This window comes from Rhinoderma darwinii, chromosome 3, assembly GCF_050947455.1.
Source record: "Rhinoderma darwinii isolate aRhiDar2 chromosome 3, aRhiDar2.hap1, whole genome shotgun sequence".
NCBI classification, from domain to species: domain Eukaryota; kingdom Metazoa; phylum Chordata; class Amphibia; order Anura; family Rhinodermatidae; genus Rhinoderma; species Rhinoderma darwinii.
In genome coordinates, this window is record NC_134689.1 from 280,058,720 (window position 1) to 280,635,435 (window position 576,716).

The following is a 576,716-nucleotide window of genomic DNA, read 5'->3' on the forward strand; positions in this document are numbered from 1 at the left end:
TTTAGCCATTCCTTGTTTGTAAACATCTGTGCATGGCCTTCGTGGCTGATGGTGCTCGTCAAGGTAATTATAATAATTTATTTAGCAAAAAATTTTAACTAAACTATTCAAGATTAAGTCAAAGTATCATTAGTTTCTCGTTGTTGTTTCTTCAGTGGGACCCTATAAAATCAGAGGAATTTACTATACTACTTCAGATCGTTTAAATGTATCCTATTATTTTCTGCTGTAAATAATGAAAACCATCATGTCAGCATTAAAGTTTCATTGTGTTTAGAACATTCATTTTTTTTTGCTGTTTCCGTAATTCATGCTCGGAAATCACACGATTCCGGCACAACACAGAGCAGTAGAACGGGGTTAAGAGGGCTGCGTTCTAGGGATAGGTGCGGATCCCGGATGTGGGACCCACATCTATCTGACATTTATGACATATTCTGTGGATATGTCATAAATGTATCTGATGGGAAAACCCCTTTACGTAAAAATGGAAACTGCAAGGTATAGGTTTTTTATTTTTTTTTAAGATGGGAGGCTACTGGAGAAAGTAGTCACTGGATACCTATAAAGTGGCATCTATCGGAATTATGTATCACTGTATGTTCACACGCAGTGACCAAAAACATCTGAAAATACGGAGCTGTTTTCTGGCAAAAACAGCTCCTGATTTTCAGACGTTTTTGTAGCAACTCGTGTTTTTCGCGCCATATTTTCCCGCCGTTTTTGGAGCTGTTTTTCAATGGAGTCAATGAAAAACACCTCCAAAAACGTCCCAAGAAGTGACATGCACTTCTTTTTCGTGGGCATCCTTTTACGCGCCGTATTTTGACAGCGACGCATAAAATTAAGGCTCGTGGGAACAGAACACTGTAAAACACATTGAAAGCAATGGGCAGATGTTTGTAGGCATATTAGGGGTGTTTTTTCAGGTGTAATTCGAAGCGTAAAACGCCCGAATTACATCTGAAAACACTGCGTGTGAACATACCACCAGAGTTATACATCGGGGAATTGTCCCGACGTATACCTCCAACGGACACTGCAAAATGGAGCGTGAAAAGGCCTAACAGAACAATGAAATGCTTGGTGTCAATTTGCTACTGACAGGCAGAAGTGTAGCTTGAAGTTACGCTGCAGAACAAAGGTTGCATTACACAGAACCCATTGAAATTAGAGGTCAACTATGTTATGAATGGACAAGCCGAGTCTTTCAAAGAGAGAGATGCTCTTGCATGCCTCTCCACTGTGGCTAATAAAAAGGGGACTACTTTAACAGTATCAGTTCCATTGCATATTTCTCGGTTGTCTTGAAATCTTCTTGGTTTATATTCCAGTCCATAATCTACAAATAGGAGACAAACTCCAAACTCTTGCAAAACAGCCTAAAGACAGGTAAGGCGCAGGGAATGTGAACTCCCCCACGGTCTCTCTTTTTTCTAATTCTATTTATAAATTTACATTACGAAATTGCTGACAGTAAGATTCCCTAACATTTTATTGAGTGTACCTACAATTCTTAAAAATAACTACAGTCCATGTTAGTACGGAATTAATGTAACCACATACAAGTAATAATAAGAAGAACCATTTCTATAATTTAAATACATTATTTTGATTATGGGTTCAATAGCAGGAGATGTATTTGATTGATTTACACAGAGTCGTAAAAAGAAAACAATGGTCATATTGTTTTTTACTGTATAGGCTTGTCCACATGTAACAGAATTGCTGTGAATTTTCCATCCGGAATTGCGGACGAAAAATACGCAGCAGAATACAGTAGCAACAAAGTGAGTGAGATTTAACAAATCTCATCCACACGCTGCGTAAAATTTCTGACCAGAAATTGACCTGCGGTGCGTATTTTTCGAACCGTTTTTTCCGCAGCGGAATGTCTGCTACTTTTAACAGGAATTCCGTTACGTGTGGACAAGCCCTATTACTTACCTATTAATGCAACTAGTGGTATTCTTCTCTTGGCTGAAAATGTATGAATATGCTGGCGATGAATATTAATATGCGCACTATGGGGGGAATTTATTAAGATTGGCGTTTCCTATGCCAGTCTTAACAGAAAAGTTTGAGTAAGATCCGACACATTTATTAAGAGGCAACTGATTGTGGTGCAACGACCGCGGCGATACACCTTCACTTCTCCTTAATCGGCCATAAAAAAAAACACATACTCTGCTCCCCACTTCTCTTCACCCTGCTGGGTCCCCTCAGCATTCCAGTGTGGCCTGATGCTGAGCGGTTTTAGGGTTTTATATGCAACGCAACACTTCAATGTCATCAGTCCTGCATCGCATGTAAAGACCTGATGCTGCCCGGCATCAGTCATTGTATTAGTCGCATCATGCTGAGGGAATCCGGAAGAGAGAAGAGGAGCCGTGAAGTAGGCATATTTTAAATGTCCAATGTGGTAGGGGGGGGTCTAATCGGGCCTCTATCTTGACACAATTTAATATAATTTATGCCAGTTTTCTGGTGTAAATTATAATAAATTTGTCAAACCACTATGGCCTCGCCCCCTGTTCCAAAGCCACGCTCAAAATTGGGATTTAAGGATAATAAATCCCAATAGCTACAATTCTATAGGTGGTGACACATTCAAAGCTCTTCAAGAACATGGAGATCATGCCATATTAGCCTCAGGCAGTGGCACCGTTTCCTAGGAAAAAATGAGTAAGGACAAAAATTATTCAGAAGGGTTTGAAGGGCTTCCTAATGATTAGTTACAATGAGAAACTCTGAATATAAATCAAATAACTGTTATGAATTCTGTCTGAGGTCAGTTTCTACCATAAATGAAGAGTTAATGTTGAATATCTCTATGTCTCTGTTGTGTGTCTGATCTGGCTCATGTTTAGCCTGACAACATGACTGCTCTTATTCTAATGTAACCCAAAACACTGCAAGCTTGAACATCAGGTTTTTTACTCTTCTTGGACATCCATACAGCTACAGTAAGCACAGATGATGAGGACAGAGCACTGATACATCTCATAAGGTATGTTCACCACCGTATTTTTAGAAATATAAAGATATAATTTATACTATTATATTTGGACTACTTTCTAGTCAGGGGCTTCTGTGTTTGTATCTTTTGAGACTTTCTATGTAGGTTTTCATGCGTATGTGCTTTTTTTTAACTGTTACAGTAATTGCATTATTAGTTTTATATATATATATATATATATATATATATATATATATATATATATATATATATATTGCTATAGAAGGTGAGGTATATGAGGTATAAGAGGTGAAACCTCTTTGAGCTGACCACCACCCAAAACTGCAAAGAAAAATCATATTTTATGGATGTGGTCCCCACAAAGAAAAAAGTACACAGAATGCAGGTCTGATGCAGTCATCACACATGTACAGCACACAAATAATGATGAAAGAGCCCAAAATCGTGTATTTTTAATCATGTGTTTAATGACAAATTATCTGGTTGTTCAGCATGCAAGTTCTCTTACACCATAACCTGTTGTGGACAATTTTAGATATTGACGTTTTTTCCGCATATAACACAGAACCAGGCTTAGACTAGGACGAATAAAAAAACAGCCGTGGTACTTTACACAAGTTGGTTCAGTCCACACACGTTACCATAGGTGCCACCCGCTCTCTCAGTCCCCATGGTGGCACCTCCCTTTCCCAGTTCAACATAACCGCATAATTTTTGGTCCCCAGCATGGCACCCCTCTAATTCTTGATCCCCAGCATGGCAACCCTCTAAATCTTATTGCACAGCATGTTCCCCTGTTAGTCCCCAACACAGATAACCTCTTATTTCTATTCCTCACCATGGCTCCCCCCATTCCTGGTCAGCAGCATGGCTGCCATTTTTTGCTTATTTTATATCCCATTTGGATACTGGATCAGGGTTAAAGGGTGTGCACCCGGGCTTACTTATAACAAAGTGCTGCTTTCTTTCTGTATATATATATATGTATATATATGTATGTATGTATGTATGTATGTGAGAGAGAGAGGGAGATATATATATATATATATATATATATATATATAAAAATAGATACAGCATATATAGACCAATCAGCGAAAACATTAAAACCACTGTCAGATGAAGGGAATACAATTGATTATCTCGTTACTATGCGCCTGTCAAAGGGAGGGATATTTTAGACAGCAAGTGAACAGTCAGTTCTTGAAATTTATGTATTGTAAGCAGGAAAAATGGGCAAGAATAAGGATCTGCGTGACTTTGATAAATTGTGATGGGTAGATGACTGGGTCAGTTTATATCCAAAACAGCAGGTTTCAGTTTATTCCCAGAATGCAGTGGTTAGTCCCTACCAAAAGTTGTCCTCGGAAGAACAACCGGTGAACCAGTGAGATGGTAATGGTCTCACAAGACTTAAAGATGCACGTAGAAAGAAAAGGCTAGCCCGTCTTGTACAATTCCACGGAAAAGCTACTGTAGCACAAAGTAAATTAATGCTGTCTATGAAAGAAAGGTGTCAGAACACACAGTGCATCACATCTTGCTGCATTTCGGTCTGCGTAGCTGCAGACTGGAAAGAGTGCCCATGCTAAATCCTGTCCACTGCCAAAAGCGCCTAAAAAGGACTTAAGAGCATCGGAACCGTGGAGCAATAGAAGAAGGGGGCCTGGTCTGATTAATCACATATGTTTTGCAAGCTGGAAGAAGGAAACCCGGCAGAGGCAGTGTCATGCTCTGGGCAATGTTCTCCTGGGAAACCTCCAAATCCTAGCATTCATGTGGATGTTACTTTGACACGTACCATCGACCTAAACATTATTGAGGACCAAGAGCCCCCATCATGGCAGCTCTATTTCCTAATGGCAAAGGCACAATATTAGACGGTTGGTTTATGTTATGACTGAAAGATGTATATGTATTGTATATAATGTATATGTATATGTGTGTGTGCATATATATATATGTATGATTTTATTTATATATATATATATATATATATATATATATATATATATATAAAACACTGAATCTATAGTAGATGTGGGTATTAGACACAGTTGAATGCGTAATAATTTTTTTTTGTGGTTTTACATAGGACTGCAGGTAAACCTACTAAGTATTATCAGTAGAGTCAGGGGTTTTTGCCATTTAAGGATTTTTTTGGGGGGGCGGAGCTTAGTGGATGGGCGGGGCCACCCATGGCCCAACAAATTAACTTTAACGAACACCAGAAAGTGGAATAAGTTATAGCTCAAATCTACTCCACCTCCTAGCTGGAGTAGATTTGATTTTTGATGCACGGACTGCCAGAGATGCGCCTAATTTATTAAGAGGTGTATGCCTTTTAATAAATTAGGCGCATCTTACTCTAGCTATCTTTATCGGCATATGGGACGTTAGTCTTAATAAATCTTCCCACAAGAACAACAATGGGGACAATTTATTATTTTTTCTACACCAGTTTTTTAACATAAAAAATTCAGAAATGCCTCAAAAGGCGAGATTTGCGGGAAAATTTTTGACTTTTGAGTCCCTTATGACACTTAACTAAAAAGTAGGGTATATGTGTAAAACTGGCCATACGCATTAGATGGCTTTTAGCGAAATACTTTTTCATGCAATAGTTATCACTCTTGACTCCCCTATAAACATGCACGCTCGGGTCTGTGGGTTCAGTAAACATTTGTTACGTGGATTACCAGCTTAGATTATAATAACATGCTATATCTATACAGGTGTAGCCATCTTTATCTTGACTTTTAACGCATTCAAAACACAGTCTCTTTTTTAAAGTCTTTTCAATGGCTTATGTTGTCTGATATCACGTTGCAGTAAGTTATAAGGCCCTGTTTTTTTTCAGGCAGAATTTCACCTGCCTGCATGCTGTATGTCGCGTTTTCCGTGCCGTTTTTCAGCCACGGCCATTAAGCACCATGGGTAAAATACGCTGCGAAAAACGCTTTCTCTGCCTCCCATTGATGTCAATGGGAAGTCAGAGATGGAAACGCATGAAGAAAGGGCATGTCGCTTCTTTTTACCATCAGCGTTTTTTCCGCTCGTGGGAAAAAAAACGCCTCCACCTCCAATTGAAATCAATGGGAGGCGATTTTGGCCGTTTTTTCTGTGGTTTCCAATGCGGTTTCCGCGCCAAAAGCCGTGGCAAAAAACTCAGGGCCTAAGAATCAAGATAAAGATGGTTACATCCGTATCTATTGTACACTGTACATGTAATCCTGACGGTTATGCTTAGACATTATGATTATGTAAGAATAACTTGACAAGGTGCCTCTCAGTATTAGATCATGTTGTCACTGGAACATCCAGACTAAACTGGAAGACTTGTGGAATACTAACAACTTTGTGCTAGGTCATTATTTCTACTTTACTGTGCTTTTATGTGCTAGTCTTTTGCCAAGTCATGTGACATATTTTTCACTAGAGATGAGCAAATCTTTAAAAATTCTCTTCGCTGGTTCTACAAAATGAAAAACACTCTTCCCTGTGAATCTTGAACTTGACAAATTGAATCTTACGTATCAACTGGTCACCTTTCAGGGATTTGTAATATGTCTCTTTCTCTGTGTCATTCAGACAATGGACCTCTTGTATAAAAACTAGCCCAGACAAAATATATAAAATTGTTGGCCGTAGCAGCCAATCAGATCACTTCTTATTCTCTAACCTGCACTGGAAAACTATAAGGTAGGGGCCGCACAGTGACTTACGATGCTTGCAAATCATGGCCGCCATATGACTTCAATTGTTCTCTTTGTGTGAAAAGTCACGGGTAAAATTCTGCAGTGGTAGCATAGCCGCTTGCAACGTTTGTTTCTCATAGAGAATAAATTTGACTTTCAGTTGTAGTCTAACCCCAGCCTAAATATGCTCCTAGGTAATACATAATTGTGACTGAAAGATGCTGTGATATAACAAGTTAAAATACATTTTTACAGAATGCTACCACAGAAAGGCTGGATTCACACGGGACAGAAATGCTGCAGATTTTCCGTGCTGAATTCGCAATGGATTACAGTCTCATCCATGTGGATGAGATTTGACAAAAACTCATCCGCATGCTGTGGAACATTTTCCAGATGGAAATCAGAGCATGTTGTGGATTTTCATGTCTGCAGCAGCGTTTTCAAAGTATAAGGGGTGAAATACGCACATAAGTCTTGCAGATTTTGCTGCAGAAACATTGCAGAAATGCTTTGGAAACACTGCAGTTGCGCTGCGGAAAATCTGCAGCATTTCCTTTCCCATGTGAATCCAGCCTAATAGCCCTGACATCAAAGATCCATAGATTTATGACCATTGATGAGGGGGCAATTGATGGTAACAGAACTACAATGAATCCACTGCTAAAGAAATGAGTGGAAAAATACCATTGGTGGGATGATTAAGAAATAGTCGCAATAGTCCTGTGCGCAGCATGAAGCCTGACAAGCTCTCGAGAAGCCACTCAGCCCACATATGCTACTAAGGAGATCTTGTAGAGTTTGCACTTGTATGAAGTGATTGTGTGCTCCACTACACAATTTCCCCCTTTAGATTCAACATAAACTATTTTAATTAATATTGTGTCACCAAAAGGGATTGAAATGGCCAATTGAATTTTGCCAAGATAGAGTCTTTTGATGAAAACATATCTTTATTGATTGCAGAAGAAGAAAATCATTCTTAAAATGAAATCCCCAGAAAAATCATATCCCTGAGAGAAAATTTCTGAGTGGCAGGCTAAGATTAACATCATAAAATTGAATTTTTGCTGCAAAGCTTTGATGTAATCAGCAGCTGGGAGATGGTATTGCCCTTGCCGTGCTCTCTTTGATTGTGGTGAATTATTGTGTGGAATGAAATAAATGTTTCTTGTGTCATTCTTTCATGAAACACAAAGCCAGGGGCTACAAGACAGTTGTTTTTATAAAACATGAAATTGGTTGTATTGCATTTATCATTTGTGATCATTGCTCTTCTCTCTAAACTCTTGTAATGCTAGCAGTTGAATACAATTTACTTTTCACTGTCTAATGGGCTTGAAGAAAGAACACACTAGTGTGTTGAGCGATTGTAGTAGGTAGCAAGGGTCATTTACAGACTTGGAAATGTTTTTCTGCGCAACTACTGTATTGTTGTATAAATCTGATCATTTGCTAGAGTTCGCTCACTTGTGAATATTTTATATATAAAATCGTCTAAAATTGAGTAACTTTGTAATCACATGGCATAAGGCCTCATGCGCACGACCGTGCAGTATTTACGGCCAGTAAATACAGCACGGACAGGCCGCAGGGTGTCCCCTGCATTTGCGGGCCGTGCTCACATTAAAAAGTATAGAAGCACGGTCCATAAATGCAAAAAATCGAACATGTCCTATTTTTTGCGGGTCATTCCTACAGCCTGGACACACACCCGTAAATATATGGGAAGGTGTCTGCGGCTGATAGAAATTAATGGGTCAGTATTTTATCTGAAATTACGGATCCGTAATTGCGGATAAAAATTACGGTCATGTGCATGAGACCTTATTTATTGTATCTTGTAGTTATCTTAACTTACAGCCTGTATAATAGCTCAGACCTGCATTCATAATTCTCCAGGTTGATACTGGAAACTGTCACCAAGTTTATCTACAGATATATCCTTTAGGCTGGGTTCACACGACCTATTTTCAGACGTAATGGAGGCATTTTACGCCTCGAATTACGTCTGAAAAAACGGCTCCAATACGTCGGCAAACATCTGCCCATTACTTTCAAAGGGCTTTACAATGTACTGTGCCGACGACCTGTCATTTTACGCGTCGCTGTCAAAAGATGGCGCGTAAAATAACAACCTCGTCAAAAGAAGTGCAGGACACTTCTTGGGACGTAATTGGAGCCGTTTTGCATTGACTCCAATGAAGAACAGCTCCAAATTACGTCCGGAAAAGACGCCCCGCAAAACGCGAGTACATGCAATTACGTCTGAAATTCAGGAGCTGTTTTCTCCTGAAAACAGCTCCATAATTACAGACGTAATTGCAGTTATCGTGTTCACATACCCTAATAGTTTAGTTGTGCTGTTACAATGGAGTTGGTCAGTTAGTTTTTCCTACATCATATTCGGCTACACTTACCTAGAATGCAAATCACCAGAGCAAACTCAAGGAATGCCGGGAGATCCGAATCCTTCCATCAGTTGTGAAAGCAACTCTTGATTATAATACAGACTATGACTGAGGATCGGTGAAATGTAACTAATGCATTGTATTGGCAATATCATGTAACTTTTCCTGCAGATTTATTCTATGTAAACTGTTGCTCAAATGTGGACATTCCCTTTAGTTGCATAGATTGAAGGAAATGTCTCACCAGAGTGATCAGCATCATATCACAGTTTTCAATGCATAGTTCTTCTGATAATGTATACCCGGTGCACGTTGTATTGAGCTCCAGCTCCACCATACCAGAAGAAACAGAAAAAACAGCACTCATTTCTGATCCTAAAAAGCAAGGTAGCTAAATTCACTAAACATTGCGATGTTGCAACCCTAGTGTGGGTTTTCTCAAGCCATTAACCCCTTAATGACCGGGCCTGAAAAGACCTTAATGACCAAGCCAGATTTGTTAAATCTGGTATGTCTGACTTTATCAGAGAATAACTCTGCGAAAGTTTTGAATATCCAAGTAATTCTGACATTGTTTTTTCGTCACATGTTGTAGTTTATTTTAGTGGTAAAAGTAGACTGATACGATTTGCTGAAATTAATGAAAAAATAGAAAAATTGAAGAAATTTTGTAAAAATTATCATTTTTCCCTATTTTTAACTGCAATATGTCACATATGTACATACATACTGTACAATTTTTTTTATTAAATATATATTTCCATCGCTTTGGCAGCACTTTTGAAAAAAACATTTAGAAGACTTACAAGTTTAGTAATGATTTTATACATTTTGAAGTACATTTTGTTTTCCTGCACCAAGCCAGGTTTTCAGAGGCTCATAGGTGTCAGAATGGTGGAAACCTCCACAAGTGACACCATTTTGAAAACTACACCCCTTAAGGTATTTATTAAGGGGTGTTGTAAGTATTTTGACCCCACTGTTTTTTTGTAAGAATTCATGCAAAGCAGGCGTAAAAAAATATAATTACACTTTTTTCATAAAAGTATCACTTTGAAGACTTTGTAAAGTGACCATGAGAATGAAGAAATGCACCCCAAAATCTATCACCCTGTTTCTCCTGTTTTCAAAAATGCCCACATTGTGACCCTAATGTGTTGCCTGGACACACGGCAGGGCCCGAAAGGAAGGGAGCAACCGGAGGCATTCAGGTCTCATTTTTGCTTGAAAATGTTTTAGGCCCCACTGTACATTTGGAGAGGTTTTGAACTACCAGAACGATAGAAACTCCCCATAAACGACCCCATTTAGAAAACTAGACCCCTTAAGGTATTTATTTAGGGCTGTAGTGAGTATTTTGACCCCACAGTTTTTTGCTAAATTGAATGCATAGCAGGTGAAATAAAAAAACAAAACACTTTTTATATAAAAGTATCACTTTGAAGACCGATTTCTGTGTAAAGCGACCATAAGAATGAAGAAACACACCCCAAAATCTATCACCCTGTTTTTCCTGTTTCCAAAAATGCCCCCATTGTGACCCTAATGCGTTGCCTGGACACACGGCAGGGCCCGAAAGGGAGGTAGCACCCGAAGACTTTCAGGACACACATTTTGCTTGAAAATGTTTCAGGTCCCATTACACATTTATAGAGGCACTGAGCTGCCAAAAAGATAGAAACTCCCCATAAATGACCCCATTTTGAAAACTAGACCGCTTAAGGTATTCATCTAGGTGTGTACTAAGTATTTTGACACCACAGTTTTCGTAGGAATGAATGCAAAGCAGGTGGAAAGAAAATTTTATTTCACTTTTTTTCACAAATGTGTCATTTTAAGGTCAGATTTCTTGTACAGAGGACATGAGAATAAGGAAATGCACCAGAAAATTTATCACCCTGTTTCTCCTGTGTTCAAAAATATCCCCATTGTGGCCCTAATGTGTTTCCTGGACACACGGCAGGACCCAAAAGGAAGGGAGCACCCGGAGGCTTTCAGGACACACATTTTGCTTTGAAAATGGGAGGATTCTACTTTTCTAGATTGAGAAATAGATGTCCCTAACAGTTTCTACACCCTATGACTATGTCGTGCTAAGAAAGCAGCTGTCCTGAAATCATGTCAGTCCATAGACATTATGTATATCAACCCGCTCTGATATATAGTAAGTTAGAGTGGGAAAATGTATTAAACTGTAGGCGGAAAAAGGCAATATATCCCAAAAAAAGGAGGAAGAATGTATCCAGCTATGTGGAAAACTAGAGCATGTTCACAGGATGAAAGAAAATTTGTAGGGCCGTAATGACTTTATTATTCAAAGTGACTGGTCATACAACGTCTCTATAGCTCCATCAATCCCTATATAAGGGACGAATGTGCCAAGTGACGCGGTACACCATAACAAGCCCCTGCCCGGCAAGGTAGGAACCGCCATGTGCACAAAACAACCAATCACCTGTAGAATATATAAAGGGGCAGTGTCCCACACCGTATGTATAGATACAGTAAAGGACCACTACTCCCCAAATTAATGTTGCTATTTCTAGAAGTATTGTCGGGTGTAAGAGGTCCACCAAAAACCCGAACAAAACTGTAATAAAGCCCATAGTGTATTGATGAGGACAAAACAGGGACTTATGCATAGACCAGGGTTGGAAGGACAAGCGGAACAATAATATCGTGACTCACTTCGCTGTCCTCGTTTGCTGCAGACCCGACACCGTTTTTTGGGGTATTTTTGGTTAGATGTTGAAGGGATGGGGTGTAAAAAATGTTTTTCAACAAGTCGGTGTACATCCTCTGACTCATGGACTACTCTCTGATCTGCAGATTGAAATAGGAGATCTTCAATCACTTTCTCCTGAAATTCAAAGAATGTTGCCCTGCCCGCTGATTTTTTGTACAGGACAAATGCGTTCTGCATCGCAACCTGAATTTGTTATAGCCGATGACACACACAGGCTTTTGTCTATCTGCAGAGGCCCCACGTTCTCTAATAGTTGCTGTTGCACTTGAATGGATAGGCGTCCTTGCAGTCACAAAATTTTAAAGCCAGCATCTTCTCAATTTGAAAAGTGCATGACTCCTCCTTTCGTAGTTTTTTATCCACAAGTTGACGTGGGAAACCTTTGCGATTCCTGCTTTTTGTGCCACAGGCTCCGGTGTTGGCACAATGAAGGGCGCTAAACAATGGCACACTGGTATAAAAACTGTCCGTGTATACATGATACCCCTTGTGTAGGAAAGGGCCAATTAAATCCCACACAATCTTACCAGTGGTACCAATATTTGGAGGGCACCCTGGTGGATTAAATTCACTGTCTTTACCCTCGTAGATCTTAAATGCACATGTGTAGCTAGTAGTGCTTTCACATAATTTGTAGATCTTTACCCCGTATTTTGCACTTTTTGAGGGTATGAATTGACGGAATGAGAGACACCCTTTGAAATTTGTAGGATTCCACAACCTGGCATTAGGTGACGAAGGCTTATTTGCAATGTACTGCCTGGCATACAAATTTGTTTCCTGCACAAAATGTTCCAAAACTTGGTCCGTAATAAAAATATTAAAATAATTTAGTGGTGAAAAATTACTGACATTGGGACTTATGCCAGGAGTATCAATAAAGTCATTTATGGTGGGAGAAAATAAACTCGTGGGTTCCCACACTAAATCGGTTTGGTGGGGTTGTGCAATTTCAGGGGCTGCACTTTGAACGGACGTTGATGCAACTGCGCCGTCTCCGATATCACTGGTGCTGGGTCTCATATCCGTAGAATCCCTTGAAGTGACACTTTCGCTGTCGCTTTCAAGTAAGGCTGGGTTCACACAACCTATTTTCAGACGTAAACAAGGCGTATTATGCCTCGTTTTACGTCTGAAAATAGGGCTACAATACGTCGGCAAACATCTGTACTGTGCAGACAACCTGTCATTTACGCGTCGTCGTTTGACAGCTGTCAAACGACGACGCATAAAAATACAGCCTCGTCAAGAGAAGTGCAGGACACTTCTTTGGTAGTTTTTGGAGCCGTTTTCTCATAGACTCCAATGAAAACAGCTCCAAAAACGGACGTAAAAAACGCAGCGAAAACGCAGCGAAAACCGTGAGTTGCTCAAAAAAGGTCTGAAAATCAGGGTCTGTTTTCCCTTGAAAACAGCTCCGTATTTTCAGACGTTTTTGGTCACTACGTGTGCACATACCCTAAAAGCTCAACTTCAGATGCAGAATCCGTATCTGAGCATAGCATCTGATAGGCTTCCTCAACGCTGTATCTTCTGGCAGCCATAATGATAATACAGTCTAAACCGCAAATAATAAATGGAACTAGCGGTTTATTTTTTTTTTTTATCAACTAAGGCCTCATGCACACGACCGTAAAAACACCCGTTATTGCGGGTCGTAATTACGACCCGCAATAACGGGCTCATAGACTTCTGTTACCCACGGGTACCTTCCCGTTTTCTATCACGGGAAGGTGCCCGTGCCGTTAAAAAAAATAGAACATGTTCTATTTTTCTATTTTACGGGCCGTGCTGCTATACTTTATAATGACAGCACGACTCGCAAAAGCGGCCGGCTGCCTGCGGCCGGCCGTGCTCGTAATTACGAGTCGTAATTATGAGCACGGTCGTGTGCATGAAGCCTAATCAACTAAGAACACTAAAAGAATGAAACTTTTTTTTTTTTTATTGTTTTTTTTAATTTTTAATTTTTTCAAACCTAAACCTAAACCCTACGCCTAACACAAACCGTAAACCCAAGCCCAGAACAGCACCCTACGCCGTCTAAGGCCCCATGCACACGAACGTGTTTTTGCGGCCGCAATTCCTCCGAAAATCCACGGGAGAATTGCGGCCCCATTCTTTTCTATGGGGCCATGCACACGACCGTAGTTTTTGCGGTCCTTGCACGGCCCGGGAGCCAGGACCGCAGAAAGAACGGGCATGTCTTATTACGGCCCTGTTCTGCGGTCCGGGCTCATTGAAAACAATGGTGGCGGCCATGTGCATGTCCCGTGACAGTCGTGTGCATGAGGCCTAACAGCGTACACGCCGTCTAACAGCGTACCCTAAAAAGAAAGTAGTTTATAGTACGATTCTTAGTATATACAGTAAATATATATATATATATATATATATATGTATATACTATATACTATAAAATACTGAAAAAAATGTGTTTTTTTTTAATAAACTGTGTGTGAGGAACAAGTGATTTTGTGTGGGGACACTGATAGACTTGCATCTGTTTCTCTCCACAGCTAGAACAGTGAGGAGAAACAGATACATGTTTTTACTTTTATTTTACAGTAGTGATCACTATGATTGGATCTCATAGTGATCACAAAAGATCAGGAACCAATACTATTGGCTCCTGAACACTGCTCTAAGAACAGAGCTGCTAGCAACAGCTCGTTCTTAGAGCAGGAGCTGTCATTTAGACACTCCCGGCGGCTCTGTATGCAGTAACAGCATGTGACCGCTGTGATTGGCTGTCACAGCGCTCACATGCTGTTACGACTAAATCGGCAGGTCCTGATGGCTGCACTAAGAACCGGACCTGTTACTTACAGCCGGTTTTTAGTGCAGATGTCACCAGGGTGCCGTTAAACCCCCTCTACTACAGCGACGCCAAAAGGCGTCGCTGTAGACTGCGTACCTGCACCGCCTGACGTCAAAAGACGGTGGGCGGTCGTTAAGGGGTTAATAACAGTGCACAGAATATGACATGATCACAATAATCAAATATGCAAATTTACAAAAATATAAATTAGACCAATACATTTGATCAACATGTGGTTAAATAAATACAAATATTATGAAACTCACTTATGTGTAACGTGGCCGAAAATTAGAATCCTGATATGTAAAAGATCAAAAGATTAAAGTGGTAAATCAACTTGCCCATGCGCCAAAGGTAACGCACATCATGGGAACATCCTCGTTGCTAGGATATCCAACTCTAGTCTCTGGGTGTAATACATCTTCTGACGTTAGAAGGACCAAGATGGTGAACCTGGGGGCCATCTTGGCATCAAGGGGCAGGCAAATAAGTTGACAGAGGGGACCCTCCCTATGTCTAATGGTTTAGATGCCACGGTCGCTATTAACCATGGCAAAGTCACGGTTAAACGGCTGTAATCTGAGTTATCTCTGTTCCCGGCTGTAAGCGCGAGGTGTCACTTGTAATATACAGCTGACACCCATGGATTATGGAGCAAGCTCAGACCGTGAGCCTGCTCCATACACCCCTCTCCCAATTCTGTCATACATGTACGTCAAATGTCAGGATGGGGTTAAATAATTAGTATTTTTTTCTTTTTGGTTTCAACACATACTGATATTGAAGACACCAGAAAGAACAAAAACAGGTTATATATGTTTACCATCAGTGATTATGTTGACTATATAATAGAGCATCACTTTTCAAACTGTGAGACTCACTGTTTGTTGAGGCGCAGGTCCACGTCCTGATTCAATTTTTTAGGAGGCCTTTTTTATATTTAATTATGTTAATATTTCGGTAGAGGAGTGCTTATGTGCAGTGACCTGTCCACTTCCTGACCCCTTAAATTGTCATTGCCGCCTCCCCCTTCTCTTTGCATTTGGTGCATGCAAGAGTGGGAAGGAGTCAGGAGACAGCACAGATCAGAAGACACTATCTAGCCCTGAAAGGACAGACTGAGCAGCAGGGAGTAGGCAGCACACTAGCGTCGCCTGGACCGCCTCCATAGTGAGCACAGCTGGCTCGGCACTGTGCGCCCAAGTCTCTTTTCCTCAGCCTCCTCTTCCATGTCTTAGTTAGACAACTGGAGGATTTCAGACCGTGGCAACCATTGCTGGCTGCCACAAACCTTGATGGCACCCTCGGTTAGCCTGGGACTCCGGGGAAGGACTGGGTACACAAGGAACAACAGGGGAGCAGTGGTGGATAGAATGTAAGTAGTAGTGCTGACTCTATTGTGACTGTGACAAGGCCAGGGACCGACTGGGATGCCAAGAGGACAGGAAGCAGCAGGCACTTCCCACTGTCCACCAATGACAATTTTTTTCTCATTCATAATTTAAATGAACACAAAATAAATATATATATATATATATATATATATATATATATATATATATATATATATATACAGTGAAGGAAATAAGTATTTGATCCCTTGCTGATTTTGTAAGTTTGCCCACTGTCAAAGACATGAACAGTCTAGAATTTTTAGGCTAGGTTCATTTTACCAGTGAGAGATAGATTATATTTAAAAAAAAAAACAGAAAATCACATTGTCACAATTATATATAGTTATTTGCATTGTGCACAGAGAAATAAGTATTTGATCCCTTTGGCAAACAAGACTTAATACTTGGTGGCAAAACCCTTGTTGGCAAGCACAGCAGTCAGACGTTTTTTGTAGTTGATGATGAGGTTTGCACACATGTTAGATGGAATTTTGGCCCACTCCTCTTTGCAGATCATCTGTAAATCCTTAAGATTTCGAGGCTGTCGCTTGGCAACTCGGATCTTCAGCTCCCTCCATAAGTTTTCCATGGGATTAAGGTCTGGAGACTGGCTAGGCCACTCCATGACCTTAATGTGCTTCTTTTTGAGCCACTCCTTTGTTGCCTTGGCTGTATGTTTCGGGTCATTGTCGTGCTGGAAGACCCAGCCACGAGCCATTTTTAATGTCATGGTGGAGGGAAGGAGGTTGTCACTCAGGATTTGACGGTACATGGCTCCATCCATTCTCCCATTAATGCTGTGAAGTAGTCCTGTGCCCTTAGCAGAGAAACACCCCCAAAACATAATGTTTCCACCTCCATGCTTGACAGTGGGGACGGTGTTGTTTGGGTCATAGGCAGCATTTCTCTTCGTCCAAACACGGCGAGTTGAGTTAATGCCAAAGAGCTCAATTTTAGTCTCATCTGACCACAGCACCTTTTCCCAATCACTCTCAGAATCATCCAGATGTTCATTTGCAAACTTCAGATGGGCCTGTACATGTGCCTTCTTGAGCAGGGGGACCTTGCGGGCACTGCAGGATTTTAATCCATTACGGCGTAATGTGTTACCAATGGTTTTCTTGGTGACTGTGGTCCCAGCTGCCTTGAGATCATTAACAAGTTCCCCCCGTGTAGTTTTCGGCTGAGCTCTCACCTTCCTCAGGATCAAGGATACCCCACGAGGTGAGATTTAGCTTGGAGCACCAGATCGATGTCGATTGACAGTCATTTTGTATGTCATCCATTTTCTTACTATTGCACCAACAGTTGTCTCCTTCTCACCCAGCGTCTTACTTATGGTTTTGTAGCCCATTCCAGACTTGTGCAGGTCTATGATCTTGTCCCTGACATCCTTAGAAAGCTCTTTGGTCTTGCCCATGTTGTAGAGGTTAGAGTCAGACTGATTAATTGAGTCTGTGGACAGGAGTCTTTTATACAGGTGACCATTTAAGACAGCTGTCTTTAATGCAGGCACCAAGTTGATTTGGAGCGTGTAACTGGTCTGGAGGAGGCTGAACTCTTAATGGTTGGTAGGGGATCAAATACTTATTTCTCTGTGCACAATGCAAATAAAAAGATATAATTTTGACTATGTGATTTTCAGTTTTTTTAAAAAAATATAATCTATCTCTCACTGGTAAAATTAACCTAGCCTAAAAATTCTAGACTGTTCATGTCTTTGACAGTGGGCAAACGTACAAAATCAGCAAGGGATCAAATACTTATTTCCTTCACTGTATATATATACATATATATATATATATATATATATATATATATATATATATATATATATACTGTCCAAAGGCAAATGGACACAGCACTCCAACATACCATAGATTAGGCCAAGTGCTCGTTGCCAGGGGATGAATCAGTTTCCAAATTTCAATACAAAATGGCCATAGATCAAAGTAACGGCACCAGGACTTCAAGGTAGATGAGAAAGGCAGTTGCACACACACACTGGTTAGGCATAACATTAAAACCACCTGCTTATTATTGTGTAGGTCACCTTTGTGACGCAGATGTTAGCAGCAAGTTCTGTAAGTTGCAAGGTGTTGCCTCCATGGATCTAATTCTGTTACTTGTCATGTTATTCAAACAATTTCTGAAAAATTTTTGCAGTGTGGCATGGCACATTATCCTGCTGAAAGAAGCCACTGCCATTAGGAAATTTCATTTCCATGAAGCGGTGTACTTGTTCTGCTACAATGTTTAGGGAAATGGTACATGTCAAAGTAACAGCTACATGAATTCCAGGAATCAAGGCTTCGCAGCAGAACATTGCCCAGTGCATCACTTGTCTTCGTCCCATTGCACAACCTGGTGCCATCTATACCCCAGATAAGTGATGCTCAAGTACCCAGCCATCCACATGCAAAACAGAATGTGTTTCATCAGACCAGGCCACCTACTTCTATTGCTCCATGGTCCAGTTCTGAGGCTCACGTGCCAATCGTAGGCACTTTCAGGGGTACTATATCGTAATCACTACTACTACAAAAAAATTATGTTATAGATAGACACCTTGTCCTATAGTTTAATAATATACTATTTATAATCTATTTATAACCTATTAAGTTTAACAATAAGTTATTTGTTTGCAAAAACTACGTTAGCATATTTAACCCCTTAATGACCGCCGATACGCCTTTTCACTGCGGTCATTAAGGGGCTTTATTCTAGGCCGTCGCCTTTCACTGCAACCTAATTAATGACCTGCACAAGTGTTCCGTGCAGACTGGAGCCGGGCTCCTGCTCCAATGGTAGCAATCGAAGTTTACTTCGATCGCGGACGTTTAACCCCTCAAATGCTGCAGTCATTAGCGACCGCTGCATTTAAGTTGTTTACAGAGGGAATGAGCTCACTCTGTCACCCATCGGCGGCCCACAAATCCAATTACGGGCCTCCGATGGGGCATCATGGCAGCCAGAGGCCTAATAAAGGCCCCCAAACCTGCCCTGGTTATATGCCTATTGGGACGTGCCAGAGGCACATCCTAATAGATGCCTGTCAGATTTACACTGACAGGCTGAAATGCTCTGGTATACGAAGTACACCAAAGCATTATATCTGCAATCTAAAGATCGCATAGTGAAGTCCCCTAGCGGGACTGAAAAAATAATTAATGTGAAGTAAAAATTAATAAAAAGGTACACATTAAAAAATAAAAACATATTTTTTCCTTAAAAAAATGGTTTCATTTAGTAAAAGTGTAAAAATAAAATGTACACATATATGGTATCCCCGCAATTGTAATTACCCAAAAAATAAAGTTAGCATATTATTTAAACCGTAAGGTGAACGACGTAAAAAATAAAAATCGAAAAAACAACGGCAAAATTGCTATTTTTCTCCCATCCCCCAACCCCAAAAAATATTAAAGGTTAATCAATAAGTCCCATGTTTCCCAAAATGGTAGAAATGAAGTCCTGCAAAAAACAAGCTCTCCCATGACAACATTGACGGAAAAATAAAAAATTATGGCTCTTGGAAAGCGGCGATGCAAAATATAATTATTTTAGTTCAAAAGTGTTTTTATTCTGCAAAAGTAGTAAAACATATAAAAAAAACTATACATATTTGGTATCGCCGTAATCGTACCAACCCAAAGAATGCAGGTAGCTTGTTATTTACGCTGCACAGTAAACGGCGTAAATGTTATTCGCATAGAACAATGCCTAAATTGTTGGGGGTTTTTTATATCCCCCTCCAAAAAAAGTTAATAAAAAAATTCTATATACCCCAAAACGGTGCTATTGAAAAATATAACTCCTCCCGCAAAAAACAAGACCTCATACAGCCATGTCCATGTGAAAATAAAAAAGTTATAGCTCTTTGAATGTAACGATGGAAAAACGAAAAACATTGCTTGGTCATTAGGGCCCAGAATGCATGCAGGGGGAAGGGGTTAAAGGGCCTTTAAAATGATATGCTTTTTTAGGGACTAGTATGCAGTGTGATCTGTTTGCCCACTAGATGTCAGCACTGCAATATTTCATCTTTTGTTTTTACACTGATAGACATGACAAAATTAATCTTACCATAAAAAAGAAATAGTGATTTCTTTATCAAAAAAATATATATTTCAACTGAAACTTTGTGCAAATTTTCATATTAGGACCATTCATTTTTTCACTCTGGTCCCCCAAATGCAAGTTTCTCAGGTGCTCTGTACACTATATGTCTTTAACACCACAGGAGATAACAAAATAGCTGCATGATACTGGGCTGTAAAGAGAAGTAGCCAAAATTACTATCACGATCTAGGGGTATGTGGACCCACTAGGCCGCTCCGTCGTATAGAAGAGGCAGCTGGCCAAGCCACAGTTTATGCAAAGTCTATACAAGTAGTTCGTAGCACAAGGGTACCTGAGATAATCCAAACGGTGGCAGAGTCTTTGACACGGATGCGACTAGATGTGGCAGGTTGCGCCAGATGTGGCGGATGGTGCTAGGAGTGGCAGATGACACCAGACGTGGTGTATACCAGCAGGCGTGGCAGGTTGTGCCAGACGTGGCAGAGGATACCAGGAGTGGCAGATGACACCAGACGTGGTGTATAACAGCAGGCGACACAACACGACTCCAACACTAGACAGGCTCAGGAACAAAACACAGCACGGGATACAGGTAGCAGGGAACGGGAACATTGGGAGCAGGATAACACTAAGGGACCATTTGCAATTCGAACATGGGAAAACTACAACAATGCTCAGGCAAGGAGTGAAAGGGCAGGGCCCTTTTTTTAGTCCAGGGTGATCTGTGAAATAATGAATGAATTAATAACATTTGCCTTGCGCTGGCCCTTTAAGGCCAGGAACCAGCGCGCACACACACCCCCTCTCGGACATTGCAGGACAGAGAGGACAAATGCGCTGACGTCTCCAGGGAAGGAGACATCGGCCAGAGGAGGAAGGTCTGCGGTCGTGGCCGTCAATACGCAAGGGGAGGCGGCAGTCCGGGATTGCGGCCATTGCAATGACGCTCCTTTGACATCTCTTAGTGCTCTGCAAATATTGGCTAAAGCTTTACCTAACACATTTCCTGCTCTGCCCATTGAGGTAGGGATTATCTAAAATGGAGCGGAGAGCTGTCAGTAATACCAGTGTTATGTGCAGAGTGCATGCAGGGGCAGGAAAAAGTAGGGAGCCTGTGTGGTACAGCTTTAGCCAATAGCCGCAGATCAGGAAGTGATGTCAGAGAAGGAGGTGTTGTTTTGGCAACTTCTCCTGTGCAGCTTAGTAACAGGCAGCCATTTTGTTATTTCCTGTAATATTAGGGATTTATAGTGTACAGAGAACCTTGGAAACTTACATTTGAGGAACTAGCGTGAAATTATTAGTGGCCCTGGTATGTTAAATGACTTCAGTAATACTTTGATCAGAAGTCATAAGATTTGTACATCTTATACTAAAGTCTATGAGAGACAACCACACAGTGATTATATTGGGTCAATCTCACAATGCAACACTCTTCCCCTTGACAAGTTGTTGCTTTCAGCCTTAGGCATCATTTACACGAGCGTAATATACTCGCGTGCGACGCGCGTGCTTTTCACACGTGTCGTACGCACCTATATTAGTCTATGGGGGCATGCAGACAGTCCTGAGTTTTGCGCAGCGTGAGTCTATATTTTCTATATTTCTATATTTCTATGTTCTATATTTCCCCGTTTTTCACGCATCACGCACCCATTGAAGTCAATGGGTGCGTGAAATCCACGCAGGTCGCACGGAAGCACTTCCGTGCGAACTGCGTGATTCGCGCAACAGCTGTCATTCTCTGAATGTAAACAGAAAAGCACCACATGCTTTTCTGTTTACAAACATCCAAACGGAGTGTCATAATGATGGTGGCTGTGCGAAAATCACGCAGCCACGCATCATACACTGATGACACACGCAGCTGTTAAACGCACACGCTCGTGTAAATCAGGCCTTAAAGTGATTGGCTTACTAAAATAAAACCTTTTGAAAGCAAGGCTGAAAGCCTTTAGCTCTGGCGATTAGCTATTTTTGCTGGGGTGTGCAGTGCGTTTGCCCAATAATTTCCCAAATGAATGGCCATCCATGTAATTCATGGACAGGCTAGGTCTGCCACGACTTTCTGTTCCGACACATAAAGGGAGTCCCTTGTAGGGTATATGAACAAGGGTGTCTTTATGAGAACCCCTTTAAGGGCTATTAGTTGTTCTCAATTTTTCCAGAAATGTAATATTTTTGCTTAAAGGAACATTAATGATTAACACCTAAGTATAAGAATATTTGTTAGGACTATAAATATTTAACCATAGCTGCGTGCATCCATTTAAAGGAACATTCCAGGCAAATCCGATGCATTGTTATACCTCATGCACAGTCTGAGGGGGCGGAGCATTACACAGACATTTGCTTTGTGGTGTTATTTTAGTCCTTGTGTCATGCTCAGCTCCCTCAGGCTCTGCACCAGGCAGAACAGAGCACCAGCTTTGCCTGGAATGTTCCTTTAAATAGAATGCACACAGATATGCTTAAATACTTACAGACCTAACAAATATGCTCATAATTTAGGTTGTAATCTTAATTTGCATAAAAGTATAGTACAACTTTAATTGCGATACATAGTCGGCAAAGAAATCCACACAAACTGACATATTTCTAGGGATCATGGGTGTCTGATGAAACCTCTACAGATCATACTTTGAAGGCAAATCGAATTGATATGTCATCAACTTATATCGTGAGAATACTCCTTTAAGCTGTCCATAGACATTTTGAATAAAAATAAATGCACTTCCTGGTGCTTTAGGACAAGGAAGTACTTTACTGTAACCACACCTTTTATCAGGAAGTAGACCAGGGTTTGGAGCACTAAACATTAAAAGCAGTTTATACAGAAGTGCTAGACACCTTATCATAGAATAGTTGAAGATAATAGATGTGCGAATTTCCCAAAATGTGTTACAGGTCCGATTTGATTCGGTCCAAATAAATTTGCTCTGAATCAAAAGTGCCCTAAATGTCCTGAAACTACTATTTGTCTCTATGATGTCTTCTAGGACTGTATCCAACCCATTTCAAGATTTTTAATGCCAAGAGAGCATTAGTAATGTCAAAGTGCTAGCAACATATAATGGTAGAGCGAGGGATAATCGCAGTGCATTTTAAGAAGGCTGTCTGCAAGGCATTATAGTGAGGCCGCCCGAGGGCATGGTATACTTTCTCTAATCTGTAAAATGGCGGCTTCCAGTCACCAGTGGCAACCTTTTGGCCATGTTTCGTGCTTTGCAAATCCCAAAAGTTTCAGAATTCTAAATTCAAATGTAAAACTTTTTGGAAATTCGGTCCAAATTTGATTCATGTTGAATCGATTCGCTCATCTCTATTGAAGATACAAAGTAGCTACCTTACGGTAGCCTTAGCCACAAAATGATGCCATAGAGTAGTATGTAGGAACACCTATAGGTAATGTCTGTCAAAAAATGGTGCCCAAGGCTGTGCCATCCAGCAAAGGCATAACTTGAACATTCTTGGTTTTGATGCAAAATCTGTAACTGGGCACTATTAAGCATTATATACAATTTATAATACTGGTGTCCTCTTATGTGGCACAGGTGGCGTTGAGCCCCAGAGCCATCAGTGCTCAGAAGTGACCTGCAACCTTTCCCCCCTATAGTTATTCCCCTGCCAGTCAAATAGTAGTAGTCAAGCAGTAATGCTGTCATTATTGTAGTGTCCATACAAAGTGTCAGATACTTAAAATCACCATCCAGGTAATAGTTCTCAAATAGTAGTGGTATATTCATATAAAGTATGCAGTATCAATCATATATAGTGTCCATAGATAGGAAACACCCTGACAAAGATGCCAGCCCAGGGATGGTGTAGCCAAAGAGTTGTGTTCACACTGTTTAGCATTAACATTATATGGAAGCAGCCTTTTAGGCATGTACATGCTTCAGTCCTATGGATTGGATAATGTGTTCATATGTCTTAAACTGAAATGTGTAAGAAATGCATATGCATACATTTTCTACAATTTTTTTTTAGATAAGTTACAACCAGCGAGTGGGCACCATGCATGAAAAGTAATAACCAATTTATGGTCCTTTTTTTTGTGTTAATTCAACAGACAGAGTGCCCCAAGAGCAGTACAATAATGCCACCATGAACAGTGCCAGTCCCCATGAATTATACTAGCCAGAGTGTCCCCACAAATAGTGCCAACCATCAAGTTTAAAAAAAATAAAGGAATTCATTCCCCACTCTCATGATTTTCTGCCAGCAAGCAGTTGCTCACATGTCACTACCTAAGAGGTCTCAAGCAATTGGTTTCATAAGTAAGCAAGACCAAGATGAGGTGACATACAGTATCTTGCTGATTGCGCAATGCCGTAGTCATACCACACTAAGCTTTCTCCTAATGCAAATTAAAACTTTATTTTATAAACTTTAGATGTTCTATCTATCTATCTATCTATCTATCTATCTATCTATCTATCTATCTATCTATCATCTATCTATCTATCTATCTATCTATCTATCTATCTATCTATCTATCTATCTATCTATCTATCTATCTATCTATCTATCTATCTATCTATCATCTATCTATCTCTACCTCTAAGTTGGGGGCCTTGTGGTGTACGGCCCTTTATAGGTGTGGCAAAGATGGTACTAAGACAAGCAGATTTCTGGCAAACTCAACTGTACTGTGCCAATGTTCTTGGCACACCTGGCCACAGCAGGTTAAATAACAGCACTTTTCAATATGAGAGTCACAGTTCTTAGGGACAGCTCATGCTGACGAATGATAGCTGGCTGGCAACATATCTCGGACAGTGCCACGTGTGCCACTCCCTGAAACAAGGGTTGGTCCAACAATTTCAGGCCTCACAGGCCGCAACTGGCTGCACTATACTTCCTTGCTGTACATGTAAGGAGGCTCCTGTCTGTAACCACCACTGCTCACACGACTCTCGCACACCACGGGGAGGTTCCTGTACTTCACCCGCCCTCCCCTGGCAACTGCATCTAAGACTTTCGACAGAGGGGTAGCCGCTCTGTCACCCCATCAGCCCCCCTGCAATGCGATCGCGGAACGCCGATGGTTGTCATGGCAGCCGAGTAGTCTAATGAAGGCCGCAAGTTCTGCTATCTGGGTCTTCCTATTAAAGAATAACTATCGTTTCAGGAAACTTTTACCATGTCATAATGACATGTCAGAAGTTTTGATCGGTGGGATCTGGGTGCCTGAGACACCCACCGATCGCTGCAAATGGGCAGAAGTGTTCACACAAACGATTCTGCCTCTTCGGCTGTGATCGGCAATGCTAATATGCCTGAAGACGGCCTCACAGAAAAAGTTGATGAGTGCATCTTGAGCCTGATGAAGAGGTCATAGACTTTCTATGGGAGCCTGTCTTCAGTCAAAAAGTGAATTTATATTGTGCCCTATTTTGAGGCCCATAACTTTTTTTTATTTTTTATAATTTTTTGTTGGAGATAAAGTAATAAAAAAAATAGCGTTCGTTTATGGCCTTTTTAATTGTTCTTTTTTACGGCGTTCACTCTGGGGGTTAATTAATGTTAAATTGTTATAGTTCCTACTTTTTTTTTTTTTTACATTACTTTATGGGAAAATTGGAAAAGTTATTTTTTTTTACCTTTTTTAAATATTTTTTCAATTGTAAACTGTTTTGTTTTTTTTAATTAGGGGACTTGAACAATGTATTGCTGTATATTGTGTTTTTGACCAGCTCCTATTAAGCCCTGTCTCTAGTAGCGATGAATAGGAGCACAAAGATGGCAGACTTGGGGGCCTTAATTAGACTCCCAGGCTGCCATGACAACCATCAGCACCGCTCAATTGCGTCGCAGGAGTGCCAACAGGCTGGTGGCGGGGGCTGCTCCCCTTTTTCTAATTATGGCTTGGACGCCATGATCACTATTGAACGTGGTTATCTGTGATCCTGGCTGTTGCTATGAGGTGTCGGCTGTAACATACGCTCGCTGAGTATGGTGCGGGCTCAGCCCGTGAGCTCACTCGATGCGTCCTCTTAATGGCTATGACGTAATGGTACATCAAATCAGAGGCGTAGCTAGGTTCTCCAGCACCCGGGGAAAAGATTCAGTTTAGCGCCCCCCTGAACCTCTTTCCCAACATCTCCTTCCCCCTCGCCATGTTTGTTTTCTCTACCAATCAATGAGGTGTATTTTTTTTCCACATTTTTTTTATGTAACTTGAGCATAATGCCATTTGTACATTTTACAAGCAATATAGTTCTATATACAACACCAAAACCAAGGTCATTACATATATACAGCACCAGAACAAACCTCATTACATATATACAGCACCAGAACAAAGCTCAGTACATATATACAGCACCAGAACAAACCTCATTACATATATACAGCACCAGAACAAAGCTCAGTACATATATACAGCACCAGAACCAAGCTCAATACTGTCACGATGGATGTGTGGACCCACTGGGCCGTACCGCCGTAGCCAACAGGATACCAAGTCACAGTCTATAGTTCAGATAAGGGTACCTGTGGTAAATTCAGACAGCAGCGATGGTAGGCTCGGACCTTGGCAGCAGGCAGACACCAGGTGTGGTGTAACACGGAAGGCGTCGTAGTATATAGCACAACATGACTCCAACTCTTTACGGCACAGGAACTAGGTAGCACAGGATACAGGATACAGGTGGCAGGAACGGGAACACTGGGAACTGGAAAACACTAAGGGACCATTTGCAAAGACTAACACGGGAAAGGGATGCATCAGGAACCAGCTCTATAGGGCAGTTATGCGCCCGGTGTGGAGGTAGCATCTCTGCCTCCTTCTAGCTGAAGACATCCGAGAACAGAGAATAATGAGAAGTCAATCCTGCCAATGACTGAGGCCGAGGAGGCTGGGCCGGATGGATCTGCCCCAGGCAGCGGTTGAGGCACTTAGGACCCCACTGGAGAATCTCTCCGGAATTCCAGTCCAGAACTGGGGCATGTAGTCGGAGCCAGGGCAGGCCCAGCAGCACAGGATTGACGGCCTTGGGTAAAACAAGAAACGAGATGGGCTCGGAATGAAGGACTCACACTTGGAGCCTCAGAGGTTTAGTCGCAGCTACTACCGGGTCTGGCAGAGGTAGTCCATTCACCGAGGCGACAACCAATTGCCTCTCCAGGGAGGTCCTAGGCAACTGGAGGAGATCCACTAGGGTTTTGTGGATAAAACTGGCTGCGGACCTAGAGTCAAGAGAGTTCTCTATCCAGCGCTGTATTGCCTAGGGTTGTCTCCCCAACCAACCCTAGGCGTTGGAGTTTTATGGCTTCTGAGGGCACAGACGCATGACATGGCCTCTGAGGCCGCAGTAAAGGCAAAGTCCCGAAGTGTGTCTGCGCTGTTTCTTTTGAACAGATAACTTAAGCCGGTCTACCTTCATAGGCTCCTCAGGTGGACCACCTGGTGAAGGTAACAGGGACTGCTAGAAAGTGGAGGCCAGCCTAGGGAGTCTTCTCTCCCGACGAATCTCTTGGGATCATTCCGGGAGCCTCATATCAACCCAGGTAGCAATCAAAATGAGGTCGTCCAGGGCAGATGGCAGATCACAAACCGCCAGTTCATACTTGATCTCGGACAACAATCCCTGCCAGAATGTAGCCACCAGGGCCTTGTTGTTCCAGGAGAGCTCACCTGCCAGGGTACGGAACTGAATGGCGTACTCGCCCACGGAGGTGTTTCCCTGGCAAAGGTCCAGCAGAGAGGCTGCTGCCAACGAGACTCGTCCGGGCTCTTCAAACACAGTGCAAAATGTCCACAGAATCCCTAGAAGTCAAGGGTCTCTGGTCTCTGTCGTTCCCAGAAAGGGTTAGTCCGTTCTAGGTCCTTGCCAGTGAGCAGAAAAATAATGAAGGCGATCCTGGGGCCATCAGACGGGAATGCTATGGCATGTAGGGAGAAGTGGATCTGGCACAGATTGAGGAATCCCCTGCAGGTACTCGCGTCTCCGTTGTAACGTGGTGGTAGTGGTAGCAGGAATCGGGGATCAGCACCAGTGCTGACGGGAGGTGTAGCAGGAGGATCAGCCGGAACAGGGGCTGAGGAGGCTGCAGCTTGCACATCTAGCCACTGTGCAATGGAATTCACTGCCAGGAGGAATTGGTCCTGTCGTGAACGTAGGTCTTGCAGATCTGCTTGCATGGCTTGAGATGTCGACATGGTCTTGGGTTGACCAGCGGGGTCCATGGTCTGAACGTACTGTCACGATGGGTGCGTGGACCCACTGGGCCATACCACCGTAGCGGAATAGCAGCCGGCCAACAGTATACCAAGTCACAGTCTATAGTTTGGATAAGGGTTGACGGATTTAGTAAATAGATGCAGAGCGCTAGATACAGCTGCTCTGTATAGAGAATACAAAGCAGCTGTATCTAAAAAAGTAAAACACATTTTTAATAAATTGCCTCTGGACTCTTCCAGGTACCCTTGTGCTAAGCACTTTGCATAGACTTTGTATAGACTGTGATTTGGCCAGCTGCCACTCCGCTACGGTGGAGCGGCCTAGTGGGTCCACATACCCCGAGATCGTGACATTGCCTCACAAAATTGTAAACGCCGATCTGGATCATCCTCCAATAATCCATGGATTATTTTTGGCCGATACATTTTCCCATTCTCTGTCTTCCAATATTGTTTGATTATCCACTTTCGTTGTTCATTTGTTAAATTACCAGCCATACTTAATTATATGAATAATGGCCTAGAAATTTTTGGTAGAGATTTATTAAGCAGTCTTAAACACAGTTTGAAAAATCTCCCCCTGAATACCGATTTATGCACCCCCCCTGTATATTGTACTAAGCAATGAGAGAAGAAAGATGAGACAATGGAAATGAAAACCCCTTAGGCCTAATTCAGATGAGCATATACCTTGTCTGTGTGACGGCCGTTCTTTTTACTGCCGTCACACGGATGCATGTGTTTCAATGGGGCCATTCACACGGCCATTGTTTTAACGGACCACGTGAAGAGCCCGTGAAAAAATAGGATATGTCCTATTTTCGTCCATTTTTCACGGATCCCTCAATAGACTAAAGTCTATGAGGGATCTGTGAAAACGGGTTCCGCACGGGTGCGAATCGGATATATTGTAAGCTTTTGTCACTGACCCTTCAGTCTGTTGCATATGACATTGACCCCCAATTCACCACACTATATTAAAGTATTTAATAGAATATCATTATACTTGATACAATTTGTTATTATTGTTTTTTTTTTCTTTTACTGAATTGTCTGTTTATGCTTCTCTTGAAATGTTTCCACCCTGTGTTGTGTTCAAGTCGTGTCGTCTATGTCACAGACTCTCCACACTGTGGTGCTACTGCTCTTTAGGTATAGTATTCCTTGACTTGTGCTTGTGTTAATCTAATGTGTGGAGTCTCTTTATACATCATCTGCTGCTGGGGACTTAGTCCCATAAATAAGGGACTATTATATTCATATTTCCTCATATACCTTATTTAAATTCAGTCTTCAAGCTCTAATTCCAGGAGAATGTTTTTTGTTTTTTTTACATATATACTCCACACCCTTTTCATGACCGTTTGGCCAACTTCCCACTACTGCTTGCCAACAATGATTTTGTAGAGGTGAGTTCTGCAGAGATTCTCACTACCCAGTGGTAGAGGGGATGGTACGACCCAGGGCTGGGACACTACTTTTCAAGGGTCCCATAGTAGCCGCATTGTCTCTCTTTGGTACGTACACCCTTAAAATAATGTATTATGAAAAGAGTTCACTTGCCTTACACATTATTTGCAAATCATGAAAAATACATATTGGTTATGCATGAAATATTATTGCTCATTCGGCTCATATTGACATGCTAGCCATTTCAAATGGTTCCATTAAATAATCATTTATCAGGCTTTCCTCTTTACATCTATAAATGCACATGAGAATATAACAAAATAAATTTTACATGTTGTTTAGTTAAAATAAATCTAAGTTTCTCAGTTGATTGGGTTCTGAAATGTCACTACATTTTGATTGACATTCTTAAAATTTTCAGTCCCGCAGCTTTTGTGCTTTTACATCCATACAGCAGAGATGACCTGATGCATACATGGATTTCAATATATACAGAGTATCCAGAGTAACTACTGTATGGATGGGTGTTCAACTCAGCATGTCATGACCAATAGCCATGCATCAGGTGAAGCTTGGAGTGTTGTTCCACATTCAGACTGCATTTTAACTGCATGTCAATTTAAGGGTACATTCACACGTGGCGGAATTGCTGTTAAATTCCGCTGCGGACAATCCGCGGTGGAATTCTACAGCAGCCGTTTTTTACATTTGTTTCTATAAATTTTTAGGAAAGTTAGTTCAGACGTTGCAGAAAATAACGGTGCGGAAATCAGGCTGCAGTGCAGAATTGCCCCTCCGCAGCATGCTCATGACGTTGTGGAGAAGAAGCGGAATTTCACTGCGGATTTCAGCATTTGCATTGCAAAAACTGAAATCTGTGGCAAGTCCGCTGTGATATCTGCAACGTCTGAATTACCTGTCAAATATGCAAATGTTGGTGCAGATTCGTTGCGTAATTGTCCCAAATCTGCACCAACATTTGCAGCGGAAAAATTCTGCCACATCTGAACGTGCCCTTTAATGTTTTGCCATTTAATTGATTAGATAAAAATTGGACATTATTTAGAACCTTTTTAAGGCCTCATTCACACATGAAAAACAAAGCGCATTAGAGGAGGAGATTTATTAATATTGTCTAAAAGCTAGACCGGAAAAAAACTAGACCAGACTGACAGAAACTGCACAATATTTATCGGTGTTGAATGATGAACGATAAATTTAGTGCATCTTTCTAGACATTTTAGACGCTTTTTTCTTCCTTGCACCACCTCTAGGCTGGCGTACTTTACATCAATATTTTGCTTCACAAGAACATTGCACATCATTAATAAATCTGGTGCATTTTATGATACTTATTTGCCAAGCCCCTTTTTATGGACACTTTTAAAAACTGTTGAGTGAGGTGTTCTGGCTCATTTTGCTTTGTAACTCTGCCCCACAATATTGTTTGTAGAGCACTTTATATTCTCCTATTAACTACCAGCAAACATCTAGCATATGTGTTTTTAGCAACGCCCCAAAAAATAGCAGGAAAGACATAATTATAAACGCCACAAAAAACTGACCTAAATGTTGTGTATAAATCCAGTCTAAAGTTGATTTCCAATTTCACAGACCTGCCTAAAAGAAATAAAAAAATGTACCTGGTAAAAGTAATAGGTCTCCCTAAAACAGTATTTGTCTTCCTCCTGACAATGGAATAGACAAATGGATGCGTGCGCATTCACTAGACTCTGATGACATCTTTTGACAGACGACAGCAGAATCAATGGGGAGAATCTCAGACTACCACTTTCCTATGGCTAATGGGGGTGAGCAGTAGTCTAAAGTCATGACGCTATTATACAGTAGGTCTCTATGACTACCCAAGTAATAAGCTATTTGTTAGTCAGAACAGTTACTTTACAGATACATTTTTAGGAAAAAATTGAACTATTCAGACCATGACATATTAATGATTTGAACCTTCACACTGTGGGAGGGAAGGAGGGAAGATCACAATTGTCCTTCCTACATCACACCTGGGTGTACAATAATATAAAAGTACAGTATATATATGTATATATATATATATATATATATATATATATATATATACACAGTGTATATATAGTACAGTATGCAAAGTATGGTGTTTTATGTCAAGTGTCAATATTATGTGCACAACCTGTGGAGCAGGAAAGGCTTCTAACGTCTATGTCTCATTCACTGCCATCTACAAAAGACATAGACATTTAATCATACCAGGAAAACTAGAGTCTGGGTGATTACATAACTGTCTATGTAAGATGTAATTATATTGTATGCCATGCTGTGTATGGTAGAAAACCAATGTGTAAAGAAAACTGTCCAGTGTAGTGTTGTGGGATCCTGAGCCTACCAGAGGAAATGATTCTGGGTGCCGAACCCCTATGCACAGTATATAGAACAAGAGCATGTGTACTTTAATTGCATTATACACTGCACTACAGGCCATGTGATTCACAAGGACTAATAGGTTATTTGTGAAATCCCCAGCAGCAGATGCGGCTGTTATTGTGTCAGAACCTGGGCACACAGGAGGATCTTCTGGTCCACCGATTGTCCAATGTGACCCTAATGGGATGTCCAGGTTATCTTTATGGTTCCTCGTTATTTTTATGGTACTATTATGATTCCATCTCGGTGATATTAGTACATCTCAAACATTGATTGATTTATACTTAAATCTATGGAGCAGCCATTGAAGTGTTAAAGCAGTTTGAACCATTTTTTTCGCCAATATTTTATACACCCCTCTGATAGCGTCTAGTGATGAGCATTCAACTACTACACAAAATAAAAATCTAGATCTGGATTGTTGTGTTATTGTTGAGAATCAAAAGGCTCTAGGGATTTATTTTTTTAATCAGTTGCTCATATATAGCATCTGAAAATGTTAACAATTTTTTAGGTGGTAAATGGAAGTCTAAATAAATGAAATAAGTTTCTAAGGTGGCCCTAGATTTGTTATTAGAGGATTACTGTTCTGCATTGTGTATGACAATAATCCATGGACCTGAGAGGTATCTCCATAGACCAAATCTGCAGATTAAAAAAAAATTAATTCTCAAAATTAAAATCCCAGTATGGAGGATGGATTAATTGAGCTGTTATTCACTCCAATTCCACAGTTAGTGGACCACATGCTTAGTATGTACATCACTACTGTGATGTGAGGCTGAGGTTGAAGACATTTATGCAGCAACTGGAGAGGACAGAGAGAAGACTTGAAGTATGCTGATTGCTAATCCATAAAACATAACGTTCTGGTCAAATAAAAAGTAAGCCTACTAGAAAATGACACAGCACGTGCCATGTTTCTGCACAACCCCCTCCAGCTGGTCTGTGACCCACGGCAAGGTGGAGTCAAAGGGCACATTTTCTCTTTTTTCTTTGTCTCTGAGTGAACTGTAGAGCAGCTGCTCACAGATACAAGAAGAGACATCCTACCTCTCCATACATGGCTTCTCCTCTAATTAGAAAGGAGCTACAGAATGAGACATTTCTCTCATCGTCAGTCATTTAATCCTGGAAGGGAACTTCCATTTTACAGCATACAATCTGAAAATCCGTCCTCTCCCAACCCTGACAAGTGATATAAAGTTTGCTTAATGGTATGGTTATGTGAATTATGAACACATACTTTATTTTGTCACAAGTGGTAACCGCTCCTGGAAACGGCGAAAGCTCATAATATCGTGCAGTAAATTAATGTATTTTTGTAGGTGGGTGGATGGGATGTCGAGGTCATCTCTATGGTTTCTCATCAGTTATTTTTTATTGTAGCATTTAGATTCTATCTCGGTGATGACGGTACATCTCATATACTAATAGATTTATAGTAAAATCTATGGAGCAGCCATCGAGTGGTAAAGGAGTCTGAAGTATATTTCTTTCCAACATGTTGTACACCCCTTTGATTCTACAGGAATAAAGCATCATGGTTTATTACATGCTGCACAATGCAGCTGCAGATCCAGGCAATATATTAAGATGACAGCTTAGGTCTGTACAGAAAAACAACGTAAAATAAGACGTAACATATCATTTTTAATGTTTCAGAACAAACACAGCACAAGATGTAGTAAAATAACATATTAGTAAAATGTAAAACACAATGACACAAGAACAATAGTCATATAAGTGCTCGTCTTATCAGTTTTATCAATTGCCTTAAGTTCAGACACGCCGGGAAAAAAATCTGCCTAGGATTTGCCACAAATTTGTACCAAATTCGTAACCAAACCACTGCATGCTTTACATGTGGATTCTGATTTAGATTTGCCACGTAATTGACCCTTTGCATTGCAAAACGTGAAATCTGTGACAGAATCAGCTTATTGTGGATTTTGAGAGAATCAGAGCGAAAAAGAAAAAAAAATGTAGACCCTCCCGTATTCCAGTGTCACAAGCTTATCCCTATTGTGGGGTAAAAGGTTCACTTAGTTGCTGTTGTCTGCACTATGGGACAATAAAAAGATTAACTATTTTGGATTGCTGATGTCATCGCTTCTTCTTCTTCCGACTATAGGGACAGACACATCTACTTTTTTCTGCAATGTTTTTTTGTAACCTGTCTCCTTTTTTGTTTTCATCCCAAATGCATGTTATTATAAACTGTCATGGAAGAGAAGTAGAAAAAAAGTGAGAATTGAACATTAACAGAACAAATAGCATGACTTGCAGTCATTTTGCAATGTAGTGCTGGGTAATAATACCTCCTCTCTAATAGCTGTCCATCTAATTGACATGAGGAGCAGTGCAGAAATGTCAGTAGATGCCGTCATGCTGACCTTTATTCATTGTGCTTGTGCTTGATATAAACAAGGTATGATTATTTTTTACAATTAAGGAGTGGTAAGAGAAGCTGGCCTGGGGTTAACAAGAACAATAGAGAATGAGACGTCCTGAGGATCCTGTTGTGTATAAAACACAGGGATATTGTGAACCTCATATTATCAACACAACTAAACCAATATTTATGAAAGCAAAAAAGAGAATAAAACAGTGTGGTACACAGTGTACATAAAATAGAAGATGGCCCTGGGCCCCTTTTACTCTGCGTTTTCCCTGTACGTTTGACGTGTCGGGAAAGCTCCTGGGGTATACATCAATCCTACTCATAGACGCCCATTATACCAATGGAGGCCAAAAGGCTGTTCCTTTGTCCTACGTAGAGCGGTTTACATAGAGTTTACTGTTTTTTTTGCTGAATAGAATAGTGTAGAATTCTGTCCAGAGACATTGAGTAAAAAAAGTATATACGTTTTTAACATGATAGCCTATGGGTGACAAATGCCACTGTATGGCATTCATCCCAGGCATTTGTTAAACAGATCCATTAAACGGTTGCCACTATAGCCTACTTAGGGATTGTTTCATTAAACGGATGCCTAACGGTGGCGTCGGTCACCCATAGGCTATATTGGTATCCTTTAAATGAATATTATTATACTCCACCTTTAGACATTCGTCACAGCCTCTGTCTAATGGGAGCTTTCCCCAGCATATACATCAAATGCAGACCACTAGCAAAGTGTGAAAAGAGCATTATTAATCATTTCATAAAAAACATAAAAAAATAATTATATTATAGCAAACAGTCAAAGTGACAGGCTAAGAGCGTGTACGGCCTTCTTCTACAGTCCCTAAAGGGAAACATAGTGCATATATAGGTTCTATATTCTTGTAAAAGTCATTAACAATGCTGTGTCTTTTCATTAAGACCATACCGATGTAGTGATCTTTAACTTGACTTTTAACACATTAAATACACGGTGGCAAGAAACTTTAACTTTATTTTTTCAATGGTTTTCAATGGCTTAAGTGATAAGTTATTAGATAGGACTATGTAGGGAAGTAGGGGCATAGCAAAATTAAGTGAATTCTTTTTCCAACAGCTAGCATGCCAAACTTTAGGGACTGTGAGTGATGGGTTGCATTCTGAGACCTCTTGGGCACTGAGAGAGTTTTCGCCACCCCTGACAATAAGAGTTTACCGTACTAAGCAGTGACAACCGCCAACATTTTCTACAGCTCTGTACAATAGTTTACAGGGTACAGTGAAATACAATTACAGTCAGATACAAAGTTACAATAGAAACATAAGGAAACAGGGCCCTGCTTACAAGGCAAATCATGACTTATGATGTCTGTGGAAGTCCCTTTAGCGAGGAATGGTGTGGGAGGTAACCCCTTAGATATAGCGTATGAGGAAATAAGCACTAGTTCAGACAATAATGTCAAAAAGTCGAAAATTCTGTTTTATATTTTTTCAATGTCAATTGACAGAAAACAAATGCAATAAAATTGCCAAATGTGAATCAAATATATCCCCATCTGAAGGTTAGAGTCCTGGAAATGTCCTGGTTTAGAGTTCCTTCATAGTCTTCTCAGTTAGATCCAGGGCTTTAGCCGATCGAGACAACACGCGTGGAGGATTGGCGTCTGACAACACCTGAGCGACGTTTCGGAGGACCGCCCCCTTTCTCAAGCAGAAGGTAACCCTACCATTACGGTACATCACCAAGGCAAAACCACATGCACGTTGACATTCTAATAAGTTATGTAAATGGTATACTTAGCCAGAAATGAATGAAAGAAAATAAAAACGGAAAGCAATTGCACACCTAGATAAGTTTAAAAGAGCTTCTACAAGTGCCTGAAACAAACAACCTTTTAGAAATCTGGCGAACTGGGGTTTTTAACAGCCTGTTTTTTCCCATGTTTCACCCAGTGTATTAGAAGGTACAGTATGGTACCCAATACCTTCTAATACACTGCAAGTAGTTTTGGCCACCAGGTAATAACGTTCAACGGCCCCTTACCTGCCACCGTAGTTATAGTTTATATTATAGTTTGGGCCACCAGGCAATAAAGTTCAAAGGCCCCTTACCAGCCACCATAGTTATATTATAGCTTATATTATCGTTTGGGCCACCAGGCAATAACGTTCATCGGCCCCTTACCAGCCACCATAGTTATAGTATAGTTTCATGCAGAATGTGATAGATTTATCATTTTAGGCCAGGTTTTTATTTTTTGGGCATAAATACATTGAAAAATATGGTGTACAGACCAAACACCAAATTTACATGTTTGAAAGAGTTGAGAAAAGTGGGTGGGGCTTTTAGGCCTTTTTTAAGATTAGAAAGGTGATGCAAAACAATGCCAGGTCTGAGCATTGTTCAAACCCACATACCATGTTCAGCAACAGGAAAAGTAACTAGCGCAACGCTCAGACAGTGCATATTATAAATAAATCTTCCCTTTTGACTCTGTGTAGCATTTATTTAATGTATCCCGTGTTATTTCTTATTTTTTAAATTGTCTTTTTTTTTCAGACCCTAAACTTTAATGCATGAGAGTGTGGGCTCCTTCATAAAAAAAAAATTGGGTTTAGGTTTTTTTTGTGTCATTTGTATTCAGAGTAGTACGGGGAGGTATCTACCACCTCCTAGCCAGACCTGAAACATCTCAAGGCTTGATTCACACATAGCATTTTGCTCAGTTTTTGGGCGTTTTTAATGGCATTTTTTGCTGCATTTATTTTAGTGCGGCTAGATATTACATTAAAGTCTATGGTAAAATATCAAATACACTACATACAACTACGTTTTGGTTTGTGGCGTTTTTGAGGCAATTTTGTGGTCAGTGGCGTTTTTTTTCTCCAAACGCAGCATGCCCTGGGTATGGCGTTTTTTCACACGCTCTTCCCAAAGGCTTCTCTATAGGACTTCAAAAACACCCGAAAAAAAGCATTTACAAAAGGACACTAAATGAAAAACGCCACTAAAAATGCCACACAAAACGCATGTTACATTTGAATACAGCTAGCGTTTTAGAAGCAATTTTTGATGCAGTTTAAACGCCAAAAACATTCTATGTGTGAAAAAGACCTAAATCTTTCTGTTTTCCCATTTGAAATGAGCTCAGAAGGGGGAAAATTAGTTATCACAGACTTACAGAGGCTATGTCACTAGTTTATAACTTGCCTATCTCCTACCTAATCTAATAGGCGCTTTGATATAAATAACTACTGTTTTTTTTTCTTAAAAAACTTTTATTATTGAGCAAGTTCTGAAAATTTTTCGATATATGGTAATTTTTTCTAAATGCCCACCTGGGCGCTTTTTTTCTATTCATCAAGTGGGCGTTGTATAGAAAAGTGTATGACCCTGACCAATCAGCGTCATATACTTCTCTTCATTCCAGCCCAGCTTGTTCCACAGCACAGCTCGATCTCGCGAGATCACGCTCTGACGTGACTTCCTCCCGCAGGTCCTTCACCGGAGCGACGGAAGACTGAACAGACATCGCCTCCAGCCGCTGCAGAATCGGATAAACATCCTGCCACTGCTAGAGACGATGTCTGTTCAGTCTTCCATCGCTCTGGTGAAGGAAGCACGCTGTGCAGTGGATCAAGCTTGGCTGGAATGAAGAGAAGTGTATATACCTCGATATGTAAGGATGCACTCCTTAAATTCGCTCTGTATTGGTGCTGTAGAGGTTCGGGCTGGAAAACCCACACTAAAGATCCAAGGAATAAACCTGAAAGCACTCTAGTAATCCTTGAGGGTAATTTTCAAAATAATTTTATTGTATTCAATATCGTGAATAATATTCATATGGTTTAAAGCAATTTTTCTGAACGTTTCGGCCTAGCCAAGGCCTTTTTCACAATCGCTATAGATACAAAAATAACAGTCAGCGTCATACACTTTTCTATACAACGCCCACTTGGTTAATAGAAAAAAAATGCCCACTTGGGCATTTAGACAATGTTTAAAAAATTTGCATAAATCTAAAAATTTTCATAACCTGCTCAATAATAAACATTATAGAAAAAACAGTAGTTCTCTACATCAAATCACCTATTAGATTAGGTAGGAGATGGGGAAGTTATAAACTGGTGACAGAGCCTCTTTAATAACGATTGTTTCTAGACTAGATGAAACAACTTGAAATATCCTATATTGCAGTAGTGGCGTTCTCATGACTAAGAAACTGACACTTTATCGTCCAACCCTGTTCCTGGACATATGGCTGTTATGTGCTTCTGCTTTTTAGAAACTATGCTATAAGTAGATACTTTGTAGTTTGTATTCATTGCTGTATCCTTCTGTTAAAGAGCTATAACCCTCTGTCTCGACGTCAATAATGGTTGGGAAGTTTAACATTTTTCTGTACCTACTGTGAAACCTTCTGCACTGATTCATTCAGCAGCTGACAGATCTTCCTTGTAACCAGGGGCGTAGCTAGAGGCTCATGGGCCCCGATGCAAAAATTCTTACTGGGCCCCCCCCCCGCAAACTTCTCATGGCCGACGGTCCGCTTTCAGCTGCATCGCTGGGTCTCCTAAGTGACCCAACAATGCAACACTAGCAGCCGGGGGCGTCACTAAGGCTGGGTTCACACACACTATTTACGGACGTAATTCGGGCGTTTTAGCATTGAATTACGTCCGAAAATGCGGCTCAAAAGCGTTGGCAAACATCTGCCCATTCATTTGAATGAGTCTTACGATGTTCTGTGCCGACGGTCATTTTTTTTTACGCGTCGCTGTCAAAAGGCGGCGCGTAAAAAAGTGCCTGTCACTTCTTCAGACGTAAATGGAGCCGTTTTCCATGGACTCCATAGAAAACCAGCTCCAATTACTTCCGTAATGGACGCAGCAAAAGACGCCTGCACATGCCATTACGGCTGAAATTACGGTGCTGTTTTCTCCTGAAAACAGCACAGTAATTTCAGCCGTAACGGACGCTGCCGTGTGAACATACCCTCAGGGCTTAAAATGTCCGGGAAATAGCCCCAATACATATGTGTCCGCCCCAAAAAAAAGTGTGTATATGAGACAGCATAGCATATCTATAGCACTACGACCCTATAAACTATGGATAGGATTAGATACAGTGGCTCAGCAGACAGTATCACGCATGATAGGATTAGATACAGTGGCTCAGAAGGCAGTATCACACATGATAGGATTAGATACACAGCTCAGCAGACAGTATCACACATGATAGGATTAGATACAGTGGCCCAGCAGACAGTATCACACATGATAGGATTAGATACAGTGGCTCAGCAGACAGTACCACACATGATAGGATTAGATACAGTGGCTCAGCAGACAGTACCACACATGATAGGATTAGATACAGTGGCTCAGCAGACAGTATCACACATGATAGGATTAGATACAGTGGCTCAGCAGACAGTATCACACATGATCGGATTAGATATAGGGCCCAGCAGACAGTATCATACATGATTGGATTAGATACACAGCTCAGCAGACTGTATCACACATGATAGGATTAGATACAGGGCCCAGCTCGCTGACATTGCGGCTCCAGCGCTGGACCCAGGATAGGTAAGAATAATAATTTTGCTTCTTTATGTGTTACTGATTTTTTTTGTGTTTGTGTTTTTTTTACACGTTCGGTTGTTGGACTTCGGATACGAGGACTTCAATGACGGCGTTTTTTTTATTCTCAATAAAATGGTTAATGAGGGTTGTTTTTTTATTTCAATAAAATATTTTTTCTATGTGCTTGTATCTTTTTAAACTTTATTATCACCGCCTTAGTAATGGCCGCTGGCTGATTGACAACCTCCATTACTAAGGCGAGGCTTAATGTTAGCTGGTGCAGAGGCTACACTAACCCCCATTATTACCCCAGTACCCACCGCCACCAGGGGTACTGGGAAGAGCCGGGTATGAACCAGTACCCGACCATCTGTAGTGACGGGCAGGCATCGGGGTGGCCGCAGGCTGGTAGTATTAGGCTGGGGAAGGCCAAAAACAGTGGCCCTTCCCACCCTTGTAATGCTGCCAGCTGCTGCTGTGTTGTATCTGGCTGGTTATGAAAATTGGGGGGGACCCGAAATCGTTCTTTCCAATTATTATTTTTTTTTTTTAAATGACGTGGGGTCCCCCCCATTTTCATAACCAGCCAGATACAATAAAGCAGCAGCAGGCAGCATTACCAGGATGGGAAGGGCCACTGTTTTTGGCCTTTCCCCTCCTGATAATACCAGCCTGCGGCCACCCCAGTGGCCGACCATCACTACAGATGGTCAGGTACTGGATTGTACCCGGCTCTTCCCAGCACCCCTGGTGGCGGTGGGTACCGGGGTAATAAAGGGGGTTAGTGTTAGCCTCTGCATCCGCTAACACTAAGCCCCGCCTTAGAAATGGATGCTGTCAATCACCCGGCGGCCATTACTAAGGCGGTACTAATATAGTTTAAAAAAAAACCACAAAGACATAGAAAAAATATTTTATTGAAATAAAAAAAAAAAACCCACACAACCCTCATTAACCATTTTATTAATAAAAAAAAAGCTGTCATCGAAGTCGTCCTGGAATCCGCCGTAGTCCAACGACCGAACCTGTAAGAAAACACACAAAAAATGATTAGTAACACGTGTGTTAGGGTATGTGCACACACACTAATTACGTCCGTAATTGACGGACGTATTTCGGCCGCAAGTCCCGGACCGAACACAGTGCAGGGAGCCGGGCTCCTAGCATCATACTTATGTACGATGCTAGGAGTCCCTGCCTCGCTGCCGGACAACTGTCCCGTACTGAAAACATGATTACAGTACGGGACAGTTGTCCTGCAGCGAGGCAGGGACTCCTAGCATCGTACATAAGTATGATGCTAGGAGCCCGGCTCCCTGCACTGTGTTCGGTCCAGTACTTGCGGCCGAAATACGTCCGTCAATTACGGACGTAATTAGTGTCTGTGCACATACCCTAAGGCTTAGATACAGGGCCCATGTGTGATACTGTCTGTGGGACCCTGTATCTAAGCCTACCACAAGGTAGGCTTAGATACAGGGTCCAGCAGACAGTAATCTTATACAGTATAAGATTACTGTGTGCTGGGGCCCTGTATCTAAACCTACAGTGTGGTAGGCTTAGATACAGGGCCCAGCAGACAGGATCACGCATGGGCCATGTATCTAAGCCTACCATGTGATTGGCTTAGATACAGGGCCCAGCAGACAGGATCACACAATCTGTGATCCTGTCTCATGGGCCCCCTAAGCCTGATACATCGTAGGCTTAGGGGTTGTGCAGTCCCTAAACATTGATGGCCTATCCACAGGATAGGCCATCAATAGCTGATGTGTCGCCCGGGACCCGCCAATCAGCTGTTTTGAAGGGGCCGCAGCACTCGTACGAGAGCTGCTTCCCCTTCATTTCACTACTCGCTCACACTGTGAATCGCCGACACCGATTCACAGTGTGACCGGAATGAAGTGACAGAAATGAAGGGGAGCAGCTCTCGTACGAGTGCTGCGGCCCCTTCAAAACAGCTGATTGGCGGGTCCCGGGAGTCGGACCCCGCCAGTCAGGGCTAACCTTACCTTCCTCTTCGGCCGCGGCGGGAGTTCTGTAGTCTCGATGCTGTGCGCGGCGGCATAGCGCTGTGACGTCATGCGCTGCGCACAGCGCTTGACGTCAGGACCTCCGCTGCGATCCGGAACCAGGAAGGTAAGTAAAGTATGTTACTATAGTAACAGGGGCCCGCGGCCCGAGTTACTATAGTAACTTTTTATTGATGTGGTGCGGGGGGCCGCGGGCCCCCCTGGCTTCTGGGCCCGGTCGCAATTGCGACCGCTGCGACCCCTATAGCTAGGCCAGTGCTTGTAACATCTGTCAAGTTATCAAGACAGACATCACCACCTTACTCATGTCAGATGTAGAACAGAACAGAGAAGGGAGTAGGAAACAGTTAGGAGGCCTCACTGAGGGAGGCTGAGCTGCAAAATGATAATGAAAAGAGAAGGGGAAATAAATGCTCAGCAGAAGCGAGGCAAGGGGGTAAGAGTGGGAGGCTATGATGGCAAATTATGTCAGTACACCAAGAACTGAACGACAGCTCCATGTGAATACACTGCTTGTTGCTCCATGTCAATACACTGCTTGTTGCTCTTTCCTCCACTAAGCAGAAGATACGCAGACAATCAGAACAAGAACTTTACATTGTCAAACAGTGTTGGCTGGAAGATTTTTGGTAATCTGAGGATAGTCTTAAATAATGGAGCTTCATTTTAAGGGTGCACCCTTATAACTGTATACTGGGGCATAGCTATAGTCGGATCAGAGGTAGCAGCCCCCCTTTGCCAAATAAGTAGACTTTAGGCCACATGCAGATGTGGCCACTCTTACCTTTGCTTGAATTTGGTTAAAGGGGTTTTCCAGACATTTTATATTAATGGCATATCCTTAGGATAAGTCAACAATATCAGATCAGTGGGAGTCCGAATGCCGGCAACCCCGCTGGTCAGCTGACTGAAGTGGTCGCGACGTCATATTCAGTTTTTACCAGGCACATTGATAGTGGCTGTGCCTGGAATTGCAGCTCAGTCCCATTCACTTGAATGTGACGGAACTACAATCCCTGGCACAGCCGCTACGGATGTGTACGGCTTGTAAACATTAAAACGGCCATGGCGATGAACACAGCGGCCTCATCAATCAGCTGAAGGTGCCAGAAGTAGGTCCCCCACCAATCTTATATTGATACTTAGGATAGGCCATCAATATAAAATGCCCGAAGAACCCCTTTAAGGACTCTAATTGCTCATAAAACCAATTCAATACAATATCACGACATGCTAGCAAAATCATTTAGATGCTGTAATCAACATCACAACCAGTGGGTGGCCACACATACACGCATATAGCATAGACATCCAGTGGCAGAGTATCACAAAATAATGTTTTTTTCAAAGCTGGTCATCTTGCGCCACACGTCTTAGGATATGTTGAGCTAGTAGGAAAGGTAAGGAAGAACACATGTGTAGTTGCTGGATAATCCTGTAACAGATTTTCATTGGTTAAACCTCTGACCACATATATATTCCAACATACCTGAGGTCATTCTCCTCATCCATTCTATAATGAGGTATATAGACTTTTTGACTGCTGCTGCACTTTCAAACGTGGTGGCGAGGGCAGCACTAGGTGTGAAACTCAAACAAACGAGTAGTATGAATCTGACAGAATGTAAATCATGGCATGATTCATTGGACTCCACATGTTCCGAACCAGGGCCAGCCTTAGGATAGATGGCGCCCTCTGCAAAATTATCTTTCGGCGCACCACCCCATCATAAAAAAAATGCCCCATAAAAAAGTATAATCCCCCCTACAGTATAATGCCCTATATAGTGCCCCCACACAGTATAATGGCCCTTTAGTGCCCCACACACAGTATAATTCCACTATAGTGCCCCCCATACAGTATAATAATAATATTTAATAATATAATATATTATAACCCCTTCAAGGACACAGTATTTTGTCCTAAAATTGTGCCCACACAGTATTATGCCCCCTAAGTGCCACACAGTATATTGCCCCCTGTAGTGCCCCCCCACAGTATAATGTCTGCTTAGTGGCCTCCACACCGTATAATGCCCTTCTCCCCTGGCTGTACCACATAGCCCCCCTTGTAGATAGTGCCCCCTGTAGATTGTGTAATACACCCTCCCTGTAGACAGCGCCTTTATCCTCCACCTCCCCTTGTAGGCAGTGCCATACAGCCCCCCACCTTCCCCTTGTAGACAGTGCCATACAGCCCCCACCTCCCCTTTGTAGACAGTGTCATACATTCCCCTACCTCCCCCTTGTAGATAGTGCCATACAGCCCCCCACCTCCACTTTGTAGACAATGCCCCCAAACAAAAAAAAAGTGTACTTACCTAGGCCTCGTTCCCACGACGAATGGACCCGATCCACAACGCCGACTACGGGATCCTTGCATAGGCCGACGTGATCCAGTGATGTCATCACGAACGGCCTGTAGCCTAGTACAGAGTTTCCTAACCTTCGAGGGACCCATGGAAAAAAACAATTTCCTCAGGTCACCCCTACTAAAAATTGTTTAGAGTAAGACAGAAAATGGCTAAAAACATGCACTACACTCTTAGGCCTTATTCATACGAACGTGTTTTACGTCCGTGACACGCACGTGAAAATCACGCGCGTCGCACGGACCTATGTTAGTGAATGGGACCGCATGTCTGCTGCGTAAAACTCACTACATGTCCTAAACGTGGCCGTTTTTCGCGCATCACGCACCCATTGAAGTCAATGGGTGCGTGATAATCGCGCACGGCACTCGGAAGCACTTCCGTGTGTCGCGCGTGATTCGCGCAACAGTAGATAAAGAAATGAAGGAAAAATTAAAAGCACTTCCTTCATTTCTTTTTCTAAACTTCAAAACCACATGTCATAAGCATGGCATATGCGTGAAAATCATGCAGCCACGCAGCCAACACTGATGACACACGGAAGTGCAACATGTGCAAAACGCTGCATTATTTGCGCGCGCAAAACGCACGTTCGTGTGAATAAGGCCCTAGGGCATGTTCACACAGTGTTTTTTGTAAGGCAGAAAAAATCAGCCTCAAAATTCCTTCAGGAATTTTGAGGCAGATTTTGAATTGACAGCGTTATTCGACTTTTTTTATTTTTATTTTCTTTTTTTTAAGCCGTTAAAGCTAATGCAAAAGATGCAGGCAAAAAAGCACTCCAAATGAGCGCCGCAGGTATTTTCTGCTTTTCTGCCTCCTATTAATTTCAATGAGAGGTCAGAGTTGGAGACCACTAGAAAACCATCAGCCCCCCACTCACAGTAAAATAACCATCAGCCCACTACTCAGAGTAAAATTACCATCAGCCCCCCACTCACAGTAAATTGACCATCAGCCCCCCACTCACAGTAAAATGATCATCAGCACGCCACTCTCACTAAAATGACCATAAGCCCGCCACTCACAGATGCCCCCTGTAAATAGTGCCACACAGCCCCCTATAGGTAGTGCCACACAGCCCCCTATAGGTAGTGCCACACAGTCTCCTGTAGGTAGTGCCACATATACCCCTGTAGGTAGTGCCACATATACCCCTGTAGATAGTGCCACACAGTCCCCTTGTAGGTAGTGCCCCACAGCCCCTTGTAGGTAGTGCCACACAGCCCCCTTGTAGGTAGTGCCACGCAACTCCTTGTTCGTAGTGGCACACATCCCCCTTGTAGATAGCACACTCCCCTCCTGTAGATAGCACCACTGTAGCTCCCTGAAGGAGCGGAATCCCCCTGTGGACGGGGATTCCACTCCTGGATGGAGAGCTTGATGTCTCTGTACATATATGAACAGTAACATCAAGGGCAACTCCTGAAGCAGAATTCCCATCCACAGCGTTGCCGATGCTGTGACTGGGGATTCCATCCCAGGAGAAGCCCCTGACGTCTCTGTCCATTTATGGACGCTGACGTCAGGGTCTTCTCCTGGAGCCGAATCACGGAGGTGGGGGTGTTATCTACAGGGGGGCTCCACCTGTGCTGTAAGGAGGAGGAGAGAAAGCATGGCCGTGGCAGTGGTTCAGAGGAGTGTCGTGCGGCATCCCGGTTGGGAACCACTGGCCTAGTAGAGAGATAATTCCCTGCTCTGCTAAAGTGTTCAATAGTATCTGCGTCCTAAGGACGCATATACTATTGAATGTGGCGTCGCTACCACTGTGGCACCGCCACCCATGGGGGCCCGTCCCGACGGGCGGCATGGGCGCCATCATGCCCAGTGTCGCTGCTAGAACCCGCTATGGCTGCTACAGTGGTAGTGACGCCACTGAGAGAAGAAGCGCCCAGAAGGAAAGGCAGCTGCTGAGGCCAGGGTGCTTCAGAAAAACAAGCAGGGGAAGGGAGCCAGCGCAGCACCCGCTTCCATCTGCTGGAGTGATGCGCCCTGTGAATTGGCACAGGTCGCACACCCCTAAGGCCAGCCCTGTACAGAACTATTCTCTCCTAGAAGCATTGCTGAACGGAGCATTGCTGCATGGAGGCTGTACGGCTCAGCACTAAATTAAGCGTACACTACCGGGTATCTTTACTAAATTCAAAACTCCACCTTTAGATATATTCTTGAATTGTAATTGCGCTATAACATTCTAAACAGCAATTCCTTATTAAATCTGTTTTGGTGACAACTAACATTGCCTCTATCATTCATAGAAGCATTTGAAGCTAAGAAAAGGTAGAAAAGATTTTTTTAACAATTTGACAACTAAAGAGTATTTAGAGGGGTTGTCCCAAGAATAGCCTATTCACAGAATAGGTGATAAATGTCTGATCCCTGGGTGTCCCTCGACTGTTGTCGTCATCAACATACATAGACATTGAAGAGAGCGGAAGCGTGCAATCTTGACAGCCTCTCCATTTCAGCTCCTCCTCACTGCGATGGGGCCCCCAGCGATCAGACATTTATCACCTATCTCGTGGATAGGTGATGAACGTGGATCTTGGAAAAACCTCTTTAATTCATGTTTTATGTTAATAGGAGATGTTTTTATTTTATTTGCAATAGAAATGTACTGCTGTTTGTCATCTCAGAATTAGATTCTTTAATAATTAACTGGCTCTGCATACAGTGTGATATTTTGTTAAATGGTTTAAGTAGCAAATTCTTTTCACCGCAAAGGCTTTGTCATACAAAGGAATTGTTCAGAACTAGCCACCTTTATTAAAGCAGTAAGTTTGGATGTAATCCATGGGCCATTTATTTTTAGATTGCAGAAATAAATGGGTTAAAGCTGGGGAATATTTATGCCTGAGCAGGCAGACCTGGCTCTGTTAAACACGTCATGATTAGCTCCAGTGCATTAGTCACTATTATGCCTCTGGCACTCTTTGACTTTGCAAAGACAGATTTTATATATATTTTTTTTAACAGGGTGATGGAACCAGTCGGTAGAATTCAGGCACTTTATTATTGCGCTGTACGCGTTCCTACTGTGGTCTTTTGCATTTGTTGTAATAAAATAAATTCACTAAGGCAGATATAGACCAGGGCTATCAACTTTTCAAGAATTGTGTCATTACTTCATCTACAGTATTGCCATGGATGATATGAACTGGACTATAAAGAATTATGTGAGTAACAGTTCTGACCTTTTCATTGACTTTGTAGTTATTTTTACTAGAAATTGTAATGGCTCAATTGAATCAGACCTCTGTACAGTGTGAAATGCTTGGCTTTGCTTTGAACTGCCCTTCTGTATCTGCTTTTCCCTATTTCACACAATGTCATGTAATTTAGCACAGTAATATGGGTGGAGTGTATTTGACTAACGTAAGGCCGAAGCATCATGATAGACAGCGTCACCAGTTTACTGTAGTCATACGGCATTAAACCTTATAGTGCTACTTTCCATGAACATGATTGGACTGGAAATGGCGCATGTTGCATCGTTGTCTGAAAATTTCCAACTAATAAATGATGAGACAGTAATGCAAAACTTTGTACATAGTGAAAGAATTACCTTGTTTACTGTATCATGTGCACTCCGTCCGTGGAAAAGAGTCATCACTCGATGGAGCAATATATCTCTGCATTTTTTTAAAATTAATAAAAGTGATGGAAATCTACTACAAAGTTCTCATTTAAGGCATTTCCCTCATGCAATGTGCAACATTAATGTGAATATGAAATTTTTGCTTTACTTTCCCAGTCTCAAAACTGGCATAAAAATATTTGTACAGATGTAGGCCTCATTTACACGATATACGTCCGTGGGTCGCACGGACCTATACAAGTCTATGGGGGCATGCAGACAGTCCGTGAGTTTTGATCAGCGTGAGTGCGCTGAAAAAAACTCACGACATGTTCTAAAAATCTGCGTTTTTCGCGCATCACGCACCCATTGAAGTCAATGGGTGCGTGAAAACCACGAAGGTCGCACGGAAGCACTTCCATGCGAACTGCGTGATTCGCGCAAGAGCTGTCAAACTGAATGTAAACAGAAAAGCACCACGTGCTTTTCTGTTTACAAACATCCGAACGGAGTGTCTTAGAGATGAGCGAACCGAACTTCACCGGGTTCGGCCGAACTCGTTTTGACCGAACCCGGCAGGAGACAGTCACTGTCCAGGGTGCTGAAAGAGTTAGGGTATGTTCACACGATGAGAGGCATTTACGTGTGAAAAGACAGACTGTTAACAGCTGCCTCGTTTCACACGTAAATGCTCCTCCTCGCATTTTGCGAGCCGTCTGAGACGCTCGTAAATCTTGAGCTGTGCTTCATTGAGTTCAATGAAGAACAGCTCAAATTACGTGGCAAAGAAGTGCCCTGCACTTCTTTGCCGAGGCAGTCCATTTACGCGTCGTCGTTTGACAGCTGTCAAACGACGACGCGTAAATTACAGGTCGTCTGCACAATACGTCGGCAAACCCATTCAAACGAATGGGCAGATGTTTGCCGACGTATTGTAGCCCTATTTTCAGGCGTAAAACGAGGCATAATACGCCTCGTTTACGCCTGAAAATAGGTCGTGTGAACCCAGCCTTAAACTGTTTCAGCACCCTAGACAGTGACTTCCGATCCCAATATACGTGAACGTGTAAAAAAAAAAAAAAGTTCTGACTTACCGATAACTCCCGGCTTCTTCCTCCAGTCTGACCTCCCGGGATGACAATTCAGTCCAAGTGACAGCTCCAGCCAATCACAAGCCAAGCACAGGCTGCAACAGTCACATGGACTGCCGCGTCATCCAGGGAGGTGGGGCCAGATGTCAAGAGAGGGGCGTCACCAAGGACGCGTCACCAAGGCAACGGCCGGGAAGTTCTCGGTAAGTACGAACCTCTTTTTTTTTAAACAGGTTACTCGATATGGTAATCAGAATTCACTTTCGAGGGTGCTGAAAGAGTTACTGCCGATCAGTTAACTCTTTCAGCACCCTGGACAGTGACTGACGTCGACTAGCCTCATCTCTATGATGGCGGCTGCGCGAAAATCACGCAGCCGCGCATCATACACTGATGACACACGGAGCTGTCAAGTGCCTTTTGCGCACGCCAAACACTGCGTTTTTTGGCGTGCGCAAAACGCACACGCTCGTGTAAATGAGGCCGTAGCCATATTTATCTTGACTTGTAACGCATTAAATACAGTGTCAAGAAACTTTCTCTTGACTTTTCAAATTATCAGTCAAGATAAAGATGTCTGCACCTGTAAATAACTTGTCTGCTATGCAGCTTCAGAAACACCAGTGATGACTACATGTATGCACTTACAAAATACAAACTGTGCTGTATCTACATTCTTTTTACATGTTTTTTTTTTTTAGATTTTTGTTTTTGCATTATGCTTCTTACACAAGACCTTAGGCTGTGTTCACATTAGAGTTGTGTTTCCATTGAGGGGCTCAGTCAACTGCGCTATTGATTCCGTCAACCCTCCCGGAGCTGTGACAAACCGAAACCATTAGCAAAGTTTCTGTCACCATTGAGATCAATGGGGATTCAAATGGAAGCTATGGTTTCCGTTTGCCTTTCCGTTGAGGGGTTCCCCTGACAGAAATCTCAGAAGGAAACCCCTCACCGGATACACAACGCTGATGTGAACAGGCCCTTACATAGTGTAGTTTTACTATTATTTCATATTGTTATTCCCATGGTAATAATGGCATAGATCAGACGATAGATCTAGACCTTAAACAAAAGCCCTTTTATTTAAATTTGAGTGTCACCTTTGATTCGTTTTGGTTGTATAGTAGGAGGTTTAACTTTTTTCAGTTCGTTGTTCAGCTGTGCAGAGCAGGAAAATCTCAAGCTACTAACTGGAAACTGTCAACAAGCTGTCATTGACAGATGTTTTATTCTAATTGGGTATTCCAATTTTGGCTCTATTTACACAAGCCATTTTTGCCATAGTTTTTCCAGCTTTTCATGTATTTAGCTGGCTGTTTAAAAAAAATAAAAAAGTGGCAGAACTGCAACAAAAACGTCACAGTTTTTAGGCTTCCTTCACACACACAGAATTATTCTGGCAATTTAAATTGCACCAAAAAATGCTTCTAAAAACGCTAGCATTTTTCAACTGTAACATTCGTTTTTTGTGGCATTTTTGTGGGGTTTTTAATTTAGTGTCATTTTGTACATGCATTTTCTATGGCGTTTTTGAAGTCCTATAGAGAAGCCTATGCTGATAACTCCTGAAAAAACCCTATACCCAGAGTATGTTGCGTTTTTAAAAAAGGGCACTGACCACAAAATTGCCTCAAAAATGTAACAAACCAAAACACAATTAATATTTTACTATAGACTTTAATGTAATATCTGGCCACACTAAAAAACGCATCTAAAAAACATCTGGCCACAGCAAAAACACACCTACGAAAAATGCACAAATGCACAGCAAAATGCTGTTTGTGAATCCAGCCTCAGACTGCATGAAAAAGCGCATGTAAAAATGCCAGCCTTTTTTTTAAATGTAACATGCGTTTTAGACTGCCGGAAACCTCCTAACCACTTAAAACGAAATATTATTAAAAAACGATTAAATAATGAGGTGAACACGTATTTTTTTTTTTAACTGTGTGGGGGTAGGCCACAGCTTTTATTTTTTTGCCAGAAAGACCATGCTCTTACGACTAAAACAGAGTAAACCAGGAATGCCGATGCCACTGTCCACACGGTGGGCATGTCCTAGAAGATCCGACTTGGTGACTCTGTTGCCATCCTGCTGGTCCAGGCAAGGTCCTCCAAGGCGCCAAGCTGTGACAGCCATGTGACAAAATGACAAAAGCAAAGTACAAAACCAAGTTCCATTAGAAAACCCACAAGTTAAATCAAAGATATAAACTTGAAAAGGTGGCTTACGGCTTATGCCCTATGCACACGACCAGAATTACGGGCACATTAATTTCTATGGCCAACGGACACCTTCCCGTATGTCTTTGGGAGGGTGCCGTAGAAACCTGCCGAAAAAAATAGGACGTGTCCTATTTTTCCATTTTATGGACCGTGCTCCTATACTTTGGAGCACGGTTCGTAAATACGGCCGGCTGTCCGTGGGTTGTAATTATGGGCACGGTCGTGTGCATAAAGTCTTAGAGCTACAGGCCCCCTTGCAGTCAGGAGTTTCCAGATTTACGCAACCAGGGGGACTTGCATACATGCACTTTTTCTGACTATGGGAAAAAAAAGCCAGAAAAAATGCCATACCCAAAGTATGCTGCATTTGGTAAAAAAGCCTCTGACCGCAAAAACATCACAAACGAAAACATTTTTTTATGTAGCCTTTACAATAATTCACTATAGATGTATAGACTACAGACTATTCATAAATATCTGGCCACAAATGGGATATTGGTTTGATTTGCTCATTAACACTTTAATACCTAGTGCAGTCCTGCACATAATACATGAATACCTTGGATACAGTATGTTCATAAGATGTGATTTGTTGCAGAAATTTCTGAAACTAAAAATCGATTCCATACATGTGAATGGGTTGTTTCTGCAGCATGTGCAAACCCCATTCAGATGTGTGGGACAGCTACAGAAATTGTTTTGGGAAAAATAATGTTTTTTATTTTGTTTTTGATGGCATTGTTTGCGGCTTTCTTTGATGCGTTTGTTTAATGCGGCCAGATGTTGCATTAAAGTCTCTAGTGAATAATAAAAAGCACTGCATACACTGCATTTTTGTAGGTGGCGTTTTCAATGCACTTTTGTGGTCAGTGGCATTTTTTTTCAAACATCTAACAGACCGGGATAATTTTTTCAATAAATCTTTTTTTATTGCCACAGACGGTGAGTGCCTTGTACTTCTACTATCTTAATTTTTTTTTCAAACGCAGTATGCCCTGGGTATGGAATTTTCTTGGGCGTTTTTCCCATGGGCTTCTGTATAGGACTTCAAAAACACCAGAAAAAATTAATAAAATAACAATAACTAAAAAACTCCACTAAAAAGCCATAAAAAAAGCTGTTACATTTTACAAAACACTGGTGTTTTTACATGCATTTTTTCATGCAGTTTAAAATGCCGGAAAATCTCTATGTGTGAAGAAGGCCTAATGATTTTGTTAATGAACTAATGGTTCTAATTATTTAAAATCCCAATCAAATTATAAAACTGTTGAAAATGCCCAGCTGGTTGTACCATATTCATCATTGTTACAGTCAATACAGTCAGATATGCAGCTAAAGGCGCAGCCCAATAATATACCGGTTTTTCCTCTTTTTATTAGATAAGGCTGTGAATGCAAAGAAAGGTAATTGTTTTTGACTGCGTACAACAAGAATAGATAGAGTTCAGGGCTGAAATTATGTAGTGATGCTATAAAACTTTATTTTTAAAGGAAGTAAACTACCATTTTATAGTAGGTCAAATATTCTATGGAACAATTGTATGGATTTCTGCATTAGCGCTGATAGGAATATATTTAGGAAATCAAAGGCACCTAGTACAGTGAGTAAGCAATTTGTTATCCTCTTTAAAAGCTGTACACGATAGGGGAGCAGAGAGCCATTAATACAGTAAATTGAATAGCTGTAGAACGTACTTGTTTGTAGGCATAGAGTGTGCTCTAAGAAGATAGAGTGTTCACTCTCATCCCCGGCAATAAATTGTAATGGTACAGTGGCAGATAGCATCCACAGCAAAATTGTGTTTTTGTTTTCTTTAGATTTCAGCATCTTTATATTTTCCCTTGTCATATAGCGCTTTTTGTCATTGTGGCTAAAAGTGACAAGATAGAACACAGGGCTCATCAAGATGCTATTGTGATGTTTTATGTGCTAAATACTATAATAAAACAAGAAATTTCTTAGCACTGTGTAGGCTGTTTTTTTCCCTATGGATGGTAACCCTTGAATGGCAGGATCAGTTTTATACAGTTTCCTTTGACAGTCTTTGGTATCTTTAAATACCAGTTATTTATCTTTCATAGTTACATAGTTACATAGATTAGTACGATTGAAAAAAGACATATGTCCATCAAGTTCAACCAAGTGATGGAGAAAGGGGAAGGTAAAAATTTCTACACATAGGAGCTAATATTTTTTTGTTCTAGGAAATGATCTAAGCCTTTTTTTAAAGCCATCTACTGTCCCTGCTGTGACCAGCTCCTGCGGTAGACTATTTCATAGATTCACAGTTCTCACAGTAAAGAAGGCTTGTCGCCTCTGCAGGTTGAACCTTTTTTTCTCCAGACGGAGGGAGCTCCCCCTTGTTTTTTGAGGGGGTTTTACATGGAACAGGATTTCACCATATTTTTTGTATGAGCTATTAATATATTTATATAAGTTAATCATGTCCCCCCTTAGTCGTCTTTTTTCAACGCTAAATAGGTTTAATTCTTTTAATCTTTCCTCATAACTTAGATTCTCCATGCCCCTTATTAGCTTCGTTGCTCTTCTTTGTATTTTTTCCAACTCCAGGGCATCCTTTCTATGAACTGGAACCCAGAACTGAACTGCATATTCTAGATGAGGCCTCACTAATGCTTTGTAAAGTGGTAATATTACATCCCTGTCATGCAAGTCCATGCCTCTTTTAATACACGACAATATCCTGCTGGCCTTTGAAGCAGCTGATTGACACTGCATGCTGTTATTTAGTTTATGATTTACAAGTACATCCAGATCCTTCTCAACAAGTGACTCCCCCAGTGTAGCACCCCCCTAGGACATATGATTCATGCAGGTTGTTGGTACCCAGATGCATAACTTTACATTTATCTACATTAAACTTCATTTGCCAACTGGATGCCCAAACACTTAGTTTGTTTAAATCCGCTTGCAATTCACAAACATCTTCCATAGACTGAACTATATTACATAGCTTGGTGTCATCTGGAAAAATAGAAATAGTGCTATTAATCCCATCCTCTATATCATTAATAAATAAGTTGAATAATAGCGGTCCCAGCACTGAACCCTGGTGTACACCACTTATAACCGGGGACCATTCAGAGTAGGAATCATTTACCACAACTCTATGGATACGGTCCTTGAACCAATTATCAATCCAATTACAAACTATATTTTCTAAACCTATAATCCTTAATTTACCCATTAGACGTCTATGAGGGACAGTGTCAAATGCCTTTGCAAAGTCCAAAAACACTATATCCACAGTGGCCCCTCTATCTAGGCTTCTGCTCACCTCTTCATAAAAACATAAAACATATCAGGTTAGTTTGACAACTTCTGTCCTTAGTAAAACCGTGCTGGCTGTCACTTATAATACTATTTATTGTCACATAATCCTGTATATAGTCCCTCAATAGTCCCTCCAACATTTTCCCCACGATGGATGTTAAGCTTACTGGTCTATAATTACCCGGGGAAGACCTGGAGCCCTTTTTGAAAATAGGCACCACATTTGCCCTGCGCCAGTCCCTTGGCACTATACCAGTCACTAGAGAATCTCTGAATATTATGAAGAGGGGAACTGAAGTAACTGAACTAAGCTCTTTAAGAACTCTAGGGTGTAACCCATCTGGTCCCGGGGCCTTGTGCACATTTATTTTATTTCATTTAGCTTCGACCATCTCTACATTCATCCAATTCAGTATATCAACTGATATATTAACAGCACTGGCACCAGCTATATCAGCTGCTCTTTCTTCTGTTGTATATACAGAGCTAAAGTTTAGTAACTCTTCCTTCTCTTGATCCCCTGTGACCAACTCCCCATTACCACTATCTAAGGGTCCTACATGTTCAGACCTTGGCTATTAGTTCTTCCCAGTCTATATCCTGAAATGCAGCCCTCATCCTGGGGAAATTGGCCTTCTTAACCCCTTCCCGACATTTGACGTATCCATACGCCAAAGTCGGGTAGGGGAAGTATGGAACGGGCTCATGGAGTGAACCCACTCCATACGATGCGGGTGTCGGCTGTTTGCTACAGCCGACACTTCAGAGTAACGAGCGGCATCGCGCTCGAGCGCGATCCCGCTCGTTTAACTCATTAAATGCTGCGGTCAATAGCGACCGCAGCATTTAAATCATTAGAAAGAGGGGGGCTACCCACTCTAACAGCGATGGTTGCTATGGCTACCTGGGGGCCTAATGAAGGCCCCCAGGTCTGCAATCTTTGAACACCTATTTAGCCCTACATTAGTATTGCAGTATATCGTGCAAGCGATCTAATGATGACTGGTTGAAGTTGCCTAGGGGGACTAATAAAAAAAGTAAAAATTAGTTAAATAAAGTTGTTTTTTTGTGTAAAAAAAAAAAGAAAAAATTTTAAGTTAAAAAAAAAAACCTTTTCCCATTTTCCCCCTAGAGCATAGTAAGAAAATAAATAAACATAATTGGTATCGCCGCATCCGTAAAAATTCTGAACTATTACAATATATCATTATTTAACCCGCACGGTAAACGCCGTAAAACAAATAAATTGTAAACACCAGAATGTCTATTTTTTGGTCACCTAATCTCCCACAAAAAATGAAATAAAAAGTGATCAAACCATCGTATGTACCCCAAAATGATATTATTAAAAACTACAGCTTATCCCGCAAAAAATAAGCCCTCATACCACTTAATCAACGGAAAAATAAAAAAGTTATGGCTCTTGGAATTTGGCTACACAAAATAAATTCTTTTTTACACTTATATATATTTGGTATCGCCGTAATCATATTGACCCACAGAATAAAGTTTACATGTTGTTTTAATTGCACAGTGAATGCCGTAAAAACTGCGCACAAAAAAAACATGGAGGAATCGCTGTTTTTTTCATTTTCTATCCCACAATTTGTTTTCCTGTTTCCTAGTACATTATATGGCAAAATAAATGGTTATACGAAAAACTACAACTCGTCCCGCAAAAATCAAGCCCTCATAGTACTATATCGACTGAAAAATAAAAACGTTATGGCTTTTGGAAGGTGGCGAGGAAAAAACGAAAATGAAAATCTGAAAAAGGGCTGCGATGGGAAGGGGTTATAATTAAGTGTTTTTGCCCTCCCAGCCTGTGTTTGTTTTTTACAGTATAGGTAAAATGTAACTATATTGTGATCACTGTAACCAAGGTTTTCACGAACATTGACATTCCCAACAAGCTCTGCATTATTAGAAATGACCAGGTCCAACAGAGCTTCACCTCTAGTCGGGTCTTCCACAAACTGGCCCATAAAATTTTCCTGCAACAGGTTGAGGAAATATCTCCCCTTTGCAGTTGAAGTCGAACCATGACACCAATTAATATCCCAGTAATAAAAATCTCCCATTATTACTACAGTACTCGCCTGTGCAGCCCGCTCCATCTGTTTGTATAGCTGACATTCTATCTCCTCAGTTAAATTAGGGGGTCTATAGATTACATCAAAAGTAATTTTTTTTCTAGTTCCACCCACAAGGTTTCAACCTCCTCACAATCTCCACCCTCTAATGTCTCTTTTACACTCACCTTCATATCACGTCTCACATACAGACATACACCACCACCTTCATATCACTTCTCACATACAGACATACACCACCACCTTTCCTATTCGCGCTGTCTTTCCGAAAAACTGTAAAAACCTGTAGATTTACAGCCCAGTCATGTGAAGAGTCTAGCCATGTTTCAGCAACACCAGCTATATCTATATTTTCTTCCAGTACCAAGGCCTCCAGCTACCTAATTTTGTTTGCTAGACTTCTGGCATTTGTGAACATACACTTTAACTTGCCATTCAGTTTTTCACTTTCATTATCAGAAATGTGATTATTTGACATTATTTGGGAATTTTTATTTTCATTTTCATTGCTGTTGTCCAGTCCTCTCCTCACAGTCTGTTTCTCCCCCCACCAATATAGTCTGACCCCTCTCTAACCTGACTACCCCTTTTTTTTCTACATTGACCTCCCTCCTCAGCCCTAGTTTAAATACTCCGCCACCCCAGCTAGAATTCTCTCCCCCAGCACAGCGGACCCCCTTCCATTTAGGTGCAAATCATCTGCAGAATACAGTTTGTACCTGTAACGGCTGCCGCACCGTTCCCACGGCCTCTGCTCTGGTTCCGGCGCCCTCCCTCATCAGCTGCTTGTCCCGAGCTCCACTTACCCGGTCTGGACGCTTTGCTGGCCCTGGACGGCGTCAGGTGAGTGCAGCCATTACCTCCTTCCGCGGTCGGCATCCTCGATGTGCGGCTGCAGTCACTAGAGGGAGCGCGTGCTGGCTCGCCCTGCCTTAAAGGGCCAGCGCACGCCTTAATTCCCAGAACTTCCTATTTAAGGTTCCTCCTCCCTTCCATCCCTGCTTGTTCAACCAAGTTCCCTGTGAGTTCCCTGTGCCCTATTTACCTGTTTCCGTTACTTCTGCCTTTTGTCTGGATTTCCCGTTACTAACCTCTGCTTGAACTTGACTATCCTTGTCTGCCGCCTGCCTTGACCTATTGCTGCCATACCCGTTACGACGTCTGCCGCCTGCCTTGACCTATTGCTGCCGTACCCGTTACGACATCTGCTGCCTGTTCTGACTACTGCCTATCCATCCGACCGCCTCTACCCGCTGTGCCAAGCGTTGCCTGGGTTCCATGCACCATCTCCCAGAAGACACCGAGGATCCACGAACAAACCAGTGAGAACCGTTATGGGTTGAACAAGCCATGGATCCCCTTGACACAACCCTTCCTGACACGGCTGATATGGCTCAGGAGTTTTCTAGACAACGAGTCCGCCAAGATCAGCTGTTTCAGCTACTGCAGAACGTGTCCACTAGTTTGAACGAACTAGCACCTCCGGCGCCTCCGATACTACCACCCTCACCACAGCAAGCTCCTGTCTACAGTCCTGGACTACACCTACCTATGCATGCCCGCTATGAGGGAGACCCCAAGACCTGCAGGGGATTTGTTAACCAATGCACCATCCACTTTGAAGTCATGGCACATCATTTTTCTTCAGACCGGGCTAAGGTGGCCTATATCCTGTCCCTGCTGTCTGGTGAAGCGCTGGCTTGGGCATCGCCCTTGTGGGAGAGAAACGACCCGATCATGTACAGCAATCAGAACTTTCTCTCCAAGTTTAAAAGGGTGTTTGAAGAACCGGGTCGAGCCTCTTTTGCAGTGTCCTCTCTACTCAAGCTTCGACAAGGAACCTCCACTGTAGGCCAATACGCCATTCATCTCTGCACCTTGGCTACGGAACTCCAGTGGAATAATGAGGCTTTGGTATCGACCTTCTGGGAGGGTCTGGCGGGCCGAATCAAGGATGAACTTGCTGGCCGAGACCTTCCACCATTCTTGGATGACTTGATTACCCTAGCTAATCGTATAGATATACGTTTCCGTGAGAGACAAAAAGAATCTGCTTGAGGCAATCGGACATCACGATTGGCACCAACCTTCCAAAGACCTCTTCTGGCTTCATCTTCCTCCTGGTCGGATGAACGCATGCAGGTGGAGAGAACAAGACTCACGCCTGAGGAGCGCCAGAATAGACGCAAGCTGAATTTGTGTTTGTATTGTGGTGGAAAAACGCACTTCCTCAGAGACTCTCCAGTGAGGCCGGAAAACTCCAACGCTAGGGCAAGTAGGAGAGGCTACCCTAGGTGGAATATCTTCCTCTCAGAAGATGACCATACCAGCGAAGCTGTCCTTTGCAGGAACCACTTTCGACGTTCAAGCCTTCCTAGATTACGGATCCGCTGGCAATTTTCTGTGCCAGTCCTTGGTGAATCGCTACCAAATCCCAGTGCAAAGACTCTCCAAACCGTTGTCCATTGCTTCTGTAAATGGGAGGCTCTTACAGGAAACTATCTATCTCGTCACCAAGCCCATTCTCCTGTTAACAGGGGCGCTGCACCAGGAACGTATCTGCTTCTATGTGTTAAAGAACTCTCTGAACCCTTTGCTTTTAGGTCTACCGTGGGTGCAGAAGCACTCTCCTGTTATTGACTGGACAGGAGGTCAAATTACCTGCTGGAGTGACTTCTGTCACCAACATTGTCTGCTATCTATTCTCCCACCTATGCCTCAGTCTGCAGAGCCTAACTCAGCAGGACTTCCTACTCCATACAAAGCTTCTCGGATGTCTTCTGCAAACAACAAGCTGAATTGCTGCCTCCTCACAAGCCATACGACTGTGCCATAGACCTGGTCCCTAACGCCACGCCTCCCAGAGGTAGAGTCTACCCTTTATCTTTGCCGAGACTGAGGCCATGTCTAGGTATGTCCAAGAGAATCTGGAGAGAGGATTCTTCCGTAAGTCCTCCTCTCCTGCTGGCGCAGGGTTTTTCTTTGTGGGGAAAAAAGACAGCTCCCTGCGTCCTTGTATTGATTACCGAGGATTAACCGGTTAAGGACTAGGCTGTTTTACAGCTAAATGACAAGAGCAAATTTCACAATTTTGCTATGCGCTTCTTTAGATGACTATAACTCAGCAGGTGAATAAAGTTCATCTTTGAATTTTACACTCTTTTTAAAGGACAGATAGGGCTTTGTTTTAGTGGCATTTGTCAGTATATATCATTTTTATTTTTTTCTCTAAAGTGGGCAAAATTGGAAAAAAATGCAAGAATTTAGCAATTGCGCCAGTTTATGCTAGCATTTTTCACACACGGTATGGACCACGGACAAAATTAATCTCCTTTCACATTCTTCCACTTCTCCCGTGCATGGGGATACCAAATATGTGTGCCTTATTCACTGTGCGGGCATGTGCCAGGGCTTGGCATAAAAGGAGGCTTTTCGGCCTTTTCGGTCCAGGAATTTTGAATTTGATTTTATAGCAGCATACTGTTTTCTGGGGGGCCTAATGCTGCTGAAACATTAGAATCACCCCATAAATGACTTCATTCGCACAAGTAGACCCCACAAGGTTTCCTTCAAGGGGTTTATCATATTTTTAGCAAGTCCAGTTTTCTTCTGAAAGTTTCTTGAATAAGATGGAACAAAAAAAAACCAGCTATTTTTTAGCAAATGCGTCAGTTTAGGCTAGTATTTTTCACACACGGTATAGACCACGGACAAAATTCATCTCCTTTCACATTCTTCCACTTCTCCCGTGCATGGGGATACCAAATATGTGTGCCTTATTCACTGTGCGGGCATGTGCCAGGGCTTGGCATAAAAGGAGGCTTTTCGGCCTTTCCGGTCCAGGAATTTTGAATTTGATTTTATAGCCGCATACTGTTTTCTGGGGGGCCTAATGCTGCTGAAACATTAGAATCACCCCATAAATGACTTCATTCGCACAAGTAGACCCCACAAGGTTTCCTTCAAGGGGTTTATCATATTTTTAGCAAGTCCAGTTTTCTTCTGAAAGTTTCTTGAATAAGATGGAACAAAAAAAAATCAGCTATTTTTTAGCAAATGTGTCAGTTTAGGCTAGTATTTTTCACACACGGTATAGACCACGGACAAAATTCATCTCCTTTCACATTCTTCCACTTCTCCCGTGCATGGGGATACCAAATATGTGTGCCTTATTCACTGTGCGGGCATGTGCCAGGGCTTGGCATAAAAGGAGGCTTTTTGGCCTTTTCGGTCCAGGAATTTTGCATTTGATTTTATAGCCGCATACTGTTTTCTGGGGGGCGTAATGCTGCTGAAACATTAGAATTACCCCATAAATTACTTCATTCACACAAGTAGACCCCACAAGGTTTCCTTCAAGGGGTTTATCATATTTTTAGACAGTCCAGTTTTCTTCTGAAAGTTTCTTGAATAAGATGGAACAAAAAAAAATCAGCTATTTTTTAGCAAATGCGTCAGTTTAGGCTAGTATTTTTCACATACGGCATAGACCACGGACAAAATTCATCTCCTTTCACATTCTTTCACTTCTCCCGTGCATGGGGATACCAAATATGTGTGCCTTATTCACTGTGCGGGCATGTGCCAGGGCTTGGCATAAAAGGAGGCTTTTCGGCCTTTTCGGTCCAGGAATTTTGCATTTGATTTTATAGCCGCATACTGTTTTCTGGGGGGTGTAATGCTGCTGAAACATTAGAATCACCCCATAAATGATTTCATTCGCACAAGTAGACCCCACAAGGTTTCCTTCAAGGGGTTTATCATATTTTTAGCAAGTCCAGTTTTCTTCTGAAAGTTTCTTGAATAAGATGGAACAAAAAAAAATCAGCTATTTTTTAGCAAATGCGTCAGTTTAGGCTAGTATTTTTCACACACGGTATAGACCACGGACAAAATTCATCTCCTTTCACATTCTTACACTTCTTCCGTGCATGGGGATACCAAATATGTGTGCCTTATTCACTGTGCGGGCATGTGCCAGGGCTTGGCATAAAAGGAGGCTTTTCGGTCCAGGAATTCTGCACTTGATTTTATAGCCGCATACTGTTTTCTGGTGGGCGTAATGCTGCTGAAACATTAGAATCACCCCATAAATGACTTCATTCACACAAGTAGACCCCACAAGGTTTCCTTCAAGGGGTTTATCATATTTTTAGACAGTCCAGTTTTCTTCTGAAAGTTTCTTGAATAAGATGGAACAAAATAAAATTACCTTTTTTTTTAACAAATGCGTCAGTTTATGCTAGCTTTTTCACACACAAAATGGACCACGGACAAAATTCATCGCATTTCACATTCTTCCACTTCTCCTGTGCATGGGGATACCAAATATGTGTGCTTTATTCACGGGCATGTGCCAGGGCTTGGCATAAAAGGAGGCTTTTTGGCCTTTTCGGTCCAGGAATTTTGCATTTGATTTTATAGCCGCATACTGTTTTCTGGGGGGCCTAATGCTGCTGAAAGATTAGAATCACCCCATAAATTACTTAATTCACACAAGTAGACCCCACAAGGTTTTCTTCAAGTGGTTTATCATACCAAATATGTGTGCCTTATTCACTGTGCGGGCATGTGCCAGGGCTTGGCATAAAAGGAGGCTTTTCGGTCCAGGAATTCTGCACTTGATTTTATAGCCGCATACTGTTTTCTGGTGGGCGTAATGCTGCTGAAACATTAGAATCACCCCATAAATGACTTCATTCACACAAGTAGACCCCACAAGGTTTTCTTCAAGGGGTTTATCATATTTTTAGACAGTCCAGTTTTCTTCTGAAAGTTTCTTGAATAAGATGGATCAAAATAAAATTAGCAATTTTTTAGCAAATGCGTCAGTTTATACCAGCATTTTTCACACACGGCATAGACCATGGCCAAAATTCATCTCCTTTCACATTCTTCCACTTCTCCTGAGCATGGGGATACCAAATATGTGTGCCTTATTTATCACATAGAGATGTCGGAGGGCGGACGATAGAAGAAGCTTATTTCACAAATCGCTTTTTTTCAAAGCTGGTTTTACAAAACTCAACAGAGTTTCTATAACACTTCCAAAATATCTGCTCTTGAAGCAGAAATCCCAAAATATTCATCTAGGGGTATAATGGGAATTTATTTTTTTGGGTTTTCTAAAATAAGAAATTGCAGGTTTATGCAAATGGAGCTCTCCAGCAGATGAACTTTAGAGAATATGCAAACATGACATCCACCCCCCACCCACCCATTCCCTCCCTCACCCTTGGAGTAAAATCAGGGGAAAAATAAAAACGTAATGTAGGGCAAATATATTTTCAACGAATTAACTAAAATCTAATAATTCAGAACAGTGTGGTATTTTTTAAAACATGGCTCAATGCACAGGCCTGGTTGTGAGGGACATGAGGGACAGAAATATCGGGAATCTTTGCGGTGCCCGTCTTTTCTGCAGACGCGGCACTTTTTCTGAGGGTTGCTTCTGGTTGGTGTTGGGGGAATCCGACTGATGAAGTGTCTTTCAGTCAGTCGCGTGACATCCTCAGACTGGGGGCATTCTCGGGTGTCCTGAACATCAAAAATGAGGCCTTCAATAATTTTTTCCTGGAAATCCAGGTATGTGTCTCTGCCTCTGTTTTTTTTGTAGAGCACAAATGAGTTGTGGATGGCCACCTGTAACAAATAAATGGCCACTTTTTTGTACCAGGTTTTAGTTTTGCGTTTTACTAAATAGGGCTGTAAAACCTGGTCGCTTAAATCCACCCCCCCCATGTACTTGTTATATTCGGACACGCTCACTGGTTTGTGCTTGTCCGATGTTGCCCCCCTTTCCCTCACTGCCACTGTTCCTGCGGTATGAATCGTGCTTAGCACATACACATCTTTGCGATCCCTGAACTTGACCGCCAGCAATTCCTCAGATGCATAAGCACAGGAGTCCCCCTTTACCATGCGCTTCCCCACTAATTGCTGTGGAAAACCAATTCTGTTTTTGCGCATGGTACCACATGCCCCAGTGCTTGCAGCATGCAAATGCCTAAACAGGGGCACACTGGAATAAAAATTATCACAGTACAGGTGGTACCCCTTGTGAAGCAGAGGCTGCATTATCTCCCACACGATCTTACTGCTGGTGGAAAGATCAGGGGGGCATCCAGGAACATTTATTGTGCGGTCCCGCCCTTCATAAATTCTGAAGGCGGTGGTATATCCTGACCCGCTTTCACACAATTTGTAGAGCTTAACGCCATATCTTGCCCTTTTTGAAGGTAGATATTGGCGAAAGCTAAGTCTGCCATGAAAGTTGAGGAGGGATTCGTCCACACTTACATTCTGCTCAGGGGTGTAGAGTTGCAGAAATAAATTATTCAGGGAATTTATTAGCGGTCTTATTTTGAACAACCGATCCCGGTTTGCATCGGTACTTGGGGGGGCCTGTGCGTTGTCATTGAAGTGGAGGAACCTCATTATTGTCTCATAACGAGACCTGGGCATTACTGCAGAATATACTGGGGTGGCTTGGGCGGGTCTTGTTGACCAGTAAGACCTAATGGAGGGCTTTTTGACAATACCCATATTTAGGGTGAGCCCCAATTTTTTTTTTAATTCCAGCAAATTGGTGGGCGTCCAATCTCTGGCATGGGTGGATGAAGGTTTCTGCCTTATATATTGAGTGGCATATAAATTTGTTTCGTGGACAATCTGATTTAGGATGTCGTCCGTTATAAATAAATGGAAGTAATCCATTTGGACAAAATTTGTATTGTCCACGGTTATGCCAGGAGTGGCAGTAAATCCGTGGATTCTAGGCCCAAAAGATGGGGCAGGTGCCCATACAAGAGCCTGGACTGAAGGGACCAGGCTGTCCCGTGCTACAGCGCTACTTGGCCCTGCGCTTTCAAGTTCTGCAGTTTCAACTGCATCAGGGACAACGTCCCCTGAAGATGAACCTGAAGTGACGCTGTCATCGTCACTACCTAAAACAGGTTCCATCTCGGACGCCATCTCTGATGCGGTCTCCGACTCAGACCACAGCATGGCGTATGCCTCCTCGGCGCTAAACAACTTCCTCGCCATAACGTAACTAACACTAACACTAACTAAACAAATTTTTATTTTTATTTTTTAATATAAAACACACAAACTAACTGCTATATATATCTACACTACCGCTAACAAAAAAATAAACCGCTATTGCTATATATATTATATATATATGTGGATATATATATAATTATATACTCCCTACCTGCCTATTCTAATAGAATAAAAGATAGAAAGGTAGATATATAGAAAAAAAGATAGATGGATAGATAGATTGTATAGATAGATAGAAATCTATCTATACAGAGAATGTTTTAGAGTGTAGCTGTATTTTTTGTGTAACTGTAACTGTAATCTTCTGGCAGCAATTCTCCCGAGTCTCTTCTTCTCCTCAAATTGAAACAATGTTTGAGGAGAAGAAAAGAGGCAGGAGATTTACTGCCAGAAAAGTCAAAATAAAACAAATGTGGTCACTGTGATAGGTTTTCACAGCGACCACATGTTCAGGGACCATCAGATTGGTCCCTGATACTCTGCCCAGTGCCCAGAGCTGTTGGTAACAGCGTGGGCACAGGGCTGTGTGCACGCGATAGCGTGCACACTGTTTTCTATGCAGAAATGCATGTGATCGCTGTGATTGGTTGTCACAGCGATCACATGTTCAGGGGCCAAAAGATTGACCCCTGACATTCTGCCCAGTGCCCATGGCTGTTAGCAACAGCCAGGGCACAGAGCTGTGTGCACGCGATCGCGCGTGCACAGTCTCTGAAGTGCCGCCGTAAATAGTCTATACGGCGGACTTTAGAGACCCTGACCGCTGGCCAGCGGTCGGGAACCTGTTAAACAATATCACGTTAAAGAACAAGTACCCGTTACCATTGATCTCAGAACTCTTTGACCGTCTACAGGGGGCGAAAATCTTCACCAAACTAGACCTTCGTGAAGCTTATAATCTCATCCGTATCCGTGAGGGAGACGAATGGAAAACTGCCTTCAATACTCGTGAGGGGCATTTTGAATACCTTGTCATGCCCTTTGGACTTTGTAATGCTCCTGCAGTTTTCCAGGCCTTTGTTAATGACATTTTTCGAGATCTGTTGTACATCTGTGTGGTGGTATATCTGGATGACATTTTAATCTTCTCTCCCAATATTCAAACCCATCATGTGCATGTGCGCCGTTACAACGTCTGCGAGAGAACTCTCTGTTTCCCAAGCTAGAAAAATGCCTCTTTGAGAGAACCAGCCTGCCTTTCTTGGGGTATGTCATTTCCGACCAGGGTCTTCAAATGGATCCAGCCAAGCTGTCCTCAATTCTCAACTGGCCTCTTCCGCAAGTACTCAAAGCGGTCCAATGCCTGCTAGGATTCGCAAATTATTACCACCAGTTTATTCCTCATTTCTCCTCTATGACGGCTCCTATTTCTGCTCTGACCAAAAAAGGGGTTAATGCTAAAGACTGGACCGCGGAGGCCAAAGCCGCATTCCAAGCTCTTAAAGTTGCCTTCTCTTCTGCCTCAGTCCTACATAGACCGGATTCCACCAAACCATTCGTTCTGGAGGTCGATGCTTCTTCTGTGGGAGTTGGAGCTATTCTGTCCCAGAAGACTTGTAGAGGGAGTCTGGTGGCCTGCATTTTTTCTCCAAATCGTTCACATCCGCTGAAAAAAAATTATGGAATTGGAGATAATAACTTTTAGCTATTAAATTGGCCCTGGAGGAATGGAGGCATCTGTTTGATGGTGCACGGCACCCCATCATCATTTACACAGACCATAAAAACCTCCTATACTTATAAACTGCTCAACGTCTAAATTCTCGTCAAGCTCGGTGGGCATTATTCTTCTCCAGATTCGATTTTCAGCTTCATTACTGACCTGCTGGAAAGAATACCAAGGCTGATGCCTTATCTCGCTGTTTTGACCCCACAGACCAAGAGCCCAGTCCCCAGTTTATTATAAATCCGAAACGTATTGTGATTGCTGCTCCTGCCGAAGTGGTACACATTCCCAGAGGAAAGACCTACTTGCCCCCGAAACAAAGGGATTGTGTTCTACGTTGGTGTCATGCCTCCAGGGTTTCTGGGCACCCTGGCATCAAAAGGACTCTCGATTTGATTGGTCGTCAGTACTGGTGACCTTCCATGTCCCAAGACACTAAAGACTTTGTTTCTGCCTGCTCCACTTGCTCTCAAAATAAAGTCTCCCATTCAAGACCTGCTGGCCTTTTGCACCCCCTGCCTGTGCCTGACTCTCCCTGGTCACACATTGCCATGGACTTCATCACCGATCCGCCTAGTTCTGCTGGTTGTACCGTAATCTGGGTTGTGGTGGATCGCTTTTCCAAGATGGCGCACTTCGTACCTCTCTCAGTCCTTCCGTCATCTTCCCGACTGGCAACGCTGTTTGTCGAGCACATCTTTCGCCTGCATGGTCTTCCTAAGCATATTGTTTCTGACAGAAGAGTACAGTTCACATCAAAGTTCTGGAGAGCCTTGTGCAAACTGCTGGAGGTCAAACTAGACTTCTCTTCCGCGTACCATCCCCAATCCAATGGTCAAGTAGAGCGGATAAACAAAATACTTGAAGGTTTCCTCAGGAATTTTGTGTCTCCGAGACAAGTCAACTGGGCAGGTCTGCTTCCATGGGCCGAATTTGCCTACAACAACAATACGGGGGAATCTACTGGCTCTTCTCCCTTCTTCTTGGTGTACGGCCAGCACCCAGGAATTCCCCTACCAGTCTCCGTGCCTTCTGAGGTTCCAGCTGCTAACACGGTCCACCGCAACTTTATACGGATTTGGCAGACGGCCAAGGACTCCATCCACAGAGCCGTAGCCAGGTTTAAAAGAGACGCGGATAAAAGACGCAGGATACCCCCACAGCTCCTTCCTGGGGATAAAGTCTGGCTATCCACCCGGTACATACGTCTAAAGACCCCTTGTTACAAGCTAGCTCCTCGGTTTCTGGGTGCCTATTAAATAACTAAACGAATTAATCCAGTAACTTTCAGACTTCGCCTTCCTCAGTCCCTAAAAAATCTCTAATTGCTTCCACATTTCTCTGCTGAAACCCACCATACTCAACCGATTTTCTAAGAAAATTCCGGTCCATCCTGTACCAGCGGCTGATACCGAATTTGACATCCAGGATCTCTTGAATTTCAAACGATCACGGGGGAGACTATGGTACCTAGTGGACTGGAAAGATTATGGTCCTTTGGAGAGATCATGGGAGCCCGTGGAGAATATCAACGCCCCAGCTCTCATCAAGGACTTTGAGCGAAGGTTTCCAAGCAAGCCTAAAAAGAGGGGGCATAAAGGGGGGGTACTGTAATGGCTGCCGCGCCGTTCCCCACCGTTCCCACGGCCTCTGCTCTGGTTCCGGCACCCTCCCTCATCAGCTGCTCGTCCCGAGCTCCACTTACCCGGTTCAGATGCTCTGCTGGCCCTGGACAGCATCAGGTGAGTGCAGCCATTACCTCCTTCCGCGGTCGGCATCCTCGATGTTCGGCTGCAGTCACTAGAGGGCGCGCGCGCTGACTCGTCCTGCCTTAAAGGGCCAGCGTGCGCCTTAATTCCCAGAACTTCCTATTTAAGGTTCCTCCTCCCTTCCATCCCTGCTTGTTCAACCAAGTTCCTCGTGAGTTCCCTGTGCCCTAGTTCCCTCTTTCCGTTCCTTCTGCCTTTTGTCTGGATTTCCCGTTACTGACCTCTGCTTGAACTTGACTATCCTTGTCTGCCGCCGGCCTTGACTTATTGCTGCCATACCCGTTACGACATCTGCCGCCTGCCTTGACCTATTGCTGCCATACCCGTTACGACGTCTGCTGCCTGTCCTGACTTCTGCCTATCCATCCGACCGCCTCTACCCGCTGTGCCAAGCGTTGCCTGGGTTCCACACACCCTCTCCCAGACGACACCGAGGATCCACGAACAAACCGGTGAGAACCGTTATAGTACCCCAATGAAAAGTCAGCCCAGTGCTCTAGGAACCCAAAGCCTTCTCCTCTACACCAAGACTTAAGCCATGCATTTAACTCCCTGAGCTCCCGCTGTCTTTCCTGTGATGCGCATGGCACAGGCAGTATTCCTGAGAATATAACCTTGGAGGTCCTTCCCTTCAGCTTGTAGCCTAGTTCTTTAAAATTATTCTTAAGGCTCCTCCACCTACCATTTATTCTGTCGTTGGTACCTACATGGACCATGACAGATGGATCATCACCGACCCCTCCCATTAATTTATCCACCCGTTTCACCACATGCCGAACCCTGGCACCAGGGAGACAGAAAACCATTCGGTTGAGGCGGTCTTGGCGACAAATTCTTCTATCCGCCTTCCTGATCATAGCATCCCCTACAACTACCAATTGGCTTGCCTTATCTGCATTTCCATCCCGCCGACTACTAGCTGGGCTGTTCTCCCGGCTGTTAGGGAGAGCAGTATCCACTAGGGCTGCCATTTCTGAGACCGACACCCTCGCATCATTACCCAACTTGGCAATTTTGGCAAGAATTTGCCTTCCATTTCTTTGACCCCTTTCTACTGCCCCTAACTACATTAACCCAACTACTTGCCTTATGCTCACCCATGCCTTCACCCTCCAGTTCTACCCCACCAACTGCGTGCTCCGTGAGCAGCATGCTCCACTCAAGATTGTCTATCGCCCTCAGTGTTGCATTTTGCTCCCCCAGATCTCTAATTCGAGCTTCCAGGCGAACAACATGCTCACATCTGCCACAGAGGTATTCACTCTGGATCTCCGGCTCCAGTCATGCATACATATGGCAAACTGTGCACTGAAGAAAACCTCCAATCTTGCTGTCCATTATACTCAGCTACAAAAAAACAGTGAACAATTGTTAAATTAAAAGAAAAGAAGAGTACTTACAGGGGCTATAACTCCTCTTTTGTAACTCCGGTTTTATCACTCCACTTGATATACAAACCACTTGTTTAGCAAGCCAAAACAGAGCTGGCTCTACAGAGTCCTGAGGGCTAATTTATACCACCTAGGAGCAGTTAACCCCTCCTCTTAATCAGCTACACAGCAGGACAGAAGCTAGGAAATAAAAAAGGGTTTTAAATTGTGTCAGTTTTGCAAACTTCTTTTAGCAAGCACTCAATTCATATATCACACACAATATCCCACACTTTATGTCACGCAAGAACACAGCCAGTCAATCCGGTTTTGTAACTCCACTTGATATACAAACCACTTGTTTAGCAAGCCAAAACAGAGCAGAGCATATGTGCAAATAATAATTTGCATTAAAGAAAAAGGACACAGATGTAAGTCAGATTAGTTAATAATAAAATCACTGTCTATGTGATTGGAGGCTGATCTGATTTTTCTTAGGACTTATTCATGCTGTATTTTGTACGGAGAGGTAATAAGGCCTGCATAGAGGCGCGTCAGACCTCTACTGTACCTCCGCATGCCTCTGATTTTATCCAGATGTATACAGAGGTTTTTTTCTGTCGGATTCCGTATGGATCCGTCAATAAAAACAATTGTGACATCCTCCATGTTCTATATGTATGGAGGTATTCTACTCTAGATGTGTACGGAAACTGCATGGCAATGCATGTATATGACTCCGTACTAAAGAACAGGCTGCGTGCACTGATTTACAGGCACTGTGATTGTTTTGTAATGTTTGTACTTCCCACTATTTATACCTAGTTTATCTACGGTTTAGTAACTCACTAAATATTTTTTGTTGGTCTGTATTCGGCTAATAAATATATCTAGTAGATTTGCAGTAGACTGGAACCCAAAGGTCCAGAAATCCTAGTATCCCAGCACAGAGAAAAAATAACTTGAGACTAATAGCTGCTAACCTACCAGGAGAACTTCCAGTTGTCTGTTATTTTCGTTAATACAGAACCCTCAATTTTACTTTACATTAATAAATTCATAAATCTTTTTCTTTCCCGTGCTTTAAATGTAGAAATGTTGATATTAAAGAAAAACTCCAGTAAAGTCACTCTGTACCCCCAGCAACCCCCGAAATGTTGAAAAATTCTAGCCTCTGAATAATTGGACAATTACAAAAAAAGAAATGCCCAGAAATCCAAAATTCTGCTGTGGCTCTCAGACATTATCTTTGTCACCCTGGAAGCCGGGAACAGAAGTACTACTGGTGGCACTTCTAGTCAAAGTGGTTATACTGGATCTCCAAAAAAGAGCAGAGATCAAATGACTGTTGTCAGTCGCAGTCCTTACCCTTTGATGTTAAGCATCAGTTTTAAACATATTTTGGTGGCCACTTACCAAAAAAGTATATATTGCACAGTCCAAAAGATTCCAAAACTAATAAATATTATGGGAAACTCCCCAAATTCTAAATAATTTCCGATTCTTCATCAGTTTATAGAGATTCACAGATCAGAGCAGATCACGTATCTTTTAACAATACTGAAACATATTTCCGAATCCACTGACCATGTATCAATATTCTTCCCATAGACATTAATAGTCTAAATACTCTATTTATTAAGATATAGTGTTTGCGCTGCATTATAATCAGAACTCAAGTGTCTAACAAATCATATTAGTGTCGCTCAGGAAAAAGTCAAGTACGTTTCAAAATATCTAGCAATTAGAATAGAGAGTGGAATCGGGAGTTATATTTTTATTCTAATTGCTAGACTCTATAATAGACTCCATTGATTTCATTTTTGGTCTTCGATAGATTAAAAAAAAAGTATTCTCCCTATAGAAGTCAATGGTATTGTATTACTGATACATACTTTTGGACTGCGTTGACTTCTGTAGGGAAGATCCGAATCCAAAAGAATTTGGAGGATCTTCTTTGAAGTGAATTTTCATTGTTTTACAAGCTAATGGTGGCAAGCTTTTATTATATGTAAGCTTGAAATAGGTATTTTATTATTCTAGTTCCTGGAAGCCATGTGATGAGCTGAAGTATGGATTTTTGTTTGTGCAAATGGGGACCAGTAAACAATTATTTAGTAGTAGTAAGTTCTATGTATATTGGCTACTCATCTTTTAACATTGTGAACTGGCTGCTAAAAACACTGGGGGAGGGGGCAATTACCTTTCTATTCCCATTGAAGTTTTCCCTTAGGTATCAGTTTCCAACGTAAGATAATATTCAGTATTACATATTGCCACTAATTACATTGAATTCCACGTCAGGTAAGCATTTAATGGCATGACACAACATAAATTTAGAGCTGAAACCATTATAATTATAAGAATGGAAATAAGGGAATTTTGCTTCCGTGAAAACTCAATTTTTGACCAGATTTGTGAGCACAGCAATGTGACCAAGGAGAGTATGAACCACTTCCAGTTGTAAAAGAATTGAAATCTTTATATAAAGATTTTTGTTTCTGCGGCTTTGACCTTAAGTTTTATTAACTTTAGCTATATATTAAGAACAATTGCATCCAGCAGCTTTGCAATATGTCCAATTTAGAAAAATCTATTTTTATATGGCCTATTAGGGAATTTTGAATTAAAAGAGTGGGGTCTTATGTTCAGGATACTCATCTCTTGGCCAGAGTGGAGAACAGTTACAAAGAACTTTTCTTGCTCTGGAGGACCTGCCTTGTCCTGCATTATACAGACAACCCATTGATGTTAATGGGCACTGTGTAATGCTTAATTTCCCCTGTGGTGGCACTGCAAGGAAATGAAACACTTTCTGTCAGGTTTCCCCACTGATTACAGTTGATTGTTTGGGTTCCCAGCAGCAGGACACTTTATCAGCTTTTTGTCAAGGGAACCTTCTGACAAGTAGGGATTATACAAAGTGGGCAACTCCTTTGACTGCTTTTATATTGCAATGTACTGTAATTAAAGTGCACTGCTTCCATATTCTGTTTCTTTCTGGTCATTCCAGGACTGAAAGAATAGATGAGCACACGTAGATCAGCAATCTGAAAATATTTTTATATATTTCCACCTGTCACACTGGTGCCTTCATTGTAACTGATGTCAATGCTGGCTTAGTTACTGCGTCTGAGCATATCAAACACATTAACTGACGTCAGCAGCTCATAAGAGCTCAGCCTGTATAGATTTGTCCTTACTTACCTTTCCTCTTGGCTCTACTTATCATGAGATGAGTGGCGCAAGACAAACAGCTTTGAAAAAAAAGGATGATTTTGCGATACTCTGTTATGAGAGGTCTATTCTATGTGTTTCTATATGTGGATGTAAAGGATCTGCCAGACACAGCTTCTGTGTCCACGCCCGTGGTTAGTCAGTCTGCACCTGCTCCTAAGTCTGATAGAGTGACTCCTTCTTCTACCACTCAGGCTGGGAGGCTGAGGAGTGGAAGAGCCTATCACAGCCTGGCCAGACGGAGCTAGCTCCTGCCCTCTGTCTATTTATACCTTCATTTCCTGCTTCTCCTTTGCCTGTGATTATGTCATGACGGGGTAGGGAGGAAGACAGGGAGCCCTAATCTACCTGCCACTCAGTCCGTGCCTACTTGCAACGGCCCGTCCTAGGCGACGGCGTACAACTGGGCGACGGTCCCTACTCTCACTATGTGCATGACAGACAGACAGACAAGGGTACAAAGAAGCTAAGGGAAAAGGGGCAGATGCCCACGGCAACACCGTGAGCCACAAGAGTAGTGAACGAGCAGAGTCAAACCAGGAGTGTACGAGGTACCAAACGCAGAGCAAGAGAGTAGTCAGTAAAGCCAGGGTCAATATGAAGAAGTACAAGCAGCAGCAGCAGCAGAGCCAGGAAACAGGAGAATCACAGGCAAAGGAGAAGCAGGAAATGAAGGTATAAATAGACAGTAGCTCCGTCTGGCCAGGCTGTGATAGGCTCTCCCACTCCTCAGCCTCCCAGCCTGAGTGGTAGAAGAAGGAGTCACTCTATCAGACTTAGGAGCAGGTGCAGACTGACTAACCACGGGCGTCGACACAGAAGCTGTGTCTGGCAGATTCTTTACAGTGGAATTCGCGGAACGGTAATGGCGGACCCATCTGTATTTACCTCTGGCTCTGTGCTGTCCTTCCCTTTAAGAGTAGCCCAGCACAAGAGGTAAGTGTTTGTGTTCTCAGGGGGGCATCTGTGGCAAGCAATGATGGGAATGCTGAGGCACTGATGAGTAGCTTCTGAGAATGATTCATACCCTGTCAAGGGAACTTCTGTTCTTTACTATCAGGAATATTGGGGCTAATAAAAACAGTAAGGTCAAATATGTGCAAGGCGCCCTAGACATGTCACATAACTTTGAACTTCCTCCTTTCTATCACTTGGGATGGGGAGGAGAGGGAACGGTATTTTCCTTTTATCAATTTTAGAATCCTATAGAGTTTTTAGAACCACCTATGCGAAAAGTAGAGTTTGTACTTAAAGAGGCTCTGTCACCAGATTTTGCAACCCCTATCTGCTATTGCAGCAGATAGGCGCTGCAATGTAGATTACAGTAACGTTTTTATTTTTAAAAAACGAGCATTTTTGGCCAAGTTATGACCATTTTTGTAGTTATGCAAATGAGGCTTGCAAAAGTCCAAGTGGGTGTGTTTAAAAGTAAAAGTCCAAGTGGGCGTGTATTATGTGCGTACATCGGGGCGTTTTTAATACTTTTACTAGCTGGGCGTTCTGATGAGAAGTATCATCCACTTCTCTTCAGAACGCCCAGCTTCTGGCAGTGCAGACACAGCCGTGTTCTCGAGAGATCACGCTGTGTCGTCACTCACAGGTCCTGCATCGTGTCAGACGAGCGAGGACACCGGCACCAGAGGCTACAGTTGATTCTGCAGCAGCATCAGCGTTTGCAGGTAAGTAGCTACATCGACTTACCTGCAAACGCCGATGCTGCTGCAAAATCAACTGAAGCCTCTGGTGCCGGTGTCCTCGCTCGTCTGACACGATGCAGGACCTGTGAGTGACGACACAGCGTGATCTCTCGAGAACACGGCTGTGTCTGCACTGCCAGAAGCTGGGCGTTCTGAAGAGAAGTGGATGATACTTCTCATCAGAACGCCCAGCTAGTAAAAGTATTAAAAACGCCCCGATGTACGCACATAATACACTCCCACTTGGACTTTTACTTTTAAACACACCCACTTGTACTTTTGCAAGCCTCATTTGATTAACTACAAAAATGGTCATAACTTGGCCAAAAATGCTCGTTTTTTAAAAATAAAAATGTTACTGTAATCTACATTGCAGCGCCTATCTGCTGCAATAGCAGATAGGGTTTGCAAAATCTGGTGACAGAGCCTCTTTAAATATAATAGTAGCAGATTTTATATGTTTTAATTTTCTCAGTGGGTTGTAGACAGACTGTGTGTGCAATACAATGACGGAATATATGCTTTATATGTTCTGCTGACAGTCTTGTAGGGAAACACCCATGCAGATTATCATTACAATGCTTCTGTAGCTGAATGGAGCGTTTCTATATCTAACATCATATTAAAGAATTGGTTATCATTCAATTGCAAAAAATATAATTTATATTGTGGCAATTCACTTATATGTTTCTATTATCAGAATCCCTCCCTTTATGATTGAGAGTGATTCTGGTAATAGGGGAGAGCAGCTGTGGGGCTATGTTATCATTTTAATCAGGTCTCTTCTGTACAGTATTGTATAATGTAGTTGTCAGGGGTATTTGTGTGACTTGTTTGAAGGTGAATGACAGACAGCGAGCGCAGTAAAAGCTGGGGAGGGATGAGTTGGGTACTGCTGGAGTACTGACCAGGGAGTAAGTCTAAATCTTCTTTTCCTCATCCTAATTGGCATTGGAGTCCTGCCACTAATCAATACTGTGCATAACAAACAACTGACTGAGTTTGAATCCATTTGACAGAAAACTCTTCATGTTTAACAAACTACTTTATAACATAGCGGCTCACTGACACTGGTAAGCCATAAGCACAAGTTAAAAAGGGGCCACATAGTTCTAACATGCAGATTACAGGTTCATGGGAATACTGTTAGTTTAGATCACTGTCAAGTGTCAATTCTACAACACTAATAGAATACATGATCTTCATTTTCATTTTTATGAGTTTCTATGTTTAAAAAAAATAATAATCTTTTTGGTGTTTGGCAGGGAGAGGTACGCTAAATGTACAAAAGTATTGGGACTCCCCTTTTAGACATTGATTTCAGGTATGTCATTCAATCCCATTGCCACAGGTGTAAAAAATCCAGCACCTAGTCATGCAGTTGGACTTTACTAACATTTGTGAAAGAATGGGTCATTCTAAAGAGATCACTGAATTCCAGCGTGGTACTGTAATAGGATGTCACCGTTGCAACAAGTCAGTTCATGAAATGTCTTCTCTCCTAGATATTCCACGATCAACCGTGAGTGTTATTATTGCAAAGTGGAAGCTTTCATAAACCACTACCATAACTACTATTATTTATTTTTACTATGCAAATAAAAAAAATTATAAAGACCCTAAAGAGCTCCTCACTGTCTATACGTGGCGGCATCCCTTCCCCCTTACTTTATATACAGAATAAAGACACAGAAGTATTGTCTACTTTCATAGTCCTCCCGATCCAAATATTAGGAGATGTATTAATTTATGACCAAACTGTATTGTTGACTGGCACTTTCCATTTGGCATGTTGCATTTATTAACATTGACCTTCTAGACCTCCAACTATTTACTGCCAAATCGCTATTGATATAATAAAACATCTTTATGCTGTTTAAATTAGTGATAGTATTATACAGTAGTCCTTTTCCACCCTTGTTATGGGCCTCCTGAACTTGGGCACAATGATAAAATTCAGCTCCTCGGAACTAAGTCCCTGAGTATGTGCTATATACCTGTCTTGTGCACTTCTAAGTCTTCTGACTTCTGCATCAGAATTTGTTCAATACTTAGATGCCGAACGCATAACTAACACATATGCGTATGCTCAGATGTGTGCTTTTGTTTGGACGGTCTATAAGTATGTGTCTCCTTAACATTGGCACATTGATAAAATTTAGCTTCTCGGAACGAAGTCCCTGAGTATGTGCTATATACCTATCTCCTGCGCTTTCAAGTCCTTTAACATGCGTATTGGATGCCGAATGCATACATAACACATATGCGCAGACCTGTTCTTTTGATTGGACGGTCTATAAGACCTATTATTGGATTATCTGAACATCCATCACATGGTAGAAGGGTTCTATCTTCTAGACCTATTCTGATTGGTTGGTTATATTGGCATATCCTCTTCTATGTCACCTGAAGGTTATCAATGGGTAAGGACTGGAGCACGCCGTCACTGGCCCCTAAACTCCTGAAGACGCTACATGTAGCGAAACATGTTGTGGGGGCTTTCCTGAATTTTAGCTCAATGCAATACTCTGGCAGTTAGATTAAAGTAGATAGATACAATGGACTATAGCTGCGGACATCAATCGCTATCTGTTAGCCGCAAAATGTTTGACAGCAAAATAACCCTTAGACAAAGCTGAATCAATGTGTGTGCCCTCTGTTGGATTGCATTGTATTTTTTACTTTAGTGTAGTTCGTCCTTTTTTTGGATTTCTAATAAAGATTATAATAAAGAATATACTTAAACTATATACTCCTATAAAATTAGATATTTGTGGAAAAAAAAAACGGTCTTTTTGTTGCTATCTGGCAATCTGTTATTAAAATTAATTCTCTTGCCAGCCAACTATGAGGGTCTTTTAGTGTGTTAGTGAATGGCAGGGCAGGGAACTGATAGTTCCCGTGCCTCGCCAGCGCTAGATTAATCAGTTGTATCCATGTCCCAAGGATGTGGATACAATTGAATGCAGGGGACTGGTTCTGGCTCCCGGTTCTCCCCGGTTCTCCAAAGCAGCTGTAATTTTAACAATCAGTTTGGTAGAATCAGGGTGAATCGTCTGGATCCCATGGGCCCCCTGGGAGCCTCGGGCCCTGGGCAGCTGCCCGATCCGCCCCGATGGTGATCCTTCATTGTTGGGTGACTTTGTTGTAGAAGAATTGACAAAGCCCTGAGCATCAAAGCATTGCATGGGGATGTACTATAAAGTGGCACACGGAATGCATGTAGCCCGGAGCTGTATGCAAGAGGCCTAAACATAATGCAGGTTTACTTGCAGTAAAACACAGATGGTGGATAGGTTATGCTAAATGACAAACTGAGCTCTGCTACATCTGATTTTTATGGTAACATCACTTGTCCCACTTGACTTGCTTCGCAAGAGAAAAGCCTATTTTTCAATAATAGTAAATTACAACGATATGAACAAAAAAAACATTTGTTTGAAAGGAAAAGGTTTCTATTTTATGGCATAACTAGCAGAGTTACCCGGTTTTGCATGGGTCTATTTTTTTGTTGTTTGTGTGTGTGGTTAAAAACTTTGTTTCCTACTGATTTGAAGCCAACATATCCAATAAAGTAAGCCTTTTACTACAAAATACACACAAAAGTGTCAAATATGGGTCATTTTCAACATCGGCCATGCGCACAACCTGCCGACCATTTTCGACGATATGCACTTTGACCCTTTTGAGACTGCAGTCGTGCCTCAGTCTGCTGGGGAATATTTGTCAGCCAGGACACAGTCCTGGGTCGGTTGAGAGGTTTCAGCAGCTCGGGCAACAGCCATGTGCTTTGCTGCTGGAGTCTTTCATCCAAGTGCGGGTTCCTTTATGGAGACACGAATGGTCTGAAAGGGGTTCAATTTATAAGAATGCTGAAATCCAGTATAGGTACAGTGTAGTATAGGTACAGTCCATTCACGGCGAGTAAAGAAAGATGGCTGGATTGTTAAGAAAACCAAAAATGAGTGGGTTGTTATGTGAACCTGGTGTAAATCTGTGTGTATGTGAGTGAGGCTAAGAATGAAGAACCTGCGAGTTTCTATTGGCTAATACGGGTCATCTGATGTGATATAAGTGGGTCCCTTGATGTGAAAGCCAGTGGTGCCATATGTGCTTTTGTATTGCAATTTTATGTGAATATGTCGAACGGTAGGTCGTAGAGAGCTGAAACCAGGTGTAAAACCTTCCAAAACGCCTGATTTACTTATGTGCCAAATTTGGTGTGGATTGGTCCAGTCGTTTAGCTGTGCGTAAACAACAGACAACAGAAATACATTTATATATATATATATATATATATATATATATATATATATACGTACTAGAAAAAGTACCCGGCGCTGCCTGGGTATAACGTGTCGGTCTGTCTGTTTGTGTGTTCACTGGATTTGTTCCAAGGGTGCCCAGGAGGATAATACATTCCCTCGTATTTCCTTGGTTTATGGGGAAATCGCTAGTAGCCCTATATACCTCGGCAAGTTACACACTGTTTATTTCAATTTTAACTTCCTAAATACCCAACAGCTAAACTGGTAGGAAATGGAGTCATAAGACTGTAACAGAGCCTGTTGATTAACAACATTGGCAGTTTTATTACCAGTTGGCCATAGACTATGGTTGGATCATAATTGAAAACAGCATCATGCATGAAAGCCCACTCAGTAGCACGCTGAACATCATGATGTGCTCGATCAGCCTGCTTTCTGGCCTGGGTTCGGGCAGGAGTCTCTGCGATTCTGAGAGCCACATGTCTGATCTGTTGCTGAGAAAGCCGGGGTTTGCTGAGGTGTTTCAGCAGCTCGAGCGGCATTATGACACATTTGATCAGCTTGCAGTTGGGCAAGAGGAGTCTCTGCAGCTAGTAATGCAGCTTTCCTCCTGGCCATCAGTAATCTGATTTGTTGCTATGGGTAACCGCTCCCCTGTACCTTCCCATCTAGGATTATCTTGTAGAGTGCACCACCTGCTATTGCCAGATAAAAATATCTTTGCTATAAAAGCGAATGTCCGTATTCGCTTCTATAGTATTGGATCGTGATCATCTGATACTGGCTGATAACAGAGAACAACAGCAAGGTCGGGACCTTTACGAAAAGCTTCCCGAAGACCAGATATACCTATGTGCCAAATTTAGGGTCAAATAGTTCAGGTGTTTGGATGCATATAGAGGATGACAAACAGACATTCGCTATAATGGCTGATAACAGAGAACAACGGCAAGGTTGGGACATTTACGAAAACCTTCCTGAACACCCGATGTACCTATGTGCCAAATTTGGGGTCAAATGGTTCAGGCGTTTGGATGCCTATAGAGGACAGATAAACAGACATTTACTTTTATAATATAGAATAGCAGATTTACCCGGCTTCACGCTGGTCCATTTGTTTGTTGTTTGTGTGTGTGGTTAAAAACTTCATTTCCTACTGATTTGAAGCCGACATATCTGATAAAGTCCAAGTGCAGGGTTCCTTTTTGGAGGCAAGACTGGTCTGAAATGGGTTCAATTTATGAGAATGCTGAAATCCACAGGCTTGATTCTGTTGAGAGATTTCAGCAGATCGGGCAGCCATGATCTTAGACAAAAGACTCCTGTGGCAAAGCCCAGGGTTCCTTTTTGGATGCATGACTGGTATGAAAGGGTTTCAATACATGGGAATACTGAAATCCAGTATAGGTTCAGTTCGTTTATGGCGAGTAACACGTTGAGTAAAGAAAAACGGTTTGGTTGTTATGGAAACCAGGTCTAAAACTGTGTGTTTGTGAGTGAGGCTAACAATGAAGGACCTGCGAGCTTCTCTATTGGCTAATACGGGTCATGTGATATGGAGGAAGATCCTTGATGTGGAATCCAGTGGTGTCCTATTTGCTTTTGTGAATATGTCGTGAACGGTAGGTCCTAGAGAGCTGAAACCCATTCTAATAGATAAGATATGAGCGCATAATTACAAAAACGTTTTTTTTATATATAAGATAACAGATATCCTGATTTTTATAGTAGTTACATATCCATTAATATTTATTTTCCTGTCAATGTCATGTCCACTGGAAGTGTTATTACAAAATATTTTTTAATATGACTCACGCTTACTGGAAATGCCTCAGTATTAGTATTGGCAATAATTGATAATTATTTATGGTTCATTACATTATTCAGAAAGATGAAATTATTAGTATCAGTTTACTATACTTCAGAGAAATTGATAAATCACTTGTGAGGCATTTAATTTATGCATCTGTGTAATTGTCGTAGTTGACGAGTCCTCTTGTTTACATGAATATGTATCTCACTATGGGCAGGATTGTAATTGTAGCGGAAGCTATACAGTATCACTGCTTCAAAATTACATAACCCACGATGTCTTTCTCCTTCTTGTGTTCCTGTGCACTTGCATGCCGTCTGTCTTTTATAAAGAAATCAAGGAGTTGAGAATCAAACACATGAAAATGTGACAAGAACAAGGCAGAACTGTAAATATGCTTTAGCAGACCAGAATAGGATGGTTAGATGATTATGTCACATGATCTCGCCAATAACAACATCCCGCTTGCCTTATTCATGGATCCAGTTATGACTATGTAAGGTGTGCCTAGGTTGTGTATCGCCCCCTCCAGGTGTGTCGCAGTAAAGAAGTGTGAAATCAGGTTTATTGCAAACTCAAACTTTACTATGTACTTCTCAGTACAACCGGTCACAGCAGGAAAAACAACAACACTTCTCAATATGAGAGGCACAGTTCTTAGACACAGCTCAGGCAGGTAGCCACAAAACTGCAGAAGGCCGGACAGGCCTCTTCTCCAATAGAACCCCACCTGTGGGGGGCAGCAGCAATAGCACATAAACAGCCCATTTAAGGACACCGTTAATAAAAATAAGCATATCTAATGTACAAATATATACAAGGTGTTATGGAATCACTGGTTGAGCAATTTCCAGGGTGGAAGTTTTGTGGAATTGCTATGTGAGGATGCTGGAGACTGTTGGGACTGAGCATTCAAATAAATCCGCAACCACAAATCAGTCACAACTCTAATCAACAGTATCTAAGGCTACTCTATGGTTTTCGCCAGAGCCCACCACAAGGCAGGATGTTTTTTGCTGCATAGAACCCAAGTTGTTTTAACAGAGTTCGGTGTTGGATAAGAGGTACAATGCAGGCAATAGCAGAGCAGGTAACAAGACAGCCAGAGGGTAAACAGAAAGTCCAAATCACAAAGCTACGGGATGTCAGGAATAGCAAAGGTCAGTATCAGCAGAAAGTCCAAATCCGTAAGCAAAGGGTAATCCAGAGACAAGCCGAGGTCCAGTTCCAAAAAGTCCAAATAGTCAAAGGTACAGGGTTTAGTCAGAAGCTTGATCAAACACATGCAGGAAGGAAAATCACAAGCAAAGAACACAAAAGCAACCCAGGTTTAAGTACTCCACCCTTACATCTGATAGGAAGAAAGACGGAGAGAAGGGATAGGCTGAACAACTAAAACCAGAACCGCCCAGAAGCTAGACTAGTAGTCATGGTAATCTTAAAGGGACGGACGTTTCCTAACACAAGGCCATTACTGGCCAAATAAACAGTAAAGTCCCCTTTAAAGGGAATGTATCACCTAAGTTTTTTTGTTTCTAATCAAATTCCGATTGTAAAATCTTATTCTGTTTTTCTAATCTGTTTCGATTCTTTGATTGTAGATTTCTTTATTTTATTTTTTTGTAATTATCATAGGGGCAGCCATCTTGACTGAGCTGTTTTTAACAGCATTAAAGAGGCTCTGTCACCACATTATAAGTGCCCTATCTCCTACATAAGGAGATGGGCGCTATAATGTAGATGACAGTAATGCTTTTTATTTAGAAAAACTATCTATTTTTACCACTTAATGCCCAACTGGGCGTGTTTTTACTTTTGACCAAGTGGGCGTTGTACAGAGGAGTGTATGACGCTGACCAATCAGCGTCATACACTTCTCCCCATTCATTTATTTTTACTATAGATAATGACATAGAAAATGTAAAAAATACATAACCATTTATAAAAAGTATGTTTAGCATAAAAACGTATAAATCTATTTTGGACCAAAGAACTTAGCGATACTTTTAGTTTCTTCATCTCCTTGTTCCAAAAGCTGTAACTTGTTAATTTTTCCATCAATACAGTCTATGCTGGCATGTTTTTTGCGGGACGAGTTGTAATTTTCAGTTGTACCATTATAATACATAGAATGTATAGTATAAAAAAAAAAAACTGTAATTCCGCCAATGTTTTTTTGGTTTTGTTTTTATGGATTTCACCACGCGGTTTAAATGACATGATAACTTTATTGTGTGGGTCACTACAATTGCTGTAATATCTATTGTTACGTTGCAGTACGGGAGGAGGTTGAGAGTGAGAATTCTCTCTCACACCCTTACTATAGATGTGACCACAGAAATGAAAGGACAATGAATGTTTACAGGGAACCAAATTTATATAAAGAACCTATTAGCTAATAATGTAACTTTTCATTTTATGTTTTTTTGGGCTAATTTAATAAATCCTGAAAAACCCTTAATAGAGAAGTATTGTATTCATCCCGAGCTGTTGCTTGTCTTTTGAAGATGTCAAGTATTTAGGCTTTAGGTTTTATGTTAATATATGACGTTTATGAATTGTGTCTGAAAAGCCAGTAAAACTGCAATAATTCAGACTCCATGATCTGTGAACATTTAGACCCACATCTATCATTGCATTTGTGAATTTTTTGTGAGTTTTACACCAAAGTAGCACCATTTTCCCCAGAATTTAGAGCCATTTGCACCATGCACATCAGTTTGTAAAAGAGGAGTGAATAGTGGTATGGCTTACTGCTTGGCCAGGATTTAGACACATTTATGAAATGCAACTATTTAAAAAATCGCAAAAAGGTGCAAATCAGAAAAAGTCGCATCTCTACTCCAAACAGATCATGATGTAGAAACCAGTGACATAATGTTGGCAGTGTGAACGTTAATGGCAGTGATGTATGTTGTGACAGATTTATCAGAGGGCAAATGCAGTCATAAATTTGTTGCAACATATGTCAATAAAGTAGTGTAGCTTTAACTTAGACATCGGCTAAAATTACGCCACTCTTGATAAATGTGGGCCACAGTGCCTTCTAAAGTCTCCTCACTAAGGAGCATGACCAAGACCTTTCCACTGTGCATCATATTGTCAAATTTTTCACAGGCTAAAATAGTGAAGTAATTACAAAATTACAGAAAAATTGATATAAGGTGCCCTCTTGTGGCTGCTCAAAAAGAGCAAAGTATATAGAAGAAAGCCACTTTATTACTGCTACCTCATGCAGAAGGCAGCACCTGTACGGAGGCGCTCAGACTCAGTGTCCCTGTACAATGAAACTGTAGATACTACATGTGCTGATGTATGATATTGATAAATACCTTTAACAGCTTAGAAAAGCAAGCCAAACCCAAATATTTTACAGGCCCAAATAATAGTGTTATGATAAATATGGCATATGTGACCGTTTTCAGAAGCCATCTTTTTTACTGGATATTTCAGGAAAAATAACCAGATTTTTATAATATAAATAGGTGTTCCTTGTCATATGGCACAGACATTGGAAATTAAGTGTCTACACATTGTTATCGAAATGGCTTGTTTTTGTGATGTAATGTCTGAAATAAAGTTAAAACATTTCAGTCCCTTTTAAATCTATAAAAAGGGTCACTGTCATTTTATTAAACTTTTAACCTGTCATAGAGACATTGCAGAAGTTTATATAGTGGAGGTCCAGTGTCTGAGACCTCCACCGATCCCTTGAACAATGCTTCTAATACTCCTGTAAGTGGTTTTTGGCTTCCAATAATAGATATTTGGCAAATAAAAAATAGACGGTTATCTTGCACTAACCCAAAATGCCAACAGGAGCCAAAGGAAAAAGTCAAGTTCATGTTCATTCTAGTGATCATTTAGGGTCTTAGCACCTAGACTCCCATTAATATGAACATAGACACATGTCAGAAGTTCAATGAAATGACAGCAGTCAACAAAGTTCAAGTGAAGTGCATGTCTTTTTCAAAGTTGCACACCAAATTGTAATTGTTTTCTATAAACATAATATTCTTAATTCAGACATTTTAGCTATTATTATACACGTTTTCCTAATAAATTGCAGGTCAAGATTATGATGAAGAGCACTACCCAGGCAGTGGCATTATGGGGAAACCGTGCCCCTGCCCACAGTATAACAGCCATGATGATAACAGATGATGAGAAAACGATTGTCACTGGAAGTCTGGAGGGACAGATATGTCTTTGGTATTTGTCAATGGATATGAAGGTTTGTAAATTAAATGTTTGTACCCATGTCTATATATAGTACAGTTATAACAAAAACATTTTTATCACAAACATAACATTTTGACAAACAGAGAACCTTATTGCGTTATAGTGGATCTGAGACTGTCAAATCTACTCCAGTATGTTACCCTAATTGAGGACAACATAAGAGGGGGAGATGATGATTTTGGGTATATATAATTTTCTATGATTTGATGCAGTATTACCATATAAAAAGCCGTTTTGTTGCTGCCACTCTGCCAGGACTCAAAGAGAAAGCTTGTACGTTCTGAGTGATTGACAACTTTTCCTGTATGAGTTTTTATAGGGGAGAACTGACAATCACTGTGTGGGCAGGGAAAGCAGGACTCACAGGCTTTATCTATCATAGAAAACGATATCCCCAAGCTCAGCATCTCCACCTCTATCCTATACTGCCCTTCGATAGGGTACCATAGGAGTTCTGACCGAGCTGCATTAAAGCTGGTAAAAGGCTTATGTATTATGCAAATTCATAGAAATGTAAGTTTAAAATGAAATAATAGTCTAGAAATAAAATGTAAGGAAACAAATTCAAGATTAACTAGCAGGGAACCTCTACCAGCTTCTTATATTGATCAGGTTATCTGCACCAGTTCAACCACACGTTCTTCCAACTTTTTCTGGGACTGGGAAATATCTTTTGCTTTTCTCATTCTGATATTTGTGAATTTTCCCTTACCGATATGTGTCCAACAGTATATATATATATATACTGTACTGTACTAAAGACTCATTGACACCCTTAATTGTTTTCCTGTTGGTTTTTGTCAAATCATGTCTTACAACATGCAGACTTGGACTCATTGGGGCAGATTTAGTATTCAAAATGCTTCAAAATTCTGGCTCAAATTAAGCCAAAATTCTGGTGCATATGCAGTGTGCCACATTTATTAACTGTTTTAGAAACTTTTGGGCCAGACGGGACTAGGGAAAGTGACTTAGCAGAAAGTGGTGTGGCCTAAAATGCGCCACCATGCTCCAAAGTTGCGCCAAAATTTTGGCGTGAAAAACTGCCACAAGGCCAAGAGGTGGTATAAGAAAGAGACAAGTGTCTAATATGTCTAGCCAGATTGGCCAAATGTATAATACAGCATGCACCACTTTGATAAATTTGGCAGATCTTTGTCTAAGTTTACACTTGTCACTTGGCCTGGTCACTTGGCCTGAGGAAGACGTTGGTCCAACGTCGAAACACGTAACCTGTATGTCTTAATAAACTATTGTCATTATGTAACTAATTCTACTATAATTAATTTATACTACTAATATCAGCAGCGCCTCACATACTACCTAATACATTTTTCTCCAACTCCACTCTGCATTTGCTCAACATGTCACAAAGAAATCGGCACTTACTGTACCCACACCCATGATGGTGGTCGTGTTAGACTCCTAATCTGATTAGAATACAATTTATCATGAATGATAAAACCTCCAAAACACTTTTCACATCCATTATATTACTCATTCTGCTTCCTTCCTCTCTTAAGAACCCTACAATATAAACCCAATGCATTTATGTGTATCTAATGACCAGAGCTATGATCCCCTTATATTGCATATCGATTGAATATACCTCCAGTTCTGCAATGCATACATAAGATTTCATAAATAGATGAAGTTAGCTCACAGACTACCACACTAAATATAAATACCATATCATCTGGTGGAAATTAATGACGTTCTTCAATTATCCCTCCAACCTGCTTTTATGGATTTAACACTATTGTCAATACAATTGTCTTTACTAATAAATGTTATTTGCCAACTTTGCATCACCTAATACTTAATACATTCCTGCCATGCTGTATATATTTTTGCATATTTCCTTGATGTCAACAATACAATCGATGTGTTTCATAATCCCCCGATAACAGCAATTGCTAAACACTTGTACACAGTAACATGAAACCTGGCAGCAACATTATTCAACATACTTGAATAGAAAGATGAATATAAGCAGCACTCACCAGTCCTTTTAAAACAGCTTTATTTAATTTATACCAGCGTATTTCACAGGAATCATTGTCCGCCTGTGCAATACGCTGGTATGAATTAAATAAAGCAGTTTTGAAAGGACTAGTGAGTGCCGCTTATATTCATCTTTCTATTCAATTATTGTGGGACTTTTATTTAATTGGCGTGCACCACCAAAAAGAGCTGCGTGGTTTACCGAGTTAATCTTGTGTTGTGAGTGGAAAGCTGCTGGAGTGGAGCAGTGCCGGCGCAGTGTTTCTTTGGAGCAGAGATTATTCAACATACTGTTGAGCCTGCCCAGAGTATGGGCACATTCAAACTAAAACTTATATACCAATAATATTGGTATCATTATAAAAGTTAAAAATATTTATGTATATGTACATTCCCATATACTAATATAGCATAGAGGTTTTTTTTGCTGCATAGTAGTTTTATTGATCAGTTCAAATAACTAGAAAGCCACGTCCCTTGATTTGGACAATGTTTGGAAATTTGGAAAACTCCTATTAATAAATAATAGTTTCCTATTAGACGGATGTCTGGCATCAGTGATCTGGAATTTTGTATTGTTTATGTCTTGGTTTTACCAGTAGAATTGTAATTATGGGAGAATACGGACTAAGTCAGTTCGGAATGAGAGAATCAACCATTGAAGAGTATAATTTTATGGTTCACATCTCTTAAATCAGAAGTATCTGGCCCAATGGGCCTCACAATCTGAGAGTGTGTCTTATTGTGGATGATGGGCAAGCCTGTGATATTGTACAGATAAACCAATAGTTTTTAACTAACCAATCAATACTGAAAACTAAAACACACTCTTAATTCTAACATTATAACCCCATTTATTACTTTCGACTGTTGCGTTTGTGTTATGTATTATTTTTTTTAAAATCATTTTCAGGTTTCATCAAAAGCAATTCTGTTTGGCCATACTGCTGCTATAACATGCTTAGCAAAGGCACGAGATTTTGAAAAACAACCATATGTGGTTAGTGGATCAGAAAATGGGTAAGTGGGGGGTTCTTACACAGTAAAAAAATGTATGTCTGTTAGGTAAATGGTAATAAGTAAAAAGTGCAATTATAAACACAAATACACATTAAGCAGGCATATACAATAAAAAATAAAATGTAACAATATATATATATATATATATATATATATATATATATACAGTGAAGGAAATAAGTATTTGATCCCTTGCTGATTTTGTAAGTTTGCCCACTGTCAAAGACATGAACAGTCTAGAATTTTTAGGCTAGGTTAATTTTACCAGTGAGAGATAGATTATATTTTAAAAAAAACAGAAAACCACATTGTCAAAATTATATATATTTATTTGCATTGTGCACAGAGAAATAAGTATTTGATCTCCTACCAACCATTAAGAGTACAGCCTCCTCCAGACCAGTTACACGCTCCAAATCAACTTGGTGCCTGCATTAAAGACAGCTGTCTTAAATGGTCACCTGTATAAAAGACTCCTGTCCACAGACTCAATTAATCAGTCTGACTATAACCTCTACAACATGGGCAAGACCAAAGAGCTTTCTAAGGATGTCAGGGACAAGATCATAGGCCTGCACAAGGCTGGAATGGGCTACAAAACCATAAGTAAGACGCTGGGTGAGAAGGAGACAACTGTTGGTGCAATAGTAAGAAAATGGAAGACATACAAAATGACTGTCAATCGACATCGATCTGGGGCTCCATGCAAAATCTCACCTCGTGGGGTATCTTTGATCATGAGGAAGGTGAGAGCTCAGCCGAAAACTACACGGGGGGAACTTGTTAATGATCTCAAGGCAGCTGAGACCACAGTCACCAAGAAAACCATGGGTAACACATTACTCCATAATGGATTAAAATTTTGCAGTGCCCGCAAGGTCCCCCTGCTCAAGAAGGCACATGTACAGGCCCGTCTGAAGTTTGCAAATGAACATCTGGATGATTCTGAAAGTGATTGGGAGAAGGTGCTGTGGTCAGATGAGACTAAATTTGAGCTCTTTGGCATTAACTCAATTCGCCGTGTTTGGAGGAAGAGAAATGCTGCCTATGACCCAAAGAACACCGTCCCCACTGTCAAGCATGGAGGTGGAAACATTATGTTTTGGCTGTGTTTCTCTGCTAAGGGCACAGGACTACTTCACCGCATCAATGGGAGAATGGATGGAGCCATGTACCGTCAAATCCTGAGTGACAACCTCCTTCCCTCCACTAGGACATTAAAAATGGCTCGTGGCTGGGTCTTCCAGCACGACAATGACCCGAAACATACAGCCAAGGCAACAAAGGAGTGGCTCAAAAAGAAGCACATTAAGGCCATGGAGTGGCATAGCCAGTCTCTAGACCTTAATCCCATCGAAAATTTATGGAGGGAGCTGAAGATCCGAGTTGCCAAGCGACAGCCTCGAAATCTTAATGATTTACAGATGATCTGCAAAGAGGAGTGGGCCAAAATTCCATCTAACATGTGTGCAAACCTCATCATCAACTACAAAAAACATCTGACTGCTGTGCTTGCCAACAAGGGTTTTGCCACCAAGTATTAAGTCTTGTTTGCCAAAGGGATCAAATACTTATTTCTCTGTGCACAATGCAAATAAATATATATAATTTTGACAATGTGATTTTCAGTTTTTTTTAATATAATCTATCTCTCACTGGTAAAATTAACCTAGCCTAAAAATTCTAGACTGTTCATGTCTTTGACAGTGGGCAAATTTACAAAATCAGCAAGGGATCAAATACTTCTTTCCTTCACTGTATCTCAATAACCCAAAGATTTACCTCAGATTAGATCTCCAAATAAAATGAGGGGATTTACTAAGCAAAAAGTATAGTACATGGTGTGCACCAAGTTTATTATGCGTTGTGTTTTGGACACTTTTAACACCTCTATAGTGTATAGGAAAAGATTATGGCTAAGGCCTCATGCACACGACTGTAACAATGTGCACGGCCGTGATATTCGGGTCGGCCAGCCGGCCGCGGAGTGTCACCCGTGAGCCCTCCTGCAAATCGCGGGCCGTGCACATGGCCACGTCCATTATTTCCTATGAGCCTGGACCGCACAACACGGCTGTAATAAGACATGCCCGTTCTTTCTGCGGTCAAGGCTCCTGGGCCATGCACGGACCGTGGAAACCACGGTCGCGTGCATGGGCCCATAGAAATGAATGGGGCCGCAATTCTCCCGTGGATTTTCGGGGGAATTGCGGCCGCAAAAGCACGTTCGTGTGCATGGGGCCTTAGAGGTATCATAAAATGCACCAAATTCAGTATTTGATTATGATGATATGCTGTAGCAAGACGCAAACCATTGTTTGAAATTATTGATGTACAAATACAGTACTGTGATGAGGTGGTGTTATAATATCATTTCTATATTACTGAAGCAAAACGTCCTATTCATGGTATGCAGCAAGGAAAGGATCATATCCTATAATTACATTAATTGTAGAAAAAATACAAAAGAAAAAATGTGGACATTTTATATTACTCAACTGTTACAATTAATTATTAGTACATCTTATGTAACTCAATTGTCCAATTTTCCTTGATAATAGAGAAAAGCAAAGCAAAGATCATGCAAAGCTACTAGATGTAAAAAGAATCCTGCCGTTGTATAAGTGACAATAGACTGTTTTTCTTCATACTTTACCATGTATCTTCATGTTATCTAATTCTTCTTGAACATTGTTAGGCTCCAGATTAATGTTTGCAAATTCATCTTTAAATTGAATTAATTAAATACAATTATTTTAATCTGGATTTCTAATACAGAAATTCTTATAGTCCATCACAAAACTTGGAGACAATCTGGAATTACACAAGACTGGATGGAAAAAACAAAATTATAATAGCACATTTTATTTTAGGATCTTATTTTGGGCTGTAAATACATGACAATGTTCGATAATCCAGAATATTTGACAATCTGACACTAGAGAGGAGCAAATCTAAAAGCATTCAAATTGAAAACTTTTCTGTTTTTCTGTTAATCTGTATTATACTATTTCTATCTGGAAAATATCACATCTTATTGATACCAGATGAAAGGAATTTTACTGTATATTTAGTATTTTCATTCTATTATGGTTAGTATTGAGTAGCAATTATCCTAAGAAAACAATTATCCTAAGAAATAAGCTTTTGACTTATGAGTAATTTTCTAATCAAAATGTTACAGGGAAATAAGAGTAATTACATGTATTTTATAAGGTCAACCATTTTATTTTAGCCTTAATAGAGTCTAATTTCTGTGTTGCGAAGGTTTAAAGCTAACATAAAATAATCCTCATGGTGGCACTGTTTAATCTTAGGACTAAATAATGGTCTTTGAAAATAACAGACACAGCGCAAGACACGTGTTTTAAAATGTATGGCTGAGGTTCTGTGAAATGACCCATTTTCTGCAGGATGTAGTTCTGAAGAATGATACTTTTAGTGACACATTGATGAGACATAATGGCAGAATACCTACAATTTGTTTTATTCCAGGCATGGCCTTAAAGTTAGTTTGATGCTGGGCAACAGGGTGTAATTACCTAAACAAAAGGAAAGACGTTCTGTATGCCATCTTTTCTTAATGACCACAACGTTTTCTTTACCAGTAATCGGTAACAAAAATGCTACGTAAATGATAAGTGTTCACTTAAATACAGTTTTTAAACTTAAAAAAATTGTGACATGGAATTGTCCCAAAAACTAAGTAGAAATGACAGCGTATAACCTGAGGTTATGTCTTACAGGGAAATGTGTTTATGGAATGTCAACACTGGCCACTGCATTGAGAATGCAAAGCTGCAATATAGGCACACAGCAATTTGCGTAAGTATTATGGATTTGTCACAACATTTTGCTATGGAAAAGCTTATCTAGGACCTTTAACCCTCATTTAAAATGCAACTTGAGGTATTCTGAAGTAATTATTCAGATTTCTAATGTTCAGTGACACAGAAACCCAGGCTATGACATTACTTTCTGCAAAATAGAATAACGTATGCATAAATGCTATATATTTTATATTCCTTAAAGGGGTTATGTGGAGACCGAAAAGTATTAGCAGTGTGCTCACTGCACTATGTAAGTACACTGCTAATATACATTCCGGTCCCCCGTCGCGTTAATTATGAGATTTTGATAGATATTTTTAGCGCTGGCGGGGGACCAGAAGTATAGTTGCACAGTCTTCCTTCCTTGTCATGGGACCAGTCCCACAGTACAAGCAGTAGCAGTAGTACAGCAATTACATAAAGTACAGCGGGGCCAGTCACATGACGAAGAGTCGTGTTGTCATGAAGGAAGACTGTGCAACTAGACTTCTGGTCCCCCGCCAGCGCTACAAAAATCTATTAAAATCGTATAATCTGCGCGACGGGGACAGGAATGTATATTAGAGAGTGTACTCACATACTGCAGTTAGAACGCTGCTAATAATTTTCGGTCCCCACATAACCCCTTTAGCTCCAAAGCTCTTTATCATTAAATAAATTCAGACCCCAGATCAGACCTCAGAAATGTAAACCCCAGACAAGACCCCTATATAATTTGAAACCCCAGGCCATAACCTTAAATTAATTTAGACCCAAGAACAGACCCCAATATAAATTCAGACCACATAAAGGACCAAAAAAAAGTTAAAATTCAGATCCCAGACCAAACCATTTTTGTTTACTTACTGCTCCCGGGTTCTCATCACTTCGAGGCGCCACCGCCGCACACATGCTCCTAATGGTGGATGGATGGATGGATGGATGGGTAGATATGGGTAGATATGGGTAGATAGATAGATATGGCTAGATAGATAGATAGATAGATAGATAGATAGATAGATAGATAGATAGATAGATAGATAGATAGATAGATAGATAGATAGATAGATAGATATGGGTGGATAGATAGATATGGGTAGATAGATAGATATGGGTAGATAGATAGATATGGATAGATAGATAGATGGGTAGATAGATATGGGTAGATATGGGTAGATAGATAGATATGGATAGATAGATATGGGTAGATAGATATGGGTAGATAGATATGGGTAGGTAGATAATAGATATGGATAGACAAACAAACAAACAAACAAACAAACAAACAAACAAACAAACAAACAAACAAACAAACAAACAAACAAACAAACAAACAGTATATAGATATGGATAGATATTTGAGAATTTTAATGTCTGTATCCATAAGCAGGACAAATGTGAGGGTTAGGAGAAATATTATGGCTTAGTCACCAATGATCTTATCTGTGGTTAGCTGTGTAGCATTGTACAGATTACTAATAAGTCAATGATTCCATTGCTTTTTTTGCAAGAAATATGTGTATTTCCGCACCAGAGTGCACATTGCTGGTCACAGCTTTAATTACAACTCAGCTAATGGAGGAAAATCTACATTTATACACAGAATAATTACTAGGTTGTCTTGCTCAGGAGGTGCTGTTCCAGTCAATACATTGTGTGCAATTGATAAACTGAGGCTATTATATCCTTTACTTTAGTATTATTTAAGCAAAGTCTTTCAATCCCATTATATAATTCTAATATGTTAAAAGCTCAGTGTTGCATTCAGTGATATTATTCTTATTTTGTTGTTGCTGGCTGGCAGTACTACCATTGCTCATTCCGAATGACAGGAGAAGGCTGGCTGCTCTGCTGTGGTCACTATCAAGACATCCTCATTGTCGATGCAAAGACCTTGCAAGCCCTTCATACTTTCAAGTCCCAGTGTTCAGACTGGATAAGTTGTATGTGCATTGTGCACTCTACCAGGATTCAAGGTACTGCAGAAACAGAGGGATACATCTATAAGTATAATATTTGACCTAAGTCTCAGGTTACAGGTACCATGTGTGTACGAGGCTGCAGTCATATGGCCTAATCACATAAATCTCCTAGGAAGTCTTTATGTAACGTGTATTTTTATATTCTATGTACAGTAATATGTGTCATTTTTTTTAAGCCCTTAAGGACACGGACAATTTTGGCCTTGAGGACTGAACAATATTTTATATTTCCCTCTTTGCATCCCGATGCTCATAACTTTTCTATTTTTTGTACAACGTAGTTGTATGATACTTTGTTTTTTGTGGGATGAGTTGTACTTTATGGAGATACCATTTTTTGGTACAAATACATTATCGTTTAATTTATATAAATTTTTATTTTGGTGAAAATGCAGAAAAAAAGCAGTTCCATCGCAGTATTATTTTATTTTTTTTTTTACACCACATACCACGATCATCATAAATAATGTTATACATTTGCTGTACAGGTTGTTGCGGTGGTGGTCATAACAAATATGTCTCTATTATTTCAAGTTTAATTCATTGTAAAAAATTTATTTCTGTGTATTTTTTTTGACTATTTTTTTTTATTTGACATAAAAAAAAATTTAAATTAATTTTACTTTTTTTTTAAATCCCATACAGGGATTTTTCATTTGGATTTTTATTTTTTTAACTGTAATGTACTGACATATATCTATGCCCTAACAACAGGAAATATGGTCAGACAGCCCGGGATCCTTCGATGGACCCTAGACTGTCTGGCCATACAAGTTATGGGCTTTGATCGGGTCACAGGGATTTTCTGTGACGCGATCAAATGGCAGTCTCTCCTCCTCTTATTTACTTTGAATGCTGTGATCAGCTTTGATTGCGGCATTCAAGGGTTTAAGGGCAGAGAGAAGAGGTTTCTCTTTTCTCTGCTGTTAGAGTGGGGCTGCTGCTGTTTATTACAGCCATAACCCCGCTCCTGATCGCGCGCGGACTCTGGCTGTCACACAGGATGAGAATGCTCGTCCTAATGCGCTAATTACCCGCCGCTCAGGATGAGTATTATTGTCCTGTCAGCAACTAGTTAAGGGATATTTTTTTAAAGAATATTTCCAAACACTGTGCAAATCCTTACACTTTATACATATGAAGTCCTCATGTCCTACCCTATGTTACTTTGTGAAAAATATTAATTAAGATAAAAAGTGTGTGTGTGTGTGTGTGTGTGTGTATGTATGTATATATATATAATATACTCTATTTTGTCAAAAGTATATGGACACCTGGCAATAACACTATGGGCATTAATATGAAGTTGGTCCTCCTTTTGCAGCCTTAACAGCTCCACTCTTCTGGGAGGGTTTTCCCACAAAATTTTGGAGTATTTTTTGGGAATTTGTGCCTATTCAGTCAAAACAGAATTTGTGAGATCATGCGCTGATATTGGACAACGAGGACTGGTTCTCAATCAGCATTTTAATTAATCCCAAAGGTGTTCGATGCGGTTGAGGTCAGGGCTCTGTGCAGGACACTCGAGTTCCTACACATCACACTTATCAAACCATGTCTTTATGAACCTTGCTTTGTGCACTGGGGCACAGTCATGCTGGAGCAGGAAAGTGCCTTCCCCAAACTGTTCCCACAAAGCTGGAAGCATACAATTGTCCAAAATGTCTTGGTATGCTGAAGCATTAGGATTTCCCTCCACTGGAATTAAGGGGCCTGTCCTAAACCCTGAAAAACAGCCCCAGACCATTATATAATATTAATTTTATTATTATTGTCATCATCATAATCGTCATCATCATCATCAATCATCATCATCAATCCCTAAATAGAATGTATGACTAGTGGGGATCCACCATCGGGACCCTCAATGATCAGGAGAATGAAGAACCTGCAGCCACAGCCCCTTCACTATAGAACCTCTTTCTCTGGTACTGCCGTTCTGCCCTATTCACTTTAATGGGCTGAGCTGCAGTATAAGACACAGCCACATTTGTATGGATGTGGATGTATTGGGTACCTGCCCTTTCATTCTACTGATTGGGGGAAATCTATCAATCATACCTTGAGGACCTATTTTAAGGATAGGCTATTAATGTCAAATTTAAAAAAAAAAAAACCTCTCTAAAGGTAAACAGCACAAGCTTACATAAGACCATAGAATTGGAATTATGCTCAAAAATTGTAATTTGCAAAACACATTCATTACATTGCTAGCTCAATTGTTAGTATCTGCAACACATTTTGAGAATGTCGAGCAGCATAAATTTGGTGCATCTTGTACAGGAGGGAAGGTTGTATGATGTGTCTTGACTGTTGTACGTTGTACCTCTTGCACCTCTTTTTGTAGGGAACTTACAGCGCAAATTATTAGTGAGTGTAGAACAGGTTTCAAGCGCAAAATATTTAGCTTTTTTTATGACTTGACATACTTTATGTTTATATTTAATGTGGTTCTATATTTTAACTGAAATTATTATTAAGTATTCATAATTGCAATGACATCATTTAGGTTTATCCTTCACAATCACAATCATATCAGGTAGGATTAAATGACTTTACTATGACTACTTCCTAGGGCACTGCATGGTCTAATCAGTAAGGCCCCTAAAGGGGTCGTCTTATCACAGACAATGCCTTTTATATGTGGGCAAACAGCCAGGCATTTCCCCTGCAGCGGCCAAAATCATAGCATTTTTCCAAAATGTTACATTGCGTAAACATTTTTGAAACAATACTGTATGTTACTATATCTAGACATTATTCCGAGTGTCTGTTCTACATAGTGAATCATATATTATTTTTTTATAGAAGATTCATTGGTTGCAATATCTACTGCTGGAGAGCTAAAAGTATGGGATCTCTCACCATCTGTCAACAGCATACAGGTCAGTTGTATTGTACAATAATGAAAGTTGGCTGAAAAAACCCCAAGAAATCCCATACAAAGCAACAAATGAGATATAAAAAGGAGACATATCAGTAAGGTTATCCCTATAATATTATTAGCTTTGCATATAGTGTATTCACATGGCGCTTTATTTCCACTATCTACAAGTATGGAGGTGAGAGGAGGGGGTGGTTACATTTATAACAAGCTTCCATATTGCAGTTGTGGATTGAAGAAATACATAGCAAAACATTTGCTTATAAATATTTGGACACATTCAAAGAAAACACTCAATAGTCTTTACATTTTCACAACTGCTCAAAATGCAATATTAAGCAATAGCTATTGGCTAAAAAGCCATGTTCTCCAACTCCTCCATCAACATGCACACTCAAAGTAACCGAAGATGTATGTAACTTTCAATACCAAAAGAGGGTAAAGCCAATGCAAGACACCTATAGCAGCACGTATCATGGTTGCGTACAGATTGGCAGCACAAATGATTGGTTGGGTAAAAATCCAACCTGTCCGATCCTTCTTTCTCTGCAAAGAGCCATTGGAAAATTTTTCAGGCTGTATCCATACATATTACTTCATAATGAATGGTATGCACCAAGAAAAATATGTATGGCCAGCTTTTTATACCTAAGTTTTTCTACCTATGTACCCAATAAGCCTACTTTGAGGAGAAGGTGTATTCTTTGGCCACAAAATCAGTCAAGGGATAAACCGTACAAACCTGCAGTAAAAACCTTGCATCAAACTCCATTCTCCTAAATCTATAGACTTGCCCCTTTATTCATGTAAAGGTTTACATTTTCACTATAAATCCACTTTCTTGTTGACCCTAATTCCTGACTTACATTAATGATAAGCGTATGGGGTCATAAGTAACTGTGGAACTTTTGAGTGTTGGAAATTGGTTTGGCTGATGTGCACACTTTGTCATGTAGTACCATATCTTCTATGTCAGCATAGTCTTACTACGCTGACTGAAGAGCCTTTTGCCAGTCAATGGGTAAATGTAAATATATATATATATATATATATATATATATATATATATATATATATATATATATATATAAAAATATATGTACCCACTAGCAATGTATTATTTGGAAGCCTAAAGAACTCCTTGCACTGGAAAATTTTTATTTTCTTTAAAAGACCCGTGTTGCATTGTTAACTTGCATGTGATATATTTGTAAAAATAAACAATAATTTATTAGGTTTTTATCCTTTTTTTTTTTTACATATAGGAAAAACTCAATGTGTATGAAACAGAAACAAAGTGTTTGGAGATGGCGAATTACTGCACTGTGCGATTCTGCACGTACACAGAGAGATTACTGCTGGTGATTTGCTCCAGTTCCTGGAAGGTGCTGATCTTCTTATTATACTGTATGTTTCTCTCACTGTAACAGCATGAACAGCCTGTAAAATAGCTGCTTGAGTTGATATCCATATTTTTCTCACTGTATGGAGATGTTAAATTTGTAAAGTGTCACTTCTCATCTTCTTGAAATTACATGGCTGAGATATGAAATCTTTTATTCTCTCTACAAGTATAAAAATTGTTGTTCTGTACAGCACATGGCCTACAAAATGTTTTTTTCTTTTCTAAATGGAAATATGTGCTATTGGGTCTCAGAATTATCACTACTGTCTAAGCCTAATGCAATCTATTATAGTGGAACGTATTCTTAGTCTGGCCACATACTCACCCTGTCCAATTCCCAGAGGTATTAAAAGGAAATTCTGGAATCTAGGGATAGGTCATCAATGTATGATTGGTGGGGATCCGATCCATGTTAACCCCACAATTAGCAGGAAAAGGAGCTGCATGGAAGGCCTCTAGTGCAATATTCGGCACAGATTTGGCTTTGTCAGATAATAAAGCCCAGCTTCCTTTGCTGAGTTGCAGTACCAGTACCGCCCACAGGGACATGGATTGTTTGGTCTGGGGTAATGCAATTCATGGACGGCGGCACTCCAGGAATTACAGTGACCCCTTTATTCTATTCACCAAAAAATGCAGCAGAAGAGTTCTGTAACGTGAAATTTTTGCTTCAAAATTCAGATTTTTTTTTAAAGAAAAACAATTTGTTTTTTTAGGAAACAAGATATTCTAGAACTATTTATATTGAAATAGTGAAGCAAGTCTGTTTTAAATCTATTTTGCTCTGTGCAAATATAGATTGAATAATTGTATTAGGACCCCAACAGCAATTTATTATCTGTTTAATAATGATTTATAGGAGTGCAAATAAAGACTAGTAATGCAGCTAAAAGTCCCAAGCAAGGGTCCCTAACATATACTAAAGCAGCATAGTCATTTGTATAGTAGATAATGGTCACCTATTTGTAACGGCAGGGGGTAGGGAGACGGACAAGTGAGCCCTAATCTACCCGCCACTCTGTCCCTGCCTACTTGCAACGACCCACCCTAGGCGACGGGGTACAACTGGGCGGCGGTCCCTGCGCTCAGTAAGTGCACGACAAACACGACAAACATACAAGGAACACAAGCAAGGAAAAGGGGCCGTTGCCCACGGCAACACCGTGAGCAACCAGAGTGGTGAACGAGCCGAGTCAAGCCAGGAGTGTGCGAGGTACAAAACGAAAAGCAGAAGAGTAGTCGGTAAGCCAGGGTCGGTATGGAGCAGGATCAAAAATAGCAGGAGCTGTAGCTGGGCCAGGAACCACAAGGAAGGAAACCAAAGCAATAACAAGCACCGAGGGACAGGAAGTGCAGGCTTAAATAGACCGAGGGCGGGAGCTAGCTGAGTCTGGCCAGGTTACGATAGGCTCTCCCACTCCTAAGCCTGCCAGCCTGAATGGTGGAAGCAGGAGTCAGTCTCAGGGATGTATTCTCAGGTGCTGACTGATTAGTTCTGGGAGTTAACCCCGCAGTGCCTGGCAGATCCTTTACAGTACCCCCCCTTTTATGAGGGGCCACCGGACCCTTTCTAAGTGGACCTGGCTTACTGGGGAAACGCAGGTGGAACCTCCTGACCAATACCCCAGCGTGAACATCCCGGGCGGGTACCCAAGTCCTCTCCTCGGGCCCGTATCCTCTCCAATGGACCAGGTACTGGAGGGAGCCTTGGACCATCTTGCTGTCCACAATCCTGGCCACCTCGAATTCCACCCCCTCCGGGGTGAGGATGGGAACAGGAGGTCTCCTCGAGGGAGCCAAGGACGGGGAGCAGCGTTTGAGGAGGGAGGCATGAAACACGTCGTGTATCCGAAAAGACGGGGGTAACTCCAGCTTGAAGGAGACAGGATTGAGGACCTCAATGACCTTATACGGCCCAATAAACCGGGGAGCAAACTTCTTGGACGGAACCTTGAGACGCAAGTTCCTAGACGACAACCACACCAGATCCCCGACCATAAACAGGGGGTTAGCAGAACGTTTTTTATCAGCCTGAGTTTTTTGTACGCTCTGGGACACCTCTAGGTTTTTCTGAACCTGGGCCCAGACTGTGCACAGTTCCTGATGAACGACCTCTACCTCAGGATTGTTGGAACTACCAGGTGAAACGGAGGAGAACCGTGGATTAAACCCAAAATTACAAAAAAAAGGAGAGACCCCAGACGAGTTACTGACCCGGTTATTAAGGGAAAATTCGGCGAGGGGAATGAAAGAGACCCAATCAAATTGACAGTCAGAGACAAAACACCTTAAGTATTGTTCTAGGGACTGATTAGTCCTCTCCGTTTGGCCATTGGTTTCAGGATGGAAGGCAGAGGAGAAGGACAGATCAATCCCCAACTTCATACAGAAGGCTCTCCAAAACAATGAAACAAATTGTACCCCTCTGTCCGAAACAATATTGACAGGGACCCCATGGAGACGCTGGATGTGTTTGACAAACAAGGTAGCCAACGTTTTGGCGTTGGGTAGTTTCTTGAGGGGCACAAAGTGGCACATCTTACTGAAGCGGTCCACCACCACCCACACCACCGACTTGCCTTGGGATGGAGGCAAATCGGTGATAAAATCCATGGAGATATGTGTCCAAGGTCTCTGGGGAATGGGCAACGAACGCAGTAAGCCCGCTGGTCGGGACCTGGGAGTCTTGGACCTAGCACAAACCTCACAAGCGGCGACGTAGGCCTTAACGTCTTTAGGCAACCCAGGCCACCAATAATTTCTGGTAATGAGGTGTTTGGTACCCAGGATGCCTGGATGGCCAGATAGTGCGGAGTCATGATTTTCCCTAAGTACCCTTAGCCGGAATTGCAGGGGAACAAACAGCTTGTTCTCAGGAAGGTTCCCGGGAGCTGCACCTTGATCAGCAGCAATTTCAGAGACTAAATCAAAATCGATCGAGGAAATGATTATACCTGGAGGCAAAATACAAGCAGGATCTTCCTCCGAAGGAGGGCTGGCCATGAAGCTACGCGACAGTGCATCAGCCTTAATATTTTTAGACCCAGCCCTATAGGTAACCAAAAAATTTAATCTGGTAAAAAATAACGCCCATCGAGCTTGTCTCGGGTTTAGCCTCCGGGCAGATTCTAGGAACACCAGATTCTTGTGGTCGGTAAGGACCGTTACCTGGTGCCTAGCCCCCTCCAGGAAGTGGCGCCACTCTTCAAATGCCCATTTAATGGCTAAGAGTTCGCGGTTGCCAATATCATAGTTACTTTCAGTTGGCGAAAACTTCCTGGAGAAGTAGGCACAGGGGCGGAGATGGGTGAGGGACCTGGTACCCTGGGACAAGACAGCCCCCACTCCCACCTCAGATGCGTCAACTTCCACGATAAATGGCTCCATTTGGTTGGGCTGAACCAGCACCGGGGCCGAGACAAAGCACTTCTTAAGGACCTCAAAAGCCTGGACAGCCTCAGGAGGCCAGTGGAGGAGATCAGCACCTTTGCGAGTGAGGTCCGTAAGGGGCTTAGCGATGACCGAGAAGTTAGCAATAAATCTCCTGTAATAATTAGCAAATCCCAAAAAACACTGTAACGCCTTCAGGGAGGCAGGTTGGACCCATTCCGCCACAGCCTGAACCTTGGCGGGGTCCATGCGGAATTCATGAGGAGTGAGGATTTGACCCAAAAATGGAATCTCCTGTACCCCAAACACGCATTTTTCGGTTTTGGCAAACAGTTTATTTTCCCGAAGGACCTGGAGCACCTTCCTGACATGCTCCACGTGGGAGGACCAGTCCTTGGAAAACACCAGTATGTCATCAAGGTACACTACCAGAAAAATCCCCAGGTAATTTCTCAAAATCTCATTTATGAAATTCTGGAAGACCGCAGGGGCATTACACAACCCAAAGGGCATGACGAGGTATTCGAAATGGCCTTCGGGCGTGTTAAACGCAGTCTTCCACTCATCCCCCTCTTTGATGCGAATAAGGTTATACGCCCCCCGTAGATCCAATTTAGAAAACCATTGGGCCCCCTGAACCTGATTAAAGAGATCAGGAATCAAAGGAAGGGGATACTGGTTCCTTACCGTGACCTTATTCAGGCTACGGTAGTCAATGCATGGCCTAAGACCACCATCCTTCTTCCCCACGAAGAAGAAGCCAGCACCTACCGGAGAAGAAGAGGGACGAATGTAACCCTTGGCCAGGGATTCCTGGATATACACTCTCATAGCTTCACGTTCGGGACAAGAAAGATTAAATATCCTACCCTTAGGAAGCTTAGCTCCTGGTACCAATTCGATAGCGCAATCGTATTCTCTATGAGGAGGTAACACTTCGGAGGCCTCCCTAGAGAAAACATCAGCGAAGTCCTGAACAAACTCGGGTAGCGTATTCGCCTCCTTAGGGGGAGAAATAGAATTAACAGAAAAACATGACGTACAACATTCATTACCCCATTTGGTTAGCTCCCCAGTATTCCAGTCAAACGTAGGATTATGCAACTGCAACCAGGGAAGACCTAGCACCAAATCGTACGATAATCCCTGCATCAACAGTACAGAGCATTGCTCCAAATGCATGGAGCCAACAAGGAGTTCAAAAACAGGGGTATGCTGTGTAAAATAACCATTAGCAAGAGGAGTGGCGTCGATACCCACTACCGGGACAGGTTTAGGCAAATCAATAAGAGGCATAGCAAGGGACATAGCAAATTCCACAGACATGATATTAGTAGAGGACCCTGACTCCACGAAAGCACTGCCGGTAGCAGACCTACCACCAAAAGAGACCTGAAAGGGAAGCAAGATCTTAGTACGTTTCATATTTACGGGAAATACCTGTGCGCCCAAGTGACCTCCCCGATGATCACTTAGACGCGGAAGTTCTCTGGCTGCAACCTTACGCTTAGGACAGTTGTTCACTTGATGCTTGTCGTCCCCACAGTAGAAGCAGAGACCATTCTTCCTGCGGAATTCTCTACGTTGTTGGGGGGACACAGAGGCCCCGAGTTGCATAGGTATCTCTGAATCTTTCGGGGAGGAACGAAGCAACGGAGCTTCGGGAGGCATCATGGGGGAGTCGGAGGAGAAAACACATAAACGTTCACGTTGTCGTTCCCTGAGACGTCGGTCAAGTCGTATCGCTAAAGCCATAACCTGGTCTAGGGAGTCACAAGAGGGATAGCTAACTAGCAGGTCTTTCAGGGCATTTGACAGACCCAACCTAAACTGGCACCTTAAGGCAGGGTCATTCCACCGAGAAGCTACGCACCACTTCCGAAAGTCAGAGCAATACTCCTCAACAGGTCTCTTACCCTGACTTAAGGTCACCAGCTGACTCTCGGCAAAGGCAGTCCTGTCAGTCTCGTCATAAATAAGTCCGAGAGCAGAAAAGAAACAATCAACAGAGGAAAGTTCAGGGGCGCCAGGAGCCAAGGAGAAGGCCCACTCTTGGGGCCCTTCCTGGAGCCGGGACATAATTATACCCACCCGCTGGCTCTCAGAACCTGAGGAATGAGGCTTTAAACGAAAGTAAAGCCTACAACTCTCCCGAAAGGAGAGAAAAGTCCTCCGGTCCCCTGAGAACCGGTCGGGCAACTTGAGGTGGGGTTCAAGAGGTGCGGTGCGGGGAACTACCAGGGTAGCATCAGGCTGGTTGACCCTCTGAGCCAGGGCCTGGACCTGTAGGGAGAGACCCTGCATTTGCTGAGCCAGGGTCTCACGGGGATCCATAGTGGTGTCAGGGACCAGGGGTAGACTAGGTATGGGCTTGTTATTATGTAACGGCAGGGGGTAGGGAGACGGACAAGTGAGCCCTAATCTACCCGCCACTCTGTCCCTGCCTACTTGCAACGACCCGCCCTAGGCGACGGGGTACAACTGGGCGGCGGTCCCTGCGCTCAGTAAGTGCACGACAAACACGACAAACATACAAGGAACACAAGCAAGGAAAAGGGGCCGTTGCCCACGGCAACACCGTGAGCAACCAGAGTGGTGAACGAGCCGAGTCAAGCCAGGAGTGTGCGAGGTACAAAACGAAAAGCAGAAGAGTAGTCGGTAAGCCAGGGTCGGTATGGAGCAGGATCAAAAATAGCAGGAGCTGTAGCTGGGCCAGGAACCACAAGGAAGGAAACCAAAGCAATAACAAGCACCGAGGGACAGGAAGTGCAGGCTTAAATAGACCGAGGGCGGGAGCTAGCTGAGTCTGGCCAGGTTACGATAGGCTCTCCCACTCCTAAGCCTGCCAGCCTGAATGGTGGAAGCAGGAGTCAGTCTCAGGGATGTATTCTCAGGTGCTGACTGATTAGTTCTGGGAGTTAACCCCGCAGTGCCTGGCAGATCCTTTACACTATTACTGTTTTATTCCTGATTTTAAAAGAAGTGTCTATGAATGTCCAGAATGGAAGTTAGGAAATGCTCCTTAGCAAACATATGCAAATAACTTTCTTCCAAAATGAAGAATATTCTCTCTGCAGTGTCATATACAGGTCATGTAGTAGCTGTATATTGTACTGCCCTTAATTTCCTAACCTTCAATATTACCATTCCGTTTGTCTCCAGGTCTACGATTATTGTGATTTTTCACTACTCTGCGCTGATGTTTGTAAAAGTGGTCAGAATTTTGCTGGGGGTGAGTTCCTAGCTACTAACCGACTTATCATCTGGACACAGGATGGGCACAGCTATATCTACCAGCTGCTGAACAGGTGGGCTCACATAGGACTGGTGTATGATAAGCCCAGGTACAAAGTAAGCTGTTTGTAAGTGTATTGTACAAAATCCCTGCTTGTCACACTTGATCAAAACCCATAACAAAACCCCTTTGACATTAGAACATTTGGCTTGAGTTTGGCACTCTTCAGTCTTTATGTGAAGCAGCAGGAGATGAAGAAATAAGATTACCCATGTAGAACTTGATTGGGCAGATGGTGCTATGATTTCCAAGAACACAAAAGTAATTAGTTACCATCTTTGCAACTTTTCTTTTGGTGCTAAGAATTTTAACCCCATCAGTTACCTTTTTGTTTGATGTCATTTTAAAGCCTCATGTTGCTTTCTTTCCTCAGTGGCCTTTCTAAAAGTATATGTCCGGGTGATGGAGGATTACTTAAAGAAACAATCACCCCTCACTTGCTGTGCTCTACTTTGGTGAAGGAGGAGGTATTTTTATTTTTCAACAATATGCAAAAAATCGCTAAAATATTTTACTTTTATTAGGCCAATCCATGACATTTCGAATTTGATGTGTTTTACTGACTTTTCAGGATGTTTGCAGAATACATCAATATGTTCAGTAAGGGAGAGGGAAATAATAGGGTGGGTTTCATAACACAACTACATAGCAGATGACCTATGGCAATGTGCAGTATAACTATCTGCAAATAGAATATAAAATAAAGGCAATGGTAAAGAATGATGTTATACACAATAAAAACTAGATGGGTTGGAAATGTGATAAATGTGACAAAGTAATGACATATTGTCAGTACGTCTCTGTCTGGTGAGATCTGGAAGAGGAACAAAATGAGGGGTTTGATATCTGAAAGGAACAAACAGTATTTTGTGATACTAGCACAAGGCTCATTTGCAGCTACGGTGTTTATTTATAACTCAGCCAACCACAAATACCCTCATATGCCTCTTGTGCATTGGGTCAACCCACTTGCCAGCCAACTTATTTGCACAATAGAACTTATAGAAATAAAGCTGCACAAAACCAGTCATTTTGCCAATTACTGTGCCAACACAGATATACTGTAAATTGTATAGTGCTTCAAAGAGGCTCTATAAACTATAAATGTCCTGGCTGTCCACACCTATCCCTGCTATGATGATTAGCACAGGATAGGTCATTAGTATGGAAACCCGGACCCCGATTTCGATCAGCTGTTCCGGCTGCCTCCATCACCAGGCGTTATACAGTGTTCGGAACCGGAAGAAGATGGCTCCGTACACTGTGTTGCGGCCGTGTTGGGATACTGCAGCTCTGCGCCTATTTACTTGAATAGGAGCAGAGCGGAAGTATGGCATCACGGCCACTACACAGTGTACGGAGCCATCTGCTTCCGGTTCCGAACACTGTATAACGCCTGGTGATGGAGGCAGCCGGAACATCTGATCGGAGCGGGGTCCGGGTTTCGTGCTCCCACGGATCATATACTGATGACCTATTTTGTGGATAGTTCATCAGTATAAAAAACTGCCCCATGACCAGAAAACTCAGACCAGAAAAGAGTATAGTATCTGTGCCCATGTCAGGTGGTATGTAAGCCATGGGCTGCGGATGTAGCTGCAATAAAATGTTGAAGTAGTAATAGATTATTGAATTGAATTCTAGCAGAAACATGTAACCAGAGTAGGCATTGTCAGAGGTGTTATTATGACCGTAAGACAGAGGGATCCACATTGCTGTGGCATCAATGATTTTAAAGTATTCAAGGTTTTAGGAAATGTGTGACTCCCCACAACTTCTCAAGGCGAACATATGCATATTTCTATAACAAGTGAATGACACACAGTTGTAAACTGCAGAGATGAGTCATTCCGGGGATAGTAATGGCCAGGATTAGGGTAAATAAACACAAAACAGCATAATATATAGGTGGATTAAACTATTATATACAGAAGTTACAATTTCCGATACGTATCAAAATTGTATGTTTATTCTCTGCTATATTTGAACAGAGCTTTTCGGGTACTATGGGTTTTATGAATGAAAGAAAAGAGCCATTTTTTAAAATATTGTACTCTGGTGATTCAACTGGGCAACTCAGCTTCTGGCATATCCCTGATGTTCCAATATCACAGTTCGATGGCTCTCCATTGGGTAAGATATTAATTTTGTTTCTTCAAAATTACGCTATACAATTTATCAGAACAAATATAGAGAAATATAAAAAAAATATATTTATTGCAAAAAAATTGTCAGTCAAGTATATGATTCCAATATGTAGGACCATGCTGAAGATTAAACAAAGTTGGTTTCTAAAACAAGAGATATAATAGCAGGCACTTTCTGAAATTCCTTAAACTCCAGAATGGATGGATGGCGGCACCTCTATATATATTTTGCCACATTTTTTCTAATTATACAGCTGATTTAAGTTCCTCTTTTCACTGTTCATTAATGTTTATCCATAGATTATATGGTTGTTTTAGTTTGTTCTATGTATATATGTGTTTTTATTTTACATATTTATGCTTCTTACGTAACTCACTAGAGGTGGACATGTAGGATTTGCACTGCAGATTACATAAGAGTTACTAACAGTACCATTGAATTGTTCATGGAAGGAATAGAAAAATGTTCTCCAGCACATCCACTTAAAAATCAAACTTCTTTATTAGCAACTTGGTCAGCCTGCTTACAACTGTTTTTTTTTTAATCTACTTTTACATTGTATTGTTCACTGCTTTTGAAAACTGTTGCTAGTTGAACAAGAATGAAAGGAAAACTTCAGCATAAAACTAAAAAAAGACCCCCTCCACACAACTTTTTCTTGTTACCACGGCCATAGTTCAGTGCTCCCAGTGTTTCTCTTGCAGGCCTACTCTAATGACAAAATAGTCCTTCTTCTCTGCCCCTGGTAAGAAAGACATGCGATGGGGGTTGCTATCGTTGGGTTGTTGATTGTTTAGCCTTAACTTAGATTTTGGCTATCCTGACCTGCCTGCTTTAGTAAACACTTGTATTCACCTTGAAATAACAATTCTGGAGCATCTTTTCCTAAAACGCTACATTTTGCCGCCCCTCTGTTATTTCTCCAGGAAATGTATGATAAGTGAAAAAATTGATAAATTGGTGTTGCCATTCTGCTTGTCAATGGGGTATGTGCCTACACACTCTGACACTGTCCAATCAGTCCTGACAGTGTCAGACTATGTAGGAACACTCTCTATGAACAAGGGGAATGGCAACGTGCAATGTATTCATACATTTCCAGAAGGGATAAGCACAATGCAGAGTTCTAAGAAAGGATGGTCTGGAATTGTTCTTTCAAGGTGAATACAAGTATTTACTAAAACAGATATGTCTGGAGAGCTGACGGTCCTGTTTAAAGGCTACCTATCAGTAGGTCCCTTGGTATATTTTTTATTTGCTTTGTATATTGAACATTACTGTATGCCTTAAATATGAAGCAAACAAAAATAAAATTCTCTTGGGAGATAGCAATCAATATGTCATGGGCATATTGCTCTCCTTCAGGCATCTAGCCGGTTTTTCTACAGAGACATTTAAAGTAGCGGCTGCCCGGGATCGTGCGCAAATAATAATAGGAAGCGGCTGCTTGCCCAGAAGAGAGCAATATGCGCAAGGCGTATTGATTACTTTGTAGGAACCCTAGTTTTTTTTGTCTTGTTTACAGGACATAATTAAACCAAATCAAATATTATAGAGGACAAGATGTCATGTCTCTTTTTATGACAGTAATTAAAATGAAATAAAATTTTCACATGTTACTTAAAGAGAACCTTTCACCTGCCCATACATGTGCAGTTGAGTGCAGCATGTATTAAGCAGGGCTTCACAAACACTGTCTCACTTGAAATTATTTTCCTATCTTCCTCCATTATTTACATATCGGTGTCGTTCTATTTGGCGCCCGATATGTAAATAAGCCCCTGAACTGTCAATGGAGCATTTCTATCTAACTAAATGGCAAGGGGGCGTGATCTCTTTGCTCTGACACTGTCCAATCAGCTGCTGACAGTGTCAGGGCGGCTTGCACTGTGTTCTCGCGGGAGGCAACACAGCGCAAGCCGCCCTGACACTGTCCGTAGCTAATTGGACAGTGTCAGAGCGTAAAGATCACGTCCCCTTGCCATTTAGTTAGATAGAAACGCTCCATTGACAGTTCAGGGGCTTTTTTACATATCGGGCGCCAAATGTAACTGCATTAATATGTAAATAATGTAGGAAGATAGAAAAATATTTTCAAGTGGGACACTGGGACAGTGTTTGTGAAGCCCTGCCTATTACATGCTGCACTCAGCTGCACATGTATTGGCAGGTGAAAGGTTCTCTTTAAAGAAAAAAAATCAGTGAAGACCAAGCGCTCTTCTTGACAGTGTAGTCAATCAGAGGGAACATACTAGCATTGCAAGTTTATGTAGTAAATAGTCTACTGAGAAAATATCTGTTCAGTCGTTTCTCTAACAGAAATTTAGATGATGGAATCATTTGTCAGTGATAATGGTGGCAGTCAAATGTTATCACAAGTTTATCTAGACTGGTCCATCCTGGGGTTGACAGGACACTTTAGATGAGTATGTGTAGCTTCTCACTAACAATGGACATCTTTGCTTTGCGACCTGTCTGTAAGCTTTTTGTTTAACTAATAACATATTTTATTGATGGTTCTGATTAAGGAAGTGAAGTAAGTTTGGCAAATATTGACCTGACATCTATTCTATAGATAAGAAGTTTCATAGATAAGGACTACAATTCATTATTATGTTCTGGATAGTATTTACTTTATGTCTGTACAATAGCTACACTTTCATTTAATAATACTGTTGATATACTCTGTTCTGTTTTTTTAGAGATACCACTAAAGTTAAACATGACTCTTCAGGAAATGTTTGACAGACATAAATCAATGTCTGAAGGAATCATAGATCATCTATGTACCCCCAATGAAGGTGTTGCATTTGCCACAGTCACTGCATCCCTCTACATTCCTAGCCTTGATAAGTTGGTGTGTGGCTGTGAAGATGGTAGCATTGTGATAACATTTGCATTGCATGCTGCTAGAGCAAGACTTCTCCAAGACCACCCACTATTAAGAGGTAATCATGATGACATTACAGCTTTAAAGTAAACCCAATAGAAGAAACCATATGCATATATAATACTAGCTACAAAATCAATGCACAGAATCACAATGCTCTAAAATACATCATTACCAGTAACTATCAATTCATTTTTTTTACTCTCCTGAACAAATATGGTTATATAATTTTCCAATATTACAACTTGCAAATTACAACATCCTGTATCAATTCCTCACCGTTTTCAAAGTCTCTTCTTACACTCATTCAATGGAAAGCTTCATAGTTGCTTTCAGGTGATAAATATTTGTCCATATGTAAGGTAACATATCCAACTTGGACATATGTTTGTGCAATGTCATTACTGTTCAAAAATACAGTAAAGTCCCCTATAAGGGTGGGAATTCTCTTAGAAACCCTTACACATGGTCATGTGATGGATACACAGGTGCAGGACTGAGATTTTTAAAATAATAATACATAAAGTATATTGGAAAATTGTATAACTTTTAAAATATTACATCTTTGGGTAAAACCCATTTAATTAATAACCTTTTAGGCCTCATGCACACGAATGTAAAAACGCGCTTAATTACGAGCTCTAATTACGGGCCCATAGACTTCTATGGGGCTCCCGTAATTACGGGTGGCTACGTGTGTGCACCCGTAATTATGGGAGCGTTGCTAGGCGACGTCAGGGGATAGTCACTGTCCAGGGTGCTGAAAAAGTTAACTGATCGGCAGTAACTCTTTCAGCACCCGGGACAGTGACTACCGCTGGAGTTAATAGCATTAAAAGTTAACTTACATGTTTCTTCCTCCAGTCCGGCCCCCCGGGATGACGTTTTATCCCCTGTGACTGCTGCAGCCAATCACAGGCTGCAGTGGTCACATGGACTGCCGCGTCATCCAGGGAGGTCGGACTGGATGTCACAAGAGGGACGCGTCACCAAGACAACCGTACGTATGAACTTCTTTTACTTTCAATCGCTGCGGAAACTCTGCCCAAAAGAGCTTCCCCTTCTCTCTTTCCAGCACTGATAGAGAGAAGGGGCTGCCGATTAGTGCAGAGAAAACGGGTTCATAAATATGGGTGGAATACTGGTGACACCGGACCCATATTTGCGGGCACGGGTGGTATTTACACCAGTATTTACGGGAGGAAAAAAATATGTTCGTGTGCATGAGGCGTTAACTATTAGACATTCTTCTGGGCTCATGATGAATATTTGCCCCTGTAGTCAAAACGCCCATGGGAGTCTCTTTACCCTTCACTTCCAAGCTAGATTAGAGATGGAGAAGTGTAATTTAACCCCTTAACGACCAAGGACGAAAATGTACGTCATGGTCGGCTGCTAGTTCCCGCACCATGACGTACATTTTCGTCCGCATTTCAAACTGCCCCCCTGTGTAAACACAGAGTGACAGACCCGCGCTGACAGCTGTCCTAGACAGCTGAGACATAAGTCTTGCCGGACAGCGGACCATCGCCGCTGATTTCGGCAGTTAACCCCTTAAGTGCGGCGATGGATTGCCGTCGCCGCATTTAAGTGGTTTGAAGCACATCAGCAGCCCCCACGAAGTGATCGTGGGGGCTACCGATGCTTGTCACGGCAATCGGAGGTCAGATAATGACCTCCGGGTTGCCATGCACGGAAGCCTCGGAGGAACAGCCTCCGGCCGTTCCTCCTCTGCTTCCTGTCAGTGTGACAGTCACGTCACAATGACAGTTAGAGTACATTACACTACGTGTGTAGTGTAATGTACTCTAGCAGCGATCAAAGCTGCAAGACTTAGTCCCTAGTGGGACAAGTTAAAAAAGTAAAAAAAAGTAATAAAAATGTTTTAAAAAAAGTGTAAAAATAAAAGTTATAAGTTCTATAAACACTAAATGCTTTTTTTCCTATAATAAGACTTTTATTATAGAAAAAAAATGAACACGTTAAAAAAGTACACATATCTGGTATCACCGCGTTCGTAACGAACCCAACTATAAAACTGTAATGTTATTTTTCCCGCACGATGAACACCCCAAAAAAAATCAATAAAAAACTACGACAGAATCGCAATTTTTCGGGTCACCACCGCTCCCTAAATAAAGAATAAAAAGTGATCAAAAAGTTGCATGTACCCGAAAATAGTACCAATAAAAACTTCTATCCGTCCCGCAAAAAACAAGCCCTTACACAGCTTTTTTGACTAAAAAATTAAAAAATTATGGCTCTCAGAATATGGTGACACAGAATTTTTTTTTTTTATAAATAAGTCATTTTATTGCGCAAACGCTAAAAAAAAGGACCAAACCTATATACATATGGTATCGCCGTAATCGTACCAACCCGCAGAATAAATTAAAAATGTCATTTATTGCGTACGGTGAGCGCCGCAAAAAAAAAACCTAAAAAAACGGTGTCAGAATTCCTGTTTTTTGCTCAGGATTGCAAAAAAATTGAATAAAAAGTGATAAAAAAAAATCGCATGTACCCCAAAATGGTACCAATGAAAACTACAGATTGTCCCGCAACAAATAAGCCCTCACACCACTCTATTGATGGAAAAATAAAAAAGTTATGGCTCTTGGAAAGCGGGGAGTGAAAATCTAAAATATGAAAGCAAAAAATGGATCAGTCCTGAAAGGGTTAATTCATTTCTAATGAAAAAACGTATATGACAACATGTTGGGTATTTCCGTACTCGGGAGAAATTGCTTTATAAAAAAATGGTTGTTTTTTTCCTCCTTTATCCCTTGTGAAAATGAGAAAATGCAACATTTTAGTGGAAAAAATTTTGATATTAATTTTCGCGCCCTAATTCTAATAAACTCTGCAAAAGACCCGTGGGGTGTACATGCTCACTATACCCCTAGAAAAATTCCTTGAAGGTTTTTCCAAAATGGGGTCACTTTTGGTGGGTTTCCACTGTTTTGGTCCCTCCAGTGCATTGCAAATGCGACATGGCACCGAAAACCATTCCAGCAAAATCATAAATCCAAATGGCGCTCCTTCCATTCTGAGCCCTGCTGTGGGTCCAAACATCAGTTTATTACCACATATGGGGTATTGTCGTAATCGGGAGACATTGCTTTACAAATGTTGGGGTGCATTTTCTTCGTTATTCCTTGTAAATAATAAAAATTTCTATGTTGTTTCAGAAAAAAAGTACATTTTAATTCTTACAGACTAATTTCAATATATTTAGCGAAAAACCTGTGTGGTCAAAATGCTAACTATACCCCTAGATAAATACCTTAAGGGGTCTAGTTTTCGAAATGGGGTCGTTTATGGGGAATTTCTATCATTCTGGCAGCTCAAAGCTTCTCCAAATGTACATTGGGGCCTAAAACATTTTCAAGCAAAATATGAGTCCTGAAAGCCTCCGGGTGTTCCCTTCCTTTGGGGCCCTGCCGTGTGTCCAAACAACGCATTAGGGCCACAATGTGGGTATTTTTGAAAACAGGAGAAAGAGGGTGATAGATTTTGGGGTGTGTTTCTTCATTTTCATGGTCGCTTTACAAAGAAATCGGTCTTCAAACAAATACTTTTATGAAAAAAGTGAAATTATTATTTTTTTCACCTGCTATGCATTAAATTTAGCAAAGAACTGTGGGGTCAAAATAATTACTATACCCCTAAATAAATACCTTATGGGGTCTAGTTTTCTAAATGGGGTCGTTTATGGGGAGTTTCTATCGTTTTGGCAGCTCAAAGCCTCTCCAAATGTACAGTGGGGCCTAAAACATTTTCAAGCAAAATATGAGTCCTGAAAGCCTCCAGGTGCTCCCTTCATTTTGGGTCCTGCCGTGTGTCCAGGCAGCGCATTAGGGCCACAATGTTGGTATTTTTGAAAACAGGAGAAACAGGGTGATAGATTTTGTGGTGTGTTTCTTCATTCTCATGGTCGCTTTACAAAGAAATTGGTCTTCAAACTGATACTTTTATGAAAAAAGTGAATTTTTTTTTTCACCTGCTATGTATTAAATTTAGCAAAAAACTGTGGGGTCAAAATACTTACTATACCCTTAGGTAAATACCTTAAGGGGTCTAGTTTTCTAAATGGGGTCATTTGTGGGGGTTTCCATCACTCTGAGACCTATGAGCCTCTGAAAACCTGGCTTGGTGCCGGAAAACAAAATGTACTTCAAAATTTATAAAATTATTATTCAATTTGTAAGTCCTCTAAATTGCTGAAAATTTATTTTATTTTTTCAAAAGTGCTGCCAAAATGGAGTAAAGAGATAGAAATATATATTTAATTAAAAAAATTGTACAGTATGTGTGTACATATGTGACATATTGCAGTTAAAAATAGGGGAAAATGGTAATTTTTACAAAATTTCTTCAATTTTTCTATTTTTTAATTAATTTCCGCAAATCGTATCAGTCTACTTTTACCACTAAAATAAAGTACAACATGTGACGAAAAAACAATGTCAGAATTACTTGGATATTCAAAACTTTCACAGAGTTATTCTCTGATAAAGTCAGACATACCAGATTTGACAAATCTGGCTTGGTCATTAAGGTACAAACAGGCCCGGTCATTAAGGGGTTAAACATTGTAACTTAGTAATATTTTTCTTATGTACATACCACATATGTATGAAGCAATCCAAGCTCATTCAAAGTAACAAAAATAACATATATCATTGCAATGACAAATATCCCCAATGTCTCTCTTGCTGGTCCTGTTTTTCCCTCTGTTGCATCAAAACACATGATTAAAAAAAAAAGATAAATGAAAATTGAAATAGACCTGTTTATGAATGAATGAATTATATATAAACATGTGTTTGTTCACTAATTGATTTTGTTTTTAGAAACATTTGTGTCTCATTATTTCTTTGTTGCTTATAGGTTCCTTGCCACATAAGATATTTGCAGGCCATGACAGCAGTGTGACATCTTTACTTTACCCACATGGGCGATCGGAGAAGTTTGATCCAAGTTGGCTCATTTCTGGGGATCAGAGTTCATCTATAATTTGGAGAGATGTCTTCACAGGGGAAATATTTCACAAGTTCGTACTGCAGTCTGGTGTAATCCTGAAGTTGCTTGTCCCGCCTAATGATTACAAAGTAAGGAGAAAAGGTCTTAGTGAATTTAAGTGTATATACTGTGTACGTTTTTGAATTTGCAGAATGGATTTTGTCCATTCTGTAAATCCACTGCACTTCATGAAAATCTCTGTCAGGGAGATAATGCAGAATTTTTACTGGAGTATGGCCGAGCAATACACCACTGTGGAGTTTCAGTGTGAATCCATCGTATACCTTAACATTTTGCGTACCAATGCAGGAATATGGCTTTAATGAAGGAAACTGGCATAATAGCATTGATTAATGGGCTGCAAAATCTCTCCTACTTGTTCAGCTGCGGTCTCTGCTGCATAGCTCTCCTTTAGCGGTCCCCAACCTTTTATACCTTGTGAGTCACATTTAACTTTTACTGATGGTGAGAGATAAATTTAGGTAAAACTTTTAACATATTAAACGTAGAAAAACATAAAAACAGGAAATTTTAATTTGCAGGTAAACATTGCAGTTTGAAATTTAACACACTGGTATTCCCCCATCTAAATTGGCACTTTTCTTCAGATAGGATATGTCTATAATATTGTTAAAGTGGATGCCATATGTAGAACATATGGTCACAACTTAAAGGGTAACTAAACGTTCAACAAACTTCTGACATGTCAGAAGTTTTTATTGGTGGGGGTCCAAGCACTGAGACCCCCACCAATCACTAAAATGAAGCGTCGGAAGCGCTCGTGTGAGTGCTGGGCCACTTAGTTTCTGTTTGGCTTTTTCAGGAAATCGATGTAAAGGTGTACGGACTCAATAGAAAGTCTATGGACCAGTACACCGCTACATCGGCTTTCCGGAAAACCCGTACAGAAATGAAGCTGCTCAGCGCTCACGCAAGCGCTTCTAATGCTTCATTTTAGTGATAGGTGGGGGTCTCAGTGCTTGGACCCCCACCAATCAAAACTTCTGACATGTCACTATGACATGTCAGAAGTTTGAATGTTTAGTTACACTTTAAGGCTCCTATGGTGAGCCACACAGCAAAGGGTTGCGAGCAATATGTGGCTCCCGAGCCACTGGTTGGGGACCACTGCTCTGGTGGTAGGGCTTGTAGTTTGGAGGCTGCTGAAATTTGTTTGAGCATAGCAAGCTTTGTATTTGCAGAGATTATTTCTAATGGATGCTGAAGAACTCCCCAGTGAAAAACTGCAATGGGAAACAAAGTAGATATAAAAAGTCTACACCCCCCCCCCCCGTTAAAATGCCATGTTCCTGTGATGCTAAAAAGTCAGTACAAGATGAATCATTACAGAACTTTTTCCACCTTTAACCCGTTAGTGACCGGCCCATCGTGTTTCTACGTCGGTCACTAACGGGCCTTATTCCGATGCCATAGACTTTTTACGTCGCGGCATCGGAATAAGTTTACAGAGCAGGGAGCTGTCAGATCTCCCTGCTCTCAGCTGCTAGAGGCAGCTGAGGGCTGGGAGCGTCCCTGCTCTGCCGTGTGAGATCGATATTAGTATCAATCTCACACGTTTAACCCCTCAGATGCGGTGCTCAATAGCGAGCACCGCATCTGAGTGGTTTTGGGGAGAGGGAGGGAGCTCCCTCTCTCCCGCACCGACACCCGGCGATACGATCGCCGAGTGTCTGTGTCTCTAATGGCAGCAGGGGTTCTAATAAAGGCCCCCAGGCTGCCTGGAGTGAATGCCTGCTAGATCATGCCGCAGGCATGACCTAGCAGATGCCTGTCCGTTTTAAACGGACAGGCAGTAATACACTGCAATACAAAAGTATTGCAGTGTATTATAAATGCGATCGCAGAATCGCATACTATAGTCCCCTAATGGGACTAGTAAAAAAGTGAAAAAAAAGTTTAATAAAGTTAATTTAAAAAAAAAATGTGAAAAAAATGAAAAAATCAGCTTTTCCCCCTTACAAAATGCTTTACTATTAAAAAAACTAAATAAAAGTTACACATATTTGGTATCGCCGCGTCCGTAACGACCCCGACTATAAATCTATTACATTATTTAACCCGCACGGTGAACGCCGTAAAAAAAATAATAAAAAACTATGGAAAAATTGCTGTTTTCTGTGAATACTGACTTTAAAAAAATTTAATAAAAAATGATCAAAAAGTCGCATTTACTCCAAAATGGTACCAATAAAAACTACAAGTCGTCCCGCAAAAAAAAAGCCCTCATACAACCGCATCGGCGAAAAAATAAAAACGTTACGGCTCTTCAAATGTGGAGACACAAAAACAAATAATTTTGAAAAAAAAGCGTTTTTACTGTGTAAAAGTAGTAAAACATACAAAAACTATACAAATTTGGTATCGTTGCAATCGTAACAACCCGCTGAATAAAGTTATTGTGTTATTTATACCACACGGTAAACGGCGTAGATTTAGGACGCAAAAAAGAGTGGCGAAATTTCAGATTTTTTTCTATTCCCCCCCAAAAAAAGTTAATAAAAGTTAATCAATAAATAATATGTACCTTAAAATGGTGCTATTAAAAAATACAACTTGTCCCGCAAAAAACAAGACCTTATACATCTATGTCGACGCAAAAATAAGAAGGTTATAGCTTTTGGAATGCGACGATTGAAAAATTTAAAAGATAGCTTGGTCATTAAGGTCCAAAATAGGCTTGTCATTAAGGGGTTAATGTCACCCATAATCTATACAATTCTATCGTAAACAAAACTGAAATCTTTTAGGGTGCAAAAATAAGAAACAAAAGTAATGTGGTTGCATAAATATGCACACCCTTAAACTAATACTTTGTTGAATTACCCTTTGACTTTATGACAGTATTCAGTCTTTTTGGGTAGAAGTCTATTAGCATGGCACATCTTGACTTCGCAATTGTTGCCCACTCTTCCTTGCAAAAGCTTTTCAAATCTGTCAGATTGCGACGGCATCTCCTGTGTACAGCCCTCTTCAGGTCACCCCACAGATTTTCAATGGGATTCAGGTCCAGGATCTGGCTGGGCCATTGCAAAACTTTGATCTTCTTCTGGTGAAGCCATTCTTTTGTTGATTTGGAGGTATGCTTTGGGTCATTGTCGTGCTGAAAGGTGAAATTCCTCTTCATCTTCAGCTTTTTAGCACAGGCCTGCAGGTTTTGTGCCAATATTGACTGATATTTGGAACTGTTAATAATTCCTTTCACCTTGACTAAGGCCAAGTTCCAGCTGCAGAAAAACAGCTCCAAAGTATAATGCTGCCTTCACCATGCGTCACTGTCGGTATGGTGTTCTTTTGGTGATGTGCACTGTTGGCTTTGCAGCAAACATACCTTTTGGAATTAAGGCCAAAAAGTTAAACCCATTTTCCTACATCATTTTGGCGGACTTCATGTAGGTCTTTCTTTGTTAGAAAAGGCTTCCGTCTTGCCACCCTACCCCACAACCCAGACATATGAAGAAAACAGGAGATTGTTGTCACATGCACCACACAACCAGTACCTGCCAGAAAGTCCTGCAGCTCCTTTATTGTGGCTGTAGGCCTTTTGGTAGCCTCCCGGACCAATTTTTGTCTTGTTTTTTCATCAAGTTTTGAGGGACGTCCAGTTCTTGGTAATGTCACTATTGTGTCAAATGTAATCCACTTCTTGATGACTGTCTTCACTGTGTTCCATGGTTTAGCTAATGCCTTGGAAATTTTTTGGTACCCTTCTCCTGACTGATGCGTTTCAACAATCAGTTCTTTTTGATGTGTTGTAAGCTCTTTACGGTCCATGGCTTTTGCTGTCATATGCAGCAAAGAAAATGTCAGGAAAATCCTAATAGAACATCTATATGAGAACTTTATATGGGGTTACTCAGAATCACTTTAAATAATGGAAGCTGTGTACTGACTACTCTTTAACATGAGTTTGAATGCGATTGGCTAATTCTGAACACAATCACATCCCCAATTATAAGAGGGTGTTCACACATACGCAACCACTGTAAAAAATTTGCCAGACACAGGTTCTATGTCGACGCCCGTGGGCAATCAGTCTGCACCTGCTCTTATGTCTGTGAGACTGACTCCATCTTCCACCACTCAGGATGGCAGGCTTAGGAGTGGGAGAGCCTATCACAGCCTGGCCAGACGGAGCTAGTTCCCGCCCACTGTCTATTTATACCTGCTTTTCCTGTTCCTCCTTTGCCTGTGATTCTTCTATGCTTGTTACCTGGCTTGCTGCTGCTGCTGCTTGTACTACTGATCCTCTGCTTGTTATTGACCTTGGCTTCCTGACCACTCTCCTGCTCAGCGTTTTGTACCTCGCTCTCTCCTGGTTTGACTCGGCTCGTTCACCACTCTTGTTGCTCACGGTGTTCCGTGGGCAGCTGCCCCGTTTCCCTAGCTTCTGTGTACCCCTGTCTGTTTTGTCTGTCTTGCACTTACTGAGTGTAGGGACCGTCGCCCAGTTGTACCCCGTTGCTTAGGACTGGTCGTTGCAAGTAGGCAGGGACTGAGTGGCGGGTAGATTAGGGCTCACCTGTCTGTCTCCCTACCCTGTCATTACATAATCACAGGCCCATATACCTAGTCTACCCTAGTCCCTGACTCATCTATGGACGCCCTTGAGACCCTGGCTCAGCCAATGCAGGGCCTCTCCCTACAGGTCCAGGCCCTGGCTCAGAGGGACAATCTGCGTGATGCTTCCCTAGTAGTGCCCCCCACCTCACCTCTTGAACCCCACCTCAAGTTGCCTCACCGGTTCTCAGGGGACCGGAAGACTTTTTTCTCCTTTCGGGAGAGTTGTAGACTCTATTTTCGCTTAAAGCCCCACTTCTCAGGTTCTGAGAGCCAGCGGGTGGGTATAATTATTTCCCGGCTCCAGGACGGGCCCCAAGAATGGGCCTTCTCCTTGGCTCCTGATGCCCCTGAACTTTCCTCCGTTGATCTTTTCTTTTCTGCTCTCGGGCTCATTTATGACGAGACTGACAAGACTGCCTTTGCCGAGAGTCAGCTGGTGACCTTACGTCAGGGTAAGAGACCTGTAGAGGAGTATTGTTCTGACTTTAGGAAGTGGTGTGTAGCTTCTCGGTGGAATGACCCTGCCTTGAGGTGCCAGTTTAGATTGGGTCTGTCGAACGCCCTGAGAGACCTGCTAGTTAGCTATCCCTCTGCTGACTCCCTAGATCAGGTTATGGCTTTAGCGGTACGACTTGACCGACGTCTCAGGGAACGACGACTTGAACGTTTTTGTGCCTTTTCCTCTGACTCCCCCATGATGGCTCCCGAGGTTCCGTTGCTTCATTCTTCCACGGAAAACTCGGATGAACCTATGCAACTCGGGGCCTCCGTGTCCCCCCAACAACGTAGAGAGTTCTGCAGGAAGAATGGTCTCTGCTTCTACTGTGGGGATGACAAGCATCAAGTGAACAACTGTCCTGGGTGTAAGAATAAGCAGAAGGAAGAACTTCCGCGCCTAAGTGATCATCGGGGAGGTCACTTGGGCGCACAGGTATTTCCCGTAAAGATGAAACCTAATAAAATCTTGCTTCCCTTTCAGGTCTATTTTGGTGGTAGGTCTGCTACCGGCAGTACCTTCGTGGATTCAGGGTTTTCTGCTAATATTATGTCTGTGGAATTTGCTATGTCTCTAGCTATACCATTGATTGATTTGCCTAAACCTGTCCCGGTAGTGGGTATCGACTCCACTCCTCTTGCTAATGGTTATTTTACACAGCATACCCCTGTTTTTGAACTCCTTGTTGGCTCCATGCATTTGGAGCAGTGCTCTGTACTGGTGATGCAGGGATTATCGTCCGATTTGGTTTTAGACCTTCCCTGGTTGCAGTTGCATAGTCCGACGTTTAACTGGAATCCTGGGGATCTTACCAAATGGGGTAATGAATGCATGACGTCATGTTTTTCTGTTAATTCTATTTCTCCCCCTGAGGAGGTGAACACTCTACCTGAGTTTGTTCAGGACTTCGCTGATATTTTCTCTAAAGAGGCCTCCGAAGTGTTACCTCCTCATAGAGAATACGATTGCGCAATCGATTTAGTACCAGGAGCTAAGCTTCCTAAGGGTAGGATATTCAATCTCTCTTGTCCCGTACGTGAAGCCATGAGAGAGTATATCCAGGAGTGTCTGGCCTAGGGTTACATTTGCCCCTCTACTTCTCCTATAGGTGCTGGCTTCTTCTTTGTAGGAAAGAAGGATGGTGGTCTTAGGCCGTGCATCGACTACCGGAACTTGAATAAGGTCACTGTAAGGAACCAGTATCCCCTTCCTTTGATTCCTGATCTCTTCAATCAGGTTCATGGGGCCCAATGGTTCTCTAAGTTTGATCTACGGGGGGCTTATAACTTTATCCGCATCAAAGAGGGGGATGAGTGGAAGACTGCGTTTAACACGCCCGAAGGTCATTTCGAATACCTCGTCATGCCCTTTGGGTTGTGTAATGCTCCCGCGGTCTTCCAGAATTTCATAAATGAGATTTTAAGAGATTACCTGGGGGTATTTCTTGTAGTGTACCTTGATGACATACTGGTGTTTTCCAAGGACTGGTCCTCCCACATTGAGCATGTCAGGAAGGTGCTCCAGGTCCTTCGGGAAAACAAACTGTTTGCTAAGACCGAAAAATGTGTGTTTGGGGTGCAGGAGATACAATTTTTGGGTCAAATCCTCACTCCTCAGGAATTCCCCATGGACCCCGCCAAGGTCCAGGCTGTGGCGGAATGGGTCCAACCTGCCTCCCTGAAGGCGTTACAGTGCTTCCTGGGATTTGCTAATTATTACAGGAGATTTATTGCTAACTTCTCGGTCATCGCTAAGCCTCTTACGGATCTCACTCGCAAAGGTGCTGATCTCCTCCACTGGCCTCCTCAGGCTGTCCAGGCTTTTGAGGTCCTTAAGAAGTGCTTTATATCGGCCCCAGTGCTGGTTCAGCCCAACCAAATGGAGCCATTCATCGTGGAGGTTGACTCCTCCGAGGTGGGAGTGGGTGCTGTCTTGTCCCAGGGTAACAGGTCCCTCACCCATCTCTGTCCCTGTGCCTACTTCTCCAAGAAGTTCTCACCCACTGAGAGTAACTATGATATTGGCAACCACGAACTCTTAGCCATTAAATGGGCATTTGAAGAGTGGCGCCACTTCCTGGAGGAGGCTAGGCACCAGGTAACGGTCCTTACCGACCACAAGAATCTGGTTTTCCTAGAATCTGCCCGGAGGCTAAACCCGAGACAAGCTCGATGGGCGTTATTTTTTACCAGATTCAACTTTTTGGTCACCTATAGGGCTGGGTCTAAAAATATTAAGGCTGACGCACTGTCGCGTAGCTTCATGGCCAGCCCTCCTTCGGAGGAGGATCCTGCTTGTGTTTTGCCTAGAGGTATAATAATTTCCTCTATTGATTCTGATTTAGTCTCCGAAATTGCGGCTGATCTAGGTTAAGCTCCCGGGAACCTTCCTGAGAACAAGCTGTTTGTTCCCCTGCAACTCCGGCTAAGGGTACTTAGGGAAAATCATGACTCTGCACTATCTGGCCATTCAGGCATCCTGGGTACCAAGCACCTCATTTCCAGAAACTACTGGTGGCCTGGGTTGCTTAAAGACGTTAAGGCCTACGTCGCCACTTGTGAGGTTTGTGCTAGGTCCAAGACTCCCAGGTCCCGACCAGCGGGCTTACTATGTTCTTTGCCCATTCCCCAGAGACCTTGGACCCATATCTCCATGGATTTTATCACCGATTTGCCTCCATCTCATGGCAAGTCGGTGGTGTGGGTTGTAGTAGACCGCTTCAGTAAGATGTGCCAATTTTTGCCCCACAAGAAACTCCCCAATGCTAAGACGTTAGCTACCTTGTTTGTCAAACACATACTGCGTCTCCATGGGGTTCCTGTCAATATTGTTTCTGACAGAGGGGTACAGAGGGGTACAATTCACTTCTGTAAAAAGTTGGAGATTGATCTGTCCTTCTCCTCGGCTTTCCATCCTGAAACTAATGGCCAAACGGAGAGGACTAATCAGTCTCTAGAACAATATTTAAGGTGTTTTATCTCTGACTGTCAACATGATTGGGTCTCATTCAATTCCCTCGCCGAATTTTCCCTTAATAACCGGGTCAGTAACTCGTCAGGGGTCTCCCCCTTTTTCTGTAATTTTGGGTTTAATCCACGGTTCTCCGTTTCACCTGGTAGTTCCAACAATCCCGAGGTAGATGTTGTTCATCAGGTACTGTGCACAGTCTGGGCCCAGGTTCAGAAGAACCTAGAGGCGTCCCAGAGCATACAAAAGACTCAGGCAGATAGAAGACGTTCCGCTAACCCCTTGTTTGTGGTCGGGGATCTGGTGTGGCTATCTTCTATAAAAAGTCCAGTCTAAGAAATTTGCTCCCCGGTTTATAGGGCCGTACAAGGTCATTGAAGTCATTAACCCTGTCTCCTTCCGACTGGAGTTGCCCCCGTCTTTTCGAGTGCACGACGTCTTTCATGCCTCCCTTCTTAAACGCTGCTCCCCGTCCTTGGCTCCCTCAAGGAAACCTCCGGTCCCTGTTCTCACCCCTGATGGGGTAGAATTCGAGGTGGCCAAGATTGTGGACAGCAGGATGGTCCAAGACTCCCTCCAGTACCTGGTCCATTGGAGAGGATACGGGCCTGAGGAGAGGACTTGGGTACCCGCCCGGGATGTTCACGCTGGGGTATTGCTCAGGAGGTTCCACCTTCATTTCCCCAATAAACCAGGTCCACCTAGAAAGGGTCCGGTGGCCCCTCATAAAAGGGGGGGTACTGTAAAGAATTTGCCAGACACAGGTTCTGTGTCGACGCCCGTGGGCAATCAGTCTGCACCTGCTCCTATGTCTGTGAGACTGACTCCATCTTCCACCACTCAGGATGGCAGGCTTAGGAGTGGGAGAGCCTATCACAGCCTGGCCAGATGGAGCTAGTTCCCGCCCACTGTCTATTTATACCTGCCTTTCCTGTTCCTCCTTTGCCTGTGATACTTCTATGCTTGTTACCTGGCTTGCTGCTGCTGCTTGTACTACTGATCCTCTACTTGTTATTGACCTTGGCTTTCTGACCACTCTCCTGCTCAGCGTTTTGTACCTTGCTCTCTCCTGGTACGACTCGGCTCGTTCACCACTCTTGTTGCTCACGGTGTTCCGTGGTCAGCTGCCCCGTTTCCCTAGCTTCTGTGTACCCCTGTCTGTTTTGTCTTTCTTGCACTTACTGAGTGTAGGGACCGTCGCCCAGTTGTACCCCGTCGCTTAGGATGGGTCGTTGCAAGTAGGCAGGGACTGAGTGGCGGGTAGATTAGGGCTCACCTGTCTGTCTCGCTACCGTGTCATTACAACCACATTATTTATTTATTTATTTATTTTTTTCCCCTCCAAATCATTTCAATTTGTTTTCCACTACAATTGTACAGATTATGGGTCACAGTAAAGGTGGAAAAAGTTCTGATATGATTCATCTGGTACTGACTTTGTATCTTGACAAAAACTGGCATTTTAACAGGGGTGTGTAGACTTTTTATATTCACTGTGTATGTGTATATGTATATATATATATATATGTTTTGGAGTTTCCCTTTAATTGAGAGTGTTCTCCAATTACGCAATTGATACAGCCCAAAAGAGTTAAATGAGAAATGAAGCTCTTCTACACCTGTTTATATATTTCAGACATGTGTCAACTTCAGTAAAGTAATATTCTATTTTAATTATTGATTGATGCACTTTTGTTTTGGTACGGTTAAAAATAATTTAAAAAGACAGCTTTAGGTCAACTAAACTTGACATTTAAAAAAATGCCTGACCTTTTGAATAAAATACATAGAACTTTGACAGACAGTCAGCATGCAACACAAAAGTCTCCATCCTGCAGTGGGAAAAATCTACAATATGCACTTTTATGTCAAAGATAACTGTGTGGTTGATTTCAATTTAAACAACTAAACACACAAATATATCATATACAGTATATAATATAAAATTTGTATATGACATTTGTGTATTTGTAGACAAATTGGTGTTGTGTCCATTGTATCTTGGCAAGAAGTTAAATTGTTGGGGTAAATTTTCGCAGGAAGAAATGAAAACATAATCTACTAATAGAAATGACAGTCTAAGAACACAAATATATATTAGCATAAAATAATAAGATCATCTCTTGGATTTCTAGGATCTGATACTTGTTGTCCAAAGGTAAACCATAAACTAAAATCAGAATAGTTACAATAAAAGATTTTCTATTTGAAGTCCCTTAAATTATAAATTCTAGAAGATATTGAATTTACAAGTGGTTAGATATAGCCTGATCTTTCTATTAAAGTTATGTGAGATCTCTGGGCATAGACATTATTGATTTTAAAGGGTTTTTAAACAAATTTATTTTCTAACATGTCAAGCAGAGATGTCATAAAATTTAGATTTGTAGGATCCAACAACTGGTTGAGGGGAGGTCTTCTTTTCTGTTTACAGTTAAGAGGGGTCAGTGCATTGTCAGACTTTCCGTGAGTTGAGATATTAGCCTCATAAACATCAATATGTATACCAGGAAGTAGCTATACTTCTTTATTTCTTAAAGTATATCTTTCATATATTCCATAATTTATAGTGCATTGTCTTGTGACAGATGGACCGTAAAGTGGTTGTCTCAACACAAACATTGATGGAATATCACTGGGATATGCCATCAATGTATGGTCGTGGTGGTATGACTGCTGTGACCCATGTTGATCACTAAAACAGTTAAAACAGCAGTTCTCGGAAAGTGCCATAAAACGTTGTCTCCTGATGTCTCTGCCCAGTTTTTTTTTCTGAAGGGCTGCATAGCTGACCATTGACTATAATGGGCTGACTAGGCAAACTCTAGAAAAAGTCAAGCCGAGCCAACAGGAGACAAAGTGGCATCATGTTTGCCTAGTGCTGTGCTACTCCATTCCAGTGTTTAGTGGAAAGTCACATCGGTTGGAACCCCACTGACCAGTCATGGCTTATCCCAGCAATAAACAAAACATCAACAACTATTTGATAGGTGATTTAGCATCATTGCTACATTTAGTTTGTTTATAATTGGAATTCTACATAGAAAACCGTTGCCATCTCATTATTTGTATTTTCTGCCTCATGAATAAAGCCCAGTACAGACAAACTGCAACAGTAGCCTATAACCATTGGGTCACTCTTTTTATTCTCTTACCTTCATTGGAAAAATTAAAGTTGGAATATGATTGGTTTTACGTAAGCTTAGCTGTTTCTGTAAAGCTATCATGAAAACGTGGAAATCACTCAAAACCAACAAGCCACCATGCTTAAAGTGGTAACTAATTCACTGAACTACTCTTTATAAAGTCATGTAGATATATATTGTGATATTTATTTTATGTTTTCCTTGACAGTTAAAATTGTTCCAGAGCATATACTGTATGTGTAGTGATAATTCAGTGGCACTTCTGAACCTTCAGGAAAGAGCTTGCCTTTTCCATGCTAGAAAACATCTGTTTCCAGTAAATTCTCTGAAATGGCATCCTGTGGAAGAAGTCTTAGTTGTTGGCTGTGAAGATGGCTCGGTATATGTATGGGAGATTGAATCAGGTAGTGTCATATTTTAATAGTATTATCCATTGTAGTTATCTTGAATTATAAGAATTCTATTGTGTCTGTAGTGTGCTGTGGCTCAGGTAAGTTTGGTGGTATAAATAAGAATTATACCCTAATTATATACCCTATCTTTAACATGGTCGGATTAGAACAAATCGGCTGTTCAATTCAGTCGTAATATATTTGCCACTAATTTGCCCCAATTGCCCTAAGAACTTGTGTCTGACTCCCTGAGGTCTTCTATGACCAGCGCTGCTGTCTTTTTTTGTGAAGTACAGCCGTCTCCACAGACTGTACAGTGCTCCCTTTCTGAACATAGCCGCTGATGAAAAGGCATGTGGCCAGGCAAGGGAAACTATCACATGCGCAGTGCGGTACGCAGTGTTATTCATTGCTGATGGACGTGCCTGGTCACATGCCCCTCCATCAGGAGCCTTGTTCAGAACGGGAGCACAGTACAGTCGTATGGAGAATGCTGTACTAACAAGGGAATGGTGCTTCACAGAGGAAGACATTGGCACTGATCTATTAACTATGTATTTGCAAGCAAGCGCCACCATTTTGCCGCCATTTTTGTGTCGCGAACCCCAAACATTTTTGATTTTGCCAAATCCCAAATTTTAGGGAAATCTTGACCAAATTCAATTTGTGTAGTCTTTAATTGTAGAAATCAACCTATTTGCAACCTTCAAAAATTCCGAGAAAGCAACAGAGAAAAAAAGTCTTATACACCGCTGATGCACAACCCAGTCACACTCAGGTCACAGTTATGATTTGTCCAGAAATTGTGGCAAATCCTCTTCGCTTTATCATTTGGCTTCCTCATTTTCCCATAATACCATCCATGAATCACAAAATACCTAGGCACGTGTATTGTATTTATAGAGGCTCTGTCACCAGATTTTGCAACCCCTATCTGCTATTGCAGCAGATAGGCGCTGCAATTTAGATTACAGTAACGTTTTTATTTTTAAAAAACGAGCATTTTTGGCCAAGTTATGACCATTTTTGTATTTATGCAAATGAGGCTTGCAAAAGTACAACTGGGCGTGTTTAAAAGTAAAAGTACAAGTGGGCGTGTATTATGTGCGTACATCGGGGCGTTTTTACTTCTTTTACTAGCTGGGCATTCTGACGAGAAGTATCATCCGTTGTCAAAATACGGCACGTAAAATGATGGCTCCTCAAAAGAAATGCAGGACACTTCTTGGGACGTTTTTGGAGGCGTTTTTCATTGACTCCATTGAAAAACAGCTCCAAAAACGGCCATAAAAAACGCTGCGAAAAACGCTAGTTGTTAAAAAAACGTCTGAAAATCAGGAGCTGTTTTCGCCTGAAAATAGCTCCGTATTTTGAGACGTTTTTGATCACTGCGTGTGAACATACCCTTAGGCTTCGTTCACATCTGTATCAGGGTTCTGTTTCTTGGGTTCCGTTAGACCTATCTGTCAGGGGAACCCATGAACGGAAACCAAATGGAAACAATAGCTTTCCGTTTGCATTACCATTGATTTCAATGGTAATGCTTCCGTTGCTAATGGTTTCCGTTTGTCTCTTCCGTAAGGTTTCAGTTTTTTTTGCGGAATCAATAGCGTAGAAGACTATGCTATTGATTCCGCCGAAAAGAATGGAAACCTTACGGAACAGAGACAAACGAAGGCCATTAGCAATGGAAGCATCACCATTGAAAAGCCATGGTTTCCGTTTGGTTTCCGTTCATTGGTTCCCCTGACAGAAAGGTCTGACGGAACCCGTGAATGGAACCCCGATGCAGATGTGAATGAACCTTTAGCTCTTCGCCAAGAGATGGAAAATTAACATCAAAGAAAGAATCCCTTTGTCATGCACTTCCTCTCAGGCCCTGAACACAGAATAACACAGTATATCTAGATGAGTGTCCCTTAAACCTAATATATATTAAGTAAAAAAAGTAAGAATTCTGTGCATTAAGAATCGTATAACTTTTCTATAGCATCAAATTTGTTGACTACTTTAAACAGTCCTTGTTCAGTGCCTGTCTCACTGAGTCGTTATTGCCAGGCAAAGTGGATTATAATAAAATTGTACACAGTACAAGTGGTTGCCTGTGTAGCGTGAGAGCTGCTATTTGTAGTGTCTCGGGACTAGGACAAATAGAGGGAGCCCCTTGTCTATTACCGTTACATGCCTAATAATATAATAACTATATATGTAATGTCACTGTAATTATTGCTATAGCCATGACTGAAATAATATTGATATATTACTTTATTGACACATAGAGATTGATTTCATATTTTGGACCTATTATGTCTATTGATTAGAAAATGTACACATTCTAAGTGACATCTCCGCACTTCCTATTGAGTATATACTGTCTATTATAAACATGATCATATTAGGCAAATCAATATTTTCTTATTTTTAGTGTCGTGTAGTGCTTTTTATAAACTGTTAGTATTCCAATAGCAAACTGACATAATGATGTTGGGTACAGCACGTAGTAAAAGCGGTTTTCATATTACAGGATCTAACATTACAGAAATACTAATAAATAGTGTACACAAGGAGAACAGTGGACTACCAGTTAAATATTCATCTATATTAGTATATTCTTATTGATAGAATTTCATAGTACATTAGTTTAATATCCATTATTAAAGCTAGTGGGTACAGACAATTTCCATTCATTTCGAGTCAATTTAGAAGTATCTAACTATGTTAGAGTTAAATGAAACGATATGAATAAATATTATAATACTTTATATATTTATTTTCCATTTTGCTTGGATACGGATAAGACAGGCTTGTAGCAATGAAGCTTGTCATAAGTAGTATCTGTCTGTTGCTCTGTTTGACCTTTGCCGTTAGTGATTGTGTCTGTCTTTCGGACCCGCGCTTTCCACCGTACCTACTCTTAGTGTAATTGTTTGTTTGCTCGGTGACAATGAGTGGCAGGTGGAGTCAGTTAAGATGAGTTCTGTATTTTCAAGAATGATATAAAATCAGCTTTTATTTCATTACACGGTGGGGTTTACAATTAATTGGTTTTGAGATACATAGTCATTAAATAAAACCAAACTTCCATCAGATGCATGTCTATTCTAGATCTATTCAAATAATGACAAATGACCTTCATCCCTATACATCCTATTATAAGTTATGGTTACTGCCTGCATGCTGACATTGCTACTAATGCAGTGTGTTACAACTGTGTGAACAGGCCGCTAGTATTTCCATTTCCTACTTTACTTAGAGGAGTTGTCTCAAACAAACAAACCCATCAATATGGCAAACAGCTCATTTTGCGGTGCGCTGTTGCCATTACCTAATAATTTCAGATGAATGGCTGTCTATTTAATAAATTAACTCCTCAAGTCTGCAGAGCAAGAGCTGCTGCTTCTCAGCACTCCTCTTGTGCTCATAGTAGACAATCCCTTTTTTCTTGGTATTAAATGTAAAACTTGGCACACTAGGCTTCCTTCTTTTGGAATCTGTTGGCACAATGGATCTCCTCTATCTCAATTTTATCAGAGAAAAGTGTTGTTGTTTATAGCAAGCTTTGAGTATTCAGTTGTCAGCTTTTAAACTGCACTGTATTATAATGGTGTGTTCTTATGCACCTAAAAGGCTATTGGGCCCCCTCATGCTCCAGGGCCCGGGTGCGACTGCTACCTCTGTACCCCATATAGCTACTCCCCTGCCGGCAGAGGGAAATGAAATATTTCCCAAATAAAAGCTTTTTCTTCATCTACCTATGATCTTAAACTGTTATGGTAAAAAAAAAAAAAATACCTAAACACTGATGTGCACAAAATAAAATAAAAAAAAGTGTTCTGTTACCACTACAGAAAACTTACTTTTTATAATATGTTGAGCGTATTGGAAACATTGTAATGTAAATGGTCATTATAGAGACCTTGTATTATTTTGCATGGTACGATCTTCCTAGGAATTGAGGCTCTATAGATGACCAGCATTAGACCAACAATGAAAGATATAGGCAAATCAAACGTGTAACTGTACAACATACATCTGTGATGTAAAACCAATGCTTATTAAGGTGATCAAGTCTCAGAGAAGTTTAGGGTTAGGCTTGACTACACGCAATAGACATCACTGGTCCTTTAATAGTATTTTGTAACTTTTCATATTCAACAGTGGTCACTTTGATCAGTCCTTTGTTTGTAGGCTCTGTGTGTGTTATCCTTTTGTTTCCATCAGCCTTTGTCTTTCAGACAGGAATAGTCATCAGTCAGAATTAGATTTGAGTGGGGATGTAGCCCTCAACTGATATATTCTGCAGGGGTTTTCAGCTGCTGAAGGCTGGGACATTGCCGGGGTCAGGGTCACAGTGGTCAGTAGCACGTATTTGAAATACACTGTGTTTACCCTTAAGGCTCATATGTGTGCAAAGCTTTCTTACCAGCTTGTGAGTGTGGCCTATAACTTTAACCCTTGCCATACAGCTAAATTTACAGCAGCATCCTTTGTTGCATTAGTAATTGAATCTTGCTTTTGGTACATCTGTGCCGCAATAGCAGGAGAAGATACATTTGTTTCCATATGCTGTTGTTAATGTTGGCACACATTGTATACACATAGTACAATACAAGGGATAGGGTATCACTCATTTATTGAATCTTTCTTTAAATTGTAATGCCTTTTAAATATCTTGTTATAAAATGATCAAATTAGAGATAATAAATCCTATCATCTTTTTCAAATATATCCATCGAATAATACAAAAACGAATCTCTTTATAGATGTAAATGTAATGAGGAGCATGACTTCTGAATTAACAATTGATAATAAAGCCAATTATTGTTTGTCAAACTATCTTAGATAAATTCACAGCACAACCTGCATTGTAAATCGAATCGATTACTATTTCATCACATAATAACCTGCAGATCCTTTTTAAATGACCTGCTCACCCTCACTTGATATTCAGTGTATATCTTTTACTCATGTAGCTGTGGCAGAATGCTTGGTGGTGTCAGAAAAAAAGGCGTTGTATGTGATTGGTAAAACATGGCTGTCTTCTTCCAGAAACATCACCACTCTTATCCTTGCAGTTCATGTCCATTCAAGTGATTACTGCTATACTGCGATACCAGATACAGCCCGTGGGCAAGAGTGGCTCTGGTCTTGGATGAAAGCAGTCATGTTTTTCTAATCTCATTGAACTCTTTTAAAGAGATTCTTATATATTGAGGTCAGATAGCCATGCAAACCAAATATTTTTTAAAGCATGGTGATTTCCTCTCCTATTGTATAACAACTAAATACAATACAGCCACCAAAGATATGATGGCAATATTACCGGCCAGTCAAATAAGCAGCAATGGTCAAATACTGTATGCACTCCTATCGAAATATTAGGCAGTTGGTATAATAAGGTATACAAAAGTAAGGGTCGTCGTCCCCTAGAAGTCATCACTCTGTATTTGGTGTGTAAATTGAATTCAAATATATCAGGTGGTGGAGAGACAAACTATGGGGTTATTTAGTTGTGTGCCCATATACAATAGCACACTGACTGAAAAACTTGGCAGTATGGTGGCTCTGTGACTAAGATTTCTTCCTTGCAACACGTAAAGCCATGTTCTCAAATCCCAGTAAGGCAACATCCGGTTTCAATATTTTCCTTGAGGTTTTGTTTTCACTCTCATATTTCGTGATGACCATTAAAGGGGTTTTCCTGACCCTCACTGTTCAGCAGAATGAAGGATCTGTCCCGCTCATTGTTTACTCAGTTATAGCCTCTACATACAGTTGTGGTTGCACGTGTCAATATTCTGCTGATTGGTGGGTGTCCTGTGATAAGAACCCTACTGATCAAATATTGATTGCCTTTCCTAAGAATAGGCTATCAATATTGAAGTATCGGAAAACCTCTTTAAAATTATGGTACAGGTGCATGAAAGGTGTTTTTAGTTTCTGTCCTCCCACCATACAATAACCATATTGCTTATTCTGCTTGTTCGTGCCCCAAGTCCTACTCTATAGGGTCATTGTTTCCACTGGTGATGCCTAGCAAGTTCAAGTAAAAGGTTCTGTCAATTTAGGCTGTATCTGTGCAACAGTTTTGAATGCATAGTTGGCCACAGGGGAGAAGAATACGCACAATCCTAAAATGAGAAAAAAACCTTTTGATTTCAGGATTTGTAATGGAAGTGATGAAAAGAAAATACCTTCTGTTTTAAGAAGGCAATGCTGTCTCTGACATTATAAAACAATGTGACTAATGGCAACAGCTAGGATATGGACATTGATGTTTATCATGATTTTGATCTACACAATGTTTGCTGTGGGAGGACGCTAGCACTAGAAACATCGTTATTTAAACCATTAGAGATGAGCTTCTTGGACGTGATTAAGCAGCATATTGTCTCCACGTGCTGCATATCAGCTCAAGTGTTCTGGCAGCTAAAATTGCATACTTTTTTAAACCATCTACTAAGTCCCACAAATATTAAAGTTAAGGCCCTAAAACTCCCAGGGATGTTATGTTGCCTGGATACTTAAGGCCCTTCACACAGGCCAATGATTGGGTGAACGAACCCATTTTTACCACCTTGAAAACAAGCACTGATCAGCAATACAGCTTGTCGATCCGCACTTGTTTGCTCCCGTCAATGATCGTTCAGTATGAGGACTAACGATCGTTTCTACAATCGGTCATCCCCATACATTTGCATCATGTCGGCAGCAGGTGTGTTGCCGACTAACGTTAATTTTTTAAACTGCAATAAAGATTAAATCAGCCGACAAACAAGCGTTTGCTGAGTCATTGGCTGATTTTCCCCCTGTTTACCCAGGACAATGGTCGGGAACGGGCGTTCATATGAGCGCTCATTCACATGATTATGGTCCGGTGTAAAAGGGCCTTTATGTTCATCATTATCTGGCTGATTAGACTTATGGTAATTCTGAAGTATATGACACCATGCAGTCTCAGCAGACATTGGCCCATTTCCTAGCAGTCTCGTGCGCAGGATGTGCCTCTGAGGTCCTGCAGAAAATTACGTCTATCAAGGGCATTAACCCGAAGGAGAATCCTTGTTGTCCCACCTGCAATGATGCTCCGAAGATGGCATTCTTACAGTCAGCCTAGCATATCTGGCCACCGCAGTAAGTTATTAGAAACACTTTTCAAGTTTATGGAATACCCTACTTTTTTGTGTTTTATGTATACAGCTCCTATGCATACCTTTCTGTTTCATGATTACTAACTACAAAGAAATCCTTCAATATCTGGTCTGATGCAGTCACAAACTACTTTTAAATAGTCTATTTGTGTCTCCAAACCTGCAGTTTACACCGGAAATGCTGTCAATATATATACAATTATATACACCCCACATTACTAGTATGGTTTGCTGGATATATCAATAATATTTATGTTGGGGGCAGTTATACAACCAAGTATTGTATTATATTTTGCTTTCCCTAGTTGTTCCTGTGCACCAGTCTTATGTTGTCTGTCTTTAAAACAGAAAAGCTTCTTAAGTTATATATGTCTCTGTTTCGTCCCTGTTCCGACAGTGATAGGCTACAAAATCAATATTGCTAATTTTTAGCTCTAAGATATACATTTTTTTCTTATCATATATTTATTTATCGATTTGTTCTCATGCTGCCTGTGATTTTCAAGCTGGTTTCAGATATTCCAATACTACGGACGGTGGTTTTGTAATCGTATATATTTTTTACAAAAATAATTTTCCATATATATATTTGACTTACCCTAATTCCCTTTAGTAAGTAAAGGGTTATTCCTTATCCACCGACTTCCGTTAAACACAGGTGCCCGAACATTATCCCGCCCCAATCATTAACGGTATATATGGATGAGACAAACACACATGGCTACTACATTTCTTGCCATGAATAAGAGCACTGTCTGTGCTCGAAACGCGTAGGCTCGGGCATCGACCCACATCATCAACTTGAGACTGCGTCTCCTCTTCATTTTTAAGCATTTTTTCTTCAAACCAATAAAAGTGGGAACAACGTATCCCTTTTACCCTGACACAGCACTGGATCATCTCCTTCTTTTCCTATACTATTCACCGTGGGCGGTCACGGGGATCCGAGCGAGTTGTCTGGTCGAGACGCAGGATTTGGTGAGCTGGAGGTCTCCTCCTATTTTTTCACAAACTACTCTATTTGCTCTGTTAACTAACACACATGAGGTTAGTAACTAAAGAGTACAAATGAAATGGACTATGGCTGCAGAATCTGACTGCTTACAGGGTAATTTGCAGTCTGTAACCATGAAGACACATAAGTCTGCACAAAAAGGCAGTTTTTTAAAAATTTAGTCTACTTACAAAGGATCTTATGTACATGAGAGTAATAGGGGCACATAGCCTTTAGGCCCTATGCGCACGACAGTATTTTAATCTATCCCGAAATAAATACTGTCCGTAAATATGGATCAGTAGGCATCCACATTTCATCCGTATATACGAAGGGTGTCCATAAATACGGTCTGTATTGCATCCGTATGCCATCCGTATATATACGGATCAGTTCAAAAAGAGGGAGGTTGCAAATGATGTCATCAACATGTTGCCTAGCAATGCTTCAGTAAATACGGATGGTATATGAATGCACATCAGTAGCTGCCCGTATTTACGGATGCTCCCATAGACTTCTATGGGACAGTTCTTGCCGTAGTTACTGACAAGAATCGGACAGGTTCTATGATTTTATGGTTCTATGATTTTTTCAGCACCCATCAGTACAAATACTGAAAGGTGTCCGTGGCCAATAGAAATGATTGGGTCCATAATTACTGTCAGTAATTACTGTCCGTAATCACTGATGAAAAATACTGTCGTGTGAATGGGACTCAACCGTACTTAACATCAAAGGTATTCAGAGCAACACAACTTTAGATTTTTTTGCTATTGGGTATTGTTTCCTAGACTAATAGGATGTTGAAATTACTCGGTCTAATGCAATATTCACCAAAACATAACAATACATAGTAAAACATTGGATTTACTGTACCTTTGTCATATATTTCCTCAAGTATGTGTGTGACAGTTAACACAGCAAAAAGCCACTGACCATTCATGTATTCCTGCACTCAAATGCAGTTAGTGTGAAATAGCTTTGCAAGAAAGGGGCACAAGGTTGATCTTTATGCCGTTCATGTGAGCGAGGCAATGAACTTCATCTGTAAGTGATGAGAAATGATACATCTTCAATTGCTCAAAGTTCCATGATAGATACTTCACGATTCAACTGTCACTCACTGGCTTCTTGAACTCTGACAGAAGGCTTAAAATAATAAGCAACCCTGTCAATGAAACACGTTTTATTGTTTGACAAAAAAACCTTAGTTTGTCAAAGCAAACAACAAGGCTTTTCACTAATGGAGCAATATTCCTACAGAATGTGTTCTTGTCCAGCTAATTATAAATGTCCCATGTATATGTCATGTATGCATATAGAACGTGTATAGAGTTCAATACTACATGATAACATTTTGTGGTACATTAGGAATTTCATCACTTGTAGTGCCATTTGTGCAGTCAATTATTATAAAGAAGAGTAAAGTGTCTGAGGAAGTTGCTTAGGCTTAAATGTCAATACAATGATTATCAGTGGTGGAGAATCGCGCCGTGTCATTTTCCTTACTTATTCATGGCGTGTATCACAGTGGTATAAGATGTCTGTAAAAATGGTCAGAGAGTGGATACCATTATTAAGTTAACAAGAAAACAAGCTGGCATAGATTAATCCTGCTTTGTGTCAACCTAAGGCCTCATGCACACGAACGTGATTTTTGCGGCCGCAATTCACCCGCAAATCTGCGGGTGAATTGCGATCCCATTCATTTTTATGGGCTCATGCACACGACCATGGTTTCCACGGTCCGTGCATTGCCAGGGAGCCTGGATCGCAAATAGATAGGACATGTCTTATTACGCCCGCATTTTGCGATCCAGGCTCATTGAAATTAATGTACACGGCCATGTGTACAGCCCATGAATTGCGGGCGGCCCGTGGCCATCCGAGCTGAAAATCATGGGCCATACACACCCCTACAGTGGTGTGAATGAGGCCTTATAGGTTGTAATATTTTCTTTGAACACATAAAGACCTTTAAAGGGGTTTCCACCCTTTAATAAAACAGGGCAGTAGTCACCAAATATCTTAAAGTAACAAAAGATACTACAATTTACTCAACTTTTAAGATGCCCGTAGGACAGGCGCCATGTGTTTTATGTCTACTCCAATGGCTCTTGTTTACTTCAGCATCGCGATGCTGACCTTTCTCTCCATCCCATGACCTCAGTCAATCCAAGGCTGCAACAGTGATGTCCTGTGCCAACTGATGTCACCACTGTGGCCCGAAATTGGCTACAGGATCGCATGATCTAGAACCAACAGGACACTAGGAACATATGGCACGGATACGGCGGGAATGTCGGACAACCTCTTTAAAGAGGTTTTTCTGGCAAGCCAAATAAAATACATAAAAAAATATCTTAAATCTTTTGGAAAGCTGTTTCTTGAACTCCATAAATTGGGCACGAACCACTGTAAACTACGGGCTTTACTACAGATAATCTCTTTATCTCTCTACCTCCACCCTCATTCGAGCTCCCTCTGCCCTTTTAATGCTACGTAGCCTTCCTCCAACCTGCGGTATCAGTCTCCCGACCCTGTACACCTTACATCCACTCTCCCTGCCTCCCTCCCAACCTCCGTATATCTCTCCCACTTTTATAAAATAATTTTTTCATTGTCCCTAATTTTTGTCCCATGCACTCTGGGTTAATTAGATTATATTAAAGGGAATGCTCTATAATACAGAGGGCTGCACAATTATTACACAATGCGGTGAAGGGGGTGACGTACTGCGGGGGAGGGACATTGCAGAGAGGGGAAGACTCAGCAAGAAAGGCAGGCTTTATTTACCAGTATAGAAGCCAGGTTACGTTGATGAGCAGAGCTGGGATGTATTGACACAGAAAGGGAGGGGGAGCAGTTTTCCCTTTGCAGGAGTTAGTGTCGACACGCAATAAAGAATAGAAAACCTAGTGAACTTACGGCAGTGGAAAGACTAAAAACCACATAAACGTGGAAAATTTGAATAAGATGTTCTGTCATTTGGAATTTAATTTTGTTTAGTTGGAAAGACCTTTTAATACCTGTAGAGCATTGTTTCCTATTTTGAGTATTGCTGCTGACTATGTCGATCCCTTTATGGCCTCAGTCTACCCATCTCCTAGGGGCTAGTACCAGCAGCATAACATCTCACCTGTAATGTCAATTGAAATTCAAACCCAGTAAGGAAAATGAAACCCAGTGTTTCAATTTCAACATAACTTTAAAATATTAGTATCATTGGTGGATAATTGTACCACTTTATTTTCCTAACTTCTGCAGGTAAACTTACTATTTGAACAGGAATATAACACACAGTTACTAGTTGGGTGACTGGCTCATGCAGCTTTATATGTACTATCCTACTTTTAAAAAAGATGGTTGTATCATTGCACAAAAGAGGCACTTTTATTTTGTATCCTCCCTTTTTCCCCATAGATTGTAATTGTAAGCTCTTGAGAACAGGGTCCTCATTCCTCTTGTTTGAATTGTAAATTCGTTTGGTCACTATGTAATGTCTGATATTGTCTGATATTTTCCCTCTGAAATGTAAAGTGCTGCAGAATATGTTTGCGCTATATAAAGATTCTGATTATTATTTATTATTACAAGTTCTGTATGTAAGTAGAGTACATCTTGGTTGAAGCACATTACTCATTACTAGTTCCCTAATATAAAGTTTAGTTTGCAATGGAATTGCTCCACTGAAAGCAGGAATGATCAGAAGACAAAGCAGAATATCTTTGGTCATTAAATTCCCTCTCACTACCATATTAGATGACTACTGGGTGTTTTACTATGCATATACATGATACACTATATGGACAAAAGTGTTGGGACACCTACACATTACACCTCGAGGAGCTTTTATGACATCCCATTCTAAATCCATAGGCATTAATATGGAGTTGGTCCCCACCTGTAGCTAAAACAACTTCCACTCTTCTGGGAAGGCTTTCTATAAGATTTCGGAGTGTGTCTGTTGGAATGTTTGCCCATTCATCCAGAAGAGCATTTGTAAGCTCAGGCACTGATGTTGGACGAGATGGCCTGGCTTACAATCTCTATTCTAGTGTATTCCTAAGAAGTTCTATGGGGCTGCGGTCAGGGCTCTGTGCGGGCCAGTCAAGTTCTTCTACACCAAACTCACCCAACCATGCCTTTATGGATCTTGTTTTGTGCACCGGGGCACAGTCATGCTGGAATATAAAAGGGCCTTCCCCAAACTGGGGTCACAAAGTTGGAAGCATATGATTGTCCAAAATGTCTTGGTATGCTGAAGCAAAGCTCACTGAAACTAAGGGGCCTAGGCCAACCCCTGAAAACAACCCCATAGCATTATCCCTCTCCCACCAAACTTTACAGTTGGCACAATGCAGTCAGGCAAGTAACGTTCTCCTGGCATTCACCAAGGCCAGACTCATCCATCAGACTGCCAGATAGAGAAGGGTGATTCTTCACTCCACAGAACACGTTTCCACTGCTCCAGAATCTAGTGGTGACGTGTTTTACACCACTCTATCTGACGCTTGGCATTGTGCCTGGTGAAGTTAGGCTTGCATGCAGCTGCTCGGCCATGGAAACCCATGCCATGAATCTCCTGGTGCATAGTTTTTGTGCTTCCCTTGTGGCTGAGTTACTGTGGTTCCTAAAGGCTTCCGTTTTGCAATAATATCACTCACAGTTGATCGAGGAATATCTCGGAGGGAAGAAATTTCACAGACAAACTTGTTATAATGGTGGTATCCTATTACAGTACCACCCTCAAATTCAGTGATAACCCCTTAGAGTGACCCATTGTCATGTCCGTGGTTGCGGGCAGTCAGGTTCACTCTCCTCCTGAAGGCCGCAGCCATTGGTCTGCGAGCGCTGGCCCCAGTCTCCTCAGGAGATGCCAGCGCTCACTTCCACTCACCTCGGTCGGGTCCCGTAGGGTGCACACGCTCGTGCCCGCCCTTAAAGGGGCAGCGCGCACACCGGACTTTAATGTGTAATCAGCCCATGAGTGCCCTGGACTATAAGAAGGGCCCAGCCCCTTGCTTCGATGCCTGAGTGTTTCTCGTATCCTAGTTTGTCTAAGCAAATGGTCTCCTAGGGTTCTCCAGTTACCAGTGTTCCCTGTTCCTGTATCCTGTATCCTGTGCTATCCTGGTCAAGTGCCGTGCTGTGCTGTAGTCGTGCTGTGCTGTATTCCACGCCTGTCCTGCTACTCCATGCCTGACGTCTACCCGCTGCCTAGTCCCAGCCGAGCCTGCCTTGCTACTGTCCGAGCTGCCACAGGTACTCTATGCGAACTATAGACTGTGACCTGCGCCCTGTTGGCCAGCTGCCATACCGCCAAGGCGGTATGGCCCAGTGGGTCCACGAACCCTACGTGACCCTTTCCCATTCTTTCACAAATATTTGTAAAGGTGGCTGCATGGCTAGGTGCTGGATTTTATACACCTGTGGGAATGGAACTAAATGAAACACCTGAATTCAATGATTAAGAGATGTGTCCCAATAATTTTGTCCATATAGTTTATCTTATTTACATCCAAACTGTGGTACTTTATAAATGTGAAACACGTTCTAAGGAAAGGGAAAGAAAATGAAGGCTTAAAGAGGATCTGTCACCTATCCTCTCATGTCTATTTTAGTATTGTATTCTAAGACCTATTTTCTTAGTACTCTGCGTTCTGCCGTTCATCTTTTATTGCTCCTGCAAATGTTTGAATAAATTGACAACTGCGTGTTACCATTCCTCTTGCCAATGGGGTGTGTCCCCGCACAGTCTCACTTTGTCTGCACTGATTGGACAGTGACAGTCTGTGTGTGAACACACACCCCAACTGTAACACCCAGTTGTCAATTTATTTATTTATACATTTCTAGGAGGAATAATGGCACAATGTAGAGTTCTAAGGAAAGAGGCTCCATACTTGTTTTTGCACCGGGATTATAATTATTTACTAAAATAGACATGTTAGGAGAGGTGACAAGTCTTCTTTAAGCATATAAGGCTGGGTTCACACACCCTATTTACGGAAGTAATTCGGGCGTTTTAGCCTCGAATTACGTCTGAAAATACGGCTCCAAAGCGTCGGCAAACATCTGCCCATATATTTGAATGGGTTTTATGATGTTCTGTGCCGACGGTCATTTTTTTTACGCGCCGCTGTCAAATGACGGCGCGTAAAAAAGATGCCCGCGTCAAAGAAGTGCATGTCACTTCTTGAGACGTAATTGGAGCAGTTTTCCATTGACTCCATGGAAAAACTGCTCCAATTACTTTCGTAATGGACGCTGCGAAAAACGCCTGCACATGCCATTACGTCTGAAATTCCGGAGCTGTTTTCTCCTGAAAACAGCACTGTAATTTCAACCGTAATGGAGGCTGCCGTGTGAACATACCCTAAGGGTTAAAGGAGTTACTCACGAAGACTCCGGGTGTGGCATCTATAAGCCGTGTTTGGCTGTACATTTCCCCAGCAGCAGTGATTGGACAAGTCTGAAAAAGATTTGTAGCTCATAGATTGGGTGTCCACACTATGACGTCCAAATGCCCTAGTAAAGAAGAGACTGGTTATGCTGCAGAAGCAGGGTCATTAATAGGATATAATGTTAGGCTGGATTCACACGAGCATGTTCGGTCCATAAAGGACGTAACGTATTTTGGCCGCAAGTCCAGGAACGAACACACTGCAGGGAGCCGGGCTCCTAGCATCATAGTTATGTACGACGCTAGGAGTCCCTGCCTTGCTGCAGGACAACTGTCCCGTACTGTAATCATGAGTACGTCTTTTGACGTGAGGGCTCATTCTCTAAGCAGGAGCTGTAACTATAAGCTCCTAAACTTAGAAGAGCATAGTAAATACAGCTGGGATCGGAAAAAGCTCAGACCCTAGCTGTTTGACCCTTTGATTGCCGCAGACCGTGAATGCGGCATGATCAAAGGGGACTCCCCTCTTCGATCGCGTCACAGGAAACCTGGTGATGTGATTGAAGACTAGGGAAAACCTCTGCAGTCAGAGACCTAGAAAGGATCCCAGGGCCGTCTGTTCAGTATGCCTGCTGTTAGTGTTAGGGTATATTCACACGGCCTATTTTCGCCCGTTTTTCGGGCCGTAAACGCCCGAAAAACGGCCGAAAAATCGGAAGCAGAACGCCATCAAACATCTGCCCATTCAATGGGAAAACAGCGTTCTGTTCCGACAGAGTGTTTTTCGCGGCGTCTTTTTACGCGTAAAAAAACGGCAGTGAAAAAGAAGTTGGGACGTTTTTGGAGCCGTTTTCCTTAGACTCTAGTGAAAAAAGCTCCAAAAACGGCCGTAAAAAATTCAGTTTGGGGTTTTGAGGCAGATTTGGTCCTTCCTGCATGCCATTTTTTGCAGCGTTTTTCGCTCACGCCCATTGAGTGCTGCGGGAAAAAAACTCTGCAAAATTTCTCTGCCTTCCATTGATGTCAATGGGAGGTCAGAGGCGTAAACGCGCAAAGATAGGACAATAGGAAACCGCCCCCGCCTCCCATTGAAATCAATGGGAGGCATTTTCGGCCGGTTTTTGACGAGTTTTGCGGAGCGGTTTCCGCTCCAAAAAGCTCGTCAAAATACTCCGCGTGAACAGGCCCTTAGTGTTAGAACTAGTCTGGTGTTGCCCTAACAGCAGACTATGTCATAGTGACACAGTGTAATGTATTAGCATACAACAGTATGCTAATACATTATAAGTAAAAAATAAAATTGTAAATAAAGTTATCCCTTCATGGGATTAAAAAAACAATTTAACAAAAAAATAAATAAATAAATAAAAAGGTCCCCAAAAAAGTCATTATTTGGTATAAAATAAATTTTATTGCCCATACATTACATAAAAACAAAAATTATACACGTTAGGTATCTACATGACCGTAATAACCTGAATAATTAATTTCACAGGTTATTCACTGTGAAACATGGAATGGGATAAAAAACAAACAAAAAAAAAAAAATGCTGAAAATCGTTTATTTTTCCTATATTCACGCCGCAAAAATAAATTATATAACTTACACAGTCAATTTTTTCTACCCCCCCCAAACCGCACAGGAAAAAAAAAATTCTCCCACATGAAATAAGGTCTCATACAGCCACGCCACTGAAAAAAATAAAAAAGTTATGACTGCTAAAAGGTAGAGAAGCAATAACAAAAAAATGTCAAAAGAAATGTAGCTAGTCATTAGGCCGTTTCAGGCCTGGTTATTAAGGGGTTAAAACTATGAATATAACCTGCATTCCAATTTTTATTGGCAAAAGCAAGAAATAACCGAAAATATAGCCATATTCATGCGAACTTGCATGCAGCAGTGATTAACCTTTTTTTTTTTTAAACGGCGTCTGATTGTGAGGAGCATAGTCAGTGGCCCAGAGGTAAAAAAAAAAGTGAAATAGGATTGATGGTCTATGAGGGATAAAGAAGAAAATCTCTTTGGGGAACAGATCAGCATGCAATGAAGGTCTGCCAAACGATAGCAATAGTGGGGGATTTTTAAAAAAAAATATATAAGTGACAATCCTGAGATTTATGGTCCAGAACAAACAGAAGATCTATCAATTCTACTTTACCTACAAAAAAAACAACCTCCTAAGACAAAATGGAAAAAAATATATACAAATAATCACAGGAATTTAAAATATATTTTTGTATATGATATTATATGAAAATAAAAAAATATATATTTATATATTGAAGAGCTGTACTGTACTATACCTAGCAGGAGTAAACAGCATGGATAAACTCTAATAAATATTGTATAGCTGAACTTTCAAGAACATAAAGGTCCTTTCTGCAAGGTTAACAGGAAGGCTTTTCTTTTCAAGAGACTGTTTTATTTACTTTAGCTGAAAATATATTACATAAATACGGCATATCTATTCAGTGATGTTTCATTTTCTATCTATCTATCTATCTATCTATCTATCTATCTATCTATCTATCTATCTATCTATCTATCTATCTATCTATCTATCATTTTTATCCATTTTTGGCCCATAAAATTATACATTTGTTCTAGATAGTATTGTATCATTGATCTTCTTGGAGTGTCTAGCTTTAATATTTGAAGGGTACCTTTATGTTACAAGATCAAAGCCATTGATCAGTCTAGCCTGAGAACAAATACTCCTCTTCGGGGGTGATCAGTTGCAAACTGGGGATTGATTCAGGCAAAAGGTTCTCCTTATTTCTGAAACCACAGTTGGAATGAGAAGCATTAACATTAATTTGAGAATAAACAATAAATAATGCAGAATGTATGGGGATGGTGATAATATAGCAATGCTCAATAGTATTGTTTGTGTGTAGATTATCTTTATGTGTAAGGTTTACATGTCATAATGAACCAAACAAAATCATCTATAGGGGGGAAATTAGTTCTGGCCACAGGGGCCTTCATGACTCTTTTAAGAGCCACATGTTATGTGGCCTCCAGGCGGCTTGATGCCCAGTTCTTTTTTTTTTTTTAGAAAGGCCAAAATCAATAATCTGTCCTCCTTCCTTCTTATGGCAGCTGGGACATGAGCAGAAGAGCTGTTTTAAACCTGTGGAATAAAAGCTAACAGAAGCCACAGGACTCCTCCAACCCTTAGATACATTGTCATTAGCAGAACTCACATATAGACATCTTCTACTTGTGCTCCAGACCCACCATGGAGGAAACTCCACTCACAAAATAAATATTTTTGAGAACTCAGATTTATTATTATTTTAAGGTAGACTTTAGCATGACTAATTCCACCCATTTTACATGTACTTTCTACTGAATTACTCATTGTAAATTAAGATGGTCTAAAATATTTACATCAATTCCTTAACATGAATGTAGTAGATAAATTGATCCAGTTTTAGCAAAACACGAGCTGAAAATTTAACAGTTTTCTAATTAGATATTAAAAAAAAACAATAAAACAACATATTCTTCATATCAATACATGATTGGTATAACGTACCAGAACACTCCCAAGAATAATTCAACGGTTGTTTGCTACCAAGAACGAGCAATGTCCCCTTAAATCACTGTGAGATGTCGCTCCAATTCATTACATAAAAAAATCTCCTGTTCAGGGCACTGTTCTAAAGCAGATACTGTATGCATATTAAGGTGCCTCTTGGTATGAATAATTGAGAGGCAAGTGTGGTCACCGCTGCCACTCCTTTTAATATTAAGGTGCTGTGAAGGTGTCCACTTGGTCCCTCTCGACCAATCAAGCCAAGGGGCATCCTTATTTTCATACACTGCATGCTTTGAAATGGAATTTGCTCCATACTATGGTACGGGCGCTACATTGATGACCTCTTATTGGTCTGGGGTCTTGAGGTAGCTAATTTACTTGTACGCTTGATCCAGACAGTCTCCAGCTGCCTTTGGAGAATTGCTTGTATAGCAATTCCATAAACTTTCACTCTGGGGAATTGCTCAAGTAGTGATTCCTTGACACATTCCCTTTCTGGATATGTGGTTATGGGGTAACATACAAAGGATGAGGGTAGGTACAACTTTATATAGGAAACCGCAGACAGGAAACACCCTTTTGAATGCAAAAAGTTGCCATTCCAAACACCATTGAGGAAACCCCCACGCGAAAATATATAAGGGTTAAGAGAATGTGCACAATGGAATCACTGTTTAAGGAACAATGTTTTGAAATTAATAAGATGTTGAAGAAAAGAGGTTATGCAGATTGGATCCTCTAAAGCTGTAATTTTTTCAAACACATTTATCAGCAATTTTAGTGATGTTAAAAAAAAATCTTACAGAAATATTTGCTAATTTTTTTTCAGGATGAGGCTCTAGGCAATATAGTTCAGGGAGGATTAAAATGTGCGGCCAAACATAACAAAACCATTGGGGACAATTTGTCTTTGAGCATTTTTAAAACCCCCACTTTGAATAAAACATGGTTGCCTCAGCGTGTTTTTTTTAAATGTGGAGGAGCAAAGTGCAAAATGTGCAAAAATGCATGCAAAACTGGTGTGCGCTGTTCTGCGGATGGGGATAGTCTCTAAAAAAACCAAACTTCATCAATCTATACGATACAAAGCAAAACCATCAATCTGTCATATACAGGGTGTACTATTAGGAAGCTTAAGTGTTATGTACACCTTTGCAAGTAAAAAATATTTTTTTATTAAATTAATGTATTACTTTTTAAGATACAGCTTCTATGTATCCTGTATACATAGAAGCTGTATCGCTCTGTCCCAGCTGATTCCATCAGTTCAGCTGACAGCAGGTCCTGTGAGTCTCTGACACACAGGATCAAGCTAATAACTATCACATCTGACGGATATTAGCTTGATCCTGTCTATCAGAGACACTCAGGACCCTCCCTCAGCCAAGCTGTCAGTTCAGCGCATCTGACTAAATCGGCTGAGACAGAGCGATACAGCTTCTATGTATACAGGATACATAGAAGCTGCATCTTATAAAGTAAAAAATAAATAAATTATAAATCATTTGAACATTGGTTAAAAACACTAAATACATTTCTTTAATGAAAAAAAAATGGCTTACAATGGTGTACATAGTGTTTAAAGAGGCTCTGTCACCACATTATATGTGCCCTGTCTCCTACATAAGGAGATCGGCGCTATAATGTAGGTGACAGTAATGCTTTTTATTTAAAAAAACGATCTGTTTTCACCACTTTTTTTAGCAATTTTAGATTTATGCTAAGGAGTTGCTTAATGCCCAAGTGGGCGTATTTTTACTTTAGACCAAGTGGGCGTTGTACAGGGGAGTGTATGACGCTGACCAATCAGAATCATGCACTTTTCTCCATTCATTTAATCAGCGCATAGGCATCCTTTTAGATCACTATGTAATGTCTTATACTAACACATTAACGATACTGAAGTGTTTAGACAGTGAATAGACATTCCACGGGATGTCTATTCACAATCCCGACACTTCGTTAATGTTTCTGTGGTAGATACAGCAGAGCAAGCGTAATCTCGCAAGATTACGTGGTAAATGACAGGTTACAGCGAGATTACGCTTGCTCTGCTGTAACTACCACAGAAACATTAACGAAGTGTCGGGATTGTGAATAGACATACCGTGGAATGTCTATTCACTGTCAAAACACTTCAGTATCGTTAATGTGTTAGTATAAGACAGCACATAGTGATCTAAAGGGATCCCTATGCGCTGATTAAATGAATGGAGAGGAGTGTATGACGCTGATTGGTCAGCGTCATACACTCCTCTGTACAACGCCCACTTGGTCAATAGTAAAACACGCCCAGTTTTCCATTGAGAAACTCATTAGCATAAAGCTAAAATCGCTAATCAAGTGGTGAAAATAGATAGTTTTTTTTAAATAAAAAGCACTGCTGTCACCTACATTATAGCGCCCCTTTCCTTATATAGGAGATAGGGCACTTATAATGTGGTGACAGAGCCTCTTTAAGTTGAGAATTTCTCATCATTTTTCTGATATTACCAAGAAACAACTTAATGTGTCCGATGCAGCAAGGCACTTCATTGATAAATACGGGGGATCTTTGGATACTTTTTGCTTTTCTGGTATTAAAAAGGTGTATAACCCATTGTGGTGTGGGTTGGAGAAAACACGTGAGGCGTTTTGGATCCTGCATTTGGGAACTACGTTTTTTGAGGGCTTAAACTATAGGAGTGACTTGTTATATGTTTATTAAAATGTACCCGCTTATCCATTTACATACTGATAAGACTTGTGCTACTATATTCCCTATTTGCCATTTTTATAATATAAGGTAGAATATATGTCATTTTAATTTATCTAAAGACTGTGTTTCTTTAAAACTTTTTTGATAGGTCCATGATGCTTTAAAAAACATGTGTGTGGCTTTAGTTCATGCTGTGATCAAGAACCTTAGGGTTTGAAATGTGTAAGTGTAGGAGAAACATGCAATATCTGGATCATTACTGCAACATGTCTTACTGACATGAAAATAAATAAGTGATTTTAAAGTACAGGTGCTGGATTTCTATATATTTTCTCCAATCTGCTGCTAACGTCTTGGTGCTAGATAGCACAGGTCACCATAAGAGGTCTTGTACAGTCTAAGTCTCGATGAGTCAGAGCCTTTTTGGCAGTACAAGGGGGACACACACACAATTTTTTTGTCTGCTGGTTTTAACATTATGCCTGATCAGTGTATATGTACAATAGTGTTTATTAAATAAGACCTGAGATTGTTTTTCTCTATATTTTAGATTATACATTATTATTATTATTATTATTATAATTATAATAAGATTTTTCCTATAAATGTGTAAGTATTTAGACTTTAGATTCTTAGAAACTTGTGCTGTGTGTACATCATGTTGATATGTGGAAAAATATTCTTAATTGGACCACAAAGGGATTGTAGTATTTGAGAGCAGAGACCTCAAATAATTTCGAACTATTTAGGTGAGAGCTTGAAAGATGGTGGCTGATTTGCTATTCTCTCCTGACACCTTTGGCAGAATGGTCAAGAATATCTATAGTTCAAGCCAGTAGATTACAATTTCTTTTAGGTCTTAAATTAAACTGAATTAATGGTTATATACCTCAGTTATATTCATTAGTGATAGTGATTTGGGGTTAAGATTGTGTTTTATGCTAGAAGACAACAATGTGGGGTTAAAATATAGACTGGTAAGTAATAGCCACTATCCTGAAGTAGAAGCTATCTCAATGTTACAATATAACTCACTACTTTCTACTACAAAAACTCTAATTTTTGATCCTTTTTAAAGAAATATATAATTTTCTTCCAAAAAATTCACAAATATTGTATGTCATTCAATGTTTGAGAACAAGCAGGAAAATTGCTGGCTCAGTCGCATTTGACCACTTTATCTCTGCATAGAGATAGGAATCCTGCTGAGAGAATGAGTGCTATCTACAGTGTAGACTGTAAATGCTTTGGAGCAGTACATATTGGCCCATATAAATGTCTCTATTTATTGCATGCTTTTTGTTTATCTTTTTGAACACCGGAGGGCAGTGATAATGCTCCTGTATTGTTGTTGTTTTTCCTCCATAAAGGATATTTTGACAAGGGCAATACATGTGCGTACTATTGTGGAAACACCATTTTTGCTCACATGTGCCTAGTTTAAACCCGATGTACATAGAAGTTTGTGTGATTTCAGTCTTACAATGTCAAGCTGTTCAACAATTCGTATGAATGTGTAAAATCTGCAGCTGCATATAAATGCAAGGTTTTGCTTTCAAGGATGATATTGTTAAGAGTATATTGAAAGTACAACTTTATAAAGGGGTTGTTCAGGTAGGGGGCAGTTTTTCATAATGATTACCTGTCCACAGAATAGGTCATCAGTATATGATCGGTGGGGTCCAACAGTCAGATCCTGCATTGATCACCTTTTTACGGCTGCCGTAAGCTATGCAGTGGTTGGTGCCGAAAGCAGATTATTCCAATAATTGTAGAGCGGCCATGCCGGGTTACTGCAGTTCTACTCCTATTCACTTAAATAATCAGCACGGCTGCTATACTGTGACTGGAGCCAACTGCTTCCGGCACCGGCCACTGCATAGCTTCCGGCGCCCGGAGGCAGCAAGAACAGCTGATTGGTGTGGAATCCGGGGGTCGGACCCCACCAATCATATGCTGTTGACCTGTGGACAGATCATCAGTATTAAAACCCACCCCCTACCTAACCAAATAATAATATTTGTGCTTGTTTTTTTAATGGACACTAACTTTTCAAATAGTATACCTGATATATATCAACTTTGTCATTTACTTACTGTTAAAAATTTGTTCTTTCATTCATGCAAATTCTGTGTGAAATTACTGGCACTAAGTGTCCCCTTCTTTTAATCTGCTGTCCACCCCCTGTTGTCAATCAAAATAAGTCCTTATATACAGACGGACTGTGGAAGTTAAGGGTGTGTCTCTTCACAGCCTGCCAATAGAAGTCTGTAGAGGGGGAGGGGGACGAGAGAGCAGGAGCACAGAGAAGACACAGGGTGCTAGTAAGATTTCTATGTCACCCTAGAACTGGATTCTCAGCTACACTGCTAATCCTGTATGTGTGATACATAGGGTATGTGCACACGATAAGGCTGGGTTCACACAACCTATTTTCAGACGTAAACGAGGCGTATTATGCCTTGTTTTACGTCTGAAAATAGGGCTACAATACGTCGGCAAACATCTGCCCATTCATTTGAATGGGTTTGCCGACGTACTGTGCAGACAACCTGTCATTTACGCGTCGTCGTTTGACAGCTGTCAAACGACGACGCGTAAAAATACAGCCTCGTCAAAAGAAGTGCAGGACACTTCTTTCAGACGTAATTTGAGCCGTACTTCATTGAACTCAATGAAGCACAGCTCAAATTTTACGGCTGTCAGAGAAGCCTCGCAAAATGCGAGGAGGAGCAATTATGGCTGAAACGAGGCAGGTGTTTTCTCCTGAAAACAGTCTGTCATTTCAGACGTAAATGCCTGCTATCGTGTGCACATACCCTTAGGGAAAACAGACCCTGCTTTTCAGAAGTTTTTTGACCAACTCACATTTTTCGCGGCGTTTTTCGCGCTGTTTTCGCGGCGTTTTTTACGTCCGTTTTTGGAGCTGTTTTCATTGGAGTCTATGAGAAAACAGCTCTAAAAACGTCCAAAGAAGTGTCCTGCACTTTTGACGAGGCTGTAATTTTACGCGTCGTCTTTTGACAGCTGTCAAACTACGACGCGTAAATTACAGGTCGTCTGCACAGTACGTCGGCAAACCCATTCAAATGAATGGGCAGATGTTTGCCGACGTATTGGAGCCCTATTTTCAGACGTAAAACGAGGCATAATACGCCTCGTTTACGCCTGAAAATAGGTCGTGTGAACCCAGCCTTAATGCAATTACGTCTGAAAATACGGAGCTAATTTCAGAGAAAACAGCCTCTGATTTCCAGGCGTTTTTGAAGCTGAAAATGAAATTTGGAGCTTCTTTTGAGGCTTCTTTTCAGACATTTTTTGAGGCGTTTTTTTGAGCTGTTTTCAATAGAGTCAATGAAAAACGGCTCCAATTACGTCCCAAGAAGTGTCCTTATGTGCCGTCTTTTGACAGCGACGCATAAAATGACAGGTTGTCGGCACAGTACATCGTAAAGCCCATTGAAAGTAATGGGCAGATGTTTGCCGACGTATTGGAGCCGTTTTTTCAGACGTAATTTGAGGCGTAAAACCCAGCCATAGAGATAGGAGAGCAGGTTCCTCCTCTTCTATGTGTGCAGTGCATAGAAGACATGATAACAGTTAGGTTCCACCCACTAGCTCAGAGAAAACGGAAGTGTATACTGGCAAATAATAAAGAATTAAATGTTTATCTAGTTTGATAAAGTCTCATTAAGTGACATAGGTTACGCTACATTTGAACTTTGGAATGAAAGTTCATAGAATTTTCTGCACATACTAAATTACTAATTTATAATTAACATTAGGTAAAAATGCTTGAAAATACATACTTTTAGATATAAGAAAAGTATACAGATGACAACAGAAAGCCTAATGGGTCTGGCAGTTGCACAGTGTATAGAGCACTACTGCTCAGCAGGACCATTGGCCAACCTTCTCCCTGAGCTAATTCGTTTCCTTTCTGCTGATACCTTTTTATAGTCTGCTGATATTTTGGGTAAAAGCCTCTGCTGAGCATCTCACATTAAGTGACATCCTTGTCAGTGCTCTGGAGGATTTTTGGATTGATATTAATTTTATTTAGATACAATGTATTAATTACAAATATTAATGTTTAGTTTTTAATTTCCTTCAGTCACATTTACAATGTGGATGAGATAAATTAGTTTATTCATATACTATAATATTCATATTTTATGTAACACTGACCCACTATGAGGCTGGCCATTAAACGTAGTAGAATTGACTCGCCTAGTTATAGATGGAAGTGATTCATATTTTGAAGAACGTACTGTAGTGAGAAGAGAACATCGAAATATTTTGTTATCTGTACCTAACTGCTTATAGATTACTCAGCTAAGCTGGATGAGGATGTTATTACCACAAAGAGGGAGATCAGCAGCTTCCAGACACCTCTAACACCTTTTATCAAAAATTAACACAGGAATTGGGTGGCCTGTTGGGTTATCCCATTAGACATGGAATGGCAGGATTCCACAACAAAAGTCTGATCTCTATGAGGTATTTGTTTTATTATTTCTGTTTTTCCTATCAGGCACTTTAGAACGTCATGAAACGGGTGAGATGGCAAAAGTGATCCTTACTGCTTGTGATGATTTTGCCATTGATGTGAATGAGTCCATGGTCACCACTTCTCACGAGACACAACGACACAGTAGAACAACTTTCAAGACATCAAATGTTCACAAACTTGGAGCCCTGTCCCATAACCTAATGCATCCTGAAAAGTCATCGAACAAAGTAAGGCAATTTTGATTTACGTATGAAATTATTTCCTGACGTTCTTTTAGGCTGGGTTCACACGTGGCGGAATTTCACTTAAATTCCGCTGCGGACACTCCGCAGCGTTAATCCGCAGCGGAGCCGTTTGTCCATTGACTTACACTTTAATTTAGCAGTGTTCGTTTAGACGAGGCGTAAAATTCCGCTGCGGAGCATAGGCTGCGGAGCGGAATTTGGTGTCCGCAGCATGCTCTGTCTGTTGCGGAGCAGTGGCGGACTCATGGCGGAATTTCTCCATTGACTTCAATGGAGATTCTAATTTCCGCAATGAAGTCCGCAGCTGTCATGCACATGTTATATGTGCTGCGGATGCGTCTTGCTTTTTTAACTTGACATTTCTTCATTCTGGCTGGACCTATGTATTTCTAGGTCTACAGCCAGACTGAGGAAGTCAATGGGGCTCCCGTAATGACGGGAGCGTTGCTAGGAGACGTCAGTAAATAGTCACTGTCCAGGGTGCTGAAAGAGTTAAGCGATCGGCAGTAACTGTTTCTGCACCCGGGACAGTGACTACCGATCCCAATATACAGCTACCTGTAAAAAAAATAGAAGTTCATACTTACCGAGAACTCCCTGCTTCTGTCTCCAGTCCGGCCTCCCAGGATGACGTTTCAGTCTAAGTGACGGCTGCAGCCAATCACAGGCTAATAACAGGCTGCAGCGGTCACATGGACTGCCGCGTCATCCAGGGAGATCGGGCTGGATGCCGAAGGAGGGACGCGTCACCAAGACAACGGGCGGTAAGTATGAATTTCTTTGACTTTCACAAGGGAAAGTGCTGTCCCTTCTCTCTATCCTGCACTGATAGGGAGAAGGGAAGTACTTTTACCGCAGTCCGCAGCAACTAGTCCGCATCAATTTACTGCACATTTTGTGCAGATCCGCAGCAGAATCTGCAACGCAGATTCTGAGCGGCATTGATGCGGACAGTTGCGGAGGAAATCCGCCACGTGTGGTCATGCCCTTAAAGTGGGAAAATTAGCTAAATATTGTACATTTCTAACTTGATACCCTCTTATGTTACAAGAAAAATGGCAGAAAATACTAATTTCTTTGGTACTGACATTAAACTGGCAGCCTCTGGGCCTCATGTGATCCTCTGATACTGTATACTGTACTTGTGTTCCTTTTAATGCTTTATTTATAAAGAGATTATGACGGCAATCCTGTATACTTGGTTACGCAGTGTGTGGATGAGATTAGTTTTATCTCATTCACTTTGCTGCTATTGTATTTGCTGTGGATTTTTCGCAATGAATTCCATTGCGGAAAATCCGCAGTATTTATTCTACGTGTGAACTTACCCTAAGGGTGCGCTCACATGGCGTACTTGCATTGTATTTCTGCAGCTTAAAAATACACTGTGGAAAACTATAATATATGTCTATGGAAAGAATATTCTGCAACACAGACAGATTTCTCTAATTCTTGCTTTGCAGAATATTTTTCCCATAGGCATGCATTGTAGTTTTCTACAGCGTATTCTTACGCTGCGGAAATACAATGCAAGTACGCCACGTATGAGTGCACCATTAGGGCACATTCAGACTTGACAGAATTTTTCCGCTGCAGATGTTGCTGCAGATTCGTGGCAGTTATGCACCGAATCTGCAGCAACATTTGTATATTTGACAGGTAATTCAGACATTGCGGATTTCACAGCGGACTAGCTGCAGATTTCAGATTTTCCCTCCGCAGCATGCTCATGACGTTGCGGAGAAGAAGCGGAATTTCACTGAGGATTTCAGCCTTTGCAATGCAAAAACTGAAATCTGTGGCAAGTCCGCTGTGTTTTGTGCAACGTCTGAATTAGCTGTCAAATATGCAAATGTTGGTGCAGATTCGTTGCGTAATTGCCCCAAATCTGCACCAACATTTGAAGCGGAAAAATTCTGCCACGTGTGAACATGGCCTAACAGTCTCCTGGAAATGATGGAGTATAGCCTTCACTGCGAGAGACCCGGGAAGGGCAGTAGGGATGCATACAGAGCATTAGGTTAAGTTCAAACAGGTTTTTGTTTTTGGTTTTAATTTGAAAATGCATGTTAAAAATCTACGGTTTGAAGTATTTTTACCATATTTACATGCATTTTTAGTAGTGTGTTTTTAAATTTTGTACAGGAGTTTTTTTTCCAGACATTTTTTAAGTTAAATTGAAAAGTCTATGAAGAAATGCTGTGTGTGGACATTCTCATTAGGCCTTATTCACACAAACGTGTTATACGTCTGTGCTGCGCACGTGATTTTCACGCGCGTCGCACGGACCTATGTTAATGAATTGGGCCGTTCAGACTGTCAGTGATTTTCACGCAGCGTATGTGCGCTGCGTAAAACTCACGACATGTCCTATACTTGTCCATGTTTCGCGCAGCATGCACCCATTGAAGTCAATGGGTGCGTGTAAATCGCACACGGCACACGGAAGCATTTCCGGGTGCTGCGCATGATGCGCGCTACAGTATTAAAATAAATGAGTGAAAACAGAAAAGCACCACCTGCTTTTCTGTTTGTCAACATAAAACCAGAGCGTCATAATGATGAAAATCATGCAGCCTCGTACCATATGCTGATGCCACACGGATCTTTTGCGCGCGCAAAACGGACATGTCCATGTGAATAAGGCCTAATGCACATAAAAAAAACACAGCAACAAACTTTTATAAAAAATATATAATAAAAACGTGATTTAAATATTATATAATTTTCTGACATTGTTTTAGGCTTTCATCACATAATGTAGTTTTTGCTGGTTCATCTTTTCTTCGGATTGATTAACACAGGCAATTTTTGGTATCGTTTTTGGAGCAGTTTTTCTAGCCGAAGCAAGGAGGTGATCAAAATGAAGGAAAAGTATAAATAAGGCCTCCTTCTCACATAATTTTTGTGTCTTTATTTTGACCCAAATACGCATTACAAAAATCTGCATGTGTTTTTTCATGGTAGCGTTTTTTGCTAATAGCGTACTTCACTACCTGTGTTTCTTTTAGTTGGTGTTTTTAACATTGCAAATCATGGGATTCAAATATGCTGTAATGCAAAGATTCCTTTTTGAAACACATGCTTTTTCCTGAAAAATTGCCACAAAATCGCTATCAAATTGCTATAAAAAAAAAAATCGCAATTGCACCATAATTGCGTTTTTTCTTAAAGAGGCAAAAAATAAAAATAAGGAGGTCGATAGGACAAAACGCATCTGTATGATGCAAAAAACACCAAAGCCAGGCTACTGCAATTTTTGAAAAATGTCGCTGATCCAATAAATACAGGACAAAATAAATAAATAAAAAAACACTCTAACAAAACGCCATATTTGTAGAACCTTTTGTATTTTCTATTAACTTTAAGCTAACATCTGTCCGCCGCGTTTTGCTACTAAAAAATGCCAGGAAAAATGCTACAAAAAAGTTATATTTTTCCAAAAAACACAGTGTATAAAACCACCCTAGGACTGATTCAGCACATCTATCTTATGGATCCAAAACTGCACAAAAAACCACCTGTGTGAAACAAAAAAGACCTATATTTATCATCTTTTTAAGATCCACAAACTTGAACATTCATTTTTGCTATAATGACAAAGAGCAAAGCATTTTTTTAATATTATTATTATTATTATTATTATTATTTTATAGCTTATTTTATTTAAACAAAAAGCTTTATGTGATAAAACACAGATATGGCATGATACTTGTGATGACCAAGCGTGTAGCCCAACATACAGTAAACAATATTTTGGTTTAATTAATCAGGTGGTTCAGAAGTTTTAGGTAAATATCATATTTTACTATCACTTTCTCAGTATCTATAGATAAACATACTATATACCGGTTCAGGAGGTAATCCAGATTGTACAGTTTCTCCAACCTTGAGCCCTTAGCACTCCAGACATTTTCAATTACATCAACTTTACCATTTAGGAACTGAATTTTCTAAATGATTGTTGAGCTCAGCAAATCTGTGTCCTTTTATTTATCTCCAGGATATAGAATTCTTTAATGTAAGGACAACTAGACATGTCAGACTTATATTAGTATCTTGCCTTCATCTGCAGGGCACTATATGGGGCAGATTGACTACTACTATCTAAGTTTAGACAGTGTAAACAAACACAAGGCCATCAGAAGATGCACCCAATTTATCAATTGGCACATGCAGTATGATTAATTTTGCACATCTAGTTAGACATGTTAGAAACGTATATTTTGATTGGCTTCGTTTACGCCAGATTTTTTTGCCAAATTTTTGGCCCCCTTTCCTGTTAAGTCACTCCCCTTTGTCTAACATGGAACCAGTGGCGTAACTACCGCTATAGCAGCCGTAGCGGCTGCAATGGTGCCCATAGCATGAGGGGGCCCGTGCCACCGGCCGGCACGGCCCCCCCATGGACGGAGGCTCCGCTAGCAGCCGCTATGGCTGCTACAGCGTGACGCCACTGAAGGGGTTGTTCCTACAAAAGACATGCATCCCCTATCCACCGGATAGGGGATACATGTGGGATCGCTGGGACGCCCAACGATAAGGAGAACGGGGGACCGAAAGTCCCCCAAAGTTCTCCATGACAAACCTCGGACTTCCGGGGTCTGTCTGCAGCTCCATAGAAATGACTTGTGCACCAGTCGAGCTTGTGCGCATGCGTGACCACCGCTCCTTTCATTTTTATTGAACTGCGCAGACGCCGGAAGTCTGAGGTTTGTCATGGAGAACTTCGGGGGATCTGCCAGCGATCACACATGTATCCCCTATCCTGTGGATATGGGATACATCTCTTTTGTAGGACAAACTATAGGCAGTTTTTTTTTGGGGGGGCTATATGGCGTTATCTACAGGGGGGTCTGTATGGCGTTATCTACAGGGGGGTCTGTATGGTGTTATCTACAGGGGGGTCTGTATGGCGTTATCTACAGGCGGGGTTCTGTATGGTGTTATCTACAGGGGAGGTCTGTATGGCGTTATCTACAGGGGGGTCTGTATGGCGTTATCTACAGGAGGGGGTCTGTATGGCATTATCTACAGGAGGGTCTGTATGGCGTTATCTACAGGGGGTCTGTATGGCGTTATCTACAGGCTGGACTCTGTATGGCGTTATCTACAGGGGCGTCTGTATGGCGTTATTTACAGGGGGGGCTGTATGGTGTTATCTACAGGAGGGGGTCTGTATGGCGTTATCTACAGGGGGGACTCTGTATGGCTTTATCTACAGGGGGGTCTGTATGGCGTTATCTACAGGGGGGTCTGTATGGCGTTATCTACAGGGGGTCTGTATGGCGTTATCTACAGGGGGGTCTGTATGGCGTTTTCTACAGGGGGGCTGTATGGCGTTATCTACAGGGGGATTTGGGGCTGTAAGACGTTATCTACAGGGGGGCTGTAAGGCGTTATCTACAGGGGGCTGTGTATGGTGCTATCTATATGGGGGGGCTGTGTTGTGGAATCTATAGGGAGGCACTATCTACAAGGGGGGGGGGGGTTGTGTGATACCCAGTGGAGGGGGGAGGACCCAGTCAAAAGTTTGCTATGGGGCCCAGTCTTTCCTAGTTACGGCCCTGCATGGAACAAGAGTGTCTAAAATGGTTAATAAATGTGTAGCACAGCCTCTGTCTTAATACTGTGATTTGTCAAGCCACATATAATTAGCAAGTGACATTGAAATGACTTTCTAATTATCTCTAAATATTATCAAAGGCAACGACCATCTGATATCACATGAATTGTGAGTTTGTGTTGATAGCATGGCATTTGGGATAATAGTGCTATTTCGATCGATATAGCACATCAGAGTTTTTCAAGAAAATATGTATTCACCTTCCTATAAGCGGCATAGTTTACTTCACTTGGAAATCACAAATGTTAGACCGTACTATCAGACCAGTACTGTATAATCTAGAAGCAAACACATGTTGCAGATAAACCAAGGAGTATTGATGAGCACATGGTGCTGATAGATGAAGAATAGCGGCAGCCACTGCAGGAGGACCTAGGTTTAGTGAAGAAAAACTTGATATTCCTCCAGGTCAGGAATGCTACATCCAAAGGAGATAGTGCAGCCCAGTCAGTAGAGATCTAGAAGCAAAACAATGCACGGTGCCACATGTAGATAAAGGAGATTTGGCTAGTGTGAACCATGCCTCAAGGCAAACAACTTTCGGAAGATATGGAACCTGGGTGTACATCAATCCATGGTTAGACAAATGTCTACAAATGAAGAAATAGGGACATAGCGCAATAGAGCCTAAATAAGCCAAGTAACATTTTTCAGGGTTTTATTTGTACTCACAAACGAGAAGTTAAAATTCAGTTTACAATCAGTAAAATACATGCGGCAATACAGCTAAAATACTCAACTCGAGTTTCACCTTGAACGGCTCCTTTCAGGGCATGAACTCTGACATCACGCAAGGATATTTATACTCTAATAATCGTATTTGCAGGCACAGGAAACGTTTAGTGGAGGTTATTGCTGCTAAAGGGAGATCTACAGGTTATTAAATTCAAGTGTGCCCAATGATCGGGCAAACAAGTGTTCATACAAACATTTGTTCCAGATCTATTCCCTGTGTAAACAGCATAATGATCAGCCATTGGCTGATCGGTTCCTTTATGTGGCAAAAAAAATGGTTGCTAGTGTGAACGTTATGTGTGCTAATACAACAGTTTATAAATCTTCGTTGCAGATTTGTTGCGAATTTGCAGCAACTTTTTCAGATTTGACAGGTAATTCAGACGTTGCGGATATCACAGCAAACTTGCCGCAGATCTCAAACTTTGCAAAACAAATGCTGAAATCCGCTGTGAAATTCCGCTGGTTCTCCGCAACATAATATGCATGCTGCGGAGGGAAAATTCTGCACTGCAGCCTAAATTCCGCACAGTTATTTCCCCGTCTGAACTAAGTTTCCTAAAAATGTATAGAAACAAATGTAAAAAACGTCAGCTGCAGAATTCAACAGCAATTCCGCCACATCTGAATGTGCCCTATAAGTTCACTTTCTTTAGAATCCATTCTTGGTTTTGGCTTAAAAGAACTGCATCAAAAACTGTACCACAAACTGCACTAAAAACTGCATGCTTGATTCCAGCGTAAGGCCAGGATCACACATGCAATTTTGATGCAGTTTTGGTGCAGTTTTTGGCTCCATTTCTTTAGCCAAAGACAGAAGTGGATCTAAAAGGAAGGAATTTTCTAAAGAAAAGACTGATGCATCTCCTATCTTTTGTTTCCACTCTAGTGTTTGTCTCAAAAAACTGAGCATAAACAGCACCAAAAACTGCATCATTGTGTGTGTGATCATGTCCGTAGGGTCATTTAACACTTTTAGTGTAGGAACACACTTGGCGGAAACACTGCCGATTTTCCACAACGTATTTCATTGTGGAAAATCTGCAGTCTAATACAGTAGCAGCAGTGTGGGAGATTTGAACAAATAATCAGCCGAAAAACGTTCATAAATTGACCTTTGGTGCATTTTTTTTAAGCCGCAGCATGTCAATATATACTGCGGAATCGCTGCTCTTCTGTTGTGTGTTTTCCCTATTGAATTCAATAAGGAGGTAAGACCCGCAATAAGAGTCATGTGTTGCAACTTTTGCGGCGGAAACTGCGATTCCGCGTCAAAAAACGCAAGTGAGACAAAAACAACCTTTTCTTGATGTACAATTAATTTTAAAAACGTACCCCCGGCTGTAGTCCTAGTGAAGCAATCTTCTGTTCTGAGCACAGTCCGGCCTCCTGGGATGGCGTTTCATCCCATGTGACTGCTGCAGCCAATCAAAGGATGCAGCTGTCACATGGACTACAGCATCATCCCAGCAGGCCGAGTCATGCTCAGAAGAGGGACGAGTCTTGGGTGGTAAGTATTAACTTTTTTTTCCATTCCTGCAGAATTTTCGCAGCGAACATGCTGCCCAAAAAGCTGCACCACAAATTGGTTTGGTTTTTTAGGCAGAATTCACTGCGGCTTCCAGGATGGATACGCTGTGTACTTTTTCGTAGCATATGCGTTCTGTGTGTTCCTACACTACGGGTGGTATATTTACTGCAGTTTTTCCTAGCCAAAGCCAGGAATGGATTTAAATTGAATGGGGAATATAAAGGAAAAACATTTTCTTCTTGCTGAGTCTACTTCTTTTAGCTTAATAAAAGAGGCACCAAAAACTGTAGTAGCCTTTTTCCACGAAACACTGTGTGTGCGAATCTACCTTTAGAATTTATGATTTTATATTTGAATAAGATTGCGCAACTGATGCATTTTTTTTTTGCACATTGCATACTCCATTGACTTCAGTGTAACAAAACCATAAGGAAATATGGGGGGAATGTAACAAATTTACACAACAGTTTTATGGTGTAGAAATGTTGCAAACTGCCAAATTGTTACAGAAACTTCAACTTTTTTTTCTAAAAGTGGGTGAGGCTGAACGAAAGGGCTGCGGCTTGACGCACTTACCATAATTTACGCCAGAAGCTTGCCTAAATTATAGCGGAAATTTACACGAGCCAGAATTTTATTCAGTAGTGCAAGGACAGCCGAAGATGCAAACAATTTTTAAATGTCGTGCGCTTCAATAAATTTGTTATAAATTACTCCAGCTGTATTTTTCATTAAGACTAGTGCAGTCCTAATACATCTCCCCCTATGTGTTTTCGCAGAGACATATGCCATTCCCTATATTTTTTTTACACATTCAAGTGATTGGAGTATGGATTGGTACAGAGCCCATTGAGCTCTTTAGAGATGTACGGTACCTGCAAAATTGTTTCATAAAAGTGTGTATATTTACAGTATATATGTTATAGATGTGCATTGTTTCGGCATGGAAGCATCAAATATTCAATGAATGCCAAAATATAGTCCCTATACAATGCTACAATATATATTTATCTGTATGGTAGCATTGGGCTAGATTCCAATGTCTATTTTTATGTAACGTACATTTCCCTTTTTCTTTCATACGTGACAATTACATTTTTTGATGCAGAAATTTTCGAAACATTTTCCATAAAACATGTTTTTCCAATGTTCGTGTAAGTTCTGCTGCACAGTGTTAAATGTGCTGCTGCGGAGCACAATGCAGGGGCAATGTGCTTCCTCCGGTTATATCTCACTTACTGCTGTTGTCATGCTTTCGTGGGAGACCTGCAGGTTAATCTATTCAGATTTGCGTATCAATGCAGGAAGAGGCCTGTTCAGCACAGCCACACTTCAAAGACTTTGCTGTGTCACTGTATTTGTGCTGATGTAAATCTGGGTTACAAAAGAAGAATGCCTCAATTTCATGGTCCCCTGTCCTTTCTTATTTCGTTATTGTAGTGCACGTGCCAAGTGAACTCCCAGTAACAGAAGGCCACTGCTTGGCCTTGTGTGACAAATGCAGTTGACACAAGATCCATATTAATGTTGTCAAGCATCTTTGATGTATCTAAGCAGATTTTAATTAATTTCAACAGCACAATCTCCGATGTACCATTCTTTAATAGCCGTTTTAAGGAACAATTTTAACTCATTCATTTCTGGAAAAGGCTGCAACACGTAACCACAAGAGGCTGTACTGTATATTTATTTTTATGTAAAGCATTTTCTTAAGAAAGATAGAAATACAACGTTAATATTTGCTTCTTCTTCTTTCAACAAGCGGCATTCATCAAGTCAGCGATTTGTGTGGCAAAGTGCCATTTGAATAGTGTATTGTTAGAATACTTATGGTCCGCTTGACAAGGACTCTTGCTGTAAATAGTGCAATTTGACTCCAGCTGTTAAAGAGTCTCTCTGACAGGAGCCAAATAGAATGGAGATGCTTTACTGCACCGCAGAAAAATCAATATTGGGTTCTTGTTCACAGTAACCTGCTCTTTTCTACAGATTTATACAATCATATATGGACCTTACAAAGTAGATAGAAAAAAAAATCTTAACTATAAATAATAGTATTGCAGTCTTTGCATACAGAACCAAGAAATAATCACCATTGTAAATAAGTATTACTATTTATTTTATTTTTTATTTTATTTCTCCAGATGTATATTTTTTATTTTTTTAACTCACACAAATAGCAAAAACACTTTAACGCATCCATAAAATGTTATATGTGGCCTTGTTCTATAGCACAGGTGGAGCTGGTTTCCTATCAGCTATTTTATGGCGCATGCAGTTATATGTACTAAAAAGCCTAAACTAATGGTAAAAGAGTTGCATCCATTGTGCATTGTAATGGTAAACTATCAAGAAAATGAAATAAATTAATGATATAAAGAAGAATAATACTGTTACAAAAATGCAATCTTCATTAGCTTTTGTGACTCAGATACTTTTTTCGATTGTTACACATCGCTGCTTTCAGAAATATGGGCAAAAGTCCACAATACGGAATAACTAAAGATTGTTTTTTTTCTATACATGGTAACTTAAAACCTCACAGATAAGATAACATAATACAGACACGTTATTTTTATTTTTAATATGCTTTTTAATCTGTAGATAATAACATTTGTGGTGATAATAGTTGCTGATAACGTGGAACAGACAAATGGAACAGTTTACAATTAAAAATATGCCACCTGAAGCAACAGAGATAAAAAACAATGCGTCTCCTAATGTAATAATGAAGAGTGTCACTCTATTTATTCAGCTATGCCGTTCAGTTCCATTTGTAAGAAAGTGTGTTTTTATGTTGGGAAAAGAATGTACCCCCATTGCTTTTAGAGTTCTATTTGAATGTATGAGGAAAGATAAGGGACATGTTAATGCATAGTTTTGGGTGACATTAAAGTGTAGCTAAACATTTAAAAAAGTTCTGACATGTCAAGCAACATGTCAGAAGTTTGGATTGGTGGGGGTCAGAGCACGGAGACCCCTACCAATCGCTAAAACGAAGCAGCTGAAGCGCTCAGCCGCTTCGTGTCTGTTCGGCTTTTTCCGGAAATAAATGTATCAGTGTACGGGCTCATAGGCTTTCTATTGAGCCCGTACTCCGATACATTCATTTACGGAAAAAGTCGAACAGACACGAAGCGGCTGAGCGCTCGCACGAGCACTTCAGCTGCTTCGTTTTAGCAATTGGTGGGGGTCTCACTGCTCGGACCCCCACCAATCCAAACTTCTGACATGTCACTATGACAAGTCAGAAGTATGTCAAACATTTAGCTACACTTTAAGGCTATGTTCAGACGTGGCAGAATTTTTCCGCCTCAAATGTTGGTGCAGATTCGGGGCAATTACGCAACGAATCTGCACCAACATTTGTAGATTTGACAGCTAATTCAGACGTTGCGGATATCCTAGCGGACTTGCCACGGATTTCAGTTTTTGCATTGCAAATGCTGAAATCTGCAGTGAAATTCTGCTTCTTCTCTGCAATGTCATGAGCATGCTGCGGAGGGAAAATTCTGCACCGCAGCCTAATTTCCGCACAGGTATTTTCCGCAACGTCTGAACTAAGTTTCTTAAAAATGTATAGGAATAAATGTGAAAAACGGCTGCTGCAGAATTCCACTGCGGACTGCAGCGGAATTCAACACCAATTCCGCCACGTCTGAATGTGCCCTAACTATATATACACTATATGGACAAGCGTATTAGGACACACATCTTAATCGTTGAATACAGGTGTTTCATTCGGTCCCACTGCCACAAGTGTATAAAATCCAGCACCTAGCCATGTAGTCGTCCTTACAAACATTTGTGAAAGAATGGGTCGTTCTAAAGAGCGCACTGAGTTCCAGGGTGGTACTGTAAGGCCGTGTTCCCAGGAAGCGTAAACGCTGCAGAATTTCCGCAACATGCAGCATTTACAGTAGCAGCAAAGTGAATGAGATTTAGAAAATCTCGTGCCCATGCTGTGCAAAAAAATGCAGCGTAAACATTAATAAATTGACCTGCAGTTTGCAGGTTTGTCATTTTATGCTGCATTTTAGTTGATTTTCGGGTTTTCCCCATTGAAATCAATGGGGATGTGAATCCCACAACAGAAAGCCAAGTGTTGAGACTTTTGCAGCGTATTTGCAGCAATTACGCCGCAAAAATCGCAACTACGAAAAAAGAAACAAAACATACTTACCCAGAAGTCTGTTTCTCCATCCAGTCCAGCCTCCTCGGATGACATTTGCTGCAGCGGTCACATGGGCTGCAGCATCATCCAGGGTGGCCGGACCGGACTGCACAGGAGGGATGTCGCCATGATAACGGCCTAGGTAACATTTAAAGTTTTTTACCGCTGCTTGCCGAAGCGGAAAATACACCCGAAAAAAAGCACAACAATCTGTGATTTTTGCGCAGCGTATCCGACCTGCGGGAACCCGGCCTAATAGGATGTCAATGTTGCAACAATTCAGTTTGTGAAATTTCTTCCCTCTTAGATATTACACTATCAACTGTCACTGGTATTATTGCTAAGCGGAGCATTTAGAAACCACAGCAACACAGTCACGAAGTGACAGATCATGTAAAGTTACAGAGCGGTGTTGCCGAGTGCTGAGACGCATAGTTAGGGATGAGTAAACTTTTGAAAAGTTCGGTTCGGCTAGTTCGCCGAATTTCACGAAAAAGTTCGATTTGGACCGAACTAGTTCTGACTGAACCTGTAATTTCTGTGCGCTGAGCATGGTACTGTCCAGGGTGCTGATAGAGTTAATGGGCTGCACTAACTCTTTCAGCAACCTTGACAGTACATGCTCGGCGCACGGAAAATAAAATTTTAATGTAATAAAAAATAAAAAAAAATACGTTCATACTTACATTTCTCCTGTCCGGTCTCCAGCAATGACGTTTCATCCATGTCGCCGCTGCAGCCAATCACAGGCTGTAGTGGCGGTCACGCACGTCAGGATGACGTCAGAAGGCCGGCCTCCAGGGATGACGCTTCATCCCACGTGACCGCCTCTGCAGCCAATCACATGCTGCAGCGGCCTCTGCAGCCAATCACAGGCTGCAGCGGCCTCTACAGCCAATCACACGCTCCTCTCCTGAAATACTCTGTGCTGCCTTAAACTCTGTGGACAGGTCAGGATCCTGTTTCTTTTAAATGCTGCTGGGGAACCCGCTCGATCCACTATATAAGGCTGCGCTACAGTGCAGCATTTAAAAGAAACAGGATCCTGACCTGTCCACAGAGTTTAAGGCAGCTGTAAAGGATCTGCCAGGCACTGCGGGGTTAACTCCCAGAACTAATCAGTCAGCACCTGAGAATACATCCCTGAGACTGACTCCTGCTTCCACCATTCAGGCTGGCAGGCTTAGGAGTGGGAGAGCCTATCGTAACCTGGCCAGACTCAGCTAGCTCCCGCCCTCGGTCTATTTAAGCCTGCACTTCCTGTCCCTCGGTGCTTGTTATTGCTTTGGTTTCCTTCCTTGTGGTTCCTGGCCCAGCTACAGCTCCTGCTATTTTTGATCCTGCTCCATACCGACCCTGGCTTACCGACTACTCTTCTGCTTTTCGTTTTGTACCTCGCACACTCCTGGCTTGACTCGGCTCGTTCACCACTCTGGTTGCTCACGGTGTTGCCGTGGGCAACGGCCCCTTTTCCTTGCTTGTGTTCCTTGTATGTTTGTCGTGTTTGTCGTGCACTTACTGAGCGCAGGGACCGCCGCCCAGTTGTACCCCGTCGCCTAGGGCGGGTCGTTGCAAGTAGGCAGGGACAGAGTGGCGGGTAGATTAGGGCTCACTTGTCCGTCTCCCTACCCCCTGCCGTTACATAATAACAAGCCCATACCTAGTCTACCCCTGGTCCCTGACACCACTATGGATCCCCGTGAGACCCTGGCTCAGCAAATGCAGGGTCTCTCCCTACAGGTCCAGGCCCTGGCTCAGAGGGTCAACCAACCTGATGCTACCCTGGTAGTTCCCCGCACCGCACCTCTTGAACCCCACCTCAAGTTGCCCGACCGGTTCTCAGGGGACCGGAGGACTTTTCTCTCCTTTCGGGAGAGTTGTAGGCTTTATTTTCGTTTAAAGCCTCATTCCTCAGGTTCTGAGAGCCAGCGGGTGGGTATAATTATGTCCCGGCTCCAGGAAGGGCCCCAAGAGTGGGCCTTCTCCTTGGCTCCTGACGCCCCTGAACTTTCCTCCGTTGATTGTTTCTTTTCTGCTCTCGGACTTATTTATGACGAGACTGACAGGACTGCCTTTGCCGAGAGTCAGCTGGTGACCTTAAGTCAGGGTAAGAGACCTGTTGAGGAGTATTGCTCTGACTTTCGGAAGTGGTGCGTAGCTTCTCGGTGGAATGACCCTGCCTTAAGGTGCCAGTTTAGGTTGGGTCTGTCGAATGCCCTGAAAGACCTGCTAGTTAGCTATCCCTCTTGTGACTCCCTAGACCAGGTTATGGCTTTAGCGATACGACTTGACCGACGTCTCAGGGAACGACAACGTGAACGTTTATGTGTTTTCTCCTCCGACTCCCCCATGATGCCTCCCGAAGCTCCGTTGCTTCGTTCCTCCCCGAAAGATTCAGAGATAGCTATGCAACTCGGGGCCTCCGTGTCCCCCCAACAACGTAGAGAATTCCGCAGGAAGAATGGTCTCTGCTTCTACTGTGGGGACGACAAGCATCAAGTGAACAACTGTCCTAAGCGTAAGGTTGCAGCCAGAGAACTTCCGCGTCTAAGTGATCATCGGGGAGGTCACTTGGGCGCACAGGTATTTCCCGTAAATATGAAACGTACTAAGATCTTGCTTCCCTTTCAGGTCTCTTTTGGTGGTAGGTCTGCTACCAGCAGTGCTTTCGTGGATTCAGGGTCCTCTACTAATATCATGTCTGTGGAATTTGCTATGTCCCTTGCTATGCCTCTTATTGATTTGCCTAAACCTGTCCCGGTAGTGGGTATCGACGCCACTCCTCTTGCTAATGGTTATTTTACACAGCATACCCCTGTTTTTGAACTCCTTGTTGGCTCCATGCATTTGGAGCAATGCTCTGTACTGTTGATGCAGGGATTATCGTACGATTTGGTGCTAGGTCTTCCCTGGTTGCAGTTGCATAATCCTACGTTTGACTGGAATACTGGGGAGCTAACCAAATGGGGTAATGAATGTTGTACGTCATGTTTTTCTGTTAATTCTATTTCTCCCCCTAAGGAGGTGAATACGCTACCCGAGTTTGTTCAGGACTTCGCTGATGTTTTCTCTAGGGAGGCCTCCGAAGTGTTACCTCCTCATAGAGAATACGATTGCGCTATCGAATTGGTACCAGGAGCTAAGCTTCCTAAGGGTAGGATATTTAATCTTTCTTGTCCCGAACGTGAAGCTATGAGAGTGTATATCCAGGAATCCCTGGCCAAGGGTTACATTCGTCCCTCTTCTTCTCCGGTAGGTGCTGGCTTCTTCTTCGTGGGGAAGAAGGATGGTGGTCTTAGGCCATGCATTGACTACCGTAGCCTGAATAAGGTCACGGTAAGGAACCAGTATCCCCTTCCTTTGATTCCTGATCTCTTTAATCAGGTTCAGGGGGCCCAATGGTTTTCTAAATTGGATCTACGGGGGGCGTATAACCTTATTCGCATCAAAGAGGGGGATGAGTGGAAGACTGCGTTTAACACGCCCGAAGGCCATTTCGAATACCTCGTCATGCCCTTTGGGTTGTGTAATGCCCCTGCGGTCTTCCAGAATTTCATAAATGAGATTTTGAGAAATTACCTGGGGATTTTTCTGGTAGTGTACCTTGATGACATACTGGTGTTTTCCAAGGACTGGTCCTCCCACGTGGAGCATGTCAGGAAGGTGCTCCAGGTCCTTCGGGAAAATAAACTGTTTGCCAAAACCGAAAAATGTGTGTTTGGGGTACAGGAGATTCCATTTTTGGGTCAAATCCTCACTCCTCATGAATTCCGCATGGACCCCGCCAAGGTTCAGGCTGTGGCGGAATGGGTCCAACCTGCCTCCCTGAAGGCGTTACAGTGTTTTTTGGGGTTTGCTAATTATTACAGGAGATTTATTGCTAACTTCTCGGTCATCGCTAAGCCCCTTACGGACCTCACTCGCAAAGGTGCTGATCTCCTCCACTGGCCTCCTGAGGCTGTCCAGGCTTTTGAGGTCCTTAAGAAGTGCTTTGTCTCGGCCCCGGTGCTGGTTCAGCCCAACCAAATGGAGCCATTTATCGTGGAAGTTGACGCATCTGAGGTGGGAGTGGGGGCTGTCTTGTCCCAGGGTACCAGGTCCCTCACCCATCTCCGCCCCTGTGCCTACTTCTCCAGGAAGTTTTCGCCAACTGAAAGTAACTATGATATTGGCAACCGCGAACTCTTAGCCATTAAATGGGCATTTGAAGAGTGGCGCCACTTCCTGGAGGGGGCTAGGCACCAGGTAACGGTCCTTACCGACCACAAGAATCTGGTGTTCCTAGAATCTGCCCGGAGGCTAAACCCGAGACAAGCTCGATGGGCGTTATTTTTTACCAGATTCAATTTTTTGGTTACCTATAGGGCTGGGTCTAAAAATATTAAGGCTGATGCACTGTCGCGTAGCTTCATGGCCAGCCCTCCTTCGGAGGAAGATCCTGCTTTTATTTTGCCTCCAGGTATAATCATTTCCTCGATCGATTCTGATTTAGTCTCTGAAATTGCTGCTGATCAAGGTGCAGCTCCCGGGAACCTTCCTGAGAACAAGCTGTTTGTTCCCCTGCAATTCCGGCTAAGGGTACTTAGGGAAAATCATGACTCCGCACTATCTGGCCATCCAGGCATCCTGGGTACCAAACACCTCATTACCAGAAATTATTGGTGGCCTGGGTTGCCTAAAGACGTTAAGGCCTACGTCGCCGCTTGTGAGGTTTGTGCTAGGTCCAAGACTCCCAGGTCCCGACCAGCGGGCTTACTGCGTTCGTTGCCCATTCCCCAGAGACCTTGGACACATATCTCCATGGATTTTATCACCGATTTGCCTCCATCCCAAGGCAAGTCGGTGGTGTGGGTGGTGGTGGACCGCTTCAGTAAGATGTGCCACTTTGTGCCCCTCAAGAAACTACCCAACGCCAAAACGTTGGCTACCTTGTTTGTCAAACACATCCTGCGTCTCCATGGGGTCCCTGTCAATATTGTTTCGGACAGAGGGGTACAATTTGTTTCATTGTTTTGGAGAGCCTTCTGTATGAAGTTGGGGATTGATCTGTCCTTCTCCTCTGCCTTCCATCCTGAAACCAATGGCCAAACGGAGAGGACTAATCAGTCTCTAGAACAATACTTAAGGTGTTTTGTCTCTGACTGTCAATTTGATTGGGTCTCTTTCATTCCCCTCGCCGAATTTTCCCTTAATAACCGGGTCAGTAACTCGTCTGGGGTCTCTCCTTTTTTTTGTAATTTTGGGTTTAATCCACGGTTCTCCTCCGTTTCACCTGGTAGTTCCAACAATCCTGAGGTAGAGGACGTTCATCGGGAACTGTGCACAGTCTGGGCCCAGGTTCAGAAAAACCTAGAGGTGTCCCAGAGCGTACAAAAAACTCAGGCTGATAAAAAACGTTCTGCTAACCCCCTGTTTATGGTCGGGGATCTGGTGTGGTTGTCGTCTAGGAACTTGCGTCTCAAGGTTCCGTCCAAGAAGTTTGCTCCCCGGTTTATTGGGCCGTATAAGGTCATTGAGGTCCTCAATCCTGTCTCCTTCCGGCTGGAGTTACCCCCGTCTTTTCGGATACACGACGTGTTTCATGCCTCCCTCCTCAAACGCTGCTCCCCGTCCTTGGCTCCCTCGAGGAGACCTCCTGTTCCCATCCTCACCCCGGAGGGGGTGGAATTCGAGGTGGCCAGGATTGTGGACAGCAAGATGGTCCAAGGCTCCCTCCAGTACCTGGTCCATTGGAGAGGATACGGGCCCGAGGAGAGGACTTGGGTACCCGCCCGGGATGTTCACGCTGGGGTATTGGTCAGGAGGTTCCACCTGCGTTTCCCCAGTAAGCCAGGTCCACTTAGAAAGGGTCCGGTGGCCCCTCATAAAAGGGGGGGTACTGTAAAGGATCTGCCAGGCACTGCGGGGTTAACTCCCAGAACTAATCAGTCAGCACCTGAGAATACATCCCTGAGACTGACTCCTGCTTCCACCATTCAGGCTGGCAGGCTTAGGAGTGGGAGAGCCTATCGTAACCTGGCCAGACTCAGCTAGCTCCCGCCCTCGGTCTATTTAAGCCTGCACTTCCTGTCCCTCGGTGCTTGTTATTGCTTTGGTTTCCTTCCTTGTGGTTCCTGGCCCAGCTACAGCTCCTGCTATTTTTGATCCTGCTCCATACCGACCCTGGCTTACCGACTACTCTTCTGCTTTTCGTTTTGTACCTCGCACACTCCTGGCTTGACTCGGCTCGTTCACCACTCTGGTTGCTCACGGTGTTGCCGTGGGCAACGGCCCCTTTTCCTTGCTTGTGTTCCTTGTATGTTTGTCGTGTTTGTCGTGCACTTACTGAGCGCAGGGACCGCCGCCCAGTTGTACCCCGTCGCCTAGGGCGGGTCGTTGCAAGTAGGCAGGGACAGAGTGGCGGGTAGATTAGGGCTCACTTGTCCGTCTCCCTACCCCCTGCCGTTACAGCAGCACAGAGTATTTCAGGAGATGAGCGTGCAGATTCAGTGCTGCTGTGAACTCTGCTCTTACCATTACGTAGCTCTCAGTCTGTTACCTCTCCTCCACTCCTGTCCTCAATAATACCTTCACATGATTGGCAAGTCACCACCCCGCACAAGATCCGCACGCTCATCTCCTGAAATACTCTGTGCTGCTGTGAACTCTGCTCTTAGCATTACGTGGTGACTTGCCAATCATGTGAAGGTGTTATTGAGGACAGGAGTGGAGGAGAGGTAACAGACTGAGCTACATAATGGTAAGAGCAGAGTTCACAGCAGCACAGAGTATTTCAGGAGAGGAGCGTGCAGATTCTGTGCTGCTGTGAACTCTGTTCTTACCATTACGTAGCTCAGTCTGTTACCTCTCCTCCACTCCTGTCCTCAATAACACCTTCACATGATTGGAAAGTCACCACCCCGCACAAGATCGGCACGCTCATCTTCTGAAATACTCTGTGCTGCTGTGAACTCTGCTCTTACCATTACGTGGTGACTTGCCAATCATGTGAAGGAGTTATTGAGGACAAGAGTGGAGGAGAGGTAACAGACTGAGAGCTACGTAATGGTAAGAGCAGAGTTCACAGCAGCACTGAATCTGCACGCTCATCTCCTGAAATACTCTGTGCTGCCTTAAACTCTGTGGACAGGTCAGGATCCTGTTTCTTTTAAATGCTGCACTGTAGCGCAGCCTTATATAGTGGGTCGAGCGGGTTCCCCAGCAGCATTTAAAAGAAACAGGATCCTGACCTGTCCACAGAGATTAAGGCAGCACAGAGCATTTCAGGAGATGAGCACGGCCGGCCACGGGCAGCCGGTCGTTTTTCCGAGCCGTGCTCCCATTATAAAGTATAGCAGCACGGCCCGTAAAATAAAAAAATAGAACATGTTCTATCTTTTTAACGGCACGGCACCTTCCCGTGAGAAAACGGGAAGGTACCCATGGCTAAAAGAAGTCTATGGGCCCGCTATTTCGGGTCGTAATTACGACCCGTAATAACGGGTGTTTTTACGGTCGTGTGCATGAGGCCCCGTAATGACGGGTGGCTACATGTGTGCACCCGTCATTACGGCAGCGTTGCTAGGCGACGTCAGTAAATAGTCACTGTCCAGGGTGCTGAAAGAGTTAACTGATCGGCAGTAACTCTTTCAGCACCCTGGACAGTGAATTCCGATCAGAATATAGAGTAACCTGTAAAAAAAAAAGACGTTCATACTTACCGAGAACTTTCTGCTTCATCCAGTCCGGTCTCCTGGCCGTTGCCTTGGTAACGCGTCCCTCTCGACATCCGGCCCGACATTCCTGGATGACGATACAGTCCATGTGACCGCTGCAGCCAATCACAGGCTGCAGAGGCCTCTGCAGCCAATCACAGGCTGCCGCGTCAGAAAAGAAGGTCGGACTGGAGGAAGAAGAGGGACTCGTCACCAAGACAACGACCGGGTACGTTAAATGCTTTTTATTTTATTTTTAATCAGCAGCCTCTTTTCTCTATCAGTGATTGATAGAGACAAGTGACTGCCGATTTGTATAATATTTTTGACCGGGTTCGGTCAAAACGGGTTCGGCCGAACCCGGTGAAGTTCGGATTCGCTGCGAACCAAACTTTTCACGATGTTCGGACCGAAACCGGGTTCGGTTGTCCCGGTTCGCTCATCTCTACGCACAGTGCATAAAAGTCGCCAGCGCTCTGCTGACTGAATAACTTCAAAGTTCCAAACCTCCTCTGGCATTACCATCAGCACAAAAACCTCTGCGCCAGGAGCTTCATGTTATGGGTTTCCATGTCCGAACAGCTGCATGCAAGCCTTACATCACCAAGCAGAATGTCAATTGCCAAGTGTCGGATGGAGTGGTGTAAAGCACCCCGCCATTGGACTCTGGAGCAATGGAAATGTGTTCTGTGGAGTGATGAATCACCCTTCTCTATTTGTCAGTCTGGTGGACGAGTCTGGGTTTGGCGAATGCCAGGAGAACATTACCTGCCTGACTGCATTGTACCAACTGTAACGTTTGGTGGAGGAGGGATAATGCTGTGAAGTTATTTTTCAGGGGTTAGCCTAGGCCCCTTAGTTCCAATGAAGGGAAATCTTAATTCTTTAGCATACCAAGACATTTTGGACAATTATATGCTTCCAACTTTGTGGGAACAGTTTAGGAAAGGCCCTTTACTATTCCAGCATGACTGTGCTCCAGTGCACAAAGCAAGATCCATAAAGGCATGGTTGGGTGAGTTTAGTGTTGAAAAACTTGACTGGCCCACACAGAGCCCTAACCTCAACCCCATCGAACCAATGAACGGAGATTGCGAGCCAGGCCATCTCGTCCAACATCAGTGTCTGACCTCACAAATGCTCTTCTGGATGAATGGGCAAAAATTTCCACAGACACATGCCAAAATCTTGTAGAACTCCATCCCAGAAGAGTTGAAGCTGTTTTAGCTGCAAAGGAGGGATCAAATCCATATTAATGCCTGTGGTTTTAGAATGGGATGTCATAAAAGCTCCTGCAGGTGTTCCAATCCTTTTGTCCATATAGTGCGTGTGTGTATGTATGTGTATATATACAGTCAAGTCACATTATTATGACCACCAGCTAATATCCAGAGTAACCGCCGTGTGCAGCACGGACAGCAGCGAGACAGGCTGGGAGTGACTCAATACGGTGCTGATAGGTTGTCTCAGGTATCTGGAGCCATGCTGACTGCAGTGCATCCCACATTTGCTAGAGGGTGCATGGGGGAGTATGTATAGAGCGAACAAGACGATCGAGGTGGTCCCACAGATGCTCAATTGGGTTCAAGTCTGGCAAATTAGTGGGCCAGGGAAGTACTTGGTATGTCTTGGTCGTGCTCTTCCAACCACTGTCAGACATTTCTAGTCATGTGACATGTCGCATTTTCTTGTTGGATGATTCCATCTGCCCCAGGGAAGACAAACAGCATGTATGGGTGGAAGTGATCTGCAACGATGGATTGATACCTAAATCAGTAGGGTTCACTGAACTGTTGTATTAGACACACGTCTGGTAGCCCCCTGGTTGATTTTCATGGTGAGCTGCTGCATTGTAGTGTGTCGTTTAGCCCTAGTGCACCTTTTTAGCCGACTTTCACCTCCCACATAAATGGCACATGGTGCTCTGCAGTTTCCATGTTGGTTATTCCCAATGGTGCCATTTGTCCACTCACGATACAATTTCACCACAGCAGCATGCGAACAGTTCACAAACTGCACTGTTAGAGAAATACTCCCACCCTTGGCTCGAAAGCCAATAATCATCCCTTTTTGCAACTCTGATAATTCACCCCTATTACCCATGGCAACAACGAGTGATATGTGTTCAAACAGCCTATCGCACACCTTATATACCCACTAAGCCAGCCCAGGACACATCACTTCCTTCATAGGATATGTGCTGCCGACATCGAAAGTAGAATGTGGTCATAATAATGTGACTCGACTTTATATGTGTATATTTACAAAATCCCAGCAACTAGAAAAACAAGTTTTCCAGAGTTCTGTGGAAAGTTTGGCCTTGTTATGTTATACATCAGTACAGGATGGACCATGAGGTTTTTCTCTGTGTGTTATCCATGGAATGGAGTTCAATGTGTGCATGTTAATAGGAGTTCCTTAGGATGGAAAAATGTTTTTACAAAAATAATTCAACAGTAAAAAATGATGACATTTTCCACGGCACTGTACATATATATGGCACTGACAGAGCATTGTATGGCCGCACAGGACTCCGTGTGACACCGTACAACCTCTTTGCCATGTGCATGAGAAATTAAGAATCCTTAAGAAATCTTAAGAATAACTCAATGGCCTCTGCAAAACTTCTCTAACAGTTCTATTCTTGCTTTTTGAGCACATGCTCTTTAGGGAAAATCCACTTAAACAGCATGATGATATTTGTTCTTGTGACAGACGCTCATATTTTCCCAAAAGTACTTATAAAAACATAGAGTATAAAAACTGTACATGTCCTCATCCTATCCTCCTGATAATACACGGTGGGTATGAACATCATAGTAATCTAGACAAAAAGCAGGTAAAATTAGGGGTTATCATGCTGTTAGGTTAATACTATGGCTAGACAGAGATTTGTACCATGGTTGTGGATTTGCATGATGAAACTTTCCCTCTATATCAGTGGAAGGGGTGTTTTGGGGAGCAAAGGTTTTCTTGGGCCCCAAATAGTAAACATTACACTGAGCAGAACAGCAGAGTGGGAATGGTATGAAATTAGTACAATACATATAGTACTGAATAGAAAAGGTGTCCTTTTTTTTTTTTTTTTTAACTTTGGCTTAAGAACCATTGCCACCTCTAGCCCTCATTAGTTTTCATAAAGGAAATTTTCAAGATGTAAAGTTGAAAATCTTGTCTTCTAAAAATCTATTTCCATTCCCTTTTTTTTAAAAGGGATGGTTCGGATTTTGCATTAACTGTAGAAGCGACTTTTCCCTGCAGGTTCTTATTTACTAAATCTCATGAAATACATAAAGGTTGTAGAAGACCTTATACAACAGGTTAAGATGCCAGCCTGTCAATTGTCTCCAGCTCCAGTGTTATGCTATGTTGATGATAAACCAACGTGTTTTAATTGACATTAGAACATTACCAACATAGAAGCAGGTGCCCGGCTGAACTTTGCTTTATATTTGACCCCCTCTTCTTGATATAGGTTAACCATAAATAAGTAATGCAAGTTTTATTTTTACTTTTACAGTACAGAATAGATGGTGAAATCATTGTACCGAGTGGTGTGAAATGGATATAAAATTACAAAATTGTCACTTAGTAACCAAACTCATGTAGTTCACATGACAATTTTAAGTGCGTGTAAACATAAAACATGTAGTTAAAAAAATCTATCATTAATTTGTAAAAATAGGCTGTGACAGGAGCCTAGCAGTAGCATACATCACCCATAGAGTATAATGGTATCCGTTTGACGGATTTGTCATAAACTCTCACAACCCTATTCATGACGTTTTCATTATACGGAAATCATTCATGCGTATCAGTGACGGATTGCACTGTTAGGCATATGTTTAACATATTCATCAACCATAGGCTATATTGATATCTGTTTACCTAATACATCATAAAAGCAATTTAAAAGCTCATGACGTGTACATTTAACAGAAGCCTGTGACGGATGCCATACAGTATACCGGCCAATGCAAGGTCAAAAGGACACTATTTTGGACTCTGTCTAACAATGAATCTCTATGGACACATTTATTGTGTACTTCGGGAGCTTTGCTGATGTAAATGCGAAATGTAAACAAAAAACGTGGTGTGAACGGACTCTTTTAGGGGCATGTCTTAACCTCTTCTCAACATTTGTCGTATGGATACGTGATGGAAAGCTAGTTCTTCCCGCATTTTGCCGTATCCATACGACAAATGGATGGCACCAGCTCAGAAGCTGAGACGGTGCCGTCATCCATGGATGTCAGCGTTGTATTACGGCTGACATCCGGCTGTAATGGCGGGGACAGAAATTAGCTTAGATCCCTGCCATTAACCCCTTAAATGCAGCGGCCAAGAGCGATCGCTGCATTTAAGGTGTTTGCAGCTCATCGGCATCCCAGCAAGGACATTGCCAGGGTTCCAGTGGCTGAAATGGCCTCCCGGTCTGCCCAGCATGGAAGCGGGGCCTGAAAGGCTTCTGTAGCCGACGGAAAGATGGTGCCGACTCAGGAGCTAAGCCGGCACCATCAGTGGTGGATGTCAGCTGTATGTTACAGCTGACATCCACCTCTAACGGCAGGAACTGGAGCTAGCTCCAATCCCTGCCTTTAACCCCTTAGATGCATCAATTGAAAGCGATCACTGCATCTTAGAGGTTCCTAGCAGATCAGCAGCCCAGGCATGCAATCAGGGCTGCCGACTGCTGCAATGGCAACAGGAGGCCTAACAATGGCCTCTTGCTTTGCCATTATGGAAGCCGATTAGTCCCTGCCGGGAGTCCGAAGCCTAATCGGCTTACTGTCATTGAATGACTGACAGATCTAATACATTGCACTACATCGGCAGTGCAATGTATTAGAAAAAAAAAATCAGACTGTTGGACATTCAAGTCCTCTAGTGTAAAAAAAGGATAAAAAAAGTGAAAAAAAGTTTTAAAACATATAATAAAAGTTTCAAGTAATAAAATAAAATACAATCGCCCTTTTCACTTATCAAGTCCTTTATTATTGAAAAAAATAAATAAACCATACATATTTGGTATTGCCGCGACCGTAATGGCCTGAACTTTAAAAATATTATGTTATTTATTCCACGCGGTGAATGGCGTAAGAAAAACGTTAAATACTATACCAGAATTTCTGTTTTTTGGTCACTTTGCCCTACAAATATTGGAATAAAAAGTGATCAAAAAGTCGCATATATCCAAAAATGGTACCTATCAAAACTATAGCTCATCTCGCAAAAAACAAACCCTCATACAGCTCCGTCGACAAAAATATTAAAATGTTATTAAAATTCTCACAACTTGGCTACAGAAAAAATAAATTATTTTTACAAAAATAATTTTATTGTGCAAAAAGTTGTAAAACATAAAAAAGTGCTATAAATTAGTTATCGCCGGAATCGGACTGACCCGCAGAATACAGATAACATGTAATTTATAATGCATGGTGAACACTGTATAAAAAAAACTGAGAAACAATGCCAGAATTGCAGTTTTTTGATCACCTGGCCTCACAAACAATAGGATAAAAAGTGATCAAAAAGTCGCATGTACCCCAAAATGGTACCAATACAAACTACAGCTCGTCCCGCAAAAAAACAGTCCTCATAATACTACGTCTATCAAAAAATAAAATTAGTTAAGGCTCAAATACGCCAGGAAAGAAAAAATAATGCAGTTGTTCAGGCCCGAGGGGAAAATTTCTTCTGTTTCCCTAAAATTAGGGAACTAGGAAGGGGAGGGCACAAACATATCTGTTGGAAGCGAGGGCACCCGTATTATATAAGGACAACACTTTCCCAGCAAAATTCCCCAAACTGCAAAGGTGCAGAGCGTGGACCAAAAAGGGGATAATAAACGTCATCGTTTATCAGTGCGACACCGGCCTGTGCCGAAAGGATTTAGCACAGCGTAGCCCACATCTATGGATTATTTTATTGTTTTTTTTAACCCATTATTATACCACCTGACTATGCCGCTGATGTACTTTGACCAGCTTACATGTACCCCCACATAAACTGAAATACCAATAAAACTCCGAACAAAACTACTACCAAGCAAAATCCACGCTCCAAAAGCCAAATGGCGATCCCTCCCCTCTGAACCCTACAGCGTGCCCAACAAACAGCAGTTTACTTCCACATATATGGCATCGACATATTCGGGAAAACCCTTTTAACAATTTTTGGGGTATGTGTCTCCAGTGGCACAAGCTGGGCATAACATATTTGCCACTGAAATGGCATATCTAGGGAAAAATTTTCATTTTTACTTTGCACCATCCGAAGCGCAATCATTTGGGGGTCACTTCTCAGGGGTTTCTTTTATTACTTCACACCAGAGCCTCTGCAATTGTGAACCAATATTTTGTAAATTGCCAAATTAGGCCTCAATTTCGCAAGGTACTCTTTCACTCCTGAGCCTGGCCGAATGTCCAGGCAAAAGATTACGGCCACATGTAGGGTGATTCTAAAACCGGGAAACACAGCATAATAATTAGAGAGCTGTCTTGTTAAGGGGGCGCAAGCTGGGCACCACATATTGGCATATCTATGGAAAAAATAAAATTTTCACTCTGCAACATCGAGTGCACACTAATTTCTAGAAAACACCTGTGTGGTTAACATGCTCACTACACCCCTAGGTGAATACATTGAGGGGTGTAGTTTTTAAAATGAGGTCACTTCTGGGAGGTTTCCACTGTCTTGGTCCCACAGGGGCTTTGCGAATGCGACATAGCGACCAGAAATCAATCCAGCAAAATCTGCACTCCAAAATCCAAATGCCGCTCCTTCCTTGCTGAGCCCTACTGTGTGCCCAAACAGCAGTTTATGACCACATATGAGGTATTGCCGTACTCGGGAGAAATTGCTTTTCAAGTTTTGGGGTTCTTTTTTTCCTTTATTTGTTGAGAAAATGAGAAATGTTGAGCTAAAGCTATGTCTTTTTGAAGAAAAGGGAATTTTTATTTTCACTGCGAGAAAATTTCGATTTTAATTTTCACGGCCTACTTCCAATAATTTCTGCAATAAACCTGTGGGGTCAAAATGCTCACTATACCTCTAGATAATTTCCTTGATGGGTGAAGTTTCCCAAATGGGGTCACTTTTGGGGGATTTTCACTGTTTTGGCACCGCAAGAGCCCTTCAAACCTGACATGGTGCCTAAAATATATTTAATAAAAAGGCCCCAAAATCTACAAAGTGCTCCTTTGCTTCTGAGGCCGCTGCTTCAGTCCATTAGCACGCTAGGGCCACATGTGGGATATTTCCTAAAACTGCAGAATCAGGGCAATAAATATTGAGTTGCATTTGTCTGGTAAAACTTTCTGTGTTACATAAAAAAAAAAATTGATTCAAAATGAATTTCTGCAAAGAAAAAATGAAATTTGTAAATTTCACCTATACTTTGCTTTCATTCCTGTGAAACGTCTAAAGGGTTAAGAAACTTTCTAAATGCTGTTTTGAATACTTTGAGGGGTGGAGTTTTTAAAATGGGGTAACTTGTTTCTAATATATAAGGCCCTCAAAGCCACTTCACAACTGAACTGGCCCCTGTAAAAATAGCCTTTTGACATTTTCTTGAAAATGTGAGAAATTGCAGCTAAAGTTCTAAGCCTCTTAACATCCTAGAAAAATAAAAGGATGGTAGACATATGGGGGATGTTAATTAGAAACAATTTTGTGTGGTATAACTGCCTGTCGTACAAGTGAAAGATTTGAAAAATGAGGCTCTGTCAGAAAGGTCAAAGAGGGAAGGGGTTAAAGGGTGCAAAAGAAGCAAGCTCCAGGGGTTATTTAATGGGGAATACAAGTATTTACTAAAGCTAATGGGTTCTCTTTAATTACTTAGTACTGCAGAAGTATTATGGGCCATACAATTAATGAACAGCATCAAACCCAAAAACATAACATTTTTTGTTAAGAAATGAATGCATGAGGGTGGATTACATCATCTATACAATGCTATAGGTTTGCATAATGTTATAGTTATGATGCACCGTTAAAAGACTTCTACGGGTAATTATTTGTTTTACTACCCCTTGAATTATAACAGAGAATGTAATTTTATATTGTGAAGAATCTTTAACAGGAGTGTTTATCATAAAAAAAAATACCTCATAGAACAATACACTAAGCTGCACAGAAAATCATTTTTATTTATTTTTATCCTCTTTATTGTCTCTAATGCTTCCAAGCGCGTTTGAAAGGGTCATTGGATTTTGTTATATATTTCATCTTTTTTATGTGTGACTGTATTCATTTTCTAGGTTTATGCCAGTGACAGGCATTCATTAATGTAGGTTCTTGTGCTCTGTATGGAGCATGATCTATGATGGTTTCTTCCTATCTGCCAGGCTGATAAAGAGGTCTGTCATACACAGAGAGCTGATAAAGCTGTGCAGCCCAAAAGAGGCTCATGAGGGAAGACAAACATTTGCATTGTGCAGCTGAGACATCTGCAGGACAGCTTGCAGTAGAAAACTGGAGAGACTTCTTTAGTGCTGGAAATTCTAGCCTGAAACCTAGAACTAGCGAGCAGATCTTCTTTATCCCTATACAGGAATTCTTAACAAGTGGCCATGTAAACAGTAAGGGTAAGGCCACACGGAGCGTCTTTGACACAGTCGCAACGCGGCTAACAACCGTGCCGGCACCATATTCGGTGCGGATGTCAAACAGCCTGCTAGTGGCCGCACGTTAACGCGGGTAAACCGTCCCTTTATCTGCAAAATCATGCAGCCATGAATTAATACACCCTTTATGGCCACACGATTTTGCAAATTATAGCAACTTATCCCCTATTCATTCTCTGTGGCAGCGCCGGAAAAAGCCGAACACTCGGCTATCTCCGGCGCTCCCATAGAGAATGAATGGAGCGGCAGTGCGCATGCGCATGTAACTGGAATACTCCTTAACGAGGTATTTGACAGCCACTCCTACATAGTACCAGTGCGGTTGTTGGCCGCGTTGCGACCATGTCAGGGCCGCTCCGTGTGGCCTTACCCTAAATTCCACTCATATAAAATACAATTTACAAGTAGACTTTTAGAAGTTTTTTTTACATAAGTAACGTATCTGACTCAAGCTTATGTATATCCGGGTGAAGCCGGTGTAAGTTTTTCCTTTAAAGGGTATCTAAATGTTTAACCCCTTCCCGACATTTGACGTATCCATACACCAAAGTCGGGTAGGGGAAGTACGGAGCGGGCTCACGGAGTGAACCCGCTCCATACGATGCGGGTGTTGGCTGTTTGTTACAGCCGACACTTCAGAGTAACCAGCGGCATCGCGCTCGAGTGCGATCCCGCTCGTTTAACTCGTTAAATGCTGCGGTCAATAGAGACCGCAGCATTTAAATCCTTAGAAAGAGGGGGGCGACCCCCTCTAACAGCTCATCGCACCCCCCGCAACGCAATCGCGGGGGGGGGGGTGGTGGTTGCTATGGCTGCCTGGGGGCCTAATGATGCCTGTCAGAATCACGATATACTGCAATACATTAACGATCGCTGGTTGAAGTCCCCTAAGGGGACTAATAAAAAAAGTAAAAATGAGTTAAATAAAGTTGTTTTTTTTGTGTAAAAAAAATAAAATATATATATATATATATTAAAAGTAAAAAAAAAAAAACACCTTTTCCCCCTAGAGCATAGTAAAAAAATAAATAAATAAACATAATTGGTATCGCCGCGTCCGTAAAAGTCTGAACTATTACAATATATCATTATTTAACCCGCATGGTGTACGCCGTAAAAAAAATAAATTTAAACGCCTGAATCTCTATTTTTTGGTCACCTAATCTCCCACAAAAAATGAAATAAAAAGATAAAAAGTGATCAAACTGTCGCATGTACACCAAAATGGTATTGTTAAAAACTACAGCTTATCTCGCAAAAAATAAGCCCTCATACCACTTAATCGAGGGAAAAATAAAAAAGTTATGGCTCTAGGAATTTGGCAAAATAAATTTTCTTTTTTACACTTAGGTTTTTACTTAGGGGTCGCAGCGGTCACAATTGCTACCGGGCCCCGAAGCCAGGGGGCCCGCAGCCCCCCACAACACATCAATAAAAAGTTACTATAGTAACTCGGGCCGCGGGCCCCTGTTACTATAGTAACTGACAGTACTTACCTTCCTGGTTCCAGAATCGCAGCAGAGGTCCTGACGTCACAGCGCTGTGCGCAGCGCATGACGTCACAACGCTATGCACCGCGCACAACATCGTGATCCTGGATAGAGTCAGGACAGAACTTCCGCCGCAGCTGAAGAGGAGGGTAAGATTAATATCCCTGTCTGCTGAAGCTGATTGGCGGGGTCCGACTCCCGGGAGCCAATCAGCTGTTTTGAAGGGGCCGCAGCACTCGTACGAGAGCTGCTTCCCCTTCATTCCGGTCATTTCATTCCGGTCACACTGTGAATCCGTGTCGGCTATTTACAGTGTGATCGAGTAAGGGAAATGAAGGGGAAGCAGCTCTCGTAGGAGTGCTGCGGCCTCTTCAAAACAGCTGATTGGCGGGTCCCGGGAGATGGACCCCTACACATCAGCTATTGATGGCCTATCCTGTGGATAGGCCATCAATGTTTAGGTACTAGACAAGTCCTTTAAGCCTACGATGTAGCAGGCTTAGAGGGCCCATGAGACAGGATCACAAATTGTGTGATGCTGTCTGCTGGGCCCTGTATCTAAGCCAATCACATGGTAGGCTTAGATACATGGCCCATGTGTGATCCTGTCTGATGAGTCCTGTATTACTGTATAAGATTACTGTCTGCTGGACCCTGTATCTAAGCCTACCTTGTGGTAGGATTAGATACAGGGTCCCACATATAGTATCACACATGGGCCCTGTATCTAAGCCTAACACGTGTTAGTAATCGTTTTTTGTGTGTTTTCTTACAGGTTCGGTCGTTGGACTACGTCGGATTCCAGGACTACTTAGATGACGGCTTTTTTATTATCAATAAATTTAAATTTAACAAAAATTCTATGTCTTTGTGGTTTTATTTAAATTTATTACTACCGCCTTAGCAATGGCCACCAGCTGATTGATAGCGTCCATTGCTAAGGCGGGGCTTAGTGTTAGCCGGTGCAGAGGCTAACGCTAACCCCCTTTATTACCCCGGTACCCACCGCCACCAGGGGTGCTGGGAAGAGCCGGGTACGATCCAGTACTTGACCATCTGTAGTGATGGTAGGGCAATAGGGCGGCCGCAGGCTGGTAGTATCAGGCTGGGAAAGGCCAGATACAGTGGCCTTTGTAATTCTAGGCTCCTGCTGCTTTATTGTATCTGGCTGGTTATGAAAAATGGGGGGGGGGCCCACGTCATTTAAAAAAAATAAAATAAAAAATAATTGGAAAGAACGATGTGGGGTCCCCCCCAATTTTCATACCCAGCCAGATACAACACAGCAGCAGCAGGCAGCATTACCAGGGTGTTAGGGGCCACTGTTTTTGGCCTTCCCCGGCCTAATACTACCAGCCTGCAGCCGCCCCGATGCCTGACCTTCACTGCAGATGGTCAGGTACTGGTTTGTACCCGGCTCTTCCCAGTACCCCTGGTGGCGGTGGGTACCGGGTTAATAATGGTGGTTAGTGTTAGCCTCTACACCTGCTAACATTAAGCCCCACCTTAGTAATGGAGGTTGTCAATCAGCCAGCGGCCATGACTAAGGCGGTAATAATAAAGTTTAAAAAAGTACAAGCACATAGAAAAAATATTTTATTGAAATAAAAAAACACAACCCCCATTAACCATTTTATTGAGAATAAAAAAATGCTGTCATTGAAGTCCTGGAATCCGAAGTAGTCCAACAACCGAACTTGTAGAAAAACACAAACACACAAAAATAATTAGTAACACATAAAAAAGCAAAACAATTATTATTCTTACCTTTCCTGGGTCCAGCGCTGGAGCCGCAATGTCAGCGAGATGGGCCCTATATCTAATCCTATCATGTGTGATACTGTCTGTTGAGCCACTGTATCTAATCCTATCATGTGTGATACTGTCTGCTGAGCTACTGTATCTAATCCTATCATCTGTGATACTGTCTGCTGAGCCACAGTATCTAATCCTATCATGTGTGATACTGTCTGCTGAGCCACTGTATCTAATCCTATCATGTGTGATACTGTCTGCTGAGCTGCTGTATGTAATCCAATCATGTGTGATACTGTCTGCTGAGCCACTGTATCTAATCATATCATGTGTGATGTCTGCTGAGCCACTATATCTAATCCTATATTGTGTGATACTGTCTGCTGAGCTGCTGTATGTAATCCTATCATGTGTGATACTGTCTGCTGAGCCACAGTATCTAATCCTATCATGTGTGATACTGTCTTCTGAGCCACTGTATCTAATCCTATCATGTGTGATACTGTCTGCTGAGCTGCTGTATGTAATCCAATCATGTGTGATACTGTCTGCTGAGCCACTGTATCTAATCCTATCATGTGTGATACTGTCTGCTGAGCTGCTGTATGTAATCCAATCATGTGTGATACTGTCTGCTGGGCCACTGTATCTAATCCTATCAATAGTTTATAGGGTCATAGTGCTATAGATATTCTATGCTGTCTCCTACACACGCACACACACACACACACACACACACACACACACACACACACACACACACACACACACACACACCACACACACACACACATTATTTTTGCTCGGACACATATGTATTGGGGCTATTTTCCCTTGAATTTTGAGTCCTTCGTGACGCCCCAGGCTGCTAGTGCTGCATTGTTGGGTCACTTAGGAGACCCAGCGATGCAGCTGAAAGCTGCGGACCGTCGGCCATGAGAAGTGTGCGGGGGGGCCCAATAAGAACTTTTGCATCGGGGCCCATGAGCCTTTAGCTACGCCCCTGCTTGTAAAAGTAGTAAAATATAAAACTATATATATTTGGTATCATTGTAATCGTATTGACCCACAGAATAAAGTTAACATGTTGTTTTAATTGCACAGTGAATTCCGTAAAAACGACGCACAAAAAACCATGGAGGAATCCCTGTTTTTTTTCATTTTTTACCCCACAAATAATTTTTTTCCCATTTCCTAGTACATTATATGGCAAAATAAATGGTGCTACGAAAATCTACAACTCGTCCCGCAAAATCAAGCCCTCATAGTATTATATCGATGGAAAAATAAAGACGTTATGGCTTCTGGAATGTGGCGAGGAAAAAACAAAAATGAAAATCTGAAAAAGGGCGGTGGCGGGAAGGGGTTAACAAACTTCTGACATGTCAATAGAAAGTCTATGAGCCCGTACATTTTTTTCCGGAAAAAACCCAAGAGACACGAAGCGGTGGAGCATTCACACGAGCACTTCAGCTCCTTCGTTTTAGCAATTGGTGGGGGTCTCAGTGCTCGGACCCCCACCAATCAAAACGTCTGACATGTCACTACGACATGTCAGAAGTTTGTTAAACGTTTAGTTACACTTTAACACTGTGACATCATATACTTTCTGCATCGTGTCTAGTGAAAAGAACATCACAATAGGTGATCTAATGTTTTGATTACGACAGCATTATATTATTTTTAGAGTCATCATGGGGCACAGCGAACAACAAATTAACATTTACTCCATATATATAGAAATGGTTATAAATAGTGAGATGTAGGGCTAAATTAAGGTTGGTGGAGGACCCTAGGCAAATAAAAAAAAAATTGGTGAGGGCCCCCATCATGCACCTTTAGGGTATGTGCACACACACACTAATTACGTCCGTAATTGACGGACGTATTTCGGCCGCAAGTCCCGGACCGAACACCGTGCAGGGAGCCGGGCTCCTAGCATCATACTTATGTACGATGCTAGGAGTCCCTGCCTCGCTGCAGGACAACTGTCCCGTACTGTAATCATGTTTTCAGTACGGGACAATCGTCCTGCAGCGAGGCAGGGACTCCTAGCATCGTACATAAGTATGATGCTAGGAGCCCGGCTCCCTGCACTGTGTTCGGTCCGGGACTTGCGGCCGAAAAACATCTGTCAATTACGGAAGTAATTAGTGTGTGTGCACATACCCTAACTCTTTAAGGGTGTTTTTAGAGTCTGGAAGCAGGGTATGGTAAGATCATCCGCTCTTAGAATGGGCACGTCACATGTCAGCCATTGTCACATGACATGCCGCAGGGGTGTTAGTGCACTTTTTGCCAATTGTCTATATATTAAAAAGAGCCTGCATGTGAAAAAGCACGTCCAGTTATTAGTGTTAAGGGGCTGTGCCACAGGATTCATATGGTTGTGACCAGGGCCGGACTGGGTTTAAAATCAGCCCTGGCGTTTTAAAGCACAGAGGCCCACCTACTGTCCTCGAAATATATACTGTACATATGAATAATGTCACTATATACAGTCTTGGCCAAATGTTTTGAGACTGACACAAATTTTGGTCTTCACAAAAGTTGCTACTTCAGTGTTTTTAGATCTTTTAGTCAGATAGTTCTATGGTTTACTGAAGTACAATTATAAGCATTTCATAAGTTTAACATTTTATCGACAAAGTTTATGTAAAGTCTAAATATTTACGGTGTTGACCCTTCTTCTTAAAGACCTCTGCAATTCGCCCTGTCTTGCTGGATATCAGCTTCTGCACCAATTCCTGACTGATTGCAACCCATTCTTGCCTATTCAGGGCTTGGAGTTTATCACAATTTCTGTGTATTTGTTTGTCCACCCCCTTTGAGGGTTGACCACAAGTTCTCCATGGAATTGAGATCTGGGTAGTATACTGGCCATGGACCCAAAATTTCAATGTTTTGTTCACCGAGCCACTTAGTTATCACTTTTACCTTGTGACATGGTGCTCCATGATGCTGGAAAAAGCATTGTTCATCACCAAATTGCTTCTGGATCATTGGGAGAAGTTGCTCTTGGAGGATGTTTAGATACCATTTTTTATTCATGGAAGTGTTCTTAGGCAAACCTGCGAGTGAGCCCACTCCCTTAGATGAAAAGCAGCCCCACACATGATGGTCTCAAGATGCTTTACTGTTGGCATGACACAGGACTCATGGTAGTGCTATCCTTTTTCTTTTTCAGACAATCATTCTTCCAGATGTCCCTAACAGTCTATGGGGGCTTCTCCAGAGCAAGTAACTTTACCCCAGTCCTCTGCAGTCAAATCCCTTTATATCCTGCAGAACATCACTTTGTACTTGATCTTTTTCATGAAGAGACGTGGCTTCTTTGCTGCCCTTCTCGACACCAGGCCAGCCTCCAAAAGCCTTCACCTCACTGTGCGTGCAGATGTACTGACACCTGCCTGCTGCCATTCCCAAGCAAGCTCTGCACTGGTGTTGAACTGATTTCGTAGCTGAATCCCCTTTAGGGGACGGTTCTGGCACTTGCTGGACTTTCTTGGGTACCCTGAAGCCTTCTTCACAGCAATTGAACTTCTCTCCTTGAAGTTCTTGATAATACGATAAATGGTTGATTTAGGGGCAATCCTACAAGCAGCTATGTCCTTGCCTGTAAAGCCCTTTTGACTGCATGTGTTTTCCTTGGAGGTAACCATGGTTAACAGAAGGAGACAATGATTTCAAGCACTACCCCCTTTTAAAGCAACCAGTTTGCCCTTACAATTCAATCAGCATGACAGGGTAATATCAGCTGCCTTGTCCTCATTAGCACTTTCTACTGAGCTAATGAGAAGATCACTGAAATGATGTTAGCAGGCCATTTTGTGGTAGGGCTGAAATGCAGTGGAAATGTTTTTTTTGTAATTAATAATTTTAATGGCAAGGAATGACTCTGCAATTAATTGCAATTTATCTGATCACTCGTCATAACAATCTAGAGTTAATGCAAATTGCCATCTGACGTAGATGAGGACAGAACCAGGGCCGGCCTTAGGGATGTGCGACCTGTGCCATTGCACAGGGCATATCACTCCAGCAGGTGGAAGGGGGCCGCTGTGCCGGCTACCTTCCCCTTTTTGTGTTTCAGAAGCGCCTGGGCCCGGCGACTTAGCAGCTGCCTTTCCGCCCGGGTACTTCTTCTCTCAATGGCGTCGCTACCGTTGTAGCAGCCATAGCGGCTGCTAGCGGCAACAGCGGGCATGACGGCACCTGTGCTGCTCATGGTGACATGTCCCCCCATAGCCGGCGGCGCCGCTAGCAGCCGCTGTGGCTGCTACAGCGGTAGTGACACCATATTCAATGGTATCTGCGTCCTTAGGTATCTCCCTGCTCGGCTATCTAGTAGCACCACTGTAGCTCCCTGAAGGAGCAGAATCCCCCTGTGGCCGGGAAATCTGCTCCTGGACAGAGCGCTTGATGTCTCTGTCCATATATGGACAGTGACATCAGGGGCAACTCCTGAAGCGGAATCCCCGTCCACAGCGTTGCAGATGCTATGACCGGGTATTCCACTCCAGGAGAAGCCCCTGACATCTCTGTCCATTTATGGACAGTGACATCAGGGGCAACTCCTGAAGCGGACTCCCCGTCCACAGCGTTGCCGACGCTGTGACCGGGATTCCAATCCAAGAGAAGCCCCTGACATCTCTCTTAATTCCCTACAGGAAGGAGGGTGCTATCTAAAAGGGGGCTGTGTGTCACTACCTACAAGGGAGTGTCTGGCACTACGTACAAGTGGTGTCTGGCACTACCTACAAGGGGGCTGTGTGGCAGCTACCTACAAGGGGCTGTGTGGCACTATCTACAAGGGGCCTGCTTGGCACTACCTACAAGGGGCTGTGTGGTACTACCTACAAGAGGGCTGTGTGACACTACCTACAAGAGGGCTGTGTGACACTACCTACAGGGGGGCGGTGTGGCACTATCTACAAGGGGACTGTGTGGCACTACCTACAAGGGGGCTGTGTAGCCGTACCTACCAGAGGCAGTGTGGCACTACCTACAAGGGGCTTTGTGGCACTATCTACAGGGGGCTATGTGGCACTATCTACAGGGAGCATCTGTGAGTGGCGGACTGATGGTTATTTTAGTGTGAGTGGCAGGCTGATGGTAATTTTACCGTGAGTGGTGGACTGAAGGACATTTTACTGTGAGTGGCGTGCTGATGGTCAGTTTACTGTGAGCGGTGGGCTGATGGTTATTTTACTGTAAGTGTGAGGCTGTTAGTCCTCAAGAGGTTTCCACCTCTGTCCTCCAATTGAAATTAATAGGAGGCAGAAGATACCTGCGGCGCTCATTTAGAGTGCTTTTTTGCCTGCGTCTTTTTCATTAGTTTCAACAGCTTAAAAAAAGATGGAAATAAAACGTCAAATAACGCTGTCAATTCCTGAAGGAATTTTGAGGCAGATTTTTTCTGCCTTACATAAAACGCTATATGAACATACCCTAAGAGTGTAGTGCTTGTTTTTAGCCATTTTCTGTCTTTCTCTAAACAATTTTTGGTACAGGGGTGCCTCGAGTCCAAAAAGGTTGGGAAACTCTGTACTAGGCAACAGGATCATGCCAGCCTATGCAAGGATTCCGTCGTCGGCATTGTGGAGCAGCTCAGTTCGTCGTGGGAATGGGGCCTAGGTGGGTACAGTTTTTTTGTTTGGGGGGCACTGTCTACAAGGGGAGGTGAGGGGCTGTCTGGCATTGTCTACATGGGGGAGGTGGGGGTGCTGTATGGCACTGTCTACAAGGGGGAGGTGAGGGCTGTATGGCACTGCCTACAAGGAGGAGGTGGGCTATTGTGGCATTGTCTACAGGGAGGCTGTATGGTACAATCTACAGGCGGCACTATCTACAAGGGGGATTGTGTGTGGCAGCAAGGGGAGGGGGACATTATACTGTGTGGAGGACACTAAGTGGATATTATACTGTGTGGGGGCATTACAGGGGGCAATATACTGTGTGTGGCACTTAGGGTCATAATACTGTGTGGGCACAATTAGAAGACAAAATACTGTGTCATTGAAAAAGTTATATTGTATTATTAACTATTATTATTATACTGTATGGGGGCACTAAAGGAGCATTATACTGTGTGTGGGCACTATATAGGGCATTATACTGTGGGGGCATTATACTTTTTTTATGGGGCATTTTTTATGAAGGGGTGGGGCACTGAAAGATTATTTTGCACGGGGTGCCATCTATCCTAAGGCCGACCCTGGACAGAACTTATCATCTGTGAAGCTACCTGGGGGGGGGTGTTGGTTTACTTTAGACCAGAGGTCTCAAGCACGTGGCCCGCGGGCCGCATGCAACCACTGAGGCTGTCATATGCGGCCCGCGGGACACAGAGCTGCTAGTATCGGCTCTGCGCCGGGATACTGTGGAATTCCCTGACATCGCTGTCCATATATGGACAGTGTTGTCAGGGTCTTCCCAAGAGCGGAGTCCCAGGCAGAGCGCTAGTATCGTCTCTGCTTCGGGACTCTGTGGAATTCCCTGACATCGCTGTCCATATATGGACAGTGTTGTCAGGGTCTTCCCCAGAGGGGAGCCTTGGGCAGAGCGCTAGTATCGGCTCTGCTCCGGGATTCTGTGGAATTCCCTGACATCGCTGTCCATATATGGACAGTGTTGTCAGGGTCTTCCCCAGAGCGGAGCCCCGGGCAGAGCGCTAGTATCGGCTCTGCTCCGGGACTCTGTGGAATTCCCTGACATTGATGTCCACAAACCCAAGGTGACATCTACATATGTCAGTTCCTTGCTGGCTTAGATTTCACTCTATGGGTCATAGTAATGTAGAGGCCTGCACTCGCTCCCTACCTTGCCACCCTCCGGCCTAACTACCCCCCCCCCCCCTTCCCCATTGGACAGTTAAATAAATAGGTTAAAAAAAAACAATAAAAAGATAAATAAAATTAGACTCATCTCTTCATTTCTCTTTTCCCCTTCGGCCCCCACATCACTCCAGAGAAACGTAAATAACGTAATGATGCCGGGCAGCGTCAGGATGTAGCACTGATGACGTTGAAGTGCTACATCGCATATAAGGCCCTGACGCTGCTCAGCGTCATGTCCTTGTATGAGCGGTTCTGGAATGATAAATGGGAGTTGGTAGGGAGACGAGGAGCGCTGAGGTGAGTAAGTGATTTATTTTTTTTTGCTGCATTTTTTTGCTCCCTTTTTGTGGCATCTTTATTGTCGTTTTTTTTCGGCGTATTTTAGTGCAGCCAGATGTTATATTAAAGTCTATAATAAAATATTAAATGCACTACACACAACTGCGTTTTGGTTAGTGGTGTTTTTTTTAAGCTATTTTGTGGTCAGTGGCGTTTTTCCCAGAGGCTTCTCTATAGGACTTTAAAGACACCAGAAAAAAAGCATGTACTAAATAACACCAAATTAAAAACGCCACTAAAATGCCTTAAAAAACGCATGTTACATTTGAAACCGCTAGCGCTTTTAGAAGCGTTTTTGATGCAGTTTAAAACGCCAGAAATTTTCTGTGTCTGACGGAGGCCTAAGAATGGATACAAAAGATAGAAGTACTGGTCTCCTCATAGGCTCCAGGACCCAGATATGACCACAACCTCTGCACCCCCTATAGTTACGCCTTTGGCTATAACACAGTATGAAAGGGGAATTTCCTAATACATTCAATGCATAACTAAAATATTAGAGTAAATTCAACAGCATACCTTTTTGTATGTATAACTAGAGGTAAACTATACAGTGCAATACCTCATAGATATGTTCCTTAAAGGGAGTGTCGACTGACAGACCTCTTTGAGGAATAGCATCTTCGTGACGTTCTTTCTAAATCACATCAGCAATTAAGCAAACAGCTACATAAATTCACTGCCACTTGGCCAATTAGCTTTGAATTGATCTATCTATCTATCTATCTATCTATCTATCTATCTATCTATCTATCTATCTATCTATCTATCTATCTATCTATCTATCTATCTATCTATCTATCTATCTATCTATCTATCTATCTATCTATCTATCCTGTGAATGTTTTTAAGGCAAGCACACACGTTTTAAGGACCTTTTACATGGGCCAATTAACGGGCAAACGCCATTTCATAGAACGCTTGTTGCCAATAATTGCCCTGTGTAAACAGTGCAGCAATCAGCAGATGATCGAGCAAACGCTCGTTCATATGCTGATTATATTGTTTTAAAAATAAAAATATTATCGTTGTAGTTGTAGGTATAACATCTCACAGGGAGATGTGCTGCCAACATGATAATAATGTATGATGACGAGCGATTGGAGTAACAAGCGCTCGTCCCCATCAATGCTCCTTGTGAAAGGAGCAAACGAGCACCAATCAACGAGCTGTCTCGTTGATCGGCACTTGTTTACATGGCCCAGGACGGGCCCGCTTAAGAGGACCTTTACTTCAAATGCACAATTCTCCTTGTCATAGCACATATTAACTCACTACCTGTTTTTAAAAAGTCATATGAAAAAGTAATAACTTCTTCCTAGCATGTAACCTTGCTAAATAATCAGATCATCCACATATAGCTTTATAAATTGTGCTTAAATCGTCCCAACCTTATCAATGATATTCTTCTTGTCTTAGAACAAGTGAAAAAATGTGACCCATGAAACTAGGATTTCCACTACAATCCAGGCAGATTTAATCATGACATAACATTATTTTTACACGTAGTAGTATTGTACACAATATTTGATGCCGTTTGTGAGTACATATATAATATAGGAGAATATATTTGTATCCATCTATAACTAGAAATCTACTACTGCTATATATCTCAGTTTATATTTATAATTTAAAATACATTTCACAGGAATAGCACCACCATTTGTCAAATTCTGTAATGTGAAAACCTTCGCCTTTCTATATACTTCTAAATTGATCTTCCAATACTGTAATTTTTCCCCTTGAAAATTATTTGTCTGTACAATCAATAACTATCTTCATATAACTGGTATTTAAAAATAGCTACAGAATATCATGTCTGTTCATCTGAAAAAAAAGTTCATGTTGTATTGCAGTTTCATCCTTTTTCCATGGGATACTATCTGCACTTGCATTCTGACCATAGAAAGTATAGAACACATAACAAAGCATTAATGTCCAGCTGATGAGTAAGCACTGTGGTCAAGATTACTATCTTAGGGCAAACAACGGTCATAACACGTCGAAGAGATGGAGGGGGTAAGTATAAGCTTTTTTTTTTTTCAGCGCTCCTTTCCGCGGCGGAAATTTTGCATGAAAAACTGCACCACATTATTGTGCGGTTTTTCGGATATGCTGCATGGTCGGATACGCTGCATGGTTTTTACGCAGCGTATCCGACCCATGGGAATCCAGCCTAAGGCCAGGATCACACAGATTTGATGCAGTTTTTGTGGCAGTTTTTGGTTCAGCTTTTTGAGTCAAAGCAGAAGTGGATCCAAAAGGAAGGAAAGGAATAAAGAAAAGACTGCTGCATTTCCTTTCATTTGTGTCCACTTCTATGTTTGGTTAAAAATACTGAGCCATACACTGCACCAATAACTACATCAACACTCCGCTCTTGGCCTTAAAGAGGATCTGTTACTAGTTTATAAATGCCCAATCCACTAACTAATGTGATTGGGGCTGCGACGGTGATAATTCCAGTTAAAATTGTATCCCAAACGTTTATTATTTCAAAAGTTATGAGCTTTATTCTAAATATGCAAATGAGGCTATACTAGCCAAATGGGCATTAATGCTGCTTTTTCTCTGTAGGCGTTTTCTTTGTTGTCTGTATGACGCTGTCCAATCAGCTTGAGAAAAACCCTACACATATAATGAGTCAAAACGTTTCCATTTTTTGCTTGATATTTGAGGAATAAACAAAAACCTATTTTTTGATAATTTCTTGGCGATGTGTGCTGTGGTTCAACCACTGGTGAGAGGATTACATTTGATCGGATGTGGTTTTGTCCGATATTGGACGGCGTGACACCATCCCATTTTACGGGACCTGTTCTGCTTAATTTCCTTTTCGTTTTTGGCTGTCCAATCAGTGTCATACAGCTTCTCTCCCTCCCTACATAGCGTTTACTCAGCTTCAATCGTCAGATCACGATGTGTTTATATTTCTGGCCGCATCTGCTTCAACACATTGCCTCAGCGCTCATCCAGGTACTGTCTTCCTGGATGAGCAAGTAGTGACAGATCCTTTTTAAAGAAACCAGCTGCAGAGCCCTGAAATTATAGCTAGCCACAGAGGCCCTACTACAGAGTCACCCTTAGAGACCCCAAAACAGAACTAACGACAATAAACCTACAACAACGCAAGCTCCACAGAATCCAAGACAGTATCAGCTACCGTGAAGTTATAACAGTGCCAGGAACTGTTTACTGTTGATTACAGTGCCATCCTAGCATAAACTTGAACAGTGTACCCACGCTAGCTTCCTTTTACGTCTGAAAAGACAGACTGTTTTCAGGAGAAAATAGCTGTGTCGTTTCAGACGTAAAAGCTCCTCCTCGCATTATGCGAGGCGTCTTTGACGCTCGTAAATCTTGAGCTGCTCTTCATTGACTTCAATGAAGAACGGCTCAAATTACATTGCAAAGAAGTGCCCTGCACTTCTTTGCCGAAGCAGTCATTTTACGCGTCGTCGTTTGACAGCTGTCAAACGACGACGAGTAAATGACAGGTCGTCTGCACAGTACGTCGGCAAACCCATTCAAATGAATGGGCAGATGTTTGCCGACGTATTGTAGCCCTATTTTCAGACGTAAAACGAGGCATAATACGTCTCGTTTACGCCTGAAAATAGGTCGTGTGAACCCAGCCTAACACTGGCAGCCACAACTTAAAACTTCAATTTTCCCATTCCTGAATTGAGAGTAATACTGTCTCCTGCCGGATATTCTGCCTTATGTGAAACTAATATGAGGCATTACTGAACTTTATAGACTGCTACTGTCTACTCATTGGTACTCCTGATATACCATTCAGTACAGTGCAGGTTATGCAAAGGGATAGCATTAAGATGCCTTTTTAGCTTTTTTTTTTTTAACTTGGGACACTTGAAACCTAGGTCATTGCACAATCCAAAAATATACTTATATGTTCATTACTGATCAAAGATAATTCTGTCATGCTGGACTCACACAGGGTCCATCATAAACTATAGAAGTACGTATTAATGCAGAAGGAAATTTCATCAAACCAACCAATGTTCATTATGCCGTTTTCCTGTGAATTTGTTGGTATTTATTTAAATTAAGTCAATGAGTAACAATTGCTCCAAAAATGACATCGAGGATATGGTGCAATTCAAAAGAAATAAATAAAATACATAAATAAATAAATGAACAAAAAAAAACACAGCATGTTCTAAAATTGCCTAAATGCGTTGTGTAAACTGAATATCATATTTTTCTTTATACACACCACCAATGTCTGTTCTAAATTTCATCTAAGCATAAGCATATTCACTTAAGACCACATATGTTCCCTAATAAGTTAAAACCTGCAAAAAAAAAACCTACCCTCTACCAATTTAACAAACGCTCAGCTCCATACACTTCATCACCTTTTTTTCTACTAATCAAACAACATTGCTCAGGACTGGAAGTTATCTCCCATGACCAGAGGGGTAACCTGCAGGTCCTAGGCCTCGAAGCAAAATATATAACAAGACCCCGCAAATATAATGCATCATTCATAGTAATGGTCTCATATAGGGGAGAGTGACCCATGTTCCAGGGCCTTTGAGCCTGAACCCCCTAAATTCTAATATTAATGGATGGAGTCGGATGGGTTCTCTGCCAAACCCCGATGTGTATTATTGTCTGTGACCATGACAGTTAGGTCTGTTAGTAGAAGTGATGTTATATGATTGACAGACACAGATTGGAGATAGGGGGTATGTGACTTTACACAGCAAAATGACTGCAATCTTTTTACATTTCATGCTACATCTGTTATATAAGTCACATGTTGTTTTATCGCTGAACTCAAGCTTTAACGCAGAAATTATTGTGTCATTCATTATCCTTTGCTTCCTCAATTACGGTCACCCTAGTGTTCTGGAAACATTAGTTTGGGAATCCTGTCATTTATTACTTACACATTTTGGTACTTTTTTCAGTATCAATAGCTGCAGTTTATAATAACTACCAACACACACACACGCTAGCAGAATATATTAGCAATAGTTTTATTTTTTTAAACAAAAATGATTTTACATACTGTCTGGTCAGAGATAGGGGTCAATACAGGATTATGACCTAGTAATTCTTGCCAAGTCAAGTGAAGCAGAAGAATTGCATGTCTGCTAGGCGAGCCCCCACTTTAATTGGTAATGATAGCAGGTATTCTCAGTAAAGTCATTGCTGAAAGAAAACAAAAAGTATCCAATATAGTAATTTATTACCAGTCAGTGGGTTTTGCACACTGGGTTGTTTTACCCCTGCAGTGGCCAGAGAAAGCGAAAAGGTACTCTAACACTTAGCCGAAAATGGAGCCCTGCTGCTAGCAGAGATGCATGGTGGTCAAATGATTGCCTATGCCATTAGCTTGGTAATGTTTTCTCTATTGTAAGCTCAGATCCCTGAGCTCCTTGTGTGCATCAGCTGCAGATTGAAGGCTTTCTCATTTGTGTTCTATTTGTGCTGCCAATCATTGCTCTGCTATCCACCAAGTGAATTTTAAGAAGCCAACTTTTTTCCTTATTGACAGCCATCTGTTGAACAAGCTGTGCGCTCTGACACTCAGAAAGAGAAAAAGACAAGAGAAGTATGTTTTCATTTAGAGCTACAAGACGACTTTTAAATCAATGGGGCTTTAGCCTAAAATGTTTACATTTTACTTTTACTTTATTATATTTTCCTATAATTTATTACAAAATGTAATAGGCAGTGAAACAATGGCATTAAGACCCTGTTCACACCAGGTTTCTGCATCCTGTTTTTTTTTTTTGGTGGAAGGGTCAAATTTACCATTAAAACAAGATGTAACAGGGCGCAAAAATTATACTGGCTACTTTTTTTTTACATTTTGAACACCAGGTTCGGGACGTATCTGTACAATAGAAATGAATGGCAACAGGTTGCAACTGGATAGGCATCCTGTTTTAATGGTAATTTTTTTTCTAATCTTGAATAAAAAACAGTACCTTTCAACAGGATACAAAAATAGTGTATGAACAGAGCCTTCTTCTTGCATTAAGCAATACAACATTAAAGTAGAAAAAAGAAGGTTGGAACCAGCGCTGAGAATAATGAATCTGTTTAAAACAGGAAACTATTTCCAAGTTTTAATATTAATTTGAATAAAAACAATGAACAGAAAAATGGTGATGACGGGCAGGTAATGTCCAAAAGTTCAGAGGGTGATGAGAAATAGGCGGTAGCCTACGTGTTTCAGACCCTATCTGGGTCCTTAGTCATGGCTTGTAATTTGTCTGACTGTGCAGTCTACGGCTTTTGTAGCCAGTCAGACTCATGATTAATTAGTTAATTGCGTTTCAAACTGGAAAAGAAACAGGAGGAGTCCTGTGGAACGCAGTTTTGTATGTCATTTCCTGGGCACAAAAAAATTTTTTAGAGGTATGTTGGATTTTTTAAAATACGTATAAATTGTGTGCAAAGAAAATCTTTTGTATGTATAAACAATTAATTAGAGAATTGAAACGAGTGTACTTCTGTGTTAATATACACTGGGTTTAATTGTTGTTTAAAACATAACATATCCCGGAAGCGGCAAGCAGCTCCGTGTTTATAATTTGATTTAAACAGGATAAATTGTTGCGTTACTATTTTCTTTTAACAAAAGAAAACGAGAAAAGTGACAATCATGGACTTTTTTGTTTCCGTGTGGCTCCTATAGGAAAAAACCTATAATGCTTTGTCATTGTATAGGTGGTTTAGCGGAATAAATTTATTTATTATTCTATAGTGAACTGAGAAACCACAACGAAAACAGGTGAAAAACTGGCTGGCAAAGCGAGATGACACCTATTATGTAAAATTGTTGGAGAAACAAAGGATAATTAATTTATTTAAAAAACTGAAATGAATCAGAAAGACGTACATTTAAAATGACAAAATACTGGTTTTTTCATGTGCCGACACGAGGATCCGTGTGCTGACCACCCTACCTGTGACTAGGTGAGCTGGAGGAAATTCTCCCCCTTGTTTTTCTGAACATTAAAGTAGAGTCTGGTCTAGAAAATTCATTTTTAAGTACCTTATTAAGGAATTCAGCGTTAAAAGAGTGAGTTCTCCAATTTAGGACCATCATCTGTTAACCAGAGTAGAAAGTAACCTTTGCTCTTGAGGATCCGACACGTCCTTGTATTACATAGACAGTCCATTTCTTTCAATGGAAACTGTGCAATGCTTCTTTTGCCCTGCGGTGGCACTGGACTTGCTGCAAGGTTTCCTGACATATTACAGCTGATCTCTGAGGTCCTTAAACCCCTTCCAGTCATTAAATTTCTTCTTGCTATATTTTAACGTCCGACTCTGTGTTAAAGTGGTTATACCGGCTTACTGTACCTTCTATTTGGCGTAATTTAGTGTTAAAGGGCTCATATTCACTTTCTAATCTCCTGCCACTCTAGCGCTGCCACTTCACTCCCCCGCCAATCTCTGTTAGCATTGTCTGAAGCTGTGACGTTCGGCACTTTACATCTCCAGACAATGTAATTTTTATTTTATTTTTAAAGCCCGAATTACCCCTTTATCCCCATATTTTTCTAATCTGCAACCTAGATGGGCTTCTAAAATACATATGGGCTGGTTGATGGTGTTTCAGTCTCCAGTCCACCTTCCTATCCTGTAAAAGGACATACCAGAAGTAGAATTATCTTATGTACAGCAGTCATGCTTGCTTCTATCTACTAACTTAACAAATGTATCATAGCAAAAAATAGGGGAAAGATAGAAGGACGTATAACTGCAGGATCAAACTACACAAAGTTCATTTTGTTGATGAAGTCATGGCTCAAAATACTCCTCTGAGGTTTATTGCCAAAAACAATTACAATAATATATTTCAAAGGGGGAATAGACTTAATTTCAGCCAATTATTTACAATATGACTATACCCTTGATTCAGCCAATAGCATACAATGAGAATATTTCATATTGAGCCAATCACAGACATACAATACATTTCAAATGTAATATTATAATTCTTTATTAGATGCTTACATCAAACTCGCACCTGTGCTATTTGACAAGAATACAATAGCTTGTTCAACTAAATGAGGGGTGTGGAGGAGTTATATTTACATACATATGTGAATATTAGAATAGAGACAAATTATCAAGGAATGTGATAACTTAATGTCTGGGCGTTCAGCCAGACTGCTACAAGGTTACAGAAGAAACATTCAAAGATAATATATATTTCTGAAAATACGTGGGGAGATGGTCATTGCAGGTGGAATAGAAATTACATTTCTGTATGATCCAGCATCCTGCTCAATAATCCATAATCTAATTTAATAGAGAGAATATAAGCAAATTCATCATCCATTACAGTTTATATGTCTGTAAACATGGAGACACATAGGTCTGAAAAGGAGGTTTATATGAAAAAAGTTAGTTTTTTTTGTTTCAAAAACAGCACCACTCTTGTTCATGGGCTGTATGTGGTACAGCAGCTAATTTCTTTGACTCCTTCACTGTCTTAAACCACAAGGGAATATATATCATTCCACTTTACTGCAGTAAAAACAACCTAAACAAAAACCTCACACCAAAAATGGCATAAATTGGGGTCCCTTATAGAATATAAACCTAGAAACGAACCAAAATGGGACATAGCCCTTAGAAAAGTAATGTACTCCAAAAATAAATAAAAGTACAAAAAATCTTTATTGAATATAATAACAAATGACAAATGATGAAAATGAGATATGATACAATAAATACGGAGACATATGCAACAGGGTCAGATAGAAATAGACCAAGACCAACAGAATCAACCGTCCACTGATGACCTATAGCACGCTTGAGTGTAAATAAGTAATCAGTAAGTCCAGGGGTATGGGGTGGTAGGTCCCATACATAGTGGCATGCTATCAGCTAAAATATCAACGTATGGAGAAATGTAGCCTGCACAGAATATAGTGCATGTGGTAGTACGTACAAAACCTGCAAAGTATATATGGTAGTACGTAACAAATGCAGCTGTAAACGTATGCAAATAGTATAACGGCTCAAATGGCCAAGAAAAATATAGCTGACATGGCTGAATGACAAAGCACAATACTGTGGAGGCTACACAAAGCTGAAAAAACCTATGCACATACCCTGAGACATGATGAAAGGCATGAAGGCTCAAAGGAGTGGATGGGTGAACAAGCGCCTCGACGCGCGTTTCGCCCTGTGACCGGCTTCGTCAGCCGGTCACAGGGCTCGAGAGATCACGCTGTGACGTCACTTCCTGCCCCAGGTCCTGCATCGTGTCGGACGAGAGAGGACACATCGGCACCAGGCGACAGAGGCTACAGTTGATTATGCAGCAGCATCGGCGTTTGCAGGTAAGTCGATGTAGCCTCTGTCGCCTGGTGCCGATGTGTCCTCGCTCGTCCGACACGATGCAGGACCTGGGGCAGGAAGTGACGTCACAGCGTGATCTCTCGAGAACACGCTGTGTGTCTGTGCACGGCCAGAAGCTGAGTGTTAACGAAGAGAAGTGGATGATGCTGATTCGTCAGCATCATACACTTCTATTCACAACGCCCAGCTAGTGAAACAAGTAAAAACGCCCAGATGTACACACACAATACACGCCCACTTGGACTTAACTTTAAACACACCCAGTTGTACTTAAGAAAGGCTCATTTGCATAAATATAAAAATGCTCATAACTTGGCCAAAAATGCTTGTTTATGAAAAAAAAAAATGTTACTGTAATCTACATTGCAGCGCCGATCTGCTGCAATACGAGATAGGGGTTTGAAAATCTGGTGGCAGAGCCTCTTTAAGTTGCTGCTTGTTTGTTGGTCTTCCTGCCTTCAGTGTTGTCTTCAGTAAGTAAAATACTGTACCCACTCGATCGAATGACTGACTCCGCTATTGTAGAATATTTCACTTCTTTGGCTTTAGAAGCTCTTGGGTTGCTTATGCAGTATGTTTTGGGTCATTATCCATCTGTACTGTGAATTGCGGTCCTATAAATTTTGCAGCAATTGACTGAATTTGAGTCAGTCTCACTCTATACATTTCAGAATTCATCCAGCTACTTCTATCCACAGTCACAACATCAATAAACACCAGTTACCGAGTTGTATTGGCAGCCATACATGTCCATGACATAACACTGCCTCCACCAGGTTTTTTTAAATCAAATTTCTTATTATTGTAAACAGAAGCATACAAAAGTGTGTCTAGCAGATTCGAGACACGCAGGAATGCCTCCACCATTCTTGACAGATGATGTGATATGCTTTGGATCATGAGCCCTTTCTTTCCTTCATGTTGTTCTCTTTACACTATTCTGGTATAAATTAATCTAGGTTTCATCTGTCCAAAGAATCTTGTTCCAGAACTGGGCATGCTTTTTTAGATATAATTTCTAGCTCTGTCTAACTTGACCTTTCGGTTCTTGAGTGGTTTGCATCTTGAGATAAACCCTGTATATTTACATTCATGAAGGCGTCTCTTGATTGTAGACTTTGACAATTATATGCCTACTTCCTCCCTTGGGAGATTTATTTACTTGGCTAGACATTGTGAAGGTTTTTTTTTGTGTGTTTTTAATCAAGGAAAGAATCATCCACCTGTTGTCTTCAGTGGTCTTTCAGGCCTTTTGGTTTGGCTGAACTCTCCAGCGCATTCCTTCTTTTTAAGAGTGTACCAAATTGTTGATTTGGCCACTCCTAAAGTTTCTTCTATCTCTCTGATTTTCTAGGGGAAGGGGGGTTCCAATCTTATGATCTCCTGCACTTGCATTAAAATGTTTTTGACCACATATCTAGTCCCCACGAACAGCTACCAAATGAAGTTCAACATTTAAAATCTATTCCAGACCTTTTATAATCTTTATCGTGAAATAAGAAGGGAACAGGCAGAACCCGGCCCTGAAAATATATATATATATATATAATATAAAAAAATAATATATATATATATATATATATATAAAAAATATATATATATATATATATACATATATATATACATACAGTTTATAAGATAAATTGTTTAAAAAGGTGGGCAGGAGGGCTTCTTTGCAGACACAAACATAAGTAATCCACTAAGCCTGTCTATTTTCATTTCTTGCAGTAATTACAGATCAACATGTGACAAACAGCACATTATACAATTTTCCTTAAATAAACAGGCTGTTGATGTTCAAACACAGAGAGAGTTTTAGGAATTTAATCTGAAATTAGATATGCAAGCAGTAGAATTCAATTAAAGCTTCATACCAACATGACTATAAAGTACACTGCACGCAGAACTGCCTAAGTCATGAGAACTGAAATTCTCCAAGGTCCTCTAGAAGCAAAAAAGTTTACAGCCAATATATCAACAGAGTTGAGTAAAATGTGTTCAGTTTTAAAGAAGAAATAAGGAGGATATTTGTCTTCGTGAGCGATTGCTCTATGTGTGTTCAATAATAATCTTGAAAGAAATTTCTTTGAGAACGGCTATGTTTCAAGTCTATAAAGAAAAATTCACAATAGGGGGAGTTCTGTGACTATAGCTCCAGGGAGAACTGGTCACATCCAGGAAAGCGGTCAACTCTGCTGGCAATGGCAAGTCACTTGTGTTCACGCAGGCATCTCTAAGTCACTACTACTGTGAGATGAGAGCCAAATATAACTCCTATGGTTAAAACTGCTAGTGCTGAAAATATCAAATGCGACTGGCATGGTAAAGGTAACATATTAAAGTCAGGACCCAATTGTTGAAAAAGCCTGGCATTGTAGAGTGTATTAACTTTGATTCATGCTGTTACAGTTCGGAATCTTTTTCTTCAATGTTACATTTTATTTGAGTGCTGCCTGGCTTCAGACACATGAAAAAAAGTAGTGCATGACTGTGGTTTCAAAGGTGGCATATAAACATTTTATTTACTGAGTTACTGTTTAAACTCTAGGCAACAAATAAAATAGAGCGGACTGAACACTTTTTTTTTGTAATATAACATATACCCAATTTTTGATGAAGGATAGTGGTCTGGTCATATTTTCAGTAAGGATTTCATTTATTATTTTTACTATTATTTTCCTAGGATGTTGCACACATTGGGAAGCAAATGCAGCCGTGATTCCCAAGAAGTTACTTGGAAGCCACATGTGTCTTGCGATCCTTAGTAGGAGCCCAGAGTTATGACCATATGTACTGGCTGTAATAAGACTTTCGCATTCACAATATTGCAGAACTGTTCCTAACCCCTCAGCAGTGCCGGTTTGGATGATATAATAGTGTAATATCTAATTTGTTCATTATGCAGTACTGTTTATATCACTTTCTTCACGTCATCTGTGGGATACCAGAGTAGTCTATATAAGGCCCCATTCTTTTTAATATTTTTATAAATGACCTTGTAGTGGGATTGCACAGTAAAATACATATTTTTTCCAATTAAAAAACGATGTAAAATAAGAGGACAGTAGTATGTAACAAATGGATCTGGATAAGTTAGAGACTTGGGCAGAGAAGTGGCAAATGAGATTTAACAACGATAAATCTAAGTTCATGCATTTTTTCAGTGTTAGAGCAATGAGGGTATGTAAGTCTATGCCTGAGGAAGTTGTCATGGTTAATTCATTGAAAGACGTTAAAAGGGGCCCTGATGCCTTTCTTGAAATTAATAAGATTACAAGTTATGGATACTAGATTACTGCATTGTTGATCCTATGATGAGGAAAATTGGCTTCAGCCACATGGGGCTTTTGCCTTCCTCTGGATCAACATTGCTTGAGAATAACTAGATGAACTTATGTAGTTTTTAACCTTACCACTGTATAACTCTGTAACGACTTCTGCCCCCTGCCACGTCATATACTTACCACCGCATCCTCTGGCTCCTGGCCGACATTGTGTACATACATTTCTCCAGTCTGGTTGTAACCTTCATTGCCGCTGCTCTCCTCCTGCATCTCAGCCTCTTCCTAGTGTGCGAGCATGCTGACACTTCATCCATACAGAAGTCTAAGGGTGAATACCAATTCATCCTTTAGACCCCGCTCCCCAGATTAGCCCTATGTCAAATTCCTTGGCGGCACAGTGGGTCCACACCATTCTCTGTAGGCCCAGTGACAGTCTCACTATCCTTGATAGATAATGAATGAAAGCCTAAAATTCCCTGAGCCTGAGTAGGAAATTTCACTCAGGATTTTTTAATTGCAAATGTATGCAATTCTATGTACTCTTATATTTTTTGTGCTTACCATGTCTAGCCAACATTTCTACGATGGGTGTGGCTTTCAACCATCGCACAGAGTTGAATATGTATTTATTTGGTAGAAAAGTTAGGGTCTGGTTACTGAGCTCTTTGGAGGATTCTTGATGCAATAAGTGCACAGAATGTTTAATTTTGCATTTGATGTCATCCTTGATGTGATCAGAATACACGTTTTTTCCCATGTTGGTAAATGATCTGTAAACATGTCTTCCTACTTTGATCCAGGCTGTGTTTGATCCATTCTCCTGGTCACTGCTTGAGTACTCTGTTCTGGTTTGGTTGTTTTATGGTGCGTTGACTTTGGCTATATCTGTTTACTGGTCCAGTGACTGCTTACTCTGGTTCAGAACTTCAGATGTCAGACTATAATCCTGTCTCAAGCTTTAGTACCATATCTTATCTTTAGTTTGTTAAGATTGGTATTCATTTCTCTATCATTTAGAACTTGTGACTACAGATGCAGTAGACTGGGCTTTTAGAAGACTCTAGTTTCTTAACAATCTGTACTGCAAAGTACAGATTGTTATGCACTGATACAGCCCTCCATTGTGACGGGTAAAATAAAGGAGATGCTTTTTTTAATGCTATTTTTGTCATGTATTATATTGCTCCAGACTGCAATGAGAGCCTTCCACCAACTAATTTCAAGTATTTTTGTGAAATGTGATATATATTTGTAAGATGTGATCAATTCTGATTTACTGTACATTAATGCAAAGTGGTTCCAAAGTATGATATCAAATATGTCTTAAAGGAAAGAACAGCATTTTTTTTTAACACAGGGACAGAGCAATAGATGCGATCAGCGGAGATGTGGGGTAAAGTTGATTTTAATAGTTAAATAGCGCAGGTTCTGCATTGGATATGTCCAGTTAGAGATAGCCTACTGTAGTCATTTAGTTAGTAAGGTTGGAAATATACATAAATTCATCTATTTCAATCTATTACCCTGATGAAGAGGAAGGCAAAATAACACCTCATCTTAGGGAAAAATCTCCTTCCCAAAATAAATGGATCAACGTTCCATCTACTATACATCATTACACTACTATATGTTTCAGGTAAAGAATCTAGGCAGATTATGGCCCCTTCTTTATGATAAGCAGTGGTTGTCCAAACATACAGATAGATGGCATCATGCCTTTATGACATGCCAAAGTAGTTTACTGAGTTTTGGATCCTTTACTGTACAGGACGTCTTACAAAGAAGTTTTCAGTGCCATGGCCACCATACCTCCAGGTAGTGATGTCACATCCATTGAAACATCAAATGACCATAACAGTAAATCACGGCATGGTCCTGTGACATACCGTTGCTTGCGCCCACGCAATATGTAGGTCGGGAGATTTTCCTTAACCCCTTAATGACCATGCCTTTTTAATGACCAAAGATTATTTTTTGTTTTTTCACTGTCGATTTCTAAGAGTCGTAACTTTTATTTTGTTCCATCGACAGGGCTTGTTTTTTCAAATGGGAGTAAAAAAAGTAATTTCGCCATTGTATTTTTTGCGTTTTTTTCAACTAATGTGTTCAATTAATGTGTTATCTTTCTTGTTTGAGTTGTTACGATCGCGGTGATACCATATATGTTTATGTTACTATTTTTTTTTACACTTTTAGTAAATAAAACCACTTTTTGGGGAAAAAAGTGTTTTTATTTTATTTTTACTGTAATCTTTTTTTTTTTTTTTCCATAAACTTTATTTAACTGTTTTCAATTATTTATTTTTTTGTTCCACTAGGGGACTTCACTTTGCGATCTGTTGATCGCTTATATAATGCTTTGGTATACTTAGAATACCAAAGCATTATTGCCTGCCAGTGTGAAACTGTCAGCCAATCTATTAGGCCATGCTTATGGCATGGCCTAATAGGCAGTTGCTGAAGGAAGACCTGGGGGCCTTTGTTAGACCCGCGGCTGCCATGGAAACCCAACGGTGCCCCGCAATTTCTTTGCGGGGGTGTCATTGGGGTGACAGAGTGAGCTCCCTCTGTCAAACACATTAGATGCCGCTGTCGCTATTGACAGCGGCATCCAATGGGTTAAACTGCCGGAATCGGAGCGCACTTCGCTTAAAATGAATAATATTTTCAATGTGCAGATTTACAATTTTGTAATATTAACTATATAAAATGATTTTTTTATCCTAGGTTGTGAATTCCAGCTATTCTTCCAGCCCTTTTACTTTAGTGCCTGTGCGATCAACATATAATATCAGTCTACATTTACTTCTATTTGACCTGGAAAAAGTTTTAGAACTTTTGCAGTCCTCTCAAGCCAATGGACTGAAGTCAGCAAACTCTTTCCAAAGCTACGATGCACTAAAAACAGCTAAGAGTTCCTCTGAGAAAAGACCTTTAACACTAAAAAGAAATAAAACTGCTGGATCATTGTGTCAGATGGATGGGCCAGTCTCTGAATCTACCACTAAAGAAAATATCAGCCGACCGCTAGAAGAAAGTGGTGGCATCAAAAGACATAAGAAGTTCAAAAGTACCAAGAAAAACAAGAGCCAGTCTTCAGGAAATATAGATGTTAACATGGTAACTGATGCTGCAAAACTTCTACTCTCCTGTTTTTTACCTTGGGGTATAGACAAAGAACTGGACAATTTTTGCATTAGACACTTAGACATCCTAAAGCTTCAAGGATCAGTCACTTTCGGAGTGATATCAGGCATAGATCACTTGTGCTTGATGTTACCCGGGTGTAATCAAATAAACCATGACATGACTGGAGAACTTTCACATAATCTATTGTCAAAGAAAGTGATTGAACTTTCTGCAAAATATTCTCTTGCGGCACAGAAACAACACAGCAAAAAGGAGCAAAAGGAGAGCTCCATCACAAATGCAATAGGCCATCACGCTCTTCTACATTTTCTAAAAAAGTTATTTTATGTCAGTAAATCGCTGAGGATGGATTTTATTTCAAACCGTAGCAGTCAGTCTGGCAGGTAAAGTATATATAAAAAAAATCATATGCACCTTTTTTTTTATCTTTCTACCACAGATTTGTTTCCATTGAGATACCAAAAGAGTTGGCATAGAAATTTTAAATATTTCAAGTTCTGAATTAGTGGAGACATACTTTATTATACTTATAGGCTGAAAATAACTGGCATAATGCCTTATTAAATATGAAAATGCCACGAATACCGCAGCGAAAATTGTGGTAAAATAGCACAGGCAGTTCAAAATGTGAATCAAAATTCCTGAAGGAATTCTGAGGCAGATTGTTTCTGCCTGCAAAAAATGCTGTTTAAACAGGGCCTTAGTTGCTTTGATTGGCCTGATGAAGACGCCGGTCCGGCGTTGAAACGTGTAGCCTGTCCACTGTCAATAAATACCTTTAATGCTTTAAATCATCCAGTTTTTGCCATTATTAGCAGCGCCTTTTGGTCCTTTTTTTCCTCTTCTTTTTATTGTTACCTGACAGCAAACCTCGGTTTGTTGTGCTACGGACCCGGCAGCAGCTATATATACATTCCTCTCCCCCTGTTTGTGACACCTGCCAGTGTCTACACTCTAAGGTGAGCAGTTTTCATTACAGTAGCAACTCCATCTTATCCTGCTTTTTTTGCACTATGTGGCGCCGTGTCTTTTTTACTCTCTCCTATGGATACGTTCGGCATATACACCTGAAGTTTTCACGCCACATATGCCGAACCTAGGGCTCTAACGTAATGAGAACATAGCCTTGCAATTGAGTTTTATATACTTTTCTATAACCATCCAATACTCCAAAATATCTGATTGATGCTGATTAAAGGAATTTTGCTATTTTATAAAGAAATACCAAATTTTTGTATTTGACTGTTGCTGTTGTATAAACCTGGATTGAATGTTTCTTTGCAGTCAGGAGAAGATGGAGTCTGCACGTGGAAAATGGAAAAGCACAGAACATTTTAGTTCCTCGTTTCCTGCTTTTTCAGACATCCTGCAGGGTATGTATCCCATTTATGGGGGGATCAAGAGCTTTAATTTGTCCCACTTAACATTAATGACATATAACAATAATAATATTGTATATGACTGTACTTTGTAGATGCCTCCCCCCCCCCCCCCCCGTAATTTCTTCATTCTCATTACAGAGAAGCTTACAATCTACAGCAAACCAAACAACTTCCTCTATGGACATTGAACAACTGAGAATCATATTATTATCAAGCAGAGAATGCTTTGGTTAGAAATGGACTTACGTTTCCATTGCTAAATCATGGTCGATAGTGTAACTATTTTGGTTAAATACTAGGGCCCATTAAAACATCCAACTCTTCCTTCGCCATTTGTCACTGTAGTTCAGCAATGTTCATAGATTATGAAAAGATAGCATGAACCTGCAGTGGTATCTGTCTTCTCTCTCTTTCTAGCAACAGGGTTGTGTCTAGCAGCCACTGTCAGATATAGATTTGAGGGGATAGGGTTTGGGGGCAAACTGATTATAAGATATACCCTTGAAGGCATCAATACTAACTACATTAGTAGCTGGCAGAACAATCGTTTCCTCACTGTTCACTTCATGATAACATTAAACACGGTCACTATCATCAATAAAAAAAATATCTTATTATAAATGTTATGTTTGATCTTTTACAACCATTATTAAATATATTCTATGTCCTTGTTTATCCATATAGATAAAAATGGATCTCGTTTTCCTGATGCAGAAAATGTTTTTGCAATGAAAATAGTTTCTACTTGGAAAGATCAATCAATACAGGTAAGTTTCTTGTTATATGCTTTTATTTATTATAAAGACCGATAATTATTTCTGAAGCCAGAGGAATAATTAGGGAAATATGGAATAGGGCTCTTGTTAGCTATTGCAGAGGAGCTCTAATTCAGATTTAGGTTAAAGCACATACACTATATAGACAAAAGTATTGGGACACCTACACATTACTCCTTTTATAACATCCCATAAATCCATCGATTTTGGCGTGTGTCTGTGAGAATTTTGCCCATTCATTCAGAAGAGCAATTGTGAGATCAAATACTGATGGTTGGACCCAATAATGTCTCTATGGACTTTGCTTTGTGCCCTGGAGAACAGTCATGCTGGCACAAAAAAGGACCTTCCTAAAACAGTTCACACAAAGTTGGAATCATACAATTGTCCAAAATGTCTTCTTGGTATGCCTTAGCATTGATATTTCCCTTCACTGGAACTAAGGGGTCTTGGCAAATCCCTGAAAAACAACCCCATAGCAATTTCCCTTCTCCACTAAACTTTACAGTTGGCACAATACAGTGAGACAGGTAATGTTCTCCTGGCATTCGCCAAACCCAGACTCGTCCATCAGACTGCCAGATAGAGAAGTGTATTTTGTCACTCCACAGAACACGTTTCCACTGCGCTAGAGTCCATTTGTGGTGTGTTTTACACCGCTCCATCCCATGTTTGGCATTGTGCTTGGTGAATTAAGGCTTGCATGTAACTACTTGGCCATTAAGCTCCGGCGCAGAGTTTTTGTGCAGATATTAATGCCAGAGGAGGTTTGGTATTCCGCAGTTATTGAGTCCATAGAGCATTTGTAACTTTTGTGCACCATGCACCTCAGCACTTGGCAACCCCGCTCTGTATCTTTATGTAGTCTGCCACTTTGTGGCTGAGTTTCTGTGGTGCCTAAACGCTTCCACTTAGCAATAATATAGTGGATAATGGAAAATCTGGGAGGGAAAAAAACTTCACATACTAATTTGCTGTAACTGTGGTGTTCTATTATATTACAGTGGTCAAATTTAGTGAGCTTTTGAGAATGACCCAGTCTTCCACAAATGTTTGTAAAGACAGACTGCATGGCTAGGGGCTGGATTTTATACACGTGTGGTAATGGAAATAAACGAAACACTGGAATTAATTAATGGATTAGTGGTTAGACCTCAGAAAAATCTCTAAATAGATCATATGCTCTTATACAATGTTTTGTTTTACTCTTCTGAAAGTTCTTCAAGGGAATAAAAGGGTGCAAGACCATTCCCTGGTACAGTTTATTCTAGTAAAACTGATACCACTGCTGTCCAAACCCCCTACCTGGAATTAAGGATGAAGTTTTTGTTTTTTAAATCCCTTTTGGGCATGTCTTTGTTTATGAACATTAGACAATGATATGTGAGTTATGCTATTTACACTCATCATAGAAAACACACTTTGTGACTGCATGTGTAATATTCATATCATAAACTTTATTTGTTTTGCAAATTTCACTCTAGGTAACAGAAGCAATGCAAGCAGTTTTACTAGCAGAAGTTAGAAAATGGATGGACGCTTTGAGACAAACCGTAATTTCAACTCAACCAGTTTCGGTGGTGGATAACAGTTGCCCACAACAATCTCTGAACATGGAACAATCCTACAATTTTGAACAGCTGTTTGAAGAAACGTCTTCTCAAAGTAAGTTAGAAGCATAGACTACCATGCATTTCTTTCTAAATAAAATTGTGCTCATGCTTCTCTGCAGGGTAGTAGTTTAGAATTTTAGTTACTGCTTCTTTGAGATGTTGAAATCAACATTGAAACCTAAACACTAAACCTAAATATAAACAGAAAGTTGCTCATATTGTTTTGTCAGTCTGCCATATTTTCTGCATGTTACTGAAACAAAGTCTTGCAGAGAACACAGATTTTACATCTCTTCCTGATCCTTTCCATTTTGGCTGGCTGATTGCTAGGGGGTGTTGACGCAATCCTGGCCAAAATATATTAGACTGAAGGTTTAGGTGGGTGTTTTAACGGACACCCATCAGTACACTTTTCCAGATCCACGTCCATTAGTTATATCGATATATCGGAGAGAAGTAAGAGACACAGAGAAAATGCTTGTATATCCAAATAATCCTTCTCTGCTTTATTGATAAAATGAAATTACAATAAAATCTTTCAAAAAGGGGAGTAGGCTTGAGCTCAGCCAATCATTTACTATGTGACGTTGGACTCTATCTCAGCCAATTAAATACAATCGGGAGTTGGTCGGTCTGAGCCAATCATGATCATGAAAGTCTTTTTACAAGACTACAATTTCTCATAACGTGCAACGTCACCACGACTGATGGGTCATAATGACCACACAGCTGTCATGTCACCAGTCTATTCCTCATAACAAAAATGGTAAACAAGGTAAACAAACTGTGTTCCCAAATGGTACGAGGCATCAGACTCATTTCTCTTAATAAAGAACTGGTAAATATTTAGCTACATATCAGCTTCCTCCCTCTCTCCAAAACCACTCAGATGCGGCACTCGCTATTGAGCGCCACATCTGAGGGGTTAAACTGGTGAGATCGATACTGATATCGATCTCGCCCGTTCGAGCAGAGCTGCTCCCAGCCCTCAGCTACCTCCGGTAGCTGAGAGCAGGGAGATTTAATGGCTCACTGCTCTGTTTATTTATTCTGATGCAGCGCCGTGAAAAGGTGTATGCATCGGAATAAAGCCCATTAGTGACCACTCTGAAAATGCGTATTGGCGGTCACTAACGTGTTAAAGAAACAGATGGTGCTTCAAAATACAAAATGGATTCTTTAAGATATAAAATGGATACTACATGCAAGATGGAGTTACATAACCATACTTTCAAAATGGAGTCACATAGACACATTTTACTCACTTTCACACGGGGCAATAATTCTTTATGTATTTCACACAGATTTGACTGCAATTGGTGACAGAACAGAAACCAAAACACGTATAAAGTTAGGAGAGGGATTCTTAGGCCCTGTTCACACTTAGTTTTTTGACACATTTTTTTGAAACTGCGTCAGAAAACGGACGAAATTGCCTCCCATTGTTCTCAATGGGAGGTGAAGGTGTTTTTTTCCCGCGAGCAGAAAAAAACGTTCGCGGGAAAAAGAAGTGACATGCCCTATCTTGAGGCATTTTCCACCTAACAAAACCCCATTGAAATCAATGGGAGATGGAAAAACGCCGCGAATGGCTGACATGTTTTTTTACTTGTTTTTTTACGCGATTTTTCCTTTGCCTGTTGAAGAAATAGGTAAAAAAAACTAGTAAAAAACGCAACAAAAGTCGCAACAAAAAAAACACTTAAAAAAAACCGGAGCTGATTTTTCGAGCCACAATTTTCTATTTGCAAAAAACTCTGTGTGAACATACCCATAGAATGGTTTTTTACTTATTTTTGTGTTTTTCCCTGTATTTAGTGTTCCTTCAATAAAGTGTGGTGTAATGCAGGTTAATATTTGCAATATTATGCGTTTGTCTTGAGTAGCAGATTTAGGGTATGTTCACACAGAGTTTTTTACAGGCAGAAAATGCTGCCTGGAAAAATTAGCTCCGTTTTTTTTTTAAGTGGTTTTGCACCACAGGCGTTTTTTTCCGTCTCCCATTGATTTCAATCAGGTTTTTGAGGCGCAAAACATCTCAAGATAGGGCATGTCGCTTCTTTTTCCTGCTCGCGGGAAATAAACGCCTCCACCTTCCATTCAAAACATTAGGAGGTCATTTCGGCAGTCTTTCTGCCACGGTTTTTGCCGCGGTTTCCGCTGAAAAAAACGTGTAAAAAAGCTCTGTGTGAACAGGGCCTTAGAGACAGAAAACAGATTTGCCTATGACAATTCAAAAATATTTAAGTTATTGCAAAGAATAATGCCAGCGTTTATTAATTTAGTCTGTCGGAAAGACAAGTTATAGAGAATATATTTATAATTATTTGCTACGTAGAGTATTTGTGATTTCATCTGAAAACATTACTTCAAAAGGTCCTTTAGGGTCTTATACATTTACGATTCTGGACTAGGGATTTATTTTTTTCACACAAAAAGCCTACAGTACTATACATTTTTACAAACCTTCTGAACATGAGACTTTCACTTTTCTATTTTTTTTTTTTTTAAATCAACATTTCACGATGCCAAGAGACAAAAACACACAAAACATATTGATTGGGTTCTGATGGATTTTATTATGCGTTGACAGTTTGCTGACATATATCCAAAGTAAAACTAGAAGAGAGAGTCTTAGGGTATGTTCACACTACCTATTTTCAGCCGTTTTTCAAGCTGTAAACGCCCCAAAAATGGCTAAAAATGCAGGGGCTGAACGCCTCCAAACATCTGCCCATTGATTTCAATGGGAAAAACGGCATTCCGTTCCCACGGGGCGTTTTTTATGCGACCGTTTTTAAAAACAAGTGCATAAAAAAAGCCTCTTAAAAAGAAGTGCATGTCACTTGAGCCGTTTTTGGAGCCATATTTCATTGACTCAATGGAAAAACAGCTCCAAAAACGGCCGTAAAAAACGCCGCAAAAAACAGAAGTTGCTTAAAAAACAGCTGAAAATCAGAGGTTGTTTTCCTTGAAAACAGCAGCCGTTTTTTATTAAGCATGTGAACATAGCCTTACAATATAAGATACAGTATAATATAACAAAGTATATGGCTTGGTATTGTCAGTTATAGTCTTGTAGTCTGTATTTCACATTTTTTTCTGCCTGTTAGTAAAATGAATGACTGTACAAAATAACAGAAAGCAGTTTTTAGGACCTTCTTTGTTTTGTTTTTTTTTAGCAAATCATGATAAATGTGGTAAAATTGATACTTCACTTTTCACTTTGCTGGAGCTAATTGTCAGTTATCCATGTTTTCTTGTCTGTGGACCACACGCACACGCACACGCACACGCGCACACACACACACACACACACACAAAACAAGCCCTTACACTGCTCTATTGATGGAAAAATAAACATGTTATGGGTTTCAGAATATGGCAACATAAAACAATTTCTTTTAAAGAGTGTTTTTTTTTCAAAAGTAGTAAATCATAAAAAAACATATAGATTTTATATCGCCGTAATCGCAATGACCCACAGAATAAAGTTAAGATGTCATTTTTACCGCACGGTGAAAAGTTGTGAAAATAAAACCCGAAATACAATGGAGGGGATGATCCGTCTTTATTAAACTAAATATTAAATAAGTATGTAGAATAATCTTCACATGGTCAACCAGTAATGCTAACATATCTAAAACAGTACATTGATTATACACAGGTATTTTGATATTCTAATACTGTTCTCCGATCGCTTAATTCTAGAATTCAGAAATATAAATTAACTTCTCAAACTCTAAAGTCATTGACAACCAGGTCTGAAATTCAGCAGGTTTTATTATTCGCTTAATCTCACATTGGGCTTCAGTTGTAATTGAAGATGTCAGTGCACAGTAAGTGATAATCCTTAATACCCTGCTGCTATTTGTTACTGGAAGCCATATCTATTCTATTAGGGTCATATTTATTTATATCAGCCATGCATTATAAACTGCTAAATTGTGCAGCAATGGACTTTCCTCATTTAATGTTCCCTAGATGATTTTTAGTTTATTTTTAATTCTATTTTTCCTCTTTAAAGTGACTGGCATAATATTTAGGGTTTCAAATTGCACTTATTTCTCGTAAGAGAATGCATATCCAATTATATTCTGCCTTCAAGTCTTTGACTTCAACTTAATATTAAATCATCTACTTTCACTCAAATGAAATGTTCTTGTTTTTCTCTTCCTATGGCTTATAATTCAGTGTTTGGACTGAAGAAAAGAAAGGCTGCTGAGTCCTCTAAAACTCACGTATATTTCCTCTTTCCTTTGTACATTTTACTGGAGAAGAACTTAATGTAGTAGAAATCAGATTTGGTGTGTATTTTTATACAAAATCAAATTGCAAAGGCGCCACCCCAGCACTTCATCCTCCTTCCAAACACTAAGGAGGATAAGATTCCACCATCAGTTCTCACCGCAGTAAAACATCCTTACAGGAAAGCCCTTCCTGTAAAGTGGAAATTACACTTTCCAACTAACAAATAATTTGCAGTAAATGCTTGTCAACTTCCTGAACTGGATATTATGTAGTGTATTATAGTGGAAAATTCTGTTACTTAGATTTTTTTAATGGGGAAATGGGAAATGTATTGCATATTATGTGGCATATTTACTAAAACTGGTGTTTCATATGCCAGTCTTAGCTTAAACGCCACAGGAGTAGGATGCAACAAATCTGTTGCATCTTCGGCTAGCTATGTGCAACAGATAGAAATCTATGCCAGTTAGGAGATCTACGCAAGCTACATGTGTCGTGCCGCAGTTGGTCACGTCCTTCTGCTAAGATTCGCCTTGTGTTTAAGAAAAGTGCTGTGAGCGATGGAAATGGCCCAAAAGTCACAAATGTTTTAGACTTTTGCATTATTTGCGACTTTTCTACAAAAATAATAATCTTTATTTATATAGCGCCAACAAATTCCCCAGCACTTTACAATTTAGAGAATACCTGTACAGACAGGATATGACCTTACATAGTGACAAAATGTATTAACAATTCAAACAAGTGGAGTGGGGGCCCCACTTGCAAGATCTTACGATCTATGAGGAACTCAGGGTGACACAAAGCGTAAAAAGTGCTTATTTTGTACAATGGTCAATCCATCTTGTATATAAATAGGGTAGTACACATAAAACTGCATGAGCCAGTCACCCACCAGTATCTGTGTATACACAGATATGAAGTGCATTAAGGTGCAAGGAGTGCTGGAGATTGCAGAGAGGAGACTTTAGTAATGGGAAGAACAGTAGCCAAGATGAGAATAAATCAGAGCGACAATAAGATTTTTGACTGTTTCCATAATAAGAAAAGGGCAGATTCTGGAGATGTTTTTAAGGTGCAGATGACATAAGCATGCAAGTGATTGAATATAAGGAGTAAATGAAAGATTTGAGTCCATCATAACCCCAAGACAGCGTGCGTGCTGCCTAGGAGTTATGGAAGTATTACACACTGAGATGGAGACATCAGGTTTAGGCAGGTTAGTAGATGCTGGAAACACAAGGAGCTCAGTTTTTGAAAGTTTCCGTTTCAGATGGAGTGAGGACATGATGTTAGAGACAGCTGAAAGACAATCACTGGTGTTTTTTATTAGTGCGGGGGTGATATCACAAGAAGAGGTATATATTTGTGTGTCATCAGTGTAGAGATCAGTATAGAGATGGTACTAGAAGTCAAATCTGCTGAGTTTTGGTCCAAGGCGCTCTGTATAGAAAAAAGAGGAGAGGCCCTAGGACTGATCCTTGAGGAATCCCAATAGTAGGGGTGGTAGAGGAGAAGAAGTGGAGCCAGTAAATTATACACTGAACGAGCTGTTAGAGAGGTAGAGAGAACCGTTTCCGTAAGGCCAATAGAGTGTAGTATACTGAGCAGGTGTTGGTGGTCTACAGTGTCCAAAAAAATGCAGAGAGATTCAGAAGAAACAATAGAGAGTAGTTGCCTTCAGGATTTCCTTGAAGTCTTTAGTAAGGGCAGATTTCAAAGAGTGTAAATGGCGCAAACCAGATTGCAAGGGGTCGAGAATAGAGTTAGCAGAGAGATAGCGGATTAGGCAAGAGTAGACCAAGTGTTCCAGGAGTTTATAGATGAAGAATAGATTAGAGACAAGTCAGTAGATAGCAGCGCAAGTAATGGGATTATGACAGCAAGTTTAAAAGAGGAAGGAAAGAACCCAGAAGAAAGGGGGAGGTTAAATATTTTAGTTAGGTGACTAGTGACAGTCAGGAATAGAGACTGGATGAGATGTGAGGGAGAAAACTGGCGTAGCGAAATTGCAAAATTCCCCTTTTTGTGTTAAATATAACAATCAATATACTTACCATTAATTCAACATGTCCAGAAAATTTATAGAGAAGCTACCTGTAAAACTATTACGGAATATTTTATTGGCATTTTTTTGTTCTTGGCCTTTAACCCCCTGGCGACATGCCACATACTATTACGTTGCTGTCGCCAAGGAAAAATATGGAGCGCGCTCACGGGCTGACCGCGCTCCATACTTGGTGGGTGACGGCTATGTTATGTAGCCGACACCTCACTCCAGCGGGCGGAATCAAAGTTCACTTGATTACGCCCGTTTAATACTTTAAATGCTGCAGTCAATTATGACTGTGGCATTTAAGTTGTTAGAATCAGGGGGGCACCACCTCAAACACACCATTGCGCCCCCCCAATGGTTGTTATGGCAGCCTGGGGGCCTAATAAAGGCCCCCAGGTCTGCCATCTTTGTACTCTTTTGAAGCTCTGCATCTGGCAGGGCTTCAAAGAAGACTGTCAGTATCACGATATACTGCAATATATTAGTATTGCAATATATCATTCAAGTGATCCAACGATCGCTGGTTCAAGTCTCCTAGGGGGACTAATAAAAAAAGTTAAAAAAAACTGTTCAATAAAGGTTTTTTTTAAGTTGAAAAAAAAAATTTATTCAAAGTTAAAAAAAAAACTTTTCACATTTTTCACCTAAAGTAATGTTAAAAAAATAAAACCTGTATCGCCGTGTCCGTATAAGTCCGAACTATCACAATATAGTGTTGTTTAACCTGCTAGGTGAATGCCGTAAAAATAAAAAAATGATAAAACACGCAAATTGCTGTTTTTTGGTCACCTTAGCTCTCAAAAAAATTGTAATAAAAAGTTAGCAAAGAGTCACATATACCCCAAAATTGTATCGGTAAAAACTACAGCTCGCCTCGCAAAAATTAAGTCCTCACATCGCTATATTGACTGAAAAATTGGCTTCTTTGCGACCTAAATGTACATAGTTGGTCACTTACTGCATGTATCGCATAAGACATATTGGGAGACTACATTTATATATACCACCAATGTATGGTACTTGTTCAGATAATTAAAACAATGGTTCTTATTATAGTTTGTAATATCTATAAAGGGGGTTATGCATTTTCTTGATATAACTCTTGTACAATATCCGTAGTGGACTTGTCCACCATTTACCTCTTTGTTCATTAAATGTTATTTGCGATCTATTTATGATACTAAACGGGCCTAATTAAAGCCCTAGTTTACCTACGTATATACATGTAAATGTAGAATAACTTTCTGATATCTTAATACCTGGCCAGGAGGTTTGTTGTTTTAAAATATATTTATCTTATTGGGCAATAGCCTTTTGGGAAATGGTATTGTTTTTTCTCACTAAATAGATTTCTATACTATTTTTTTCTATCACATTATGTGCTGGATATGTCCTAGGATGTTTTTTTCTTTCCTTTTTTTCTAATTATTACTGGGACGGCACCGATTTAGTACTTGTCTGAAGCTATTGGGGTCCCTATTGGATATTTAAATGTTCACATGTGTACATATACCGATCAGTCGTAACATTAAAACCACTGACAGGTGAAATGATTAACATTGATTATGGCTTTACAATAGCACCTGTCAAGGTTTGGGCCAATAACTAAATTGTGATAGCTAGATGACTGGGTCAGAGCATCTCTAAAATGGCAGGTCTTGTAGGGTGTTTCCGGTATGCAGTGCTTAGCCCAAGGGTCATTAAGGCGAGGAGTGGCTAGCAAAGTCTGGCCCAATCCTACTGTAGCACATATTGCTGAAAAAGTTACTGCTGGCTCAGAAAGGAAAGTGTAAGAACACACAGTGCATCACAACTTTCTATGTTTGGGGCTGCGTAGCCGCAGTATGGTTTAAACAGCCATGCTGACTTCTGTTCACCACCAAACTGGACTGGGGAACACTAAAAGGTGGCCTAGTCTGATGATTCACGTTTTCTTTTACATCATGTGGACGGCCAAGAGAGTGTGTGTCGCTTACCTGGGAAGAGATGGCACCATTATGCACTATGGGAAGAAGGCAAGCCAGCAGAGGCAGTGTGATGATCTGGGCAATGTTCTGCAGGGAAACCTTGGGTCCTGGCATTCATGTAGATACAGGGCCTGAATTGCCCATCTGGCAAATGCCAGATGGGATGGTGTCCCAAATGGGCCGCTCCACTGTTCCTCCCCAGCAGCCAAGGCACACTACTTTCTCTGCCCTATATAGCCCAAAGAGGAGACAGAGAAACGATACCTCATGCAGCTACAACCGGCAGATAAGAGCTACCTTTTAACTGAGCAGAAGCTCTGATTGGTAGAAAGCCTGTCAGCTGACAGGTTCTCCACGAATCAGCAAAAGGGAAGTTCTGACTGCACACTGTCCAGTGCAGAAGGGGGAGAGCTCTCTGGCTGCACAGGTGTGTGTGGAGGGGGAGGAGGCTTTCTCGGTGACATCCACTACCTCCTGCCACTGAATGAAGGAACATCAGCAGCAGGAGGGTACAGGACCCTGCCAAATCTGCAACCTTCTGTTTTATCAATGTACTGTATAGTGATAATATAGTTAACTCATAGCTTAGTAATTCTTTTTTATAACTTTACACTTATCAAGGATGAAAATTTTCCATTTGCAGCAATTACAGCTTTACAGAATTTTGACATTCTTACTGTCAGTTTGTTTAAGATGTTCAGAAAAGCTTCCCAAGGTGTGGTTGATTTATAAAACACACTTTTCCTTGACCTTATGATAAGTTTATCCCACTAGTACTTGATAGGGTTAAGATCTGGCAATTGTGTTTTCCAATATATTAAAAAGAAGTCTCCTTCTCTTTGTTTCTTTGCCAAATATTTTTTGCACAATACACAGTTCATACCACATTTGGCCATACAGTTGACAGTATACATCTGAACATGTATCCAGACATATAATATACAGCATGGACAGACGTAAGGCTGGCGGTAAGACACTCAACAAGGCCGGGTAAATGCCCGGACCTACTGGAGGGCCTACTGCTGTTCTTTACACTGCATTTACGTGTTCTCTGTAATTCATCTTAACACAGAACAGTAGGAGAAACTACACAGGATACTGCTGCATTCTTACATGCTGTATAGTTTCTCCTACACAAGAAGTTGAGGAAGGGCCCTCCTCCCTCCATTTTGGCAGTGCTAGGAGGATGCCGCTATATATTTAAAACGTACCTCCACTTTCACTGAAAAACTTGTATAGCGGAGGAGTGTGCACAATAATCGTTTTTCTAAATCACATGTTACCGATTCTGCTTCTAACATCAGCACGGACTGTCTGTAGCCTGTGCTCTTCAGTGGGAGACAGAGCGTCCTACTCATCTCTTTGGCTCCCGTATTCAGAACGTTGACTAGCATTATGGAAGGAGTAATATACAGTGAAGGAAATAAGTATTTGATCATTGCTGATTTTGTAAGTTTGCCCACTGTCAAAGACATGAACAGTCTAGAATTTTTAGGCTAGGTTAATTTTATCAGTGAGAGATAGATTATATATAAAAAAAAAACAGAAAATCACATTGTCAAAATGATATATATTTATTTGCATTGTGCACAGAGAAATAAGTATTTGATCCCTTTGGCAAACAAGACTTAATACTTGGTGGCAAAACCCTTGTTGGCAAGCACAGCAGTCAGATGTTTTTTGTTGTTGATGATGAGGTTTGCACACATGTTAGATGGAATTTTGGCCCACTCCTCTTTGCAGATCATCTGTAAATCATTAAGATTTCGAGGCTGTCGCTTGGCAACTCGGATCTTCAGCTCCCTCCATAAGTTTTCGATGGGATTAAGGTCTGGAGACTGGCTAGGCCACTCCATGACCTTAATGTGCTTCTTTTTGAGCCACTCCTTTGTTGCCTTGGCTGTATGTTTCGGGTCATTGTCGTGCTGGAAGACCCAGCCACGAGCCATTTTTAATGTCTTGGTGGAGGGAAGGAGGTTGTCACTCAGGATTTGACGGTACATGGCTCCATCCATTCTCCCATTGATGCGGTGAAGTAGTCCTGTGCCCTTAGCAGAGAAACACCCCCAAAACATAATGTTTCTACCTCCATGCTTGACAGTGGGGACGGTGTTCTTTGGGTCATAGGCAGCATTTCTCTTCCTCCAAACACGGCGAGTTGAGTTAATGCCAAAGAGCTCAATTTTAGTCTCATCTGACCACAGCACCTTCTCCCAATCACTCTCAGAATCATCCAGATGTTAATTTGCAAACTTCAGACGGGCCTGTACATGTGCCTTCTTGAGCAGGGGGACCTTGCAGGCACTGCATGATTTTAATCCATTACGGTGTAATGTGTTACCAATGGTTTTCTTGGCGACTGTGGTCCCAGCTGCCTTGAGATCATTAACAAGTTCCCCCCGTGTAGTTTTCGGCTGAGCTCTCACCTTCCACAGGTTCAAGAATACCCCACGAGGTGAGATTTTGCATGGAGCCCCAGATCGATGTCGGTTGACAGTCATTTTGTATGTCTTCCATTTTCTTACTATTGCACCAACAGTTGTCTCCTTCTCACCCAGCATCTTACTTATGGTTTTGTAGCCCATTCCAGCCCTGTGCAGGTCTATGATCTTGTCCCTGACATCCTTAGAAAGCTCTTTGGTCTTGCCCATGTTGTAGAGGTTAGAGTCAGACTGATTAATTGAGTCTGTGGACAGGAGTATTTTATACAGGTGACCATTTAAGACAGCTGTCTTTAATGCAGGCACCAAGTTGATTTGGAGCGTGTAACTGGTCTGGAGGAGGCTGAACTCTTAATGGTTGGTAGGGGATCAAATACTTATTTCTCTGTGCACAATGCAAATAAATATATATAATTTTGACTATGTGATTTTATTTTAATTTTTTTATATAATCTATCTCTCACTGGTAAAATTAACCTAGCCTAAAAATTCTAGACTGTTCATGACTTTGACAGTGGGCAAACTTACAAAATCAGCAAGGGATCAAATACTTATTTCCTTCACTGTACGTGGACAGCAGGCAACTGGATACAGGCTGATAGTGGATAGCAATAGCAGACAGGAAACCGGCTGCTAACGGACAACTAGATACAGGCTGATAACTGGTAGCAATAGCAGACAGGATACAGCCTGATAACTGGTAGCAATAACAGACAGGATCAGGCGGATAACTATAAGTTGTTCCAATAATTCTCAGGCAGGGTGTGTTCAGTGAAGCAGACTAATAAACCTGGTGATTGGCAGGGATAGACTGGGGATTGATTTGGGTGCATGCACTGGCCTTAGAAGATGCAGGAAGTGAGCGTGCACCAGCCCTATAGTCAGACCCAGCAACACAAGGAAGTGCACGTGTGTAACGTCCATGGTCGCTGACCACAAACTATTTCCATACGGTCGACGCCCTTCTCTCCAGAGATGTCTGCACATGCGGCCGTCCTGTTCCACAGTGACCACCAGGGTGCGCTCGAGAGCTCAGTCCAGACAAGGAGCCAGGTCGCACACAGGTGGAAGATAGAGCACCCTGGACTATAGAAAGGGCTGTGCCCCTCCCTGCAATACCTGAGATGTTGTCCCTATCCCAGTCTGTTTATGCAAATGGTCTCCTAAGTGTTTTCCAGTTCCCAGTGTTTCCCGTTCCTGCTATCTGTAACCTGTATCCCACGCTATCCTGGTAAATTGCCGTTCTAAGCTAAATGTTCCTGCTCTCGTCAGATCACAGAAATTACACAGCTTAAGACCCTGCTAGTATCAGTGTGGGAGACTGTCTGGGAATCCGTGGTGCTGTTGACCTATCATTGAGAAGTGCGTGTTTGAAAGAGATGCTCTACCCTTCCTGGGCTACATCATCTCGAATCAAGGTCACAAGATGGATCCTGAAAAGGTAAATGCAGTTCCGGAATGGCCATGCCCTCAAGGCTTGAGGTCCATACAGCGCTTCCTGGGATTCACCAATTTCTACAGACAGTTAATTCCAAAGTTTTCCTCACTGACATCTCCTATTTCTAACCTCATCAAGAAAGGCAGGAACGCAAAGGTGTGGACTCCAGAAGCGGAAGCCGCGTTTAATAGCCTGAAGAGTGCCTTCACGTCAGCCTCTATCCTCCATCATCCAGTTGTTTCTCTACAGTTCTCGTTGGAGGTGGACGCCTCCTCTGTTGGTGCTGGTGCACTCCTGTTCCACAGAGGTTCCAAGGGCAAGTCAATGGTATGTGGCTATTACTCCAAGCTTTTCTCTTACGCAGAACGCAACTACTCGATTGGGGATCGGGAGTTACTGGCCATCAAATTGGCTCTGGAGGAGTGGAGACATCTATTAGAGGGCGCAGTTCATCCCATCTTGATATTCACTGACCACAAGAACCTCACTTATGTCCAGACGGCCCAATGACTGAATCCCCGCCATGCCAGGTGGTCGCTGTTCTTTGCCCGGTTCCAGTTTGAGCTCCACTACCGTCCGGCAAACAAGAATGTGAGGGCTGATACCTTGTCCAGGTCGTTCGAGACAGAGGACGCTATGGAGTCTCCACAGAATATCATTAATCCGTCCTGCATCATCCCTGTCAACCCTCTGCAAGATAGGGCTTTTGTGCGTCTGGCAAACAGAAGAAGAATCCTCCGCTGGGGACACAGTTCCAAACTGGCAGGTCACGCGGGTGTCCGTAAGACCAGAGACTTGATCGCTCGTCAGTTCTGGTGGCCCACGCTGCCCAAAGACATCACAGACTTTGTCTTCTCCTGCACGGTGTGCGCAGCATATAAAGTTGCCCACTCCAAACCAGCGTGCCTGCTCCAGCTGCTGCCTGTGCCCGATGCCCCCTGGCAACATATTGCTATGGACTTTGTCATGGACCTGCCTCTCTCTGCTGGTTGCAGTACAGTCTCAGTGGTGGTGGACCGATTCTCCAAGATGGCTAATTTCGTTCCACTGACCGGCCTACTGTCCGCTTCCCGACTGGCCAATCTCTTCGTCCAACACATCTTCCGTCTTCACGGCTTGTCTCTGCATATTGTGTCGGATCAGGGGGTTCAGTTCACCTCAAAGTTCTGGAGAGCCCTCTCCGTACTCCTCGGTGTGAAGTTGGACTTTTCCTCTGCTACCATCCCCAGTCCAATGGTCAAGTCGAGAGAATAAATCAGATTATGGAGAACAATCTATGACACTTTATCTCCAGGCAGCATGATGACTCGGTGCAGCTGCTTCCTTGGGCTGAGTTCTCCTACAACAACCACACTAGTGAGTCCATCGCAAAGAGTCCATTCTTCATTGTCTATGGCCAAAACCCTCGAATACCTCTCCCTGTTTCCACTCCGTCTCAGGTGCCTGCAGCTGACTCTGCATTCAGGGACTTTCTACAAATCTGGCAGCAGACCCGATCTTCTATTCTGCTGGCGGTCGACTGCATAAAAAGAAAGGCAGTCAAAAGAAGATGAGAGCCTCCCCAGTTTCTTCCAGGTACTAAGGTCTGGCTGTCCTCATGGAATATCTGGCTGAGAGTACCATCGTACAAATTTGCTCCCAGGTTTCTTGGACCCTTTGAGATTTTGCGACAAATCAACCCTGTCTCCTACAAGCTTTGGCTGCCTCCTACCCTCAAGATCCTCAACTCCTTCCATGTCTCCCTGTTGAAGCCTGTGATCTTGAACCGCTACTCCAAGACTTCCACTCCTGCAGTGGCTCCCAGTGGTTCATCAGATACTTTTGAGGTTAAAGAGATCTTGGACACTAAAAAAGTAAGACGAAGAACCTTTTATTTAGTGGATTGGGGGGGGGTTTGGTCCGGAGGAGAGGTCCTGGGAGCCAGAAGAGAATCTCAATGCTTGTATCCTCATTAAGAAGTTTCTCTCTCATTCTGGTCCCAAGAGGAGGGGGCTTAAGAGGGGGGATACTGTAACGTCCGTGGTCGCTGACCACAAACTCCTTCCATCCAGTCGACGCCCTTCTCTCCAGAGAAGTCTGCACATGCGGCCGTCCTGTTCCACAGTGACCACCAGGGTGCGCTCGCGAACTCAGTCCAGACAAGGAGCCAGGTGGCACACAGGTGGGAGATTGAGTTGATTGCTTCCAGAGCACCCTGGACTAGGAGGGCTGTGCCCCTCCCTGCAATGCCTGAGCTGTTGTGCTTATCCTAGTCTGTCTATGCAAATGGTCTCCTAAGTGTTTTCCAGTTCCCAGTGTTTCCCGTTTCTGCTACCTGTAACCTGGTCAAGTGCCGTGTTGAGCTGAAGTCGTGCTGTGCTGAGTACTATGCCTGTCCTGCTATGCCACACCTGGCACCTGCCTGCTGCCTAGTCCCAGCCGAGCCTGTCTTGCTACTGTCTGAGCTTCCACAGGTACACTATACGAACTATAGACTGTGACCTGTGTCCTGTTGACCAGCTGCCATACCGTCAAGGTGGTATGGCCCAGTGGGTCCACATACCCAATGTGACAGTGTGCACGGCAGTGTGGAGATCAAGAAATCATACAGAGTGTACCAAAAGTATTCTGGCCATTGTGCTTGTTGGGAGTAGTAGTACCCCAATGACCGCAGAGCGCCGTCGTTACAGTGCCCTTCCCCCCCTTATGCCCCCTCTACTCAGGTCCAGAGTGGAGAAGGGCTAGAACGTTAACATCTTCATGATCTGAGTCTTCCCAATCGACTTCTTCAGAGTCAAGGATGTACTCAGTCATCAGAACCAAAAGCTTCCCAATCCACTTCCTCAGAGTCTGAAATGTCCTCAAACTCGGATCCCCAGGAAGCAGGAAAGATTTGAGGAGTAGATTTACGTACCTCTCTGACATCTTCCTTTATTTGAAAACTGCTACAGAAGAAGGGAGGAAGATCAGGAGCAGCCAGAGACAAGGGACTGGCAGGCTCGGATCCAGCAGAATTATTATTGGTATCGGGAGCACAGGCACAACACACACAACAAGACACAACATCAAGAACCTTCTCGGACAGCTTTCTTCTGTGCATCAGGAAAAAATTCCCCCCTGGAGGCCTAACCTTAACAAGTAGGGGCGCCACAGCACCAACACGAGAGAAAACGGTGAAGTATTGAGGCTTTAGCAACAAATCGGCAGACTTAGAGGGTAGATTGGTCAATTTCTGTGCAACAGAAGACAGGGATGCGGAATGAACTTTGATGGGACATCTGGATAGACAGCGAGGTCCCCACTGAAGAATTTGTCCTGAGTCCCAATCAACATATGGGACGTGCATACAAAGCCAGGGTAACCAAAGGACGGAGGATTGACAGAATCAGCACGACGTACATGGAAATCTTCTCCGAATGCGAAGCCCCTACTTGTACTTCTAGGGCTGCCGTGACAAATTGGACTGGTTCAGGGAGAGGTCGTCCATTGACAGAGGCCACTAGTACAGGTCTCTGCAAATGCACAGTAGGTATCTGGTGACGATCAACTAGAGATTAGTGTATGAAATTTCCCGCAGAACATGAGTCCAGGAATGCCTTTACAGGAACATTTGTTTTACAAGAAGACAGGCTTACAGGAGCAGATAGCTTTGGAGAGGGATCCTCTCCACCTAGGGTTAAGACCCCGACAACTCCCAGCTGCTGGGAATACGGCTCAAGGGGACAACTGCGGGCATAGTGTTTCTTGCCTCCACAGTAGAGAAACAGATTGTTGTTGCGCCTATGCATGGGTTCCTCAGGGACTTCAGGAGACGGCACCAGAAAAGAATGTTGGAATGAGGATGCCACCTGTGGTACGGTTCTTTTATGGGAAAGCTGTCCAGAAAGCAGCTAACTGGGCTTCCTTGTTTTAGGCAAGTTCAGAAGCCAACGTGCAGAACTGTATTACGTACTGGCCTACAGACATATTTCCCTGGCATATATTGAGTAGTGCTGATGCAGCAGAGGAGACACGTCCTGGTTCCTCCAATAACAGCACTAAAGGTATCGAGAAAAGTCTGTAGGTTTGTGATTACAGGATTATCTCGTTCCCACAAGGGATTAACCCAGTCCAAAATTTCACCAGAAAGCAGAGACCCAATGAAAGCCACTTTAGCTCGGTCAGAAAGAAACAATTGAAGACCAAAACTGCTACAGCGTGAACAAGGTGCAAGCTGTTGTATAGGCTGAGGAGTTGCTGAAGGAGGATTAACCTTTTGTTATACAGGCAAAGAGTTTATAAACTGTAGTATTTGATCTTGACGATCGCTGATCTCCTTGATGGCATCATAGAGTATCTGTGCCGTAGGTTTGGGATCACCAGCGAGGTCCATGGCCTGAGCAATCTGTAATGACCAGCAGGATGTGGACCCACTGGGCTACTTCACCAGTGAGAGTAGCGGCTGGCGGCGAATAACAGGACACAGGCAGGTAGCAGGTAGCTGGACACAGGTGGACAGCGGGCAACTGGATACAGGCTGATAGTAGATTGCAATAGCAGACAGGATACAAGCTGCTGACGAACAACTAGATACAGGATGATAACTGGTAGCAATAGCAGACAGGATACAGACTGATAACTGGTAGCAATAGCAGACAGGATCCAGGCCAGGGCCGGACTGGAACTTAAAATCAGCCCTGGTATTTTTAAGCACACAGGCCCATCCCAGGCCATACACAGCCGCCAGTGTTGGGCTGGAGCAGAGGCGTAGCTAGCTTCTCCAGCACCCGGGGCAAAGATTCAGTTTGGCGCCCTTCCCCCCAACCTCTTTCCCGACATCTCCTTCCCCCTCGCCGTGTTTGTTTTCTCTACCAATCGACGTGTCATTTCTTTTTATGTAACGCGAGCATAAAATTATTTGTACATTTCACAAGCAATATGGTTCTATACACAACACCAGAACCAAGCTCGGTACATATATACAGCCCCAGAAGCAAGCTCAGTACATATATACAGCCCCAGAACCAAGCTCAGTACATATATACAGCCCCAGAACAAATACAGCTCAATTTAGTGCAACCCCTGCCGTATAGGTTTGTACGGCGTAAAACTACAGCTCCCAGCATAGCCCGAACATGCCGTTTCACAAAAATAAATCCTATCATAATCATACCACCCATCATCTCGCTGCAGATCATACAGTGGCTACAGTGCTGATTAGAGGCAGAATAAACATTTACATTAGGTGATTCACCGGTGACGTCTCAGATTCTAGTTCTTTTTCTCCATCCGGTCCAGACCTCTATGATGACTTCTCCCGGTCACAGCCCATTGCTGCAGTTTGCTGCTCAGATGTCTTCAGCTTCTCACTTTACCAACATTTCTACACCTATAAATAAAGATAAAGTTATCATTATACCACACACTATGCCCCTATATATAATAGCGCCAAACACTGCACCTCTAATTATAATAGCACCATACACCGTGTCCCACACACACACTGTGCCCCCTGTAGATAGTGCCTGCCATAGAGCTCCCTGTATATAGTGCCTGCCATAGAGCCCCTGTAGATAGTGCCCCCATATAGACCACCCCTGTATATAGTGTCCCACAAATAACTCCCCCTATAGTGCTCTACAGATAGCCTACCCCTGTATATAGCCCCCTGTAGATATAGCCCACCCCTGTATATAGAGCTCTACAGATAGCCCAACCATGTATGTAGCCCCCCTGTAGATATAGCCCACCCCTGTATATAGTGCTCCACATATAGTCCACCCCTGTATATAGTGTTTCACAGATAGCCCACCCCTGTATATAGCCCCCCCTTGTACATATAGTCCACCCCTGTATATAGTGCTCCACTAGATAGTCCACCCCTGTATATAGTGCTCCACAGATAGCCCACCCCTGTATATACTATATACCAGGGTGGGCTATTTGTGGAGCACTATATACAGGGGTGGACTATATGTACAAGGGGGCTATATACAGGGGTGGGCTTTCTGTTGAGTACTATAGGGGGGAGATATTTGTGGGATACTATATACAGGGGTGGGCTATATCTACAGGGGGACTATATACAGGGGTGGGCTATATCTACAGGGGGACTATATCTACAGGGGGACTATATCTACAGGGGGACTATATACAGGGGTGGGCTATCTACAGGGGGACCATATCTACAGGGGGACCATATCTACAGGGCTGGGCTATATCTACAGGGCTGGGATATACACAGGGGGGCTATATACACAGGGGGGCTAAATCTACACAGGGGGGCTATATCTACAGGGGTGGGCTATATACAGGGGGAATATATCTACAGGGGGGCTATATACTGGGGTGGGCTATCTATGGAGCACCATATACAGGGGTGGGCTATATCTACAGGGGGCTATATACTATATAGCCCACCCCTGTATATGGTGCTCTATAGACAGCCCACTCCAGTATATAGCCCCCCTGTAGATATAGTCCCCCTGTATATAGCCCAGCCCTGTAGATATAGTCCCCCTGTAGATATAGTCCCCCTGTATATAGCCCAGCAGATATAGTCCCCCTGTATATAGCCCAGCCCTGTAGATATAGCCCCCCTGTATATAGCCCAGCAGATATAGTCCCCCTGTATATAGCCCAGCCCTGTAGATATAGTCCCCCTGTATATAGCCCAGCCCTGTAGATATAGTCCCCCTGTATATAGCCCAGCCCTGTAGATATAGTCCCCCTGTAGATAGACACCCCCCCCATAGATAAAGTCCCCCGTATAGACAAAGTCCCCCCGCAGATACAGCCACACTTCTATTACAATTTAAAAAAATAATAATAATAAATAAATAAATTTCAAACTCACCTTATTCCCGCTCCCACGCCGTCCGGCAGCCATGGAGACCTGCTCTCTTCTGCGCAGGTCTCCAGGGGGTTGAACACCGCGTCTATGAAAGGCGCTGATTGGCTGGGCAGGATTACTTTCCCTGCCAGTCAGTCAGCGCCTTTCATCGACGGAAGCGTCACTGGTACAAAAGGTACCAGTCGCTTCATTCGTGGAAAGGCGCTCAATGGCTGGGCACGGAACGTGCCCGGTCATTCATTGCTTCTAATTGTACCTGTGTCCTTGCGACACAGGTACAATTATAGTGCAGGAAGAGGGGGCGCTGGTGCCCCCCTCTGAACTGCGCCCGGGGCACATGCCCCGCTTGCCCCCCCTAGCTACGCCCCTGGGCTGGAGTATATGAGACCAACTTTCAGCTATACAAGACATGGGGAGATTTATTAAAGGACAGGTGTCGCGAAAAAAAAATAATTTTATTCAAATTTGCTTTTAGTGTGTTATTAAAATAAATGTTATTTATTTGTGTATTTGTGTTTACTTCACTATGGGGGCTGCCATTTTTTTTTCATCTCTGTATGTGTCGATTAACGACACATACAGAGATGGAATACGGCACATACATCCCCATAGAGAATGCGAACGGGAGCCGTTCCATTCACTATGGTGCACGCCGTCTGTGTGGGAACGGCGCATGCGCCGCTCCCACACAGTCCAAAAGGAAGGTCTTCGGCCAAGCGACATCCGGCGCCATTTTCATGTGGACCGGAAGCCGCGGCCGGACAGTAAGATGACTACATCGGGTCGCGGCTTCCGGACATGTGTTTAGAAGCAAGGACTAGGAGCGGAGGAAGCGGACGGAGCGGAGGTAGCGGCGGCAGCGGCAGGAGCAGGTAAGTTATGTTTGTGTATGTTCGTGTTTTACTGTGTGATTACCACTGTATGTAAGCCTACTACACTGTGCATTCGCTCAAAAAATGGCGGCACACAGTGTAGGAGGTTTTAACATTCAACCCCCTCCTTTCTCCTGGCACTAGCCAGGATAAAGGAGGGGGATTAATTGAGCACAATAGAGCGAGTGTGTCTTCTCCAATTTTGCAGCATAAAGCAATGAGGTTGCTTTACCACATGCCAATGCTGCAATTTTGGGAATTGCTCCCTCTAGTGACCAGCACAGGGAAATTTTATAAATTAGAATCTAATTTTTATTTCCTGACTTGTGAAAAAATTAGAACAATATCTAATCATGTATATACTAACTGTTTAACGAAAAAAAAATATTTTTTCGAGCGACACATTCCCTTTAAAACAGGTGAAAAGAGGAATAGTTCCTGATAGCTCCAACTGCAACAAATCCACTGCTCTTCCACAAGAATAATGAACATGCTCATTATTTTAGAGGATTTTTTTATGCGGAGTGGAAAAAAATTCAAGCAGACTTATTTCCGTTGCATGTGAATGGGGTATAAAATAGCCCATTCACTTGTAATGGATGCAGAATGTTAGTGGATTTGAAAGGGATTTAGGTGTGGAATCAGGGACTGAATCAAATCCTGATTGCGTGATTATGGCCTAATACTGACATATAAAGATTGCAAATTATACCTTTATGCAATGCTAAAATATCACCATACTGAAACTAAATAGTATGATTTACATTTTATATTCAGCCATATACACATACACACACACACACACACACACACACACACACACACACACACACACTCACTCACATGCTGGACACATGACACACAGATGCAACCCACAAGCTGGACACATGCTGCATTCGTGCCACTCACACCTAGGACACATGCGCACGCACACCACTCACACCTAGGACACATGCGCACCCGCACCACCCACACCTAGGACACATGCGCACGCACACTACTCTCACCTAGAACACATGCGCACGCACACCTAAGGACACATGCGTACGCATACCATTTACACCTAGAACACATCCCCCACTCACACCTAGGACATATGCCACGCATGCACCACTCACACCTAGGACACATGAGCATGCATACTACTCACACCTAGGATATATCCTCTACTCTCGCCACTCACACCTGGCATATGCCACACGTTGTCTACCCACACCAAGGACACATGTTGAAAATGCAATACTCACACCTGGCACAGATGCTGCACACCACCACTCACATACTAGACACATACCACTCACACACTAGACACGTACCACACACTAGACACATACCGCACATACTACTTACACTAGACACATACCACACACACACCACACAAATGCTAAACATATACAGATGTAGCTGACTTTACCTTGACTTTTAACGCATTAAATAAACAATGGCTAGAACTCTTATGTTTACTTTTTCAATGACTTTTCAATGGCTATTGTTGTGGGATATCACGCTGCAGCAAGTTATCAGATTCAAGTTAAAGATGGCTACATCCGTACCTCACATAACACTTGCACACTAGAACTATACCATACATACCACTTATACTCACATTGAAAACAACACGCACACAAATGCCACTAATACATTAGAAGACACAAAACTCACACAAATGACATATTTCACTCATACAATTGACATACACTGTTCACACTACATCAACCAGTCACACTACAAAAATCAATCCAACACTTCACTCACATTGCTATATTTACCTGCTTTCTTTTGTAGACTGTTGATATTGTAGGATGCTGGCAGTACATAGGCATCTATACCTGAGATGCCCCCTCCACCACTAAGCCCTGTCCATGTGCCCATGAAGCCACGCCCCTTTTACAAAGCTCCTCCCATCTGTGGACAGTGACTATCCCCTGATGTCGCCTAGCAATTCTCCCGTAATTACGGGTACACACACGTAGCCACCCGTAATTACGGGAGCCCCATAGGCCTGATGGGGTGAATGAAAGAAGTTGAGGCACAAGGGAGCCCACTGTGACACTATAGCCCGAGGGCCCACGTAAACCTGGAGCTGGCCCTGGGCAGACGTACAGTATGCTAAAGAATGGCAGAGCTTTTAATGATATTGCAGGTTGAAAATTGTTTAAATACAAATAAAGCTTTATATTTCCTGTGAGAAAACAGTTTGGGATTGGTGAGATGAAAGCTTGCCAATATAAGTGTGTAAATATATAATATTTTTTAGCCATACATCAGACAACAAATATATGTGTGTATAGTCTTATATTCACACCGATCTGCAGAATATTACTAAACCCTAGCACACCGCTAACAATTGAAAAAGTGTTTCTCTTAGAAGCCACTTGAAAGTTACAATTTCCAGACCAGGTGCCACTGTGCCACATACCTTTGTAAGTCAAAGGAAAACATTTCAACACACATCTGGCTAAGTGCCTACTACATCTCTCTCCTTTTAGCAAGAATAGGACTTTATAATCTTGTTTTTTTTCTTATTCTGACATATTCTATGATGTTAGCAGGCAGGTCTAGTAAGTTCAATATAAGGAAAGGATTTGGTTTTCCATTGTAAGTTTTTTCCTTTTCAATCTCCTGTTGTTTTCTAGCAAGCGAAAGGTCAAGTGAAACACTTTTGTTAGGAGCAGTGCAAGTACAAACGGTGAGAATGGCCGCTGTACGCAAAGGTTCCTTAACCCTTTGAGAGATGTTACTTAAAGAGCATCTGTCATGAAAATTCTGTTTTTTGTAAATATTTGCACAAATCATTTTAGAAATCTTTTTCTTTGTACTTTGTGGGGGATATTTTCTTTAAATACACGGTGATTACATGAATTTCATTTGTGTTTATGTATCAAAATAGCTGCTTATGAATGTTTATTAGGGGTTTTGTCTCACTGATCACATTTCTGGAATCCTGGTTTACATAATAAATTGAACAGGAAACCTTGCCATTGATGAAATATGATGGAATTTACATTTGTGTTCAAACTCAGATATCAGTTTCCTTGACTATGCAAACCATGCATGTCACACTGGGGAAACTCTTGCCTAATAAAATACAAAAACAGATACTGATAACCTAGAAATGACTAGTTCCACCCTAAAACATAAGGTCCATTATTTACAGCCAGGCAATGCAATGTATTTTGTCCAGATCCTGGTGACCATGATGAACATCTGCTTGAACTCAGGAGGGATAAAATAAAGCTGCACGCTCTTAAACAAGAAAAACCCAAGTTGAAAGTAACCTTGGTTTAACCTTCTTGAGTACAAGTAAACCAAAAACATTGACACCCATCTGACTTGTCATTATAATAACATAATAATCTTCTGATGGCCCTCCTGAAAGAACTCTTATCTATCTAGAGACAGACTTCAGAATATATTTGCTAAATTTTCCCTACATACAGACTACCAAACTTACAACTGTTCAAAGCAATCATCCGGCGTGCAGTGTAGATGTCTACCAGGTGACTACAGTATATCTACACTACAGATTGTGTAACTATACTGCGTTGTCTCTGGAAGCACATAGTGAATGGACAGTCTCATTTAATTCAGCTAATGTAGGCTATTTGTAATAGGTTCCCCACTACAAGACTCTATGTGTGACCGTATGATAACACTGAGCTGCTAGAATTTTAGAACTGGAAGTGTTATCATGGAGGCACAGGCACAGAAGTTTTTCTCACATCCCGCCTGTAATTTCAACCTATGATAACTTGAGACAGGACTAAATAATTTTAGCTTGATAATAACTAATAATTTTAGCACAGCTTTAAAATAATTTTTTTGATGGTTCTCGGTAACTGGAACGGTAAAGAATAGAAACAAGTTGCATTTAAAAGCTATGTAAACTTTTGAAAGGCATTTTTATTTTTAATAAAAAGGTCAGTCTGTTTGATTGGTGCAACTTTATAAATAGTTTTTATTCAAAATAATTTTTACTTTTTGAGATACAGCTGCTCTGTATTCTGTATACAGAGCAGCTTTATCTTTCACTATGACCTGAATCAGTCAGTCCCGCGGACCTGACGGGTTCAGTGTCAGTTGGTCCTGCGTGTCTTTGACACACAGTATCCACCTGTAATCTATCCCATCTAAGTTTTGAACTTAGATGTCAGAGGCGTAGCTAGGTTCTCCAGCACCCGGGGCAAAGTTTCAGTTTGGCCCCACCCACTGAACTCTTTCCCGAAATCTACTTCCCCCTCACCATGTTTGTTTTCTCTACCAATCAATGAGGTGTAATTTTTTTCCAGATTTTTTTGTGTAACTCGAGCATAAAACCATTTGTACATTTTACAAGCGATATAGTTCTATATACAGCACCAGAATCAAGCTCATTACATATATACAGCACCAGAACCAAGCTCAGTACATATATACAGCACAAGAACAAAGCTCAGTACATAAACACCAGCACAAATACGTCTCAATTTTGTGCAACCCCTGCAATATAGGTTTGCACTAAATTGTATACAGTTCCCAGAATGGCCCAAACAATGTTAAGGATATGCTGGGAGATGCTGTTTCACAAAAACAAAAATCATACCACCCATCATCTCTCTGCAGATCATACAGTGATTACAGTACAGATTAGAGGCAGAATAAACCTTTACATTAAGTGACTCACATGTGACGTCAGATTCTGGTGGTTCTTTTTCTCTTTTCTTCTCCATCCGGTCCAAGACGACTTCTCCCGGCCACAGCCCATTTCTGCAGTTTGCCGCTCAGATGTCTTCAGCTTCTCACTTTTCAAGCATTGCTGCACCTATAAACGAATATAAAGTTCTCATGATGCCACACACTGTAGCCCTAAATATAATAGCGCCATACACCGCACATCTAATTATAATAGCTCCACACACTGTGTACCACACACACCGTGCCCCTGTAGATAGTGCCCTACATAGATCCCCATGTAGATAGTTACCCCCATAGAGCCCCTGTGGATAGAGCCCCACATACAGCCCCCTGTAGATAGTGCCCCACATATAGCCCACCCCTGTATAGTGCCCCACATATAGCCTCCCTGTATATATTGATCAACGTATAGATCCCCCTATATTGCTTCACATATAGCCCACCACTGTATATAGGCCCCTGTAGATATAGCCCACCCTTGTATATAGTGTCCAACATATAGGCCACCCCTGTAGATAGTGCCCTACATATATCTCCCCATATAAATAGTGCTCCACATATAGCCCACACCTGTATATAGTGCCTCACTTATAGCTCCCCTATAGTGATCTACATATAGCCCACCCCTGTATATAGCCCCCATAGATAGAGCCCCCTGTAAATAATGTCACTCACATTTTTGGCAAAGCAGACCTGCTCTCTTCAGACCTGCTCCCAGCAGGTCTGCTGGGGTTAAACGATGCAAGTGGCGCGATGACTCAAAGGCTTGCTCCACATCAAACAGACTAAGATCTTGAAATAAAGAAGTTGTCATTGCCGTCATGGGTGAGTGCCTCAAATTATTCTCCTTTTTCATTTTAAAATTCAACGTGCTGTACTTCTCGAGTAGCACCCCATTGGCAATTACATAGCTGACTCCATATAAGACTACACCTCAATAGTTATCTCCATGCAGGTGTATCGCTGTGTCTAAATTGGGCAGTGCTAGCCCCTTCTCTTCTTTCTCCCTTTGAGCAAAATCCATAATGGACGCACCCAACTTTGACGTGTCAGTGACAGTGCTGGTGTCCTCATATGGGGCAACTGAGCCCACTCAGGCATGAAGGCCAAAGTATGATTGCAAGCTCTGCACCCCCCCCCCCCCTATAGTTACACTGCTGCTCCTCACCTCTCTTCCTGCAATAAGCATCCTAGTATTCTGGTCTCATGATAAGGTAGTTTTATTTGGTGGATAAATGTCCTCCTCTTTATGTCTTTCTATGACATGCGACAATGATGATTTGCCTCATGCACATGAAATTATAAGATAAACCCAAAGACAGGAGGAATAAAGTATTGGTCACATGGCGGTTTTGGTATATGCCAGCATGCTCTGATGTCTTCTACCCTGTATTATTATTACTAGTACCATTATAAAGTCTAGTGTCGCTCAAATTAGTTATTAGTTGAATCATAGGTACATTCATTTTATTTATTAATATTATTAAAGCGGAGCTCTCACATGATCCATTATAGCACTACTTGCCACTTAATTCCCCGTTCCTTGTCCCTGGGATGTGTGGGGAACATCATCATTGCACACTGGCATACACTCCAGCTTTACCAATTTTGTCCTGTACCATTTATCTGCAAATCTTTGTAATTTCATGTTATCTTGTTGCTACACATTCAATATGTCTCTTCTCCATTTCTGATTTCATTGCTCCTCTTGACCGTCTCTGTAAATTTAATATGGCTCAGATTTGGAGGTAGATGTTGGATTATTATACTGCTCAGCCAGTTTTTGAGTGTCCCTCTCCTATGCTCCAGATACAATTATTTCTTCAAAAATCTGTAAAAAAAAAAAAAAAGACTATGTTACTATCACTAGATATTGAGACTCTAATGTTAAAGTAGTTATTTTACTATGCTGTAAATATGATGCATACATACTATGTATAGTACTGCGGAATATGTAAGTGCTGTATGAATAATGGGGATTAAATAAAATAAACATCACTAGGGTACCATAGAAAGCCCGTAGGACAAAGTCAGGTGCTTGGCTTTGATAAATGTGATCTAGAGCTTAAAGATGTGAATAAACATAAACATGATTAAATTACCTTCCACAGCTAAATTTCCTTTAATCTTCTTAATCTTTCTTCTATGCTAAAATGAGGGAAAAAACGTGTATGCCTTTTAGAGAACTGTGCTTTTTGGATCTATTGATTCATCCTCACAACTGCTCCATTTCTGTCTCTGAAGACAGAAGTGCTGGCTGGGGTTTACATTGTACCAGGATAGAGAGGCAAATATTAACAATGACGATCAATAAATCTTTATGTTCACTAAAAACCAAATCTATTTTTGTACAGTTACATAACTTAAGTGGATTCTGCTTTTATCTATGTTTTCAAAGGAGCAATGTAGTTAAACATAAAACAGAGCGATCCCAGATATAAATGTTCTGCAAAGTAGGAAGGTACTCCATGAGATAGAAGGTTCAGCTACAGTCCTAATTACATTTAGCAACAATGAACTATTATTTCAACTCTGCTGGAAGAAATTTCAGGAAAATCGTGAAGTGTTTTTGTAACAGAACACCAGATCTAATGCTTCTCATACTTTTTTGAGAACCATGTTGTTCAACTGAGCTCCACAAGCTGCACCACTGTATGATTATGCAGTAACAAACTATTCTATTTTGACAAGTTTAGACAGCATATTGTAATCTAAAATTTATAAAAAATTTATTTGGGAAACATAAATTGTTTCTTATAAATTAACAATATTTAATCCCCTTCCTGCCGCAGTTATATTTTGGAATTTCAAATGCGATTTTTCCTCCCCAACCCCCAAAAGCCATAACTTTTTCATTGTTATGTCAATATAACCGTATGAGGGCTTGTTTTTTGCAGAACGAGTTGTAGATTTCCACGGCACTGTATATTGTACCATATAATGTAGTGGGAAACTTCAAAACATTTCTTTGTGGGGTAGAATGGGAAAAAAACAGCTATCCTCGATTTTTGAGGGTTTTGTTTTTACGGCGTTCACCAAAAACAGCATGTTAACTTTATTCTGCGGGTCAATACGAATATGGCGATACCAAATTTATATACATTTTTTTATGTTTTACTACTTTTCCAAGAAAAAAAAGCAGATTTTCAAAATAAGCCATAACTTTTTTCCATTGATTGAGTGGTATGAGGGCTTGTTATTTGTGGGACAAGCAGTCATTTCTATTGGTACCATTTTGAGGAACATGAGACTTTTTGATCACTTTTTATTCAATTTTTTTTGATAGATGACGTAACCAAAAAACATTCTGCCGCTTTAATTATTTCTTTATCTTTTACAGCATTCACCGTGCGGATTAAATAATGTTATATTGTAAGGGTATGTTCACACGCACTGTTTTCACGCCTGATTTCACGCCTGAAAAAACGGCTCCATTACGCCTATAAACATCTGCCCATTGCTTTCAATGGGAATTACGATGTTCTGTTCCCACGAGCCTTTATTTTACGCGTCGCTGTCAAAATACGGTGTGTAAAATGACGGCTCGTCAAAAGAAGTGCATGTCACTTCTTGGGACATTTTTGGAGGCGTTTTTCATTGGATCTATTGAAAACAGATCCAAAAACGGCCTTAAAAAATGCCGCGAAAAACGCTGCCAAAATCGCGAGTGGCTTAGAAAAACGTCTGAAAATCAGGAGCTGTTTTCGCTTGAAAACAGCTTTGTATTTTCAGACGTTTTTAAGTTTGTGTGTGAGCATACCCTAATAGTTCGGACATTTACAGACGCAATGATACCAATTATGTTCTTAGTTTTTTTTTTTTACATTGTGCTTGGAGAAAAATGGGAAAAGGTTTTTTTTTTTTTTTAAACGTTTTAATATTTTTATATATAAAAAAACCTTTATTTAACTTTATTTTTTTTTTTTTAACTAGACCTCCTAGGCTACTTGAACCATCGATACTAATGTATTGCTGTATATTGTTATACTGACAGTCTCCTATCGCAGGGCTTTATAGGAATACAAAGATGACAGACCTAGGGGCCTTCATCAGGCCCCCAGGCTGCCATGCCAACCATCCACACCCCGTGATCGCATAGAGGGGGGGAGCGATGCAATGTCACAGAGATCCGCCCCCTGTTTCTAACCACTTAGGGTATGTGCACACACTAATTACGTCCGTAATTGACGGACGTATTTCGGCCGCAAGTACCGGACCGAACACAGTGCAGGGAGCCGGGCTCCTAGCATCATACTTATGTACGATGCTAGGAGTCCCTGCCTCGCTGCAAGACAACTGTCTCGTACTGAAAACATGATTACAGTACGGGACAGTAGTTCCACGGAGAGGCAGGGACTCCTAGCGTCGTACATAAGTATGATGCTAGGAGCCCGGCTCCCTGCACTGTGTTCGGTCCGGGACTTGCGGCCGAAATACGTCCGTCAATTACGGACGTAATTAGTGTGTGTGCACATACCCTTAGATGCCGCAGTCGCTTTTGTTACACACAGCGGACATGCTCGCTCTATGAAGCGGGCTCAGCCTGTGAGCCCTCTCCATACTCCCACACCTATATATATATATATACAGTGGATGTCAGGAAAGGGTTAATTACGATACAAATCATGTTTAGGCTAGGTTGGGATGACTACTTTTGCCATGCAATAAATGTATAGCGATGTTAAAATAAAAAAAGTCTGAAAATACGGAGCTGTTTTCAAGAGAAAACAGCTCCTGATTTTCAGAAGTTTTTTAAGCCACTCGCGATTTTCGCAGCATTTTTCGTGGCGTTTTTTACGGCCGTTTTTTGGAGCTGTTTTTCTATAGAGTCTATGAAAAACTGCTCCAAAAACGGCTGAAGAAGTGACATGCACTTCTTTTTCACGGCCGCGTAAAAAAACGGCCCGTCCGATTTTTTGGCCGTTTTTCGGCTGTTTACGGCCCAAAAAGCGGACGAAAATAAGCCGTGTGAACGTACCCTAACTCTGATAGAACACAATGGAGAAAGCATGTGTGGCTACCTTTCCAAATAGTATTTGCCTGGAATCTGTGGCCTGTGCTTGCTTCACCAGGCAGGACGAGGGCTAGGTGGCTCCCATTCACAATACAGACGCGGATTTTAGAGTTTGGACCCACATCTTTCAGGCATTTATTTCATATCCTGTGGATATGCCATAAATGTCTGAGGTTGAAATAACCTTTTAAAGCTCTCCTATACCTGGATACATTCCACTAATTTTAAAGTTACTTTGTAAAGTATGCTATATTACCTCTAATAACAGTCTATAAAAAAGGTAAAAAGGAAACGTGTAGCAAAACAAAAGCATCAGATGACTGGAGACTGATATAGAAAAGTTTTTGGGAAAACGGATGACATTACAACTTGGGCTATTAAAACAGAAGGGTAAATTGTTTGATATAAACATATAGACAAATTGCATATTAAATTAATGTTATACACTCTTAGGCCCAGTTCACATCTTTTTTTTTTATATACCGTTAAAGTGTCTTGTTTTTTGACAGGACAGAATAACCTTGCCTACATTGTTTGTTTTGGTGTTCTGTCAAAAAAAAAAAAAAAAGGATCCAGATAGAAGTTAATGGTAACAGGATAGCCATCTGGTTTTTACTGTACTTTTTTTTTTTTATAAAAAACAAACAAACAAACAAACAAACAAACAAAGGAGGTCTCAATAGGATGGACAAAACGTGCTATAAACTGGGCCTTAAAGACACATAGACCTTATCATATTTCAAAAATGTACCCCTGATCTTTACAGTCTTATGGTGATATTCAGCGTAATTAGATTTTGAAACCGTATGTTAAAAATAAAATCTTACAAATTTTCCTATCATCAGGACACCTCGCCATGTTAGTAATCTAATCTTAAATCGGTAATTCTGTGGACTACAATTTCTTAATGTGAACAGTGTTGCAGCTTTTATACTCATTTAGGTCATTTTAAGATTGCTGATGCACCATAAGTTTCAAGCCAGGAGTGATGGATGATATCCTCTGATGGCCCAGCCATAAGTGGCTGCAAAGACTGAGGACGCACACAGCTCACGTGAGAAACCCCCAGCCATTACATAATTGTCCATTGATTAAACCCCTATAGAAAACCAGCGATGATTCAGCTTGAAATTGTAGAATGAAAATGTCTAAATTCCATCATTTCCAACTGACAATCTTATAAATCTTTCCTTCCCTCGGTAGTGACACTTGTGTAGGGAAAGATAATTAACCCCATCAGGACCAAGCCTGTTTTAGAATTCAGGACCACAAGAATCTTGTTTGTTTTTGCGTTGCCGCATTCCAAGAATTTTTTATTTTTCCATTGATGTAGCTGTATCAGAGCTTGTATTTTGCAGGATGTTTTATTTTGCACTGAAATCATTTTGGGGTATATTTATTAATAAGTGTAACCTTTTGATTAACTTTTATTTACTCTGGCAGGAATGGAAAAAAACTGTAAATCTGTTATTGCTTTTTTGCATTTAAAATTTTGTGCAATTCACTGTGCTGCATGAAAACCGTTATCTCTATTCTTTGGGTCATTACGATTACGACGATACGAAATATGTATATATTTTTATGTTTTACTACTTTTGCACAATAATGGTCAGTTGACACGTTGCGTAAATACTGCGGAATTTCTGCAATAGAATTCGCTGCGGAAAATCCGCAACAAATTTAGTAGCAGCAAAGTAGATGTAAAAACCTCTCAGAAATTGACCTGCGGTGTGGAATTTTACTGTATTTGCGTAAACGCTGCTTATTTGTTGCAGGTTTTCCCCATTGAATTCAATGGATATGCCATAACTGTCAGATAGCAGAGGCGTAGCTAGGTTCTCCAGCACCCGGGGCAAAGATTCAGTTTGGCACCCCCCCAACCTCTTTCCCGACATCTCCTTCCCCCTCGCCGTGTTTGTTTTCTCTACCAATCGACGTGTCATTGCTTTTTATGTAACACATTTGTACATCTTACAAGCAATATGGTTCTATACACAACACCAGAACCAAGCTCAGTACATAAATACAACACCAGCACAAATACAGCTCAATTTAGTGCAACCCCGGCTGTATAGGTGTGTACGGCGTAAAACTACAGCTCCCAGCATGGTCCGAACAATGGTAAGGATATGCTGGGAGATGCTGTTTCACAAAAATAAATCATATCATAATCATCTCGCTGCAGATCATACAGTGACTACATTACTGATTAGAGGCAGAATAAACATTTACATTGAGTGACTCACCGGTGACGTCTCAGATTCTAGTTCTTTTTCTCCATCCGGTCCAGACCTCTATGATGACCTCCCGGTCACAGACCATTTCTGCAGTTTGCCGCTCACATGTCTTCAGCTTCTCACTTTACCAACATTTCTGCACCTATAAATAAATATAAAGTTATCATTATACCACACACTACACCCCTAAATATAATAGTGCCATACACTGCACCTCTAATTATAATAGCACCATACACCGTGTCCCACACACACACACACACACACACGCACACACACACACACACACACACACACACTGTGCCCCCTGTAGATAGTGCCTGCCATAGAGCCCCCTGTAGATAGTGCCCCCATATAGCCCACCCCTGTATATAGTGTCCCACAAATAACTCCCCCTATAGTGCTCTACAGATAGCCCACCCCTGTATATAGCCCCCTGTAGATATAGCCCAGCCCTATATATAGTGCACCACGTATAGCCCAACCCTGTATATAGCCCCCTGTATATATAGCCCACCCCTGTATATAGTGCTCTACAGATAGCCCACCCCTGTATATAGCCCCCCTGTAGATATAGCCCACCCCTGTATATAGCCCCCCTGTCGATATAGCCCACCCCTGTATATAGTGCTCCACAGATAGCCCAACCATGTATATAGTGCTTCACATATAGCCCACCCCTGTATATAGTGCTCCACATATAGCCCACCCCTGTATATAGCCCCCCTGTCGATATAGCCCAACCCTGTATATAGTGCTCCACAGATAGCCCAACCATGTATATAGTGCTTCACATATAGCCCACCCCTGTATATAGTGCTCCACATATAGCCCACCCCTGTATATAGCCCCCCTGTACATATAGTCCACCCCTGTATATAGTGCTCCACTAGATAGTCCACCCCTGTATATAGTGCTCCACAGATAGCCCACCCCTGTATATACTATATACAGGGGTGGGCTATCTGTGGAGCACTATATACAGGGGTTGACTATATGTGCAAGGGGGCTATATACAGGGGTGGGCTTTCTGTGGAGCACTATAGGGGGAGATATTTGTGGGATACTATATACAGGGGTGGGCTATATCTACAGGGGGACTATATCTACAGGGGGACTATATCTACAGGGGGACTATATCTACAGGGGGCTATATCTACAGGGGGACTATATCTACAGGGGGACTATATCTACAGGGGGACTATATCTACAGGGGGGCTATATCTACAGAGGTGGGCTATCTACAGGGGTGGGCTATCTACAGGGGTGGGCTATCTACAGGGGGGACTATATCTACAGGGGAACTATATACAGGGGTGGGCTATATCTACAGGGGTGGGCTATATCTACAGGGGTGGGCTATATCTACAGGGGTGGGCTATATCTACAGGGTTGGGCTATATCTACAGGGGGGCTATATCTACAGGGGTGGGCTATATCTACTGGGGTGGGCTATATCTACAGGGGTGGGCTATATCTATAGGGGGGGCTATAAACTATATAGCCCCCCCTGTAGCTATAGCCGACCCCTGTATATGGTGCTCCATAGATAGCCCACCCCAGTATATAGCCCCCCTGTAGATAGACACCCCCCGTAGATAAAGCCCCCCGCGTTTAGATAAAGCCCCCCCCGTAGATAAAGTCCCCCTTGTAGATGAAGGCCCCCCATGAAGAAAAAGTCCCCCCCATAGATAAAATCCCCCCGTAGACAAAGTCGTCCCCCCTGTAGATACAGCCGCACACTTTTATTACAATTTAAAAAAAAACAATTCAAACTCACCTTATTCCCGCTCCCACGCCGTCTGGCAGCCATGGAGACCTGCTCTCTTCTGCACAGGTCTCCTGGGGGTTGAACGCAGCGTCTATGAAAGGCGCTGATTGGCTGGGCAGGATGACTTTCCCTGTCAGTCAGTCAGCGCCTTTCATCGACGGAAGCGTCACTGGTACAAAAGGTACCAGTCGCTTCATTCGTGGAAAGGCGCTGAATGGCCGGGCACGGAACGTGCCCGGTCATTCATTGCTTCTAATTATACCTGTGTCCTTGCGACACAGGTACAATTATAGTGCAGGAGGAGGTGGCGCTGGCGCCCACCTCTAAGTTGCGCCCGGGGCACATGCCCCGCCTGCCCCCCCCTAGCTACGCCCCTGCAGATAGATGCGGGTCCCACGTCTAGGACCCGCACCTATCTCTAGAACGGGGCCCCCTATACCCCGTTCTACTGCTCTGTGTTGCGGCTAAAGCGTGTGATTTCCCACCATAAAGAAGGAAACAGCATAGCTCGCTGAGCTATGTTGTTTCCGTAACTCCCATAGTGGTGAATAGCAGTTCCGGAAGCAGCGTAGCATGCAAGCTATGCTGTTTCCATAACTACCATTCAGTTCTATGCGACTTACGGAAACAGTGTAGCTCAGCGAGCTACGCTGTTTCTTTTTTAATGGTCGGAAATCACACGCTTCAGCGGGAACACAGAGCAGTAGAACGGGGTTTAGGGGCAACAAATATATACCAAATGTATTGATTTTACATTTTTGTACATGTTCCAGTGGGTTCAGGAGACGAAAGGTAAATTTCAGCAATATTTTTAATTTTGCTATGGACTTCGACTACTTGTGGTGAGGCACAAATATTAACGTTACTAGCTGGTGAGGCCCCTGAGAAAAGTCTTAGAAGTTTTCTAAATATGCTCATAGGTTATAGTCTTTTCTCAATGTTAATGACAAGTAGAAGCGATTTGGAGTTCGGCCATGGAGAAAAAAATTTCATAGTCAAACTTTATTGAGACGACAGCTGTGGTAGTTTCACTATGTTGACGGACTGAAAAATATAGACTCTTGCAAAACAGTCTGTAGCCTGTTGATTGGCTGCAAGGAAGTTGTTGCGGATTTATTTTACCTATGGCCTTCCTGCTAAATTGTTTCCTAATGCATTACAGTGTTTTCCTCTAAACCAGTGCTTCAAATTTTAGGAAGCAAATTCAAGGAACGTGGAGAAAAATAGAAGTATAATAAAAAAAATGGATAATTGTTGTATTAAAAGCATGTCCCTACACAGTTGCAATATCTTAATCATTGACTAAGCAAAACTAGAATAGACTCTACCAGTATTAATATGTATATTTAGTGCTGCATATATCAGAAGCCTGGGGAAACAAAATGCTCTCTGGTAAGATCAGCTGGAGTAACAATAAGGCCAGGGCCGGCCTTAGGGGTGTGCGAGCTGTGTGAGCGCACAGGGCCCTGCCCCCTCCCAGCATGTAGGGGGCGCCACTGGGCTCTGCCTCTACTCTGGGCTCTGCTTTTAGTTACACACACGGACTAAGAGCCGAAGAACAAGAGAAGAGGAGGAAGCTCCGCCCACAGCCCGTCATGCACGAAGCCTGTGATCCTGTCAGCATGGAGAGATGGTGAGTGTCTCTGTGTGTCTCTGTGTGTTTATGTGTGTGTGTGTGTGTGTGTGTGTGTGTGTGTGTGCGTGTATACAGTATGTGTCTCTGTGTGTATACAGTGCGTGTCTTTGTGTGTATACAGTATGTTTCAATGTGTGTATACAGAATGTGTCTCTGTGTGTATACAATATGTGTCTCTGTGTGTATACAGTATGTGTCTCTGTGAGTATACAGTATGTGTCTCTGTGTGTATACAGTATGTGTCTCTGTGTTTGTATGTGTATATGTTATAGTGTGTGTTTATGTCGCTTTGTAAAAGTGTGTGTTCAATATTAAAGTAGAACAGATAAAACAAAGATATCTGTGCTGGCCCTATTTAACCTGCTGCCCCTATATACCTTGCTTCCCCCTATATATCATGCTGCCCCTATATACCCTGCTGCCGTCTATATATCCTGCTTCCCCTATATATCCTGCTGCCACTTATATACCCTGCTGGCACTATATATCCTGCTGCACCCTATATATCCTGCTGCCTCTTATATACTCTGCTGCCTACTATATACCCTGCTGCCGCCTATATATCCTGCTGCCCCCTATATGTCCTTCTGCCCCCTATATATCCTGCTGCCCCTTATATACTCTACTGCCTTCTATATACCCTGTTGCCCCTATACACCCTGCTGCCCCTACATATCCTCCTGCCTCCTATATATCCTGCTGCCCCTTATATAACCTGCTGCCTCCTATATTCCCTGCTGCCCCTTATATACCCTGCTGCTGCTGCCCATATATACCCTGCTGCCCCTTATATACCCTGCTGCCCCTATACACCCTGCAGCCCTTATATACTCTGCTACCCCTTGTATACCCTGCTGCCCCCTATATACCCTGCTGCCCCTATATACCCTGCTGCCCCTTATATACCCTGCTGCCCCTTATAAACCCTGCTGCTCCTTATGTACTCTGTTGCCCCTTATATACTCTGCTGCCTCTTATAAACCCTGCTGTCCCTTATATGCACTGCTGCCCTTATGTATATATATATATATATATATATATATATATATATATATATGCCTCTGTGTGTGTGTGTGTGTGTGTGTGTGTGTGTTTATATGTGTCTGTGGGTATAGTTATATTCTAAGATATTATCTGTACTCAAGAGAGTTATCACTGTGTTATCAGCGGTGTTACATAGGACTGCCGGTAACATCTACGACATTATCTATACTCAGACAGTTTTCACTGTATTATCAGCGGTGATACATAGAACTGTAGGTAACACTACTACATTATCTGTACTCAGAAAGTTATCACTCTATGTTATCTGTGGTGTTACATAGGACTGCAGATAACATCCACTACATTATCTGTACTCAGAGAGCTATCACTCTGTTATCTGTGGTGTTACATAGGACTGCTGGTAAGGTCTACTACATTATCTGTACTTAGAGAGTTATCACTGTGTTATCTGGGTGTTACATAGGACTGCGAGTAACACTACATTTTCTGTACTCAGTTATTACCTGTTATCTGTGATGTTACATAGGGCTACACATGAAATCTACAACATTATCTGTACTGCGTATATATGGGTCTGTTTGTGAATGTGTCTTTGTGCTTGTATATATGTGCCTTTTATATATTTGTATATTTCCCTGTCTGTGTATTTATCTGCCGGTGTGTGTGTGTGTGTGTGTGTGTGTGTGTGTGTGTGTGTGTCTGTACGTCTATATATTTACCTGTATGTATATATTCCAGATGTTTGTATGTATATTTGCCTGTATGTCTAAATATCTGTCTTTATGTATGTACAGTGTATATGTTCCAGAGTGTCTATATAAGTGGTTAATTTTTGGTTTGTGTAGGTGGCGGCAATAGAGAGTCCCGCACAGGGCGCCATCCAACCTAAAGCTGGCCCTGTATAAGGCTATGTATACACAGAGTGGATACGCTGTGTAAAAGCACACAGTGTATCTGCCCTAGGGTCCCGCAGGGCACTCCAGCCAAAACACCACACCAAATTGTGGTGCAGTTTTTCAGCTGAAATATCCGCTGCGGAAAACTGCAAAGAAGTTTCATACTTATGTAGCCAAGGAGACGCATCCCTCTGCCATCCTGCAGGCCGGCCACCTGCAGTAGTCACATGGGATGAAACGTCATTCTAGTAGGCTGGCCTGAAAATAGAAGCACATAATTCTGGGTAAGTATAAGTTTTTTTTTCTGAGTAGCGATTTTTGAGGTGGAATCGCTGGTTTCTGCTGCAAAAATCACAATATCTGCTATTTGTTGTAGATTTTACCTCCCATTGAATTCAATGGGGAAAACACGCAACAAAAAAGCAGCGATTCCGCAAATACAATTGACATGATGCGGATTAAAAAACCTTTCCTAACGTTAAAAAAAAATTCTGAGCATTTTTTGAAATCTCATCCACTTTGCTGCTACTCTATTATGCTGCAGATTTTCTGCAACTAAATCTATTGCAGAAAATCTGCAGTAATTGCGCTGCGTGTGAACTTACCCTAAGGTCGGGTTCCCACGTACTGTAAATGCCGCGTAATATCCGCACTGGAATTCTGTGCGGAAATTCTGCATCATTTACAGTAGCAGCAAAGTGCATGAGATTTCGAAAATCTCTTGCCCACGCTGCGGGAAAAAAACGCAGCATAAACGTTAGTAAATTGACCTGCGGTGCAGAATTTAAATCCGCAGCATGTTAAATTATGCAGCGTTTTCGTTGCTTTTCTGTTGAGGGTTTTCTCCATTGAATTCAATGGGGATGCAAAACCCACAACAGAAAGTCAAGAGTTGTGAGTTTCGCGGCGGAACTGTAAAGTAAAAAAAAAAAATTTGACTTATCCAGAATTCCCTTTCTTGTTTGCATCCCCTTAGAATTCAATGGGGAAAACCCGAAACAGAAAATCAACGAAAACGCAGCATAAATTGACATGCTGCTGATTTAAATTCCGCACCGCAGGTCAATTTATTAATGTTTTTGCTGCATTTTTTTCCACAGCGTGGACATGAGATTTTCTAAATCTCATTCACTTTGCTGCTACTGTAAATGCTGCAGGAATTTCCACAGAGAATTCCGTGCGAAAATTCCGCAGCTTTTACGCTAAGTGGGAACCCGGCCATCATTAATTATAGCAAAGTGTATGTGCTCCTGGCAGATTTCCAGCAGTTTTTAAAGCGTTTCTGCTGTAAAAATCCCACAAAAAAAGCAAATCTGTTGCGGAATTTATGCTCCCCATTGAAGTCTATTGGCCAAACACGCAGCATCTTTGCAGAGAACCTGCAGCATGAATTAACATGCTGCGCAATTGAAAGTTGCACTGCAGAATACATTCCGCACAACTTTTCAGCGTTTTTTTCCCCGCAGCGTGGACATAAGATTTACTGCATTTCATTCACTAGGCTTCTACTGTAAATGCTGCAGACACATAGGCTTCAGCAGTTCCTGTACTGCACTAGTTTTGCACGGGGAAGTGGAGGGACATAAACTCCTATGATCAGCTGCCACTTTTATTTAGACAGGTTCCTGTCACACAGGTATAATGTAGAAGAATATAGTGCAGCCTACCTGGCTGTATACTTATGGAGAATACAGAGAGAATGAAAATCACCGTGTCCCCAGCATGCAGAAATGGTATGTTCTTTAGTTGGTCATGTGATGCTGTGCTGAAGCATCATGGGATTGATAGCAAAGCAGAGAGGAAGAGAAAGCTGAGGAAATTTAAGAATCAAGATGGAGGGTTTTTTAAAGCACAGACAAGGCAGCAGTTTACACTTCTTTTATGTATCCTGGACTTTTTAGAGTATGGTATACAGTCAGGTGGGCAATGCAGACATGGAAAGTTGTGTTTCCACTGGAGGTCTTCTTTAAAGATTCACAAAGTGAGCATCAATGCCATTTAAATAGGAGTGTATGTGATAAATGACCTATTCATGTGCAAATGCTACAAGATTGAGATTCAAGCAACCTGTAATAATAGTTTGCAGTCACGTAGAGGACATTGTGGTTATTGTTTGTGCTCCAGTTCTAGAATGACATCACTGGGTTATAGTTCCAGTCGGGGCACATAATACTGTGCATTGGAAAGTAACTCAACAAAGAATATGGTGCATCCTGAATCTTTGCTGTAATAAAGTATCTGTTCATCTGTGGTCAGAGATCACCATAAAAGTCCTTGAGTTCCTTCACTTTATTTTATAGAAAGGTCATCAGACAGCTTTGCATCATCTAACTCTATCAATCAAGGACCTCAACCACTGCTTTCTGCTGAAAGCCTTCCTGTTTGGCTCTGCTTTTCATAGACAGCTCAATAACTTGTCTGTGAATCTGTGATAAATGTGGCATGTTCTCCTAAACTGCTTCTTTAACATTGGGCAGAATTTCAATACGCTCTTCCTTGTACCAAGCAGTTTGTGTTTGAGGCATGTTTATTTTTTTGAAATGGTCATTCATCTTATCAGCTTGCTCATGTTTTTCCTTTTTTCTCTCTACAAAGTGAGAACGTTTTGATATTTTGTACGGCAGCGCATCAATTAGGTGTGTTTTAGCCTGGAGGTGTTTATAAGGAAGTCTTCCGAGCCTTTGTAAAACAGCTCACAATCAGGAGACTAATGTAGGCCATCTAATCCAAGTGCCTGCTATTAATGTTCTCTACAAATGGTACACATCAGGAAACATTGTGAAACGACAACTTTCTTTCTTCCAGCCATCTTCACTTTGATCAAAGCTAAAATGGGTTTATTGTTGTTCTATCCGAGCAGTTGTCAATATCTCTAAACCATCCCATTTTTGCTCAATTGTCTATCTCAGGAAGAGTGACTAAAATAGAGCTATTACAGCAAATGAATAACTTCTCACTCTGAAAGAGGATGGCTCTTTCAAATCAGGTTGGAGGTCAATGGCAGGGCAGGGCATAAGAGCTCACATTGCAGCTGCCTGCAAATGAGCTGCACCTAAATATACAGCGGCATATGCAGTGTGAAATACAGAGGGCAGTATCGTGCTTTTCTGGGCGTTAAGTTGCAAATCCCACACCAGAGTATTTCAGAGGATCTATAAGTATAATAAAGTAGCACAGTGTTACGGATCAAGCACAAGAAAAAAAAACTGCTTTCAGCTGGAAACTTCAGTATCCTCTGCGTATCTTGGCTCCATTGAGCATAAGGGTATGTGCACACACACTAATTACGTCCGTAAATGACGGACGTATTTCGGCCGCAAGTCCCGGACCGAACACACTGCAGGGAGCCGGGCTCCTAGTATCATACTTATGTACGATGCTAGGAGTCCCTGCCTCGCTGCAGGACAACTGTCCCGTACTGTAATCATGTTTTCAGTACAGGACAGTAGTTCCACGGAGAGGCAGGGACTCCTAGCATCGTATATAACTATGATGCTAGGAGCCCGGCTCCCTGCACTGTGTTCGGTCCGGGACTTGCGGCCGAAATACGTCCGTCAATTACGGACGTATTTAGTGTGTGTGCACATACCCTAACTGTACCGAATATACATTGCTTAATAAATGTAAAAATGTATAAATGGGCGTATAACTGTTATATAATGAATTAAAGAGGATCTGTCAGCTCTCCTGACATGTCTGTTTTAGTAAAGAGCATCTTTTCATAGAACTTTGTGTTGTACGGTTATTACTCCTGGAAATGTTTAAGCATATAGACAACTCGGTGTTACCATTTCTCTTGTCAATGGGGTGTGTCCCTATACTCTCTGACACAGTCCTATTAGTGTTGAAGAGCAGCAGAGTTTATAGGGACTTGTGCCATTGAACAGAGAAATGGTACCACACAGTTGTCAATTTATTCATACATTACCAGGCAGAATAACAGAGGAATCGCATAAGGGGGGGGGGGGTCATGAAGTTTAAGTAAAAAAAAATTTGGATGACAAGATAAATATGAACTAAGATCATGGTCAATGTCCTCGAGTAATTATGATGAAGGTAGAGAGAGAGTAGATGAGGTGAGCAACTTAGTAGCTGAGCTTTCATATATTATTAACATACTTGGTAGGTGGTTAACTGCTACATAGACAATAATTTATTGTTTTGTTCCTTTAATGGGACAGAGCAGAATTAATTAACAATTTGGACCCTACATATACTGGATCTCTGCCTTAACATGCTCACTCACATGCCTGGAGATTTTATGTTTTAGAAATAAAAATGATGGCTCTTACAATTTTGCCACTTTTAGCGCCACATGGTCTTTAATACACCATTCCAAACTTGTCAAATAATGGTTGGACTGTATGTTTTGGATTTGACAAGTCTGACTTACCAATAGTCCTGATTTCTGCAGAGCTACGTTGATCAACAAAAGCGCTCAAGTTTCATGGGAAAATGGTACATGTTTTTATGGCGTTTTTGGTGACATTTTTTCAAAATAGTGTGTTTTACTACATGCGTTTTCTTATTAGGTGTTTTTCCACATTGCAAATCATGTGATTCAAAGATCATGTTAATCAAAGATTCCTCTTTGCAACACATTATTTATTTTTAAAAATTGCCACATAAAGACGCCATAAAAAGCCCATAAAGACACATTGGCACACATTTTTGGATCAGGCAAAACAAACCTATGGAGGTCTATCGGAGAAAAGTATCACTAACTGACAGAAAAATTGCCAAACTAACCCCTTGCTATGATTTAAAAAAACAAAAACGCCACTAACCCTAAAAGAGCAAAAAAGTCCCTATTGACTTCCAGCTGATATCTGGCCTCAGGGTTTTTTGACAACAAAAACGCGGCAAAAAACAGAGAGTATCATGCTCCCATAGTTACTCCCACACAGTAAAATGCCAAATTGCTGCCCCACACAGTATAATACCCTCATAGCTGCACCCATACAGTATAATGCCCACACAGATGCCCCGATACATGTCCCCATACTATACAATGACCCCATACAGTATAATGCCCTATAGCTGCCCCCATACAGCATAATGCCCCCATAGCTGACCCATACAGTATAATGCCTCCATACACTTTAAAGTAATTGTTAAAATACTATGGGAGAGATTTATAATACTGTCTGATAGTTAGACAGCATGAATTTAGACAAGCAGCCTGGAAAATGCGCCAAATGTGTTATAGGGGCACACTCTGTATGGTAAATATGGTGCATCTTTAGACACTCCTATCTAAATTTAAACCTTCTTGCAGCTGGTTTAGTTAGCAACAAACATTTGCGCCAGAAATTGTCTAAAAAAGGGCTAAAACTAGCCCCATTATAACAAGCCAAAATCACACCCATGTTTTACAACTACGACCTACCGTGCAGTTCTGGCACACTTAAATAATAAATGTTATGTAAGTCACTTGCGCCACCCAAACAAGTGCCCAACTAGACAAAACCAAGATACAGCAAGCATAATAAATCTGCCCCTATGTGTAATATTGTTCATTATATTGAAGTTACGACTATTTTTCGGACTATAAGACGCAGTTTTTACCAAAAATAAGTCTTATAGTCGGCAGTCAAGGGACCTGGCAGTGCCGGGCACCTGACCGCTTCTTAATTAACCCCTTCCCGACCTATGATGTGCCAGGATGATGTTTTGAGCGGAGCGGGCTCACGCGCTGAGCCCGCTCCATACACTGCAGATGTCAGCTGTGTTTTACAGCTGACATGCTGCTCTAATGGCCAGGAACAGTGATGGCGCTGTTCCTGGCCGTTTAACTAGTTAAATGCTGCGGTTAATAGCGACAGCAGCATTTATAGGAGTCATCCCATGAAGGACATTTAAGTCATATCCACATGCTACGCTGCTTCTGTAACTGCCATTCATTACTATGGGAGTTCCGGAAATAACGTAGCTCAGCGAATTATGTTGTTTCCGTAACTCATCCATGTATTGCAGTGCATTGTACCAGCGATCTAATGATCGCTGGTTCAAGTCCCCTAGGGGAACTAATAAAATGTGTGAAAAAAGAAAAAGTTAGATACGTTTTCAGGAGTGAAAAAAAACAACCTTTTTCTAATTTTTCCCCAAGCACAATGTAAAAATTTTAAACATTTTAAAAATTGGCATCGCTGCATCCGTAAAAGTCCGAAACTATTACATATATATATATATATTTATATATATATATATATATATATATATATATATATATATATATATATATAGCATTATTTGACTCGCACAGTGAACGGCGTAAAAAAGATAAATTTAAAACCCCAGAATCGTTGTTTTTTGGTCACTATAGCGCTAAAAAGAATGAAATAAAAAGTGATAAAAAAATTGTTGCAACTGTTGAAATAAGGCAAGACAATATTAGGATGAAGTACTATGGTAGTATAAAACAACCCCACTTATTTTTTACCCTTATAGTACATTTGTATTGAATGTGGAGTGGAGAGCCTTGTTGCGTGTTCAGGATGCTTGGTAATAGGTATGACAAATCAGACTAAGACTGCCCCAAAGTTGCTTAGTGGCGATATATTGCTTGGATTTTAATAGCTACAGCACTCTGTCGCTGCCTAAATACTTACTGTTTCTATAAAAGTACAGGTGGATAGACATTTCGCTGTTACTCCTGGTGTCTTCTAGAGGCATGGACCACTGTGTGTGCAGCCCCTAAATGAATTGCAACATGTTCAGATTATATCTAGGCATCTTTATAATAAAATTAGCATATTACCATGAAGTAAATATATAACATATATTCAATTTTATTGCATCCTATATTTTAAAGATTTTTAACCCCTACCCGCACCAGGACGTACAGTTACTGAACTGTTCCCGGTGCACACTGTGAGTGACAGTGCGCACCGGAAAACGGGAGAGCAGCTGTCCCCGACAGCTAACTGTCACGATGTGGGGTGTGGACCAACTGGGCCCTACCGCGTAGCCGAAAGGCAGCTGGCCAACCAGGTACAATACAATGTCTATAGTCCAGAAAGGGTACCTGTGGCAATGTAGACAGTAGCGGTGATTCAGGCTTAAGATGAGGCTCCGGCAGCAGGCAGACACCCGGTGGGTGTATCACAGTAGATGCAGCGGAAGACACAACTCGACTTCAACCCTAGACGGCACAGAGGCACGGTAGCACAGGGTACAGGGTACAGGCAGCAGAAACGGGTAACACTGGGAACTGGAAGAGAACTAGGAGACCATTTGCAAGACAAACCAAGGTAACACAACAACGCTCAGGCAATGATCTAGAGGGCAGAGCCCTTCTGGGCTGATTGCAAATTCACTGCGACTGGACGCGTACTGGACGTTTGCGCGTGCCCTGCGGGAGACAGTCACTGAACCAGGAAGTGAGTGCCGGCTTCTCTCGGGAGGGAGATGCTGCCGAGAACTCACACGTCCATGGCCGCAGCCGTCAGAGGGTAAATCAGAACGACGGTCCACGGCCATAGACGTTACACTAAGAGTATGTTCACACGCAGTGACCAAAAACTTCGGAGCTGTTTTCAGGAGTTTTTTACGGCCTTTTTTGGAGCTGTTTTCAATGGAGTCAATGAAAAACGTCTCCAAAAACGACCCAAGAAGTGTCCTGCACTTCTTTTCACGAGCCTTCATTTTATGCTGCGTATTTTGACAGCGACGCATAAAATAAAGGCTCGTGGGAACAGAACATCGTAATTTCCATTGAAAGCAATGGGCAGATGTTTGTAGGCGTAATGGAGCCATGTTACTAAGTATTCTAAAACAATACCCAAAAAAAATGTGTTTGTTAGTGTTTAGGGTTTTACATGAAAAAATAATTAGTTTGTCAGTGTTAGCGTTAGCAATTGTTAGTGTTTTTTGTGTTTTCTGTGAAAAAAAAATCTTTGTTATACAAATCACTGAGCTACGAGTGTGTGTACCCTACATATTTATACACGCGCATTTATAACAAGGCAGCGAAACGTTACAGCGCTGGAGGCGTATGCCATGATCGTGTCTGATACAGACTCAGTGAGCGATGCTGAACTAGAGTTCTTTCTCTCATCCTCCTCCTCCAGTGATAGTGAGGAACCTCCTTGTAGTCGCAGGAGGCTTAGTGCCCAGGTTCTGCCTGACCTTGGTACTGCCAGCATTGATTGGTCATCCCCAACCAATTACATCCCCAAAATCCCAGAATGTACTGGTGCGGCAGGAATTAATGTTCAGACGGAAGAGCTTCCTGTAATGGGCTTTTTCAAATTGTTCTTCACAGACAATTTGATCCAGCTTATAGTGGACTAAACTAACCTTTATGCCTAATTTATTTTTGAACACCCCCAACTCCTTTCATGTCCGGCAAAATTGGTGGCAACTAACCAATTGTGCAGAAATGCAGAAGTATTCGAGGTTAGTCCTCAACATGGGTCCCATTAAAAATCCCGAAGTGAAATCCTACTGGTCAACGGACATTTTATATCACTGTCCTCTGTATCGAAATACAATGAACAGACCTCGATTTGAGGCCCTTCATAAATTTCTTAATTTTAGTGATAACTCCAAATTCCTCCCCAAGGATAGCCCCAATTTCGACAGACTTTTTAAAATTAGGCCCCTCATTAAAAAAAAAAAATGCAAAAATGTTGGACAAATTTACACCCCTGACTAAGAAATATCCATAGATGCATCCCTGGTACAGTTCAAGGGTAGGCTGAATTTCGCCAATATTTGTCCAATAAGCGCGCCAGATCAAAATGCACAAGCTGTGTGAATCTGAGACCGGATACACATATGCTTTCCATATTTATGAGAGGAAGGACAGGACAATACAGCCCCCCAGAGTGTCCATCCTGCATTACAACCAGTGGGAAGACCGTGTGGGACCTCCTGCACCCACTGTTTGATCAGGGGTACAACTTGTACTTGGACAACTGGTACGCAAGTGTACCTCTTTTCAAATGTCTTCTAGACAAAAAAACAGTGGTGTGTGGGACAGTGAGAAAAAACCAGAGGCCTTTCCCAAGACCCTTATCGGCCAATCCCTGAAAATTGGTGAAAGCAGGTCGTTGCTGCAAAATGGGATACTGTGTATCAAATTTAGATACAAAAAAAATGTCTGTATGTTGACATCTTTGCATGATGCCAGCTGCAACCCTATCCCCACACGTTGATTCACATCGTCCATGATGAAGCCTGTATGCATACAGGAATATAATAAATTAATGGGGGGTTGACCTGAATGATCAGGTTTTAAAACCATATAGTGCCATGAGAAAAGCAAAATCTCTTACAAGAAATTGGCAGTGTACCTTCTCCAGATGGCACTATACAATTCCGTTAAAAAATGTTTAAAAGCTGGCCACATGGGTACATACTTGGAGTACCAAGTAAAAAAATATTACAATTATTTTACATGTGCAACGTCCCCAGCCGCAGACCGTCGGGATTACTCACCCCCGACAGCCGCAGCCATGGATCTGTGAGCGCTGGCCCGCATCTCCTCCTCAGGAGACACCAGCAGTCACTTCCGCTCTATTCTGTTGGTTCCCGTAGGGTGCGCACGCACGTTTGTGCCCGCCCTTCAAGGGCCAGCGCATGCACATGAAAATAATCATCAATTAACCCATGATCACCCTGGACTATAAAAAGGGCTCTGCCCTTTCACTCATAGCCTGAGCGTTGTTGTGTTTACCCGTGTTAGTCTTGCAAATGGTCCCTTAGTGTTCTCCTGTTCCCAGTGTTCCTGTACCTGCCACCTGTATCCTGTGCTACCATTGTTGCTGTGCCTTAGAAAGTTGGAGTCATGTTGTGCCATCCGTCACGCCTGTTGTGTTACACCACGCCTGGTGTCTGCTGCCAAGGTCCCATCTGAGCCTAGCCGTTACTACTGTCTGAACTGCTACAGGTACCTTTGTGCTTGGACTATATAGACATTGACTTGGTACACTGTTTGGCCAGCTGCTATCCCGCTACATCAGTATGGCCCAGTGGGTCCACATACCCACAGATTGTGACAACATGGAGACGAGGTGGGGGAAACTTCTGTTGCTCCAAGTAGTGTTTGCCGAATTATTCCCGGGCAGCACTTTCCAAGTGAAGTGCTTGCCACAGCAAAAAAAATGTCAGGGCACAAAATAGGTGCCGTGTCTGCACATAAAGGGGTATCTGAAAGGATACCACATATCTGTGCGACACTTGTCCACCCAAACCTGGACTCTGCATGAAAGACTGCTTCCGAATCTACGAAACCGCCCTGGATTGAAAATGTTATACTTTAAAAAAAAAAAACACCCCCTCCCTTTATCATTCTGGTCTTTTACCCATTTTTAAAATTGGAAACTATAAAAAAAACCGTATAACAAAACTAACAATTCTCATTATACCCCTGGATGAATACCTAATACAATAACAAATGCGTATGAACTGCACAATTTTTTTTGGTTTATGCTTTTAACCAAATATCATACAAGTAAAAATAAGGCCTTGTGGTGCTCCTTCACTTCCAGGCACTGCCATGTGTCCAAACAACATATTTAGACCACTTTGGGGGGTATTTCTGAACCTAGAAGAAATAGCCCAACAATTGTTGAGGTGCTTTTATTCAATTACATGCTCTGTGTCTGAAAAATATATCCATCAATGACACATTTGTGAAAAATGTAACATTTTATTTTTCATGCCAGATATCCACTAAATTCAGCAAAAAAAACGATGGGGTTATAAAAGTGATCACACCCCTAGACAAATTATTTGAGGGGTGCAGTTTCCAAACAGCAGGTTATTACCACATATGGGGTATTGCCATAATCAGGAGAAATTGCTTTACAAATGTTGGGGGGGGGGGGCCTTTTTCTCCTTTCTTCCTTGTAAAAATTAAAAATTGCTACATTTTTTGCAGAAAAAATGTAGATGTTGATTTTCACAGACTAATTCCAATAAAATCAGCAAAAAACCTGTCGGGTAAAAATGCTAACTATACCCCTAGAAAAATTCTATGAGGGTGACGTTTCCAAAATGGTGTCACTTCTTGGGGGTTTCCCCTGTACTGTACAGGTACCCTCAGAAGCTCTGCAAATGTGACATGGCACCTGAAAACCATTCCTGCAAAATCTGTGCTCCAAATGGCGCTCCTTCTCTTCTGAGCCCTGCCGTGGGTCCAAACAACAGATTATTACCACATATGGCGTATTGCCGTAATCTGGAGAAATTTGGTTTTCAAATGTTGGGGTGCTTTCTCTCCTCTATCCCTTGTAAAAATTAAAAAATTCGACGTTTGTCCAGAAAAAAAAAGTAGATTTTTATCTTCACAAATTGAGCAAAAAAAACCTGTGGGGTCAAAATGCTAACTATACTCTTAGAAAAATTCCTTGAGGGGTGCAGTTTCCAAAATGTCACTTATGGGGGCTTCCACTGTTTTGGTTCCTCCAAGGCATTGCATACGTGACATGGCACCGAAAATCATTCCAGCAAAATCTGCACTCCAAAATCCAAATGGCGCTCCTTCCCTTCTGAGTCCTGTCGTGGGTCTAAACGGGCAGTTTATTACCACATATAGGGTATTTCCGTAATCGGGAGATATTTCTTTACAAATGTTGGTGTGCTTTTTCTCCTTTATTCCTTGTAAAAATGCAAAAATTTTATGTTTTTTTCAGAAATAAAGTTGATTTTAATTTTCGCAAACTAATTCCAATAAATTCAGCAAAAAAACCTGTAGGGTCAAAATGCTAACTATACCCCTAGATGAATTACTTGAGGAGTGTTTCAAAAATAGGGTCACTTTTGGGGGGTTTCTACCGTTTCGGCAACACAAAACCTCTTCAAACCTGACATGGTGTCTAAAATATATTCTAAAACAAAAGGAGGCCCAAAAATCCACTGGGTGCCCCTTTGTTCTGAGGCCTGTGTTCCAGGCCATTAGCACACTAGGGCCACATGTGGGATATTTCTAAAAACTGCAGAATCTGGGCAATACATATTGAGTTGCTGTAATGGCAGGGGAGTAGGGAAACAGACAGTGAGCCCTAAACTACCCCCCACTCGGTCCCTGCCTACTTGCAACGACCCGCCCTAGGCGACGGGGTACAACTGGGCGACGGTCCCTACGCTCAGTAGGTGCACGACAGACAAACAGATAAGGGGACACAAGCAAAGGGAAATGGGGCAGTTGCCCACGGCAACACCATGAGCAACAAGAGAGGTGAACGAGCCGAGTCAAACCAGGAATGTACGAGGTACCAAACGCAGAGCAGGAGAGTAGTCAGTAAGCCGGGGTCAGTATGAAGCAAGGTCAAATAGCTAGGAGCTGCAGCAAGGCCAGGAAACCACACGAGAAGAATCACAAGCAAAGGAGGAACAGGAAAGGCAGGTATAAATAGACAGAGGGCGGGAGCTAGCTCCGTCTGGCCAGGCTGCGATAGGCTCTCCCACTCCTAAGCCTGCCATCCTGAGTGGTGGAAGATGGAGTCAGTCTCAGAGACATAGAACCAGGTGCAGACTGATTACCCATGGGCGTATACACAGAAGTTGTGCCTGGCAGATCCTTTAGGCCTCATTCACACGGCAGGGTTTCCCGGCCGGGTGCCGGCCGTTCATAAATCGGCCGGCACCCGGCTGCATTAGGAATAATAGACCCCTAATGGGGCTATTCACACGACCGATTTTTTGACGGCCGGGAAAACCGCCCGTCAAAAAATAGGACATGCTCTATTTTCGCACGGGTACCCGGCCGCCCGGCTCCCATAGAAGTCTATGGGGCCGGGTAATACCCGGCCATCACCGGGATGTGTCCCGAGTGACGGCCGGGTTTTCCGGCTCTTGCGCTCTATCTCCTCCTCCTCACAGCGCAGAGTGCATGTGAGGAGGAGGAGTTGATGCCATTCTGACGAATGGCATCGCTGTACACGGTGTGGCAGAGCCGGGGTGTACAGCAGGTGGAGGGAGCGCTGCGCTGGCTCCCTTCTCCTGCTTGTTTTAAAAGCGCCCTGGCCCGGCGACACCTTTGATGGCGCCGCTAGCAGCTGCAGCAGCTGCTGCTGCTGCTACTACTGCAGCGACGCCACTATAGCAGAGCGGGGAGGTATCTCCCCGCTCTGCTATGTGCTAGCGCACTTTATCTCCTTGAAGGAGCGGAATCCCCGTGTGTTCGGGGATTCCGCTCCTGGACAGAGCGCTTGATGTCTCTGTCCATATCTGGGCAGTGACATCAGGGGAAACTCCTGAAGCGGAATCCCAGAACACATGGGGATTCCCCTTCAGGAGTTGCCGCTGATGTCACTGTTCGGATCTGCCCGGCCCGGCACGGATGCATAACTTTATGCAAACCGGCCGGGCAGAATGGCCGATTTTACCGGCCGGCACTCGGGCTCGGACGCGACCCGGTCGTGTGAATCCCGCCTTACAGTTGCATTTCTCGGGTAAAACCTTCTGTGGTTCAAATTTTTTTTATTCCTAATGAATTTCGGCAAAAAAAAATTATTTGTCATTTTTACCTCTACTTTGCTTTAATTCTTGTGAAACGCCTAAAGAGTTAAGAAACTTAACTTTCTGAATGCTGTTTTTAATAATTTGAGGGGTGCAGTTTTTAAAATGGGGTGATTTATGGGACTTTCTAATATATAAGGCAGAACTGAACTAGTCCCTGAAAAAATAAAATTTTCTTTTCAATTTCTAACCATAGTAACTTCCTAGAAAAATAAAAAGACGTTAAAAAAACGATGTAAATATAAAGTAGACATATGGGAAATGTTAACAAGTAAAATGCTAATTTTTGCACATTTTCTCTAAATTTCAGTGTTTTTCACAAATAAATACTGAATTTTTCGACTAAATTTTGTACTAACACAAAGTATAATATGTCATGAGAAAACAATCTCAGAATCACTCGGATAGGTAAAAGCACTCTAAAGTTATTACCACATAAAGTAACATGTGAGATTTGAAATAATCGGCTGTGTCCTGAAGGCCAAAACAGGCTGTGTCCTGAAGGGGTTAATTTTGGTATTGTCATTTCATACACTGTGACCAATGTGATGTTCCAGGTTTATTATGGTTTCAAATTACCAGAAAGAGGACATCTATCTTGATATTTCTGATTAATATCATAAAATCTATGCTTATTATCATTGGTGCCAATTATTTGCTGTCGCTTCCCTGACAATCGTAACCCATTAGTGACCACCGATACGCCTTTTCAAGGAGGTCACTGATGGGCCTTAGGCTAGGCCGCAGCCTTTCCACGGCAGCCTAGTCTAAGTCCTGAATGGGTGTCCCTTGCAGGCTGAAGCGGGTGCTCGACTGTCAGCTACTGATAGTATTGCTATTATATTTTCTGTATTGATGCCAGTTATGTATTCTGGCATATCTAATGTTATGGGATAGCACAACTGTAATGGTCCAATTTTAAAGAAAACAACCTTAAGTTAAAAGTTTTGTTTAATATCTGTGAGTTTTTTTCCAAATCTCCCTATCCTATTCCTAGTTGAATTTGATAAATTACTCATCCCCTGAGGCCATTCCGGGTTTTGTTTCACCTTGAAATGTCGGGCAATGGGTAAAAGGGTTTATTTTGTTCATGGTGATCTTGCACGTTCTTCTCATAGATGACAGCTGTTCTCTGATTCTAGTCTGTAGTTAAATATTAGCACTGTGTTCAGTGTACTTTTATTGACCGGGAACTGATTATTTCAGTTCCCTGTCACATTACACGATTGGGCTGTCAGTTTGACAGGCCGATCCTGCTGATGGCACTGCCTGCATGAACACACAGTGCCATCAAAGAAAGCACATGAATTACCGGACTAATCGCACAAGGACCCGGTCATTAGCCTGTTAATTTATGTGGGATAGCGGGAAGGAGTTAATAGTCAAAATATTTTGTGATGAAAAGTTACTGTGAAAGAAAGTTTCATTAGTGATCAGACATGCAAATTGACCAAGTAAACCTAAAGTATTTTACTTATTGCTCTATAATTATAGGGCAGAATGTGCAACTTATATTGATGTGAGCAAATGTTTGTCACTTTCATGGAAACCATGGTCATAATGAAGAGCATTCCTGTCTTAATACAGGTAAGGGTATGTTCACACGGCTTAGCAAAATACGTCTGAAAATACAGAGCTGTTTTCAGGCGAAAACAGCTCCTGATTTTCAGACGTTTTTGTAGCAGCATACGTTTTTCGCGGCGTATTTTACAGTCATTAATTGGAGCTGTTTTTCAATAGAGTCAATGAAAAACGCCTCCAAAAACATCCCAAGAAGTGACATGCACTTCTTTTTCGCGGGCGTCTTTTTACGCGCCGTATTTTGACAGCGACATGTAAAATAACACCTCGTGGGAACAGAACACCGTAAAACCCATTGAAAGCAAAGGGCAGATGTTTGTAGGCGTAATGGAGCTATTTTTTAGGCAGTATTTCGAGGGGTAAAACGCCAGAATTACGTCTGAAAACAGTGCATGTGAACATACCCTAAATGTCAAAGTAGACCGGCTGAACTGAAACAGAAGCAAGATTAGGGATAGGATTTTTTGTGTATCATGAAAACAAGTTATATGGTAATTGTCATATTATTATGTTTAATGAACATTCTCCATGCTATCACCTTTGCGTGTCCCTCGTTGTCACAGTCACACGTAATATCTCAAACTAACAATCCTCTAAACTATTGTAAGGATATGACTGTCCCAGATTAAAATCTGTTTACAGTAAAATAAATAATGATTTGAATCAATGCTTAATGATGCCACAAGTAAAATACCAGACTCAATTACAAAAAAAAGACAGAATATTGATCATATAATATGTACACCGTTTCACCTTCCCCCAATAATGATTCATTGTTTTGTATGAGAAACATCTATTTTGGAACATATTTAAGTAATTTCACACCAAATTAAACATTTGTAAAGTTACAAAGGAGAATTTTCTTGTCTGGACAAACACATAGTTACTGATGTGTATGTCATAGAATAAAACAAAATCAATGATTACCAAAAGTGATTGGAACATCTTCATGTAATATAACTAGTAGTTATTAACTACCATTATATGGAGCTCAAAAACCTGCGTTAACTATGTACAATATGATAAAATATGATACAATATCACACTGATTCAGTGCTTTACCTCCATTCGATATTCACCTCTTTTCAACACCATTTACTGCACACTCAAAAATAAACCAGGAAAGTTCTCTCTTAGGCCTCATTCAGTCAAGCATGTTCCTTGTCCGTGTGCCGTCCATTGAAATAACTGACAGCACACGGACCCATGCATTTCCATGTGTCTATTCAGACATGCGTGACTTTTCACGCAGCGAGCTTTCGTTGCGTGAAACTCACTGCATGTCCTATATTGGTGCGTTTTAGCGGACGTTGTCGCCCACTGAAGTCTATGCGTGAAAAACACGGACAGCACACAGATGACATCCGTGTGCTGCCTGTGTTTCACTCATCAGTTGCTAAAAAATGCAGAGAAATTAAAAAAAAGGAAGTGCTTGTACGGACGTGAGAAAGGGATGCCACATGCCATGCACACTGATACCATACGCATTGCACACTGATGGCGCATGGACATGAAAAGCATATGTACACATGCTGCGGCAGTGTACCGCCTAGTCAAAAAATATGTGGCATGACCGGATACCATTTACCGTGAATCAGTTATTAGCACAATGAACTTTTTATAGCAGCGGCCAGTGAGGGATAAGTAAAGTTCAATAGGTGAAATGCTGGTGACAGGTTCCCTTTAATATCCAGTTTTCAGCCAAAAGAAATACTATAGCCCATTTTTTTTATAGAAACATAATTACATTTGAAGATATTTTCTGTCTTTCATCCTTTATTTACCAAATACTAGCCTGAGTTGTACTTATTGACTTCTACAATATATCTTCACCATCAACTCTAATGTAGCTTTCATGTCATAAACTTTGATTTCTTCATATTTAGCTACATTTCAATGGCAAATAAGACTCTAGTCTTTAACTATATATATATATATATATATATATATATATATATATATATATATATATATATATATATATAGGTCTTCTTCAGGTCTTCTTTGTAATCAGTTATGTGTCTAGTCTAATATCATCTGCATATTGAAGATTGTTGATGCCATTTTCTGTCCAGGAATTCCATAGTAGAATAAATGCAGATTAAGACTACTGTAGGTGGACTATCTACAAACCGTGGATGGTTGAGTAAACCCTACGATGCTTTAAGTGACCGCTTTAGTATATTGGTCTTTGTGACTGGGAAGCGACCTCTGGTATTCTTTGTGGAATTTGGACCTTGTTTTAACCAAAATTTTTAGAGTGACTGGTGAGATCTAATAGATGAGTAAATGACTAAGCTCCAAGGACTGAACTTCAGTTAAATTTAGGATATTTTTAAACCTGGAAGTTGGGAAACTCAATGAGGAATTGTAGTTTCTTTGTATGTCTGTGCTTTTATTCCTAAAGATATATTTTATCTATTTATTTATGAATAAATGTATTTCATATGGCACTGGCCTTTACAGGGGACTTTTTAGAAACTACTATCCACACTGATTAATTTCTATATTGTGCTTGCTTAATTGCTGACCAACATATATTCTCACCTCTAGATTCCCAAGCAACTTTCTGTAACCCGTTCGACAGAAAGACTAATGTTCCTTGAAACGATAATGTCAGTCATTGAAGAATTGACCATGGAAGGATTTGCTTCACTGACGCCTGACCTGAATCAAATATCTACCTACTTTGACCTCCACTTTAGACCTGAGTCCTGACCATTGTATTATTGCTCGATTAGTTTTAACCTTGACTTTTATGACTTGTCTAATGAACTGTTTACTGCTGTACTTTTGATTGATTACCTATTTACCATAATAGTCAACATTGGTTAGTCTGGGTGTACAACCTAGTAACTGTTAGCTCGCTTTCTTTACAGGAAACTACTTAAAGTTTTCACTACATTGGCTTGGATGTCCCACCACGCTTTGTAGGCTCTGATATTACATTATAGTACATTGTATTCACCAAGATGTCTCATTTTGTTCACTTCTCTTCAGGCTCGCTAGTAACTCATTTTGTTTTAATTATTATAATTATTTTATAAGGGTATGGGGGCGTGGTCTGGACCAGTAGACGTGCCGCTTGAGAGCTCCGTGTCTGCTAGTGCTCCAGCAATTTCATAAGCACTACCTTTCTGCCTAATCTCCTTCTCTGATGGTGAGGAAGTTCAAGAAACCTGTTGGGACCCCTCAGCACCCGGCGAGTGTCCTTGGCCGGAGGAATTCACAAATACCTGACAGACGCTGCGACTGGCGGTTCTCCCAAGATGACGTCGACAGACCATGTGCGCTCTTCGGACGCAGCCATACTTACTTCAGGGACCCCTCCACCGATGAATCAGGAGGTCCCCAGCTGCTCCAAGTACTGTGGCAAGGGATGAACTCCTAGCTTTAAAACATCACTTGATGGCAATGCCTACTAAGATGGATATGGAGGGATACATTCAGTGTTTGGAAACCTGATACAAGACTGAGATTCAGTCTCTGACTACTAATTTATCTTATTTAACAGATCAGATTCAGCGCATTGAAGATGATGTGGCTGACCTCTCCACTCAACAATATACCCAGCATGGACTTTTGAACCGACATTCCCAACAAATACACTTGCTATTTAATATTGCAGAGGATCACGAAAATAGGAACCGCCGCAACAGCATTAGGGTGAGAGGGATTCCTGAAACTATCCCCCCTGTGCAACTCATCCCTTCTTTGCAGAAAGTGTTTAGGCTCTAATGGGCCTGCAAGTTGACAATGCTTTAGAAATTGATCGAGCCCACAGAACCCTTGGTCCCCGTAACCCGGACCCAGATAAACCCAGAGATATGTTATGCCGTCTCCATTACTTCACCGTCAAAAAAAAAATTTTGCGCAAGGCGCGAGACCATGGGGACATTATACTAGATGGTGCCAGGATCCAACTGCTCTCAGACCTATCCAGAATGACTTTGGATAACCGCAAAGCTTTGCGTCCCTTGTTGGGGTTACTACGGGAATGGGAGATTCCCTATTCATGGGGCCATCCATTTCAGCTCCAGATCCGTAAAGATGGTGCCTTGTTGTTCGTCAGAGACCCGGACGATATACCTACCTTTTGTGCTGATCTCGACTTGCCGAGGGCCACAATTTCGGATTCGCCTTACGTTCCACCTCCTCCTCAACGCGCACGGCTGTGCCATCATGATCGTTCACCAGTGGCTCATGGATGCCGGCAACGAGGACGTCTTGCTGAACCGGAATGATTACCTAACCTGATCTGTTCTGATGTTTCCACACATCGGCTCTCATGGCGCTGAAATCCATATTTGCATGTTCTGTTACTATATTTTCTTCTTTATACTTTGATGTCTGTCACATGTGATTGGCTATGATTTCTTGCATACTCGGAGCATGGTATCTTTTTTTTACAAAGTATATTGGTTCATTCATGCGTAATGTTCTACATATAAAACTATAAGGGTTACTATAGTTGCTTTATGTTTACTCAGACTATATTACATTAGATGGGATATACCCCTTTCAGTTCTTTTTTGATGTTAGTGATACCTCGCCCTTAGTCTTCATAGTTTGAGGGGTTATCTGACCCCACTGTTACATATGCTGTAGCGTCCATGGCCACGGGCCGTCGGGTTTACTCACCACCTGATGCCCGCAGCCATGGATCCGTGAGCGCTGGTTCCCATCTCCTTCCTAGGAGATGCCAGCGCTCACTTCCGCTCCGGTCTGCTGTGTCCTGTAGGGTGCGCGCGCATGCATGCTCGTGCCCGGCCTTAAAGGGCCAGCGAGCGCACAAGAGGAAATCATCATCATCAACTGCCCATGATTTCCTGGTCTATAAGAAGGCCCCAGCCCCAGCCCTTCTCATCCTTGCCTGAGCGTTGTTAGTGTTTCCCAAGTCTGTCTTGCAAATGGTCCCTTAGTGTTTCCCCATTCCAGTTGTTACCCGTGCCCTGTTACCTGTTCCTGTATCCCGTGCTGTGTTTTTGTTCCTGTGCCTACTACTTGAAGTCGTCTCTACTGCACCTGCTGTTGCCTTGCCACGTCCTGTGTCATCTGCCACTTCCTGAGGGATTCACCATGTCTGGCGCAACCTGCGGCACCTGCTGTCATCCGCCATGTCTGGCGTTAGTTGCTGCACTCACCTCCATCCGTGAAAGGGCTGCGGCCATTGTCTGGACTATCCAGGTACCCTTGTGCGGGACTTTGTATTCTGGGTTTCCTGTTGTTTGGCCAGCTGCCTCCCTGCTAAGACGGAGCGGCCTATTAGGCCCACATACCCACAAACCGTGACATATGCTTATAAGTTTCGACTGTTTACCTTTGAGTGCTGGAGTTCGTGTAGACAACCTGCTCGAGCCTTTCCTGACACTTCCTCACTTAGGGCTTTGCTGGATATATTCCAGTGTTAAAATACATTTTGTGTTTCCTCCCTGACTTAGAGCTCAGGGAGAAATCGCTTATATAGCACCGTGTTGATCTATATTCTGTGTGTTTTATTTTTATATTTTTTATTTACTTTTGTGTGCTCCCTATCACCTCCCTTTCCCTGTATATCTGTGTTTTCTTGTCCTTTTGTTTTTCCCCTTTGTTGTTCTAATGGCAGAGCTTAATCTAGGCACCCTGAATGTTCAGGGTCTTAATGTCCCAGAGAAACAATTTAAAATCTTGTATGGCATGCATAAAGAGGGACTACACCTCTTATTCTTACAAGAGACACATTTTAAAACAGGCCATATTCCTCTATGGACCAATCGTTACTATTCTTCCAGGTATCATAGCACAAACCCTGTGACGAAATCCAAGGGAGTTAGTATTGGAATTCACAAATCACTTTCGCATAAGGTTCTGGAGACACGGTCTGACACAGAGGGGATATATTTGTTCCTAAAGATATCTGTACGTGATAAAATTGTTACTTTTGCCAATCTTTATCTTCCTAACCAGGACCAGGCAAGAGTTTGCAGGTCCTTTCTCAGGGAGCTGGAGGGGTTTGCAGAGGGTCTGGTGCTGGTGGGTGGAGACTTTAATCTTACGTTTGATTGCCGACTTGACACTTCCTCAGGTAGGAGTTTTATCCCTAAGATTTGTCGGCTGCTGTTCATGTGATGCAACTTGTAGATGTTTGGAGAGTTCTTCATTCTGGAGTCCGGGATTATACTTTCTTTTCTCCGCTGCATAACATGTATAGTCGCTTAGACATTCTCCAGATAAGTCATCATTTAGTCACATGGCATCCTTCTTCTACAGTGGGAGCAATGGTGTGGTCAGACCATGCACCTGTGTTCTTATCCTTGACTATTCCCAACTCTATTAAGAATTTCTCAGTGTGGAAAGTTAATGATAACCTCTTACATGACTCGGTTTGCGTGGCTGCTCTTAAAGATACAATCCAAACATTATTTTCTGTTCATGAACATGATCAGACGCCTCTGCCTATGCAGTGGGAGGCATTAAAGTGTGTTGTCAGGGGTGTACTTATACAGCAGGGCTCTCGCTTAAAGAGAGAGAAAAGTTTTGCCATCAATGACCCCATAAATCGGATAAAGTCTTTAGAGTCTCGGCACAAGCAATCACGTTCTCCTAATGCTTTTGCTGATCTTACCTCTGCACGCGAATCTCTATGATCCTTGGTGAATCAATCACATACCAGATTCCATGATCGCATGCGCCAAAAATCATTTGAGTGTGCAGACAAATGTGGTAAACCGCTAGCTAAGTTACTACATCCAAGGTCAAAGGCTGCATATATTCCTAAGATTATCCTAAGATTATGCCCCCAATGGGTCCTGAAGTATGCGATCCCACTGCCATTGTACTTTGTTTTAAAGAATATTACTCGTCGCTGTATAACATTAGAGGCCACTTTAAAGACATGTCAGTTCCTGCTCTGTAGGAGACACTTGATCAATACATGCATGAGACAGCGCTGCCAACTTTGTTGGCAGAAGACATATCATATTTAGATTCTGATTTCTCAAATTCTGAGGTTCAACAGGTAATAAAGGACTTTGCGTTAGGCAAAAGTCCTGGACCAGACGGTTTTAACAACTGCTTTTACAAGGCTTTTGGAGAGCAACTAACCCCGTTTCTAGTCAAAATATTTAACTCCATCTCACCTTCAAGCCCGTTTGCTTCCCAATCATTGGTAGCTCACATAACACTCCTTCCAAAACCTGGTAAGGAACACACAGCATTTCCTAATTTTCACCCTACTTCTCTATATAATGTGGACCTTAAGATATATGCCAAAATAATTGCCTCTCGCCTTTCTCCATTACTGTCCTCTCTGGTACATGATGATCAGGTTGGCTTTGTTAGGGACAGCGAGGATACAGACAATACCAACAAGTCCCTTCTTTTGCTGTCCTTTGCTCAGAAACGTAGAGTTCCGGCTTGTATATTGTCCATAAACGCTGAAAAGACGTTTGACCGGGTCCACTGGTTGTTCCTTCGCAGTGCTTTAGTTCAGATCGGTCTTGGCCCTAATTTGTTGGGAAAAATTATGGCTCTTTACAACAAACCTCAGGCCCGTGTAAGGGTCAATGGCATCCTCCCTGATTCAGTGGGGATAGCGAATGGCACTAGACAGGGGTGCCCCTTGTCACCCTTGTTGTATGTACTCACTATGGAACACTTGGCTGTGGCACTTAGGGGGAACCCCAATATTTGTGGCATACAGGTCGGTCCCCATTCTCACAAGCTGGCACTCTACGCTGATGATCTTTTGTTATATATGACGGATCCCTTGATTTCACTGCCATCATTGATGGGGGAGTTTGAGCATTTTGGTCAGCTCAGTAATTTCAAAGTCAACTACTCCAAATTGGACGCCTTGCACGTCTCTTTACCGTTTGCTCTGGCTAAGCATGTTGCTCGAACATTCTCTTTCAAATGGCGTACTACTTCTCTCAAATACTTGGGAATAGAAATTCCTACACAACTTACTGACTTATTTACTCTAAATTATGCCCCTATCCTTAAACGTACTCTCAAGGATTTGGAAACTTACAGTTGCAAACGTATGTCCTGGTTTGGCCGCATACACGCCATAAAAATTGAAGTTTTTCCTAAATTTTGTACATATTTCAGACTGTTCCCATTATGATTCCCTTTTTGTTCTTTTGCAAACTCAACAGAGCCATTAGTAAATTTGTATGGGGTTCATCCAGACCACGCATAAGTTTCTCAGTTCTATGTCGACCTAAATTGGATAGGGGTTTTGGACTGCCTCATTTTGCACAATTTCACCGTGCAGCAATTCTTATGAGGGTGGCAGACTGGTTTAGATCGTTGTTCAGTAAGCAGTGGGTCAGGATTGAGAAAGAAATGTCGTCCCTGGCCCTAACTTCGCTCCCATGGTTAAATACCTCACAAAGACGGGCTAATTCACTTCCTTTGTCAACTCAGCAATTTTTTTTTGCATGGGATCGCATGCTTCAAACCACAAAACTTTCACATAGACCAGGCCCTCTCACTCCACTTTTTGACAACCCTGCCTTTCCTACTGCTGTAAGAGCGGAGGACTTTCTGTGTTGGCGGAGATCCCATAATGTCTGTTTAGCAAAAACAATATCTTCAAATGGGGATCTCCCGTCTCTCAGTGTTTTGGCTACTGCCTGCCCGGAGAGGAGAGTGGGGTTGTTACCATATCTACAATTAAGGTCATACATATCTTTGCCCCTTGGAGGACTGTTCCGTCTTCACTCAGGATAAGACTCCCATGCAGTCCTATTTACATCAGTCTTCTTCTCCGTCTCATTTGCTCTCTATGCTTCGCACTTTTCTCCAGCCCTCTCTTTCTCTAATCCAACTCACTTATACTAATTCCTGGGAAAAAGAACTTGGAGTTCAGATTTCAGATGATGATTGGTGGAAGGCATTCATATTTACAATTAAACTTCGTACTTCATGTTTTGCACAAGAGAAGAATTACAAAATTCTCACCAGATGGTACAGGTATCTGACTCATTTGCATAGGATTTTCCCCTCTGTGTGAGATCTTTGTTCACGCTGTGGGAGGGCCACCGGGACTATGCTACATATTTGGTGGGATTGCTCATCATTACATTCGTTCTGGACAAGAATATTTGACCTCTATAACAAACTTACCTCATCCACAGTTCCTGCTACTCCTGTAGCTGGTCTACACACTATTATCCTTTGGACACTTTCCAGTCTTAAAAAAGGTCTTCTTAGACATTTCCTGATTGCAGCTAGAACGGTAATTCACTTCTTTAAGTGAGTGGCTTATGGAGGTAAATCTCCTTATGAGAATGGAAGAACTTATGTTTGATGATCATGGCAGTTCTGCAAGGTTTCTCCAAACCTGGGCCCTATGGGTGGAGTTCCGGGACAGCGATGACCTCCCTGAGTTGTTAGCAGGTGTTGATTAAATTGTCTTTTGTTATATACTAACCCGCAGTGAGTGCCGAAGTGCCTTCAGTTGCTCCCTTATTCCTCTCATTCCCCTTCCTTTATTACTGTATGTCTCCCCTGTCTATGATTTATCTTTTCTTTTATTCCCATTTTATTCTGTACTTTGGATTACTGCAATCACATTTATTTTATCGATTATTCGCCATGCGTATTACGAATACATTATACTTCTTCCTCCTATAGCTTCATTATTTCACATATGTTGCTACCACGTAATTTGTATGCCTGTGCTGATATCGCATATCTTTGTACTTTGTATTTACTTGTTTTGAAATAATAAACTAAATAATGATTTTTTTATTTATAAGGGTATAACATAAAGCAAATATTACTGAAGATTTCATATCGAAGGCCTAATTTAGACGTATTTCAGATGTAAAACTCGGACACCTCCCCCACCCGATCTACTAAAGTGAACTTACATTACCATGGTTATTTGGCAAAGAAATAAATATAGAGATGTTTCCCTCTGTGGAACAATGGGGTAAATTGGTGTTGCACACAATTCTGGCCTAAGGGTACTTAGATGGTCCGTTGGTCGGGTAAACGAGCGCCGATCAACGAGAAATCTCAGTGATCGGCGCTCGTTTGCTCCTTTCACAAGGAGCTAGTTACTCCGATTGCTCGTCCCCATACATTATTATCATGTCGGCAGCATGTCTCCCTGTTTACACAGGGAGATGTGCGGCCGACAACGATAATATAATATAAAAATAATGCAATCAGTCAATGAACGAGCAAACGGCTGATCGTTGCACTATTTATACAGGGCAATTATCGGGCGAACATGCGTTCACTGAACGCTCGTTTGCCCTGATAAATGGCCAGTGTAAAAGGGCTCTAAGTTGCACCTTATTTATGGCGCAAATCATTGAAAATAAATATATCAATAAAATGCACCAAAAACAACAGATGTTTGCAGCTGTTTGGAAAAGCAAGTGTGGCTTAGCAAAAATAACGTGACATTTCACTAAAATTTGGGCAAATAAGTGGACTAAAAAAAGTTAACCAAGAGGTGGTATAAAGTTAGACAGAATTATCTAAAGGTGCGCCAAATTTATCATCCAGCTTGAGCCAATGTGATAAATTTGGCACATCTATTCTAATTCTAAGCTGCCTGAATTTTAGACCGTATTAGTAAATCTGCCCCAATATTTGCAAAAATAGAAACAAGACATCTCAATATTGCAGAGGCAGTAAAATGTGCATGTTTAGGGTATGTTCACACGTAGTCAACAAAAACGTCTGAAAATCCAGAGCTGTTTTCAAGGGAAAACAGACCCTGCTTTTCAGACGTTTTTTTACCAACTCGCATTTTTCGCGGCGTTTTTCGCGCCGTTTTCGCGGTGTTTTTTACGTCCGTTTTTGGAGCTGTTTTCATTGGAGTCTATGAGAAAACAGCTCCAAAAACGTCCAAAGAAGTGTCCTGCACTTCTTTTGACGAGGCTGTATTTTTACGCGTTGTCGTTTGACAGCTGTCAAACGACGACGCCTAAATAACAGGTCGTCTGCACAGTACGTCGGCAAACCCATTCAAATGAATGGGCAGATGTTTGCCGACGTATTGGAGCCGTATTTTCAGACGTAAAACGAGGCATAATACGCCTCGTATACGTCTGAAATTTGGCCGTGTGAACATACCCTTACCGTTCTGAAAATGACTTGGTGTATAGTACGTTCTGTCAGGGCATGGCCACCTCACACCTTGTTTGGCTTAATTTAATTTGTTCCATTACACATTGTATTTTTCAGTTGCTGACATGTAGACTACATCTAGGCTAATTGAAATGCATCCATTCCTTTTGAGTATTTTTCAAGTATTTACTATTAAATGGCTGACCTGGCAGCCCTTGCTGTCTGGGAGATTAGAGAATTGTGTAACAATCAATTAATTTGTTTTTCATTAAAATCATTAAAATAGATGATGGGACCTTCCCTTGTGTTTGCCTCTGTTTAATTGGATTGGAAATGGCTTAAGCATTTAAATCTTAAAAGTCAAATGATCCCAGCTGTTTTAAAGCTTAAGAAAACCAGACCATATGATTATGTCAAGACTCATATAAAGGACTTTAATCTTCTTTTTTTTCATCATCTTACACCCTACAAGTGTCTAAAACCTTGTAAATACTGTATGTGTCCTAGATTATCCTCAGTTGCCATTCTGATCTGGTTAAGGCATTGTTGACTATTTGTTCAGAGAAATGCCACCACTTTCTACTGTACACACTTCAGTGTTTTACCCTTTAACACTTATGGTACACAATTTTCTTACTCAGTGTGGCAGCAAGCTAATATCAAAATTAAATAAATAAATGTAAATATATCCTTCCTATTTTTAGGAAAAATGATGGCCCGGAACATGGCATTTACATAATTATATCACATGTTTACATTTACATAAGAATATTTTTGCTAAATAAATCACTATTCCTCCCTATTGTACAAGTAGATAGCAAGATAGATAGTTAGGCCTCCTTCACACACACTATTTTGCAGCATTTAAAAAAGCATGTAAAAAATGCCATGAGTTTCAAGCGTTTTTAATGGAGTTTTTTTACAAACTTTTTTAGTGGCGTTGTTCTAAAAATAGTGTCATTTTGTCCATGCATTTTTACTGGCTTTTTTTGGTCTTATAGTGAAGCTTATGAAAAAATGGCAGACAAATGCCATACCTAATACAGCTGCGTTTTGGAAAATGCCACTGACCCTATAAGCGCTACAAAAATTCCACAAACCAAACTGCTGTGTAGGTAGGTTTTTTCATATTTTACCCAAGACTTTAAAGTAACATCTGGCCAGAGCGCTTCTGTGTAAAAATTAAAAGAATGTGCAAAAGAACACCACACTGTGTAGGACTCCAGCCTAAAATTGTTTTTCATACCTATTGCTAGGACATGTCATCACTGGTTGACCACTAGGACCTCCACACGGTGTATATATGGGCTGGGGTGCAATCTACAATGTAACCAAATTTCTGTCAATGTTTCATCTCACTTTGTCCATAAATTACGTGGATTGAAAATACAGCTATGTAAACAGTACGCATAGAAAGACCTAGGATATTGGTTACAGGTTTTTTTCTTTTTATATTAAAGTATTTATTAGACAGGAGTGCATGGATGGACCATGTGACATCTATATGCTTTGTGCCTAAAATGGTTGGAATCGCATTGTGGGAAAGCAGATAAACTGTTCCCAAAGAAAAGACTTTCCTGTTTTTCTCTGACAGGACTCAATCCTCCATTTGGCATAAAGCATAGGAATGTCAGACCGATTGTTCATATGTAAATGATTGACTCCAAAATTAAAGTTATCTGGAGATGGCAATTTCATTTAAGAATAACAATATAAATACCTGCGTAAAAAATTAAATGGGTTTTCCAGGTTTTAACATTAATGGCCTGTCCTTAGAAAAAGTTGTGAATTAGTGATCACTTTTGGTCCAACCCCAACCAATTGGCAGAACACATGAGTAGGAACGCTCTTATCCATGCAACTCACATGCCTTCACTTGAATGGGGCTGAGCTGTAGTACAAGACATGAATGCACTTGTGCCTAAATGCCCCTTCACTGCTGTACTCGATACAGTGCCATCCTTCATACTGCTGTTTGGTGGGGGCAATGGGAGTCATAGGATATTTAATCAGTGTTGAGAACTGGAAAACCCTCTTAATAATAGTGTCTCAGAATTGGAAGCAAAGCATTTACAACCAGTGGTGATGGTGCAGTGGTGATGGTGCAGTAGAAAGTAGCACCATCACCCTGCCAGAAAAACTGCATGTGTTTACATGTGTTTTTGTCAAGGCATTTTCCGCAATGGCAGTTTTTGATCTAAATAATTATCATTTACAACTTACGGGACTTAGCTTCTGCTGATAAGGTCTTGGTGCAACATACCACAAGACCCATTCAGAGGTCTTATGGGGTCCATACCCTGGCGGGTCAGAGCTGTATTAGCACACGAGGGAGAGCCCGACAATATTATGCAGGTGATTTTAATGTTACCACTGAACGGTGCATATTGCTCATAAAGCAAAGTTGCAGAATATGTTTCTGTGGTCAATTCAGTATATGTTTTGCAGTATTCTTTATTTCATAACAGTTACATACAATTTTAACATAAAAAAGGCAAAGCCTCTAATAACTTGTTATACCCAATCACACTGACTGGACAGTTTGCTGGACCTTACTTGAGTCCAGATTCACTCTGCCCCTCAGTGGTGCACATTTAGGGGTGACACAGGTTGCTGCTTTAATGTGCCCTAGTAACTCAGGGCTGCTAGCTGCAAATCAAGTGCACTTAATGCTCAGCTGCTCTATTGAGTCAGGCGAGCAAGTCCCAGCTGTTCAGCTTGATGTTTCCTGATTGCACCCTGCGCTCAATCTGTGAACTCCTTTCTGGACAGTAGATTTTTCAAGCTCTAGGGTTTTAAAATCTCATGCAGGCCGGCATGCTCAGATATGCCATTATAAGCTGCTGCCAGGGGATCTTCCAGGAGATAAATGGAATCTATGTGAAGTAAATTAGAGTGAACCAGTCAATCTGTGTGTCAGCCCCAAATGTAGGGTAACTAGTCTGCCAAAACAAAGGCCCTTGGCTTAATGTCTAGGTGACTAGCTTGGAGTAAGCTTGAAGCTTCTGAATTTCTGTCAATTTAATTTGAGACTTCTTTGAAAGTCATAACTAAACAAATATACTTACCAGTAAATCCACCCACTGAGCCAAGAAGACTATATTAGAGAGGAGAGTGACAAGAGATTTCCCAACACATAATTGAATCTCCGCTCCATAGAAAACTTTTTTGAGCAGCATGCCAACCTGGGTACTAACATAATGAGTGCTCTATTTTCCAATACTGTACACACCTACTCACCCTCGTCCTAATAATGGCAAAGATAAAAAGTTAGAGACCATTCAATAGGTCCAGGGGCGGACATACCATTAGTGCAACATGTGCAGCGGCACAGGGCCCCGGTAGGTGATGGGGCCCACTGTCACCTTACAGCAGCCTCCTTCCATGTATCAGATTGAATGTAAATACCTGAGGTAATATATTTTATGACTAACAATTACTGATGGATTGTTAGAGCGACAAAAGGTGGTGGTCTATGATAAGATATTGGAAAACATGGGGCCCATATAGTGTTCTTGCACAGGGGCCCCAAGCTGTCTGTGTCCGCTACTGAATAGGTCACATCCTTTCTCCCCAACAGAAATGAAAACGTGGTGGGGGCACTTACAGTGTTTGTGCCAAATGCTGGTGTCATTTTTATGATACATAGAAGGGGTTGTTTTCCCTCATGCATCTTCTAACTTACTTTTTAGAAGAGAATAATCCAGCTTGCATTCTCAATCTTGATACCAGCACATGAAAGTCTAAGGCTGGGTTCACACACCCTATTTACGGATGTAATTCGGGCGTTTTAACCTCGAATTACGTCCGAAAATACGGCTCCAAAGCGCCGGCAAACATCTGTCCATTCATTTGAATGGGTTTTATGATGTTCTGTGCCGACGGACATTTTTTTTACGCGCAGCTGTAAAAGACGGCGCATAAAAAAGACGCCCGCGTCAAAGAAGTGCATGTCACTTCTTGGGACATAAATGGGGCCGTTTTCCATTGACTCCATAGAAGAACAGCTCCAATTACGTCCGTAATGAACGCTGCGAAAAACGCTTGCACATGCCATTACGTCTGAAATTCAGGAGCTGTTTTCTCCTAAAAACAGCTCCGTAATTTCAGGCGTATCGAACATGTACGTGTGAACATACCATAAGGGCATGACCAGACGCGGCGGAATTGCTCTGCAATTCCGCTGCAGACAGTCCGCAGCGGAAATCTGCAGCGTACACGTTTCTCCATTGCTTTCCACAGCTTTTTAGTTGGGTTCGTTTACACGTTGCGGACAATTCTGCTGCGGAGCATAGGCTGCGGTGCGGAATTTGGTGTCCGCAGCATACACTAACTGTTGCGGACGTGTAGCGCACTTGCTGCGGACTCATTACGGAATTTCCCCATTGACTTCAATGGAGAGTCAAAATTCCCCAATGAAGTCCGCAGATGTTATGTGTGCTGCGGAGCGTATTGGTTTTACTAACATGACATTTCTTCATTCTGGCTGGACCTATGTATTTCTAGGCCCCATGCACGCTAATGTAAAAACGCCCGTAATCACGGGCCGTTATTACGGCACAGGCAGGCCCATAGAAGTCAATGGGGCTCCCGTAATTACGGGTGACTACTTGTGTGCACGTGTAATTACGGGAGCGTTGCTAGGCGATGTCCGCACTGATAGAGAGAAGGGAAGCCCTCTTCCCCTCAATACGCAATGGCTAGTCCGCATCAATTTAATGCCCATTTCCAGTACATCCCTCATGACAGCACCATTACATGTAGTGCTGTCATGATGGATTCCTGGAAATACAATTACCGGTAGGTCTAATTGCTATTTTCCAGTACATCCCTCATGACAGCACTACATGTAATGGTGCTGTCATGATGGATTCCTGGAAATACAATTACCGGTAGGTCTAATTGCTATTTTCAGGCAAAACCGCAACAGAATCTGCAACGCAGATTCTGTGCGCCATTGATGCGGACAGTATATGCAGAACTCCGCCACGTCTGGTCATGCCCTAAGGCACAGGAAAAGGTCCGGGGGAGGCTGAAGACTGTGCCTATGCAGCCACATGAATGTCATACCAAAGTGTAAACTGCATGAGAAGAAATTAGGGATGCTTGCAAGTCAGAAACCTGCAAACTTATCTCTAATCACATCTTTAACCCGTTTGCGCAAATGGGCATTTTTTTTACATTCTTCTTGTGGCCTTAAAACTGCAATAGAACGTAATCGTACATTAAATGGATGGCACGTGCACAGGAACTGTGCTTGCGCCATCTGCATAACTCCTGTCCCAGCCAATTAAACTCTTAGATGCAGCGGTCAACGGCAAACAGAGGGAGAAGGCTCCCCAAAAAAAAGATACCAACGTTTTTTTAGTACATGATATGTACCGCCAATGTTGCCATTAAAAAATACAACTCCTCCTGCAAAAAACAAGCCCTCCTATGACTACATCAAAGTAAACATTTGAAAGTTATGTCCCTTATAATGCAGTGATGAAAAAACAAAGAAAGTTGCTGAATCCTCAGGGCCCAAAATATTTGAATATCTGATCTGAAAGGGTTAACTTGTACAAGAAACTAGAGGGCCAATGTGTGGAATCTTTACCTTCTCCCAATGATTAACTTCTAACACAAATCCGAAAGTATTCTGTGCTGTAGTGCCCATTCAGAGCGGTAAGCCGCCGATTACTGACCACAGCAGCGCTACATTCGCATTATACTTTGCACCGATCCAGTCCCCAGCACGGCTCAGTGCCCGACGAAGGTCTGTCTGACCGAAACGTCGACGTCGCACATGTAGCCTCTGGCATCCATCCAATAAAAAAATATATTTTTGTAACACAAGCAAGGTGTGCCGACTACAAATTCTTAAAGTAGTGCCAAACTGGTCCTTAATGCCTACTTAATTAACTATTTCATTGCTATTTATGTATAATTCCACTTACTATACTGCTATTTATGTATAATTCCTCCTAATATATATGAACATTGGAGTGTTTGTACCCCAAAAAACCATGAGTATAATAAAAGAAAAGCTCCAGGTTTCACTGTTACAGAACACCAATATTTTCAGTATTTTCTCATTTTAGTTTAGTTCCTTGAATTTTATAACAATTTTATCTCTTCACACACTGACTCGTAAACATGAGCTTGTGCTTATCAGGGTCATACTCATAAAAGATCAGGGACTCAAGCCCCAACACACCTTGACCAGGGTCGGACTAGACCACCAGAGGTCCTTCTGTGGGCCCAGGTCCTAACACAACAAAGGGCCTAAAATGTCCAGCAGAAAACAATCCCATTTGGAGCTCTTTGAAACCAATCACTTGCCACTAGGCTCTATTTCTTATGGGATTATTCACAAGTTACCTATTTGACCTTATTGATGATTATATCCTGTGTGCACAATAATAACAACAAGATGAAATGAAAAGCGGACATGTACATGTTCTATATAGATGGAGGGTGGGCCCTCAGAATCAGCTCCTCTAGTGGGCCCAAGGAGCCCTAGTACGACGCTGTTTAAGACAGCATAATTGCAAGACAACTTATTAAAAACACATGTTAGGAGATCCTCTCTCTCATAGGCTGAATGCCTAAAGTGTAGTGGGTGAGTGGTGGTGCAGGGAGTGGACAGCTTCTATGCGCTGCTAAGATATTCAACTATATCTGCGTCTTGAGTACAGTTTAAAATGGAGCTCACCGTGGAGTTCTAAGACACAGAGCAAGAGAATAGTGCCTCTGCTAAACAAGAAATAGGGCTGTCAGAGAACCTATATATACAGCGCTTCCACCAAGGGGTTAGCGCCATCTACCATCTATGTACGGCACAGTGTGATACGGGCTCAGGAGCAATAACATACAGCTGACACCCTGCTGCAACGGCTGGTATCAGAGCGAGCTTAGCTAGTTTAACCCCGTGAAAAATTGGCAGTATTTGCGCAGTAAGACAGAGGGAAGGGGTTCCCTCTGTCACCCCATTGTTGCTGATGCCTTGCAGTGTATAATATTAGCGATGAGAGGATTTGACGTTCAAGTGTACTACTGGGACTAAGACAAAAAAGTTAACAAAAGTAAATAAAAGGTTTTGGACAAAAAAAAACATGTGGAAAAAACAAAACAAAAATCGCCTTTTTCCTGTTGCAAAGTCCCCAATTACTTGAAAAAAATGAATTAAAAAAAAACGTATTTAGAATTGGTATGGTCGCGTCTAAAACGAGCAGTACTCTAAAATGAACGTTTTATTTATTCCGCTTGGTGAACGCCTGCAAAAAAAAGAATAAAAATACTTCAAAAAGTCAGACCAATACAAACAAAAGCTCACGTCACAAAAAACAAGCCCTCATACAGCTCCGTCGAAGGAAAAATAAAAAAGTTATGGCTCTCAGAATATGGTGACACAAAAAACAAATGATTTTATTTTCTTAAAAGTGTTTTTATCGTGCAAAAATAGTAAAACACAAATTAAATAAATTTATATAAATTTTGTATCGCTGTATTCAGACTCAAGTTATAACACACTGTGAAAACCATAAAACTAAATCCAAAAGCAAAACCCTAAAAACTTCAAAATTGGAAGTTTTTTTCATTCTTCCCCCAAAAAATAATAAAAGTTTTTCAATTCATTATATGTACCCAAAATGGTACCATTGTAAAAAACAACTCTCATACGGCTATGTTGATAGAAAAATGAAAAAGTATGCATCTCTCGAAGCAATAATGCAAAAAAACTAAAATAAATCAATGCCCAAAATATTTGCGTCCTTAAGGGGTTAAAATTGTACTTTAATTGTGATCTCCCAAAGAGGGGCAGGTAACACACTGGGCAGTACGTTTGCCGAGGCAACCTACGATGCTGGAAGAGCCTCGTGTACGGGTCCTCGTAATTAAATCAGGACACGTCTATAAGATTCTTAAGACCTTGCATGCAAGTATAATGACACCATGTCTAATAAGCAACAAAAATGCAACATGTGAATAAGCCCTATATATTATCAACTACTTTGACTTATAGTGGCGCATTAACCCCTTAGTGAACACCAATACGCCTTTTTACGGCGGTCACTAAGGGGCCTTAGGCTAGGCCGTCGCCTTTTCGCGGCGGCCCAGTCTCAGTCATGCACGGGTGTCACGTGCAGGCTGGAGCTGGGGCTCGGCTGTCTGATGACAACCGGGCACCTGTTCCAATGCCCGCGATCGAAGTTTACTTCAAGTGCGGCCGTTTAACCCATTAAATGGCGCGATCAATAGCGACCGTGGCATTTAACTTGTTTACAGGGGGAGGGAGCTCCCTCTCTCACCCATAGGCGGCCCGCAAATGCATTTGCGGGCCCCCGATGGAGTGTCATGGCAGCCGGGGGCCTGATAAAAGCCCCCAGGTCTGCCCTTGGCATATGCCTATTAGGACGCGCCAGAGACACGTCCTAATAGATTGCCTGTCAAAGTTACACTGACAGGCAAAAACATTATAGCAGCGATCTAGGGGTATGTTCACGCGCAGAGTCAAAAACTTCAGACTTTTTTGTGCCACTCGCGATTTTCGCTGCGTTTTTTGCTGCGTTTTTTACGGATAGAGTCTATGAAAAACGGCTCCAAAAACGTTCCAAGAAGTGACATGCACTTCTTTTTTGCGGCCTTTTTTTACACGAAAAAAAACGCCGCGAAAAACGCTCCGTCGGAACAGAACGCCGTTTTCCCATTGAAATCAATGGGCAGATGTTTGGAGGCGTTCTGCTTCCGATTTTTCCATTGCCCCCCAAAAAAGTCATAATAAAAGTTAATCAACAAGTCCCATGTACCACAAAACAGTACCAATCAAAACTATGTTTCATCCCGCAAAAAAACAAGCTAAAAAAATCACTACATGGATGGAAAAAGAAAAAAATTACGGCTCTTGGAAAGCGACAACGCAAAAACAAATCATTTTAGTTCAAAAGTGTTTTTATTGTGCAAAAGTCGTAAAACATAAAAATCCTATACATATGTGGTATCGTCGTAATCGTACCAACCCATAGAATAAAGGTAATGTATTATGTATGCCGCACAGTGAACGGCGTAAATTTAAAACGCATAGCACAATGGTGGAATTTCAGGAGTTTTTTCTAATCCCCCCCAAAAAAGTTAATAAAAGTTAATCAAAAGATCAATGGATCTAATATTAATGTGACATCACAAGTCCTAGCAATGCTTATTTCTCTATTTTTCTGTCCTTACATTTTGCTGGTACCTTGCTTGTCCCTTGTCATCTGTGTGCTGTGCTGTACATGTGACTGACTACACCAATAATAGCTCCAGAAGCAGTAAAAAGAGGAGACAGGGGAGGAGTTTTCAGGGCTGGCACACAGCCGTGCAGCCATGCTCACTGTGGCCGTATGAGTCCAGTGGGCAGTTCTACTCAGTGATTGGCAGCTCCTTCTTTATGTACCCTTATATAGGGAAGCCTGTCAATCAATGATTGAGACTGCCCACTGGACTCTTTAGCCCACATTGAGGATGGATGTAAAACAAAAAAATGCATGTTATACTGAATCTTTTGCTACAAATCTATTTATTAATCTGTTCAGCTCCTTCTGCTCTATAAAATAATGCCAGCAGATTGGACAGCATGTTTGAAATGACAGGTTCACTTTAAATAGTAGCAAAACAACTAATACTGAAGAAAATAAATAGCACATGAGTAAAACATATGACAAATTTGTATAATACAGTAGGCATATATGTGCGGTCACAACATGGAAGTGAGTCTTCTATATTCCCAGAGAAGGACAAATTTGCACCTAAACCTCATTCAGACAATAAAATCAACTAATTCGAACTACATATACCTGTATATAGGAGCCTATACCAATGAATGGTGGTAATCTGAGTACAAAAAGCAATGTAAGTACAACATTTGAATTGAAAATTGGTAGCCTAGCACACATGGGAGAAAAATATCTGCTTATCTTAGTATCTTATGCGGTACAATGAATACTGTATATGTCATATCAAAGTAGTTCCCCTTGGGTAATGGAAGTGGCTACCATGTCACTTTACAGTGCATTTTCAGGCTGAATAATGTTTTAAGATTTTTGGTTTAAATGAAACTTCAACTTAATTATTCAGCTATACATTTAAATGTCAGATCAGGTTGGAAATAACATGGTTGTTTTGCCCCCGTTGGGCAATGAATCTCTACTATGATGAAAACGGCAATGCCATTATTTGAGAACAATTCTGCTTACTTTTTTTGTTTTCGCGTTGTTCAATAATCTCAAATCTGCAAAATGCTTATTAAATAAAATCTACTCTACTTATATTCCCTCAAAGTTTTATACACACACACACACACACACACACACACACACACACACACACACACACACACACACGCACACAAACACACATACAGTATATAATCTGTGTCTAGTTTTGTAATTACATTGACATTTCTCATAAAACTTGTAAATTAGTGTCCGAGAATATATTGCAATGGCTTAACTAATAATATGCCACCTCTCCATTGAATTCTATGAGGACGATGGCATCCCCATTCTCACAATAGGTGAGGGTCCCTAAGATGGGAATACCCATTTAAGAAAAACATTACTGGATAGGGCGGCAAAAGCTGTGTATGTTTGATTTGATCAACTTTGTTAACTAAGAAGAATTATTAAAGATTTTGGATACCTATAAGTGAGGGGAAATGCTGTAGTTTGTAGTTAGTAGTAGTTATCGACGATCATAATTGGTCTTTAAAATGTAAAACTGAAATAGGATGCTTCCTTGTAAATGGGTATATATTAGGTGCATGGTCTTGTGTCAGGATATGGGCATGCATGGATAAGTGGGTGCCTATTACAAGCCTTCCTTTTGGTGCCTGTAAAAGAATGGCTGGGGGACCCTTAACCTTGTCAAATCTCCCATATTTGACCTTGAAGAGACTAGTGTGGGTTCACATTACCCTTCAGCGAGTCCCCTAGTAACCTCTAGATTACGTATAAACCTTTGTATGAAAAACATGTTGTGTCAATTGAAGGCTTCATACATATCACAATGGGGGCTTAATTAATTAAATGAAAAACATGTCAAAAAGTAAATTGCACTTTTGATTATATTGTCTTTTTATTGTTTTTTTTTTAACATAACATTGCTTCTATTAAATTTGTAGCCCCTGATGCCTCAGCAAAAATCGAAAAGATCGTAAACTTCCAAGAGCCAGAGTCCATTATAGAGAAGAGTGGACTGGAGGACGCAGATAGTCCAGGTAAGTAACAGTAGGACAAAATATGCTACCAATTATCCAGACTCATAAAATGTCTAATACCTTTTTATCAGCTGCTGCAGCAAATTAATAATCACCTCTAATGGTCAAGCAGCACAGAGATTATTCATTTTGCTCTTTCATCAAGAATTCACGTTCCAGATTGGCTAAAAGCTTTATGACTTAAAAAGAAAGCTGACACTACCACTTCATTATAATTAGTTTTAGACTGAAGTCCTTTTAAATATATGTTCTGGGTCCAACCTCTGAGCGTACACTAGCCGACCGTCTGAGAATCACTGATTTTCGAGAGGCTGACATAGGCAGACTGTTCATACAGGACTTTAATTAATTTGAAGTCAGACCAATACATATTACTTGTCACATCTTTCCATTTTTAGCCTTTCAGTCAGTTGGTACACAAAAAAAAATAAATATTTCTTCTTAAATAGTATAGCTTTTATGTGGCTTTTCGTATGGTAGATAGTATGGGGGCAATTGTTTTATGAATGGTGCCATGTGACAGCAATTTATTTTTGACTGTGTTTAATTTCACCTAAAATCTTGCATCTGTGAGATCTCAAACCCGTGATTCATCCTCCCTGCAGTCTGTCAGCTTAGTTAAGAAATTTCAAAGTCTTGTTGCCGTGTTGACAGGAGGCAGCTGACAGTAGTCACCTGCCCGGTCCCCAAGGAAAAGGCTCCGAGATTTCATCTTCTGTGAAAGAGTGCAGCCTGGTACTGGTACACAATGTTGTTTCCAATTCTGGTAAGAGCCATGTTGCTGCACATTTATGATGCAGTTTGTTCATCCAGATGTGTACCATTCATGATATAGATAGTTGCAGTGCTACATAAAACATACGTCAACTTGTGCTACAACCAACACTACCTCTTCATATATGTGTTATGAAGTATCACAGCATCAGGTTATTATATAGTTATTAGTGGTTGTACTTTCTCCGGTGATGTAGTGCCCTCGGCATTGTTTGCTCATCTCAAAATAGTGAACAAAGGAACATTTGAGGACTGTAATGTGAGAGCAAATTGGACTGAATTGAAACATTGGCATATATCCCGTAAATAAGCCATATATTTGGTCTTTCTAGTGATCTATTGAGAATCATTTTTCATATAATAGGGAAATGAACAGAGTGCGCACCATTAGCTCCATTCATGCCGCGGTAAATACTGTGCTTTTTCTACTGATTTTAATACACAATTGTTTACTACTGATTTTTAGAAAGGCTACAGGGGGACAGTCTCTAATATTCCAATTCAATACCTAAATAAAAAGAAAGAACATTCAACATGCATAAAATATTTTCTCGTTTTTTTATTTTATTTTTATTTGTTAATTGTATTCTGTCCGACACACCACATTCTCACATACAGGAGATATATGAGGCAGACTTGTGCTTTGAATAAAATTGATGACAGGGATCCAGGTTAAGAATAGGATTCTTCAAGTATGGTATCATTATATTGGCAGTAAACAATGAATTGCTCAGTCTTCCCTGTGTGTCCATCCCTGAATTTTAAAACACTGTTCCTTATAACTCTGAAAACCTCTGGAGAATTCAGAACTGGTCTCATTGCCTTCCACTGAGAATTTGTGGCTTGGTTGCCATAGAGACATCGTATTTCTCCAAGAATTGTTCATATTGATCCGTGGACAGGCGTAAATGGCCAGACTAGTGAGGAGAATAAAAGAGGTGGGCAGTACAGAAAATGACCAGAGGTTATGGGTTGGAAATAAGCTTACTGCAGACACACACTTTTAGATGACGATAAGGAAAGTGTAGCAGTTTTGGTTGTATTTTGGTTTCTGTACTTTGTGCCATTGTTTTTATTCACAATGGAGTGAAAGAAACTTGTTAGTCACTTGTCAAGTCAGATCTTTGGCGCTTGTCCTGACACAGCTGTCATCCTCCGAGCTTGTGTGCAGTTCAGGGACACACAACAAAGAGCTAGTAACATGAATTATTTATCTGCCCCCGTGTGGATGAAATTCTGTGATAAGAAATTAAGACACTTCCAATAGGAGGGTACGTAATTGTGCACTTAAATTTGAAATAAAAAAATGATCTATGAGCATAAAAACAAACGCCTATAGTATACAAAAAAATGTATATCTGTCCATACTGACATGGAATTACTCATGTATGGCCATACGTGACACTCATAAATAAATTACAAAAGGATTTTACACATGCACAAGGTTTGAAAAAGGGATAATGAAATAATATATTATGGGCTAATAATAATAATAATAATAATAATAAACAGAGAATAGTAAACACAATACGTACAAGTAACAGATGAAATATGGATATGAATTGGCAATAGAATATAACTCAGTAGTGTATATGGAACAACTAATGATTACATCACAGACGGGACAAACTCTTTTGGTGCCCTGCTTCAGAATGTGCCATGCCATCTTCTTTCCCTGAAGTTCATCATGATAATTGCCCCCTGTAGTCCTACTTTCCTTACAATTCCTAGTGTTCTTACATATAATGCATATAAACCATTTTCTTCCACCTAATCCCCTCCACACATGTGCAGTTCTCAATGTGCGGCCTGCTGTCCACTCTACCGCATAACTGCACTTTGGAGTGCTGCTTCTATACCCGTTTATATATATATATATATATATACTGTATTTACTGTCATGAAAAAACATGCTCTCTTCAATCAGATGCTTCCCTATACGCAGTGGTGCTTACTGGTTACAGTAGGTGCTTGTGACAAGGTTAAAGACTATTCCTGTGTGACAGACACTGTTATCTCACCAATGCACTAAAGAGAAGCACCACTCATTGTAACCCATCAACGACACTTACAGCATTGTTAGTTATTTGGACACAGTCCAATTGGACCATTGTTTATTATGGTTTTTTTTATGTATAACTTGTAACCCCCCCTATAGTAATCTGGGCAGCATAGGTCTTATTTTATGGCTACCTATTCAATTTTTTACTGCATGTTGTTCGCTACCAAAGAAATAAGCAAAATAATTTTTTTAATTTAGTTGCTTCACCATGATCAATTGGAAATATATGTTTCTCGTGTAATACATGTGTGGATCAGCCCTTCTTTTATGAAAAAAAAATATTGTTTCTATGTTATATATGGATACTGTAATATTGCTTTATTTCATTGTAATGGTTATATACTTGTAATTATTTTATTACCTTGTAGTATGTTTTTGCAGGCAGATAATGGTGGCTCACTTTGGCTCTGTGATGCGGCCCCGGGAGAAACAGCCCAGGTGGCATTTTCTAGTATATGTTGTGCAAACAACGGCATAAGGACGCAACAGTGTTGGGACAGTGAGTGGCTCACACTGCTGTTAGTGCTGGGCAAGCATAAGAAATAGGAGAGAGCCTGCAGACATAATGGGTCAGTGAAGGCAGGTTGAGTTGTCAGGCAGCTTAACCACAAGTGGTGTGATTGAATCGGCGGGTGGTGCTGCCAGGGAGACTCTCCGCAGTAAAGTCTGCTGTACGACGGGTGGAGCTGCCTGCAGTCTCCACCCACAGGCAACTTCACATGATAGAAATTTAAAAGGGCCGAAGAGAAAAAAGACCTGGAGATAGGAGGGCATTACCCCATCATCAGGGAGGGCTTGAAAACTCTGTCCGGAAGTAAAGTTGGCAAGCAAAAATTGCCCGTATTCAGTCATTAGAATTTATATAATGTTAAAAGAGAAGTTTTTTGCACCCTCTTTGTGGCATTCATGTGAGACCACCAGCCTACAAAAAGAACTGTTATTTTTCATTATATTTGGGCCTACTGTCATTATTGCGACTAAACCTTCTTGTCTTTCCGACAGTCGTGCTTACAACTTTCCTCTCTTTACTTAGGCTAGAATTACCTTTAAAGTACACATTTTTAAATAGAGCAGCTGACACTTTCCTTTCAGATTCATTAAGTACAGAGAATATTAAAATAGAACTTTGACAAGTGTTATATCATAGGAATTTTGAATTGTACATGAGAAACTTGAAACCAAGGTCTTTTAAAAAGCCAATTTTTGCTATTTAATTAAAGCTCTGATTCCTGTTCTGTGAACTGGCGTTATGTGAATCCAAATCACCATCCAAATCAATCTCCTTACCTTAACCCTTTCCCAACATTTGTCGTAAGTATACATCATGAAAAGCTAGTGCTTCCCACAATAAGTTGTATACTCATGACAAATGGATGGCATGGGCTCAAAAGCTGCGTATCATTAGCCGCGGGTGTGAGCTGTATGCTACAGCTGACACTGTGCTGTAATGGCAGGGACTGAAGCTAGCTCTAATCCCTGCCATTAGACCCTTAGATGCAGCGGTCAAAAGCCACCGCTGCATCTAAGGAGTTATAGCCTATGGCAACCAAAGGCCTCCTGGTCTGCCAAGTACGGAAGCCAATCATGCCCCGTTCAGAGGCGCAGTCTAATAGGCTTGGTGTCAGTGAAAGACTGACAGTTCTAATATATTGCACTGCATAGGTAGTCCAGTGTATTAGAACAGCAATCAGACAGTTGGACCTTCAAGTTCTCTAGTAGGACTAAAAAAAAAGTGAAAAAAAAAAAAAAAAAATTGTTGTGAAAAAATATAAGTTTCAAGTAATAAAATAAAACAATTCCCCTTTTTTTCCCCTTATCAAGTCCTTAATTATTAAAAAAAACAATAAAAATAAATAAACCATACATAATTAGCATCCGTAACAGCCTGAATTATAAAAAATATTATGTTATTTATCCTGCACGGTGAACACCGTAAAAAAACTAAAAACAATGCCAAAATTGCTGTTTTTTGGTCATCTTGCCTCTCAAAAATAGGATAAAGAGTGATCAAAAAGACGAATGTACCCTAAAATACTACCAATAAAAAGTACAGCTCGTCCCGCAAAAAATAGCAGTCATATGTACCACTACGTCTATGAAAATGTATATACGGTATGGCCCCCATAACTCAGGAAAGATAAAAATATGCAGTTGTGCAGACTCGTGGGGAACATTTCTTCTGTTTCAAGAGATGGTTATCAAGGCCCCAATATTAGGGAACCAGGAAGGGGAGGGCTCTAACATATCTGCTGGAAGCGAGGGTGCCCGTATTATACCAGGACAACACTTCCCACCAAAATTCCCCAAACTGCAAAGGTGCGGAGTGTGGACCAAAAGGGGGATAAGAAAGGACATCATTTATCAGTGCGACACCGGCCTGTGCAGAAAGGATTGCTTCACGGCGTAACACACATCTATGGATTATTTTACTGTTTTTTTTACCCCTTTATTATACCACCTGATTATTCCCTGATGTACTTTGCCCAGCTTATGCCCCCACATTATAAGCTTAAATACCAGTAATGCTCCAAACAAAACTACTACCAAGCAAAATCTGCGCTCCAAATGGTGCTCCCTCCCTTCTGAGCCCTACATTGTGCCCAAAGAGAAGTTTATTTCCACATATATGGCTTCGCCATGCCCGTAGAACCCTTTTAACAATTTTTGGGGTGTTTGTCTCCAGTGGCACAAGCTTGGAGCAACATATTTGCCACTGAACTGGCATATCTAGGGAAAAATGTACATTTTTCTTTGCATTTTCCGCAGCACACTTATTTATGGAAAACACCTGTGGGGTCAAAATTCTCACCACACCCCTTAATAAATGCATTGAGGGGTGTAGTTCCCAAAATGGGGAAAAGAAGTACTATGCACACCAATATGGAATTATTTATCCAAGTAAATAATTTATTTATTTGTAGCCAGTGACAGTGCGTGCAACGTTTCGGTCAAAACCTTGACCTTCCTCAGGCACTTTAGTCAATGCTGGTCCTGCGTGGCTAGCACTGTAAGATTGGCGGGTAACCGCTGTGTGAGGCGCTGTTACCCGCCAATCTTACAGCGCCAGCCACGCAGGACCAGCATTGACTAAAGTGCCTGAGGAAGGTCAAGGTTTTGACCGAAACGTCGCACGCACTGTCACTGGCTACAAATAAATAAATTATTTACTTGGATAAATAATTCCATATTGGTGTGCATAGTACTTCTTTTCTCTACTGGATCGGGTTGGGCCCCTACTTATGCACCCACACCATTATCTAGTGTAACTGTTTCCAAAATGGGGTCACTTCTCAGGGGTTTCTTAGATTTTTTCACATGAGAGCCCTGCAATTTTGAACCAATAATTTGTAAATCGCCAAATTAGGCCTCAATTTCGCATGGTACTCTCTCACTCCTGTGCCCTGTCATATGTCCCGGCAAAAGATTAGGGCCACATGTAGGGTGTTTCTAAAACTGGGAAACTCATAAATAATTCGAGAGCTATCTTTTCATGGTGGCACAAGCTGGGCACAACATATTGGACACTGAAATGGCATATCTATGGAAAAATTGCCATTTTTACTCTGCTACATCAAGTGCACACTCATTTCTGGAAAACACCTGTGGGGATAACATGCTCACTACACTGCTAGATAAATACCTTGAGGGGTGATGTTTCCAAAATGAGGTCACTTCTGCGGTGTTTCCACTGTTTTGGTCCCAGAAGCGCTTTGCAAATGCGACATGATGCCCAGAAAGCAATCCAGTAAAACCTCCACTCCAAAAGCCACATGGTGCTTTTTCCCTTCTGAGCCCTATTATGTGCCCAAACAGCAGTTTATGACCACATATGGGGTATTGCCATACTCGGGAGAAATTGCTTTACAAACGTTAGAGTTGTTTTTTCTCCTTTATTTGTTGAGAAAATTAGAAACTTTGAGCTAAAGCTACGTCTTCGTTAAAAAAAAAGTAATAATTTATTTTCACTGCCCAAATCTAATAAAATCTATGAAACACATGTGGGGACCAAAATGATCACTACACCCCTGGATGGATTTCCAAAGGGCTGTCATTTACCAAATGGAGTCACTTTTGGGTAGTTTCCACTGTACTGGTACATTAAGGGCTTTGCAACAGCGACATGGTGCCGAGAAACCAATCCAGCAAAATCTGCGCTCCAGAAGCCAAATGGCGCACCTTCCCTTCTGAGCCTTGCCGTGTGCTCAAACTGCAGTTTATAACCACATATGGGGTATTTCCATAATCTGGAGAAGTTGCTTTACAAAAGTTGGGGGGCTTTTTCTGTTGTATTCATAATGAAAATTATTATTTTTTTAGGTAAAACGACATCTTATTGGAAAAAAAAAATTTTTTTTACATTTCACGTGCAAATTCTAATAAAATCTATGAAACACCCGTGTGGTCAAAATGCTCATTACACCACTGGATGAATTGCTTTTGGGGTGTAGGTTCTAAAATGGGGTATTTTTGGGGGTGTTTTCTTTGGATTGGCACCACAAGACCTCTTCAAACCTGACATGGTGCCTAAAATATAATCTAATAAAAAGAAGGCCCCAAAATTCACTGGGTGAACCTTTGCTCCTGAGGCCTGTGTTTCAGTCCATTAGCACACTAGGGCCACATGTGGGATATTTCTAAAAACGGCAGAATCTGGGCAATAAATATTGACGTGCGTTTATCTGGTAAAACCTTCTGTGGTACAGAAAACAAATGGATTAACATTGCATTTCACCAAAAAAAAAAAAAAAAAAGAAATTTGTACATTTCATCTCCACTTTGTTTTAATTCCTGTGAAATGCCTAAAGGGTTAAGATACTTTCTAAATGCTGTGCTGTTTTTAAAATGGGATGATTCATGGGGGTTTCTAATATATAGGCCCCTCAAAGCCACTTCAGAACTCAACTGGTCCCTAAAAAAATTGGCTTTTACATTTTTTTTTAAGATTTGAGAAATTTCTGCTAAACTCTTGCAACAACCTATAAAAATAAAAGGATGTTTAACCCCTTCCCGCTCCTTGACGTACTATTACGTCATGGCAGCTGTATCGTTCGCGCTCCATGACCTAATAGTACGTCACGGGAGTAACGGCCGTTTCGGCCGTCCTCCCGACACATACAGGAGCTGTGACGCTGCTGTCTTGTTCAGCAGCTGTCACAGTTCCTACAGCGGGGACCGATCGCTGTGTCCCCGCTGATTAACCCTTTAAAAGCCGCGTTCTATAGAGATCGCTGCTTTTTAGGGGTTAAGCTGCCATCGCCGGCCTGCTACGCGATAGTGGCCGGCGATGGTGACTATGGCAACCGGACACCAAACAATGGCGTCCGGCTATGCCATAGACGGAAGCCTAGTGGGTCCTGACAACGTCAGGACCCACTATGCTTGCTGTCAGTGAGTAGCTGACAGTTCTAATACACTGCACTACGCATGTAGTGCAGTGTATTAGAATAGCGATCAGGGCCTCCTGCCCTCAAGTCCCCTAGTGGGACAAAGTAATAAAGTAAAAAAAAAGTTAAAAAAAGATGTGTAAAAATAAGAAAATAAAAGATTTAAAAGTAATAAAAGTAAAAATCCCCCTTTTTCCCTTATCAGTCCTTTATTATTAATAAAAATATATAAACAAACAAATAAACTATACATAATTGGTATCGCCGCGTCCGTAACGGCCTGAACTACAAAATTATTTCATTATTTATCCCGCACGATGAACGCCGTAAAATAATAATAAACCGTACCACAATCACAATTCTTTGGTCACTTCACCTCCCAAAAAATGGAATAAAAAGAGATCAAAAAGTCGCATGTACCTAAAAATGGTACTGATCGAAACTACAGTTCGTTACGCAAAAAATAAGTCCTCGCACGGCTTGATTGATTGAAAAATAAAAAACGTTATGGCTCTTAGAATAAGGTAACATAAAAAGTGAATGATTGTTTACAAAACTTATTTTATTGTGCAAACGCCATAAGACATAAAAAAAAACTATAAACATCTGGTATCGCCGTAATCGTATCGCCCCGCAGAATAAAGTGAATATGTCATTTATAGCGCACGGTGAACGCTGTAAAAAAAAAAGAATAAAAAAACAATAGTAGAATTGCTGTTTTTTAGTCACCACGCCACCTAAAAATAGAATAAAAACTGATCAAAAAGCCGCATGCACCCCAAGAAAACTACAATGGATTCCTCAAGGGGTCTAGTTTCCAAATTGGGGTCACTTTTGGGGGTTCCCAATGTTTTGGCACCACAAGACCTCTTCAAACCGGACATGGTGCCTAATAAAAAGGAGGGCTCAAAATCCACTAGGTGCTCCTTTGCTTCTGAGGCCGGTGCTTCAGTCCATTACCGCACTAGGGCCACATGTGGGATATTTCTCAAAACTGGAGAATCTGGGCAATAAGTATTAAGTTGCGTTTCTCTGATAAATCCTTTTGTGTTATTAAAAAAATGGTATAAAGAGGATTTTCTGACAAAAAAAAAAATTTACATTTCACCTCTACTTTGCTCTAAATTCCTGTGAAACACCTAAAGGGTTCATAAACTTTCTAAATGCTGTTGTGAATACTTTGAGGGGTCTAGTTTCTAAAATAGTGGATTTCATAGGGGTTTCTAATATATGGGCCCCTCAAAGCAACTTCAGAACTGAACTGGAACCTAAAAAAATAAATAAATGAGGCAATACTTCGCTTCTTACATTATACTGATAATGAGCCGTGCCCACCCCGAGATGACCCCAGTTTTGACCGTTTGTATAAACGGAGACCCCTATTAGACCGTTCCAGTGCCCGGTTTTCCCAAGCATACACCCCCGAGAAGTGTATTTCTATTGATGAGTCCCTGGTACATTTTAAAGGGAGGGTTCAATTCCGCGAGTACCTGCCGGGTAAGAGGGCAAGGTATGGCGTGAAGATGTATAAGCTGCGAGAGTGCATCAGGGTATACCTACAGGTTTAGGATATATGAAGGAAAGGCCACCCCCAAACCAGACTGCATCCTGGACTACAATAGGTACATGGGAGGTGTGGACTTGTAAGATGAAGCCCTACAGCGCCATGCGGTGTGGTATAAGAAGCTGGCCATGCACATCATACAGATGGCTGTTAGGGATCTGCCAGGTACTTCATCTAGGTATACTCCTGGGATTAATCAATCCACACCTGAGGCCAGACCTGTTCGACTGACACCATCTCCCACCAACCAGGGTGGCAGGCTCAGGAGTGGGAGAGCCTATCGCGGCCTGGTCTGTCGGAGTTAGCTCCGCCCCCTGCCCTTTATTACCTGCCCTGTTCTCTCCCTCAGTGCTTGTAATTCTTTTGGATTCCTGGCCCCACTGCTGCTTGCTCCAGCCTGCTTCTGCCGTGCTTCTGCCTTGCTGCAGTTCTGCTTGACCTGCTTTGCCCCTGGCTTGCTTCTGTCTCCGTGCCCGCTCGGGTGTACTCACTTCGTCCTGGTCCTGACTGTTCGTTCGCCGCTCCGTTTCCTCGTGGCGTTCCGTGGCTACTGCCCCTTCCCTTGCGTGTTCCCTGTTTGTCTTCCTGTGCACTTAGACAGCGTAGGGACCGCCGCCCAGTTGTACCTCGTCGCCTAGGGCGGGTCGTTGCAAGTAGGCAGGGACAGGGCGGTGGGTAGATTAGGGCTCACTTTCCCTTCACCTCCTTCCTGCCATTACATAATTACAAGCCGTTACCTAGTCTACCATTTCTCCTACGCTGACGCTATCATGGACCCCCTTGAGACCCTGACCCAGCAGATGCAGGGCCTCTCCCTACAGGTCCAGGCCCTGGCCCAAAGGGTCAATCAGGGTGACGCTGCTTTAGTAGTACCCCTCACCTCACCTCTAGAATCCGACCTCAAGTTACCTGACCGGTTTTCAGGGGACCGTAAGACGTTTCTCTCCTTCCGGGAGAGTTGCAGACTGTATTTCCGCCTAAAGCCCCACTCCTCAGGTTCCGAGAACCAGCGGGTGGGTATCATCATATCCCGACTCCAGGAAGGGCCCCAAGAGTGGGCCTTCTCCTTGGCTCCTGACGCCCCTGAACTTTCCTCTGTTGATCGTTTTTTCTCTGCCCTCGGACTCATTTACGACGAGACTGACAGGACTGCTTTAGCCGAGAGTCAGCTGGTGACCTTACGTCAGGGTAGGAGACCGGTTGAGGAATACTGTTCTGATTTTAGGAAGTGGTGCGTAGCTTCTCAGTGGAACGATCCGGCCCTAAGGTGCCAGTTTAGGTTAGGATTATCTGACGCCCTGAAGGATCTGCTGGTTAGCTACCCCTCGCCTGACTCCCTTGACCAGGTTATGGCCCTAGCAGTACGACTTGACCGACGTCTCAGGGAACGTCAGCTAGAACGCTTCAGTGTGCTCCCCTCTGACTTTTCTGCGATCCCCCCCGAGGTCCCGTCTCCTCGCCCCTCCACGGAGGACTCGGAGGTACCTATGCAACTCGGGGCCTCCATGTCCCCTCGACAACGTAGGGAGTTTCGCAGAATGAATGGTCTCTGCTTCTACTGTGGGGACGACAAGCATCTACTGAACACCTGTCCCAGGCGCAAGAATAAGAAGCCGGAAAACTTCCGCGCCTAAGTGATCATCGGGGAGGTCACTTGGGCGCACAGGTATTTCCCGTTAATGTGAAACGCAATAAAATTTTGCTTCCCTTTCAGGTCTCGTTTGCTGGCCGGTCTGCCACGGGCAGTGCTTTCGTGGATTCTGGCTCATCTGCTAATATCATGTCTGTGGAATTTGCTATGTCTCTAAAGATGCCTTGTATTGATTTACCTTATCCTATCCCTGTAGTAGGAATCGACTCAACCCCCCTTGCTAATGGTTATTTTACTCAGCATACTCCTGTTTTTGAACTCCTGGTTGGCTCCATGCATTTGGAGCAGTGCTCTGTACTGGTGATGCAGGGATTATCGTCTGATCTGGTTTTAGGCCTTCCCTGGTTGCAGTTGCATAATCCCACGTTTGATTGGAATACTGGGGATCTCACCAAATGGGGTAATGAATGTCTTATGTCATGTCTTTCTGTTAACTCTATTTCTCCCCGGGAGGAGGTAAACACGCTTCCTGAGTTTGTTCAGGACTTCGCCGATGTGTTTTCTAAGGAGGCCTCCGAGGTGTTGCCCCCCCATAGAGATTACGATTGCGCTATCGATTTGGTGCCTGGTGCCAAGCTTCCTAAGGGTAGGATATTTAATCTTTCATGTCCTGAACGTGAAGCGATGAGGGTGTATATCCAAGAATGCCTGGCCAAGGGTTTCATTCGCCCCTCGACTTCTCCTGTAGGTGCTGGCTTCTTCTTCGTGGGGAAGAAGGATGGTGGTCTTAGGCCGTGCATTGATTATCGTAACCTGAATAAGGTCACCGTAAGGAACCAGTACCCACTTCCTTTGATTCCGGATCTTTTTAATCAGGTTCAGGGAGCCCAATGGTTTTCTAAGTTCGATCTACGGGGGGCATATAACCTTATCCGCATCAAAGAGGGGGATGAGTGGAAAACTGCGTTCAACACACCCGAGGGTCATTTCGAATACCTGGTCATGCCCTTTGGGTTGTGTAATGCCCCTGCTGTCTTCCAGAATTTTATTAATGAAATCCTGAGAGAGTACCTGGGTAATTTTCTTGTTGTGTACCTTGATGACATACTGGTGTTTTCCAAGGACTGGTCCTCCCACGTGGAGCATGTCAGGAAGGTGCTCCAGGTCCTTCGGGAGAATAATCTGTTTGCTAAGACTGAAAAATGTGTCTTTGGGGTACAGGAGATACCATTTTTAGGGCAAATCCTCACTCCTCATGAATTCCGCATGGACCCTGCCAAGGTTCAAGCTGTGGCGGAATGGGTCCAACCTGCCTCCCTTAAGGCGTTACAGTGTTTTTTAGGGTTCGCCAACTATTACAGGAGATTTATTGCCAACTTCTCGGTCGTCGCTAAGCCTCTTACGGACCTTACCCGCAAGGGTGCTGATGTCCTCCATTGGCCCCCTGAGGCCGTCCAGGCCTTTGAGACTCTCAAGAAGTGCTTTATCTCGGCCCCCGTGCTGATTCAGCCCAACCAAGAGGAGCCATTTATTGTGGAGGTTGACGCTTCCGAGGTGGGAGTGGGGGCCGTCTTGTCCCAGGGTACCAGCTCCCTCACCCATCTCCGCCCCTGTGCTTACTTCTCTAGGAAGTTTTCGCCCACGGAGAGTAACTATGATATTGGCAACCGCGAACTTCTAGCCATTAAATGGGCTTTTGAGGAGTGGCGGCACTTCCTGGAGGGGGCCAGACACCAGGTAACGGTCCTTACGGATCACAAGAATCTGGTTTTCCTAGAATCGGCCCGGAGGCTTAATCCTAGACAAGCTCGGTGGGCACTATTCTTTACCAGATTTAATTTCTTGGTTACCTATAGGGCTGGGTCCAAGAATATTAAGGCTGATGCTCTGTCACGTAGTTTCATGGCCAATCCTCCTTCCGAGAAGGATCCTGCTTGTATTTTACCCCCTGGTATAATCGTCTCTGCCACGGATTCTGATTTAGCTTCTGATATCGCGGCTGATCAGGGTGCAGCTCCCGGGAACGTCCCTGGGGACAAACTGTTTGTTCCCCTGCAATACCGGCTGAGGGTACTCAGGGAAAACCATGACTCCGCTCTATCTGGTCATCCTGGCATCTTGGGCACCAAACACCTCATTACCAGAAACTATTGGTGGCCTGGGTTGCCTAAAGATGTTAGGGCTTACGTCGCCGCTTGTGAGGTTTGCGCTAGGTCCAAAACCCCTAGGTCCCGACCTGCGGGCCTACTACGTTCCTTGCCCATTCCCCAGAGACCTTGGACCCATATCTCCATGGATTTTATCACCGATTTGCCTCCATCTCAGGGCAAGTCGGTGGTGTGGGTGGTAGTCGACCGCTTCAGCAAGATGTGCCACTTTGTGCCCCTTAAGAAGCTACCTAACGCCAAGACGTTAGCTTCTTTGTTTGTGAAACACATCCTGCGTCTCCATGGGGCCCCAGTCAATATCGTTTCTGACAGAGGGGTTCAATTTGTTTCCTTATTTTGGAGAGCTTTTTGTAAAAAGTTGGAGATTGATCTGTCCTTCTCCTCCGCCTTCCATCCCGAAACTAATGGCCAAACAGAAAGGACCAACCAATCCCTGGAACAATATTTAAGGTGTTTCATCTCTGACTGTCAATTCGATTGGGTCTCATTCCTTCCCCTTGCTGAATTTTCCCTGAATAACCGGGTCAGTAACTCGTCAGGGGTCTCCCCGTTTTTCTGTAATTTCGGGTTTAACCCAAGGTTCTCCTCCGTCTCCCCTGGTTGTTCCAATAATCCTGAGGTAGAGGAGGTTCATCGGGAACTGTGCACTGTCTGGGCCCAGGTTCAGAAGAACCTAGAGGCGTCCCAGAGCGCACAAAAGATTCAGGCGGATAGTAGACGTTCTGCTAACCCCCGGTTTGTCGTCGGGGATTTGGTCTGGTTGTCGTCCAGGAACTTGCGCCTTAAGGTCCCGTCCAGGAAGTTTGCTCCCCGATTTATTGGACCTTATAAGATCATTGAAGTCCTCAACCCTGTATCCTTCCGTCTGGAGCTCCCCCCATCCTTTCGCATACATGACGTCTTCCATGCCTCCCTCCTTAAACGCTGCTCCCCGTCCTGGTCCCCCTCGAGGATACCTCCTGTTCCCGTTCTCACCCCTGAGGGGGTGGAATTCGAGGTGGCCAAGATTATGGACAGTAGGATGGTCCAGGGCTCCCTCCAGTACCTGGTCCATTGGAGAGGATACGGGCCGGAGGAGAGGACTTGGGTACCTGCCCGTGATGTTCACGCTGGGGTATTGATCAGGAGGTTCCACCTTCCCTTCCCCACTAAACCGGGTCCCCTTAGTAAGGGTCCGGTGGCCCCTCATAAAAGGGGGAGTACTGTTAGGGATCTGCCAGGTACTTCATCTAGGTATACTCCTGGGATTAATCAATCCACACCTGAGGCCAGACCTGTTCGACTGACACCATCTCCCACCAACCAGGGTGGCAGGCTCAGGAGTGGGAGAGCCTATCGCGGCCTGGTCTGTCGGAGTTAGCTCCGCCCCCTGCCCTTTATTACCTGCCCTGTTCTCTCCCTCAGTGCTTGTAATTCTTTTGGATTCCTGGCCCCACTGCTGCTTGCTCCAGCCTGCTTCTGCCGTGCTTCTGCCTTGCTGCAGTTCTGCTTGACCTGCTTTGCCCCTGGCTTGCTTCTGTCTCCGTGCCCGCTCGGGTGTACTCACTTCGTCCTGGTCCTGACTGTTCGTTCGCCGCTCCGTTTCCTCGTGGCGTTCCGTGGCTACTGCCCCTTCCCTTGCGTGTTCCCTGTTTGTCTTCCTGTGCACTTAGACAGCGTAGGGACCGCCGCCCAGTTGTACCTCGTCGCCTAGGGCGGGTCGTTGCAAGTAGGCAGGGACAGGGCGGTGGGTAGATTAGGGCTCACTTTCCCTTCACCTCCTTCCTGCCATTACAATGGCATTGTACAATGCGTACATGCTACGTCGATGTGCAGGCCAGACGGGAACTTTCCTGGAATTTCAAGAGGTGATGATCAATAACCTAATCTTTAGGGACCAAGAAGGGGGGGCACCCAGTACTTCTGGAAGCGGGGCCACATGCATCGTACCAGGGCGGCAACACTTTCCAGGGGAAGTTCCCCAAACTGGCAAGAAGGGAAAAAGTCAAAAGAGGTGCAAAGTCTGCTATAAGAGGGCGATAAGGGATGACACAATACATCAATGTGACGCGTGTCCCGAATAACCAGAGCTCTGTATGAAAGAGTGTTTTAAAATTTATCATACATCCCTTGGTTTATAATTTACCCCAATTTTACTTACCCTGATGCACTCCGCACAGCTTATCCCCCCTCATCTTTCCCCTCTGAGCCCTGCTGTGTGCCCAGGCAGCTGATAACAGCCACATGTAGGGTATTGCCATACCCGGGAGAACCCACATTACAGTTTATGGGGTGTAGGTCTCCGGTCAAAATGCTCACTACACCTCTAGATGAATGCCTTAAGGGTGTAGTTTTTAAAACGGGGTCACTTCTTGCGGATTTCAACTGTACTGGTACCTCAGGTGCTTCTGCATACATGACTTCGCACTAGAAAATCCCCAGTAGGCCAAATGGTGGTCCTTTCCTTCTGAGCCCTCCCATGGGCCCAAACAGCAGTTTATCACAACAAATGGGGTATTGCGGCCCTCAGAACAAATTGCGCAACAGAATGGGGTATTTTGTTTCTTGTGAAAATAAGAAATTTTCAGCCAAAACTACATATTATTTGAAAAAAATAATTTTGTTTTCATTCCCAGCCCAATTCAAATTAGTTCTGTGAAAAAACTATGGGGTCAAAATAGTCACAACACCCATAAATGAATTCCTTGAGGGGTGTAGTTTCCAAAATGGGGTCATTTGTGATTGGTTTCTATTGCTTTGATAGCTCTGGGGCTCTGCAAATGCGACATGGCACCCGAAAACCAATCCAGCAAAATCTGGACTCCAAAGAACACACAGCGCTCCTTTCCTTCTGAGCCCTCCCATGGGCCCAAACGGCAGTTTATCACCACAAATGGGGTATTGCCGCACTCAGGACAAATTGGGCAACAAAATTGAGTATTTTATTTCTTGTGAAAATAAAAATTTATGAGCTAAAATGACATATTATTGGAAAAAATATATATTTTTTTAATTCCCAGCCCAATTCAAATAAGTTCTGTGAAGAAACTATGGGGTCTAAATGGTCACATTACCCATAAATGAATTCCTTGAGGGGTGTAGTTTCCAAAATGGGGTCACTTCTGGTGGGTTTCCATTGCTTTGATACCTCTGGGGCTCTGCAAATGCGACATGGCAGCCGAAAACCAATCCAGCAAAATCTGGACTCCAAAGAACACACAGCGCTCCTTCCCTTCTGAGGCCTCCCATGGGCCCAAACGGCAGTTTATTGCCACAAATGGGGTATTGCTGCACTCAGGAGAAATTGGGCAACAAAATTGAGCATTTTGTTCCCTGTGAAAATAAGAAATTTTGATAAAAAATTACATCTTATTGGAAAAAATGTAATTTTTTTAATGTCACAGCCCAATTGAAATAGGTGCTGTGAAAAAACTGTGTGCTCAAAATGCTAACAACAACCATGAATGAATTCCTTGAGGGGTGTAGTTTCCAAAATGGGGTCACTTTTGGTGGGTTTCCATTGCTTTGATACCCCTGAGGCTCGGCAAATGCGACATGGCACCCGAAAACCAATCCAGCAAAATCTGGACTCCAACAAACATATAGCGCTCCTTTCCTTCTGAGCCCTCCCATGGGCCCAAACGGCAGTTTATCACCACAAATGGGGTATTGCCACACTAAGGACAAATTGGGCAACCAAATGGGGTATTTTGTTCCCTGTGAAAATAAGAAATTTTGATCACAAATGACATTTTATTGGAAAAAAAGACATTTTTTTCATTTCACAGCCCAATTCAAATACGTGCTGTGAAAAAACTGTGCGGTCAAAATGGTAACAACAACCATAAATTAATTCCTTGAGGGGTGTAGTTTCCAAAATGGGGTCACTATTGGGGGATTCCTACTGTTTTGGCACCTCAACACCTCTTCAAACCTGGCATGCTGCCTAAAATATATTCTAATAAAAAAGAGGCCTCAAAATGTACTAGGTGCTTCTTTGCTTCTAGGGCTTGTGTTTTAGTCCACGAGCGCTGTAGGGCCACATGTGGGACATTTCTAAAAACTGCAGAATCTGGACAATACATATTTAGTAGTGTTTCTCTGGTAAAACCTTCTGTGTTACAGAAAAAAAAATGAATAAAATTGAAATTCCGCAAGAAAAAAGAAATTTGCAAAGTTCACCTCCACTTTGCTTAAATTCCTGTGAAATGCCTGAAGGGTTAAAAAACTTTCTAAATGCTGTTTTGAATACTTTGAGGGGTCTAGTTTTTAAAATGGGGTGTTTTATCAGGGTTTTCTAATACATAGGTCCCTCAAAGCCACTTCAGAACTGAACAGGTACCTTAAATAAAAGGCATTTGACATTTTCTTAAAAATATGAGAAATTGCTGTTTATGTTCTAAGCCTTGTAACGTCCAAGAAAAATAAAATAATGTTCAAAAAACGATGCCATATGGGAAATGTGAACTAGTAACTATTTTGGGTGGTATAACCGTCTGTTTTACAAGCAGATGCATTTAAATTCTGAAAAATGCAATTTTTTCAAAATTTTCTCTAAATTTTGCAATTTTTCACCAATAAACACTGAATATATCGACCAAATTTTACCACGAACATGAAGCCCAATGTGTCACGAGAAAACAATCTCAGAATCGCTTTGGTAGGTTTAAGCATTCCCACGTTATTACCACATAAAGTGAAATATGTCAGATTTGAAAAATGGGCTCTGAGCCTTAAGGCCAAAACAAGGCTGCATCCTTAAGGGGTTAATAAACAATGGCAACATGTATTATACATATGGGAAATGTTAATTAGCAACTATTTTGTGTGGTATAACAGCCTGTCTTGCAAGCAGATACATTTAAATTTAGAAAAAAAATTATTTTTGCAAATTTTCTCAAAATGTTGGTGTTTTTCAATATTAAATACTGAATGTATCAACCAAATTTTACCAGTAACATAAAGTCCAATGTGTCAAGAGAAAACAATCTTAGAATCGCTTGGATAGGTAAAAGCATTCCAAAAGTTATTATCACATAAAGTGACACAAGTCAGATTTGAAAAATAAGGCTCTGTCAAGAAGTTCAAAAGTGGCTGCTGCGGGAATGGGTTAAAAGCGTTAACTTACACTCATGACCCCCTCTTTTAGGCAGATCAGGGGGCTACTACAAAGAACTATGTATGGTGGACACGATGCCTCTGTGTATTATAAAAATTCCTATTGGCAATAGTAAATGGTTCCCTAGAAGTAAAAGCTGATTGCAAAAGGTACCAGAAACGCACCACATCCCAATATTAGCTCATATTCGTGACAGGCAGCTACTGGGCAGGGGTTCTCCAAAGTGTGCAATTCCTTTATATAAGTCTTCAGAGGGAAAAATAGAACAAAGTATACACATCTATCATGTCAATTCCATTATTTTTATGCTGATACAGATTAAGGTATAAACAAAATCCTTAAATGGTAATTGTCACCTCTTTTAACCATGTAATTGTAAGCTAATAAAATAGTTTCTAAACCTAGACATATAGAATGTCCTCTTTTTTTTACTTACAGGCCCGGGTATCAGAAAATAATATTTTAGACACACTTTAACTCTATATGGAGTCTTTAGGGCAGATGTACTAATGTCGTAAAGGATTTAGATGGTGTAAACTTAGACTAGGCAGTTACAGGGTGCGCCAAATTTATCACAGTTGTGCATTGCTGTATCATAAATTGGGCACATCTTGCTAGACATGTTCGACCCTTTTCTCTTCCTTATACCAATTCTTAGTTGGCTTAGTTTACACCGTTTTTTTGTGCCTAAAGTTGTTGCACGCCAGTGGCTTTAAATCAAGCCCACGTTCCATCTAAGCTTGTCGAATGAGGTTCAAAAAGTGTCTAACACAGTTAGTAAATGTGGCGCACAGTATTTAGACCAGAATTATGACACAATTTGAGCAAGAATAATAGCGCATTTTAAATAGTAAATTCGCCCCTAATTTCACAAATCTCTGTTGGCCATGAAACCCATGGTTGTCACTCTCTAAATATAGTCAATGTCTTCTGTTAATTTCTTCTTCACTGAAACCGAAACGGAAACAATTCGTATGGCTCCTTATGAAGTCATAGGCATACCGAGGTACAGTAGGGCAGCATACACCTCTATGTGGGCCATATTAACAACTTCTTACTACTTGAAAATTGTACAGAGCCATAGTACATGAGCTCTTAGGCCAGGTTCCCACGTAGGGTAAAAGCTGCAGAATTTCTGCAACGGAATTGTGTGCGGAAATTCTGCAGCGTTTACAGTAGCAGCAAAGTGTGTAAGATTTAGTAAATCTCATGCCCACGCTGCGAAAACGTCAATAACTTGACCTGCAGTGCGGAATGTAATTTTGTAGCACGCCAATTTATGCTGCGTTTCTGATGATTTTTGTTGCGGGTCTTCCCCATTGAATTCAATGGGATACAAAACTCGCAACAGAAAGCCAAGCATTGTGACTTTTGCGGTGTTTACACTGCAAAAATCACAACGCCGGAAGAAAAAAAAATACTTACCCAGAACGCCCCGTTCTTCCTGCAGTCTGGCCTCCTGGGATGACGTTGCATCCCATGTGACCGCTGCAGCCAATCACAGGCTGCAGCGTCACATGGCCTGCAACGTCATCCAGGGAGGCCTGGAACGGACGTCAAAGGAGGGAGGGGGTAAGTATGAACTTCCTTCAGCAGCAGATATTACGTTCGAAAAACTGCATCACAATGTGGTGAGATTTTTCAGGAGGAATGTTCTGCGAGTTCCAGGTCGGATACCTTTTAACGAAGCATATCTGCCCCGTGGGAACCCGGCCTAGAGGGTGGCAGCAAGAAAAATAATCTGATTTTAGAGTATGCTCACACGTTCACAGATTTCTTACAAAAATTTCTGTAAGTGAAAAATCTGTTCCATACATCTAAATGGGGCTTGTTTCTGCATCATGTACATGAATTTTTGCAAACCCCATTCAGGTAAAGGAGACAGTCACAGACATTTCTGCAACAACTGTGCCGTGCAGAGGCTTAGCTAGAAACTCCAGCACCCAGGGCAAAGATTCAGTTTGGCGCCCCCCAACCTCATTCCCGACATCTCCTTCCCCCTCGCCATGTTTGTTTTCTCTACCAATCAATGACGTGTCATTTCTTTTCCACATTTTTTTAAATGTAACTCGAGCATAAAAACATTTGTACATTTTACAAGCAATATAGTTCTATACACAACACCAGAACCAAGCTCATTACACATATACAGCACCAGAACAAAGCTCAGTACATAGATACAACACCAGAACCAAGCTCAGTACATAAATACAGCGTCAGAGCCAACCTCAGTACATAAACACAGCTCCAGTACCAAGCTCTGTACATACAGTGGTGGAAATAAGTATTTGATCCCTTGCTGATTTTGTAAGTTTGCCCACTGTCAAAGTCATGAACAGTCTAGAATTTTTAGGCTAGGTTAACCCCTTAACGCTCCAGGACATACTATTATGTCATGGTAAGTGCATCGTTCGCGCTCCATGACATAATAGTATGTCATGGAGTAAACACGGCGCCGTTCGCGCGGGGCGCGTTCATGAGCTGTGATAGCTGCTGTTTCCGACAGCACACTATCACTGCTCAATGTGCCGGGACCGATCGCGGAGCTCCCCTGCCGATTAACCCCTCAGAAGCCGCGTTCAATAGCGATCGCGGCTTCTTAGGGGTTAATCCGCCATCGCCGGCCTGCTACACGATAGCGGCCGGCGATGGTGACTATGGCAACCGGACACCAAACAATGGCGTCCGGCTATGCCATAGACGGAAGCCTAGTGGGTCCTGACAACGTCAGGACCCACTAGGCTTGCTGTCAGTGAGTAGCTGACAGTTCTAATACACTGCACTACGCATGTAGTGCAGTGTATTAAAATAACGATCAGGGCCTCCTGCCCTCAAGTCCCCTAGTGGGACAAAGTAATAAAGTTAAAAAAAAGTTAAAAAAAGTTGTGTAAAAATAAGAAAATAAAAGTTTTAAAAGTATTAAAAGTAAAAATCCCCCTTTTTCCCTTATCAGTCATTTATTATTAATAAAAATATAAAAACAAACAAATAAACTATACATAATTGGTATCGCCGCGTCCGTAACGGCCTGAACTACAAAATTATTTTGTTATTTATCCCGCACGGTGAACGCCGTAAAAAAAATAATAATAAACCGTACCAGAATCACAATTGTTTGGTCACTTCACCTCCCAAAAAATGGAATAAAAAGAGATCAAAAAGTCGCATGTACCTAAAAATGGTACTGATCGAAACTACATTTCGTTACGCAAAAAATAAGTCCTCGCACGGCTTTATTGATTGAAAAATAAAAACGTTATGGCTCTTAGAATAAGGTAACACAAAAAGTGAGTGATTTTTTACCAAACGTATTTTATTGTGCAAACGCCATAAGACATAAAAAAAACTATAAACATCTGGTATCGCCGTAATCGTTTCGCCCCGCAGAATAAAGTGAATATGTCATTTATAGCGCACGGTGCACGCAGTAAAAACAAATGAATAAAAAAACAATAGTAGAATTGCTGTTTTTTAGTCACCACGCCACCTAAAAATAGAATAAAAACTGATCAAAAAGCCGCATGCACCCCAAGAAAACTACAATGGATTCCTCAAGGGGTCTAGTTTCCAAATTGGGGTCACTTTTAGGGGTTTTCCACTGTTTTGGCACCACAAGACCTCTTCAAACCGGACATGGTGCCTAATAAAAAGGAGGGCTCAAAATCCACTAGGCGCTCCTTTGCTTTGGAGGCCGGCGCTTCAGTCCATTACCGCATTAGGGCCACATGTGGGATATTTCTCAAAACTGCAGAATCTGGGCAATAAGTATTGCATTGCGTTTCTCTAGTAAAACCTTTTGTGTTATAAAAAAAATGGTATAAATAGGATTTTCTGACAAAAAAAAAAAAGAAAATTTCACCTCTACTTTGCTCTAAATTTCTGTGAAACACCTAAAGGGTTCATAAACTTTCTAAATGCTGTTGTGAATACTTTGAGGGGTCTAGTTTCTAAAATGGGGTGTTTAATAGGGGTGTCTAATATATGGGCCCCTCAAAGCAACTTCAGAACTGAACTGGAACCTAAAAAAATAAATAAATGAGGCAATACTTCGCTTCTTACATTATACTGATAATGAGCCGTGCCCACCCCGAGATGACCCCAGTTTTGACCGTTTGTATAAACGGAGACCCCTATTAGACCGTTTCAGTGCCCGGTTTTCCCAAGCATTCACCCCCGAGAAGTGTATTTCTATTGATGAGTCCCTGGTAGATTTTCAAGGGAGGGTTCAATTCCGCGAGTACCTGCCGGGTAAGAGGGCAACGTATGGCGTGAAGGTGTATAAGCTGTGCGAGAGTGCATCAGGGTATACCTACAGGTTTAGGATATATGAAGGAAAGGCCACCCCCAAACCAGACTGCATCCTGGACTACAATAGGTACATGGGAGGGATGGACTTGTCAAATCAAGTCCTGAAGCCCTACAGCTCCATGCGGTGTGGTATAAGAAGCTGGCCGGGCACATCATACAGATGGCTTTGTACAATGCGTACGTGCTACGTCGATGTGCAGGCCAGACGGGAACTTTCCTGGAATTTCAAGATCTAATCTTTAGGGACCAGGAAGGGGGGCACCCAGTACTTCTGGAAGCGAGGCCACACACATCGTACCAGGGCAACACTTTCCAGGAGAAGTTCCCCAAACCGGTGGAAAGGGAAAGAGTCAAAAGAGGTGCAGAGTCTGCTATAAGAGGGGGATAAGGAAGAACACAATATAGCAATGTGACACGTGTCCCGAAAAACCAGGGCTCTGTATGAAAGATTGTTTTAAAATGTATCATACATCCCTTGATTTTTAATTTACCCTGATGCACTCCGCACAGCTTACCCCCCTCATCTTTCCCTTCTGAGCCCTGCCGTATGCCCAGGCAGCTGATAACAGCCACATGTAGGGTATTGCCGTACCCAGGAGAACCCACATTACAATTTAAGGGGTGTATATCTCCGGTGGCGCATGTTGGGCACAATATATCGGACACTGACATGCCATATATATATATAAAATTGCAAATCTTACTCTGCACCATCTGCTGCGCATTATCTTTTACACAGTACCTGTGGGGTCAAAATGCTCACTACACCTCTAGATGAATGTCTTAAGGGGTGTAGTTTTTAAAATGGGGTCACTTCTCGGGGGTTTCAACTCTACTGGTACCTCAGGGGCTTCTGCATACATGACTTAGCACCAGAAAAGCTCCAGTAGGCCAAATGGTGGTCCTTTCCTTCTGAGCCCTCCCATGGGCCCAAACGGCAGTTTATCACCACAAATGGGGTATTACCGCACTAAGGACAAATTGGGCAACAAAATGGGGTATGTTGTTCATTGTGAAAATAAGAAATTTTGATAAAAAATGACATCTTATTGGAAAAAATATCATTTTTTTCATTTCACAGCCCAATTCAAATAGGTGCTGTGAAAAAACTGTGCGGTCAAAATGATAACAAAAACCATAAATGAATTCCTTGAGGGGTGTAGTTTCCAAAATGGGGTCACTTCTGGCGGGTTTCCATTGCTTTGATACCTCTGGGGCTCTGCAAATGCGACATGGCACCCGAAAACCAATCCAGCAAAATCTGGACTCCAACAAACACATAGCGCTCCTTTCCTTCTGAGGCCTCCCATGGGCCCAAACGGCAGTTTATCACCACAAATGGGGTATTGCCGCACTAAGGACAAATTGGGCAACAAAATGGGGTATGTTGTTCCCTGTGAAAATAAGAAATTTTGATCAAAAATGACATCTTATTGGAAAAAATATCATTTTTTTCATTTCACAGCCCAATTCAAATAGGTGCTGTGAAAAAACTGTGTGGTCAAAATAATAACAAAAACCATAAATGAATTCCTTGAGGGGTGTAATTTCCAAAATGGGGTCACTTCTGGTGGATTTCCATTGTTTTGATACCTCAACACCTCTTCAAACCTGGCATGCTGCCTAAAATATATTCTAATAAAAAAGAGGCCTCAAAATGTACTAGGTGCTTCTTTGCTTCTAGGGCTTGTGTTTTAGTCCACGAGCGCAGTAGGGCCACATGTGGGACATTTCCAAAAACTGCAGAATCTGGACAATACATATTTAGTAGTATTTCTCTGGTAAAAACTTCTCTGTTACAGAAAAAAATTTAATAAAATTGAAATTCAGTAGAAAAAATGAAATTTGCAAATTTCATTTCCACTTTGCTTTAATTCCTGTGAAATGCCTGAAGGGTTAAAAAAAACTTTCTATATGCTGTTTTGAATACTTTGAGGGGTCTAGTTTTTAAAATGGGGTGTTTTATGGGGGTTTCTAATACATAGGCCCCTCAAATCCACTTCAGAACTGAACAGGTACCTTCAAAAAAAGGCTTTTGAAATTTTCTTAAGAATATGAGAAATTGCTGTTTATGTTCTAAGCCTTGTAACGTCCAAGAAAAATAAAATAATGTTCAAAAAACGATGCCAATCTAAAGTAGACATATGGGAAATGTGAACTAGTAACTATTTTGGGTGGTATTACCGTCTGTTTTTCAAGCAGATGCATTTAAATTCTGAAAAATGCTATTTTTTGTAAATTTTCTCTAAATTTTGCAATTTTTCACAAATAAAGACTGAATATATCGACCAAATTTTACCACGAACATGAAGCCCAATGTGTCATGAGAAAACAATCTCAGAATCGCTTGGATAGGTTTAAGCATTCCGACGTTATTACCACATAAAGTGAAATATGTCAGATTTGAAAAATGGGCTCTGAGCCTTAAGGCCCAAACTAGGCTGCGTCCTTAAGGGGTTAATTTTACCAATGAGAGATAGATTATATATAAAAAAAAAAAAAAGAAAATCACATTGTCAAAATTATATATATTTATTTGCATTGTGCACAGAGAAATAAGTATTTGATCCCCTACCAACCATTAAGAGTTCAGCCTCCTCCAGACCAGTTACACGCTCCAAATCAACTTGGTGCCTGCATTAAAGACAGCTGTCTTAAATGGTCACCTGTATAAAAGACTCCTGTCCACAGACTCAATTAATCAGCCTGACTCTAACCTATACAACATGGGCAAGACCAAAGAGCTTTCTAAGGATGTCAGGGACAAGATGATAGACCTGCACAAGGCTGGAATGGGCTACAAAACCATAAGTAAGATGCTGGGTGAGAAGGAGACAACTGTTGGTGCAATAGTAAGAAAATGGAAGACATACAAAATGACTGTCAATCGACATCGATCTCGGGCTCCATGCAAAATCTCACCTCGTGGGGTATCCTTGATCCTGAGGAAGGTGAGAGCTCAGCCGAAAACTACACGGAGGGAACTTGTTAATGATCTCAAGGCAGCTGGGACCACAGTCACCAAGAAAACCATTGGTAACACATTACGCCGTAATGGATTAAAATCCTGCAGTGCCCGCAAGGTCCCCCTGCTCAAGAAGGCACATGTACAGGCCCGTCTGAAGTTTGCAAATGAACATCTGGATGATTCTGAGAGTGATTGGGAGAAGGTGATGTGGTCAGATGAGACTAAAATTGAGCTCTTTGGCATTAACTCAACTCGCCGTGTTTGGAGGAAGAGAAATGCTGCCTATGACCCAAAGAACACCGTCCTCACTGTCAAGCATGGAGGTGGAAACATTATGTTTTGGGGGTATTTCTCTGCTAAGGGCACAGGACTACTTCACCGCATCAATGGGAGAATGGATGGAGCCATGTACCGTCAAATCCTGAGTGACAACCTCCTTCCCTCCACCAGGACATTAAAAATGGCTCGTGGCTGGGTCTTCCAGCACGACAATGACCCGAAACATACAGCCAAGGCAACAAAGGAGTGGCTCAAAAAGAAGCACATTAAGGTCATGGAGTGGCCTAGCCAGTCTCCAGACCTTAATCCCATCGAAAACTTATGGAGGGAGCTGAAGATCCAAGTTGCCAAGCGACAGCCTCGAAATCTTAATGATTTACAGATGATCTGCAAAGAGGAGTGGGTCAAAATTCCATCTAACATGTGTGCAAACCTCATCATCAACTACTAAAAATGTCTGACTGCTGTTCTTGCCAACAAGGGTTTTGCCACCAAGTATTAAGACTTGTTTGCCAAGGGATCAAATACTTATTTCTCTGTGCACAATGCAAATAAATATATATAATTTTGACAATGTGATTTTTTTTTTTTTTTTTTTTTTTAATATAATCTATCTCTCACTGGTAAAATTAACCTAGCCTAAAAATTCTAGACTGTTCATGTCCTTGACAGTGGGCAAACTTACAAAATCAGCAAGGGATCAAATACTTATTTCCTTCACTGTATATACAGCACCAAAACAAAGCTCATTACATATATCCAGCAACAAAACCCAGCTCATTACATATATAGAGCTCCAGAACCAAGCTCAATACATATATTCAGTACCAGAACCAAGCTCAGTACATAAATACAGCTCCAGAACCAAGCTCAATACATAAATACAGCCCCAGAACCAAGCTCAGTACATAGTGACCTGCTCTCTTCTGCGCATGTCTCCTAGGGTTGAACGACGCAAGCAGCGCGATGACATGATCGCGCCGCTTGCATCTATGAAAAGCGCTGATTGGCAGAGCAGAATGACTTTCCCTGTCAATCAGCGCCTTTCAACGACGCAAGCGGCACAAAGTATCGCGCCACTTCACTTGTAGAAAGGCGCCGAATGGCCGGGCACGGAACGAACCCGGCCATTCATTGCTTCTAATTGTACCTCTGTCCTATAGACGCAGGTACAATTATATTACAAAAGGTGGTGGCGGCGGCTGGTTTCAGTGGCGCCGCCGAACCCTCAGAGAGGCAGCAGGCCACCGTCATGGACGGTGCGGCCCTGGCGCCCCCTCTAAGTTGCACATGCCCCGCCTGCCCCCCCCCAGCTACGTCCCTGGTGCTGCGTGTGAACATATGCATATTGACCCTTAGTAAGAGTCGCTGGTGACATCCACAACTCAATTTAGATCATTGTATACAATTGTGTATCAGGGATATTTACAGAAAAATTTCATGTCTTTTATTTAATTGATTGAAATTCTCTTAAAAATTTAATTTTTCTAATGTATTTTATTTTCTCTTTCAGATGAAAATAAGCAGAACCCTTGGATGTCCAAAGTGTGCTACTGCAAAGTGTGTTAAAAGAATATTTGCAATACTAACATAGTATCCTGAATGACAAATGAAAACTATATTAATGTATAAAACCATCACATAATTTTAAACATGGGTTAAAAGGAGAAAAAAAAAATCATTAAAAAATTATCCATTACATTGATTTGTCAACAAGAAGTTAGACATATTTATATCAGTGAACTTTCAAGAAATAAACAAAAGCAACCATAATAATTACTTCTGATGTATGTAAATACATCATGGCCACAAACTTATACAGAAGAAAGCACTACTTACTAGGCCCAATTTCGGATGGCATTAATATGGCCACACTTCAGCATCTGTATTATGGCTGTAACACATGAATCCCTCACAGTTCTACTGAATAGAACATCGTGATCTAAGATCGGTTCATGAAAACTGCATGTGGTCTGTATTATGTGGATACTAAAATGTGGCCACAATATGGCCGTCTGAAGCTGACCGTGATCAGAAAAAGAGAAAAGTTAACACTAAAGCCTTATTCACATGGACATGTCCGTTTTGCGTGCGCAAAAAACGCTGCATTTTGCGTGCGCAAAAGGTCCGTGTGTCATCAGCATATGGTGTGCGGCTGTGGGATTTTCGCGCAGCCGGCATCATGATGACACTTTGGTTTTATGTTTACAAACAGAAAAGCACGTGGTGCTTTTCTGTTTTCATTCATTGTTTTGACTACTGTTGCGCGAATCACACGGGGCACCCGGAAGTGCTTCCGTGTGTTGAGCGCAATTTGCACGCACCCATTGACTTCAATGGGTGCGTGCTGCACGAAACACGGGCAAATATAGGACATGTCGTGAGTTTTACGCAGTGCACATACGCTGCGTGAAATTAACTGACAGTCTGAACGGCCCCATTCACTTACATAGGTTCGTGCGACGGGCGTGAAAATGACGCGCGTAGCACGGACGTATAACACGTTCGTGTGAATAAGGCCTTATACCAATTCTGAAGAACAGATCTTTATTAATGCTCATATTTATGTATAATATATAACATTCTGTTTAATAAAGGATCTTTAATCTATCTAAATGTTTGTGTTTTATTTTAACACTAGTTTTCTGAGTTCTATTTTAAGATGCATGAGTATTTGATCAAAGCATGACCTTTGAGTTTACCTACACTTTATGTAGTAACTACCTAACATATACCCAGTGGCGTAACTACCGCCGTAGCAGCCGTAGCGGCTGCTACGGGGCCCACGGCATCAGGGGGCCCGTGTCGCCCGCCGGCACGGGCCCCCCCCCATGGCCGGAGGTTCCGCTAGCAGCCGCTATGGCTGCTACAGCGTGACGCCACTGAACACGACTACGGCAGAGCAGGGAGGTATCTCCCTGCTCTGCCATTAAACAAAAGACATGTATCCCCTATCCACAGGATAGGGGATATATGTGTGATCGCTGGCATTGATAGGGAGAACGGGGGACTGAAAGTCCCCTGAAGTCCTCCATCACAAACCTCGGACTTCCGGGGTCTGTGTCGGCAGCTCTGTAGAAATGAATGGAGCGCCGGTCGCGCTTGTGCGCATGCGTGACCAGCGCTCCTTTCATTTTTAGTGAGCTGCGCAGACGCGGGAAGTCAGAGGCTAGTCATGGAGAACATTGGGGAACTTTCGGTCCCCCGTTCTCCCTATCAATGCCAGCGATCACACATGTATCCCCTATCCTGTGGATAGGGGATACATGTATTTTGTAGGACACACTGTAGGTCGCATTTTTTTGGGAGGGGGGACGCTGTATGACGTTCCCTATGGGGGGGCTGTATGGCGTTCTCTACAGGAGGGGCTGTATGGCATTCTCTACAGGGGGGGCTGTATGACGTTCTCTACAGGGGGGGGCTGTATGGCGTTAGCGCCATATAGCCCCCTCTGTAGATAACGCCATACAGCCCCCCATGTAGAGAACGCCATACAGCCCCCCTGTAGAGAACGCCATACAGCCCCCCCTGTAGGGAACGCCATACAGCCCCCTCTGTAGATAACTCCATACAGCCCCCTCTGTAGATAACTCCATACAGCCCCCTCTGTAGAGAACGCCATACAGCCCCCTCTGTAGATAACTCCATACAGCCCCCTCTGTAGAGAACGCCATACAGCCCCCTTTGTAGATAATGCCATACAGCCCCCTCTGTAGATAACGCCATACAGCCCCCCTGTAGATAACGTCATACAGCCCCCTCTGTAGAGAACGCCATACAGCCCCCTCTGTAGATAACTCCATACAGCCCCCTCTGTAGAGAACGCCATACAGCCCCCTTTGTAGATAACACCATACTGTATGGCGTTATCTACAGGGGGGCTGTATGGCGTTCTCTACAGAGGGGGCTGTATGGCGTTATCTACAGGGGGGGCTGTATGGCGTTCTCTACAGGGGAATGTATGGCGCTATCTACAGGGGGGCTGTATGGCGTTCTCTACAGAGGGGGCTGTATGGCGTTATCTACAGGGGGGGCTGTATGGCGTTAGCGCCATATAGCCCCCTCTGTAGAGAACGCCATACAGCCCCCCCCTGTAGAGAACGCCATACAGCCCCCCTGTAGAGAATGCCATACAGCCCCCCTGTAGAGAACGCCATACAGCCCTCTCTGTAGATAACGCCATACAGCCCCCTCTGTAGATAACTCCATACAGCCCCCTCTGTAGAGAACGCCATGCAGCCCCCTTTGTAGATAACGCCATACAGCCCCCTCTGTAGATATCTACAAATGGGGCTGTATGGCGTTATCTACAGAGGGGGCTGTATGGCATTATCTACAGTGGGGGCTGTATGGCATTATCTACAGGGGGGGCTGTATGGTGTTATATACAGGGGGGTGGTATGGTGTTATATACAGGGGGGGCTGTATGGCGTTATCTACAGGGGGCTGTATGGCGTTATCTACAGGGGGGCTGTATGGCGTTATCTACAGGGGGGCTCTATGGCGTTATCTACAGGGGGGCTGTATGGCGTTATCTACAGGGGGGCTCTATGGCGTTATCTACAGGGGGGCTGTATGGCGTTATCTACAGGGGGGCTCTATGGCGTTATCTACAGGGGGCTGTATGGCGTTATCTACAGGGGGGCTGTATGGCGTTATCTACAGGGGGCTGTATGGCGTTATCTACAGGGGGGCTGTATGGCGATATCTACAGGGGGGGGAAACAGGTGTAGCATGTGTAGGGCTTGTTACCTAATATGACCGGATTGAGGGCTTTTTCACTAACCCCATGTTGAAGATGAGCCCCAATTTTTTTTTACGTTCGCCAGTATTTGTGGGGTTCCACTGCTTTGCATAGGAGGACGTTGGCTTTTCAGCAAAGAATTGGCGAGCATACAGATTGGTTTGGTTAACAACCAGATCCAATAGTTCATCTGCAATGAATATTTAAAAAAAATTGGGGGCTGTAAAATTTCCCACATTAATATTTATCCCTGGTGTGGCAATAAATTCTGGGATATTAGGGGAAAATGACTCTGTGGGTACCCACTCAATATATTCTGGGGGAATAGAGTGGGCCGTGTTTTGTGGTACTTCTGCAACATGCCCTGTGCTTGTGGACTCTGCAGCGACACTTGAATTGCAGAAAGCATATCACTGTCATCGCTATCATTGGTAGACAACATTTTACCTTGGAGTTTCTGTATCGCTTTCATCAGAGTCAGAAATTAACATAGCGTATGCCTCTTCCACCGTGAACCTTCTATGGGCCATTGTAATTACACACACGTACAACAAAGACTGTAACCAGACGCACACGCAGACAAATGTATTATTTTTTCTTTACTTTTTTTTCACAAAAACACACGAACGTCACAAAAGCACGCTCCACAAAAATCTGATGTCGAACAAACACGTAGACTATAAAACTTTTTTTTTACATATATTTTTTTAAACTTTTTTTTTTTGCCAAAAAAATACACAGACGTCACACACGTACGCTACACAAAAACCCTAGGCTAAACCTAGACTAAACCTAGGCTAACCCTAGACTAAACCTAGGCTAACCCTAGACTAAACCTAGGCTAACCCTAGACTAACTCTAGAATAGAACCTAGAATAACCCTAGACTAACCCTAAGGGCACGTTCACACATGGCGGAATTGCTGTGGAATTCCGCTGCGGACATGCTGTGGAATTCCGCTGCGGACAGTCCGCAGTGGAATTCTCCAGCGGCCGTTTTTTATATTTGTTTCTATCCATTTTTAGGAAAGTTAGTTCAGACGTTGCGGAAAACTCTGCTGCGAACCATAGGCTGCGGTGCAGAATTTTCCATCTGCAGCATACACTGTCTGTTGCGGAGAAGAAGCGGAATTTCACTGCGGATTTCAGCCTTTGCAATGCAAAAACTGAAATCTGTGGCAAGTCCGCTGTCTTTTCTACAATTACCTGTCAAATATGCAAATGTTGGTGCAGATTCGTTGCGTAATTGCCCCAAATCTGCACCAATATTTGCAGCGGAAAAACTCTGCCACGTGTTAACGCGCCCTAGGGATAACCCTAGCCTAGGTCTACAATTGAAGATTACATAAAGTTTATATATTAGATTTATTGTAATTTTGTGTCTTTGGTGTCACAGTAAAATTCTCTCTCTGTCTCTTCTCATACAGCGTAACAAGTGTGAGGAGAGACAGAGAGACAGGTAGTAGAAACACTTAGTCTTTCATTTTCTGATCACATGAATGGAGACCACTGTTATTTGTCTCCGATCATCACTCTGAAGCCTTGGCTGTTGCTAGCAGCCTTGGCTTCAGAAGCAGATTACCCGATGACCAGGAAAACCACTCCGATGCGGCCCCCTCCCTCCCAAACCACTCAGATGTGGCGCTTGCTATTGAGCGCCGCATCTGAGGGGTTAAATATGATTGGAGACCACTGCTAGTGGTCTCCGATCATTGCCCTGAAGCCCGAGGCTGTTACTAACAGCCCGGTCTTCAGGAGATCCCCGCACGATGACAGAAAAGTTCTTCTGAAGTGCAGACGTGAAAAGCCGACGTAAAAACACTACAGTGAAGGAAATAAGTATTTGATTGCTTGCTGATTTTGTAAGTTTGCCCACTGTCAAAGTCATGAACAGTCTAGAATTTTTAGGCTAGGTTAATTTTACCAGTGAGAGATAGATTATATATAAAAAAAAAAAAAAAGAAAATCACATAGTCAAAATTATATATATTTATTTGCATTGTGCACAGAGAAATAAGTATTTGATCCCCTACCAACCATTAAGAGTTCAGCCTCCTTCAGACCAGTTACACGCTCCAAATCAACTTGGTGCCTGCATTAAAGACAGTAGTCTTAAATGGTCACCTGTATAAAAGACTCCTGTCCACATACTCAATTAATCAGTCTGAGTCTAACCTCTACAACATGGGCAAGACCAAAGAGCTTTCTAAGGATGTCAGGGACAAGATCATAGACCTGCACAAGGCTGGAATGGGCTACAAAACCATAAGTAAGATGCTGGGTGAGAAGGAGACAACTGTTGGTGCAATCACTGGCGTAGCTATAGGGGTCGCAGCGGTCGCAATTGCAACCGGGCCCCGAAGCCAGGGGGGCACACAGCCCCCCGCACCACATCAATAAAAAGTTACTATAGTAACTCGGGCCGCGGGCCCCTGTTACTATAGTAACAGACTGTACTTTCCTTCCTGGTTCCGGATCGCAGCGGAGGTCCTGACGTCAAGCGCTGTGCGCAGCGCATGACGTCACAGCGCTATGCGCCGCGCACAGCATCGAGACGACAGAACTTCCGCCGCGGCTGAAGAGGAAGGTAAGATTAGTAGCCCTGACTGGCGGGGTCCGACTCCCGGGACCCACCAATCAGCTGTTTTGAAGGGACCGCAGCACTCGTACGAGAGCTGCTCCCCTTCATTCCGGTCACACTGTGAATCGTGTCGGCGATTCACAGTGTGAGCGAGTAGTGAAATGAAGGGGTAGCAGCTCTCGTACGAGTGCTGCGGCCCCTTCAAAACAGCTGATTGGCGGGTCCTGTGGATAGGCCATCAATGTTTAGGGACTGCACAACCCCTAAGCCTACGATGTAGCAGGCTTAGAGTGCCCATGAGACAGGATCACAGATTGTGTGATCCTGTCTGCTGGGCCCTGTATCTAAGCCAATCACATGGTAGGCTTAGATACATGGCCCATGCGTGATCCTGTCTGCTGGGCCCTGTATCAAAGCCAATCACATGGTAGGCTTAGATACATGGCCCATGTGTGATCCTGTCTGATGGGCCCTGTATATAAGCCTACCACACTGTAGGTTTAGATACAGGACCCCAGCACACAGTAATCTTATACTGTATAAGATTACTGTCTGCTGGACCCTGTATCTAAGCCTACCTTGTGGTAGGCTTAGATACAGGGTCCCACAGACAGTATCACACATGGGCCCTGTATATAAGCCTAACACATGTGTTACTAATCGTTTTTATTGTGTGTTTTCTTACAGGTTCGGTCGTTGGACTACGTCGGATTCCAGGACTACTTCGATGACGGCTTTTTTTTATTATCAATAAAATGGTTAATGAGGGTTGTGTGTTTTCTTTTTTTTATTTCAATAAAATATTTTTTCTGTCTTTGGTTTTTTTTAAACTATATTACTACCGCCTTAGTAATGGCCGCCGGCTGATTGACAGCATCCATTGCTAAGGCGGCGCTTAGTGTTAGCTGATGCAGAGGCAAACACTAACCCCCTTTATTACCCCGGTACCCACCGCCACCAGGGGTGCTGGGAAGAGCCGGGTACGATCCAGTACCTGACCATCTGTAGTGATGGTCGCCCACTGGGGCGGCCACAGGCTGGTAGTATCAGGAGGGGAAGGGCCAGATACAGTGGCCCTTCCCACCCTGGTAATGCTAGGCTGCTGCTGCTTTATTGTATCTGGCTGGTTATGAAAAATGGGGGGGGACCCCACATCATTTAAAAAAAAAAAAAAAATGGAAAGAACGATGTCGAGCCCCCCCCCCCAATTTTCATAACCAGCCAAATGCAACACAGCAGCAGCAGGCAGCATTACCAGGGTGGTAGGGTGTTTTGGCCTTCCCCAGCCTAATACTACCAGCCTGCAGCCGCCCCGGTGCCTGCCCGTCACTACAGATGGACGGGTACTGGTTCGTACCCGACTCTTCCCAGTACCCCTGGTGGCGGTGGGTACCAGGGTAATAATGGGGGTTAGTGTTGGCCTTTGCACCGGCTATCTTTAAGCCCCGCCTTAGTAATGGATGTTGTCAATCAGCCAGCAGCCATTACTAAGGCGGTGATAATAAAGTTTAAAAAGTTAAAAGCACATAAAAAAATATTTTATTGAAATAAAAAAACACGACCCTCATTAACCATTTTATTGAGAATAAAAAAAACGCCGTCATTGTAGTCCTCGTATCCGAAGTCCAACAACCGAACCTGTAAAAAAACACAAACACACAAAAATAATCAGTAACACATAAAGAAGCAAAATTATTATTCTTACCTTTCCTGGGTCCAGCGCTGGAGCCGCAATGTCAGCGAGCTGAGTCCTGTATCTAATCCTATCATGTGTGATACTGTCTGCTGAGCCAATGTATCTAATCCTATCATGTGTGATACTGCCTTCCGAGCCACTGTATCTAATCCGATCATGTGTGTTACTGTCTGCTGGGCCCTATATCTAATTCAATCATGTGTGATTCTGTCTGCTGAGCCACTGTATCTAATCCTATCATGTGTGATACTGTCTGCTCAGCCACTGTATCTAATCCTATCATGTGTGATACTGTCTGCTGAGCCACTGTATCTAATCCTATCATGTGTGATACTGCCTTCTGAGCCACTGTATCTAAGCCTATCATGTGTGGTACTGTCTGCTGAGCCACTGCATCTAATCCTATCATGTGTGATACTGTCTGCTGAGTCATTGTATCTAATCCTATCATGTGTGATACTGTCTGCTTAGCCACTGTATCTAATCCTATCATGTGTGATACTGTCTGCTGAGCCAATGTATCTAATCCTATCCATAGTTTATAGGGTCGTAGTGCTATAGATATGTTATGCTGTCTCCTATACACACACATTTTTTTTTGGGCAGACACATATGTATTGGGGCTATTTCCCCTGACATTTTAAGCCCTGAGGGTATGTTCACACGGCAGCGTCCGTTACGGCTGAAATTACGGTGCTGTTTTCAGGAGAAAACAGCACCGTAATTTCAGCCGTAATGGCATGTGCAGGCGTCTTTCGCTGCGTTCATTACGGACGTAATTGGAGCTGTTTTTCCATGGAGTCCATGGAAACGGCTCCATTTACGTCTGAAAAAGTGACAGGCACGTCTTTTCTACGCGCCGCCTTTTGACAGTGGCGCGTAAAAAAAATGACCGTCGGCATAGAACATTGTAAGACCCATTCAAATGAATGGGCAGATGTGTGCCAACGCTTTTGAGCCGCATTTTCGGACATAATTCAATGCTAAAACGCCCGAATTACGTCCATAAATAGGGTGTGTGAACCCAGCCTTAGTGACCCCCGGCTGCTAGTGTTGCATTGTTGGGTCACTTAGGAGACCCAGCGATGCAGCTGAAAGCGGCGGACCGTCGGCCATGAGGAGTTTGCGGGGGGGGGGGGCAATAAGAACTTTTGCATCAGGGCCCATGAGCCTTTAGCTACGCCCCTGGGTGCAATAGTAAGAAAATGGAAGACATACAAAATGACTGTCAATCTACATCGATCTGGGGCTCCATGCAAAATCTCACCTCGTGGGGTATCCTTGATCCTGAGGAAGGTGAGAGCTCAGCCGAAAACTACACGGGGGGAACTTGTTAATGTTCTCAAGGCAGCTGGGACCACAGTCACCAAGAAAACCATTGGTAACACATTACGCCGTAATGGATTAAAATCCTGCAGTGCCCGCAAGGTCCCCCTGCTCAAGAAGGCACATGTACAGGCCCGTCTGAAGTTTGCAAATGAACATCTGGATGATTCTGAGAGTGATTGGGAGAAGGTGCTGTGGTCAGATGAGACTAAAATTTAGCTCTTTGGCATTAACTCAACTCGCCGTGTTTGGACGAAGAGAAATGCTGCCTATGACCCAAAGAACACCGTCCCCACTGTCAAGCATGGAGGTGGAAACATTATGTTTTGGGGGTGTTTCTCTGCTAAGGGCACAGGACTACTTCACCGCATCAATGGGAGAATGGATGGAGCCATGTACCGTCAAATCCTGAGTGACAACCTCCTTCCCTCCACCAGGACATTAAAAATGGCTCGTGGCTGGGTCTTCCAGCACGACAATGACCCGAAACATACAGCCAAGGCAACAAAGGAGTGGCTCAAAAAGAAGCACATTAAGGTCATGGAGTGGCCTAGCCAGTCTCCAGACCTTAATCCCATCGAAAACTTATGGAGGGAGTTGAAGATCCGAGTTGCCAAGCGACAGCCTCGAAATCTTAATGATTTACAGATGATCTGCAAAGAGGAGTGGGCCAAAATTCCATCTAACATGTGTGCAAACCTCATCATCAACTACAAAAAACGTCTGACTGCTGTGCTTGCCAACAAGGGTTTTGCCACCAAGTATTAAGTCTTGTTTGGCAAAGGGATCAAATACTTATTTCTCTGTGCACAATGCAAATAAATATATATAATTTTGACAATGTGATTTTCTTTTTTTTTTTTATATATAATCTATCTCTCACTGGTAAAATTAACCTAGCCTAAAAATTCTAGACTGTTCATGTCTTTGACAGTGATCAAATCAGCAAGGGATCAAATACTTATTTCCTTGACTTTATATGCCGGTCGTTAAGGGGTTAAAATTATCTTGTTAACAACATCTTCGTTGAACTTGATGGACATGTGTCTTTTTTCAACCGTACTAACTATGTAACTATGTGAGGGTATGTTCACACGGCAGCGTCCGAAACGGCTGAAATTACGGGGATGTTTTCAGGAGGAAACATACCCGTAATTTCAGCCGTAACGGCATGTGCAGGCGCTTGAACGCTGCGTCCATTACGGACGTAATTGGCGCTGCTTTTCATTGGAGTCAATGAATAACGGCTCCAATTACACCCCAAGGAGTGACAGGTCACTTCTTTGACGCAGGCGTCTATTTACGCGCCGTCATTTGACAGCGGCGCGTAAATATACGCCTCGTGTGAACAGACAAACGTCAGCCCATTGCTTTCAATGGGCAGATGTTTGTCAACGCTATTGAGGCGCATTTTTCGGACTTAATTCTGGGCAAAAACGCCCGAATTACGTCCGTAATTAGTGTGTGTGAACATACCCTAACAATAAGGAATATCAAGTACAAAATTACTTCTTTTACGGTTCAGACGTGGCAGAATTAATGCAGGTATTCGATTCAGATCACGCACACAAAATTTGCACATAGTACAGTGCTAGTACATGGAGTTTAACAAAACCCTATTAACATAGATATAAAGGCATGCCCTATATATTGTGTTTTTCCTGCAGATTTCACCCTTTGTAGATTATGGAAAAATTATCCTGCCACGTCTGAATTTACCCTTTCCCTGTATTCAAGGATATAGTGTTATGGTTAAGTGTTATAATTTCAATATTTTTCCAAATGTAAGCTATAAAGCTGTAGCTCTTATTCTGTTTGTCCATATCTCTGCCTGAAGCATTTGGCTCTTCCAGACTCCCTGAAACCATGCACATTATTTAAACAAGTCTGTCGTAAACGTAGCATACAAGTGAAAAATGTCCTTGCTTTGTAAACCATACAACAAGCTCTGTAGAAAATTGGGCCCATGTGGGCTTTTCTGAACATCAGCCATTTTCAAAGGAATTGAGTAAAACAGTTTGTGACCCCAATAAATACTGCTGTATAATTTGTACTGAGAAAGCTGTACAACATGTGTGTCATCCGTCTGCACAGAGCCGTTTGGGTGCATTTTTATAATGACTATCTTCACAAGCTTTTGAGCACGACAAGTAAAAACGACCTTCTACAATACAGCTTGTTTTACTCACTTGTCTGAGCTCTGAACTACAAGGAAAACCCACTTGACACTATGGAAACTCTATAGAAACTATTAATACAATAACACATATATATAATGCATTCACTCCTAGAATAAAATGAAATCAACATATTAGATATTTTCAGGGAATTATTAAACCATGTAATAGGATCTTTGGATATTGTCAGAATAGACAGGAAATTAATAAAGCTTGAGGACCACAAATAGCCCATGATGCTTCTGTTCAACCTGTCCAGGAATTAAAACATAAAGTATATTAGTAAGTTGCATAACTATTCATTATTTATTGATTATATTATAACAAACTTACGACTTTTAAACGATAAAACACTTTCTTTAAGGATATAATTTGTGTTTTTGTCGCCGCATTCCAAGAGCGAAAATATTTTAACCCCTTAATGACCAGCCTATTTTAAACCTTAATGACCAAGCCATTTTTTACGTTTTTCCATCGTCGCATTCCAAGAGCTATAACTTTTTTATTTTTGCGTCGACATATCTGTACAAGGTCTTGTTTTTTGCTGTGAAAACAGATAAAAAACACGGCGCCAGAAACTGCAAAATAACGATATAAAGCCCCAGGGGCAAAGGATGGTAAACTGCTCACCTAGGAAGGTGGACACCGGTTAGGATGTCATAAAGGTAGGGGAGCTGCTGCCAGGTCCAAACACAAACAAACCAAGTTTGTTGTCGAGAAATGGTATATCCAAGAGAGAAAATGGGACCAAATTGCGGCGCTGCTCAGGAAGGACGTCAGATGAAAGAGGATGTAATAAATAGAATTTATTGATAATGGAGTAGGCTGGAGTAGGCTACGCGTTTCGACGCCGGACCGGCGTCTTCATCAGGCCAATGTGTACAATACAATAAAAGCTCCTTTATATGCATGAGGGAATTTAACAACAAGATGAAAAAAACCGCCAAAACGGCGGGTCAAAGGTCACACACAGCGTTTGTCAAATGTAAACAAACAGATTCTAAAAGTTACATAAAACTATACAAATGTAATAACATGATATAAACCCTTTGATAAATATATTAAATATATTCAATATATTACAACCTATCTTAAACAAGAAAAACATAAGATGAATTTTTGTAAGGAAAAGGAGAAACTAAGGGATGGCCGGTGACATGCAGAGTTGGAACGCAAAGCGGTTCACCACAATGGGTTGAGCCGCAGGGTGGACCGCAAACAAAAAGGGGTCGATTTGTGAATGAATGGACTGGAAAACAACAGGGGGTTGGTGAGTCACATGAGGTGTAGGAGAGGACTGTCGTCACAATGTTGGATCGCAAAAGCGACAGGAAAGGAGCAACGGGAGAGAGGAGCCGGTGGCACGCAAATGTTGGAACGCAAACAGTTCAACGTAGGGGAGTGAGCCACAAGGTGGACCGCAAACAAACGGAGTTGATTTATAAATGAATGGACTAGACATCAATGGGTCACATGGGGTAAGGAAATAAGAAACGCCGTTGTGATGTTAAACCGCAGGATTAGAAAGGCGAAAGAACCGGAGCACAGTAAGTATTTAAACGTTTTACAAACCACTTAAAAGGATGATGATGGGAGAGTGTATTGCGGACCGTAATATTATAAAATTAGTATAAAAATTGGTAAAAAAGTTGGTATAAGAACTTGATATGTCGGTTGATTATTTAGAAAAACCAAGAGGATGAGATAATATGTATGTATATATATATAACCACATGTCCGCAAAATGCAATGTGCGGAAAATGCAGTAATGAAGGGAGACAACCATGAAATTACCATGGGGAAGGGATACCATAGGGAATTTGGAGGAAATGTATATATGTATGCGTTGGGAAAAAGATAGGAACAAGAGTATCTTAATCTAGGGACGTTTCTATGAGATCATTAAGGCCATTTGGGTGCAGGGTTTCCAGTTTGAAGATCCAGAAATTCTCTCTCTGTTTGAGTTTAGTAAACCTATTAGGGGTATCCGCAGTAATCTGTTCGATCGGGGTAACAATTAAATCAGTAAAACTACAATTATGTTTGAGAGCACAATGGCGTGACACACTTTGTTTTAAAAAACCTTGCTTGACATTGAATCTATGCTTGTTGATTCGGTTTCTTAACGTTTGGGTGGTGCGACCTACATACTGTAAGTTGCATGTACACTGTAAGAGGTACACAACGTAAGTACTGCCACAGTCTAAATGGCTTTGAATGGGATAATACATATTAGTTTTTAGAGAATGAAATTGCGTGGATTTCTTTGCAATATTATTACAGCACAAACATCTAGCATGTTTACATGAAAAAGAGCCATTTTGTGTTGAAGAATTCATAACTGTCTTATTGTTATTATGTAGCCTGCTAGGGGCTAATAGATTTTTCAAAGTTTTAGATCTTCTAAAAGTGATTAGGGGTTTCGCGGGGAGTAATGTTTTTAAAAAAGGATCGTTGGTTAAAACGTGCCAATGCTTTCTAAAAATGGACAAAATATTCTTGTTACTTTTATTAAATGAGGTGATGAAATTTACATTCTGTTTGTTAAATTTATTTTTTGTAGTTTTTTCACCATTGGTAGTATTAGACGGTATTGGTTCTTTAATGCATTCAGATTGGGTCATACTTCTTGCTCTTATCTCTGCACCCTTGATTAGGCTCCTGGGAAAACCTTTTTCTAGAAATCTTTTATTGAGAATCTTGCATTCTTTATTGAAACTAATATCATCAGAACAATTTTTTCTTATCCTCCGATATTGTCCAAACGGGACATTTTTTAGCCAAGGTGTGTGGTGTGCACTTGTAAAATCCAGATAACTATTTACATCCACACTCTTAAAATGGGTACTGGTGGAAAAAAGGTTCCCATTATTTTTGATTGTTATGTCCAAAAAATCAATGATAGTAGCTGAATAAGTGTATGTAAAAGTAAGGCCAAATGTATTTTTATTTAAATAATCAATAAAAGCTTTAGCAGCGGATGTGTCCCCTCTCCAAATAAAAAACAGATCATCGATGTACCGTTTATAGTAAATAATATGGTTTTTGAATATATGTTCATTCCAGATGAAAGAATCCTCAAAGGACCCCATGTAGAGGTTTGCATATGACGGTGCAAAACGAGTCCCCATTGCGCAACCCTTAATTTGTTTATAAAAAACGTCCTCAAAAGTAAAAGCATTATGTGTTAGAATAAAATCAATACAATCAATAAGAAAAGTCAATTGCCTATTTGGAATACGGGGATCTAGCGCAAGGAAAGAGGAAACAGCCTCCATACCTTGTGTGTGTGGGATGTTGGTATAAAGCGACGAAACATCTGCAGTAAGGAAACTCAAATCGGATAGTTTATATAAGGGTTGTAGTTGTAATAATTCTCTAATTAGCTGTGTTGAATCTTTTAGGTAAGAAGGTAATTTTAAAACCAAGGGTTGGAGATGAATATCGATATAATGTGATAGATTATTGGTTAAAGACCCTATCCCTGAAATAATGGGTCGGCCTGGGGGATTAGACAGATGTTTATGTATTTTTGGCAGATGGTACATGAAAGGGGTTGCAGGAAAAGGGACCGTTAGAAAAAGTTTTTCTTTTTTACATAACAAATCATCAGCAAAAGCAGAATCAATGAGGGATTTGTATTCTGTTTCGTATTTCGGAATGGGATTAGAACTTAATTTCTCATAAAATGATGTATCGGAAAGTAATCTTAAGGCTTCGTTAACATAGTCTAAACGGTCCTGTACCACGATACCTCCCCCTTTATCCGCGGATCGTATCACTATATTGTGATTTTTTTGTATATTTTTAAGCCCTTTACGTTGAGAGTAGGATAAATTGTCAGATGGTGGGATAAAATGTTCTAACGTTTTGAAATCGTTGCTTATTAAATTGGAAAATGTTTCAATTGCAGGGCCACGGTGATGGAGGGGGTAAAATTGGGATTTGGGCTGTACATTGGTCCTAACAGGCATGGAGATGTCTACTGGGAGAGGAGCCGTAAGGGCCGTGGGGGGGCAGATGGCAAAATGACGTAACAGAGTTATTTTACGTAAAAATTTATTAAGGTCCATGAAAATCTCAAAGTCATCTGGAGATGAGGTGGGACAAAAGGACAGACCTTTGGAAAGTAGGCTTAGTTCATTGGGGTTAAACGTGTATTTGGAAAGGTTGAATATTTTTATTTTGTCAATCTGTGTTTCCTCTTGGGTGAGAGGGGTAGGGTCCATGGAACGACCTCTACCCCCTCTGCAACCTCTAGGTCTGTTTCTAGTTTTCTTTTTGATGTTATTTTGTGTATTTTTTGAAAGTATGTACTGATGTTCTGAGATTTGGGGCTTTTGGGTAAGGGCAGAGTGGTAGGAAGATCCGGAGGCATGGTAGGTAGACAAGGAAGATATAAAAAAGGACTGAGGGGGATGGTTTGGTCAGGAAAAGAGGAAAAGTCATCTAATAGTGGAACAGATGTGGAAGGGTCATGACTATGATGGACAGGGGATACAGGAGTGTGTTCAAAGGAAGATGAGAGGTTTGTGGAGCAAATTGTAAGATCCATAGAGTTGTTGAAAATAGAAAGATCCGAAACCGAGCCAGGGGGTGTATCTGGTAGAAGGTTGATTAATTTTAGATGTGCATCCAAATCGTGAGACTTGAATGCATACTGTGGGATGATGCCTAAAGACTTTGAACAAGATGATTGGTTTGCCTGAGGTCCAAGAACATTATGAATGGAAATGGGTGGGCTTGCAATAATTTTTGGAGTGGTGGTGCCAATGGATGGTAAAGAGGGGCCAACCTTGGATATGTTTATGACGGGTAATCCTAAATTAACCTGAGAAGGCTTGAATGAGGGTTTTTTTGTGGATATGAAAGTGGACAGGTTTTTCTTAGATATTTTGGGAGAAATGATTGGAGGAAAATATTTGGTGGTCGTGGGACGTACAGAGGACCAATCTCCCAAGGCATTGTTTAAATAGTCTTCCCTATCTCTTGTTAGTTTACGCATTTTTTTAGAAATGACATTTTTCTCAAAGATCTTTAAATGATCTAAGGTAGATGATTCAAGTTTATTAAAATCAGGATGTTGGAGGAAAGGTTCAAATTGGTCAATCAAACCTTCAATGGTGGTTGCAAGTGCTAGACACAATTCAGATCTTTTATAAACAAGACGATCAATAAAACCCAAACTACAGTGTTCGATGTAGTTAGACCAATTGATACTAAAGTCATTATCAGTAGGATAAGGTGAGTTGAACAAAAGTCTGAGGCCTCTCGGGGCCATCTTTTCAGAAATGTATAGGTTGAGAAAATAGCAATCGATGCTGTGGAAAGCTTCTTCCTTCAGTAAATCTTCCAGGCGCAGAAACAACTCTGTCATGGCTTTGGTTAGTTCCGGATTTATGGGGCTGATCAGAGATGTCACGTCGGCAATTTTTCCATTTGTATTCAGCATTTGTGTTAGTAGAGAGTCCCGGGATGACCCCCTCAGAGCGATCGATTCCAACATGATTGAACAATGTAAGATGGAAACCACAAAAAAACAAACGGGAATCCACAAGAATGGTAACAGGACAGTGAAGTATTGATGATTTTGTTCGGTGGTAAACAGAAGAATTGTAACGGCAGCCTGTGTGTGAGGTCCTACACAGTGGTGACTGTGTCCAAGGTAGGGATCCTCGATAACCCGAGACGAAACACCTGAGGACTTGGTGTAAAACGTCCGGCACAATGCACTGAAAACAGATAAAAAACACGGCGCCAGAAACTGCAAAATAACGATATAAAGCCCCAGGGGCAAAGGATGGTAAACTGCTCACCTAGGAAGGTGGACACCGGTTAGGATGTCATAAAGGTAGGGGAGCTGCTGCCAGGTCCAAACACAAACAAACCAAGTTTGTTGTCGAGAAATGGTATATCCAAGAGAGAAAATGGGACCAAATTGCGGCGCTGCTCAGGAAGGACGTCAGATGAAAGAGGATGTAATAAATAGAATTTATTGATAATGGAGTAGGCTGGAGTAGGCTACGCGTTTCGACGCCGGACCGGCGTCTTCATCAGGCCAATGTGTACAATACAATAAAAGCTCCTTTAAACATGCTAGATGTTTGTGCTGTAATAATATTGCAAAGAAATCCACGCAATTTCATTCTCTAAAAACTAATATGTATTATCCCATTCAAAGCCATTTAGACTGTGGCAGTACTTACGTTGTGTACCTCTTACAGTGTACATGCAACTTACAGTATGTAGGTCGCACCACCCAAACGTTAAGAAACCGAATCAACAAGCATAGATTCAATGTCAAGCAAGGTTTTTTAAAACAAAGTGTGTCACGCCATTGTGCTCTCAAACATAATTGTAGTTTTACTGATTTAATTGTTACCCCGATCGAACAGATTACTGCGGATACCCCTAATAGGTTTACTAAACTCAAACAGAGAGAGAATTTCTGGATCTTCAAACTGGAAACCCTGCACCCAAATGGCCTTAATGATCTCATAGAAACGTCCCTAGATTAAGATACTCTTGTTCCTATCTTTTTCCCAACGCATACATATATACATTTCCTCCAAATTCCCTATGGTATCCCTTCCCCATGGTAATTTCATGGTTGTCTCCCTTCATTACTGCATTTTCCGCACATTGCATTTTGCGGACATGTGGTTATATATATATACATACATATTATCTCATCCTCTTGGTTATCGAGGATCCCTACCTTGGACACAGTCACCACTGTGTAGGACCTCACACACAGGCTGCCGTTACAATTCTTCTGTTTACCACCGAACAAAATCATCAATACTTCACTGTCCTGTTACCATTCTTGTGGATTCCCGTTTGGTTTTTTGTGGTTTCCATCTTACATTGTTCAATCATGTTGGAATCGATCGCTCTGAGGGGGTCATCCCGGGACTCTCTACTAACACAAATGCTGAATACAAATGGAAAAATTGCCGACGTGACATCTCTGATCAGCCCCATAAATCCGGAACTAACCAAAGCCATGACAGAGTTGTTTCTGCGCCTGGAAGATTTACTGAAGGAAGAAGCTTTCCACAGCATCGATTGCTATTTTCTCAACCTATACATTTCTGAAAAGATGGCCCCGAGAGGCCTCAGACTTTTGTTCAACTCACCTTATCCTACTGATAATGACTTTAGTATCAATTGGTCTAACTACATCGAACACTGTAGTTTGGGTTTTATTGATCGTCTTGTTTATAAAAGATCTGAATTGTGTCTAGCACTTGCAACCACCATTGAAGGTTTGATTGACCAATTTGAACCTTTCCTCCAACATCCTGATTTTAATAAACTTGAATCATCTACCTTAGATCATTTAAAGATCTTTGAGAAAAATGTCATTTCTAAAAAAATGCGTAAACTAACAAGAGATAGGGAAGACTATTTAAACAATGCCTTGGGAGATTGGTCCTCTGTACGTCCCACGACCACCAAATATTTTCCTCCAATCATTTCTCCCAAAATATCTAAGAAAAACCTGTCCACTTTCATATCCACAAAAAAACCCTCATTCAAGCCTTCTCAGGTTAATTTAGGATTACCCGTCATAAACATATCCAAGGTTGGCCCCTCTTTACCATCCATTGGCACCACCACTCCAAAAATTATTGCAAGCCCACCCATTTCCATTCATAATGTTCTTGGACCTCAGGCAAACCAATCATCTTGTTCAAAGTCTTTAGGCATCATCCCACAGTATGCATTCAAGTCTCACGATTTGGATGCACATCTAAAATTAATCAACCTTCTACCAGATACACCCCCTGGCTCGGTTTCGGATCTTTCTATTTTCAACAACTCTATGGATCTTACAATTTGCTCCACAAACCTCTCATCTTCCTTTGAACACACTCCTGTATCCCCTGTCCATCATAGTCATGACCCTTCCACATCTGTTCCACTATTAGATGACTTTTCCTCTTTTCCTGACCAAACCATCCCCCTCAGTCCTTTTTTATATCTTCCTTGTCTACCTACCATGCCTCCGGATCTTCCTACCACTCTGCCCTTACCCAAAAGCCCCAAATCTCAGAACATCAGTACATACTTTCAAAAAATACACAAAATAACATCAAAAAGAAAACTAGAAACAGACCTAGAGGTTGCAGAGGGGGTAGAGGTCGTTCCATGGACCCTACCCCTCTCACCCAAGAGGAAACACAGATTGACAAAATAAAAATATTCAACCTTTCCAAATACACGTTTAACCCCAATGAACTAAGCCTACTTTCCAAAGGTCTGTCCTTTTGTCCCACCTCATCTCCAGATGACTTTGAGATTTTCATGGACCTTAATAAATTTTTACGTAAAATAACTCTGTTACGTCATTTTGCCATCTGCCCCCCCACGGCCCTTACGGCTCCTCTCCCAGTAGACATCTCCATGCCTGTTAGGACCAATGTACAGCCCAAATCCCAATTTTACCCCCTCCATCACCGTGGCCCTGCAATTGAAACATTTTCCAATTTAATAAGCAACGATTTCAAAACGTTAGAACATTTTATCCCACCATCTGACAATTTATCCTACTCTCAACGTAAAGGGCTTAAAAATATACAAAAAAATCACAATATAGTGATACGATCCGCGGATAAAGGGGGAGGTATCGTGGTACAGGACCGTTTAGACTATGTTAACGAAGCCTTAAGATTACTTTCCGATACATCATTTTATGAGAAATTAAGTTCTAATCCCATTCCGAAATACGAAACAGAATACAAATCCCTCATTGATTCTGCTTTTGCTGATGATTTGTTATGTAAAAAAGAAAAACTTTTTCTAACGGTCCCTTTTCCTGCAACCCCTTTCATGTACCATCTGCCAAAAATACATAAACATCTGTCTAATCCCCCAGGCCGACCCATTATTTCAGGGATAGGGTCTTTAACCAATAATCTATCACATTATATCGATATTCATCTCCAACCCTTGGTTTTAAAATTACCTTCTTACCTAAAAGATTCAACACAGCTAATTAGAGAATTATTACAACTACAACCCTTATATAAACTATCCGATTTGAGTTTCCTTACTGCAGATGTTTCGTCGCTTTATACCAACATCCCACACACACAAGGTATGGAGGCTGTTTCCTCTTTCCTTGCGCTAGATCCCCGTATTCCAAATAGGCAATTGACTTTTCTTATTGATTGTATTGATTTTATTCTAACACATAATGCTTTTACTTTTGAGGACGTTTTTTATAAACAAATTAAGGGTTGCGCAATGGGGACTCGTTTTGCACCGTCATATGCAAACCTCTACATGGGGTCCTTTGAGGATTCTTTCATCTGGAATGAACATATATTCAAAAACCATATTATTTACTATAAACGGTACATCGATGATCTGTTTTTTATTTGGAGAGGGGACACATCCGCTGCTAAAGCTTTTATTGATTATTTAAATAAAAATACATTTGGCCTTACTTTTACATACACTTATTCAGCTACTATCATTGATTTTTTGGACATAACAATCAAAAATAATGGGAACCTTTTTTCCACCAGTACCCATTTTAAGAGTGTGGATGTAAATAGTTATCTGGATTTTACAAGTGCACACCACACACCTTGGCTAAAAAATGTCCCGTTTGGACAATATCGGAGGATAAGAAAAAATTGTTCTGATGATATTAGTTTCAATAAAGAATGCAAGATTCTCAATAAAAGATTTCTAGAAAAAGGTTTTCCCAGGAGCCTAATCAAGGGTGCAGAGATAAGAGCAAGAAGTATGACCCAATCTGAATGCATTAAAGAACCAATACCGTCTAATACTACCAATGGTGAAAAAACTACAAAAAATAAATTTAACAAACAGAATGTAAATTTCATCACCTCATTTAATAAAAGTAACAAGAATATTTTGTCCATTTTTAGAAAGCATTGGCACGTTTTAACCAACGATCCTTTTTTAAAAACATTACTCCCCGCGAAACCCCTAATCACTTTTAGAAGATCTAAAACTTTGAAAAATCTATTAGCCCCTAGCAGGCTACATAATAACAATAAGACAGTTATGAATTCTTCAACACAAAATGGCTCTTTTTCATGTAAACATGCTAGATGTTTGTGCTGTAATAATATTGCAAAGAAATCCACGCAATTTCATTCTCTAAAAACTAATATGTATTATCCCATTCAAAGCCATTTAGACTGTGGCAGTACTTACGTTGTGTACCTCTTACAGTGTACATGCAACTTACAGTATGTAGGTCGCACCACCCAAACGTTAAGAAACCGAATCAACAAGCATAGATTCAATGTCAAGCAAGGTTTTTTAAAACAAAGTGTGTCACGCCATTGTGCTCTCAAACATAATTGTAGTTTTACTGATTTAATTGTTACCCCGATCGAACAGATTACTGCGGATACCCCTAATAGGTTTACTAAACTCAAACAGAGAGAGAATTTCTGGATCTTCAAACTGGAAACCCTGCACCCAAATGGCCTTAATGATCTCATAGAAACGTCCCTAGATTAAGATACTCTTGTTCCTATCTTTTTCCCAACGCATACATATATACATTTCCTCCAAATTCCCTATGGTATCCCTTCCCCATGGTAATTTCATGGTTGTCTCCCTTCATTACTGCATTTTCCGCACATTGCATTTTGCGGACATGTGGTTATATATATATACATACATATTATCTCATCCTCTTGGTTTTTCTAAATAATCAACCGACATATCAAGTTCTTATACCAACTTTTTTACCAATTTTTATACTAATTTTATAATATTACGGTCCGCAATACACTCTCCCATCATCATCCTTTTAAGTGGTTTGTAAAACGTTTAAATACTTACTGTGCTCCGGTTCTTTCGCCTTTCTAATCCTGCGGTTTAACATCACAACGGCGTTTCTTATTTCCTTACCCCATGTGACCCATTGATGTCTAGTCCATTCATTTATAAATCAACTCCGTTTGTTTGCGGTCCACCTTGTGGCTCACTCCCCTACGTTGAACTGTTTGCGTTCCAACATTTGCGTGCCACCGGCTCCTCTCTCCCGTTGCTCCTTTCCTGTCGCTTTTGCGATCCAACATTGTGACGACAGTCCTCTCCTACACCTCATGTGACTCACCAACCCCCTGTTGTTTTCCAGTCCATTCATTCACAAATCGACCCCTTTTTGTTTGCGGTCCACCCTGCGGCTCAACCCATTGTGGTGAACCGCTTTGCGTTCCAACTCTGCATGTCACCGGCCATCCCTTAGTTTCTCCTTTTCCTTACAAAAATTCATCTTATGTTTTTCTTGTTTAAGATAGGTTGTAATATATTGAATATATTGAATATATTTATCAAAGGGTTTATATCATGTTATTACATTTGTATAGTTTTATGTAACTTTTAGAATCTGTTTGTTTACATTTGACAAACGCTGTGTGTGACCTTTGACCCGCCGTTTTGGCGGTTTTTTTCATCTTGTTGTTAAATTCCCTCATGCATATAAAGGAGCTTTTATTGTATTGTACACATTGGCCTGATGAAGACGCCGGTCCGGCGTCGAAACGCGTAGCCTACTCCAGCCTACTCCATTATCAATAAATTCTATTTATTACATCCTCTTTCATCTGACGTCCTTCCTGAGCAGCGCCGCAATTTGGTCCCATTTTCTGTCTTGGATATACCATTGTTTTTTGCTGGACAAGTTGTATTTTTTAATAGCACCATTTTGGGGGACATATTATTTATTGATGAACTTTTAGTAACTTTTTTTGGGGGGAATAGAAAAAAAACTGACATTTCGCCACCCTTTTTCGCGTCTTAAATCTACGCCGTTTACCGTGTGGTATAAATAACACAATAACGTTATTCAGCGGGTTGTTACGATTGCAACTATACCAAATTTGTATAGTTTTTGTATGTTTTACTACTTTTACACAGTAAAAACGCTTTTTTTTCAAAATTATTTATTTTTGTGTCTCCATATTTGAAGAGCCATAACTTTTTTATTGTTCCGCCGATGCAGTTGTATGAGGGCTTTTTTTTTTTGCGGGAAAACTTGTCATTTTTATTGGTACCATTTTGCAGTAGATGCGACTTTTTGATCTCTTTTTATCACATTTTTTTTAAGTCAGGATTCACAGAAAACAGCAATTTTTCCATAGTTTTTTATTATTTTGTTTTACGGCGTTCACCGTGTGGGTTAAATAATGTAATAGATTTATAGTCGTGGTCATTACGACGCGGCGATATCAAACATGCGTAACTTTTTTACTTTATTTTGGTTTTTTAATAGTAAAGCATTTTGTAAGGGGAAAAAGTGGGTTTTTCATTTTTTGTTTATTAACTTTATTAAACTTTTTTACTAGTCCCACTAGGGGACTTTAAAGAGGCGCTGTCACCACATTATAAGTGCCCTATCTTCTACATAATCTGATCGGCGCTGTAATGTAGATAACAACAGTGGTTTTTATTTTGAAAAACGATCATTTATGAGCAAGTTATGAGCAATTTTAGATTTATTCTAATGAGTTTCTTAATGACCAACTGGACGTGTTTTTACTTTTGACCAAGTGGGCATTGTACAGAGGAGTGTATGACGCTGACCAATCAGTGACCAATCAGTGTCATGCACTTCTTATTGTTCCAGCCCAGCTTCATTCATTGCACAATCACACTGTGCTGTGGATCATGCTGAGCTGGAACAATGAGAAGTGTATGACACTGATTGGTCACTGATTGGTCAGCGTCATACACTTCTCTGTACAACGCCCACTTGGTCAAAAGTAAAAACACGCCCAGTTGGTCATTAAGAAACTCATTAGCATAAATCAAAAAATGCTCATAACTTGCTCAAAAAAACACTGCTGTTATCTACATTACAGCGCTGATCAGATTATGTAGGAGATAGGGCATTTATAATCTGGTGACAGAGTCTCTTTAATATGCGATTCTCCGATCGCTATTATAATACACTGCAATACGTTTGTATTGCAGTGTATTACTGCCTGTCCGTTTAAAACGGACAGGCATCTGCTAGGTCATGCCTCCGGCATGACCTAGCAGGCATTTGCTACAGGCAAACCTGGGGGCCTTTATTAGGCCCCCGGCTGCCATCGGAGACACAGACACTCGGCGATCTTATCGCCGGGTGTTGGTGGGAGAGAGAGGGAGCTCCCTCCCCCTCTCCAAAACCACTCAGATGCGGTGCACACTATTCAGCACCGCATCTGAAGGGTTAAACGGGTGAGATCGATACTTATATCGATCTAACAAATTCGAGCAGGGACGCCCCCAGCTCTCAGCTACCTCTGGCAGCTGAGAGCAGGGAGATTTGACAGCTCCCTGCTCTGTTTATTTATCCTGATGCAGTGCCGTAAAAAGGCTTATGCATCAGAATAAAGCCCGTTAGTGACTGACGTGAAAAGGCGTATTGTCGGTCACTAACGGGTTAATTTTACTGTCGATGTAACTTTTTGGCTTTATGTCTGTAATGGTAGACCAGGTCAAGTCCACCTGTCCAGTGATATAATTATGCTTTTGTATCATACATCATGCATCATACATAGATAAGAGGGGGCTTCAAATCAAAGATCAAAATGGGCACCCCATTATGGTGCTGGGTTTTGTGGTCAAGGACAGAAGTGCTGGGTATTTGCTTCCCCCTCCACACCCTTTCCATTATCCTTGAGCCATGTCCTTACTCCCTCATTTGCAAATACAGTCCTGTAAAGGTTCTTGCCACTCCACTGTAAAGGTAACAGGACATACCAGGGCTGGGCCCTTTCTCTCCTAGGTCCTTATAACCAGCGGCGGATTAGGTAGACCATAGGACCTGGGCTATTCCCCAAACTTGGGCCCACCTTCTCCAACGCCACCCTGCCACGTCGTGTCTATAGTCAACACCTCATTTTTGTATGAGCATTGACAAATGGGTGTTACGATTCCCCTTGTCAAAGGGCTATGTACCTACAAACTGACAGTCTCCAACCATCGCTGACAATCTCACACTGTGTTGGGTCACATCCTCCTGACAAGGGGATGGTAATCTGTCTATTAGTCCAGGACTACACAAATATTTTTTGTGGAATACAAGGATTTCCTATAACAGACATATCAGGCGAGGTGACGGATTCTCTATACATCCAGTGAATTACAGGTGATGTCTTCTCTGCTGGGAGTCGTCCTCTTTTCTATCTTACACAGACCGTTATGGCCACTTCTCCTGATGACTGCATAGGTTCCTGCAAAGACCTCTTTGCCCCTCTCTTCTGCAGCAATTTCCAGCCTCTATAGCAACAAAAAAATACAGACACCAAATTCCCTCAATTGTTCTATACCCCAGACCAGATCCCTAAGTTATTCCAGACCACAAACCAAACCTCCTAATGTATCCCAGACTGGAAACCAGACCCCTATGCAACTTTAGACCCCAGGCCCATACCTTAACTCAGACCAATAAATTCAGACCCCAGACCTTCTAAACTATTACAGTCCTCAGACCAGACCCCCCTGAACAAATACAGACCCCAGAACAATCAGCCAACATAAATACAGACCCCAGACCAGACACCCTAAATACAGATCCCGGACCCCTACATACAGACCCCCACCCCCCCCCCAAACTAATACAGACCCCAGACTAGACCCCCCAAATACTGACTTCTAAATTAATACAGACCCCAGACTACCCTCCTAAATACAGACCCCTTAAACTAATATAGACCCCAGGCTAAACCCCATAAATGCAGACCCCTTTAACTAATACAGACTTTAGACCAGACCCTATATACTTACATAGCAGCTTACACTCTTTTCTATGGAGTCTTGCTGCTCTACTCTCTTGTTTAAGGACCTACCTACATGGTCATGTGACCTTATATCTGCAGGTCTTTCAAAAGTAACAAGCCCTGCAAACATACGGTCATCCAACCCTATGTCTGCAGGTCCTTTTGCAGGACCAGGGGTAAATGCAGGATTTTTAAACGGGGGTTTCCAAGCGCATAATTTTTAAACCAAGTTATTTTTGCCACACCATTTCTACCCCCTGGTTTTTACGCTACGAGTATTGGTCTGCAGTTATCCACCAGCCTAGCCGTTTGTATTACAAGCTCTAATAGTGTGGTGCAGTAGGTGTGCCTTAGAAGTGCCCCGACGTGCATTTCGCATGAATAGCTTTAACAACTCCTTGATAAAGCTATTCATGCTAAAAGCGTGTCGGGGCACTTCTCAGGCACACCTGCTACACAACACTAATGGGTAAGATACTTTGTTTAAGTCACTAAATGAGGATTTATTTTTCTTTTTTTGGAGCTACCATTCCTTATAACTTTGTATTGAATTTTTCCTTGTCTTTTAGACTACATGGTGATTTCACTCTATTCCTTTCTCCTCTTTGCATATATACCTCCATGTTTTTGTATGTATTGGCATAGTGCATAACCAGGTTTATCTGCCTTTCAGACATATTTCTTTTAGTAGAGTATCCTATACCCTCTGTACTTGTATCACAACTGTGATTGTATACATGCTGTGACATTGTGTGGTGTTTTAATACTGTGTTTTAGTGTGGCCTTTACAGTTAATACTGTCTAGATCTCCTGTTCATTTTTATAAATTTTTTATATATAATACAATTGCGTTTTTCTACCGCTAATAGTATATGGCTCCTTGTTCTCTTGTTTATATATGATTCTTTGGAGTTTCTATTTTTTGTGAACGACATTGATTTCGGAGGTGTTGTGCCATATTTTAGAAACACCCAGCCAATATGCTACTTGTCCTGTGAGACATATGTTTATGATAAAATAACTTCGGCTGTGCCACAAGGCCAAAACAGGCTGTGTCCTAAAGGGGTTAAACTAAGATGCGCTGGAGTACAATCTTTGGCTGTCTGCCAGAATAGAAATAGAATAATTTACTCCAATATCAGGCATTAATAATGGTAGATCTGTCAGTCCACAGGAAACCCAACCCCGCCCGCTAAACCCCGCCCACTTTTCTGATCACGACTTTTCGATGCTATAAAAGTGTCATAAATCCTTTGATAAATTCCTCCTTAGTTTTTTTTTTATAAATGGAGTTATCATTTCTAGGCCTATCCCTATTACAGTATCCCATTTACCAGTATGTCCTCAGTATGTTTTTTTTCCTTGTTGCATCAATAAAATAGACTTTCTGTAGTAATACAATCTGCATGCAATGATTTTTTTTCTTTTTTTGACACTGCTGAATGAATTTTCATACAGAGCCACAAAAGAAATACAATGTTACTCTGCTGAATTTCTAGACTTTATTATGGGATGTAAGAAGTCATGATAAACCACCTGCCAGCAGCTTAATAGAAACAGCTCCCCGGAGTTCTCTCTGAAAATTCCTTCCATCTCCTCAACTATCACAAAATGCAAGTTATTATAAGCAACATATTCTAGCAATTGTTGCACTGAAACTATTATCTTCTAACATTATTTTGGACCTGCATTAATGTATATTTTATACCAACACCGCTAGCCATCTCTTTTCTAGCTTACAGTATCTGTAAAGTGAATATATTCCTTGTTTTTTGTGTTACAGCATTTAAAGGGAACCTGTCAACACCTATTTGCCAAGCAAACTGGTCCCATTGTTTGGTATGTCTTATAAAACTATATGCCCACAAAACTTTTAATTGCTTTGTATTTCCTTGTTTGTCTAGATAAGCGACTTTCTTGCAACATATTCTAATGACTCTTCAAGTGCCACTCGGGCGGTCCGTATCCACACAAGTGCTCCTGTTCTCGCCATTTTAGGCTAAAATGGGCTAGAAATTATCACACTGGGACCAGTTTGGTAGGCAAATAGGTGCTGACAGGTTCCTTTTAACCCCTTGGAGACACAGCCAGTTTTGGCCTTGTGGACACAGCCTACTTTTTCTAATCTAACATGTGTCACTTTATGTGGTAATAACTTGGGAATGCTTTTACTTATCCAAGCGATTCTGAGATTGTTTTCTTGTGACATATTGTACTTTATGTTAGTGAAAAGGTTTGATTGATAAATTCAATATTTATTCGTCAAAAACACCAAAATGTAGAGAAAATTGGGAAACATTAGCATTTTTCTACATTTAAATGTTAGCTGCTTGTAAAACAGATAGTAATACCACACAAAATAGTTACTAGTTAACATTTCGCATATGTTTCTTTTATGTTTGCATCATTTTTTGAACATCCTTTTATTTTTCTAGGATGTTCCAAGCAATGTTCCATCTGAGGCTGGATTCACACGAGCGTGGCTTTTTGTGCTCGCAAAAACGTGGCGTTTTGCCTGCGCAAAAGGCACTTAACAGCTCCGTGTGGCCTCAGCATTTTGCGCAGCCGCCATCATAAGGACACTCCGTTTGGATGTTTGTAAACAGAAAAGCATGTGGCGCTTTTCTGTTTTCATTCATCCTTTTGACAGCTGTTGCGCGAATCACGCTGTTCGCACGGAAGTGCTTCCGTGTGACATGCGTGGTTTTCACGCACCCATTGACTTCAATGGGTGCGTGATGCGCGAAAAACGCCCAAAGAACGGACATGTCGTGACTTTTTCCAGCTGACTCACGCTGAGTAAAAATCACGCACATGTCTGCACGGCCTCATAGACTAATATAGGTCCGTGCGACGCGCGTGAAAATCATGCGCGTTGCACGCACGTATTTCAGGTTCGTCTGAATAAGGCCTAAGTCTTGGCAGCTACTGAGTGGAGCAGTTAGGGAGCAGGGCGAGTCTCCATCAATGGTTGGCGATCCGATGACCAAAAGTAATACCCCCAGTGAGCGCTAATATACCGAATAAATAAGAGAATAAGAAAACTTATTTTAAATTAGTTTTAATTGCTTTTTAAATACTATAATATTACAAGTCCACCAATAATATAAACAGTTATAAACACCATTTATATGCATCAATGAAACAATCCCTCATTACACCACTGTCTCTATAGATCTCACCACAGACACCTCGTAGATAGTGCCACACAACACTACACAGCCCCACTGCTCCCCTTGTATATAGCGCTACACAGCCCCACTCCTCCCCTTGTATATAAAGCTACACAGCCCCCCTCCTCCCCTTGTATATAGTGCTACACAGCCCCCCTCCTCCACTTGTATATAGCGCTACACAGCCCCCCCCCACAGCTCCTTTAAAAAAAAAAAAGATTGTACTTACCTTGTCCCGTTCCCGCGACAGACAGAGTGCTACACTGCCTCTCCGGTGGGGGGCATATGCAGACCGGCGTGATGTGACGTCATCACGCCGGCCTGCGCGACTCTTAGAACCTTATAGGCTGCAAGCCTAATGTGGCCTGCAGCCTATAGTATTAATTTGTATGTGCGTTCCGAGGACTCGCATACAAGTGAATGTGGCTGTCGCTAGCACCAAAGCCCCCTCCGATGCTAACGACGCCACTGCATCCACCCATGACAGTGTGCGGGTTTTAAACTTTAGTGAGCGAGCAGACCGTGGAAAGTGCGCGGCCATGCAGCCGCGCACCTTATAGGGAACACTGGTCACAAGGTTTAGAACTTTAGCAGCAATTTCTCACATGTTCAAGAAAATTTCAAAAGGCTGTTTTTTCAGAGACCAGTTCAGTTATGAAGTGGCTTTGAGGGCTTTATATATTAGAAAGTCCCCATAAATCACCCCATTTTAAAAACTGCACCCCTCAAATTATTCAAAACAGCATTCAGAAAGTGTCTTAACCCTTTAGGCATTTCACAGGAAATTCATTTGTAATCAATTTTTTCCTGTAACACAGAAGGTTTTACCATAGAAATGCAACTCAATATTTATTGCCCAGATTATGCAGTTTTTAGAAATATCCAACATGTGGCCCTAGTGTGGTAATGGGCTGAAACACAGGCCTCCGAAGAAAAGGAGCACCTAGTGGATTTTCAGGCTTCCTTTCTATTAGAAAATATTTTAGGCACCATGTCAGGTTTGGAAAGGTCTTGTGGTGCCAAAACATAGGAGACCCCATCAAAAAGTCACCATTTTAGAAACTACACCCCCAAGTAATTAATCTAGGAGTATAGTGAGCATTTTGATCCCACCGTTTTTTTTCTACATTTCTTTGAATTAAGCTATAAAAATGAAAATGTTTTGATTTTTCCATGGAATAAAGGAGAAAAAACATCCCAACATTTGTAAAGAAATTTCTCCCGATTACAGAAATATCCCACATGTGGTCATAGACTTATGTTTGAACATACAGCAGGGCTCAGAAGGGAAGGAGCGCCATTTGTCTTTTGGAGCTCAAATTTTGCTGGAATGGTATTCAGGTGCCTTGTCGCATTTGCAAAGCCAAAAACAGTGGAAACCCCCCAAAAGTGATTCCATTTTGGAAACTACACCCCTGATGGAATTTATCGAGGGGTATCGTGAGCATTTTGACCCCACAGATTTTTTGCAGCCCCACTCCTCCCATTGTATATAGCGCTACACAGCCCCTTCCTCCTCTTGTATTTAGTGCTACGCAGCTCGACTCCTCCCCTTATATAGCGCTTCACAGCCCCCCCCCACAGCTCCTTAAAAAAAAAAAAAGATTGTACTTAACTTGTCCCGTTCCCACGACAGACGGAGTGCTACACTGCCTCTCTGGTGGGGGGCATATGCAGACCGGCGTGATGTGACGTCATCACACCAGCCTGCGCGACTCTTAGAACCTTATAGGCTGGAAGCCTAATGTGGCCTGCATCCTATAGTATTAATTTGTATGTGCGTTCCGAGGACTCGCATACAAGTGAATGTGGCTGTTGCTAGCACCAAAGCCCCCTCCGGTGCTAACGACGCCACTGCATCCACCCATGACAGTGTGCGGGTTTTAAAATTTAGTGAGCGAGCAGACCGTGGAAAGTGCGCGGCCATGCAGCCGCGCACCTTATAGGGAACACTGGTCACAAGGTTTAGAACTTTAGCAGCAATTTCTCACATGTTCAAGAAAATTTCAAAAGGCTGTTTTTTCAGAGACCAGTTCAGTTATGAAGTGGCTTTGAGGGCTTTATATATTAGAAAGTCCCCATAAATCACCCCATTTTAAAAACTGCACCCCTCAAATTATTCAAAACAGCATTCAGAAAGTGTCTTAACCCTTTAGGCATTTCACAGGAAATTCATTTGTAATCAATTTTTTCCTGTAACACAGAAGGTTTTACCATAGAAATGCAACTCAATATTTATTGCCCAGATTATGTACTTTTTAGACATATCCCACATGTGGCCCTAGTGTGGTAATGGGCTGAAACACAGGCCTCCGAAGCAAAGGAGCACCTAGGGGATTTTCAGGCTTCCTTTCTATTAGAAAATATTTTAGGCGCCATGTCAGGTTTGGAAAGGTCTTGTGGTGCCAAAACATAGGAGACCCCATCAAAAAGTCACCATTTTGGAAACTACACCCCCAAGTAATTAATCTAGGAGTATAGTGAGCATTTTGATCCCACAGTTTTTTTTCTACATTTCTTTGAATTAAGCTATAAAAATGAAAATGTTTTGATTTTTCCATGGAATAAAGGAGAAAAAACATCCCAACATTTGTAAAGAAATTTCTCCCGATTACAGAAATATCCCACATGTGGTCATAAACTTATGTTTGAACATACAGCAGGGCTCAGAAGGGAAGGAGCGCCATTTGACTTTTGGAGCTCAAATTTGCTGGAATGATTTTCAGGTGCCTTGTCGCATTTTCAAAACCAAAAACAGTGGAAACCCCCCAAAAGTGACCCCATTTTGGAAACTACACCCCTGATGGAATTTATCGAGGGGTATCGTGAGCATTTTGACCCCACAGATTTTTTGCAGAATTAATTGGAAGTAGGCCGTGAAAATGAAAATCAACATTTTTTCCCATAAAATGTCGTTTTAGCTAAGATTTTTTCATTTTTACAAGGGCTGAAGGGGAAAAAGCACCCTAATATTTGTAATGCAATTTCTCCTGAGCACGGCAATTCCCCATATGTGGACGTTAATTGCTGTTTGTACCCACGGAGGGGATGGAGCGTTATTTGGCATTTGGAGCGTAAATTTCCTGGAATGGTTTTCGGCGTCATATCACATTTGCAAAGCCCCTGCACAGTGGCGTAACTACCGCTGTAGCAGCCGTAGCGGCTGCTATGGGGCCCGCGGCATGAGGGGGCCTGTGTCACCCGCCGGCACGGGCCCTCACCATGGCCGGAGGCTCCGCTAGCTGCCGCTATGGCTGCTACAGCGCGATGCCACTGAACACTACGGCAGAGCAGGGAGGTATCTCCCCACTCTGCCATTAAAGGGGTTGTTCCTACAAAAGACATGTATCCCCTATCCACTGGATAGGGGATACATGTGTGATCGCTGGCAGCGATAGGGAGAACGGGGGACCGAAAGTCCCCCAATGTTCTCCATGACAAACCTCGGACTTCCGGGGTCTGTGTCGGCAGCTCCATAGAAATTAATGGAGCGCCGGTCGCGCTTGTGCGCATGCGTGACCAGCGCTCCTTTCATTTTTATTGAGCTGCGCAGACTCCGGAAGTCAGAGGTTAGTCATGGAGAACATTGGAGGACTTTCGGTCCCCCATTCTCCCTATCGCTCCCAGCGATCACACATGTATCCCCTATCCTGTGGATAGGGGATAAATGTCTTTTGTAGGACACACTATAGGTCGGATTTTTTTGGGGGGTTGGGGCTGCATGGCGTTACCTACAGGGGGGGCTGTATAGCATTACCTACAGGGGGACTGTATGGCGTTACCTACAGGGGGGGGTGTATGGCACTATCTACAGGGGGGCTGTATAGCGTTACCTACAGGGGGGCTGTATGGCGCTATCTACAGGGGGGGCTGTATCGTGCTATCTACAGGGGATCTGTATGGCGCTATCTACAGGGGGGCTGTATAGCGTTATCTACAGGGGGCTGTATGGCATTATCTACAGGGGGGGCTGTATGGTGTTATCTACAGGGGGCTGTATGGCGTTATCCACAGGGGGTGCTGTATGACGTTATCTACAGAGGGGGCTGTATGGCGTTATCTATAGGGGGATGTATGGGGCTATCTACAGGGGTCTGTATGGTGCGATCTTCAGGAGGATGTATGGCGCTATCTACAAAGGGGGCTGTATGGAGTTATCTACAGAGGGGGCTGTATGGCGTTATCTACAAAGGGGGCTGTATGGCGTTATCTACAGGGGGGCCTTATGGCCTTATCTACAGGGGGGGCTGTAAAAAAGGCACTATCTACAAGGGGGGTTGTGTGACACCCAGGGGAGGGGGGCCCCAGTCAAAAGTTTGCTATGGGGCCCAGTCTTTCCTAGTTACGCCCCTGCCCCTGCGGGACCAAATCAGTGGAAACCCTCCAAAAGTGACCCCCATTTGGGAAACTACATCCCTGAAGGAATTTATTCAGTGGTATAGTGAGCATTTTGACCCCACTGTTTTTTTTTTGCAGAACTTTGTGTAATTATGCTGTGAAATTGAAAATTTATTTTTTTCTGATAAAACGTGCAAATGTTTAATTTTTACAAAGAATAAAGGAAAAAATGCACCCCAACAAACAATTTCTCCCGATTAAGGCAATTCCCCATATGTGGTAATAAACTGCTGTTGGACACAAGGCAGGGCTGAGAAAGGTATGATCACTATTTGGCATGCAGATCATGCTGATTTGATTTTTGGGCGCCATGTCGCATTTGCAAAACCCTAAGGTACTAGAGTACAGTGGAAGCCCCCAAGAAGTGACCCATTTTAGAAACGACACCCCTCAAGGCATTTATCATTTGCCTGGACAAATGATAGGGCTCAGAATTGAAGACCACCATGTGCATTTAAGGTCTATTTTGGTGTTTTTCACAGCATTGGCCCACAATTGCAGAGCTCCGAGGTCAAATAGTAAAACAAACCCCCAAGGAGTGACCCCTATTTTGGAAACTATACCCCGTAGGGCATATTAAGGGGTGTAGTTAGCATTTTGACCACACGTGTTTTTTCATTACAAATTAATGTGTAGCGGATGGTGCAATGTAAAAATTGCAATTTTCCTTCAATATACCATTTTAGTACAAAATATTTGTGCCACTGAAGACAAATACCTCATAAAATGTTAAGCGGGTTCTCCCGGGTATGGTGATGCCATATATGTGGACATAAACTGCTGTTCGGGCACATTGTAGAGTTCAGAAGGGAGGGAGCAGATTTTGCTTGGTAGTTGTTCTGTTTGCGGTATTGCTGGTATTTCAGTTTATAATGTGGGGGCATATGTAATCTGTGCGGAGTACATCAGGGCATAATAAGAGTATAATAATGGGGTAAATAAATAATAATTCATAGATATGTGGCCAGTGTTGCACTGATAAATGGTGCCCAATCTTATCCGCTTTTGGAACACTGCACATTTTGCGTCACCATATTCTGAGAACCAAAGATTTTTTATTTTTTATCCTCGGGAGCCGTGTGAGGGCTTATTTGTTGTGGGAAAATCTGTAGTTTTCATTGGTATCATTTTGGGGTACATGCAATTTTTTGATCACTATAATTCCATTTTTTGGCAAGCAAGGTGACCAAAAACAAGCAATTCTGACAATGTTTTTTATTCTTTTTTTTTTCAACTGTGGCCTATAAATTATATTTTACCTTATTCTGCGGGTCGATACGACTACAGCAATATGATATGTATATAGTTTCTTTATGTTTTGCAGAGTTTGCGCAATAAAATCACTTTTTAAAAAAAAGAATTTATTTTTTGTGTCACGATATTATGAGAGCCATAACGTTTTTTTTTTTTCATCAAAAAGCTGTGTAAGGGAGGGCGGAGCCTGACCGCGGTACATGCCAGTCATGTGATACCTCGTCTCCTGCTGTCGAGCACCTGAAACCCTGCTAAACCGGCCGTTTTTCGATCATGGGGAAGATGACAGGCAAAGAGAAGAACCGAGAACTCACACCGGCTCCGAAAACCTCTCAGAACCAGCATGACGTTGATAAGTTCTTCCAGAATAACTTGCCAGCTTCTCCGGCGCGAGCTTCTAAAATGGCGCCGGAACCACGATATGCCGCCCAACACTCTGAGGACTCGGAGGCTGAAAGCGCTTCGGATACACAGGCAAGTGATGACTACCTTCCTATATCGAGGGGTTTCCTAAAGAGAGCTCTGACTACGGCACTGGCACCGGTGGTCAATGAACTGGCAGACATTAAATCGGACCTGAGGCAAGTAGGGGGGAGGGTGGAGGCCCTGGAGCAAACACACCAATCCTCCATTATCTTTCACACTGCATTGAAAGACAAGGTTCTTGCACAACAAGCTCATATCAACCAAACCTTGCTACAAATAGACGATCAGGAGAACAGGAGCAGAAGAAATAATCTAAGGATAAGAGGGCTACCGGAATCCTATCTCCCAGACGTATTGCATACCACGGTCTCACATTTATTTGAATTACTATTGGGACGGGACAGAGCGACGCCTATAGTCATAGAAAGGGTGCATAGAGCCTTAAGACCGAAGCCAGCACAGTTGGATCCGCCGAGGGACATCATCTGCAAGCTCCTGAGCTATGTGGACACTTCACTTATCCTTTCTACAGCAAGAGATAGAGGAGATCTATCTTATGAGGATTCAGCAATCCAGTTATTTCAAGATCTGGCACCGTCTACTCTGCAGAAACGCAGAGTTCTAAAACCACTAACGGATAAGCTTAGAGAATCCAGAGACAACCAGGCGACCTCCGATACATCTGGGGTGAACTGCATATAGCCCCTATGGATATCCCTTCCTGGTTGCCAATAGATGAATGCGATGACCTGCCCACTCTTCCACCTGCGGATGTTTGGACCACTGCTGAGGCGACTAAATCACAGAGACACAAAAAACATCTCACCAGATCATCTCGCAACTAGGACTCCCATTGCAAAGTCTCTACATACCTATATTCTATATCCTTTTTGTATTCTGATCTCTGATTACACCCAAAAAAAAAACCACACAAGTCCTAGATGTTACTATTGGCCGGTAACACTTGTTTTTCTCTGCTTACAAGGTTTTTGGTAGCTCCTCCGATCAGGGATACTATTTTCTCTGCTCACCCACTCTTCCACTCTTCCACTCTCTTACTTCTTCTCCCCCCCCCTACCTACCCCTCACTCCTTTCCCCACCTACAGGTTCGCATAGACATATAAGGAAGTATTTTATACATTATATGTTGCTCGAGATGCCACGACGACTTCTACAAGATTCTTGTATGCTATGCAGTTTGGCTTTACATTGTTCCAGTTTATGTTGGTTTTTTGTTTTACGGGTACCCATTCTACATGATATGTCGAGATTTTTCCACTCCTTCGACTATGGCTGAGGTGACTTTAAACTTATGTACATTCAATGTAAAGGGATGTAATTCTCCACATAAGAGAAGTCATATCTTTTCTCTATTGTCTAAAACAAAGTCTGAAATTGTATTGTTACAAGAAACCCATTTTCGTTCTGGTCATATTCCGAGTTTACAATATGGTCTTTACGATAAATGGTATCATGCCACTAGCTCCTCCTCTGCATCTAGAGGAGTAAGCATTGGTTTTGCTTGGTAGTTGTTCTGTTTGCGGTATTGCTGGTATTTCAGTTTATAATGTGGGGGCATATGTAATCTGTGCGGAGTACATCAGGGCATAATAAGAGTATAATAATGGGGTAAATAAATAATAATTCATAGATATGTGGCCAGTGTTGCACTGATAAATGGTGCCCAATCTTATCCGCTTTTGGAACTCTGCACATTTTGCGTCACCATATTCTGAGAACCAAAGATTTTTTATTTTTTATCCTCGGGAGCCGTGTGAGGGCTTATTTGTTGTGGGAAAATCTGTAGTTTTCATTGGTATCATTTTGGGGTACATGCAATTTTTTGATCACTATAATTCCATTTTTTGGCAAGCAAGGTGACCAAAAACAAGCAATTCTGACAATGTTTTTTATTCTTTTTTTTTTCAACTGTGGCCTATAAATTATATTTTACCTTATTCTGCGGGTCGATACGACTACAGCAATATGATATGTATATAGTTTCTTTATGTTTTGCAGAGTTTGCGCAATAAAATCACTTTTTAAAAAAAAGAATTTATTTTTTGTGTCACAATATTATGAGAGCCATAACGTTTTTTTTTTTTCATCAAAAAGCTGTGTAAGGGAGGGCGGAGCCTGACCGCGGTACATGCCAGTCATGTGATACCTCGTCTCCTGCTGTCGAGCACCTGAAACCCTGCTAAACCGGCCGTTTTTCGATCATGGGGAAGATGACAGGCAAAGAGAAGAACCGAGAACTCACACCGGCTCCGAAAACCTCTCACAACCAGCATGACGTTGATAAGTTCTTCCAGAATAACTTGCCAGCTTCTCCGGCGCGAGCTTCTAAAATGGCGCCGGAACCACGATATGCCGCCCAACACTCTGAGGACTCGGAGGCTGAAAGCGCTTCGGATACACAGGCAAGTGATGACTACCTTCCTATATCGAGGGGTTTCCTAAAGAGAGCTCTGACTACGGCACTGGCACCGGTGGTCAATGAACTGGCAGACATTAAATCGGACCTGAGGCAAGTAGGGGGGAGGGTGGAGGCCCTGGAGCAAACACACCAATCCTCCATTATCTTTCACACTGCATTGAAAGACAAGGTTCTTGCACAACAAGCTCATATCAACCAAACCTTGCTACAAATAGACGATCAGGAGAACAGGAGCAGAAGAAATAATCTAAGGATAAGAGGGCTACCGGAATCCTATCTCCCAGACGTATTGCATACCACGGTCTCACATTTATTTGAATTACTATTGGGACGGGACAGAGCGACGCCTATAGTCATAGAAAGGGTGCATAGAGCCTTAAGACCGAAGCCAGCACAGTTGGATCCGCCGAGGGACATCATCTGCAAGCTCCTGAGCTATGTGGACACTTCACTTATCCTTTCTACAGCAAGAGATAGAGGAGATCTATCTTATGAGGATTCAGCAATCCAGTTATTTCAAGATCTGGCACCGTCTACTCTGCAGAAACGCAGAGTTCTAAAACCACTAACGGATAAGCTTAGAGAATCCAGAGACAACCAGGCGACCTCCGATACATCTGGGGTGAACTGCATATAGCCCCTATGGATATCCCTTCCTGGTTGCCAATAGATGAATGCGATGACCTGCCCACTCTTCCACCTGCGGATGTTTGGACCACTGCTGAGGCGACTAAATCACAGAGACACAAAAAACATCTCACCAGATCATCTCGCAACTAGGACTCCCATTGCAAAGTCTCTACATACCTATATTCTATATCCTTTTTGTATTCTGATCTCTGATTACACCCAAAAAAAAAACCACACAAGTCCTAGATGTTACTATTGGCCGGTAACACTTGTTTTTCTCTGCTTACAAGGTTTTTGGTAGCTCCTCCGATCAGGGATACTATTTTCTCTGCTCACCCACTCTTCCACTCTCTTACTTCTTCTCCCCCCCCTACCTACCCCTCACTCCTTTCCCCACCTACAGGTTCGCATAGACATATAAGGAAGTATTTTATACATTATATGTTGCTCGAGATGCCACGACGACTTCTACAAGATTCTTGTATGCTATGCAGTTTGGCTTTACATTGTTCCAGTTTATGTTGGTTTTTTGTTTTACGGGTACCCATTCTACATGATATGTCGAGATTTTTCCACTCCTTCGACTATGGCTGAGGTGACTTTAAACTTATGTACATTCAATGTAAAGGGATGTAATTCTCCACATAAGAGAAGTCATATCTTTTCTCTATTGTCTAAAACAAAGTCTGAAATTGTATTGTTACAAGAAACCCATTTTCGTTCTGGTCATATTCCGAGTTTACAATATGGTCTTTACGATAAATGGTATCATGCCACTAGCTCCTCCTCTGCATCTAGAGGAGTAAGCATTGGTTTTCATAGGAACTCTACATTCTTGTACGAAGACCTGTTGGCTGACCCAGAAGGGAGATACTTATTATTGAAGGGGGGTTTTGGCACACAACAAGTTACAATATGCTCCGAACACTCATACTGTGCACTGGATGATTGCTGTTCTAGAGAAGGTTACTGCTTTCACGGATGGTTTACTGTTTTTGGGAGGGGATTTGAATTTCATTTTAAACCCAATGTTAGATTCTACTTCACAGCGGTCAGTGGTTTCCTTCAGGGCTCAGAGACGTATAATGGCGTCATTAGCACAGATCGGGCTGGTTGATGTGTGGAGGATTCTGCACCCAGACACTAAGGACCTCACCTTCTTCTCTACAGCCCATCAGAGGCTGGATTATATATTTACTCGGGATTCTTGCCTCCCACACATTCTGAATTCCTCAATAGGTAATATAACGATCTCTGATCATGCGCCTGTCTATCTTGAGGTTAAACTTGTGGGTCAAACGGCAAGAGAGTGGTCTTGGAGATTAAATGAGACTCTACTGGATAGTCAAGAGACGCTGGTGGCTCTGGAGGGGAAGGTGAAGTCTTATTTTGATACAAATAGATCTGAAGACACTACTCAGGCTTCCAGATGGGAGGCCCATAAGGCCTGCATGAGAGGAGAATTTATAGCCCTGGGTGAATTTCGGAAAAAACAGCGGGCCAAGCGAATAAGTGAACTTCTGTCTCAAATAGCTCAAATTGAAAAGATACATAAGAAGTCGCTTGCTATTTTGGAGCAGGACACACTGTCTAATCTCCGAAATTCCCTTAAAGATGCATTAAATTTTAAGACTGCCAAGGCCTATCTTCGTATGCAACATAAATATTACTCTCATGGGGACAAGGGGGGGGGGGGGGGAAGGTTATGTCTGCGTTAGTTAAAAAAGTCAGAGAGAAAACACAAATCAAACATATAATGACCGAGCGGGGCTCTATGTCTCAAGACCCATCAACTATAGCTGCCACTTTTGCTTCCTTTTATAGCTCACTATATAATTTATAAAAAATGCTATGACTCCTAATAGTCCACCTAAGGCACCTACCAAGTTTGAGTGGGGAAGTCGACAGGCCATATCGGATTTCCTGGAGAAACTATCACGACCTACTTTGAATAAGGAGGAGGTGACATATCTCCTAGCTCCTGTCACTTCAGACGAGATTAAAAAGGTCTTGAAGACCATCCAGAATGGGAAATGCCCTGGACCGGATGGCTTTCCGATTTCCTATTACAAATTTTTTTTCTGCGTCTTAGAAACCCCCCTGGTTGAATATTTTAATTCATTAAATGCAGGTTATCTTCCACACCCACAGGCCCTTGAGGCACACATAGCCATTCTACATAAGGAAGGAAAGGACCCTCTTCACTGTGGGAACTACCGCCCCATCTCACTCCTTAATACCGATATTAAATTGTGGGCAAAGTTATTGGCGAATAGAATGGCACTAGTTTTGCCGAGGTTGATTGCACCAGAGCAGACTGGGTTTGTGAGAGGAAGGGAAGGTCAGATAACTCCTATAGAGTTTTACATGCTATAAATTACGCAAAGAAATTTAATATTGCTAGGTACGGACGCAGAAAAGGCCTTCGATAGGGTGGACTGGCAGTATATGTATCTCACATTGATTAAATTTGGTTTTCCTTCAGCGTTTGTGGAAGCGGTTTTTACTCTATATGCCTCGCCTTCGGCTAGGATGAGAGCGAATGGGTTATTGTCCTCGCCTTTCACAATAACTAATGGTACGAGGCAGGGTTGCCCACTCTCCCCTACTCTATTTATTTTAACTTTGGAAACCCTGATACAAGCTATTAGACAAGATACTAATATTAAGGGACTACAGGTGGAGAATAAGGAACATAAGGTGGCCGCTTTCGCAGATGATATGCTCTTACTTATCTCCAACCCTATGTCTGCGTTCCCTGCATTACTGAAATTATTAGAGGACTTTGGGACCTTATCCAATTTTAAAATCAACCATTCCACATGTGAGGCTCTAAATGTTACACTGTCTCCACCTGTGGTCTCTAGCCTCTCGAGGAATTTCCCGTTTAGGTGGGCACCAGAGTTCATCACTTATTTGGGGGTTAAAATATCCAGTAATTTGCAGGATATATATCATCTTAATTTTCCCCCACTGCTGAAATCCGTCTCCACTCAGTTAAGGGATCTAAAGGTGCCAATGATTTCGTGGATGGGACGGAAGAATTTATTAAAATCCTTTATCATACCTAAGTTTCTTTATCTTATGCAGACTGCCCCGGTTTTCATCCCAGCTACCTTTTTCACAGAGACTAGGAGACTGTTCTCTAAATTCGTATGGCGACAGTCTAGGCCTAGAATCTCTTACAGACAACTGACTCTCCCAAAGGCAAGAGGCGGATTTGCTCTCCCTGACATACTAGGCTATTACCAGGCTATACAACTTAGATCACTTTTGGAACTATTGTCTGGCTCTCATACGGCCTTAGCTAAACAAATTGCCTTGAGGAGTTTCAAGATCCAGACCCTGATAGCTCTATGGGGAGGGGAGGGGGGGGGGGGGGTGGGTTGGCGAAGGTGGATAGAGATGATTCATTGATGAAGGGCCTATTGTCCTTGCGGAAACTTCATACGACTCCAATGTTCAAAGTCTCGTTTCCCTCGCCTTTGATGACTGCAAACGTGATCCCGTTCATCCTTTCCCAAAGTTTTGACGACCCCTTGAACTTGTGGAGCTCATTGAAAACGACTCCAATAGGGGATTTGTTTAAAGGGGGCAGGGTACCTACAATAGAAAATCTCCAGGTCTTGGGAGCGGGACGACTTTGGTCCAGAGCACAATATGATCACTTTAAAGCTACTAGTTCAGAATTCCTGAGAACGTACCATATTACGGGTTCCCTCTCTTGGTTCGAGGCTTTGATGAGTTCTACACCCTTGCCCAAAAAACTGGTTTCCATTCTATATAACAAGTTACTCACCTATGATGCGGAGGAAAAGCCTTCATATCTTTGTGCTTGGGAGCGAGACTTGAATATGTTGTTCTCCTCACAGGACACTTCAGCTATACTTAAGAGATCTCATGGCCTATCCAGATGTACTAGAACTCAGGAAAACGCCTATAAGCTGCTTACAAGATGGTATAGGTCCCCGGATATAGTAGCGAAAATGTTTGACACTGCATCGGATAGGTGCTGGGGATGTGGGAGATCTCCTGGTAATCTGTTACATATCTGGTGGGAATGCCCTATAATTAAACCGTACTGGTCATCCATTGAATCGCAGGTTAACACTATTTGTAATACGTCCATCACATTCACTCCCTCTCTAATATTGGTCAATTTACCATCATCTGACTGTAGTCTCACTAGATTTGATTTGCCATCACTGCTCATTATGACAGCCAAACTTCTTATACCGATAAAGTGACTAGACAAGACGCCCCCTGACATATCATTGTGGCTCAATAGAGTCAGGCAAATGTTTCGGCTGAAAGAATTGTCCAGCTGGGAATCTAGAACGCATGACAAATTCATACAACTATGGGCCCCGTGGTGCACTTGGGAGTCGACCCACCTAAAGTGAACTAGCATCCTCTTTTATCCTGCAAATGTACGGATTTTGATTTCTTTAACTCAAAATGTGTTCTTTTTTCGACAATTCAAGAGTTGCCTTTTGAAAGGGCACTAACTGGCAGTAATGAGTACCTTTTAGATTTAGTTTTCGTTCCCTTTTCTTTTCATTTTAATTTTCATATGTTGTTTGGATTCTACTATGTCATGGATTTTACAAGCTTTTGTATGCCAGAAATGTGATGTGACTGCATTATGGGATTTTTTATGTACTTTATAGTTCATCCTGCTTTATGTTTTGAGCTCCCAATTGATTGTGCATGTATTTTTGTTGATACTGTTTTTGTTGTACAAATTTTTAAAAATAAAGATTTTAAAATAAAATAAAAAAAAACTGTGTAAGGGTTTGTTTTTTTTGTGTGATGGGTTGCAGTTTTTACTGTTACTATTTTGGGGTACATGCAACTTTTTGATCACTTTCCATTCTATGTTTTGTGAGGGGTGGTGACCAAAAAATAGCGATTCTGGCATTGTTTTTTATTTTTGCGGTGTTCACCGTGTGGGAAAAATAACATTATATTTTTATAGTTTGGGTCGTTACTGACGTAGCGATACCAAATATGTGTACTTTTTTGAAGTTTTCATTGTTTTCCTATAATAATAGACATTATAGGATAAAAGGCAGTGTTTGTTTGTTTTTAACGTGAAACTTTTATTTTGACCCTTTTATTCAACATTTTTATAAAATTTTTTTTGTCCCACTAGGGGACTTGAAAGCCTGCACTTCTGATCTTTACTCTAATACATTTCACTACCCACGTAGTGCAATGCATTAAAGCTGTCAGTTATTCACTGACAGCAGGCCTATTAGGCCCCACCTCTAGGTGGGGCCTAATTTTCTTCCATATGTGGCAGACCAGGAGGCCACTGTTAGGCCTCAGGTTGCCATAGCAACGATTGGCAACCCCGCGATCACATCGCATCAATGCCGATTGGCTTCAAACCACTAAGATTCCACGATCGCTTTTTATTGCGGCATCTAAGAGGTTATTGGCAGGGATCGTAGCTAGCTCCATTCCCTGCCATTACAGTAGGGTGTCAGCTGTAACATACAGCTGACGCCCGTGGCTGATGTCACAGGCTCAGCTTCTGAGCCTGCATCAACGTGTTTCTGGGGATCGAAGCCTTTTAGGCCGCCTCCGGGCGGGACCTAACAGGCTTCCATACTTGTCAGACAGGAGGCCATTGCTAGGCCTTCTGTTTGCCAAAGCAGCTATCGCAACCCTGTGATTACATCACTGGATTCCGATCTGCTAACAAACCCTATAGATGCATTGCTCGCTTTTGAGCGTTGCATTTAAGTGGTTAATCGGCCGGATCGGAGGCTAGCTCCGGTCCTGGCCATGCAGCAGGATGTCAGCTGACATCCCCTAGCTATGGTGCGGGCTCAGCTTCTGAGCCCGCACCAGCAAAACAACGTACAGGTACGTTGTGTTGCCTTAAGACATTGGCGCCAACAATGTAAAAGTACGTTGTATGTCGCCAAGGATTTAAAGGAAACAAGGCAATTTTTCTTTAATAAAAAGTCTAATCCGTGTGTTTGGTGCAACTTTACAAATGCTTTTTGTTAAAAAATAATTTTTACGTTTGTAGATACAGCTGCTCTGTATTCTCTATACTCAGCAGCTGTATCTAGCGCTATTCATTAAATCCGTCAGTCCCGCAGACCTGATGGGTTCAGTGACAGCAGGTTCTACTAGTCCTCAATGAATTAGAATATTATCAAAAAGTTAATTTATTTCAGTAATTCAAAAAGTGAAACTCAATATAATATAGATGCATTACACACAGAGTAATCTATTTCCAGCATTATTTTCTTTTAATGTTGATGATTATGGCTAACAGTTAATGAAAACCCAAAATTTAGTCTCTCAGAAAATTTTAATATTATATAAGCGCAATTAAAAAAATTACTTTTAACCCCTTAAGGACGCAGCCTTGTTTTGGCCTTAAGGCTCAGAGCCCATTTTTCAAATCTGACATATTTCACTTTATGTGGTAATAACGTCGGAATGCTTAAACCTATCCAAGCGATTCTGAGATTGTTTTTCGTGACACATTGGGCTTTATGTTAGTGGTAAAATTTGGACGATATATTCATTGTTTATTGTTGAAAAATTGCAAAATTTAGGGAAAATTTATAAAAAATAGCATTTTTCAGAATTTAAATGCATCTGCTTGTAAAACAGACGGTTATACCACCCAAAATAGTTACTAGTTCACATTTCCCATATGTCTACTTTAGATTGGCATCGTTTTTTGAACATTATTTTATTTTTCTTGGACGTTACAAGGCTTAGAACATAAACAGTAATTTCTTTTTTTTTTTAAGAACATTTCAAAAGCCTTTTTTTTAAGGTACCTTTTCAGTTCTGAAGTGGCTTTGAGGGGCCTATGTATTATAAACCCTGATAAAACACCCCATTTTAAAAACTAGACCCCTCAAAATATTCAAAACAGCATTTAGAAAGTTTTTTAACCCTTCAGGCATTTCACAGGAATTAAAGCAAAGTGGAGGTGAAATTTGCAATTTTCATTTTTCTTGCTGAATTTCAATTTTATTCCATTTTTTTTAATGTAACACGGAAGCTTTTACCAGAGAAACACTACTAAATATGTATTGTCCAGATTCTGCAGTTTTTAGAAATGTCCCACATGTGTCTCTAGTGCGCTCATGGAATAAAACACAAGCCCTAGAAGCAAAGAAGCACCTAGTGCATTTTGAGGCCCCTTTTTTATTAGAATATATTTTAGGCAGCATGCCAGGTTTGAAGAGGTGTTGAGGTACCAAAACAGTAGGAATCCCCCAATAGTGACCCAATTTTGGAAACTACACCCCTCAAGGAATAAATTTATGGCTGTTGTTATCATTTTGACCACACAGTTTTTTCACAGCACGTATTTTAATTGGGCTGTGAAATTAAAAAAATGAAATTTTTTCCAATAAGATGTAATTTATGATCAAAATTTCCTAAATACCCCATTTTGTTGCCCAATTTGTCCTGAGTGCGGCAATACCCCATTTGTGGCGATAAACTGCCGTTTGGGCCCATGGGAGGGCTCAGAAGGAAAGGAGCGCTATGTGTTTGTTGGAGTCCAGATTTTGCTGGATTGGTTTTCGGGTGCCATGTCGCATTTGCAGAGCCCCAGAGGTATCAAAGCAATGGAAATCCACCAGAAGTGACCCCATTTTGGAAACTACACCCCTCAAGGAATTCATTTATGGGTGTTGTGAGCATTTTGACCCCATAGTTTTTTCACAGAACTTATTTGAATTGGGCTGGGAATTAAAACAAAATTATTTTTTCCAATAATATGTAGTTTTGGCTGAAAATTTCTAATTTTCACAAGAAATAAAATACCGCATTCTGTTGCCCAATTTGTCCTGAGTGCGGCAGTACCCCATTTGTGGTGATAAACTGCCGTTTGGGCCCATGGGAGGGCTCAGAAGGAAAGGACCACCATTTGGCCTACTGGGGATTTTTTGGTGCAAAGTCATGTATGCAGTAGCCCCTGAGGTACCAGTACAGTTGAAACCCCCAAGAAGTGACCCCGTTTTAAAAACTACACCCTTGAGGCATTCATCTAGAGGTGTAGTGAGCATTTTGACCGGAGACATACACCCCATAAACTGTAATGTGGGTTCTCACGGGTACGTCAATACCCTACATGTGGCTGTAATCAGCTGCCTAGGCACGCAGCAGGGCTCAGAGGGGAAAGACGAGGGGGGATAAGCTGTGCGGAGTGCATCAGGGTAAGTAAAACTGGGGTAGATTAAAAATCATGGGATGTATGATACATTTTGAAGCACTCTTTCATACGGAGCCTTAGTTTTTCGGGACATGTGTCACATTGATATATTGTGTCCTTCCTTATCCCCCTCTTATAGCAGACTTTGTACGTCTTTTGACTTTTTTCTTTCTTGCCAGTTTGGGGAACTTCTCCTGGAAAGTGTTGCCCTGGTACGATGCGTGTAGCCTCGCCTCCGGAAGTACTGGGTGCCCCCCCCTTCTTGGTCCATAAAAATTAGTTTCTTGATAACCACCTCTTGAAATTCCAGGAAAGTTCCCGTCTGGCCTGTACATCGATGTAGCACGTACACGTTGTACAATGCCATCTGTATGATGTGCCCGGGCAGCTTCTTATACCATACCGCATAGCGCTGTAGGGCTTCAGGGCTTGATCTGACAAGTCCACCCCTCTCATGTACCTATAGTAGTCCAGGATGCAGTCTGGTTTGGGGGTCTCTGTACTGGTACCTCGTACAGGTACATGGGTACTGGTGTGACATCTCTCTTGTCCTTGTACTTGAAACACAATATGTTGCTGCTAGATTGTGCCCTGCTCTCACCCCTTCTGAGCGTTTGCCCTGCAGAGTCTTAGGGATGCCTCTCAGATTTCTTCTAGCAGTGCCACATGCCGCAGGACTTCTGGAAGCGAGGCAGTTGAAGAGTGGGACGCTGGTATAAAAATTATCCAGGTAGAGGTGGTAACCCTGGTCCAGCAGTGGGTGCACCAAATCCCACACAATTTTTGCATTAACTCCCAGTAAGGGGGGGGGGGGTCATTCTGGGGGCTGAATACTTGTGTCCTTCCCTTCATATATCCTAAATTTGTAGGTATACCCTGATGCACTCTCGCACAGCTTATACATCTTTACGCCATAGCTTGCCCTCTTACCCGGCAGGTTCTGGCGGAATTGAACCCTCCCTTTAAAATGTACCAAGGACTCATCAATAGAAATACACTTCTCGGGGGTGTATGCTTGTGAAAACCGGGCACAGAAACTGTCTAATAGGGGTCTCCATTTATACAAACGGTCAAAACTCGGGTCATCGCGGGGTGGGTACGGCTCATTATCAGTATAATGTAAGAAGCGAAGTATTGCCTAATTTAGTAATTTTTTTAGGTTCCAGTTCAGTTCTGAAGTTGCTTTGAGGGGCCCATATATTAGAAACCCCAATCAAACACCCCATTTTAGAAACTAGACCCCTCAAAGTATTCACAACAGCATGTAGAAAGTTTATGAACCCTTTAGGTGTTTCACAGGAATTTAGAGCAAAGTAGAGGTGAAATCTACTTTTTTTTTGTCAGAAAATCCTTTTTATACAATTTTTTTTTATAACACAAAAGGTTTTATCAGAGAAACGCAAGTCAATATTTATTGCCCAGATTCTGCAGTTTTGAGAAATATCCCATATGTGGCCCCATGTCCTGTTTGAAGAGGTCTTGTGGTGCCAAAACAGTGGAAACCCCCCAAAAGTGACCCCATTTTGGAAACTAGACCCCTTGAGGAATGCATTGTAGTTTTCTTGGGGTGCATGTGGCTTTTTGATCAGTTTTTATTCTATTTTTAAGTGGCGCGGTGACTAAAAAACAGCAATTCTACTATTGTTTTTTTATTCTATTTTTTTTACAGCGTTCACCGCGCGCTATAAATGACATATTCACTTTATTCTGCGGGGCGATACGATTACGGCGATACCAGAAGTTTATAGTTTTTTTTTATTTCTTATGGCGTTTGCACAATAAAATACATTTTGTAAAAAATCATTCACTTTTTGTGTTATCATATTCTAAGAGCGTTTTTATTTTTCCATCAATAAAGCCGTGCGAGGACTTATTTTTTGTGTAACGAACTGTAGTGTCCATCAATACCATTTTTAGGTACATGCGACATTTTGATCTCTTTTTATTCCATTTTTTGCGAAGTGAAGTGACCAAAGAATTGTGATTCTGGGACGGTTTATTATTATTTTATTTTACGGCGTTCACCACGCGGGATAAATAATAAAATAATTTTTAATAGTTCAGGCCGTTACGGACGCGGCGATACCAATTATGTATAGTTTTTTTGTTTGTTTATATATTTTTATTAATAATAGAGGACTGATAAGGGAAAAGGGGGGATTTTTACTTTTATTACTTTTAAAACTTTTATTTTCTTATTTTTACACATCTTTTTTTAACTTTTTTTTACTTTATTACTTTGTCCTACTAGGGGACATGAGGGCAGGAGGCCCTGATCGCTATTCTAATACACTGCACTACATGCGTAGTGCAGTGTATTAGAACTGTCAACTACTCACTGACAGCAAGCATAGTGGGTCCTGACTTTGTCAGGACCCACTAGGCTTCCGTCTATGGCATAGCCGGACGCCATTGTTTGGTGTCCGGTTGCCATAGTCACCATCGCCGGCCGCTATCGTGTAGCAGGCCGGCGATGGCAGCTTAACCCCTAAAAAGCCGTGATCGCTATTGAACACGGCTTTTGAGGGGTTAATCAGCGGGGACACAGCGATCGTTCCCCGTTGTAGGAGCTGTGACAGCTGCTGTATGAGACAGCAGCTGTCACAGCTCCTGTATGTGTCGGGAGGACGGCCGAAACGGCCGTTACTCCCGAGACGTACTATTCCGTCATGGAGCGCGAACAGGGCGCTTACCATGACGTAATAGTTTGTCACTGAGCGTTAAGAGGTTAATACCGAAATGTTGGCCTACTAAAAAGTATGTACAGTATATGCACTCAATACTTTGTCGGGGCTCCTTTTGCATGAATTACTGCATCAATGCGGCGTGACATGGAGGCGATCAGCCTGTGGCACTGCTGAGGTTCTTTTGGAAGCCCACGTTGCTTTGATAGCGGCCTTCAGCTCGTCTGCATTGTTGGGTCTGGTGTCAGCAGAAGGAAGCATGAAGTGCTCTAAAATTTCCTGATAGACGGCTTTGCTGACTCTGGACTTGATATAACACAGCGGAAGTCCTGCTTTGAGATGAAAGTAAATTTTGCATTTCATTGGGGAATCAAGGTCCTAGAGTCTGGAGCAAGTGGCTTGCGGTCCAGTGTAAAGTTTCCGCAGTCAGTCATGGTTTGGGGAGCCGTGTCATCTGCTCGTGTTGGTCCACTGTGTTTTATCAAGTCCAGAGTCAGCACAGCCGTCTACCAGTACATTTTCGAGCACTTCATGCATCCCTCTGCTGACAAGCTTTATGGAGATGCTGATTTTATTTTCCAGCAGGACATGGCACCTGCCCACACTGACAAAAGTGCCAATACCTAGTTTAATAACCACAGTATCACTGTGCTTCATCGGCCAGCAAACTCGCCTGACCTAAACCCCATAGAGAATCTATGGGGTATTGTCAAGAGGAAGATGAGAGACACCAGACCCAATAATGCAGATGAGCTGAAGGCCACTATCAAAGTAACCTGGGCTTCCATAACACCTCAGCAGTGCCACAGGCTGATCGCCTCCATGCCACGCCGCATTGATGCAGTAATTCATGCAAAAGGAGCCCCGACTTAGTATTGAGTGCATATACTGTACATGCTTTTCACTAGGCCAACATTTCGGTATTAAAAATCATTTTTGAAATTGGGCTTATATAATGTTCTAATTTTCTGAAACACTAAAATTTGGGTTTTTACTAAATGTTAGCCATAATCGTCAACATTAAAATAAAAAAATGCTGGGAATAGATCAATCTGTGTGTAATAAATCTATATAATATATGAGTTTCACTTTTTAAATTTAATTACTGAAATAAATTGACTTTTTGATGCTATTCTAATTTATTGAGAAGGACTAGTATGTACTTAGAAAATAAAAAGAATTGCCGGAGTGCTGCCATTCTTTTTATTTTCTGTGTATCATTCGAATGCTGGATCGGCATCCAAGGGCTTGCACCCGGATTATCTCTTTACATCATTGTGCTACTTTGCTGTTATTTTACATCTATGAACTTAGATGTGATAGTTTACAAGTGGATCCTATGTGTCAGAGACACGCATGACTCGCTGTCACTGAACTTATCAGGTCCGTGGGATGGATTTAGTGAATAGCGCTAGATACAGCTGCTCTGTATAGAGAATACAGGGCAGCTGTATCTAAAAAAGTTACAATTATTTTTAATAAAAAGTATTTGTAAATTGCACCAAACACACTGATACAGCTTTTTAATTTTTGAAAAATGTTTGCCTTGCAAAGGTGTACATAGCCTTTAACATATGCAGTGTGAATTTTTTAATCTGTACCACTGAGATCTGAATGTCTTAATTTTTACCTTACTTGACATCTGAGAAGGTCCAGTCACACAATTATGTGATGAGGGGTTCCAGTACATGAAGAATACTAGTCAGTAGTTACCATTAATCTATTAACATCCTTATTTCATGCTAGAGTGCCTTATAGTTTGCATTCTGATTATTTTAGGTTACTAGAAGAACATATTATTAAGGTCAGTTTCACACAAGTGTAATCATCTAGGCTACATTCACACAAGCGTATCGGATTCACACGCATGAAAAACGTGTGTGAATCTGGTCCGTTATGCACAGGGTGCTTGGGAGTGGCATGCGTTATTCATGCACTCGCAAAGCACATCTTTTTTTTCTTTTTTTTATTTAAAATTTAATTGAGCGTTAAATCACGCACAGCACACGGATGTGCATCCGTATGCAGTGCGTGATTTACACACACCCATTGACTTCAATGGGCGATAGGTGCGTGAAAAACGCACCAATATGGGACATGCAGTGAGTTTTATTCAACGTACACACACTGCATGAAAACTCCTGCATGTGTGAACGTCCCCATTGAAATCAATGGGTCCATGTGCCGCGTGTGATTTCCATGCGCAGCACACGGACATTATTCACGTTCGTCTGAATGAGCCCTAAGGACATAGATACAATTGAGTGCAGGGGAACCGGTTCTGGATCCCGCTTCAAACTGTATCTAATTTTAAACAAAAAACCGGGGCAAACTGACTGGATCCCACCCCTGCTGCATGTCCTTTTGCAGAACATACACAAAGTTTTGACGCTTATTTGCGCCGCGTTTCGTGGCAAAAACGCAACAAAGCTACAATATGCTTTTTCTCTTTTGGCCCATGGGCCCCCCAAGAGCCTCGGGCCCTGGATGACCGCCAAAACCGCTGTTAGTTTGCATGTAAATGCCTTAGATTATGAATTTTATGGCTAACATTTACTGGTGGAATATTAGAGAGACGTAAGGGGGCGATCTATGATGAAATATTGGAGAGCAAGGGGCCCATATACTGTTCTTACACAGGGGACCTCAGCTGTCTGTGTCTCCCTCTGCAAAAGGCATATGCCTATAGGTGGTTCTGGAGGAAGGGTGCCTGCTGAAACTGAACAGAGCATCCGTAATATTTAAATAATATGTATTTATATGTTAATTCGATACTTATTGTGCTGCGTGAGGGATAGGGGGCACCCAGCAAAGGAAAAAGGGGAAGGCTGCAGAGGGTGCTAAATGTTGTGAGAAGGCCACCCCCACGCTTTTGATTGTAGTTGCTTGTAGGTTACCCATAATTATATTATTATTATTATTATTATTATTATTATTATTATTATTATTATTATAACAACAACATCCATTACAAACACACAAACACAATAGCATAATTCCTTATTGGGGTGTATGCGGTTTTATCTTCCTCAACATCTTCCCAACATTAATTATAATGGTCTGACTTTCAACTGCAGTTTGGGATGTTATAGCTCTTAAAATATATTCGAGCCACTTATATGTTTTTGAGATTAACATCATAGGGAGTTGTTACTATAATGTTTTTTTTTAACTCCTTAACGCCGAAGGACGGATATATCCGTCCTCAGCAGCTGCTAGTTCGCGCAGGAGGACGGATATATCCGTCCTGTGATGGTGCGGGTACTGCCACTGTACCCATGCGATCAGCGGCAGGAGCACGGCTGTTATACACAGCCTGGCTCCTGCTGCAACTGCCGGAAACGAAGCGCGCTCCGATTCCGGCAGTTTAACCCATTAAATGCCGCTGTCAATAGTGACAGCGGCATCTAATGTGTTTGACAGAGGGAGGGAGCTCCCTCTGTCACCCGATCAGCGCCCCCGCAAACAAATCGCGGGTCGCCGTCGGGTTTCCATGACAGCCGGGGGTCTAACAAAGACCCCCAGGTCTGCCTTCAGCATCTGCCTGTTAGGCGATGCCGGAGGCATGACCTATTAGATTGCCTGTCAGTTTTACACTGACAGGCAATAATGCTTTGGTATACTAAGTATACCAAAGCATTATATATGCAATCAACAGATCGCATAGTGAAGTCCCCTGATGGGACTAAAAAAAAAAGTCAATCCGTTAAATAAAGTTTGTGAGAAAAAAAATAAAATAATTTTGCCCAAAAAGTGGTTTTATTTTGTAAAAGTGTCAAAACAAATCACACACACACATATATGGTATCCCCGCGATCGTAACAACTTGACCAATAAAATGAACACATTAATTAATCCGCCGGATGAACGGCGTCCAAAGAAAACCCAAAAAGCAAGGGCAAAAGTCTCTCTTTTCTCCCATTCCTCCCATAAAAAATAAAATAAAAGTTAATCTATAAGTCCTATGTACCCCAAAATAGTACTAATGAAAACTACACATTGTCCCGCAAAAAACAAGCCCCCATACGGCCACATTGACGGAAAAATAAAAAAATTACGGCTTTTGGAATGCGGCAATGCAAAAACAAGTAATTTTTTTCTAAAAGGGTTTTTATTGTGCAAACGTAGGAAAACATATAAAACCTTTACATATTTTGTATCCCCGTTATCGTGCCGACCCAAAGTTAACATGTTATTTACGCTGCATAGTAAACGGCGTAAATTTATAACGTGAAAATTAATGCTGGAATAGCTGCTTATTTTGAATTCTCTCCTAAAATAAAGTTAATAAAAGTTAATCAATATGTTATAAGCATCTAAAAATTGTACAATTACAAAATACAACTCGTCCCGCAAAAAAACAGCCCTTATACGCCTATGTTGACTGAATAAAAAAAAAGTTACGACTCTTGTAATGCGACCGTGAAAAAACAAAAAATAATCCTTGGTCATTAACGTGCAAAATGGCCCGGTCATTAAGGGGTTAAAGTTGCTTGTGGTAGAGTGTAGAAGATGCAGTTTAAGGGAAGGGTGAAATTCTCTTTGTACCTACCAGTAAGTGCTTGGATTAAGTAGAAGAACCTATCTATTTGCTAAATGAAGTCACTTATGTGGCTTCCTGCTCCTTCAGTGCATGCGGAAACAGGAAACATAAGGCATTTGGAATGAAAAGATGATAATCGTTTGCTTTTATGTATTGATCTGCCTCTGACTTCTCACAATTGATTTCTTAGTTTCAAATATTACTAGGCAACTCCCAAAACTGATCTTCAGCATCAAACTAAGATCTTTATAGTTGTTTCCGACTAGAGAGGATATTGGTGCTCCAACTGTTTAATAAATTATATGAACATGTCACAAAGTCCCAGACATTTCAGAGCCAGAATATTGGAGGACTTGCTAGGTATTACTATTTTATAATCAAGTACAGCCAATTTACAGCGTACATCATATTTTTTTCTGAGATTTTTCTCACTGCATCAATATAAAACTGTGAAATATGCATGCACCATTTATTACACACTCTCTTGGTAATGAGTAACATGGGAATAGTTTAGCTCTTTCTAGTAAATCTTGCAGTTGTGCAGCACTGGATTATTTTCCGAGATGTTTAGCGCTAAAGAGGCTGAGGATTGTTTATTTTGTTTTGTTTTTTTAATTCTGGTTTTATTTATTTATCACAAGTGCATGACAGAAAAGGAAAACATTCCACGACTCAGTGATATACATTTGTTACATATGAGCACCAATGAAAATCATACGGATATAAAGAATTAGAAGACAGAGAGTGAACCAGAAAGGGGAAGGGAATAGGGAAGAGGAAGAAGGGGGCTTATCCTCAGAATCCACCCCATAAGCAGACGTCTCATAGGAAGAATAGGTAAATTTAGTTACACACTATTAGGACAGCAGAACGATGTACTCCGAAGAATTCTCAAAGTTTACCCAAGTTGACCACACACGCATAAACTTATCATGAGTGTCCCGCAAGGAGGCCGTATGCTCCTGCATACGTTTCACTTCTTGGATCTTCTGAAACCAAAGGCGCACCGTGGGGGGCTCGACCTGTTTCCACATAGCCGGAATGCAAGCACGTGCCGTGTTGATCAGATGTCGTACTATTGACTTCTTGTATGTGGAGATTGGGATGTCACACAGATGAAGCAGGAAGAAGCCCGGGGATCTGGGCAGCGTAAAGTCAGTAAACCTAGAAGCTACACTCCAAACCTTATTCCAAAAAGTTGTTAATCGCCGACAATCCCAAAAGGTATGTAAAAGGTCACCTACCCCCACCCCGCATCTCCAACACATAGGGGATACCTCAGGGTAAAATTTGTGAAGTCTGGAAGGGACCCTGTACCACCTCGTCAGAATCTTATATCCCGCTTCCTGAATTCTACTTGATATGGAAGATTGATGAGTCATGGTATACAACCGAGTACGCACATCCTCTGTAATACTTGTCAAGATCCGTCTCCCATCTAGCCAAATAGGATGAATGTGAGTCTGCCGTTGGGGAATTTAAGAAACTTTACGTTACCGAAAGGGTGTGACTGACAGGACCCGACATTGTGCATAACGTTTCAAATGCTGTAAGTTCACGTGAAAATTCGGTTTCGGCGGAGAGAGATAAAAGAAAGGTATGTAATTGGGAAGCCTGCCAGAACGGGAGGTGGCCCGGATCTGCACTGTCTGTTAATTGAGATGCCGTCTTCCAACTGTCATTAGTAATATAATGGCGGGCCTGAGTCTCTCTAGCTAGACGTTTGTGAGAGAATTGTCCAAGTTCACAACCCAGCTGAAAAGAGGAATTGTCTAATACTGGGTGTAGTGGTCACGGGGAAGGGGAGATATTGAAATGTTTGAATGCAAGTGTTGCAGCTCTCAAGGTGTTACCGATAAGAGTGGGAGATCTCGCCGATGATGGGATCTGATCCAACAACCATGGGGCCGCTGAAAGAGGAAGGGATAGAAAGGATTGTTCCAACTTGACCCATGGTTTGGATTTGCCATGTCTACACCAATCTATGATGCGCGCCAAGTGTGCCGCCTGGTAGTATTGTTGAATATCAGGCAAGCCCAAACCACCATCAAACCTCGGGCGAGTCAGACTCATTTGTGCAATGCATGATTGTTTGTTCGACCAAATAAACTTAAGCATTAAGGAAGAGAGGGAGGTGAAGAAAAGACGCAGTATGTAGATAGGGAGTGCCTGAAATAAGTACAACAGACGTGGCAACACATTCATCTTGAATATGGCGCAACGACCAAACCAAGTGAAGGTCCCTTTAGACCATCTCTCAAGATCTCACTTAAGTGTTCGTAATATATGGGGATTGTTACACGCATAAAGGTGTGAAGGCCGATTCGCGAGACGAATGCCTAGATATTTAATGGAACTAGCCGCCCACTTGAAAGGGAAGGAATCCACCAAGGCTGCCACTAATTGGGGCTAGAGGGATACATTGAGAGCTTTTGACTTTTGGAAGTTTATTTTAAAATTGGACAGCGCTGCAAACGACCGAAATCCAGCCATCAGGTTCAGCACCGAGAAGCGGGGCCGTGAAAGGAAAAAGAGTAAGTCATCCGCGTATGCTGTGACTTTGTGAGTCGTATCCCCAACCTGGACACCCGCAACATCTGGGTTAGCACGGTTAGCACGGACATGACATAAGAAGGGTTCCAAACACAGCGTGAAAATAAAAGGAGAGAGCGGGCAGACCTGGCGGGTTCTGTTATAAATGGGGAAGGATGAAGAGTGGTGACCGTTGATCTTCACCAATGCCGAAGGGGAGGAGTATAGACTCAAAATCCAACTGAGCATACCCTGGCCCAGACCTATATAAGATAAAGTCTCCTGGATAAACGACCAATCAATCCGGTCAAACGTTTTCTCGGCATCGGTGGAGAGCACAAACTCTGGAACTGAGGAGGCGGTAATGCGCTCAATGAGATTGCCTATGGATGGTATTATCCCTGGTCTCTCTCGAAGGGAGAAAGCCTGTCTGGTCCCCATGAATTATTTTAGATACAAATGGCATTATTCCTGTAGCTAATATTTTTGAGAAAAGTTTTGTCTTATTTTATAAGGGAAATGGGGCGATAACTACTGCAAGAGGATTGTTTATTTTGAATAGGTTTTTTTTAAACTTTAAAAAAAATAAAAATCTTATGTGCTTACCTTTTAAGTTCAGCACCACAATTGCATTATGTTCATATAACAGTGATATGATGTCACTGCTATACCCATCAATTGGCTTTTGTATTCATGTGGCGTCAAAGAACTGTTAACCAGTAAATGGTTGGAAAGCCTCTTTTATAAATGAAAGATAAGAAAGTAAACACTTTGCAAATTGTTGGATATTCTGTATTTTTTTGCAATAATGGAACTGTAAATTTTATGTAAATAATGGCAACACATTCATCTTGAATATGGCGCAACAACCAAACCAAGTGAAGGTCCCTTTAGACCATCTCTCAAGATCTCACTTAAGTGTTCGTAATATATGGGGATTGTTACACGCATAAAGGTGTGAAGGCCGATTCGCGAGACGAATGCCTAGATATTTAATGGAACTAGCCGCCCACTTGAAAGGGAAGGAATCCACCAAGGCTGCCACTAATTGGGGCTAGAGGGATACATTGAGAGCTTTTGACTTTTGGAAGTTTATTTTAAAATTGGACAGCGCTGCAAACGACCGAAATCCAGCCATCAGGTTCGGCAACGAGAAGCGGGGCCGTGAAAGGAAAAAGAGTAAGTCATCCGCGTATGCTGCGACTTTGTGAGTCGTATCCCCAACCTGGACACCCGCAACATCTGGGTTAGCACGGTTAGCACGGACATGACATAAGAAGGGTTCCAAACACAGCGTGAAAATCAAAGGAGAGAGCGGGCAGACCTGGCGGGTTCTGTTATAAATGGGGAAGGATGAAGAGTGGTGACCGTTGATCTTCACCAATGCCGAAGGGGAGGAGTATAGACTCAAAATCCAACTGAGCATACCCTGGCCCAGACCTATATAAGATAAAGTCTCCTGGATAAACGACCAATCAATCCGGTCAAACGCTTTCTCGGCATCGGTGGAGAGCACAAACTCTGGAACTAAGGAGGCGGTAATGCGCTCAATGAGATTGCCTATGGATGGTATTATCCCTGGTCTCTCTCGAAGGGAGAAAGCCTGTCTGGTCCCCATGAATTATTTTAGATACAAATGGCATTATTCGTGTAGCTAATATTTTTGAGAAAAGTTTTAAGTCTTATTTTATAAGGGAAATGGGGCGGTAACTACTGCAAGAGGATTGTTTATTTTGAATAGGTTTTTTTTCAACTTTAAAAAAAATAAAAATCTTATGTACTTACATTTTAAGTTCAGCACCACAATTGCATTATGTTCATATAACAGTGATATGATGTCACTGCTATACCCATCAATTGGCTTTTGTATTCATGTGGCGTCAAAGAACTTTTAACCAGTAAATGGTTGGAAAGCCTCTTTTATAAATGAAAGATAAGAAAGTAAACACTTTGCAAATTGTTGGATATTCTGTATTTTTTTGCAATAATGGAACTGTAAATTTTATGTAAATAATGGCAACAAAAAAAACATTGTGAGGGGTGGGCATACCATATGTGCAACCTGAGGCAGTTGCCCAGGGGTCCAGTAGGTAATCTCACATTACAAAAAAGCTTGAAGGAACCACGGCACTCGAATTCAAGGTGCTCGGATAGGGTTCAAATCCGTAAGATATAATAGAAAATCCGGCACTCAGCAACTTTTTCTTGAATCAATAATATTTTTATTTGCAATCCACAGAAATAAAAGATGACATTTCGGTCAACACACTATGACCTTTCTCAAATCCTCTGTAATATTAATCAAAAAGATCATTTTAAAAAACATATTTTCATATTAACACGTCATAATAGATTTATATTCCCTAGAATTCTGACTAAGTGTTACATAACAAATGCATCCAGATACCCATAACATTACATTCATGCATGTATGGTACTGATCTAGTATCCCTTAAAAATGTACTAGTGTATTTAAACCAAAACATACTCTATACAGTTATACAAGTTATAGAAGACAGTCTAATACAACAAGGTTAGACAATTAAACCTTACCGGATTGCGTTTGTATACAAGAGAACACGCTAACTGCGACATCCGCCGCCAAGAGGGAAATGAGCGCTACTGACCCATATCACATGAGGCCTTTTAAATCATTAATTAGTACCCAGCTGTTGGAATTATTACGTAATATCCTTTTGGCCTAGTCACAGTGTGTACACTTGAAGGGCTACTACCGGAAATGTTAATCACCTGACTTCTTTTTATGAATGAAAAATTCAGAACTGAAATGTCATGAATCTGAGCCTTCCGTGAACACAACCAAACACATAGTTATAGTACAATCTCAGTGCTTACAAAAAAAAAAAATTAAAATAAGTTAGTGCAATTGCACCCAAGACATAAAAGTAAATGCCATATTCTGGGATTATCAATATAGAAGAAGATTCATGCGATAACGGGAATGGTGAGGACTTCATACTTATAATCACAATCCGGTAAGGTGTTTTCTAAAGAACATCACTTCAACGAGACTATTATTACAAAAGAAAGGTTAGGCTCTATTCACACGACAGGGTCCGAGTGCCGGCCGATAAAAACGTCCGTTTTGGTCCATTTCTCTCGGCCGTTTTGCATCCGTTTTGCACCCGTTCCGTTTCTATTCTGGGCTGTGTTTCCGTTTTTAACGTCCGATTTTGACCTGTTTTGCATCAGTTTTTTTCCTGTCCATTTAAAAATGGATGAATTTCATTTGTACATTTTTTGCCACACACTTCCCTCTGTATGTAGTGCCATGCAGCCCCTTTTTGTAGGTAGTGCCACATAGCCCCCCTTGTAGGTAGTGCCACACAGACCCCTGTAGGTAGTGCCACACAGCCCCCCTGTAGGTAGTGCCACACAGCCCCTGTAGGTAGTGCCACACAGCATATTTGTAGGTAGTGTCACACAGCCCTACTGTAGGTAGTGCCACACAGCCCCCCTTGTAGGTAGTGCCACACAGCCCCCTTGTAGGTAGTGCCACACAGCCCCCTGTAGGTAATGCCACACAGCCCCCATATTCATGTTCTATAATTTGTATAACTGTATAGCGGATGTTTTGGTATAAATACACTAGTACATTTTTAAGGGATACTAGATTAGTACCATATACGCATGAATGTAATGCTGTGGGTATCTGGATGCATTTGTTAGGTAACACTTATTCAGAATTCTAGGGAATATAAATCTATTATGACGTGTTAATACGTAAATATGTTTTTTTAAATGATCTTTTTTATTAATATTACAGAGGATTTGAGAAAGGTCATAGTGTTTTGACCGAAACATCATCTTTTATTTCTGTGAATTGGAAATAAAAATACTATTGATTCAAGAAAAAGTTGCTGAGTGCCGGATATTCTATTATACATTACAAAAAAGCTTCTTACTGTTTATTATAGTGCATTTAAGGGACTAAATTAATGAATCTCATGGCTCACAATTACTAGTGGATTGTTTAGTTATTCCAGAGCAATGAGCCCATATGCTATTTTTTCCACCGGGGCACTTTGCTGTCTGGGTCCACCCTGACCATTGTAATATATATCACAATTCAGAAGAAAACAATTGATTCAATGGAATAAGGTGTACCTGCTTTTTTATGTTCCTCCTCAGTTATTTCCATGGCAGCTCAGAAGAGGCACTTACTCCTCTTAAGAACTTTAAATGGAGCAACTAAAAAACATTGTAACTGTAACAATAATTACAGCCAATAATTAAGTACTTACATAGAGAGTCAAATGATGATGAAAATGCTAATTATTAAGATTAGTATTATATATTAATCATAAAGGAAATATGTAAACATAATACAGAATTATACCCATATTGTAATGACGGCTGGTCACAAGACGGCAGGAAAAGGTTTCACTTATAGCAATCCCAGGACTACAATAGAGATAAATGGTGAACCAACCGGACAGTTGAAGGGTAGGGATTTATGGAGCATGTATCACAATACTGACAGACAAAAGGAATACAAGAAACAGGGACTCTCTGATTAAAAACAGGGATGGAACAAGATGAGGATGTAAAACAGAGGATGGGTGATGATAACCACGGACCATGGGCGATCACAGTCAGATGAAAACCGGATGATGGTAGATGATAATTTAACCATAGCTAGCTACAGGGGTGTAGCTAACGGCTCATAGGCCCTGGTGCAAGAATTCAGCTTGGGCCCCCCTACCCAGGGGTGGGATCGGGCCGGTTCACCGCGGTTCTCCCGAACCAGTTGTTAATATAACAGCCGGTTCGCAGAACCGGGTGAAGCGGGAAGCTGGAACCGGTCCGGTCCCCTGCACTCAATTGTATCCACGTCCTTAGAACGTGGATACAATTGAGTTGACTAGCGCTGCCCTGGCAAGGCACATGATTCCTCGCCATTCGGCACTTTAGTGATGATGCAGTCGGCGTGATGACGATGACGTCATCACACCACTGCATCATTCCGATGGAGGAGGACTGACGTCGCTGGAGGATGGTGCGGCAATATGACAGGTAAGAAAATTTGTTTTTTTTCCTTCTACTGTGGACACTATAGGGCACTAAATAGGGGACTATACAGGGAATGAGAACTACAGAACACCATATAGGGAAGTAACCACAGGGGACTATATAGGGGCCCTTATCTACAGGGCATTCCTCAGGGGCCCTTATCTACAGGGAACACCACAGGGGGCCCTATCTACAGGGTAACGCCACAGTCGGCCCCATGTGGCGTTCCCTGTAGATAGGGCCCCCTGTGGCGTTTCTTGTAGATAGAGCCCCTTGTGGCGTTCCCTGTAGCTAGAGACCCCTGTGGCGTTCCCTATAGATAGACCCCCCTGTGCCCCTGTTGCGGTCCCTGTAGGTATTTTTCATTATTATGTATATTCGCTTCTCTTGGACACAGCCGGGTCTTTGATGCTGGGAGAGCATGGTGTGTTGTTGTTTGGCATAGCAAGCAGGGTAGCCCGCTCTATGAATTATCAAGGCGTCACAAATAGGCTTCTACCTGGCTATACACGTTGTGCCTCATGACGTACACACTATCCCTCCATGTTTCACTCACTTGCACCCCATTATCCATTTATTTCTATTGAGGCACTTCACTCATTACTGCCCCCTATATTTCACTTATAGTATTACACTTGCACACACACACCATTCATTTATTATTTCTTACTACACATCCCATGCACCACACACCACTCCCCTCAAGACTAGTGGGAGTGGCTATTATTATTTAAAGCACCTGCTCACCCTTTCATCAGCATTTCTGACCTGGCTGTGTCCATTTGAAAGAACATAGTAAGCCCGCTGGTCGGGACCTGGGAGTCTTGGACCTAGCACAAACCTCACAAGCGGCGGCGTAGGCCTTAACGTCTTTAAGCAACCCAGGCCACCAGTAGTTTCTGGCAATGAGGTGCTTGGTACCCAGGATGCCTGGATGGCCAGACAGTGCAGAGTCATGATTTTACCTAAGTACCCTTAGCCGGAGTTGCAGGGGAACAAACAGCTTGTTCTCAGGAAGGTTCCCGGGAGCTGAACCTTAATCAGCCGCAATTTCGGAGACTAAATCAGAATCAATAGAAGAAATGATTATACCTGGAGGCAAAACACAAGCAGGATCCTCCTCTGAAGGAGGGCTGGCCCATGAAGCTACGCCACAGTGCGTCAGCCTTAATATTTTTAGACCCAGCCCTATAGGTGACCAAAAAGTTGAATCTGGTAAAAAATAACGCCCATCGAGCTTGTCTCGGGTTTAGCCTCCGGGCAGATTCTAAGAAAACCAGATTCTTGTGGTCGGTAAGGACCGTTACCTGGTGCCTAGCCCCCTCCAGGAAGTGGCGCCACTCTTCAAATGCCCATTTAATGGCTAAGAGTTCGCGGTTGCCAATATCATAGTTACTCTCAGTGGGCGAAAACTTCCTGGAGAAGTAGGCACAGGGACGGAGATGGGTGAGGGACCTGGTACCCTGGGACAAGACAGCACCCACTCCCACCTCGGATGCGTCAACCTCCACGATGAATGGCTCCATTTGGTTGGGCTGAACCAGCACTGGGGCTGAGATAAAGCACTTCTTAAGGACCTCAAAAGCCTGGACAGCCTCAGGAGGCCAGTGGAGGAGATCAGCACCTTTGCGAGTGAGATCCGTAAGAGACTTAGCGATGACCGAGAAGTTAGCAATAAATCTCCTGTAATAATTAGCGAACCCCAGGAAGCACTGTAACGCCTTCAGTGAGGCAGGTTGGACCCATTTCGCCACAGCCTGGACCTTGGCGGGGTCCATGCAGACTTCATGAGGAGTGAGGATTTGACCCAAAAATTGTATCTCTTGCACCCCAAACACACATTTTTCGGTCTTAGCAAACAAATTGTTTTCCCGAAGGACCTGGAGCACCTTCCTGACATGCTCAGTGTGGGAGGACCAGTCCTTGGAAAACACAAGTATGTCATCAAGGTACACTACAAGAAATACCCCCAGATAGTCTCTTAAAATCTCATTTATGAAATTCTGGAAGACCGCGGGAGCATTACACAACCCAAAGGGCATGACGAGGTATTCTAAATGACCTTCGGGCGTGTTAAACGCAGTCTTCCACTCATCCCCCTCTTTGATGCGGATAAGGTTATAAGCCCCCTGTAGATCAAACTTAGAGAACCATTGGGCCCCCTGACCCTGATTGAAGAGATCAGGAATCAAAGGAAGGGGATACTGGTTCCTTACAGTGACCTTATTCAAGTTCGGTAGTTGATGCACGGCCTAAGACCTCCATCCTTCTTCCCTACGAAGAAGAAGCCAGCATCTACCGGAGAAGTAGAGGGGCGAATGTAACCCTTGGCCAGGCATTCCTGGATATACTCTCTCATGGCTTCACGTACGGGACAAGAGAGATTGAATATCCTACCCTTAGGGAGCTTAGCTCCTGGTACCAAATCGATTGCGCAATCGTATTCTCTATGAGGAGGTAACACTTCGGAGGCCTCTTTAGAGAAAACATCAGCGAAGTCCTGAACAAACTCAGGTAGAGTGTTCACCTCCTCAGGGAGAGAAATAGAGTTAACAGAAAAACATGACGTCATGCATTAATTACCCCATTTGGTAAGATCCCCAGTATTCCAGTTAAACGTGGGACTATGCAACTGCAACCAGGGAAGGCTTAAAACCAAATCGGACGATAATCCCTGCATCACCAGTACAGAGCACTGCTCCAAATGCATGGAGCCAACAAGGAGTTCAAAAACAGGGGTATGCTGTGTAAAATAACCATTAGCAAGAGGAGTGGAGTCGATACCCACTACCGGGACAGGTTTAGGCAAATCAATTAATGGCATAGCTAGAGACATAGCAAAATTCCACAGACATAATATTAGCAGAAGACCCTGTCGGTAGCAGACCTACAACCAAAAGAGACCTAAAAGGGAAGCAAGATTTTATTAGGTTTCCTCTTTACGGGAAATACCTTTGCGCCCAAGTGACCTCCCCGATGGTCACTTAGGCGCGGAAGTTCTTCCGGCTGCTTATTCTTATGCCCAGGACAGTTGTTCACTTGATGCTTGTCATCCCCACAGTAGAAGCAGAGACCATTCTTCCTGCGGAACTCTCTACGTTGTTGGGGGGACACGGAGGCCCCGAGTTGCATAGGTTCATCCGAGTTTTCAGTGGAAGAATGAAGCAACGGAACCTCGGGAGCCATCATGGGGGAGTCAGAGGAGAAGGCACAAAAACGTTCAAGTCGTCGTTCCCTGAGACGTCGGTCAAGTCGTACCGTTAAAGCCATAACCTGATCTAGGGAGTCAGAAGAGGGATAGCTAACTAGCAGGTCTCTCAGGGTGTTCGACAGACCCAATCTAAACTGGCACCTCAAGGCAGGGTCATTCCACCGAGAAGCTACACACCACTTCCTAAAGTCAGAACAATACTCCTCTACAGGTCTCTTACCCTGACGTAAGGTCACCAGCTGACTATCGGCAAAGGCAGTCTTGTCAGTCTCGTCATAAATGAGCCCGAGAGCAGAAAAGAAAAGATCAACGGAGGAAAGTTCATGGGCGTCAGGAGCCAAGGAGAAGGCCCATTCTTGGGGCCCGACCTGGAGCCGGGACATAATTATACCCACCCGCTGACTCTCAGAACCTGAGTAGCGGGGCTTTAAGCGAAAATAGAGTCTACAACTCTCCCGAAAGGAGAAAAAAGTCTTCCGGTCCCCTGAGAACCGGTCAGGCAAAGAGGTGAGGTGGGGGGGCACTACCAGGGAAGCATCATGCAGATTGTCCCTCTGTGCCAGGGCCTGGACCTGAAGGGAGAGGCCCAGCATCTGCTGAGCCAGGGTCTCAAGGGGGTCCATAGATGTGTCAGGGACCAGGATAGACTAGGTATATGGGCCTGTGATTATGTAATGACAGGGTAGGGAGACAGACAGGTGAGCCCTAATCTACCCGCCACTCAGTCCCTGCCTACTTGCAACGACCCGTCCTAAGCGACGGGGTACAACTGGGCGACGGTCCCTACGCTCAGTAAGTGCAAGACAGACAAAACAGACAGGGGTACACAGAAGCTAGGGAAATGGGGCAGCTGCCCACGGAGACACCGTGAGCAACAAGAGTGGTGAACGAGCCGAGACAAGCCAGGAGAGAGCGAGGTACAAAACGCTGAGCAGGAGAGTGGTCAGAAAGTCAAGGTCAATAACAAGCAGAGGATCAGTAGTACAAGCAGCAGCAGCAAGCCAGGAAACAAGCATAGAAGAATCACAGGCAAAGGAGGAACAGGAAAGGCAGGTATAAATAGAAAGTGGGCGGGAACTAGCTCCATCTGGCCAGGCTGTGATAGGCTCTCCCACTCCTAAGCCTGCCATCCTGAGTTGTGGAAGATGGAGTCAGTCTCACAGACATAGGAGCAGGTGCAGTCTGATTGCCCACGGGCGTCGACACAGAACCTGTGTCTGGCAAATCCTTTACAGTGGGGCTGTAATTTAAAGGCCACCCCTCTCCTCTCTCCACTGCAAACACAGACAGCACAATACAACACATATACATTACAGGCCCCAGGCCCACTCTGCAGCTCACCAGTCATCCAGGATCTTCCGCACCGGCTCTTCCACACTGGCTGGAATGCCCCTCACGTGACGTCACGGTCACATGGTACACTGAATGTACCATGTAATTGTGAAGTCTAAGGACCCCTACCCATTATCAGGAAGAGCCAGCATCACGGTGCATATAGAATTTATGAAATCATTAGCACGATGTGGGGGAATGGGGGCCCTATGGGCCCCCAGGCTTAAGGGCCCGGTCGCAACTGCAACCGCTGTGACTTCTATAGCTACGCCACTGACTAGCTGTCCCTATGTCTATCACTGGATTTGTTCCTAAGCACTTACCCTAACACCACACCACTAACACTCACGGTCCCAAACACTGTCCCTAATATAGTGCTTAATCTGCAGACACTGTTCCTAACACAGCCCCGGGAAAACACTAGGAACTAGAGGTAATGAAAAGAACACAAACCGATCACACTCAGGGAAACTAGGTAAGCTGAAAGAACACAATTGAACAGGTTGAAACTAACCAATTAATGGGACAAAACAAAAGCAAACATGGACTGAGAGAATGCTTACGCAGAGCTGGAAAAACATAACCCTAGACATAAACACAGTGGCGTAACTACCGCTGTAGCAGCCATAGCGGCTGCTACCGTGCCCGCAGCATAAGGAGGCCCGTGCCGCCCACCGGCACGGGCTCCCCCATGGCCGAAGGCTCTGCTGGCAGCCGCTATGGCTGCTACAGCGCGACGCCACTGAAGGGGTTGTTCCTACAAAAGACATGCATCCCCTATCCACAGGATAGAGGATGCATGTGAGATCACTGGGACGCCCAGCGATAAGGAGAAAGGGGAACCGAAAGTCCCCTGAAGTTCTCCATGACAAACCTCGGACTTCCGGGGTCTATCGGCAGCTCCATAGAAACGAATTGTGCACCGGTCGCACTTGTGCGCATGCGTGACCAGCGCTCCTTTCATTTTTATTGAACTGCACAGACAACGGAAATCCGAGGTTTCTCATGGAGAACTTCAGGGGACTTTCGGTCCCCCGTTCTCCTTATCGCTGGGCGTCCCAGTGATCCCACATGTATCCCCTATCCTGTGTATAGGGGATACTTCTCTATTGTAGGATGATCTATAGGCCATTTTTTGGGGGGCTGGGGGCTGTATGGCGTTATCTACAGGGGGGTTTGGGGCTGTATGGCGTTATCTACAAGGGGGGCAGTATGGAGTTATCTACAGGGGGGCTGTATGCCGTTATCTACAGGGGGTTAGGGCTGTATGGCGTTATCTACAGAGGGGCTTGGGGCTGTATGGCGTTATCTACAGCGGGGGCTGTATGGCGTTACCTACAGGGGGGCTGTATGGCGTTATCTACAGGGGTGGGCTGTATGGCGTTATCTACAGGGGGCTGTATGGCGTTATCTACAGGGGGGCTGTATGGCGTTATCTTCAAGGGGCTGTATGGCGATCTCTACAGGGGGCTGTATGGCGCTATCTACAGGGGAGGGATGTATGGTGCTATCTACAGGGGGCTGTATGGCGTTATCTACAGGGGGGCTGTATGGCATTAGCTACAGGGGAGGGATGTATGGCGTTATCTACAGGGGGTCTGTGTGGCGTTATGAACAGGGGGGCTGTATGCCATTATCTACAGGGGAGGCTGTATGGCATTATAAACAGGGGGGCTGTATGGCATTATCTACAGGGGGGCTGTATGCCGTTATCTACATGGGGAGGGCTGTATGCCGTTATCTACAGGGGGAGGGTTGTATGGCATTATCTACGCCGGGAGGGCTGTAAGGCATTATCTACAGGGGGCGCTGTGTGGCGGAATCTATAGGGAGGCACTATCTACAAGGGGGGGTTGTGTGATACCCAGGGGAGGGGGGCCCCAGTCAAAAGTTTGCTATGGGGGCCCAGTCTTTCCTAGTTACGCCCCTGAATGAACACATGATCAGACTAGCACATGGCAAATACAAATAGCAAGTACTATAACTGACGCCATGAATCTGAGGCCAGGGATCCTCAAAGGTGAGGTAGGCCAATCAGGTCACTCTCTAAACCGGCCACAGTGACTCACCTCAGTGGGGTCATCTGACCTACACTAATGAATCAGCTGTGCGGCAGTTGCCTCTGCAACTGCCCCAGCCACTGGTCAAAAGCTAGGAGATGACAAAAATGCAGGAATAGACCTGCTACTCGTAACACATATAATAAAAGAACTAGTGAAATTATTTTAGAATACTATACTATGTGGTAGTCTGTAATATCAGTATATTAAAACAAGCAACATTTTTATCCAAATGAGCCAAAATTGTACCACAATGTGCTGTCATTTGTTTCAAGTTTATAGGGGTACCTGGCATAACAGTTATTGAGTTGCACATCTGCTGAGGGAGCCTGAAAACCCCTCTTCTCTGGTACAGACAAGATTCAACAGGACTGAAAAAGACCGAGTGGTGGACTACCTCCTTCATAAATCTAGTGTCGGCTATAGACATTCTAATCATAGAAAGTGAGGTGAAATTACAGTAAGTTGTGTTCAACCAGTCAATAAAGCACTGGACTGTCAGTGATCATCGGGTCACTGGATTACCAAAGGTCACTAGACAACCTGGTATTGGTACACTTCATCTCTTGTTTAGGTAGTGAATCATTACTCTGATAGAATGAATGGAGTAGGTTTGGGTCCTTATACTAAAATTGACTACATGTAACCCCAATAGTTCCCTTATTACAAGCTACAACGGTATTTGGGTTGAATATCATAATGAGACGATTTATAAATCTGCAACTACCCTTCTATGTATCTCTTTGTGTGGTATTTTAGATGTGTTGCAACAAGAGGAAAATGTATTAAATGTGAAGACAATAAACCATTGCTTCATTGTTACAACTGATCAAGTTTCCAAGGATTATTAAAATTTTTCTAGTTGTGACACCTCTTGCATGTTCATTTAGAATACCATACAAGTAGATACACAATCAAAAGTTACAGTGCCATACAAAGGGCACATTAAAGCACCATAAAGTGCTCAAATAAAATGGCCAGCTGCCTGGAGTCTGGCACTGATTCAATCAGCCAAGCACCCAGACCCTGACGCTCCTCACATACATTTATGACAGCAAGTGGTGATGTAGCAAAGGATTTATAAATGAATGAAGGCAGTTAGTGCTGGATTACTGGCTGCATTAGACTCAATGGTTAGCAGTTGAAATAAAGATATTGGATGAAATCAATAAAGCTGATCTTTTTTTCAAAATGAATATACAACACTGCGGCCCACATGTGTTTGCTCTTTTTTGTGTGTGAAAAATGGTGTATAATCTGTTGTGTGACATATATATTTAACCCCTTCAGGACTGAGCCTGTTTTGGCCTTGAGGACGAAGCCGATTTTCTCAAATCTGACATGTGTTAACTTATGTAGTAATAACTTGGAAATGCTTTGACCTATCCAAGTGATTCTGATATCGTTTTCTTGTGACATATTGTACTTTGTTAGTAAAAAAATGTAGTCGATAAATTGTATATTTATGTGTGAAAAACACCAAAATTTGCAAAAATGTGCAAAATTTGCATTTTTCTAAAATTAAGTGTATCTGCTTGTAAAACAGATAGTAATACCACAGAAAATAGTTACTATGTCATATATCCTATATGTTTACTTTATGTTTTCATAGTTTTTTGAACATTCTTTTATTTTTCTAGGACGTTGCAAGGCTTAGAACTTTAGCAGCAATTTCTCATATTTTCAAGAAAATTTCAAAAGCCCATTTTTTCAGGGACCAGTTCAGTTCTGAAGCGGCTTTGAGGGTCTTATATATTAAAAATAGCCCATAACTCACCCCATTTTGAAAACTACACCCCTCAAAGTATCCAAAACAGCATTCAGAAAGTATTAGAGGTGAAATGTACAAATTTAATTTCTTTTTGCCAAAATTCATTTGTAATACAGATTTTTCTGTAACACAAAGTTTTACCCGAGAAATGCAACTCAATATATATTGCCCAGATTTTGCAGTTTTTAGAAATATCCCACATGTGGCCCTAGTGTGCTAATAGACTAAAACACAGGCCTCAGAAGCAAAACAGCACCTAGAGTATTTTGGGGCCTCCTTTTTAAAAAAAATATATTTTAGACACCGTGTCAGGTTTGAAGAGGTCTTATGGTGCTAAAACAGTAAAAACAAAACAAAAGTGACCCCATTTTGGAAACTACGCCCCTCAATTAATTTATCTAGGCGTATAGTTAGCATTTTGACCCCACAGTTTTTATGCTAAACGTTTTTGAATTAGTCTGTGAAGATGAAAATCTACTTTTTTCTGAAAAAATATAGAAATTTTTAATTTTCACAAGGCATAAAGGAGAAATAACACCCCAGCATTTGTAAAGCAATTTCTCCCGATTACGGAAATACCCCATATGTGGTAATAAACTGCTGTTTGAATCAACAGCGGGGCTTAGAAGTGAAGGAGCGCTATTTGGCTTTTGGAGCTAAGATTTAGCTGGAATAGTTTTTGGGTGTCATGTCGCATTTGCAAAGCCCCTGAGAGACCAAGACAGTGAAAATACCCCAAAAGTTACCCCATTTGGGAAACTACACCACTTAAGGAATCTATCTAGGAGTATAGTTAGCATTTAGACCCCACAGGTCTTTTTCAGAATTTATTACAATTAGGCTGTGAAAATGAATATCAACATTATTCCCAATAAATTGTTGAATTTTTTAATTTCCACAAAGAATAAAGGAGGAAAAAGCAGCCCAGCATTTGTAAAGCAATTTCTCACGAGTATGATAATACCCCACATGTGGTCATAAATGGTTTTTTATTAGAAATTAATTAACCCTTTCTGGACTGATCCGTTTTTTGCTTTTTTATTTTCGTTTTTCACTCCCCGCATTCCAAGAGCCATAAAGTTTTTTATTTTTCCGTCACTAAAGTGGTGTGGGGACTCATTTCTTGCGGGACCTACTGTAGTTTTTAGTGGTACCATTTTTTGTTACGTACAACTTTTTGAGCACTTTTTCTTAAATTTTTTTTTAGAGCGGAGGTGACCAAAAAACAGCAATTTTGACGGTTTCAATTCTATATTATTTACAGCGTTCACCCTGCGAGTTAAATAATGGTATAATGTAATAGTTCAGACTTTTACGGATGCAGCGATACCAATTTTGTGTATTTTTTTATTTTTTTACATTGCTTTAGTGAAAAAATTGGGAAAAGGGTTTTCTATTGGACATGAAATATTTATTTAATTTTTTTTCACTACTAATTGAATTACTTCTTTTTTTTTTTACACATTTTATTAGTCCCCCTAGAGGACTTGAACCAGCGATCATTAGATCACTGGTACAATACACTGCAATACTAATGTATTGCAGTATATTGTCATTTTTACAAGCTCCTGTAAGGCCTCATTCACATGGCAGGGTTTCCCGGCCGGGTGCCGGCCGTTCATAAATCGGCCGGCACCCGGCTGCATTAGGAATAATAGCCCCCTAATGGGGCTATTCACACGACCGATTTTTTGACGGCCGGGAAAACCGGCCGTCAAAAAATAGGACATGCTCTATCTTCGCCCGGGTACCCGGCCACCGGGCTCCCATAGAAGTCTATGGGACCGGGTAATACACGGCCATCACCGGGATGTGTTCCGAGTGATGGCCGGGTTTTCCGGAGCTTGCGCTCTATCTCCTCCTCCTCACAGCGCAGAGTGCATGTGAGGAGGAGGAGTTGATGCCATTCTGACGAATGGCATCACTGTACACCGTGTGGCAGGGCCTGGGTGTACAGCAGGTGGAAGGGAGCGCTGCGCTGGCTCCCTTCCCCTGCTTGAAAAGCACCCTGGCCCGGCGACACCTTCGATGGCGCCGCTAGCAGCTGCAGCTGCTGCTGCTGCTGCGGCTGCTACTACTGTAGCGACGCCACTATAGCAGAGCAGGGAGGTATCTCCCAGCTCTGCTATGTGCTAGCCACACTTTAGCTCCTTGAAGGAGCGGAATCCCCGTGTGTTTGGGGATTCCGCTCCTGGACAGAGCGCTTGATGCTCTGTCCATATCTGGGCAGTGACATCAGGGGAAACTCCTGAAGCGGAATCCCCGAACACATGGGAATTCCCCTTCAGGAGTTGCCGCTGATGTCACTGTCCGGATCTGCCCGGCCCGACACGGATGCAAAACTTAATGCAAACCGGCCGGGCAAAATGGCAGATTTTACCGGCCGACACTCGGGCTCGGGAACGACCCGGTCGTGTGAATCCCGCCTAACAGCGCGATCGCTGTTCCTGTCCGTTAGTCCTGGGTGTCAGCTGTAATACACAGCTGACACCCGCAACATATGGCACGGGCTCAGTGCGTGAGCCTGCTCCATACATCCCTCCGCACACCATGACATGCTATTAAGTCGTGGTGCACGAAGTGGTTAATGCCCAACGCGTGGTGCGGAGTGAAAATTAAATTTTTCCACTGATATTCCATTTTAGTGCACAATATGTTGTGCCCAGTTTGTGCCACTGAAGACAAATACCTCAAAAAATATTAACCAGGTTCTCCCGGGTATGGCGATGCCATATCGGTGGACGTAAACTGCTGTTTGGGCACACTGCAGGTCTCAGAAGGGAGGGTGCGGCATTTGGCTTTTGGATCACAGATTAAGCTTGGTAGTAGTTCTGTTTGGCAATTTTGCTAGTATTTCAGTTTATAATGTGGGGGCATATGTATGCTCGGCGGAGTACATCAGGGGTATAATAAGAGGGTATAATAATGGGGTAAATAAATAATATGTGCCCTATGTCGCAGTGATAAATGGTGCCCTATCTTATCCGCTTTTGGATACTGCACATTTTGCATCGCCATATTCTGAGAGCCAGAACTTTTTAATTTTTTCTCCACTGGAGCTTTCTGAGGGCTTATTTGTTGCGGGACAATCTGTAGTTTTCATTGGTACCATTTTGGGGTACATGCGTTTTTTTTTATCACTTTTTATTCCATATGCTGGCAAGCAAGGTGACCAAAAATCAGCAATTCTGACAATGGTTTCTATTCTTTTTTTTTTTTATGGCGTTTACCCTGTGCTATAAATGACAATTTTACTTTATACTGCAGGTCAATACGATTACGGCGATACCAAATGTATCTAGTTTTTTTTTTACGTTTTGCGGGGTTAGTGTGACCATATTCTGAGAGCCATAACTTTTTTATTTTTCAGTCAAAAAAGCTGTCTAAGGGCTTGTTTTTTGTGGGGCGGTTTGTATTTTTTATCGGTACTATTTTGGCATGCATGCGACTTTTTGATCACTTTTTATTGTATATTTTGGGAGGGGAAGTGATTCTGACATTGTTTTTTACTTTTTTTTTTGCAGTGTTAACTTTGCGGGAAAAATAACATTATAATTTTATAATTTGGGTCATTACGAACGCGGTGATACCAAATATGTGTACTTTTTTAACGTGTTAAATTTTTTTTCCCTATAATAAAAGACTTATTATAGGAAAAAAAAGCTTTTTTTGTTTATGTAACTTATAACTTTTATTTTTAAACTTTTATAAAACATTTTTATTATATATTTTTTTACTTTTTTTTACCTGTCCCACTAGGGGACACTTAAACTTGCAGCTCTGATCGCTGCTGGAGCACATTACTTTACCTACGTAGTCAGGGGCGTAACTAGGAAAGACTGGGCCCCATAGCAAACTTTTGACTGGGGCCCCCCATCCGCTGGGTATCACACAACCCCCCCTTGTAGATAGTGCCTCCCTATAGATTCCACCACACAATGCCCCCCTATAGATAGCACCATGCGGAGCCCCCTGTAGATAGCGCCATACACAGCCCCCTGTAGATAACTCCTTACAGCCCCCCTGTAGATAACGTCTTACAGCCCCAAATCCCCCTGTAGATAATGCCATACAGACCCCCTGTAGATAACGCCATACAAACCACCCCTGTAGATAATGCCATACAGACCCCCTTTAGATTACGCCATACAAACCCCCCTGTAGATAACGTCATACAGACCCCCCTGTAGATAACGCCATACAGACCCTCCCCCCTGTAGATAACGCCATATAGCCCCCCCCCCCCAAAAAAAAAACTGCCTATAGTTTGTCCTACAAAAGAGATGTAGTCTCCATGACAAACTTCAGACTTCCCGCGTCTGCGCAGTTCAATAAAAATGAAAGGAGCGCTGGTCACGCATGCGCACAAGTGCGACCGGTGCTAAAGTCATTTCTATGGAGCTGCAGACGGACCCCGGAAGTCCGAGGTTTGTCATGGAGAACTTCGGGGGACTTTCGGTCCCCTGTTCTCCTTATCGCTGGGCGTCCCAGCGATCACACATGTATCCCCTATCCTGTGGATAGGGGATGCATGTCTTTTGTAGGAACAACCCCTTCAGTGGCATCGCGCTGTAGCAGCCATAGCGGCTGCTATTGGAGCCTCCGGCCACGGGAGGGGGGGCCCGTGCCGCCGGGTGGCACGGGCCCTCTCATGCTGCGGGCCCTGTAGCAGCCACTGTGTCTGCTATAGTGGTAGTTACGCCACTGTACGTTGTGTAATGAATTCCAACTGTCAATGTGACGTGACAGTCACTCTGTCAGGAAGCCTCTGGCTGGTCTTCATAGGTTTCTGTACATGGCAGCCCAGAAGCCATTGTCTGGTGTCCGGTTGCCATGGGTACCATCACCAGCCCCCGTGATTTCACGTGGGGGCTGCTGATCTCTGCTAAGCTACTTAAAACCTTGCTAAACTCCTTAAATCGAAGGGGTTAGCTGCCGAAATCAGTGGCAATGGGCCGCTGATCGGCAACAGGGAATGCAGGGCAGACACCCTGTACAGATAACCACCACTGCGGTGTAGCGCCATGCAGCGGTTAACTGTCAAAGTACAGACGTAACTGCACGTCGAGTTGCACGAAGTTACTGCACACCTTTAAGCGTACCTCCACTTTAAGTGAAAAGCGATAATAGTGCAGGAGTGTGCACTATAATAGTTTTTCTAAATCACTTGCATTACCAGTTTTGTCATACCTCCCAACTTTTGAATTCGGAAAAGAGGGACATTTTAAGCCACGCCCCTAACCACGCCCAATATCCCGTATCAGCACATCAAATCACGGCCAGATCCTTCTGCAAATAACACGCGTACAATCTCACTGCGGATCTCTACACTGTCTGGATATCACAGATATTATGGATCCGGTTATGTCGTCTTTATGTTACTTTTCCTATCTTGGGTATAACATTTTCTCATCACGGCAGCAGCAGCTGCAGGACAAACCAAAAGGCTGAGAACAATGAAGGTCAAGAGGGAGACCCTGTGGTGGATGACTTTTCAATTGACAGGTAGCAAAGTTACACAATGGGGATTTTTTTTTCCAGTTGTGTAATTCTGCTACCGGTCAACGGAAAAATCATTCACCAGAGCCCCCTTGTAGATAGCTCCAGATACAGCCCCCCTGTACGTAGCGCCAGACACAGCCCCCCTGTACATAGCACCAGATACAGCCCCCCTGTACATAGCTCCACACATAGCCCCCTGTAGATAGCTCCAGATACAGCCCCTCTGTATATAGCTCCAGACACAGCCCCCTGTAGATAGCTCCACACACAACCCCCCTGTAGATAGCTCCAGATACAACCCCCTGTAGATAGCTCCAGATACAGCCCCCCTGTAGATAGCTCCACACACAACCCCCCTGTAGATAGCTCCAGATACAGCCCCCCTGTAGATAGCTCCACACACAACCCTCTGTATATAGCTCCAGACACAGCCCCCCTGTACATAGCTCCACACACAGCCCCCTGTAGATAGCTCCAGATACAGCCCCTCTGTACATAGCTCCAGACACAGCCCCCCTGTAGATAGCTCCACACACAACCCCCCTGTAGATAGCTCCAGATACAGCCCCCCTGTAGATAGCTCCACACACAACGCCCTGTAGATAGCTCCAGATACAGCCCCCTGTAGATAGCTCCACACACAGCCCCCTGTAGATAGTGCCACACACAGCCCCCCTGTAGGTAGCTCCACACACAGCCCCCCTGTAGATAGCTCCACACACAGCCCCCTGTATATAGCTCCAGATACAGCCCCCCTGTAGATAGCTCCAGATGCAGCCCCCCTGAAGATAGCGCCACACACAGCCCCTCTGTAGATAGCTCCACACACAGCCCCCTATAGATAGCTCCAGATACAGCCCCCCCCTGTAGATAGCACCAGACACAGCCCCCTGTAGATAGCTCCATATACAGCCCCCTGTAGATAGCTCCAGACACAGCCCTCTGTACATAGCGCCAGATACAGCCCCCCTGTAGATAGCTCCACACACAGCCCCCCTGTAAATAGCTCCACACACAGCCCCCCTGTAGATAGCTCCACACACAGCCCCCCTCTAGATGGCGCCAGACACAGCCTCCCTGTAGATAGCGCCAGACACAGCCCCCTGTAGATAGCTCCAGACACAGCCCCCTGTAGATAGCGCCACACACAGCCCCCCTGTAGATAGCTCCAGACACAGCCTCCCTGTAGATAGAGCCAGACACAGCCCCCTTGTAGATAGTGCCACAGACAGCCCCCCTGTAGATAGCGCCAGACACAGCCCCCCTGTAGATAGCTCCAGACACAGCCCCCCTGTAGATAGCGCCAGACACAGCCCCCCTGTAGATAGCGCCAGACACAGCCCCCTGTAGATAGCACCACACACAGCCCCCCTGTAGATAGGGCCAGATACAGCCCCCCTGTAAATAGCTCCACACACAGTCCCCCTGTAGGTGCCACATTGCCGCCAGAGCGGAGAGCGGTAGAGGTAGCCGGCCCTACTGCTGCCACTCTCCGCTCTGCTTTTGACATCACTCACCGTCAGAAGTCAGGAGTCTTGCAGCGGCGTTCTCACTGGTGTCGATGCCGGCCTGGGAGTGAACCAGTCCAGTCACCTGACCGGTGAAGTCAGATGACAGGTCAGGTGACTGTAATGGTCCACTCCCGTGCCGGCATCGATCGCAGTGAGAACACCGCCGCAAGACTCCTGCCTTCTTCTGATCGCTGCTGCAGTCAGCAGCGATCAGCTGTTTGGATGCAGCGACCACTGGGACATTTTGCAGACCGCCGGGACGGCGAGACAGCGGTGAGAAACCGGGACTGTCCCGCCGTATCCAGGACGGTTGGGAGGTATGGGTTTTGTGTAAAGTCTGTGCTTCCGGCTGCTCATAACTCTTCAGTGGGAGACAGAGCGTCCTGCTCGTCTCCATGGCTCCCATATGCAGAACGGCCACCAGTGATATAGAATCATACAGAGCTAATGGCTGTTCTGCATACAAAAGCCATGGAGACGAGCAGGACACAGTATCTCCCACTGAAGAGTTATGTGCAGCCGGCATCACAGACTTTACACAGTCCGTGCTTCAGCCAGAAGCAAAATCATTAATTGAAGTGATTTAGAAAACCAATTATAGTGCACACTCCGGCACTAAAAGGGTATGTGCACACACACTAATTACGTCCATAATTGACGGACGTATTTCGGCCGCAAGTACCGGACCGAACACAGTGCAGGGAGCCGGGCTCCTAGCATCATACTTATGTACGATGCTAGGAGTCCCTGCCTCGCTGCAGGACAACTGTCCCGTACTGTAATCATGTTTTCAGTACGGGACAGTAGTTCCACGTGGAGGCAGGGACTCCTAGAGTCGTACATAAGTATGATGCTAGGAGCCCGGCTCCCTGCACTGTGTTCGGTCCGGGACTTGCGGCCGAAATACGTCCGTCAAATACGGACGTAATTAGTGTGTGTGCACATACCCTAATAGTTTTTCACTGGAAGTGGAGGTACGCTTAGACCATTTGCACCAGAAATTAGAGCCACTTACACCATGCACTTCAGTTTAAAAAGTCGCAAAAAAACTTGGTTCTCTAATTCACACAAAACCTAATGTAGAAGATTGCCGCCATTTTAGCCAGTATAAAAGTTAATGTCAGTGATGTATGTTGTGGCAGGTTTATCAAAGAAGACACATGCGGTCATGAATTGATTGTGACATATGTCAATAAGGCTATATTTACACCACGTTTTTGCATCCTGTTAAAAGGTACTGTTTCATTTTTTAGTCAAATTTACCATTAAAACAGGATGCAACTGGACAAAAAATGATGCATGATATTTTCTAATCTTGAAAAAAAAACACCTTTCAACAGGACACTATAAATGTGGCGTGAACAGGGCCTATATTAGCAGAGCTTTAACGTTGACATTGGCTAAAATAATAAGACTTTTGATAAATGTGGGCCTATGTCTATGGTCGGAGGAGCAACTAAATAACACTTTATATTATACAACTAACACGTGTGTAACATAAAACTCAATTGTAAAGCTGAAACAAATGCTACTTAGGTCTTTTGTTGATAGACCAAACAACTAATGAATTTACTTTCCAAATTAAATGTTGTTTGAGTGATAGTTTTGGGGAGTTTGCATTGTTGGTTATGTATGGTACATAAAACGAGTACTAGATCACATACTGGTCAGTCATTTAATGATAGTATCACAAAAGCAAACCAGGGTATACTGCATTTCATTTAGGTGAGCAATTGCTGCACTGGCTCACTGGAGAGATGTCAATATCATAAAGCACTGACTGATCTCCTCTGAACAAAGCCTAACAAAGTACTTGTACCTATTGTTGTGCCTGAAGTGAACAGACCAATACAGAGACTCATCTGTTCACAACAAAGGTGGATTGAGAAAGTATAGGAAGCAGCTGTATATGATGACTGGGCTGCTCTCAGCTAAGTGTAGGATTAGTGCAGTGCAATAAATAATGGCTCTCCTGATAGCAGACACTCATTTCCTCTAAAAAAAAAAACAAAATAATAGCAAGAGCTTAAATGTATCCTGGCTTTTTAGCAAACCCCCTAATGCTTCAAAATAAAGAAGTGTCACAGAGAAAGATGTACTTGAGGTAACATATTGAAGTGAATATTCTGGGACACATGCAAGAACACTTCCTGAATTTAGGATTATACACTCCTCAAAATTAAAATTGCACCTCCAAGAAGGACATGACGTAAGGTTACGCAAATCGAGGAAGTAGCATGTGTCGCTAAGGTCTGCAAATGATCAAAATTTCAAGCACCTAGCTCCAATATGTGGCATGTGAGAGAGGCATGAAAGCCAGATTCAAAGCTAAGTTTTTTAGACACATGAAACCTCAACAAACAGATAAAGTGGTGTGGAATGATTGTACGATGCTTCCTGTTAGTCGACGTGCCAGTTATCGCTACTTGTCGCAAACTGAGAGGGACAGAATCCTTGGACTGATAGACCTTGGTTTATCACTTCGGCACATTGCTACGCGCCTAGGCCGAGATGTCAGCACTGTTCAACATTGTGTGTCCCGGAGGTTGTGAGAACAACAACAATCGGGAATAATAGCAATAAGTGCATGGACCTCTGCACGGACGGATCGTCTGATTGGAAAAATGGCGTGTAGTGATACAGAGAGAAATGGGACGTCACATCCCAAGCCTAGGGCGGCAACCAGTGTCGACACAAACCATCAGAAGGCGTTTGCCTGACATTGGGATACGAACCAGACATCTAGCTCCAAGTGACAACACGCCATCGCTCTCATAGGCTATCATGGTGCACAGCAAGATGGCAATGGAGGCTGGAATGGAGGTCCATCCTCTTCAGCGATGAGTCACGCGTTTGTCTCGGATGCAATGATAGCCAGAGATTGGTCTGGTGACCACATGGCAACGCCATGAAGAGGCCTTCACAAGGGAACGTCACATCGGTCCTACTCCCAGCATTAAGGTGTGGGGTGGCATAATGTATGGTAGCCTGACCCCTCTAATATTCATTACAGGTACACTAACAGCTCGGAATTACATTGATTTAGACGTGGAACCAGTGGTACGGCCATTTCCCCAAAGTGTCCAAGAAGCCATTTTTGAACAGGCCAATGCCAGACCACATGTTGCTCGTGCTACTGTGAGCAGCCTGCGTGGCCTAAACGTGCTGCTATAGCCTGCAGCGTCTCCGGACTTGTGTCCAATCTAGCACACCTGGGATGTCATTGGTCGGCAATGGCAAAGGGAGCTGCCAGTAGCCAATCTTGATGATTTGCGTGCCCATGTGCATTCAGCATCCCATAACATTCCTCAAACAACTATTAATAACCAGTGATAATATGCCAAGGCGTGTTAGTGCGTGTATTTCTGTGCATGGCGCTCATACTTGATACGGAATAAATCAAGCTGTTTGGAATATTTTGTTTCCATTTTTTGGGGAATTTGCATATCATTAACATGTCTGTTGATCTTGTGATTTCTACAATTCCAAAGCTTTTCCTTCTTGGTGTTGCAATTTCAATGTTGAGGAGTGTATTATTTATTTACAGTTATTGTCCAACACTTGGACTCCAGTCGAATGACAATAGATTTTAACAGAACTGATGTAATATATAATCCAATAAAAAGCTATATTCCCACAAGGGCAATTATTTTTAGATTTACTACGTCATGAGAGCATTAAAGCCATTAAATACTTTATGTAGTCAAAAGTATTGGGACACGCTTCTTAATCATTGAATTCAGGTGTTTAATTCTGACCTGACCTCAACCCCACCGAAGACCTTTGGGATTGATTATAATGGAGATTGTGAGCCATTCCCCCTTGTCCAACAACAGTATCTAACATCCCAAATGCTCTTCTGGATGAATGGGCAAAAAATCCCACAGACACACTGCAAAATCTTGTAGAAAGCCTTCCCAGAAGAATGGAAGCTGTTTTAGCTTCAAAGCGAGAACCGATATTAATGCCTATGGATTTAGAATGGGATGTCATAAAAGCTCCTGCAGGTGTAATTTGTTGGTGTCCCAATAAATTTGTCCACACAGTGTTCATTATTATCAGTCAGTGTGGTCAAATGGTTTTGGCAAATGAGAGTGAAATCACTATTTGCTAAATCTGTAACTGACAGACCAGCCAGCTTGTTATTTTTTTTTGAGTGTTGTAAATCCAAGAGAGAAAGAGAGTCAGACACAGTGGTAGGAGCAGAGAGAAAGACACAGACATTGCTGCTCAAAGAGGTTTATGGAGAGAGGAGGGAGGAACAGAAGCAGAGAGACACAGGTGTTTCTTCCCTCAGAAGTCTATGGAGTAAGGAGGAGGGATCAATAGAAGGGTGCAGAAGCAGGAAGAGAGACACAGACACTGCTGCCCATAGAAGTCTATAGAGAGGGGTGGGGATAGCAGGAGGAGGGAGCAGGAGCAGAGAGAGACACAGACACTGCCCATAGAAGTTTATGAAGATAGAATGAGGGAGTAATAGCAGATAGAGAGACACAGATAAATATGCTGCTGCCCATATAAGTCTATGAAGAGGGGTGGGAGAGCAGAAGGAGAGAGTAGAAGCAGAGAGAGAGGAAACAAAGGCTGTTGCCCATTGAAGTCAATGGAGAGAGAAGGGGGAGCAGGAACAGAGAGAGCGAGAGAGAGACACAGATGCTGCTGCCCACAGAGGTCTGTATAGAGGGGTAGGGGGAGCAGGAGGGGAGAGCAGGAGCAGAGAGAGACACAGACAAAGATGCTACGGCCCATAGAAGTCTATGGAGAGGAGTGGGAAAGAAGGAGAGAGCAGGAGCAGAGAAAGGAGACGCAGGTTGCTGCCTATTTAATTCTATAAAGAGGGGAGGGGGAGCAAGACCAAAGAGCGAGACAGAGAGTGACACAAAATGCTGCTGCCCATAGACGTCTATGGAGCGGGGAGCAGGAGGAGGCAACAGGAGCACAGAGAGAGACACACAAACACAGATGTTGCTGTCCATAGAAGTCTATGGAGAGGGAAATGGGAAGCAAAAGAAGGGAGAAGAAGCAAAAAGAGAGAGAAGACACTGGCTGCTGGTAAGAGTTATAAGTCACCCCAATGCTGGATTCCCAGCTACACTGCTCATTACTGCTATATTATGTCTAGAGATAGGAGAGCAGGATGTTCTTTACTTGGAGTGTGCAGTGCATAGAAGACATGATAGCAGTTAGGCTCCACCACCTAGCTCAGAGAAAACTAACAGTTAGAGACAGAGTCTGCAGACGGGAAACCTGATAATAATAAAAAATCATATCCAAGTCATAAAATCGTCATTTACCATGTTATTCCTCATTTATACACATATGACACCTTATTCTGAAATGTTACCTGAAAAGTTGGGTACGCTTTAAAGAGCACCTGTCACATGGGTCATATAAGTTGTACTAATTTACTGACCTAAATAGCACTGTCTCACTATTTCCAACGCTATTTTTTTTTTCATCCTGGACCCCCCTTCCCATTCCAGAGATATGGCCTACTATTGTGTTGGCTCTCTGTATGCTAATTTGCTGTAGTTAGCCAAAAGTGTGTGAACTGCCTTTAACCCCTTCCCGACATTTGACGTATGGCTACGTTATAGCCGGGTAGGGGAAATATGGAACGGGCTCACGGAGTGAACTCGCTCTATATGATGCGGGTGTCAGCTGTATGTTACAGCCGACACTTCACAGTAACGATCCCGCTCGTTTAGCTCGTTAAATGCAGCGGTAACAAAAAGTTGTAAACGCCAGAATTGCTATTTTTTGGTCACCTCATCTCCCACAAAAAATGGTATAAAAAGTTAGCAAAACGTTGCATGTACCCTAAAATGGTATCATTAAAAACGACAGCTTGTCCCGCAAAAAATAAGCCCTCATACCAGTTAATCGATGGAAAAATGAAAAAGTTATGGCTCTCAGAATTTAGCGACACAAAATACATTTTATTTTTTACACTTAGTTTTTACTTGTAAAAGTTCTAAAATATAGAAAAAACTATATATATTTGGTATCACCGTAATTGTATTGACCCGCAGAATAAAGTTAACATGTTGTTTTAATTGTACAGTGAATTCCGTAAAAATTAAGTGCAAAAAACAGTCGGAATTGATGTTTTTTTCATTTCTACCCCACAAATATTTTTTTTCCCGTTTCCTAGTGCATTATATGGAACAATAAATAGAGCTATGAAAAACTACAACTCGTCCCGCAAAAACCAAGCCCTCATAGGACTTTATCGACGGAAAAATAAAAAGAAGTTATGGCTTTTGGAAGGTGAGGAGGAAAAAACGAAAATTAAAATCTGAAAGTTGTTTATGATGGGAAGGGATTAACCAGTTCCAGACCCCCCATAGACTATAAACGTCCAGGTGGTCCGCAATTAACTCTGCAGGGACGCAGACACTCTTTGCCGCTATGTAGAGGAATTTAGCTCCGTGACAAAGCTGACATCTCTAGACAGCTGACATCACGGAGCTCTGCCCAGAGACAAATCAGCGAGGTCTCTGGGCATGTGATCCTTGTGACAACCTGTCACTTTTTGTATTATGTAACAAGTTGTTGGTTGTCATCAAGACTAATATATGATTCACCTGGGAGACCGGGATCACGATTCTCACTGGCTGCAATGTACCATGTGATCATTTGAATTCACCTATTTAGTATGATGTTTTTAGATGTAATGTTAGGCTTGACAAAGACCCCACACTCACTATGGGTCGAAACGTTGCCTGTCTGTCGTGGATGTTTTGACAATAAAACCACTTTGATCATCTGGAGACGTGTGCTGTTGTTCGACTATTTTACTTGGAAACCTGTCACAATGATCACAACACTTTCCACCTCGGCGGACCCCCATCGGTCTCCCTGCTCCCTCCTTGGCAACCCGGCCAGCATCACCCTCTCGCACCCTACCTCGGCACCCCCGCCAAGCCCCCCCTTCTAAGAAGCTCCGTGATAAATAACAAATATTTATATTTATTGTAACTTCTCCCTCTCCTAGCAGGCTGTCAGAGAGGGAGAACATTAGTAATAAAACATACTCCAATATCTATCTATCTATCTATCTATCTATCTATCTATCTATCTATCTATCTATCTATCTATCTATCTATCTATCTATCTATCTATCTATCTATCAGAAAGTGGTTAAGCTGCCTCACGCTGATTGGTTAGCATTAGAGACAGGAAAGCTAGCTCCACCTCAATGACGGTAGTTTATGTTCTTTGTTGTTGAATGTTCTTGTTAACCCCTTCCCGACATTTGCCGTATGGGTACGCCATGGAAAGCCATGACTTCCCGCAAATTGCCGTACCCATACGCCAAATGTTTGGCAACGGCTCAGAAGCTGAGCCGGTGCCATCATCGCCGGATCTCAGCTGTATCTTACAGCTGACATCCAACTGTAAAGGCGGGGACCAAAATTAGCTTCGATCCCCACCAATAACCCCTTAAATGCAGCTCTCAAACGTGAGTGCTGCACTTAAGGTGTTTGCAGCTCATCGGAACCCCAGCAATAAAATTGCCGTGGTTCCGGTGGCTGCAATGGCAACCGGAGGCCTAATACTGGCCTCCCGGTCTGCCTAGCATGGAAACCGGTCAAGATCCGCCCGGCGGCGGAGCCTGATCGGTTTCCTTAGCCGTCGGCAAGATGGCGCTGGCTCAGGAGCTGATCCAGCGTCATCAGCGGTGGAAGTCAGCTGTATGTTAGCTAGCTCCGATCACTGCCATTAACCCCTTCGATGCAGCAATTGAAAGCGATTTCTGCTTCGTAGCGGTTACTAGCAGATCGCCAGCCCTGACAGGCAATCAGGACTGGCGACTGCTGCTATGGCAACAGGAGACACAATGGCCTCCTGCTCTGCCATTACGGTAGCCGACTAGGCCCCGCCGGGAGGCGAAGCCTAATCGACTTGCTGTCAGTGAATAACTGACAGATCTAATACATTGCACTACGTAGGTAGTGCAATGTATTAGAAAAAAATAAATCTGTCAGCTTGACCTTCAAGTCCCCTAGTGGGACTTGAGAGAAAGTGTAAAAAAAGTATAAAAAAAGTGTAAAAAAAAAGTGAAAAAAATAAAAGTTTGAAAACAATAAAAGTTTCAAGTAATAAAATAAAACACAATCCCCCTTTTGCACTTATCAAGTCCTTTATTATTGAAAAAAATAATAAACCATACGTATTTGGTATCGCCGCGACCGTAACGACCTGAGGTATCAAAATATTATATTATTTATTGGACGCGGTGAGCAGCGTAAAAAAAAACCGTAAAAAACTATACCAGAGTTTCTGCTTTTTGGTCACTTTGCCCTACAAATATTGGAATAAAAAGTGATCAAAAAGTCGCACGTATTCCAAAAATGGTACCTATAAAAACTATAGCTCGTCTCGCAAAAAACAAACCCTCATACAGCTGCGTCGAATATTTTTTTTAAAAGTTATGGTTCTCACAACTTGGCCGCAGAATAAAGTTAAAGTAATTTATAACGCATGGTGAACGCTGTATAAAAAAAACTAAAAAAGCTATGCCAGAAATGCGTTTTTTTTGGCCTCCCAAAAAATAGGATAAAAGGTGGTCAAAAAGTCGCATGTACCCCAAAATGGTACCAATAATAACTACAGCTTGTCCCGCAAAAAAGCCCTTATACCACTACGTCTATGAAAAAATTAAATTAGTTATGGCTCCAATAAGTCAGGAAATAAAATGCAGTTGTGCCGGCCCGAGGGGAACATTTCTTCTGTTTGAAGAGGCGATTTAAGGACCTAAAATTAGGGAACCAGGAAAGGGAGGGCCCAAACATATTCGCTGGAAGCGACGGTGCCCGTATTATACCGTATTATACCGTATTATACCATTTCCCAGCAAAATTCCCCAAACTGCAAAGGTGCGGAGTGTGGACCAAAAGGGGCATAAGAAAGGACACCATATATCAGTGCATTATATATTACGCCATTATTATACCACCTGACTATGCCCCTGATGTACTCTGCCCAGCTTACATGTACCCCCACATTATAAACGGAAACACCAGCAATACTCAAACAAAACTACTACCAAGCAAAATCCGCTCTCCAAAAGCCAAATGGCGTTCCCTCCCATCTGAACCCTACAGCGGGCCCAAACAGCAGTTTCCTTCCACATATATGGCATCGTCATACCCGGGAGAACCCTTTTAACAATTTTTGGGGTGTGTGTCTCCAGCATCATAAGCTGGGCATGACATATTTGCCACTGAAATGGCATATCTAGGGAAAAATATACATTTTTAATTTGCACCATCCGCAGCGCATTCATTTATGGAAAAGAGCTGTGGGGTGAAATGCTCACTACACCCCTTAATAAATACCTTGAGGGGTGTAGTTCCAAAAGGGGTCATTTCTCAGGGGTTTCTTTTTATTATTTCACATCAGAGCCTCTGCAATTGTGAACCAATACTTTGTAAATCGCCAAATAAGTCCTCAATATCGCATGGTACTCTTTCAATACTGAGCCTGGTCGAATGTCCAGGCAAAATATTAGGGTCACATGTAGGGTGTTTCTAAAACCGGGAAACACTGCATAATAATTAGAGAGCTGTCTTGTTATGGTGGCACAAGCTGGGCACCACATATTGGCATATCTATGGAAAAAAATCCCATTTTCACTCTGCAACATCGAGTGCACACTAATTTCTACAAAACACCTACGGGGTTAACATGCTCACTACAACACTAGGTAAATGCATTGAGGAGTGTAGTTTCCAAAATGGGGTCACTTCTGGGGGGTTTCCACTGTTTTGGTCCTACAGGTGCCCAGAAACCAATCCAGCAAAATCTGCACTCCAAATGGCGCTCCTTCCCTTCTGAGCCCTGCCGTGTGCCCAAACAGCAGTTTATGACCACATATGGGGTATTGCCGTACTCGGGAGAAATTGCTTTACAAATGTTGGGTTCTTTTTTTCCTTTATTTGTTGAGAAAATGAAAAATTTTGCGCTAAAGCTACGTCTTATTGAAGAAAAAGGATTGTTTTTATTTTCACTGCCCAATTCTAATAAATTCTATGAAACATCTATGGGGTCTAAATGCTTTCTACACCCCTAGATTAATTCCTCAAGGGGTGTAGTTTCCTAAATGGCCATCACTTTTTGTCCATTTTCACTGTTTTGTCCCCTCAGGGGCTTTGCAAATGTGACATGGCCTCGCAAACCATTCCTGCTAAATGTGATCTCCAAAAGCCAAATAGCTCTCTTTCCCTTCTAAGCCCCGCCGTGTGTCCAAACAGCCATTTATGACCACATGTGGGGTATTGTTTTACTCGGGAGAAATTGCTTTACAAATTTTGTGTGCTTTTTCTCCTTCAGTCCTTGTGGAAATGAGAAAAAATTTGCTAAATGTGACATGGCCTCCGCAAACCATTTCTGATAAATGTGAACTCCAAAAGCCAAATGGCGCTTCATCCCTTCTAAGCCCTGCCGTGTGTCCAAACAGCCGTCTATGACCACATGTGGGGTATTGTTTTACTCGGGAGAAATTGCTTTACAAATTTGGTGGTGCTTTTCTCCTTTAGTCCTTGTGGAAATGAGAAAAAAAAAACGATTAAACCTACATTTTCTTTGAAAAAATTTAGATATTAATTTTCACTGCCTACTTCCAATAATTTTTGTAAAAAACCTGTGGGGTCAAAATGCTCACTACACCACTAGATCATTTCCTTGAGGTGTGTAGTTTCCCAAATGGGGTCACTTTTGGGGGATTTCCACTGTTTTGGCACCGCAAGAGCCCTTCAAACCTGACATGGGGTCTAAAATATATTGTAATAAAAATTAGGACCCAAAAGACACTAGGTGCTCCTTTGCTTCTGAGGCCGGTGCTTCAGTACATTATTACACTAGGGCCACATGTGGGATATTTCCTAAAACTACAGAACCTGGCCAATAAATATTGAGTTGCATTTCTCTGGTAAAACTTTCTGTGTTATAAAGAAAATTGGATTAAAAATTAATTTCTGCAAAAAAATATGAAATTTGTAAATGTCACCTCTACTTTGCTTTAATTCCTGTGAAAAGTCTAAAGGGTTAAGAAATTTTCTAAATGCTGTTTTGAATACTTTGAGGGGTGAAGTTTTTAAGTAATAATATAAAGGGAAGAGGGAAATGGGAGGAAACCTCCAGCTCACCAATCTGACACTCCTGTGTTCGTAATCGCCCGGGTCAGCCGCGACGGCACACGGCAGCAATTGTAGAAAAAAATAGAGACGATCCAGCGATTGTGATATCCAAAATAGGAAAAACTAAGTTTCCACTTTATTAAATGCAAGCTATCCAAGCTTGAAATAGAACACCAGGAGGAAAAGACAGGGTGGTGATATGCGGCAATGAATTAGCCAAGTTTTTAAAATGGGATGACTTTTTGGGGGTTTCTAATATATAAGGCCCTCAAAGCCACTTCACAACTGAACTGGCCCTTGTAAAAATAGCCTTTTGAAATTTTCTTGAAAATGTGAGAAATTGCTGCTAAATTCAAAGTTTAACGTCCTAGAAAAATAAAAGGATATTCAAAAAACTATGCCAATCTAATGTAGACATATGGGGGATGTTAATTAGCAACAAATTTTGTGTGTTATAACTGCCTGTCTTGCAAGCAGACACATTTAAGTCGAGAAAAATGCAAATTTTTGCAATTTTTCGCTAAATTTTTGTGTTTTTCACAATTAAATACTGAACATATCGAGCACATTTTGCAAGTAACATAAAGTCCAATGTGTCACGAGAAAACAATCTCAGAATCGCTTGGATAGGTAAAAGCATTCCGACGTTATTACCACATAAAGTGAAACATGTCAGATTTGAAAAATGAGGCTCTGTCAGGAAGGTCAAAAGTAGCTAAAGAGGGAAGGGGTTAATAATATTATCAATCAGTTTGAAAACATGGTAAAAATACGACTTCTGTCTAGATGTCATTAAGGATGCAGTCACACAAAACAGATTTTGAGGCAGAGATTTTTTGCGACTGAAAATCAGTTCCTTTCATCTGCATAGAACTTGCAGAAATCCATGTGCCTGCTGCAGAAACAACCCCATTCAGATGAAAATTTCAGTTGCAGAAATGTTTGCAACAAAATTTGCCATACGTGACTCTACCCTAAGGCTGAGTGCACACAGTGTCTGTGCAATATGTTTGACGTATGGGTCAGAAAAATCTCCTGCCATATACGTTTAACGCACCCATAAACCCCTAATCACCTTACGGACGCTCCATTCACAAGAGTGTCCCTTTGGCCTCTGTCAGGCCAAAGAGCATACTAGTCTTCCAACTGTATAGGAATGCGCAGCAGACTTTGCTTTCCTTTAGAGAGGGCCACCAGAAAAAAACGTATACCTCAAGATATATATATTTTTTACTATGAAACCCTATGAGTGATTAATGCCACTTTATGGTATCCCTTTAAAGAAAAAAAAGCACACAGTGGCACAACATAAGCCATCATCTCACAAAAAGTTGGAAAGGCTGGAAAGTGAGAGGTTTACACTCAGCTGGCAGCGTCGTGCTGGGGACACAACAACATAGTGGTCAAAAAAATAGTCCAAGTGTTGATTCGGGAGACTGCTAGCCAAGGGTCTTTCTGGACGAATAACTTGTCCCAGCGAGAGAGATAGCGATATCGGATGCCAAGATGCTATAAAAGGTTAACATTTGCATGACTCCAGAGGATCTTCCTTAATATTGTAAAGGGTACAGTGCCCTTGTAAGGGTCAGTTTTTGCCATCTTTCACTCAGAACCTCTTTGTGTATCTTGGCATCCGATATCACTGTATGGTATTTGTCAAAGGCCTCCGTTGGACTTAAACTTTGTGTGCGTATACCTCCGGCGGAAGCAACGAACGCTGCGTATACAGAGCCTAAAAAGTTCCAAGGAGTTATTAGCCACTAGTCCATCATATTTGTCGTCTGCTGTGTCTATTGCTCCTGCACAGTCCTACAGAAAATGGGTCAGGTTTATTAATCTGAGCAGTGTGTCTGTTTCTCCCCAGTACAGCGTGTGTAAGTTGATGAACCTGCCATTGTCTTAAAACAATGCCAGGTTGGACCTAAGAAGAAAAGTTTTGTAAATCCTTGATGAATCATTGGCATCCGAGAAAACGCGTAAATACAATGATATCTGTCCTAATGTTGTTATCACTTCAAAGTATTGTTGTTTGTCTAGAAAATATCTCTGCCTGTTGCTATGGGGATAATTGAGAAGGCAGCCCAATTTTCTCCACTACAATAAGAACCAGGGACAACACCACTGGATTCCAGGGACTGGGCATCTAGCCACTAGACACCAGGAACTGGGCCACCAAACCACGTGTTGCCAAGCATTAGTCCTCATTCCCTCTTCAGTTTTTTTTTTAACTGATAGCACCCTGACACATTCATTTCAATGGGGTCATGCACACTTCCATTATTTTAACGGAACCGTGCAGCCGTTCCGTCAAAAATAGGACAGTTCTACTCCTGTAGGTTTTTGATGGAACAGTCTATGCCTTTTCATTGATTTGGTCCGCGAAGCCATCTGTGTGCGGTCCATGTTTCACGGATCCGTAATTAGCAGCCATACATCGGCCGACGGAAGTGTGTATAAGGCCTTACTATACAAAGTAATTTGGCACCAAGTAGCTGGATTTCAGGGAGGAGTTAAAGAATAATAATAAAAATGCTGTTTTTTAATGTTTGAGTATTATTTCTACTAGAATATACAATAAGCATATTTTGCAATACATGAGGGTTCTTTTCTTTAGATAACTTACACTGTGAACTCTTTCTTTTTAACGGAGGTCAATAATCAAAGTGGCTGCTCGTGAACATTCTTTAGGCTTTCTGAATCATTCTATGCATTTTTTGAACACGGTTGGTCAAAAATCCTTACTAAACCAGTCAACAAGCTCCAGCCTATAAACTAACTATAAACTAACTTTGAGATTTGCAAACCCCTTAGACTCATTTGCTTTTAAATAAAATTGACTAAACAAAACAACTCATCAGGACTTTAAAGAGGCTCTGTCACCACATAATAAGTGCCCTATCTCCTACATAAGGAGATCGGCGCTATAATGTAGGTGACAGTAATGCTTTTTATTTCGTTTGTTTTTCCGTTAGACCAAGTGGGCGTTGTACAGAGGAGTGTATGACGCTGACCAATCAACGTCATGCACTTCTCTCCATTCATTTACACTGCACAATGAATTATCAAGACGTCACAAATAGGCTTCTACCTGGCTATACACGTTGCGCCTCATGACTTACACACTATCCCTCCATGTTTCACACACTTGCACCCCATTATTCATTTATTTGTATTGAGGCACTTTACTCATTACTGCCCCCTATATTTCACTTATATTATTACACTTGCACATACACTATTCATTTATTATTTCTTACTACACATCCCATGCACCACACACCACTCCCCTCAAGACTAGTGGGAGTGGCTATTATTATTTAAAGCACCTGCTCACTCTCCATCAGCGTTTCTGACCTGGCTGTTTCCATTTGTAAGTATGGCCTTTTTTGGTGTTTTTGTATATATGTTCCCTTGTTTTTATCTGTTTTGTCTGTGCATCAGGAGCTTTTCATTCCAGTTAGGGAGTTAGGGACTCGCAAGTCTGGGGATCCTTGTCGTGGATTTCGAACTTGCGTCCTTTTGGCCAAAATGATCACTAATACCCCAGGTATTTTTCATTATTACTTAGATTTGCTTCTTTTGGACACAGCCGGGTCTTTGATGCTGGGAGAGCATGGTGTGTTGTTGTTTGGCTTAGCAAGCAGGGTAGCCCGCTCTATGAATTATCAAGGCGTCACAAATAGGCTTCTACCTGGCTATACACGTTGCGCCTCATGACTTACACACTATCCCTTCATGTTTCACACACTTGCACCCCATTATTCATTTATTTGTATTGAGGCACTTTACTCATTACTGCCCCCTATATTTCACTTATATTATTACACTTGCACATACACTATTCATTTATTATTTCTTACTACACATCCCATGCACCACACACCACTCCCCTCAAGACTAGTGGGAGTGGCTATTATTATTTAAAGCACCTGCTCACTCTCCTTCATCAGCGTTTCTGACCTGGCTGTGTCCATTTGTAAGTATGGCCTTTTTTGGTGTTTTTGTATATATGTCCCCTTGTTTTTATCTGTTTTGTCTGTGCATCAGGAGCTTTTCATTCCAGTTAGAGAGTTAGGGACTCACAAGTCTGGGGATCCTTGTCGTGGATTGCGAGCTTGCGTCCTTTTGGCCAAAATGATCACTAATACCCCAGGTATTTTTCATTATTACTTATATTTGCTTCTTTTGGACACAGCCGGGTCTTTGATGCTGGGAGAGCATGGTGTGTTGTTGTTTGGCTTAGCAAGCAGGGTAGCCCGCTCTGTGAATTATCAAGGTTTCACAAATAGGCTTCTACCTGGCTATACACGTTGCGCCTCATGACTTACACACTATCCCTCCATGTTTCACACACTTGCACCCCATTATTCATTTATTTGTATTGAGGTACTTTACTCATTACTGCCCCCTATATTTCACTTATATTATTACACTTGCACATACACTATTCATTTATTATTTCTTACTACACATCCCATGCACCACACACCACTCCCCTCAAGACTAGTGGGAGTGGCTATTATTATTTAAAGCACCTGCTCACTCTCCTTCATCAGCGTTTCTGACCTGGCTGTGTCCATTTATAAGTATGGCCTTTTTTGGTGTTTTTGTATATATGTCCCCTTGTTTTTATCTGTTTTAACTTTGAGATTTGCAAACCCCTTAGACTCATTTGCTTTTAAATAAAATTGACTAAAAAAACAACTCATCAGGACTTTAAAGAGGCTCTGTCACCACATTATAAGTGCCCTATCTCCTACATAAGGAGAGCGGCGCTATAATGTAGGTGACAGTGATGCTTTTTATTTCGTTTGTTTTTCCGTTAGACCAAGTGGGCGTTGTACAGAGGAGTGTATGACGTTGACCAATCAACGTCATGCACTTCTCTCCATTCATTTTCACTGCACTAGCGATATAGTTATATCGTTATGTGCAGTCACTTACACAAACACTAACATTACTGTAGTGTCCTGATAATGAATATACAGCACTACCAGCATGGACGTGATGTTTATTCAGAATCCTGACACTCCTGAATCTTTTATGTGAGATTCCAGCAAGGCAAGCGTAATCTCGCGAGATTACGATGTAACCTGTCATTCTAAACGAGATTACGCTTGCCTTGCTGGAATCTCACAGAAAAGATTCAGAAGTGTCAGGATTCTGAATAAACATCACGTCCAGGTTGTTAGTGATGTTTATTCAATATCAGGACACTACAGTAATGTTAGTGTTTGTGTAAGTGACTGCACATAACGATATAACTATATCGCTAGTGCAGTGTAAATGAATGGAGAGAAGTGCATGACGCTGATTGGTCAGCGTCATACACTCATCTGTACAACGCCCACTTGGTCTAAAGTAAAACACGCCCACTTAGGCATTAAGAAACTCATTAGCATAAAGCTAAAAATCGCTCATAAAGTGGTTTAAAATAGATTGTTTTTCTAAATAAAAAGCATTACTGTCACCTACATTACAGCGCCCATCTCCTTATGAAGGAGATAGGGCACTTATAATGTGGGGACAGAGCCTCATTTAAAGTATAGATTTATGCATAGTATGTGAGGCTGAAAAGAGATACATGTTCATCCTATTCTCCTGTAATGTTGCTCTAGAGGAAGGCAATAACCCCCACGAGGCAACAGTCAAATATGCTCATTTTAGGGGAAAAATTACTTCCCGATTACAAATATGACAAAAGCAATAAATCCCTGAATCACTGACCCTTCTACAGTAATCCAGTACCCATAATATAATATTATTACATTAAAGAACTTTTTAGTAAATTTACCATGACGGCATCCTCTGGCAGAGTTCTACAGTCTCACTGCTTTTACAGGAAAGAATTCTCTTCTGTGTCGGTGTAGAAACCTTCTTTCTCTAGCCTTAGAGGATGCCCCCTTGTTATAGTTATAGTCCTAGATATAAATCGATCATGAGAGAGATCTCTATATTGACCTTTGAAATATTTATACATAGTTATTAGGTCACCCCTCAGCCATCTTTTTTCTAAACTAAATAACCATAACTTTGATAATGTTTCTGGGTATTGTAGTCCACCCATTCCATTAATTACTTTAGTTGCCTGCCTTTGAACCCGCTCAAGCTCTACTACTGTATGTCATTCCTGTGCACTGGTGCCCAAACCGTAGATAATATTCCATGTGTCTTACTAGAAACGTATGAAGTGTTAGAACTATGCTCTCGACTTGATGCATTCCATTATGTTATCCTAAGTACTTTTCCATGTCAGTTTTACCCATTGTTTTCCCATTTAGTATGTAATGGTGACACTGACATGTATTTTCCCTTCCCAAGTGCACAATTTTACATTTATCAGTGTTAAACCTTATTTGCCACTTCTCTGCCCAAACATCCGACTTCTTCAGATCCATTTGTAGTAGAATACTGTCCTTCTTTGTGTTAATTACTTTACATTGTTTAGTATCATCTGCAAAAAAATATATTTTAATGTGCTATCCCTCTACATGGTCATAAATAAATATATTAAAGATGTAAAAGGGCTGGTATTTAATGGGGGTCACTGGGCTAGTGTCCCCCAATCTTACTATATTTTTTATTAGGGTGGCTAGGGTTATGAATTGTTTCCCTATATTTTCCCTTGTATTACGCTTTCGATTCTCCTTATTAACAGTTTGTGTGTGCGCGCGGTGATTCATGACACAAGTGTATAATAAAGCAGGGTTTATTACTAACACAAAATCACACGCCGCTATAAAACACAGTATATTCATGATATAGTAACAGTATACTTCAATATATATAACTATCAATATGTAATGAGTATACTAACACTATACGTGGTACAATAAGTCAACAAGATATTACAATGCTATCCTAGTGTCACGATCTGTGGATATGTGGACCCACTGGGCCATACCGCCGTAGCGGGATAGCAGCTGGCCAAACAGTGTACCAAGTATATGTCTATAGAGTCCAAGCACAAAGGTACTTGTAGCAGTTCAGACAGTAGGAACGGCTAGGCTCAGATGGGACCTTGATAAAACAAAGAAACAAACACGGCGCCACATAGTGTGAGTAAGCCCAATCAGACAGTCAGAGTATGACGAATGGATGCTTACCACAGCTGGATAGGTCAATCACTTCGAAAAAGATGTAGATTGTGAAGAGTGCTGCTGCCGAAATCCCAAACGGTCACACCAAGTGTAACCGTACAATATTGGCAATTTTGAGGTAGAAAAAAGAGGGATGTAACCACGGCGCTGCTACTCAATGAGGATGCAGAAATTAATGATAGTATTTATTAGTAGGCTACGCGTTTCAATGCCGCACCGGCATCTTCCTCAGGCCATATGAAATGCAGTTAAAACAAGGCAGATTTATAAGCACCACGCAGATAAAAAAGCCGCCAATGTGATCAGGGTCAGGGGGCAACAATGACGTAATCAGTTACACAGATCTCCAGTTTAACAGAAAAAGGTGTCTAAGAATAACAAATGACATTAATGTTTAAACAAACACCAAAATACCTGATCACATTGGCGGCTTTTTTATCCGAGTGGTGCTTATAAATCTGCCTTGTTTTAACTGCATTTCATATGGCCTGAGGAAGATGCCGGTGCGGCATTGAAACGCGTAGCCTACTAATAAATACTATCATTAATTTCTGCATCCTCATTGAGTAGCAGCGCCGTGGTTACATCCCTCTTTTTTCTACCTCAGATGGGACCTTGACAGCAGACACCAGGCGTGATATAACACAGCAGGCATTACTGGTGGCACAACACGACTCCAACTTTCTAAGGCACAGAAACAACGGTAGCACGGGATACAGGATGCAGGTATGGGAACACTGGGAACAGGATAACACTAAGGGACCTGTAAAGGATCTGCCAGACACAGCTTCTGTGTCAACACCCATAGGTAATCAGTCTGCACCTGCTTCTATGTCTGTGAGACTGACTCCATCTTCCACCACTCAAGATGGCAGGCTTAGGAGTGGGAGAGCCTATCACAGCCTGGCCAGACGGAGCAAGCTCCCGCCTTCTGTCTATTTATACCTGCCTTTCCTGTTCATCCTTTGCTTGTGATTCTTCTCTGCTGGTTTCCTGGCCCTGCTGCAGCTTCTTGAACTACTGACGCTCTGCTTGTTATTGACCTTGGCTTTACTGACCACTCTTCTGCTCTGCGTTTTGTACCTCGCTCATCTCCTGGTTTGACTCGGCTCGTTCACCTCGCTTGTTGCTCACGGTGTTCCCGTGGGCAACTTCCCCATTTCCCCGGCTTCTTTGTACCCTTGTTTGTTTGTCTGTCGTGCACCTATTGAGTGTAGGGACCGTCGCCCAGTTGTACCCCGTCGCCTAGGGCGGGTCGTTGCAAGTAGGCAGGGACTGAGTGGCGGGTAGATTAGGGCTCACCTGTCTGTCTCCCTACCCCATCATTACAGGACCATTTGCAAGACTAACACGGGTAAACACAACAACGCTCAGGCAATGAATGAAAGGGCAGAGCCCTTTTATAGTCCAGGGTGATCATGAGCTAATTACAGATTTTCCTCATGTGTGTGTACTGGCCCTTTAAGGCCGGGCGCGATCGTGCGCGCACACCCTACGGGAACTAGTGCAGCGATGCGGAAGTGATGCCCAGCGTCTCTCAGGAGGGAGATACCGGCCTACACTCACTTGTTCATGGCCGCGGTCGTCAGGGGGCAGGTAAGCACGACGGTCCACGGACATTACACCTAGTACCCACCCACGTACCTATATACACATATAGAATACAATACACTCACTCACGCTTACTTCTGTGACCCCCCCCCCCCCCCACCTGTCTCTAAGTGTTCCTGTAACTAAGGGATTAATACAATAAGGGGCTGTAGGGAAAGAGAATGGGCAAAGGCGGTTTTATTAGGATAAGGTTTGTGTAATATGGATGTGAGCTGAGGGCTAAGGTTCTAAGATGGAAATGAAGTCGTTAATAAAGGGTTGCTGTAGTGCAGGGTTATGTTAGGATAGAATAGGGTTACATGCAGTGGGAAGGAGCTGCAGGGGATAAGCTATTGCTGGGGAGGGACTCAGCAGCTTGAGAAGTTGGCAGGGTAGGGAAGAGTTAATTCAGCTGGCTGCTGCTGCTGCTGCTGAGAGTGGGTTAGAATGATACTTAGATTGCTGTTCTTGTCCAGAGTCTGTAGCTTATTACTGGCTTTAATAGTTGGTGGTGCTGTAGTGTGTTCAGCAGGCCTGCTTTGGTGGTGTCCAGCTTGTAAGGTCGGTCAGCATGGCCCTGGAACACTGTGAAGACAGCGCAAGGACCATGGCAGACTCACCGGAAGTGCGGCTCAGAGCGGACGCGCTTTGTCGTTGTCATGACAACGGCAGTTCACCGCCGGGTGCCATGACTCGCTCACGCATGCACAGGAGGAAGGAGTGAAGCCACGGAAGGGACCGGAAGGAGGAAGACAGAAGGACGCAGGGCGTGAAGTGGTGAGAGAAGAGGGCGCAAGGAGGAGAGTGGAGCGGAAGATGCGGAAGGGCGGAGGACAGTGTTTGGAGGGGAGGAGAAAGGAAGAGGCAGCGGAGGGGAACTTAGGAGAGGGGGAAAAGAGTATGGAGTGGGGAAGGAAGGCCTGTGTCGAGGTTGTGGACACTAGAGGCCACAGTGAGCACCCGGCCCCCAACCCAGCCAAGCCACCCAGCACAAGCCGCCCAGCAGCCACAAGCACAAGCCGCCCAGCAGCCGCCAGCACTAGCCACCCATCAGCCACCAGCACAAGCCACCCAGTGGCATAGCAGTCCAGCCGTACAGCAGTCCAGCCGTGCAGCAGTCCAGCCGTGCAGCAGTCCAGCCGTGCAGCAGCCTAGCAGTCCAGCCATGCAGCAGCCCAGCAGTCCAGCAATGCAGCAGCCCAGCAGTCCAGCGGTGCAGCAGTCCAGCTGTGTAGCAGCCTAGCAGTCCAGCCGTGCAGCAGCCCAGCAGTCCAGTGGTGTAGCAGTCTAGCCATGCAGCAGCCTAGCAGTCCAGCCATGCAGCAGCCCAGCGTTGTAGCAGTCCAGCCGTGCAGCAGCCTAGCAGTCCAGCAATGCAGCATCCCAGTAGTCCAGCGGTGCAGCAGTCCAGCCGTGTAGCAGCCTAGCAGTCCAGCCGTGCAGCAGCCCAGCGGTGTAGCAGTCCAGCCATGCAGCAGCCTAGCAGTCCAGCGGTGCAGCAGTCCAGCCGTGCAGCAGCCTAGCAGTCCAGCCATGCAGCAGCCCAGCAGTCCAGCGGTGTAGCAGTCCAGTGTGTGTGTGTGTGTGTGTGTGTGTGTGTGTGTGTGTCTACCTATCTATAAAAAAAAGGACACTTCCCTTTACAGGTATGTACCATTAATAACCACCCTCTATTTTCTATCATTGATCCAGTTATTCACACACTTATACACATTTTAACCCACTCTCAGCATTCCAATTTCATATTTCAACCTTCTATCGGGCACAGTATCAATACTACCTACAAGGGGGCTGTGTGGCACTACCTACAGGGTGCTGTGTGGCACTACCTACAAGGGGGCTGTGTAGCACTACCTACAGGGGGCTGTGTGGCACTACCTACAAGGGGCTGTGGGGCACCGTCTACAGGGGGCTGTGTGGCACTACCTACAAGGGGCTGTGTGGCACTACCTACAAGGGGCTGTGTGGCACTACCTACAGGGGGCTGTGTGGCACTATCTACAAGGTGCTGTGTGGTACTATCTATAGGGGCTGTGTGGCACTACCTACAAGGGGGCTGTGTGGCACTATCTACATTGGGAATCTGTGAGTGTCGAACTGATGGTGATTTCACAGTGAGTGGGGGGCTGATGGTCATTTCACTGTGAGTGGGGGGCTGATGGTCATTTTACTGCGAGTGGCGGGCTGATGGGTCATTTTACTGTGAATGGCGGTCTGATGGTAATTTTACTGTGAGTGGCGGGCTGATGCTTATTTTACTGTGAGTGGCGGGCTGATAGTCATCAAGTGGTTTCCACCTCGTAGCTCGAATTTACATTATTAGGAGGCAGAAAAAAAGTAATGTTTTTTTGCCTTACAAAAAGTGTAGTGCTTGTTTTTAGCCATTTTCTGTCTTGCTCGAAACTATTTTTTTTTTTGGGTGGGGTGGGGGGCAGGGGTTCCCTGAGAAAATTCAGTGGTGCCTTGAGTCCTAAAAGGTCGGGAAACTTTGTACTAGGCTACAGGATCAAGCCGGCCTATGCAAGGATCTTGACATGGAGCAGCTCAGTTTGTCTTGGAAATGGGGCCTAGGTGAGTACAATCTTTATTTGTTTGGGGGCACTGTCTACAAGAGGGGGTGGGGTGCTTTATGGCACTGTTTACATGGGGGAGGTGGGGGATTATGTCACAATCTACAAGGAGGAGGTGGGGAATTATGGCACTGTCTACAGGGAGGCACTATCTACAAGGGGGCAGCCAGAGGAGGGGGCATTACACTGTGTGGGGGCCACTAAGCGGACATTATACTGTGTAGGGGTGCTTCAGGGGGCAATATACTGTGTGTGGCACTTAGGGGGCATAATACTGTGTGGGCACAATTAGTAGACAAAATACTGTGTCCTTGAAGGGGTTATAATATAATATATTATTATTATACTGTATGGGGGTCACTATAGGAGCATTATACTGTGTGGGAGCACTATATAAGGCATTATACTGTGGGGGGCATTATATTTTTTTATGGGGAATTTTTTTTATGATAAGGTGGGGCACCGAAAGATAATTTTGCATGGGGTGCCATCTATCCTAAGGCCGGCCCTGCTCACAGGCCTATAGATTCCGGGCTTATTTCTTATTTCATTTTTTTACACCTCCAGTTCCAGAAAACGTCTTATATAGAGATGTGCACATTTTTTAATTTCGGGTCCAATTCAGTAGAATCGACCATCAGTTATCATTCAGTCCGAATTACTTTGCCGCATATCGAAAGTGCCTGTAAAGTCGTTTATGACACTCTGAGATCTACTGGGACTGTATCCAATCCCTTTCAAGCCCTTTATGGCCAAGACAGCATTAGTGATGAAAATTAACAGCAATATACAGTATATGGTTATGGTTAAACTGATGGCAGCCGGTGGTTATAATTAACCTGTTTTTAAACACACTGCACTGTCAAATTTTTTATACTTAAAAAACGGTCTGAAATTTGTCTCTTTTTGTTGGCAGATTCCTGCCCATGTTTATACACACATTAATTGAAAATGAAAATGACTGAAACGGCCATACTTACTCAGAAGGGCAGGTACACACACTAATTCCCAACAGGTTGCAGACAATCCACAATGCTATATTTAGCAATATAGATATTGCTCAGGTTCAAAATCCTGAAGAACATCCACTCTTACACCTACTATTCATGAGGGGTCAAATAGTATAATCTTTGTATGGGAGCACGTCCCGAAAGTGCGGCCCATGGCCTGCGGCCGTCGGCGGCCAGCCATGCCCGCAATCGTGGGCCATGATTACGGGCATGGCCGTGTGCATGAGGCCTGACTCCTATCTCTCTCTAAAATCTATCTCTCTATCAAATTATTCTGAATCTAGCTATCTATTATCTTCTCCTCACTATGAAACACAATCACTGATATTAATGCACTATGTATGTACAGCAACTTTTTCTAATTTTGCTGTTTATGGTGACTATGACTCATATGACTGTCATCCACTAAGTCATCAGGGACTCACATGTATACTCCACATGATTGGCTGTAGCAGAGCAAGAGCTGCCTGCAAGGCATTATGGGGAATCTCACCGGGCCACCGTTCCAAGTCATGTGATCCTTCTTCTCTGTCTACTTGTCTGATCTTTAAAATGGCAGTCACTATTTTGAGGATTTATTTGGTACGAAACTCAAAAGTTTCGGATTCGAGGATTCACTAAATTCAGAATCTTTTGGAAAATTCGTAACAAATTAGAATCATGTAGAATTGATTTACTCTTCTCTAGTCTTAAATGTAACAGAGACATTTTTAGATTTTTTTATAGGTGGGGTCTGGGTTCTGAGACCTCCACCATTTCTCTTAAGCCAAGCTTCTAAAGAGCATAGCAGCTTTGGCTCTTGATAGCTTCTCCCGGGAGTACTTAGGATAGCAGAACTGGTGATAGAATTCCAAAATGCAAGTTTTCTGTGTATGTTACTCTAGTTACAGAAAACGTTTAATATGTTGTAGATGTACCAGAAGGCTTCATCAGTAAGGGTTTGACCTTTGAGACCACTATCTTACCTAAAGCACTTTGACACTTCCAGCCCTAAGCTTTTCTGAGTACTTTTACGCTATTATTGAATATATAAAAAACAATATATTGTTAACTCACATTGTTTTTTTTAAAAAAAAGATGAGGCAACAGACACTCTTGTCATATACTTAACTTGGAAACTCTTGCAAATTACCTGTCTGGCAATCTCCTTGGCCCCTGTGGCTCCCTTATTTACAATCGAGCATCATGATACAGTGCTTATAGTGACAAAAGAAAACACTTTTACTGTAAGTGACTGAACACCAGGATATTTTTTGGCTTCTACCAATTTAGTCAGATTAACCAACCAAGTTAGACTATAAATGAGCAGAAAATTAAGGAAAACTGTAACCACTGTAGTATAGGAAATAAAACAAAGATATGAGTATATATGCATCAAGTTTTTGCTAGATTTAAGAAGAGTTGGTTTTTGTGACTTTCCAATACTTTTGGTTCCTCCAGTGATTGATATATAGTAGAGGTGTCATTTGTGCTTTAGCTATCTTTTTGAACATTTTACATTTTATTTCACGTTACATTTTGGCACCTGGTTCCTAAGAGATTAGAAGTAATATCTGTTCTCTATTGATTATTTCTGTCGTTTTGATAGCTTAGCTTCTATGTGGCATATCTGGCAGGCATGTACTGTGGTTGACTGACTTTGGGACAAGGTAGTTAATATAATAGAAGAGTTTGCAACAGTACCTTAGGATTCCAAATTGCTCCTGCCACTTGTAAAAAACAAAGAAAAAAAACCACATGAGCTAAGGGGTGTGTACAGAGACCCAATAATGCTCCTATCAAATGTATCAACTGTATCTTTAAGGGCTCATTCACACTAGCGTAATACTCGTCCTTGTTCAGTCCATTGAAATCACTCACAGCACATGGACCTATGCAATTCAATGGGGCCATTCACACATGCGTTGTTTTTTATGCAGCGTGTGTCCATTGCGTGAAACTCATGCACCTAGTTGCCCATTGAAGTCTATGGGTGCATGAAAACCACAGACAGCACACGGAAAGCATCCATATGCTATCCGTGTTTCACGCATAAAATACATAGAAAAGCAGAGAAATCATTTTCCTTTTAAAAATGAAGTGCTTGACGTGAAAAACGCTTGCCACACGCAAAGCACACTGATGCCAATACGCAACCCATAAGAAATGTAGGAAAACCGCAGTTTTTTATGGTTTTGTTGAGTCCATGCCTTGACAGGTCTGAACTGCTTTGACGGCACAAGGGGAACTTAAACAATAATAGGCTAATGGTTTTAATTATATGACTGATTAATGTATGTGTATATATACAGTAATATAGAAAAAAGCAAAGGATTGGAGCAGCACTGTGAAAAAATGCCTGACTAGGCTGGTGCAAAGCTTAAAAAATAAGGCTATGTTCACACGGGGTATTTTGCCGAGTTTTTTGACGCGGAAATCGCGTCGCAAAACTCGGCAGAAACGGCCCAAGAACGCCTCCCATTGATTTCAATGGGAAGCGTCGGCGTCTTTTTCCCGCGAGCAGTAAAACTGCCTCGCGGGAAAAAGAAGCGACATGCCCTATCTTCGGGCGCTTCCGCCTCCGACCTCCCATTGACTTCAATGGGAGGCAGGAGAAAGCGTATTTCTCGCTGTTTTATGCCCGCGGCGCTCAATGGCCGCGGGCGAAAAACGGCGCGATAATTGCCGCGAAAATCGGCGTGCAGGGAGAGGAATATCTGCCTCAAAGTTCCAAACGGAATTTTGAGGCAGATATTCCTCCCCCAAAATACTCCGTGTGAACATAGCCTAAAGGAGTGACCTCTCCTTATGTGTTAGATATCCAAAAAAGAGAACGTGAAGCAGCACTCAAATAAAATGAATTTATTCATCCAACATGGAACCACAACGTTTCACCTCCTCTATGAAGGCATTTTCAAGTCGGTTAACTTGACTCATGAAAATGCCTTCATAGAGGAGGTGAAACGTTGTGGTTCCAGGTTGGATAAATAAATTCACTTTATTTGAGTGCTGCTTCACGTTCTCTTTTTTGGATATATACAGCAATATATATATATATACAGTGAAGGAAATAACTATTTGATCCCTTGCTGATTTTGTAAGTTTGCCCACTGTCAAAGACCTGAACAGTCTAGAATTTTTAGGCTAGGTTAATTTTACCAGTGAGAGATAGATTATATATAAAAAAAAAAAAAAAGAAAATCACATTGTCAAAATTATATATATTTATTTGCATTGTGCACAGAGAAATAAGTATTTGATCCCCTACCAACCATTAAGAGTTCAGCCTCCTCCAGACCAGTTACACGCTCCACATCAACTTGGTGCCTGCATTAAAGACAGCTGTCTTAAATGGTCACCTGTATAAAAGACTCCTGTCCACAGACTCAATTAATCAGTCTGACTCTAACCTCTACAACATGGGCAAGACCAAAGAGCTTTCTAAAGATGTCAGGGACAAGATCATAGACCTGCACAAGGCTGGAATGGGCTACAAAACCATAAGTAAGACGCTGGGTGAGAAGGAGACAACTGTTGGTGCAATAGTAAGAAAATGGAAGGCATACGAAATGACTGTCAATCGACATCGATCTGGGGCTCCATGCAAAATCTCACCTCGTGGGGTATCCTTGATCCTGAGGAAGGTGAGAGCTCAGCCGAAAACTACACGGGGGGAACTTGTTAATGATCCCAAGGCAGCTGGGACCACAGTCACCAAGAAAACCATTGGTAACACATTACGCCGTAATGGATTAAAATCCTGCAGTGCCCGCAAGGTCCCCCTGCTCAAGAAGGCACATGTACAGGCCCGTCTGAAGTTTGCAAATGAACATCTGGATGATTCTGAGAGTGATTGGGAGAAGGTGCTGTGGTCAGATGAGACTAAAATTGAGCTCTTTGGCATTAACACTACTCGCCGTGTTTGGAGGAAGAGAAATGCTGCCTATGACCCAAAGAACACCGTCCCCACTGTCAAGCATTGGGTTGGAAACATTATGTTTTGGGGGTGTTTCTCTGCTAAGGGCACAGGACTACTTCACCGCATCAATGGGAGAATGGATGGAGCCATGTACCGTCAAATCCTGAGTGACAACCTCCTTCCCTCCACCAGGACATTAAAAATGGCTCATAGCTGGGTCTTCCAGCACGACAATGACCCGAAACATACAGCCAAGGCAACCAAGGAGTGGCTCAAAAAGAAGCACATTAAGGTCATGGAGTGGCCTAGCCAGTCTCCAGACCTTAATCCCATCGAAAACTTATGGAGGGAGCTGAAGATCCGAGTTGCCAAGCGACAGCCTCGAAATCTTAATGATTTACAGATGATCTGCAAAGAGGAGTGGGCCAAAATTCCTTCTAACATGTGTGCAAACCTCATCATCAACTACAAAAAACGTCTGACTGCTGTGCTTGCCAACAAGGGTTTTTCCACCAAGTATTAAGTCTTGTTTGCCAAAGGAATCAAATACTTATTTCTCTGTGCACAATGCAAATAAATATATATATAATTTTGACAATGTGATTTATTTTTTATTTTTTATATAATCTATCACTCACTGGTAAAATTAACCTAGCCTAAAAATTCTAGACTGTTCATGTCTTTGACAGTGGGCAAACTTACAAAATCAGCAAGGGATCAAATACTTATTTTCTTCACTGTATATATAGAAAGTCCACCGTCCAGCAGCACCAGGATAATTTATAGGTGGGTGCACCCCTCAGGAACCCGATCACGATTCCCAGGTTTTCCAATATGTATCCAAGAATAGTCAGCACTCCAATTCAAGTGAAAAAAACAGTTTTTTTAATCGCCCTCATGCAACTTTTCGGCTCTATTGCAGGAGCCTTTTTCTTGCTTGAAACAGGCTCCTGCAATAGAGCCGAAACGTTGCACGAGGGCGATTAAAAAAAAACAATTTTGTCACTTGAATTGGAGTGCTGACTATTCTTGGATATATATATATATATATATATATATATATATATATATATATATATATATACACACACTACCGTTCAAAAGTTGAGGGTCACTTAGAAATTTCCTTATTTTTGCAAAAAAAGCACAGTTGAAGTTCAATGAAGATAACATTAAATTAATCAGAAATACACTCTATACATTGTTAATGTGCTAAATCACTATTCTAGCTGCAAACGTCTGGTTTTTAATGCAATCTCTACATAGGTGTATAGAGGCCCATTTCCAGTAAACATCACTCCAGTGTTCTAATGGTACATTGTGTTTGCTAACTGTGTTAGAAGGCTAATGGATGATTAGAAAACACTTGATAACCCTTGTGCAATTATGTTAGCACCGCTGTAAACAGTTTTGCTGTTTAGAGGAGCTATAAAACTGACCTTCATTTGAGCTAGTTGAGAATCTGGAGCATTACATTTGTGGGTTCGATTAAATTCTCAAAATGGCTAGAAAAAGAGAGTTTTCATGTGAAACTCGACAGTCTATTCTTGTTCTTAGAAATTAAGGCTATTCCATGCGAGAAATTGCCAAGAAACTGAAGACTTCCTACAACGGTCTGTACTACTCCCTTCAGAGAACAGCACACACAGGCTCTAACCAGAGTAGAAAGAGAAGTGGGAGGCCCCGCTGCACAACTGAGCAACAAGACAAGTACATTAGAGTCTCTAGTTTGAGAAATAGACGCCTCACAGGTCCTCAACTGGCAGCTTCATTAAATAGTACCCGCAAAACGCCAGTGTCAACGTCTACAGTGAAGTGGCGACTCCGGGATGCTGGCCTTCAGGGCAGAGTGGCAAAGAAAAAGCCATATCTGAGACTGGCTAATAAAAGGAAAAGATTAATATGGGCAAAAGCACACAGACATTGGACAGAGGAAGATTGGAAAAAAGTGTTATGGACAGACGAATCGAAGTTTGAGGTGTTTGGATCACACAGAAGAACATTTGTGAGACGCAGAACAACTGAAAAGATGCTGGAAGAGTGCCTGACGCCATCTGTCAAGCATGGTGGAGGTAATGTGATGGTCTGTGGTTGCTTTGGTGCTGGTAAAGTGGGAGATTTGTACAAGGTAAAAGGGATTTTGAGTAAGGAAGGCTATCACTCCATTTTGCAATGCCATGCCATACCCTGTGGACAGTGCTTGATTGGAGCCAATTTCATCCTACAACAGGACAATGACACAAAGCACACCTCCAAATTATGCAAGAACTATTTAGGGATGAAGCAGGCAGCTGGTATTCTATCTGTAATGGAGTGGCCAGCGCAGTCACCAGATCTCAACCCCATAGAGCTGTTGTGGGAGCAGCATGACCGTATGGTACGCAAGAAGTGCCCATCAAGCCAATCCAACTTGTGGGAGGGGCTTCTGGAAGCATGGGGTGAAATTTCTCCCGATTACCTCAGCAAATTAACAGCTAGAATGCCAAAGGTCTGCAATGCTGGAATTGCTGCAAATGGAGCATTCTTTGACGAAAGCAAAGTTTGAAGGAGAAAATTATTATTTGAAATAAAAATCATTATTTCTAACCTTGTCAATGTCTTGATTATATTTTCTAGTTATTTTGCAACTCATTTGATAAATATAAGTGTGAGTTTTCATGGAAAACACAAAATTGTCTGGGTGACCCCAAACTTTTGAACAGTAGTGTACATATATCATGGGCGCAATTAATTTTATCGCCTAGATGGTGAGTATTGTTTAACTAACAATAATTGCTCTTTGTTGATTTTGCTTAATAATTTGTTGCATGTGACACAGAAGACATTGTTGTGGAAAGCCAAGACCAAGGTGGACAGGTTTCTCTAATCACCTACATTATTGTGTAGGCTGGATCATAGTTGTGACAGATAAATACAAGTCTATTTAATGTTACAACCTGAATCTGATATTCTCCATGTTTAACTCAGCAAACAAATCAATGAACAGCATTGATCTCAATTGATATTTGACAGTTTTAACTACAATTAAACTACTTTTACACCACTAAAAGCACTTGAAATAAACAATTGATATCTATTTATACTTTAAAGAGCTACTTGAAAATACAATAGATGAAGTGTTTCTGTTGACAGTGTCAATGTCAAGGGAAGCATTGAGATCTATAATCTTATGTATAAATAGAAAACTTAGATGCACTGTATCCTTTAGCACTCAGGGCTACTTATAAAACAACATTATGCTGTTTAGTACTGACACTGTGGTGGTGGTATTATTACTACTATATAATTATTTATTAGCATTTGCTTAAAAATATGAAGCTTTGATCAACACAACTTATGAAACCACTAATTGCAACAAAAATGTCAAGCTGCAAGTTTGTATGTAGGGTGTGACCTTTCAAGGTGTTTATTTTGTAGCTAGCAACTTTTTGGTCTGATTAAGGAAATAAAAGTATAATTATGTCTGACATCATTTCAATTAGGCCTGATTCACACAAGCGTTGCGAATCTCGGGCGTGAAAAACTGCAGTTTTTCACGTCCGAGGTGCATCCGTGCTCAGCGCTGCGAGACGCGATGTCAAGCATCCCCCATAGTTGAGAGTCTATAGAGGGATGCGTGAAAAGATTGGACATGTCCTATTTTTCCACGGACCCTTCACACGGTCCGTTGAAACAACGGCTGTGTGATCGGCCACATTGAATTACATAGGTCCGTGGGACGGCCGCTGTTTCAACGGCCGTTCCACGGACGTTTAACACGTTCGTGTGAATCAGACCTTAAGATGAGATCTAAGTGTGGTAGTTGGAAGCCTATTACAGCAGCTGTCACTGATGTGTCTTCTACTCCCCTATGTGCCAATATTTTTTATGTTACAACTTACTGTTAATATCTGGCAATACAGCCTATCTAATATCCACTGACTATTTAGTTGGGGAATACATTTGTTATTATTATTTTTGTTTTTAGAAATAGAGTATCTTAGGCTATACATATCGATGCATGAGATCTCTATTGTCAGCAGTTATCAGCTTTTGCAGTCCTTAAAGGGGTTTTCCCATCAGGGACATTTATGACATATCCACAGGATATGTCATAAATGTCAGATAGATGTGGGTCCCACCTCTTGGACCCGCACCTATCTCTAGAACGGGGCCCCCTAAACCCCGTTCCACTGCTCTGTGTTGTGGGAGTGTGATTCCTGACCATGAATTACGAAAACAGCGTAGCTCGCTGATGAGAAAACCCCTTTAATGCAAGGCCTTATAAGAGTATATTTGGGCATTCCATTTAATCAACTTGGGATATATTGTATGTCTCATATCTCCTTCCTCAAGAAGGCAAAAAGTTAGCCGGAACAAATGCATCACCATAACCCAACTGATATGAAATTAATACAAGCACATTTAAGCATTCCCACAAGTTGATGCACATAATGCAATAAGGATATTGCCTGCACTGCGTTGTCTGTTACCTGGTGTAGGCTATTGACAACTGCTATTAGTAGCAACTAATGGCAACAATAGGTTGTCACTTCACTTTCCCTAGACAGAAGTAAGGGAGAGCAGACATCTGTCTTGCCTTAGCAGGAATCATGCTCATATATACTAGGAGATTTATCTATTTGGTAGATTGCTTCTTGACATTATATATTTGGAGCAGGGGCGTAGCTAAAGGCTCATGGGCCCCGATGCAAAAATTCTTACTGGGCCCCCCCCCCCGCAAACTTCTCATGGCCGACGGTCCGCAGCTTTCAGCTGCATCGCTGGGTCTCCTAAGTGACCCAACAATGCAGCACTAGCAGCCGGGGGCGTCACTAAGGCTGGGTTCACACACCCTATTTACGGACGGAATTCGGGCGTTTTAGCATTGAATTACGTCTGAAAATGCGGCTCAAAAGCGTTGGCAAACATCTGCCCATTCATTTGAATGGGTCTTACGATGTTCTGTGCCGACGGTCATTTTTTTTTACGCGGCACGTAAAAAAGATGCCCACGTCAAAGAAGTGCCTGTCACTTCTTCAGACGTAAATGGAGCCGTTTTCCATGGACTCCATAGAAAAACAGCTCCAATTACGTCCGTAATGGACGCAGCAAAAGACGCCTGCACATGCCATTACGGCTGAAATTACGGTGCTGTTTTCTCCTGTAAACAGCACCGTAATTTCAGCCGTAACAGACGCTGCCGTGTGAACATGCCCCCAGGGCTTAAAATGTTGGGGAAATAGCCCCAATACATATGTGTCCGCCCAAAAAAATGTGTGTATAGGAGACAGCATAGCATAGCATATCTATAGCACTACGACCCTATCAACTATGGATAGGATTAGATACAGTGGCTCTGCAGACAGTATCACACATGATAGGCTTAGATACAGTGGCTGAGCAGACAGTATCACACATGATAGGCTTAGATACAGTGGCTGAGCAGACAGTATCACACATGATAGGCTTAGATACAGAGGCTGAGCAGACAGTATCACACATGATAGGCTTAGATACAGTGGCTGAGCAGACAGTATCACACATGATAGGATTAGATACAGTGGCTGAGCAGACAGTATCACACATGATAGGATTAGATACAGTGGCCCAGCAGACAGTATCACACATGATAGGATTAGATACAGCGGATCAGCAGACAGTATCACACATGATAGGATTAGATACAGCGGCTCAGCAGACAGTATCACACATGATAGGATTAGATACAATGACTCAGCAGACAGTATCACACATGATAGGATTAGATACAGTGGCTCAGCAGACACTATCACACATGATAGGATTAGATACAGTGGCTCAGCAGACTGTACCACACATGATAGGATTAGATACAGTGGCTCAGCAGACAGTACCAAACATGATAGGATTAGATACAGTGGCTCAGAAGGCAGTATCACACATGATCGGATTAGATATAGGGCCCAGCAGACAGTATCACACAAGATACGATTAGATACAGTGGCCCAGCAGACAGTATCACACATGATTGGATTAGATACACAGCTCAGCAGACAGTATCACACATGATTGGATTAGATACACAGCTCAGCAGACCGTATCACACATGATTGGATTAGATACAGGGCCCAGCTCGCTGACATTGCATCTCCAGCGCTGGACCCAGGATAGGTAAGAATAATAATTTTGCTTCTTTATGTGTTACTGATTATTTTTGTGTGTTTGTGTTTTTTTTTACAGGTTCGGTTGTTGGACTTCGGATACGAGGACTTCAATGACGGCGTTTTTTTTATTCTCAATAAAATGGTTAATGAGGGTTGTGTTTTTTATTTCAATAAAACATTTTTTCTATGTGCTTGTATCTTTTTAAACTTTATTATCACAGCCTTAGTAATGGCCGCTGGCTGATTGACAACCTCCATTACTAAGGCGGGGCTTAATGTTAGCCGGTGCAGAGGCCAACACTAACCCCCATTATTACCCCGGTACCCACCGCCACCAGGAGTACTGGGAAGAGCCGGGTACGATCCAGTACCTGACCATCTGTAGTGATGGTCGGCCACTGGGGTGGTGGCAGGCTGGTATTATCAGGAGGGGAAAGGCCAAAAACAGTGGCCCTTCCTACCCTGGTAATGCTGCCTGCTGTTGCTTTATTGTATCTGGCTGGTTATGAAAAATGGGGGGGACCCCACATCGTTTTTTCCAATTATTATTATTTTTTTTTTTAAATGACGTGGGGTCCCCCCCATTTTTCATAACCAGCCAGATACAATAAAGCAGCAGCAGCCTAGCATCACCAGGGTAGGAAGGGCTACTGTTTTTGGCCTTTCCCCTCCTGATAATACCAGCCTGCCACCACCCCAGTAGCCGACCATCACTACAGATGGTCAGGTACTGGATCGTACCCGGCTCTTCCCAGCACCCCTGGTGTTGGTGGGTCCCGGGGTAATAATGGGGGTTAGTGTTAGCCTCTGCACCGGCTAACACTAAGCCCCGCCTTAGGAATGGATGCTGTCAATCAGCCGGCGGCCATTACTAAGGCGGTAGTAATATAGTTTAAAAAAAAACACAAAGACATAGAAAAAATATTTTATTGAAATAAAAAAAAACCCCCACACAACCCTCATTAACCATTTTATTGATAATAAAAAAAAAAAGCCGTAGTCTGAAGTAGTCCTGGAATCCTCCGTAGTCCAACGACCGAACCTGTAAGAAAACACACAAAAAACGATTAGTAACATGTGTTAGGCTTAGATACAGGGCCCATGTGTGATACTGTCTGTGGGACCCTGTATCTAAGACTACCACAACGTAGGCTTAAATACAGGGTCCAGCAGACAGTAATCTTATACAGTATAAGATTACTGTGTGCTGGGGCCCTGTATCTAAACCTACAGTGTGGTAGGCTTAGATACAGGGCCCAGCAGACAGGATCACGCATGGGCCATGTATCTAAGTCTATCATGTGATTGGCTTAGATCCAGGGCCCAGCAGACAGGATCACGCATGGGCCATGTATCTAAGCCTACCATGTGATTGGCTTAGATACAGGGCCCAGCAGACAGGATCACGCATGGGCCATGTATCTAAGCCTACCATGTGATTGGCTTAGATACAGGGCCCAGCAGACAGGATCACGCATGGGCCATGTATCTAAGCCTACCATGTGATTGGCTTAGATACAGAGCCCAGCAGACAGGATCACACAATCTGTGATCCTGTCTCATGGGCCCCCTAAGCCTGCTACATCGTAGGCTTAGGGGTTGTGCAGTCCCTAAACATTGATGGCCTATCCTCAGGATAGGCCATCAATAGCTGATGTGTCTCCCGGGACCCGAAAATCAGCTGTTTTGAAGGGGCCGCAGCACTCGTACGAGAGCTGCTTCCCCTTCATTTCACTACTCGCTCACACTGTGAATCGCCGACACGGATTCACAGTGTGACCGGAATGAAGGGGAGCAGCTCTCGTACGAGTGCTGCGGCCCCTTCAAAACAGCTGATTGGCGGGTCCCGGGAGTCGGACCCCGCCAGTCAGGGCTATCTTACCTTCCTCTTCGGCCGCGGCGGGAGTTCTGTCGTCTCGATGCTGTGCGCGGCGCATAGCGTGGTGACGTCATGCGCTGCGCACAGCGCTTGACGTCAGGACCTCCGCTGCGATCCGGAACCAGGAAGGTAAGTAAAGTATGTTACTATAGTAACAGGGGCCCGCGGCCCGAGTTACTATAGTAACTTTTTATTGATGTGGTGCGGGGGGCCGTGGGCCCCCCTGGCTTCGGGGCCCGGTCGCAATTGCGACCGCTGCGACCCCTATAGCTACGCCAGTGATTTGGAGTAACAGGACTGTCCTGTTAGATGCATGCAGTATATCTTTGAAGCACAGGGGAAAAAATAACAAGCAATCGAGAGTCAGAAAAGTATTAAAAGCAATTTAAGATTTAAAAATAGTTTAGTAATATACAGTTTCCAATATTTTTGTGCATTGAAGAGCAGGATAGGTCTCCAGGTTAGGCATTTAATAGCTAATAGGATGAAATCACAAGGCGATATCTTCTGGCTTATTTAATCACTATCTAAGCTAATTTGAGCTAGGATACCCTAAATTTCCCACTATAGTTTGACCTCCAATTTTCAGTTGATAATACCCTTTTCACACTCCCTAGACCCAGAAAAGCCTAGGCATCACCAAATCTTCACAGGGAGAGAAATCTGAGAACAGGTACCAAACCCATTGGCCACCATTTATTAGTTATTTTATGCCAGTTTATGGATTAAATTCAGCATTTTTTTGGCATATTGAACGTGCAGGATACTTAGTTTACACCATATTTATCAAGTAAAGATATTAAAAAAGAGCAAATTTTAGCTACAAATATAGGAAGCGTTAAAAGAAGTTCAAACAGACAGACATCTCCAAACGTGCCACATTTAAGACACGTGCACCTTTTATTAACGTAGTCGCAATTTCGCCATCTTTAATCTCCAAAATCACTAGTGCAAAATGTTCCAATTAAATGATCTTTGTGCAGTGAAATGTACCTGTTGTATCATTTAATGGGGTATTTGCATATTTTCTATAGGAGGGACTATGTGTCGAAACTCAGTGATCATCAAGCCTGAACGTAAGAGAAATGACACCTCTATCTCATAATCATTATAATACTTCCTGAAACAGGATCAATATTTTAATATCACTTTGATCAAGACATCAGCTAAACTGTCTCTGTCCTAGTATGACTTACAAGGGGGTATTTACATTCATTAGGGGTATTTGTACTAATTTGTATTCATTAGAAATTAGTTAAAGATTTGACCTGGATACAACAGATCACTCTAAACGAAATTATTGAGCAATGTCTCCAAATAGTAGTAATTTCCCTTTACTGCTAAAGGGAAGTGGACATAGTTCTACCTTTTCCACATAACAATTGAATTTTCTAAGCCAGAAATGGAAATAAGTAAGCAGGTCTGCTGTCAGACCTCTGATTACTTATATCTTACAGAATATAATATTTCTTTCCTCAACTTTCAGCAGACTAGATTATTTATGTTATAGGTTGCAGGGAAAGTCTTCCATTTTCTAGAATTGACATCCTATTAAAAAGAGGGGAAAGTAAACATCTCGGAATTAGAGCCTTACAGATTCCATCAGCAACTTTTTTTTTTGCTCCTGTCATGTCTTGTCAGTGACTACAAAATGTGACGCTTAAACACACTTTATCATTGTCCTGCTTGAAACGCACAATACCATACAGAGAAGTCTGAATAATGCTGATTACTTGTTTTGACTGGATTGGAGTTCTATTCAATCATTTTAATACTTTGATTGTTTTCCAGGTGTTGTTAAAATGTCATTTGGATCTACAAAAAAAAAAGATTCATGAGATTTAGGAACAGCTTTTAAAACATAGTATCCCGCTCTTCCAATTTTTTTGTCTTTCTATTTACAGAACAAGAGGCTGAATGTATTCTGGTTTGCTTCATGCAAAAATATCTACACATTTCTAACATAAGAGAATATAATTATTTGCATAATTACATTTATTCCATTTCTAATATATTAACAACAACAAGAATAAATACTTTACTGATTATATCCTGGCTGCATGAACGCTCAAAGGCTGATGTTTCCTTTTTTATAGGGCATAAAGTAGTCACATGGTGTGCTATAGGAATCACATAGAAGATAAAAAAAAACACAAAATGGCGCAAACATATGGCATAATCCCACAATATATTGAAGAAATAAAAAGTGTCAAGTTGCGTTCACCTGATGATGTCATGCTAGGACCACAGCATCCCTGTAGATATGGTAAAGTCATGATGAAATTCATGGAATGCAAGCCACGGGCCTGTCCGGGTACAAACTTTGCCTGGAATCAAATGACAATGGTATTCAAGCAATGCACCCGTTGCGGGGTGTGATTAGCTAAAAGCAGCCCTATGTTTGGCGCTGTTCCCTTCTAATTCTTTCTTTTGGGACGCCAAACATTAGACTCCTGCGCTCTCAGCTATTGAACTGCCTCTCCATGGCGGTCCAACGGACTGGGACAATAGCTGGTCACCAGCCATGTCCCCTGATCACTAGTTATGTTCTTGGACAGAGAAGCTGTTTGCAGTATTCCAAGCTCAGTTACACACACATAACATCAACATCAATCCGTTGCTGATGTCAGAATTACCACTTTCCCTTTCAACTATACACATTACGATCCCCCACATCCACTTATATACAAGACATCCTTTTTGTTTTGTATTTGTATAGATTTGTCTTGTTTTTTCATACAATGATTATATAATAAATCAATAAGTTTAACTCCTGACCGATTACCTCCATTACCATTTTTTTTAATTATTTTTTTAGCTTTAATGGTTACACAGCTGCCATTTTTATTCATGTGATATTGACCGAGGAAGAAGCTGGTTCGGCCCTGAAAGGCAAAGCTTATTGTCACTCTACTCCAATAAAAGGATTTACCCTACGGATGGCTCCAGTGCTTTCCTTGGTTTGATAACACAGAGTATAGGAAAAATAAAGAATTGGAAGGGAACAGCGCCAAACAGAGGGCTGCTTTTAGGTAATTACACCCCGCAATGGGTGCATTGCTTGAATACCATTGACATGGTGTGCTATAGGTATACTACCACAACTGTGCTCCAGTTTAATACTGTTTCTGGAACCTAGCAATGTTACTATAATAAGCATAGCTAAAAACATTAATATCTTTTATTTCTGAATTATTTTAAATGTGAAAAGGTTGGTATGTAATCATAATAATACAAAATTTTTACTTCCTAAATGGCTTTTGTTTCTAAAGGATCCATAATAGATATGATGCATCTGTTGTGGAATGAAGTGACTCATAATAGGATCCATCATGTTTCCATTTTCTTTTTTTACTTGATAGAGTAGGGCAGGCGATTACACCAGTGTGAATATAGCCTAAGTAACAGGGTGCTGCCAGCAAGTCCTTGGTTCACATACAAGAAACAAGGCAGCACATTCAGGAAAAATGGGGAATTTATTCACCCACCGATGTGATCCCTTGCTTCTTGTATGTGGATCTAACCCAAGGGACTTTGGATCAAGTCTCACTGTGGCTTGCACCTGGTATATTTATTATATATTTTATTCTCTGGTGCTGTGATATCCTCCCTTTTTTTTTTATACAAAGTGGAACCATTTATTTGAATAACAGCTGTGTTCTACAATTTATAGTAAATTCTGGATTAGTTTACATCTCCTCCCTCATCTCTGTCTACCACCCTACTCAGGCTCTACGTTCTGCCAACGACCTTAGATTAAAATTCTCCATAATCCGAACCTCCCACTACCGTCTCCAGGATTTCTCTCGTGCTACACCCGTCCTCTGGAATGTGCTACCCCAGACAATCCGATTAATTCCCAATATCCACAGTTTTAAACGTGCCCTGAAAACACATCTATTTAGACAGGCCTATAACATTCCCTAATCTGACTCCTTTCCATGGCCCTCCTTTTAGATTAGTTATCAGAATAAGATTCCCTCACACTCCTTCTCTTCATGTCCGTCATACACGGATACTGGCTGGTGACCGGCTCATGCAGCTTTATGTTACCACCGCATGTGTATAAAAATGGCCGGACCATTGTACAGAACAAACACTGTTACACTTTGTATCTCCCTTATGTCCTCATAGATTGTAAGCTCTTGCGAGCAGGGTCCTCACTCCCCAGGTTTGAATTGTAAATGAACTTTGTCACTATGTAATGTCTGATATTGTTTGTTTCATGTTCCCTCTAAATTGTAAAGTGCTGCGTAATATGTTGGCGCTATATAAATAAAGATTATTATTATAGCTTATAAAAATAACCATATTTAAGTTTTGTTAATGAATCAACTACCATCACATCCAATGACTGAGCGTTCCATAGTTTTCAATTGACTATTCACATTAGATAAATGTCAGCTGACTATCCAGTGTGTATGCAGGCAGCCTGACAGTCCCCTCACGTCAGGGGAAAGAAGTATTGGACATTTGTATTTCAACATGTCTGATCCTTTGTTCCCCAGTAGATAATGCACTGCAAGACACCCCTTATTCACCTCTCCCCATTGAAATAAACATGCACGTTTGGCCAACCGTCATATTGGGGAGTATTTCCGTAAAAAAAAACAACCTTTCTATGCTAATGTACAATACTTCCTAATTCTATCAAGCTCGTTCATTAGTAGAGATAAGTGAAATTCTCATCTGCTTAGATTCTTTAGGATGTGAATTACTCTGATTCACTGTGACTCTGAAACCTGGTAAATCAGTTTTTCCATCACTATTTATTATATCTAAACAAAAGGGACATTTACACAAAAAAAAAAACAACAAACATCTAGAAATCTTTTTTTTTTTTAAGGAACCACTGACTATGGTCCTGAATTCTATTTTATGTCCTTTTACTCTAGTATGTCCTCATCTTGAAGAAGACAGGTATAGAACAATACATCTCCAATCAAATCATCAGGATGATTACAGCAGCATGCGCTGATTCTGCTCATGAAGTAGCCTGTTCTCCCATGTGAGACTTTAACCCGCTGAGGCAAGGGCTACACCTAGACTTTTTGTAGTTCTACTGATAGCTACAGCTGCAGTCCAAATTAGGGCGGATTCAGATGAACGTGAGCATTTTGCGTGCTCACCAAACGCTGCGTTTTGTGCGCGTGGCAGCAGCGTGTCAGCTCCATGTGTCCTGTTCATATGGATGCGCGGCTGCGTGCTTTTCGCGCAGCCGCCATTATTATGACACTCCGTTTGGATGTTTGTAAACAGAAAAGCACGAGGTGCTTTTCTGTTTACATTCATTCTTTTACTGCTGTTGCGCGAATAACGCGCGTCCCAAGGAAGTGCTTCCGTGGGGCATGCGTGATTTTCACGCACCCATTGACTTCAATGGGTGCGTGATGCGCAAAAAACGCCTAAATATAGAACATGTCGTGAGTTTTACGCAGCGGACTCACGCTGCGCAAAACTCACGGACTGTCTGCAGTGCCCCATAGACTTGTTTAGGTCCGTGCGACCCGCGTGAATACAACGCGGGCTGCACGGACGAAAATCACGTTCGTCTGAATCCGCCATTAGTATGTTGTGTTGCATGCAATCTTGTCGACTGCAGCTGTCTCTCAAGAGTTAAAATCAATCAGTAGCACTCCAAAATATCTAGGTGTAGCCCTGTCCTAAGAATGCAACAATTCTTTCAGCCACAAAACCTTATTGAGCTTGTTTTATTTATTTGTTTATTTATTTTTGACCCACTAGCGTACTTAGAAAATAATGTTTTGGAATGCATACTATATGAATTGCCATGTATTATTACGTGTCAGTGTAAATTTGGCACACTCTGCCTCGGCCTTTGACCATGGCATCTAAGGGTTAAATGGCCAAGTTCAGAGTTATATCCAACAGCGGCCATTACTATGCAATGCGGGTGAAGGTGCAGGCACTGTTCCAGAGCCCGCGCCATTGCTGTGCTGTACATTTTCAGTATGGTGCAGGAAGTACTTCTCACTTTTGTGATAAATGTACATCACAATGAAGGTAGTGGTTAAAGGGGTTCTCCAAAAAATGCCTTTTAGGACTTGTCAACTATGTATGTCATAAACGTCTGATAAGTGGGTCTGAAAACCACACAGACACAGAGCATGGGTCTGTTTCATTGGCACCCTTAATTGGACACGTTTCATTCATGGTCAGCGACTTTTTTTTTTAGATTTATGAGGGTTTCAGCAGCTGAACCCCATTGTTCTTAAAGTTGCCACACACATTGATGAATGTCGGGCCAAATCCGGCAGATTTCAGGGGAGAGAAGTATCGGGCATTTTGGTTTTCAACATGCCCAAACCATGCCCTTTTGTTTGTAAGGAGATCTCTCGGACACTTGACTTGGCACGGACACAGATACTGGATACCGGATACAGGATATTGCTAGGGAACTTTTGCAGGACAAACACTGGGAAAACACAACATTTCTCAGACACTGGGGAAAGGGCCAGGATTCTTTTTAAGGGCCAGGGTGCTCAGGGATAGGTTGGTTTTGGATAATTTTAATGGTGCACAGGTTGGCCCTTTATGACTTGGCACGAGCACGCGCACACTCCATGGGACAGCCGGGGAGAGAAAGCAGAGAGCACAGCACGCCGGTGTACCTGGGAAGGGAGACACAGGTGAAGAGACACAGTCCTCCGGTCGCAGCCGCTAACAAGAGCGGAATACATTTTTTTATGAGAGCTGGAGCATCCACAAAACCCTTCCAATCTACCAGGTAGAATGTCTTCCCTCCTACCTTCTTGTTGTCCAGGATCTCCTTTACCTCGAAGACATCAGTAGGTCGTCATGTAAAGAAGTGGTGCACTGGTAGAAATTGCAGAGACAGGAGATTTACTGTTTTGGTTCAGGACCACAGGCTTCAGGAGGGACACATGGAAAGAGTTGGCAGTCTTGAAAGTAGGGGGTAGCCGTAGCTTGTAAGACACAGGGTTGATTTGTTGTAGAATTTCAAAGGAACCAAGAAATCTGGGAGCAAATTTGTATGAGCGGATTTTCAGACTAATATTCTTTGAAGATAACCAAACTTTGACTCCGGGAAGAAATTGAGGAGGAAGTCTTCTTTTTCTATTGGCATATTTCTTCATGCGATCCACTGCCTGCAGGATTACAGACTTGGTTTGCTGCCAGATGTGTAGAAAGCTTCCGAAAAAAGAATTGGCTGCAGGCGCTTGAGATGTAGCTGGTACAGGAAGAGGAACATGTGGATGTTGGCTGTAAACAATAAAGAATGGAGAAAAAGCAGTAGACTTACTCGTGTGATTATTGTAAGAGAATTCTGCACATGGAAGAAGATGCAACCAATTGTCATGTTGAACAGATATAAAATGACGAAGATCATTGTAGATGTAAATTGTACACCCCAATCAGACACGATATGGAGGGGTAGTCCGTGTAGACTAAAAATATGTTAAACAGACAAATTTGCCAGATGAGGAGCTGAGGGAAGGCTGCCATCTTAGAAAAACGATCCACCATGACCCAGACCGTGGTACATCCAGCAGAAGGAGGAAGGTCAGTAATAAAATCCTTGGCAATATGTTGCCAGGGGCCATCAGGAACAGGCAGAGGATAGAGTAGACCGGAAGACTTGGAATGGGTAGTCTTGTTTTGGGCACAGTATGTACAAGATGAGACATAGTCCACAACATCTTTAGGCAGCGTGGGCCACCAGTATTGATGAGAAATAAAGTCCCAAGTCTTATGGACACCAGAGTGCCCAGATGAGAATTTTTTTTCTGTAAGCAGGACGAACAAACATTTTTCCAGGAGGAATATCTCTAATCTGCAAAGGATTAAAGGGGTTTTCCCATGAGGGACATTTATGACATATCCGCAGGATACGTCATAAATGTCAGATAGATGCGGGTCCCACCTCTGGGACCTGCACCTATCTCTAGAACGGGGCACCTAAACCCCGTTCTACCTCTTTGGGTGTCGACTGATCTCCGACCATGAAGTGTAGCTGAGCTACACTGTTTTCGTAAGCCCCATATAACTGAATGAATGGCAGTTATGGAAACAGCATAGCTCGCATGCCACGCTGCTTCCATAACTGCTATTCACTACTATTCGCTATGCTGTTTTCAAAACTCCTGACCATAAAGTCAGGAAGTGGCTGGGAGTCAGTGATAGCAGACAGAGCTAGAACGAGGTTTATTGGACCTCGTTCTAGAGTTAGGTGCAGGTTCCAGAGGTGGGACCCGCATCTATCTGGCATTTATGACATCCTGTGGATATGTCATAAATGTCCCTCGTGGGAAAACCCCTTTAACAGAAATAATTCTAGAAGTGTCAATGATATGTTGAGGGTCCTCTTCTGAGTCATCTGTCTCAAATGACTGAGAAAGTGCATCAGCCTTCATATTTTTATCAGCAGGATGGAAGTGAAGTAGGAACTGGAATCTGGCAAACAACAGTGACCACCTGGCCTGACGAGGGTTCAGTCGTTGTGCAGACTGTAAATAAGTTAGATTCTTGTGATCGGTGTAGATGATAATAGGATGAGCAGCCCCCTCCAGCAGGTGCCTTCACTCTTCTAAGGCTAATTTGACGGCCAGTAACTCACGGTCCCCAATGGAGTAGTTACGTTCGGAAGGAGAGAAGAGTTTTGAGAAGAAGCTACAGGATACTTCCTTACCCTTGGAGTTTCTTTGAAAAAGAAGTGCTTCAGCACCAATGGAAGAAGCGTCAACCTCCAACGAGAACTGCCGAGACACATCAGGATGGTGAAGAACGGAAGCTAAGGCTTGGCCAGGACACCTTTGGGAGCAGGCGTGCAGGAGGAGAGCTCCGCCAGCGCCTAACATAATTAGGAATATTTCTTCTTGACCAGTGATTTGGTTTAAACCATGGTAGTCGATACATGGCCGGAGAAATCAATCTTTCTTTTCTATGAAGAAGAATCTGGCTCCAGCTGGAGAATAAGACTTCCTGATAAACCCGCTCTCGAGGTTCTCCTTGACATATGCTGACATGGCCTGGGTTTCAGGCGAGGAGAGAGGATAAACCCGTCCACGAGGAGCTGAAGCTTCAGGAAGCAATTTGATTGGACAATCATAAGGACGATGGGGAGGAAGAACCTCAGCCTCATTCTTGCAAAAGACATCTGCAAAACAAGCATACTGTGGAAGCAAACTAGAGAGTGACTGAGGCATCGGGGACAGGACAGGATGAACCTGAGGCAGGCAGCGGTGATGACATCGGGATCCCCACTGGAGAACCTCTTCGGAATTCCAGTCTAAAACAGGAGCGTGTTGGCGAAGCCATGGCAGTACCAGGAGGATCGGCTTAATAGCTTTTGGCAGGACATAAAAAGCTATTTGTTCCAAGTTAAGAACTCCCTCTTGCAACTTCAGAGGTTTAGTGATGGAGAGAATTAAATCTGGTAGAGGTTGACCATTCACTGAAACTCCCACAAGAGGTTTCTCCAGAGGAATTGTGGGCAAGTGGAGACGGTCTACTAAGGCCTGTTTGACAAAATTCGAGGGCCGCTGCAAAATACAGATAAGCGAATATATAGTGTGATTCTTCACCAGAGGAGATTGTCACAGGAATTTGGGAGGAAATTTTGCAGTTGGCGTCGATCCACCTAGGGTATTCCCTCCTATCAACCCTAGGTGCTGTAGTTTCCCAGGTTCTGGGGACATTGTCGCACAAAATGACCCTTGTGGCCACAGTACAAACATAATCCTGCTGAACATCTGCGCTGACGCTCCTGTTCAGACAGTCTGAGACTGTCCATCTGCATAGGCTCTTCAGGTGGAACAACCGAAGGAAGCAGTCGGGGTCTCTAGAACTTGGGCGCCAGTCTTTAGGACCTTTTTTTCCCAACGAACTTCCAGGATGCCTTCTTGGAACCATGTAACCAGAAGAATTAGGGCATCCAAGGTGGACAGGAAGTCACGAGCCACCAGCTCATCTTTTATTTGAGTAGCTAAACCTTGCCAAAAGTTTGCCGCAAAGGCCTCATTATTCCAGGCTAGCACTGATGCCAAAGTACTGAATTGAATGGCCTACTCCCCTACCGTTGATCCCCCTTGACAGAGATTCAGAAGTCAGACAGCTGCAGAAGATGTTCGGCCCAGTTCTTTAAATACAGAATGAAAAGTCTCCAAAAATAATTGCAGGTTGTAATATTCCGGGCTCCCCACGTTCCCAGATAGGATTCGCCCATGCTAAGGCTTTGCCAGAGAGGAGGGAGACAATAAAGGCAACCTTAGTCAGATCAGTAGGGAAAATATGTGCGTGCAGCTGGAAATGGATCTTGCACTGGTTGGAAAAGCCTCCACAGTCTTTTGCATCTCCATTGTAACAAGGTGGAAGTGGCAACGAAATTCTGGACCCAGAACTGACTGGAGTGATAGCGGGTGGAGGAGTAGATGAAGCAGAAACAGAATCAAGATCCAAACCTGTGACAATAGAATTAACAGCTTGTAGAAGCTGATCCTGTCATGCTCGGAGGTCATGCATATCCGCTGGCTGACCAAAAATGTATAAATTTAGGCATAGAAATAGCGCGTTTAAAACAGGACATCTATGATCTCAATATAGGGAGGGCAATAAAGACGATCAAAAAAGAATTACACAAATGGAAAGATCTTCCGATCTCGTTATTTGGTAGAACACAACTTATAAAGATGGTAAGCTTTACACGCCTGCTGTTTCCCATGCAAAGACTTCCGTTAATATTAAAATCTAAAGATATTCTCCAAATTGAAAAACACTTAAAAAAATTCATATGGAAAAATAAAAGAGATCATGCATGGCATTGAGAAGGCCGATGATGATTAGAGAAAGGGGAGGACTGGGTTTCCTGGATTTAAAAAAATACAACATGGCCTGTCAAGCTAGATATTTCGTAGACTGGATCCACAAAAAAGATACATTTGTAAATCGACAGAAGAGGAATTAGTGTCACCACTTTCATTAGTGGGTATTCTACACACTAATTTAAAGGATATAAAATGAGTCAAAAACATGATGATTGTATCGGATACAAGGAAAGTGCGGTGACAAATCTGAAAATGGTGTGATCTCCCTATGCACACCTTCGGTTCCTTAAAGATCAGGAACCATCCCAACTTATTTGCCAAGATCTTACCAAAAATCCATAGTGAATGGGAGCAAAAGGGGTTACTATGGGTAAAGGATCTATTTGATAATTTATGTAAAAAAAAGATTTTCCAAGAACCACAAAATCGATTTGAAATCAGCAATAAAAATTACTTCACATATAAACAAGTGATTTATGGTGAAACAAAAGAAAGAAGGATGAATAGGTTCAAATTGATCGCTCTGTTAGAATACCTTACTAGCTCTGGGACCTCGCTCTCATTGGCAAAGATCTATGCAAATTTTAAAAAGAACAAACAGCTAAAGGGGAAGATTGCGCAGCCAAAGAATGGTGTAGGGAAGTAGATACAGCTTTGTCAATACAGGAGATTGTGCAAAGAATGCAGAAAGGAAATAGGTCAGTTAGAAAAGTTATAACCGTAGAAAAACGGCGAGAAATGCATTTAAAAAAAATAATAAATAGGTTTTATTATGATTTTAGTATTCCGCTAGAAAAATACTTAGTTGACTATAAGAATCAATGCCTGGCGTTACTAGTGTCTTACCTCACAAATGCTCTTCTAGGTGAATGAGCAAAAATCTCCACAGACACACTCCAAAATCTTGTAGAAAGCCTTATCAGAAGAGTGGAAGCTGGTTTAGCTGCAAAGGGGGGAACAAACACCATATAAATGCCTATGGGTTTAGAATGGGATGTCATCAGGGGCGTAACTAGGAAAGACTGGGCCCCATAGCAAACTTTTGACTGGGGCCCCCCCTCTGCTGGGTATTACACAACCCCCCCTTGTAGATAGTGCCTCCCTATAGATTCCACCACACAGCGCCCCCTATAGATAGCACCATACACAGCCCCCTGTAGATAACGCCATACAGCCCCACCTGTAGATAACGCCATACAGTCCACCCTGTAGATAACGCCATACAGACCCCCTCTGTAGATAACGCCATACAGCCCCCTCTGTAGATAACACCATACAGAACCCCTCTGTAGATAACGTCATATAGCCCCCCCCAAAAAAAAAAAAACGGCCTATAGTTTGTCCTACAAAAGACATGCATCCCCTATCCACAGGATAGGGGATACATGTGTGATTGCTGGCAGCGATAAGGAGAACGGGGGACCGAAAGTCCCCCGAAGTTCTCCATGACTAACCTCAGACTTCCGGCGTTCAATAAAAATGAAAGGAGCGCTGGTCACGCATGCGCACAAGCACGACCGGCACTCCATTAATTTCTACGGAGCTGCCGACACAGACCCCGGAAGTCCCAGGTTTGTCATGGAGAACTTAGGGGGGACTTTCGGTCCCCCGTTCTCCTCATCGCTACCAGCGATCCCACATGTATCCCCTATCCTGTGGATAGGGGATGCATGTCTTTTGTAGGAACAACCCCTTCAGCGGCGTCGCGCTGTAGCAGCCATAGCGGCTGCTAGCGGAGCCTGCGGCCATGTGAGGGGGCCTTGCCGGCGGGTGGCACGGGCCCCCTCATGCTGCAGGCCCCGTAGAAGTCGCTACAGCTGCTATAGCGGTAGTTACGCCACTGCGTATAGGTTTGTACGGCGTAAAACTACAGCTCCCAGCATGGCCGGAACAATGGTAAGGATATGCTGGGAGATGCGGTTTCACAAAAAAAATCCTATCACCATCATCTCGCTGCAGATCATACAGTGACTACAATACTGACATCTATGATGGATTTCTCCCGGCCATGACCCATTTCTGCAGTTTTCCGCTCAGATGTCTTCAGCTTCTCACTTTTAAAACATTTCTGCACCTATAAACAAAGTTAAAATTCTCAACACATCTAAATATAACTGTCACACACACACACACACACACACACACACACACACACCGTGCCCCCTGTAGATAGTGACCTACATAGAAGCCCATGTAGATAGTGCCCACATATGGACTCCAGAGCTGCAAGGTAATAGTGCTAACCACTGAGCCACCGTGCTGCCCTACATATAGCTTCCCCTATAGAAAAAATATATGGAAAAAATCCTCCAGCTCACCTTGTCACAAGAAGGGTATGGAAGTCAGCACACGGATCCTCGTGTCGGCACACGCAAGAGATACAGCAGAAACAGGGGAGTTGGAACCAGCGCTGAGAGTGCAAATTCTGTTAAAACGGGAATCTTTTTCCAAGTTTTAATATGTCTTGATTAAAATCGAAGCAAAGAGGCTACGAACAAATGTTAGTGACAGGTAGGTATAGTCCAAGGTACAGAGAGAAAAAAGGAGATAGGCGGTAGCCTACGCGTTTCAGACCCTCGCTAGGTCCTTAGTCATGGCTTATGTTAGTGCTCCACGTATAGCCCACCTCTGTAGATAGTGTCTCACATATAGCTTCCCCTGTATATAGTGTCCCACATATAGCCCACCCCTGTAGACTGCACTACATATAACCACCCTGTTGCTAGTGCCCCACAGGTAACCCACCCCTGTATATAGTGCCCCACATATAGACCCCCCTGTATATAGTGGCCCACATATAGACTCCCCCTGTATATAGTGGCCCACATATAGACCCCCCTGTATATAATGGCCCACATATAGAACCCCCTGTATATAATGGCCAACATATAGAGCCCCCTGTATATAATGGCCCACATATAGAGCCCCCTGTATATAGTGGCCCACACCCCCACATATAGACCCCCCTGTAGCTACTGCCCCACATATAGACCCCCCGTAGCTACTGCCCCACATATAGACCCCCTATATATAATAGCCCACATAAAGATGACCCCCCCCACTATAGATAATGCCATTCACATTTTTATGAGGGAAAAAAAACAAAAAACTTGACATACTCACATGATCATGTTCCCACGCTGTTTACTGGCGATGCAGACATGCTCTCTTCTGAGCATGTCTGCAGGAGCTGAACGAGTGTCCTCCAATGACGCTGATTGGCGGGGCAGAATGACTTGCCTCGCCAATCAGCACCTTCCAAGCATGGAAGCGGCGCGATGATGTCATCGCGCCGCTAGCCAATCAGTGTCATTGTAAGGCACTGGATGGTCAGGCACGGAACATGCCCGGCCATTCAGTGCTAATACATGTATTTGGCTGCCGCTAGCACTGGGGCCCCCTCCGGTGCTAGCGACACCTACAGGCATGAGAGGGCCTGTGTAAGGCTCGGCGTCGCGGGCCCCACAGTAGCGGCGCTACCGCTGTAGCAGCCATAACGGCTGCTAGCGGCGCCACCGGGCATTTGGGTGGGCGTGTCGGCTGGCGGCACGGGCCCCTTCAAGCCCCGGGCCCCGTAGCAGCCGCTACTGCTGCTACCGCGGTAGTTACGCCACTGGATGTCATATAAGCAACTGTAGGTGTAATGTATAGGTGTCCTAATATTATGTCCATACAGTGTATATACAGTATATATTACATATAAACCTGTATGTCCTATACCTCCCAACTATCAATGATTGGAAAGATCCCATCAGGCCATGACTCTGACCCCGCCCAAGTCCTATCCATGTACACCCAGTTCCCCTAACAGTAAATATGCCACCTTAGTGCCCCTACACAACATCACGCCTTCATAGTGCACCCACACAGTATCAGGCCCCCATAGTAACCTCACACAATATCCTGAATTATAATACCCCCACATAATATCATTCCCTACACACAGTATAATTCCCCATGGTGCCCCCTCACAGTATCATGCCTGAGTAGTGCCCCCAGTGCACACAATATCATGCCCCTGTAGCTCCCCTCACATAGTAGCATGCCCCCATAGTGACCCCAGACAGTACACTGACTCTATAGTACACCACACAATATTATGCCCCCATAGTGCCCCACAAAGTATGAAGCCCCCATAGTGCTCTCCACACAGTTTAATGCCACCATAGTTCCCCCCACACAGTATAACGCTCCCATAGTGCCCCCACACATTATAATGCCCTAATAAGTTCCCCCACACACAGTATAATGCCCTCACATACAGTATATTGCCCCAGAGTGCCTCATCACAAAGTACAATGCACTCATAGTGCCCCCCAACAGAGTATAATGTCCTTATAATATCCCATATACAGTATAATGCCCCCATAGTGTCCCCCACACGCAGTATAATGCCCCTTTATTGCCTCCTGGAAATAAGAAAATAAATACTCACCTAGCCTGGTTCCCTTGACAAATGAAGGAGATCCCTCTGCAGATCTCCTCTGGTTGTGTGTGACTCGCGGTAGACAGACGCGATAACGTCACTGCATTGCTCATGTTTGCACCAAGCAGCTCACGGCAGGCGTCATAGGGTGAATGGTGGAGCAGGGAGCTGATGTCTTCCTGCATCACCATTGTATTCCACTGTATCTGCATCCTGAGGGCAAGATACAGTTGAAAACGGGATGCTGCAGGCCTCCCAGGACAGTGGGACATCGCCTGGAATCTGGTACTGTCTCACTGGTTCCAGGATGGCAGAGTAGTACCATTTCATTTGACTGATGCTGCTAGAAAATGTAATGGATGAATTCCAGAATATTGTGAGATTGCTGGTGCAGGGTATTGATGGAATACAGCCACGTTTTGACACCTGTACCTATGTGAACATGTTCTAGCTGAGCTAAAAATAATACCCACAATTAAAAGCTCATTGCATGATGTGCACATACCGTCCCTCTCCATATAGATAAATGGGAGTGACGGAAACAGCAAATTGAGTGCATTGGGCTGCTTCTGACGTTCTCATTCCTCTCTATGGAGAGGAATGGTGCATGCTTGTCCTGCTCTTGTCGAAAACGGATTTGGAGCCATTCCACCTAACTTACTTTTATTACCTTAGAAATTGAAAAACTAAAGAAAAGTAATTTTGTTGTACATTTTACTGTTGGATGTGTTGGACATTTAATTTTTATTGTTATCTCTGCTGAGAGAGATTATTTTATCTAGAATGAAAATAAAATATAAATAATAATTTAAAAGTTTATTTTTGCATTTTCCTAAATTCCATTTGAATTTCTGATTTGTAGACCCTTTAATTTCAAAATATATTGTTTATGCTTCTACTTTATATATATATTAGCACTTATTTGCAGACTGGAAGCAGGTTGTATAAACAGGTGGCTATTTCACATTATTTCTGGGTCTACCCACATTGTTGTGTAAAAAAGGAGCACTTTCAAAATGTGTACAGTTAAGAGATCACATTCTTCCTTTTACTAAAGTGTTTTTTATGTGAATCAGTCAATAAATGTAATGTATTCTTTGATGTTACTATTACCATTCAGTATGTGGTCCATGTTTACTCCTCCTGTCACCAACCTACTTTTTGGAGGCTTTATAGTGATAACCTAATGGATGTTGAGAGGCTAACAGTGTATTGCCAATAGCTTGCTTGGGCTTTTAAACACAGATCTCCATTCACAAACATTTTAGCTTTCAAGTACAGAGCCTTTGAATGTCCATTTCAGATGAAAAGGTACCATGTCATGTACACAACATTTCTGTCTGTAAGTAACCAAGCTGCTGCTCAAGAAGTATTTGGTTTGTTAGCAATACTTTAAATGTGTCCTTATGCATTTCTGATATACTTGATAATTGTATCATTTTATAATCCTAGCATAAAATATAGTGAAGGTTGTATACCTTATCAGTATATACCAGATACATATTTTTATAGTTGTACAAAAATTTTTAAATAATGCATTATTGTTGTATAGTCATTCACATTATTCTATTATATCAGTATAACCAGATCACTGATGCCCCTCTACATGTTCATTACTGTATAAACAGAAGACCTTGGTTGAAAAAATGACTTCCATTCATCTTGTAAATACCTCCATAGTTTAGTCTAAGGGTCCATGGGTGTATTATTATGGAGCCATTATTATGGATCATTTATAAAAACCTGTTTGTTAGGTCTTAGTCTCAGTTAACAGCTCTCAATCATTATATTTTGTTCCCTCCGAGGAAAACTGACATCTAAAAGAACTTATTGTTTTCAACGGGAACTGTTTCATACCAAAAGTGACTAAAAAGGTGCTGTGGTCATCTGGAATTGAACAAACTTGGTCCACTGTAAAAATTCAACTAGAAAGTACTAAAATCTGAAGGTAGTAAGAAGAAAATAGATAGTGAATCACCACCCAAACAGTAAAGGTTCCCATGTTGAAATGACAGCCCTCGTGCATCTTAGGCGCTAAAGATACAAACTACTCATCTTAATAGGATATTACGGTTTCCGCAATAAAAGCTTATTATTGTTCAAATTTTCCAAAATACTGTATCGTTTTCAAGATCTTTGCTTGCAGTCATCCAATTGGAACCTATATTGTTCATTCCATGGATATACAGTAATACAGAAAACATTTGTCAAACAGGATCTATGAAGCAAAACCATCAGCGCTCAGAAAACCACAATGATAATCTTTATCAGACGTTATGTTTGCCATTTTACTCCCTAATCAACTGTAAATATTTGCAATGTGCAACGCTTTCTTCCTGATATCTTTATGAAAATGTAAGGAAATGCTCCGTCTGATAACCTTTCTGCAGACTAAATAGTTTCCTTTCACAAAGAGAATCTATTAAATGACCCAGAGCAAATGACTTACCTCAGGAAAAATGTTCCACTGACAATACTCTACCTTTCTTTCTTTATTTTTATCTCTCCTTTTTCAAGGACATAGATAAGATGGTATTTCAGATTTACTTGGAAATCAGTTTGTTATGACCCATAGGCCTGCAACAGAAGCATCCAAATATTTGATAAAACGGTATTATCAATCCCTGTGCACAATGTACACATTAATATTATTGGCAGTCTGAGCTGCCTGCCCAGGTCCTACCAAGTATTTGGAAAATGCAATTAATTTTAAAGTCACCTATACAGAAAAACAGATACCGCTGGTTCCTGGAGCTCTTTTGCGAATTATATTTGCTGAATTATAAAAACAACTAAACATTAATGCACTGAGGCAGAACAGACATCAAATGTCTGCAAGGAAAGGCTTTTTAAAGTGCTTATTGTAAGTCAGAGAAAAAGGTTTGTGCACAGAATGTTACACAAACATCTGGAAATAACCCGACCTCATTTAAAGTTGTTTCCTGCATTATATGTATCAGTAAATGAAGCAGCATGAAATAGCAAGGAAACTATTTACTAAGCGATACTCATTGTTATATTCAAGATGCAGTAAACTTCTGATAATTAAAGAGGTTGTCCGGGATCACCGAAAAACGGGCCAAGGGGGAGAAATGCGCTCAAATAATCTAAAAGGCATAACTTACCAGTTAAATTCTCCATCGCGCCAGCGCCGCTGCTCTGGTGCTTCCTGACGGTCTCTGTTTACTGTGCTGTAACGATAACGTTTGATGGAATTTCCCCCCTTGGCACATTTTTTGGTGATTCAGGAAAACCCCTTTAACGCTGACAAAGTAAGGCATAATTATTCATTTATGGCCCATTCATATATCCATGGTTGCCAAATTATTTGAATGGATGGAATGTAATACAACAAAAAAATACCAAATATATTAATGAACTAATTAATAAATTAATATAAATTTTATCGGTAGGACTATCATATCTTGTTGTGTACCACCGATTAAATAACATTTCCGTGGCATGGCTCCCCACAGATTCTACCCGTGATAACAGCTGATTGCCAGAGGTTTGTGAAGCTGGGGTTCCAGGCATTGACAAATACAATCTAACTAAACTAATAACACACAAACAGTTGCACTGTTCATGTCTTTTATCGAGCACTTTGATTAAACATCCACAGTGCAGTGAAAAAAAGTAGCTGAACCCCTTAAATTTAAAAACCTGTTGATCCCCCTTTAGCAGCAATCACCTTGACCAATAGTTTCCTATATCTACAAATACGATTTGCATGGCGTTGAGGAGGAATTTTGGACCATTTCTCCCTGCAAATGTGCTTCAATTCATCAATATTTCTGGGATGCCTTACATGCACAGCCCCCTTCAGGTCATGCCACAGCATCTCGATAGGGTTCAGGTCAGGACTCTCACTTGGTCATTCCAAAACACAAATCTGCTTTTTCATCCATTTTAGTTGATTTACTTGTGTGCTTTAGGTCATTGTCTTATTGTATCACGTAACGTCTCTTCAGCTTCAGGTCATTGACTGCTGCCCTTACATTCGCCTTTAAAATGTTTTCTTACACCTTTGAATTCCTTGTTCCCTCAATGATCACAAGGTGTCCAGGCCCTGAGGCAGCTAAGATGCTCCCTCCACCATGCTTCATGGTTGGGATGAGCTTTTGGTGTTGGTGTGCAATTTTCCTTTTCTTCCAAACATTGTGTTGCACATTTGTGCTAAAACGTTCTACTTTTCTCTCATCTGTCCATAAAAATGTTCCCAGAAGCATTGTGGAACATCCAGGTGGTCTCGGGCAAACTTGTAACAAGCTTCTTTAGTGGTGTCCTTCCATGAACACCATTCTGGTTCAGCGTTTTTCTAATAGTGGACACATGAACAGAGGTTTTTGCAGTTTATATAGTCTTCAGTAGGTGTTTCGCTGTTACCCTTGGGCTTTTTATCAGCTCTTTCAGGAGTGCCTGTTGTGTTCTTGGAGTGATTTTGACAGGTAGCCCACTCTTACAGAGAATAGCAACATTTTTTCTATTTGTAGATAATTTGTCTAACCATGGAATGATGTACACCCAGGTCTATAGCAATACTTTTGTATCCTTTTCCAGCTTCATGCGTCTCTATAACACGTCTTCTGAGGTCTTCTGAAAGTTGTTTGCCTCGAGGCATGGTTCACATTACGCAATCTTTCCTGAGAAGAGCAAATTTGTCAGAACTCAGTGCTTTGTGTGCCTTTATTTAGTGGGCAATGCACCTATGAAACCCACACCTCTAATCTAATCTTAACTGAAATGCCTTTTGCCAGTTAGCTTTTGGAGAAGTCATTACCATCTCTCTACATCTCCATAATTGTGCTCAATAAAAGACATGAACAGTACTACTGTTTGCGTGTTATTAGTTTAGTTAGATTGTGTTTCTCTATATTTGTCACTTAAATAACAATCAGACCACTTTTTATTAATAATCAATGCAGAAATTCAGGTAATTCCAAAGGGTTCACATACTTTTTCTTGCAACTGTATGTAAAAAAAGGATAGACAAGATTTGACAACATCATAAAAATGTATATTCCTTAAGGATATGCAACACAATCAGAAGATTAATACTGGGTGAGACACTCATGTTATGTTTTGGAGACATTGGCCTACATCTTGATAATATTCGTTCATGTACTCCCCCTTATTCATAGATGAAATATGTAATTCTACCAGAATTTGACCAGAGCTCTAACATTGTACAATAGACTTAAAAACTCCTTGAAAACTTTGCACTAGTGTATCTGATAGTTTAACCAAAACTTGATCTACATTTAGAACTTTCCACGGTTGAGCCATCTTTCAGGGAAACTGTATGTCCACAAAGTCTTCCATTATAAACTACTGTCCCCTATTTGCCAGTCTCATCACATGTAATTTATTTTAGCTCTAAAGACATGGAGACTGGGATGTCCATGTTTCATTTCTTTTCAGACATTCATGCAATCGATAGATTCCACATGAAATATCTTGCACTGCAAGACTACCCTGTATTCATATATTAAAATCATATCATAAATTAAAATGACAGATAATGTATGTATTAGTGTACTTGGGATGACTATTTAATCACTTTTAATGTTGTTTCCCTGTCCTCTGCAGAGTTGTGTAACTGTATAATTCTGCTAATGTACATTTCTGCCGGGAAGCTTACAGAGGTGGAGCACAGAGGATGCGAAGTGTCAGGGATGATGGCTTGAAAGCTATTAACACTCCAATGGCAAGGTCATATCTGATGTTTCCTTTTGTTTGCAGGATCCAGATTATGCAGCCACTTCTGTATTTTCCCTGTTACCTCACTGTCCTAAATAGACTCCTGGGTCATCACAGAATGGATCATCTCTTACTGTTAGATGACCATTAACAAGCTGGTAGGAAAAATAAGAATGAGGTTTGAGGTTTACTCTTAAAGTGCTTAGATTTTTTCTGGGAACAATGCATTTGTCATCAGCTTGATCAACATGTTCAGATATTACTGTGAAAACCTCAAGTATTGTAAAAAGACAAAAGTGATTCTTTATATTCTTTTTTCTTTATTTCAGTTTAGTTCCAAAAATATAAAAAAGCCTAAGCTGTTTTGCTTGCTCCTTTTCCTCCCTTTCCCTAGACCAATATTATCAGCAGACATTTTACTAGTACTTTACTGTTATTATCTGGGTGATGGTTGTGACATGTTGATCATACGTGGCAGTGAGAAAATTGATTTCCCTCAACAGAAACGCATCCAATTTTCCAAGGGCCATAATTTTATGTCCACAACAAAATAAAAGGGTCATTTTCCTGAAGATGAGCAGAATTGAAATCTTTCATACAAAGCAAATGTCAGTGTCTTATTTTTGGCAAAGGAGACTTTCTTTTGTATGTGAAATGTTTAGAAATAGTAAAAAAGAAAAAGTGCTGATTAGGAAATGTTAAATGTTAATCGCTATAGTGGCAAGCGCTAGATCTTATGTGGTTAATAGTTATATTTTCCTCTTAGCCTATGTATCAAGTTATGAACCTATGGATCAAAAGCAGCAAGCCACTGGAATGTTAATTGATAAATGTGGATGGTAGCATTTTAATTGACAAATTATTTTTGGTTTATTTATTTTTTTCTTAGACTAAATACAGTAATGTGACAATATAATGTACGCATATTATTAGGCATATACAATTTTGTCTAAAAGAAGAATGCCTTATAGATAACATTTTTAGCCATACACATATAATAAAATGACAGATAATTGTAAAGAAGAAGAAGAACAAGAAGACAGGAATTGTAATTTTGTAGGTAAACAAGGGGTCCATTGCTAAAATTGTAATGAGAATCTTATAGGATACTTAAAGGAACACTCCAGGAAAACAACTGCCACCTTTGAGGAAAAGGCGGAGACTTCATTCAGACGTGTCACTGCGGTAGGTGATCATAGGGCCTGCAGGAGACAGAACAGCAGCCAGAACTGCATCGTGGTGAGTGGCTGTACTCTGCAGGCAGTAGCGCCAGTGCAATGTTTTGTTTTTTTAACTACACCCCTACAGAGCCCATGTATACATACTGTTTTCCCCTGCCCATCCACAGAGACCCTGTCAGGTAACATATTTTCTCAGCTTGCCTTCACACCAGCCACTTTCCATTTCTCTCTACTACTTTCTGTTCCTCCTGCCCTATCCTCCCCCCACAGAGCCCTGCCACCTAGTCTCTACCCTTTGCCTTTGCCCACCTACTGTCTCTTTGTCAGTTTGCTTCTCACCCCTGTCTCAGCTATATTCTGTTCACGCCCTCCACCTCATTATTGAGGGGCCCTTGACTACTTGGCTGCATTTGGTCCAGGAATTCCTGTTAGCGACCTTGTGATCCAATTGAATTTATTTTCACACAAAAAAAAGATTTTAAAAAGCATTTTTGGTGCATTTATTGTTTTGAATACCATACTCTCAGTAGACTTGAGGACTCAAAAGACACAATAACATTAGAACTATGGTTCTGAGTCTATTAATATACTGTTAGGAAATGGGCAGGATTCCTTTTAAGGACCAGGGTGCTCAGGGATAGGTTAGGGATAATTTTACTGGTGCGCTCACTGGCCCTTTAAGAATTGGCACGAGCGCGCCTATTGGACACAGTCCTGTGATCGCGGCCACTGGTAAGAGGGGAATGCCGGCAGTCCTCGGCCGCGGGCGTTACTAGTGTCTTACCTCACAAATGCTCCTCTAGGGTGTGCGCGCACCCTCATGCCAAGTCTCAAAGGGCCAGTGCACACACTCAATGGGGCAGATGGGCAGAGGAAGCAGAGAGCATAGCGTGCCGGCGTCCCCGGGAAGGGAGATGCTGGTGTAGAGACACAGTCCTGCGGTCATTGGTAAGAGGGGCACTCTGCTAATAATGTGGTATATACACCGATCAGCTATAACATCAAAACCACTGTAAGGTAAAGTGAATAACATTGATTATCTGGTTACACTGGCACCTGCCAATTGGTGGGATATATTAGTCAGTGAATAGTCAGTTCTTAAAGTTGATGTGTTGGAAGCAGGAAAATGCGCAATGAAAGGATCCCAGTGACTTTGACAATGGCCAAATTGTGATGGCTGGAGGACTGGGTCAGAGCATCTTCAGAATGGCAGGTCTTGTGGTGTATTCACGGTGTGCAGGGTTTAGTACCTATTGACAGTGGTCCAAGGAAGAACAACCAATGAACCAGCAACAGAGTCATGGGTGCCCAAGGCTCAATGATGCGCATGGGGTTGGAAGTTTAGCCCGTATGGTCCGATTTCACAGAAGAGCAGCTCTAGCAAAAATTCCTTAAATATTTTATGCTGGCTATGATAGAAAGGTGTCAGAACAAACTTCTACTAGGGAACCTTGGGTCCTTGCATTCATGTGGATATTACTTTAACACGTACCACCTAACTAAACGTTTTTGATGACCAAGTACACCCCTAATGGCAACAGTATTCCCTAATGTCAACAGTATTCCCTAATAGCAGTGGCCTCTTTGAGCAGGATAATGCACTTTTCCACACTGCAAAAAATGCTTAGAAATAATTTGAGGAACATGCAAAAGAGTTCACTTGGCCTCCAAATTCCTCAGATATCAATACTATCGAGCATCTGTTGGATGGGCTGGAAAAATAAGTTTGACCAGTAGAGTCCCCACGTTGCAACTTACAGGACTTAAGAATCTGCTGCTAAGGTCTTGGTGACAAGATACTACAAGACACTTTTAGAGTTTGTTATGGAGTCTACTGGACCTACCCAGTGTTATAGTATCTACTACTAGATTTTTGTCAGCTGTTCAATCTTAAATTGTAACTGGTAGCTCTCATCTTTGTTACATCTTTGTGCCTTGTAGACTGTATGCGATTTATATTGTGCATTTGAACATTCTCTAATTGGATGTGTTCTATACTACGATGTCATATTATTATTGTTGGTTTTCTTTGTATGCTCCTACCAGTCTAGAAAAATCTATAAAAAATAAAATGTAATAATAACCTTGTCACCTTTAAAGAGGAAACCATGTTTGCACCATAGAATTCAATAAATAGTCTTAATAATAACCAAAAGAAGTCTCCCCATACCAGTAGGAATTCACAAAGTAGGGCCCAACAATCATACTTTATACTCCAAGCAGTGGCATTGTTATTGGGGGATAAGCTATCTCACTACATAAATTAATATACTTTTTAATACATATAGATTCCATTTAGCATGTCAGTATTAGAATACTGTAGTTTGTAAACTCATTGGCTATTAAGTAGGGGGCTCAGGTATAGCTTTGCCCTAGGACAGAAAGCTACACCTGTGGTTACCGGCCTAATCTGTGCTTACTAGATAAAGGCTATTTATCAGGTTGATAAGGGTGTAATTTAGAACTTTTTAGGAGACAAGTGCTAAGTCTTAGCAGGTTATTTAAAAATTTGTATTTAGAAAATATTCTGTCTCGTCATGTAACACATTTTGGGGCTGGCCTGTTTTTAAATGTAGGCATTCTGTTTTGGTTTATGGGTGTGGTGGGATTTGGGTATTTTTCCAAACATTTCACTCACTCTTCATCTAAACGTCCCTTCCTCACAATATAAAACCTTCAACATCCTTGAGCAAATTTCGGTAAATGTTTCAAAAACAGGCAGAAACGGTTCCTTGTAACTTTTTGACACTTACCCTTAAACAGCCATAACAACTATGAGAACTTTATCCCACATCTTTTCTAAAATTGCTTATACTTGATGGACTTTAGTCCTTGCAAAATATCATTGTTATCATTTATTGTAAATTAAGACTATTTTACAGACATGAAGAAGTCTAATCTTGAGATTTTATCCCTGAATGAGAGAACAGAGAATACCACAAAACCATAACAAATACTACTTGCTGTTGGTGAGATTCTATGAAAGAGCCCTGGGGCTTCCTAAAAAGGACACTATTCTGAACTCTGACTTTTTATTTCAGAATTCTGAGATAATAAGTCAGACTTTATATCTCTGATTTTTGTTTTCGACGGCCTCAGGGCTCTTCTGTGGGTTTCAGTTAGGTGGGAGGTAAGATCTATCCTCTTTAACAGAGCAACATGTAATAACAAATAGAAAAAGTAGTAGTCAAAAAAATACTAACTCCAAAGGGAAGTACTATTACTTTATTAATAAATCTATAAAGTAAAATGAATCACAATTATAATATAAAAAGACTTATTTGCTTTTGGATGAGGTTATTATAGAAGAGATAATTTTACGTATGGCAAGTTATCACTTGTTAAATAATCCATAATCTTCCATTGGCATAGTAATTAGTAAGTAAGACAAATACTAAAGGCAAAACATTTACCTTCCATATTGATTGTGTTACTAAACATTTACTTGCAAGAGGATTTTTTTCATGGTAGTTAAAGGGGTTTTCCGTTAAGAGACATTTATGAAATATCCAAAGGATATACAAAAGGAAAGAATTCCACAGCACTTGACACCAAGTGGGTGCACGCCTCAACAGGACCTGGTCCACAGTCCTCAGTACTGGGCAAGCAAATAGACACAGAGGAGGCACTTCCAAAGAAAACAACTTTAATCACCCGTGCAACGTTTCAGTCCAACGACTGTTGGACTGAAAAGTCGCACGGGTGATTAAAGCTGTTTTCTTTGGAAGTGCTGCCTCTATATCCAAAGGATATGTCATAAATGTCAGATAGATGCAGGTCCGACCTCTAGGACCCACACCTTTCTCTAGAACGAGGCCCCCTAATCCCCGTTCTGCCGCTCTGTGTTGCGGCAGAAGCAGGTGAATTCCGAACATGAATTAGGAAACAGCGTAGTTCGCCGAGATACGCTGTTTCTGTAAGTCCCATAGAACTAAATGGTAGTTTCGGAAACAGTGTCACGCGCATGCTACGCTGCCTCCGTAACTGCCATTCACTAATATGGGACTTACAGAAACAGCGTAGCCACGCTGTTTTCGTAACTCCCAACCATATAGTCAGGAAGTGGCAGTGGAGGCAGAGGGAGCAGAAAAAGGTAGAATGGGGTTTAGGTGGCCCCTTCTAGAGATAGGTGCGGGTCTCAGAGGTGGCTTAGAGATGATTTTGGGTACATAACTTATGGGGATCATTTGGCAGGGCAAAGAAAAAAATAATAGCGTTGCCGATAAAAGCAAATCAGATGCCAATTTACGTTTATGTGATAACATTAGATGGATGAAATTATCTGTGCCCCATGTATACTAAGCAATGCTCCATGGTGACATGGTCGTGATCTTCTATTAAGATCACAAGGTCCGTATGACTTATTTAGCTATAGTAAAACTTGAACTCGTTGTGCAAGTCATAGTCGTGCCATGGTTTTAACTTGATTCATAGGTGAAACCATGTCACACTGGAGCCCCAGGCTAAAGTACCTAGCTTCCTATGGGCAACTACTGAAAATCAGCAGCAAGCTCTGAAATCGACGCAGATTTTATTCCACTACATGTGAAAGAGGTTTACAAAACACCATTTATTAGCACTGTACTGTAATATGTTGTGGATTTTCGGTGTGAAACATGGTCTAAAACCATTCAATGTGACAAATATGCAATTGTAGAGGCCTTTTGAATGGAGGCAAAACTTTTGTAGTGCTGTTTTAATATAGTTTATCATTTAGAAATACTTTGACATTAATATAAGTTTCCATAATTTAAAAACACAATTTTTATTAACTTGAATATGCACATATTATACTACAGAATTAAAATTTATACTTGTGAGCTGTTATTATAAACACAAACTAAAATAATTTTTCATCAGGGTAGAAACCTCTGTCTCCAAAAGGCAAATCAAACTTTATTGAACTTAGGCCTTATGAAGTGACTACACGTCAGAAGCCATTCTTCAGCATATTAGGAAATGAGTATATTTATTATTTTTGTCTTGCATTCTGCTCCTTAAATCAAGGCCATCCATTCATGCTCTATAACCTCTAACCTACTTTACCTTTCCAGTGACATCTGTCAGACAGTGTTGATGTACGTTTTTGGCTACTAGACTTATTAATGTATATGGAGCTGTGACTGACACCATGACCCCATCAAGTCCTCATATTTGTGTACATGCCTCACACCTATTACACTGAAAGGTTGGCACTATGCGTACGTGTGTGTAATAGAATGTGAGGTTACTTGCTATTACGTAGCAAATGTAACACTGTTTTAACAATAACTATAGTGTCGAAGAATCTTGTTGAATCTAGAATTGTTCATTTTATTAATTAATTACACCAGACCAGAGCAAAATCTCAAGTTATATTGTTTTTTTGTTTTTTTTAGTTCTGCTTTGTATATTTGTCCGAATAATGTCCATTGCTTAGTACTGTTTTTGTAAATATTTGTTTCTTTGTTTCTGTGAACAGAATGGGTTTAGCTTTATATGGACAAATGACAAAAGGTCATATTATTTTATTATTAATGCTACAGGACTAAAGTTTTGACTCTGTACTATATGCTGGGTCATATAGTCCCAAAGTAGAAAATAGGCAAAGCAAGGGGAGCGTTGACACATCTGACATAAATTTTTACCATGTACTGTAGAATAAAAGGAGTTGTCCACTTTCAACAAATGAATGTTATTTTTTTTCTAAATTAAAAGTTATACAATTTTCCAATATTTTTTTTGCATTAATTCTTGACGGTTTTCAAGATCTCTGTTCGCTGATATCTAGTAGGATCATTCATTGTTTAATTCCAGTGGATACAATTCTGTCCATGGTCATGTGATGGACACACAGGTGCTGGGATCATTAGAAGACACCGCTCTGATACACATACTGTAACTGTAAATATCCCAGCACCTGTGTGCTTCACATTACCATGGACAATGAAGGTTCCTACTGAATAACAGCAAGCAGAGATCTTGAAAACCGTGAGGAATTAATACAGAGAGTAGATTGGAAAATTGTATAACTTTTGAATTATACAAAAAATAACATTCATTTTCTGAAACTGGACAACCCATTTATTATTGTTCATTTTGTAATGTGCAATTCAGAGTGTTGTTGTTTATTAACTCCATTAATGGCATATTCTTACTGTAGACAGTTATACCATACCATACTATACCATACCATACCACCTATCGGCAGAATAGAAACCTCCTGACCCCCATTTGGCAATACAAATCAGCAGGCGACAACCATGTATAGGAGGAGATAAGTGGAGCGCTAGCATAATTCTCTCCATTGAAGTCTAAAGGATTTATGGAAACACTCGAGGATGCCAAAAATGTCTGTAGTCAGAGTATTCCTTTAACCTGGCATGCAAAAATGTCACAATTAAAGATCAAAATGTAAGTCCGGTCAAACTTCTTCTGTAGATTTATTTATACAGCGTCAAGTCATATTACAGTAAGAATATCTGCAGGTTAATTCAGAAAAAGCTAAATAGTTTGATTCATATGGACACTGAAGTTTGAACCTTCGATATAAATAGAATGTAACTATTTTACTACAAATATTCTTAGTTTGTACCTTTTTGTCAATTTTATAATTATATAGAAATATATTCAAATTCTGGATTCTTACACATTCCAATGTATGCAGAACCACATCTATCGCAAAGTTGTGTGGTTAATGAAATAAGCTTTAATACCAGCCGGAGTTCTCAACTAGCAGGACCGAAATAGAGCCACATAGACAAAAGAGTTCAACTAGCGGAACTGAAATAAAGCCACATAAACAATAGTGCTCAACTAGCAGGACTGAAATAGAGCCACATAGACAACAGTGATCAACTAGCGAGACTGAAATAGAGCCTCATAAACAATAGTGCTCAATTAGCAGGCCTGAAATAGAGTCTCAGAGACAAAAGTGCTCAACTAGTGGGACTGAAATAGAGCCACATAAACAACAGTGCTCAAGTAGCGGGACTGAAATAAAGCCACATAGACAAAAGTGCTCAACTAGCGGGACTGAAATAGAGCCACATAAACAATAGTGTTGAACTAGCGGGACTGAAATAGAGCCACAAAGACCTTTCATTACCTGCAGAAAATATTTTAGAATAGGAGGAATAAAATATGGGGAGGTTCACGTTATACGGTTGTCAATTTTGGATCACATCTCCTTTAGCTATTTTGTTTGCTTGTGAAAAATTTATTAGAGTACTTGCTTCTATCAATATTAGTATCTCTTTGAAGGGTAACATATAGAGAAGAGCAAACTTCCTGAAATTCGTTTTGGAGCCGATTCTTTCGAATCAGCTGTCCAATTCTATCAAATTTGCTGTCAAATTCGATTCAGTCTGAATAAATTTGGCGCAAATCGCATGTGCCCCGATTGCCCTGTCTGACTCTCTAATGTCTACTAGGACTGTATCCTAGTTAGATACGGTCCTTGAAGACATTGGAGAGTCAAAGAGGGCACTTGGAGTACTTGTGATTCTTCCTCTAAAATGAAAATAAAATACCATACTCACCTCCCCTGGTCTCCTTTAGTGATGCGCCCCTGCCAGCCAACTGAGATGACGCTGTTTTGTCCCTTGTGACCGCTGTAGCCTGTGATTGACTGCAGCGGTCACATGGGACAAAACTATGTAATCTCAGGAGGCTGTCAGAGACGCATTGCTGTGAGTGACCAAGTGAGTATGGTATTTTTTTTAATCTCCTCCTCCCCTTTTTTTTTTTAATAATTAAAATGGTGGCCGGGGCCCGCTATTTTGTGCACCGCGATCCCCACAAGTTTTGGTTTAGATAAATCAGAAACTTTTGGTAAATTCTGACCAAATTTGTTTTGCTTAGACCCAATTTGCCCATTGTCAGTGACAACTGTAACAATATATTTTATTGTGGGGGCACAGCCGTAACTGATGTTCTTTAATATTAGAAGTTTTGAAAAGTTAAACTGGCAGTAGAGTGCACAGAAGTAAAGGGTGGAAATGGTAAAACTAGTAGTTAATATTTAATATTATACTTTGTGTCGTTTGGGTTTTGGAGGCGCTGCCGTATTTGAAACTACAGCGAAGGTGCCACGACACTCCAGCAAGTGCGGCGGCCACCTTGTTTTGTAGATCAGTAGGGTCTAAGGAGTTGGACCCCCACCTATCTCTCACACATTGATGGCCATTCTATTTTAAGAATAGGTGATCAATTAATATTCCTTAAAAACGTCTTAAAGAGACTGTGTCATGTATTTTAGTTTAATCAATTAGATTTAAGTATATAGATAATAATGTGTTTGGTCTTTTTTTTTCATGTTGTAGCTGTTTACGCTTTTATTGTATATCCTTTTCTGGGGGCGGCCATATGAGGGACACACACTTACGTTCTGTACTTCCTGTATAGACAGTACAGCAGAGTGTGCTTTATGGCAGCTGAAATCTCAAAGATTTTTAGTCTCCATGAAGTGATGGAGTACAGCCCCCTCCTCTAGAGGCAAAGGAGTGACTGCGAAGAGGCATACAGATCCTTATCTCTGTGTATAATGTTGCTATGCTACCTTTCTAGACTTCGAGCAGAAAAATAGAGTTGCCATTAACTTACCTGCCCTCTAATGATAATAAGATGATTTTTCCTCATTTGGTGCCATATATACAGAAAAACTGACAAGTGAGCTACAAAGAACAGGAAATGGCTGCACTAGTGGCCAGTGTGAAAACTGCAATATTTAAAAGATATTTTTTTTATGTGGATAGAAACCTGATTTAAATAATTTGTCATTTTCTGATAATATATTCCCTTTATAAAGCAATTTTGAGGTATATGAAAGGCGCAGTACTTTATATTCTATGAAATCATTTTTGGGCAGATCCAAAACAGATGCTTTAACTTTATTAGAATAAATAAGGAATATGACACAAATCATCTAGAGGGTACAAATTTTTTTTACAAAATGAAATATGTAAATTATAAAGCATAATGTATGGTTTGGAGGAGCTCACGGTTTTTAATTCTCAAAAATACCCTTTTATCTTATCTGTACCGTACATTGGAGACATTTATAAATTAAATTACCTCTCCAAAGTTCAGCCTACCGTTATTTGAGAGTCATGTCTGTTATTTATTATTTTCATTTTAAAATAACTAACATATTTATTAGATTCCTATTCATAATTTACTAAAATATTTTCAAGACTAGAATTATATCTTACATTAAATGAGAGTAAGGCTACGCTATTAGCATTCAGAACTCTATTATTGACTTACATGTCTCCACCAATTTTATGTTTTCATTACACTGCAGTTATCCCTGATGCATGTACCAACTCCTCACATGAGAACTTTTGCACTCTAGACATTATCAAAATAAATTTCAATTAACTTATGGAAAAATAAAACAAATTGTATGAGTTATACATTGTAGTGGCTTGTGGCAATTATTTTAATGACACACTTTTTTCTATAATAGTGTCGTAGGGTGCATGCACTTACAAGTCGATAAAAATGGTGCGAATTATTCAAAATTTTTCAAAATGGAACATGTGGCATGACAAATTTGGTTTCACTTCCTGAGCATGTTAGACACAGTAATCTTCCTTACTCCACCTCATGGCTGGCATACATAAACACCCAGTGAAGTACACAGAAGAGTTCCTCCTATTGGCATTGGTGATCAGTACAACTGTTTTGCACAAATGTATTCAACTATAGGTAGTGTTTTTTTTTTTCATTCTTTTTTATTGTTTTAGAAATTAGCAAAAATATATAAGCAATACACATATAGAGAAAGAAAAAAAAACGTAAAAAGAACAACAGAGGTGTGGACCACAATCAGAAAGGCGAGAACCACATCCCGCTAACAAGAGAAAGTATCCTACACCATTAGATATGAGCAATACAGCAATACAATAAAGATCTGTGGTGAGAGATGAAGAATAAGCTCATTCCACACTAAAGGGGGTAAAGAAAATACAACAGAGAAGATAGGAGAGGGTCATGGTAAAGCTGGACTCCATCCTCTAGATTCATTATGAGCAAGGAATAGGCAGCTACCCGTTCGGCACAATCAGAAATAGTGAAGGCGGGACTATGAGGAGCGGTACACTGCTCAGGAAGCTCTTGTGAAGGAGAGGGCATCAGCTCATTAAAGTACGATACGTGGAAGAGGAGAGGAATGTGGTCCAATGAGACCACGTGGTTGCGTTTTGGGTGACGGCCTTTGCAGACTGGGCAATGAGATCTTCTATCCTCTGCATTATAGCAATCTCTTGGAACCAGTCCCCCAAGGTTGGGGGATCTATTGATTTCCACTTGTGCAGAATTACTGATTTGGCTGCTTGTAGGAGATGTCTGGTCATAGTGCGTTTGTAGGTGGATAGAGGTAAAGGGAACATAAAGAGTAGGGTCTGCTCAGGGGAATCGGGGGACAATTATCCCAGTAACGTCACTAATAAGTCTGAGTACCACTGTCCAGAAGGACGGTAAGGAAGGAAAGCTCAACCAGATATGGGTCATGGAACTGCCAGCCGCACCATTACACCAGCAACTGTCAGGGACAGTGGGATACCATCTGTGAAGGAAGGTTGGAACACGATACCACCAGAATAAAATCTTAAAACTGGTTTCCTGAGCACATGTGGCAATTGAGGCCTGGGAGAGATAAAAGCAACGATTCCATTGTGCAACCGTAAATTGTTTGCCTAGTTCTTTTTCCCTGGCCGTACAGAAGGATGGAAGTTGCTGTGAGCGTTGAGAGAGAAGTAATTGGTATAGTGTGGAGACAGTATGTGTAGGAGTAGTGGAAGAAACGAATAAGCCTTCAAGATTTGTTAATGTACGGTGAAGATGTGCGTGCCGTCGCATAGCATTATAAAAGTGTGTCAGCTGGCTATATTCAAAAAAGCTACGAGTAGGGGGCGTGGGAAATCGAGGCTAACGGGAGTAAAGAAGATTCAAAGAGAACATGAGTGAAGTGCAGCGGGTTTCCTACTGAGGAAGAAGTGATGTGCCTGACTTGATGGGAAAGCTGGGTTATCAGTGATTGGAACCAGTGGGCCCGATGGGTCTACGAGAGAGCCTCCGGTCCCTGTGGAATTTAACGCTAAGAGAGTCTGACAGACAGAGAAAGAGCCTTGGGATGGGCCATTCCTGGTCAAAGTCCACGTCCAAGGGGGGTGGAGAGAGCATGAGTGGAGATGGTTTGGGCTAGACGGCCCAGAATTTTGACTGGCGAATGTGGAAAAAGTCTAGAATATGCGCATGGGTCATCACCAAATAATAAAGATGGCAGTACGACAGGCCACCCCCTCTATATCTTTAGGGCGAGAATAATTCTACTTATTCTAGGACGACCTGAGGGCCAGACAAATGACCCAAAGCATCGTTGGATTCAGAGCCAAAAAGAAGAGGGGATGAGAATGGGGATCGCCTGCAGGAGATACAACAATCTAGGGAGAAGTGTAATTTTTAAGACATTCAAAAGCAAGAGAACTCCCGTTTGTTCCAAGTCGCAATATGTGTGTGGAATCTGGACAGTAAGGCCTTATGCACACGAGCGTGTCCGATTGGGTCCGTGTGTGTGGCGTTATGCATCAGTGTGCTTTGCAAGTGGCATGCGTTATTCACGCACATCAAAGCAACTGAATTGATGCGTAAATGATGCACTGAACACGCATGTGCATGCGTGTGCGGTGCATGGTTTTCACGCTCACACTGAGACTTCAATGGGCGTGTAGGTGCGTGATAACGCACCAATATAGGACATGCAGTATGTTTCACGCAGCGGATTCTCGCTGAGTGAAAAATCATGCAAGTATGAACAGCCCCATTGAAATCAATGGATCAGTGTACTGTGCGTTGTTTCAACGCACAGCACACGGACGTGATTCACGCTCGTGTGAATGGGGCCTAAGGGAAGCTAATTATTAGCATATAGTTGGGAAAGGTTAGTAGCTAATCACACTCCCAGAGACGTTATACCCTTAGAAGGCCAGGAAAAGGGAAAATCACTTTTAAGGCTGCTTCAAATGGACTCCATGAGATGTCTCATACCAAGAACATATAACAAAGAAGACATAGGGCAGCCTTGTCTGGTGACATTATGGATAGTTAAGCACGCAGAAAGAGAGCCATTCATTTTTAATTGGGCGGAGGGAGACTTGTAAAGGGCTAATATTTTTGCAGTGAAAGAAGGGCCCAATTCTATATGTACAAGAGTACTAGGGAGGGCAGGCCACAATATTCGATCAAAGACCTATAGATAGGATTTTGACTATATGTTTAACATGGGAACTGGAAGTATGAAGAACCAAGTTCCCAGCAACTGGTTTTCTATAGAGGCCACAGGTGACACGCTTGTGTAAGGTCAAACAATTTTTTTACTCAGCGCTATCTGAGTGTGATATTATAGACAACAGATTAAAATCAAGCAGTTATACGTCCTCGGTTCTGAATAGGGCAAAAAAAAAAAATATCAATTCAAAAATAGGCAATAATATATTTATTCAAATAGATCTAGACAGGACAATAACATGTCGCATAATACTAAACTAGTATTTTCCCCACAATATAGTGCCAATTACATTATGGTAGTGGATATTAAAAAAAATATTCTTACCAGTCCTGCATAAAGATCAGTCACTAAAAGAAATAGTAACGGATGCAAATTTGTAGCCAATTTGTAACCAAAATTTCCATTGCAGTTGGAAACCTAGTCTCCCCTAGTGACTTTTTCAAAACAGAAGTCAAAGATAATTCTACTTGGCTTAGTGTTAAAGGTTTGTACAAGTGCGATAACACACATTGCATACGCATAACACGGACAGTTGTCAGTCCTTTTCTACTTAACACAGCATTTCAATGTTGGAAGGTTTATAAATTGTAGTACTACTCAAATGGTGCATGTGATACAATGTAATGTGCATTCTCCAATTTATTGATTTTGCCACTAGACCCTTAAGGACACGGATCAGTGAATATTTGGTTGACATACACAATCCCAATAAACGCAATGTGTCAGGAGCTGCCAGCCATTTTTAGCTATACATCAGGGCAATACTGAACTCTTACGAGTATTTTCAATAGAGAGAGTTTCCAGACCTAGAAGAGGAGGTGATTGGCGGGCATTGTAGCTGAATACGGAAGCTCTATGGATATTGAAATAGATATAATGAAACAGATACACGTTTCCCTAGGGGCATAAATTAAAGAACTGATCTGACGTACATCTACTAATTTATAATATTATTACTTTCTCGTTATGTCCTCTGTACACACATGTTGCACTGTGTCACATACTCCACGTTGACTTATAAAATTATATTGTTCTTTTGATTTCTATGTATCTTACCTGTGATATAATGTGATATTTTAAGCACACCTCCGAACTTTCAAGCATTGCAAAGAGGGTCAACCAGGGACAATTTTTTTTCTCCTTTTAATCCCACCCAATCCCTGCCCATACACACATGGTTCAGCCCACACAGTATTATGCTCCGATAGTGCCTCCCACACAGTAGCTGCCACTATACAGTGTAATGCCCCCATAGCTGCCACCATGCAGTATAATGCCACCATAGATGCACCCATACAGTGTAAAGCCAACACAGATGCTCCCATACGGTATAATGTCCACACAGATGCCCGCATACAGTATAAAGCCCACACAGATGCCCCCATGCAGTATAATGCCGAAACAAATTCTCCCATATAGCATAATGCCCCATAGCCACACTTATACAGTACAATGCCCCATAGCTGCCCCCATACAAGATAATGCCCCCACAGCTGCTCCATACAGTATAATTCCCCTTGAGCTTCTCCCATACAGTGTAATGCCCCATAGCTGCCCCATACAGTATAATGCCCCCTAGTGCCCGTGCCCACATATAAAATGCCAGTGCCCACATAGACAGTGCCACAGTGACCATGGGGATAGTACCACAGACAGTGCCCATGTAGATGGCACCAGTGTCCCCTGTAGATAGTTCTCTATATAGTGCCACAGTGCCCATGTAGATAGTGCCACACACCCTTGAAGATTGCGCCACACCCCGTAAATAGCATTACCCCCCTGCTGTACAAACAGCAGAATAAGACTACACAGGGGCCAACAGGGTGCCAGTCTCCAAGAATCCGACTTGTAGATCCCACAAACTTAGACAGACCAAGGAGAAGATGCAGCACTCTAAAATAAAAATATAAAAAAATGGTTTTATTCACCCATATGTGCAAGGGATGCAACGTTTCAGCTGATCATTGCAGCCTTTGTCAAGCAATAATACACAAGTGTTTCAATACATTTATACAACCCACAATGGGTGGAGCAAAGACTTAATATTAGCATATCATAAGCACTAAATTAGACAGTTAACTACATGTGTAAATACATAATATTATTAATCATAGTGTAAATATTACAGTGATTACAAACAAATGCATTGCAAATGACCAAGATCATATAATATTGAACGAATAGTCTCAAGTGCAGACATCAACAGGAGTAATTAATTATTTAAAATGGCCCACATATGCAAAATAGCTGGCATTCAGCCAAACTGAGGGAACAAGAGAAACCATGCGCTCAATTGTTAAAGCATACACCACACCGATAACCGGTGTCTAATGTCAATTACTGCACATGTCCAAATCCAAAACATGTGACTGGGTGAGATCACATGATCACCTGTCAAACTAAAAAGCAGCGAGTCCATAATAACCACTAGCAAATAGAGAAGCAAAGCAGCGTGTCACAGACCTCCAAGCATGCGCGCTCCTGAATTGAGTGTCAACACAAAAGAGGGCCATGCACTACTAAGTATTTAACCCGTTAGTGACCGCCAATACGCCTTTTCACGGCGGCCACTAACGGGCTTTATTCTGATGCATATGCCTTTTAACGGCACTGCATCAGAATAAAGTAAACAGAGCAGGGAGCGTCAAATGTCCCTGCTCTCAGCTGCCAGACGTAGCTGAGTGCTGAGGGTGTCCCTACACGACTGGGTGAGATCGATATTAGTATTGATCTCACCCGTTTAACACTTCAGATGCGGTGCTCAATAGCGTGCACTGCATCTGAGTGGTTTTTGAGAGAAGGAGGGAGCTCCATCTCATCCCACTGACACCCGGCGATAAGATCGCCGAGTGTCTGTGTCTGCGATGGCAGCCGGGGCCTAATAAAGGCCCCCAGGTCTGCCTGTAGCGAATGCCTGCTAGATCATGCCGCAGGCATGACCTAGCAGATGCCTGTCCGTGTTAAACGGACAGGCAGTAATACACTGCAATACAAAGTGTTGCAGTGTATTATAATAGCGATCGGAGAATTGCATATTAAAGTCCCCTAATGGGACTAGTAAAAAAGTAAAAAAAAAAAGTTTAATAAAGCTAATAAAAAAATTGAAAAAAAATGAAAAACCCACTTTTTCACCTTACAAACTGCTTTAGTATTAAAAAAACAAAATAATATTTGGTATCGCCGCGTCCGTAACGACCCCGACTATAAATCTATTACATTACTTAACCTGCACGGTGAATGGCGTAAAAAATTAAATAAAAAACGACGGAAAAATTGCTGTTTTCTGTGAATCCGGACTTTAAAAAAATGTGATTAAAAAGTGATCAAAAAGTAGCATCTACTCCAAAATGGTACCAATAAAAACTACAAGTCTTCCCGCAAAAAAAAGCCCTCATACAACTGCATCAGCGAAAAAATAAAAACGTTATGACTCTTCAAATATGGAGACACAAAAACAAATAATTTTGAAAAAAAAGGGTTTTTACTGTGTAAAAGTAGTAAAACATACAAAATCTATACAAATTTGGTATCGTTGCAATCGCAACAACCCGCTGAATAAAATTATTGTGTTATTTATACCACACGGTAAACGGCATAGATTTAGGATGCAAAAAAGAGTGGCGAAATTTCAGATTTTTCTATTCCCCCCCAAAAAAAGTTAATAAAAGTTAATCAATAAATAATATGTACCTCAAAATGGTGCTATTAAAAAATACAACTTGTCCCGCAAAAAACAAGATAGCTATAAGACCTTATACAGCTATGTCAACGCAAAAATAAAAATGTTATAGCTCTTGGAATGCGACGATGGAAAAACTTAAAAAATAGCTTGGTCATTAAGGTCTAAAATAGGCTGGTCATTAACAGGTTCCCGACCGCTGGCCGTAAATATACGGCCAGCGGTCAGGGTCTCTAAAGTCCGGCGTATAGTATATATACGGCCGCACTTCAGAGACTGTGCACGCGCGATCGCGTGCACACAGCTCTATGCCCTGGCTGTTGCTAACAGCCATGGGCACTGGGCAGAATGTCAGGGGTCAATCTTTTGACCCCTGAACATGTGATCGCTGTGACAACCAATCACAGCGATCACATGCATTTCTGCATAGAAAACAGTGTGCACGCGATCGCGTGCACACAGCCCTGTGCCCTCGCTGTTACCAACAGCTCTGGGCACTGGGCAGAGTATCAGGGACCAATCTGATGGTCCCTGAACATGTGGTCGCTGTGACAACCAATCACAGCGATCACATGCATTCCTGCTTATAAAACAGTGTGCACGCGATCGCGTGCACACAGCCCTGTGCCCACGCTGTTACCAACAGCTCTGGGCACTGGGCAGAGTATCAGGGACCAATCTGATGGTCCCTGATCATGTGGTCGCTGTGAAAACCTATCACAGCGACCACATTTGTTTTATTTTGACTTTTCTGGCAGTAAATCTCCTGCCTCTTTTCTTCTCCTCAAACATTGTTTCAGTTTGAGGAGAAGAAGAGACTCGGGAGAATTGCTGCCAGAAGATTACAGTTACAGTTACAAAAAAATACAGTTACACTCTAAAACATTCTCTGTATAGATAGATTTCTATCTATCTATACAATCTATCTATCCATCTATCTTTTTTTCTATCTATCTACCTTTCTTTCTTTTATTCTATTAGAATAGGCAGGTAGGGAGTATATAATTATATATATATCCACATATATATAATATATATAGCAATAGCGGTTTATTTTTTTGTTAGCGGTAGTGTAGATATATATAGCAGTTAGTTTGTGTGTTTTATAAAAAAATTAAAAAAAAAAAAAATTTGTTTAGTTAGTGTTAGTGTTAGTTACGTTATGGCGAGGAAGTTGTTTAGCGCCGAGGAGGCATACGCCATGCTGTGGTCTGAGTCGGAGACCGCATCAGAGATGGCGTCCGAGATGGAACCTGTTTTAGGTAGTGACGATGACAGCGTCACTTCAGGTTCATCTTCAGGGGACGTTGTCCCTGATGCAGTCGAAACTGCAGAACATGAAAGCGCAGGGCCAAGTAGCGCTGTAGCACGGGACAGCCTGGTCCCTCCAGTCCAGGCTCTTGTATGGGCACCTGCCCCATCTTTTGGGCCTAGAATCCACGGATTTACGGCCACTCCTGGCATAACCGTGGACAATACAAATTTTGTCCAAATGGATTACTTCCATTTATTTATAACGGACGACATCCTAAATCAGATTGTCCACGAAACAAATTTATATGCCACGCAATATATAAGGCAGAAACCTTCATCCACCCATGCCAGAGATTGGACGCCCACCAATTTGCAGGAATTAAAAAAATTTTTGGGGCTCACCCTAAATATGGGTATTGTCAAAAAGCCCTCCATTAGGTCTTACTGGTCAACAAGACCCGCCCAAGCCACCCCAGTATATTCTGCAGTAATGCCCAGGTCTCGTTATGAGACAATAATGAGGTTCCTCCACTTCAATGACAACGCACAGGCCCCCCCAAGTACCGATGCAAACCAGGATCGGTTGTTCAAAATAAGACCGCTAATAAATTCCCTGAATAATTTATTTCTGCAACTCTACACCCCTGAGCAGAATGTAAGTGTGGACGAATCCCTCCTCAACTTTCATGGCAGACTTAGCTTTCGCCAATATCTACCTTCCAAAAGGGCAAGATATGGCGTTAAGCTCTACAAATTGTGTGAAAGCGGGTCAGGATATACCACCGCCTTCAGGATTTATGAAGGGCGGGACCGCACAATAAATGTTCCTGGATGCCCCCCTGATCTTTCCACCAGCAGTAAGATCGTGTGGGAGATAATGCAGCCTCTGCTTCACAAGGGGTACCACCTGTACTGTGATAATTTTTATTCCAGTGTGCCCCTGTTTAGGCATTTGCATGCTGCAAGGACTGGGGCATGTGGTACCATGCGCAAAAACCGAATTGGTTTTCCACAGCAATTAGTGGGGAAGCGCATGGTAAAGGGGGACTCCTGTGCTTATGCATCTGAAGAATTGCTGGCGGTCAAGTTCAGGGATCGCAAAGATGTGTATGTGCTAAGCACGATTCATACCGCAGGAACAGTGGCAGTGAGGGAAAGAGGGGCAACATCGGACAAGCACAAACCAGTGAGCGTGTCCGAATATAACAAGTACATGGGGGGGGTGGATTTAAGCGACCAGGTTTTACAGCCCTATTTAGTAAAACGCAAAACTAAAACCTGGTACAAAAAGGTGGCCATTTATTTGTTACAGGTGGCCATCCACAACTCATTTGTGCTCTATAAAAAAAAACAGAGGCAGAGACACATACCTGGATTTCCAGGAAAAAATTATTGAAGGCCTCATTTTTGATGTTCAGGACACCCGAGAATGCCCCCAGTCTGAGGATGTCACGCGACTGACTGAAAGACACTTCATCAGTCGGATTCCCCCAACAGCAACCAGAAGCAACCCCCAGAAAAAGTGCCGCGTCTGCAGAAAAGACGGGCACCGCAAAGATTCCCGATATTTCTGTCCCTCATGTCCCTCACAACCAGGCCTGTGCATTGAGCCATGTTTTAAAAAATACCACACTGTTCTGAATTATTAGATTTTAGTTAATTTGTTGAAAATATATTTGTCCTACATTACGTTTTTATTTTTCCCCTGATTTTACTCCAAGGGTGAGGGAGGGAATGGGTGGGGGGTGGATGTCATGTTTGATGTTTTCTAAAGTTCATCTGCTGGAGAGCTCCATTTGCATTAACCTGCAATTTCTTATTTTAGAAAACCCCAAAAAATAAATTCCCATTATACCCCTAGATGAATATTTTGAGATTTCTGCTTCAAGAGCAGATATTTTGGAAGTGTTATAGAAACTCTGTTGAGTTTTGTAAAACCAGCTTTGAAAAAAAGCGATTTGTGAAATAATCTTCTTCTATCCTCCGCCCTCCTACATCTCTATGTGATAAATAAGGCCACATATTTGGTATCCCCGTGCACGGGAGAAGTGGCAGAATGTGAACGGAGATTAATTTTGACCGTGGTCTATACCGTGTGTGAAAAATGCTGGTATAAACTGACGCATTTTCTAAAAAATTGCTAATTTTATTTTGATCCATCTTATTCAAGAAACTTTCAGAAGAAAACTGGACTGTCTAAAAATATGATAAACCCCTTGAAGGAAACCTTGTGGGGTCTACTTGTGTGAATGAAGTAATTTATGGGGTGATTCTAATGTTTCAGCAGCATTAGGCCCCCCAGAAAACAGTATGCTGCTATAAAATCAAATGCAGAATTCCTGGACCAAAAAGACTCCTTTTATGCCAAGCCCTGGCACATGCCCGCACAGTGAATAAGGCACACATATTTGGTATCCCCATGCACGGGAGTAGTGGAAGAACGTGAAAGGAGATGAATTTTGGCCGTGGTCTATACCGTGTGTGAAAAATACTAGCCTAAACTGACACATTTGCTAAAAAAGTGCTGATTTTTTTTTGTTCCATCTTATTCAAGAAACTTTCAGAAGAAAACTGGACTTGCTAAAAATATGATAAACCCCTTGAAGGAAACCTTGTGAGGTCTACTTGTGTGAATGAAGTCATTTATGGGGTGTTTCTAATGTTTCAGCAGCATTAGGCCCCCCAGAAAACAGTATGCGGCTCTAAAATCAAATGCAAAATTCCTGGACCGAAAAGGCCAAAAAGCCTCCTTTTATGCCAAGCCCTGGTACATGCCCGCACAGCGAATAAGGCACACATATTTGGTATCCCCATGCACGGGAGAAGTGGAAGAACGTGAAAGGAGATGAATTTTGGCCGTGGTCTATATCGTGTGTGAAAAATACTAGCCTAAACTGACGCATTTGCTAAAAAAGTGCTGATTTTATTTTGTTCCATCTTATTCAAGAAACTTTCAGAAGAAAACTGGACTTGCTAAAAATATGATAAACCCCTTGAAGGAAACCTTGTGGGGTCTACTTGTGTGAATGAAGTCATTTATGGGGTGTTTCTAATGTTTCAGCAGCATTAGGCCCCCCAGAAAACAGTATGCGGCTCTAAAATCAAATGCAAAATTCCTGGACCGAAAAGGCCAAAAAGCCTCCTTTTATGCCAAGCCCTGGCACATGCCCGCACAGCGAATAAGGCACACATATTTGGTATCCCCATGCACGGGAGAAGTGGAAGAACGTGAAAGGAGATGAATTTTGGCCGTGGTCTATATCGTGTGTGAAAAATACTAGCCTAAACTGACGCATTTGCTAAAAAAGTGCTGATTTTATTTTGTTCCATCTTATTCAAGAAACTTTCAGAAGAAAACTGGACTTGCTAAAAATATGATAAACCCCTTGAAGGAAACCTTGTGGGGTCTACTTGTGTGAATGAAGTAATTTATGGGGTGTTTCTAATGTTTCAGCAGCATTAGGCCCCCCAGAAAACAGTATACGGCTATAAAATCAAATGCAAAATTCCTGGACCGAAAAGGCCAAAAAGCCTCCTTTTATGCCAAGCCCTGGCACATGCCCGCACAGCGAATAAGGCACACATATTTGGTATCCCCATGCACGGGAGAAGTGGAAGAACGTGAAAGGAGATGAATTTTGGCCGTGGTCTATATCGTGTGTGAAAAATACTAGCCTAAACTGACGCATTTGCTAAAAAAGTGCTGATTTTATTTTGTTCCATCTTATTCAAGAAACTTTCAGAAGAAAACTGGACTTGCTAAAAATATGATAAACCCCTTGAAGGAAACCTTGTGGGGTCTACTTGTGTGAATGAAGTAATTTATGGGGTGTTTCTAATGTTTCAGCAGCATTAGGCCCCCCAGAAAACAGTATACGGCTATAAAATCAAATGCAAAATTCCTGGACCGAAAAGGCCAAAAAGCCTCCTTTTATGCCAAGCCCTGGCACATGCCCGCACAGCGAATAAGGCACACATATTTGGTATCCCCATGCACGGGAGAAGTGGAAGAACGTGAAAGGAGATGAATTTTGGCCGTGGTCCATACCGTGTGTGAAAAATGCTAGCATAAACCGACGCAATTGTTAAATTCTTGCATTTTTTTCCAATTTTGCCCACTTTAGAGAAAAAAAAAAAAAAATGATATATACTGACAAATGCCACTAAAACAAAGCCCTATCTGTCCTTTAAAAAGAGTGTAAAATTCAAAGATGAACTTTATTCACCTGCTGAGTTATAGTCATCTAAAGAAGCGCATAGCAAAATTGTGAAATTTGCTCTGGTCATTTAGCTGTAAAACAGCCTAGTCCTTAACCGGTTAAGGGAGGAAGCACAAAGGGGCAACCACATTAAGTGCCCTATATGGTTTCAACCTATCCTCAAACAATATAACCAAATCTAAAAAGATAACAAGAGTGCTGTGAGTCTATGGTGGCCAGAGAGTGCATGGGCCCCCGGGTTTCAATGTCCCGACAGTACCAGCCAGACCACACATCGTGTGGGCTAACGGTATGCCAGATGTGCACACAAAGGCCACAATGTGCCTATAACACACCATGCTCATAATGTTGCACCTCCTGTGGATAGCGACAGGGCCGGCCTTAGGATATAGGGTGCCCCGTACAAAATTTATTTCGCCACACCCCATCATAAAAATAATGCCCCATAAAAAAGTATAATGCCTCCCACAGTATAATGCCCTTTTTAGTGCCCCCACACAGTACAATGCCCTTTATAGTGCCCCCACACAATATAATGCCTCCTTTAGTGCCCCCTACACAGTAAAATGTCCCTTAAGTGCCACCACACAGTATATTTTCCCCATACAGTATAATGCCCCTTTAGTGCCCCCCCACACACAGTATAATTCCCCTTTAGTGCCCCCATACAGTATAATGCCTCCATAGCTGCCCCATACAGTATAATAATCATATTTAATATTATAATATATTAGAACCCCTTTAAGGACACAGTATTTTGTCCTCAAAGTATGCCCACACAGTATAATGCCACCTAAGTGCCACACACAGTATATTGCACCATCTAGTTCCCCTATACAGTATAATGTCCCCTTAGTGATCCCCCACATTATAATATCCATCCTTCCCTCCCCTGGGTGCCACACACAGCCCCCTGTAAATTCTGCCATATAGCCCACTGTACATAGTGCCATACAGCCCCCACCTCCCCCTTGTAGATACTGCCATACAGCCCCCCACCTACCCCTTGTAGACTGTTCCCCCACCTTCCCCTTGTAGATAGTGCCATACAGCCCCACCTCCCCTTTGTATACAGTGCCATCCAACCCCCCCATCTCCCCCTTGTAGACAGTGCCATATAACCCCCACCTTCGTCTTATAGACAGTGCCCCATAACAAATAAAACTTATACCCACCTAGGCCCCATTCCCGCAACAAACGTATCTGATCCACAACACTGACGGGATCTTTGCGTAGGCCGGTATGATGCAGTGACATTATTACACCGGCCTGCGCAGGGATCCTGTCCCTGCTCTTGATAGGCTGCCCAGTAAATCACAGAGAAGGGAGATACCTCCCTGCTCTGCCATAGTGTTCATAGTTTTCAATATCTGCATCCTAAGGATGGGTGGCATGGGCTCCCTCATGCTGCGGGCCCCGTAGCAGCCGCTATGGCTGCTACAGTGGTACTTATGCCACTGAACAGAGGAGAAGCACCTGGGTGCTTCAGAAACTTATGCAGGGGAAGGGAGCCAGCGCAGCGCCCCTTAGTCCTGCCGGAGTGATGTACCCTGTGTGATGGCACAGATCGCTCACCCCAAAGGCCAGCCCTGGATAGCGCCATTAGGGCTCCCTCTCAGAGCGTAAAACCCAGCCAGAGCATTGGCCATGCTGTGTCTGGAGATTCCGCTATATATGGACAGTGATGTCAGGGGTTCCCTCTAGGAGAGGAATCCCCGGCCAGAGTGTCGGCAACGCTCTGGCAGGAGATTCCGCTCCTGGAGTAGCCACTGACATCACTGTCCATATTTGGACAGTGATATCAAGGGCTTCCCCGGGCTCAGTGCTTAAACTCTTCTCTTCTCTTCTGCTAAGTACTAATGCTGAAGCAGGGAGCTGACGGTCCCCTGCTACAGCATTGGGTTGAACTGTATCTGCGTCCTAAGGACGCAAATACAGTTAACACCGGGACATACCACCGGCCGCCCAGGACATTGGAACACCGCCCGGAATGCGGGACGGTCCCGCTGAATCTGGGACAGTTGGGAGGAATGTTTTAAACTGTGACAGGGTTAAAATTACCTGGTGGTCCAATGTGTGTTTCTCTCAGTTGGTTTAAATTTGGAAGCATAGCATAGGGAAGTTAGCTATGACTAAGAACCTCCAGTTCGAAATGCGTCCTTCCTAGGAAAGTTTTAATTGTTTTAGCCATGATTAAGAGCACAGTCAGTGCTTGAAACGCGTAGGCTTCATCTTTGCCATCCTGACCACCTTGTTATTCCTCCTGGTGTTTTTCCTTACTCTGTGTGATTATACTTCAATAAATTGGGAACGGAGTTTCCCCTACTTATACCACGCATCGCTGGATCCTTTCTCTTCTTTGCTACTATTACTTGCCGTGTGCTGTCGCGGTTGATCCGGGCGATATTGGACACAGGAGTGTGGAGCTGGTGAGCTGGAGGTTTCCTCCCATTCCCTTTTTCCCTGTTATTACTACTTAATCGGATGACATAAAAGATCAAAGACTACCGAATATCCAGTAAATATAAACCCAAATATAAAATGTAAATATAAACTAGACAAATGTATCATGCTTGTTCAGCAGAGCCAAACATGCATGTTACTAGATTAAATTCAGGCTGGTAATGCTCAGTTGAACTATTGTCCTTCTGGCAGCTCTCATGCTAAACTTCAGGACTGAGAGGGCACATCTTAAAATGACTGCCATGGTCACCAAGAAAGCTTCTCCCGCCCATTTCAATGCTGCCACAGTACTGAGACCCAAAACACAGTGAGAATAGTCTAGGAAGGAGCCATGGTTTTAGGGAAGCCACTGCTGCATCTGTGAAGCCCGCAACAGCCATGTCTCAAAACAATACAATACCCTGTGCACCTGTGTCCCGCCCACTGATACTTCACTGTGTTTCTGGTTGGCCTTTTATCTACCTCTAATAGACATGCAGAGCAACAGTAGCTGACTGCTGATTGTCTTTTAGACGCAGGGTAACCAGCGAGCTAGCAGTTCCCAAGTCTTCAGGGATTACGTATGGAAGAGTAGTAAGGAGGAGGCAGCCAAATGTGCTTACAGCTATGCCACATGCAGCACGGTGGCATTCAGTCACTTGCCAGATGTTGTCAGTCACAGCGCAGGGAGTCTGAACTAAAAGCAGCAGCTCCTTTGTTGACATGGCTGCAGTAACAGGGGAATTGTTCTGGCATTCAGCAGCTGTACCCTAAAAATTTACCCTAATGTCAACCACAGCCACAATGCCCTCATATTGTCAGCCACAATTACCCACTATATGTCCCCCAATGTCAGAAAAATACCACCACTATTTCTAGACACAATGACCACTCACTGTCAGTAACAATGCCTCCATACTGCCAGTGTCCGCCACATTTTCCCTTATGTTGCTAGCTACAATACTCCAATTTCTCAGCCACAAGGCCACATATAGCCAGCAACAATAACCCTCCGTTCCCTGTGTCAAAGAGGAACGGTCTTTTACTGCAGTACAGTATTTGGGGGCACTGAGCAACACAGCAGACACATTATTAGAAGTTACAGCCAGATAGCACAGTATTAGGGAGCACTGGGCAGCTCAGCAGGGGAAACAGCAGGATGGCGCTACTAAAGGCGGGCATTAGGATGGGGAGTTTGTTGGGAGGGGGGTAGTGCTAAAAAGTCATGGAGTCAAACATGTCTGTGCGACAAACTCTGCAGAGGCAAGCCGTAGTTGGAAGAAGTCATCCTAGATGTCTGGGCCAGTTGTAAAAGATGGACAAGGTAAACTACTCCAGTCAGAGAAGACGTCACTTGTGAGTCACTATATTTATTTGTTTATTCTGCCTTTGACTACGTCTGATTAGTATTTTATTAATTTCACCGATCTGCAGTGTAGTGATACTCTGAAGATCATCTTTGTGGTATCTGACCACTATATGATCATTGTATTCAGTCTCAGTATGGTGGTGCTATCCAGTCACTGTATTGTGATATTATTGTATAACAGTAAAGTGATACTATTTTCTAACAGTACAATGATATTATTCAGTCACTATATGGTGATATTTTCCAGACACAATATGGCGGTGTTATCCGTTCATGGTATGGTGGTATTATTTCATTATAGTATTGTGGTATTATTCAGTCACTATATGGGGTTGTTATTCAGTCATGGTATAGTGCTAATATTTAAGTATGGTATGGTGGTATTTACTCACTGTATGGTCGTATTATTTAGACATTGTATGGTGATAATATTTTGTCACTGTATTTATTATTTGGGGGTAGGGCTAATCTTTGTATACAGATTCCAGATTCTGGTTTAGCATAGAGTTGTAATGATGGGGGTGGGGAGACACACAAGTGAGCCCTAATCTACCCGCCACTCAGTCCCTGCCTACTTGCAACGACCCGCCCTAGGCGACGGGGTACATCTGGGCGACGGTCCCTACGCTCAATAAGTGTACGACAGACAAACAGACAAGGGTACACAGAGCTAGGGGGAGAAAGGGGCAGTTGCCCACGGCCACACCGTGAGCAACAAGAGAAGTGAACAAGCCGACTCAAACCAGGAGAGTATGTGGTGCCAAACGCAGAGCAGGAGAGTAGTGAACAAGCCGAGTCAAACCAGGAGTGTACGAGGTACCAAACGCAAAGCAGGAGAATAGTCAGCAAGCCGGGGTCAATATGAAGCAAGGACAATAGTACAAGAAGCTGCAGCAGGGCCAGGAAACCAAACGAGAAGAATCACAAGCAAAGGAGGAACAGGAAAGGCAGGTATAAATAGACAGAGGGCGGGAGCTAGCTCCGTCTCGCAAGGCTGTGATAGGTTCTCCCACTCCTAAGCCTGCCACCCTGAGTGGTGGAAGATGGAGTCAGTCTCACAGACATAGAAGCAGGTGCAGACTTATTATCTATGGGCATTAACCCCGAAGCTGTGCCTGGCAGATCCTTTACAGTACCCCCCCTTTTATGAGGGGCCACCGGACCCTTTCTAAGTGGACCTGGTTTACTGGGGAAACTAAGGTGAAACCTCCTGACCAATATTCCAGCGTGAACATCCCGAGCGGGTACCCAAGTCCTCTCCTCAGGCCCGTATCCTCTCCAATGGACAAGGTACTGGAGGGAGCCTTGGACCATCCTGCTGTCCACAATCTTGGCCACCTCGAATTTTGCCCCCTCAGGGGTGAGAACAGGGACCGGAGGTTTCCTCGAGGGAGCCAAGGACGGGGAGCAGCGTTTAAGGAGGGAGGCATGGAACACTTCGTGTACTCGAATAGATGGGGGCAACTCCAGTCGGAAGGAGACAGGATTTAGGACTTCAATGACCTTGTACGGCCCTATAAACCGGGGAGCAAACTTCTTGGACGGGACCTTAAGGCGCAAATTTTTAGACGATAGCCACACCAGATCCCCGACCATAAACAAGGGGTTAGTAGAACGTTTTCTATCTGCCTGAGTTTTTTGTATGCTCTGGGACGCCTTTAGGTTCTTCTGAACCTGAGCCCAGACTGTGCACAGTTCTCGATGAACGACCTCTACCTCGGGATTGTTGGAACTACCAGGTGAAACGGAAGAGAACCGTGGATTAAACCCAAAATTACAGAAAAAGGGAGAGACCTCTGACGAGTTACTGACCCAGTTATTAAGGGAAAATTCGGCGAGGGGAATGAATGAGACCCAATCATATTGACAGTCAGAGATAAAACACCTTAAATATTGTTCTAGAGACTGATTAGTCCTCTCAGTTTGGCCATTAGTTTCAGGATGGAAGGCAGAGGAGAAGGACAGATCAATCTCCAACTTTTTACAGAAGGCTCTCCAAAACAATGAAACAAATTGTACCCCTCTATCAGAAACAATATTGACAGGGACCCCATGGAGACGCAGGATGTGTTTGACAAACAAGGTAGCTAACGTCTTAGCATTGGGTAGTTTCTTGAGGGGCACAAAATGGCACATCTTACTGAAGCAGTCTACTACAACCCACACCACCGACTTGCCTTGAGATGGAGGCAAATCGGTGATAAAATCCATGGAGATATGGGTCCAAGGTCTCTGGGGAATGGGCAAAGAACATAGTAAGCCCGCTGGTCGGGACCTGGGAGTCTTGGACCTAGCACAAACTTCACAAGCGGCGACGTAGGCCTTAACGTCTTTAGGCAACCCAGGCCACCAATAGTTTCTGGCAATGAGGTGCTTGGTACCCAGGATGCCTGGATGGCCAGATAGTGCAGAGTCATGATTTTCTCTAAGTACCCTTAGCCGGAATTGCAGGGGAACAAACAGCTTGTTCTCAGGAAGGTTCCCGGGAGCTGAACCTTGATCAGCCGCAATTTCAGAGACTAAATCAGAATCAATAGCGGAAATGATTATACCTGGAGGCAAAATACAAGCAGGATCTTCCTCCGAAGGAGGGCTGGCCATGAAGCTACGGGACAGTGCATCAGCCTTAACATTTTTAGTCCCAGCCCTATAGGTAACCACAAAGTTGAATCTGGTAAAAAATAACGCCCAACGAGCTGGTCTCGGTTTTAGCCTCCGGGCAGATTCTAGGAAAACCAGATTCTTGTGGTCGGTAAGGACCGTTACCTGGTGCCTAGCCCCCTCCAGGAAGTGGCGCCACTCTTCAAATGCCCATTTAATGGCTAAGAGTTTGCGGTTGCCAATATCATAGTTACTCTCAGTGGCTGAAAACTTCCTGGAAAAGTAGGCACAGGGACGGAGATGGGTGAGGGACCTGGTACCCTGGGACAAGACAGCCCCCACTCCCCCCTCGGACGCGTCAACCACCACGTTAAATGGCTCCATTTGGTTGGGCTGAACCAGCACCGGGGCCGAGATAAAGCACTTCTTAAGGACCTCAAAAGCCTTGACAGCCTCAGGAGGCCAGTGGAGGAGATCAGCACCCTTGCGAGTGAGATCCGTAAGAGGCTTAGCGATGACCGAGAAGTTAGAAATAAACCTCCTGTAATAATTAGCGAACCCCAGGAAGCACTGTAACGCCTTCAGGGAGGCAGGTTGGACCCATTCCGCCACAGCCTGGACCTTGGCAGTGTCCATGCGGAATTCATAAAGGAGTGAGGATTTGGCCCAAAAATTGTATCTCCTGCACCCCAAACACACATTTTTCGGTCTTCGCAAACAGTTTGTTTTCTCGAAGGACCTGGAGCACCTTCCTGACATGCTCAATGTGGGAGGACCAGTCCTTGGAAAACACAAGTATGCCATCAAGGTACACTACAATACCCCCAGGTAGTCTCTTAAAATCTAATTTATGAAATTCTGGAAGACCGCGGGAGCATTACACTACCCAAAGGGCATGGCGAGGTATTCGAAATGACCATCGGGCGTGTTAAACGCAGTCTTCCACTCATCCCCCTCTTTGATGCGGATAAGGTTATACGCCCCCCGTAGATCAAACTTAGAGAACCATTGGGCCCCCTGAACCTGATTAAAGAGATCAGGAATCAGAGGAAGGGGATACTGGTTCCTTACAGTGACCTTATTCAAGCTTCGGTAGTCAATGCATGGCCTAAGACCACCATCCTTCTTCCCTACGAAGAAGAAGCCAGCACCTACCGGAGAAGTAGAGAGGCGAATGTAACCCTTGGCCAGGCATTCCTGGATATACTCTCTCATGGCTTCACGTTCGGGACAAGAGAGATTAAATATCCTACCCTTAGGGAGCTTAGCTCCTGGTACCAAATTGATTGCGCAATCATATTCTCTATGAGGAGGTAACACTTCGGAGGCCTCCTTAGAGAAAACATCGGCAAAGTCCTGAACAAACTCAGGTAGCGTGTTCACCTCCTCAGAGGGAGAAATAGAATTAACCGAAAAACATGACGTCAAGCATTCATTACCCCACTTGGTAAGGTCCCCAGAATTCCAGTCAAACGTGGGATTATGCAACTGCAACCAGGGAAGGCCTAAAACCAAATCGGACGATAATCCCTGCATTAACAGTACAGAGCACTGCTCCAAATGCATGGAGCTAACAAGGAGTTCAAAAACAGGGGTATGCTGTGTAAAATAACCATTAGCAAGAGGAGTGGAGTCGATACCCACTACCGGGACAGGTTTAGGCAAATCAATCAAAGGCATAGTTAGAGACATAGCAAATTCCACAGACATGATATTAGCAGAAGACCCTGAATCCACGAAGGCACTGCCGGTAGCAGACCTACCACCAAAAGAGACCTGAAAGGGAAGCAAGATTTTATTACGTTTCATATTTACGGGAAATACCTGTGCGCCCAAGTGACCTCCCCGATGATCACTTAGGCGCGGAAGTTCTCCGGCTGCATTCTTACGCTTAGGACAGTTGTTCACTTGATGCTTGTCATCCCCACAGTAGAAGCAGAGACCATTCTTCCTGTGGAAATCTCTACATTGTTGGGGGGACACGGAGGCCCCGAGTTGCATAGGTACCTCCGAGTCTTCCGGGGAGGAACGAAGCAACGGAACCTCGGGAGGCATCATGGGGGAGTCAGAGGAGAAAACATCAAGACGTTCAAGTCGTCGTTCCCTGAGACGTCCGTCAAGTCTTACCGCTAAAGCCATAACCTGGTCTAGGGAGTCAGAAGAGGGATAACTAACTAGCAGATCTTTCAGGGCGTTCGACAGACCCAACCTAAACTGGTACCTTAAGGCAGGGTTATTCCACCGAGAAGCTACGCACCACTTCCTAAAGTCAGAGCAATACTCCTCAACAGGTCTCTTACCCTGGCGTAAGGTCACCAGCTTACTCTCGGCAAAAGCAGACTTGTCAGCCTCGTCATAGATGAGTCCGAGAGCAGAAAAGATCAACGGAGGAAAGTTCAGGGGCGTCAGGAGCCAAGGAGAAGGCCCATTCTTGGGGCCCTTCCTGGAGCCGGGACATAATTATACCTGAAAAAAGAAAAATGATCCAGAAATATGACTAGGCACTCTTGGGTTAGATAAAAATTCAGCATAATATTTTATTTTCAAATCCAGATAATACCGGCAATATTAATATATATAACAAAAGTTTAAAAGAATCTCCTGGCCAGGAAAAGAGAACATACAATAGCACCTCTATGCATTAATCAAATCCCCTAATGGATATATAACATACTTTGTATATATTTTACAAGATTTTTGAAAAGACAAAATTCAAAAGAAAACTGCTGGGTTGTGTTCACACTTGCGGTTTTCAACCATATATGTTGTTTTATCCAAAAAGTGGCCAGAGTTCCTATTTAAAGTGGTTGGTAATGATGTTTTTGAGAGGATCTTTTTATATAATATAGATCTCAACATGTTCCTCCTTTGCTTGTGATTCTTCTCGTGTGGTTTCCTGGCCCTGCTGCAGCTTCTTGTACTATTGTCCTTGCTTCATATTGACCCCGGCTTGCTGACTATTCTCCTGCTCTGCGTTTGGTACCTCGTACACTCCTGGTTTGACTCGGCTTGTTCACTACTCTCCTGCTCTGGTTTCCTGGCCCAGCTACAGCTTCTGACTATTTGATCCTGCTCCATACTGACCCTGGCTTTCTGACTACTCTCCTGCTCTGCGTTTGGTATCTCGTGCACTCCTGGTTTGACTCGGCTCGTTCACCACTCTTGTTGCTCACGGTGTTGCCGTGGGCAACTGCCCCATTTCCCTTTGCTTTGTGTTCCCTTGTCTGTTTGTCTCTTGCACTTACTGAGCGTAGGGACCGCCGCCCAGTTGTACCCCGTCGCCTAGGGCGGGTCGTTGCAAGTAGGCAGGGACAGAGTGGTGGGTAGATTAGGGCTCACTTGTCCGTTTCCCTACCCCCGTCATTACATAATCACAAGCCCATATACCTAGTCTACCCTGGTCCCTGACACTACTATGGACCCCCTTGAGACCCTGGCCCTGCAAATGCAGGGTCTCTCCCTACAGGTCCAGGCCCTGGCTCAGAGTGTCAACCAGCCTGACGCTACCATGGTAGTGCCCCTCACCTCACCTCTTGAACCCCACCTCAAGTTGCCTGACCGGTTCTCAGGGGACCGGAGTACTTTTCTCTCCTTTCGGGAGAGTTGTACGAGGTACCAAACGCAGAGCAGGAGAGTAGTCAGCAAGCCGGGGTCAATATGAAGCAAGGACAATAGTACAAGAAGCTGCAGCAGGGCCAGGAAACCAATGAGAAGAATCACAAGCAAAGGAGGAACAGGAAAGGCAGGTATAAATAGACAGAGGGCGGGAGCTAGCTCCGTCTGGCAAGGCTGTGATAGGTTCTCCCACTCCTAAGCCTGCCACCCTGAGTGGTGGAAGATGGAGTCAGTCTCACAGACATAGAAGCAGGTGCAGACTAATTATCTATGGGCGTTAAACCCGAAGCTGTGCCTGGCAGATCCTTTACAAGTGTGCCCTGTATTTCCCGATGGACTACGAGAGTCTTGGGAAACAGTCCACACCAGCGAACATCAAAACCCATCTGTGCGCTAAGCAGCAATACCCTGTGTAAATGTTACTGAGCGGCATTTAGATTTATCAATCATGCCACCAATAACAATTATTTTTATGACATCACACCTCATGATAAACGATAGTTTTATCATAAATCTTCTCCTTTGTTAACGTTGACCATTTATCATTATGATTGTACAGAAATGAGCGAGTCATGACGATAATTGGCGAGTGTAAATAGGCCTTTAATGGGGGCGAATACAGAATTAGTGCCTAGGGCAGAGTAAGCTGTAAATACAGGCCTGGGTTGGAAGGCATTTAACAATGCTAGCTTAAACCTATGGATGATGTAAGCTAACTAAATATTCTAATAATAATTGATTGGAATCATATAGGAATACAATCAATGTACAAGTATTTGAACTATGTAACAATTATTTTTTTTTTTAATGTCCTCTGAGCCTTTGAGCAAGTCATAGTATAGCTTCACTCTATCTCGGCAAGAATTCTTTTACATAGGATCATCATATCATTATCATTTGACAGCTGCATATTCTGTTGATATGCCAATGTCACCTCTACAGCTTTTCTTAAAATGTTCTTGACTTTACATGAGCATCAGATCATTGTCTCAATGGATTTGTACCTTGACATAATTTTGCCATTATCTTGACATCAAACTCTTGCTTCTATGATATTATGTTGACATTACATGCCGTCTTGAATTTCTCTCTAAGGACATTTTTTACATTATTTTTGACATTTTGTTCCTGACAAAATTATCACCCAAAATTGTCATAGCGTCTTATATATATTGAGTTTGATATTCTTTTTATAAAGCATATAATGTGACATATACATGTAATTCATTGTAGTTAATAAACGCACACGTGAACATTTTTGGGGGCAGTAAAAATACCTGGCAGAAGTTAGTATGCTTTAGAAAATTATGCAACACAGAACATTTAGGACAAGCTGGCAACAGCTTTGAATTTTGTTTAATCTTTCATAGTTATTATAACTATTAATCTTTGCAAGATTATAGATGAGCATTCATCTGCTGACAAATTGTCCAAATGTTCTCCAATATCTACTAATTGTTTTGGGGTAGAATGGCTCATTTTTATTTGGGTATAAAATGGTTTTAATGGCCTTTCTGTTTGCAATACAAATATGATTCCCATTAAAATCCGTCTGAGGCTTTTAAGGGGAGAACCCGAGGCCAAAGTAAGAATCCAAGTCAGAGGTCATGACCTTAAGTATTGATCGGGTCTCTCTAATTTTCACAGCTTGCTGAGGTTTGTTCTTCCAACCTGCTGGTGTACATTAGAGCAGAAATCCATAACACAACCATGTTCATCCAAGCACAGGAAGAAACTAAATGAAATGTTAAAAAACAATCTGAGGATGGAGTTGGGGACAATTCATCATGATCCAAGATGTCAGGTAGGTAGGATGACCAGCAGTTTCTCAGCCAGTAGAACCGATATATAATATGGAAGGGCCACAATGTCTCATTTGTCAGGTACTGAGTGTTATGTCCTGAAACCATTAAACAATGATTCAGCTATGCTGAGCTATATGCCACAGGCCCATCTAAACTGTATTGGTCAATTTCACACACACACACACACACACACACACACACACACACACACACACACACACACACATGCAAAATCAGACTCTATCTATCTTTTTTTATCATATATCTATGTTACCGTAGACATTATTTTTTATTTTAATATTCTTCTAAGTAAATCATTATTATATAAATTTTGTCTGATTTACCAGCTTTGAGATGTGAAATAATACACACTATGAGTATATTACAGAATTTGATGTCTAGTGATCTGGGCAATAGCAAATTTGTAACGGATTGTAAAAATAGAAACAGATTAAAGTAAAAATGATCTGTTATGACAACATAATAAAAAACTGTAAAAGAAAGGCTTGCCTCTTTTAGAAAACAACTACAAACACAATGTTGTAAAAATGTAAAACCTATCAGTTTGTTTTTGTGTTAGGGCCCTTTTACACAGAACGCCCGTTCCTGATCACTTCTCTGTGTAAACAGGGCAACAATCAGCCGATGAACGAGAAAACGCTTTCATCGGCTGACTGCATCGTTTATGCAGCAGAATATGTTGTCATTGTCAACAGCACATCTCCTTGTATGAAATGTATGGGAACGAGCGATCGTAGTAACGAACTCTCGTCCCCATACATAGCTCCTTGTGAAAGGAGCAAACGAGCGTCGATCAACGATCTGTCTCGTTGATCCAAGCTTGTGTACATGGCCCATGTCGTACCATGTAAGAGGACCTCAAGTCATCAAACTTCTTCAATGAGCCAAAACCGACTACTAGCTTTATGTGTTCACACCCGTTATGAGACTCTGTGGTGATATCTATTTTCTTATATGAAATTGTATTGCAATGCATAATAAATAGTTACGGACTGAAATATTTTTAATATTCTTTGTTGTAATTGGAACTTTTTCAGAGTAACTCAGTCAATTAGGAATCTAATTTTAATCCTGTGGAGCTTGACACAATACCATCATAGAAATCAGTCCAATGTCATTATTGCACCAAATACACACTGGACAAAGGGAACTTTACCTGCGTTCTACAGCTCAGCCATTGCCCATATACTTTAGCATCATCAAGTCTGCCATATACCATTCTCTTTCCCCCTCTCATACCTGCCAAAAGTTATACACGTTTGTTATTTGGGTCTCGTTTTTATTTCTAATGTTCCTCATCTCATACATATTGTTACTGCTGCAGCATTTCTGTTTTGTTCATTATTCTTATGGACAAAGAGCAGTTAGCCAATAAAAAATATTGTATTGTTTTGTTTGTATAAGAGTAGCATGCCTTTTTTCCCATGGACACATCACAGTTTGCTAAACGCAGTGTCCTGTTTTTTTATCTTTCACATGTGCAACATCCAAGCATAGCCGCCTTGATACAATGTTTATTTTGGGATAAGTAATACTGCCAGAGAATGTCACGTGTATGCATATTTACACACACACACACACGCACACACACACACACACACACACACACACACACACACACACACACACACACTCTACTATGTAGCTGTTTTAATGACACCCACACGAAGATGTAATTAGTCCTTGTGTCTATGTTTTCATTATTTGTGTAAAAGAGGACGTAACTATGAAATCTTTTTTTTAACTTTTTGCACTAAAATAATCAATGGAGAAATCAAGAAAATTAGGAGCCTGAAGCCACAAATTTTACTTGAGATCTTTATGTCACATATTCAAGTATTTAATGTAGACAACTGCAACAACTCTCTCTGCGTGAAATAAAATTTGGCCCTGACCTTGAGAAGTAGCCTCTCTTCTCCTTTTCCCACATGCACAAATCAAAAATTTGCCCAATGCCCTAGCTAAGTATGAGAACAAAACCATGTTCTCAAAAATTCAGTGCACTGGAGAAACAAAGCAGCACCATGCTGTAAAAATCAGTCAATGTCTCAGGTTGTACTCTGAGAAAGTCCTTCTGTGGACAAAACGCATTGGTGACGCAAGATGCTGCCTTCATGTGGGACATAAGGAGGGAATGACACATACTCCATGCTGGAGTTTGGCATCTCTACAATGCCTTGTATTAAGTGAACAAGCGCTGGGTACCATTCTCTAGCTATTTTTTATGGGACTGGAGTTCTTTGGACCCACCAGGTTGTGGATGATGCTTTATTGTGAAATAACCAATGCAAACAATTTATTTACTGCATGACCACTATATTGATGCTGCTTATGTGGACATGATTTGTGTCAAATATGGCTTCAAAGCTACCCGTGCAAAATCCTTTTCTGGCCGAGTGATATCTAAACTGAAGCCTTGATGATATAATAATATGGGCATATATACAGTCGGCAGTGCGTAGCCCATGAAGGAAGTGATGTGTCGTGGGGTTGCTTGGTGCGTACATAAGGTGTGCGATAGGCTGTCTGAACACATATCACTCGTTGTTGCCATGGGTAAAAAGGGCGATTTATCAGAGTTGTGAAAAGGGGTGATTATTGACTTTCGGGCCAAGGGTGGCAGTATTTCTCAAACAGTGCAGTTGGTGAACTGTTTGCATGCTGCTGTGGTGAAAGTGTATTGTGAGTGGACAAATGGCATCATTGGGAATAACCGAATTGGAATCTTCGGAGCACCACCTGCCATTGATGTGAGAGGTGAATGTCGGATATGAAGGTGCACGAGGGCCGGACGACACTCTACAGTGGAGCAGCTCACGATGAAAATCAACCAGGGGTCTTCCAGACGTGTTTCTAAAATAACACTACAGCGAACCTTACTGCGTACGGTGCTCCGAAGCAGACGGATGGTCACTGCTCCTATGCTAACAAAGGTGCGTCGGAAAAAAAGGCTTCAATTTGCACGGCAGTATCGGAATTGGACCACCGATGATTGGCAAAGGGTTGCCTTCTCCAAAGAGTCACATTTTCTACTTCATCGAACAGATGGACGTTAGCGTGTCAGACGAGAAATATCAGAGAACAAATATCCTGCAACCATTGCTGGAAGAACACAAGCTGGTGGTGGCAGAGTTATTGCCTGGGGAACTTTTCATGGCATTCTCTGGACCGACTTATTCATGTGGAAGGCACTCTGAACCGATTTGGGTATGATTAGGAAGGAACTGGTGGATGAAGATAATCCATTTTACGAGGCATGCTGGTTTGTAGAAGCTGCAGATGGAGGCTTGGCACTCCACATGGTCTGTGATGACTTCCTGGTTGGTTATGAAGTGTCTGTTGTGGTCATTTTATGCAATATATGATGCTTAGAAATTGCACTAATTAGTGTAATAGAATTTTTTTTATCCCTGGAGTTTGTCCATATGTGGCGTATGGTACTACGTCATCTAGAAATAATTTTCTGCATACTCCAGGGGATTATTGTGGAATGCTTATTTGATTCAACCCTGATTGTGTCAGGGGTATTTGTATTCAAAATAATTACATAGATTATTTTAATCTGAATAATGAATAAAGGCTATGTTTTACAAAGGATTCCCACTCTGTCATGCTACTTGTATCTTTGAGGAATCCACATATTGATTTTTGTGATAATATGCCCTGCTTTTGCATGATATATATATATTTATATATATATATATATATATATATATAGAAAAAAATATAGAGCGCAGTAACGGCACCAGGACTTCAAGATAGATGAAAGCAAAAGTGGATTTATTTCACCTCAACACAGCAACGTTTCGGTTCAACAGGAACCTTTCTCAAGCCTGTTGAACCGAAACGTTGCTGTGTTGAGGTGAAATAAATCCACTTTTGCTTTCATCTATCTTGAAGTCCTGGTGCCGTTACTGCGCTCTATATTTTTCTCTATTGGATTTTGGGGAATTGATTCACCCCCAGGTAACGTGCACATGGCCTGATTTGTTATAGCATTGGAGTGCTGTGTTCATCTACTCTGGACTGTATATATATATATATATATATATATATATATACACACACATTCACACACATATATATGTATGTATATATATACATCGTGTATATATATATATATATATATATATATAAATATATATATATACAGTATATGTGTATATATATAAATATATATATATATATATATATATATATGTCGTGTGTATATATATATATATATATATATATATATATACCAGTCCTTCTCTATTAATTAGAATATCATCACAAAGTTAATTTATTTCAGTAATTCAATTCAAAAAGGGAAACTCATATATTAAATACAGGGTGGGCCATTTATATGGATACACCTAAATAAAATGGGAATGGTTGGTGATATTAACTTCCTGTTTGTGGCACATTAGTATATGGGAGGGGGGAAACTTTTCAAGCTGGGTGTTGACCATGGCGGCCATTTTGAAGTCGGCCATTTTGTATCCAACTTTAGTTTTATCAATGGGAAGAGGGTCATGTGACACATCAAACTTATCGAGAATATCAATGGTGTGCTTGGTTTTAACGTTACTTTATTCTTTCATGAGTTATTTACAAGTTTCTGACCACTTATAAAATGTGTTCAAAGTGCTGCCCATTGTGTTGGATTGTCAACGAAACCCTCTTCTCCCACTCTTCACACACTGATAGCAACACCGCAGAAGAAATGCTAGCACAGGCTTCCAGTATCCGTAGTTTCAGAAAATTTCCTTGTAGACGGCTGCGTTGACTCTGGACGCAGCCGTCTACCTTAGCAGTGCCGCAGGCTGATCGCCTCCATGCCACGCCGCATTGATGCAGTAATTCATGTAAATGGAGCCCCAACCAAGTATTGAGTGCATATACTGTACATGCTTTTCAGTAGGCCTACATTTCGGTATTAAAAATATTTTTTTTAATTGGGCTTATATAATATTCACATTTTCTAAAACACTATTTTAATTTTTGGTTTTCATTAACTGTTAGCCATAATCATCAACATTAAAATAAAAAAAAAATGTGTGTAATGAATCTATATAATATATGAGTTTCACTTTTTCAAATTGAGTTACTGAAGTAAATTAACTTTTTGATGTTATTCTAATTCATTGAGGAGGACTAGTACATATATAAATACACTACCGTTCAAAAGTTTAGGGTCACTTCGAAATTTCCTTATTTTTGAAAGAAAAGCACAGTTTTTTTCAATGAAGATAACATTAAATTAATCAGAAATACACTCTATACATTGTTAATGTGGTAAATGACTATTCTAGCTGCAAATGTCTGGTTTTTAATGCAATATCTACATAGGTGTATAGAGGCCCATTTCCAGCAACCATCACTCCAGTGTTCTAATGGTACATTGTGTTTGCAAACTGTGTTAAAAGGCTATTGGATGATTAGAAAACACTTGAAAACCCTTGTGCAATTATGTTAGCGCCGCTGTAAACAGTTTTGCTGTTTAGAGGAGCTATAAAACTGACCTGCCTTTGAGCTAGTTGAGAATCTGGAGCATTACATTTGTGGGTTCGATTAAACTCTCCAAATGGCTAGAAAAAGAGAGCTTCCATGTGAAACTCGACAGTCTATTCTTGTTCTTAGAAATGAAGGCTATTCCATGCGAGAAATTGCCAAGAAACTGAAGATTTCCTACAACGGTGTGTACTACTCCCTTCAGAGGACAGAACAAACAGGCTCTAACCAGAGTAGAAAGAGAAGTGGGAGGCCCCGCTGCACAACTGAGCAACAAGACAAGTACATTAGAGTCTCTAGTTTGAGAAATAGACGCCTCACAGGTCCTCAACTGGCAGCTTCATTAAAAAGTACCCGCAAAACGCCAGTGTCAACGTCTACAGTGAAGAAGCGACTCCGAGATGCTGGTCTTCAAGGCAGAGTGGCAAAGAAAAAGCCATATCTGAGACTGGCTAATAAAAGGAAAAGATTAATATGGGCAAAAGCACACAGACATTGGACAGAGGTAGATTGGAAAAAAGTGTTATGGACAGACGAATCGAAGTTTGAGGTGTTTGGATCACACAGAAGAACATTCGTGAGACGCAGAACAACTGAAAAGTGAGTGCCTGGCGCCATCTGTCAAGCATGGTGGAGGTAATGTGATGGTCTGGGGTTGCTTTGGTGCTGGTAAAGTGGGATATTTGTACAAGGTAAAAGGGATTTTGAATAAGGAAGGCTATCACTCCATTTTGCAACGCAATGCCATACCCTGTGGACAGCGCTTGATTGGAGCCAATTTCATCCTACAACAGGACAATGACCCAAAGCACACCTCCAAATTATTCAAGAACTATTTAGGGAAGAAGAAGACAGCTGGTATTATATCTGTAATGGAGTGGCCAGCGCAGTCACCAGATCTCAACCCCATAGAGCTGTTGTGGGAGCAGCTTGACCGTATGGTACGCAAGAAGTGCCCATCAAGCCAATCCAACTTGGGGAGGGGCTTCTGGAAGCATGGGGTGAAATTTCTCCCGATTACCTCAGCAAATTAACAGCTAGGAATGCCAAAGGTCTGCAATGCTGTAATTGCTGCAAATGGAGCATTCTTTGACGAAAGCAAAGTTTGAAGGAGAAAATTATTATTTAAAATAAAAATCATTATTTCTAACTTTGTCAATGTCTTGATTATATTTTCTAGTCATTTTGCAACTCATTTGATAAATATAAGTGTGAGTTTTCATGGAAAACACAAAATTGTCTGGATGACCCCAAACTTTTGAACGGTAGTGTGTATATATATATATATATATATATATATATATATATATATATATATATATATATATATATATATTTATATATTTTTTACATTAATCATTTATCCAATTATGTATATTATACATACTGGCCAGTATGTATGCACTTTCCTTTTTTATAACTATGGTCTGATACTTTTTTAATATGAATATTTGATATTAAAGCAATATAAACAATTCTACATTCATTTCTTCCAGCTTGAAAGCTTGGCCCTATTGCCCAAAATATGTTTATGTGCAAAAAGAATTTTAGTTACAGATCTATATTGTTTATATATGTCTGTGTGTGAAAAGAATTTAAGTTACAGATCTATGTTGATTCTTTGGGGACAATAGGGATCTGTATAATGAAAAAAGGGCAATGGAGTCTAAAATATGGTTTAACATTCTTACATTCCATTGACTTCTAATGGTCTACTTTGGGGAGAAACTAATCTGTATAATGTGGTGTATTTACCACATGGAAGTCAAGGGAGTTATGTTATAGGTCTATATTATTAGACTCCATTGACTTCTATGCACAAAATATGGATCCGTATTATGATTTTTCTTTGCTCTCAAGGCTTGGATTTTCCGAATCATCTACTAAGCTCATTTTAATGTTTCACTCATCTTTAACCATTAAACATTATTACTATGGTGTTATTAAGTACTATACTACAGCTATCTATGGTGTTCTGTATCATACTACATAGCACCATAGTGTACTATATACAGCATAGCATACCTTCTTGTACCATACAATAATGTACCATATGATAATAATCATTCTATACCATAATGTATCATACCATACGATAGAATGCAAATTAACAAAATTAATCAATTTTCTGAGTTAGAACTATAATAAAACACAAAACAATACATTCAGTATTCTGCTGTGCTACTTTTAAGGAGCATCTCCATTAATTCTGCATGTGACAAAAAGGAGGGGGTGATATTGAAAGATTACAATGAAAGCTTGTTGCTCATTTCCTATGGGAGCCATGCTTTTTAAATTAATGCTATTTCTTTCATTGTGAAAACCATGTTAGGTTGCCAGTCAGTTTAGCACCGTTTTTAATGACTAGGATGGTCATTTTTATTGTGGAAGTGTCAAATTATTCCCTAGGGGTAAGAACCTTCATGGATATGATTCCTCCGGGTGCAGCCTACTTAGGGCAGGATGTTGTGCTGTAGGCAAATGTAACAAAGGGAGTGAAAGGGATGAAGTGATACTCTGCAATTTTAAAACATACATTATATAGATAATCGGGAGAAGCTTCCAAAGGCAATGGTCGATAAGATATGCCCAATGAACTGCATGAAATTATGCTGTTCCTTATGAACACTTCTGCCAATCATTCAGCAGTGATCTGAATTAAGTATCTTAATAAAGTCAACTATATGTCAGCTTGAATATACCCATACGGAAGATGCATGGGCACCAATGAAACTCAAACCCCAAAGGTAAGCAACATTACATTAAAATATTAGTGTCTGACTAAAAAAAAATCCACAAAAAAATTTGTTGTTTTAGTTTTTACTCTATTTAGGATACAAAAACAACAAAAACGTCCCTCCAGGCAACCTATGTAAAAATGGATATTATCCTTATTTAATAAAAATTAGAAAAACAAAACGTACACATATGTGTCATTTAAATTATGATGTGTATGTATTGATATATATTAGTTAATTGGGACACCCTACACACTATACATAAGGGATCGGCAATCGTGCCACAGCTGGCATGCGGGGCCTTGATCTACGCTCTCCCTGTGTCCAGGGCCGTTGTATGCTGCACAACTGAACGCAGGGAGAGACACAGAGGGAGCAGTGGCGGATTAAGTAGACCATAGGCCCTGGGCTGTTACCCAAACTTGGGCCCCCTTCCACACCGCCGCCCTGCCGTATCTATTTGTAACACTACCTTTTTGGGCAAGCATTAAAAAATGGGTGTTATGATTCCCCTTGTCACAGGGCTGTGTCCCTACTTACTGACAGTATCACACTGTGCTGGGACACATCCTCCTGACCACGGGAATTGTCTATCAGTCCTGGACTGCAGAAAGACTTTTTGTGAAATACAAGAATTTCCTATAATAAACATGTCAGGAGAGGTGACAGATTCTCTATAATCTAGTGACTCACAGGTGACGACGTCTCAGATTCTAATCGTTTTTTTCCACTTTTCTTCTCCATCTGGTCCAGAGCTCATGACGACTCCTCCCGGCCATGACCCATTTCTGCAGAATTTGCAACTCAGATGTCTTCGGCTCCTCACTTTTCCAACATTTCCACACCTATAAACGAAAATAAATTGATCATGGTGCCACATACTGTGCCCCTAAATATAATCGCACCAAACACTGCACGCCTGAAAATAATAATACCATACACACAGCTCCCTGTACATAGTGCCACACACAGCCCCTGTAGATATTACACACCCCCATAGATAGCGCCACATACAGCCCCCTGTAGATATTACACAACCCCCCTATAGCTAGCACCACACACAGCCCCCCTGTAGAGAGCGCCACACAGCCCTTCCCCTCTTGTAAGTAGCACCACATTGTCCCCCCTGTAAAGAGAACCACACACATACCGCTGTGGATAGCCCTACACAGCCCCCCCTTGTATATAGTGCTACACAGCCCTCCCCCTTTGTACATAGTGTCACACAGCGCTCTCCCCATGTATATAGTGTCACAAAGCTCTCCCCCCTTTGTATATAGGGCCACATAGCACTCCCCCTTGCATATAAAGCAATTTTGCGCTCCTCCTTGTATATAGGGCCACATAGCGCTCCCCCTTGCATATAGTGCACACAGCGCTCCCCTTTGTATATATTGCCACACAGCGCTCCCCTTCTCCCTTGTATATAGGGTCACACAGCACTCCCCCCCCCTTGTATATAGTGTAACGGAGAACTCCCCCCCTTGAATATAGTGTTCAAGAGCACTCCCCCCTTGTATATAGTGTCACAGAGCACTCCCCCCCTTTGTATATAGTGTCACACAGTGCTCCCCTTCCCCTTGTATATAGGCCCACACAGCGCTACACTCGCTGTTATATATAGGCCCACACAGCGCTACCCTCCCCCTTGTATATAGGGCCACCCAGAACTCCCCCCTTGTATATAGTGTAACGGAGAACTGCCCCCCTTGTATATAGTGTCACTGAGCACTCCCCCCCTCCTTGAATATATACACAGCGCTACCCCCACCTAAAAAATATATATATATTTTACTTACCTTGCCCCGTGGCGGACACTCCAGCTGGACACACGTGAATCCGCTGGACTAGACGCATGCGTAGACCGGCGTGATGCAGTACCTCATTATGCCAGCCTGCGCAGGGAGTCTATAATATTAATTTGTATTGGAGTCCTGAGGACTCAGATACAAATGAATGTATCTGCCGCTAGCACCGGGGCGGCTGCCCGAATCACCCTAATGATGATCCGTCACTGAGAGGGAGACAGGGAAAGAGCAGGAAGACACAGGGGCAGAGCAAGGCTTCCTTCAGTTTGCTGATAGAATCAAGCGCTGCTCTGCCTTGCTGGTTGTGTTTCTCGGCACTGAACACAGGGCGGCGCTGTGTTGTGTGCTTGGCAAAAGTTTACCTGTAAAATAATAAGTTATGACATGTTATAAATCACTGAAAATATATAAATTTTCCGAGCAGCTTTTTGTCAGCCCCCAAGTTAGTGTTTAGCACCCCCTCCATAGGAAAATCTCTGTGCCACTGTACCCCTTCCCACAAGCTGGTGTTTATTAGCCGCTCTTTCCTGTGAGCACCCACCTATGAGCTGGTGTTTAGTTGCCGCGATCTCTTGTGAGCAACCCCCCACAAGCTGATGTTTAGTAGTCGCTTCTCTCCTGCGAGTAGCCCTCCACAAGCTGGTGTTTAGTATCCGCTCTCTCTTGTGAGCAACCCTCCACAAGCTGGTGTTTAGTAGCTGCTCTTCTTCTGAGAGCAGCCCTCCACAAGCTATTGATTAGTAGCCGCTCTCTCCTGTGAGCAGCCCTCCACAAGCTGGTGTTTAGTAGCCACTCTCTCCAGTGAGTACCCCACTTCAAGCTGGTGTTTAGAAGCTGCTCTCTTCTGTGAGCACCCCCTACAAGCTAGTGTATAATAGCTGCTGTCTCCTGTGCGCAGCCCCCCCAAGTTGGTGTTTAGAAGCCACTCCTCTCCTTTGAGCACCCCCCCCACATGTTGGTGTTTAGTAGCCGCTCTTTCCTGTGCACACCCATCTACGAGCTGGTGTTTAGTAGCCACTCCCTCTTGTGAGCACCACTCCACAAGCTGGTGTTTAGTAGCCGCTGCTCTCCTGTGAGCAGTCCCCACAAGCTGGTGTTTAGTAGCCGCTCTCTCCTGTGAGCAGCCCTCTACAAACTGGTGTTTAGTAGCCGCTCCTCTCCTGTGAGCAGCCCCCCACAAGCTGGTGTTTAGTAGCCGCTCTCTCCTGTGAGCAACGCTCCACAAGCTTGTGTTTAGTAGCCGCTCCTCTCCTGTGAGCAGCCCCCACAATTTGGTGTTTATTAGCTGCTCTCTCCTGTCATCAGCCTTCCACAAGCTGGTGTTTAGTAGCCTCTCTCTCCTGTTAGCAGCCCTCTACAAGCTTGTGTTTAGTAGCCACCCCTCTCCTGTGAGCAGCCCCCCCACAAGCTGGTGTTTAGTAGCCGATCTCTCCTGTGAGCAACCCTCGACAAGCTGGTGAGCACCCCCCACATGTTGGCGTTTAGTAGCCGCTCTTTCCTATGAGCACCCACCTACAAACTGGTGTTTAGTAGTCTCTCCTTAGTAGCCGCTCTCTCTCTTGTGAGCGACCCTCCACAAGCTGGTGTTTAGTAGCAACTCTCTCCAGAGAGTACCCCACTTCAAGCTGGTGTTTAGAAGCCGCTCTCCCCTGTGAGCACCCCCTACAAGCTAGTGTTTAGTAGCCGCTGTTTCCTGTACACAGCCCCCCTAAGTTGGGGTTTAGTAGCCACTCCTCTACTGTGAGCAACACCCACAAGTTGGTGTTTAGTAGCTGCTCTCTCCTGTTAACACCCCCCCACAAGCTGGTGTTTAGTAGCTGCTCTCTCCTATGAACACGCCCCCCACAAGCTGGTATTTAGTAGCCACTCTCTCCTGTGGGCACCCCCCTACAAATTAGCATTTAGTAGCCGCTCTCTCCTGTGAGCAGCCCCAACGAGCTGAAAATTACTACAAATACAGTGAAGGAAATAAGTATTTGATCCCTTGCTGATTTTGTAAGTTTGCCCACTGTCAAAGACATGAACAGTCTAGAATTTTTAGGCTAGGTTAATTTTACCAGTGAGAGATAGATTATATAAAAAAACAAACAGAAAATCACATTGTCAAAATTATATATATTTATGTGCATTGTGCACAGAGAAATAAGTATTTGATCCCTTTGGCAAACAGGACTTAATACTTGGTGGCAAAACCCTTGTTGGCAAGCACATCAGTCAGACATTTTTTGTAGTTGATGATGAGGTTTGCACACATGTTGGATGGAATTTTGGCCCACTTCTCTTTGCAGATCATCTGTAAATCATTAAGATTTCGAGGCTGTCGCTTGGCAACTCGGATCTTCAGCTCCCTCCATAAGTTTTCGATGGGATTAAGGTCTGGAGACTGGCTAGGCCACTCCATGACCTTAATGGGCTTCTTTTTGAGCCACTCCTTTGTTGCCTTGGCTGTATGTTTCGGGTCCTTGTCGTGCTGGAAGACCCAGCCACGAGCCATTTTTAATGTCCTGGTGGAGGGAAGGAGGTTGTCACTCAGGATTTGACGGTACATGGCTCCATCCATTCTCCCATTGATGCGGTGAAGTAGTCCTGTGCCCTTAGCAGAGAAACACCCCCAAAACATAATGTTTCCACCTCCATGCTTGACAGTGGGGATGGTGTTCTTTGGGTCATATGCAGCATTTCTCTTCCTCCAAACACGGTGAGTTGAGTTAATGCCAAAGAGCTCAATTTTAGTCTCATCTGACCACAGCACCTTCTCCCAATCACTCTCAGAATCATCCAGATGTTCATTTGCAAACTTCAGACGGGCCTGTACATGTGCCTTCTTGAGCAGGGGGACCTTGCGGGCACTGCAGGATTATAATCCATTACGGCGTAATGTGTTACCAATGGTTTTCTTGGTGACTGTGGTCCCAGCTGCCTTGAGATCATTAACAAGTTCCCCCCGTGTAGTTTTCGGCTGAGCTCTCACCTTCCTCAGGATCAAGGATACCCCACAGGGTGAGATTTTGCATGGAGCCCCAGATCGATGTCGATTGACAGTCATTTTGTATGTCTTCCATTTTCTCACTATTGCACCAACAGTTGTCTCCTTCTCACCCAGCGTCTTACTTATGGTTTTGTAGCCCATTCCATCCTTGTGCAGGTCTATGATCTTGTCCCTAACATCCTTAGAAAGCTCTTTGGTCTTGCCCATGTTGTAGAGGTTAGAGTCAGACTGATTAATTGAGTCTGTGGACAGGAGTATTTTATACAGGTGACCATTTAAGACAGCTGTCTTTAATGCAGGCACCAAGTTGATTTGGAGCGTGTAACTGGTCTGGAGGAGGCTGAACTCTTAATGGTTGGTAGGGGATCAAATACTTATTTCTCTGTGCACAATACAAATAAATATATATAATTTTGACTATGTGATTTTCTTTTTATTTTTTTTATATAATCTATCTCTCACTGGTAAAATTAACCTAGCCTAAAAATTCTAGACTGTTCATGTCTTTGACAGTGGGCAAACTTACAAAATCAGCAAGGGATCAAATACTTATTTCCTTCACTGTATATATGAAATAATATATACAAAAAATAACAATTACCCACCACGTTGCCCTTATAGTGTATGTAAAATACAAGAAATAATGGTGACTTATCCACACCCTTATGAACAGAGATAGTGGTGACTGATCCACACTACTAATGCCTAATATTTGTATAGCTTCGTTCACATCTGCGTCAGGGTTTTGTTCATGGGTTCCGTCAAACCTTTCCGTCAGTGGAACCCATGAACGGAAACCAAACGGAAACCATAGCTATTGATTCTGCTGAAAGAAAAAAAAACTTACTGAATGGAGACAGACGGAAACCATTAGCAATGGAATCATTACCATTGAAATCAATAGTAGTGCAAATGGAAAATTTTGGTTTCCGTTTGGTTTTATTTCATGGGTTCCCCTGACGAAAAGGTCTGACCGAACCCATGAACGGAACCCACAGATGTGAACGGAGCCTACCTCTGTTGAATACCCAGAAAATTATTGTATAACGTTTCTAGATACTTAATGTCAATAATGTCAATAAGACCCGAAACAAATAGCAGAGATTGCGATTTTTTTTAACCCATGTGACTGCTGCAGTCAATCACAGACTGCAGCTGTCATATGGGATAAGAAGTCATCTCAGGAGGCCGGGCTGCAGGACGGCAGAGGGATGCGTCGCCATAGCTAGAGGTAAATATTCAACTTTTTTTTTTCACGTGCAATTTTCTTCAGTGGACATTCCGGACAAAAAACTGCACCACAATTTGGTGAGGTTTTTCAGGCGTAAATTCCCTGCGGCGACCAGGGCGGATACGCTGTGTACTTTTATGTAGCATGTTCACCCTGTGTGAACATACCCTAAGGCTTCTTTCACACTGCAGTATTTTGGTCAGAATTTTGCATTATTATTTGAAGTCCAAAACCAGGAGTGGATCCAAAACGCGGAAGAGCTGCAAATCTTTCCAAAATAATTTTTCTATTTATGTTCCACTTCTTCTTACAAATACTGATGCAAAATACTGCCCTAAATACTGCCATGTGAAAGAGGTTTAAAGTTGTTTTATGCATTTTGTATCATTAGACTGTTAATTAGAATTTGGTGCTCCATTGCCCAACATTCCTTTCCCAGTTATTTTTTTATCACTGACAAATATGATCAACTAAAAACTATTAAAAAGATTTTAATTAATTAAATTGTTGAAGATTTTTTAATACTGGCGCAGTATACGAACAGTGCATTGGTCATACCCCAGTGCAGCATGCAACTGAATGAGTATGGCTTGTTACAACTCTGATGTCCCACCCACTTTTAATTGCACATTTGTTTGACTCACTGCTTTGAATCAGGAACGGGATTAAAATTTTTAACAACAGGTCTCCTACTTGGATGACAAAGATATATGTGCGGGGGGCCAACTGTGTAGTGGGCTGTGAAAAATATTTCTAATTCTATAATTAAATAAAACTATAATTACAATATTACAATATTCCAAATGCACTTTATACCAGGGGCGTAGCTAGGGGGGCAGGGATTCCACTCTTAGAGGTAACACCTGATGTCACTGTCCATATATGGACAGTGATGTCAGGGGCTCCTCCAGAAGAGGAATCCCCAGCCAGAGTGTCGACAACTCTCTGGCTGATGATTCCACTCCTAGAAAAGCCCCTGATGTCACTATCCATATATGGACAGTGACATCAGGGGCTTCTCCAGGAGCGGAATCACTGACCAGAGCATTGCCGATGCTCTGACTGGGGATTCCGCTCCTAGAGGTAGCCCCTGATATCACTGTCCATATATGGACAGTGATGTCAGGGGCTCCTCCAGGAGAGGAATCCCCGGGCCAGGGGGTCAGCAATGCTTTGGCTGGAGATTCCATTCCTAGAGGGAGCCCTAATGCTATCTACAGAGGGGGGTGTAGCGCTATCTACATGGGGGTTCTTGTGGCACTATCTACAAGAGGGCTATCTGGCACTATCTACTAGGGGGGAGTGTGGCACTATCTACAACGGGGGTGTGTGTCACTATATACAAGTGGGGTGTGTGGCACTATCTACTGGATGTGAGTGGGGCAATATCGACATGGGGGCTGTGTGGTTTTATCTACAAGGGTGTGTGTGTGGCACTATCTACAAGGAGGGGTGTGTCACTATCTACTAGGGGGGAGTGTGGCGCTATCTATGGGGGTGTCTGGCACTATCTACTAGGGGGGTATGGCACTATCTACAAGGGGGCTGTTGCACAATCTACAGGGAGTGAGTGGGGCAATATCTTCAGGTGGTGGTGTGGCACTATCTTCTAGGGGGGCTGTGTGGCACTATCTACAAGGGGGAGGGTTGTGTGGCAGTATCTACAAAGAAGGTTGTGTGGCACTGTCTATAAGAAGGGGGCTGTGTGGCAATATCTACAGGGGGCTGTGTGGCACTATCTACAGGGGGAACTGTGTGGCACTATCTACAAGAGGAGGCTGTTCATTATGTCACCATATAGTCTCACTAGCCTCATTTATACAATGGGTTTTAGTCAGAGACTGACCTATTTAATTTATTATCTTTTAAATAATTGTTATGTTAACTACTTTATATAACTATATTGCTTGTAAAATGTACGAATGGTTTTATGCTCGAGTTACATTTAAAGAAAATGTGAAGAAAAAAATTACACCTCATTGATTGGTAGAGAAGCAAACAGGGGGAACAAGACGTCAGGAAATAGGTTGGGGGGGGGCTCCAAACTGAATCTTTGCCCCGGGTGCAGGAGAGCCTAGCTACGCCTCTGCTTTATACTGTATTAATGTGGAATGTAAATAAAGATTATTGTATGTACTGGTTATTTCCAATAAACTATCCCAACTTTGGTGTCCATTCCCAGGTAGAATTTGAATTGGTTTGCCACACTATAAATAATATATACCTACCCTTTGGGAGACCCAGATGCATTCCACGTATGCTCTGGCTGTTCAAAAAAATGTAATTTGATACAAAAAAATAAATAACAATTGGGTACCATAAAAAATGGAACATTGTGCACTCTAAACTTTACCATACCTAACCTGTCCGTATACATTTAAAGTTATTCTAATAAATCTTACATTTATGTACACACGTGAAAAGCAATACACTCTCTTCCAACTAATACACTTTTTTTATTTACCTTATTTATATGTGATTCCAAGCACATTCTGATATAAGGAATTCATTTACTGTTAATATAAGCAGTGCCTACAATTGTGGTATCTGTACAGACTTGTATGCAGTAATAAATGTCTTGTGCTGTCAGATCGCTTCAGGCTTTTGATTCAGTATATTGAGTTATAGGATCATGAAAAAATGAAGTATTTTTCAGGCTTGTAAATACTTGACAAATGACAGCAGAAGAAGTACTATTCATTTTAATCACACTGCCCCAATGTTTCATAGTCACTGTACCATGCTGCTATTACAAATGACTCGTATGGAAAAACTACACAATATGTGCCCTGCTTGTCCTTGTCTATGTGTGGTCTTTGTACTTACAGGGGCTATAACAATAATAATAGCTTTAAATATCCACATTAATTACTTCTAGTTATGATTAGTATTATTATTGTTATATTGTTCATTATTATTGGCAAATAACACATACTGTAGATGCGAGTAGACATCTAGAGAAATATAAAACAGATTAGACGAAACTTTAAAAATCTAGTTTTAATATGTTAAAATGTCACAAGTAAGATCAAGCCTTACAGTGGAGAAATACAGGTACAATGATAATTCTTTAATGCCTATTTGTCTTCAAGATACAGCATGATCCCCTCCATCATCACTCCAGAGAATGCTTTACTAGTGCTCTAGAGTCCAATGACATTGTGTTTTACACCACTTCTACTGCTGATGTTTGACGAGTTGTTTGCGTGCTTTTGACAATGTACAGTATATTGACTATGTCCCCGCATGTGTGTTGGATTTCATGTTTCCTGTAGTTTGCAATTTTGTATTCGAGTGACCACTCGTAAAGCTTTGCATGCACATATTAGATAGGGCAGTGTTGTGTAGAGGGAATGTTAGCCATATTATTGTTATGTGCTTTAATGACATTTTTTTTTTTTATAAAAATCATTCAGTGGGTATAATAAACTTAACTGATAGCATTCCAGCAATGCTCTATGGGCTCAGCCACATCTTTATGCTTGAAGGAATCAGCGTGTGCTGCATTTGCTACTCACCAGAGCAATCAAAATATAAACCCTCCTATTGCATTATAATTGTGCCAAGTATTGTAAGTTTTACGTTACCCAGCATGCCTTCACTATTCCTCTGCCTTATTCCCATGAATTGTTTTACTTTTTTGCTGATCCTGTGTCTGGAATCCATCATGCATGTGTCTGATAATATAGTATCTCACTATTCATTGTTGCCAACAAATTCCTCGTTCTTGACCATGAGACTGCTTGTACTTTTCACCCTGGTCACTTAAGTTAAATGGACACTAACTTTTCAAAGAACTTATGCTAATCTAATAGCATACCTGTTATAGTATCAACTTTCTGTTAAAATGTAGTAGATTTAATCAGGCAAATTCTGTGTGAAATAACCGCTACTAGGTGTCTACCTTCCTGAAATATTTTGTCACCCCCCCCTGTTGTCAAGTAAAATCCATCTCTAGTTACAGAGCAGAATTCATGGACTGCAGAGAGTGTGTGTGTGTGGGGGGGGGGTGTATGTTCAAAACCTTCCCATAGCATTCTATGAAAAGGGGAGGGGATAGCAGGAGAAGGGAGCAGGAGCAGAGTAAGTTAGACGCAGACATGCTGCGCATATAAGTCTATGGAGAAAGGAGGCGGGAACAGGAGGAGGGACAGGAGAAGAGAGAGGCACAGATGATGTCCATAGAAGTCTATAAAAGGGAGAGCAGGAGCAGGGAGAGAAAGACACAGACAGGCTGCCCCTACAAGTCTATGGAGAGGAGAGGATAAAATAGTAGCAGAGAGAGAGAGGCATAGATGCTGCCGCCTATAAAAGTCTATGGAGAGAGGAGGAGGGAACATGAGGAGAAAGCAGCGAGTGAGACATAAATATGCTGCCCTTAGAAGTCTATGGAGAGGGGAGGGGTGCAGCAGGAGGGAGTTGGAGCAGAGAGAGACACACACAGATGCTACTGCCCATAGAAGTCCATGAAGAAGGAAAGGATAAGCAGGAGCAGAAGTACAGAAAGCGACACAGACGCTGCTGCCGATAGAAGTCAATGAAGAGAGGCAGAGGGAGCAGAGACAGAAACAGATGCTGCGCCCATAGAAGTATATGAAGAGAGGAGAAGGGAGCAGGAGCAAAATTAGTGAAACTCGCACAGATGCTGCAGCTGCTGATAAGAGTTATATGTCAGCCCAGTGCTGGATTCACAGGTACACTGCTCATTACTGCTTTATAATGTCATCCATGTTACTACTGACTTTTTATATCTAATAGATAAAGATAGGAAAGTAGGATTCTCCTCTTCTATGTGTACTGTATATAGAAGACATGATAGCAGTTAGGCTCCGTCCACTAGCTCTGGGAAATTTAAGAATTAGAGATAAAGCCTGCATAGGGGAAAACTGCCCAAAAAATGGCATAGGCAAATCATATAATGGTCAGAAATAGTGTTATTCCTCATGTACACACATATGACAGCTTATTCTGATAAGTCCCCTGAAAAGATAGGTAGTGTTTAAAGTTATACAGATAGTAAGCATAGGAAAATGCAGTAAACTCTTACGCTTAAAGAGGCTCTGTCACCAGATTTTGCAACCCCTATCTGCTATTGCAGCAGATAGGCGCTGCAATGTAGATTGAGGAAGCAAAGTGCGAAACGCGCGTTGGGGTCCAGTGCACACTGTCAGACTGCATCTACAGCCGTTTATGGGTAAGAGATTTGTCTTTAGCTATATTTCTTATACAGCCTTTTAGAGTTTACTCTCTGAGCATAGTCCTGTAAGCCACTTTATGGCGATTGTGTCTAACTACTAGTTAATCTGTGCACACTGTTTTGCCCTTGATTCTTATTGCTAGAGTTGAATACTAGTGCCATGCATATTATCATATGGCTGCAATTCCATTTTTAGCATTGACTTTCCTTGCTCTTCGGCATGAGCGTTACACAGTCTGTACCAATGTGTCTTTTTGTTACTGTTATTGGAACAGTGTCCTTTAGTCCATTGTGTGTATCTGTTTTATACACTTTTTAATATATCATATGTTAATATCAATAAAGTTACGTTTTACATATAGGCGTGCATTCTCCTTTTCTTTTCTGTGTGCATAAATGTCTATATAGGAGTGCCTATTTTGTTACCTGGGGAGCATGCTCTACCGTATAGCAGCTAGCCCCTTCTACTTTCATTGCTGTTGGACTTTTTCTGTTTCTATAATCTAGATTACAGTAACGTTTTTATTTAAAAAAAACGAGCATTTTTGGCCAAGTTATGACCATTTTTGTATTTATGCAAATGAGGCTTGCAAAAGTACAACTGGGCGTGTTGAAAAGTAAAAGTACAACTGGGCGTGTATTATGTGCGTACATCGGGGCGTGTTTACTACTTTTACTAGCTGGGCTTTCTGACGAGAAGTATCATCCACTTCTCTTCAGAACGCCCAGCTTCTGGCAGTGCAGACACAGCCGTGTTCTCGAGAGATCACGCTGTGACGTCACTTCCCCAGGTCCTGCATCATGTCAGACGAGCGAGGACACATCGGCACCAGAGGCTACAGATTATTCTGCAGCAGCATCGGCGTTTGCAGGTAAATCGATGTAGCTACTTACCTGCAAACGCTGATGCTGCTGCAGAATCAACTGTAGCCTCTGGTGCCGATGTGGCCGACACGATGCAGGACCTGTGAGTGACGTCACAGATCTGCACTGCCAGAAGCTGGGCGTTCTGAAGAGAAGTGGATGATACTTCTCGTCAGAAAGCCCAGCTAGTAAAAGTAGTAAACACGCCCCGATGTACGCACATAATACACGCCCAGTTGTACTTTTACTTTTCAACACGCCCAGTTGTACTTTTGCAAGCCTCATTTGCATAAATACAAAAATGGCCATAACTTGGCCAAAAATGCTCGTTTTTTTTAAATAAAAACGTTACTGTAATCTACATTGCAGCGCCTATCTGCTGCAATAGCAGATAGGGGTTGCAAAATCTGGTGACAGAGCCTCTTTAAGTCAAAAGTAAAGTACTGTTGGGCAGAATATAAATCTAAGTAGCAATATCAAAATTAAGCAAATCAAGATGCTTGGTGAACAACTTCATGGTTTGTCATTGATGGTGCATAAACTGTCTGAACACTAAGCACAGCAAACAATGTCACAACTCTTGCATAAACTTATAAAAACATATGAGTGTTGTCAATGCAAAATACTCTATTGTCACAAAATGTTATTCAAAATGTGATTAATAATATCACCGTTGCTATAGTTTCTTTCTGGACAGAGAGGCAAACGATCTAGAAGACTTGGCTGAACCATGTATTATCCAAGAAACAGAGTGGTTATATCTGTCCCTGGAACCGTTCAAGCATTAAGGGAAAATGTATTTAGGCGCCATGCACATGACCGTAGTTTTGCGTCCGTATAATATTCGCAATTGTGGTGCCGCAATTGTGGATAGTATAAAGAACATGCTAATCTATGGGCCAATGCACACAACTGTGGTTTCCATGGTCCGTGCCTTTCCCGGAGTCATTGTACGGTCCGCAATTGCGGTCTGGGCTCATTGAATTGAATGCACATCTTGTGTGTGCACGGTTTGCGATTGCGGACATACTGCGGATGACACTCCTTGACCCATCCGTGCCCTAATCATGGATCGTAGACACAGCTACGGCCGTGTGCAGGAGGCCTAAGACTATGCAAGTCTTAATAAAAAAAACAAGCTGGAGTAAGATATGACAAATTTATTAAGAGGCACACCTTTGGCTGTCTATGCAACACTGAATGAAATATATGCCAGCCATGAGCATATATTTTACTCTAGTTTTTGGAGTAAATGATAATAAATGCGTTGGGTCGCATGTGGCCATGCCCCCTTCCGATAAGCTCTGGTGACCTTTAGAAAAGTGGTGAGAGCAGGGAAATAATTGTTGTGACTTTTGGACTGTTTGTGACATTTAGACACCAGAAAACTGGTGTAGAAACGTTAAGTTCCACCTGTGTGTCTGAGAATTTTTCTCATCTTTCTCTTGCTGAATACATCGAGTCTTATGTCCGTATGGACAGTCTCACAAACTTTTGCTGTTATCTAAAATGGAGGTAGATGTCCCTAAAGCCAAATGTTTGGTGGAATTTCTGCCGAACTTGTGTTCCAAAGTTCCATACCAATTGCTCCAGAGCATCCTTCATACAGAAAGTAGTTGTAGACAGAAGATGCAAAACTACATAGAGCGTGGGTACCAGCTCATTCCATTCATGTTTAAAAGAATTAAGAAAAAAAAGGGAACAGAAAACGGAAGGTCCAGCAACCAGCCCCTCCTAAAGGGAGGACAATGTAATAAACTAAGACAGTAATAAATTAAACATTTAATACAGTCCAAAATAAATGATTCTTAATTTAATTATATATATTTTTATTCATTCATTTATAGCCAACTACATGAAATATCAGCTTTGTGGGTGAAGAACATTATTAATGTATCTCAATGGTTTAGTCTTTCTATCAGGTCATGTGTCACCTACTGACCTTCCTTAACTGCATGAAACCAAAAGAATTGGAAGAAGAGCCAATGAAGAGCAGCATTCCGTTATATTAGGGTTCAATTGCTTGAGTTTATTTTACAGTTCTAGAACACCCAATTATAATCATTCATTCAGCAAAGAACATAGCATTGCCAATGCAAGTCAGGTCACATTTATAAGCTCCCATGAGATGAAACTCTGGTTGAAATCTATTTTTTTGATGCTTCACTTGGTTCATCAATAGGTTCCATTCAGTTTGAGAACTGAACACAGTCTGCAAGCTAGTTTTTAGCAAAACTGCCCACAGGCAAAGAGTTCAGTTTGTGGCCAAGGCCAAACAACATCATTAGGTTTCTGTTGTAGACAAATTAATTAAATGTGCTATTTTTTGTAGTTTGATTTGTCAAATTGTCATCTAAGTCACAGACAGCTGTATTATTTACACTGGTAATTATGTGAAAACATACAGTTTGTAGACAAAAGAAATAGTCAAGATTTAATGTCGATGTTGACGTATCTTATTCCTTTCCTTGTAGATATACATTCCAATTTATAAAGCATTTTAACTCAGACTCAGATAAAGAAAGGAACTTTTGGTGTTGTAGAAGTTTTTTGTCCTTCTGCAATACTTATCTATCGTCTGTCAGGAGGGGAACGGAGCTGACAGCCCGCAGCCACGGACATTACAACCACAAACCAGAAGGAATGTTAATATTAACCCCCTTATATTGTGGGCGGTGTCAGCACCTGTGCGGTATGATCGCATTTGAGCTCTTTGCATTACATAAGCCTTTAAAGCTGTAAACATAAGCTTGGCTCGCAACAAAATTGGGATCAATGGTGGGAGCCAACAAAAAGACCTGCCGGGTCCATCTGAAACCCCTAATGCACAGAGAGATTTGAATAAGTACCTAAAAAAAAATATGCTATACCTGTGATGCAAAGATGATGCAGACAGCTCACGCTGGTATGGTGGAAGGTGATTCCAGAGCCTTGGAAAGTGAGAGTGAAGTGGAGGGCGCAGCAATGGCAGGAGACCAGTCCTGTCCAAAACCATTGAACCAGTACTAAAGGACCTTGCGAACATCAAGCAGGCAATTCACCACATAGGTGATCAGAAGGAAGCCCTAAAGTCCAAATAAACCTCTCTCCTGGAATATAACATGGCTACCTTGCAAAGTACTGCAGCGTGTCAAGAACATCTGCACTTTATTTACAAAGTCTTGGGGGACTAGGGGATCTGAGAAAGGAGCAATCTCCGGATCAATGTAGTTTCTGAAACAGTGGCCCCAGAGACAGTAGCAACTACTGTGCAACACTACTAGGCCCGGAACAGACCTCTGCGGTAGTCATAAACAGAGAACACATAGGGCCCCGCGCCCTCGGGGTAAATCCTCTAAGAGACATTATCTGTCGATTTCTTAATTTCGAACACAAGGGGTTGATGCTGATTAAAGCAATAGAAGCGGACAACCTTTGTTTTGCAGATTCAGAAATAGCTATCTTGAAGACCTCTCGAAGGTCACTTTACAGAAACTGCAGGAAACTTGAAACCCTCATTGTCTGTGTAATGACGGGGTAGGGAGACAGACAGGTGAGCCCTAATCTACCCGCCACTCAGTCCCTGCCTACTTGCAACGACCCGCCCTAGGCGACGGGGTACAACTGGGCGACGGTCCCTACACTCAATAGGTGCACGACAGACAAACAGACAAGGGTACAAAGAAGCCAGGGAAATTGGGAAGTTGCCCACGGGGACACCGTGAGCAACAAGCGAAGTGAACGAGCCGAGTCAAACCAGGAGATGAGCGAGGTACAAAAACGCAAAGCAGAAGAGTGGTCAGTAAAGCCAAGGTCAATCACAAGCAGAGGATCAGTAGTTCAAGAAGCTGCAGCAGGGCCAGGAAACCAGCAGAGAAGAATCACAAGCAAAGGAGGAACAGGAAAAGCAGGTATAAATAGACAGAGGGCGGGAGCTAGCTCCGTCTGGCCAGGCTGTGATAGGCTCTCCCACTCCTAAGCCTGCCATCCTGGGTGGTGGAAGATGGAGTCAGTCTCACAGACATAGAAGCAGGTGCAGACTGATTACCTATGGGCGTCGACACAGAAGTTGTGTCTGGCAGATCCTTTACAGTACCCCCCCCTTTTATGAGGGGCCACCGGACCCTTTCTAGGTGGACCTGGTTTATTGGGGAAACGAAGGTGGAACCGCCTGAGCAATACCCCAGCGTGGACATCCCGGGCGGGTACCCAAGTCCTCTCCTCAGGCCTGTATCCCCTCCAATGGACCAGGTACTGGAGGGAGCCTTGGACCAACCTGCTGTCCACAATCTTGGCCACCTCGAATTCTACCCCGTCAGGGGTGAGAACAGGGACCGGAGGTTTCCTCGAGGGAGCCAAGGACGGGGAGCAGCGTTTAAGGAGGGAGGCATGAAACACGTCGTGTACTCGAAAAGACGGGGGCAACTCCAGTCGGAAGGAGACAGGGTTAAGGACTTCAATGACCTTGTACGGCCCTATAAACCGGGGAGCAAACTTCTTGGACGGGACTTTAAGGCGCAAATTTTTTGACGATAGCCACACCAGGTCCCCGACCACAAACAAGGGGTTAGCAGAACGTCTTCTATCTGCCTGAGTCTTTTGTATGCTCTGGGACGCCTCTAGGTTCTTCTGAACCTGGGCCCAGTCTGTGCACAGTTCCCGATGAACGATATCTACCTCGGGATTGTTGGAACTACCATGTGAAACGGAGGAGAACCGTGGATTAAACCCAAAATTACAGAAATAGGGGGAGACCCCTGATGAGTTACTGACCTGGTTATTAAGGGAAAATTCGGCGAGGGGAATGAATAAGACCCAATCATATTGACAGTCAGAGATAAAACACCTTAAATATTGTTCTAGAGACTGGTTAGTCCTCTCAGTTTGGCCATTAGTTTCAGGATGGAAGGCAGAGGAGAAGGACAGATCAATCTCCAACTTTTTACAGAAGGCTCTCCAAAATAATGAAACAAATTGTACCCCTCTGTCAGAAACAATATTGACAGGGACCCCATGGAGACGCAGGATGTGTTTGACAAACAAGGTAGCCAACGTCTTAGAATTGAGTAGTTTCTTGAGGGGCACAAAGTGGCACATCTTACTGAAGCGGTCTACTACAACCCACACCCCCGACTTGCCTTGAGATGGAGGCAAATCGGTGATGAAATCCATGGAGATATGTGTCCAAGGTCTCTGGGGAACGGGCAAAGAACATAGTAAGCCCGCTGGTCGGGACCTGGGAGTCTTGGACCTAGCACAAACTTCACAAGCGGCGACGTAGGCCTTAACGTCTTTGAGCAACCCAGGCCACCAATAGTTTCTGCCAATGAGGTGCTTGGTACCCAGGATGCCTGGATGGCCAGATAGTGCAGAGTCATGATTTTCCCTAAGTACCCTTAACCGGAATTGCAGGGGAACAAACAGCTTGTTCTCAGGAAGGTTCCCGGGAGCTGAACCTTGATCAGCCGCAATTTCAGAGACTAAAACAGAATCAATAGAGGAAATGATTATACCTGGAGGTAAAACACAAGCAGGATCTTCCTCCAAAGGAGGGCTGGCCATGAAGCTACACGACAGTGCATAAGCCTTAATATTTTTAGACCCAGCCCTATAGGTGACCAAAAAGTTGAATCTGGTAAAAAATAACGCCCATCGAGCTTGTCTCAGGTTTAGCCTCCGGGCCGATTCTACGAAAACCAGATTCTTGTGGTCGGTAAGGACCGTTACCTGGTGCCTAGCCCCCTCCAGGAAGTGGCGCCACTCTTCAAATGCCCATTTAATGGCTAAGAGTTTGCGGTTGCCAATATCATAGTTACTCTCAGTGGGCGAAAACTTCCTGGAGAAGTAGGCACAGGGGCGGAGATGGGTGAGGGACCTGGTACCCTGGGACAAGACAGCCCCCACTCCCACCGCGGACGCGTCAACCTCCACGATAAATGGCTCCATTTGGTTGGGCTGAACCAGCACTGGGGCCGAGATAAAGCACTTCTTAAGGACCTCAAAAGCCTGGACAGCCTAGAAGGCCAGTGGAGGAGATCAGCACCTTTGCGAGTGAGATCCGTAAGAGGCTTAGCGATGACCGAGAAGTTAGCAATAAATCTCGTGTAATAATTAGCGAACCCCAGGAAGCACTGTAACGCCTTCAGGGAGGCAGGTTGGACCCATTCCGCCACAGCCAGGACCTTGGCGGGGTCCATGCGGAATTCATGAGGAGTGAGGATTTGACCCAAAAACGGTATCTCCTGCACCCCAAACACACATTTTTCGGTCTTAGCAAACAGTTTGTTTTCCCGAAGGGCCTGGAGCACCTTCCTGACATGCTCAATATGGGAGGACCAGTCCTTGGAAAACACAAGTATGTCATCAAGGTACACTACAAGAAATACCCCCAGGTAGTCTCTTAAAATCTAATTTATGAAATTCTGGAAGACCGCTGGAGCATTACACTACCCAAAGGGCATGACGAGGTATTCAAAATGACCTTCGGGCGTGTTAAACGCAGTCTTCCACTAATCTCCCTCTTTGATGCGGATAAAGTTATAAGCCCCCCGTAAATCAAACGTAGAGAACCATTGGGCCCCCTGAACCTGATTGAAGAGATCAGGAATCAAAGGAACGGGATACTGGTTCCTTACAGTGACCTTATTCAAGTTTCGGTAGTCAATGCACGGCCTAAGACCACCATCCTTCTTCCCTACGAAGAAGAAGCCAGCACCTACCGGAGAAGTACAGGGGCGAATGTAACCCTTGGCCAGGCATTCCTGGATATACTCTCTCATGGCTTCACGTTCGGGACAAGAGAGATTAAATATCCTACCTTTAGGGAGCTTAGCTCCTGGTACCAAATCAATTGCACAATCGTATTCTCTATGAGGTGGTAACACTTCGGAAGCCTCTTTAGAGAAAACATCAGCGAAGTCCTGAACAAACTCAGGTAGAGTGTTCACCTCCTCAGGGAGAGAAATAGAATTAACAGAAAAACATGACGTCATGCATTCATTACCCCATTTGGTAAGATCCCCAGTATTCCAGTCAAACGTGGGATTATGCAACTGCAACCAGGGAAGGCCTAAAACCAAATCGGACGATAATCCCTGCATCAACAGTACAGAGCACTGCTCCAAGTGCATGGAGCCAAGAAGGAGTTCAAAAACAGGGGTATGCTGTGTAAAATAACCATTAGCAAGAGGAGTGGAGTCGATACCCACTACCGGGACAGGTTTAGGCAAATCAATCAATGGAATAGCTAGAGACATAACAAATTCCACAGACATGATATTAGCAGAAGACCCTGAATCCACGAAGGCACTGCCGGTAGCAGACCTACCACCAAAAGAGACCTGAAAGGGAAGCAAGATTTTATTACGTTTCATATTTACGGGAAATACCTGTGCGCCCAAGTGACCTCCCCGATGGTCACTTAGGCGCGGAAGTTCTTCCGGCTGCTTATTCTTATGCCTAGGACAGTTGTTCACTTGATGCTTGTCATCCCCACAGTAGAAGCAGAGACCATTTTTCCTGCGGAACTCTCTACGTTGTTGGGGGGACACGGAGGCCCCGAGTTGCATAGGTACCTCCGAGTCTTCCGTGGAAGAATGAAGCAACGGAACCTCGGGAGGCATCATGGGGGAGTCAGAGGAGAAAACACAAACACGCTCAAGTCGTCGTTCCCTGAGACGTTGGTCAAGTCGTACCGCTAAAGCCATAACCTGATCTAGGGAGTCAAAAGATGGATAGCTAACTAGCAGGTCTTTCAGGGCGTTCGACAGACCCAATCTAAACTGGCACCTTAAGGCAGGGTCATTCCACGAGAAGCTACGCACCACTTCCTAAAGTCAGAACAATACTCCTCAACAGGTCTCTTACCCTGACGTAAGGTCACCAGCTGACTCTCGGCAAAGGCAGTCTTGTCAGTCTCGTCATAAATGAGCCCGAGAGCAGAAAAGAAAAGATCAACGGAGGAAAATTCAGGGGCGTCAGGAGCCAAGGAGAAGGCTCATTCTTGGGGACCGTCCTGGAGCCGGGACATAATTATACCCACCAGCTGGCTCTCAGAACCTGAGGAGTGGGGCTTTAAGCGAAAATAGAGCCTACAACTTTCCCGAAAGGAGAAAAAAGTCTTCCGGTCCCCTGAGAACCGGTCAGGCAACTTGAGGTGGGGTTCAAGAGGTGAGGTGAGGGGCACTACCAGGGTAGCATCAGGCTGGTTGTCCCTCTGAGCCAGGGCCTGGACCTGTAGGGAGAGGCCCTGCATTTGCTGAGCCAGGGTCTCAAGGGGGTCCATAGTAGTGTCAGGGACCAGGGTAGATTAGGTATATGGGCTTGTGATTATGTAATGACGGGGTAGGGAGACAGACAGGTGAGCCCTAATCTACCCGCCACTCAGTCCCTGCCTACTTGCAACGACCCGCCCTAGGCCAACTGGGCGACGGTCCCTACAGTCAATAGGTGCACGACAGACAAACAGACAAGGGTACAAAGAAGCCAGGGAAATGGGGAAGTTGTCCACGGGGACACCGTGAGCAACAAGCAAAGTGAACGAGCTGAGTCAAACCAGGAGATGAGCGAGGTACAAAAACGCAGAGCAGAAGAGTGGTCAGTAAAGCCAAGGTCAATCACAAGCAGAGGATCAGTAGTTCAAGAAGCTGCAGCAGGGCCAGGAAACCAGCAGAGAAGAATCACAAGCAAAGGAGGAACAGGAAAGGCAGGTATAAATAGACAGAGGGCGGGAGCTAGCTCCGTCTGGCCAGGCTGTGATAGGCTCTCCCACTCCTAAGCCTGCCATCCTGGGTGGTAGAAGATGGAGTCAGTCTCACAGACATAGAAGCAGGTGCAGACTGATTACCTATGGGCGTCGACACAGAAGTTGTGTCTGGCAGATCCTTTACAGTCTGGCTCCCAAACAAAAAAATTTGATACCCGCTGACATTACCATTGGGCCTTACGTTTGTCTTCTCTGGCCACAGAATAACTATCTTCACATTTTCAGACCTGGATGAGGTCTATCCACATCTTAACATCTCTCCCAAGAACTGAGACTTGGTACGAGATCTTACATTGTTGCCTTTGGTGACACCTCTAACCCCACGGGAACAAGTTAAAGGGAATGTGTTGCCAGAAAAACATGTTTTTTTTTAAAAATTAAACATTTAGTGTGTGGGTGATTAAACATTGTTCAAATTTTTTTTTTTTTTTTTGCACGAGCCAGGAAATATTATAAATTATTTCTAATTTATAATACTACCCATTTTTGGTCACTAGATGGAGCTGTTCCCAAAATTGCAGCATTGCAACATTGGGTTAAAAGCCCTCGCTCTAGTGAGCTCTCGGCATCCCCCCCTCCTTTATCCTGGCTAGTGCCGGGATAAACGAGGGGTTTGAACGGTGTAACCTCCTACACTGTGTGTCGCCATTTTTTGAGCTAACCCACAGTGTAGTAGGTTTACATACAGTAGTAAACACACACAAACACGAACATACATTGAAATCTCTTACCTGCTCCTGCCGCCGCGGCTCCCTCCGGCCCGTCCGCTCCGTTTGCTGCCGCTGGTGCAAGTGCACAAATCCGGAAGCCGCGACCGGAAGTAGTAATATTACTGTCCGGCCGCGACTTCCGGTCCACAGGAAAATGGCGCCGGACGGCGCCAATTTCGAATAGGACTGTGTGGGAGCGGCGCATGCGCAGTTCCCACACAGACGCCGTACACTGCAGTCAATGGGACGGGAGCCGTTCGCAGTCCCTATGGGACTGTGGCTGCCATATTCCATGTCTGTATGTGTCGTTAATCGACACACACAGAAATGGAAAAAAAAATGGCAGCTCCCATAGGGAAGAAAAAGTGGAAAAATAAGAAAAAGTAAAACACAAACACACAAATGAATATAAACGTTTTTAATAAAGCACTAACATCTTTAACATATAAAAAAATAATTTGTGATGACACTGTTCCTTTAATGCATCAAAGCAGCAAAGACGTAAGACATGTTCAGGCCGCCTTACAACTAAGAGGATTATCCCCGGAACAGACCTGAAAGAACAAGACTGAAAATGCGACCAACCGTTCCTTGATTACAAAGCTCCTGATCATCAATACCTTCGTTCTTCATGTGCCGTTGCAACATAAATAACGATTTTTTTTCTCTTATCCAACTCCTTTTATTCTTTTAAAAGGAGTTGATTGCGAGAGGAAAGTGAGAGGTGTACATGAACCTCATAAAGATGTATATATAGGCCAAGTACTGGTTCGAGAGACTGCTAGCCATGGGTCTTTCTGGGTGAAGAGCTTGTCCCATACAGAGAATAAGCAGTATCGAATGCTGAGTGCAAGACGGCAAAAAATTACCCTTGACGAATGCGCTGTTCCCTTTACAGTATTAAGGATGATTCTCTGGAGTCATGCAAATGTTAACTTTTTATAAGCTAATATCGTAACATGCAACGCATTTCAAAGCCAGACCGACTCCATCATCAAGTAGTTTTACATAATAGAAAAGCAGTGGCCACTATGGCCTTAAATAAAAAAACGGAAAAGCAGTCTGGGGGTCAATTGTGACCAGCTGTCAGAAAAAATAAATATATTAATATGATTACCAGGAGGTGCAGCCTAGAGTTGTAAGACCAGTGTACTGTGGTATACACTTAAATGTAAAATGTTTACACCCACAACAAAAATCACTTTATGACATGGACCTACTTCAAGAAAGTAGATACCAATAATGATCTGGACTTAACCTAAAGTTGTAAGAGCAGTGTACTGAAGTATAGAATTAAATGTAAAATGTTTATTCTAAATGTAGAAAGTTTAGTGCCTGTTGCCATTATGATGGAGCGATGCTGTGCCGCAGTCAGAATAAATCATTACTCTGATCGGCACATTTACTCCTATTTGCTAGTATTTTCAAAAGTAGCAGTGCAGCAGTACATCGCTGTGCCACTGCCTGAATGTCTGAGTGGGCAGGCAATGCGGATATGCCCCTGCCTGGGTGAATGCAAATTAAGAACAACTAGGCAGGGTGTCGTCAGTCATGTCCATGGCAACGGTGGGTCGCTGCTCCACTGCCTGGATTAATGAATGGTGTATTCAGCATTCATAAGATCAACCGAGTGGAGCTCCGTTGGGTCATAGTCAAGATATACACAAAGAACTAGGACTAGCGAATCTAGGTGCACTGTTTCTAAATGAACTAACTGGGGGGACGGAATAGGGGAGTTTTAGGTATGGGACAACGATTTTGGTGCTGAGTCTTTATGTAGTGCTAAGAGCAGCACTCTATCAATTTAGGTGGCTGCATAAAACTAGTAGTGGTTACAATACTGACTACTGTAGGAGTAGTAGTAATAGTAGTAGTGGCTACTTAGAAAATGTTGTGTCACTAATGCAATCTTAATTAGAATGTTTGGGCAATTACTACGGTTGCACATAAGAAAAAAATAAATAAATAGAAAATAAATTAAAAGTATATTGAAAAATAAATAAAAACTGCTATATGATTCAATATATATATATATATATATATATATATATAAACAAACATCTAAATTGTGTACAAATAAATAAATATATATCATTTATTCATAAAAGTAGTAGTAAAATGTGTGTATAGACAGATCTTGCCCTCTAGATATGCGTACTGTCTAGGGTGGCGAGGGTGTCCCTGGTGTACTGGTAGCAATGGAGGTGGAGATGTGTCTGCCATGTAGGTAGAAGGAGGGAAGAAATACTGGTTAAATGATGACTTTGGTGATCTCATTGAGTCCCTGGGCCAAGCCACCTTTGTTGTGGTGCCGTGTGGTGGTGTCTGTTCCTGTGGTACAGGGGGGCTTGGCCTGGCAGAAAGCGTACTTATGGGCCTCTGGGTTGCTTTTTCTGCGGGAGCAGCATTGTGGTGGCAGAGTAGGGACCGACATATCGGAACCTCCCTATTATAAGTAGATTTAGCTTTAGTGCATATTTATTTATATTTAGTGGTTTAGGTGGCATTAGTGTCGCAGTGTGCTGTCGTCATTCTTTTTCTGCTGTATATTTGCAGTCACAGGTGTCCTGCACCTGCATACACATTTTATATCATTTAGTTGGAATGTGCTGTTCAAATTTTTGTTGTTTATGTGATCCATATATGTGGGGTTAGTGACTGCCTCCATTTTTGTTCTTGCACTCCTCCCATTCTGCCCTGGGTGATTTTAATTAGTTCAATGCTGGATCCTACCATCCCCAGGTATATATGTAAGCTTAGTCCCAGTTCTGGGTGTATGTGCAGCGTAGGTTCCCACCTTACAGAGGTCGCCTTGTCGTGGCATGTGGACAGGGGTGAACCTAGCCCCTCTGCTGCCTGAGGCGAACTATAAAAAGGCGCCCCCCCCAATCTATCTGAGTTTTCTCATTACTACCTTTACACATCAAACACGCAATATATAAAAACAAATTAAATAGGAAAACATTTGTTGTTTATTTGTAAAGTGCTGTTTAATGTATAGAGAAGATTTAAAGAACACTTTTTACTGTATTACTTTAGTATCATAGATCAGCAACGCAGCATTAACACTGAAAATGGTTTAACATCTTCTATGCCCCCTTTTTATTACCTAATTGACTTATGATTTTTAACCGAGTTCAGTGGCCCGGCGTGGACGGCATGATGCAGTGATGTCATCGTGCCGGGCAGTTGACGTCATCAGCGTGCTCCCGATCTCTTGTAGGCCTCAGGCCTAAACCAGGCTGTGGCCTACAAGAGCAAACGGCGGAGCAGGGGTTTCTTTTGTGGCAAATTCATTTTTTTTTTACATTTTATACTGCTAACTTTTTTTGGGTGGGTTCCGCTGGACCGTTTGGACTACGTCGTAGATTCATTGGACTACTTCAATGATCTACTTTAAAAAAAAAAAAAAATTGTGAAAGAGGGATGCATGGGGGAGTTTTGATTTCAATAAAAAAAAATTCTTATGTCTGTTTTTTTTTAATACTTTATTATGGCCTTAGTAATGGCAGCTGTCTGATTGACAGCATTCAATTACTAAGGCTGGTTCTTAGCATTAGCCAGTAAAAAGGCTATCACTAACCCCTATTATTACCCCGGTTCCCACTGCCGCCAGGGATACCGGGAAGAGTCGAGTACGATTCAGTACCTGGCCATCTGAAACGACTGTTAGGCCGCAGGCTGGTATTATCAGGCTGGGAAGGGCCAAAAAAGTGGCCCTTCCCACCCTGGGGATGCTAGGCTGCAGCTGCTTTATTGTATCTGACTGGTTATGAAAAATTGGGGAAACCCCTCGTCATTTTTTAAAAATAAATTGAAAAAAAAATTACGTGAGATCCCCTCCATTTTTCAAAGCCAGCCAGATACAATAAAGCAGCAGCCTAGCATCACCAGGGTGGGAAGGGCCATGGTTTTTGTCCCTTCCTAGCCTGATAGTACCAGCCTGCGGCCACCCAAGTACCCTTCACTTCAGATGGTCGGGTGCTGGATCGTACCCAGCTCTTCCCGGTACTCCTGGTGGCGGTGGGTAGCGGGGTAATAATAGGGGTTAGTGACGACCTTATTACTGGCTAACACTAAGCCCCTTCTTAGTAATGGACACTCTCGATCAGACAGCAGCCATTACTAAGGCGGTAATGAAGTATTAAAAAACAGAGACATAAAGAAATTTATTTTATTGAAATGACAACTCTTCCACACAATCCACTTTAACCATTTTATTAAAAAAAAAAAAGAAAAAAAGCTTACATCAGCGAAGTAGTCCAACGAATCTAAGACGTAGTCCAAATGGTCCAGCAGAACCTGCAAAACAAAAATTAGCAGTATGAAAAATAAAAATAAAGTTGGCTGCCCCCACAGACATATGAATAAATAGCTACCTTCGGGAACATATTAAAATAATTAGAAAAATTAGGCCCATAAAATAAAACATATCAAATAAAAAAAAAAAAATTATAACACCTTTCTTTTAAAGAGAACCTTTCACCTCCCCATACATGTACAGCTGAGTGCAGCATGTAATGGGGAGGGCCGCACAAACTCTGGGGCACTTTACATATTTTTCGTAGCCTCCTTCGTTATTTAGATATCGGTGCTGTAATATTTGGTGCCCGATATTTAAATAACCCCCTGAACTGTCAATGGGGTGGTAATTGGCAAGGGGGCGTGTAACATCGCTGTGACACTGTCCAATCAGCTACAGACAGTTTCAGAGCAAGAGCTGGACAGAGAGCGCGAGCGCGCAGCTCCGCCACCACTAAGGAACAGAAGAAGAGTGTGAATTCTTCTTCTTCTGTTTCATGGCATCGGAGCTGTGCACGCACGCACGCTCTCACTCTTTAGCTCTCGGCAGACAAGGACGACAAGACTGATCTCTCACCTGAGATCACAGTCTTGTACTTGCCTGCTGAGAGCTGAAGAGTGAGAGCGTGCGTGCGCACATGCTCTCCTCTCTCCAGCTCTTGCTGTTGACATTTTCCGTAGCTGATTGGACAGTGTCACAGCGATGTTACATGCCCCCTTGCCAATTACCGCCCCATTGGCAGTTCATGGGGTTATTTAAATATCGGCGCCAAACATTACGGCACCGATATCTAAGTAAGGAAAGAGGGTAGGAAAAAAATATATAAAGTGCCCCAGAGTTTGTGCAGCCCTGACCATTACATGCTGCACTCAAATGCAAATCTGTGGGCAGGTGAAAGATTCTCTTTAAAGTGTAACAACTTTTTTAAAAACTTTTGACATGTCAGAAGTTTTGATCAGTGGGGTCCGAGCACTGAGACCCTCCACTAGTCGCTAAAACGAAGCAACAGAAGTGCTCGGGTGAGCGGTGTGCCGCTTCAATTCTGTTTGGCTTTCCTTGGAGCAGTGTACGGGCTCAATAGAAAGTCTAGGAGTCCGTACACCGCTCACTCGGCTGAAAGTCGATCATAAATGAAGCGGCACAGCGCTCACCCGAGCACTTCTGCTGCTTCGTTTTAGCGATCGGTGGGGGCCTCAGTGCTCAGTCCCCCACCGATGAAAACTTCGGACATGTCATTATGATATATAAAGATATCTATTACTGTGATTGGTGCAAGTTTTAATTACTTTTTATTGAAAATGATTTGTACTTTTTGAGATACAGCTGCTTTGTATCCTGTATACAGAGCAGCTGTATATAGCGCTGAGACCTGAATCCATTAGGTCGCCTATTACCGATCACATCTAAGTTATGAACTTAGATGTGATTGGTAACAGCTCGATCCTGCAGGACCCGCTGACCTGACGGATACAGGATACAGCGCTATATACATTATATAATATGTTTATTTTAATTAGCGGGGGCAGGTTTATGGGGAAGGATTAGGGCCTGTTCACATCAGCGTTGGCTTTCCGTTCCGGGGTTCCGTGGGAGGTTTCCGTCGGGTGAACCCCGCGACGGAAAGTCAAACTGAAACCACAGCTTCCGTTTCAGTCACCATTGAAATCAATGGTGACGGAAACATTGCTAATGGTTTCCGTTCGTCACCATTCCGGCAGGTTTCCGTTTTTGTGACGGAATCAATAGCGCAGTCGACTGCGCTAATGGTGACGGAAACGGAAGCTGTGGTTTCAGTTTGACTTTCCGTTGCGGGGTTACCTCCAACGGAACCCCAGAACGGAAAGCCAACGCTGATGTGAACAGGCCCTAAGGCTTCTTTCACACTAGCATTAATATACGTTTACCTCTCTTCCGTCAGAGGAAGAGAGGATCGATACGTTAAACGGAAAGCAACGGTTCCATTAGAATTACCATTGCTTGGTAATTCTTTTGTATCAGTTGCTTTCCGTTAGTCTCCGTTCGCTAAGTTTCCGTTTTTTTTAAAGGAAACAAAAGTGCAGTCTGCAGAACTTTTATTTCCATTCAAAAGAACGGAAACCTAGTGAACGGATACAAACGGAAAGCAACTGATACAAAAGAATTACCATTGAAAGCAATGGTAATTGTAATGGAACCGTTGCTTTCCGTTTAACGTATTGATCCTCTCTTCCTCTGACGGAAGAGAGGTAAACGTATATTAATGCTAGTGTGAACAAAGCCCAATACAAGATATTAATATTAATAAAAAAAAAAAAACCCCAGCTGGGATTTGAACCAGCAACCTTTCATTTGTAAGGTAGACAAGCTAACCACTACACCATAGAAACTGTCATAGTAAATGCTTGTGAAACTGTAGTAGTTGAGGGTTTACTATTAGTCTCTCCTGTCTCTCTGCTGCGTGTGGGTGGTGACTGGTCAGAGACTCACAGTCAGACTGGCTGCCGCAGCTGCCGCATTCAGTGTGCACTGTGAGTGACTGTGAGACTCACCAGTCACAGCTCTGATTGTAGCTTTCCCACGCTAATTAAGCACAGGAAAGCTACAAAGCCAGGAGTATACTGCAGAGGGGGGGGGGGGCGTTTTACTGACAGCAGAGGGCTCTATAGGGGGGAAATAATCCCCCCACCATAGAGCCCTGACTAGTTACTATACTGGAAGGTTAGGGGGGGTCTGAGCATCTGACTGACTGCTCTAAAGGGGGGGCAGAATCCCCCCCCTATAGAGCTCTCTGCAGTAAGTCAGACGCTCAGACCCTCCCCCACCCACACTAATGCTGTCGGTAAAATGCCCAGACCCCCCCTTGCAGTATACTCACGTCACGGGTCCCAGTCCCAGCAAGGCTGGTCTTGCAGACTTGCTCCTCTCTCTCTTCCTGCATGTGCTGTGTGCAGCGTCAAAGAGGAGGAGGAGTATTACAGACGTTCGGCACGTCTCTCCCCGGTCCAGTCCGTCCCGGGCTGAAAATGCCGCCCCCCCCCCCGTTTGGGTAGGTGGTGCCGCCTGAGGCCGTCGGCTCACCTGGCCTCATGGCAGATGCAGCACTGCATGTGGGCAAACACTTTTTGATCAAAATGTGCACTAAGAATCTCCCTATTATAAGTAGATTTAGCTTTAGTGCATATTTATTTATATTTAGTGGTTTAGGTGGCATTAGTGTCGCAGTGTGCTGTCGCCATTCTTTTTCTGATATATATATATATATATATATATATATATATATATATATATATATATACATATATATATATATATATAAATAAACATCTAAATTGTGTATAAATAAAGAAATATATATAATTTATTTATAAAAGTAGTAGTAAAATGTGTGTATAGACTGAGATCTGGCCCTCTAGACATGCATACTGTCTAGGGTGGCGAGGGTGTCCCTGGTGTACTGGTAGCAATGGAGGTGGAGATGTGTCTGCCAAAGCACCATGTAGGTAGAAGGAGGGAAGAAATACTGGTTAAATGATGACTTCGGTGATCTCATTGAGTCCCTGGGCCAAGCCACCTTTGTTGTGGTGCCATGTGGTGGTGTCTGTTCCTGTGGTACTGCACTTGTAGGGGGATGTGGCGCAGAGCCAAGGTGGTTTGGCCTGGCAGAAAGCTAGTTTATGGGCCTCTGGGTTGCTTTTTCTGCGGGTGCGGCATTGTGGTCGCAGAGTAGGGACCGACATATCGGAGGTCGCCATGAAGTGTCAAGTGGGCATATACAATTTGATTTAAATATTAATTGTTCATGTTTATTGATTAATATTGTGGATGTGCGGTACTTGTTTCTCCTTTTCAACCAGTACTTTTCTTTAAAGCGTTTTTTGAGTGTGACAGCTTGTTCACGAAAGTCAGATTACAGTGTACAGTTCTTGCATACCCTTTTCAATTAGCTGTAGATTATGTTTTGGAGCCATTTCTCATAGTGCCCGCTAAAGCAGTCCAGTTATTGGTATTTACTTTCTTGAAATATGTCCATGTAATAAAGTGATTTTGTTGTGGGTGTACCTAGGCTGCACCTCCTGGTAATCATATTAATTTTGTGACAGCTGGTCACAAAAGACCCCTGACCTTTGTATTTACTGCTTTCCCGTTTTTTTTAATGTTTATATAAGGCCATAGTGGCCACTGCTTTTCTATTATGTAAAACTATTTGATGAAGGAGCCGATCTGGCTTTGAAACACGTTGAATGTTACGATAGTAATAAAAGGTCAACATTTGCATGACCCCAGAGGATCATCCTTAATACCGCAAAGGGAACAACGCCTACGTCAAGGGTCAGTTTTAGCCATCTTGCACTCTCCTAGGGCATCTCAGCATTTGATACTGCTTATTATTACTGATATGGCAGATATAACCATTGCTTCAAAAAAATGTGAAGGGTGTTAATTCCCCCTCAAAAAGCAAAACAGATTATTTCTATCCCAATTTATCTTAAGCTCTATTCACACCTCCCATTATTCTTTGCCATCAGGCTTCAGTTGCGTAGCTCAGCATGCTTGAGTATTGTATACAACAATAAAAATGTATACTTAACGGTAAAATGACTCATCCGTTATAAATCAGTAGAAGAAAAAACAGATCCATCATAACTGATCATGATGTATTATAACGGATCCTTTCTATCCATCATGGCTCCTGTAAAAACCCAAATCATGACGCAAGGGTGAACAGAACCCGACAATATTTTCCTTACCAATACCAAAGTTGTTCAAATAGCTCATTTATGAGGGGAGTATCGGCTTTAGAAGACAAACCTTTTTAATTATTCTGCTCATTTGCAAGATCCTAAAGTTTCATATCTTCTTCTTAAGGGGATAATTGGGACCGAAATGTTTACATTGCTAACATTTATGCCAAAAAATAGGCCTGGTGAATTAGTTACTAGAGAGTCTGTCTTTATTGAACACCTTTTAAGGGGTGGTTGTCATTGGAGGGAATCTATATGTGGCCATTGAAGCATTGCTTGGTTCCCCTTTTAGGAAGTTGTCACTCTCTTACAGGGCATTACCTACCCTAAAAAACTGAATGATGTAGATGTTTGGAGATGCCTTCAACTCTCAAAGTTCAACTACACATTCTTTTCCAAAGTCCATAAATCATACCAAAGGCTAGACTACTTATAAATTTCTAAGAATCATCTTCAGCACTGTAGGAGCGCTTTGATTGGTCCCTAGATGAACTTGAATCATGACCCATATTCCCCACCTATTCATTTTTCGATTTACCTAAAAGATCCCTTCACTGGAGGCAAAATAAAATGGTACTTGGATTTCAGTGCAATTGGTTATCCATAGATAGATAATTGGAGAAATTCCCTATCATTAATGAAAAACAGGAAACATCTTCTCACGTGATGTGGGATACACATAAGACCTTTATCAGGGGAAAACGCATTGGTTTTAGTTCTCACCTTAAAAAAGAAAAAGATAGACAAATAACAACACATGCGTCACATATACAGAAATAGGAACGCCTACATGTAGAATCACAAGTTGTCCGCTACCTGTATCAGTGAAAAAACCTCAGCACAGAGCTAAAAATCATATTCAACTCAATCTAAGCTGAATATTTTCTGAACTCCCAACAGAAGCTATTTTCCCATGACAAAAAAAGTCTCTGATGGAGACTTTTGATGGACAGATTCAAACAGTGTAAATCAAATAACGATGTACATCTACTAAAACCATCGCAAGAAATTGTATTTACTCTTTAGATGTAATTGCTGATCAGTTTTGTATCTTCTACGAAGGCTTTACAACTTGGGCAATGGATCTGCCAGTCCCTCACTGCCTGACAGACAGAACCAAATTAATTTACAGTATGTATAGACTCTTTGCAATTGCTAACTCTGTCAATAGAGCATAGAGAATAATTGGATAAACCCCTCACTCTGCAAACTTGAAGAAGCTATGCATAATACAACCTCTGGTAAAAGATCCGGCCTGGACGAATTCGCTATTTTTTATTATTCTAAATTTTAAAAGATTATCTTCCCCTGTTCTCTACCTATCTTTAATTTATCCTTAAAGGGATGTCCCCTATTTTTACTAATGACACATGCACACATCTCCGAAATTCCTAAATAAGGAAAAGACTGTCAACTACAGGCCAATTTCCCTGACATTGAATTAACTGTCAAGTTGCGGGCACTTCGACTAAAATCCATACTCTCTAGCTTAATTCACCCCACCAAGTTAGATTTGTTAAAAATAGGGAGGGAAAGGACAACACTGTTAGGATCCAACATTTCCTAGTTTACAACGAACAGAAAGTTCTATGTCTGGTCCTTCTTGGCACTGAGGCCCTTGACAGTTCAAACTGGAAGTATATGGAGCATGTACTACAGATATTAAACTTTCCCCCTACATTTATTGCAGCTACCTTCTCCATGTATACTACCCCTTCTGCATCCATATCTGTCAATAGTATGTTCTCTTCTTCCCCTAAAAATTAGGAACGGAACCAGGAAATGATGCCCTCTGTCCCCATTGCTCTTCATCTAGTAATAGAGACACACAAGTAAGCTCTTAGATAGAATCTCCAAATAATAGGTGACCAATTGGAACACAAATTGGCAGCATAAACTGATAATTTTGCTTATTTTTATGTTTAATCCCAAATCAGTTCTGCATAGAATACACTATATCCTAGATCATTTCGGCTCCTTATCCAATTTTAAAATTAATACTAACAACTCTCAGGTTTTAAATTGTAACTAATTGGCTAATTCTTCTCCATTTGATTGGTCTACACATTACATTACATTTCTAGGGGTAATGTTACAAGTCTTACCTATATCTCTTTCTAAATCTTTTTTTCTTTTTCTGAGACAGTCTGTTTTCAAATTCACCTGGCACATAAAAAAGGTCTGAATTGTGAGACATATTATCTATACCTTAGCCGCATCATTTTGTCTGACCTTGAATTATATAAAAGACCCATCCAAGTGACCAGTATTTCTTATTGTTCTAGAGCTCTCACAAACAAAACTTGAGTGACAATTAGGCTATGTTCACACGGAGTATTTTGGGGGAGGAATATCTGCCTCAAAATTCCGTTTGGAACTTTGAGGCAGATATTCCTCTCCCTGCACGCCGATTTTCGCGGCAATTATCGCACCGTTTTTCGCCCGCGGCCATTGAGCGCCAAGGGCATAAAACAGCGAGAAATACGCTTTCTCCTGCCTCCCATTGAAGTCAATGGGAGCTCGGAGGCGGAAGCGCCCGAAGATAGGGCATGTCGCTTCTTTTTCCCGCGAAGCAGTTTTACTGCTCGCGGGAAAAAGACGCCGACGCCTCCCATTGAAATCAATGGGAGGCGTTCTCGGGCCGTTTCTGCAGAGTTTTGCGACGCGGTTTCCGCGTCAAAAAACTCGGCAAAATACCCCGTGTGAACATAGCCTTAAAGATGAAGACTTTCCTATTTCTTTACGTGCCTCACTCTTTAACTATTCAAATTCCTCTCGCTTATAAACCTTTATTACCCTTATTACAAACATACATTAGCATCTTGGCAATGGTATTCAGACAAATCTAAAATCACAAAATAACCCTCCCCTGATGCAAGTACGGGATATTGTGAAAGGGGCCGCTCCCACTCTCTGAGACATCATATCGCATAGAGCTAGAACCTCTAAAGCTCCTATATCACAATTATTTGATGAACACAGCAGCTTATTTCATAGTAACATAGTATGTGAAGATGAAAAATGAGTCCATTCACTTCAGCCTATTATCCTGTAATAGTGATTCAGAGAAAGCAATAACCCCCATGAGGCAAAAGTCAAATTTTCCATTTTAGGGGGAAAAAATATCCTTCCTAACTCCAAATATAGCAATCAGAAAAAAAACCTTAATCAACGACCGATCTACAATAATCTAGTAAATATAACTTGTAATATTATTACACCCAAGTAAGACATCCAGGCCTCTTTTTAACTCTTTCAGGGAATCCACTATAACCACTTCATCTGGTGGAGAGTTCCATAGTCTCACTGCTCTTACATAAAGAATCCCCTTCTATGTTTGTGTAGAAACCTTCTTTCCTCCAGACAAAGAGGATGCCCCTTGTTAAAGTTCCGGTCCTGGGTATAAATAGATCATGAAAGAGATCTCTATATTGACCTTTGATATATTAATACATAGTTACTAGGTCACCCCACAGCCATCTTTTTTCTAAAAAAAAACACATAATTTTGGTAATGTACTGTAGTACACCCATTCCACCCTTTAGTTACCCAACTTTGAACCTGCACAAGCTTTACTATGTCTTTCTTGTGCACTGGTGCCCAGAACTGTATACAATATTCCATGTGCGGCCTGACTAGATATTTATAAAGTGGTTGAACTATGTTCTTGTCATGTGCATCTATGCCCCTTTTGATGCATGATCTTATTTGCCTTGGCAGCAGCTTTGTGACACTAAGTTTACTGTGAACTAAAATTCCTTTCCATGTCAGTTTTGCCCAGTGTTTCCCATAAAACTAATAAAATGGGTAAATACATTTTTTAGTAGTGAAAAAATATATATATTAAAAGTAAAAAAAAAACCTTTACCCATTTTTTCCTCTGAAATAATGTAAAAAATTAAAAATTAAAACACAATTGATATCACCGCATCTGTAAAAGTTCAAACTATGATAATATAACATTATTTAACTAGCACGGTGAATGGCGTAAAAAAAAATATTAAACACCAAAATCGCTTTTTTGGTCACCGTAGCTCTAAAAATTTTTTTAATAAAAAGTGATTACAAAGTTGTATGTACCAAAAAATGCCACCAATAAAAACTACAGCTTGTCCCACATAAAAGTAATCCTTCACCCTGCTCAAACGACGAGGAAATAAAAAAGTTGTGGTTCTAAGAATGTAGTGAAGCAAAACAATTTTTATTTTAACATAGTTTTTACTGTGTAAGGCTGGATTCACACGAGTGTGTGCTTTTTGCGCACGCAAAAAACGCGGCATTTTGCGTGCGCAAAAGGCACTTAACAGCTCTGTGTGCCATCACCATATGATGCGCGGCTGCGTGCTTTTCGCGCAGCTGCCATCATTGTGACACTCCGTTTGGATGTTTGTAAACAGAAAAGCACATGGTGCTTTTCTGTTTTCATTCATCATTTTCACAGCTGTTGCACGAATCACGCTTGTCCCACGGAAGTGCTTCCGTGTGACATGCATGGTTTTCACGCACCCATTGACTTCAATGGGTGCGCGATTCGTGAAAAACGCTCAAAGAATGGACATGTCGTGACTTTTACGCAGCGGACTCACGCTGCGTAAAAATCACGCAACTGTCTGCACTGCCCCATAGACTAACATAGGTCCGTGCGACGAGCGTGAAAATCACGCGCGTTGCACGGATGTATATCACGTTCGTCTGAATAAGCCCTAAAAGTAGTAAAATAAAAAACCTATATAAATTTGGTATCAACGTAATCGTACTGATTCGCAGAAAAAAGTTAAGTTGTCATTTGTACTGCAGGGTGCAAGCCATAAAAACAAAACCCAAAAAACAATGTCAGAACCAATTTTTTCCATGTCCACCCCACAAAGATTTTTTTTTTTCGTTTTTCAGTACATTATATAGTACTTTAAACAGGGTGAAATAGAAACTACAACTCCTCCTCCAAAAAATAAGCCGTCACACCACTCCATTAATGGAAAATACTAAAGTTATGGCTCTTGGAAGGTGGGGAGCAAAAAACGAAAATGAAAACGCAAAAAATGTCATAGTCCTGAAGAGGTTAAGGTTAAAGAGGCTCTGTCACCAGATTTTGCAGCCCCTATCTGCTATTGCAGCAGATAGGCACTGCAATGTAGATTACAGTAACGTTTTTATTTTTTAAAAACGAGCATTTTTGGCCAAGTTATGACTATTTTTGTAGTTATGCAAATGAGGCTTGCAAAAATCCAAGTGGGTGTGTTTAAAAGTAAAAGTCCAAGTGGGCGTGTATTATGTGCGTACATCGGGGTGTTTTTAATACTTTTACTAGCTGGGCGCTGTGAAGAGAAGTAACATCCTCTTCTCTTCAGAACGCCCAGCTTCTGACAGTGCAGATCTGTGACGTCACTCACAGGTCCTGCATCGTGACGGCCACATCGGCACCAGAGGCTACAGTTGATTCTGCAGCAGCATCAGCGTTTGCAGGTAAGTCGATCTTACATAGGTGTTTGGCAAACTCTACCCTGGAGCTTGAAGACAGAGTCCCAGAAGAGGGTAATGATAGTACATTTCCAGAATATGTGGAAAAATGAACCTTACACTCTGCAGCCTCCCCAGCACTCTGCAGAGGTACTTGGATAGATCTGGATTGTCTAAGGGGAGTGTAATACCATCTTAGCAAAAGTTCTTGGTGTCGCTCCCAGTGGGACGAACACTGAGTTGTATGTTTTGTCCACTTAAAGAGAACCTTTCACCTCCCCATACATGTGCAGCTGAGTGCAGCATGTAATGGGGAGGGCTGAACAAACCCTGGGGCACTTCATATTTTTTCCCTACCCACCTCCGTTATTTAGATATCGGTTGCCGTTATATTTGGCACCCAATATTTAAATAACCCCCTAAACAGTCAACGGGGCGTGTACTGGCAAGGGGGCATGTTACTATGGCTGTGACACTGTCCAATCAGATATGGACAGTGCCACAGCAAGAGCGAGGAGAGAGAGTGTGCGATTCCAGTCTTTTCACCCGAACTGGCAAGGGGTCGTGTCACTGCTACGGACAGTAAAAGAGCTGTGGAGAGGAGAGCGTGCATGTGAGCTCTCATCTCTTCAGCTCTTGTGAGAGATCACTATTGTACTTTGTCTACCGAACTGGCAAGGGGGTGTGTCACTGCTACGGACAGTGTAAGAGCTGGGGAGCGCTTACACTGTCCGTAGCAGAGACACGCCCCCTTGCCAGTTCGGCAGACAATACAAGACTGATCTCTCGCAAGAGCTGAAGAGATTAGAGCGCGCTCTCCTCTCCACAGCTCTTACACTGTCGGTAGCAGTGACACGCCCCCTTGCCAGTTCGACAGAAGACTAATCTTGAAAGCTGAAGAGTGAGAGTGAGAGCGTGTGCACGCGCTCACACACTCTCTCTCCTCGCTCTTGCTGTAACACTGTCTATATCTGATTGGACAGTGTCACAGCCATAGTAACACGCCCCCTTGCCAGTACACGCCCCGTTGACTGTTTAGGGGGTTATTTAAATATCGGGTGCAAAATATAACGGCACTGATATCTAAATAGCGGAGGGAGGTAGAAAAAAATGTAAAGTGCCCCAGGGTTTGTTCAGACCTCCCCAGGGAGATTATCATTTATCATTTCAATCCTTGCTTGCGACGTAGGGACCTTGGGGTGCTTCCAATGCATGAGGATGGTCTTTTTTGCATAAAACAGTAAGAGTGTCAGAAGGGATCTAGAAGCTATAGGGAGCATAAGACCTCCCACAAGCAGGAGCAAACAGACTTTAGGGTCTAGTATGCAAGGGAGACCAGCTTTAAGTTCAATAAATTTCATAACTCATTTCAGAAACCGAAAATAACTGGACATTCCCAAAACATGTGTAAAACGGAACCATCTGCTCTTTGACCACGTGGACAGAGAGGAGGATGTCATTTAATAAATAGCTTAAAGGGTGTAATACATTTTATGAAAAAACTTGACCTGAATCAGGCAGTCCCTCGCCGGTATCAAAGGACCAGTCAAAGCACCCAAAATCTCCTCGTGATTATCAGTAGATTTAGAGGGAAGAGCTCGGGACCAGCGGTCCAGAGCCCTATCAAGTACTGTATGTTAGTCGAGGTTCGCAACAGTTGTTTATACAGTACCGACATGGGCTTGGCCAATGTGTCCTGTGTCACCTAATCATCCACTGGGGATGTACATAATCTGACATTGTTACCTGCAAATTGTGACAAAAGGGTGAGTCTAATTTGGAAATACTGAAACCTTAGATGAGGGGGGAGCTGGTCTTTGATCCTAATTTGTGAAAAAGTAGCCACTTTATCTTTTACCACCACATCATCCAAAGTTAATATACCTAAGGCCATCCATCTACTAGGATTGTGAAGTTGGCATAACAGAGATAAGCGGGTTGTACCAGAGTGGTGTTCTAGGTGACCAAGTCCCATTTTCAGACCGGAAAAGTAACAAAGTCCTCTGCCAGTCCTTTAGGGTAGATTGCATCGGAATTGTAAGTGAGTGACCCGTGGGAGGAGCATGTCTATACAAGGAGTTGACTAATGCTTTGTAGGAACCCAAGAGTGAGACTTCGAGATCTGTACAAGTATTAAAATGCCTGTGAGTAAACCACCACCACACATATACCAGTTGACTGCCCAGGAAATAAAGATAGAGATTCAGGAGTGCCAGATCACTTTGCTCAGTGGGTAACTGCAATGTACCAAGAGCAATTCGGGGAGTACCCTCTGCCCAAATAAAGGACTTAAAGAGGCTCTGTCACCAGATTTTGCAACCCCTATCGGCTATTGCAGCAGATAGGCGCTGCAATGTAGATTACAGTAACGTTTTTATTTTTAAAAAACGAGCATTTTTGGCCAAGTTATGACCATTTTTGTAGTTATGCAAATGAGGCTTGCAAAAGTCCAAGTGGGTGTGTTTAAAAGTAAAAGTCCAAGTGGGCGTGTATTATGTGCGTACATCGGGGCGTTTTTAATACTTTTACTAGCTGGGCGCTCTGACGAGAAGTATCATCCACTTCTCTTCAGAACGCCCAGCTTCTGACAGATCACGCTGTGACGTCACTCACAGGTCCTGCATCGTGTCAGACGAGCGAGGACACATCGGCACCAGAGGCTTCAGTTGATTCTGCAGCAGCATCGGCGTTAGCAGGTAAGTCGATGTAGCTACTTACCTGCAAACGCCGATGCTGCTGCAGAATCAACTGTAGCCTCTGGTGCCGATGTGTCCTCGCTCGTCTGACTCGATGCAGGACCTGTGAGTGACGTCACAGCGTGATCTGGCAGAAGCTGGGCGTTCTGAAGAGAAGTGGATGATACTTCTCATCAGAACGCCCAGCTAGTAAAAGTATTAAAAACGCCCCGATGTACACACATAATACACGCCCAGTTGGACTTTTACTTTTAAACACACCCACTTGGACTTTTGCAAGCCTCATTTGCATAACTACAAAAATGGTCATAACTTGGCCAAAAATGCTCGTTTTTAAAAAATAAAAACGTTACTGTAATCTACATTGCAGCACCTATCTGCTGCAATAGGAGATAGGGGTTGCAAAATCTGGTGACAGAGCCTCTTTAAGATCCTTATTGAGAGTAGATCAAAACGAGAGAGGCAGCCACACAGGGGAATTATGAAAGAGATAGAGGAACCCAGGGAAAGACTTCATCTTGGATAAATAAATTTGACCTGTTACTGTAAGGGCGAGCTGTGTGCACCTATCAAAGTCAACCTTAATGCGTTGCACTAGGGGGACAATATTGTCAGGTATAAAACTATGAGTATCAGAACTAATCACTATTCCGAAGTATGTAATTTTTCCCGCCAATTTCAGAGGAGGGGGAAGTCCAATATCTTTGTCCATTAATAATGATTTTGACCAATTCACTTGTAATCCAGAAAAATAAGCAAATGTGTGGAATAGATACGATAATACCTGCATAGACGGACCTGGATCAGTGAGGAACACAGGTGCATTATCAGCATAAAGAGATACTCATTCCTCCCTCTCCCCAACCTTCAAGCCATGAATATCGGGGGAACCTCCTATAGCTAGAGCAAGAGATTCAATAGCCAATGCAAAAAGGTAAGGGGACGACGGGCAGCCCTGTCTAGTTCCCCGGGCCAGTGTAAAAGGAGGAGAGATATGGCCATTATTCTTGACACTCGCTATAGGTTGAGAGTACGGAAGACATATTCATTGGACTACTTTTGGTCCAAACCAAAATTTACTTAATACCAACCACAGATTTGTCTATTCTACTGAATCAAAAGTTTTCTCCAAGTCCAAGGAGGGAATAATCCATAATAATTCATCCCCTGGCATGAAGCCCGATTAGTCAGGGTGAATGTCATGAAATATAACCTTCTGTAAACGCATGGCCAGAATTTTAGCTAGGATTTTAACATCACAATTGAGAAGTGAAATAGGCTTGTAGGAGCCATGGTCCTTAGGGTCTTTACGGGGTTTGGGGATTAGAACTATATGAGCCTCTCTCTCAGGGGGGAGGACCTCCCTATTAAACAGAGATTGAAAAAGCCAGAGGAGATGAGAAGTGATCAACTCTACATGAGTTTTATACCATTCAATGGGCAAGCCATCTAGACCTGGGGTTTTTCTGTTTGGAAAAAAACTAATAGCTTCTGTAATTTCTTCAACAGTGAAATCAGCTTCTAAAATGTTTACATCTTCACTATCCAAAGTGGGGAAGTTTATAGTATATTAGTACGTTTCAAGAGTGGATAGCGTGTATGTCACCATAGAAGAGTATACATCTGAATAAAATTGTGCACATATTTGATTAATAGTTAGAGGGTCACTGACAGCAACCCCAGAGAAGGTGGTTATTTCCATAATGGGGTTCGGAGTCATATCAGCTTTAGCTAGGTATGCCAATAAATGACAATTTTTATCCCCCTGGTCAAAAATCCTCTGCTGGGAATATATGGTTTTCTTTTTAGTGAGTTCAGTTAAGAGTAGAGTATACTCACGTTGTTTTGCAGAAAAAGCAGGGAAGGCTGAAGGTTCCCTAGTTCTAAGATATTCCTCATCCATCACCACCAAATCAGCCTCAAGACTAGTAACGTGTGCAGCTACTCCACGTCTTTAAGAGTAGATGCACATATAACAACCCATCTAATATAGGCCTTAAAAACATCCCATACCATTCCACATTCTGCCGACCTAATATGGGAATTCCAAAAACCTGGTAATTCAATTTCCAAGGAGGTTGCAACATCTGTACAAGATAGCCACAGAGCAGTTAACCTCCAAATCTTACGTTTTGCCATCTCAGGAAATACCAAAGTGACCATTAGGGGGGAGTGATCAGAGATGCCTCGAGGGAGGTAACTGGCATCAACTATAAACATTAAAGAGGCTGCATTTCCAAAGGCTAGATCAATTATGGAAAATGACCTATAGGCAGGTGAATGACAAGAGTAGGCCAGGGAGAGAGGTTGGCGAGTTCGTCCTATCTCCTACAGCTGATATGTTGCAGCCCAGTTGGCCAGGGGAGAATAAGTACTCACAACCCCTCCCAATCTATCTAGTTTAGAGCAGAATAAAAAAAATAATTCCCAAGAAACAAATGTGGCGCATGGCCCGGGTCCGTCACAAGTACCATTATGTCATTAAACAATTGAAGAGATGCCAGAGGAGGATTATAGACGTTGACAATAACAAATGAGGTAAAATAAATCTGACATAACAATGAATCTCCCCTTAGGATGTGTTTTTACAGAAGAAACCACACATTACAGAGATTTGTAGACCAGCAAAAAGACACCACACAAGTACCTGGAAAAAGAGGCATTGTAATCACATCCAACCAGTGGCGTAACTACCGCTGTAGCAGCCGTAGCGGCTGCTACGGGGCCCGCAGCATGAGGGGGCCCGTGTCGCCCCACCATGGCCTGAGACTCCGCTAGCAGCCGCTATGGTTACTACAGCGCGACGCCACTTAACACTACGGCAGAGCAGGGAGGTATCTCCCCGCTCTGCCATTAAACAAAAAACATTTATCCCCTATCCACAGGATAGGGGATACATGTGTGATCGCTGGCAGCGATAAGGAGAACGGGGGACCAAAAGTCCCCTGAAGTTCTCCATCACAAACCTCGGACTTCCGGGGTCTGTGTCGGCAGCTCCGTAGAAATGAATGGAGCGTCGGTCGCGCTTGTGCGCATGCGTGACCAGCGCTCCTTTCATTTTTATTGAGCTGCGCAGACGCCGGAAGGTCAGGTTAGTCATGGAGAACTTCAGGGGACTTTCGGTCCCCCGTTCTCCATATCAATGCCAGCGATCACACATGTATCCCCTATCCTCTGGATAGGGGATACATGTCTTTTGTAGGACACACTATAGGTCGGATTTTTTTGGGGGGTTGGGGCTACATGGCGTTACCTACAGGGGGGGCTGTATAGCGTTACCTGCAGGGGGGCTGTATGGCGTTACCTACAGGGGGCTGTATAGCGTTACCTGCAGGGGGGGCTGTATGGTGTTACCTACAGGGGGGGCTGTATGGCGTTACCTACAGGGGGGGCTGTATGGCGTTACCTACAGGGGGGGCTGTTTGGCGTTACCTACAGGGGGGGCTGTTTGGCGTTACCTACAGGGGGGCTGTTTGGCGTTACCTACATGGGGGGCTGTTTGGCGTTACCTACTGGGGGCTGTATGGCGTTATCTACAGGGGGCTGTATGGCGTTATCTACAGGGGGGCTGTGTGGCGTTAACTACAGAGGGGGCTGTGTGGCGTTAACTACAGAGGGGGCTGTATGGCGTTATCTACAGAGGGGGCTGTATGGCGTTATCTACAGAGAGGGCTGTATGGCGTTATCTACAGAGGGGGCTGTGTGGAGTTATCTACAGGGGGCTGTATGGCGTTCTCTACAGTGGGGGCTGTATGGTGTTCTCTACAGTGGGGGCTGTATGGCGTTCTCTACAGTGGGGGCTGTATGGCGTTATCTCCAGAGGGGGCTGTATGGTGTTATCTACAGGGGACTGTATGGCGTTCTCTACACGGGGATGTATGGCGCTATCTACAGGGGGATGTATGGCGCTATCTACAAAGGGGGCTGTATGGCGTTATCTACAGGGGGGCTGTATGGCGTTATCTACAGAGGGGGCTGTATGGCATTATCTACAGGGGGCTGTATGGCGTTATCTACAGGGGGGCTGTAAGGCGTTATCTACAGGGGCGCTGTATTGCGTTATCTACAGGGGGGGCTGTAAAAAAGGCACTATCTACAAGGGGGGGGGGGGGTTGTGTGACACCCAGGGGAGGGAGGGGGCCCCAGTCAAAAGTTTGCTATGGGGCCCAGTCTTTCCTAGTTACGCCCCTGCATCCAACCCAAGGCCACTTAAAGGAACAGTGTCATCACAAATATTTTATTTATATGTTAAAGATGTTAGTGCCTTAATATAAACGTTTATTTTCATTTGTGTGTTTGTGTTTTACTGTTTCTTTTTTTCACACTTTTTCTTCCCTATGGGGGCTGCCATTTTTTGTTCCATTTCTGTGTGTGTCGATTAACGACACACACAGACATGGAATACGGCAGCCACAGTCCCATAGGGACTGCGAACGGCTCCCGTCCCATTGACTGCCGTGTACGGCGTCTGTGTGGGAACTGCGCATGCGCCGCTCCCACACAGTCCTATTCGAAATTGGCGCCGTCCGGCGCCATTTTCCTGTGGACCGGAAGTCGCGGCCGGACAGTGATATTACTACTTCCGGTCGCGGCTTCCGGACAAGTGCACATGGGACAGCGGCAGCAAAGGGAGCGGACGGGCCGCGGCGGCAGGAGCAGGTAAGCGATTTCAATGTATGTTAGTGTTTGTGTGTGTTTACTACTGCATGTAAACCTACTACACTGTGAGTTACCTCAAAAAATGGCGACACACAGTGTAGCAGGTTAAACCTTTCAAACCCCTCGTTTATCCCGGCACTAGCCAGGATAAAGGAGGGGGGGATGCTGAGCGCTCACTAGAGCGATAGCTTTTAACCCAATGTTGCAATGCTGCAATTTTGGGAACTAGCTCCAAACAGCTCCATCTAGTGACCAAAAATGGGTAGTATTATAAATTTTGAAAAATTTGAAAAAATTTATAATATTTCCTGACTCGCGAAAAAAATAAAAAAAATTTGAACAATGTTTAATCACCCACACACTAAATGTTTAAATTTTAAAAAAAAAACATGTTTTTGGGGCGACACCATGCCTTTAAGTGCACATAGTTTAGTGCCTAGTAAATTAGTCCCTTGAAGGAATACTATTTCTGGACCATAAGTGGAGAGCAAATTAAAGACCAGAGACCTTTTAAATTTATCATTAAGACCCCTCGCATTCCAGGAGATGATCTTAAAGTGTCGCAATGTCTCCAACAGTTAAATAAGGGCAGTAGCATGTACTAGAGAGGTGCATATACTGTGCATAGAAAGTGTAGGAAAGCAGGGTCTGTACAGATTCCCATAGCCCCAGAGGTTATATTGCTTGTCCACAGAAGTGCATGAACTAAAGTTGAGTAATCTAAAAGGCATGAATAGCAGAAAGAAACAAATTCCCACCCAAACTCATTCTTCCCATCTCCCCCGAACATGAGATAGGCTTCGTTCCCAATTGCAGCAAAGAATCCCGCATAAAGCAAAAGGTATAAACAAAACTATAAAATACGCTAAGTGGTTAAAGGAGGGGGGTGACCCCTTTCCCCCAGATATATTGCAATTAAGAAGTAGGCTCAGTAGAAACACAGAAAGAAAGATATGTCTGGCATATAAAAAATCTGTAGAACATATCACAATTCCCCAGCATCACGAGTGTCAGAGGGAAAACAGCAATAAATACCACACAGAACGGAGAAGTGAAGATATGGACATCCCTCAGGGACAGGTTCCGGGTAGTACAGGGAGTGATGATACCTTAGGAACAAATTAATTATATTCTGTTAAGTCCTAACCAAGCAAAGACATTTCTGGCTTGTCCAGGGACACCGTAAAGCAATTGTGCACCAGTCTGAGTTTTGCAGGGTAGACCATAGAGTAGGGAATTTTCTTATCCCGCAAACATTTCTTGGCCTCTGTTAACCTCTGCCATTACTTTTGTACATCCAGAGAGTAGTCAGGAAAAGCTTGTACATCCTGATTAGCATGTTTCAGAGGAGCCTGTTTCCTTGCAAGTTCCAGTATCTTGTCTCTGTCCCTGAAGTTGAGGAATTTGACTATGAATGTGCACGGAGGTGCTCCAGGTGGAGGAGCTCTAGTTGGAATGAAGTGTGCATGCTCCATACAGAACATAGGAGAAAAGACAGCTTGCCCAAAGGTAGATTTAAGCCAACTTTCCAAGAAGGTGGCAGGAGCCAGTTTTTTCCACTTCTTCGGGCAAGCCAACAAATCAGATATTATACTGCCTCAAACGATTCTCCATGTCATCGAGCTTGGCCCCCCATGCAGTCTGTTGAGACTCCAGTGTCGACTCTGGATCGAAGAGGAGTTACCACATCTTCGAGATTAGATATACGTCATTTGGACTCAGTAGCCCTTTCACGCAAAGTATGCCAATTAGCCCTGAGGATCCCCAAAGTCGGTTTGGAAAGCATCAATCTTTTCGGTTAGTATCGTACGGGACTCTGTTGTAGCCTTCAGAACATCCAACAAAGACGCTTCAGTAGGAGAGTCAGCAGGGATGGGGGTAGAGGTAGAGGCATCACAAGGCCGAGATGTACAGAACCCAGGCACAGCTTCAAATGATTTCTCCATTTTGTCGGTTATATTAGCTTGCTTAGATGGAGCCATTGCAGGTAGAACACGACTAGTAGAGACGTGCAAGCACAGAAAAAGTAAATCAGGATAGTGCACAGAAAAATATACTTTAAAAAAAACATTGACATGGGGAAGGGGGGAAAGTCTGCCAGATGCTAAAAAAAATTTCCAGGCTACATCAGAGCAGTATGAGGTATGGGGTACCAGATAGATAGATAGACAATTTTCCCCTACAGCCTTCCTAGCCCTACCAAAAATATTACTAAGGTATAATTTTTCAGAGTTCTGCAGGCAGGAGCCGCAAAACTGAGTTGTCAAATTTATTGCCATCGTATTAAAAAATTATTGTTTGTCTTGTATTGTTTATTATTAATTTGCTTATTGTTTTTTCAAAAAAAAAATTTCTCCATACTAATGTGTTCCTTTAGCACTACCCCATATTTTCTACATGCCAATTATCTTTATTATCCATAGTAACATAAAAATCTTTCTGTTAAATTGAATATGTGCGTCAGGTTAATCTTCTAAGATACTGGCAATAATTCATTAACACTGAGTAATGTCACCCTTTTAACTAATGAAATGAATCCATAATAAAGCAATATTTTAGAAGGCAAGTAATGAGAAATAGGCCAATGTAAAATGTAATAAGGGTTCTGGCTAGTTCATCAGAACTGAAGTTTTCATTTTAACGACTTAAATACTTGTATTGCCTTCTGGCAGGTAAAATTTGCTGGAGACTTCATGTGTAAAACACAAGTTTACAGCTTATATTTCTCTAATAGTCTTTTGTACAAATAGTTAATTCCTTTTAAAGTTAAAGGAGCAATATCTGTTATCTAAAGCAAACAAGGCAGCCATTTTAGAAAGATATAATTTATTTATAATAATTTTTAATAAAGCTATTACTGATTTTCAATTTTAATCATCGTCATTACTTCACTATGTGCATTTAATTAATTAATTAATTCATTCATTAATTCATTAATTTGGTGCCTAATTGATAGTTTTTATTTTTTTTAAATGCCTTTTTCTGTTCTCCCTGATCATGCTGATCATACTGATGTTTTCAGTTCAGTCCGTTTTCAGGATAGTACTGTACTACAACATCTTTTCCAGTACCAGACACATCTGTATAGGGCCTTATAAATTTGAATAATAGCCATAGATAACACGTTCAATTTTCTTCTGTGTGCTATTATAGTTCTCATGTAGTCATTCAGAGAAAACATGGGCCTGTTGCCCGGGCCATAACATTTATCAGCATTTATCTAGACTGAACTGGTCAGAAACAATTTCAAAGGGATACAAAGAGATTTTAAAATTGATGGCCTATCCCTAGGATAGGCCATCAATATTAGATAGGTGGGGGTCCGACTCCCGGCACCCCCACCAATCAGCTGTTTGAAGGGGCCATGGCGCTGGTGCGAGCACAGCAGCCTTTTTGTTGTTTACATGGATTTATTTTAGTCATTACTTTCGTAGCAGCTGTGCAAGGTATTGCACCATTGTCCCATTCACTTGAATTGGACAATGCTGCAATACCTTGCACAGTCGCTATCTAATTGCCATTAATGTCATTGGTGGGAAAACCTATTTAACAGAAGGAATAAGACCTGCCCGACCAGCATCTCTGAAGACCTCAGTTCAAAAAGCAAAGCATCCTGTTTGTTTTGTTTGCGCTCCTGCCCGAGGTAAAATTGTGCTGGCGGTAGATGCAGCTTGGAGATTTTGGCTAAAGTTGCAGCCGTTATCGTACGGCAGGAGTGGCTTTTGGCATTGTATGGTTTCCTAGGCTACCATTATTATTCTTATACTAGTCAATTTTTCCAAAACTTATAAGATAAAGATTTATCATTCGTATTTCAGACTGCGAATATAAAATATACAAGTGATGATACTTTATAAGCTTCTTGACTTAACCCTTAATTTTTCCAATCTTGTGCATAATTTATAAAGTGAAGGAAAAATTAAATTTTTTTCTGCCAATGTATCTGTAGCAGAAATAACTTTGCAATTGTCATTTTTTGGGTGACAATAGATATACGGCAATTAATTAACTTCACCAAACACAAAACAATATTAGATCCCTCCAAGCAGAATTTCCATGCTGCCCTAAGCTGTTGTTTTGTCTGTTTATGAGTGAATGTGTACTTGGGCACGTCAAACTGCGATTATTATTAATGACTAGAGACATATTGACAAACTACAAAGCAGCTTAATCAATATATGATACAATGGCAAAAGTCAAAATCTTTCTTTTTTTTGTGCTATTGTTAAACTTCATAATTGATGCCAAGGGACTTCATCTTTTATGGACTGGTTTAGATGTTTCTCTAAAGGTTCCTCCCTCTCAGTCCATATCCCTGGTGTAGTAACCCTGTAACTTTTTTTGAAATTAGCATTTTCATTTTGTGCAAAATATGTCAACACCATCCTATTGACATATCTTTTGGGAACATATGTTTTAAAAGTACAAGACAGCACTTAACAACTTTGTAAGGATGAGAGATATCCTTGTACTAGATGTGCATGAATCCCACAAGTGTCATACTGCGTGTATGTAATAGGCATGTACAGTACAGAGATTTTTGCCTTCCTGGTACATGTAGTAATGTTTTTAAATGCATAAAAACAGTCATGGAACCTAAAATACACATTCTGGGCTTAAATTATGCCTATCTGGCTCTTGTAACAGAATGCAATAAATTCTAAATTACAAGTGTCAAAGATATTTTAATTATCTTTATATGTGTGAACATATATTGCTTTAAATGGACAGTTGAGTTGTCACTAAAGCTCAAAGATCTGCTGAAACAAGAGCCTACATGGGGGGATGGCTATTCTATTTCAAGTCGTTTAGGTTATGGCTTTGCATTTCAGCTGTTACAAAGGCAACGTGAGAAAACGTGCTGACATTGTATTTCTTATGGCTAAAGATATATGTGGAGTTTTGGGATATTACCATATTAAGAATGCTCATGCTTTGCAAGTATGAAGTTACCACCTACTCTCATTTTCTTATAAATAAAGATGGATCCGCCCCCTGTGGGCAGAGACTGTTTGAACACTGACGCTGCGTGTCATGGTCTCTCTCCAGCCGGCCGGCCTCTCTCAGATCCACCATTGAGAGGGCATTCATTAATTTGGAGCTCATAGACAAATGCAGATAATGTCCAACGTTAATGGACAATGTAAATTCTGCAGCGACATTACTTGGGGGCTCGTCCGGGATTCTCAACACAGATCGAAGGCGACAATCGAAGGTGGATGACGGCTAAGATAACGGAGAACTGCACACAAAACCGGTGAGTAAGAAATGTTATTCTTACTGTGCACTTCTTTCTTGTTTTAGCTGCCGTCCAGGTATTGTCTCTTTTGACTATTTGGGAACCATGAACACCATTTGTCTATGAGTTGTATGTATGAATTATAGGAATAGGTGTGTGAGTAGAAACGAATCTGTGAGTGTATCTGTGAGAGGCTGAGATAAGGGAGCGTTTGTTTTCTGATCCCAAAACATACAGAAACAACCAAATACCGAGATAACACTAAACGGCCTGTCCGAAGTGTTCCCTCCGGCCCCTGGGTTTAGTATGTATTAAGATCAGGTTGCAAATTGATCCTTGCAGAAGTGACGGGTAACCATCCCCGCCCAAGTGATTGTTAGGACTTTCGCGTATCCAGACTGTGACCCATAGGAGGCGCACCTGGCCGGAAGTAAGAGTATGTATGTGGGCTAATCCTTGGACGCCCGATCTGAATGAGTTGCTGATTATTAAGTAACATCTCTGTGACGAGAAAGTTTATAGAATATCCATGGGCGCCTGAGACAGTAAGATAGTTTGGCTGCTGTTTAGGAAACCGATCAGATATACGCGGTTGCCCTACTGATCAGCAGAAGTGCATAGGGAACCCCCATGACAGACTAAAGGATTTAGCAGAGTGCGTTGGGTCCTGGAGAAAATAAAAATAAAATACTAAAAAGCAGGAACCCCAATGACAGACTAAATATAGGCCGAAGGGTTAAGTAGGCCAGGAAAATAGACTGAAGAGTTAGTGCGGATGTGGCCAGCTTTGTCTTGACCCTGATAACTTGCTGCAGCGTGACTTCACACAGCAAAAGAAAAAGTAGTCAAGATAAGGTTGGCTACATTAGTAAGTCTGGGATTTAGCAGAGAGGCATGGGGAAATCTGGATCGAAGTATGCCCGAGGTAAAGTGCTGGCCAGCCGGGAATTGGGGCATAACACCCAAGGTACAGGGTGTGGTAAAATAGCAGCAGATATTGTTAAAAACCAATGTGGGCAGTAAATGAACCTGGAAAAAAAACAAAAAAAACGGGAATGCCCAAGCAGGTAGTTTTCAGTTATACTAGAAGGGATGATTTCTTGAGAGATGATGGGCCCTGGATTAGTAGACAGAGTTGCAGAGAACAGATAGAAGTGATTGAATGCACCAGACAAAAATAGGGGGAAAAAATAACACATGGAAGCACAGTTGTCAGTTGTCAGTAAGAATTGACCAGCGTCTATTTCTATAGATAGAGACATTCCAGTAGAAAAGAATGTGCCAACTATAATTCTTCTATGTACAGCTTTATAAACCAAAGGTTTCCAGAAACAAGAGGTTTCCAGGGGTGACAGGCGAGCAGTTATTAGCCAAACATAGAGAGTAAGGCGTCATCAGAATTCATAAAGGAATCAATTAACTCTTCACTTCCTAAAAAGGGAACATTGGGTGAAATGTTCAGGGATTATTGATAGAGAGATGGACGTGGATTAGGAATTGGCTATAAATAGAGTTAAAGCCAATAGGAGAATTGTAAGTGTAATGACCCCGGATTGTAGAAGAAGTGAGATTGATAAAGTGAAGATTCTTATGTATTTCTATCCAGATATGATTGTTGGAATATACTGTATATCATCTGTCCTAAATTGTCACTAATGAAATTTCCTCTCGTTATAGGAGTTTTCCAAGACATTTTAAACTTTACTGTAAATCTTTTTCCTTTTTGGTTTATTTAACAGTCATTTTAATAATTGCATGGAATGTCTAACAAGATATATTGTTAATCTATAGTAACCGTGTTAGACTAATAGAACTAATGATAAGAGAAGAACGTGTGTTACTTACAAGAGCATGCCTCAGATATCCATTGTGGGAAAAAAAAAAAACATGTGAAGAGGTTTTGTCATTGATTGACAGGAGCACATGGTGACATTTTTACGTTGTAGCTCATAAGTTTTGGCTAGTAAGGGGTTAATGCTACATTCTCTGTTATCTGTAGTTTAGCTGTGTCTGCAGAAAGTGCACATATAGTGCAAAATAAGAACTGTGACTTAAAGATTAAGAGGAAAAAAGCCTAATAAGAATACAGGATTGAGTATTATATGTTATATGTTATGTTATTTGTGTTTTATGTGTCGACCACAATGGAAAACTTCATTCATATTTAAATTTAATATGATGCGCATTACTAAATGATTATAGTTCATTGGATGAATAATCCAAGAATAGGAGTTTATACACAGTCACTCTAGTTATATACTTGTTTTACATAAGGTCACACACAAAAGGTTTACACGTGTGAGATTGGATTCTCAGTACTGAGAGTGTCTGGGAACAGCTGGTATTGTGAGTGACTGGTGTGTGAGTGGCTGGTGTGTGAGTGACTGGTGTGTGAGTGACTGGTGTGTGTGCTGAACTATTTTTAAAGGGAAATGGTTTCTTTGAAATCACCACATGAGAAGTGAGTCAACAAGAAAGATTTTTATGTCATTGTTACATTTTAGTTTATGATTATTTGATATTAACAAGTTTCTATTGGCATATGATGACGCATATAGTGCACGATATGTTTCATCATTTGTGTTAATGGATTGGTTTATTTAATATTGACATATACTAATTAAGGAAACAAATATTTTGCTATTTTGCAAAGCTCTATTATTTAATTATAAGAGTATCCTTTCTGTTGAATGATGGTATATACATTACATATGCACATGACACACACACACACACACACACACACACACACACACACACACACAGTAACATGTTGGGAATATATTTTATGAAATGAAAATGCAAATAAGATGACAGCATTCACAGGAGCTGTTGTCACGTTTATGGTGTCAGATTCCTGTCCAGTCAATCTTATAGTTTCTGACATCCTTGCAGCAATTCAGGTTGTCATCCAATATAAGGCTGATGGACAGATTGAAGTTACTGATGATATGCAACATTTTATGTGTGCAGCACTCGATGGGGATTGCACTAGGAGGAAGACCTCACACCTCAGCCATTGAGGGCGGTCCTGTCCTCCTTCTGGGCACAGGGTAAACAGATGTAGGACGCATGTCTGTGGCCCCTGTGACTGTTAAAATTGTTTGCAAACAGCCCCAAACCTCACTTGAAGCCGTTCCCTCCGAGCCTCCCACAGTTGAAAAGTATTGATAACTAGATAAGACAAGTATTTGGAGGCAGGGGTACTGAAGAAATGTGTATGTTCTTATAAGCCCCTCTCCCTAAGAATGCCAAAAACAACAACTTTGTACCTTCCGTCTTGTATCTGTGTAGTAGCAGCAGCTGCTCTACTCAAAGACAAGACAACAGACATAGTGCTAAGATTAGCCTCGAGTTCTCAGGGTTAGTGAGATTCTTCATCAAGCACACACTAAGTATATGTCTACAAAGTATAAGACCTGTCTCATCACCCCATATAAAACTAACCATACAGAGATGTACAGTGTTGAACCCTACTACATTGCTTCCGCAGGGTTCAACAAAGGAGGAAGAGAAGGATACATGGTCAATGGGGGACTTGAGAGGGAATGGGATAAGTCACAGGAAACAGTAGACAGTGAATTTCCGGCCTGGTGGGAAGTTGATTTCTCAGCACATTTGATTCCCTAGTACACAGGTCACCAACATAATTGTCTTGAATGACAACAGAGATAAAAAAACATTAGAAAATGTAACAGGGGATCCAATATCTAATCCAGCTTTTGAGTTTCTCTTGTAGATGGTTCCAGGTACCACCATGAAGGATGCTACAAGACTGGGTATATACTGTCACTACTGAAACAGAGGTAATAAAGTAACAACCACTCCCATCCTCCGTGTCAGCACAGGAGGTGGAGGTGAAGGTACTCGCTGAGGTGTGTAGACTGGCTGAAGGTAAAACCGCAAATATATATACTGACTCTAGATATGCTTTTGGTATTGCACATGATTATGGCCTAATCTGGAGGAGCAGAGATTTTGCTGGATCCACGGGTAGACCCATAATGTTGAGAGAGTGAGAGAACTGTTTGAGGCTCTGACACTGCCAAAGCAGGTAAATATATGTAAAGTGCAAGCTCTTACTAAAATGCAAACTACCCCCGAAGCGAGGGGAAATAGACTAGTAGACAAGGCTGCGAAAGCTGCGGCTCTCATGTCCCTCATAGAGGAGGACGTAGTATTCTTGACCAGCATAGTATCTGGTCCCATAGACATGATAATATTAAGTAGACTACAAAGTCAAGCCACATAAGAGGAAAAAGGACATTGGCAGACAAAAGGTGCCAGTGAAGGGGAGGATGGAATATGGAAGGTGGGTAACAGGATGTGCCTACCCAGAGTCCTCTTCCCCATGATAACCCAACTAATGCACGGACCAACGCAGGTGTCAAGAGAAGGAATGAGTGCAATGGTGACCAAATGGTGGGTACCCCCGGGGTTTCAGCAAGTGCTGTTGCCAGATTTGTCCAGAGGTGCATGATATGTGTCTGCCATAACATAGGCAAAACTGTGCAGGTTGCAAAAAGGCATATGGTAAAGGCAGACTACCCCTATCAGCGACTGCAGATTGACTCAGTTACCAAAGGTGGGACAGTATGAACATGTACCGGTCCGTGTAGATCTGTTCTGGGTGGCCTGAGGCGTGGCCAGTAACGTGGGCCACAGCAAAAGAAAGATGGCTCTCAGAAGTGGTATGTAGATATGGGGTCCCTGAGACAATAGAAAGTGATAGAGGAATTCACTTTACTGGAGAGGAACTCCAAGACATCCTGCAGGTCCTGGGCATAGAGCAGCTTTTCACACCCTGTATCCCAAGAGCAATGGGAATGTAGAAAGGTGGAATGGGACTTTTAAGTTAAAAATCCAGAAGGTCATGGCTGAAACTCATAAACCATGTACTGAGTGCCTGCCTATTGCCCTCTGACCTCATCAGTTATGTGGGAGCTCTGGAGAAAACAGCTCACGCAGATGTATAAATATGTTTATGATTCCATTCCAGATCCTCAGTGATAGGAGGACATTGTATACAGCCGGGGACTGGGCGTGTGTAAAGAGACACCGTAAAGCACCACAGCCGCACTGTGACGCTCCGCACCAAGTCCAGCTCACAACTTCCACATCCGTTACATTGGAAGGAAAGAACTTGGACACGCCGGTCACTGCTGACAGGTCCTCAATCACGATGAACTGTGGGTCTCGTCAAGCTCCAGCTGACCACCATCTTCTCTGTCATCTCTACTTTACCTATTGTCTAAATGATGAGCTAGAAGAAGAGTTTAATGACACGTTTATCAAACATCAAGTGATATCAGTATTGACTACATTGCTGGACTATTGTATATGTCTCCATTCAAAAACGATGCCATATCTGAAGATTGATAACGTTACTGCCTTAGCCTTTCAGCCACATCTCTTTTCCCTAGCGCTTAACCCTCACTCTCCTGGAGTTGTCGTTCTTGTAATAGCAGCATGGGCATTGGTTCCGTCTGTTTAACCGTGTAAGATATTCAAAGAGGGAAGCGCTGTGGAAAACAGATCTCAGGCCAGGAATACCGCCGTCCATGATTAGATGTTACCCCAATGACAGTGTGTGATGTGTAAACAGAGGTCAGGTTAATAAAAATGACATGTTGTTTGATGCTGTAGACCTCACCGACTGTGAGGGAAGAGACACAGAATATGTATAGTCTGGGGATAAAAGCAACTGGCAGCTCCTAGTGCTCAGAGACAGCTAGAAAATGGATGACGCAGGGTCTAGAGGGTGTAACACCAGGTAATCTAACTAATAAAGGGGGTGGCATCGATGAATGCCACCGGACGGGACATGATCTTGTTCTCCTGGATTGCAGGAGTGTTAAATCACTCCAGGGATGTGCTTCAACCCAACATGTATGTCATATATGTGGATACGAGGCATATAAGTGGTTGCCACCCAGGAGACCAGGAGTATGTACCTTAGCTAGACTACAACCAGCTACTTAGATAGAGATATATTATGTAACATGTTTGATCGCAAAAGTATCAGCAGTTAAGAAAACAACACAGGATATTAAAATTCATGTGGTCCAGACCACCCACCACCCTAAGAACCGAGGTGGGAGGAAACATTCAGAGCCACCTGTTTATGTGACACTAAATGCTTCTACACCTGATAAAGTTATCTGTCAAGTCGTAGAAAACCACCAAGATAGATGGGTTTGCCCGAATTGTGAAACCTGTAATTCCCTAAATCTTCAGGTGTGTACAGTATGTAACGCTGTGCACTCACCTATTGCTAGACACGTATCCTGAGTATTTGTCTCGCGGTGAATGGCATTAAAAAAAATGCCCTGGTCTAGGGGATCTAGCCAGAACGTAATCTCGGACGAATATTCGAATACATGGCTAAGCAATTTTATGTTCAAAAGAAGGGAATTGTCAAAGATATTTTAATTATCTTTATATGTGTGAACATATATTGCTTTAAATGGACAGTTGAGTTGTCACTAAAGCTCAAAGATCTGCTGAAACAAGAGCCTACATGGGGGGATGGCTATTCTATTTCAAGTCGTTTAGGTTATGGCTTTGCATTTCAGCTGTTACAAAGGCAACGTGAGAAAACGTGCTGACATTGTATTTCTTATGGCTAAAGATATATGTGGAGTTTTGGGATATTACCATATTAAGAATGCTCATGCTTTGCAAGTATGAAGTTACCACCTACTCTCATTTTCTTATAAATAAAGATGGATCCGCCCCCTGTGGGCAGAGACTGTTTGAACACTGACGCTGCGTGTCATGGTCTCTCTCCAGCCGGCCGGCCTCTCTCAGATCCACCATTGAGAGGGCATTCATTAATTTGGAGCTCATAGACAAATGCAGATAATGTCCAACGTTAATGGACAATGTAAATTCTGCAGCGACACAAGAAATTACCTGGTTGAGCTTTATACGGTAATATTCTTTGAGCCTGTGCTCAGGGAGTTTGATCCCAAAGGTAGGATTACTGGAGGAAACTTTAGCCTGATGTTATTTTTATTGTTACTCCTGTTCAATAAAAATGGATTCTAGTTTTAAAGTGATAAGAGCATCAGTAGTCAAGACTGGAAATTATAGTATCCTGAAAATGTATATACTGCATAACTTTCTATTTTTAACTGTGTATTTGAGAGCAGAATTATAATAACTGGGAATATGAAACAAATGTCTAAATAGGCGAAATATAAATAAAATAATGTGAAGAAAAGTAGACTATTTTGTGAAAAAAACATTTTGTATGATGTGTACCTGTTTAGATCAGAGGTTGTTTACCAGACAACCTGGACATGGATTACATCTTTATTTTTGCTACCCTTGAACTGAAATTTGACATTTCCTTTAATTAGAACATAGTCAACAAATCACAGATCTATAAACAGAACACATCACAACTGCTTTCATAACACATTATAGTTGTTGCAGATATCTTAAAGATGTTCCACCACCGAGAAGGGGTCATAGCCATCACCAGACAAAATGGTTCATGGCACAAAAAGACTTAAAGGGGATTTCCAGACAGTAAAAATTGATGGCCTATCCTCAGGGTAGGCCATCAATAGCTGATGGTCGGGGTCCGACTCCCGGACCCCACCGATCAGCTGTTCTGAAGGGGGTGCAGTGCTCGTACGAGTGCTGCTTCCCCTTAATTTCTTCTTGCTCACTGTGAATCTTCGACACGCATTTAGCGGCAATTTACAGGTATTGCAGCCTTTTCTCTCATTGAAGTGAATGGGAGAAAAGGCTGCAATACCTGTGAATCGCCGCTAAATGCATGCGGACGATTCACAGTGAGCAAGTAGAAATGAAAGAGGGGCAGTTTACGAGCGCTGCACCCCCTTCTATACAGCTGATCAGCGGGGGTCCCGGAAGTTGGACCCCGACCTCTTAGCTATTGATCGCCTATCATGGTGATAGGCCATCAATTTTTATTGGCTGGAAAACACCATTAGAGGCTATGTACATATTTGAAATCTTTTTGTAGTTTTTTTTTTTATAATAATGGCTATCATTGTGATTGTTGCAACCTTCAAAATACTTTTTATTAAAAATTATTTTTACTTTTTGAGAAACAGTTGCTTTGTATAATGTATACAGAGCAGCTGTATCTAGCGCTGAAACCCATATTTGTCAGGTCCGCAGGACTGACGAGTTCAGTGTCAGCAGGTCCTGATTACAGGTGGATCCAGCGTCTCAGCAACACGCAGGACCCGATGATACTGAACCCGTCAGCGCCGCTGACCTGACAGATTCAGGTCGTAGCGCACGATACAGCTACTCTGTATACAGAATACAAAGAAGCTGTATCTCAAAAGTTAAATATTTTAAACCCTTTCCCGCTGCAGCCGCTTTTGACCTTCCTGACAGATCCTTATTGTTAAATCTGACATGTTTCACTTTATGTGGTAATAACTTTGGAATGCATTTACCTATCCAAGCAATTCCGATATTGTTTTCTCGTGACACATTGTACTTTAAGTTAGTGGTAAAATTTGGTCGATACATTCAGTATTAATTGTGAATAAAAACACAAAAATGTTGCGAAAAATTGAAAAAATTTGCATATTTCTAATTTTAACCAGTTCAGGACCGGGCTATTTTGCGCCTTCAGGATCAGACACCGTTTAGCCATTTTTAGCACGTGTTAGTTAAATGGATATAACTTTTTTATTTGTTGGGCTAACGACGTGATTTTTGCGACGTTTTTTCCGTAGACAATGCAGGTTTCTTTTTTTTATCGTTTTTATACACACCTTTTTTGCTATTTTAGAATTTTTATTCATAAAGTTTGAAAATAATAGTAAAAAATAAGCTTTTTTACGTTTCAGCTATTTTTTTTTGGTAATAAAATAGTTTTACCCTAAAATAGACCTTTTATTTGTGATCGTCATTGTCTACCGTAAATTTTAATATATTACATGTCTATATTAGGGTAATTGGGTCAGCGCTAGCGTTACAACAATGATTGGCGGGGTGGAAAGTTTTTTTTTGGGGTGGGTATTTTATGTGTATTTATTATTTAATTTTTTTTGCACTTTACTTTACTATTTTTTTATTACTATGGTCTGCCCCTCAAATGTCAAAAAAGACCTTTGGGGAGCTTTATATATATTTTTTCTTTCTTTTACACCATCTTTTTCCACTGTAACTGGAGTTGCACAGCAGCCCCAGTTACAGGGGAAATCAGCCCTCTCATAGTGACGATTGTCACTAACTGGGCTGTGCTGGGTCTAGTTAGACCCAGCAGCAGTCTGTTAGTAACGGCACCCGGCGATCATGTGACCAGTCACATGATCACCGGGAGGAATAGAGACAGCGCCGCTGCTGCTGCCTCTATTCCTATACATAGCGTTCCTTGAGCGCTGTGTAAAAAGACATCGGAGAAGACAGAAGCAGCGAAAGCTGCTTCTATCCTCTCCTCAGGGTCCCCGGAAGTCACTGACAGCCAGAGATCCGACATTCAGCTGCCCGATCGCGTGGGCAGCATGTTAAAACCCGAGCCGTAAAAAGTCTATGGCTCTGGTTTTAAGGACCCTGACAGTTGGCCGTAAAAATACAGTCAGCGGTCGGGAACCAATTAAATGTATCTGCTTGTAAAACAGATAGTAACACCACACAAAATAGCTGCTAATTAACGTTTCGAATATGTCTACCATAGATTGGCATCATTTTTTAACATCCTTTTATTTTTCTAGGACGTTACAAGCCTTAGATTTTTAGCAGAAATTTCTCACATCTTCAAGAAAATTTCAAAAGGCTATTTTTACAGGGACCAGTTCAGTTGTGAGGTGGCTTTGAGGGGCCTATACAACACAAACCCCCGAAAATCACCCCATTTTAAAAACTGCACCCATCAAAGTATTTAAAACAGCATTTAGAATGTTTCTTAAACCTTTAGGCATTTCGCAAGAATTAAAGCAAGTTAGAGGTGAAATTTATAAATTATTTTTTTTTTTGCAGAAATTCATATTTAATCCATTTTTTTCTGTAACACGGAAAGTTTTACCAGAGAAATGCAACTCAATATGTTTTGCCCAGATTCTGCAGGTTATAAAAATATCCCACATGTGGCCCTAGTGTGCTAATGGACTGAAACACAGGCCTCAGAAGCAAAAGAGACCTAGTGGATTTTGGGTCCTTCTTTTTATTAGAATATATTTTAGGCACCATGTCAGGTTTGAAGAGGTCTTGTGATGCCAAAACAAAGGAAACCCCCCCAAAAATACTCAATTTTGTAAACTACACCTCACAAGGAATTCATCTAGGGGTGTAGTGAGCATTTGGACCCCAATAAGGTGTAGTTTTAGCTAAAAAAAAACCACAAGAAATATAGAAGAAAAAGCCCCCCAACATTTGTAAAGCAACTTCTCTGGAGTAGGGAGATCCTCCATATGTGGTCATAAACTGCTGTTTTGGCACACGGCAGGGCCCAGAAGAGAAGGAGCGCCATATGGATTTTGGAGTACAGATTTTGCTGCATTGGTTTCTTGGCACCATGTTGCTTTTGCAAAGCCCCTGTGGGACCAAAACAGTGGAAATTACCCAAAAGTGACTCCATTTGGGATACTTCACCCATTTAGGAATTCATCTAGGGGTGTAGTGAGCATTTTGACCCTACAGGTGTTTCATAGATTTTATTAGAATTGGGCAGTGAAAATAAAAACTAAATTTGTTTCCAATAAAACGTAGCTTTAGCTCTAAAGTTTTAATTTCCTCAACAAATAAAGGAGAAAAAACACCCCAACATTTGTAAAGCGGTAGGAAAGGTACAGAAATACCCCATATGTGGTCATAAACTGCTATTTGGGCACACACAGTAGGGCTCAGATGGGAAGGAGCGCCATTTGGCTTTTCGACTGCAGATTTTGCTGGATTGGTTTCTGGTGGCTATTTTGCATTTGCAAAGCCCCTGTGGGACCAAAACAGAGTGAACAGAAGTGACCCCATTTTGGAAACTACACCCCTCAAGGTATTGACCCAGGGGTGTAGTGAGCATGTTAGCCCTGCAGGTATTTTCCAGACATTAGTGTGCACTCGATGTTGCAGAGTGAAAATGGAAATTTTTCCATAGATATGCCAATATGTGGTGCCCAGCTTTTGCCACCATGAACAGCCAGCTCTCCAATTATTGTGCTGTGTTTCCCGGTTTAGTAACACCCTACATGTGGCCCTAATCTTTTTGCCTGGACAGTTGACCAGGCTCAGGATTAAAAGAGTAACATTTGAAATTGAGGCCTAATTTGGCGACTTGCAAAAAATTGGTTCACAATTGCAGAGGCTCTGATGTGAAATAATAAAAGAATCCCCTGAGAAGTGACCCCATTTTGGAAACTACACCCCTCAAGGCATTTATTAAGGGGTGTAGTGAGTATTTTTACCCCACAGGTCTTTTCCATAAATGATTGCACTGCAGATGGTTTAAAGTAAAAATTGCAATTTTTCCCTAGATATGCCATTTCAGTGGCAAATATGTCGTGCCCAGCTTGTGCCACTGGAGACACACACCCCAACATTTTTTAAAAGGGTTTTCCTGGGTATGGCGATGCTATATATGTAGAAGTAAACCGCTGTTTGGGCACACTGTAGGGCTCAGAAGTGAGGGAGCACCATTTGGCTTTTGGAACGTGGATTTTGCTTGGTAGTAGTTTTGTTTGAGTATTGCTGGTGTTTTCATGTATAATGTGGGGGCATATGTAAGCTGTACGGAGTATGTCAGGGCATAATAAGGTGGTATAATAATGGGGTAAACAGTAAAATGATCCATAGATGTGTGTTATGCTGTGAAGCAATCCTTACTGCACAGGCCATTGTCGCACTTATAAATGGTGTTGTTTCTTATCCCCCTCTTGGTACGCACTCTGCACCTTTGCAGTTTGGGGAATTTTGCTGGGAAAGTGTTGTCCTGGTATAAGACAGGCACCCTCGCTTCCAGAAGATAGGTTTGAGTCCTCCTTTCCTGCTGGTCATTACGATTCTGGCGTTTTTTTATGTTTTACAACTTTTTGCACAATTACATTTCTTTTGCAAAAATAATGTCTTTTTTTCTGTCGCCATATTGTGAGAACCATAAGTTTTTAATTTTTTAATCGACAGAGCTGTATTAGGGCTTGTTTTTTGCTAGACGAGCTATAGTTTGTACAGGTACCATTTTTTGATACATGCAACATTTTGATCACTTTTTATTCCAATTTTTGTAGAGCAAAGTGACATTGATTTTTAGTTTTTTTTTTACAGCGTTTAACCATGTGGAATGAATAACATAATATTTTTATAGTTTAGGCCGTTACGGTCACGGTGATACCAAATATGTGGGGTTTATTTTATTTTTTTTCAATAATAAAGGACTTGATAAGGAAAAAGGGCCATTGTGTTTTATTTTATTACTTGAAACTTTTATTATATTTTTTACAGCTTTTAATTTACTTTTTTTTTTTACACTTTTTTTTTTAGTCCCACTAGGGGACTTGAAGGTCCAACAGTCTTATTTATTTCTAATACATTGCATTACCTATGTAGTGCAATGTATTAGATCTGTCAGTCGTTCACTGACAGCAAGCCGATAAGGTCCCGTCTCCCGCGGGCCCTAATCGGCTTCCATAATGGCAGATCAGGAGGCCATTGTTAGGTCTCATGTTGCCATAGCGGCAGTCGGCAGCCTTGCGATATATGCAGGGATGCCAATTTGCTACCAACCGCTAAGATGCAGCGATCGCTTTCAATCGCTGCATCTAACGGGCTAATGGCAGGGATCGCAGCTACCTCCAGTTCCTACCATTACAGGAGGGTGTCAGCTGTAACATACAGCTGACACCTGCAGCTGATGACACGCACGGGCTAAGCTTCTGAGCCCATGCCATCGGCTAGGGAAGCCTTTTAGGCCCCGTATCCAGGCGGGGCATGGAAAGCTTCCGTACTAGGCAAACCGGGAGGCCAGTATTAGGCCTCCGGTTGCCATTGCAGCCATCGGCGTTTTCGTTGCCGGGGTGGCGATAAGCTGCAAACACCTTAAATGCAGCGATCGCTTTTGACCGCTGCATTTAAGGAGTTAATGGTTAATGGAGTTAACTTCGGTCCCCGCCATTACAGCAAGGTGTCAGCTGTAACATACATATGACACCCGAGGATGATGGCACGGACTCAGCTTCTGAGCCCGTGTCATCCATTTGTCGTAGGTATACGACAAATTGTGGGAAGCACTAGCTTTCCATGATGTGTATTTACGACAAATGTTTGGAAGGGGTTAATATATGCAGTTGCAGCATTATTAGTGCATTAGAATGTTATTATTGCCATTATGCAGATTGTGGACCATACATATTACTTAAAGTTAGTTTTTTTGTTAGATTATTAGAGGTAACAGCTTCATTATTAATCAAATTGCTACAGTTTAGGGTAATTATTCAATGTAGAGAGTTTACAAGCAAAAAATGCATTCTCTTAATATGAGGAGCATGTTTTAAAAAAATCCTTCGTTCCAAATAAGATATCAATAACTAATACTAAATACCTTTTAATTATCTCTTTAAAGGCAGTTTGAATTTGTCTTGTCGTGATCTCTAGTCCAAGTCTAGTGAATAATATTCATAGATGTGTCCCTTAGATACAGAAGCAATATATTGAACACATTATAACCATTGTGCAGATTGAATAATGCTGTCTAAGATTTAAACAGTGTAAATTTAGACCAGGCAGTCAGACGATTTGCCAAATTTATCACAGTGGTCCATGCTCTATGATAATTTGGTGAATCTTACCTGACCTGTTGCTCCTCCTTATACCCAGGGCCGCACCTACCATGAGGCGAGTTGAGCCTCTGGCTTTAGGCGGCACACTGCAGAGTCTCAGAGGGGGTGGCATTACAGAGCTGCTGGCCCACGTTTCCACCACTTTTCAGCAGCTGCAAGATGTGCTGCCTCCTTAAAGGGGCTCTGTCTTCACATTATAAGTGGCCTATATTGTACATGATGTGATCGGCGCTGTAATGTAGATTACAGCAGTGTTTTTTATTTAGAAAAATGATCATTTTTGACTGAGTTATGACCTATATTAGCTTTATGCTAATGAGTTTCTCAATGGGCAACTGGGCGTGTTTTACTATATGACCAAGTGAGCGTTGTACAGAGGACTCTATGACGCTGACCAATCAGCGTCATATACTTCTCTCCATTCATTTACACTGCAGATAGCGATATATCTATATCGCTATTTGCAGTCACATAAACACACTATAACGTTACTGCAGGGTCCTGGCAATGAATATACATTACCTCCAGCCAGGACGTGATGTGTATTCAGAATCCTGACTACTTCTGTAGCGTCTCTGTGATTTACAACACAACAGGCGTAGTCTCGCGAGATTACACTGTAAACTATCACTCACAGCGAGATCTCCCTGTACTGTGCTGTAAATCACACAGATGCTACAGAAGTGGTCAGGAGAATGAATACACGTCACGTCCTGGCTGGAGGTAATGTATATTCATTGTCATGACACATGAATAGCGTTATAGTGTGTTTATGTGACTGCAAATAGCGATGTAGATATATCGCTATCTGCAGTGTAATTGAATGGAGAGAAGTGTATGACGCTGATTGGTCAGCATCATACACTCCTCTGTACAACGCCCACTTGTTCATATAGTAAAACACGTCCAGTTGTCCATTGAGAAACTCATTAGCATAAATCTAATATAGGTCATAACTCAGTCAAAAATTATTGTTTTTCTAAATAAAAAACACTGCTGAAATCTACATTACAGCGCCGATCACATCATGTACAATATAGGCCACTTATAATGACAGAGCCTCTTTAAGGGAACATTTCTCCTGTGCCACCTTAATAGCCCCCCCTGACTTCCCTCCTGCTCTCCACTCTTCTGTCCCTATTGTAACATGATCCTGCTCAGTATCGGGACGGAGGGTGGCGCGCAGCGTGTCTGCACTGCACTACTGCCGACATGTAGAAGCTGAGGGGAAATCCTGCCATGGACTCACTGATACATATAGGCAGCAGCCCGCATGAAAGGTAAATGTAATGTGTATGTGTAGTGTGTACTGTATGTGTAATGTATGTGTGCATGTATATATATATATATATATATATATATATATATATATATATATATATATATATATATATATATATATGAGGATGTAATTTATGTACTCTATGTTTATATTTGTGTATATTTATGTACAGTATGGCCTCACGCACACAACCGTTTTTTCGTGGCCGTAATTTATCCGAATATTTGCGGATAAATTTCGTATCTATTAATTTCTATGGCCCTATGCACACGACCGTAGTTTACACGGATCCGTGTGTTTCGTTTTAGCAATCAGAGATTGCTAAGTGCTCAGACCCCCAATGATCAAAACTTTTGACATTTTATTATGACATGTCAAAGGTTTTTTTTAACGTTTAATTACACTTTAAAGGCAAGTTATTTTTTTTAATGTTTTAATCATTAGCCTATTTTTTCTAACTACTTTAATATGTTCCCTAATGTAACTGTATTTATTAATATATTTTTACTAATAAAGATGGGGCAGCCATCTTTATTAGCACCTTTGTATATCTTTCTGCATGACACATACACAGGTGCTATATGGCGCACGCAGGGCATAGGGTCGGCTCCCATCCCTACTTCCCTATCTCCTGCTGGAGCCGTTCTATGCTCTGCGGTATGTACGGTTCACAGGGACCTACAGCCACCCTCGCTTCTAGGGGGAAGACGGGCGCCATTTTATCTAAGAGCAACAGCCACTGCAGTCATCGCAGGAGTTGTCTGTCAATTTAAATTAATTGCCAGACCCTGCCTGCTGTGAATGCAGGACTGCCTGTCAATTTTCAGAACAGCCCGTGAATAATGGCCGTCAAAAAATAGGACATGTCCTATTTTTGGCCGTTTTAACGGCCTGACAGCCCCCATAGAAGTCAATGGATCCGTTTTTAACAGCTGTCAATACATGTAACATCCATTAAAAATGGATCTGTGACATGGGGATTTGCTGGCTATCGGCGGCGCGATGACATACTCACCGATGCAGACACTCACCGATGCAGCGATGTCTTCTTCTGATGTGGTCGCTAGTCTCACGGGTTCTGCGAAGGCGACGCAATGACGTCATCGCGCCGCCTTCGCAGATCCCGTGAGTCTAGCGACCACACCAGAAGAAGACAGCGCTGTATCGGTGAGTGTCATCATGTCGCCTTCACAGATCCCGTGAAGACGAGAGACCTTACCTGAAGAGGACAGCGCAGCATCGGTGAGTATGTACGGCATTCATGCCGGGCTTTGTGGCATCATATACAGGAGGGCAGTGTGGCATCTACAGTGAGGCTGTGTGTCATCATATGTAGGGGGTCTGTGTGGCATCATATACAGGGAGGTGTGTGGCATCATACAGGGAGGCTGTGTGGCATCATATACAGGGAGGTGTGTGGCATCATATACAGGGAGGTGTGTGGCATCATATACAGGGAGGTGTGTGGCATCATATACAGGGAGGCTGTGTGGCATCATATACATGGAGGTGCGTGGCATCATATACAGGGAGGTGCGTGGCATCATATACAGGGTGGTGTGTGGCATCATATACAGGGAGGTGTGTGGCATCATATACAGGGAGGTGTGTGGCATCATATACAGGGAGGTGTGTGGCATCATATACATGGAGGCTGTGTGGCATCATATACATGGAGGTGCGTGGCATCATATACAGGGAGGTGTGTGGCATCGTAATAAAGGGAGGTGTGTGGCATCATATACAGGGAAGTGTGTGGCATCATATACAGGGAGGTGTGTGGCATCATATACAGGGAGGTGTGTGGCATCATATACAGGGAGGTGCGTGGCATCATATACAGGGAGGCTGTAAATAGTGTCTAGGTGATCATATGACCTTCTTTTGGGTGTTTTCAGGGGCTTGGGACAAAAAAAAGCCTAACTAATGAAATTCATTAGTTTTTATAACGCCCATGAAAAACTGCTTGCCTTTTTACTGGTTAACAGTAAGCCCCAGCCTTAGTAATGGATGCTGACAATCAGATAGCAGCCATTACACTGGCGGTAATAATGTATTAAAAAAACAGATGGCTATAAGAAACATTTTTTAATTGAAATAAAAACTCCCTCACACAACCCACTTTCACCATTTTATTTAAAAAAATTAATAAAAAAACATAGATCATGAAAGTAGTCCAATAAATCTACGGCGTAGTCCAAACGGTCCATTGAAACCAACCGGAAAAAAAAAAAAGTGTATGAAAAATAAAAAAGTATACACTTTCCTCCCCTGCAAGGCATATCACTGGAATAGGGGGGTCCAGGAACAAAAATACGTGCTGGAATCTGGAAAACAGCGCTATTCAGGACAGTAAACCAGTTCAAATTCTATAACCTAGTAACAGGTCCTCTTTAACTTTTTCAATGGCTTAAAGCGTATCTAACTTTTCAGGTGACTTTTCAGAATAAGCTATCATGTGTGTACATGAGGAATAACACTATTTCTGGCCATTTTATGAATCGTATTTTGCATATTTTAGCAGTTTTCCACCCTGCAGGCTCTACCTCAGTTTGTCAGTTGTGGGTGGAGCCTAACTGCTATCATGTTTTTTATACACTGCAGACTTCTCCCCTATCTCCAGCTGTGGATCCAGCACTGGTGTGAGGTATAAATCCTTCCAGCAGCTGCAGCGTGTCTGTCTGTGTCTTTTTCACTCTCCTCCTGCTTCCCCCTCCCTTTCCATAAACTTATGTGGGCAGCGTGTCAGTGTCTCTTTCTCTTTTTGCTCCCTACTCCTGCTTCACTCCTCCCCTTGCCATAGACTTTTATTGGCAGGATGTGAAGAGACACACTACTTTCTGAAGTCAGTCAATTTGGCTCTGTAACTAGGGATGAATTGTGCTTGACACAGGGGGTGAAAAGTTAATGTCCATGTAAGTGATCAGTTATCATGCTGCAGCAAGTTATCAGAGTCAATATAGGGCTGGGTTCACACGACCTATTTTCAGACGTAAACGAGGCGTATTATGCCTCGTTTTACGTCTGAAAATACGGCTACAATACGTCGGCAAACATCTGCCCATTCATTTGAATGGGTTTGCCGACGTACTGTGTCGACGACCTGTCATTTACGCGTCATCGTTTGACAGCTGTCAAACGACGACGCGTAAATTGACTGCCTCGGCAAAGAAGTGCAAGACACTTCTTTGCAACGTAATTTGAGCCGTTCTTCATTGAAGTCAATGAAGAGCAGCTCAAGATTACGGGCGTCAAAGACGCCTCGCATAATGCGAGGAGGAGCTTTTACGTCTGAAACGACGCAGCTGTTTTCTCCTGAAAACAGTCTGTCTTTTCAGACGTAAAAGACAGTTCTCGTGTGCACATACCCTAAGGATTGCTACATCTGTATGCCTTCTTTTTCTGATAGACCAGAAATAAAAGCTGAATACAAACATGTAGGCACCCTTGTTACTGTTTATATTTCTGGTAATATAAAATTCATTGATGTTCAACAATAAACTCTTGATTTTGATTGAGAAAAAATAAAAGAGCCAGTGCACTATACACTTTCCATTCCATTACATACTACTTGAGAGACCACAACAAAGGAAACAGTGAGCAGGCAGGTATCAGAGAATAGTCAGCAATCATTGTTCAAGTCCTCCTCACATTAAAGATTGGATTTTTACACCTGCGCCACATCAGTTTTCTTCAAACAGGATCACAAAGCTTGTGCAGACACAACATTGTACTCAATTTAAAGCAGTCACATAGGCAAGTTCAATTGTGGTGAAGAGCCATGGTTACTACATAAAAGCAGCAAACTGTTTCTTAAGAACGATTAACTTCTTTCTTTCAGCTTTGACACCCTTGCCTACAACAATTAGAAAACCACCCACCTCTTGAGTCATCATGTTTTTTTTTCACTGCACAATAATTGGTGACTAAGTTACTATTTTCAAAGAGGTAAATAAAATATTGAATAAGGAGTCATTACAAAAGGAGTCAGTTAATGGAAGGTGTCCCACTCAATGTAATAAACCACTGTCAATACTTAGAATGAACCACCATCAGCACACCTTTATCTCTATAGCCGTAATACATAATCAGTCCCACATTCATGTAACTATATGAAATGAGATGTACCGTACATCAGTGTCTCTATAGAGAGTTTGATTCTTGTATGTCTGTATTTTATAGATGTATTGGTAAACTTACATCCTCCAGGTATATAGGGACTTTCACCAAAATATATCTTTATAACATGTAGGTATTATGTTAAATGCCTCACATAGAAAAGCATAAACACACGCTCTCACTACAATATCTATGTGGACTTAACACAATAGTAGTTATTTAATGTAACCAATCATTGGTGTAATGTCCGTGGCTGCGGGCTGTCAGCTCCAACCTTCCCCTGACAGCCGCAGCCACGAGTCGGCAAGCGCTGGCCCCAGCCTCCCCCTCAGGAGACGCCAGCGCTCGTGTCCACTCACCTCAGCCGGATCCCGTGGGGTGCGCTCGCACGCTCGTGCCCGCTCTTAAAGGGGCAGCGCGTGCACCGGACCTCGTTGATGAACTTTGACCCGTGAGTACCCTGAACCATAAGAGGGGTCCAGCCCCCTAGTTCTATGCCTGAGCGTTGTTGTGTTCCCTAGTTTGTATATGTGATGGCCTCCCTTTGTGTTACCTGTTCTAGTCCCTGTTCCAGTCCCTGCTCCAGTCCTTGCTCCAGTACCTGTTCCTGTTCCTAGCATTTCATACATTCCTGGTCTAGCACTTAGTTGTGCCATGCTGCATCCATGTCTGACCTGCTTCATCTCGCCTGACGTCTACCTGCTGCCTAGTCCCAGCCGAGACAGCCCTGCTGCTGTCTGAGCTGCCACAGGTACCTATAGAACTATAGACTCTTACCTGCTCCCTGTTGGCAAGCTGCCTTACCGCCAAGGCGGTACGGTCCAGTGGGTCCGCAGACTCTTTGTGACAATTGGCATTACATCTTCACCTTCTGTACATGAGCAACATGAGTAATGTACAAAATGCTTTTTTTATTTAAAAAATATATATTCATGTAGCACAATACATGTTACCTGCAAAACAATAATGAGCTTCGATAATTTGAAAGCATCGCTTACACAGTGCCGTATTATAGGACAGATAAAAGGGTCAAATTTTCTGTAGCCCCCCCCCCCCCCATTATCTTCCCTATTTAGGCACTATGGGGCTAAGGTACTACTGTGTCAGGGTCGAGAAAGTGTTGAAAAGTTTGCTAAATTGTGGTGAAAATTGGTGCAGTTTAGCGCAGGTTTGATGTTTGCATTATAAAAGTGTTCCGAAATGGGACATGGCTTGTCAGAAAGGAGGCATGGTTTAAGATGTGCCAAAGTGCACAAAAAATACGCCAAAAACTGCCGCAAAATATGTAAACTCAAAAGTGGTATAAAAAAGAGAAAAGTGTCTAACAGGTCATGCTAGATGCGCTAAAAATTATCATACTGCATGCACCACTGGGATCAACTTGGTGCATTTTGTGACTGCCTGGTCTAACTTTACGCTGTCTAAACTATTGGACAGCATTAGTAAATTTGGGCCTATGTATCTCTGTTATTTAGGAATTGCAGTGGTATTTTTTTTGCCCTGTAGGGTGGAACTATTTGGACATTATTTGATACTGCTATTTTGTTGTAATGTGCTACTATTTGTATTATTTAATATATTGTAGCTAAAGATAAGCGAATTATCCAAGATTAGTTTCAGGTCCGATTCAATCGAATCGGCTATCCAATTAGATTCAGTCCGAATAAATTCACCGCAAATTACAAGTGCTCTTTTTGTTCTGAAAGCCGTGTCGGACTCTCTGACGTCTTCTAGCACTAAAAAGGTTGCCTGTCTTGTATTTATTTCTACCAATGTGTGGGAAACAGTATTATGTGTCACTTACTAATACATAGTTATTTGAAGATCAGCACCGATTTCTTCCTCTGTGAAGTGCCGCCCCATTCTCCAAGAGCTATTTGGTGCTCCCTTTCTGGACATGGCCACTGATGGAGGGGCATGTGACCAGACATGTGCATCATCTGTCTCCATTGAATAACACTGTGCAGAGGCAAGGGAAACTAGCACATGCATTGTCTCTGGCATCTAAAATGTTGCCGTGCTTTGTGCCCCACGTATGCATCACAAAAGTTTTGGATTATGACGAATCCGAAACTTTTGGGAAATTCAGACCTATTTCAATTTGGATAGAATCGATTTGATCATCTCTATTTGTAGCTGACCAAATTTTAATTTTACACCTGTAGCCTGGTTCTTCTGATCTAGTCTTCCCTTCCTTAAAAAAAAGCGTGAGGATCCCCAACCAATGTTTTGACAAAGCAGCGTCCACAAACATTTATCCAGCTCTGAATGCACTGTACCATATATAAACATCAAAATTTAAATGCCTCAATAGTGAAGGACAACCCTGAAAATTCCAATAGATCAGGTCTTCCAGGATTCTTTATTCTAATAATTGTACAATATTTTTTATGTTATAAGATTTAGTTTGTATAGTGCAGTAGAAGTGGTCTATTAATACATTAGTATGCCCATTAATGGTAAAAAGTACAGATGTGTCCTTCCTTATTTTTCCTCTCACCTCTAATGCTATATGTGTCTGTGTGATGTGATGTGAATTGCAGCCCGTCAAGGACTTTTTAGCACGTTGGGAAATTGTATTCAAATAGTTTCATGAGAAATTGGAGTCGTTAACCAAATTCAAGCCTATGGTAAGGGTGGTCAAACCTGTATATGGGCAAAAAGAAGTATTTTATATGGTCAAAATGATATATACATATATATTTCCATCAAAATACTTTTTTTCTTAATACATCATAAGATGGTCAATGAGACATATGAAATATGTGTTACATAAAATTACATCCATGTAATCCAGAAATAGATCCTATATCCAATCAGCTATGTGTGGTTATGAAGGACACAAGAAGAAGCTATTTTGTGGTCACCTTTCTGACCCTCCAGCAGATAAGGGCCACGTTAGCATCATGTGAGACAATGTTTTAATTAAAATCCTCTGGAAAGTTAAGTAAATTGACCTATTAAAGATTAATGTATGTGATTATCTTGATGGTTTAGTGGACAGTAAATTATATTAGGATGCTTTAGAAGAATTGATTATGTTCTATTAATTGTGGAAACAAAGGCTTAGGAGACCAATGGGCAAGAAATGTTTACTGAGCATGAAATTTATCATATTAGCAGATGCTAAAGCATTTACTTAAATGTAGAAGTGGGAGGGAGGAGCTGTTTGTAAACTAAGAAAATTCTTAACATGTTACATTCCCCCCCCCCCCCCCCCCCCCCCAATCTTTGGCTGGCTTATTACAGAGAATTTTCACATTTACTATCAAAATTTGGCATGGGAGATATTCATAGAGACAGAGCAATTCTTGGTCATGCAGTCAAGGGCAATTGACTATTTGCACCATATATCATGCAACAACAAGATATATGTTTTTAGGCAGAAAATATAAACTAGAGAAGTAAAAGTGTAAAACAATGATGTATTATTAAAGAATACAAAACATATCAAATGTTATATCAAGCAATTAGAAATAATGATGAGGCAGACTCAGGGGAAACCAAAACACTTATTTCAGACTGGAACCAGGGACCACTACGTCCTAGCATGTACACTTGGCTCTATATCCCCATAAGAACCTTCCTATTTTGGGCTTTCAGGGCCAAGCATTTTTTTTTTCATGTTTTAATCAACGCTTTCCAAGAGATATAACTTTTTTATTTTACGTCGACAATGCTGCATGAGGGCTTTTTTGTGTGCGACGGGTTGTTTTTATTATTGCCACCATTTTAAGGTATATATAATCTATTGATTAACTTTTGTTACTCGTTTGAGGGGAGGATTAAAAAAAAATCTGCAATTCTGCCATTGTTGTCTTTTACCCACCATTGTCCTTGCAGTATAAATAACATGTGAACTTTATTCTATGAGTCGGTACAATTATGGTAATACTAAATTTGAATTATTTTATTTTGACTATTTTTTCTGAATAAAAGCATGATTTAGGCTGTATTCAGACAAGAGTTTTAAAACTTGTCGTTTTTCATCAGGGAAAAACTGACGATTTTATATTAGATTTTAATCAGTACTATGTCAGACTGCCTTCCATGTATCAGTTTTAAACGTCAGTGTAGAATCAGCTATCATTAGTTTTTCCCGTCCGTCAAAATAAAATCTTCCTGATTTTTTTCTAGCATTACTAGCAACCCATAAGCGAAAAATGGACCGCACTTTGGAATGCTTAGTATTTCAAAGGATTATTGCCTGTCAGTGTAAAACTGACAGGCAAACTATTAGGACATGCTTTTATCTGGCCTAATAGGTATATGCCTCTGGCAGACCTGGGGGCCTTTATCAGGCCCCCGGCTGCTATTGAAATTCATCGACAACCCACAATCGCGTGGTTGGGTGCCGATAAAATAACAGAGGGAGCTTTCCCCCTTTGTCACACTCCTTAGATGCCGCGAACGGTGTTGGCTTTAATGAGATGATTGGTTACACCCACCCCCGCCACTGTGTCTGTAATTGTGGTGGGAAGTAAGCGGAATGAGACACAGGAAGCCCCAGAACGGCTTCCCGTGGGACACCTGCAAACACTTATTTGCATCCTAATGGAAATTTTCCTTAGGACAAGAAAAGACAGCGCTGTGACGAGAAGCGGGTGAATACAATTTTTACACTGTATAGAATTAATAACCCAGGTAGAATAAAAAAAATATAATAAAATCCATAGAGGTGTCACTTAAAACTAACCAAATGCTACATCTAAGACACTTATGACATTGACCCCTGGGGCTATTTTTTTTACTTGGTGTGCAATAGAATGTACCTTACTTGAGATAGGTTGTAATGTTAAGCACTACATTTACACAAAGATATACAACTCTTATGGGCCCTGATAGTAAGGACAATTATTTTTAGCATATGTCTGCATACTGTGAACATATGGATTCTAGAATAACAACTTCAAACATAGATTTTAGTAATACAAATAAAGATCTTAAATTGGACAGTGTTCTAGATAGGACTGATAAGTAGGGTACATCATAACATTTAGAATGTGCCTGATATATATATATATATATATATATATATATATATATAGAGAGAGAGAGAGAGAGAGAGAGAGATAGAGAGAGTTGTTAATATGTTAATAACAATTCTCCTAGCCATAGATGAAATTACTTTGCCAATTTCTCTTCCCAACACCTGACTTTGCAATGGATTACATATTCTATTCTTTCTTCCATTAATGGTGGCCAATGGCCAGTTCCCAGGTAAAAAATGTTCTGTGATTGCAATGTACCATATAATTCTGCAGGCTTGGCTGAACTTCTGTTTCTGGGACCACAATGGTGATTGGAACCACGCACAGCTTCTGTTGTCTTGGCTTTTGGTCAACTGTCAAATGCTAAGTAACTGTGCAAAGATCAACTGAACATTTTTAAATTGTCAGTTGTAAAATCTAAAGGGTAAATAGTAATGTTTAAAAAAAAGTTGGACTCCCAATCACAGTTTTATCTTACTGATATGCCATACAACTTTGTCAGCAGACTGCACCTTGATAGTAAACAGGTACTACTTTCTGGCAATATAGTTTTTTATGTGTTCTGTTAGTCAAAACCATCCAAAAAAGGAAACACTATATATGTTTCTACTTCATCACATAGAGGCAGAAGGATGACTGGGGTAGTCAGTACAGTACATAGCCTCACTTTTTTTGGCTAGGGAGCGGTTACAGGAAGGGAAGACCCCAGCACTGATACAAAGGCCGGGCCCGGCCATACACAAGAGAAAGATACCCACCAAACACTGGTGCCCCCGACAGCTATCTCTCCCCACTCCTCCCTTAACATGCATCTACTGGGAAACAAAATCCAACATGCTCAATCCTTCTCCCCCCTGACAGTCAAGGCTCCGGTCCGACGGAAAGCTCCGACGGAACATCGGAACGACGCCCTGACACACATGTGAACATAGCCAAAATGTATTATACGTGTGGTGTTGTTCAGATAGCACTAGTTTTTCCTCAGGTGCTCGGAATAGGGTCCCAACCCAGTTGAGGAGATAGAAAGAACTGTATTCGGCACACTCTTGGAATAGTAACGTAAATTTTATTTTATTTTTTTCGTAATGCCAGTGGCTACATGTGCAACGTTTCGGTCGTGAGACTTTCGTCGGGCACTAAAGAAACATATACAGGTAATTTTAGTATAATATAAAGATTCCATAAGTAAATACAGGATGTGTGATATGCAGATTTACAGTGAAATGCATTCAAGAGAATATATACAAATCAGATGAGTACAACATTGGGTAATATTAAAAAGGAAGGAACAGTGTCTAGCATCATGAGACAGTGAAGCGCATCAAGTGGCTTGGAGGTCCCCTTGTAGAAAAATTATATGTTTTGTATGTATAAACACATCTGTACATATATGTGTGTGTGTTCCAACAGCTGTAAATGGCATATATCCGGACTATCTACAAGTGGTAGTTTGTGGAAACAGGTGTGCCTGTCTAGAATCAGCTTGCAAAGCGTATCAATATATCGATTGGTTGCACACAATGAAGTTACATGGAATGGCTGTTAAGGCCCATGTCAAGTAGGTATCTAAGAAGCAGTTGAGGAAGCAGGTGTACAATTTAGATATAAACAACAACGGATGCACCTAATTTTTCTAAAAGGAGAGCTGAGGAAATCCCGTTCAGGGATGAAACGCGTCAGCTGACTTAATCAAACAGGGCGGGTAGTGACGTCTAACCCCTGCCTCGCAAATCCCTGTCTAATGTTTGGAGACATCACATGGAAAAAGAATACCATACGTTTGGAACTTACCTGGTTGCCGGCTTGTGGTCTTGCCCTTCCTGATCTTGCTCTTTCCGGCGTACGATGTGGAGTGCCTAGGCACTATAACGATGGGGGTAGGGAAACGAACAAGTGAGCCCTAATCTACCCGCCACTCTGTCCCTGCCTACTTGCAACGACCCGCCCTAGGCAACGGGGTACAACTGAGCGGCGGTCCCTACGCTCAGTAAGTGCACGAGACAAATATACAAGGGAATACAAAGCAAAGGGAAAGGCAGTTGCCCACGGCAACACCGTGAGCAACCAGAGTGGTGAACGAGCCAAGTCAAACCAGGAAAGCACGAGGTACCAAACGCAGAGCAGGAGGGTAGTCAGTAAGCCAGGGTCAGTATGGAGCAGGATCAAATAGTTAGGAGCTGTAGCTGGGCCAGGAAACCACACGGAAAGAATCACAAGCAAAGGAGGAACAGGAAAGGCAGGTATAAATAGACAGAGGGCGGGAGCTAGCTCCGTCTGGCCAGGCTGCGATAGGCTCTCCCACTCCTAAGCCTGCCATCCTGAGTGGTGGAAGATGGAGTCAGTCTCAGAGACGTAGATTCAGGTGCAGACTGATTACCTATAGGAGTTAACCCCGAAGCTGTGCCTGGCAGATCCTTTACAGTACCCCCCCTTTTATGAGGGGCCACCGGACCCTTTCTAAGTGGACCTGGTTTACTGGGGAAACGAAGGTGGAACTTCCTGACCAATACCCCAGCGTGAACATCCCGGGCGGGTACCCAAGTCCTCTCCTCAGGACCGTATCCTCTCCAATGGACCAGGTACTGGAGGGAGCCTTGAACCATCTTGCTGTCCACAATCTTGGCCACCTCGAATTCCACCCCCTCAGGGGTAAGAACGGGAACAGGAGGTTTCCTCGAGGGAGCCAAGGACGGGGAGCAGCGTTTAAGGAGGGAGGCATGAAACACGTCGTGTATACGAAAAGATGGGGGTAACTCCAGCCGGAAGGAGACAGGATTGAGGACTTCAATGACCTTATACGGCCCAATAAGCCGGGGAGCAAACTTCTTGGACGGGACCTTAAGACGCAAGTTCCTAGACGATAACCACACCAGATCCCCGACCATAAACAAGGGGTTAGCAGAACGTTTTCTATCAGCCTGAGTTTTTTGTACGCTCTGGGACGCCTCTAGGTTCTTCTGAACCTGGGCCCAGACTGTGCACAGTTCCCGATGAATGACCTCTACCTCGGGATTGTTGGAACTACCAGGTGAAACGGAGGAGAACCGTGGATTAAACCCAAAATTACAGAAAAAGGGGGAGACCGCTGACGAGTTACTGACCCGGTTATTAAGGGAAAATTCAGCGAGGGGAATGAATGAGACCCAATCATATTGACAGTCAGAGATAAAACACCTTAAATATTGTTCTAGAGATTGATTAGTCCTCTCCGTTTGGCCATTGGTTTCAGGATGGAAGGCAGAGGAGAAGGACAGATCAATCTCCAACTTTTTACAGAAGGCTCTCCAAAACAAAGAAACAAATTGTACCCCTCTGTCCGAAACAATATTGACAGGGACCCCATGGAGATGCAGGATGTGTTTGACAAACAAGGTAGCTAACGTCTTGGCGTTGGGTAGTTTCTTGAGGGGCACAAAGTGGCACATCTTACTGAAGCGGTCTACTACCACCCACACCACAGACTTGCCATGGGATGGAGGCAAATCGGTGATAAAATCCATGGAGATATGTGTCCAAGGTCTCTGGGGAATGGGCATCAAATGTAGTAAGCCCGCTGGTCGGGACCTGGGAGTCTTGGACCTAGCACAAACCTCACAAGCGGCGACGTAGGCCTTAACGTCTTTAGGCAACCCAGGCCACCAATAGTTTCTGTCACGGACAGCTGGGTTTGTGGACCCACTAGGCCACTCCGCCGTAGCGGGGAGGCAGCTGACCAGGTCACAGTCTATGTGAAGGTAGATAGCAGACAGTAATGTTTAGGTACCTGTAATAGTCCGGGCGGTGACTGTGGCCTCAGCATGGATGGAGACAGGTGCGGAAAGTGGCGCCAGACGTGGCGGGCAGTATCCGATGAGCCGATGGTACTTGACGTGGCAGATGGCACTTGACGTGGCAGATGGCACTTGACGTGGCAGATGGCACTAGACGTGGCAGATGACACTTGACGTGGCAGATGGCACTTGACGTGGCAGATGGCATTTGACGTGGCAGATGGCACTTGACGTGGCAGATGGCACTTGACGTGGCAGATGGCACTTGACGTGGCAGACACAGGAACAATGCGGAATACAGGAACGGTAACAGGGCACGGGTAACAGCAGGAACGGGAGACACTAAGGGACCATTTGCGAGACAGACAGGGAAAGACTAACAATGCTCAGGCAAGGATCAGAAGGGCTGGGGCATTCTTATAGAGCAGGGAATCACGTGGGTTAATGATAAGTGATTCCATGTGCGCGCGCTGGCCCTTTAAGAGCGGGCGCGAGTGTGCGCGCGCACCCTACGGGACCCGGCCGGACGGAGCGGAAGCGAGCGCTGGCATCTCCTAGGAGGGAGACGGAGGCCAGCGCTCACAGATCCATGGCTGCGGGCGTTGGGAGGTGAGTGAACCCGACGGCCCGCGGCCATGGGCGCTACAGTATCCCCCCTCTTACGCCCCCTCTTCTTGGGGCCAGAGTGAGAGAGGAACTTTTTAATAAGAGCAGGAGCACTGAGGTTCTCTTCTGGCTCCCAGGACCTCTCCTCAGGACCAAACCCTCTCCAGTCCACCAGATAGAAAGTCCTTCCTCCTACCCTCTTGCGGTCCAGGATCTCCTTTACCTCGAATACATCAGAAGGGCCGCTGGAAGCAACTGTGGAACTAGAGGTCTTGCTGTAGCGGTTCAGGACCACTGGTTTCAGGAGGGACACATGGAAGGAGTTAGGGATTCTGAGGGTAGGGGGCAGCCGCAGCTTCTAGGAAACAGGGTTAATTTGTTGCAGGATCTCGAAGGGACCAAGGAACCTGGGAGCAAACTTGTATGAAGGCACCCTCAAGCGAATGTTTCGAGAGGACAGCCAGACTTTAGTCCCAGGAAGATACTGATACTGGGATACTCTCTTCTTTTGGTATCTGTCTTACGCTTCATGCGTTCGACCGCCTGCAAAATAGAGGACCGGGTCTGTTGCCAGATTTGCAGGAAGTCCCCATATGCAGAGTCAGCAGCGGGTACCAGAGATGAAGTCGACACTGGAAGAGGAACTCTGGGATGTTGACTGTACACGATGTGAAACGGAGTGGAGCTGGTGGACTCACTTGTGTGGTTGTTATATGAAAACTCCGCCCGTGGAAGAAGCTGTACCCAGTTATCGTGCTGTGAAGAAATGAAGTGGCGGAGGTAATTTTCCATGATCTGGTTGATCCTCTCAACTTGCCCATTGGACTGGGGGTGATAGGCAGAGGAAAAGTCCAAACTCACATCCAGGAGTTTACAGAGGGCTCTCCAGAACTTGGAGGTAAACTGAACCCCCCGGTCGGACACAATGTGAAGAGGCAAGCCATGCAAGCGGAAGATGTGCTGAATGAAGAAGCTTGCTAGTCGAGGAGCAGAGGGTAGGCCGGTTAGCGGGATAAAATGTGCCATCTTAGAGAACCGGTCCACCACCACCCAGATGGTGTTGCATCCTGCTGAGAGAGGAAGGTCCGTGACGAAGTCCATAGCGATGTGCTGCCAGGGGGCACTGGGTACAGGCAGGGGTTGAAGCAAGCCGGCAGGCTTGCTGTGAGCCACCTTGTTAGAGGCACACACCGTGCAAGCAGAGACAAAGTCCAGAACATCTTTAGGTAGCGTGGGCCACCAGAAGTGACGAGCGACCAGGTCTTGGGTTTTACGGACACCAGCGTGCCCAGCCAGTTTAGAACTGTGTCCCCAGCGGAGAATTCTTTTTCTGTCAGCCAACCGAACAAAAGTTCTCCCTGGAGGAATATCTCTAAGCTGCAGAGGATTGGCGGTGACAACGCAAGATGGGTCTATGATCATCTGAGGGGACTCCACCGTGTCTTCCGTTTCGAATGATCTGGACAGGGCATCGGCCCTCACGTTCTTGTCCGCGGGACGGTAGTGGAGCAGAAATTGGAAACGGGTGAAGAACAGTGACCACCTGGCTTGACGAGGGTTCAGTCTTTGAGCGGACTGAAGGTAAGTGAGATTCTTGTGGTCAGTGAAGATCAGGATGGGGTGAGCAGCGCCCTCCAGAAGATGTCTCCACTCCTCCAGTGCCAATTTGATAGCCAGTAGCTCCCGATCTCCAATGGAATAATTGCACTCAGCAGAGGAAAACAGTCTTGAGTAGTAGCCACACACTACTGCCTTTCCTTTGGAGCTCCTCTGGAACAGAAGTGCGCCTGCACCAACAGAGGAAACGTCCACCTCCAGTGAGAACTGCCGAGATATGTCAGGGTGATGGAGGATCGAAGCTGAAGTGAAGGATTTCTTGAGGCTAATGATTGCGGACTCTGCCTCCGGAGTCCACACCTTGGCGTTCACACCCTTCTTGGTAAGGGTAGAGATGGGGGCCGTCGGAGAAGAAAAGTTCGGAATAAACTGCCGGTAGAAATTGGCGAAACCCAGGAACCGCTGTATGGCCCTTAGGCCTTGAGGACGTGGCCATTCCAGGACAGACTTTAGCGTCTCAGGGTCCATCTTAAGGCCTTGATCCGAGATGACATAGCCCAGGAAGGGCAGAGACCTCTTTTCAAAAGTGCACTTCTCTAACTTGGCATACAAGTGATTCTCTCTTAGTCGCAGAAGAACTTGACGAACGTGCCTCCGATGGGTCATCAGATCTGGGGAGAAGATTAGAATATCATCGAGATAAACTACAACACACGTATAGAGGAGATCTCGGAAGATGTCATTAACGAACTCCTGAAATACTGCGGGAGCGTTACACAGTCCGAAGGGCATCACTCGGTATTCGTAGTGCCCATCGCGGGTGTTAAATGCCGACTTTCATTCGTCACCCCGGCGAATCCGGATTAGATTATAGGCCCCTCGCAGGTCTAGCTTTGAAAAAATTTTGGCTCCTCGTATGCGATCAAACAGCTCAGAAATGAGTGGCAACGGGTATTTGTTCTTGACCGTGATCTGATTGAGACCACGGTAGTCAATGCAGGGTCGGAGAGATCCATCTTTCTTTTTAACGAAGAAGAATCCTGCCCCGGCCGGGGAGGAAGATTTTCGAATAAAACCCCTCTCCAAGTTCTCCTTGATATAGGCTGACATTGATAACGTCTCTGGCAAGGAGAAAGGATATACTCGTCCACGGGGAAGAGAAGCATTGGGCACCAGTTCAATGGGACAGTCATAACTCCGATGAGGAGGCAACGTCTCAGCCTCTCGTTTGCAGAAGACATCCGCAAAACTGGCATACTGAGAAGGTAGGTCGGAGAGTGACTGAGGCAGAGGAGGCACAACAGGACGGACTTGTGACAGGCAATGGCTATGGCACCTGGAACCCCATTGAAGAACTTCTCCAGAACTCCAGTCGAGTGTCGGGGCGTGTAGACGAAGCCATGGCAGACCCAGCAGGATAGGATTGATAGCCTTGGGTAGTACCAGGAAGGAGATCTGTTCTGAGTGAAGAGCTCCGACCCGTAATGTCACCGGCTCAGTGATGAGCATGATTGGATCAGGCAGCGGTAGACCATTCACAGAGGCAACTGCCAGGGGTCTCTCCAGACGGACTGTGGGTAGTTGAAACCGATCCACTAGATATTGGTGGATAAAATTAGCAGCCGCTCCAGAGTCAAGATAGGCGGAGGAAGGATGTGATGCCTGTCCGGTGACGATGGCCACAGGTATCGATAATTTGGAAGAGGTTTTAACGTTTGGAGACGTTCCACCTAGAGTTGCCTCTCCAACCAACCCTAGGTACTGGAGTTTCCCGGTTTCTGTGGGCATTGACGCACAAAATGACCCTTGAGGCCGCAATACATGCAAAGTCCAGAGGAGCGTCTGCGCTGCTTCTCCTGTTCAGATAACCGGACTCTGTCTACCTGCATGGGTTCCTCAGGTAGCGCACTAGGAGTGAACAATTGTGGTCTCTGGGCAGGGGGTGCTGGTCTGTGGACCCGGCTCTCCTGACGAACCTCTTGAGAGCGCTCCCGGATTCTCATATCAACCCGGGTGGCTACAGGATGAGGGCATCCAAGGTAGAAGGAAGGTTGCGGGCTGCCAGTTCGTCCTTGATGTGAGAGGACAGTCCCTGCCAGAAGGTCGCCACCAGTGCCTCATTGTTCCATGCCAGCTCGGCTGCTAGGGTACGGAAGGAGATCGCATACTCCCCTACTGTGGAGCCTTCTTGCTTGAGGGTCAACAGAGTGGCTGCGGCAGAGGATGTTCGACCCGGCTCCTCGAACACGGCACGAAAGGACTGCAGGAACAAGGCTAGGTCCGCGGATACAGCACCTTGTTACTCCAAGATTGGGTTTGCCCATGCGAGGGCCTTGCCAGCGAGGAGGGAGATAATGAACGCTACTTTAGCCTCCTCGAAGGGGAACAGATGAGGCCGTAGCCTAAAATGCACCGTGCATTGATTAAGAAATCCTCGGCATGCTCTGGGATCACCGTCATAGCGAGGAGGAAGAGGCAGAGGAACTGAGGATCCGGAACAAACAGGGGGAGCAACAGGCAGTGGCACGGCAACAGCTTCTGGAGGAAGATCCGGGGGTGGAACAGCGAGTAGATCCAGGTGGACCAAAATAGAATTCACCGCCTCAAGGAGTTGATCCTAACGAGTGCGTAGGTCATGCATCTAAGTCTGAATTTTCTGTACTGGGGTCTTGGGCTGGCCAGCGGGTTCCATGGCCTGAGCGTACTGTCACGGGCAACTGGGTTTGTGGACCCACTAGGCCGCTCCGCCGTAGCGGGGAGGCAGCTGACCAGGTCACAGTCTATGTGAAGGTAGATAGCAGACATTAATGTTTAGGTACCTGTAATAGTCCGGGCGGTGACTGTGGCCTCAGCACGGATGGAGACAGGTGCAGAAAGTGGCGCCAGACGTGGCGGGCAGTATCCGATGAGCCGATGATACTTGACGTGGCAGATGGCACTTGATGTGGCAGATGGCACTTGATGTGGCAGATGACACTTGACGTGGCAGATGGCACTTGACGTGGCAGATGGCACTAGACGTGGCAGATGACACTTGACGTGGCAGATGGCACTTGACGTGGCAGATGGCATTTGCCGTGGCAGATGGCACTTGACGTGGCAGATGGCACTTGACGTGGCAGACACAGGAACAATGCGGAATACAGGAACGGTAACAGGGCACGGGTAACAGCAGGAACGGGAGACACTAAGGGACCATTTGCGAGACAGACAGGGAAAGACTAACAATGCTCAGGCAAGGATCAGAAGGGCTGGGGCATTCTTATAGAGCAGGGAATCACGTGGGTTAATGATAATTGATTCCATGTGTGCGCGCTGGCCCTTTAAGAGCGGGCGCGAGCGTGCGCGCACACCCTACGGGACCCGGCCGGACGGAGCGGAAGCGAGCGCTGGCATCTCCTAGGATGGAGACGGAGGCCAGCGCTCACAGATCCATGGCTGCAGGCGTCGGGAGGTGAGTGAACCCGAAGACCCGCGGCCATGGGCGCTACAGTTTCTGGCAATGAGGTGTTTGGTACCCAGGATGCCTGGATGACGAGATAGTGCGGAGTCATGATTTTCCCTAAGTACCCTTAGCCGGTATTGCAGGGGAACAAACAGCTTGTCCTCATGAAGGTTCCCGGGAGCTGAACCTTGATCAGCCGCAATTGCAGAGACTAAATCAGAATCAATAGAAGAAATGATTATACCGGGAGGCAAAATACAAGCAGGATCTTCCTCCGAAGGAGGGCTGGCCATGAAGCTACGCGACAGTGCATCGGCCTTAATATTTTTAGACCCAGCCCTATAGGTAACCAAAAAGTTGAATCTGGTAAAAAATAGCGCCCATCGAGCTTGTCTCGGGTTTAGCCTCCGGGCAGATTCTAGGAAAACCAGATTCTTGTGGTCGGTAAGGACCGTTACCTGGTGCCTAGCCCCCTCCAGGAAGTGGCACCACTCTTCAAATGCCCATTTAATGGCTAAGAGTTCGCGGTTGCCAATATCATAGTTACTCTCAGTGGGCGAAAACTTCCTGGAGAAGTAGGCACAGGGGCGGAGATGGATGAGGGACCTGGTACCCTGGGACAAGACAGCCCCCACTCCCACCTCGGATGCGTCAACTTCCACGATAAATGGCTCCATTTGGTTGTGCTGAACCAGCACCGGGGCCAAGATAAAGCACTTCTTAAGGACCTCAAAAGCCTGGACAGCCTCAGGTGGCCAGTGGAGGAGATCAGCACCTTTGCGAGTGAGGTCCGTAAGAGGCTTAGCGATGACCGAGAAGTTAGCAATAAATCTCTTGTAATAATTAGCGAACCCCAAAAAACACTGTAACGCCTTCAGGGAGGCAGGTTGGACACATTCCGCCACAGCCTGAACCTTGGCGGGGTCCATGCGGAATTCATGAGGAGTGAGGATTTGACCCAAAAATGGTATCTCCTGTACCCCAAACACACATTTTTCGGTTTTTGCAAACAGTTTGTTTTCCCGAAGGACCTGGAGCACCTTCCTGACATGCTCAATGTGGGAGGACCAGTCCTTGGAAAACACAAGTATGTCATCAAGGTACACTACAAGAAATATCCCCAGGTAATCTCTCAAAATCTCATTTATGAAATTCTGGAAGACCGCTGGAGCATTACACAACCCAAAGGGCATGACGAGGTATTCGAAATGACCTTCGGGCGTGTTAAACGCAGTCTTCCACTCATCCCCCTCTTTGATGCGGATAAGGTTATACGCCCCCCGTAGATCAAACTTAGAGAACCATTGGGCCCCCTGAACCTGATTAAAGAGATCAGGAATCAAAGGAAGGGGATACTGGTTCCTTACAGTGACCTTATTCAGGTTACGGTAGTCAATGCATGGCCTAAGACCACCATCCTTCTTCCCTACGAAGAAGAAGCCAGCACCTACCGGAGAAGAAGAGGGGCAAATGTAACCCTTGGCCAGGCATTCCTGGATATACTCTCTCATGGCTTCACGTTCGGGACAAGAAATATTAAATATCCTACCCTTAGGAAGCTTAGCTCCTGGTACCAATTCGATAGCGCAATCGTATTCTCTATGAGGAGGTAACACTTCGGAGGCCTCCTTAGAGAAAACATCAGCGAAGTCCTGAACAAACTCAGGTAGCGTGTTCACCTCCTCAGGGGGAGAAATAGAATTAACAGAAAAACATGACGTCAAAATTCATTACCCCATTTGGTAAGCTCCTCAGTATTCCAGTCAAACATGGGATTATGCAACTGCAACCAGGGAAGGCCTAAAACCAAATCGGACGATAATCCCTGCATCAACAGTACAGAGCACTGCTCCAAATGCATGGAGCCAACAAGGAGTTCAAAAACAGGGGTATGCTGTGTAAAATAGCCATTAGCAAGAGGAGTGGAGTCGATACCCACTACCGGGACAGGTTTAAGCAAATCAATCAAAGGCATAGCAAGAGACATAGCAAATTCCACAGACATGATATTAGCAGAGGACCCTGAATCCACGAAGGCACTGCCGGTAGCAGACCTACCACCAAAAGAGACCTGAAAGGGAAGCAAGATCTTATTACGTTTCATATTTACGGGAAATACCTGTGCGCCCAAGTGACCTCCCCGATGATCACTTAGGCGCGGAAGTTCTCCGGCTGCATTCTTAGGCTTAGGACAGTTGTTCACTTGATGCTTGTCATACCCACAGTAGAAGCAGAGACCATTCTTCCTGCGGAAATCTCTACGTTGTTGGGTGGACACGGAGGCCCCGAGTTGCATAGGTACCTCTGAGTCTTCCGGGAGGAACGAAGCAACAGAACCTCGGGAGGCATCATGGGGGAGTCGGAGGGGAAAACACATAAACGTTCACGTTGTCGTTCCCTGAGACGTCGGTCAAGTCGTACCGCTAAAGCCATAACCTGGTCTAGGGAGTCAGAAGAGGGATAGCTAACTAGCAGGTCTTTCAGGGCATTCGACAGACCAAAACCTAAACTGGCACCTTAAGGCAGGGTCATTCCACCGAGAAGCTACGCACCACTTCCTAAAGTCAGAACAATACTCCTCAACAGGTCTCTTACCCTGACGTAAGGTCACCAGCTGACTCTCGGCAAAGGCAGTCCTGTCAGTCTCGTCATAAATGAGTCCGAGAGCAGAAAAGAAACGATGAACGGAGGAAAGTTCAGGGGCGTCAGGTGCCAAGGAGAAGGCCCACTCTTGGGGCCCTTCCTGGAGCCGGGACATAATTATACCCACCCGCTGGTTCTCAGAACCTGAGGAATGAGGCTTTAAGCGAAAGTAAAGCCTACAACTCTCCCGAAAGGAGAGAAAATCCCTCCGGTCCCCTGAGAACCGGTCGGGCAACTTGAGGTGGGGTTCAGGAGGTGAGGTGAGGGGAACTACCAAGGTAGCATCAGGCTGGTTGACCCTCTGAGCCAGGGCCTGGACCTGTAGGGAGAGACCCTGCATTTGCTGAGCCAGGGTCTCAAGGGGGTCCATAGTGGTGTCAGGGACCAGGGTAGACTAGGTATGGGCTTGTGATTATGTAACGACGGGGGTATGGAAACGAACAAGTCAGCCCTAATCTACCCGCCACTCTGTCCCTGCCTACTTGCAACGACCCGCCGTAGGCGACGGGGTACAACTGGGCGGCGGTCCCTACGCTCAGTAAGTGCACGAGACAAACATACAAGGGAATACAAAGCAAAGGGAAAGGGGCAGTTGCCCACTGCAACACCTTGAGCAACCAGAGTGGTGAACGAGCCAAGTCAAACCAGGAGAGCACGAGGTACCAAAGGCAGAGCAGGAGAGTAGTCAATAAGCCAGGGTCAGTATGGAGCAGGATCAAATAGTTAGGAGCTGTAGCTGGGCCAAGAAACCACACGGAAAGAATCACAAGCAAAGGAGGAACAGAGGGCGGGAGCTAGCTCCGTCTGGCCAGGCTGCGATAGGCTCTCCCACTCCTAAGCCTGCCATCCTGAGTGGTGGAAGATGGAGTCAGTCTCAGAGACGTAGATTCAGGTGCTGACTGATTACCTATGGGAGTAAACCCCGAAGCTGTGCCTGGCAGATCCTTTACAGGCACATTGAAAAGGAAAGCACCATTTGACGTGACGGTGGAAGTTTGAGGCTTCAAAGGTGGTATATGGCCATACAAATTGGTACTCACCTGGTGGGGGGCCCTTTGTTCCGCCTGTCGGGCTGGTTGCCTCTCCGCACGGTTCCCTGGTGCTTGCTGGTTGTTTGGAGGTAAAACCTGTATGAGCAATAAAAGTTGGGATTGCCGTATATAAAAAATCTAGAAAAAAATATCCCTCTTCAAGTTTAAAGATCTGGCAGGCTACATATTAACCCATGGGTCTATGAATAGACTGCTAGCCACTATAGATCCTTACAAAATCAAGGATCTGATTATCGAAATGGAGGGGAAAAAAACCAGCTTCAAAATCTGTCTCCTTAATATACGAGGGCTATCTTCCTGTGACGCGAACTATATTATATAAAAAGATTCTCTTCAAAAAATTATTACCAACTACTTGGAATAGGAACTTTGGCCACTCATAGGATAAAAAATATATATTGCCAAAAACCGCAAGTGTGAACACAACCCAGCGGTTTTACTGAATTTATTTTCTTAAAAAATCCTGTTAAGAAAAATATATATATATAATGAATATTATTTATCCCTTAGGTGACTTGGTCTATGTATAGAAGTTCCAATTGGCCAGGAGATTTTCTTTTAAATTTTGTGTATGTATATATTTATACTTCCGATGATATCTGGAGTTAAAAATAAAATATTTTTATAATTTTCTATTAACCCAAGAGTGCCTTGTTATATTTCTGGAATAATTTTGTTTATTTTTCTTTTTTCCTTTCTTTGTTTTTCATAATCCCTAATCAGAAATGGCACCGTGCTATATTTTCATTGCATTTTTGGGTTTTCATACTAGGTATGGTTTAGTAATAACCACATCTTGTTCTAGACAATCCTTATAGGCAAGGTCCGAAAGAGGTATAAAATTTGAGGTAATAAAGTAATTTTTATATCAGCTATTCTGCCAAACCAAGACAGCGAATAATGTGACCACAATTGTAAGTCTGCCTCCAGCTGTCTGAGCATGGAAGGATAGTTTTATTTGTATAGATTATCTATGAGGGGCGTCAATTTAATTCCCAGGTAAGTGAGAGTATTAATGGCTCATTGAAAATCTAAATTAAGTTTAAAAAGTTTTATCAATCTAGATTTAGATTTGGAAATTAGCCATTTGAGAAATGCTTTCATTACCAAAACACATTTTAAAAAGGTGGACACCGACCCAAGATTGCCCACTATAAGAAATGGACCCTTAAAGAGGCTCTGTCACCACATTATAAGTGCCCTATCTTTATTGTTTTCAAACTGTTTTTATTGAGAATGTTACAGAATCTTGAAATAAATCGTATAGCATACATTTTACAGACTCAGTTTTTCATTATGAAAAAATTACAATCCTTCAAACTTCAAACTGCAAATGCACAAATATGTTTCCAGTAGTAATACAATATGGCACATATATTTTATTGCTCAAAAAGGAAGGAATGAAGTAAGAACCCAAACATTAACACATCATGTGATATTAATTGTAGCATCTCTATAATCTTGTGGAACCCGTTTTTCCCACCGTTCCTATATCAATGGACTATTCTTCGTTATTATTGAGCTAGCACCCCCTAATAAATTTATCAGGGAAATCAGGATTTATCTATATATGCCAACCAAGGTGACCAAATACTCAGAAATTTAGGTCTAGTTTGTCGTTCCCAGTGTATAAGTTCCTCAAACCTACGTATCTCTTGTACCTTCCTAACCCATTCCGCTATATCAGGTGGCTTGACTGATTTCCAAAGTAAGGGGATTAACAATTTAGCAGCTGTGATTAAACTCGTCGCTAAGACATGTCTCCTGGGCTTAAAGGAATCTGATGATAACCATAAGAGAACCACCTGTGGGGATACAGGAATTGAAGTTGAACATATCGAGTTTATTTCAGAGATAACCACTTGCCAATATCCCTGTATCAAGGGGCAATCCCACCATATATGAAGCAAAGTACCCTTTTCTAGTGAACACCTCCAGCATGTATCTGGTATATCCGGGTTTATCATATTCAGCCATATCGGAGTCTTATACCACCTGGATATAAATTAGAGTTTTCTCTAATTTTAATGCACTGCGAAAACCCATGTGAACGCTTCAAGATAATTCGTTGTTCTTCTTCTGTAAAGGCAGAGTGGAAGTCCTGTTCCCACATAGAGATTAATTCTAGTTTGTCTTCTTTCTCCCCCAGTAATAGCAAATCATATGATCTAGCCAGGGCACCCTTTTGGGGTATAATTTGTTGTAATTTACTTTCAAAAGGGGACAAATTTACAGAACTGACAAAACGGGTTTTGTACTTGTCACACACTGTTTGAAAATCCTGTTTCTGAATAAAATCAGATAGAAGGAGACCTGTAGTTCTAAGCAATAGAGATACCAAATCCTGAGACTCAGACTCCAAAAATTTAGACACTGTTATATTATCAAGGTGTCTCCAAAAGGAGATTACCGGAGTTCTTTTTGTATCAACTAGATAAGGCAAAAGACTCAGAGGCAATAGCGGATAATTGTCAGATAACTGAGATTCCCCTACATTAGCCTCTTGCCACACCCTTATAATGCCCTTCACTAAGATGCTAGAGCGAATAGAATTCGGCGAGAAGTATCTCAGGCCCCAAAGAAAAAGCAGATCTGGCAACTTGAGCAGTTCTCTCTCTAGTCCTACATATAGAGTGGACTGTGCTGTACTAATCAGAGATTGGAATCTATTTAAATTATTTGCCCTATAATAAGTGAATACGTCCAGTACCCCCAAACCTCCAAAATGCGGTTTCTGTATTAGTAACCTGTATTTAAGGCGTGGCCTAGCATTATTCCACGGAAGGCAGAGAACATCTTCCGAACCTTATCAAAAAATGTTCTAGGTAGCCATATCGGTAGTGTTTGTATCAAGTATAAAAACTTGGGTACTATCAAGGTTTTTAAGAGATTTTTGCGTCCCATCCACGACAGATATGGAACTTTAAGTTCTTGTTATTGCTTTTGTATAGACGTGAGCAAAGGTATGTAATTACAGTTATATAATTGTGTGAGATCTTTAGTAATCT

At 42.3% G+C, this 576,716-nt stretch overlaps 1 protein-coding gene across 3 annotated transcripts; it reads left to right on the plus strand.

The window, feature by feature from the left end:
* The first annotated feature begins 47,401 nt into the window (after window positions 1–47,401).
* WDR72 (WD repeat domain 72) lies at window positions 47,402–313,550 on the plus strand. Of its 3 annotated transcripts, XM_075855215.1 has the most exons (21): window positions 47,402–47,705; window positions 84,773–84,937; window positions 87,863–87,969; window positions 91,716–91,794; window positions 93,583–93,754; window positions 96,569–96,645; window positions 97,910–98,029; window positions 104,602–104,747; window positions 105,108–105,201; window positions 106,726–106,867; window positions 109,585–109,830; window positions 114,666–114,886; window positions 126,196–126,391; window positions 151,708–151,913; window positions 206,119–206,511; window positions 206,776–206,924; window positions 207,826–207,914; window positions 208,608–208,690; window positions 210,184–210,364; window positions 284,649–284,744; window positions 312,454–313,550. In XM_075855215.1, exons 1-21 carry the CDS (start codon window positions 47,673–47,675, stop codon window positions 312,507–312,509), a joined length of 3,051 nt encoding a protein of 1,016 aa, XP_075711330.1. In that variant the 5' UTR covers window positions 47,402–47,672; the 3' UTR covers window positions 312,510–313,550. The 3 variants fall into 3 exon arrangements, with proteins under 3 accessions (XP_075711330.1, XP_075711328.1, XP_075711329.1); XM_075855213.1 differs by having other exon boundaries at window positions 206,119–206,924; XM_075855214.1 differs by lacking the exon at window positions 47,402–47,705 and adding an exon at window positions 80,439–80,512 and having other exon boundaries at window positions 206,119–206,924.
* The last annotated feature ends 263,166 nt before the right edge of the window (window positions 313,551–576,716 follow it).

Excerpts from the sequence above, each read along its gene's own strand:
- WDR72 (XM_075855213.1), top strand. The coding sequence starts at position 47,673 with ATGGATGATATGAACTGGACTATAAAGAATTAT. Across the intron at positions 87,970-91,715 it reads GTTAGTGGATCAGAAAATGG|GGAAATGTGTTTATGGAATG; the intron begins GTAAGTGGGGGG and ends TATGTCTTACAG. Across the intron at positions 93,755-96,568 it reads GCACTCTACCAGGATTCAAG|AAGATTCATTGGTTGCAATA; the intron begins GTACTGCAGAAA and ends ATTTTTTTATAG.